Source organism: Scomber scombrus, chromosome 21, assembly GCF_963691925.1.
Source record: "Scomber scombrus chromosome 21, fScoSco1.1, whole genome shotgun sequence".
Classification (NCBI taxonomy): domain Eukaryota; kingdom Metazoa; phylum Chordata; class Actinopteri; order Scombriformes; family Scombridae; genus Scomber; species Scomber scombrus.
Genome location: NC_084990.1, coordinates 6274982 through 6820709, shown reverse-complemented (window position 1 = coordinate 6820709; position 545728 = coordinate 6274982). Strand labels below are relative to the sequence as shown.

At 38.9% G+C, this 545728-nt stretch overlaps 16 protein-coding genes across 19 annotated transcripts; 11 read left to right on the top strand and 5 right to left on the bottom strand.

Moving 5' to 3' along the window:
• Positions 1 to 32032: 32032 nt before the first annotated feature.
• Positions 32033 to 106520, top strand: pemt (phosphatidylethanolamine N-methyltransferase). The gene is made up of 7 exons (XM_062442785.1): positions 32033 to 32191; positions 35132 to 35239; positions 62665 to 62780; positions 77772 to 77917; positions 86824 to 86935; positions 100878 to 100952; positions 104981 to 106520. Exons 1-7 carry the CDS (start codon positions 32081 to 32083, stop codon positions 105033 to 105035), a joined length of 723 nt encoding a protein of 240 aa, XP_062298769.1. The 5' UTR covers positions 32033 to 32080; the 3' UTR covers positions 105036 to 106520.
• Positions 106521 to 117788: 11268 nt separating this feature from the next.
• Positions 117789 to 118882, top strand: LOC134003658 (dexamethasone-induced Ras-related protein 1-like). Its single transcript, XM_062442919.1, has 2 exons — positions 117789 to 118119; positions 118353 to 118882. Exons 1-2 carry the CDS (start codon positions 117849 to 117851, stop codon positions 118880 to 118882), a joined length of 801 nt encoding a protein of 266 aa, XP_062298903.1. The 5' UTR covers positions 117789 to 117848.
• Positions 118883 to 169145: 50263 nt separating this feature from the next.
• LOC134003777 (5'(3')-deoxyribonucleotidase, mitochondrial-like) lies at positions 169146 to 177448 on the bottom strand. The gene is made up of 5 exons (XM_062443111.1): positions 176759 to 177448; positions 175653 to 175753; positions 173739 to 173799; positions 173506 to 173620; positions 169146 to 171131 (listed from the first exon to the last, which is right to left on the bottom strand). The coding sequence occupies exons 1-5, from the start codon at positions 177047 to 177049 to the stop codon at positions 170992 to 170994; spliced, it is 708 nt and encodes a 235-aa protein (XP_062299095.1). The 5' UTR covers positions 177050 to 177448; the 3' UTR covers positions 169146 to 170991.
• A 1764-nt stretch (positions 177449 to 179212) lies between these two features.
• Positions 179213 to 190228, top strand: cops3 (COP9 signalosome subunit 3). The gene is made up of 12 exons (XM_062442881.1): positions 179213 to 179352; positions 180296 to 180425; positions 182157 to 182269; positions 182846 to 182895; positions 183785 to 183877; positions 184137 to 184316; positions 184427 to 184567; positions 186503 to 186676; positions 187643 to 187729; positions 188030 to 188143; positions 188273 to 188353; positions 189298 to 190228. Exons 1-12 carry the CDS (start codon positions 179298 to 179300, stop codon positions 189349 to 189351), a joined length of 1272 nt encoding a protein of 423 aa, XP_062298865.1. The 5' UTR covers positions 179213 to 179297; the 3' UTR covers positions 189352 to 190228.
• Positions 190229 to 190542: 314 nt separating this feature from the next.
• Positions 190543 to 214213, top strand: usp22 (ubiquitin specific peptidase 22). Its single transcript, XM_062442853.1, has 13 exons — positions 190543 to 190976; positions 196814 to 196946; positions 200663 to 200776; positions 200946 to 201047; positions 203266 to 203432; positions 203508 to 203655; positions 203847 to 203949; positions 207344 to 207502; positions 208633 to 208759; positions 208928 to 209019; positions 210480 to 210542; positions 211967 to 212116; positions 212335 to 214213. Exons 1-13 carry the CDS (start codon positions 190857 to 190859, stop codon positions 212375 to 212377), a joined length of 1521 nt encoding a protein of 506 aa, XP_062298837.1. The 5' UTR covers positions 190543 to 190856; the 3' UTR covers positions 212378 to 214213.
• Positions 214214 to 215979: 1766 nt separating this feature from the next.
• On the bottom strand, positions 215980 to 221487 carry LOC134003827 (tumor necrosis factor receptor superfamily member 13B). Its single transcript, XM_062443180.1, has 4 exons — positions 221372 to 221487; positions 217681 to 217797; positions 216884 to 217132; positions 215980 to 216304 (listed from the first exon to the last, which is right to left on the bottom strand). Exons 1-4 carry the CDS (start codon positions 221478 to 221480, stop codon positions 216042 to 216044), a joined length of 738 nt encoding a protein of 245 aa, XP_062299164.1. The 5' UTR covers positions 221481 to 221487; the 3' UTR covers positions 215980 to 216041.
• Positions 221488 to 238356: 16869 nt separating this feature from the next.
• On the bottom strand, positions 238357 to 247457 carry sstr2a (somatostatin receptor 2a). 2 transcript variants are annotated; one of them, XM_062442089.1, is made up of 4 exons: positions 247112 to 247457; positions 244035 to 244754; positions 242757 to 243082; positions 238357 to 239938 (listed from the first exon to the last, which is right to left on the bottom strand). In XM_062442089.1, the coding sequence occupies exons 2-4, from the start codon at positions 244420 to 244422 to the stop codon at positions 239507 to 239509; spliced, it is 1146 nt and encodes a 381-aa protein (XP_062298073.1). In that variant the 5' UTR covers positions 244423 to 244754; positions 247112 to 247457; the 3' UTR covers positions 238357 to 239506. The 2 variants fall into 2 exon arrangements, with proteins under 2 accessions (XP_062298073.1, XP_062298074.1); XM_062442090.1 differs by lacking the exon at positions 247112 to 247457 and having other exon boundaries at positions 244039 to 244370.
• A 24884-nt stretch (positions 247458 to 272341) lies between these two features.
• On the bottom strand, positions 272342 to 273732 carry LOC134003626 (somatostatin receptor type 5). The gene has a single exon (XM_062442880.1). It carries the CDS (start codon positions 273378 to 273380, stop codon positions 272361 to 272363), a length of 1020 nt encoding a protein of 339 aa, XP_062298864.1. The 5' UTR covers positions 273381 to 273732; the 3' UTR covers positions 272342 to 272360.
• Positions 273733 to 279556: 5824 nt separating this feature from the next.
• On the top strand, positions 279557 to 520132 carry LOC134003624 (zinc transporter ZIP11-like). 3 transcript variants are annotated; one of them, XM_062442878.1, is made up of 11 exons: positions 279557 to 279631; positions 281461 to 281578; positions 282702 to 282740; positions 303813 to 303971; positions 359719 to 359860; positions 395783 to 395950; positions 408179 to 408248; positions 412193 to 412291; positions 412402 to 412560; positions 412664 to 412756; positions 520123 to 520132. In XM_062442878.1, the coding sequence occupies exons 2-10, from the start codon at positions 281471 to 281473 to the stop codon at positions 412740 to 412742; spliced, it is 1023 nt and encodes a 340-aa protein (XP_062298862.1). In that variant the 5' UTR covers positions 279557 to 279631; positions 281461 to 281470; the 3' UTR covers positions 412743 to 412756; positions 520123 to 520132. The 3 variants fall into 3 exon arrangements, with proteins under 3 accessions (XP_062298862.1, XP_062298861.1, XP_062298863.1); XM_062442877.1 differs by lacking the exon at positions 520123 to 520132 and having other exon boundaries at positions 279558 to 279631; positions 412664 to 413706; XM_062442879.1 differs by lacking the exon at positions 520123 to 520132 and having other exon boundaries at positions 279558 to 279631; positions 359719 to 359839; positions 412664 to 413701.
• LOC134003264 (ankyrin repeat and SOCS box protein 12-like) lies at positions 416449 to 419266 on the bottom strand. Its single transcript, XM_062442404.1, has 3 exons — positions 419215 to 419266; positions 417624 to 418404; positions 416449 to 416801 (listed from the first exon to the last, which is right to left on the bottom strand). The coding sequence occupies exons 2-3, from the start codon at positions 418384 to 418386 to the stop codon at positions 416650 to 416652; spliced, it is 915 nt and encodes a 304-aa protein (XP_062298388.1). The 5' UTR covers positions 418387 to 418404; positions 419215 to 419266; the 3' UTR covers positions 416449 to 416649.
• pkd1b (polycystic kidney disease 1b) lies at positions 421011 to 448474 on the top strand. Its single transcript, XM_062443179.1, has 40 exons — positions 421011 to 421083; positions 422243 to 422423; positions 422524 to 422732; positions 422974 to 423092; positions 423703 to 423850; positions 423937 to 424202; positions 424297 to 425058; positions 425182 to 425313; positions 425517 to 425662; positions 425760 to 425896; positions 426191 to 429849; positions 430459 to 430599; positions 432206 to 432485; positions 432636 to 432738; positions 432835 to 432963; positions 433104 to 433254; positions 433435 to 433554; positions 433778 to 433922; positions 434029 to 434742; positions 435726 to 435879; positions 436068 to 436233; positions 436388 to 436583; positions 436719 to 436886; positions 438960 to 439100; positions 439346 to 439556; positions 440276 to 440399; positions 440729 to 440854; positions 441037 to 441460; positions 441797 to 441908; positions 442068 to 442282; positions 442395 to 442597; positions 442688 to 442885; positions 442976 to 443130; positions 444885 to 445085; positions 445563 to 445737; positions 445819 to 446021; positions 446633 to 446781; positions 446877 to 447063; positions 447331 to 447442; positions 447551 to 448474. The coding sequence occupies exons 1-40, from the start codon at positions 421011 to 421013 to the stop codon at positions 448472 to 448474; spliced, it is 12159 nt and encodes a 4052-aa protein (XP_062299163.1).
• LOC134003062 (pepsin A-like) lies at positions 450626 to 453726 on the top strand. Its single transcript, XM_062442178.1, has 9 exons — positions 450626 to 450681; positions 451025 to 451175; positions 451271 to 451388; positions 452149 to 452267; positions 452546 to 452742; positions 452889 to 453005; positions 453119 to 453260; positions 453398 to 453496; positions 453589 to 453726. Exons 1-9 carry the CDS (start codon positions 450626 to 450628, stop codon positions 453724 to 453726), a joined length of 1137 nt encoding a protein of 378 aa, XP_062298162.1.
• LOC134003061 (pepsin A-like) lies at positions 458772 to 461743 on the top strand. The gene is made up of 9 exons (XM_062442177.1): positions 458772 to 458827; positions 459124 to 459274; positions 459371 to 459488; positions 460169 to 460287; positions 460563 to 460759; positions 460906 to 461022; positions 461136 to 461277; positions 461415 to 461513; positions 461606 to 461743. Exons 1-9 carry the CDS (start codon positions 458772 to 458774, stop codon positions 461741 to 461743), a joined length of 1137 nt encoding a protein of 378 aa, XP_062298161.1.
• On the top strand, positions 463899 to 466845 carry LOC134003051 (pepsin A-like). Its single transcript, XM_062442157.1, has 9 exons — positions 463899 to 463954; positions 464286 to 464436; positions 464533 to 464650; positions 465296 to 465414; positions 465691 to 465887; positions 466008 to 466124; positions 466238 to 466379; positions 466517 to 466615; positions 466708 to 466845. Exons 1-9 carry the CDS (start codon positions 463899 to 463901, stop codon positions 466843 to 466845), a joined length of 1137 nt encoding a protein of 378 aa, XP_062298141.1.
• On the top strand, positions 470844 to 473345 carry LOC134003825 (PI-PLC X domain-containing protein 1-like). Its single transcript, XM_062443178.1, has 6 exons — positions 470844 to 470949; positions 471293 to 471417; positions 471518 to 471649; positions 472397 to 472564; positions 472670 to 472853; positions 473104 to 473345. Exons 1-6 carry the CDS (start codon positions 470844 to 470846, stop codon positions 473343 to 473345), a joined length of 957 nt encoding a protein of 318 aa, XP_062299162.1.
• On the top strand, positions 473583 to 517059 carry spata20 (spermatogenesis associated 20). The gene is made up of 16 exons (XM_062442402.1): positions 473583 to 473817; positions 475242 to 475370; positions 475447 to 475511; positions 475684 to 475838; positions 475927 to 476070; positions 476341 to 476542; positions 476641 to 476771; positions 477029 to 477133; positions 477731 to 477805; positions 479128 to 479340; positions 479674 to 479866; positions 481794 to 481962; positions 487375 to 487583; positions 492819 to 493018; positions 495740 to 495820; positions 515987 to 517059. Exons 1-16 carry the CDS (start codon positions 473621 to 473623, stop codon positions 516179 to 516181), a joined length of 2463 nt encoding a protein of 820 aa, XP_062298386.1. The 5' UTR covers positions 473583 to 473620; the 3' UTR covers positions 516182 to 517059.
• Positions 520133 to 545728: the final 25596 nt, after the last annotated feature.

The window sequence follows — 545728 nt, the reverse complement described above, 5'->3', positions numbered from 1 at the left end:
ATACTATATGACCCACTAAAGGTATGATAAGAGATGAATTAATCACAGTTTTTTTAATCTTTGACACCATTTCGTCTGGTTGAGATCTGCTCTCTACTTAGTGGACTCTTACAGTTTTTGTTAGTAATGCTAATGGCATGGCTCTAGGGATGTCAATATGTTTTTTTTAGTTGGTAAGTCCAACACTTTGGTCATAACTGAAAGTGTTACGAAGTGCAGATGAGATGGACCCAAATGTAGGACACAACAGGCAAAAGGAACTGAAGAATATATTTTTTACACAACTCAGGAACATGACACAGAGGTGCAGACAGGTGAGACGAAACTAAACAGAACAAAACCTAACAAATAATCCAACTGAGGACTGAAATACAAACTAAACTGACAAGGAGATGAGTTGCAGGTGGAAAAGAAGAACAGGAAAGGAGTGATTCATCTAGAAGGATGCAGGGCAGGTGTGGAGCACAGGAACACAGAAAGGAAACACAGAGCAAACGGAAAACCAAAAAAATCGAGAAAACACAATAAAACCATGCACAAACCTTCACGGAACTCACACAAACACAACTTAAATAAATGCACAAGTCACAACGAGCAAAACAAACTTCAGCATGCATTGCTATTGACAAAAACCTAAATAAATTAGTCTGTCAGGATTGCATATGAAGGCTGCATCATGTAATAACATAAATTGGATTAAAAGCCAGCTGTAGCTCTGAATAATAGAACTAGTGTCTCAGTCCACTTTAACACTTAGTTGCTGTGAGTGTCAATATAGCAAGGAACAGTATATCAAGTGGTCCTTAAAAATAATCTGCAGCCATTTTTACCCCACTCAGTCCAGTCTTAACAAACAGGGAGAAAACATCTCAGGGCATCTGGTAGACTGGTCTCTGGAGGGACAACGAGACAGAATGACAAAACCATGACAGAAATATTTCTGTAATTATTGATTAGATAGATTCCCATGAAAGCAGACATTCAAGGTCCTGAGAAAATGGGGATCCCCTGAACTTAGTTCTAGTACCATCTACAAAATTGTGGTCCCCTAATGCACTGCCTTTTTCTATGAAGCCACTATGTCATCAATAACCAACAGCATAGAATTTGTTTGTAACCAAATACCTTAAAACTACAGACTATTTTGCAAATGTAAGAATGTTAACATGGTACACAATATACATATCAGTTTGTTAGCAGACTTTTCAAAATTAAAGTCTAGAGTCAAAAGAAAAGTTTTTCTCATATCTAATTAATCTAAGTTTTGGTTGGTTACTGATATCAAATATAGGATGTATACCATATTTGATTTGAGTGTTTGTGAATTGAGCTCTTTGTCTCACATTCCATTATTATGTTTGGTATCATTTGTGCTAAATAAACTACCATTGGTATTACATTTAAGACAGGTTGCCTGCCTTAAGGTGTAATAAAGACCAATATATCCACATGGTTCCATAACTCCTGGATTGAGCTCAATATCACAGGTTGATGATATAACACTCTGAGGGCGGATTTGGCCTTGCAAAAGCAGGAAGACAGACTGCAAAGGCCTCTTTACCTGCTTTCCAAAAGCCAAATCACCACAGGCAGCCTCACAAATCTGCAGCTAAAGTTGGAACAGGAAGAATACTCAAGGGCTCCGATATGAGGCAAATTCCTTACAGTCATGCACAGGCAAGTCGGGTACATTCGTCACTCGTAACACTGCTAAAGTTAGACATATACACAGCTTTGGGACTGTGTTGGACTATGAGTCACAGACTGGAATATGTTGCTGTTTGCAGACATTCACTGCTTGCAGACATATATCTCGTCAAACTGGGTTTGACAAAGGTTCCCTGGGGCCTTTCAGTTCACCAGTAAACTCTGGATGAATTCCCAGAGGAACATATGGGAAATTGTCCCACATAAACATATACAACACAAGTTTAAAAGTATTGCAGAGCCAGAATGAGTTGCGAGAAGAGTGTGTTGTCAATGGAAAGTTGCCAGTGTTAATTCCAGAGTAGAATATCCAAGTGGGGTAAGTGAGGACAGAGAGATCTTCTTCCCCACTGTTCCTACAACTACTGTAATGCTGATTAACTGTTGAGAATGGCACGTTAATTAAAAAACACATGACACAGATTTAAGAAGTCGCAGAAGATATGTAAAGATGCTCTTAGAAGTCTCATCATTATACAAAGACTATTTAATATCTCACATACTTTTCTTGGTTCTTGTTTTCTGACACACAATATTGTTTTTTAAGCTCCAACCATAAGCACAGATGCTTTTGTTGTTTTAAACCATAGTACTAACATTTATAACACATGTTGGAATGATTATTTGGAGTTACGAAGTTTATATTATCCTTAGATAAGTCATACCAGATCTATGAAAAAGACAAAGCTACTGCTTTCTGGGTACAGTGCAACTATATGCTGGCACTGAAACATACAGAGAAGTTCATGAAAACTAAGCGTAATAACAAATAACTAATAATAGTGCAGAAAAAATACATGACAAAAACCAAACAAGAAATAATGACGGCAGATTTCTAAGTACCCGAGGCAGGGTAGGGAATGTCGAGACAGGCTGAGACTGTACAGCCTAAAACAGTGACTTCCATTTATTCTTTCATACACATTTAACGTGTCTGATTCTCTCTTTACTCTATCATCATTCTCTTTCTTTGAATCTACTCCTTGCTTCTCTCTAAACTGACTCCCCACAGTCTTTAGGCAAAGAAATGAATGTTTCTATGGCTGTACAATTTCCTTGAGATTTTCAAAACACTGCTTCAATAAAATAAGTACATTTAAACACTAGTTAATAATCGTTAAATATATCACAGTGAGTTATGATCATTTTTGTCTTTGTCTACATAGTGTACATAATTATAGCAGTACAGTGCAAATATAACAGTTATATGAAGAAAAGCCACTCATAGGGAGCTTCTCTCAGCTTTACTTAGCATGTTTCAGCTCATTGTTCATCTAGCTAGCTGCAATTTTTCTGTTTTCACTTTCACAGCTCAGCCTCCAGTGGTGTTTCAATGTTAACTCATAGATGTATAGGCCTACTGGAAGTCATGTGATTTAATTGTTGTTAACTATTTAGCTTTGCTTTGGAAGCAGGGACAGTTTGAGTTTTTTATGCTACAGCCACAGAGAATGAACTAAAATGAGTTACATTAGCTTAAACATTACAGTTAGCGGTAGCACAGTAGCTGTAGCTAACAAATAGATTATTTTTTAAAGGGACAGAGAACGGCAGTTTTAAAACTTAATAAAAGTATAAATGTGAAACTAGACACTTTAAATGTTCCAAATGTCACTTTCATTGCAGCAAAGAAGAAAGTTGACACTCCAAAATGCATTCACTGTCACCAGTGCTGTTGTCTTTTCCTTATGAATCAAGCTAAGATGTCATCAGAACAGCACTGTGCTGTGACAGAAATAAAGAAGGAATGCTTTGTCGTTAAGTTAAATGCTATTATATCAAATCAGAGTCTACAGGTGATGTCACACTAGCTACAACAACAAAAATGATACTGGATAGAGACCTGCAGTGAGACACAAAGGCAACTTGTGTAAATGTTAGAGTGTGAATGATCCTGCCAGCTCTTTAATCTCGTGTGAATAAACTGAATACAAGAGTCTGCTGGTAAAGTCCCACCTTTGGGTGCAGGTCTGAACATGTAAGGGATTTATCGAAGGAGACGTGGGAGAAAGTCTGGCAGATGCTGTGAATCATTTCAGACTGACAGTCTGATACTGATACAGTGTTAGCTGTCTTCTCCAAACCTCCTGCCTAGATCCAGCTGCAATGGTAAATATAGACAGTTGTCATAGCAACATCTGTAATGGCAATGTCTGTCAATCTGGTAATCAGACTAGTGGAGATGTATGATTATAGGGAATGAGGGTTTGCGTATATGCGTGTGTGTATCACGACTTTTGCAGTCTGATTTCTGTTTTTCTCCTTCACCTTGAACTTCGTATTCCTCCTCTTCTTCGATGCATTTGCAGGCAGTCATAAATGGTAGTTGCCAAGCAAAAAGGTGAATGCAAAGAAATTAAATCATCTGGTATTTCATTTCAATTAAGAACCATTTCAATTCTATGACAGAACAGGTCTATTCTGAGGACCTCTTTTCTGGCTTGTGTCTATCAGTCTATCAGTGGACGTGGATGCTGTGAAATCAGAACATTGACAATCACAGCAACACAATCAGAACAGCATATTCTGAAAATATGCTCTTCTGATGTGATGCCAATAAAATAACAAAACAAACATTAAGCCTTTAATATGCCAGCAGAATTTTTCATAATCCAGGATATCTATTTAGACGCTCCCGTTGAAGACTACCGTGCAGATTCAATTTCCAGTCAAATTATACTCTTGGTCCTGTTGACAGAATAGCTCACTTTTCAAGGTTTAAACTTAATCATATACATGTATGTGTATTTCTAAGGTATTGCCAATTTAATAAACTAGTCTAATGTTATAATGTAGAATAACTTAGGACTGTGGAATAGTTATAAAAAAGGGCATCCATGGGTTTGTTTGATTTTGCTAAGAAGGAAAAAGGTAAATTATAGCAAAAAACAATTATCTATATTTGCGGCATCACAGCTTTAAGCCTCTGGGTGGATGTTTCCCATGGTGGCAGTGATGCACTACTGAGTAGAAAATGTCATAGCTCTGTATAGCCTACAGACTTTGATAGTCTTTTCTCCCATTGTCAACAAGTCCATATAATGTAGGCTATCAACCGTTATCATATAGACAAACGATTTAAGCTGTCTGTCCTTTCACCTACAAAGTATAGGCGATATTTTCAATTTCCGTTTGACTTTAAGACATGAAATTATGATGCTTTCTATGAAATTGTGCAGGCCACACATGCATATGCACATATACGCACCCACTGAGCATTTGGATGTCACTGTGCTCCCCAGTAACCTGAGTCAGTGAGGGATTACCCTGTGAGAACACAGTAAACCTGTTAACCCAGAAAACAACACTGTAGTGATTCATGTAGCCAGCCTCCACTGAATATAAAGCACATCATTGCTGTAGTTTCCAGCTGTCAGCAATTGCATCATGGCAGGGACTGGTTTTGAAAGATCAGTGAGTACAGAACACTCAAACGTGAAATGGATCCTTTTCCTTCATCCATCTGTGGGTGCTGTCAGCTTGCATCTGCTGCTCTTTTGAATATAGTGAATATGAGCCCAGCTGGCTCACAGTACCTGACAGCAGACTAGGTTTACATTTGAAACATGTGGAACAAACTCATCTTCTTTAAACCATTGACCGGTGCTATACATTTTAAATACAATAATATGAAAACTCACTGTAATATTAAATAACCTGCCAAATGGTGTTGGACTGTGAAAATTAAAATTATTTTTTGGTGTCTCATGGTCACAAATACAGACAGTGTAGTGACTAGCTGGTGAATGTAGTGGAGCATTTAAGGCAACCAGAGTTGATGGATAAGGTTAAGTTTAAACTATGTCTATCCCTCCCATCCTTCTTGTGTCTGGTTTGTTCCCTGTTTGTCCTGACCATCTGGCTGTGTGTCTGGCTGATGCGCCACCTGCTGCCAATCAACCCACACACCAGCAGCTCATCCACTAATCAAGACTCAACAGTATCTACCCTGCTCCACATTCCATTCCTCTGTAGTTTGTCAGTTCACCTATCTGGTAACATTCAGACTAAGTCTGCTCACTAGTTCAGTGCTTTTTCTACTTGTTCTCTACTGGTTTTAATCGCTTGATTAATCCACATCTTCCTGTGCCTCAGGTCTTCATCAGTCAGCTCTCCAGTTCCTCGTCAGCCAGATTTTCAGCCCCATAGTTCAGCCTATTCTTGCCTGCCTGCTCCACTAAAGCCTTAACTAAGACTCCATCTCCAAATACCTTTTTCATTTCACTGTTGAGTTCTGGTCCGTGTTCTGCTTCTGGGTCCACTACTAGAAAACCTAACAATAGCAAAATGAAACTTAAACGAGAATGAATATTTTATAAGGTTGACACATACGTGACTCCAAATGAATGATAATGCTGTACCTTGGATGTGTAAATGGACAACTGTTTGCCAACACATTCACCATATCCACTTTATATGGTGATAGTATGATAATGTTGTGTTTACAGCTTTTTGTGCTGCCCCCAAGTGGCCAAAAAAATCTATCAATGCATAAAAACTTCTAAATAAACCTAAAAACAACCTTGTTTTTGGGCTTTTAGGTCTTGTCTTTCTGAGGAAAAAGAGAGAAGCAATGTCCTTATTTTATTTGTTTTTGTATGAATAAAAACTATGAATTATTCAGATAGTCTTGTGACGTTTATTTCCCTTACAGCAGTTTTTTTTTTCTCTTCCTCTTAATGTAACAATTAAAACTACAGAGACTTCATTCCAATGTCTTAACTGCACAATACCTTTGCAGGGCTAAAAGGCTCCAGGCCATGTTTGACATTCTGCACATTTTATTTAAATCCCACAAGTTTTTGTTTTTTCAAACTAGAAACACACATTGAATTCCAAGAATCCATGTGCTTCATTGACTTATAATATTTAGTTCAGCTAATTTAGATTATTATTTGTTAGATTATATTTATTTTGTTCCTATTTTTCCTCTATAGTGTCTGGCCAAACAGCATGACCTATTCCATAAAGCCAAGCATCATTGTCCTCAGTAAAGTCATTGCTATGGTCACCACTTCCATGGCAACGGGGTATATATCACTAAAGCAGCATGGTCCAACCTCATTTAAGATGAAGACTAAATGTGAGCATGAGCTACTTACAATTCATGTGATGACTAAATGCGCGCATCTGTACTGACCTCTTTCTCTTTTTACCTCACTCTTTCCATTGCACACCAGAACTCACTTACAGCAGCAGGAAGGACGGGAAGAAATGACTAGGCGGATATTGGGGGATGTCAATTTTTAAAAATGCTTACATGAAGTTATTAATAACACAGTAAAATGTACCAGAAGTTGGAAGAGCATTTCTACGAATGCTCAGTATTGATGTTAAATGATGGTTTGATCTATCACTAGGCTCTGCAATGGATACCAGGCTGTTCTGTCATAAATCTACCATGCCCTCTGACAGGTTTTTTATTTATATTTTACTGTCTGTGTGTGAGAGTCACAAATTTAATTTCGTTGTACTTGTACAACGACAATAAAGATATCTAATCTAAGGTGGCACCATTTTATAACCCTGACCTAATGTACCTGTAAACTGCCTTTTGAATCCTACCCTCATCCGTGCAAAGAGCAGGTACAAGGCTGCTTAATTAGGCCTCACATTTACATTGTATCTGCTTTGGCTAATTTACCATGGTGGATCCAACTGGCTTGATACTCACTGAGTTGGGTCCATCAAACAAACAAATCTTCCTCAGCTCTCCCATCTTAGCAAGCAACAAACTTCTTACCTATGACTAAACTTATGACCTGTATTACAACAGTCAGCATCTATTATAACCATGATCACAATTGTTTACTGATTAACAATTGCAATTATATTAACAACTAGTCTTAGTTGCCTAAAGGGGCATCTATAGATCATAATGTCAGTCAGCCTGTCCACTACACTGGTATTCATGGTCACCAGAAAATGAAGCTTTGGTCATTCTCTTGGCTCTTGGCATGACTGTAGTCTTAATTTTCTTCAACAATTATCTGAATCTTTTCTTCACCTTAATTAAGAAGTTTTAGATTGCTAAACTTAGCCAAACTCTTGCTGCAAATCAGAAAATGCTGATTTGAATAATTTGTTCAGTGGTCATAGAGAGGCTGTTTTGACCTGTCTTGTCCATAAGGTGGACTTGTTGGACACATTGAACAGCTGTAATTGTGTCAATGAAATGAAGGGTTTTTTCTTGATATTTCACATGACAGACAAAGCAAAAAAATTATTACAATATGTGTACTATGATATATTTAATCATGTATATATATATATATATATATATATATATATATATATATATATATATATATATATATATATATATACTGTACCTTATAAATCTGTTATGTTAAAATGTTTGAGTTGTATAGAGGATGGTAAATGATTACTTAATTTGATGACACAAATCATGCTTTTTGCACAGCTGCATTCATTGTTCCTTGTGCTAATATGCTGGGCCTTGGCACCTTTTGAATTGATAAATGCACAAATAAATGAAGAAACGTGAATGAGTGAAAGGACAATCTGATCGACATGACTTTTATGAGTGTCCACATGATTAAAAACAGCCAGTACAATAAGATCAAGTCAGCAGTGCAATAAAGAGAAAAGGATAAGAGTAGTGCCTGAAAGATGTATTGATTCTGGATCTTCAAATGTACAAATGGAGATGTCAAACTGAGTGAGCACGTGCTGAAAACAAAGCTATCGCAGTAACGCTGTTGTCCAGAGATACATTTACACGTGTACACAGCCACAGACCATATAACCAATGGCTATTGTTGCATCTCACCCACCAGCATTACCCACCCACACACAAAATCCATATCCAGACACACAAATGTACACAAAAAGAATACACCCACGGAGGGAATTAGTTCACTCTTTTCTCCTGATTAACATGGTTAATGAGGACAAACGACAAAGTAGCAAGTACTGCATGTGAGCTTCCCCCATGAAGATGTGCCCTAATAACTACATGCAGAGGTTATTTTGAAAGTATTTTATTGTTACCAATTGCAGCAGAATGAAGACTTATTTTATTAAAGAAAACTATTCACCATCTTGACTTTTACTCAGCTCTTTGCAACATAATGAGTTTAACTGATCTTTTCATTTGTTCTTCTGTTACTTTACATGGTTGTGACTTGGCTTCTATTAGTAGTCATACTTTACTCATCAATCGCAGCTGAGCAACAGCTGGCAGCATGACCTTTTCTTTTGATGTATCCTCTTGGCTAAACCCAGCTATAGCAGGTCAATGATACAGTGAGTGATAATTGGAAGAGAGTTGCTAGATCTGATTGATGGACATGTGATAATGTAGTCTGTTCTTGCGGACATGTCCTGATTTTGAACATAGCCTTGCTTCTCAAAGGTGTGTTACATGATCTCTAGAGACAAAACAAAACAAACAAAAGTCTCACGCTAAATCATTTACACACTGGCACATATTGGGAGAATAGGTCAATGAAAATACCTTCTAGATCGTGCCCTGCCAAGGAATAAAAGGTTACAAAGGCTGAAGGACATACATCTCCAAGGAGAGAATGATGGAAAGATACCGAGGGCTTTATCATGGGAAGAACCAGAGAGACCAGAGAGTCCACTAAGTAACATGAAGTGAAGAGAGAGAGAAACATACATACAAACTAGAGATAGACAAAACACAAATACTTCATGAAGAATTAGATTTGCCTACCTGTCTGAACCCATGTATATTTGCCCTCCATGCTCTTACCTGCAGATAATGATTTCATTGGAAAAGTATATTACATCTACCATCCAGAAACAGAAATGTAATCATATTGAACATGGAGAAATGAACAACTCCAAGGCTCTCAAAAAAATCAATCAATAAAGGCCATAAATATCCTATAGTCCCTGTACATTTTGATGAAACCTTTTTTTTTGATGCATTTCCACATATGAAGAACACGGATTTGACCTGGAGTGATGTCAGCTCTGATATTTGAACATTTTATTTCAGTTAAAGGTAATTCTCAAAGTTCTCAGAGTTCTCTAACTGCGTTTCAGTCAGAGACACTACAACATATTTACCATTTATAGTGAATGGTTATATATTGAATTATGTTTCAATGGCCATACACCTGAATATGAATGAATATTAGTTGTCAGCCCACAGCCAAGCAGTGGCTGTGGGCTGACAAACCAGTCAAGGTTTGGTATAAATGAAATATGTGTCTGTGGTGCTATAATAGTGTTGTAATTTGAAGTTTTTATGCCAACCTCTGAATAGGACTGCTTATGATATGACATATACCCTAATGAAGACTGTATAGGCTACATCACCATTATTATGTGTGAGCAACTGTAGTATAAAATCAACTCTGCCACACTATTAAATGTTCTGCTTTTGTCTCATTGCTTTTTCTTGGTGACCATGGCCTCCTTCCATACAATATACAAAACTGAACAACCGTTATGCAAGTGGTGCAGCTGAAGAGCTGGATGTACTGACACACTGATGTGTGAATTGTTGTGTAATGATAATAATGATAATCTTCCTGAGGATGAATATTAATGTTGAAGAGCAAATATGTAAAGCCTATTACATTGCTGCATATAAGTCATGAATGGGGCTCATTTTATTGCATTTTTATGTTTTGAAAACAAATCTTTTAAATATGAAAATGGATCTCTCCGGAGGAGCCTTGGGATTTTTTTATTTAAAAGAAAGTGTTTGATACAAACTAGGGCAGGATGTGTACATGCATGACCATAAAATGCTATCACATTGCATTATGGGAAGTGTGGGATCCAGTGTTTTTGTACCCTGGAAAAAATGCACTGACTGTTGGATCTCAAACATTTTTGCTCCATTTTTAATTGGAAATGTGTTTTTGTTTTAAAATAGAGAGCACACACTTTATTGTAAAGTCTTTAATATCTATTGGGGACTCTAGCACTGTAACAGTTGTTTGTTTCCAATTTTTCATTCATTTCAAGGGGAACCTCTTTATTGAAAATAGAAGAAAGTCTTTCTCCAGCTAGAAATAACATTTTCTGTATGTGTGTGTGTGTGTGCGTGTGTGTGTGTGTGTGTGTGTGTGCGAGAGAGAGAGAGAGAGAGATAGAGAGAGAGTGTGAGAGAGAGAGAGAGAGAGAGAGAGAGAGAGAGAGAGAGAGAGAGAGAGAGAGAGAGAGAGAGAGAGAGAGAGAGAGAGAGAGAGAGAGAGAGAGAGAGAGAGAGAGAGAGAGAGAGAGAGAGAGAGAGAGAGAGACGTAATAAAATGTTTGACCAAAACAAACCTGAACAATGCGGTATCTGATAATAGGATTAAACTTTGAATATTAGGCTACAATTTAGCCAGTGGATTGAAATAAGACCACTGTCAAGTGAAAATGAGCTAAAAATGAAAAAATAAATAAATCTCTGATTAAAGTCTTGAGCGGTGGTATAGTGAATTTCATAGTGGCCTTTTATCACATAATTAGTGAAACACCTACCTGAAGCTAACATGAAGCTAAGTGTTTTGACTAATAATACAGAATTGACCCATCTTTGCCAACAGGAAGTCAAGTGGCCCATCAAGGCTTAGAAGACGGGGTTTATTGTATATTTTTCTCCTGCAGATGAAAAACAGATTCATTCACTTGTTGTTTCTCTCTGTACTCAGACTTCACAGCAGGACAGATGTTGATGCCTGCTCAGTAGACTATGGTAAAAGGTAAAATAATTGATGGCTCCTTTCTAAAGCAAGGCCTCTAGATAGACATGCATAAGCACTCAAACACCCACATCATGAATGGTAAACACAAAGCACACCAGCCCATATTGCAGTAAAACCTTCTTAATTATTCTGTTGTATATCAGCTATGTTTTTTTCTCCAGAATATTTCCGAGCCTCGTGACTGCCATGGGAAAATGAGATCATGGTTGCAAAGGAAATGAGAGATGAGTTCACAGGGTCTGGTTATTGCAAATGTTGGCCTCAGCAATGAAAAATAATTAAAATTGAGAAGCTAAATAAATTCAATGGTTGACACGACATACCTAATATTGCATGCATGGGGCCAACTGAGTACCACTGTATGTATTATAGCAGTTATTTGATCTAGTTAACAGTTATCAAAACACTAAAACAAATTAATTTGGAGTAATCAGTTCCGCTGTTTCCCTGCAACAGGAAATAACCGGGTTCCTGCTAAGCGTGTGAATTTAAAGTCCCACTCCACTCAAAAACTTTCCTTTGGTTGGATGTTTAAGCTCTACTGTTTGACACTTGAAGGCTGTTTTCACATTCACAATGATTTTCATTGATTAAGGACCATAGAATGCAATAAGATATGGATGTAGTCACAGTGAAGCCACATCGGTAGGTGGACTGCCATTTTGAAGTTTTGAGTTCAGCAAATTGACCATTGCCTTTGAACTTTGATTATTTGGAGCCAGAATTGACCATATTTGGACAAGACGATGGAGATGACCCTAGCGTTATCTGCTAGCATGGTTAACATTGTGTATTTACAGTCTATGGTTAACTGCAATAATGCTAATGCTAATGCCAAATATCAATAGCGAAAAACAGACTTAAAATCACTAAAATAAAATGTACTTACCACAAAAACTGAACATCTGACTCCTTAGAGGGTCTTTTAGTACAACTAAAGATTGTTTTTAAGGTGACCAAAATGTTACTGTTAGCTTTTATGAACTGAGAACACACTGTGAAATAATGGCAGATACGCCTATACACTGTGAATCTGGGGTTGCGCCATGGTTACGTACATACTCAACATTGTGGTAGTGACTTGACAATCACAAAGTAGCCATGCCCTAAAGAATACCCTGCTTTATTGTCTATTTTACTCTCTTACACTTAAGTGGGGTCATATTTTTCATAGACGTCCATACAATCTGATTTCTTTTTGCAACCAGTGGTGTTGTCCCCTGCTGGCCATTAGCAAGAATGCAGATTTAAGGCACTTTGATATTGGCTTCACTTTTCAGACCAGGAGATAACCAATTGTGATGGAGTAGATGTAATTTTAAGGTTTTTAATAAGGTAATTGACTTTTTTTGGTATAAAAACCATGTTAAACATAAAGTATTACTAAATACTTGTATGTGTTTTAAAACCTGTCTGGAAACATATTCTAAAAACATGTATATCTCAGCAATTTCATAATATTAAGTACACTGTGTCACTGTGATTTTTTAAATAAATTGAATAGTTTTAATGAAAATAAGCTTTTCACTACAGTGAGAGCCTTGTTGAGTGCACTTTCAAAACTTTGCAATTAGCATAACAGAGCGCTACATCATTAAGCATCAAAAACAGGACGATGTGGGCGTTCTCAGCTGCACTGTGATTCACTTTGTGTTATTCAACAGGAATTCAAACAATGATGGCAAGAGGATCATCATGTGTCTCTTTAAGGTCTGATGTACAGTCATTAATATGTTCACCTTGTGATTAAGCAATCAAAACATGATGGATGATGTTGGGTTATGTAAAAGTGTGTTACCCTCCACCTCATCTACTCTTGTGTTCTTTTTCTCTTGTCTCTCTTAATCCTTGAATTTAAGACTCTACCATCAGACAATCTGTCATCAAGTTGCACCCTTTGTCCAATCAGCCTTGAGCACCTTGTGGGTGCTCTTCCTGAGCACCACTTAAGTTATGTGTCTAATCAAGGACAGCGGAGGAAACTGTGACAATAAGAAGAACAGATGGTCATGGTCAAGTGTTCTTTGTAAAGATGGTAACTGAAGTGACTGTTCATATAGGAGGCAGTGCAAATAAAATGCAGTTAAGATTTCCTTGCTATTACTTTTCAGAAAAAATGTTGCTGCAGCAAGAATATGTCGAAGAACTGGAAATTAGTTTAAAAGGTACTGGTACAGTATGTTTTCCCCTGTAACAGCCCTGTTAACATTGAACTACAGTTACCAAGAGACAGTTTGTGATTGACAAATTTACCCTTTTATTCACCTTTTTAAGGTATCGAACGGAATAAATCGATACCAAGTCAAAACTTCTCCCGTCAAACGATACCTGCAATCAACCTGCTTCTATTCACATGATGGGTATCGAATGAAGTACTCAATTGGTATCGGTAGTACTGATGATACCAGTACCAATCCGAGTAGCCTTAACTACTCGGATTGGTACTGGTATCATCATTTTTTAAACAATACCCAGCCCTAGTCAGCACACAGCATTTTTCAAGTGATGAACAATGTCTGTGTTTCACCTAAATGTATTGACTAGATCCCAGGCATTATCTGTGGATATGAAACATAGCATTAACCCCAACAAGTTTAGTGAAGATTCTACTTGTACCATACAGCATGAGGTCACATCACAGTTTCAAATATTGTACGACTTCTTTACAAAAATGTTGTTAAAACAATGTGAATTTGTTTCTTTTCTTTTAAATCACACCATCTTAGAATTAAACCACTGTTTCTCTGGGTATCACCAACCAAGACTAAAATCTTAAAGATTATAACTTCAAAGGAAAAATCCCCTCAAAATCCCTCTGTTCATCAAACACTCACTCTAAAGGTTTCAAAGGTGGCTCATAAAAAGTTTGTAGCTTGTTCTTTTACACACATAATCCACTCCCCGCACTATTCATCAGTACGTTCTATAACACACTTCATCCACATGTCTAGTACATAATACACAATACATGTTTTGAATGTCAAATAGATATATAAATAACATTTGATAGAATCTAGGTAATGGTACATTAACATAGGTAATGTATGTTGCTCATTGTGTTCCTGTCTGAACAGACTGTAGCTTATTTCTCTGTGTGGCTCAGTAATAACAAGTCCCACACTGTACAACAGCACAATGGCAGCTCCGTATGGCTCCTTTGCCCTGCAGAAATGTGGCCTTTCAGTCAACAGGGATGTCTGCCACTCGTCTGCAAAGCACAAACACACACACACACACACACACACACACACACACACACACACACACACACACACACACACACACACACACACACACACACATTTACTCAACTAATCCACTGCTGACATACAATTTGTGCTTTCTGCAGTCATATGTTTTTCAACTAATTTGACATGGAGGATCAGCGCTGGTGTTGCATTTTAAACAGTTTGCATAATGTCTTTGCATAATCGGGACATAGTGTTTGGGTTTCGCTGTGTCTCTTGGCTAGATAGAACAAGAACCAGAATAGAAGGTGTGTGGGTTTGTGTGTGTGTGTGTGTCTGTGGAGTGTAATTTAAGGCCCAGTTAGTTCTCTGACCCATGTGTGGGTATTTTGTAATTTGTACTAGAAAAAAAGAATAGCGAGGGAAGGAGGGAAGGAGTTAGCGGAAAGGAGAGAGATGTCTTAGTAAGGTGACTATGAATGAGTGAGTGAATGACAGTGTGCAAAAGTAAGCATCCAAGTAGGATAGTGGTTGACAAAATGAGTCAGTGAAAAAGTCAGCATGAGTGGGTTAAAATGAATGCATGAATAAGTCATCTAGTGGAAAATTACAGTAAAGTTAATGAGTGCTTAAAGCAGTGGGTGAGTGAGTGAAAGCCAAAGTCATACTATGAATACGTCATTGACTGAATGAGTGAATGCGGTAAAAAGTCAAATGCATGAGTAAATCATTAAATGAGTTAGTTATGTGAGTGAGTGAGTGAGTGAGTGAGTGAGTGAGTGAGTGAGTGAGTGAGTGAATGAGTGAGTGAGTGAGTCAAAATAATGTACAAATAAGTAACTGAGTGAGTTAAAAGTCAGGATAAATGCAGATATAAGAAATTGAATGAGTGAGTGAGAAAGACAGAGTGAATACATAAGTGTATAAGGTAGCTAGCGAGTGCTTAAGATACTGGGTGAGTGAAAAACACTATGAACACATACTAAGTGAATGAGTGAGTGAAAAAGTCAGAGAGTAAATGTGTAGGACACTGAGTGAATAAATCACAGATTGAATGAGTGTCATGCATGAGTAAGTCATTAAATGAGTGAGTGAGAGAGTGAAAAAGTCAGAGTGAATACAAGTTTGCAAGTGAGTGCTTAAGTCACTGAATAAGTGAATGAAGAATTCAACAAGTGGATATTCAATTTGAATGAGTGAGTGCCTGAGTCACTGAGTGAGGAACTGGAGGAATGATGTGATTATAGAGAAAGGAATATATCAATGTTTATTTGTGTTTGTGTGTTGAGTGAGGGAGAAGATTAAAACACAATAGGCCTCATTCACTAATTTGTGTGTAGAAATGTTCTAACTTTGCACACAAAATTAGTCTACATGACTACATGACACGTGCACACCGCCCAATTTAGTTCTTACCACCATGCCAATGTTAGTGACAGGTGTGTGCCCGCTATCGGTAATTAGCATACTACCACGCCACCTCTTCTCTATAAGGAAAGTTCTGTTGGAGCGTTGCAGCAGTGGAGAGAGCTGTGATTCATTGCAAAGAGGGACATAATGGTAAAAGTGTAGTAAAACTTTCCTGCGACTGAAATGCAAACAATAGTTACAGAAGTAGAAGCCAGAAAAAGTAGATTCGGAGCCAGAGTTTGGAGCCAGATTCTAAATCATGTAAAACCTGCATACCTGTTGCCCCACTACCATGCAGTACATCTGCAACAATATACAAATCAATATATAAAGTTGGTCAATATGTAGATCTGTTGAATTAATCTAAATGAATATCTACTGCTGCGCCAGATTCGCATCATGTTTCATCTCTGTCCACAACAGACTGTGATATAGCAAAAACAGAGCGCCACTCTGTGTGCAACTACTGACCTGACAGACTGTGAGGACACTGAACAGGCTGCTGGTTAACTAGCTGCAGATACACAGCCATGTTTGATGGGGGAAATTAATTGCTGTCATACTCCCATCTAGAAATGTCTATATATAAACTATTGCCATCTAAAAGTGGGAACAGGGCAGTTTTAGTATATTAATAATTTCATCACATTTATGATGATGATGTCTTAGTTATTTTATAATTAGTTAAGTTGTGATATTTCACAATTTTAAATGTTGTATATTGAGGCCCAATCATTTTGTAAATAATTGTGGTTCTAATATTGACTTTAAATATTGTTATCTTTTAACTAGTTTTTCTATCCATCACTTTTAATAGTTGTATTTTATGTGATTTTATATATTTTTAGTCTTATCTTAATCTTATTTAGCTTCTTTTACTATGTACTATTTTTTACTATTTTAAAATTATTGTTATTGTTATTTTCATATTCTGTCTTATATTCATTAATGTTTTTTATTTCATCCTCCTTGTTTTTTGTTGGTTTTAAAAAAAACCATTGTTCTATACTCCTTTTATGTGAAGCACTTGGTGTATGTAATTTATTTTGTTGTAAAGCACTTTGAGCTGCATTTATGAAAGGTACTATACAAATAAAGTTATTATTATTATTGTTGACTATATCTTTTTTTAAGACAAAGGGACATTTGAGCATATGCATGGTCTGAGGCAGTTCTTATTGTGTTTGCAAAGTAAGAATAAATTCAGGTAAGAATGTATTGATTAATCCCTGATTTGTGCTCAAAACCTTCGTAAGCACAGTTCAAACACATTTGATGCGTGCGCACATGCTGTTTGTGAACAAGTCCCGGTGTGCCCACTCTGCCACTAAAAGCCGACCTGGGCCAACTGATCAAACGCTGCTGCTCTGTGCCCACGGTGACTCATTCTCTTCCTTAGACTGGCAGCCAAAATTAAAGGCCGCTTTGCGACCAGCCTCCGTCACTGCTACAGAAGCTTCTCGTTGACAGACTCATAAAATTACTATGATCATATTAGAAAACCATGTTAATCTCCTTCACTGGGAGGACTGAAGAGAGTCTCCCACTGAGAGGTGACGCATGTTTCCTGGGGACATGTGGGAAAAAGATTAGGAGGAAGAAGGAGCCTCTTCTTCTCTCACATTCAGTCTTGATGGCTGAACATATTCGATGGTGTGTAGCTGTGACAGCGTGTCATCTCCAATGAATTAATGGGGACTGTTAAATGCCAAGACTTCCTTAAGCTGGTGTCACATTTTAACAAAGACTGCCATATTAATCACTGCACACCAATCTATTTATAGTCAATTTTCATACCAGAATCCAGCTTTATTAAATATTAAGAGCTTTGGATATCTACTCAAATTTGATGGAGATGTCCATTTCAATACCAGCCTATATGAATGACGTATGCAAGCATTTTTTTTCTTCTTCATGCCTCTGTTAATGATCCCATCACATCGGCCAGGCTGTGTGCAGAGGTGCCTGCTTTTGTCATTTCCCATCAATCTGCTGCCACTATCACGCGGCAGCCTTCAGCTGTATTGATCCATAGTGAGGAGAGTCTGTGTTTACATACAGAGTCCAGTTGCAGCTTGCCTCATTTACGCTGTAATGTTGGAGGCAGGAGGGAGTGAGAATGGAGGGAAGGAAAGAGTTTATTAAGGAAATGAGAGGAAGAGGGAAGAAGGAGGAGGACAGCTTGCAGAGAGGGAATAATGATGATTAGTAAAAGGTCCCTATGCCCCAATGGACAAGGTCATCCCACTGTATCTAGAGAGAAAAATGTTTGTACCAGTTTATACAGGGGTGAGGATTCGTGGAGATAATGGCACAGACTTTTAGGAAGTCTTTTTTTTCATTGAAGTTTTTATAAAATGTTCACGTAGATATATAAACAGAAATATAAAAACACAAGACATCAGGGACAATACCTGCAATGTTTTAGGTATTTCATATCCCCAAAAATTATTTTAAAAGCTGCATTAACCGTATCCCAATATGGTCTTACTGTATCTTTGCACATTTACAGAAAATATCCATATTCCAACATCCATGCTCCCACACAGTCTCCAACAGTGCTGTGTAGCAAGTTGCCTACTTTTTATTTTAGGTGAGTTAAATTCTTTATAGCAGAATTTTCTCCATGGTAGGGAGTTTGTGACTGTAAATTGTGTCTCATAACCCTAACTCTAACTCTAACTCTAACTCTAACTCTAACCTCTCATACATTTGGTGCCATTCTCCCTCTGTAATTTGATTCTTTAACTCTGCGTCCCAATTTGGTTTTTATGTATAGTGTTGATTCCCTTCTGCTTTCTCCAAGCGCCCGGTAGAGAGCGGAGATGTCCCTTTTTAGAAAGTCTTTAATTGAAGGAATTCATTGCATACAGAAATACTATAATTTGTGTATAAGTATAATAAATAAATACACAAAAGACAGCTTGTAAAAGGAGTTTAAACCCAGGTCAATTGCTGCCAGATGATGTTTGGATTGTCCATTTTGGAAGATTGCGATGATTATGGTTTCACTTAAATGTCAGTAAACATGTCATGCCTTATGCTTTGTCACAGTTGACGTTTTCTGTATATATAACCAGCAATTTTCTTTATTTTTCTTATCGTCAATAAATCTCATGTGCAAAAACAACCAACAATCAACTCATTATGTGTGCCTCCAAAGCCTGGTATATCTTATTCCTCTGGCACAAAGCTGTTGTTGTGCAAAAACTACTAAAACACTTTAGTGAGTCACACTGGTCTCAATGGGTGTTCCTTCTCCACAGAGACTACAATCACAGTAGAGCCTATGGAGAGTAGTAAGTAGTAAGTTTCCCTATCCTTTTGCAGAGCTTTATTAGTTTGATATGCTATATAACACAACCTATTGACTACTATACTATACTACACTGTTTATTTCTCAAAGTACTTTAGTACAGCAACGTCCATGACACAGAGGAATACAATGTATCAGGCCTTGGAAACACACAATACTTGAAAATAGGTCATATCCTTTAAACCAAGACCGCAGTGCTGTTGTTGCCTGAACATACTGTACATAAGGTTAATAATGTGTTGTCTGCTGTGAGTGGATATTGTTGCAACAAATGAAATACTTTGTTAGATATTTTACTGATTTTACTGATACAGCATCAACATTTTGAGACTTGCCAGATATGTTAATAGATGTTTTCTAATGCAAAATGTAATACAAATGAATTACATATAAATGTCCAAATAACAAATCACACATATATTTTCAGATGCTAATTTGTCATATATAAAGGTCACGTGTAAGATGGAGGGGTTGCAAAAATAGTGTGAGAAAAGAGCAGCAACCAATCATTGTGACAGTAATAAGCATAAAATCACCCAAATTAGCAAAATAGGGTTTTTTTTTCTCCCCTATCCTTGAACTAACCTACATTGTTTATCCAGTAAAACTATAATACATATCTACATGGTGAAGATTGAAGACTTCAACCTGAAAGGGTAAAAGCATTAGCTGAATGCATGGTGACAGCAGCCATGCATCAAGAATAGACAATAGATCCAAATAAAGACATTAATTCATATGTTTAACCTTTATTTCCAGTGTAAATGAACATAAACTGTGTAGGCTGATGTACACATGTGAAGAGTTAGATCTTCCTGTACTCCTGTAATTATTGCCCTTCTAATTACAGTATGTTGTTGTAATCATACATTTAATGGTGCATTAATATCCTTTTTAATGCAAATAATTGCTTTGTTGTCTTTATTGTCCTGTTGATGCAGTTGCCATGCACCTGTCGCTGTGGTTTCCGGGTGTATTCGCTCATATTTTACAGTTTTACAGGAAGATGCTTGGATTAAACCTGATTTTCCAGTTTTACGGGAAGATGCTTGGATTTAAACTGATTAACCACTTTTCAAAGTAAATGAAGGAATACCTTTATCCTCCGCTACGTTGCTGCAGCAGCAGGTAGCAACTTCAATATAATGAAGCTGTTTGTTTGCTTGCCAAACAGGATATGGAGTTTCCTGCAACCTGGACCAAAACAACAACATCCTTTTTACTACATATCATAAACTTGATTTGTTTAACCCAGTGACGTCCTTCCTCCTGGATTACAAGGAACTCCTGAACACATATACACTATCAGTACATCTTGTTGGCAAATATAATGTCGGCAAATATTACTGTAAGATCAGTGTGTCCTTTACGTAAGTTATTTGAGCCCTTCGCGTAAATAAGTAATGATTAGGAAAAAAACAGTGGACGAGGTGTACTGTACCAAAGACTTGTGATGAGTTTTAGGATTACACATCATCAGCTAATTCAGTTGACGACAGCAGTGGCTGGTCTGCCTATGACATGAACAAGAGCACCATCTCCATTGTTTCCTTTGATAAATTTGCCATGCTTATCAATTTCCTGCGTTGTGTTGATTCTTAACTATTGAGATCTATTGCACCGGGCTGACACTGTAATGAACTGCCAGGCGGGCAGCAGCTCAACAAGCCAAAGCTTATAATGACACAGGGGGAAAGAAACTATAAATAAGACTGCTTCCATGATTGTAGCAGATGGAAGGATGGATAGATGGGTCACTGAGTGGATTAGTGGATAGATGGATCATTGGGAGCAGGGACAATGGATGGATGTATGGATAGGTGGTTGGAAAATAGCTTTCTGGTGCCTAATGTAGCTCAATTGCTGAATGAATGGAAAGGCTGGCTTCATTTTTAACCACATGGTTGCTCTCTGTGCAATTTGGAAAATTGATTTTTTTTTAAGGCACAGCTGCTTTGGAGGCAACAGTAATCTCACCATCTTCTGTCAGACCTCAGCAGGCATCACACTTTTATTTTGTGTATTTGACTGAACCCTATGAAAAGAAAATAGGTGTTTATTTCAATTCACAATTGATACATAATAATAAAAGTCAGGCTATTCTGACATTGATTTGGTTGATTTTTAAAGCAGTATTCATTTATTGGTCAGGTGGTCGAACCAGAGCACACTGTAAACACATCATTGACATGTTAACATTTTACACATCTAGCAGACACTGTGTTTCTATCCACATGATGCATGTAAGTCCAATATTCACTTTCCTGTTAGCTGTGTCTCCATCAACTCCTGAGGGGAATTTGGGCTCTTTAGTTGCTAAAAGCTCCACTATGTTCACCAGCTAATTGGTAACCTTGTCTGTCTGATTAGTGCTGGACAGTTATTTCAGTCACAGCTGCCCGCCGCTGCTGGAAACCAGGTTGACAAAAGCAGTGAGAAGGGAGTGAAAAAGAAAAACCGTCAAAACTGAAACAATGCTGATCACTGTAGGTTAGTCACTGCGAGTGGCCTCTTTGACATTACATGTTTTATATATTATTAATATGGAAACTTTAAATAAAAATGGAGCTTCAAATTAAAATGTCTCGAATAAATGTATAGTTTCCAGGTAGCTAGCTTGGCAGCTGCAGTATAGGCATGAAAAGAGAGTGGCCTCGAGACACATGCCTTTATAGAGGCTTTTAAGCCGTTTAGATTCAATAGCCTGATTGCTGTACACCTTGTTCATCATGTGTACTGGAAAATTACATTAATACTCTCTTAACATTTTTCTGTCTGCTGCTATTATTGTCAGGCTGCACAGTACAGCAGCTTTGACCCAATGGGTCTCTTAAGTTTCATGAACCTACTGACCCACTGAAATGCACAGTGCAGTAAGACAGGCGAGTCAGAGCACAGGTGAGGACACTGTGCATGCAAGCACATACACACACTGAATTGAAGTGAGTGAGTCAAGAGAGTGCTCTAATATGGATCCATGACCATGAATGTTTATATATCCTGGTATCCTGTTTGTTATGTCACTTTAAAATGCAGCCTTCTTCCTTTCCTGTCCAGTTCACCCACAGGGAGTCTAGCTGACAAAATGGTAAATGGACTGTACTTATATAGCACTTTTCTAGTCTTCCGGCCACTCAAAGCGCTTTTAGACAACATGTGTGACCCATTCTTCCAATTATTGGATGACATGCTCTACTTCCTGAGCCACAGCCGTCCCAAAATATAATAATAATTAAAAAAACTCAATCAATCAGAAGAATTTTGATTAAAAACTCAATCTATGACCTATCTCCTTTGCAGCAGTTTACCACATCACATAAGACATTTCATGTTGACTTCACCTCTAGTGATTTTTATGAGAAAACTTCGAAAGGCACTTTTTAGGAATCACACAAGATCAACTGTTCCGATATAAGAGTGTCTCTGCGGAAACCTGAACAGGTGCAATAAAGAAAGACCTACTACAAAAGGAGGTAGCAGGGGTAACACTTTGAAGAAGTGTGTCCAGAAGTCATACAATAAAACCAAAGTCATTTCAGAGAAAGTAAATAGCAGAAGAAAATCCTACTGAAAATACCACTGGACACAATCAAATGTGACACACTGAACTGAACAACTAAATCAAATGTTTGTTGAAAGTTAGGACTTTTAGACTTTTAGAACTTCATTGTAGTTGGTCTAATTGTAGATATTTTAGCTTCGAATTGCTTATACAGTTAAAATTTTACAGTTAAAATTCATTGATTTGTTGTTTTTTTCTACTAGGGAGCAGCAGAACAAGCTATAAACATATATTGATATGACAGTTGATAAGTTTAAGTTGTTAGCAAACAGTTGCCTATTTTACAAATCTAGCATTAGCATTCAGTTGGAGTCATGTCTCTAACACCTGATGAACTTGGACTATTCACTTTTAGCTCTGTTTTGTTCTCCACCAACTCCAGTTGAGGGGAAATGCTATATCAGACAGTTACCATCTTTGTCTGTCTGCTGTTTTTCTGGTGAGTGTTTTTCACTGGCAACAGCTGTCTTCTGTGGCTGAAAACATAAAGCAGTGATCACCAACACGCTACTGCCCTGCATGTTTTAGGTATTTCCCCACTCTAACATACCTGATTCTAATAATTAACTTGTTATCACGCTGCTGAAGCTTGTCAAGGGCTTGATAACGAGTTCATTATTAGAATCAGGTATGTTAGAGTGGGGAGATACCTAAAACATGCAGGGGTAGTAGCTCTCCAGGAGCAGGGTTGGTGACCCCTGCCATAAAGCTTTCAACGAGCTAAAAGACCCTATAAAAACAGTACAGACAGTACAATATAATGAATCAATTGTACCCTGAGCATGACGTTTTACCAACAAATTATAGCCCCAACTGTCCTTATAATAATTTATATATTTGATAAATAGTCAAATGAAGGTGTTACATAATTTAATTAGGTAAAGGTTCAACATGTTAAATTGCTTTTGAAGAAGTTTAGAGGGTTTGAAATGTTATCAATGTTCTCTAGAAATGTTGCATAACCAGCACAGCATGAAAATATCGAATCATATTGACTGCAAAGAGCTCAGCAGCGTGTGAAAGTGCGTCTGCATGTGCATTGTATCAGTGTAGGTGTTTATAACTGATTACGCTCTCTCATGTGCGTTCATGAGAGTTTGTATATTTTTGAGTAACGTCTGGCTTATTTGTTATCTCGGTCTCAAGATGATTCAGTGCTTTTACTGGAAGCTGAGGGATTGCTGGAAAGCAAACGGAGAGCTTTCCGCTGGTTATTCTTTTCATCTCTGCCTGGGTCTTGTCATTTTTGGAAGCGCCTGACTGTAAACAGGAGAGGAAAATTGGAGGAAATGATGTCACTGGGCCGCTGTTTTGATAGACAGTGTTTACCTGCGCTCAACTGTGTTTGCGTGTGTGTATGTGGCGTTCTGGTTTTGTGTGTTTATGTGTAATGTGTAAAAAATGTGATCATTGCATTTGTTGTGGGACCCAGGGATGGGTGCTGTGGTAACCAAAACGCGACCTTGTATAAAGCAGGTAAAAGAGGAGAAATGAGGACACGGTGCATCCCGTTTCCTTCCACAGCTCATAACAGTCATGTTATGCTTCTTTATTTCAGTTAGCTAAACTCAGCTTTATATAATTCCCTAACTACGTCCTTCGTATTACTTGCATCGTTATTTTACAGTTTCTATAAAGCACGCATTCTCTCTAGTCAGCTTCTGATTTTGTGATCAACACATTTTCATTGTCATACAACTGGTTTCAAAACCCACTATTCACACCTAGTAACTCAAAAGTAGTATGCAATAGACCTTTAAATATAACCAATTTGACACATGTGTATGTAAAATGTACAGACCACTGAAATGTATCAACTAGAATATTTTGGCACAGTTACGCAACAATCCAGGGTCTGTTCTGTACTTCATTTTGAAGCTTGGATTTCATCATTTACTGCCATATTTGTCAGTTGCTAGATCCTGAAATACATTTTTGCTAACAGGCTGCTGTGCCATGCCATTTGTCCGACGGTCCATTATTCCAAAACCCCAATTGTTCAAAAAATGTCCCATTGGACCAAAAACCCATTAGTCTGACAGCCCATTATCCCAAAAATGAAAACCTACTGCTCTGAGGGTCCATTGCTCCTTAACAACCCCAATCGGATTCAGCACCATGGAGTTACTGAACTCCAACAACTCCAGAATGTGCATTTTCAGAGCAATGGGAATGTTTGTCCGGATAACGTGCCATTGGACTAATGGGCTTTCGGTCCAATGAGACATTTTTCTAATTATTGGAGTTTCGGAATAATAGGACTTCAGACCAATGGGCAGTCCCCCAAGCCACAGCCTTGGAAGTAACATTTTGACATTCTTAATATAAGTTCTTCCACTTAGCTTTACATAATAGATGTTGCCTGAAAATTCATGGTGTAGCGACTACTTGCAGGGCTGGACGGTGAACTACCTGGACAATATCTGATCCCAGTTTGAAACCTAGCTTACTTTCTTAGGTAGCTAGGTTACAATATAAAGTAAACACGTTTATTTAGGTAATATGTTTGTAGTATTGACTTTTGTCTCATCTGTATGCAAACTGCTTTTGTTGTGGAGCAATTCATACTCTAACAGAGTGAGGTTTTATCAAATTAAATGGTGCAGCACAGATAATATGGTAGCTTTGTTCACTCTGGACTCTCTGGCTTTACTGATCTGTCAGTGTTGCTGAAATATTGGTCAATGGCGTAAATATTCCTTTCTGAGTTAATCAAAGTTGGGATGATTTGAAAGATCTACGTAACCCATGGGTGGATCTACTGAATGCAGTAATTCCACTAAAATAAACTGATTTTGACTGACTTTAAACTGAATTTAACTGGACCTTAAAAGATTTACATTGCACTTCGTCAGACTCACAATGGACAGGACAGGATATACAGTAAGCAGACATTATAAAATGGAGAAATGGAAGATGAAAACAGCAAAATAGAAGAACAAGTAAAGGAAGTGGAAAGGGCAGGTAAACAGGAAAGGAAGAGGAAAGAGAAGGTAGAGAAGGACAGAAGAGAGAAGAAATAAAGTAATATGAGGTATTCTTGTCAAAACCTTGGAGATTTAAGAGTTTTATGCCACTTGACATAGTGTAGAGCTGTTAGCCTGGTACAGATGTCTGGTAACCTCACTTATTCCTACTGTAACTACATACACACATTTATTCATTTAGGTATTGATTTAATTTTCAAACTTGAATCCTTCAGCCTGGACTGACACGGACTCAAGTGACATCACTTGAAGCAATTCATCAGATTCCACACCCCTCCCTCTGGGGACACAAATCCTATATACAACCTTTTTTTCCACATATGCTGTATACCACCCAACACCTGTAAAGATGGATAGGCCAAGACTAACATTTGAAGTGGATTAAAGCCTTTATGTCTTGAGGGGAAAAAGAGAGATATTAAAGGTTTTCCAGTCAGCTCTTAACTGTTTTTTAATTAGTAAATTAGAGATTTATAAAATATGTGAATAAAATATGTTCACTCTAAACAGAAGATTAACATAAAGCTCCTGTGTGGATTCATGTGTACAACAGAGCGTGAGCACAAGAAGACACAGACTAAGATGAAATGAAATGCTTGTGTGCATTGATTTAAACCACAGCTTTACAAGCTGACAGCTTTTCTGGTCGCACAGCAACTTCATGAATGTTTCAGTGCAGAGAAAGGTGTGCATGAGAGATCACCTTTCTTCTTCTGTGCGTCTGTCTTTCATTTTGCTCGTGCGTGTTTAGCGCTCCTTGTCGTATTTCAATAATATTTCAATAGTGTGTGTGTAATTATTCTCTGTGATGGTCCTCGGCGCGCGTGTACGTCCACAGCACACAAATGGTCTTCCTGTGTAATCCACGGAAAGGTAAACACACAGGGAGCCGTGTGAATGTTTGACTTTAGGTGGAAATGGGTGTGTTTGTGTATCCTGCAAACTGAACAGAAACCTTATGTAATTGATAGGTTACAGAAAGAAAACATTTTAGTTTTGCTACCAAGATCTGTCAGTGCCTAAACATAACCATAAAAAAATATACTTTGAATGCTACAAATGGATATTGTATGAAAACACATGAGATAGAGTCTAAGGGAACATTCTGCAGATGTGTTCTTTATGTACATTTTGTTATATTTATTCAAATATTTTGATTTTGATAGAAAAATATAATACAGTCTGCAGTTTGCTTCTCTCAAACTGTATTTGTTGCTTCAAGTTAGTATAAAAATGTAATTTCTCTGAGGATTTCTATCACGTCAGAACATTTGGATCATTAACACATTGAGCGTGCCACCCATGCGTCTGTGTTTTGTGTGTGTGTTAGGTGTGTGTGTGTGCATGCGTGCGTGAGTTTGTGTGTGTGTGTGTAAGAGAGAGCGAGACACCGTGCGTGATGGCGTTTTGACGTCATCCCTAATAAAAGCAAACAGCAACGAGGGATGAGATTCAGGATGAACCCCGCCTCTCTACAAATCCTTCCCTCATTTAAAATTCTGTTCTCGTAAGAGCATGAAAATAGACCGAGCTAAGCCGGTCGTGTATTCCTCCAGGTGCTCTTTCTCTCTTTTCCATTGGACAGAGTGGAGCTCAGAATTGTACATGACTGCAAAAGGGCAGCAGGATGACCAACTGAGGTGTAGTTGCCTGATACACTGAAGATAATAATAATGATAATAAAAATGTACATTTATTACATTGCATTTATTTGTATAGCTTTCTTAACATAGTTACAAAGTGCATGTACAGAAACATGCTGACATAAAACAAGAGTGTAAAAAGACTATAACATTATAGTAGAGCAATGCAAATATGGGGAAAGAGGAACTAACAAAGGCTGCACAGCTGTATGCAAAGCTCTGAGGAAGATTATTTTACAAAAATAAATATGGTTTTAACTATTTCTGCTCTCCATGTGTGCCCACATTGTTTGCATAGTTAAAATATTTATTGGCTTACTGTACATTTCTTCTAAAGCTCTTCAGGGTTACGGTATAATTTATTTTTAAAAAGCATTTTTCAAGCCAATAGCACAAAGTTCTTTCCAACATTAAAAACAATAGCAGGCGATAAACAATGAAAGAAACACATACACAAATACATACACACACATAAATACACAGTGATAGAACTCTCAATGAAAAGAATATTAGAGAAAGCAGCTGAAACAACAGCTGATTATCAGTAAAGTGTCTTATATCAGCTGATCTGAGAAAATGCAATTCCATGCAAATTAGATTCCAGACAAGATTTAAAGCAGTGGTCATCAACCCTGCTCCTGGTGAGCTGCTGCCCTGCACGTTTTAGGTATCTCCCCACTCTAACACACCTGATTCTAATCATTTACTTGTTATAAAGCCCTTAACAAGCTTCAGCTGCTTGATAACGAGCTAATAATTAGAATGAGGTGACCACCACAGGGTTGTTGACCACTGGTGTGAGGAGTTCGATTATATATACCGGTGCTAGATCATACAGTCTTGTAAGTGATTAGAAGTACTGGAAGCCAGTGAAGTGAAGCAAAGATTAGTGTAATGTGTGATAAGCACACCAACTTCTTGTGGATTTAACATTAAATTCAGCTGATTGTAGTCAAATGATGTAGTATATTATTTTTTAGAGGGAAATGATAAATGATAAATGAAAAGTGTGTGTGTGTGTGTGTGTGTGTGCATGTGCGTGTGTGTGTGTGTGTATGTGTATGTGAGGCTTCAGCTTCAATTGTTTAATCACCAAGCTTTGTTTTTCTATGGAATGATGTCACTCTGCTATGGACAGAGTTTATGGCTTATTTTGACAGAAGAAATCAATAGTGCATGTGTAAATAAGATGCTGTCAGTATAATGTTGGCAACGTTATATGCTATGTAGACAGATTAGACAAAATCAATACTAAATTAAAGGAATTTAAGGAACACACTTGCACGCACCAAATACACTATTTTATTTGATACATGCATTTCCTGTCCTGACAGTGGAGCTGACATGAGAGAACTCACCCGAAGTGACCCTACAGTGGAGCCCTGCAGCCAGACTGTCTCAATAACAAAACCCAAATGAGCTGAAAGTTTACTGTAAAGCAACACGCCCCCTCTTTCACAAACAGTCATGTGATCCATTGTCAATAAAAGTATTGATTTTAGCTGCTATAAAGAGATATGAGCTTTCAATACTGTTTTCTCCCCTGAGCTCCCTTGTGTTATTATTATTATTATATCAGTAATTACAGTAATTATATCATCAGTTTTACACGGCTGCAAGGAATCTAGGGGTAATATTTGATGCCAGCCTCCACTTTGATAAGCAGGGCAATGTTGTTGTCATATCATATTTTTCACAGTTGAATATCATTTCTAAAATTAGGTATTTTTTTATCCTTTGCTGATCTTCAAAAAGTCATACATGCTTTTATCTACTTTCAGCTTGACTACTTCAACTACGGCACTTTATTCAGGAGTCAGCTAGACTCCCTTCACCGTTTACTGCTGCTCATTTCATTGCAGGGACAAAATAGTATGAGCACATTACCCCCCTGTGCTTGCCTCCTTACACTGGCTCCCAGTCATCCTTCGCATTGATCTTAAAATTGTATTAGTCACTTTTAAGGTGTTACACAGCCTTGCTCTGAGTTACTTTTCCAATTTGTTGACTTGGTATGTGCCCCCTCAACCCTTAACCCTCCTGTTATCTTCTCATCGATCAAGCAACTTTTGTGTTTGGTTTGACCGTTTATAAAGAATAAGGTATAAATTATCACCTAATAATGTGTCTAATGTGTGTTAAAAGTCTAATGTGTTAGACTTTTTCAGTCAGCTTCATTCCAATGTATTACCACAGGTTTTACACACATTTTTGGAAATGATGGTCAATAGGTCTCATTTAAATGAACTTATACCTCATTTATACATCACAACTTATACATCACAAGAATGTTGTTTTTTTTTCCTTTTCAGGGTTAAAAGACATATTTAAAGATGAATATAAGAGTGAAATGGGCCTTGAAGAACAACCTCTGTCAATGTAAAGAGCTCCAACACAACAATGGCTGAAAAAGCAGGTTGTACTTTATTGTCTGCAGCGTGACAACATGGTCCATTATCCTCTCCGCCAAGCATTTTTAGGACTTTGAGTGACTCAGTCAAGCTTTTTCTGAGAATGAATGGGATTATGCAAAGAAATGGGGTTATGAAACTCAATTTCCTTGCCTGTTGTGCTTTAAAAGTTCTTTTTTCCTTCCTGTTTATTTGTATATTGCTGTAGTTAGAAAAGCAATTGTGACAATGAAGGTGCCAGTTTGAATAATCGGAGATGCTGGGATAATGTGAGGTCAGCCTGTCTCTTCAACATTCACTGTTAAGTTGCCCATATGGAAAAGCACTTAAATATAAACAGAGAAAAAACAAATGTTGATCGTAGTCATATCAGAGTCAACAAGAGGGACGGCGAGGCAGTGGCCCCCCCGAAGAAAGAGAGAGGTAGAGAAACCGCACAGCCGATTGAGAGAGTCTCAATTACAGCCGTAATCTTCACCTGCTAGCTGGATGTCATGCTCGTTTTATTTTACATTATCAAGTTAATGGCTCCGACACCTTGCAGGCTGATTAACGGACAGTATGCTCGATCAGGGAGCGGCGAGGCTTTACGCGCTCTCCCCATTTCTCCCTCCACATGGGGTGTCTTCTACTTTAACGCTCGACTCCAAACAAACAGCTGGGGGTGGAGGAGGAGGAGGATGAGAGGAGAAGGACTGTAAGAGCAAACATTAAAGAGATGGGGAGATAATAGTAGCAGTGGAAAAGATTAACATATGTGATGATAGAGGGAAAAAAAGATTTGAGGAGATGAGAGAATAAAGGTTTGGTCACACTGGCATTTAATCAGTGAAATCAATTAGTCAATCAAAACTCAGAAGTGAAGCAAAGCAAATCCTCACTAATTTCTCCTGCTGAGTTCAACTTTAGTTTACTTTGACACGTGAGGATTCATGCTGTCGACCAATAGCAAGTTGTCTTCACAGTGCAGACATTTGACATTTGAGGGAGAGCCAATCACTGATTGAGCTGAATGAAATGACACCGGGGGCAGTAAATGAAAACATGAAAAAGAAAGACTGTGGTAGCATGTTTCCAGCAGGTTATATTTAGTGGCCAGCTCACCAGCTATCGTAGTAGAGCCCAATATGTTCTTATGTACCACATAATCTAATCACATTTGAGAAGAAAGTTGGATGAAAACAGCAAAATAGAGGAAATATAAGTGGAGAAGAGGTAAACGGAAGAGTAAAGGGAGAGGAGCGACAGAAGACAGGAACATAGAAGAAATTAAGTGGAAAAAAGAGAAGGGAGGACAGTGAAAGAGGAGAGAAGAGATGGAAGAAATGACAAAAGTTTAACTTTATTTATTGAAGGATGTTTTCTTATATGTGATTGAAATATATGAGTAGGTTATTATAGAGTAATGAGAGTAGCTTGCTTATCATGGCCTAATGAGAAATACAGGTTTACTTGTGATATTAAAATATGTTCCAAGCATCAGAGAAACACAATCACATATATGTAGTTAAAATCTAATCTAATGTCTTACTGTAATAAAAGAACCAGTTTGAGAGTGATAACAGTTCCCGTGATTTGATTTTTAGTGGTAATGTTATCATTTTGTTTACACTTATTTACATTATGACATATTAGGTGTGTAGTTTTAATGTCATATCATATAATGTGTTTATTTAATGCCCTGAAGGTTCATATCAGCCTTGAAAATAATGTAGTTGAAAAGGCAGTGGGAGTTTTATTCTCACCACAACCCCAACAGTGAGAAGCAGTAATATTTGTAGCCAGTAGATGTCACTCTAGCTGTGGTAGACAATTCATTTCACCTCCTTCAGATCAAATGGAAAATAAATCCTAGTCTAGATTATTTTGTCTGGAAGAGCAGCAGGTCCCAAAAATTAAAGATTCGAGTTCATTTGTGATTGAGAAGAGGTTCTATGTCTGTGTGAGATACACTTTTGGCTCTATCCAATACATATGAACTACATTTCCCAGAAAGCATTGAGCAGGGTTAGAGGTTATCTGGACATATGTAGTTCTCCAGAGCAACAGCACCCCTTTTTCACTAAAAAATAAGACCCTTGCACTCGATATTGTGCAATATTCGTTATCTTCCACACACATGAGTGCTGGTGGTCAGCCAGTGTTCACTCAGCCAGTGTGAATGAGCCACAGCGACGCTGCTTCCGAGCGGGAAGACAACAATCCTGCTGGAAATCACCGTCCTGAGCTGCTGGACTGCTGCGGAGGGCTCAACAACGTCGATTATTCGAAGGTAAAACCAAAACTGTTCGAAGCAAAGTTGTTCTACATCTCTTAACTTTCACGTGTATCGAGTACAAGCGTTCAGAAGTGACTACAAGGTCTCTGTTTGACCGACTAGACCCGGTTACTCTTCAGCGGCTGTGAGGCTGACAGCCGGAAGACAGCCGGCAGAGACGCCTTTTCCAAATAAAAGCATGCTTTCTGAAGATTGAGAGCAAGGTCATGTTTACACCAGCAACACAATACAGCGTCAACATAATGCAATATAGAACAGCTTTTGAGCAACAAATGTATTTCACAATTTTTTTCTTCTTTTTACACAAATAGTAATTGTATAACTCTTATTTTGTTGAAGGTTTTGTGACCTGCACATACAGATTTGTTGTTAGCAAACATATTAAAAGTTGGAAAAGTTGAAAAATTGCACCATGTGTGCTCACTATTTTCAAACCATTTTCAGTGTGCTCTTTTTGATTTAATATAATCCATACCTTATTATTTAAAAACATGTTTTAGGTAGTTTAACCCACTTAAATGACCTGTGTGTAGGATTTAGTGGCATTTAACTATAAGGTTTCAGATTGTAACCAACTGAATACCCCTCCACTTCCAAGCATGTGACCAGGAAACTCTCAGAAACCCTCTCTAGAGCCGTAGTTTGATTTGTCTGTTCTAGGCCAGTGTGGAAACATAATAGTGCAACATGGTCGGACCCTCTCCTTATAATGTATAGAGGACCCTCTCCTTATATAAATATAAAGTGCTCATTCTAATGTAATGAAAACACAGAGATTCTTATTAAACCTTATGCATGAATATTATATTCCATTCCCGCCAAGTCCGTTCCACTAGACGCTACTAAATTCTACACTCTACACACCTTCAATATACTGTAATTCATATGGCCCATTTTCCATGTTTGACCGTGTGTGTATGTTGAGTTTTACCCAAATTCATCTCTATGTGTGCTTTCATGTCTCTGCAGACATGTCTCTTAACGTCTTCATGTACTTCAATGTATTGAAGGAACATAAGAAAAAGGAAGAATGCAAAATTCTAAGATCTATAGTTTTTTTTTTTTTTACCTCTCACAGCCTGCAGCAGCAGTGAACATAGATCAACTAAACTTACATTGCCTTCCTCAATTACTTGCGAGATACATACTCAAGGTCAGACTATTCATTAACTCAACAACGTAGCCCCGATCCGTCCCCAGTTTCAGCCTGTAACACTGTATACTGATAAAGAAAAGCAGCCCTTTACTGAACCCCAGAAGCAGTTCAGATCGGACCAATAATTGAAACACACAATCAAACCATTTTTTTTACTGTTTCAAGCCAGCTACTTGTACCAGAGATCCAGCAAAAATGTTCGAAGGATTCAAAGGCTTTATTGTCATATGAAGAAATAAACAAGTTGCATCAGACCTGTGGCACCGAATGTCCTTGAACATACTGTATCTTGAAAGTGATGTTGAAGTTTTTGTACAAGTTGGTGACATTAAACCATCCAGTCCCATCATTCTGTGTAGTGGAGCCATACAACTTTATTGACTAGTGCTGTGAATTGAATCTCTGTCCATATCTGGTCACTGAAAGCCACTTAGACCCTTACAGTTAAGCTGTGTATAGGTTAAAGCTGCAATGATGAGTTGATTAATCAGTCAGTCGATTGACAGAAAATTGATCTGAAATGGTTTTGTTAAACTTTCGCTGGTTGCAGCATTTCTGTGTCATACATGATGGTAAACTGAATACCTTTGGATTTTGGACTATTGATTTGATGTTTGAAGATGTCAGCATGACATCATATAGATTTTTACAGGCATTTTCCACTATTTTTAGCCATATTAGAGATAAAAAGATTAATTGTTTTATTAATCGATAATGAAAATAATCATTAGTTGTTGCATTAATATAGTTTACATGTTCTTTACTTTGATATTCGCCATCAAATTGATGTTGGTCAATCCGTACCTAAGTCCAGAGCAAGATTAGGCCTGTCAACATAATTATATTATCAACTTATTGTACAAAACCTCGATCATTTTTGCTGACCTCCTTGATGATGACTGTGTTTGTTTACATGAGAATGTCACCAACATTTTTACCCACATAATGCCAGAATAAACAGCATGACGTATTATGTGTGGTCTTTCTATTTGAGGCAAATCATTTGTCCGCCTGTTTGTGCGGGTTGTTTTCAGAAGGTTTCAGCATTTTGATAATCCTGTTTCGCTCCCACTGTTAAAAATGTGCAAAGTCTAACTAAGCCTTTATTTGTTAACAGATACCCAAAGCAAACTGATTACATTTACTTAAAAAGACATACTTTGTTGCTCTTCATCTCTAGCGTCAATGGGCATAAGCTGGACAACCACACAGAGCAGCCCAGTGTGTTAGAGAGAGACAGTCTCTGTTGCTCCCTCTCACATCAGTCATTACGATTCATTTTTATGCGTTGTACCATGCTTCATTTTGAAATAACTTGATGTCACCTGTCATCAGTTTTTTCTCTTTATTCACAAAGAAAATATTGTGTGTGTTCTATAATTTGATACTGAAGATAATAACAGCAATTTGGTCTCCAGGAACACCTGCAAATAGACCAAAACCAACAAACAATACACGTCTTTATATAGGTAAAAAAATAACAAAAAACATTGATTAAAAAGTGTCTGCAAGCTACATGAAAAATAACATAATCATTTAGTAAAACTTCTTTTAAGAAACAAGGCCCACATTTTATAAAGGGAATCTTCAGATCAACCGATGAGGGTCAATACCTGAGGATATTTAACACTTCTTTATAACTAGGGTCTTTGTAAATAGCTATGGAAGACGGTATTGTAGGTCACACTTTTAAAACCATCTGTCCTCTTCTAATTCAATTATATATTTTTTCTTTTTGCAACTTTATTTTTCACAAGGTTGCCTCTTGTTTCTTTCAGATGGACTTGACCCTGATAGAAGAACTCCTGCGGCACATGAAATGTCATGACTTCAGCTTCTGCGTCGCTGCGATCGCCATCATTTTCAACCCTCTCTTTTGGAATGTGGTAGGTGATAATGTAGTCATTTGGTTTCTCACAGCTTTATTTTCATACAGCTGGACCTGTCTTGACAAGCTCTCTTGCTTTAGGCATAGATGTGAGACATTTGAAAATCCTTTGACAGCTGTTTGCTTTTATTCAGAAACAGAACTGGTTTTGTTTTGTGTGGGAACAAGCGAGTTTGCGTAATGCATAAAGATTTAAAGCTTGAACGCAAAGTTTGATTGCATTGTCAGATTTCTGTGAGCTTGTCGAGACAATAGCAAACCTCCCACTAATGTTTGTAGGTGTGAGTAATGAAAGGCATCAATCATAAAAAATAATTACACTGAATCATCAAAAAGTAATGGTATGAATCCCAGACAGTTGTACTTTTCTTTCAGCCAGGTGAGCACAGTTTAGTCATGTTTGGGAAGCCGGTGAGGGGTCATGTCCTTTTTTTCCCCACAGCATTAGTGACTTTTACCAGCAGCTGATGACTTCATGATGACTTCACTTCACTAATCTTATGCATAGCCTACATAGGGAATGAACTTTTAAAACCGCAATAGACAATGTTTCTTGTATATAAGACTTCCAGATCATGTGTTAACCAATTTCACAGTATATATCGGCTAACGCAATGAACTTAAAGTGTTCCCAGCTGTTTTTGAAACTCGTGTATCAGTCCACAGATAGGCTGTCATTGACTGTTGATCCATCTTTATCATGTCAAAGGTAAACTGTCTAGACTGTGTCCCTGAACCTTGTTTCACAGACAAGATGGCTGCATTCACTTTTAGTGTAATCACAGATGTTTTATCAGAATTTTTTCAGCATTATCATTGGGGAGTAAACGCAGACTGTATCTAATATCTATTAGAGTACACATTGATATTGCCCCTCAATATGACGCCGTAATTATTGTTGACATTGAGGTGTGTTGATTTTAGTTGTTTAGTCTTTTTCATGTAGCCATGGAAAGAAGATGTTTAATTTTCCATTAGCACAGCGCTGTGCAGTGCAAAGTCGAACATTTTAAGTAAAATCTTCCTCGGTGATGTACATTAGTGAGTGAATCGTTCCAGCAATTCAGTCTAATAATGCATGGAGTTAAATATACTACTGCAATTAAGGTACAGTATAATGGTCATATTAGAAAAAAATATCCTCTTTACCTGCTTTCATCACCCACTTTCTTTATGGGGCACTTTGCTGTCATACATGGTCAAAGTGCACCACTAATAATCATTTAGTTTCCCATAATAGATTAAGAGTACATATTCATAATGTTAAAACGGTCATGCATGGAAGAACAAATGAAGAATAAAAATCAAATGAAACCATAATTATGATGTTAAGAGGTTGAAACAATTGCTGCTGTAATTCACATGTATTCCATTAGTCACATTTGACCCAGTTATAATATGAATTATGTTTTATGACCATCTCTTTATGTCCAGATTTAAAACAATTACTGGTTTGTGGAATTACTGTTTGAAAATTGGCATAATTTGCTCCTCGTTGCTTTTGAAAATTAGTTCAGCACTACGCCAGGTGTCTGTGTGTCATTTTCCAATTGCCTTTTAACCAACCTTTTTAATGGTGATTCATTTGACCGTTGACTCAGTCCCTCATCGCCATCACACCCGCACAAACCCAGCTGGACACGTGCATCATACAGTAGCCACCTCCTTAAAGAGAGGCAGCCAATTACTTACTTTAAAGTAAATGTTGCTGAGGTGATCTTGGCCAAATGATGCCAAATGACCCTTTTTGTGCATTGTGCTGGAAGATAAGCTATAAGTGGCTGTAATGGTGGTTATTCGGGCAAACAGCATTAGGACTGATGGAACTTACTAAGAGAGAGAGATGGGTAAAATAAGGTATTTTTATCTTGTCTGTTTGAGCACTAATGTTGTATTCCTTTAAGACGGCAGTCTTGAGGATGGTGTTTCAATGGATTTCATTGGACTACTATCTTTTAACCCTCCTGTTGTCCTCTGGTCAAGGAAGGACAGGAAGAAGGAAAGAAGGAAGGAAGGAAGGAAAGAAAGGAGTACTGATGGAGGGAGGAAGGAAAGAAGGAAGGAAGGAAGGAAAGAAGTAAGGAGGGAGGTAGGGAGGTAGGAAGGAAGGAAGGAAGGAAAGAAAGGAGTAAGGAGGGAGGAAGGAAGGAAGGAAGGAAGGAAGGAAGGAAGGAAGGAAGGAAGGAAGGAAGGAAGGAAGGAAGGAAGGAAAGAAGGAAGGAAAGAAAGGAGTAAGGAGGGAGGAAGGAAGGAAGAAAGGAAAGAAAGAAAGAACAGTCAAAAGAGATGGGGTCAATTTGACCCGGGAGGACAACAGGAGGGTTAAAGGGTGAAAAAAGAAACACATATGTGATGGATGGACATCTTGATGCTAAAAATAAAGAATGCCTTGTATCCCATTCCTTTAGGATATTTCTGATCACACGTCTATCACATGTGAAGGGTCAGACTACTCATGGGATTTTGAAATATATCCCCTTCAGTGGTTACATTGTTCATTTCATGTCATTACATTTTGATGAAATGTAGCGGCAGGATGTAACTTCTTATCATTTGTAGCAGATCACGCTGTTGCCTTGTTTCATGGGCTGCATGTGCTGTTCTGGTACCTCGCTCCTGATAGTGCTGAAGGTTTAGCATGTTAGTGTTAAGGTTATCGAGCACAAAAAGTCTGAAATGTTTCAACTTGAAGGAAAAAGGTCTGCTTGCTTTAGACTGGTTTCAATATTGTCATGCCAACAACAAGCATAGAAACCAGAAACCTACATTCACTAATCACACAAAAACACAAAAAATACCAATTATTTTAGCTTCTTGTCAGTAAATATTGACATCGTCTATCTGTTGGTTGGACGAAACGTAGGATTTGAAACGCACATTTCATTTTTTGGCCACTTGGGGGCAACGTAACAAGCTTTACACACATTTACCACCCGCTAAATGTAAGTCCAACATTTAAGTTTGATTTACCATCGATCTCAACTGGTTCTTAAGTTGTGTTGTCGGAAATCAAATGTGTTCATAATGGTTCTGAATGGCTTCACTCAAAGGGGGAGTGAAAAGACACTCAAATGCTCTGTAGAGTTGAGTTGAACGACAGTGCTGGTTGATAATTCTCTGTTAGCCACACCTTTCAAATGACACATAGATATTTTAAACATTGTCAATGTCAAATTTTCGCTTCATGCAGATTTTTTGTCAATTTTAGTATATCGTGATCAGCTTTTTCAATGTTTTATTATATTTTATGACCTAAATGATTATTTAACAAGTGGAGTAAAAATTGTCAGGTAGTTAATGAATCAAAATAACTTTCAGTTGCAGCCTTCTACATTTAGCAACATTTTATAATAGTAATGACAGTACATCCTTCAGGAAACATGAGTCGTTAAGCACTACATTCTTCCTGTTTCTCATAAGCACAGTGCTTTATTTGAAAATCTATATCTGCACACATTACATGATAGATAAAGGCAGCCCGTGCAGCTATTTGACTGTAACAGGGTGTTGTATATCCACATATTTGGCTCTGCTTAATCTTCAGTCACGTTCTCCCACTACACCCCCCCTCCTTTCCTTTCATATTTTCCAATAATTGTTAGGGAGGAGGAGGCTTTTTTTTCCTTTAGTATTTGCAGGTAGCAGTGGGAAGTGTTACAAGTACCCCCTGTTAGTTGCGTACTTGGGCGCTGTGACGTAACAGAGTCTGTACTTAAGACGCTTTGCAGTATGAGATGACCCCAACACCACATTTCTATGTCATGTGAGAGTCCATGATAAAAAACTAATATCTGAAACCACACGTGCCAGTATAATGAGACTCTTCTGAATATCTTTGCCTTTGCTTGTTTGATTCGTTCCAAGATCACAGATCAGATATCAGCATTGGGCTCTTTAATCATATCTTCAATATATCTAATTGTGTCTTTTTCATGGTGTCACATGGAACAACCTCCCTGTGGAGTCATTTTTCCTGAAGCTTGACCGTTGGCATACTCATTGGGAGCAATTTGGGGTTAAGTGTCTCCTCCAGTCCACATGTGGACTGGAGGAGCCAGGAATCGAACCACCAATTTTCCAATTTGTGGACAACTCGCTCTACCTCCTGAGCCACAGCCACCTTAACTTGTGAGTTCCCCAACTCTATGGAAGTGTAATACTGAATTGCTACATTGTCCCTTTATCATTAGAATACATTTACGATGCATTTAGAGAAATAACCATTATTTTTTTGCCTTTACCGATTTGTAATTCCAGTGGTAGAACCCTTTGTGGCTTGAGAAGCATTTTCCCTGGTTGCTCACTATCTTACCTAAGCACTTTCAGCACACATCTAATATATATACTGCAAGGGATTCCTCACCTTCTTTATAACAGAGGTATAATTTACGTGTACTGAACACAGTCTTCCTACTGGGACAGAGACACAGCAAGGCCTGTTCCTTGAGTGTGTAGTTCGGTGTGTGTGTGTGTGTGTGAGAGTGAGAGAGCATAGATCAGGACGTACCAGCCCCTAACCATCACTGCTTAACCTTTTATCTGTTCACACAAGGGCTGCCCATGAACAAAACACTGATTACACACACACACTGACGCGGACATAAGGCCTGCTGATTAAAGTTATGCTTCTGAAAATTCTTCAAGCTTTGTGAATCTATTCAAGCCCGTTGGCAAAAGTATCACAAGGTGTATTGAAATAAATAGACTTTATTCATTTGTCTATTCAGTGATATTCTCTGATGCTGTAGTGATTTTCATTTGATCATTAAAGTGCAGTGACTGCTACAGCCCCAAGAAAATAGATCAGAATAAGAAAACGGGGGAGATTTGCTGGATCAGTGGGGCCAGGAGGTAAGTGTGTCACAGTAAGGCTGTGACACATTGACCTTATTGTAGATTGGGGCCAATCCTGCTGTCAGGTACCAGGAACAATCAGCCTACAGTATAGTTCTGCCCATTTTTGGTTTGGTACTTTTGGGTATGTTAGAATCTCTGCAGGTTTACCTGACCCCAGCAACACCTTCACAATGAGTGGTACAAATGTGTCTTTGTGTGTGTAGGTGGCCTACATAGTGACTCACTGAAGTCGAGTTATAGAAAGCTTCTGGAAACTACAGATGCACTTTGTCAGATGGGCAGACTGTACAAGACATTGGTATAATTAACCAACAGTATAGATTAAGAATGAATCCGGCCATAGTAACTCCGGAACTGTAATATGTCACTTTTCCAAACTGTTACCAATCACTGTTCAAAAAATAATGATTTTGATATTTTATGGTGTGACAATGCTGTGGTTAAGGTCTGGTTAGGTTTAGCCACAAAAACCACTCAGGGTTAGGGTTTTGGTTAGGTACATGGGGTTAAGGTTAGGGTTAGCTAAAGATCATGGTTTGTTTAACTATAGACTGTAAATGGACTTTTACAGTCAGCTCCAACCTCTCGTCAAACTATGGTCACTTCTGGCTCCATAAATCCAAGATGGCGTTGGTAAAAATGAAAAGCTGGGGCTTCAGGAACTGGAGTCAACAAACCAGTGGGTGATATCACAATGGCTACATCCATTATTTTTTACAGTCTAGGTGTGTCAACAGGTGTAGTTGATGTAAATTGATGATAATTATGGTGTCATGCATATATTTAAAATGATACATCCCACTCTACATTACACCTGCAGGGTCTCATTGTAGATCATGACTGCTGCCTGACAATTAGCGTAATAATTGATTATTTACTTATTACTGAATATGAATACTCACATTGCCATCCTACATTCAGGAAGCAGAATGAGCATTTTAATTAGGCAAAGCAGATTAGTCACTGTATTAGATGTGGCATCTAAACATTGGGTGAGTCATTAGAACTTTAACTTAAACCACTTAAATTTAAGTTGGAGTCTTTTTTCATTCTTTATGGCTTTTATTTTTATTTATTTTGCAAGGGCTTGGTACAGACAGGTGGATATGAGAGTATACATATATCATCAGGAAAAATAAATGTGCCAGCTGCCATACGCCAGATTGATTTATAGCAATATTTCAAGTGTCTAGAGCTTTTCTGAGCCCGACATAAGGATTGATATCAGAACAGATCCAGATGTATTTAAATGGAGCAGTATTGGATAAAATTAACCCAATCAAATGGTCACTTTCCTCACCTGTGTTTTGTCCATCTCAGCTTGTTATATATAGTGCTGCTCTGATTTTTTTACAGCTGGGCTCTACAATACAAGAATTTCACAACAAGCGAAAGCAAGCAAAAATTATGAGCATTGGACCGTGAAATTGTTTTTGGGTACACCAGTTCTGACCGCTAGATTGGCAAAGTATACAATCTGTTATCAAATCTTATATCCTTCATGAGTTTCTCATTAGCAAAGAGTAACAGGTAAGCAGCTTCTCATTTTTAACCAGCACTGACTGTCATTATCTTCAGTTAAAATGAGAAAACGTCCCCTGCGGCAGATTATATCAGCTGTCACCAATTAATTAATATTGTTTGCAAAGATTCTCATGTGCCAGACTTAGTAGGCTGTTATTTCAGTGGAGACATATTTCATCAAAGTTACACATTTGCTGCTGCTATATTTACATTTCTGCATAATTGTTTCTTATTGAATATCTTACCTCATTATCAGTCTGTAACTTGAGTGTGTAGCAGCTTTGTCGTTTAGGTTAATTATAGTTTCGGTTTGGACTTGGTATTGGCAGATGCCCACTTTTACCACCCACTGTACTATTGAATTTGGATCAGAGCCAAAAAATGTTAATGGTTATTACTTCAGTGGTGTGTAGAAATATTTCTTCACAGGGTCTGTTCCCTTTGATCACAGCAGAAGAGGTGACACCGAAATGACCCCTGAATTATCCAGCTGCTCTCCCTGTCTCATTAAAACAGGCCACGATTAAGACAAGCTAAGTGTAAACGTCATTAAATCACACCTGGAATGTTTCTGCATGCCACACAAAAGAAATGAAAAGTGGAAGTGAGGCACAGTTGCATGACGCCTTGTGTAGAAAGGAATTAATGTGAGTTTTGAAGTCGGTCTGACTGACTGAGCTGTCATATACTGACTCACTGTTTGTTGTCACAGCACATTTCAGTTGCTGAACCCATTGTTTGGCTGTTGGTGGCCAAGAAACACGTGTTTTTATGTCGCAAAATATGATGTCATGATGTATTATTTTTGTCACTATACCGATGATGATACTTGCTGATTAAAGAAACATCTCAACCACAAAGGAACCATGGTGACAGGAGAATGAATCCTGATGATTCTGCTGATGCAAGCAGACTTTTAACTCGCCCTAAGTGCTCTGACTCTCCCATCTCTTTTGCCTAATTCCTAATAAGCTTCACTTCCTGTGTGCCAAAAAGATTTCTCACTACTGGTCATGCCCTGCCACGTGTGCTGGATAGACACAGAATTGGCATTCACGTGCAGCACCTGCTTCTGCTTGAACACATTACCCTGGTTGAACATAAAATAATATCTGCTCATGGTGAATTTGTTGTCTTCAGTCATCATTCCTGTTTGTCTCATTTCACTCCTGCACCATGTTTCTATCCTGACCCCCGCTGTGTTCTTTTTTCAGTCTATCTCTGTACTCTCACCATCATATTCTTACCGTTTCCAATGGTCCCTCAGGTCTTTTCTTTCCTACGTGTCCATCATACTTTGCCTCTCTCCCCCTTGCTGTCCTTTGTAATTGGCGTGTTACTCTGCTTTTGCCTCTCAAGTCACAATCTGTAAGTCATACCATGACCATTTTGTTAGTCTTTATTGCTACTTTTTAAAAACTTTTTGCTTACATGAAATCAAAACTATATTTGTCAAAAGCTTCTCTTTACCAACCTAAATATGGTTAAGGCTAGAGTTGCACAGGAAAGCTATTCTTTTCCCTTACGTTCATCAGCAGTTGACAGCTCAAGTGGTTCTGCAGTCTGTAATGATTTAGAAGTAGTAAATTCTGTACTGACATCAGCCGTGGGTAACCTGGCAAAGTTTGCACCAACTCTGTGTCCCCTTTTCTTTCTTTGATATCTTAGTGTCTGACCGATCTCGGAACTTACTAGGAACTCCTGTTCTTCTTGTCATGTTCCTCTAGTTTCTCTCCTTTTCTTTCTCAATCCATCACAAAGTGGAGTCATAAAGCCTTGTGATCATTTCAAAACTTTCACTCACCTTTTCAACAGTTGCAAGCTATGGCTGAGCAATTAATTTATATTTTGTTGAAATAGCAATATGGGCGCCTGCAATTTTCAAATCACACGAGGCACAATATGTGTTAAAGGTGAAATGTGACTCAAAATATCCTACAGGCTTAAGAAAACATCTTTGTTTGGTACAGATCCCTGCAAAAATCACACCATAATCCTGTTAATATGTTGTCCAATGTAAATTAGAATAACAATGTAAAAATGACCAGTCCCCCTAATATTGCAAAACAGATCACAATTAGTCAAAATAATCGCAATTATATATTATCTTAAAATCGTTCAGCCCTAGTGCTAACATATCTTTGACTAAGTTTACCCTTCTTAGATCCAAAATTAGCTTTGTGTTCATTTTGAACACACACACCCCAAAGTGGCACAGCAAAATGATTAATGCGCCCTTGTGAAATGCAGCATGAGATGCTTGGTGACGTAAACTCTGCTCACTGTGCTGGTTGGTGTAGCTGGCGAGTTGATTGCAGTCCCAATCATGGTCACAATTACCCTCCGAGCAAACAAATCTATGGACACAGTTTTCTTCAGTTTGGACTCTCTGGTGCTTTGTTCCCTCAAAGGTCAGCACTGTCAACATAGTTGAGACATTGCGGACCTCTAAAATCAAGTGCTGTTTTCTCTCAGAAACCAAAGCAAGCCATGACTCACTATTCAAAATAGCTGTAATTTTAATTAAAAAGACGTATTAGCTTTTCTTGTCCCATAGTAGACACTTTTTAATATGTTTTTGCAGGAGTGTCCTACCCATTTTTCATTGAGTTTTTTTTTTTTTTTCCAAATGAGTGAAACAGCGCCCCCTCTAGTGTTAGCCAATCTGTGTGGTTAACATGATATTGCACCCTTTCTGGAGTCTATCAAAGGGAGGACAGGTTTTCACCCTTTTAAGTCAAACTAAGTATCAATCATATGTGGTCACTGTCAACAACTGGTTAGACCTGCCAATGGTCAAAGCGCACATTTGCAAATTCTGATTGCAGTAATTAAATGTAAATTAATTGATATTAGTTTTTAGTTTTCATGCCAGTGTGACCATGCCAATCTTGTTTACTTGTTCTGTGATCATAATTCTCTGCATTTTAGACTGTATTTTAGTTTGGCTCTTGTACTGCTCCATGTTTTGGGATAATATATTAAATCCTGATGTATCTAAGAGTTTTTTTTGGCTTAGTTTGTAAGACAGAAAAACACATTTTAAAGACAATATGTTTATATTCGTCAAAGTGAGGTGTCAAAAGCGGAATTTTATTGGCACCACTATTATAAAAAATCACAAATGATGACATTGATTGACAACTGATGACAATCTGCTGTTGTTTTTCCTGATGGGGAGGCTGACTAAAAAAAAACAAAAAAAGCTTCAGTTCATAAATCAGTATAAAGCAGTTACAGAGTCACAGTCTGTTCTAAGTTCTGCATGACAACCTTGTGATACATTTATCAGAGAGCACATTTACATTTTTGAATTTTCAGTCTTTATTTCAATGATTGCTTGTCACTATCAACATGGTTTATCAGCTGGTTACATAATCCTGCACTGAGAATCTCCACTTCAGTTGCAGTCGTAGAGATTTTTTGTCTTTTTTGTTTTGTAAAATGACACCCATGCTTCATTTTCAGTTCAGAGAAAGAGTGGGCTCGTAGGTTGTTAAGTAAGACAGCTGATTGGACATTGTTCTAAAGTAGACTCATTTTGTTCCGTCCAAGGTTATCATAACAAAAAGTATGCAAAACTTTGAAGAAAACTCTATCAGAAATTAACTACTATAAAATGTAGACATAAAAGTAAAAATATTATACAACTTATATTATATAACTAATATTGTGGACTTATTTTTGTGGTATGCAAACTGAAAAAAATGAAAAAGAATGTAAGCTTATATTTTTTTGTAATTTACAATGTTCATAATACATGTTCTGATATGATGCTAAAAACAGATTTAACAGGTCAACACAATGAATAACTGTTTTGTACAAAGGGAAGTACTGTAAAATGTTCATTAACACGCTTATTCTCACTCTGACTGCACCTAAAAGTTCATGATATTATCAGTTAATAAATAATTCCAGCCCGACTTTTATGAGTGGTGGCCAGCAACCCAAAAGTAAACTTTCATCTCATAAACTGCGCTTCATATTAGAGCCGGTAAACCATTTTATTAGCATGTTTTCTGGATTTTTTTCCCCCTGCTGCTTCTGTACTTTTAAAATACCCAATGGAGTTTTAGACCATTTGGCAGTAGCTCGCCAAGAAAGAAGAAGCAATGTGCAACAGAAATGCAGTTAAGAACAAAACTGAAATCCACAATTCAGGTGTTAAAAAAAAAAAAAAAAAAAAAAAAAAAGTCTCCGCAAATGTTTTGTTTGTTTTTATGAGGAAGGAAATGTACTCAACACATATATTTTTGCCTCAAGCATATGTGTTTTGGTAAGGAACTGTGAATATCACATGACTTTGTTTACTACAAAAAACCCAAATAGTGTACCTTTAACCTTTGTCAATCAATGAGTCAATCAATATTGCAACCCTTGTTTTCAACTGGGAACCTTATAATATGTATTATGTAAGACTCTTTTTTAAACCATATTATTTAAAGCCATGGATAAGTGAAATAATTAGACACCTAAATAGAATTCATTTTGCTCTTCTGTACTTATTGCACTCTGAAAATACATTAAAAGCACTCAGACGGAAGGGAAAGGTTAGTCCAACAGATATTTTTACATTAAAAAAAAAAATCATCTTTAAACATATAGACCCATGTGAATAGTTGCCTGGGCAACAGGCATGTACAGTATCCCTGTATTCACAGTAATAGGTGAGGTTGGGAAGATGAAAACTGTACATCATGTACATCTTTGCAAAGATGACCTTTCCACTGTTGTTTAGTATGTGAGGATGATGCCTCATTCAGGTCTTCATTTCATTATCTCCTTTCACTGGGCAGCAAACAGGTTGCCCCGGCAGATATCTTAAACTATTTCGAAGTCAAATCTGGTCGCACGTAGATGGGATTAGATGGAGTCTGAGGCTGCAGTAGATAGATGTCACGCTGACACTGGGGAGCTGGGAGGAAAGTGGTCAGTGTGTTCTCTCTTGTTTTATCTCTCATCTTAGCCGGCATCACGTGAACATGACATCAGGCTCATAGATAACAGGATGTGGAAACTAACTGTCACACGACAGCTGGAAGAGTGCTGCACGAGACATATACTTGTTACATTCCAAATTGTTCTCCGGTTTGAATAAATTGTTGTGGATTGAAAAGAGAAGTTTGAGACCAACTGCTTGTTTGCTTTAGACTGCATCAAGAGTTTCTTGATATGACAAAGACTGCGCATCCAGAGCTTTAATCGAGCACTCCGCTTTCAACTCCTAATAACAGCTGAGTCTAAAGCCACAAGTTTGCAATAAGAGAAATCAAATCAACCCATGAAGCTCTATGTGGTGAGTCAGCAGATTAGACGCTGGCTTTGGCTCACACAAAAGTCGGCAGACATAGCTTCAGCCATGTAAGGCTCCCATTGTGCGTTCCTTCTCTCAGGGGTCTTATCTGGTGCCCGAGAGGTCCTGTTTTGGCCTTGAACGGAACAATAATGTCTGAATGAGTCATCAGCACTTAGACCTGTCAGTAAGGGGGACTGAGGTGGAGAAAAAGTGGAGAACGACAGGTGTTTAATTTCATCTTGAGTTGCAGGAGAAATTTGGAAAGGGAAAGTGAAAAAAACCCAAAACGGGAACATAAAAGGCGACAAAAGGAGAAGTGCAACGTGATGTCAGTGCGACCTCAAGCGTATCGCACGTTATTTACGAAGTGTACATTTTGAGAAAAGAAGTAGGAATACATACAAACTGTGCTGCTGATGAAGAGGAACCTCATGCAGCTTGTTTAAAGTGAAAGGAAGACGAATAGAGATTCTGGGGCAAGGCAGCAGATATACAACACATCAAGACTCAACAAAGAGGAGGATGGGGAAAAGCTCAGTGAATAGTTGAATACATGAGAAAAATGAATATAGAGTGCAAAGAAAAGGGCAAAAACTTACAAAAAGAGCATGTAAGAGTAGGAGTGAATGGAGGTGTGATGAGTTGCTCATGGGATGTGTCAGTTTTGTCATTGCTTTGTTTTCTCCACAACATTTACTCTTGTTGGGAAAGCTGTTATTTTCTGGCAAGTGAAGCCGACGCCACACAAGTTGTTTCATTTTTGTGCCTAGAATTGAAGAACTGACACCAAGTCTTAGAATTCAGGTGTAAAATTACAGAAAATCATCCAATAATTTACTGTTATAAGAGTATGAGTCATCTCGAGTTCTCTAGAGCAGACTCAATATTCTAACCAATTTACAGAATGAAGATTTATACTGATTCTTTGGTAATGAAACCCCTCAGTTAACATGCTGTCAGATGCAGAATAAAATTCAACAATCAACATTGATTCTGATTATTTTTATAGACTGACGCACTAGTGTTGCACGCATGGGAGCATTAAGTCTTAGAACACAAACTTGATGGCGGTTATATTTAGGATGATTATTAGCAAGAGTACGTCAGTTGAGGACTTTGCATTAACATCTCGAGAGTTTGTATGCTGCAGCTGCTGCTGCTCTCTGTGTGTGTGATGTACTTCTATCCTTCTCAAGAACCAGTTGTAATTTTAGACCTCAGAATTGACATCCTTTTTTATGCTGTCAGGCTTTTGGCAAATCCTGTCAAGGGTTATTTTTAGGGTTCATACTCATCTTAACAATACTTTTTACTATAGGCCAAAACCTATCATCAATATCATCTTCCTAGTAACACCAGGGACATGATATAGGAGGACAGCAACCTTCCACCCTATTTAATTCCAATCTAATATGATGTTTCCTCATTAGTGATAAATTGGCTAATTTTACTTTCAGTCCTACATTGACACAAACAGTACAGGTACTTATGAGTGAACCTTAGCACTGTACATTACAGACACATATGCAATAATATTCATTTCTGTAAAATGTAAGAATTTTCACTCAGCTGTAGGTCTTTTTGGGGTAGGGCAGAGTATCATTTAAAACATTATGATACCAGATTATTTCAGGATAATCTCAGAGTTGCGGTCATGTCTGTTCACTAGTATTGGAATGCCATTAAGGGTGATGAGAGGTTTCATAATAATAAACTTGTTTTCAAGCAGCTGAAGCTCGTCAACTGCTTGAAAACAAGTTAAGGATTAGAATCAGGTGTGTTAGAGTGGGGAGATACCTAAAATGTGCAGGGCAGTAGCTCTCCAGGAGCAGGGTTGGTGACCACTGCCTTAAAGGTATAGAGTACCGATACCCAGCCCTATTTTGGGGTGTTGGCATATTGTGTTTTAATGCAGTGTGCTTCTTTGCTTCATGGTATGAAACATTAGCCTTGTAGTTATATCAACAATGGTTGTTGTGTCAGTGGAAGTTAGTTCAGGAAGAAAATAACATGAAAACAGAAAATGTTGTAAACCTTGACTATTGCAGCCCCTCACAAAACTTTAATGATAAAATCATCAGTTTCTGAATTTGTGGATTGTGTCACACAATGTCATTAAAGGGGCTATATAATGCTATTTGTGTTGTTTATATACTGTTATGATGTCAGATATCTTTGCTAAACATGGTCACGGTTCCAAAACCTGCAGGTCCACTTTCATATTTGGGATCGCATTTTTTGCTCAAACTGAGAAGTTTCCAATTTGAGTAAAGAAAGAGAAAAATAATTGAAATCTGACAACGTTGTTTATTTCATGGTTTGTTGACGTAGCCAATCAGAACAGAGTGGGCTCATTAAAGAGACAGGAGCTAAAAACAGCCTGTTTGAGACAGAGGCTGAACTGAGGGGCTGCAGAAAGGGTCAGAATAAGATAAATGAGGACCTCTTTTAACTATAAATCATGCAAAAATATAGACCTGGAAATGCGCATATTATGTCCTCAATGTAGATATGAGTCTGAATATATGACAGCTTTTAAGCGTTAAAAAGAAAAAAAAATCAGGTAACAGGTTTGTTCAGAACTGACTATAATTGCATAAAGTAGGACAAATGTGTGTTTTATTAGGATATATTTAAATTTGTAGCACTATCATCACCTCAATCTTTTCCAACTAATATAATTATTTAGTAGTTAGTATGATTTTTCCTTTCGGCTTGGTTTTGCCTAATTTGGCTGATAATTGCTTGCTTTTTCCCCCGAGAGTATTTGCAGTCATCTGATCCTGTTTTCTTTTTTCCCCCCTACGTTTTCATCAGTAGCTGCACAAACAAAATCTCTCCTCTGACTCTGCCCTCAGAAGCTGAGGTCAGCCTCAGTTGAACAAATAGATTCCACCCGGCGCATGCATTATCAACCTGCCCATATGTGGCGAGACAGCACAGCATATTAAACATCATCCGATCTTTTCCTTGCATATGGAGTTTCTCAGTCATCAGGTCTGCGCTGCCCTGTGACCTACATCTATGAGAACAGAGTACTCATCAGCTCATGCTGTCCACGTCTACTGCCAAAACCGACTGGTCATTTCATGCAGCTGAAGCTGTCTGTCAGACAGCAGAGGTCAGAAGACAGCAGAAATCATGATAATGAGAATTTGCTGAGCTTAAAGGAAGAAATTGGCTGGTACCACTTTACAATAAGACTACCCTTATAAAGGATTTATAAATGGTTATAAGTGAGTTATTAATTAGATTGTAAACACTTCATAAACCATTAATTAACAGCTGTAAATGAGTTATAACCTAATTTCTTATACATCAATGCGAGGTCACTATTTGGCAACATGAAGGTAGGCTATACTACTGCATTTTTATCCATCTGGGTTAAATAGGCTTTCAAGATCTTGCAATTTTGTCACTTTGTCAGCAAATTCTTCCCCCATCTATCTTGATGTGTCTTGCCATCTCATTATGAGCATTAATTTATGAGTTATAGATACAGTATGTATAACTACTAAAAGGGAGGCTTATAAAGTGTGAAACACATCGCCATCTATTGATGAATAATTAACATATATAACTCCCAATACGGAGGCTTATTTTAAAGTATAATACACTTGACCATTTATTCATTTTTGACATGAAATGCAAAGACATACAACAGAATCATGCAAATCTTTTCATTCACATGTTGAAAAAACTCAAAATAACAAAAAGTATCTAAATGTAAATAATTCATTAGGAAATGGTGATGTATTAAAGACTGTAAAATAAGGCTCCCTTTTAGTGTTCAAATTGTTTGTAACTCACATATATATAAAATGCTCATAATTGGATGCTAAGAAACATGAAGATAATCCAACCAACAAACAATGGAAACCAAGGATGCTGCCTGATTGACAAGACAAAGCAGATAAATATGGGATGGGTTAGGATTATTTGGTAAGCAACTGGTCACTGTTACCCTGTCTTGCCAATGAGCTATAACAGATTATTAATGATTTAGAAAGGGTTAACAACCTAATAAACAAGTCAATTATAAACCATTCACAAAGCATTTATAAGGGTAGGCTTATTGTAAAGTGGTACCGAGATTCTTTTTGGTGTCTGTTTTGGATGAGCTGCTTGTCCAAATAAACTGGAGTGTACCAGTCTAACAACTTCTTTTTTTTTTAAATGCCTGCAAAATCCTATGTAATACAGAATTCTGTTTTTTCCAGATTCTTAGTGCAGCACAACAGAGTGACATCTTCTTCTTAAGGATAATTTCTTGGCATTTTTCCCCTTTATAACAGTCAAAAGTGAGACATGAACCAGCAATGACTTTCAAAGCAAGTTGTAATAAACCATAGTTTTACTTAATGGTGAAAACTGTGTTTCAACCACTGTTAACCTTCCAATTTATTTGCCAAAGCAGCCAATATCTTCAAGCTGAACAGAAAAACAAATAAGAATTATTGAAATTTGTTGGAAGTATTCCTTCAGATCTTTAAAAAACAGGCAATTTCTTGGCTGCTGTGGCTCAGCGTGCTCTCGTTGTCTTGACCACAGAAATGAGAAGCCACAAATATGAAAATAAAACCATTCACGATGTGAATTCTGCTTTGAATGAACGAAGCCTCTGTGGCCTCTGATGGTCTACATGATTCTTTGTGTCTTGCTGAAATAGTTTGTAAAGGCGTTGCTAGCAAGTCCCAATCCAACTGAGAATCAACATTCAACATTTTCTCAGGAGATGAAAGATGTTGGTTGATGAGAACACTCATGTTTCTGTGTCTTCTGGATGTGCATGGAGGCAATGACCTTTTTTATCTCTTTAAATATATTAATATTTATTGCTGTTTGTTTTTGAGGCCTTCTGCTTAAGGGTGATTAATCAGTTGATGCAGCTTAACCTCAAATGACTGTGATACTGAAGATAACGAAATCTGTTTATCTGAGTCATTTATCGAATCCTTTATTGTACAGATGTATTTGGTTCAGTCAGGTAATAGATATTCATGACTTCAGTGAAGAACTAAAGATTCAATTCGTTGTTTTAATGTTTTTATTCAATGAACTCAATTACTCTGATTGCAAGGGTGATCTGACCTCAGACAGACCCACACACACACCCACATACACTACAGTTTGTGTGTGTGTGTGTGTGTGTGTGTGTGTGTGTGTGTGTGTGTGTGTGTGTGTGTGTGTGTGTGTGTGTGTGTGTGTGTGTGTGTGTGTGTGTGTGTGTGTGTGTGTGTTTGTGTGTGTGTGTGTGTGTGTGTGTGTGTGTGTGTGTGTGAGTCACACCAGTGGGCTGCTTTGGAAACCATGTGGAGACTGCTGTTGTTTTCCTCAGATTGGGTATCACTTAGAAATCCATTTCTGGTTAAAAATCATTGTTATTTCAGAACCTTTCCGTGTCAGAGCACCATTACGGTGTCACATTTTTCTTCATATTCCCCACGTAACAAGCTTTCAGCAGTTTTTAAAAGAAAAGCTCATACTGAAAGAACATGCTTTGAATAATTACATTATTGTTCAACTTAGCATTAAGTAACACAAATACAAAGGAAACAGAGAAACAAAAAGTGTCCCTGGTTGATGATTGGCTTTCTATAAGTAAATGAATACATGAATAATTTACTGTAAATTATCAAATAGCCTCAAGTAATTACGTCAACTGCAGAAAGAACAAGGCATTCATTTGAAAGAGGCTTATCTTGGAGATGCACATTTATGTCTCTGGTTTATAATTATGTAATTTTATTATATCATGTTTGATTTATTCTAGATTTTATTTCTTTTTTTCGCTACTTTTCATTTGCTGATTATGTTGTTTGTTGCCAAAACTCAACACATCCTCTGTTGTCTTGATAAAAAAGGAATATCATCAGAGATGTTTCCAATTAAAAATCTTCCAGCAGCCCAAAGCTCATAACCCCTCCTGGTCCTGGTAGGAATTTAAAAGAGAATTGGTAGTGATTTATTTTGAGTTTTTTTTGGAACTATTTTACTCTATAATGTACTAGTCTTTGTCAGTCATTATTTTGCTTCCTGTGACAAGTTTGTTTTTCTATGGTACTATATTGTAGCTGATGACCTTGCCACAGTGGTTTTCAACAGGGCTGTTAAACAGACCTGGCAATCTTCACAGTCGCAACTATTTGGCTGACCATGCTGTGAATCACTCAATATCATGTTAGTTAAGCAGGGAGCACTGGACACATTTTGATGATATTTTATGTTGGGTAAGTCTCTGTCCCTCCAGGTTGAAGAGTTTCATGCTCTACAGAATGTTGAAAAGATTGTGCCAAAGATCAGCTAATATGTTGTCCTAGAGCCTGACCGATATATCAGTCAGCCGATGTTACTGGCTTATCGCAGATATATGATGTTCTTTATGCACGTTTTTAAAAAAAAGATTTCTTTAAAGATTTTGTTGGCATAGACGCCTTTATTTAGCAGTAAACCGACAGGAAACATGGGAGAGAGAGGGGGGTGTGACATCCAGCAAAGGACCTCCGATCGAGATTCGAAGCGGGGTCGGCTGCGTATATGGCATGCACTCTAACCAATTGACCACCTGTGCGCCCAATATATGCATTTTTTTTTTTTTTAATCTTTTGAACTTATATGCCACATTTTATGTATATATGATCCTTTTTTCAAATTTAAAGTTCAAATTTAATATACGTACATCTGTTTTTTGTTCTATGTGTTTCTTTATAGTTATTTATAACTATTAAATTCTCAGTGAAATTTATTGTTTCAGTGCACTGATGTCATTTTATACAATAAAATGTATTGTTAAACTGTCAAATATCATGCCCCCATTACATATTTTTGTCACAATTGTTTGATAACCACATTTGAGGGATCACTGCAAAAAAAATCTGCATTAGCCCCAAAAATCTCAAATATTGGTCGGGCTCTTTTTGTATGTCCTGAACTTTTAAATACAGAAATATAAAAGTTCAGGACATACATAAAGGCAGATGATCAGTGTCAAGAAGCAAAGGTCACAGTGTGACTGGGATGTTGCTGCACCTGATAGTCACATAACTGTGTCCATGACAAACAAGCCACAGTTTGTGATGTTTACTTCTATGGTTGATGCAGTATACAGTGAATTTGCTGATTTGAAATAGCCAACACTGACTTCCTTTTATACATTTTTATTTTGTGTGATTCATTTTAAAGTCTGCAGTAGAAATGATACAGAGAGAGCATTTAGGTCAATTATCATGGCATCTGCAAGTATCAATTTTGCAATTTTGCAGCTTGTAAGCTTTTTAGCTTGTGACATAATCAGAGTGATTAGTTTGACCTTTTGCCTGTGCCTGGAGGTGGAATGGGTGCAGCCATAACAGAGGCCATAATCTCATTAGGCTTTAAATCAACATGAAATGGATGTTTTTTAAAAAAAAAAGTTTTTTTCTGGCGTATACGCCTTTATTTGACAGTACAGAGACAGGAAATTATGGGAGAGAGAGGGGGGTCTGGCATGCAGAAAGGTCCTCCGGCCGGGACTCAAACCAGGGTCCGCTGCGTAAATGGCATGCGCTCTTAACCACTCGACCACCTGCGCCCCCGATGAAATGGATGTTTTAAGGGAAGAAATTAAATAGTGGCTATTGGAGACCATAATGACATACTTACTGTGTTTTCCCTCTCCAGTCAAATCAAATCAACCTTCAGATTCATTCTATCCTTTGTTCACTCAAAGATAGTAAAGACATACAGACTTTGCTCTTGTTAATGTGCCATTTTGCAAGGCAAAGGTACAGTATGTGGCTGAAAAGTTGACCTGAGAGCATAGACTGTATATAAGAAATGGACTTAACATCCGTGACGTCACCCATTGGTTTGTGGACTGCTGCTCGGAGGCCAATAGTATTGGATCTGAGCAGCGGCATCTTGAAAATTTCAGGTGCATGCTGGGAAAAATAAAAACATGGATTCTACTTATATGGGCATCAGGAGGTGCATGAGGCGCCCTCCTGAACCTGTGAACCAATCAACCTGTCAATCACGACGTAGCCATGCCCTAATGCATACCCTGCTTTATTGCCAAAATTTCACAAATGAACGTCATACTGCATTGAAGAAGGCTTTAAACTAGCGATGGAGACCATAAACACATTTTGAAAACGTTTACTGAGGTTAGAAATCAAGTGAGAAGTTGGTAAATTCTCCATTGACTTGTATTTGAGACGGAAGTCCTTTTGACACCAAAACGGTCGCCCCCTGGTGGCCTTTTGATAGAATGCAGTTTTAAGTTACTTCCGCGTTGGCCTCATTTCAGAGGACTCGAACTCCCCACCTGCCTGAGAGTGGTGATAGAGGAAAGGGCATGGGGTCAAAGGGCCAACTACATGTCAAGTGAATGACTTGAAAATTGCATGGCAGTGTAGTTAGATAATGAGAAACCTTTTGTGCAAAGTTAAATCTTTTCTGAGAAAGGCTCATGAAAATCTTATGAAGTGCCCAAAATGAAAAGGGTTCATCTTCTAAGTCGTAACAATGATTTTTTGCTAGTATGCTGATTAAATGATTATACCTCTTGTGTACAAGTAAACATTTTGACATTAAAAGAAAGGTCAAGAGATCACAAAGTATCCACTGCAGATCCCCTTTAAATTAGGCCAGACATTTTTCTTATACTTTTTCATGGACCAATATTTTATTGAAAGATGTCATATTTTGAATGTGGCACTAGACAAATGGTCAGGAGTTCACAGACTCAAGAGCAATCATCCTCTGGGAACAACTAGTTTTCAAACCAAAGTTCATGGCTATTGAACCAGCACTTCTCAAGTGCTAAAAGTGATGGGTGGACAATTGGACAAGCCAGTGTTGCCTTCCGTTGAGCACTAAGAATCCACAGCCATAGTAGCGGCTCCATGGGTACTTTAGCACAGGGGTGCTGTAAGCCGAATGTGACTGGTAATTTGCTCACAGTAACAATGCTACAGTAACATGCTGATGTTCAGTAGGTAATTTTACCATGATCACTTTATTAGTTTATGTGCAAACATTCCTAATTAGTACTAAACACAAAGACAGCTGACGCTCATAGGAATGTTTTTAGTTTTGCAGGTATTTGGTAATAAACCAAACCTTAAACCCAAAGTGTTGGAGAACTTAAAATGTTGACCCAATTATGCCAGTAAATTAAAAAGTAAAAGTAAAAAGTGAAAGATTCACCGAAATGATTACACTTCATCCTGACGGAAACATGCATATCTGTATCAGACTTCATAGAAATCCATTATTAGTCAGATCACTTGACTCAAAACCACTAACGAGAACCTCATAATGGTGCTAAAGGAAAAGGATCACCAAAGTCTCTAGGATATTTTGTTTTGAAACCATTGATGCCTTTACCAAATATTGTTCCAATCTCTCAAGTATATTTTTAGCCACCTCCTGGTGGTGCTAGATGAAAGTCAGTCACCAAAAGATTCATCCTCTGGGGACCAGTAATATCTGTATCAAACTTTCATGACAATCTATTCCAAAACACAAATGTGCGACACAAATGTAAACCTCATGATGGTGCTAGAGAAAAAAGTCAGTTGATCTACAAACATTTCATTACAACTTATCCAACAGCTGTTGAAAAATTCCACAATGGACCACAGCGATCCCCAGAGCCAGAATGTTGGCAGGCTCTGAAAATCACTTACCTGCCTACAGATTTTAAATTGCTTGGCTAAGTTAAGTTTGTTTGGTTGAAAGAGCATGTGCTCCCAGTACAACTGCAGTTGACAAAATGTCCATAAAAATCCCCAATGTCTAAATATTCAATCAGTGTTGTCTGAATTGAGAAAGATTTAATCAGGGTGTCTTGAGTGTGCATGTGATCTGTCTATGTTCTTGTTCTGTTCCTCCTCGTTACTCCCGGGCAGCACACATCCACGCATTTATGCATGAATCCTTGGCTGTGTGTGTGTGTGTGTGTGTGTGTGTGTGTGTGTGTGTGTGTGTGTGTGTGTGTGTGTATGTGTGTGCATTTGTGCCTGTGTGCATGTTGTCCTTTATTAAAAAAAGCTGTACATTAATACAAAACCAACCACCACCTGTTGTTCTGGCTTGTTCAGGCTGATAGAATATCTATCCCCAGAGGCTTTGAGATGCCCTCAACTCCAAGGTACTTCAAAGTACAGTCTTCACACTATAGTATTACAAAGGTTGTACTATTGATTCTTATCATATGATGAGGTGAGGATAAGTTGGATGGTGCCTTTAGATATATTTCTGTGCTTGCTGCTTAGGTGTTTTTCCACTAAAAAACATCAGATGTCAGAAGTCCTTCCCCCTCAGATGTCTTCTTAATGTCCAGACTTCAAACCCATTCAAGTGCCTGAATATCAGATTTAAGTGGGCTGATGGGGACGCAGGAGGAGCCTGTTACCTAAGCCTTGATTGAATTTGTCTTAGAGAGCTGCTAGTTCTGCCAAGCTGGCGCCACTCTTTGTACTCTCCTCTGCCTTCTGTTATTACCATGGCTTGATTGATGATTTGATAACGACATCAGTAGTCTGTCTGCAGAACACCTGAGTATTTTTAGTGTTCTCCATCGCCCAGTGGAGGTTTATAAATGATGTGGGGGAGCTTGCAGTCCCATCGCTGCATCAGAATAGAGCGTACTGGCATAAATGGCCTGCTAATATGAATGGTGGAGGGTGCTTGGCATGTTTCCCAAAGAGTAATAAACTGTGTTCAAATTGTCTGTATATTTTTCTCATAATATAACTATTGTAGGTGAAAGTGCCTCTGAAGAATAATCTTTGACACTGTGTACAGTGTCAAAGATTTTGGGTTAGTTGCTTTTTAAATCAGGCATGGCTGCATGCACAGAATCAATCAGATGTTCCCACAAATGCTTAGCATGTGTGTATGCATATATGTGTGTGTGTGTCTGTGCTTGTGTATGCCACCTGTTGCCATCTCATCTTTGCTCTAGCATCCAAGCAGTAAATGCATCACATTCACCTTTTTAATTACCCATTAAATGAAAAACTCAGTATGTTGCACTTTGAATAATCAGCAGCTTTATTGGTGGGTTATGCTGTAGTCAGTCCAGTGTCTTGTGTCATCCTCATTAGGGTTTACTTTAATGCTACTCACATGGATCTTGGGGAAAACACAAATGCAATTACACAATACTCCAATTCAGAGTTCACCTTGACATGGACCCACACCTGAGCCAACTATTTGTTGTAAACCAAGGACTGTGCCATATTGATTGGTCATGATAAGTCTCTTGGACTAATACATTTTGTATTGCAAGCAATTTCCTCTCCCTCCCCTAAGTGAGTAGTGAGCACACACTATTTCTTTTACATCCATATAGAGTATTCTATCTTCAGTTGGAGCAGCAGTTTTATTGAGGGTACTTAAATGGTTACATGACGTTTCTCTTGTTTGACATTACTTGTATTACCTGGCTGACACATCTTTCCACTGGAATTGATTTTCCATAAACTTTAGTTTCTATTATTTTGGTTATTTGGCAATTCAGTACTTGGAATCCTGCCTGAAAGCGGGACATACTGAGGCACACATTTCAAGCTTTAAACAGTTTAAAGCAAACAATCAAATCACCCTTCCATCCTTTTTGCCATTGCCTCAGTGCAGTAGCAGCTCAGTGAACGTGAAGTTAATATACAGAAAGACATTCTAATTAATTAAATATTAATGATCTTTTCTATCTAAAACACCTTTTAAATACTGTATATTGTAGTCCAAAGAAACACACTGTAACTTACTAAACGTCCAAAACTGAAGTTTTACAAAGGTAGGAGACAGTTTGATGTTATCTGATGTCCACCAAGCCCTTCCATACTACACACCAACACACTTGCAACCACAGAAAAAAACTGAGGATTTAATTTCAGTAGGTCAACTTCTGCTGAGATGCCAATTACCTTGCAATTAACCTACTAGAATTTAGCCATGATACAAGAAACGTTGGGATTCTAATATCATTAGTGTCACAGTCTGCTCCTCAGTCCCTGTCTGCAGCCACACTCTCATCCCCAGCAACTTCTCCCTGGCTACGTTCCTTCTTCCAATTCCCCGAACATGCCATTTTTAAGCTATCCAACAGATGCACTCAGATTTTCCCTCTTTTCCCCTATTTGCACATCTGTTTCCACTCTGTAATTGTCTGTACCTGCTGCCCATTGGATAATTTCTGTGAGAGGTTTTTAACAATGCTCCGCCATGCCCCAGTCTTTTGTCTGATAATATTGCGTTTAAACTTCATGGCCTTTCTAAATGGCATCGGTGAGCTTTAACCAACTTGTACAATAAATCTGAAATATGACTATCTATATCTGGACATTTAATGGAAGCATGCATCTAGGGCTGTGATGATAACCGTGCAACCGCAATCAGATGTAGAAAAATTGGAGAATCTGTGTTGCCTCTTCTTGCTTTTGGCACCAAACCACAAGACCTTGGCATCGTCCCACGAGATCGACCACCCAGGGAGATGCTGAAAGTGGTCCCCAGCGAAGCAGAAGTGTGGCAAGCGAGCATCCAATCTAGGCTAAAGGCTAACCCTTTGTAACATCTGCAGCCCCTCAGTGACTGTTTTAGGTGACAAATAGTCACCACACACAGTAGCTTTAAGAAATGACTCAGGCACTTTTAGTGTTTACAACGCAGTGCAACATTGTTGTTTGACTTAATAAGAGAGGCGTTATGTGTTCTGTTATATTATGACCCCCATTTAAAAGGCTACACATGAACATTGAAATATATTGTGTTTTTTTATCAACACTGCATTCATACATCATTTACCCGCTAGATTAACTCCTATCATTATTCCCTGCCATTACTGTTATTGTTCTGTCTTCTCCAGCTCTCTGTGTCCCAGTGGCCTACAAAGCAAACTGTAATGCAATAAACATTCCGACGTAACCATAAGTCTGACTCACAGAAGAGCTTAAAATGTTAGGCTAGGATTTAAGTAAAAAAAGAGACATTGAGGAAGAAGCTGCTGGAAGGATGTGTAAAAAGACTTTAGCTTAATTATTCTAAAGATCCAAAGGGAGTTAAAACCATTTCCTATAAGAAATACCACACACCACACGATGCAATAACCAAACTATCTTAAACATGATCAAAAACAGTTAAACAGCCACAGACAGCCTTGTATTTCTGTAGTCAAAGGTCCTTGCTTGAAATCTGACTGAAAACTGGAATAAAAGGCACATTCCTCACTCTCATAATCTCCCTCTGACTGCACTTGAACAAGAAGCTAAACCATCTAATAGTCTAAGATTTTTCTGTGAACATTCCTTAAAAAAAGGCTGTGCATGTTCACCCTTTGCCATCTAACTCAAAAAACTCAAAGAATGTCATCTGAGCAGGTGTTATCCTGCAGTCGATAAAGCCCTCCATTTAAAAAACAAAACTGAGTTTCTTTCTCTTCTCACCGCATAAAGTTTATTTCCTCTCACTTTTATTCATTTCCCTTCCCTTTTTATATGTTTCCTCTTCTGGACGTAGAAAAGGTGTTGCTAGGCAACATTTTTTCCTTTCTTGCTATGTTTTACAGTCATCTACGCACTTCCTCAGCCCACAGCCGCAGTAATTCAGAGTGCATCAGTCAGTCTATCAACAACTCTTTTAGCAAGTAATGCCACTGAAAGATGGTTCACCATGTGGACGGACAGGTCACTTTTTATGTTACATAACTGATAGGAGTTGAATAGTTTCTATTTCCAAGTTTGAAGTCTTGGGAAATGCAACTGTGACCACTTACTTAATGATTTTTTCTGTTTATTCCTGTGGGATATTCATGGTGCAACTTGAAGGTCTGGAAAAAGTAAAAAACAAATTGCTGCTAAGAAAGCTTTTATGTACCTACTGACTTCATGGCTCCTAACTGGAAATAAGGGAGGTAAAGAAGAATGCATTATTTGGATATGAACAGATAATGGTCTGGCTTTTTTCCCCACTATAATTTAAAAGTGAAAAGTAACTATATATGTGTTGTTTTCTTTGTCCAGATTGACACAGTTGGCTACAAACCTCAAAGCAACTCAATATGATGTCCATCAAGGATAAATATCCCTAGATCTTTTTAGAAATTGTACATTGCAGGATGAAGCTTTACTGATGTACCACAGGTCCCACAGAAACCTGGAACCTTTTACGACTTGACAATATACAGGAAACTGACGAGCCGATGTTAAGAGAGTTTTTCATAAGTTATGCACTATCGTCATTAAAAACTTTTTTTTTTTTTGCTAAAATATATGTTAGGACCTGCTTTACTGTCACTTGTATGTTTTTTAGGTCAAAAAATTTAAAAAATTTTCATGGACACCTCAACTTTACTATGACTACTACTACTATATTATATGATTCATTAGTGTCCATGGTTAAAATACTGTTATTTTGTACATTGTGCTTTGTTGCCAAAATGAATGAAGGGTATAAAAGGCTGCAGAAAACTATTAGTCTGGAGACGCTTTCCAACAATTTGCACCCAAGCCACAACGTCCGTTAACCCAAATGCAGGTATTTTTATATTGTGACACAAAAAGATACACATAGTAGCTTTGCATAACATCCCTTAAAACTTTATGTCATATGAAGTAGCTCTGCACAGATTACCATAATTCCCTATGTTGCAGCACCCTGAGTTGGAGTTCAGAAAACATACAGAAACATTTTAATGACTTTGATTTGATTGTGTTTTCTAAATATACATATTCTGTCACTTGTGAATTAAAATGTTGCACCTTAAGATTTGATTTGGAAAGGAATTCAAACAAAAAAAAAAATCTCACAAAGTGTGGAAGAGAATGCATTACGCTCAAAATAAACATGTTAAACATCATTAAGCTTAAAGTCATGTGGACAGATTGTAACCAAGTGTTGTGTTCGGAAAAGAACAACCACTCGATTCAACTTTCAAACATGGTGTTCATCCTGTCACTGAGCTATTCCCTCAATGACGTCTCCAGCCAGTCTGTATTTGCATCCACTAGAATAGACTGCTAGTTTATATATCCTGAATTCAGAGCTGTCAACCCTGAAGCTACTCGGGCTCAGACAGGGAGATAATTAATCTAGGAACCATCTTGCCCCATTTCTTTTAGTCTTCCTGTTGCTAATCAGTGAAGACATGCATACAACAATTACTACAACTGAATACTAACTTCCCTCTAAAAGCTGAAACAAGGGACAATGGATATGATTACAGGTTTTAGTGGCAGGAAGAAAAAGTGCTTTGATAATGTTAAAGCTATGACTGTTGAGATTCCATGAAAAGTTGGAGATACACTGACATTTTCAAATGCTAAGATACAAACAGAAATTAATCCCTGAGTCACCTACTCTTATGCCATTGTGAGGTAAATGAGAAATCCACAACCTTTTGTGCTAAGGTTTCAAAATATTAGATAGAGCAATTTTAGTCAAAGCACCAAAACAACTATTATCATTTGGAGGTGAGGGTAAGCGGTGGAAAAATAGTACACTGGTGCTTTAGTCATTGTGAATTCTATTGTGAAATCCCATTACAAGTTTTTCAATCCATCTATAAACTGAATCTTTCCATACCTGTCACCACTGTCCGTATTTGCTAAACCTTTTGTCTGCTGTGAATGTTTCCCCGGACTGTTTCCCCTTTATGTATTAAAATGATTACCCCACTTCAACCTCTGAAACAACTTGAGAGGATGGGACCAAGTGGGGTAACGACATCATCTCATGTCCTGTGCTTTGTCATTCTTCAGGTGGCGAGATGGGAGCATCGTACACGGGGACTCTCCAGGATCTTCGGTAGCCCTTACCTTGCCTGTTACTTCCTGGGCTTTGTCATCATTCTGCTCAACATCTGTCGCAGCCACAGGTGAGGCTCAGTTTCCTCTTCATTCTGCTTAGAGGCATGAATCATTTTTTAATTATAAGCAACAACATGTGGTCTGGTTAACTATACTATCTTTTAGTGTTTTAGTGCTAGTGGTGTAGTTCTGGGAATGGAAATGTTGGTTGGTCCACCACTTTGGCCACCATGGCGGTTTAGTTTTTTTTACTGAAATATCTCAACAACTATTGGATGGATTGATATGAAAATGGTGAAGATATAAATGATCCCCATGAAGTTAATTGTAATAACTTTAGTGATTGTTAAACTTTTCATCTAGCATCATCATCAGGAAATCTGTACTTCAATACTTTAGTTTACTTCAACATACCTGTGAAACCAATGACATCCCTATTAGCCTCAGCTGTACTTTGTGTTGAGTGCTAGCTAGCAAATGTTAGCATGTTAAGCTAAAATGGTAAACATAATAAACATTGCAACTGTGTTGTTAGTAGGGCTAAGCGAAATGGACAGAATCAATTATCACAATATCTTTCACCAAATGTCTCAATAACGATATTGTGACAATATTGTAGGGGTGGCTATTTACACAATGAGATTTTTGTTTAAAATGCATCATTCATATGGATATAATGACTAAGTGGGTAAAGGCAAATACATTCAACAGAAAATCACATTAATGCAGCTTTTAAAACCTGGAAAAGACAGCACTTATGCCATATCACTACAGTATATAACAATATCCAATGTCAATACCTAGTCTCATATATCTAGTCTCATATCACAATATCAATATAATATTGATGTATTGCCCCTCCCTAGTTGTTAGCATTGATGTGAGCATGTTAGCATAATTTAGCTCAAAAATCTCCTCAAACTGAGTTCAAAATGAATTCAGAGCATTTTTTCTCTCTCATGGCATTAACAAAAATACAACCTCTGTCCTCTGCAGTCAGTGGTTATTTGCTCTACTGCACAGACATTACCTGTAGCTAGCTAGCAATACACACATTGTCAGTGTCTGTGTATTTTTATTGGACAACTCCGACCGTTACTGATATCTAAACTCACCAAAAACTCAGTTCTTCATTTTCTTCCAGTGTCCTTTTTCCTATTTTCTTCATAATGTTTATAAAGTGGGGTCATACTCAAAGTCTTGACATAAGCATACAGTTTTTAAACTTGCGCATGTGCGTTCTAGTGGTCAGGATGCACCACCCATTGTTGTTTGTGTCATTGGTATTTTCTAACCTAAAAAGGGCAAATGCCTTTTTTATTGATTAACTGCCACTAGTCAGACATTGACCTGCCTTAAGCCAAAAATATACCTTGTGTCCATGAGTACCCAAGGGGTGCAAGGTCCACTGGTGTCGTAAAGTTCGCCATCAGAGGGTGTATGCGTATGTTTTGTGCGGACATCAGCGTACCTCCATCTTGTTGATCTACTGTGCATGTGTGGAACATGACTCCCAAGCAGATTCAAGAAAGAACTACAAACAGAACTAAAACGTGTCCACAGCATCTGCAGCTATAAGTGTATGTGTCTACTCGGAAGTATATCTGTGGCTCCATATAACTTTCTTTCAGAACTACCTAGTTTCTTTTCTCCAAGGTCAGCAACTTTCATAAACCGTTGCATGAATATTATTTTAGTTTCAACCATGCAGACCTTTCCTTTCTTTCTATCTCACTCTTAGATTCTCTGTTGCCCCTTTAGTTCCACTTTCTCTTCTATCTTTCACGTCTCTGTCTTCTTTTTTTCTCGCTGACCGCTTCTCTTTTCGTCCTTCCTCCCATTCTCATCTGCCCACAGGTCTGTATGTACCAGTGCCACCCCACGCCTGCCACCACAATATATCCAGTGGGAATACACTCCTCCACACCTCCCACAATGGATCAAAATTGTGACAAAGCACCTTCAAAAATGCCGTACATATACAGTATGCTGGTGCCTGATTAGTTTTTTCCTTCAAAGGATGCCTGTTGCTGGGCAACAATGGTTGTGGAACAAACTGTAAAATTGCCAGTTTTCTCTTGAGCTGCTAAAGATAGTGTTTATTAAGACACAGTTCAACATAACTAAAAATAACTCCTGTAGTACTTAACAACTCATTCACTCAGATGTGCTAGCAGCGAAAGATGTAAATGAGGTAAATAATAGCTACAGTGATCAAGTCCTTTACTTCCTTAAATGTAAGTCACTTACATAAAATAAATAACGTGAATGATATTTGAAATAATTTCTCACACTACTGTGCAACACTGTCATGACAAAGAAATTCAAATAATTGCTTGGATGATCACTTTGCTTTGTATACTGGTGGAACATGCCTTCTACAGCCCCTGTAATTTTCATCAGAAATAAAAAAGCACTTCACTGATTTTATATGTAACTGTGAGTTACAGGGTCACAGTCATGAGTGTAAGACCATGGAATTGTAAATCACAAAGTTATAACAGAAAGCTTGGGAAAGACATGAGGTAAATAAGTCTGATAAAAACAGCCTATTGGTTGTATTTTGGGAAATGTTAGATTTTCGATGTGTGACCCTCACTAGGGAAAAATATTCACTAAAGATTATCTCCTGACTTGCCTTCAGTAAGTCAAGGTTTTCACATATTCTGTGAAATATCTTAAAATCTACTAAATGGATTGCCACAAACTTTGGCAAAGAAATTCAACGTTCCCACTTTTCAGAGGTTTCCTGAAACCATTGTTGATTCCCTGATGTTTTCTCTTGTGATACCATGACAACTGTGGTTTTTAATGAAATATCCCAACAACTATTTGATGGATTGGTATGAAATTTGGTTCAGAAACTCACGTTCCTCTCAGGCACTATTGTAACCACTTTGGCGATCCCCCATTTTTCTATCCAGTCAAAATTTCAGTTTGTCCAATACTTGTGTCCAAATATCAGCAAAACAAATAACATTCGCATCAGCCTCGGCTAAACGCTAAACTTATATGGTACATGATGAACATTAAACCTGCTCAACAGACTTTTAGTCTTACTTGTTCTTTATTGTGGCAGTGACATATTTATCAAACTCTAGCCTTTTACATTCAGTGCTGCTGTCTAGACAGACGTCCAGGAATACTCCTTACGCATTACTCAAACCTGCTTCATACATTTGTGCTGACATAAAAGTAAGCGGTGCAGTCGCTCATTGAGAATGCACTGATGTATCCTTACGACTACCACGTACCATGAAAAACTGTTAATGATCTTTCCCAAATGTACTGTACTGTAAACTGAAAAGACGACAGAGCTCACACTATACTATTGATTGACAAAACATGGAAAAAGGTACAAAGTGAAGTGTTCAAAATGTCTTTTCATATCCATTTGAGTAGTTGCGGCAAGTGGTTTTACAACTTTATGATGATGACAAAGATTCTATGGAGATATACTCTGCAAGGTAAAACTGTTACTGACCAAAATGTAGTTTTACAAAGCAAGCTAGTACTGCTGTTGCTGCTGTTTTGACAGCCTCCTTTCCAAGCAGCCTTTCCACAATGCGTTATTATTATATTCATTCATCATGTTCGTTTAAGTGTTAAAAAATGACAGCTCACACAGATTCAAATCAACTATCAGTTTCTTATTATGTATGATTGAAAACTGGGTCATCTAGGACAAGTAACCTGCAGCTTTAATGACTGCAATTATTTTGGATAGTCAGCAGTGCCATATGGTCAGATGAATAATACCACCAACACAGCAGTAGAGTGAAATGTTGTTCTGTCTCGTGCTGTGTAATAATGATCTGTTGTTGATGAAATTATCATGCAAATCGGGATGAGCCATGTCATTTCAGTTGGTGATTAGAAAGGTAACTGAATAAGGACATTGTTACAAATTGGTAAGACTGATTGCGTGTTTGCTTTGCTCAGTGACAACTTAGCAGAGTAGATGCTGAGTAGCATGAGGCATGAATGATCTCCCTACTGTTCAGTCCACTCTCTGCCTAATGGCAGCTTGATAAGCTGCCTTGAACAAAGTCTTTGCTTAAAGTGATAGAAAGAAAAATACAGATGTGGTGTGTGCATTTTGGATTGTCATACTGCTGACATCTACATCCTAATACCTTGCAGCATTGCAATGGGAAAAAATTGCAGTCGTCAATATACGGTTCAGGCTTAATCCATTTATTTTTGAAAGATCTGCGGCTTTTATAAAGATGGTATGGTTTATCATTGTAAAAAGGAGCAATTGATAAGAACTCTACTGCCCCACAGCACAAAATAACTATATACCCATGGGGGTGATGGGATTTATAGCTTTCAAAATTCACTTTCTGGACAATTACTTGTTTTTTAAGAAAAGCTCTTCAGGCATTAAAGGTTTCAAAAACAATTTTATAAAATTACACAACTGCAGACATCGTCTTGACTTCATTTTTAATGCAACATGTATAATGACCTTAAGTTTTAATAGGCCTCCAGGGATATTTTTATACATTATTATACCACAAGTAAATATTTCTAGATGTTTCTCGGAAAAACACTGAAGATGTGACTGTTTTACAGTCAGCTCAATGCATAATTATGATCAAATAAAGCAAAAGCAAGGCCTTTTTCTCTCTGAAATCTGTGTAATTGTGTGGTTTGCCTGCTAAAATTTTGGCCGTTCTCTTCATATACTGTATGCCACTGAAGAGAATCTTATTACATAAATACACATGTTCAAAAAATGGACGAAAAGAATCAAGTGGATTCTAAAATGTACTATTTATATTTTTGTATGTAAGCATAGAGTGGCTTGGCCCATTTGGTAGTGTCTTCATGTCCTATTGTGTGATTTGGTTTGTATATGCTAGTTTGAATATTACACACTGTATGACACATAATGACACATACAAAGAGAGAAAAACTGCATCTTCCAGCACCTGTGTGTGTTCCATTACAATGTGCAATGTTAGGAACCCTTTCAACACTATAAATTATTTGTATAGTACAGAAATGTTATATGCAATAAATAAACATTGTATTCTAACTGTGGGTGTTGAACTGGCATTCCTCCTCATAAAACATTTGCAAACCAATATTTTGTACATTTGAAATCTGCATTGTTTATATCCACGTTTGCTCCCTAGCAGTCCTCTTTTTCCCTGCCTTTGTGGGCACATTGCACTGTTAATTGGCACAATATGTCACCTATAAACCAGTGGAACAGTGTGAAATCATTGGAAAAAATGTATATAGACATACCTGTGTGCGTAATATAAACAAAACAGGGTTCTGCTTGATTAAAAAAAAACTGTTCCATATGGCTAATAGGGGTTAAAAACTCCACGGGGTAGCTTTAAACAGAAAAGAGTCTCATACTAAATACTAAACACACACACCTCTACCAAATCACCTACCTACAGACAATACTGACTGATTGACCAGCAGTAGATTAATTCTTTTACATCTTCATTGTCGTGCTGCTAAATGTCTGCCTAACTGACTTACTTATACACCGTCTAATTCACTGGCGTACTGATTAGCTGACTGACAGCTGCAGTGTTTTTATAGCTCCACCAAACCAATTTATAGGCTGTGTTACAAATGTATTGGAGACACAAAGCGGGTAGATTTATCTGCTAAGCACAAGGCAGTGGTGCTCTACACTGATTATGCTTAATAATAAACCTCAAATGTTCCATGTGGCTTTGACAAGTCCATTGTTTTAACAACTCGCTGTGTTTAATAGGCACTCTTTCTATTAGCAAGAAGCTTAATCAGATGGGGGGTTTGGGATTTGCTCATTTAGAAGTATAAAATGTGAACATATGACACTTCCATTCCCTTTGTGTTTATGCTCAGGAAATATTAAAAGCTAAAATAGACTATACCAAAACCCACATTTAGAAATGTTAATGTTAATAAGTGTTTGACAACAGACTATCAAATATTCCTCCTCCCTGGAATGGATTCTTGTAGTCTACGATGGAGTAGAGCGTCATTTAAAGAACTTAGTAAATAATGTTATGCGTGTTATGAATGTTTTTTTTAATGTCCGGTACAATAACTTCACATACCTTTATTAAAAACATATATTTATACCCTCACCTCCTGTCTGATACTGCAACTGTAATTATGCAAACCTCTTTTGAAGCATGATCACCGTTAAGTAATAATGGGATGTGCAAATATAGCTAAACCAATGCAAGATCTTCTTTTTTGGTCATCGGTGAAAATTTTCTCAATGGAGTTCACCACAGTTTACTCGAAAGATTCCTACAGATTTACTTCCACTGAAATGAAATGGCTTAACTGCTAAATGTTGCTATATTCTGCATCTGCCTCTACCTGCAAGGAATGATCATGATTAAAGCTGCCTGCATAGGGAATCACCACTTTTTAAAGGGGGAGCACAAACTGGTTCAGAAGTTTCTGAAGGATTGGGGTTTGATGCTCAGATCTAGTGCTGGGCAATATGTTGATATTATATCGATATCGTGATATGAGACAAGATATCGTCTTAGATTTTGGATATCGTAATATCGCAATATGTCATAAGAGTTGTCTTTTCCTGGTTTTAAATGCTGCATTAAAGTAAAATATATGATTTTCGGAACTTACCAGACTGTTGTAGCTGTTCTGTTTTGTACCTTTTACCCACTTTGTCATTGTATCCACATTACTGATGATTATTTATCAAAAAGTTCATAGTGTAAATGTTTTGTGAAAGCATCAAGAATCATCTCTACAATATTGTTGCAATATCGATATCGAGGTATTTGGTCTAAAATATCATGATATTCGATTTTGTCCATATCGCCCAGCCCTACTCAGATTGGTATGATATTTGGTTCAGAAACTCACGTTCCTCTCAGGCACTATTGTAACCAATTTGACGATCCCCCATTTTTCTATCCAGTCAAAATTTCAGTTTGTCCAACACTTGTGTCCAAATATCAGCAAAACAAATAACATTCCCATCAGCCTCAGCTAAACGCTAAACTTACATGGTACATGATGAACATTAAACCTGCTCAACAGACTTTTAGTCTTTCTTGTTCTTTGTTGTGGCAGTGACATATTTATCAAACTCTAGCCTTTTACATTCAGTGCTGCTGTCTAGACAGACGTCCAGGAATACTCCTTAGACATTACTCATACCTTCTTCATTCATTTGTGCTGACATACATTCAGTGCTGCTGTCTAGACAGACGTCCAGGAATACTCCTTAGGCATTGCTCAAACCTGTTTCATACATTTGTGCTGACATAAAAGTAAGCGGTGCAGTCGCTCATTGAGAATGCACTGATGTATCCTTACGACTACCACGTACCATGAAAAACTGTTAATGATCTTTCCCAAATGTACTGTACTGTAAACTGAAAAGACGACAGAGCTCACACTATACTATTGATTGACAAAACATGGAAAAAGGTACAAAGTGAAGTGTTCAAAATGTCTTTTCATATCCATTTGAGTAGTTGCGGCAAGTGGTTTTACAACTTTATGATGATGACAAAGATTCTATGGAGATATACTCTGCAAGGTAAAAATATTACTGCTGCTGTTTTTAAAGGCTCCTTTCCAAGCAGCCTTTCCACAATGCGTTATTATCATATTCATTCATCATTTTCGTTTAAGTGTTAAAAAATGACAGCTCACACAGATTCAAATCAACTATCAGTTTCTTATTATGTATGATTGAAAACTGGGTAATCTAGGACAAGTAACCTGCAGCTTTAATGACTGCAATTATTTTCAAATGGAGATCTCTTTGGAAGGTCTCTTTTGATCCACGTGATTGGAATATGTAACTGGGTAGAGATATACAATAGAGAGCCTATAAGGTTATTTGACAATGCACTTTACATTTACAATTATTCAGTTCTAGAAAGGATATTTTTCATTCATCTTTATGTGTCAGACTGTATTCAAAAGAAATGTACACGTGCACTGTGGTTGCAGCGACTGAAGGGTGGTTGCAGCGACTGTAGGGTGGTCACAAACTGATGCGTCAGAGCGGAATTTAGGTCAAGACATATACAGCATTTATTGTAATGGGTTGAAATGTCACAAATGAAGCTGTGTACACGTGTGTGTGTGAGTGTGGGCGCTTCCCTTGGGCACTTGCCTTGTGAACTCACCAGCCATGTTTCTTCCTTTTCTAAGCTCTGCTGTGAAAAGGCTCATTGTGAAAGGAACCTTCCCTCACTGACCTTCATATATCAAAAGCAAGTTTTCCTGTATTTCTAGACATTGCAGAGCGTGCTCCATCAGCAGAAACTCAGCTGTTACAGTACATACAGCGGTCAGTCCCTCGCACCCACTCACCCCATGCCCACACCTTTGTCCCCTAGACCTCCTTTCCCATCTTTTTTCCAATCCAAATCCCAGCAGTGCGTCTTGCCAGGCCACCTTACTTAACAGACAACCCAGCAGTCACTCTTTGTGTCCGGCAAGCCGCATCATATTACACCATAAGACTCACAGCATGTGAAACCTAGTTCTGATTCGGGACCCATTTTCGTCTACTGGAATTACTTTGCATTCAGGTGACAACCCACAGGTGTGCTAATGCACAGTGACACATACAAAGAGAGAAAAACTGCATCTTCCAGCACCTGTGTATGTTCCATTATAATGTGCAATGTAAGGAACCCTTTCAACACTATAAATGCTGCACTTTTAAACTCTTTGGTCTATTTAGAGGCTGCGGGGCATGGTTGCCTTGACATAATTTACAAAACCATGAAATGCAAAATGAGGAGCATAAAAGGGGCCAAACAGAAATGGTGAATAGCCAGTATTATACATCGTAAAGCTGCACTGTACAAAGGGAACAGTAAGCATTTTGAAGACTTATTTATCTCAAACAATGCCCAAAAAGGCTGTTACGTAAAAGAAACATCTATCAAAAAAACATCTTACCTGATCTGCAAAAACAATATCGCTCTACAAAGCTCGCTCTACTTTCTGACTCTGACTGTGCAACTTCAGTGGAGTCTATGGAGTCTAAATTAGAGGTAGAATTAGTGGGACACTATGTTTTTTGGATTGAATTGGGGTTTCACTCGCATTTTTACATAGGTAATCATGCATATTGAAGGGTTTAAGCCTGTACATCAAGTTAATCGTGGAATACTTTTACACAGTGACTTATGAAGCTTTTTTCCCTCAAACCATATTCAAACAGATTATTGCATTTTAAGCTGTTTTCCATCATGATATTCTACATACATATTAATGGAATATATTTGTCTTCCCGGAGCAATAACTGTGCATTTTTTGTCAATGTAAGAAGCATATAAATCATCAGTTTAGCTTCTGAAAGGATGTTTGGAAGCAAGGATGGGAGATTACCTCTCACTGCCATCATGTTATTTACTGCCAGAAATCCATATTTGGTCAAAGTGGAAGAAGCTGGAGTTTTGCAGATGCGTTGGTGTTATGGCAGTGTTGTAAGCAGTAGTGCTCCTGGAAAAAAATCTGAATGTCCATGGAAGGAGAAGCCTGTCTGTACTTGGTGGCGTGGTATACCTGTGTCAGCAGTGGAACTGTCTATAAACAGAACACTGTGATGGACAATAGGCTCTGTTGGCTTTTTGTTACAAGCTACTGGAAGAGTTGTAATGATAAAATGCATTGCAAAAATATTCATTTAACCAGTCTTGCCTCATGTAATTACTGGTATTTTTTTAATCGCTTTGCAGCATTGCATCTATAGGTCAAAAAGGACCAACCTTAAAGTCCAATTGAAGCAACATTTCAAGAATATGTAACATCTGATGAATTTCTGACTGAAACAGAATAGACATGCAGGACATAACATTCAGAGGAATTTGATTTGAACGTTGAAAATTGGGCGTGTTGTAATGAATCTCAGCTCTGTTCCTCTAAAAGTGGAAGAAGTGGAAGTTTTATTTTGTGTTGCAGGAATTTGATATAAGAATACAAAGAAACTTTTTTATGTTAAGTTGGTGCCCAGTATGACCAGGGATGTGATCTAAAGGGGCAAAAATAATTTAATTTCATCTAGATTTTGAACTAGAATGCAAACCAAAACATGTTGCCCCTCTCATCCAACTACTGTTATACAGTCTGTAGTCTCACAACCTGTGGTTCAGGGGACATTTTTTCAGGTTTCTCTTTCCTTTTTTTTTGTTGCAAATGTCTGCACGTAGGTGAATACGATGTGGATATCATTAAAAATAAGGGAGAAGGAACTTGATAAACATTTGATAAAGCAAATGTGATTATACTTGTCTCCCAGCAACAAGCACTACATACTCTCTTCGCGCCACATGTTTCCCTCTCACTACTGTGGCCAGCATCTTCCCTGGGCTAGGATTCGTGTGTGTATGTTTGAACTGACACTGACACATAGATTACAGCTGAGTAGTGAAAAATAAGAAGGAAAAAAAAAAAACTAAAGCTATCTTATGAGGTTGTAAGAAAACCTAAAATGCTCCAATAATTGACTTAACCCAGGCCGCCTGCCCCCCATTAATGTTTCTATATCAGACATATATGTGGAAGTTTATGCACTTTTTAACAACCTATCAAGGTTTAGCATTGGTATACAATTAAACATATGGGATAAACACTGACCACACACTGAAATCTATTCATCTATTCATTCTTCAAAGTAGTGCTTTGTATGGTCTAATTGAAGTAATTTGTATACCCGCAGTACTGCCTTTACAGTAATAATAGCAGCTCTGTGAGACTGTAATTAGGTGCAGTCATGCTTTTTGCTAAATGCCAATGCTAGCATGCTAAGATGCCCAGAATGACAATCCTAAAATGATGATATTTAGCAGGTAATGTTTACCTGGTTCAACATCTTTGCTTAGTATGTAAGGAGGGACAGAGAGTCAACACAAGTCCTGTCACATTCAAACTGGAGACATTATTGGTGCATTCCAGTTGTACTCGGAAGTTGGAATTTCCGGGTTCCCAGTAATACATTTCAACGTGAACGCCTCCTGAAGTTGGATTTCTGATTAAAAAGTCACTAAAAAGTCGGACGAACCCCACCAGCCCCAATCTCAAAATCCAAGATGGTAGCCCTGTGCATCAACAGTGTGAAAGATGTATTAATATCCTGTTTATTGGCAGTATTTATGTTTCATTAAATAAGTCGTACACACAGTACTGTCCAACTTCAAAATGTAGACATGCTGCTATGCTGTTTGTATGCGCAAAATACAGCGAAATGGGTTGTTATCAACTGGTATTGCCATCAATGGCTAACCTGGATAGAACTGGTTTTCTGACTTTTAACTGGAACAAATCAAACTTGGGTGTGACATAATTCCCAGCTCTGACTTCCAACTTCTGAGGTAAATGGAACACAGCATATGGTTCATGGTCAGGGTCTTAACACATAAGCACATAACCCCATATGCAGATATGTACAGTAGTAGATATTTATTTGGCATAATGTTTCCCTGACAAAAACTCAGAGAATCACCAAAGTGATTAGGATACATTGTTTGTGAATGTTTGTACAAAATTTCAAAACAATCTACAAATAATCCATCTAACAATGTGGACCAAAATGGTGGACCGCCCAGCAAATAGACTTACCCTGCCAGGAGCCCCGTTTCCACTGCAGGAACTTCAGGGTAATTTTACAGGGCCGTTGGTGCGTGTCTCCATAGCAGGAACTTTTACGGGGGCTAAATGAGACCTTGCCTCGTGGTAGGTACTCCGTTTGGCCCTGAAAAACTCCTGGGTGGGGCTTGAGGTTCACTTGGTGCTGATTGGGTATACTTAAAGCGGGATGTGAGGTCAACAGAAATCGCTGAAATAAGCGGCATTTTTAAAACCCAGCAGAAGAAGAACAGTAGCAGAACGCGTCCACTACCATGTACACAAACACACAAACCAGAAACGCAGCAACCACCTCAGATCCTTCCATGTTTACCTCTTCGTTGTCGTTTTCTTTGTTATGTTTTCGGCAAGACGCTTCGGTGACGTCACGGTCAGAGTCCGGTGGGTCCACTGTCCTACTCTGACATGGAGACACAACAGCTGAGAGGACCGAGTGAGAGGACGTTCCTGTAAAGGTCCCGCCTCCTTAATTTTACCAGGAACTTCCTTAGTCGAAACTGTGGCTATGGCAAAAAACAAACAAACCTCAAAGATTATCTGGTTTCAGCTTCTCAAATGTGAGGATTTGCTTGTTTTCTCTCATTTAAATAGCATATATTTGCGTTTTGGACTCTTGGTTGGACAAATAGGCACTTTTTTTGATTGTTATGTTTGTTTTTCACTTATCATTTTTTGCACCACAACCATTTAGTTCGATTTGCCGTCCTACTTCAAAGTGTCTTTGTACTTATATAGCATAAATAAAGGCACTTGACAGCCAAGGCATTAGTGCACAAAGTCTCTAAGATTGTCAGAGTTCATACTTAGGTGGGGTTGCTTAGGAACAGTCAACTGCAGAATCATGGACTTGTCATACCAATCATGACAATTAATTATCCTGAAGGCTGAGGTTTGCCTGCGCACGGGGTATTAAGGTAAGCTTTAAAAGCAGTATGTCTTGCAATTTGTTTCCAATTTTGTTCCACTTTTGGAACAAGGCCGAAGCAGTTAATTGGTGCCGCCACAATTTAAGTAGCTTTATTTTACGTTTTGTTCTGGCTGCGAAGAATGGACTCAAGCAAGTAAGTGCTCCAGACTTAAAATAAATTATAACATCTTCATACAAAATCCAGGTACCATCTTTTATACACAGGCAAACCCAAGCATCTACAAAATGAATACAACATATGACCCTCACATCATCTGCCAGTGCAGACTGCATTCAAGTATGTTGTCAGGGAAAGGTAAAAGCACTTTGATTAACAAGCAGTCTCTTCATATTATCTCTATAGTCACACACATACACACACTGTTGATGCATTAGAAGAGATTGTGGGATATAAGAGAGAGCTGGTTTTCTTAGAAAATGGAAAGCTTGATTGTGTCTGAAATGTTTGTTGCTTTTGGGGGCTACCAGGCATAGTTTGGAAGACTGAGACTTACTTCCTGTTTTTTACTTCAACCTAACCCCCAGTTACAGGTTTTGCAGTTAAAAATGTAATGAAGACATGTAATTTGGCTCTGAAGTCCACAGCAAAACAAAAGTGTACCTAATGAGTGAGTCAATGAAAGAGTGACATTTCCCTGGTGTACCTAAAGAACAAAATGAAAATGCGTCTCTACTCTAAAGTAACATCATGGTGAGGGTTTTTTTCTATGCAGTGATGTCACAATGATACCTCAGGAGTCTTCTAATCCCATAGTGATGACATTTTGAGCCAAATAATACTTCAAACTTGAATCTGCACACTGTGGCGGCTCATTATTGGTCCTTTTAAAATAAGATGTAATGTTAAATCTCTAAAAAGTCATAACTTGCAAGACTGCCAGCCTGAGGATAGAGCAAGTCTGTTAATTGGACTCAATTTCCCACTGTCTTTCATTTCTGTTCTCAGTCTGACACCATGCTCATGTTAGAGGTTTCTGTCTCGGTTGAGATGATTATTTTGCCAAAACCAATCAGTAGTGAATGAAGTTTCTGCCCAACCTGAATTCTAGGATCTGTTGGTCAGTGGTCCACTAATTTAGTCCAGACTGAAATATCTCAAGACCTATTTAATGAATTGCCATTAATCTGTGTAAGTGTGTATATCATTTTGTACATATTTAGACAGAATAGCCTTAATCAACCCGACTGACTGTGGTGATGCCACAGAATTGAGGTCTTTCAGTGAAATATCCTAACAACCCTAGATGGATTGCGATTTGGTAACGACATTCATGTTTCTCATAGAATGAATTGTAATAACTTTGATATTCCCTCAACTTTTCTCTAGCACCATGTGGTCGGATTTTGTTCAAATACCTGCAAAACTGATGACATTCCCATCACCTTCAACTGAACTTTTAGTTTAGTTCGAATTTTGTCTACTCACATCTTTGCATTGACTTTGCATTGAAACATGTTGCATCAAAAGTTCATTTGATGTTCTGTCTAAACACAGAGATAGTCTTGTTAGTTGATGCTGAAGCTTCTGTAGTTTATAGTAATAAAACCAGTGTATGAGTCAGGATTGTCTGGCTGTCGGGTCAAATGGGCCCATTAGTGTTTTTAAAGGTGGTCAATAAGTAATAAGCAATACTAGTAAAACTGTGTACCCGTTGAGTGGTACAAATAATATTGAAATGATATTAAGATTGATATGAGACATAGTGAATTATCATAAAAACATGCAGACTAAACTTAGTAGTAATATGTTTAATATGTAACAGCTTATTTCTATAAGTCAACTTAATACAACCTGAACAGCAGCATTGATGTGTTCCATTGATGCCTGCTCATATTCAATCACTGTTTGATTCGGATGTAATGTGGAACACTAAGAAAGATAACAGGATACTGCAAGTCCTTTTAGGTGGGAACATTTGAAATGTCAAAATACAATGCACAAATAAGCTAAAGGCCTGTCTTCTGTTCTGAGTGACCATTCTTCACAAAAAGGCTAATTTCATGGTTAGTTAGTTTGTGACATGGCTGTTTTTAACCAAGAGTGATTTACAACAATGTTCCAAATGTTCCAATCACCGAGTTTTTGGAGAATATGTTTGATTTCAGTGATTTAATGAATGAGTACTTCATGTACTGCGGAACAACAGCCTGACCATGACTCTTTTAAGAAGTATGTCAGCATTACAGAGAATTAGTCTGATAACAGTAGGTCAGGGCAATATTTGCTTTATTGGAAATCAAGTCCATCACCAGTTTTTCCTCTAACCTTGACCATCCATATTCTCTCTTATTTCAGTCCTTGTCACTATTCCTCTGCTGTTGTCTCATTTCCTTTTTTCCTCCAGGTCCTTATTGTGTTGCGTTTCTTACACTTATTTAGCTCATAGTCCTTGCTGTTACCACTGACATGAAGGTCTTGTCGAAATTAGGTCAATTCAATTACCGCTACTGATCCGACCATGCTCAACGCCTTTAGCGTTTATTAAATAAAGGCCATTTTGATTTCTTTTCCCTACAGCATAACCGTGGCGATGAAAGCCCAGGACAGGTGGGAATTGATGGACAGGACAGAAATCTCCTATATTGGTGTAGTTTTCCTGGTACTGGGCACTGTGCTGGTGGTCAGCAGCTTCCTGGCTCTGGGATTCACTGGAACCTTTCTAGGTAAGTGTCAAACACAGTAATACATTTGAAAGGGGCAGTCCTCTGATTTTATATGTAAAGGTCAGTTTAGTCAGTTATAAAATAATATCACCAGAGTAATTTGGGCTTGGGCTTCAAGATGATAAATTTTTAACAAAAAACCCCCTTGACAAATTAGGAGCGTGACATTTTATGTCCTTTAGTTGCATTTTGGGGATTGTAGGATCCAGTGTTTTTTTCAGTTTGAGCCAGATGATTTTTCTTTTTAGATATATTTATATTAAGGGAAAGAGAGATGGGGGAGTGACATGCAACAAAGGTGCACTGTTGGATTTGCAGTTATGTGGCATGCATCGTAACCAGTACACCACTGGAGCTGACCTCGAGTTACCTTTTTAAACTCTCTTCCATAAGTCCCCTTACTACATAAATGTGCAATATTACATCACTGTAGTACTTTTTTTATGACTATGAAAACATATTCTTCTTGATTTGATTCTTATGAGTGATGATTCTAAACAAGCACACTATTTTATGCTATGAAGACAGTCGTAAGAAGGTCCAGCTGCCAAAATCCAGATGAGAAAAGATAAAAATGTTGATGCAGTCATCTAGGTCACCTTCACTTTTTGCAATATGCTCAAAGCATTACACTTTTTAGCTTTATGAGTGGTAGTGTAGGGTGCAGAGTGTGCTTTTATGCTCATGATTACCCCTCTTAGACTCCCCTGCCTTAATGAGGTTGTTGGGGACATATGCAACCTGAGAGAGAGACCACAGGAAAAACTCATGACTCAAAAAAGCACCGCCCCATCCTCTGCATGTTTTATGAATTAAAAAGATTATGTAATCTTTACACAGTTTTTTATTGATTATCATTATTATTATTATTATTGAATTTAACATCAGTCTTTCCCGATCGATCAGCCATTATAAAGTTCCTATCATGGAAGCTGAACATGGTTATAAACTGGTTCAGCACTTTAACAAGGCAGAGTATTTCTTTGTTGTTGTTACCACAGTTGTTAATGATGGCATGATGATAAGTTTCATCATATTAGTTTTTTTTAGATCCGTATATATGCAAGACAGCCTTCACTTATTTTTCGGTTGAATAATTTCAGAAGAACTTCAGACTTCAGTATGCACCTGCGCCTAAAACCAAACCTACGCTCTTGCCTTTAATAATGACGTTTATTTGTATATTCATACATGAGGCAATTCAAGGTCCTTTACATAATGCATTTTTTTTTAAAGAAAAGAACAACAGCATACAGTAGATAGTAAATGGAATTTAAGAGGGTGGAAACCTTGTGAGGTAAATTGAAAAGTTAAAAACAGAAACACAGGATATGGAATAAATTTATTCAAATCATACTCAACCCACTGACTTCAGAAACATTTCTGTCTGACTTATATGTGGGTCCAATGTGTTCACCTATAGCACAGTCACTAAATACATTCTTACATTGATAAATCTATTATAGCTGTATGTAGTTTATATTGATACATACTGTATATATTCCTCTACGTAGATTCCATTGCATAATGATTTGAATACATATTGACTTAGCACATTTTAAAGTGTGACTGAATGGAAGAATATTTCTTTTTCTTAAAAAAAATATTTATAAGATCATTTACATTTACCCAAACAGACATAGTAGATTTGTAGTTTGATTTATTTAAAGGACAGGGACAATGCATATTGATCAAAAAACATTAACATATAAATACACAAGATTATAGCCAGTGGCTAATTTCCATCTTTAGTCCCTGGGGGCAGGTTGATGTTAAATACAACGACATGTAAAATAACCTTCTTTAAAAGGAAAAAGGAAAAGGAAATAGAGAAAGAAAGAAAAAATAAAATAAAATAAAATAAAATGAAATAAAATAAAATAAAATAAAATAAAATAAAATAAAATAAAATAAAATAAAATAAAATAAAATAAAATAAAATAAAATAAAATAATAATATGTAATCAGACAGATAAACATTTAATTAAAAAAACACAATTAAAAACAGCTGTTATTGCACATTGTCCGTTTCAGTGTGTTGATTATATTGCACATGGCCCTATTGCACAAAAGTGTATAAGTGCTAGTGTGTATTGCACAATGCCCTATTGCACTTATTTCTTACACTCAGATATTATTGCACTTGGTAAATATACACAGATGTACTTGTGTACGCACTATTGCACTGTATTCACCTACATAATTAGAAGTATGTCTGTATACAAGGTCACAAGACTGGTTTGACACCAGCAACATCCCAAAATTACACCCCAACAAATAAACCCACATATGTACAGCACATACAGAGGATTTTTAAGATAGGTTATGAGTACAGTATTGATTGTTTATGAACCATATTTTTAAGTGTTTAGTGAATGAGGCAAGGGTTGGGATATCTCGTATGTCACTCGGTATCGTGTTCCATGTATGCGACGCTCGGTATGAGAATGCTGACTGCCCCAAAACAAGTTTTCCTAAATGGGACCAGACAGTCACCTCTGGATCCTGCTCTGGTTGACCTATTTATGTTTTTCTTTATAAATTCCTTTAACGGAGGTGGATCTAGTCCGGTGAGGATTTTATAGACCAGGATACAATCAGCATATTTTATTATATTTTATTTTATTTATTATATATTTCTTCAAGATGGCACAATGATGGTATGTGTTGGGCTTTTTATCTAGACTTTTCAGAGCTTGTTTGTATGCAATTTCAACAGACTTTAGCGTGGACTTACATGCCAGTGCAAATGAGGCAAATGAGGCAGGGTTTATGACTTGGAGATGGTAGTTCACGTTTAACCAAAACAGGTTTCAATTCTCATGTGGTTGCAGTTTTGTAGAAGTTTACAAGTTTATGTATCCTCTCCTATTTTCCTACTGAGGCTATCTTAACAAAGGGATGGTAGTAGAGGCCTCAAGGGTTTGAGAATGTGTGTGTCGGCGGGGGGTTTCAGGTTTAAAAAATATATATATAAACACTGAAGTTAGCGAACATTATATGAAAAAAAATAATCAAAACTGAAAGGTCCACTTTCTACCTTTTTAATTCCAAGTTTTCAACCGTCTCTCACTGGGTCTTTCAGCAAGTGAAGGTTATTCTTTATATTTGACTTAACATTTATTTATTTGCCACTTTTTATCATGCAATTAGGTTGGTGCAACCCAACAAAAGTCAGTTCCTTGTATGTGCAATAAAAATGATCATTCCAACAAGCTCTTTGTATAAAAAACTGAATATTTTTTATATATTTTGGAAGTCAAGCGAGTGCAACCAGTTATGTCTTCAAGCAGCTAATGCTAGCTTAGAGCATCGGTGCGAGAGGTAGTAGTGGGCCAGTAAAAAGTTGAGAAAAGAATAAGTTTGTACTGGTTGGCTGCTGAATGATCCTGGGTCCTTCAGGCCTTTCACAACACTTTTACACATTAAGATATTCTTTGAATTGTACTTCAATTAGAATAATCAGGAAAATCTTACTGTAGCTTCAAACAGCACTGTAATATTTGTCTCTTTATTCTTTTCACTCAAATGGGAGTAAATAGTGTATTTTTACAGATAATATTGATCCACAGATTTGATAGCAATTAGTATATATAGTATAATGTATGTGATATTGATTCAAAATTCTACAGTCTCCATGTTCATCGTAATGAAGAAACATATCAGCTAGTGGCACAAAAACTGTTATTGATGTGTATTTAGTTGTCTTGGTTTCTTTTGAAAATAAAGAAGCGGAGAAATAAGCTATGTCAGGCTGTGGATACACAAACGATTTAGTAGAATGAGTTCATCATTGGTTTTCTTTTATTCATGGGATTTCTTATAATATCTCCGGACACAGTATAATTTAATCTTACAGGACTTACTTTGTCTGGTATCAAGTGTGACTTGGGGGAAATGATATGCACACCCATGCACATATTTAAGTGAACTTCCACACAAGGAAGAACACGTGAGCTCCACTTTATGCAGCCCTGCTCATCTCTATGCATGCCGTCAAACACGTTCTCATCCTCGCACATGGTACACGTGAATAACTTTACATCTGCCTCTGAGACAAACATGTTTGTTTTCCTTTGTCGTGACGCCGAGTACAGGCAACGGTTCACATGAACATGAGTACGACACTGCTGTCTTTGGCAAGCGCTGATGTTAAGTTTTGAAGTTAGTCATTTCAGTGAGTCATCTCCAAGATCCAGACTGTGTCCACCATCACTGGCCATCAGTGTACTCACATGGTCTCAGTCTCCACTAATCCTCCAACTGTCCCGACAGAGGGGAGGCATCAGGAGCAGCAGGAGGTGATAGGAGCTCATGGGGTAAAGCAGTGAGCTTCTGCTTACACCTGTCCCTCTGCGACTAACAGCAAGGTGAAAACCAATAAAGCAGAAACTTCCAGTTCTTCTTTGTACAGCAGAGTGTCAAAGCACAGACAGTGTTGAGACCAATTGAAGATGAGTTCTTCTGCAGTAAAGTTCTCAAATTGCAAAAAGATTATACAGAAAATGTTTGATATCCCAAGAGGCAGACATGACTTTGCACACACAGAGTAAATATTATAAGCATCCGGTAGCTCGTTAGGATGTACACTCTCAGCTTCTCTATCGTTCTATTAGGATGGCTAGACTGTAACCACATCATTCCTGTTTGCAAACTCAGAAATGTATCCAGGTCAGTTGGGATGCTACCCACATGCCATAGATTGTATTTGTGAAAAGAATCAAAATGTGTCTGACATGCTGATGACAAAAGAAAAGAAACTTTGATATAGCAGTGCAATGTAGCTTGACTGAGTTCTGAACTCGATTATAATTAAAATGATAATAATTTACACGTTTAGGTTTTTGTAAAGCGAATAATTAACCCAGGAAAAGTCTCCAGAAAAATGTCCTCTGAATGCGTAATGTTAAATATTAGATGTTTAAGAATGAATTCACAAGATATTCCAAATCCAGCTCACAAACTAAATTATATTTCTTTTTGATAGATGCTCATGTCTTAAAATGATTTTATTTTAGATGAAAGGTGTCAAATTTAAAGCTTAAAGCAGCAATAAAAAAAACCCCACTGCATTGGTAACATGTCTTTGTAGGAATTAGTTACCTTTCCTGTAGGTGGCGCAGGTTGACAACAAACTACTTTTTGTTTGTTTTGACAAAATACGATAAGGTGCACTTACTAGCTTTTTTTCAGAGCTTTCAACAATATGGCATGGCCTTCATCAGCATATAGAGTTTGAATGATTATCACGTAGATGGATCTGTTGACATGTGGACCGAATAGCTACCATGATTTTTATCTGTATTTTTATCGAATTAGACAACAAATAAATAAATATCTAAATAGCATCTCCACTTTAAATTCCCCTAAATTAGGGATATCTAGAGCAGAGAGGCTACAATGGAGACAGTGAAACAGCTGAAATATAAGTGAAATATAACGTTGACCTAGTACCCATCCACTGCCAGTATATGTGACACAATCACAGTACACTCTGTATTTTGATGTCAGAAATATGATTTTATTGGCATTTTAGATTTGTTTCCAGTAAGATATTATGATGTTTATAAAGTGACTTTCTGAGGTAAACATTACTGTTGCTGCTCATTAAACAATATTTAGTTATATTTAAAATACAAATCATGTCTAATCCTGTTCCAATAGAGTAAGAGTTTCAATAAAGAACCGGACGAATAAGGAGTATCAATAAGAGTATATGTATTGATAAAATCCCAGAAACACCCATCCCTACCATCAATGTTACATGAGAGGAAACAACTGTTAAATTAATGCTATCAGCTCAACAAAAAGGTCACTAATAGAATTAAATTAATTGTCATGCTGTGGCACGGGGTATGAAATCAATGAACATGTTCCTCAGACATCCTGTAGCTCCAATATAATTATCTAGAAATTATTGTACTTATATACTTATTTCACTATTGTGAAACTCATTTTAAATTACTCTCCTGTGTGTGTGTGTGTGTGTGTGTGTGTGTGTGTGTGTGTGTGTGTGTGTGTGTGTGTGTGTGTGTGTGTGTGTGTGTGTGTGTGTGTGTGTGTGTTCATATGGGGGTGATTTTTATGCTGCACTTTGGTTCCTTTATGCTGGAGGATATGGCCTGTGGGTGTGTGTGTTGTGATCTGATGTGTCTCCTTTGCTCTATATTAAGCCCCCTTGAGTCACTGTGACCTGATGATTCAAACGGATGGCAGTGGGGCAGAAACAAAGATCCAAACACAATCAAATTTGTACAGGTGTCAGCCATCTGGCCCGGGATCCAAACTTCAATCACAACCTGCTGAACACAGACCCACTTCTCTAACCCCCAGTCAACCATTGTGCTGTCCCTACTCCTCAGCGTTGTCCATTTTCATAAGCACAATGAAACAACGGTGACGTAGGAACGGGAAAGATATTTATTATGCCTTTGCTTTCAAATATGAATGAACCTCTCACTTTAGAGGTCAGAAATGAGGTTAACATATTGTTCAGAGGTCCAGTTAGTTCTGGTTTTCTATTCAAACGCCAAACGCATTTGTTTATATAATCTTTTCTTTTTTTCATCCCACCTCACCTGCAGCGTTTAAATGATCATCATACAAATTGTTATATAACTTGGGCATTAACAGCCTCTCTTTGACAGAAAACAGGGCCAGCATCTCATGTGTAATTCAACAGGTCAGTTTTACCTGCTGGAAGCCTCTGTGTGTGTGTGTGTGTGTGTGTGTGTGTGTGTGTGTGTGTGTGTGTGTGTGTGTGTGTGTGTGTGTGTGTGTGTGTGTGTGTGTGTGTGTGTGTGTGTGTGTGTGTGTGTGTGTGTGTGTGTGTGTGTGTGTGTGTGTGTGGACCAGGGAGTAAGGAATAAGAGAAGTATAAATGTTCATGTCCTGTTATACTTAAGTCCCAAAATGGGTCAGATTATGTGCGTTTGTGTGTTTTTGTGTGCGCACAATACCAGGGAAATGTATTACATGGCAAAGTGCTCAGGTTACAGTGAGCAGTGCCCTAGTTCAGCAGCCCTTAATGTTGTATTGGCTTAAGACCCCCACTGCACAAGGAAGCACGCACCCATGCGCCCACGCACACACACACACACACACACACACACACACACACACACACACACACACACACACACACTCACACACACACACACACACACACTTTTTGAAATCTATTTTTACCACAATCCTGGATGATCAAAGAAATCCAATTGAAATTCATTCCATTCATCATTACTATAGTTGTAAACCAAAGTTGTAATAAACAAAATCAGGTTTCATTTTACATCTTACATACAAAATTGTCAAGGAAAGTAAATTTAACTTACATGAAAGCTTTTGTGATTTTGAGGATTTTGAGCTCTGTCATAGGCTACTTTTGGGGACAATGACTTAGTACCAGTTAACTGCGGATAGCTTGTTCAATTGGAGACAAAAGTCATGTCCCCAATTGGGAAAAGGGTGATTTTTGAATCAGTGGTTAAGGTTAGGGTTGGGTAACTGGTGATGATGGTTAGGGTTAGGGCCAGTCTCCAGAAATGAATGTAAGTCTATGTAATGTCCCTGTAAAGTGACCATGGTGTGGTTTGTGTGTCTGCCAGTGCCAACTAAAACTATGCAAACCATGTTTTCTGTACCCAACCCATGTGTATGAACCATTGGCAGTGCTTAAATGTGAGAGTAAAGTGTGTCCTGTGTGTGGTGGATGTCTGTTTAACCTTTACAGCTATGTTTTTCATCAAAGATTTGACATGACATTTGTTTGTGTCTCATGCCAAAAGCCATTCTGCTATCGATGTTTTCTAAGACATTTCATGGTAATCCATCCAATAATTGGTGAGGTACTTCAGTCTGAAAGTGCTGGATCATCTAGTGTAAATAAGTGCTAATGTCAGCAAGCTAGGCTAACTAGATTCCACTTTGACAGCATGACACATCCAGAAAGTTCCATGGTTTATAAGCACAGGCGGCTGTTTTCACCAATGCTTGAAAGCAACTGAGTTTGAATCAGTAACACGCCACTGAAGTTGACAGCTTGTCTCCTAGCAACACCGGCGCTCAAATATCAGTGAGCCGCATGCCAAGGGAAACGCCCACCTGGAGGCTTGACACAATATTTTGTCCATTTTCTACAAAATAGTTTCATTCCTGTTATAAAAAATAGGAACAATAGCAGCAGGGTCATTAAAGTATGTATTTCTTAACCCAGAGTGAGAAAAAAATCAAGTTTCAGTTCAACTTTAATCAATTCTGGCTCATTCCTTGCTTCAAGTGTTGATACAGGATCAAACTTTCACCTCTGTTTTCTCATGAGGTCATCTCAATGTGGTCATGTTGTTGACATCAGTAGCAGCCAGGTGATGGTGGATCTGCCAGACAGTTTAGCATTAACATGGCCATGTGGTGCCAAAGTCATGTTCCCTTTGGCAGTACATCCAGTTTGAACTCAGTGTCCGCTGTTGTTTCTGTCAGAAGCATGTCAGAAGATGATCTCAGTGAGTCAAGCTGACCAAAACGCTTCTGATTCAAGATGTGCAATCAAAGTTTAAAACTAGGCATCGATGTCGTTGACACAGAGATGTAGAGGAACCATGGCGACAGTTTGAGGCAGCCCACAAATTCTGGCACTGAATCCCGACCCGCTTTTGATAGACGGTTGGCAGGACTCGCTTTTGGAACCATTGAATATCCAGAGATGTTCCCTGCTTCTCGCCAAGTGTACGCTAGGATAGGATCCAGCCTCTGAACACCGAACACAGAAAACAGTAACAAAAAAATGCCTGATTTCTGTATGAAATGCAGTGTTTGTGTTGAATCGAGCCAAAATCCTCACATCGCAACCTGCCACAGTAATAACCTGCTGTATGTGTATGTGTGTGTGTTTGTGTTTGATTTTTCAGGTGACTACTTTGGCATTCTGATGGATGAGAAGGTGACAGGCTTTCCATTCAACATCACTGAGAACCCCATGTACTGGGGCAGCACTGCCAACTACCTCGGCCTGGCACTCATGTAAGTGGGGAGAGAATTTGAAGTGACTGTCTCTGTAGAGATCTGAAATTAACTTCTATAAATAACAAACAAAAAGAAAACATAAAGAAAAAGGAGCGTCAGCCTTTCCGACAAAGTGCTGATGTACATTAAATGACGCTCTAAATAAAGTGTGGGGCACGCAGAAGTGGCTGAGATAATAAGCTGCGACGTCTAAATGTGAAACGTCGTATTCTCCAAGTTGCAAATCACCTCCTTCATGAAAAGGTGGGGAGGTAAAACTTTAACATGTGCCTCGTCTCTATGACAACCATGACCACATCATTCGGAGCCCGGCGTGTGTAGTTGCTAGGCGAGGGCTCCAGGGTCGGTGAGCCTGCCGCTGACAAAAAAATATTAGCCCCCCCCACTCCTTCTCACACACAGCTACGTGGACTCCATTCCTAATTTTTTCCTGCCTCCATAATCCTTTTTGTTGTGACTTATTTTGACCCATTTTCTCTCTGCTTTGAATTGAACTGACTTTTAGCCCAGTGTTTTCTGTGCTGCAAGCTATTGAGTGATCGAGCTGATGATGGACTCATTTCACTACAACCTCTTGTCTCTGTAGCTTAACTGGTTCCCTCCAGTTGCTGTCATCTCCCTCTCTCTCTCTATCCTTCTTTTATTCCCTCACTTGAGAAGCAGTAGCAACCTTTATTGAACCTGTTCTGCTGTGTCCAGTTGTCATCCTTTTGTCCCTGCGTTGTTGTTCAAAGGTTCTACAGAATAGCGAATGCAAGCTCTGAAAATAGTTCTATGGTTTAACCCTTAACAGACCGTCTCCGCTCGAACAAGATGGCTCTAATAATAGTGTTCAAATCAGTGAACTTGTACAAGAACATGGCAACAAAGACATTTATACAGTCACTGATGATTACAGACATCCCAATTATATCCCAAGTATTTTGGGTGTTTTTTAGATGAATGTGTTCTGTCAATCCTTCAAACATTTTGAATGTATTTCCTGTCTTATGAAACATTTGCAACGTTTTTTTTTTTGTTTTTTTTTTAATCTGACAAAGCAATCTAAACTCAAAATCTACTTACTTGCCTGTTGTGGTTCATGAGCATGTTCAGATTGCTCAGATATTACGGAGGACTTGTCTTAAAGATTTATTGTTGGCTTAAAAGTATTGTTTGACAACTTGGGAGATTCATTAATTCCCTTTTATGCAGAGTAAGATGATAATATTGATATCACATTAATATCTGGTTTCTAAATATGAAGTTAATGGCAGCTTAGCTGAGCATAAAGACTTCATATGGTGGGAAAAAGCTAGCCTGGCTCTGTCCAAGTAACACAATTTGCCCCATAAGATCTGTAAAGCTCACTATTTTATGTTGTATCATTTTGAAGTCGAATACTTGTCATTGATAATTTTATTCCTGCTATGCCAACAATCATCTTAGTGATTACTGTCATCTTTTCTTAATATGCACATCACACATGTTGTTAACAGAAATGTAAAAGCTACAAACCCATCAAGGACATTCTTCACCATGACTGGGAGTACTTCCTCGCATCTGAAGGATCACACAGACAAAGAACACACTCCTCTGGACTGCAACTACACATAACCATGTAGAGGAAAAAAGCTCTCCCCACAATCACACACACACACACACACACACACACACACACACACACACACACACACACACATACACACACACACACACACACACACACACACACACACATGCACATACCACCCCTTCTACTCCCTGAAGCCCCTCGCTGTGCCAGACAGTTTTTCCCACAAATTAGACCACTTACTGGCCTTTTCTCTGTGACCTGGGATGGAGATTAGCTGACACACATGAGCAGATGCACTCAGGCTGATACATGAACTCGAGCTGAATTCATGCAGCTAAATAAATGAGGTGACCGTTAAATTGTTGCATCATCATGCAGATGTTCCCTTTTGTGGTTACTAGTATTTTAGTATGGAGCATCATTCCAGACAAAGTATTACGGCAAACTTAACCTGAACACATTTGTATTCTACAAGTTTGCACTGTACTTTGTCACATATACAGCCTTATATTTGAAACCCAGGAGGATTTTCAACAAACACCACCATCCCAATGTTTTTTAAACCCAGCAACACGCTAAGACAGAAACTGTTCCACCTAAAAGACTGCACACCCAAACACAAGAAAAGCAATCTATTGTGTGCAATCCAATGCAGTGAGGAATGAACATTCTTGTATATCGGGGAAATTAAACCACCACTAAGCAAAGGCATGACTGGACAGTCTTTCAACAACAACAATGTACATATTTTAGAAAGTTAGGACAAAGAGGAGTGAAGCGTGTTAAAGTAGAAAAGCCGTCTCTCAACAGTGGACGAGGTTTACAACACAACTTATCCCCCACCTACAATGCTCTCTTCTTATCCCAGGGGACATAAAAACCATTCACATATTTGGCTTCATGTGACATCCAAAAACCCACCAGTCAATTAGAACTGAAGAAGCAGCTTGGATGAGAGACGAAACCTCTGCAGGTACCTACAACCAAGTCCAGCTTCCCTTGATTCAACCCTCCTTGGTTAATCATGACCTGGATGATTGAGAATATTCACAGACAGGGTTATATTTGCGACTTACTCATCTTCAAAGTTGCCTTAAGTGTCTATGCACCCAAAGAGGATTCATCGTCATTTAAAAAATCAACTGAATTCAGATGCAGTGAATGACTATTGTTGGAAAATGCTTGCCATGAATGATGTCCAGTCTGGGAATGAGAATTGTAAGGATCCGTGTGTGTGAATTTAAATCCTTGTCAACTTGTTCTGTTTTCTCATACTTTGAGAAAACCCCACCACCAATTCTCACTACAGTTCATTTGTCCCATTACCGTAACATAACCAAAGTGATTAACAGTGTGATGAATGCCGCTTTCAGTTACATCATGAACCATTATCATGTGTTGTGCTTGTGGGATGGAGCTGTATCTTTGAGCGAGAGAACAACGACTCTCTGACTTTTAAAAGGTCACAGTCTGCTCCGGGCGCCCCCCACCCTTCCCTCTCCTCATCTACCCTGTTTGTGTTCAGCTGGGGCTTAAACTATGGCGTGTATATGGTGGAGCACCAAAAAAACAAAGGCAGAGTTCAGTCATAAAACAGTAAAAAAAAAAAACATCTTAAGATGGATAAAGCATGTATTCATGGCTACATTTGCTATGTCATGGTTACAGCATAGTTCTTGTGGGATGATTTTACATTTTAGTTTTTTTCCGTACAACAACAAAGAAAGATGATACAGTTATGTAACACCAGTGGTTTCGCTCGTAGGGAATTTGGGAATTAATTTATTTGTATTTTTGTCTTCATTGAGCTATGCTGCACATATTTGTGCTGTGCCTGTCAGATACAAGAATATCACACCCCTCCAGTCAAGTTCTATCCCGAACATTTTTATCCTGCACATTTGATCTTCTTTTTCTGGTTGTTTTTTATTGCGTTAGATTTGTTGTTACTGTGTATGTATGTGTAAATACTTTACTTTTACTTTTCTGTGCACATTGATGTGTTCTATTTAAACTTTCGCTTGCACAAATGTGTCATTTAAAAACAAGATCTCGTGATGCATGTAGTGATGCAGTGTTATATTATCATCCACCAATAAAGAAATGGGGTAAACACCAGTTCTTTTTACCTGGGAAGAAACACCTGTACTGGCACAAAGTAGCCTCTTTAAAACCTCATTAATGGTAACCACAACTTCTAAATTGCATTGATACAACAACTGAAGTGGATTAACTGTTCATCCACAGTGGGTTCTTCTAATTCATTTGAACAGTAACACTTTATATTACAGTTTTAATTTGCAGGTATTTAATCGTTCATTTTTAGGACATTTAACAGACAGGGTCGTGTAATATGGTGCAAATTATAAGAAGTTGGTTAGGGTTAGGGTCATTATATTTACGTTCATATAGTTGGTCATTTGTAAAAAAGAAATCTTAATAAACTAACAATTCTTTAAGTGACATACAAAATACTTACTGTAGTTTTGTGTGTCATTTTAGGTTGTTTTTTGAAAGTCAGTTATTTTTTGTTTTCATTAGTAATTTGAAATAAAGTGTGTTTCCTGCTGTTTTTTCTGCACAGGAAACATTTAAAATGACATAAACGCTCCTGCCCACACACATATATCTCTGTCTTAAGTACCACTTAAGACAATGTGAGCTGTATTGTAACCGCCACTTGTCCTTCTAACCTGCTATCCATCGACCTCATTTCACTATACATGTATTCTCAGTCAGGTAAGATGATTGCACGTGTTGATCGCAGTGTAGCTGGAGCTGCCCTGATTTCTTTTTTTGTTACATATCTATATGTTGTGTTTTCATAAGAACTGCGATAGTCGTCATCTCCTCGTATATGGTACTTCAGACCATGGAGATTGTGCACTATTATCTATTATTTGAGTAAATTGCACAATATTCTAGCTATAGTCGAGCTTTGACACATGATTTTCATATTCTCTTCTGCACCATTACCTGCCATTTAAATCTACTGGCGGAAGACGTATTCAGATCCTATACTCAGCAGTGTAGGTGTCTTGGTAGGGTTTCCATCCATTTTCACACAACAACTGCTTGTTATGGGATCTTGAAATCTCAACTCTCAACTGCTGTTAACCGTGTTCTGAATCATATTGATCTACAACAGTTGTGAACCCCTGTGGTGCTGCAACCACCGGTGTAAAGTCATAAACTCTTTCTGCAGGTGATTCTTCCTTTAGCTTGTGATGGCTGTTGGTGTCACCGTAGTCCCTGTTTGATGCTTGTGAATAGCTGTAGCTCTGCCTGTGCACCAAATAGTTCCATTCTGTGTTTGGTACATCCAAAATAGAGTAGGCCTATCCAAGTAGCTGTCAAAAAAAACAATAAAACAATGTTCAATGCATGAAAAACTATAAAAAGGTTCTAAAAACATTTTTAAAGTAGTTTAAAAATGGAAGGACATATTTTTTATCTCCTGGCCTGTCTTCCAAAAGGTTCAGTTTTACAAACTCTCAGTTATCTTTTACTTGAGTAAAACATGAAGTCAAATCAATTCATGACCAAACCATACCTACTAATATAAGACATATAATAAGCTTAGAGCTGGCTGCTGATATGTGACAAAAACCCCCTTTAAACAAGACAACTGTCTCCTGAGGGAAATAATAAAAGTTACCTTAACCTCAAAATGCTCGGTATACCAGGGTTTTGTAGTACGGCCAGAAGAAATTAAAAAAAAATTGTAAGAACAATGTAGAAATAATGCAGGTTACAGAGGCTAAATGACCTCCCTATTGTTGCTGTCACCTTCTAAGACCAACTTTTTAACAGAGGCGCAGTCTGTCCCTGAAATGTTCAGGAACATTTCCTGCATGAGGTCATGTGTGAATGGGGGCTAGGATTGATATTCATCTCTGTCAATTTCCCACCTCAAGACACAGTAAAATGTAAGCATCTGATGAAAGACACGTTCACATAGAGCAAGCGAACACATCACAAGACTCCACTGATGACATATTTGAGTATCTGTTTGCGCTTTGAGTACTCTGAAAGGCAACTGAGACAGCAGCAAGGCTCTCTTGAGGGGATAAGATAGGATGATTTGATGAAAGATAAGCCCTGGAAGAAAGAAAAGATGTATGCCTTTGTGTAAGAGAAAGTTTTTCTTCCATCTCAGGGGCCGGGGTTTGATTTGCTTCTCCATTTTTCTTAAAACGAAGGCAGGTCAGGTATCATCTGAGCGCTGTTAACTCAAGATAACAGTGAATCACAGCTTGCTCGGCACTTAAAGCACATGCAACCCGTCTGATGCTTGTCGGTTAGAAGGTATGTGTGTGCTTATAAGCGAGGTCTAAGCAGAGTATGAGTTGGAATATATGTTATTAACCTACTTTCAGTGGAGGAACTCAGGATAATAGTGGGGGTAAATATGTTTTCACTGTAATGTAGTCTACAAAAGCAAGGCACGCATCCACTTAACGGGCAAAGCTAGTAAAATGTGATGATCAAATTTCCTGGCATGACACTAAAATGGGTCAGTGTTATCCGCTTCTGTTTGAGATGCCGAATGGAAAAAGAGCCTCTTGAGTTTCTGTGAGTTTACTATGACAGTAAGTTCACAATCTTATCGCTGTAGAATAACAATTCACTTTATAGAAAGCCAAAGTCCTGATATCACTTCAGGCTAGCCTCTGTTCAACTAGCCTCTATGAAACGGTGCACTTGAGGAAAAGTTTAACCGGATATTACTATCCACATTCTAAAATAAATTAGTCAATTAACTACAGCACTGGATTTAATCAAGTTGAAACCTTCACGAGCTCAACAAAGTTCAATAATGATATATTAGCACACAAGAAATACAGAAATACTCCTACTTGCACAGTAGCACATGTGCTTATGTCATGGTAATTTGTTTCTTTCACATCACTAATGATGATCTACCAACATGATTCCACCAACTTCTTCTTGGGACCTTGATGGAATTAAGAGTTTTCACTTTACGTTATCTCTTGAACTTTTGTTTTTGTGTCTGTAATCCATAAATATATGACAGCATGTTCATATCACTGAAAGGCAATTCAACCATCAACACTCACCTCCACTAACCTAGTGATGCTAGTCTAAAGTAGTAAAAACTATAGCAATACTTGTATATAGAACAACTTTATAGTTAGACCAACACATTTCGGCATCTGGCCTTCAACAGGGTCATCAATAGACACACATTACACATTACAAAAAAGTGTTTCATGAGGACCCTGATTAAGGTTGATGAGGTTTTGACCTCTTTAGACTATTTTCCCATCTCCATGCATCTTGGAAGTAGGTGAACTTGTGCCATAAACCCCTGCCGAGCCAGGGAAGGTAATGACAATGACGTAGTGCCTACGGGAAATAGTGCTCATTAAAGACCACAGAAAAATTAAATATTGAATATACTAGAATGTTTGACTCTTATAAATATGTAAGGCTATTTCCTAGACTTTATTACAAATGTGACTTTGAATGAGATTTTCTTACCTCTGAAACAGAACATTGAATTTCCAGTTAAGGTAGTGAGTCATGTATTCGTCTTGCTAATGTTATTTTCAGTTGACACAGAAGCTTCGGTAACAACACGTCAATCTCACCCACGGTTGTTTTTCCGTCGCTAGTTTTCATGTATATAAAGTAGCTAGGTGTCTACAGTATGTCGTGGAATCCTTATTAGTCCTGCCCACTAAAAATTCATAAGTTATTTGATTTTCTAGATAACCAGCTGTCAATAAGAAATAACCAGAAACACCACATTTTTTTGAATCACTGGAACAAATGGGAGGTATTGGTCATTTAAAGCTCTGAAACCAGAGTAAAAACATCTGTTCAAATTTTGCTTTTAACTGTGAAGAGTTTTATTTAAATGTAATGCATAACACTGGGGAAAATAGTCCATTGCTGACAGCTGCAAGCACTATGAAGTTGTTTCTCAATATGTAAATGTGTACACAGATTTGTGAATGCGTAAACGAATCTGTCAATGTGTACACACACTTGTAAACGTACCTGGTCTTTTGTGAATGAAATGTGTCAGACAGTCGCAGGATAAGAAAGTTCTTAAGTTCAGCTGACAATAAACTTTTCAATTGTCAGTCTTTTGCTGCTTACCTGCCGTGAACATTACCTGAGAAAAAGATGTTTTAGGAAATGTGTGTGCAGGGACCTTTATGCCCTGAATCAGCAGGCAAGCACTTCTGCTATAGGTTGAACACTATCTAACAACAAACTCTACCAATCCAAATCACTGAGCACACCACAGAAATGAGCATATGACCTACATTTTTTCTGCAGACTGTATAACCAAGGTTTCACCTCTAGTGGACATCCTCTGTACATGCAAATGTGGTCAATTTTCAACAATTCTACCGGTCACATCATCATCTATCAGTCACATCCTGTTCATATGACATGGTCTGTGACTACGTGTGAATACAAAACCCTTTAACTACTTCTGCGGCTGTTTTTTTAAACCTTTTTGTTGTACATTTTTTCAAACTTACATTAATTACTTATCAGAAAATAACATTTGGCCTGGGCCATCAGAACATACTACTAACCTGTCTTTTTTTAATCCACATCTGCTTATTGTTGTTCTTCAGTTATATAGTTTTTCATTCTACCAGCATATGAGCATCTGCAGCCTGATTCATACATCTAGTGCATATGGAAACAAACAGTGCACATTCATGTGCATAGATGCAGATAACCACACAGATTTAGATAGCAGACTGAGACTTACAGACATGTGAGCTCAACAGATGCACAGAACGGAAAAATAATATTCTAATATCAGGATTCATTTATTCAGTTGCTCATTAACTCACACCAAACTGACAGGTGTTCTCTCTGTGGATCATACAATAGTGACCTTGATTATCATATCATATAACAAGCCATGTAAAAGTGAAGTTCAAAAAGTATTTCCAGCATGAAGAGGACATCAAATGGCTAACTACTATAATAAAGAAGAAGACAAGATAAATTTAGCATTTAATTCTAGTTCAGAGGAGTGCTGTGTCACTCAGATAAATGGGGATTGTGTTCCAGTTTGGCAAAAGCATGTCAGTCAACAGTCTGTGATCAGTGTTGGTTTTGTCATTTGTAATTATGACAGTTTGTAATGTGGGTCAGTGGTAAATGGAGATTACTATGTAAGGTCTGACTCATCATGGTGTCATATTGGTGTCACAATCGTCTGGATTCACTGTACCAGTTTTATGGGTCAAAGTCGAAGTAGACAAAAGCGTTGATCTGAGTTAATCACAGTTATTACTGAACTGACACAGAAATCTACAGTCACAAGAGCGCTCCCCGAAGAATCAACAATTTTGTTTCTATCTTCTGCCATTAATATACAGCATAAAGTGAGCTCAATATACTGTATGGACACCTGGCCCAATACAATACAAAATCCCTGAAGATGTTTCAGGCATCTTGAAAATAAATCGTAAATGTCAGATTTGGTGTCAGAATCAAAGAGCAAGGACTTCTTTCAAGAGATGAATTTAACAAATTCTAACAGGAAGTGCTGACTGACCTCCGATATTCAGTCTCTGAACAAAGTTCCCAGTGTGTTCCTGTGCTGCAGTCACATTTTCTTTTCATCTTCACAAAGGTCAAAGATAGCTAAATAGTCAAAGGTAGTGCCAAACATTTCATGGCTGCACGTGTCTTGACATGCTTTGTTGGTTCTTCAAAGAAGTTAGCAGGATTTTATACTGTACTAATAATTATTACAGTTGTTAACAAAAAAGTCAAACTGGACTGGCCTCCCAACCTATTAAAGGGTCAGTTCACCCCAATTACACTGAAATTACAATGCAGTACAAACATATATTTTCCCTCCCCTCTCTAGTAGGGCTGGGTATTGTTCAAAAATGTTCGATACCCATACAAATACCGATACCTTGCCTTCGATACCGATTCCTGAACGTTTCAAGTCAGTATATGAGGCTCACTGCAGTATACTATTATATCACTCAGCAATTATTCTTTAGAAAAATCGTGATTTAGAAAAATGTCAGCTTTTTCAGGTGACAGACAAGCTCACTCCAGGCTAATAGTGTCCACTGCAGTAGAAAAAAGTACGTTCTGAGGGTGTGGATGTTGCTTGCACAGAGATACCTTGTTGCCAAGTCAGAAAGCATTGGCAGAGTGTCCTTCATGCCCCACCACCACGTTACTGGATTCACTGAGGGCAACGTAGATGGTAGACCTCTGTTATGCTTTATCTTTGCCTGAGTCTTCTCTGTAATGCTGTTGACACTGGTCTCTGTTCTTAGTTCAACTGCCATGTCCTCTTCAACAAATAGCTCCTCAAGGGTAGAGAGCTTTGGCCTCTTCTGTGAACCAAAAGTGAAGAAATAAAAAAATAATATAAAATGCTATCAAGGTAGAATCAAACAAGTTCATTTTCTTCTGAAAATGAAATGGGGAAAAAATAGGATGTCTTTATACATTCTTACCAATGTTGATACTGCAGTCTTCATCAGATGAGCTGTCATCTTGGTCACCAGCTCTCTCTTTGAGGCCCTCTTTCATTTGCTAGACCTGAGTCTATATTCAATAGATTATGAGGGTCATATATATTGATCTACAAATGAAGAGAAGTAGAAGATTACCAGTAACAATTAACAGCTGTCCTGAGGTCCCATTTATTTATCTTGCCGTTTATTGCCAAACATGCAAATAATATGTAAGGTCATGTAGCTCCCAATTTATATGGCCACTCGCTGCGCATGAATTGCTTAATTGTAACAAACATGCATGTAACACTAAAAGTTAGAAGAATTTTATTGTTTGCTTATTATTAATGCTACCTGTTGAAGTCCCAGTGCTGCTGCCTTGATCAGTAGTTTCAGAGGAGGACTCATATGGTGGACATGCTGAAGAAGACTCTGCTGCAGGAGGATACTGAGGGGATGATCACTTTGTCCAGGTCGTCTTTTTGCAGTCAGAGACGGAGCAACTTTCTGCTCTGAAGTTTATTCCATGCACCGTCAAGTGCTTCATCAGATTTGTCGTATTACCAGTTTTGGTAGAAATTACCTTGTTACAAATATTGCATCGTGCAATCGATCCTGCTCAAATGTAGCCGCTCTTTAGATCTTTTCCATATCTTTTACATGGATGGTGGTGGGATGCATACACGCGACGTGACAGCTAACAAGCCAAGTTTGTGGGAGTAAACTAGTGTTTTTTTCTGGATGACTGGACACAGCCAATCACCAGCACTTTTTGATCTTGGCACGTCAACCATGCCGCATGCCTATTGGCTCACTGACGTTGGGCGAGGTTAACCCCACAGGTATCAAAATTTGGTACCGAACTACAAGACATTTTTTGATACTCGAGGCAATTTGGTCGGTGCCTTAAGAATAATCTAATTCGATACCCAGCCCTACTCTCTAGTGGTCTCTTTCATGCAAATATTTTTTGGGGGTTTGCACGAACAATTTCTAACATGTTAAATGTATTAGTCAAAATTATTGTAACACTAATATACTGTAATGTTGCTTACCACATAATGCAAAACATTGGATTGGACCCATGATAGAGATGTATGCTATGCTCATCAAGAACAGTAAAACAGCACTGATCTACAGCGTGTGAACCAAATACAAATGTACCCTGTGAAGTCAAACCGGGACATTCACACAATATTATTATGATGATGATACATGAGCTGATTACACAAGGTTGCACATAAATGTAATCATTGTTGTATGAATGGTACTAATACTCAGGTTGAGCCAATACAGTGTGTACCTGATTACTTAAGGTTTAACATAAACAGGCACAGACTTGCAGTGAAACTAATGCGTAATATTGGAACATAGTCAGAGAGTGATCTTTCCTGTGAAAGGAGCTGTGATTAAAAATACTGTATGCAAGGAATAACATTGTGGATATCCAACATAATCGTGCCTGCAGTCCTTGTAGTTGTTTTAGCGTATTGCCCACGCACATGCAATATGTTATCCACTAGGATTTTCCTTGGTACAACACTTCATGGAGGAGAAAAGGCGTAAGATGTTGTTGGTCAGGCAAATGTTATTATAATGTGAAGTACATTGTGTAATGTGGAATGTCCTTGTGTAAACACTTACTGGAAGCCAGGAGAATAATGCTAAAGGCTGAAGACGTGGGTTTTTGAATGGGTTGGTCATGGACATGATGTCCAACAAAGACAATTTCAGATGTTTCTCATACCAGAAGTCTTGCTAATTTGTTGCAAATGGTAAGACTAGTGGAACCAGTTATACAGGGATGGTAGTTGAACAATTTAGCAGGCCATGCCAATCAGATGAAGTTGCGTATCAAGCCAGTTTGGCCAGCCATCACAGTTTAGCCTAAGCAGATACAGTGTAGATATAAGGCTGGATTAAGCAGCCAAGTATCTTCTCTTTGCTTGGGTGAGAGTAGGATTTAAAGGTAGCTTAAAGATAAGTTAATTTAGCACTAGAGAATGATGTCACCTGATACCCAACTGCAGGGCCTGGTGATAGGTCAAAACATAATTTCATATTTATACCATGCTTCCATTTACTTTGTACTGATAACAAATGTAATTGTAGACCAGCAAATGTGTTTGGAAAGTGAAGCCACCATCCTTCAGCGGTAATTGATTCACATCCCTGTGGGCTAAGCTCCAACGAAGGTTGAACACCCTGTATAAGTACACCGCATCACACCACAATCGTCTGGCCAGTGGACAGTTTTCTGAGAGAAAGCCACCCACGAGCTACCATCCAGAGACTGCCAAGAGACTCTTTGCTCCAAATGTTTTTCCCATTATTTAATACATAGATAACGGCAAGCTTGATGTGTGGGTGTAATTCAATTCAATTTATTTTTTATATGTTATGTTACTTCATGACCTGAAGGTATAAATAAATATATGGTAAATAATATGTAAATATCATGCTGCAGTTATTACATTATTCCACAATCAAATACATAGTACTCATCAAATAATGAGTCGACTCACTTTGGACAATTCTCCTCACAATAAATGGGAAGTTTCACAGGTTATGAAATGTATAAAATGGTCACAAGTATGTGAAGTCCACGGGAGATCACTGGCACAAAAATATATATATTTTTGGACAGTCATTAGGATACATCCCAAAGTCTTTACCAATCCTGCAAAGTCCGCCATGGATGTCTGTACAACATTTCATGGCAATACATCCAACATTTTGTTAAAACAACTTTTCAAATCCCATTCAATTAAAAATTCTTTATAAATTTAACTACACTTGTGAAAAGTTCAAACCGCATGTTGCTTTTTTTAACATTGTTGTCATTAAAGAAATTCAGTCGGAACAACTCCATGAAAAAGATTTTTTCATTTACATCTTCTTCAAACTGACCCTGCATTTACATTTTCCTTTTTTCTCAGTTTCCTGTTGCTTCTATTACTGCATGGTTAACTAGGTCAGTGTGAGCAGTTTTATAAGCTTCATTCAGCAAGTCTTGTTTACCTCGCTCACATTGTGCTGCTGCTCTGATTGTTGTGGCTATAATTATTTTTTCACCTTCATATCATTGTCGATAATGATAGGGTTCAAAAGGTGGTGTGACAAGAAAATGAAGTGAGAAACTACCTTTATGTTACTCACACTGCTGCTCCACGTGAGAGGACTCTCACGTCTCTCTCGTCACTGTGCCGCTTTCTCATCAGGAATATGTGGGTCACTGTGTCATGTGTGATTTATTTGTGTCTACACAGATGAACTAAAGGATAAACAATTGATTGATAAAAACACATTACAAGCAGCATTAATATAGAGGGTATTTGAAAAACATTATAAAAATCAAAAAGGCTTCAGCAACCCAGTTTAGATTGTATGCTGTATTCATGGATCAAATATGATATCACCAATGTTATTTATTGGATACTCCCGTTGCATCCCTGCCTGTATGGTACAATGATTGACCATGTACCCAACCCACCTTGGTGGATTACCCATTGGCTGATGCATATTTAGTTGCACATTATTGGTTATTTTTTTTATATTTTTGTACCTTTTTTGAATTTTTACCCTATTTATATACTGCTTTTAATGCGTTTATGATTACCCTGATGAAGGCCACAAGCTGAAACACATTGGTCTGTTAATAAAATTCTCCTATACTACACGTGTTGCTGGAGCTTTGACTTTCTTCAGACTGTTTTCCTTCTCCATGCACCTTGGAAATAAGTGCAGCTGTGCCAGAAACCTTTGCCCTGTTTCTAAAATTGGAACTTCACAAAGAAGAGATTCACATATCCAGTACATGTTGTCTTGTTTACACAATATACTGTATAAAATAACCCATGTGTCTTGCTTTATTTTTTCTCTCCCTCTCTGTCTCCAGGGGTGCCAGTCCTGTCGGTCTTGTCCTGACTGCTTTAGTAGCTGTGGCTTACAAGGTGGCGATACATTTCGAGGGGTAAGTCCTTCTCTTTCTAAGGCCCCACACGCATTTCTCAATAAAATGCACACGCTGAGGATGTAGTGAAATCTTATTATTCAAGTCGCATTTAGAGAAGTTCAGGAATGCATACAAGGTGTAGTGTGAATGCAACACTGTCTTTAGCCATCTGTCAATTTCAACTATGATTTCAGCCACGATTTTCAGCACAAGTAGGCTGTAAATCGTTCACATATAAAAACAGCAGAGGACCCAAAATCTTTCCCTGTGGAACTCCAGATTAAAAAGATTGATCAATGCCCATCTCTTTTAGATGAGAGGTATTCATAGCTAAATTCGGTTCCAAGTAGCAAACAGTTGATCAGGGACCTAAATTTGGTCAGGTCCAAATTATATTCTAATTGAGTCTGGGTAGTGTCCCATTTAAAAATCAAGTGATAAAAAAAATGACACAGCAGAACCAAAGATATCGTTATTATTATTCCACATATTCAAACACTCAAATTACCATTTGGTTGGAGATTTCAGTGTGTTGTGTTAGTCACGGCTAATATAGCCTCAAGTCACTAGCCTCAAGCAGAGGTATGGTGATCTCACTCCACACCCACAGATACTTTTCATTTTAAAGTGACATAAGTTGAAGCAATTTACACTTCACACAGCTTCCTCTGGAGTCACAAAAGGTTTATATGACCTTTTTCACATTCATATAGTGCTTACATTAACATTCCCCTTCAAGACCTCTTACCCAAGACTTCGACCTTCAATTGCTTTACTCTTTAACCGTAACGTCCACTGCCACCATCCTCTTCCTCCTGCTGCTCTTCTATGATGATTACTAAACAATACCTAAAAATCATGTCATGAGTGACCTACTTCTGAATATTTGTCCGCACAGACACACGTATGCAGAAATATACACACCCGCATACACACAGAAATACACAAACATGCTGCGACTCCATAAGCCAGTCGCAAATTAGCCAGAGCTCAGCATGGAGGCAGCTGCTAAGTGCACTTGATCATCAAGCATGATTTTTGTGTGTGTTTGTGTGTGTGTGTGTGTGTGTGTGCGCGTGTGTGTGTGTTCTTGAGAGCCGGTGCATAGGCGTTTGTTTATATGCACGTGTGTTAACTGTGCAGCTGGCCTTCGCATTACATGTGTGGGGAAGCTGTCGCATAACGGCTTATGATTAAAATGTGCACACTACTGAGAGAACACTGATGCACACACACACACACACACACACACACAGTTGTACGTGACACACCACAATTTGCAGCAGCAAGACAAATAATGTAAAATGGCAGTTTGGTAAAGTCATAACTGACCTACTGACTGACCTACATTTATTTACATACACACACAGTCACCGTACACACACAGTTAAAAGAAAAGTGATTGTTAACCAATCCAAATGCCAGTCATCAAATTATACCTGAAAAAGCCTGTCTGTCCATTTCCTGCCTTTTTTACCATATGTCTCTGCCTCTACATAACTATTATATATTTTCAGGAAGTGATTCAGCCACGTCTTTCAGAATCGCTTCAATTCACCCAACGAGTGAAAAGAAAAGTCATGTTAGACTTGAAAAGGTTAGCCCTGAACGCAGGTGTACATGTCGCCGCGGTAATTTCCGGCAGTGCCAAACCAACAATTGTGTAATTTTACCGGAACCTGTGAATTGAAGGAAAGGCAGGTGCCAGATTTTACTACACACTGTGACTGGGAAAAGATTCATATGCTATTTTTATCTTCTGACCCTGGCATAGATTGGGAATGATCTAATTTAGTTAAACTGTGCAGGGATAGCAAGGCGCCCAGTTTGATATTACTTCACATGGTGATTAGAATGGATAAAGGCACCAACGGGATAGATGCAGGATCCACGTTGTGAATAGAAATCGGTGTTCAGACAGTTCCTCTCAACTTTTTTGGCTCATAAACCCCCTGTGATACAAAGATGTGACAGTGAAAGCTGGCACCAAATAATGATTTCTTTCCCCCCACTGTTCCAATAATATTAAATCCCAAGATGAAACACAATGGCTGCAAACGGGCCTGTCTCTGGACATCTACTGGCGTCTATCCAAATTTACATATACATTTACATGAACACTAATATGCCTTTATATGAGGATATCATGGCTTTAATCATATTTGGGATGTAATATAGAGCACAGAAAAGTCTGGTTATTCCAGTATGATTCAAACAATTATCTAGATAACAATGTCCAATGCAGAAGACAGTCTCTGTCATTTCTGTATTGAGGTCACTGAGATGTAAAAACATCAGTATCTGACTTTTCCTCATGGATGTCCTGACCATATTTTATGACCCGATATTTAGACATTAAAATATGGATGGTTGATAATGCTTAATCATCCAGACAGTGCTGAACCTTGAAGGAACTAGTTGACAAAGAGTCCAAATGAGGAATCAATCGTAGCTTACTAGTTGTGTTTCACCATCCAGTTTTGTTTAACCTCCTCAGTCAGAATATAAACTTCTCTACAACAGATGATACAGCTGTTTGTGTTACACATATTGCTGCTATAGCTGCCATTCTGCACAGATCTTCCTGAGACCCTTAGACTTGTCTTCCTTCCTTTTTCTACAATGTCTATATTGGTTTGTCTGTCTGTTTTGAATGTGCTTTGTTACAAATTGTGATAACTGCATTTGCTATTTGTGTTTCTTTGTGTGGTGCTTGGTATTGTTTTTTCCAGTGATTCCTGGGTTTTCTTAAGTTATTTCTGCTTTGCATTGGTTTTATTCTTGACAGGTGATAGCTTATAGGTTCCTCATGTGTTTCCGTAGCCGTGCCCAGCCTGGTTTCCCCACCTCTCCCCTGTTAGCCTCGTCAGCCTTGCCCTGTGTATTGCCGGCCACATTTTCCTGATCACCTTGTTAACCAGTCAACATGTTCCCTCCTTATTCTGGTCACCTCAACCTACCTGTAACCTGTTTTGTGATTAGCTCTTAGTTTCAGCGCTTTAGCTCCCTGTGTATAAATACCTGTCTGTTCTCTTAGTTGTTTCTCAGTTCATCGTCAATGTTTCTGGTGTTCCAACTTGTCTATGTTCCTTGCTTCAAAGTAATCTTAATCTTAATCTTATCCTTACTTTTACCTAGGACTCTGGGTTTGGCACCACCTACTCCACTACCTGTGATAATATTAAGAGAAAGTTGCATTTGATCATACGGTCATGCCATCATGCCATTCCGTCAGACTTTGTTTTTCCAGTGCCGTCCAGAAGGTGTTGTCTGTCGACCATCTGCCTCAATCTATGTGAATGCAGCATAAATTAGAATAAACGTTGTGAACTTGCTGTCACGTTTCAGACTGACTCAACACAATTAGCAAGCTGAGAGAGCTATTGTGATTGACCAGCGCTGGCATGTCCCAGCTGCCCAGCATGTTAGCGCTTTGCTCACCAGCAACATTTCAAGTAACTACTACAAGACCAAGCCTCTAGCACCACATGTTTCATGAATATAAGCAGATTAATGTTGCTGTGTTACTCTCTGCTGTGAATTGGCCTTTAAACTGGTTTTAATTATGCTGGATGTATGAAACAGTGTGGGGTCACAAAATAAGCAACAACCAAGTATGGGATGCAGTGAAAGTATTGGAGGCTGATTGACTATCTATGTGACAATGACTTTTAAAAGAGGCTTGAGCATCTGAAATGATTTACACAATATGTGAGGCCTCCCTGATAACTCTAATTCCTGGTTTGTTTTAGTGCTTCTGTCAAATGTTTTCTCTCTTACTGTATCTCTTAGTTATTTATTGAATTCCTCAATTACACACCAGGAACAGAGCTGCAGTTTTATGGCACAGTTGTTAATATGAGGGCCAATGGTGCACAACGGAGTGAAGGAACATGTGGAGACACACAGCATCCTCCTATCATACACACACACTCAAGCTACCTCACGGTTCAACGCACACAAATGCAGGGTCCTGGCACAGAGTGGTACGTGTTCCAATCTCTGATTTATTGTCCCATTATATGTTTGTTCTGCTGTATTTACAGACCATTCACTGAACAGATCTATCAGGAGAGGAGTCAGCGCCGCAAACATGAATAACCGCCTCCCACCCAGACGCCTCCTTCTGCTGGTTTGGCAGAGGATTCCCATCCTGTCATGAGGACAGACAGACTGAACAACAGAGTGACTTCCCAAAAGCCTTGATTATTAATCCACCCCCAGTGTGGATGTGACCACAATGTTCATAATGCAGCTTCATGTTAAGCTATTGTTTTTATTCCATCTTCATCTGTGGGAGTTAAATGAATGAAGCAATTGTTTCTGTTCAGACCACATGGCATAATTTATTCTGAAAGGATGTTCAATTAAAGGAATAGTCTGATGGGGGGGGGTTCTTCATTTTTTTGCATATAGTTAGATCCAAACAGTGTTAAGTGTGAAGCTGGAGCCAGGAGCTAGCTTAGCATGTATGCTAGAAGCAGGGGAAAGAGCTAACCTGGCTCTATCTAATTCAAAAGTACACCTACCAACACCTCTTACCTCACTTTTTAACATGTTACATGTCATTTGTTAAGTCCATACACAAACAAAAAAGGAAAATTAATATTGTCAATTTTACATGTGCTGTGTGTTTCTTGGTGAACCACAGCTAGCTGCAGTGACTTCTCAGTTTCATATTCACTTGACTGAAACTTCCAAAAAAAAAAAGAGAGAAATACATAAACATGTCCTCTTTAAGAGCAGTCTTTCCAGAGACATCAATGTTTACAGTCTGGGTACTTTGGTAATTGGTTCTTGCTACCAAAAATCCCAGTTTTTATACTAGAAAGACTGACTTTGGAGGACACTCACTTGATTCATCTAAATTTGTTGAACTTGTCCCCAATTGCTTTCTGAAGGGATCTCCTTGTGGCCAGTGTAGACAGGAGGAACAATTACAGCGACCAAAAGCCCTTTCAATGAGGACGTCAGTATTGTTTTAAGATCGACTTCAAGAAATGTGAACCTATCCTGTTATGTTAATTATCTGTGATATTACTAATATTGCAATTTAAAATTCCTTGTGTTTTTGTTTACCTTTCTATCACTTTGTCAACATGAATACTACAGCATTCTCATCCAGGTATTGTTATTATTGATATAAAATGGTTCCATTTCAAGATGTTTATAGTTTTTCACTAGTTAATCAATACCACCAGTTGTCAGTTCAAGTTTTGTAAAAAAAAAAAAACATTTCTCAAGGAATTTGGATCTTTCTGGAAGTGTACTTCAAAGCACATTTAAAAAAGAAGTTGAGGGCCATGACCTCCATGACAAATGTAAATCTGTTTTTTTTATTTTACAAAACCAACACAAATCCAAGATACAGCTTTCAACACTGCCATTGGTGTTTCAAAAGAATTAAAATCTTATAGTTTGAACTGTTTTAATGTTACAATATTTCACATACACTGTTTTAAAATTTCAGAATATTTTTCCAGTAATCATTATAATGTACCTATGCAAACCATTCCACAGTGAACAATACACACTGCCTGGTGATGTACTGTTTGTCATTCTGGATATAATAAAAGAGTGAGTCAGTTTAAAGGACTGGTCTTTCTTTGTCTTATGAAATCAAGACTACTAAAGGCAGCACTTAAGGCAGCACCTGTTGAAAGCAGATGTGGGTGCAGGATGATTATTGTATGATTATTCTAGCATTAGTATGAGTCAGCAAAATTGATGAAGTCAAAGAACCAAATCCACTGCAGCCACTTATTTTCACTTACCACGCTAGCGATATGGCTCTAGCAATAGCAAAGTTGGTTGACTGGTTGACTGGTCAGTCCACCACATTGATCCCAACTGCACCACTCTATAACTTTGAGATGGATTGGCATGACATTTTGTAGATATTCATGGTCCCCAAAGGATGAATTCTAGTTTGGTGATGGCCTTACCTTTTTCTTCAACACTTGAATTGTAATATCTTTGGTGGTCTCTTACTTTTCCATATGGAGCCACCATCAAGTCAAAATCTTAATTTGTTCAGTACTTTAGTTTATGATCAAGTACCTGCAAAACTAATGACATTCCCACCAGCCACAGATGTAATGTTTGTTTACTGCTAATTAAAATGTTAGCTAAGTTATTGATATAACTGCAATAAACAAATATTCATTAGTCAGCTAATGGAAACAACCTTACCACGAGGTGCATTCAGAAGCTGTTCGGGAGCTTCCAATCAAAATATTGTCAACTCTTTCCATGGTCAAACAATGAACTCTCAGTTTCTAGCAGTAAACTATTTGTGTGAAAATGGAGAAGTTATTCTAGTGGTGTGTCAGCACCTTGTCCGGTCCAAAGTCCCACTACCAGTTCATAAACTGCAGTGTCACTCTCACACAGACATCACATCCTTTTTCTGGGCTTTATGTAAAGAAATGTGACTATAACTTAGAGAGGACAGACTTGATAAATTGAGGAAAATTACAGCCTTATCAAGCAATTTGTGCTTTGTTCCTCTCTGAATTACAGGCAGACTGCGGTGTCGCTGCCTTACACAATCAGCACAAATGCATTCTCACCAAAGTGAAAAACATCATCAAGGAAATTTTAGCAATTATGCAAATGAAAAATATTTCTCCTCTACATTACAGTGATTTTCTTGCTTGTTTTGCAATTATTTCATCAGGAGTTTCACACTTAGACAATGTCTGGAATGTAAAACTGACAACTATAAAAAGTAATGTGTAACACAATATATTATTTTAACGTTTTAAAGACATTGAATCACTTTTTTGCAAAGGTTTTAAATGTCTTTGTTCTGTCTCGTCCGTGGAAAGCAGCAGGCTTGACTTTCTCTGCACTGATCGTGAACAATGAAGCCTGAGTGAGCAAGAAGAGCAGCAATTCCAGCAAGTGGTCTCTATCACTCCTTTCTTCTTTCTCCTGCAGCGAGCAACCATTTGCATCAGAAGCGAGTGCGACACAGCCAGCCTCGGCTACCTGATTGATTTCAGACACACACAGCTCTGTGGTATCACTGAGGTCTACTACATTTATGTGAGCAGCTGAGAATCTTATGTCACCAACCTCTCCACTCAAAACCTGCATGCCCCTGTATTAACCTACATAGTAGAAATACCTTTTACCTACTTACCATTTCATCTGAGGTAAAGTTTTGTCATCAGTACAAGATGAGGTCATTATAGGCCTCTCTTTGTCAATTTTGGCATTCTGGCAAATGCCAAATACATGAGAAGATTGGTACCACTGTTGTGTTTGTTTGTTGCCAATGGAGTCGGACCCAGGAGATGAGTTGATGATGTCAACTTGTGGTTTTAGAGGGAGCGATGTATAATATTTATGGACACCCACTTTTGGGCAGGGTTTTTGCTTGTTTCTTAGCAAGCTTGCTGCGCCAATAAGACTTAGAAGTCACTGCTCCCATCCAAAAAGTTGTTTTCACACTTCCCTGTTGCAGTTGCTACAAGGAGCTTGTATTTTGTGCCCTGTTCACAAAGCCCTGCAGTAGTTTTCCAGGAATGAAAACTGAAATTCCCATGATCTTCCAAAAGACCCTGATCTGGAATTTGTCTTGGGAGTAATTGAAAGAAAGACATAACTTATTTTGAATATATATATATATATATATATATATATATATATATATATATATATATATATATATATATATATATATATATATATTCTATTTTTCTTTTTCTTTTTTTAAACACAGCTGTTTGCAGGATGCATAGCGATGAGGTATTTTATCTATTTGTGGATATGTAAGATTAATAATTGTAATATAACAATGGTGAAACAAAGTAAACATATACCAAGGTTACATGTAAGGCTACATTTACCACCAAATCTACAATGCGGAGGTACAGGTGTGTTTATTTGTGGTTCAGAACAGGACTACAATGAAACAATCAGGAAAATATTGTTTTATTTCTTCGATCCATTGCTTTGTTCTCACTAGCACTACCACCTCTCTTCACTCACTCTATTGTTTCCTCAACAACCTCCACTCTCTCTCTATCACTCTCTCTCTCTCTCTTGTGCTTTCAGCTTACGCATGCTTTCTCTTTTTCTCATCTTTTTCTAAATGAGTTGATGCCAACAAGTCTAACTTTACATTATCAAATAAAGAGAAATGTCCTCCCCTCACCCTTTTTTTCTCATAGTAACATCTCTGCACTCCCTCATTCTACAAGGCTACAGATAGACTCTTCCAGTCTTTGTGCCATATATTATTTCATCTCATCTGTGATCTGCCCTGTTGGCAGGGATTTGGTATAACTATTTAGAAATAGCCAATCTTGAGATCAATCTTGAGGCATCATGAGAACTAACAAGTTTCCTAACCAGTTAAAAACTCCTTGTAGTTGCTTTTGAATCATAAACTGTCATTTTTACATTTATTTTTTGAGTACAAATTAAACCAAAAAGATACATGATGTGATTGGATTAGAGGTACTAGAGCGGTGGTCACCACACCACACCACAACACACCTGATTCTAATTATTAACTCGTTATCAAGCAGCTGAACCTTGTTAAGGTGTGTTAGAGTGGGGAGATACCTAAAACATGCAGGGCTGTAGCTCTCCAGGAGCAGGGTTGGTGTCTACTGTGCTAGATGGTGGGTTGTCTAGTATGAACAGAGCCAGGCTAGCTGTTTCCCATTGCTGACGGTATTTATGCTAAGCTAAGCTTAGCTAATTGCCTCTTGGCAGCACCTAATCAGAGTCTCAAACAATGGGTTTAGATGGTATTTCAAATTGTTCAAAAAGCTTGAATTTTATTTACAAAGGTCTTGAATATATTTTCCTTGTCTGTCGTACATAGTAATTAGCTATAAATTAGGTTAGGAGAAAATAAATGTATTTTATTTATTTTAATATTTACCCTTTTTTAGCTCTGTTTTTGGTCTACACCAGCTGCTGAAAATAGGGAACATCTGGCCGTTTAGCTGCTAAATGCTCCACTATGTTCACCAGTTGTCACTAATGGTGTCTGTTTGCCGTTTGGTGTTGAGCAGGTGCTTTTCCTTAGAAAACAGCTGCCTGCTGTGTCCAAAAATGACGCAATGAGACCAGTGAGAGTGAAACAAAGCACTAAAATTGCAGGCGGACAACCAAACAATGAGCTGAAACTTGATACAAGAGCTGTAGGGAGAGGTGATAATACTCTGTAGGTTCATCACAATGAGTGACACCTCTGACGTTATCCAAAAAAAGAATATAATTATAGGAACTTTAAACATGACAAGATAATTTTTGCTCAGACGACCCTTCGAATAATCTGCCGAAAAGAAGACAGTTTAATTGTCAGTCCATAAATCCTTCAAAAGTTCTGCACAAGATGTATGAGAAAAATGTATTTTATAATACTTTCAGACTGAGGCACAAACTGCATTGTTATAGTTTGTTTCATACTCAAAAGTAGGTCAAATCACAGTGAAATGCCTCGCTCACCCTCTAGCACGCTTTCCCTACAATCAAAGAGAAATAATATCTGTCTCAATAATAAAGCCACTCAAGGATGCTGGGCTGCCCGCATTATCAACTACCATCTGTCCTTGTAGGAGAAGAAAGAAGAAAATGTCGTGCCACCTTGCTTTTATGTGAAGTTTGTGCTGCATAGATGCGATGAAAGCACAAGCTGCAGCATACAGGAGGAGAGAAAAAGAACACATTACATTGAGTGCTTATTAACTTTCCCTTTTTGTTTGCAGCAATAACAACAGTGCAACAATAATTAGAAGCAGCACAGTCTCACCTGCATTTAAATTTGTCTCTAAACTGTGTTTTAATCTCTTTAAGTGATTGTCAAAAAGTAAGTTAATTACCACTGAGATAACTTTTTTAGCTATTTGCATGTAGAGGAAATGTATTCATAGCATTTTACATACAAGCAAACAGCCAAATCAAATTCAAACCCCAAATTTAACCCCATCCTGCTGTCTAAGATAACTGCATTAGTGACCTAAAGCTGTTCCTGGAGCTATGATGTTTTTGGTGCACCAAAATATATCGTGGGCAATATATCCTGGTGGAGATACAACTCATAAAATCCAAAATATATTAAAAATATTTGTGGAAATGTTTTACTGCAAATGAACTATTGGATGGATTGTCACTAAATTTAGTTCAGACATTCATGATCCCCTCAGGATGTGTTCTTATCACTTTGTTGATCCTCTAATGTATCATCTAGAACCTTGAGCATGTTAAAATGGCTATTTGTCTAATAGTTGGCTAATAAAAGGTTGTCACGCTGACACACTAAACTAAGGAGGTAAACATCAACACGTTAGCATTTAGCACAAAGCACATTCTGTAGCTCGGTTAGGAATGACGGGCCGCAGGGACAGATTATTTTTAAAGGCTTTACTAGTCTCAAGATGCATGCAAAGTTATGCAAACACACACACACACACACACACACACACACACAGAGAGAGATACAAGAGGTGAAGTGAAGATTCAGACGATGTATAATCACTTACTGCTTATAGAAAATTAACTTATAAAGAAGGTTATAAACCACAATTGAGTCCAATGTGTTTAGCTGAGGCTAAAAGGCAGACACAGGAAATATTACACATTTTGGAATGTTATTAGAATATTAAAGGCTTTTTTCCCAAAGGACTCCAGGACCAATAAAACACAAACAAAACACAAGCAGAACTAAAAAAGGAATAATATTTTGTCTTTACTTTTTGGTGGTTACATGACCATCAAAAGTATTTCACATTAGAAAAAAGCAAGGTAAGCACTCACGCAACAAAAACATTTGAACAGGTTGACACAGCGGCACATCTGAAAATACTCCCCACCCTCTGTCATAACACACACACACACACACACACACACACACAGATTAGAAGTAGAATAGTAACAATGACAGACATGAATTACTTTGAAGATAATAAACTACTTTTTGTATGATGCATTTGAACTCTGGTTGGGTATTGTCACAGCCCCTTTGGATGTCCTTTGGGCCTGTGCTGGGCACTCTGGTGTGTCTCTCTCTTTCTTTGTGTCTCTCTCTCCTTAGATCCTGATTGATTGAAGCATGGGGCTCTGATTGGAGACAACTACGTACACCTGGCCAGTGTCGGGATGATAAAAACCCTGTCTCTCATTTGGTCACTCTCTCTTCCTGAGGACAGCAGCACCTTTTTGTTCTGTTGGAGTTACTCTTTTGTTCAGTTATTCTTTTATTGCATATTCAGTTTAGCGTTTTGGATTATTGTAAATAAATTAAATATTTCTTTGGTACCTCTTAAACCATGTGCTTCCTCTGTTTTGATACAGCTTTTTGAGCCAGGTCGTGTCAGTATCCATATAAAAGTATAGAACTATTAAGTCAATAAATTCAAGTTCAAGCACTTTTTTTGTCATTGCACAGCACAACGGAATGACTTTTGTGACAACCCCAGAGGTGCATTTAAAATCCAATAACAATCAATAAAGACAGTATAAATACAGCAATAGAGCTAAACATCAGAATAATCATACAAAACAGTTCATAATAAAGGCAGCGATGCCAGGCCCAGTGTTAAGTGTTTCAAGTCAGCAGCGTTGCAAATTATTGCTGATTCAGCATTATTGTTATTGCACAAATAGGGAAGAATGTATTGCACCTCAGGCTGAGGACATTTTCAAAGTTCAGAAGTTTTATGGCAGTTAGGAAAAAGCTATTTTTTAGTGTGTATTTGCGTGTATAGATTGACCTGAAGCGTCTGCCTGATAGGAGGAGCTTAAACCGTTTATGACCAGGAGAAGTGAAGTCCTTGAGGATGTTTTTGGCTCTTCTCACACAGCGACTGTTCTATACTGTACACATAACACTTTTACTTTAGTGCTGTGTGTCCAGCTGTGACTGTGACAAACCTGTCCTTCACTACATTTAAATCAGCAGTGCAGGTGCATTTGGATAAAGGGCATATTTGCAACATTTCATGCCAGATTTTTTAAGATTAAATCCCTGATCTGTATTTTTCTCACTTTGTCTTTTATGATCTACCTGCTAGAAGTCAGTATTTGCTCACTGATGGCACCATTTGTTTTTCCATTCTGTTTCCTTTTCCACCGCTGCACTGCAGTGCATCAGCCCTCCCTCACACTGTTGTTATCCATCAGCCAGCCAAACACGACTACTGTTTTTTCACACGCACGCCACCTCTTCCTTAGTACTGTCCTGCCTCTGCTCATGTAGCAGAGGCTGCTCAATATTGCATCTATTAATTTGAAACCCTGTAATAAGCATTCTGTGTTATCATTATTTCATGTACAGCTCATGCGGTTTTCTCTCTTTTTTTCTCCATCTCTCTGTTGGAGGTTATACTAGGTAACGCAGTGGTGGAGGTACATATTAGCAGAATAACACATTATTCTTGCTCTTCAGCTGCCTCCAGACACACACACACACACACACACACACACACACACACACACACACACACATACTTGAAAGAAGGAGGGTCATGACTCATAAAAATTCACACAGTTGGTAAGGTCATGGAATACAAGAAGGTCAGTATGGCTATTTTTCTGCAGCAACCAACACAGATCTTGTTCATCCAAGCAGGGAGCCGCAGGAAATGAAAGGGGGAAAAAAAGAAGGAAAGTTAACAGAGGCTTTGAGCATAGTCCTCCACACCGACTCTGTGACGCACACTCTGTAGTTTGTTAACCTGATCCTCTGCTGGATCGGACAATACGCTTACTGATTATCCCAGAGTCTAAAGGCTCAGGGGCCAGTCACACTTGCAGTTTGTTTTTTTTCTTTGGTGGGAAAAGAAGTGGAGAGAATTTAACAGGTAAAGCTCAACAAGTTAGTCACAACACAGACTGATTCAAGTAGCATGTTTTTGTTACTTTTGGACTGTTTTTCTGCTGTGTAAAAGCTCAAGAATCTTTACAAGAATGCTGAAGGTCATGAAAATAAAAAAAACAAAAATCTGTTTTTGTAATTCCAGGTTAATGATTATAATTTATGTGAAGCTGTATCCTGTAAGGTCGAGGCTTGAGAAACGTTCTTCCTTCAGCAGATGAATGTGAAAACAGCTTTCTGGTGCCAAACTCTGCCCATCCATCATTCTGTACAGTGAAACTCAAACACTCAACTGAAAAACGACGAGAAAAACATGTTTTTGAGTGAAGGTGGACAGGAGAACAGACAAACATTATACTTTCAGTATCAAACGTAAAAAGTACAGATTGCATCAAATTGCTGCTGTCAGTGTTATATTATTATGTTATTGGATCATTATTAACCCTTACAGAGTGTTCAGGGTCTAATTTGACCTATTTTTACAGGTTATTTTTAGTTTTTGACTCAAAAAATCAAAAATACAGTTTATTCACATGTAATATTATTCATTGAAAGTGTTATGTTCTCAGTGTAATGTAGCATAAGACCACTATATTATATTTTGTCATTGTAAACATTGTTCTCCATTCCATTTTTCTCCTGTTGCAGTCAAAAGTCAAATCTGAAAAGTAAAATATATCTCTTTTTGTCTGTGTTGAGTTTGCATGTTCTCCCCGTGCTTGCATGGGTTTCCTTTGGGTGCACCAGCTTCCTCCCATTGTCAAAAGCATGTATGATAGGTTAATTCTACTGTTGGTGCCTGTGCTCAAGGTACCCTAACCCCGGCCGCTGCACAGTGCCTGCTCACTGCTCCTAGTACTTAGGATGGGTTAAATGCAGAGACTGAATCTCACTGTACAACTGTATGTTTGACAAATAAAGTACCTTTTACTTTACTTTTCCCCCAGTTTTACCAAATTGCAACAAAAGTTATCTCAAGGCACTTTTCACATAAAGCAGGTTAGACTGTACTCTTTCATTTATCTTGTCTTTCTTTACAGCTATTTATCTATGTGTATCTGTTAATTAAATATAGTGGAGTGCAAACAGAAAAAAGTAGCATATAATGGAAATACTCAAGTACAAGTATGTAAAATGTGACTTAAATTCAGAACTTGGGTAAATGTTCTTAATTCTTAGAATATGTCACTTTACAGAATCAAACTGCAGTCACTTATTGGAGATTGTATTAATAAATTAAAGGGATGATACATACTTTTAGGTTAGAGGTTTTCAGACTGTGAGACGTTACCCACAGTGTCAGACTTTACAGTAGCTGATCTGTATCAGTTGCTACCTTCACACTTTGTCATCTGTTAGCTGACTGGCAACATCCAGTCACATCCATGCATGTTTACAGTGCTGCCATTGTAACCAAGCACTTCTTACTATTACTAATGCTGCTGTCTGGATAAACACTCATCCAAACACTCCCTCCACCACCCATCCTCTCGATTATATGCTATATTTTAATTACTGTTGATTTAACCCTTACATACTGTTCAGGATCAAATTTGACTCATGTTTCTACATGTGAGAGGTGTAAAAACACCACTTACATATTTTTTCCTCTAGGTGGACTTTTCATAATGTCAACAAAAATGGAAATAAAATGCTTTTTTTTTTTTTTGTGCAGCTGATACACATTTTATATATGCAAATATAAATAAATATACAAATTTGACCTGTTTAAAAAAAAAAAAGTAGAATCTAAAATATTATGGTATTCACCATATTCTTTAAAATAATCTACTGGACCATAAAATAGTGATTTTTAATGTCTTTTGAATGAACAGTCAAACATGTATTAATGACTGAAGGGGAATTTATGAATGTGAAGTGGTATAGACTAATTATGAGTCTAAGGGTTAAATAAGTTCTAATGCTCATGTAGGTTTATTCAGGGGAATTACAGCTCAGATTCTTTGAGATCAGAGTCTGACTGCTTTGAATAATCAGTACCTTGATGTTTCTCTGACTGCAGAAGAATCCTCAACTTTTTAGTTCAAAGTTTAAAGAAAGTTTGTGACAGTACTGTTTCTCTCTGTATCACTCCACTAGATTAGTGAGTGTGATGACGATCTTTCCCTTAATTTGGGGCTGGTGTTCATACCATTAAACACGTCACCAAATAGCAGAGTACAATCTTGTCTGTTCAAGTAGACTTTCATGTTACACTGTTACTTTTAATCAGACTGCATGAGAATTCTCATATTTTCATTGGCTGGTTGCCACTAACTATGTCATTCTTCACAGCTGACTGAATGAACCACATGAAGGAGCTCTGAAGTTTACAGAGCTCCTGCGCCTTCAGTCTGAGCCAGTAAATACCTGCTTACCTCAACATCACACACACTACATTGAATCTGTAAAAGTCCAGTGAATATTTTTAAAGCTTTATTCATTCTAGATGAATGATAACGTCATGTCTGTTTGCATTTGGCAGCTGTGATTTAAAAAAAATAACTCCACTTTAAGACAAAAGACTGCTTATATAGTCTAAAATGCTGCTGCCAAGCTCCTGACCAAGTCCCCCAAAAGGTGTCATGTAACCAATCCTGATGTCTTCACACTGGCTTTCCATCAAATTCAGACTTTAGTAGAAGAGCCTTGTAATCACACTGAGAGCCCTACAGGTTCAGACACCGGCACACATTAAAGTGCAGACATATAACAGCAGGAATCTGAGGTCCTTGAATCAGGGTTTGTTAGTCGTCTCTTCCTCCAGGCTCAAGACAAAAGGAGTGATTTTGAGGTTGAGGCTATGAAACTCTCTAGTTAGATTTAAGACAATGTGGACACCTTTTCTTTTTTTTTCAAAGCAGCTCGAGACCCATTTGTTTCCGCTTGCTTTTAATCTAATTACTGTTCTTTCAGTTTCTGCATTTAAAGTCAGTTGCTCTTCTTCTTATTTCCTTTTTTCCTTTTGTTTGTTTGTATTGTGATGCACTTTATGACGTCTGCTCTCGAGAAGTGCTGCAGAAATAAACTTATTATTATTATTATATGCTGGCATAAACACACACACACACACACACACATACACACACACACACACATACACACACACACACACACACACAAAAACATCTCCACAATGAAGCTTTTTCACCTAGTAAGTCATTTCATTCAGCTGTAAAACTTTGTACCCCGAGTGCCCCCTTTTGGTCATTTTGGTAACTACAGCATCACGCTATTCAAAGCCAGACACCGCTGCTGCAGCCTGCAGGCTCTTTTCTGCCTGTTGACATTAAGAAGCGGCTGCAGCAGTCAATGAGGATATGAATGAATAAATAAATCAGTGTGATTTTGTATACAGCAGTGCTTTGTACAATATATAATGGAAAGAAGTCATACAGCAGGAGAAAAAACACTAAAAACAGTTGCTGGTGATTGCAAATTAAAAATGACCCAACTTTAAAAGGCCTCTTTAATATGTCAGATTCAGGAGTATAAATCCAGCTATGCAAGTCACATTTTGTATTTCTCCATATTTGTTCAGTCTAGTGGAACTCATATCCGCTGTGCAGGGTTGATATTTGGTGGAAAAGTCAAAGGTTTACCCTGATTTTACACACAGTGTACCAAACCGGGTTAAGTGCCGGAAGAAGCGTCAATTATTAACTTGGTAATATTTCGTGGAAGTTTTCTGCTGTTACCCGCACAGCAATAACAGAAAGAACAGTTGTCTTATCCCATTAACTAAACTAATATTGTAATGTTTTGTGGGTCTGCTGATAATCGCTTCCCGAGTGTTCCAGTTGTGTCTTCATAAGAAATGACAGATTGACGCACCAGTGGGAGATTGGTCCGCTTTTCCCAGCGCTCAATGGAGTACCAAGTACCTACTCACTGAGCTGTGACGCTGACGGGAGGAGGGGTCTGCCTCGCGCTTAAATACTCCACTCCACTCCTGAATTCAGACAGAAGCACAGCAGAGCATCCAGAGAACCCTCACTGACTAAAGACTGCTCATCCGCCTTTTTACGCACTCGCACATATTGAAAGAGAAGCAGTGTGCGCACCAAGTTTTAACCATGATTAAGAAAATGACTCCCTCCGAGAGCGACTTTGACATCCCAGCAAAGAACTGCTACAGGATGGTGATTTTGGGATCCACCAAAGTTGGGAAAACAGCGATCGTGTCCCGATTCCTGAACGGGAGATTCGACGAGCAGTACACGCCGACGATCGAGGACTTTCACAGGAAACTGTACAGCATCAAGGGAGACGTATACCAGCTAGATATACTGGATACATCAGGGAACCATCCCTTCCCCGCCATGAGGAGACTATCTATACTGACAGGTATGTATCCACTTCTGAATCTGTCAGTTAATGCAGAATAGAAGGCAGAAAGCAGAGGTGACTGTGCACAAATGCTGCAGCTCACTGTGTGCATTTAGGAGATGGCTGCAGAGTGCACGAATGCCTCTTATAAGCTACTGTAGGGTTATAAATAATTCAGAGTGCATATTTGATATTTTGCATGACTCAAAAGCAAACCAAGTTAACCCGTGCATTATTTTCTTTCCCTCCAGGTGACGTGTTCATCCTCGTCTTCAGTCTAGACAACAGAGACTCCTTCCAGGAGGTGCAGCGGCTCAAGCACCAGATTTACGAGACCAAGTCGTGCCTAAAGAACAAAATCAAAGAGAACATTGACGTGCCTCTAGTCATCTGCGGGAACAAGGGTGACCGAGAGTTTTACCGGGAGGTGCAACAGGAGGAGATCGAGAAGTTGGTGGACGGAGACGAGAAGTGCGCGTACTTCGAGATCTCCGCCAAGCGCAACGAGAACGTGGATAAGATGTTTCAGACTTTGTTTACCTTGGCCAAACTACCTCACGAAATGAGCCCCGACCTTCATCGGAAAGTGTCCGTGCAGTACTGCGACATGCTGCACAGAAAGTCTATGAAAAACAAGAAGCTGAAGGACATTGGGGAGGCATACGGCATGGTCACTCCGTGCGCCCGGAGACCCAGCGTGCACAGCGATCTCATGTACATTAAAGAGAAGGCTGTAGGAGGAGGCCAGGGTAAAGACAAAGAGAGATGTGTGATCAGTTAAGCAGAGTGTGAGGTGCAAACTGAAAATTAATCTTTGAAAGAAGGAGCCTGGTGCGTCAGCTTGAGAGGCGACCTGAGTGGCCGGCCGCGCTCAGACTGACACCGGAGGTGTAGACACTCGGGGCCGCCGCCGCGCGCTCCGGCGCAGCGTTGTTTCCAAGGACACTGACTGGACACGCGAGTCCACTTTAAAAAAAAAAAAAAAAACTTTGCGCACGAGACATTTGAGAATGTTTGCTTGTTCTGTCCATCAGAGCTCATTGTGTGACGTGGCTTCATACCTTGTGAGACTCGCGCATCAGTGCGTAAAAGTGTGTTCTTTTGTTGACGTCATGCCTTTTACAGATTCCAGAGAGGAGAGAAAAAGACTCTTAAACTCAGAGGCTGCATTGTTCGGGAATAATAATGTTGTTTACATCATATATTTTATAATGGCTACGTACACTTTAATGTTCCTTTGCAATCTGAACTATTTTTTATTGTGAATGTATATTTATTGTCAATGTCAATTTTTGCAAACAAAATCTTAAAATATAATAAAAACATGAAAAAAAAAGTATTTTGCATTGTTCCTCATTTCTTCTCTGTGCTTTTCATACAGCTTGGTCAATGTAAGCCCCACCTGAAAACACTGCTGACACACTGGTGCCCAGCTCTGCACTTAACACTGCAGAGAACTAATTGGAAAATATTCAACTCTCAAATTTCATTAATGAATATTAGCATTTTCAGTATCTAAAACCCCAGAAACATGTCTCATTGATGTTAGACTGATGCAGCAGTAAATAAGAATAATCTCATCAAACTCTCAGCCTGCATAATTTACATCCTCGGTGTAGTGCAGATGTGTCTGTGGCATCTGGATCCAAACAGCAATAATGTTCAAATAAAATTTTTAAAAAAAGAAGGCACCCAACTTGAATTGTGTTCAGAGAAAACAGCGTTATTGTTATTTAAACAGGAATGGAAATCAATCCAGTGTTTTATCAGATATGAAACCATCACATCTGTATCACTAAGGGTTAAAAATCAAGATCTGCTAGCATCACAATGACTCCAGGGGCAGCAAATAACCCAAATCCTTCACCTTAATGAATTCACATGCATGAAGTATCTTCCTGCTTCATGCAGAATTACTGAAAATGTGCACTTGAGCAAAAACTACACTGTGAATGTGTGAATATTCATATGTTATATACACACATTTACCAGCTGCAATTTAAATATATTTAAAAAAACATATGGTCTGTTGCATCTCCCAGTGGATGTTTGAATTTGCTTCTTTTCAACCAAATCTGCCCTTTTCCATCCTTCTGTTCATTTGTGCATTTTAATAATAGGTTGTACAACAAAAAACACAGCAAACAGTTTGTTCTTATCCTGATTTTAATTTTACTTTATTTGCACCTGCTTTTATAAGTTCAACATTTTCCCCTGAGATAAACCAGAAACACAGTGTCCAGTACTTACGCTCTCTCTGACGTGCCAGCTCCTCACTATCAGCAATAAGCCTGTATACTCTACCCTGTCAGTTCACACACACACACACACACACACACACACACACACACACACACACACACACACACACACACACACACACACACACACACACACACACACACACACACACACACAGAGAGAGAGAACATCCTGCATCATCCTTTCTCTCTCTTTCTCTGTGTGTGTGTGTATTTGTGTTTGTGACAAGTCAGGGACACACAGTGGTGTGCTGTAACACTGCCCCCCTACTAATCAGTAACACTATGTGCTCTCCTCCTTGCTGCATTCATTATAAAAATACCTGATTACGCTGTTCATTAATATGCGTTGTTGTCTCCATTAGCTGAGGAGCAACATTTGCTTTCTTCCTGATGAAACTTGTGTGTTGATCCCTGATGCTGCTCCTCCACCGTTGAGGAGTTTTGTCTGAGTAAATGAGCAAAGCCTCAATGTCTGCTTCAAGAGATGTAGCCTCCCTAAATGAGGCTCTGCCTTTGCACAGTCTGCTCTTTCTTTTTAGGCCATTAAGGAAAGGAATAAGCTACCTGTCTCTCTGAAAATCTGCAAACATTTCCATATTTTCCCAGGAAGTAAAAAAAAAAAAAAAAAAAAAAGGATTTAAAGTAACCAGTCTGGTCAGCATTAATTTGACATTCTGCTTCGTATTTATTCATATTGAGTGTATGTGTGTGTAGTCTGTCATAAGCTACTTTTGGGGACAAGCTTGAGACCCAACACCAGTTAATTGGGGATGGCTTGACCAATTGGGGGCAAAAGATTTATCTTAAATTGGGGAAAAGCTCAATTTTGGGTCAGTGGTTAGGGTTAGGGTTACACAAGTAGTGGTGATGGTTAGTGTTAGTCTCAAGCAAATGAATGTAAGTCTGTGTAATGCCCCCAGAAGTGATGTGTTAGTGTGCGTGTGTGTGTGTTTGTGTGTGTGTGTGCGTGCGTGTGTGCGTGCGTGCGTGTGTGTGCACATGTTTTAATATCTTTGAGAGAACCAATTTGTGTTATAAACCAGCGTTGTGAGGACATTTCTGCGTTGTGAGGACATTTCACTTTGTGGGCACATTTCTGCATTGTGAGGACATTTCTGCATTGTGAGGACATTTCTGCCGGTCCTCAAACTTCAAAGGATAAATTGAGGGTGAAGTCTTGGTTTTGAAGTTTAGGTTAGAATTAGGTTTACTGTAGGTTCAGTTTAGGGTTGAGTTTAGGCATTTAGTTGTGATGGGTGAAGGGCTAAGGAATGCATTATGTCAATGATCCTTATGTCGTTATATCCTTGCGATGGCACAAGGATATAACGACAAACATGTGTGTGTGTTTGTGTGTGTGTGTGTGTGTTAGTACATATGTCAATACTCTGTGGCTCCATTTGTAGTTGGAGATGATAGGTTTGGCCCTGTGGTTTTTTTGGTTCTGTTCTACCCATGAACCCACAGATGGAAATTAGCAAGTAGCTAAATCTGGTACAAAGTATCTTTTCTCTTTTTTTGAGATTCATGGTCCCTGATATGAACAAATTGAATAAACTAAACGAATCTGAAGGACAGCAGGGAACACTCAAACTCAAAAATATTTTAACGAGATTACAGGGTACAAGGTTGGCAAACAGCAAATCACCGTTAACCACTCAGAGCTTCAATTTTTTTATATCACCATCAGCATCCCATATGGCAAAAGCATTGTTTCTACCAGAGTGAGTGCAGGGAAATTATGGCCAGTGTTGCAATGTAAATAAGTACAGAGTGTGCTGATGGACAAACAGTGCAGCAGCAGAACAATGAGCGTGTGCGTATGGGTCAGTGCAGGAATATTTCTTTGGAATGCCTCGTCAAATACCGTTATCTGAAATACTTCAATCGAATGTGTTTGGTGCAAAATGAAAGATGACCTGACAAACACAGCAAATGTACACATTCCAGGAGATCCAAAGTAAAGGCTTGTGTTCTACTCTGCTACAACACACAATCCTGGGACATACTGTGAGTTAAAAGTTGGTTAAATCCACTATTTCAATCACATTGAAGTAAGAAAACCAGACTCAACGGAACAGATTTACATTTTGGGTTTCTACAGTAGCCCAGAACAGACAAATCAAACACTGGCTCTAGAGAGAGCCTTTCACATTTTTTGCAGAGGGGGTGGGTGAGGGGAGGGGTATTCAGTTAGTTGCAATCTGCAACCTCACTGCTTGATGCTACTAAACTTTACATACTAAACTTTACACACTGGTCCTTCAAGTGCAATGTTTGAGTAAATGTACATAGTAACTTTCCAGCAGTGTTGAGGATAAGGTGGAAGGATGGGAACCATGTATTTTAAGACTAAGAAGAGTTTAAGCTTTTTAGGATTTTAGAATGGTTCTTTTGTATGTTGAACTACTTGCCTAACCCTAACCTTAACTACTCACCCAAAAATCTGTATTTGACCAATTGGGGACATGGCTTTTGTCCGCAGTGAACTGGTCTTAAGTCTGAAATATGTCCCTGAAAATATCCTATGACAGACTAACACACACACACACACACACACACACACACACACACACACACACACACACACACACACACACACACACACACACACTTATACCTTAAGAAACAAGAACATGAAGCCAAAAAATGTTGACATACAAGGCCTGAGCTAAATGTGTGTGTTGACCAGAGAATCAAAGGGCATTTCTGTGAATACAAGACACTTTGATTTCCACTGATAAACTGCAGTGATCTCCAATTCACTGTAGAAGCAAGACCTATCATGAAATATTTCAATCTACTTTTCGTCTGATCAAAAGCCTTAAATCCATCATTACAGACACCCACAGCAAGAGAATGGAGACGTAATTGCTATATTGGTGACTAATGACGCAGTGACAGTCCATTGGATCTTTTTCATGGAACACAATTTCGTAACTGACCTTAAGTGCTTTACAGCAAGGTTGCAGCCATAAGGAGGTTAGCCAGGGAAGTGAGGTGTTCTAACGCAGGCAGGAGTGTCGTCACAGTTATTCTGGGAGAGCAGGAAGCAGGGAAGAGATACCACATTACAGCCTGGTGATCTGAGGGGAGTAATATCTAGAACATTCAGCAATCTGCCATGTTCAGTGATTGCTTTACCTTACTGTAAGTATGCCCGCTTTCCAACGAACAATCTGGTTGATGTCCTGCATCTGTGGGCTGACAAACTGTTCCTTTGCTTTTTCGTCACGACACTCCCATCTGTTGTCATTTCTATTTCTTCATTTTTCCAGTGTTTTGATTTGATCCTGTTGTTATTAATCTGATTTAATGCCCTATCCTGCTGGATATGTTTGATTGTATTGTGTGTCGTCAATCACTCTGATAGCTGCATCACTTGTTGGTCCCAAACTGAGACCCTCATGAAGTAAAAGTCTATTCTGTGTTGTTCCCAGAAACCTCCAAAATTGTGCTGACATGTGGAGATAGCCAACTAGCTGTTTTATGCATGCTCAAATAGGACAAGTCTACAAAATTAATCAGTTACTCTTTATATTACCACTTTGTAACTCAATTTCCTTGATTTAATTTAAATTGTAGTATTGTTTTGAGGACTTGGCTGGTTTTCAGGGCTGAAGAACACTGATATTCATCACTGCAAGGTTGATGAAGGAAGTGTGAATCAAAACTGTAAATCTACAGTTCATACAACCAAGACAATGAGCTGAAAAAAAGGCTATAAAGGGGGAACTGTATAGTAGAATAAACTCTGTGTGGGTTTCACTCTTATCATACTCATTATCCCTGAAACTCTTCTTGCTGCTAAACTCCAGGAACAGCTGCAACTAACTGGACGTGGCATCACATTTGGCCAATTAGCCACAGAAATTAAAGACATTCATCAAGCAATTAAAAGAGCTACATCAAACAATATTGAGTTTTGTGGGTTATCCTGGAAATGGTTCCTTGCTCTGCACAAACATTTCACCGCATAAAAGAAACGGAAAATGATGATTACTTTCGAAGATGCTTGATTATATGAGAAAATCTTCATTATAGCATATCAACAAGGGTCCGATTTAACTTTTTTTTCTAGCACTGCTCTTGGATGCAGTCATTCTAGGATTGTTGTGGTATCATTATTTAAACACTAACTGTCGTGTCAATGCAAAGCCACACCACTATCTAGCACTTTCTCTGAGATGGAAACCAAGGGAACAACCCTTGTACTCATTGGCAACCTCCTCGTTAAAATTAAATCTTCTAATAACAGGCTGATCAAATGGAAAACTACAGCCTATAAAGCTAATTTGTTGTGGGGCCATAATAACATAAAATCTACCCCAGAACATTCAATGACCTCTGAGCCTTCATTGTCATGAGCCATGTTGCATAACAATTGGCCATGAGAATATGGCGATGGAGGTTTTCTAAGAAATGAAAAATGTAATTATCGTGTCATTCTGATAACTACATATTTAGTTTCAGAGGTAGGAGAGACCTTTTTGACAGTTTGACAGGACTGGCCTGTGGACGCAGATTACACAACATGGGCGAATAGATCAAACTGTCACCTCTTGCACAAAATGATTTACTGATACAGGGATGATGAGCAGCCTGGTCTCTGGCAGGATAAGTCTTAATCCGTAATGTATTTATGGTTCAGCAGAGCACCACAACAGACTCAGACATGGCTCAGACATGCTGAGATCAAACCGATAGGACTGGCCTCGATTACACAGTGACATAACAAATACCTACTCTTACAAGAAGGGTTAGATTGTTTAAAGATGTTGTTATGCTTTGTCTTCCAACTATTTTAACTTTTTGAATACTGCTACTGAGCGTGAGGCTAGTTACAACATTAGGTGCAATGAATCTTTATTTATTCTTAAGGGGCGATTATCTAAATCCCTTTTTAGACATGCACCTCAATACATAAATCGCATTGGTCTCACATCTGAACAAGCGAGTCACTTTGACGCAAAAAGACATGACAACCATCTCTCTACCTTGGACATAGTAACATTTCTTTATCACTGTCAACATAGTACAAGTAAAGCCATAAGATGCATGTAAAGGCAACGGTAGAATGAAATTACAGGATAATCATTTGCCTTATTAACTCTTACATTCTGCTTAGGTCCAATTTAACCTTTTTTTTAAACATTGGAGAGCACAATTGTAAAACACAATTGTTGAGTCTGAAATTTAATGACTTTTACAATATTTCCTTTTTTCTTTGTCATTTTTGTACAATTTACACAGATTTTTATACAATTTGTAGAGTATTCCAGGTCAAATTTGGCCTGTATTACTCAAAAGAAATTGATAGAATCATCATTCAAACATTTTGTTACATTCAAAAACATCCATTGAAATAATTATGGCTGTTATGTTCTCCTGTTTTATGTACCTTACCATAATATAGTATGATTGTGTAGCTACAGTATATATAACTTAATCTGCATAGACCAAAAAAGCAAGCTGCATAGGTTTGAATGCAAGTGAAAAAGGTGATTCATTAGATGCAGCTCATGAATTACATATTAATATTTGTCATGCACTTAATGTAATCCAGACAGCATACTTTCTAAAGATTGTTGTTATTGAAAAGTATTGTGATGAAACAAAGGGAGACATAAAACATAGAGGGTCTTACACATGCATTTACAAAACATCTCAAATTAACAAATTGTCATTCTCACTTGTCAGGCATTTATGCAGTAGGCAGCAGAACTCATTAATAAATGATGAAACTGGTGAGAAAATGTATTAGGTGATTAAGCTCAGTGCGAAAAGATGAGGTGTCTTGTACCCATGACAGTTATTCATTAAGGCTTCAAACCATTGCTGGTGCAGACTGTGAGAGAACAGCAAACATTCATCTTCTCTGATTTGAATACTTTCTAACACACTGCTCAGGTTCTCAGGTACAACAGTTGCCAAATATCACTGTAAAGGTCCTATCATGTCTGAACAAAGCTGTAATGGAACAGTGTGGGTCGGGATGACAAAATAACATTACTTTAACATATAAATAAAGCAAGTAATGTTCCATATTTCTTGTCTGAAATTGGTGTAATAGCACAAGCTTAAAAGACCGTCTGCATAAAATGACTTTCCAAAAAGAATGGATGCCAGGTCAGACTGTCTTTAAACTTCAGTAGAGTAGTTAAAGTTGAGCCCATTATTAAGTATCTTGTCTTAAAGTCATGGTTTCGTGTTTCAGACAAACTCCTAAGCTTGGATTTCTTTTTTCTTTTTTTTGTCAAATTCAGTTGAGTTATCAGTTTTTTTTTAATGATTTGGGGTTAAATGCTCAATATCAACAGTTTTATGACGTTATATGTAAAATTTCTCTGGTGCTCAATTTAAACCTTGCACCTCCCAAGGAAGTGATTTCGTCAGCGATTTTAACCTCACACCCTGGCTAAACCCTAAACACACAGGGGGAATATCCTGCCATCCTGTTGTGTCATGTACAAACACAGGATCTGAATACATGCATCCATATGATGTATGCATGTGTGGATCCAGTCACATCCTAACCATGTGCAGGCCTACACATCAATGCACGTGAGACTTCATAGTTGATACGTGTGTGCCGTGTTGTGCATTGCAAAACCTCGTTACTGATTGATTCATTGGTTTGTTGTTGTTCCAGTAGCTGCCACCCACACCCTCCTTCGGACACGACAGCACATGATCAAGCCGACTAGTTTGGATGTAACTGAGCCGCAGGAAGTAAATTACAGTAAAACAGTAACACAAGTCTGTTTTGTAGGTTTGTAGTAATATTTTTGCCCCTATTGTTGCACAAGGAATCACATATTGGGCAAAGTATTGGACAATATGCATCTCTGAGACAATAAAGCAATCTATATACAGCATATAACAATAAATGTTTGGTGGACTAGTAAACAAAAACATGAACAGAAGCACACATGGAGCCTTAACACACTCGTGAGAGTTGCTCACAAATCTAATTTTGGTTCAATCTGCAGCAGTTTGTCCATTATATACGACTGTTTGTTTATCTGTCAGAGTCCAGACTCGTGACAAGGTCTGTCTTCTGAATTCAACAGTCTGATGGCACCCATACTGCTGCTTTTATTTGACAATGCTTTACAGCATACTACTATGTAGCACCAGTTAAGGACGCCATGCTTGGTTTCTGGTTATATAACATCCTCATATGGTCTCAACAGCACTTATCAGATCTAATGAAATGTCATTCAGATACGCAGTGGAAGCACTCACTGGAGTTTCTCTACAGGACAGACATTGATGGAATTAGAGTTTCTACTCTTAAAGCCTGTAGGCAATGGACAAACAAGATGCATTCGAGTAATTGATTAAATTAAGCCTTAGAAGACTGGATATATTGAAGGTATACTGCACTCACTAATTTTTCAGGGAAGTCAAGATACTAGAACTGTTTAAACTATGAGATCAAAAACAACATGTTTTCTTGCAGATCATGATGTGTTAGTGATACATTTACTAAAAGCTACCAACTGTGAGATATGATTTGCTGTCCAATTTTCATGTCTGCATCTTTTTTGACACCTTTTGATCTAAATTCTATGACATTCTGTAATTCTCAGGGGGGGAAATAGCTCATTCTGTGCTTGAATTACTGAATTTTTTATGTCAAATGATTCATTTCTGCAAAGGAATTCACAGTAAAGTATATATTAGCAACACATTATTATTTTATTTATAGTAACTACTTACAAAATTTCAGTAATAATATTACAGTTACCCTGAAAAAATGACTTGTTACAACCTGATTTTTGCCATCACCCACTTACTGAAGTGGAACAATCTAATCTACGTAATTGGATTCAGCATTCAGTGGTTTGCTGAGACACTTAAGACAGATGCACTTCTGGCTGCTGTTTGCCAAAGTTTAAACTGTAGTGGGTAAGACAGTTGGCGAGGAAAGAGTCCATTAAAAAGCTACTGATGTCCAAGTGTTGCACACTGCTCTCTGACCCCACAAACAGAATATCATCCCAGCCTCATCTCAGCAGACAAATAAGTGAGGGACTATTTGAGGACATGTCAATCACTTCCCATGGATCAAAAACATTTTTATGAATGAATTACAACACCGCTGCTCCATACAATGTGCTCAAGGATAGACTGTTCAGCTTAGGACATTTGGTGCTGAAGAAGAAATAGACTGTTGAATAAAAGGTTTAAGAAGCTTCTCCTGGTTAGATATAATTTCCAGTTCAGATGTGAGCAGTGAAATAGTCCAGTGGTGAAGCAATACTATAAAGTGGATCCAGATCAAGTAGATGGCAAATAGCATATTGTCTATTTAATTTAACTTGATTGTTGCACTAAGGCCTATCTTTAGTTTGTTGTCTTATGCTTTCAGTTTTCTACAGTTTTATTCAGTTATACAGCATACACTATTTTTTAAGTGAAACTTAAGGCAATACTCTATTCAGTCTAGTCTAGTCTAGTTAGTCAGTTTCTGACCAAAAAGGTGTAGGCTGAAGCATTTGCTTATAAAACCTACCCTTTGTGTATATATATATACTACCGGTCAAAAGTTTTAGAACACCCCAATTTTTCCAGTTTTTTATTGAAATTCATCAGTTCAAGTCCAATGAATAGCTTGAAATGGTACAAAGGTAAGTGGTGAACTGCCAGAGGTTAAAAAAAAGGTAAGGTTACCCAAAAACTGAAAATGATACAAAAACACTTAAAAATGTAGGTCTTTCCTACAGAGAAATTGCGAAGAAAGTCAAGGTGTCAGTGAGTACAGTTTCACTCAGAAACTGGGGGAAACTCTGACAGGAAGAGGTCTGGCAGACCCAAAGCCACAACAGAGTCCGAAGAAAAGTTTCTGAGAGTCAACAGCTTGCGTGATAGGCGGCTCACAGGACAACAACTTCAAGCACAGCTTCATAGTGGTCGTAGTAAGCAAGTCTCAGTTTCAACTGTGAAGAGAAGACTTCCAGTTGCAGGTTTGACAGGTTGAGTTGCAGCTAGAAAGCCATTGCTAAGACATCAGAATAAGAAGAAGAGGTTTGCCTGGAAACACCACCAATGGACTACTGAAGACTGGAAGAAGGTGTTATGGACTGATGAATCAAAATTTTAAATATTCTGTTCATCACGCAGGAGTTTTGTATGCCGTCGAGTAGGCGAAAGGATATTTCCTCAGTGTGTGACATTAACTGTCAAATATGGAGGAGGAAGCATGATGGTCTGGGGCTGTTTTTCTGGATCTAGGGTCGGCTACCACAGCATTCTGCAGCACCATGCAGTACCATCTGGTATGCATGTAGTTGGTCAGGGGTTCATCCTACAGAAGGTTCAGGTCAGGTTCATGTTGTAGGGCTATTATGTCAGACTTACAAACATGTACATTTGTGTACAGAGATACACTGGCCCTTTTTTTTACTTCTATTTTTTCATCTTGCCTTGAGCCCTGTTGCAGATTTTACTTTGGTTGTAACTTCTACTTATTAAATAACAGTCAATGTTTGAAATATTGTCTTTGTCATCAGTTTGAGCCAAGTGTGCTTTTCATCTAGCCTGCAAACTGTTATGGATTCATAGGCTGCCAAAAAAAAACTGCTTTAATTAACTAGCCCTGGGTAACCCTTGAGTAACAACCCTGGTCCTGACACCTGCCAGGCTCTGTACCAAGCTAATAATGACTTATTCTGTTTATAGATATTGTAAGTTCTCTTTGATTCTGGCAGTTATTTCAGGCAGATGCGTCTTTTTGTTTCTCATCTATTCAAGCCTGCAAAAAGACTCCAGTCCACGCTGCTCCTGCAGGGCTGTCATAGCAGTTTGTTCTTGGATCGACAGCAAGCAGAGCAGCAGTGATGCAAAAAAAGGGCTCTTGTATTATAAGCAGCTTTTTATGAGAAGCAGATGATAAGTGTCTTGCGTGTGAGGCTAATGTGCTCCTCCAAAGGCTTTAGATTGGAAAGGACAAGACACAGGAGTGAAGATTCAATTACCGATGACATCCGAACGCTTTCATCAAGGACCCTTCTAATGTGAGTTTGGGTGTGAGGCTAATCCACTGACGCACATCACTCAAACAGGCTTCTTACAGCCAGGTCTGGTGATGGATTTGATGGATCACGGGTGGGCGTTGACTCAAGGATTTGGGAGACTTAATTGCCTTGTTTGTGGTGCATGTGCCAACTGTCCCACATGTGGCTGTGGTTAGTCACTCTTAAGCTCTGCCAATGCTGGCTGTTTTTGGAGATATTCTGGTTGATTTTAGAGCTTAATTCCAGAGTGAGACATAGTGTTCTCCGTCTCATCAGGGGCTGCTTTGATAAAATGATGTTAATGAAGTGAAAACAGCTCGTGTGAATAGAAAATAAAATAAGTATAGTGCTTGCTTGACAGAAAAATTACACTCTCACAGACATCAACGTGGCCCGCTTTTAATTCCAGCCAAAGAAGGGGAGTGTATGCAATTCTTCACCCTGCTGTGTTTTGTTAAATCAGCCCTGAAAACTGTGCTATATCACGCAAGATTCTTGCCGGATTTCTAATGGGAATTTGGGGGGAAGATGCAGAATTGTACTGATGTTTCAGGTTGGAAAACTGGCCTCATGGTTATTTTATATGGCAAGAACATCTATACTATATTATTATATTGGGTTTAGTATGCTTCAGTAGTCGTTTGTAGTGGTTTCAATAAATTAACTTCAAAGTGAAACCCCCAAAACCCATCTATATCTTCAAAAAAGTGTACAGTACATCTGGCATCTAGCATGGATACTGTCAGGGCCCGGTAGTGTTGTTATGTATTTTGTAGGTTTAGTTTTTGTCTTGTCTACTTCCTGTTTTATTTTGGTGTGTTTTCCCTTGTCTTGTCTAGCTTCCCCCCCTCCTGTTTGCCTCCCTTCCCCTAATGTGTTACACCTGTGCCTCGTTGTTCTCCAGGGTATATATGTGGTGTGCTCTTTCCTTTCTGTGCCAGATTGTCTTGTCAGTTTCGAGTCAGAGTTCCGGAGTTCATATTTTGATATATATTCTAGTGTATCGACCAGTTTTGCCTTTTGGATCCCGAGTTTGCCTGTGTTTTGGATTTCCCGGTTTTAGACTTCTGGACCAATTAAACTACTGAGAACTCTTTATCCCTGTGTCCCTGTGTCTCTGTATTTGAGTCCACCTGGTCTGTGCTTGACAGATACCAGTGCCACCCCCCTACAACAAGAGAACTGCTAACTTGCAGTTGAAGGTGCCAATGCTGGACTTAAAGACAAATGAATGATTTGAAGATGCACAACACCTGGCTTAATTTCAACAGAAGAGCTCAACGTTGCTACTCCATGACAGAAAACCGGACTTCATGTAGCAGAAGAATGGATAACTGGGGAAAACGAGTACGTAGATTGTTTCAAGAAATGTTTTGCTTGTGTACAGCTAGTAGAAGTTCATAGCAGCACAATTAATTTCATTCAAATGTACAGTATTATATTTTATTTAGTAAGGTTAATTAGTGCAATGTGTTAAAGTCTTCACATGGTATATCAAGGTTGATGATTTTGGTGTCAATCATCACTTATGTTCTCTCTCTGCTTCTCCGGAAGAACAGAACACATAATCCTGCTCTATTTTACACCAGAGATGCAAACACATAAACGCTAAGTATAAGTGACCAACACCTCCCATAAACATGGCATACGTTTAATTAGTTGGAGTAATATAGAACAGTGTAGTTAGCACCTCTCTGCTAGAGTTATCAAAAACATCACTTCAATAGTGGATTACATTTGACCTAAAATAGGAGTTTAGATCACCTGTTGCACACCTCTGACGTCACTGTGTTTAGCATCTAATAGGTTCTTACTATCTGGGTCAAAGCAGGATTTCAGCAGTTGTTTGCCTACTACAGCACATTTATGCAATTTTAAAAGTGGTATTGATAAGCTAGATACCATTTGCTAGCAGAAAATGGTGCTAATGGGCTTTTAAAAAATGTAGGTGTCAAAAGCACAATGGGAAGCTGCTGTACTTAGTTTTTAAAGGATTCATGAGCATAAAATTTTAATGGAAAGAAATGCACATATTGTAAATTTCTGGTAATACGCAGAAAAGTGTTAGCAACAAAAATCTGAAATAAGACATACATATTGTAACTTTCTGGTAATACACAGAATACCTGGATCATTAGTGTTAGCAGTGTTAGCAGCAACAATCAGAAAAAGACATACATATTGTACAAAGTAAAAAGTGCAGTGTAGAAATTTAACAGCAATGTACAATTTGCAACTTAAAGACAAAAAATAATAATTTGCAGATGCAGATGACTAATTTTAAAGTCCCCTTTTCTTGCATTCTAGTATTCAAGTTATACAAATATGATTTGGAAACCTGAAACTTACAGTGCACATACACAGAGAATAGACTTATCAATGAAGTAGCACGGATACTAAATTTGTTGTGGCCCAGATCCAACCCACACCCAGCACTTTTGGCACTTTAATCTGGCTCACATGCTGCGTGGAATGATGGCACTTGGGCGGTCCACTCCCATTTCCCAGATTTGGTCAACAAGCAATATAATGTAATGCTTTATGTCAAGCATGAAAAAACAGATGAACCTGAATACACATACGACCACAGCACCAAAAAAGGCCCACATTTGATTTATGATATTTGCTATTTTACGTGCGGACCATTTCAGGCTCACATCCATTTTGTCCGGGCCAGAAGAAGCCAGCAGGGCCACATCGTGGGCCTGAAGTGGCCCACTTTTGTATGCTATCTAGGAGATATCTTGTGCTCAGCAGCAGTGAATTAAACCATATTTGAAATGTCTTGGCTTCTTGATTTTGGCAAAGGAGTAGATGAGTAATTTTAATTTTATATATTTTTATAGCCTATGTCTTAAAACTCTGTAGGGGATCTTTAAATAGCAGTAACATTTCTTCCTAATGTTCACTAAACACAAATTTGGATAAAAAAAAACACTGGCGGTGATTCAAGCTAAATAAAATGCTTATGTACACATATTTGGAATTTCTCTGTAATTCTCTTTGTCTTTGTTATTCTTTATTGACCCAGTGTCATCTGCGGTTAATTAGTAACTCATAGTTTGATAATCCTCCCTCAGTAAATAGTTAGTGTATGGTTTAACAGGCGGGACAGGATATCCTATAACCCAGGTGCCAATGTTTACATCTATAAAGCGAAGTGCATATTGTCTGTGAAAAAAATGAAAAAATACAAGATGCTGGGAAGGTCCTGTGAGCAGCTGTAACAGTTCACTGTAGGTCAAGCCGACACCAGCTTCATTAGAGTGTTATGTTTCTCTTCCTCATCCTCCCTCCATCTGTCACACCTTTGTTTTCCCTCTGCCTTCCGCTCCTTGACTGCTGCCAGTCAGCAACACTTGTTGACTGTCATTAAGTTTAAAAAGCCACTGTCCTTGAATTAGATAACAGCATCGTATGTGATATATACTCACTGATTTACTTCTGCTGCTGCCAGAAGCAACTGAGGCCAGACACTAAAAAGCTTTGTACTGTAACTTTGTTTTATCTTCAACTATAATTTTTATAACAATGCCAGACCACTTCTCACTGTTACATCTTTTCTGGAAAGAAGTAATTCAAAGTAACACAATAGACGACTGACAGTTCCCTATATTTCACCATATTTTTGATTATGTTTGTCTTCACCTGTCAATAAATACCTTTCATTGCACTGGCACTTTGTCTCTGACAGCTAAATGCAGCTAGCTTAAAGGTGCAGAGAACCCAAAGACCGTATGGTATAAGCAAGGTGTAACATTAGCTACCTATTAGTTTGCATTGGAGCCAATTTGAGACCAGAGTTGCTGCTTATGACCAGCGCCAGTGCAGAGTTGATTTTCATCCTCTGTAAATACACCCCACTAACTTAGACCAAAGCTCATTCTAGCTTACTGAGAACCGAGTGGTGCACATCTGGGCTAACATTAGCTACTTTAGCTATATTGTGCTAACAGGGCAGGCATCCTAATCAAGAAAAATTAAACTTATAGAAATATTGCAACAATAGTCTCAGTGGGAGTTCTGGAGTTGGGGAGAACAGCAGGTGAACAAACTGGAAATCACAGCTGTCGCCCCAACACGGTAGAAGTCAAAGCTAATATCTTCAAATTTTAATAATGGAGCAATAATTTCCTAAATTACCTAAAGCACACTTAATAAATAAAATAAATAAAACTTTCCCGTACATGTGCTGGCTTGGGTTGACTCGGAACATCCGAAGAGGGGTTTGCATCTCCATTACAACAGTGCTACTCGCTTATAGGTATTTTTAACTGATGACTTACTCGTCTCAAGTCAATGACGTTTAAAAGCAGCATCCTCTTTAATACAGTTATATCACACAGGCGGAGCCCTCTACTGGACTCTATGGGAATAACCCTCCTCCAATCGCGTACACGCGATGGTCCACTGAAAATTAGCATGTACGTAGCCGACCAATAGGGCGTGCCTACCTGACCCGCCCTCTCCAGCGGGTATATAAGCAGGTGCGTCGCCATCTGCCCTCATTCCTTCTACTTTCAGTCGGCGAGTGCCCACTGACACAGCATCTCCTAGGATGGAGTCGCCGCTACAAGATCAACGCAACTGTCTCACGTAACGCACGCCCAAACCGTAACATTGGCCAGCTGATCTATTGCTCGCTTAATCGCACCGCTGTAGTGAAACGATCGGGTCAACACGAGCTATCTCCCCGTCAAACACCAGAGCAGTCAAGGTTACTAGCTCCTCCACAACCCAGGGGATGACAGCTGGCTTCTCGCTGGCGGTACTGGCAGCCCCTCGCAAGCGCCGAGTGGATCATGCTGCCTCAATGATCCATGACGCTTATCAGTCTAAAAGAGAAAGCGTCCGACCGGGACTGGTTTACAACCATCAACCTGAAGGACGCTTATTTTCATGTCGAGGTGGCGTCGAAGCACAGGAAGTTCCTGAGTTTCGCCTTCCAGGGAACAGCCTACGAATACAACAGGCTCCCATTTTGCTATTCCCTGGCCCCCCGTACGTTCAGCAAGTGTGTGGACGCGGAACTACAACCGCTGCGCAGCCACGGGATGAGGGTCTTCTTTTATTTGGACAACCTCATTGTGATGGCCAGGTCCAAACAATGGGCTATATTTCACACAGCTCAGTTGATACTTCCGAGGGGCGCTGTCGCAGGAAGCAGGCGCTGCCGATCCTGGGCCAGCCGCTTCAAGCCTGGCTCCTGAAAGGGACAGGCTGATGCGGGCCGGGCTGTCTGCGCAGGTGGTGCAAACCATCCAGGCAGCTAGGGCTGAATCCACCATTGCCTGTTACAGGGCCAAGTGGTTGGGTTTCCAGCGTTGGTGCGAGGAGAGGGGAGTGGACCCACTGACATGTCGAGTGGGGGACACTCTTTCCTTTCTACAGCTTTTGGTTGATGGAGGGCTGTCTCAAGCGACTATTAAGGTTTACGCTGCAGCCATTTCATCATGCCACGAAGGGTTGGGCGGAAGGCCAGTCTCCGCCCACCCTCTGGTAAAATGGTTCCTGCAGGGGGTAAGAAGACAGCAGCCAGTGGCGCGCACTTATGTGCTACAGTGGGAATTGCCATTGGTGCTCGAGGCCCTCACGAGGGACCCCTATGAGCCTTTGGAGCACTTCTCCTTAAGAGCGTTGTCATTCAAGACAGCATTGCTGCTTGCTCTGACGTCAGCCAAGAGAGTGAGCGAATTTTGTGCCCTGTCGGTTCAGCCAAGTTGTTTACTTATTCGCGGGGACTGCAGTGGTGCCATCCCTAAACCGATCTCCTGCTTTGTTCCTAAGAACGTAAGGAGTTCATTTCGGTCTAGGGTTATACGATTGGAGGCTTTTCACCCCCCCCCCCCCCCATGGGGATTCGAGGGAGGCGAAACTGCATCTCCTATGCCCTGTGTGTGCGTTGACATGTTATGTCGACCGCACGGCCACCGTCAGGAACACCAACCAGTTGTTGGTGGGTTATGGTGACGGGACGCCTGGCAGAGCCCTGTCTAAGAAACGATTGGCGAGGTGGCTGTGTAAGTGTATCTTCTCAGCCTACAGTCAAGCGAGCCGCGAGCCCCCCAGTGTTGAGGACATATGTATGGCGGCATCGTGGTCAACACCCTGCCCGTTCATAAGGTTCTATCTCTTGGATGTGTCGGGTTCCTTTTCAAGGTCTGTGCTCACTGTAGGGACACAGGACCTGTGAGAGGAGGGTTGTGTCAGGTGTTTTATGCTTGACCCCCACAGGGCGTCATGCACCTGCATTGGGCCATGCTCTGCTAGGACTCGGTCAATGATGTGTGCATGCGGTCTAATGATGGAGACCCCTGCGAGGTTAGACCACAACCTCACCCAGTCTAGCCAGGTGTTGCTAACTGGGATGGAGTAGGATCCGTTATCACTCCGCAGGGCGGCTAAGATCAATAAAGTGGTGACTGGGTCTTGGTACCTAACCGGTAGCTGGCTTGGTCAGTGGGCGGAGCCTCTCCCGCGGCAGGGAGTACATAGATCGGGCTTCGCCTACTGTACCCATAGAGTCCAGTAGAGGGCGAAGCCTGTGTGAGATATAACGAAGGTTACGATATTGTAACCTTAGTTATATTAGCATAGGCCCTGCCGCTCTTTCGCCTTACGCTGAAGTTTGGTGGAATGAGGGCAGATGGCGAAGTCAGGTAGGCATACCCTATTGGTCGGTTACATACATGCTAATTTTCAGTGGGCCATTGTGTGTATGCGATTGGAGGAGGGTTATACCCATAGAGTCCAGTAGAGGGCTCCGCCTGTGCTAATATAACTAGGGTTACAATATCGTAACCTTCGTTCTCTATTGCACTGTGCAACAGCTGTTGGTAGCCAGCTACTTGTCATTATAGATTTTCAGGCTGTTGTTACAATCTTGCTGAATCATTACTGAATAATGAAGAATCCCATATGATGTCACCACAACCTGCTCGGTCAGGCATGCTTTGACCCATCTTTAGAGATTATCCATTTTGGGTGGGCATGACTCTGTGCTATTCGGAACATTAAAAAAATGGTAATGAAAATTCAAATCATCGCAGCATGGTTTGACTCAGCATGGCCACAGGTGCTGATGTAAAATGGTTATTATTAGATTACATGGAGGTCCTGCTTTATTTTTTACTGTCAGGTATGTTTTATTGTGCGTGAGTTCATGTTCCATACTGAATATTTAATTTCTGTTTTTTGTGCTGTTCTCCTGTGGCTGAGGAGGTGCCGTGTACTGTTTTATGTACATGGAGTTCCCTGTTAGAATAAATGGAGATCAAGTCCAAACAGATGACGGTGTCTCGAATAACACAGCTTTTACAAGTGCACTTACGTACTTCTTAACAGCTGCCCACTTATAACAGCAAAACCAGTTAAGTGTGTGAGTGAAAAGAAACACAGCAGATGTGTGATAATGGCAAAATGGGCCAACGTCTCACATAATGTATCTGTGTCAATCGTTAAATCACAGCACTCGTCTGTTTTACAAGTGAATCTGTCTGTGCGTCCCTGCATGTCTTGCTGACACACATCAGTCTTGTCAACATACTCCCCTCCCTCACTCTCCCCTCTCTCGAGTGCAGAACAAACAATTGTCAATAGTAAGGGCCTAATCTCTCTGCATGGAGCAGGAGCATTTTGCGTCACCAGAGATGAAGAGCTCTCCTGTGTGGTGACCTTCTGAATTAGAGAAGCTTGAGAACGCTGGTTTCTGCAAAGTAAAACCACAGGAAACAAAGCCTCTGCTTAGAGGAAATCAATGTTTGATTTCAGCGTGCTGTTTTATTGCTTTTCATGCTGGAAAGACAAAGTTTAGAACATTAAAAGTCTGTTGGAACTGATTTACAAGACACCACGAGTTCATACAATAAACTACAATAAACTCCATACTCTCTTCTTTTCCAGGTTTTTGATTCAAAGTTAGAAAACTTAAACATATTAACAATAAGATTAATATACTATGTACACCGGAATATTTCAGGATTTTGTCAAGCCATTTCATGAAAAAACTACCTCTCTTAAATCATCAGAATGTGCACAGTAGAAAAGAAAATGGGACTCACTTTTCACTTCCTCCAAATAAAGATCACACATCTGGTTTTTGTCCTGATAATTTATGAATCGCACATCAGTGCTGATCTGATGAAGAATACCAGCTCCTAACTGTTTCTTCAAACTCCAATAAAAACGTGCTTTTAATAAAAACTATTTCTAGAGATATACAGCATGTGCACCTTCTCAAACACTGAGTAAATCACTCTCTCCCATGGCGAACTGTGTGATTTACTCCACATAAACTCCTTACTTCCGTCTTTAAAAAAAATGGATGGGGCTTTATAAAAGTATGAATTCAGTACTGATGGGTGACATATAAAAATACAGTTTTGAAATAAAACATTGGTCAGCTAAAGTATTTGTCCCAAAACACTGTGCACTGAAGAGTTGACTTGCTGTTTCGGAGCTCAGAGGCAATAGTGACACCCACAGGGATATCATACTGTGGGGGTGAGTGAACCAAGAGAAATTTTAAAGGTACCCTGAGTTTTTTTTGTAACACCAAAAAAGTTACAAGGTTACAAGGTCGCATTTTCTTCCTCAAAAAACCCCACTTTCATTTCGAAACGTTATATACAATTATGTTTGCTAGCTACTTGTTTACTACCTTTAAGCTTTGCTTTGCTTCTTTACATAATGCCACCTCCAACTCTCAATCAGCAACATAGCATGTAACAATTGGCACATTAGGAAATGTGTAGGATGCATGTGGGTCTTTGTGTGTGTACAATTAATACAAAACACAGAAAAAATCATAAAACATTGCTCTATAGCACTACTAGTGGTCAAAAACTCCACAGCGTGCCTTTAAGTTCTGGCAATACAGTTTTACTGTAACTGTGAGCTCAACTTTTCTTCCAAGCTGATGAGTGGTTCACAATAAAAAAGCACACAATAACTGTCCAGTAACAACCTAGCTTTTGTAGTGTTGATACATTTTTCAACTGAAGTTTTATTGTTTTTTATTTAGTTATTACAGAACAAGCAACGTTGGGTAGAAAACATAATGCAATTTAACATGTATCAGTCAAACAGAGGGTTTGGCAGTGTCTTTGTAATGGTTTTATAAGCACTCTGTCCCATTTGTCAGGAAAGTCAGATGGTTGTATTCTTAGAACATGTGTGGGTCTTTCCATGTCATAAATCTCCTCAATAGTGTCTCAGAGCAGAAAAGTCCTCTTTATGATTCACTTCTTGGAGTACCTTCCCTCATCAGGTTGTCTTAGTATAACACTGCACATGTCTTTGGTAATTCACAATCTAATATCGCTTTCAACTCCTGCTGCCCATACATCATCCTCATACTTCCTCATGTTATCATTCCCAGAAAACATGAGTGTGTTCTGCATATTTCTCCCCACACACAGCCCCCAGCATCTGTTGTATAGATATTGTCAGAATCTTCAGGCTAAAAATACATTTTCAACAGAATTCTTCCCACATCCTGCAGCTGGTGCTTGTTTGTTTTATATATAATGTATCGCAAATATTTAGTGAAGAGATTCCTCGGTGCCTTGATGCAGCACTGATATCACTTGACCAATATTCTTTTATGTAAAGAAATCTCTCATTCTAGCCCCTGTCAATTATTGTGCTTATTGCTGTAATTATTGTTTAATAAGGGTCCCTGGTTTAAATCTAGAGCCATGAGCCATCTAGCGGTGGACTTTCAACTCCATCTCCAAATTATATTTCTTGACCAATGTAATTTTGTCCCTTATATAAATAGCCTCTTTCATTGATCATTTCTTTGTTGATGGTAGTCTTGTCATCCATTTGCGATAAGATGAATGCTGTGATGTGGAAGGCTTTTTATATAGACTCATATTTCAGGAACCCGACAAAAAAAAGAAATCTATCTTTGGATCTGTAGAAATTCAGAGGCTGTTATCTCAAAAGATTGTCAAATAGTGCCAAACTATCTGCATAGTTAGGGACTAACTTTTTAAGCTCCTCCGATGCCTCACTTTGGCATTCATCTTCTCAAATACATTAGTGATTGTGGCAAATGCAGCTCTACAAGTGCTTAACAATGTTTAATGAGCTGTCAGAGTGGCTGCTGCTTGCTCAAGAGCCCGTTTTGGGTGTGTTTATGTTTGGTCTTAGATGACTTAGGTCCATGGAAGTGATCATAATCTATGGGCTTGTCATAAACATCTCAAACAAGTGGCCATGTGGTGGATGTTGTTATCAAACACATCTTAGACAGTGACGTCAGGATCTATTGTGATAATGTTTGTACGACTTAGTTGTCACGCATCATTTGTCACCAAATAATTTTCAGAGAATTTTCATGAGTAAGAAATGTGTGCAAATATAGACGAAGCTGAGTCAAGTCTGCTTGTTTGCTCAAATAAAACATGGGTTCGAGATTTACGACTGATCAACGGAGGATTGCAGTCAGAGGGCTTTTATTGTAGTTTCTCTGAACTGCTGCTGTGTGCTGAACCCTTCTGGTCCTGTCTCGCCTGGTTTGATCTAGTTTGATGGTCATCACAAAGATGACCTCAGAATTCTTAGAAATGATATACAGTACCTACATACATCATTCGAAGAACTTAGATGCTCGACGATGATTTAGTGCTCGTGGTTTGAATTACACAAATCAATGTGATTTAGATGATGAGCACATAGCGCTGAGGTCCCTGGCTGCTCTCCACTTTGTATGCAGGCACCACTGTCCATTTTTAGCTGTAATGTTGATGCATTATGGAATGACAGCACAGCAAAGAGAAAAGACAGACCCCTTTAGCGAGCACATTTTCCTTACTTTGGAAATGTGTTTTGATGTTTAAAATAACTTCCTCTTCAGCTGGAAAGTACCGCCATTACACATACTTATTTTTGTTTCAGTTTTTGTCTTCCTTTGCCAGTTTATTATCAGGTTTGTTTTGGATACGATCTCCACCCGCAATGGAGAAGACGTCATTCATTTGTTTTTAAGTGACATTTAAGAAATCGGGTTTCTAGAGAGGGCAGACAGTCTCCAGGTTACTCAAGTGCATGTTGCCATTCGGCTTCACTCAATCAGCAAGTTAAACCTGCATGTGATGACTTCCACCATGATGTCGATGTTATTAGCAAAACAGACCGACGTCACCCTTTAGACCCTTATTCCTCTTGATATACTTTACACAACACGTGTGTAGCTATCACAAAGCCACTTTCATACAGCACAGCGATGAGATGTTTTATACACTTTATACATTGTCTTATGCTGGTTAAAGCAAGTGCCTCCATATCTGCAGATGAGTCCATAAACTGCATTATATGTGTGGATTACTGTCCAAGTGATGCCATCTGTGTTCTGTGGAAACACAGAGAGAAATACCAAAGGTTTTACAGCAGGTTTACAGCAATAGTCATTAAAAAAACAATAATGAAACACATCGATTTCCTGCTTTGAGAATGTACAAGTCTTCTCTAGTATACATGCTTTATTTTAACACGTTTTTTGTCTTTCCTTTATCAGGGTTGTGTCTGATGCTGCTTCCAGAGCCCTTAAATACAATTCACCGATTCATCATGTGAGCAATAAATCACTGTTTAATACCAAATATACAAAATATCATACTCATCCCTTCTTTAAAATGACCATAAACAAAATATCATTAGACTCAACTGATAGAAAAATCATGAGGGAAATATCAATGACCATGAATAAAGAATATAATATTAATACTGCAATCATCTTTTCTCAGTATCATCCTTTTCCTTTCCTTTTTGATCAAGCTTATAGTTAGGGTCGGCCAGGCTTGTCCTGGACCAGCCCCTAGTTTATGCTGCTATAGGCTTAGACTGCCGGGGGACTCCCACTCCCATGATGCCACTGAGCTCCCTCTCTCTCTCTCTCTCTCCTCTCTCTCTCTCTCTCCTCTCTCTCTCTCTCTCTCTCTCTCCTCTCTCTCTCTCTCTCTCTCTCTCTCTCTCTCTCTCTCTCTCTCCTCTCTCTCTCTCTCTCTCTCTCTCTCTCTCTCTCTCTCTCTCTCTCTCTCTCTCTCTCTCTCTCTCTCTCTATCCATCCATCTATATCCATTAACATTCATGTACCACTTAATACATTCAATAACCTAAACTTCTTCCCCGGAGTTGTCTGTGCTTTCTCGTCTCACAGGTAATCTGGGCCTGTAGACGTCTGGATGACAGATTACAGTCCCGGACCCTCTAGCTTCAATGTCGATTTTCAATGTGCTTTTCTCTCTCTCCTCTCTATCCCAACCGGTCGAGGCAGATGTTCTCCCACTTTGAGCCTGGTCCTGCCTGAGGTTTCTTCCTGTTAAAAGGGAGTTTTTTCTTGCCACTGTCGCCAAGTGCTGCTCATGTGGGAATGTTTGGGTCTCTTTAAAATTAAACCTGACGAGTACGGTTTAGATCTGCTCTATGTGTAAAGTGCCTTGAGATAACTTTGTTGTGATTTGGCGCTATAACAAATAAAGATTGATTGATTGATTGATTGATTGATTGATTGATTGATTGAGTATACTTAAACAAAAACACTCTTTCATGTTAATCCTTCAATGACTAAAAAAGGTAAGACATACACCCATCTATTTGTGAAAATCACCAATTGTTATTAAAAATTGATTATTTTCTATTGAAGTAGATGAATAGAAATCCATTAGACCAGAGGTTTTCATAGTCGAAGCTGGGCCTCCTCAGAGGGAGTCCAAACAGTTTCAAGGGAGGCTCAGTAAAGAATATTACATTAGTTATCACATTACTATCAAAAGAACAACTAGAATAGCATAAATGAGTGTAATCTGGTTAAAGAGATAGTTCAGAGATAAAGTGGATTTGGGGAATTTTTTCCCAGAAATTAATAAATGCCTAAGAACAGATTTTTTTTATGTATTTGGTGCAGTCTGAAGTGGTCAAACAACAATATCAGGTTATATTGGCTCAACCATTGAGTGTCTGTGTAATGAAATAACATAATCATGATCTCATAGGCATCCAGGAATTGAATCAAACTAAGGAAGTTAAGCTTTGTCTAAGGGGAGGCCCACAGACTCAGACTTTGAAAACTCCTGCAGTAGACTCTATAAAAGTGGTCTAATTCCTCATTTAAGCCTTTCAGGTTTAACTTGGCCAATTTAGAAATCCTGCGTCCTCTTAAAGAGCAATTTCTCCAAATCTCCCCCTCTCTTTAACAAACATGCGTTACACATTCCTGTATATGATTAAGGTCAAAAGCAGATGGACTTTGGAGTTAGAGTTATTAAAATATCACTACCACATGAAAATGATGTAGGTTTTACATTTTTTCACACTATACTGTAGGTTCAGTTGGTAATGGGTTAATACAGAAGCAGCTAACTGTTACTGTGGTGTGAGTATCATTCCAATCACGTATAGCTGCTGCAGGGGGAGGACACGTGCAGAAAGTGATGTTTTTTTTAATCTTTTTAAGGTTTTACGTCAGCATTGGTCACCATTGTGTGTTTATGGGAGAAAAACACATGATTCTCTTTGAGGTGCAGTTTCACAAAATACGTTGCAAATCCAAATCTCGTGTCATCACCTCCTTCTGTGACAAAAGCCAATATCACGCCTAACTACTTTTCAGCTATGCTCAGGACAAAAGATTTTTTCTATTTCACAGTGAATGACTTTGTTGAACACTTCTTTTTCTTATTGTAAACAAAGATGGTTGTGTTGTATGAAAAGGCAGTCATGACAGTCATTTGACTGTAAAAATATATTATCAATGTCATAGTGAGACTTTGAAAAAGCCCCTTTGTGTCCTGATTTTGTCACACACTCATAGATATTAGCGTGTGTGCTGCAGCATGTGCAGACAGCGCAGCATGGCACAAGAGAAAATTAAAGGTGAATGATAAGAAAGTCAAAGAGAGAAAAGTGTGTGTAATGCAGCCAGCATCAACCGGCAGATTCTCCTCATCAGTGACTAAGCAGGCATGGGAATGATGCTGTACAGTATTCACTGTGTGTACATGTTTATGTGCATCACACGAGTCATTCATGACATCAACCTACAACATGAGAATGCAACAAAATGGTTTGAAACATCCTGACGTTTCACACGGGTGTTTCTGTACAGAATTTTCATATGTATAATGATAATATACTAGTTATAAGTGGACCATACTCTAACTGGGCTTGCTGTGTCTGTGTCTTTGTATATATGTATTTATATGTATGTAAGTGTATGTATATGTGTATGTATGTGTATGTTTATGTGTATGTATATGTGTGTATATATGTATGTGTATATATATATACTATATAAGTATGATTTTGTATGAATTTAATTATGTACAATTATGCATGAGAAGTATAATTTGACAAAAAATTACCTTGAGTGCTCAAGAACTGTGCTCATTTTGATGTGTGTGTGTGTGTGTGTGTGTGTGTGTGTGTGTGTGTGTGTGTGTGTGTGTGTGTGTGTGTGTGTGTGTGTGTGTGTGTGTGTGTGTGTGTGTGTGTGTGTGTGATATTGTTGATTAAAGGTCACAGTCTTTATCTGCGTAACCTGGCTCATCCAGGCACAGAATGCTCCCTCCCAATATCCTCTCTGTCTTCTATGACCTTCCCACAGTGTTCAACTGCTTAACTTCCCAAAGCAGCATAACTCACAAACACACACGCACACACACACACACTGACACACACATGAGCTGTATACCGTATGGCAATAATCAGTTATATTACGCACGCAGTATTTATTTTCACTGACACTGTGTAAACTCAAAAACAAAGAGAGGTAATGAGCCTCCTCTCACCCTCACAGTTTATTATCTTCTTCATAGGTAGAGAAGTGGAAAAACACAGATCAATTTTGACTCATACTACTGACTCTGTGACTCACATCCTGCTATACATAATTTACAGGCTACCCATGTGTGTATATAGTAATATTATTGGTTTTACTACAAAATACTGAAGGCAAAAATGGTCAATAATTCGATCATACAGTAAAACTTGCATCATGATTGGCTGGCAATTCTCAGTCAGTTTTGCAGCGGTGGCTACAAAACAAATATGACAGTTGTTAATGCGAAGCTTGGTAAAAATTTTAAAAAAGGTGAGTTTAAAGAGGACTGGCTTGCAGGGTGATAGCTCCACCCACGAGGAAACTGACTGGATATTTTCTGGGCCAACAGCAAAAGGAGAGAACACTTGAGTCAGAACAGCAGTGACACTGCTGCTAAAAGACAGCACAGTCTAAGCATCAGACTAAATCAAGGACTCTTGTTTTTCTCACACGAAGCAATCCATGTGTTTCAAACAGAGATGCCATGTGGAGGTTAGACAAGGAGAAGTGTCAAACAAAAGAGAAAGAAAGAAATGGAGAGAAGTAGGAGGCAGTTGAGCAATGAGATAAAAACACATGCTGAGAAATGTGTGTTGAGAGCAGAGGAAAGTAATAAAATACAGTACACACATATGTGACACTTTATCTGTTCCATTCTTTCATTCTCTCTTACTGTCACATAAGCTTGAAGTAAGACTATTGCTGTGTCTCAAATTGCGTACTTCTGTATTTACACTTAATATTAAGTGTGTTCACACTGAGAAGTATGGAAAAATGCAGCACTATGAGTACCTGGATGGTGCACTCAAAACACTCAAATAGTTGAGTATGGAACTATGGACACTTCTCGCACTCAACGGTAGCCATCGTAGCTACCTAACGGAAGGGGAGGGAACACTTTTCAAACAGGAAATGGTGGCCGAGGATGTTGTAACTACAGTGAACATCGCCGCATTATACATGTGTTTTTTGCACTAAGCACCACTATACTGTTTTCAACATAGACTGTATATAAAATGGACGTAACATCCGTGACGTCACCCATTGGTTTCTGGACTGCTGCTTGGAAGCGAATAGTTTCGGATCTGGGCAGCGGCATCTTGAGAATTTCCGGTGCATGCCGGGTAAAAAAAACCCACAGATTCTACTTATATGGGCATCAGGAGGAGCAAGAGGCGCCCTCCTGAACCTGTGAACCAATCAACCTGTCAATCACGATGTATCCACGCCCTAATGCATACCCTGCTTTATCGTCAAATATAAAATCAGGGAGGCCAAAAATTTCACAAATGAACATCATACTGCATTGAAGAAGGCTTTAAACTAGCGATTGAGACCATAAACACATTTTGAAAACGTTTACTGAGGTTGTAAATCAAGTGAGAAGTTGGTGAAACGGTCGCCCCCTGGTGGCCTTTTGATAGAATGCAGTTTTAAGTTACTTCCGCGTTGGCATCATTTCAGAGGACCGGAACTCCCCGCTTGCTTGTCACATATAAGCCATCAGTAGGTTTCTTGGGCTAATTTAGCAGTCTCCAATGATTTGGTACTGTGGAAGACAACGCAAATGTTACCGCTAGCTTGCAAATGATAGCTTGCTAACTAGCTAATCGTCATTTCCGGTAAGTGCACAACGGCCATGTTTGATTTGAGTGAGAAGTGTACTAACAGAAGTACGTAATTTGAGACATAGCATATGTAGACTAACGAGCAAGCTTAAACATAATGTGACAGAAGTACAAAGTCAGTTCATTGCATGTCCTACTGTGTGAGATGTCTGTGATAAATTATTGTTCGGCTATTGAATTAAGTGACATTAAATTTGAAATGAAGTACTGTGGCAATAATCTTCAAATCTTCTCAACAGAGCAACAATTTCCAAAATGACCACCAGCAGTCTAATTAGAGGGCCTGAATGAGAGTCAATTGGTGCCAGCATCTAGCAGCTGTCGGTGTAGATGATGGGAATGTTTGTGATTGTTTTGTGGTTGATCCACAATGCCTATGATAATGTTCATCCCTTTTGGGCTATTTTATAATTTCTTGTTTTCCAACACATAATCACAGGACTTTTACATACCGGTCAATGCAAGAGACAACACTTTCCAAGTAGATCTGCAGTAAGTACGAATATAAAGTCCCAAATGCATTGTGTATTTAGTTGAGACGAGTTTATCATTGCACTTTAAGGTACTTCCACATTGGCTTCAACCTCAAGCCATGGTAGAAACCACTTGATCAGACTCTACAATATGAATGTCAGGTATTCTGTGTCATTTCATGTTGTATTCTGATTGGTTTATTTGTAGACATGGGTTGTAGCAGCAGTCAAATTGTGAAAATTTGGCCTGAAATTTCTGACACTGTCAAGATTTTGCCTCAGACTATCTTTGGTTGCCAAGGTTCCACACTGGTCGTTGGTGGACATATCTCACAGTGAGATCTAGGACGCTGTTTTGGATATAAGACATTTCACTTTACCACATTTCTCTCATGACAACCCAAAATTGTTAAGTGTAAACAGGCCTTTAGTAATGCCGGTTACAATGTAAAACCCATACATGTTTGTTATTGTTAATATTAGCCTTTATGCATTACTGGTCATACCAGACTATGTAAGGCTGTAGAGGGAATACACCTGAGTGTAGTGAATTGAACAACGGTGTGTTTTACTGTTCAGGAATTCACTAATTATGTTATTTATTCTTGTAAAAGTTAGTCTCACTTTAAGACTCACTGGTAAAGCAGACTGCAGGCAGCATGCCAGTGAGACATTAATACAAAACATCTGACTAGAAAAGATGGCTTTGTTTAAATGTCAAAAATTTAAAAGAAGAGGCTGCAGAGTAGAAGGAAGCACATGGAGATAGTGACGGATGTTTGCGGTTGATCCTCAGTTCCTATTCAAATATTTCAACCCCTTCGTGATTTCTTGTTCTCAAACACATAATCATAATAAAGTGATCAACAAAATAGATTCATTACTGTCAAAGAGTCAACACATTCCTGCAAGTAGATCTACGGTAAGTACAAATATAAAACCCCTACTGCATTATGTAACTTTTTATCCATTTCAAGTTAATATTTAGAGGAGACAACTTTAGCAGCAGTTGTCTAGATAGCTCTTCTCTGCACATCAGAACACTGCAGTTCTTCCCTGTTTTATTCTTGTAAACTAATCAAACTCTGTAAAGTTTATTGGGGACAGTGCGTGCACATTAACATGGATTCTAGATTCTATTGAGTTCAGGACTAACTGATTGGCGCAGATATTCAGGTGTAGTCTTTGGGTTCATGTTTGGAGTTGTGGTCTTGAGTAAAATAAACCATCTTCTTATGTGGTTGTTCTCTTACAGACTGCAGCAGGTCTTCCTCCAGGATTGCTCTGTATTTTGCTGTCTTCGTGGTACCATCCACCTTCAAATAATGTTCCTGGCTTTGCTGCAAAGTAACAAATAAAGTGCCAAATAGGGGACGGGGTTCACTTCCCCTTCCAATATATGATTCCAATTTGTTCCGTTCATTATTCAGTGTCAAACCCACTCCAAAGTGCAGCGGATGTATATTATTCACAGGAAACCTCCCGCATCTCGTTTGTTTTAATGTCAACCAGCAACAGTGAACACAACAGCTGTAAGCACAGTGCCAAAGCTTTAGATTTGTCCAGTGTTTGCTGTAGGTCCTGAGGGCCACCACTGCTTCAGCTCCCAATGTTTTGAACCCTGCCCCGCTTATTTCAGGTCTGATATTTTAATGTAACAGAGAAGAACTTCACATGTAGTGTTAGAGGAAGGGGGAAACATATGGTGTTGCAAATAACAAGTACTGCACATAATATACAGCATAGATATATACATGTATTTGTGTATGTGTATAGACGGTAAAGTTACTTTTACAGCAAGCAGAGCAGTTTACATAATAAATACTGCAAAGAGCACAAAAGCCGCAGCTAGCAGAGGTGTTCACACATAGTTCTGTTGAACAAAAACTTGAAAGTGCTTTGATTCTTTTACTTTTCTTAAGTATTTCACATCTTTTGCGTAACCTATTCCCATCAAAATATACTGTTAATGTGACTCAGTCAGGTCTGAACATCAGGTCTTAGACTAATGCATGAATCTTACCAATAATATCACTTAATGTATCTGTAATGCTGCAGAAAAAGGTTGTCTGCACAGTACTGATGTTTCCGGCTGTGCACCAGATTCTTTCTTTTGTCTTTATTCAATACCTGCAGCATCTCACAGCAGCAGAAATAATAGGGGTGTCTTTAAATTGAGCAGCGGCAGTAACTTCATTGAGGATCTTATGGTAATTAATGTTATTGTCTGCAACATATTTGACAGATCAGCTGTTATGGACAGATTGCAGGTTTATACAGTGGAATTGCTGTTAATAAAGCAGCCCTTCCTGATGAATCATCTATCACAGCTCCATCAGAGCCATCAGGAAAGTTTTATTTAAAGTAGCTAAAGGTCCAAGATAAGTCTATCATATGCACAATATGGAATATCAGGGTTTTGATTGTGTTCTGGGACAGCAGTTGTAAATGTAAACTTGTGAGCTGCTCAGATAAACCTCCACCTCTTTCCTTCTGGTCCATTTAAAGGGTCAGTTCCCCCCTTTTTTTCTCCTATACCTCTAGTAGGCCTAGTATCTCTTCATTCCGAAGCTTTAATGTTGATTTGCCTCGATCTCAACACTGTGTTAGGAATCTGCATTCTCTCCCCTCCCCTTTTTGTTTGTCTCTGTGTGTGTGTGTAACCTCCCTGGTTCCTCCCTTGCTGGTTCTTCACACCTGGCCTCAATCACCTCACCTCCACACCTGGCCTCAATCACCTCATCTTCTCAACAAGCTGCTGCAGTATTTAAGACCGGTTCTTCATCCCATTCATCGCCAGATCATCCGTTTACCGTTTATGTGGTACACAGCTTGGCTAAATCTAGATATACTTACCTTAGTTTAACTGTTGTTTGGAAGACCTCTGTTTAACTCCTGTGTTGTCTCTGCCTCAGATCCACCTTTCCTGCCCGGTTGCTCTCCTGCCACGCCCAGCCAGCCTTTGAATCCTGTTCCTGGTCCCAGGTCCCACTCTCCCACATCCACTCCATCTACGCTCTAACCCCAAATAAACTCTGTTTGCACTTAGTTGGCATCCGTGGCTGTGTCCTGCTTATTTGGTCCTAAGAGCGAAACCTAACACACTGTGGTTTCCCAACAAACTTAATTGTTAATTATGTAGATTTTCTACCCAAAACGTGATGACTAGGAATAACCTAGTGCCCCCCCTTCATGCCTATTGCACACCCAACATGCCTCACGGAACCCCCCCATGGTCCCTCCCAATGTCTTACTGCCCATGGTCTCATCAGGCTTTTCCTGTTTTTTCAACACTGTAATTTAAATGGTCAAGCGCCCATACCCAGCTGTTATTGTTTTCACAGTGTCTCCTATCTCAGTCATGGTACACTGTAGCTCCTTCAGAGTGTTCTCACTAGCACCCCTTCTCACACAGACACTCAGTTTTTGAGGATAGCTTGCTCTCAGCAGATTTACACCTGTGCCAAAAACCTTGTTTCGTTGTCTTGCCTCCCCTCTGGGAATCTTCCATCCCTATACTTTCCACCACTCTATTAATATATAATATTCACTTAAATTGTAGCACTTACTGTATTGTTCAATTCATACTTTTTAATATGCAAATTTATTTTGTTATTCTATTAGTGTGTTTTGCTGAGATGTGTGTGTTTGTGTGTGCTCTCCTGAAGAGATTGCTTAATTCAATTAAATTACAATTACAGGCAGCATTGTGTTCAGTTCAGCTGCTTCTAACTGAATTTAGAACTCACCAGGGACTCTGTTATTTCCCTCCAGTCTCTCTCCCTCTCCCTCTCTTCTTTGCATGTTTATGAAGCAGATCCATAAAGGCCTCTGCACCAGCAAGATTGCGCACATGGTACCTGCAGAGGGGTCAGAGGGGTAAATAGATTTTGGAGGCACTTTCTTTCTCCACGTCTATGACATTAATACTCTAGTGTGTCAATCTACTGCAGGTCTTTTTTAACCTGATTGTTAATATTGAACCTACATTCCCAGTTACAGTATCAGTAAAAGGAGTGAAAAAAGGAAAATAATGGGCCTTTCACCAACTTAAACTGTGTATGATTGGTCATAACACCACATGTTGAGGGTGTTTGCAATTTTTCTGTGCAGACAAAATTATCTACTTTTTTCCCCAGATATTCCACTCTTTATTGAGAAAAAGAGAGAATAAAGAATAGAAATGGGAATGAAAGCCCTAATCATTCCAAAAAAATATTCAGATGAAATGAAATTCAAGTTAAGCAAAGACATTTCAAAGAAATATAACCCTTTTTCTGCAGATCTTTGCTCTATTCTGTTCAATTGTACTCTTTGTACACTGTGCTCAAGACTGGTACCACCCTGACTTTTGTGGCTTTATGGTTTTGACAGTCACTGTAATTATAGTCTGAAGGCTTAATTCTTTACAGATGAATACCTTAGTAAATGACAGATGAGTGTTCTTTCCTGAAAGCAGAATTCCAGTGAATGGGCTTTTTACAGGGTTGAATCTTATCTATTTCTAATGACTAAATGACTGTTAGCTAACTCAGCATCTTTTCTTCTTGCGTGATTGTTGATAAGAATAAGAATAAGACAAAACCAAACCCGATTGCTGACAATGAAATTATTGATGATTTTTTCATTGCTACATTTTCTGCTATCGAAATTATACCTGCTTTAGAAGTCAATTGTCTGTTTTTGACTGGTTTCATGACTATTTATGACAATGACAATTAAACGGAACAATGAAAGCAATATATAGATAAAGCAAGATGTATGAATTATGAAGTTTGAACCCTGATAGAGTATGAAGTGTATAAGTACAAGAAAAAGATGACAAAGCAATCTCTTTTAAAACAATTAAAATGCCTTTATTGTCATGGATATTAAAAATCCACCCAAAAATGTGTTCTCCTTATTCCTACATTTGAATGTTCAAGCTTCACTGTGCCGAATGATGTATGCTGAAAGTGTAAAGTTTCTCTCATCAGGAACTCTGAGGAACTCTTTTTGCTATTTCCCTCACACACATACCACACAGGAAGCCATGGCAACAATTCTCATATAAGATAAGATAAGGTTATATCCCTCAATATTAAAAAAACATCCTATCTCTTGAGAAATTGCCTTTGTTAGCATAGTGTTGAAGTGACTGATTGAGATTTCACACTTAGCAACAATATAGCTTCCTCATCACAGCCATCCACTTGACTCGGGCTCCTGTTGACTTTATTTTGCTTGGGAGGGTGACCTTGCGTAAGCAATGACTGATGAGGTCATGACACATGACAGTGACATCATGGTGATTCTCATACATCATCTCCTAGCTGGAGAGACAAACATTATGATTGTAATGCATCTGCTGATTTAGCATTTAACAACAAGCTCACCAGGCTCCAGTTTATGGGACCATGGCACAAGATCTGATGCAAAGGCATGGTTAGGGAAGGGGACTGTGTTGTAGGTGGAGTTGGCACTTTCGTCTACTGTTTTGGGTACTCTGTCTTCAGTGGGCTTTTTAGCACCAATGATAGAATAGCAATAAAAGAATAACAGACATAATAGAATAACAATCAAAGTAAGTAAGCAAGTAATTTAAATAAGTAAACTAAAATAGAAAAGTAATATCGAACACAATATTGAAAAGTAATATTGCGCAATATTCATATTATTGTTCTCAGTGTTCGATGTTTCAGTTATCCTTCCTGCAGAACGGGTAGAAGTTATACAGTTTGATGTCAACTGGTAGAAAAGACCTACTGTGGTGGTCTGAGTTGCACCTCAGTGGTCTCAGTCGACAGCTGAAAGTGCTGATATGACTAAGTGTGAATAAGTGTTCCAATGTGGGGGATGAGAGGCATTGTCCATAACACTGAGTAGTGTCCTTCTTACCATCCTCCTCTCTGACACATCCAAAAAAGACCTTGAGTCTTTTAGTATTGGCTCCCACAGCACACTGCAGCATAGAAGATGATGCTACCACCACCAAGTGATATAACATCTGCAGCATGGTTCTGCAGATGTTGAAAGATCTCAGTCTCCTGACAAAATACAGATGGCTCTGACCTTTCTTGTAGAGATCCTTTGTGTTTTTAGTCTAGTCCATCTTACTGTTTATGTGGACGCAGATAATTGTATTCCATTGTTCTACAATTAAACACTTTGCAGTAACAGGAACACTGGTTCTCTGATTCCAGATATATCTATAACTGTAGGAAAATGAAACCTAAATTATCTACATGGCTAGCGGTACATGAGAATATGATTTCTGTAATTTGGGTACACCGACCCCTTAACAGTTTCTGTAACAGCCAGTTATGGAAGATAACTTTACTGTAAGCCTCATCACAGACAGCCTACGATAGAGACAGTATTTTTATTAATATGAAATGCTAATTGCGGTAGATGTACGTACCAACATTAGCAATTACAGGAATGAATCAAGCCAAAGGAACTCAGGCGTGTGCGCACATGTCTCGACAGTCATTAGGTGGGAGTAAATGGATTGACATGCCCAACCTCTGCACATGAGTGTGGGTCGACATCTGAGAGATAGATGTGAGAGTGTTAGAGAGTGTGTGGTTGGTTTTAGCCCACGAACCTTGCGGATAGGTTAATGGACTCTCTCACCTGTTTCTAGACAACCTTGTTCAATCAGCCTGACCTAAGAGGACTGTGGGGGCGTAAACAGAATTAACAAATGCACTCAGTCAGTAAAGAGTAGCTATACAGCCAATGGTATGGAATAAAGGAATATTAAAACAGTAGGGTGTTACACAGTTCAGTGATAATTTACATGCTCTTTCTTTTTTTTTTGTTCTTTTCTCATCTAAAGACAGCAGATGGGTGGGAGGGTTGGCAGCATGCTGGATTGGAATTTACTGTTGCTACTTCTGGAGGTGCCATACAATTCATTTCAGCAAATCTTAATGCCTAAACAACAAAATAGGTTGTTAGTCATAGCACTTAGAACAAAGATTAAATGGGTTTTGAGTAGGTTTAAAATTAAAACTACTTGGACAAGCTTATGGAAAGATTTTGTTCATGGTGAAAAGAAATTGAATTTGACAGTTAGTAGGAGAGTTAACTTAAAAGTGGCCTCCTTGCGATTCTAATAACAATATCGCGCCACTACCCCCTTGGCTATTGACAGACAAAAATCATAACTTAAATGGCCACTAGGTGTCCTTGTCAGATAAATATAAGCATACTGTAAGTTAGAGGTGTTTGAGTATGCAACCGAAACAAATAGCTATTTTTTTCAGGTGGGGACAGTTTCTTTAACTCAGTTGCTCAATAAGGACACACTGACCCTTAAAGTCCCCCTCTGCTCAAAAAGGCTTATTGTGACTTCAGTTAGAAGTTTGAGCCTACGAGGATGATTTGTGACCACTGTAACAATGAAGTAGGAGACATCTTGTGTCTGGTAGTTTAACTTTTGAAATGAAAAATATTTTGCATAGTCATGAATTCTGTAAATTAATTTTTAAAAAGTTGTGTATTTTTCAGTGAGAAAAAAAATGATTATTTGTAATTTTAACGCAGTAATTGACCTTTTTTGTGAGGGAAAACTTACTCGCTGTGGACTTTCTTATGTATAGAGGGCATTTTTAATGTCAACTGGATGCAGTTGTTTTTTGGTCTGACTCCACTATCTGTGTAGAAATGGATATGATGATGTGCTTATCCCACTCAAGATCACCTCTCATCAGAAGAAATACAGGGAATACAAGAGACACCATACTGTTTATAGTTTATTAAAACTGCCAAAAAAACCATATTTTACCTCATTGAGCTGCAGAGAGGTATTCAGTATGCTTTGAATGCACAAAAAAGTCTACAAAACAACTCTAAACAATATTGGAAATGCTGCTGTTAAAGGTCAGGCTGAGATGTGCTGCAGCTCCAACACAACACCGCTACATTCAGCTGACATGACGGGTAAAACCATGACCAAAGGTGTAGGGGAATGGATTTCAGGCCTGAACCTTAGGAAAAAGTTCAGTACTTCATCACATTCTTGCACATTAATTTGCCATAGTACAATGCATTAGATATGCAGTGATCATGACTATGCAAGTTAGTTCTCCGTTCTGAATATATTAACTGTCCTCTGTGCTGGATTCACAAACTTTTCTAACTTTGTGTAAATGTGATCTAATTTCCCTTACTTGCTAGTTTTTAAAATGTAAGAGCCAAACCAAATGAGGTATTGCCGCAACACCTGTCAGGGCTCTGGCTGGGTCTCCAGTTTTCCTCCCTGTGACAGGGTCTGGTAAGGGTAACACAAACACTAAATTACCCCATATACAGCTTGATGTTTGGAATAAAGTTTTCAAGGGCAATTACAAGAGTTCCTGTGTTATCCAACCCAATTGATTACTCTAATTTAGTTTAAAAGAGCAATATAACTGAATGTTGTCTGCATAAAAATGATAACAGATGTCCAAGAGGCAGTGTATATAAAGAGAACTAAAGAACCTAGAACAGTACCCTGTGGGAGACCACATGACCGAGGCACTGTGTCTAACATGAACTGACCATGGGAGACCAAAAAACTCCCATCAGCAAAATAGGATGAGAACAAATGCAAGGCAGACCTGGAAATACCCACTAACTAGTTTAGCGTATTTAATAGAACACTCGTTTGATGGTATCAAAATCCGAGCTGAGGTCAAGTAACACTGATAAAGAGCACTTCCCTTCATCTCCATTCATCATAATGTCGTTAGTGTATGTGAGCTGTTTTTGTTGAATGCAGTTTATGAAAACCTGACTGAAGGGAATCATACAGGCTGTGTTTCTGAAACAGTATTAGCTGCTAGGCAACAACTTTTTCCAGGAGTTTGGACATAAGAGGCAGCTTGGATATAGGCCTATAATTCATTGGAAGGGTGGGGTCTAATTTTGTTTTTTTCAGCAAATGCTGTTAGATTCCATGTTTTAACTGGCTAGGGACAGAGCCTGTTGAAAGGGAGAGATTGATCATGGCTACAATAGTGGAGCCAATTGAATTAAAAACACTGAAAAACAAGGATGAGGGAAGAATGTCAAGGGGGCCAGATGAAAGCTTAATTTTGTGCAATTTGGTGATCTCCTCTAAGCAGGCAATGTATTCACATTAGTGTTGACATACAATAAATGATTCACATAATTCTACTTTTTCCAAGACACTTCATCACACATGTCACATATTTCACACTTATTTTATTAGATTCCTCATCCTGAATGACTGAGGCATGAGTGAAATAAACCAAAAAGCTAATGCCAGGTTGTAAACATGTTTAAAACAGCAACAGCTCAGATGACACTGGGAGTTGATCATGGTAGGTCAGATTAAATAATGCAAAACAGTCAGAAAATGTCACTAATATTTCCTAACCTTGAGTTTAGTATGTTATCTATACATGCACACAGTGTGCGTTGTTGCATTAGGAGGCATCAGGTTTCCCACTTCCTGATGACGACACACAGCGTCAATCTATTTCTAAAAACAGCTAAACACCAGGGAGATGGAGGGGATGCCACGTAAGGATTAACATACTGACTTGGAGGAATGGCTCATACACACACACACACATACATGCGCGCGCACACACACACATACACACACACACACACACTAACACACATGCATCTTTGACTGACAACTTGGCATCAATGTGTGGCATCATACTGTGAGTCTTCCTCTGTGTGGCAGCCTCAATCTGTTGAGCAAAGACGTCAATGTGTGAAGTTTCCTGGCAGCATCATCACATTCTCTCTGTTGGACACACACAAACATGCACAGTATACTGATACACACACACACACACACACACACACATACACACACGTAACACAGTCAGATAGAAGATGTGAAGGTTGAATATGATGATAACATCTAAAAAAAAAAGTATAAATCATAAAACTTACATAATACATTTTGAGCTTAATTGAAAGAAGATAGTTTTAATGTAATAAATTGACAGTGATAGCATCATAGATTAAAAATGGTTGACAATTATCAACAAAAAAAATGAAAACCATTAACATAATTTGATTGACAGGAGATCTCTGGACAGTATTATACAGAAACACAAAAATAAATTAATCAACATAAAATATATTATATTTTCCCTTTTTAATGATTCCAGAGTGGATACTGGTCCACTAGAGCAACAGACGCATCAAAGGGACGTACCAATGAGACACAATTAGAACAAGCTTCTATTTTGTTCTCACACCGACCCTCCTGAGGTTTAAAGACCACAGGACATCCCTGTGAAAATTCCACCCCCTCTGCACCAGCTTGGAAGAGATGCTTTCACATTTCCACAGCACACATGACTCACCATCCGAGAAAGAAAAAGATGCCAAAACATTATTTTTGTAATCGTCTTTGTTTTTTTAATCCCTAATTTAAGCACTTTATTCTCACTTCAGAGACGGATGATTCAGGATTTGCTCTACCTCCCTCCCTCACATACACACAGACACACACACACACACACACACACACACACACACACACACACACACACACATAAAGGCAACTTATCACACTAGAAAGGCAATTCAAGGGGTTTCTTTCTATTTACAGGCCGCACACACACATAGGCCGGACACACATATGCACACATGCGTACAAACATGCGCCAGTGTTGCTTGCGTCATCCTCTGTTTCCACAGCTCATGCACTGTTGAAGTCTGAGTCTCTTTTTGCCTCTTCGGCTTCTTACATTATTTATTTCCTTGTATTAAGTGGAAAGCATCACTGCATAGCCAGTGGGAAATGAGCACATGATGGAAATAAACCTTTCCTACTGATAGTAAAACTTCAATCCAGAAATGTTAAATATTTATACCAGCACTCAGTAAATATAACCTCTGCCTAAATATGACCACAGAGTGGTTAAGACAAACAAAATGCATCAACAGGCTTTCAAAAATATAATGATCATAAACTATTGTATTTGTAAGACTAAATGCCAGATTTACTGAGAAAATGGGGTTACCCAAAGGTGCACGATGGTTCTAATTAAAGATTAACTTAACACCACCTGAATATCCCGTTTTTGTTGACCTCCGGTGGTTTAACTCCTCACCTTGCTGGAGTGACATAAAGGTGTATGTCCAGTATACCTTGTATTCAGTGTCTGATTTGGTAAAACAGCATTCAGCTCCTGGACTAAACGTGGTACTGCCTACTACTAGATGTTACCTTAATACTGAGATAGAGGCTCACTCAAATGTCAAAAGAAAGAAAAACTATGTTGCAGCCTGTAGTGTGTTCTGTTAGTGTGCAGTTTTGCAGCTCATTAATGGTTGAGTTAAATTCTAATTTTATGAACCCAAACCTAGAGCTACGAGCTAGCAGCTTCATTGGGAAGGTTAGCGACTAGCTGATGAGCTAGCACCTAAAGAGATACTTCTAAGGAGTTGGTGAAGAACAAAACAAAGCAATATTGGACATATATTTAGGTAACTTAGGTTTGTTAGGTGGCCATAAACACGAAAAATGCCAGTGTTAGTCCAAGTATGCTGGATTGTTAGCTAAAAAATTCACCAGAACACTTTTATGAGGCCAAGAAAACAACTCTTAACACAACTTTTAATTAACCACAAGGAGGTTGCAATTTTTTTATTGCTGTTATTGCTAATATTCTCCCATTCCCCACATTTTGTTCCTGTATGTTATCTAGCTTGTACGCTATTTTCAGAAACTCATATCTTTCCTTTTGCATTTGATTTAAACACACATTAAGCAATGCTGTGGGGGTGGTGGGAAGTTGAGAGTTTTATGGGAATAGTGTCTTTTTTTGGACAGTATAGTACAGTACAGTAGAGACTGTTCTTCCCTGCATCAGTCATTTCACTAAAATAGCCTTCCCAAAAACCATCTTGACATGGAAGTGACAAGGCCTCTAGTGGCCATACTGTAGGAATTATGAATGAAGAAGTGACGTGCAGCCACAAAGTCTACAGAGGGAAGTTAGGGTGGACAGATGATTCAACAGGACATTGAATTTGTTCACAAACCACCTTCCCGCTTGCTCAGTCAATATCATTTCCTTTCATCCACAACCACAATTATTCCCCAGCATTAACCAAGTGCTTATTTTAACCATGACAAGAAAAGTCCTCTACCCCTGACAAACTACTAATTTTAACCCAAACCATGGCATTTCCCTAACCCTAACTAAGTTGTTTTTGTAGTTAAAGCTAGCCAAACTTTAATAACAACAATACAATGACAACAAATTGTGTCATCTGCTGTATCATTGGAGGGCGATAATGCATAATACATTTTGTGGTTTTCATTTGGAATATTCACTGGAACACAATGGAACAGTGGTTTGTGGAGAGCCACAAAGTCCACCATAGAGGCTGTGTGGAGAAGGCCTCTAGGTGGCTTTGGATCTTTAGGTCTGAAACGTGGGCTAATGCTGCTAAGACACAAATCAGGGTCTGATCAACCCTGGCCGGGTCGCCTAATTGAAGGTGTCTGATGTTGCGAGACCCGAAACACCTGATGATCTCACTGATGATGTGTCCCAGCACATCCTAGGATGTATCTTTAAACCGAAATAATATGCAAACTGCAACCCCTTCAATAATCTTTGTTAGATCTACTTGTTGCTGGCTCTGTACACAAGTATGTCTGCACACGTGTGTAAGCATGTGTATGTGTTTGGTGATGACATGTCCCATCATGTGTCAGAGGTTAAGATGTTAACACAGAGAGGACGTTCAGATACCAAAACCAAATAAACAATGGGATGAAACGAACATGAGTGTGTGTATGTGTGTCTATTTGTTTGACGTGAGCAGCCTAATGTGAAAATTTTCCACCTCAGTCCTGTGCCTGGAAATAACGCAGCTCTATAAAGTGATGTTACCTTTTCAGCCATCAGCATGTCGACAGCAATAGCTGTGCCTCAGTGAAGATAGATGGCAGAGTAATTTGGTGGTCTGGTCATCCGCCGTGGAAATTTACCTGATTTTTCCTTTCCACTTCCCCTGCACATACATGCAGTATAGCACATGAAGGCAAGCAAAAACAAACACACACAAGCTGTGCTGTCCTAGTCATACTGTGTGAACACATAGGAAATTAATCATAATCAATGGTACGCTACACTCAAGCTTATCAACCCCAGCTGACATGTAGACAGCATGTTTTTTTCTTTGGCAATTTCCATAGTGCGTAAAGCAGAATTACAACTTTGCTGTGTTTAACTTGTTCTGTTGAGCCATAATATTCCACCCAATATCTCACACACCAATCTATTTTCCCAGCTCCTTTCATTTGTATCTTTTCTGCAGAAATCATCAGGCATACTCAGAAGTGAATTACATTTCCAGGGACCTTCAGCAGAACAGTACTTCCTTATAATTAGTGATTATGTGAAGTAAATGTGTGTCAGTGTTCCTTTAGAAATTAGAAAAGAAAACTGGAATGAAGTGTTTAAAATGCAATTCTGTACTTGATTAATATCTTGTTCCACTCTGAGATTAATGCCAATTTATTTGGCTTCCTTTGAAAAGAGGGAAAAGACTAATACTTTGTAATCTTGAAATGCGTTAATGGTTTCTTAGCAGCAGCTTCTTACAGACACACTTAAAACTCTGCCGCCCTTGTTATTCAGCATTGTCTGACAAAGAAAAGGAGAACTGTTAATATAGTGTTATCTAAACTTTGTTTCTTTCGAGTGTGTCCCATTAAATAAAACATCCTTCTCCACCCTCTTATAATCTACACTGTTGGAACAAGCTGCGTTCACTGCATGAGGGGAATGAACTTCACATTGCCTGACCTACTTTGCTTCAACCTCTACTTTTGTCAGTGGTTTCCAACATTTCTCAGAATGCCTTGAAAACCCCAAGTGATTAAAATGTGACACCAAAGGAAGGCTAATGTTGCATGTTGCTAATGTTGCCAATGTTGTATCTAATGTGTAACTCTGTGTCCAGTAAGAATGCAAAGTGAATTTTTACCTCGTTTCCTCATTCACACAAGTTTGACCACTGGACAGTTTGTGTTTAGTTACCTCAAACAGCCAAAATACCAACTGTACATTAGCTGTTTAGCTAACTAGCAGAACCACCCAAACCCTGTCGACGTATGTAGATTAATAAAGCTCTGGAATGCCATCAAATTTTTCACTCAAGAAACATTGTCAATTAATTTTATTTGTGTGAGTTCGCATTTGTACATTGACTTTGTATGTAATCATGTGGCATCCTAAATTACCTTTTGCATTCTGTCTGAACACAGTTTAAAGGCTACATGTTAGCATATTAACTTAAAAGGTGATAATAAGTCAGTGTTGTGTTTACAGCTTGTTTCCGCCACTCGCAAAGTGGCCAAAAATGAATGTAGGTTTAAGTGGTGTGAACAGTAAACAATATTTAATTTGTTGCATAGAGTAATATTACTTGGTTGGTCTGTCATTTTTAAAAATGTCTGCGTAAAATCTGGCACAGGAGCCAACATAGTACATAGTCAACACGCTGTACGCTCAAGTGATGAATTTGAGCTCTGTTGCAAATTTTGAAGGCTGTGGGAAATATGATTTTGGTGATTGGTGTATTCCTTTTCTCATACAAAGCTTGTTAATGCTGCCTCTGCAACATTCATAAAATGATGGCAGATTTGAACTAAAATAACCTAAGAAACTAGTCTACAATGTTTGTTTCTGCAGGTTACATGAAAGCAACATGCCTGTGACCCACATTGTGGAGTCTGTATCCTGACACTCAGCTGTCTTCCTGATGACAGTTTAAACATTTAGTTCCTCAGATGTTTAACAGTCACCCTGCAAGGCGGGTTCACCCTCATGGAGCACATACACACACCTGGCAGAATCGCTTTAAGTAAGGTTGGTTTCAGATTTATTTGAATTAATCATAGGTGTAACGGAAATATAAACAATATATAAACAATTCTGATTCAGATGAACCTTCTTGCTCATATTTTGGCTCATCAGTACATTAAACTGTAAAAATGTACATTCACGTAATACAGTGGACAGGCAGGCAGATGCAAAGGCAAAACACTAGATACCATAAAATAGGCTTATCAGTGTTAGTGTTCTGTGGGTGAGTGTAGGTGTTTGTTTTTGCAGTAATTACTTGCAGTGTTTGACTTCCACCCATAACACCAGCTCAGCAAAACACAGCGCCCTGTTCCCTTAGCCAAGCAGATTGGATGGAGAGATGACTGTCCAGCAGATAGACAGACAGACAGACAGACAGACAGAATAGTTTCCATAGATAAATCATGCTGTTTGACTCTAGTATAAACACAGTGTCAAACTGAGCCTGAATGCCAGCATGCCAGCATCTGAGACAATTTGCATAAACACAAGGGGACCCATGTATGCACGTGCACACACAATCACACACACATTGAACAAATGTAGTGCATGCATATGCAGCTGTTCTTTCAGCTTTGTAAAACTGAAATCTGCAACCATTTTACTTAGACATTATGTAATTTCTGCCACTAGGGATCTCTCAATCAAAACAATAACAAAAGACAGAATTTGATGACATCGTGAAGTAGCGGTGGATCATAGGAGTTATTGTTTTCATTTTTAAACAGCCACCATTACCGTTCAGTGTTCATTGTTCAGGAGGTTTTTACAGAGAGCTGATTTATCCGCAGAGGTCTTGTCCTCTCCAAAGCAAACATGCCTGCTGACAAAAAAACAGTAAAAACCAGTAAAAACACTGAATGAAGCAATTTCATGTTGAAAATCTGTGTTTTCCAAAGCTGTTTGGTAGACATTGATGTCCAGGAGGGGCTAAATGTGAGCCGAGCTGTCGGTAAACTTTGCTCAGCCTGTTTCACTTATAACTTCCAGACATCTGATAACTTCATCCGGTAAAAGTTATACTTAAGATGACCAAGATCTACACAGTTCATCTTAAAATGTGGATTAAAACTGAATAAAAGCATTTATAACAGTTTCTGGTGGAACAACCAGAACGCAGATACTGTATTATTATGGTGATAATAATTACCATCATCACTCTTTGATAAAGGGTTTATGATGGCATTGTCAGGTGACCAAATTAAACGGACTGTTATCTTGTAGAAATTACAGCTTTCTCTAGGTTTGAAAATTGATTGCAATATTTGGGATAATATAAATACACAACTTAAAATATATAACATAGATCTGGTAGTTTATGGACATTTTAATGTGGAATAGTTACATACTATAGCTTTAAAAATACCAATACCTACAGAGCTATGATTGACGTTCATGCTCAAAGGCCAGAGGACCTTTATTGGGACCTTATTCCTGTGTTTTCTGGCACCTGACCCTAAACACAACTAACCAATAAGCAGAGTGAACATCCTCTCGTGGTTTGAATTTTGAAATTTATTGAACCAAAATAGTTTGCATGTCATCTTCACAGGAAGAAACTGACAATTTTCAGATTACGCTTCACTTAATGCAACAACCTAGTTAACTTTTTGTCCTGCCTCCGCATCCCTCCTCTAAACCAAATGGGTTCTTTCCAGTAGGTGAGAACATGTCTCACATGGACAATCTCCCACTGTATGCTACATATGTGAAAGGGCAACTCCAGAAATGTTCGGACTTGATTCTCCAGACACTGTCCAGAGGTCACATGTGAAAACGGCATATGAGAATTGGCCCTGACCCCTCTCTCTGGTGCTAGAGATGGGACACTGTTCTGATGACTTCCCACTGTCCTGTGGACGAACACGAACGCCCCCTGCTGCTGATTGGCCGGAGTGGTGTTGCGTGTCTTTCTCTGAGCCACTGTGTTGATATGGACACTTTGGGTTTTTTTCAACGCACATACAGAATGGACAGCTAGTGGACCGTGACAAGATATTTGCTGAATTTGACGAAAAGTGTATTGAATTAAAAACGCTGACTCTACCTTAAATTTTCTATTACTACTAATACCTGAGTAATGTTATGCTTTACATGACATCCTTTAAAAAAAAACACACACACACACACTTGGCAGGCTGTAAAACCAGCAGCTGATCATGACTGGGTCATATCTCTCTCCCTCTCTGCTGTAAAGTAATTACACAAAATGGAAGGAGGGCAATACAAACAGACAGAGGAGGATAACAGTGTGAAAGTCGGGGGGGAAGGAGGTCGAGGGCCTGTGACGGAAGGAACAAAAACAACTCAGCAAACAGGAAAAAAGCTCCACCTGACCTGTTCTTCCATGCTTGATTGCCCTTTCTGTACTTCCAGTTTTTTCCACTCACACATTTGTACTGTGAAATGTACTTAATGTCCTAAATTTCTATAGTTGCAAAACACACACGCATATTCACAGAAATCGCTGTCTTATGAACAAACATATTGATATACGTGGACACTTCCATGGAATATGTCACCATATTACACTGATTGGAAAATTAATTATGAGCGCTGACACTAAGCACCCCTCTGTCCTACTGAGGACAGCTTGTACATAATAATTTCAGTGTACAAACAATTTATGCTGGACAGCAGAGTATTTTCGTCAGTGTGTTCATTATAAGTGGCCACGGTCCCATAAGGCCTGTGTGTTTAACTGCACCATTGGGATTTCCTCAGGACTGTGACATGTTTGCCTAAAAAGGGAAAACCTCGGCACAGTATGAGGCTGTACTCTTAACACCAAAGCTGTATACAGATCTGTTATAAGGTCTACTCCTCATTTCTTTGCATTTATTTTGGCATTGATTAAATGGATCTTTGTATTTAGATTTAAAGGTTTCAATTCCAAATCAGCTAGGACTTGAATTTGACCAATGTATTACTTTAGTAGTAGTACTAAATAGTGTCAACCTCCTTTGATATGATGGAGCTTTCATAACTCATCCTGCTTAAAAACACACTGTAATAAAACGTTGTTCTTTTTACTGTTCATTACCCATATTCACTAATCATTCATCCAATCAACTGTATTTTATTTATATTCATTCCTAATTTAAAGCCAAAATGTGTCCTTAAGTGTAGAGAGAGTTCCAGTTTTACAAAACTTCTTATTTGTCTTATACCAGCTCCTGTCTCTTTAAGACCATCCCCTGATGATCTCACTCTGTTACATAAACAAACAGTAGCATAAGGTTTTTTATTTCTTTATGTTGTTCTTGACTTGAAACTGAAACTCACCAAATACATCGGAACCTGTTCAAGCTTGAAATATGTGAGTGGACAACATGAACGACGTAGGAAAGAACCTTAGCAACAAAGGCTACGGAACAGACGGTCGTTTGTGGGCGTGTACGAACAAGCTGATGTCATCACAAGGAGGAAGTAGAGGTAACATTGCAAACGAAGCCCCGACTTTTGACTTTCAGGGAGCATTTTTAACATATGCTTACCCCAAATTTTAGAACTTTGTCCTTGTTTAATATACATACCCCACATTGTAACAGTACAAATACAACAGCTAATCAAAAAAAGCATGGTATGTCCTCTTTAAAATTTGTATTAGTCTGGTTTTAGTGTCCCAATATGGTTTTATACCATATTGGGACACACCAACCCCCCCCCTCCTGTTGGATGTAGAACAGCCAAACAGCTCCACCACAACACCACAACGCATTGTTTTGCCTCCAGGTAAAGTGACACACACATAAAAAAGAAATATGGCTGTGGGAGGGCAAGATGAGAGCGAGGGACCAGACACGGCTCATTGTTTTACTGAGCTGGTGTTATGGGTGGAAGTGAGCTAGCGTGTGGGTGATGAGTGATTTACATACAAACACAACGAGACACGTGACCACACACACACACACACACACACACACACACACACACACACACACACACACACACACACACACACACACACACACACACACACACACACACACACACACACAGTTAATGGTGTTTTATGTGCTACTAGGCCAAAATTTGTTTTGAAGATGAGGTGATGCCAGTACAAAAGTAAACCAGTCATTTTTGTTCCATTCAAATCTGCTGTACTTCTATTACTCAGAGTGATTTCTCTGTTGTCAGTCCTATTTCAGGCATAACCAAGGTTTTTTTCTGATATTTGCTATTTTTGTATGACAAACACAATCTCTGCTCCCATTGTTACTTCTTGCTTTCTTTTGCAGTCCAATCATATTGTTACTGACCGAGAGGTTACATATCAGGGAAAAGCATATTTTTACAGTGATGACGACAGACGAAGCGGAAGCATGTTTTGTAACAGCACAGATTTGTCATCCATTAACATTACACATTACTGATTCTTTTACCCACACCTGTGCTAAAACACTAACCTTGTCCAAGCAGGATTTTGCATGTCATTCATCATGTTCTGTTGGGGTTTTTTGTGCCTTGTATCTTGTTGAAATGAAATGAAGCCGGCAACACTCCCAAAAGACTCACAGTTCAATGCGACCCCGTTGCACAAACACTCCAAACACCTCCACTACTTAAAGCAGCCCACATTATGTGAGCCAAGCATCAAAGCAGAGGAAGAATAGAATAGAATGGAATAAATATTTATTGTCCACGATGGTGGAAAATTGTCTTTGCTTCACCAACAACAACAAACCATAAAATTACATAAAATCATTTCTTAAAATACACAAATGCCTCAACCAAACAAATACTTTCAGTGTTGGATATGAGTAGAAGGATAGTCTGATACAGCTTGGTGGAATGAAAATTGCTTCAAGAGTTGTCAGTAAGCAAAACCCCAGAGATCTTATAGTGTCCAACATTTTAAGATGATAGAATATGAATAATTTAAAAGTGCAGCTGACATTATTTACTGAACAATATTCACACTGCGAGCAACAATGAACAGTTCTATATTCCATAGCTGGGTTGAGCAGTCATTGAGTTTGTACATTCAGCTGAGAAAATGTGGCCGAAGACAAAGTTGCATCCATTGCCAACCAGATTTCCAACGATTATATTTTGTTAACATTAGACATATGTAAAATGTGCTTGAATTACCCTCGTTAAAAATGCCTTCAAAACGTCGAAAAACAAAATGCTTTGAGAAGGGAAGCATCTGTTTTGGGTATGCGTTCCACTTGTGTATAAGTCTGTATACATTTTTAATACGATATTAATGCCAAAACAAATACAAAAGTAGTATGAACGGACGATGTCTGGAAATGGAGCCTTTCACACATCCTACATTGACAACACACCAATCGAGATGTGGTTTGGAAATATAATGGCCTTAACTGACAGGCAAACTGTTCGGAGCGTAGACCTCATGCCTTCTACAAATACATGCTGGGATAGGCTCCAGGCAGTCGGAACCCTGCAAGGCTTCGGTAGAATATAAATGAATGACATGCTGGCAAAGTTTTGTTCCTTCCAACAACAGCTATCTAAAATGACACTAGAGAGACAGAGCTAAACTGAGCAGCACAACAGGCCTCGAGGACAGGCTGCAATCTAAATGTTTATAAGAACAAAGAAGTGGATGGAAGACGTCAAACTACCCAAGACCAGATGCTGTGCGAGGGCTCCGGCAGATAAAAGATTATCTAACTTCTTTTTTTACATCACACCCTGTTGACTGTACTTTGAACAATGATTGCGCACAATTAGCTTCATAGCAACATCAGTTGTGGTTCACATAAGGACTTGAGTCATTAGAGTTCACTGTTGGCGGAAACACAGAAGATATATGATTTTTACACGTTCTCTTCATTAAATCTCTTGTTTCTGAATCATGGTTTATCATTGTTCTCTCTCCAAAGCAGCTGCTGCATAAATGAGCATCGGCCTCGTAAACATTCATTGACAAAAATGGCTAACACACAACTGACACATGTATTTGTGCAACGGTTGACTGGTGTCTCATGACATGGCTATCAGGGGGTGATCACAAGGAACGGATTCGGATTAGTTAGTGCACAGCTGTAACTGGCGAGAAGTCATTGAACTAGTTGTTTTGGAAGAATGGTGCGGAAGCGGAGGCGTGACTCTCAACGGGCACCATAACGCAAATGACAAAAAACAAACCCACATAAACACAAACAGTGTGTGGGTCTGTGAGCAAGGATGCATGAAATCTATTGTATCCAAATATTTATCGGATGTAAGTTTTTCTTTTTTTTGGAAATAGTTGTTGGGAACACTTTCTGGAGATCCCGGTTTCTTGTGTCAGCGTATTTTAAGTACATAAATGCGTGCAGTTAAAAAACATCAAAAACAGAATATTCATGATTGTCATATTTTGGAGGGAGGTTGACTGTGATTAGTTTTCTTCATTGTTTAGATATTTATATTTTTTTGCATTGTTCGAATTTCAATTTGTCCAAACTAAACAGAGGTAAAAAATACAGCATATTGATTAACAAACGTAATAGAGTTTTTACAGTTTTGCTATTATTCATCATAAACTAAACAAGCTTGCGAGGCTATCAAAACTAGCCTATAGTGCTTTTGACTGTCTCCGTGGGTCACGTGTCCCTGTCCTTGAAATATTTGCCCTGTTTAGACAAGTGTGAACAATGCAAGTAAAACTGAGGTGACATCAGCTAATCGCCTAAAAAAAGACGGGTCTTTGTTCTCAGTGAATAGAACTGCGGTGAGTTTTAAAACCAACAACAAAGACTTAATACCAAAATCCAAAGATTAATGGTTATACTGAGGCAGATGTTGACATTTGATATTGAGCAGTCTCTCATGCGTAGCAAAGTCTATTCTAATGTAGAAAAATGGACCAAGAGCAATTTGCAGTCTAGACAAATGTTAATACTCAGCCTATTTTTCATGTGTTCTTAGCTGATGTTTTCATTCTGTCAAAAGCTTTTTTATAAAAAAAAACTTTTGGCAGGGTGAAGCTAAATACAAGCATAAAAGAAATAGAACAAAGAAAAATGTAAAAAAGGGAACCTTTAATTGCATTTGTGGAATAAAAGACAGCACCACATGGACAGACATAAGCATGTTTGAATTATTACATTAAGCTAGGCACAATAACACACAGCACTCAGCACTAAGTATATCATCCATAACACATGTTCAGCATCTACTGTTTTCTGTCCAAAAAGCACATTAGCAGCGACAGGCAAAATCATAACTGCTCTGCCACAAATACCCAGAAATGGATTTGATTTCAGCTGCTACATACTTACAGTACATCTTAACTGACGTGAAGTAAAACTATGTAGTTATTTACTAAAATGTCTGCTTGAAGAAGTACACCTCAGACAGAGTATAGTGAACGAACACAGACATATGCAATTTCGTGACATGTTTTTATTGTTGAGGTGATTACTAGTTAATAGTTGGTTTAAATCTGACACAACGTGCTTACTGTAAATGAGCTAAAATGAGAAAATGTAAGAAAGGACAAGGCTTATATGAAATGAGACATGTTTGCCACAACTTCTTTAATCAGAAATGACCTGACAGTACATATAAGAAAACTCCATTAGCTGCAGTGAAGACTATGTCTTTTAATGAATATTCTCACATATAGCAGCACTCATATTCTCTCATTTTAGTGCAGTTATGGTAATAACATTGCACGAGATTTAACCAGAAATTGTTAAAACGTAAGGTTTTCGAAGACTGTATGAAAGAAATAAAAACCAAAGAGTATAGCTAGTTTCTAACAATATAAATCATCTTTTTCATTAGAATTTTTTAAAGATTATTCTTAGATCTAGAAATTATTCTTCTAGGTTCATTTAAAAAATAAATAAACATCATACCCAACCCCCAATAAACTATTATTTTATGTTAATGTAAACATATTCAGATCTTATTTTCAAGTGACTGTGATTCTAATTTAACACTAGTGATGGTTTTGGCAACATGCATATACGAGTGTGTGTGTGAAATTTCAAGCTTTAACTAGAATTGTGTTTTTCTCATTGTGAATATGAGATAGCTCTGATGCATAGATCATTATGAAACATAGAGGGAATAAGTTTAAAAAAGCACCAATATAACCATATCAGCTTTTTTTAAAACCTTAAGAGATATCTGTTTATATATGTATGTTTGAGTGAAACGGTGCTGTCACACTCTGAAAAAATTAAAATAAATGAACCATCTGAAAAACAGGTACCTTTGTAAGTTGCTATGTTTATGTATCGCACATATTTGCCAGTGCCTCGCAACTCATATAGTTTTTTTTGTAAATTTTCAGTGTAGTGTTGTGAGTGAATCAGAATCAGCTGACTCATTAATGAACCACAGTACTGTGAACCTCTGATGCCCTGAATAAACTGCTCGTGTGGCTCAAAAATTAAGAGATAAGCCCATATTAAGGGGCAAAAAACAACACAAAAACAAAAAATATGCAGACAGAGCTGCTAGCATCAAGTTAAATGTGCCCTTTTAAACTCTCTGTGTATCCTGCTTGCTGCTGTTTTTGACCTCGTGTTTGTTTTGTTGTCACAGTTCTTACAGTTAAACTGACGTACATGTGGTTTTAAACCCTGCTTCACCCTCAGTCTCAGAGTGCCCCCTTGTGGTCAAACAAGTGAATGTCCTCTCCCAACTTTGAGTGCTTTGTGTTAAACATCTGACCTCTACATATTTCCTGAAATTGTCCATTTTGCTGATTGTGCTCCCTCTGAATGTTTTAACCTTAATTTTTATCTGTAAAGACAGCGGCAGGCAGCGGTGTGGTGATGATGTTGGTGTCTTGGCAATGACCTCCGGCCCTCTCCAATCACCAGGAATACAGGCTGCTGCTTGCAGTTACAGGAGTTCCTCACCGCCTTTTGCTGTCCAAGATGGCCCACCAGTCATCCGACCAAGACACTAGGCGCCGCTGAGCGTTGTTGAGGGAAAGGTGCTTGTTGTGGCAGGCGGTGAACAGGATGTGTTCCCATGTTGGTTTGGGATCCACGCCTGATAAGGAGACACAAACATTACGTAACAGAAAACCACATGAACTTCACCATATGGAGCCTAGACACGGTTGCTTTAGAGAGAGACACAGTGCAACAGCTGGCTTATAATGTGCACATGACACCCACAAGACAAGGATTTTCCTCCCTGGTTCTTTCTTTCATGCATGTTTCATGCTGTTAACAATGGTGATATTTTTACAAATATATTTACATTCTGATCATGTTATGTCATTGCTGCTTTTTTGTCATTTTTTAATCTTCAATTACATAAACATTATGTTCTTTTAAATATCAAAAATACCCCAACGGAGCACCTGCACTGTTGTATTTCTCAGTATCATTTACTGTTTGCTCATGCCGTGTTAAGGTCATGTAGGAGTTATCGTAATTAAGCGTTTCCAACTTGTAAATAACGTTCATCACATCTTTTCTTCTTCTTTCATATATGTATTTATTTGGTTTTCCAGGATTATCTTTTGCCAATTCTCCTCTTTTGTTCATTCATGTTTCTTATTTCCTTGGTATCTTGTTAAATCGTGTTGTATTTGTTAGTGTAGTATTTGTTACTAGTTGTTGTTACTCTCAGGTTGAGAAGAGGTTGGTTACTGTGACTTCTAGACGTCGCCTGTCACATCTGTCTAATTTCTGTTGTCTGGTTTTTGTGCTGTTGTATGAGTGCAGATAAAAAAATATGATCAAAGCCCTTAAGAAGTTATCATGTAATATAATGAAACCAAAATGTATAGTATTTTAAATCCTCACACATCAGTTATGATGCAACCTTTGTGAGGTGTCAGAGAACTTGACCCCTCAAAACACTCCTCCCCTGAACAGTGATTGTCTAATCATGGCTTGACAACCGTAACTAGGCATGACAAGTTTGTCAAGCTTTGAGTTTCCTCACATGTTGGTATGGTGTGCATGTTGCTGTAACAAGAACCACAATCTGCATTTTAACTCTTGGGTGTGGTGTCATTTTAAGCGCTTCCTGTCCAGCTAACTACCAACTGTAGTAACCACAACACAAATTACACATCAACTGTGTAGTATTTCCCGTATTAGCGTGGAAGCCAATCCTGTATGCTATCAGGGTTGTATTGGTATCATTAGCAGCTCTTCTCTGCTCGTTATTGGATTTAGGGATGTTACAGCAGCTCACATTATGTTTGCCAAACACGCAGTTAATCCTCATCCTGTAAGCCTTTTCTAATGTTAAAAGTGAAAACTGTTTACAGGTACAAACTAGCTAAGAGACTTATCCCTCATTACAATTATAGGACTAACTGGCTTTAACCTGTAATACAAGAATAATGTTGTTTTTTTCATTTACATGTCTTCTGTATAAATCTTTAGCTGGTGAGGATGCTAATTTTTTTAACATGCAGCTTTAACCTCAGTCTTCTGGCATGATATGTATGTAGCCATCAAATGCATATTCATGTCCCTTTTTACAGTTTATAATAAACATAATAAAGTTAAAAATAATAATAATATGAAAGACATAATAAAATAAACATTAAAAAGTCAACCGGAGACACATTCAACCAATTTATGGAGCTAACGTTAAAATTATTTGGCTAGCTAAGAAAACTTGCTTTTGAAATCTCCAACAGTCATCAGGAAACATTAAAAAGTCAAACGGAGACATTGTTTTCAAGCAATTTAGAGAGCTAACATTAGCATTATAAGCTAGCTAAGAATACTTGCTTTTTAATGTTTCCTGCTGACTTAGAACTTTCAAAAGCAAAAAGGAGACAGTGTTTTCAACCAATTTATGGAGCTACCATTAGCATGGTTAGCTAGCTAAGAAAACTGACTTTAAAAATGTTTCTCGCTAACTGTTAGAGATTTCAAAAGCAAAACGGAGACATTGTTTTAAAACCAATTTATGGAGCTAACATTAGCAGTATTAGCTAGCTAAGGAAACTGACTTTTTACTATTTCCTGCTGAATGTTAGCAATTTCAAAAGCAAAACAGAGACAGTGTTTTCAAGCAATTTATGGAGGTAACATTAGCATTATTAGCCAGCTAAAAAGCTTGCTTTTGTCTACTTATGTAGACCTTGACGTCACGTCAAGGTCTCACTTTTTCATAACTTATTAAAGCTTTTGAGGGGTCAATCATTGTAAAGTGTGTCTACCATAGCAACAGTAACTAAGAATGACGGCTGCTTGGCGAATGGTCAGTTGTTGATCTGGGAGCTGCATTGTCATCAATATCAATATAAAACAATTCTTAGTATTATTACAATAAAGAATGTCCATTTATTGTCATTGTAAATTGTTGAATGGATTAAAATGTTAGTCAACAAGCATGAGATGAAAAACTGCATGAGCGTGAACACAAATAAACACATGCACACAACCCTCACCCAAGATGTCGGGCTTGTCGTCTATAAGGAGGTCTCCGGAGACCACAGTCTTGTCTCTGGTCAGGATAACCTGCTCCAGAAAGTCATGGCCCAAATGCTTTTCTACCCAGGCATACTGTAAGAAATAAAACACACACACACACGTACAGCAGAGAAGATCGAATTAGAAGAAGGAAACACATTGATCATTTCCAAAGGCAACAGAATAGATTGTTGATCATAAGAGAGCTCACCTTCTCAGACGGACAGTGTTTGTAATGTTTTATAGGGCTGGTGCAAATAAAGACATCTGTGCTGCGGGAAGAAAAAGGAGACAACAAAACCAGAATGGAAAAATTACTCAAAAAAACAAGCAAACATTTTCATATTCCAGCTGCTCATGCTTGAAAGATACATTGACTCTTTATCATTTGAATTAATAACAATAATGGGGGAAAACAAAGAGGTAGAAAACAAATATGAGATCACACTATACGGTTGATTTCCCTGATAAGAAAAACAGGTTCATACAGGTGCCGGTAGCTAAAGAAACCCATTTATTCCCACCAGGAGAGGAAATGTAAATACACAGTTTCATAACTATGACGACTATTTTTAGATGTTATTCCACTGTGTTGTGCGCCTCTGAGAATGCAAGAGGAAACGTCAATCAAAGGCTTCTTCGTATTGACTCACGTTACACTTATACTGAATGAAATACAAGAAAGGACTCGTTCCTACAGATGCCAGTTACAGGACACTTTGACCATGTTTCCGTCATAGATAAGGCAGCTTTTAGTTGGAATTGTAACGCTAACTTCACAGATTGTTTGAACATACTGCAGTAGGTGTTTATGAATATTCAGGTTGGAGTTACATCTGGAACAGCATTCAAAAATCACTGGACGCTATTGATTGGTTATCATTATATGTCATAGTACAAAAATAATTGGTCATAATTAATTCTAAGTAAAAGAGTCTAAAAAAATAAATGAATGTTACTTTGCATTATTATGCTATTATACTATCATTATATCAGTGGTATAAAATGATCGACAATTGACAATAATATTGTTTATCGCGATTATTTCTGAGACAATATATCGTTCAACAAAAGTAGTTATGGTAAAAGGCCTATTTGTCATTTTGTGAGAATATAGAGTTGTAACATTGAAAGAAAAAAATTCCAGTTTTATGATTATGAAGGTTACTCTGACCTGTGTGATTGAATGTGGTTAGCTTGTGTTAGTGTGTTTTGCATGGTTACTTTCCCCTCGTCAGTAAATAACTCTGGTGTCTTCTTGCGGGCTCTCATCTCCGCTCACCTCCCCATTCGCACAGAAATATGACTCTTCTGTTAGCACCATTCAGGACTGACTCACTGAAAAGTTTTTAGGGAAGCAGTTGTGCGCTCTAGCTGCTCTTTAACAGAGGTCAGGAAGTGAAGCGGCCACATAAAGTAAGTTTAGTTTTTGTAGAGAAATATAGAAATGGCTGGACTTGTTGGTTTGGCTAATGGGGCTATAAGTGTCTGTCAGATGGAGCCAAGTCTGAATGGAATCTTAGCTACATCTGAGCAGAGTATTAACATTCACACACTGCACAGCATAATCCGGCAACCCCTTCATATCATTTCCAGAAAGTCATAAAGCCCACTGGGCTGTTATTGTTTTCTGATGACGTGACAAGCTTGTGTTTGATGCCTGTCAGGAGAAGTCCTCACTGAGTTCCAACCGCTGCCTCAGACCACATCTGGTTATGTGACACAGAAGTGGTTTCATTGTTATTTCAGAGTCCTGAAATCTTTATGAGACAAATCTGTAACTCCAGATCATCCATGCCACTCATAAAAGCTGACAGACTTCTCTCACCTTGAAATATTATGATTTGTTCATTATTTTATGGCTCTACTGTCCACATACTTGTATTTTTTCTCAGTATATGACCACTTTATGCTGATATTCTCTTTCCTAACGATGGCCATAATAGTCAGTTGTGAGAGGTGTGTGGGTAAAATCAGATATGGTTATGTATTTATCAGACTGCTCATCTGAAGCCTCGTGTTTCGTGCCGTATTTAAACCCCTTAGAGGTAAATACTATTTTTTCAGTTCTATTTTCAGCATTATATTTCTATAACAGATGATTGAACTGCAAAAATAACCTTACCTATCCATCCTGGCCATCTCCTTGATGGCCTCTATTGCTCCTGGCAGGGGCTCCAGCTCTATGAAGAAATCCTTGGACTCCCAGATACTAATGGCTTTCTCCTGGAGTAAAAACACACAATCATACAGGCGGCTTATTATCAGCAGCGTACATTGATCAGGTGTATGACGGCATGCGTGCTCCCACGTGAGTGTGTGTACAGCATGTGCTCTACGGGAAATACGTGTCTTTTCAAGGTCAACTAGACCCTCGGTTGTCCAGAGGGTTAGAAAAAGCTGATATTAGAATGAGACTGTGCTAGGTGTATGGACATGGATCTGTGCTAAACACTTTCTGGGTCTATTTCTTCTATGTTGAGCATGAACCTTGCACCTTGTTCCTAGTGAGTGGTATGACATCAGGAGATATTAATAACAGAAATAATAACAACAAACTCAAGGAGATATTGTGGGCTAGGTCATAGGTTAGTACACATTTTCACACTGAAGAATAAATATAGATATGTTGTACCCGCTCTTGGCTCTCTGATGACATTGTACCTGAATCCTAACATGGGGAGATTTAATGTCTTGTATGAGCTGTTTCTGCTGGTTTACTGAATATGGACCAATACGGCAACGCTGTCAACAGATGCTATGAAGCACCACTTTAGTGAGGTACAAGCATTACCCCCCATCCTCAATCAAAGGTAAAACATAGTCAAGATGCACTTTCTACAATAGTGGTTCTCAACCTTTTTCACATCGAGGACCCTTAAACTGACACGAATAAGACCATGGACCCCCATCTGATAAGATTTTGTCCCCAGGTCTGTGCTTTTAGATTTTTTATTACAGGAAGTGTATGAAACCCATGATTAAAAATAGTCACTGTGTTACTTATGGGTGGAATAATAGTGTAAATAATACATTTTGTTGGGAACACTCTGGGACTTAAGGGTCCCTGGAGGGCCCCACTTTGACAACCACTGTTCTGCAGTATTTTAGTGGTTGCATAAGGCTACTTCTGTATTTCTATTGATGACTAACAGCATGTACAGTAACTACATCTGTGTGAATGCTATTAACTATTAATGTACACATATACTATGTCTTCATGTCACTTACACACAGGTCACTCCTCAGCTTCCCGTACTGCGTCGACACCCAAAACCCTCTCCTGTCCTCCAGGGTGATGTAGGGATCGTCCGGATACCTGGCCCGATACTTCTTCAAGAAACCCCCCTCGAAATCCGCCAGAACCCCATCCATATCAACCAGAACCCGCAGTCTCTTACCCGAAGGAGAGGAGGAAGAGGACGAAGGCGACGACATGTTTACGCAAATGCTCTTAACCGGATCACGGAGCAAAGTTTTCCCTCTTCCGAGTAGGCGGGTTGTACCGGACAGCAGTAACATTGTTGACTCTTTGACTTGAACGGTAACAGAACGTTAACGTTAACCGTCTCCAAACTGGACACACTGGGAAAAGTCCGCATAGGAGTCGGGGGAAAAAATATTCGTCTGTGTTATTATTGGTCTGTTGGTGAGGGTTTTTGGGGTCACTGAGAGCTCAACTTTAACACTCTGGGCGGGTCAGCTGCAGTGGAGCTAACAGTCTATAGCTGACTTTAGCTCGGACAGGTCAAATGTGACGGGCCCTTTAGCCTCAGTGTGGTGGGCTATGTTTGCATCGTCTGTCAGTGTGTACTAACTGGCCGCCAGCTATCCACCTTCTTTTTCAAGCCCAATGCCTCAGTGGCAATGGCTGCTAGAATATGTTGAACTAAAACGGCACACAGTGACTAACTCTGCAGTGCAGTTCGGCTCGCTGCAAAGATTGGTTAGTAGAGCAAGATGTCTCACTGCGCCGTTTTTTCCCTCCAGTGTGTAAAATTCATACACAGTAATAAGTTGTGGTTGACCCTTATATATTGTTCATATTCTGACATTTCCTGGTGGTACACAGTATTTGGTGACCCATCAGATTCAAGTACACCATTTCCTTATGTATTACCAGCTAAACGTACTTAAAGTACTAAAGTAAAAGTACTAATTTCACTTTAGTACTTTAAATAGGATTTTAAATGCAGGATTTTTACACAAAAGTATTTTTAGATGTAGTATTGGTACTTTTACATAACTGAGTACTTTTTCCAACACAGAAGGTCACAGAATCTGATGAGGAACCAAACACGGTGTAACACCAGTTTAATTATCCCTTTATAATTTGTACCTGAGATAAAATTTGAACCACAAATGTATTTTCATCCATAGATATGTTATCAGTCTTTAATAAATGAGAGATTGATCCTTTATTAATGATCCAGAGTGGTTTTTTTAGGTTTGTTTGTAGAGAAAATCCATTCACAATCACACTAAATTATGATCTCATGTTATGTAAAACAATAGAACGTGGCAGCTATAATTATTCCTATTAATTTATGAATGGTTAATGGTAGGTTTTATTTTAACCATTAAAAATCTTCAATTAACACTAACCCAGAACACCCTCGATGAACAAAAATGTGTTCAAGTTGCACAAATATTGAAATATTTGTATATATTTTTGTATGTACTGGGTCACTTTAAGTAAATGAATACAATTCCAGGCTTAAGGAAGGTTTGTTTATTTTTTTCCTCATCACAATTTCTGCTCATGAAAATCAGGATAAATCTGTGTGTTTCAGATATTTGCTACCAATTACAATAACTCTAAACATACGATGGTAAAAACATACCAAATATGAAAATAAATGACTACAGTCTAAATCCACCAAGGAACACGTGTGCTGTAATGCTCATTATCTTATTTTACATTATATATCCGGTAAACTCATGAACATATTACATTTCTCAATAATTATCTTCAAAATAGATGGGTAGCAAATTGCAAGGTCATTGCTGTGACTTGACTGTTGGCACTGTTACATTACAGTAAGACGGTGCTGTGTTTGATCCCTTAACAGAATAGATGGTTATGGAGAAATGGATGCCAACATTGCAATACAGCTGATTCATCAGTTGTCAAAATAACAATTTTGAGTTCTTGATTTACTTCATCTGTAAAAAAAAAAACAAAACAAAAAAACAAACCATCAATCAATAATGGTCAAAGACAACAAGGTATTTTGCAGTAGTTGTATTGTTGTTTTATGTGCATGAAAGTGACTGTGTGAAAATGGGTCACTTAAAGTTCAAAATGAGTGGAGCTCTTACATTTTATTCTATCTTTGTTAAAAACCCGGTAAACTGTACGTCAGATCCTGTATTTATTGCTTCTTAAAGGGAAAGCTGTCACTATGGTCTAAAATTGCCTTTTTAACACATACGGACAAGCAAAATAAGTCACAATTCATAAAATAAAAATACTTTTACAGAAACGGAGACAGCTACATTACAAATACTATCATTAAATCGCTCCTCTGACTCATGGAGGTGTGTGGCCCCATAGACATACATATGTATATATATGTCTATGTGTGGCCCTTTAAGAATGCGTCGGCCAGATTGTAAATCTCGTTGCAGTCTGCTCTGTTCTTAGGATCTCGCGTTAGCTTCTCATCAGTGGCGGCTGTGTGGCCCCCTGTCTTAGTACGGACGGAGTTGTTTCTGACGTTTGAATGAAAAACAGTGCAAATTACCTCCACTTTGGACCCAGGAAATAATGGCTTCAGCCTTGGAGCAGTTTGTGAACAATGTGCGGCAGCTCTCCGCTCAAGGTAGGCTTACTAAACTCATTCAAATGGCAACTACTAGCTAGTTAGCTACTGTATGCTATCCAATGCCTTGCCGATAGCTAGGCAGCCCAAACTGGTCAGAGCCCTCTTTTTTGCCTTATCATGTAAACACACCGCTAAAAAGCACTTTCTCTGGGGACGAGAGTTGTGTAAAGTGTCACCAGAAGATGCGTTAGTACACGGGGACGTGAAGGGTAACCGCGGGCTGCGTAGCTCATCAAACAAAATGTCCAAATCACACTTTTTGTTTTTGATCTAGAAAATAATTTCTGGGGACTGCCTACCGGTAGTCCCGCCCTGACCCCACCTGATTGGCTGGCGAGCGGAATTAAGGAAAATTATTGGCTCTGAGTCGTATGTCAATCTCAGTTGCATTACCTCTGTTGCAAGGCCTTGACAGGACACTTGACCGGCCGATTTCTGTTGAAATACTCCGCCACAGCACGACGCCTGTAAAGCATTTAATATAATAGCTTGTTTTCTACGTTTGTAAAGAAAAGCCTGTTGTCCGTCATTGGCAAGAAAATAGATATTTATTCATTAATTTGAGTCCTAAAGAAAATCCCCCAAGCACTCTTTAAAGAAGTATACCCCTCATTCTTCTAAGTTAAATTAATGATTATCAATGGCAGGGAGTGTACACTGTTGGAATAACATTTATAGTTTTGTATCATCTTTGTGCATCACTCATAGCATCCACTAAGCCTGTGTTGTGTGTTTGAAACTTTATGACATTGAACCCTAAGTATTACAGTCTAATTAAAGAAACAAGCAGCAGGCCTGTTTAAAAATAGCGCTTCCAAAATTGAATTTGCACCTAGTGTTTTTTAAGTGGCCGTAGACATTTCGAGACAATTGTGTCGCTTCTCTAATGATCTATAGGTCCAAAGTGGTTTAATTTTTTCTCCCTCTTCCACCCCTCCAGGCCAGATGACTCAGCTATGCGAGTTGATCAACAAAAGCGGGGAGCTGCTGGCCAAAAATCTGTCCCACCTGGACACGGTGCTGGGGGCTTTGGACATCCAGGAGCACTCCCTGGGCGTGCTGGCTGTGCTGTGAGTACCACACACCTCCACTCTGATTTCATCCAGGTCAAGAACTCTCTCGCGGTCTCTAGCAGGGGGTGAAAGTGTTACCACTGGTTTATTGGATCAATTTAATTCCCATTTCCCCCAATTTGATTAGATTTTCAGTGTTGGGATATTTCACTTACAAAACCAATTTCTTTTGGATGTGAAAGAGAAGCTTAAAAAATGAGTGTTTACATCAACAGCGGTTACATTACTGTTTATTTAACATGACTAACACACCGCAGCAGTTGACAGAATATTGCACAATTCCACAGACAGTCAGTGAGTAATGAGCGGTTAGATTAAAAATAGCACAGGTGCTTTATTTAGAGCAGAGACGGCACACGTTATGCGGCCACAAGTGTGTTATTAGTGTCAGTTAACCTGGTTAATGTTTCTTTCTTTTGGTTAATGGAGCACTAGCTGCTAATGTGGTGACTCCTTCTGCTGCTGACTGACTGAAAGCTGACTTTAAATTGTGTTCATACCAAACACAAAGTGAATTTATAGATAGATAAATAGATCTTTATTGGCGCTGTTAAAACACAGTGAAAGTAAGTTTGTGGCTCTTCAGCAACAACAGAACTAAATGAAGACATCATCATTTTAACACGCATTAAGAACAGTACTGTGCTTCCTGTTGGTGCTACAGAGGTTATTTTTCACCTCACGTAACTCGCCTGTGTTTGGCCCCAAGATTATTTGTGTTTATTCACTCCAAACAGTCAGCGAGCAACAGCAGGCATCCACTAGTCCACAGCTGGACAATAAGAGACAGCTCAGTAGAAGAAGAATAGTCTTTATTGTCATTGTACAACCAATTGAAAGCAATCCTTATGGTACCATGAGTAAAAAAATAAATTGTTGTTGCAGTTATTTACAGGATCAGGTTTTTGGAGCATTTAGAGCAGTTATTGCTTTAGAATAAAAACACGTATCTATAAACATTAAAAAGTACATTATCAACTCCTCTCTGTTGGTTTTGCTGTGATAAACTACATTAACCAGTCTCACAAAATTTCCCCCCAAACATCTGTTGATATACTGCACTTCTCAGACAGCTACTACAGATCTTAAAGTGATACAACCCCAAAATAAACTCAGATTTTAGCTGTGATTTAATTGCAATACATGATGGATGCTGAAAAAATGATAACCTGATGCCAATTTGTAAAAAGTTTGAATTCACACAAATATGAAGAGAATAGACGCAGATTCACATGTTGGCATTGAATTTTAATGGAATCTTGTTGCGCAAAAAAAAATCACTATGCATTCACCGTTACTCCACTCCATGCTGCAAGAAGTGCCCTGCCCACACACTGCAAAACATATCCTCCGTATCTTCCAGTGCAGGTGCTTGAATATTCCCAGTGTGTTTCATCCTTAGTTTCACTGTAGTCTGCTGTCAAATATCAAAAACTAGTTAACAGGTAAGAATGTGAAGAATGTTGAGAAAGTCCCGCAGCCACACTCTACCTGTTGTATGTCTAACTAATAATGTGTTATGCAGAGAAAGTAATGATTTCTTCTTATTAGTGAAGCCAGTAGTGTTCCTGCTGCATTGAATATGAAAGTTATGGCTTCACTTCTGCATCTCAAACACTTTTCAATGCTAATAAATGGCCTCACGAAACGAGCTGAATAAAAACCTTTCCAGGATCAGCTGAGCGTACGCCTCTCATTTTTTATTTTTTTTGGTCTCTTCCCTTCCAGATTTGTGAAGTTCTCCATGCCAAACATCCCTGACTTTGAGACACTCTTCTCCCAAGTTCAGCTCTTCATCAGCACCTGCAACGGGGAGCACATTAGATATGCAACAGACACTTGTAAGTGCTGATGAAAACAAAACATTCTTTCTTTCTCTCTCTCTCTCTCTTTCTCTCTCTCTCTCTCTCTCTTTCTCTCTCACAGGTATTATGAAGGCATCTGTGCGACCTGCTGCTCGGTTTCACAATTTTTTTTTTTCATCAGAAAGAGGAATAGGTTGTTTATTTTTGTTTTGCACCCCCCCTCTCACCGATCGACTCTCATCTCGCCCGTTGAGGACGTGGTGTTCTCTGCACTCAGCTTGAAGCTTGTCTGCATGCCACATGTCTGCTTTTAAAGAAAACATTCCTTTATTCGACATTGTGATATTTGTAATGTAGATTTCAAGAGTCAAGCACATTTTTTTTAACACTTAAATAAATTATTAAAATTGATTGTAATAAGTAGTGTCGCCTCTGAGCTTGAGGAAGAACAGTGACATTGTTATTTTAAGTGAATTAAACCTGCTTCCTGTAAAGCTCTGCATGTACAAAACCAGAAGGTGACACCGGCTAACCGCTAAACCATCCAGCCAATCTCTACTCTGTCTTCATTTAACCTTTTCCCTTCCTTTTCTTTTGTGCTTCCTCTCACAGTTGCTGGTCTCTGCCACCAGTTGACAAACGCCCTCGTAGAGCGGAAACAGGTAAGAGTGCTGACTCAGGTTGGAGGGAAGATAGTCAGGATAGTGGATTGTCGTGTGTGTGTGTAAACAGGGTGACAGTTTGACATAACACATAAGTAATCTGTAATTCTGAGCATCACTTGACCCCAGCCTGTATTTCCTAATAGAGAATAATTCTAGAATAACAGAATAAATGCTTGAGTAAGTGTGTTGGTGTTGGCCTTGTGTGTGTTTCCTCATGTTTTTGTGGTTTTTGTGATGTTGTCATTACTGAGTGAAGTGTCATTGTTGATGGTAGCCTGTGTGTTTTAAATGCCGTATGCACGTTCCCTCGAAAGCAGTTTCCTCTCAGCTGTAGTCAAATTTAGTGCTGCAGCTATTTTAATAATCAAATGATGGTTTAAGTCATTTTTTAAAGGAAAAATGAAAAAAAAATGTGGTAGTTGCATCCTCTCAAAATACGAGAATATGAACGTTTCATGTGTCATATATGAAAGTAAATTGAGTATGTATGGATTTTGCACCGACCAATCACAACAGAGGCATTTTAAAACATCACCCCAACCTCTAAGAATGCATTTCTTTTTTTCTTTTTTTTTTTACTGTTTTCTGCCATTTTTTAGACAAAATGAATCATGGAGAAAATATTTAAATCCACATGAATCGATAATGAAAGTAATCATTAGGCTCCAGCCGTGTTAAAATGAGAAACAGCCCCCCTAAATGAGTCATACCATCATGAAATAGCACTGACTTCCAGCCCCCCCCTCCCCTAGAGTGTTGTAGCATGTTCTCCTTTTTCCCTCCATCATATAAATATTTGAATGGATTGGAAAGTGTGGTAGCAAGCAAGCTGCAGCTGAATAACTCATATTTTCCTCTTTTCTTTTTTTTTTCTTGTCCTCTACAGCCATTGAGGGGTGTCGTTGTCCTAAAACAGGCGATAGACAAAATGCAGATGAACACAAACCAACTTACCTCAGTTCATGCAGACCTGTGTCAGGTGAGTTGTGAGTCATGTGACTGTAATATTACAGTATTGACTTGTCACTAAATATGAACAATGAAGCTGCTTCTTCTTCTCCCACATGTACGATTGTTGACTCTTCTGTTTAAAGGTTGTGTTAAATAATTCACAGACTCAGTCCCAGCACAGTCAGGTTGACTTTATTCTTTACCTCTAATGCTAAGTCCAGTAAGTCATTCTCATTCTCTGTCTGTCTGCCCCCCCCCCCCTCCCCCCTTCCTTTTCTCCTCTATAGCTGTGCTTGTTAGCAAAGTGTTTCAAGCCCGCCCTGCCCTTCTTGGAGCTGGACATGATGGACATCTGTAAGGAGAACGGAGCCTACGACGCAAAGCACTTTTTATGTTACTACTACTACGGTGGCATGATCTACACGGGCCTCAAAAACTTTGAAAGAGCACTGTATTTTTATGAACAGGTACGTCGTCATGTCACAGTGTTACCGTAACAGTTTTTTTGTTGGTATTTGAAGGCGCTGTATACCCAGATAATCTGTATGTTTCATCGTCTCTCTCTCTCTCTCATCAGGCAATAACCACTCCAGCCATGGCAGTGAGCCACATCATGTTGGAAGCCTATAAGAAATACATCCTGGTGTCGCTCATTCTCCACGGCAAAGTGCAGCAGCTGCCCAAATACACCTCACAAATAGTAGGGAGGTTCATCAAGGTGAGGATGACATGCATTGTCAGGATGAATAGTTCCTTAAGAGTCATAGAAAAACAAAGACCAGTGCAAAAATATGTTGCTGTTTAAACAGGAAACATCTCACTCTCCACTTGAGCTGAAACTCAAACTCTCCCAGCATTATGTATGGTTTAATTATGTCTTCAAAACATATCAGCATTCATTACTAAATATTGGGTTCATCTCCCCATTGACTATATTAGAAGCAGATTATTTCTCTGTGGTAACTGGCTGTCATTTTTCATACTGTTGTTGTTGTTTAGAATATAATAATAATGATACAAATAATAATAATAGTTCATTTATTTGTATAGCACCTTTTTATAAAAGAAATTGCAGCTCAAAGTGATTTACAACAAAAGAAATTACGTCTAAGTGCTTCACATTAAAAGGGGCCAAAAGAGCAAAACATTAATTTAATATATGATGGAACATAAAATTAGTAATAAAAAGAAATCTTTATCTACTATAGTTTAAATTTACTGAAAACAAGCAAACTCATTTGAGCACAGTAACATAGAGCATTAGAATAAGCTTAATGTACAAACAGAGAGAGGTTTCTACTGTGTGTGTGTGAAGGTCATGCACGTCACCGCTACGCTCTCTGTCCCAAAACACAGGGTTACTGCAAGGATGTCTTTGCATTTTAGTCACTTGTATTGAAGGTTCAGATAGACCCAGACCCCATGTTAATAATCCTGGGGAAAGTGAAAGTAGAACAGTGACACCTCTTAACATACGGATTATTCACCGTAAAAAGAAAAAGAAGCTTATCCTATTGTTTTGGAAAAAAGACAGAAATCCCACAATGAAACTTCGGCTCACAGAACTAGTCGACACACGTCACCTTAGAGAGAAAACGATTTATTATACAAGAAAAAGTGAAGCACTTTGAGGAAATCAGGCAACCTTTAGTCTCTCATCTCTTAGTCTCTGTAGGGGAGAGAGGTAGGTGGGTGTAGTGTTCTACTTGTCATTTATGTAAGGATTATATAGATGTTGCCACGGATTTTGTATCATTAACTTCTCATTATTCTACCTCTTTTTTTATTTTCCTCATTCTATTGTATTCTGAAACTTATTGCACTTCACTCATTTTACTGTATTTTCATTTATCAGACTTGTTTAAGCTCTCTTTTTATTCCGTTGTAGTTAGTATTCTAGGTGTTTTGATATGTTTGATAATATATTCCTTTATTTGTACCGCAAGTCAGAACAGAAGCAATAAGACAAAACAATAATAGGAAAAAATATAGTAAAAAAATAGTGACATTATGTACATGAGTAATATTGGTGTCGAATGTTAATATACCGGAGTTTAATATTGTTATTCCATTTTAAATTGAAAAAATATATATATCAATATATATGTATATTGCAGTTAAACTGGAGTAATTGTATATGTCTAGATTTTATGCAAATAGCCGAATAAGGTTTCAACTACCTTTTTTCATTTAATCAATCATCATCATCATCATTATTATTCTTATTGTTGTTGTTGTTGTTGTTATTACAGAGTCTAAAGTGCTGAGTGGACTAGCTTTAAGCAGCTTAGACCAGCTGTTACCAGCTTCTCCAATTTGCACTGACTTACTGGACAGAATTATTGTATTGAAATCAAAAGGGAAGCAAAGAAATGCAAATATGTGAGCTGCTGTTAACAGATGATGACAAAGCAAAGCTCCGCCATGGCCGACCGCCTCGTCTGTACAGCTTAATGGACTGTCCACACATCAGCCAATCACCATTAAGCTCTGAGGCCATGTCTAGACTGGAAGAGTAGCGCGAGGTGTTCAGGTGCTGAGTCGAGCGTTAGGTCACCCGCACGTCTGTATAAATAGACTCGTGACTGCTGAATTAATAATGTAAATGATTGTTTTCTGTATTCCTCTTCTATCTTCTATCTTCTATCTCCAGCCCCTGAGCAACGCGTACCACGAGCTAGCTCAGATTTACACCACCAACAACCCGGCCGAGCTGCGCAACGTGGTCAACAAACACAGCGAGACCTTCACACGAGACAACAACACGGGCCTGGTCAAACAATGCCTCTCCTCCCTGTACAAGAAGAACATCCAGAGGCTAACAAAGGTGGGCCGGGCATCCTAATACTAACATTTCTAAGATTTTTCAGAAAGTATCAGTGGAAAAATATGCTTTCATCATATGAGGGTCTCATCATTCCTCCTCCGACTTCAGCGCAGCTAATTTGAAGTGACAGGAAACACGCTCATAACACACATCTGTACAGCTGTTTGAATACTTGAAGCTGGCATCTGAAAACCAGCTGTTGCTCAGAAAAGGAAACAAGAGCTTGCTGTTCTCTATTAATCAATATATTGTCTGTATCATGAAATGACAGTAGACATTTGTTAGTATTTCTTGTGTTTCCAGTTCCAGTTTCTCCTGTGTGTGTGTGTGTTTGTGTAAATATTCTATGAAAGCATCCAAATCATCCCTAAAATAAACTCCATATCAATACTGTTATCCAGATGTTTTCTCAAGATTATCCTAAAGTCATCTCTTTTGTCACATCTGTCAAAGTGTCTAACCTTCTTTCTTTAATGGTTGGAGTGACACTCGGAGTTAAAACACCAACCATATAACTGTGTCTCCTTGTTTCCTGTGTGTCTCTGTATTGTGCGTCATCCAATAAGAAAAGATGAAAGTGGGAGGTGGGAGATGTGTGTAGGGGGGGTTATATAGACTTACATAAGCACCTCAGCACTCCAGCATTCAGAGTCTTTGATGTTTCTCCACTTTAATCTTAAGTGTAGCATCTAAGTTCGCTGCTCCTGTTGTTCTCTGCTTGTTTTGTATTCATTTACTGTTTTTTATGTGTTGCACCATGGCCTCAGGGACGGTATATATTGCATTCCTGCTTTTTTACATAACCTGTAAAGAGAGGAATGATGATAAATGGAACTTGTTATAAACTTGAGCTGCTGGCAACCATATCCAAAGCTTCCCACTGCAGTTTAACCAACACTGCAGTTGTCAGTAAATATTTCCGTCTGATACCTGTCCTCATATGTTTGTGTTTTGTGCCCCCCTCAGACCTTCCTGACACTGTCTTTGCAAGACATGGCGAGTCGAGTGCAGCTGTCAGGTCCCCAGGAAGCAGAGAAATACGTCTTACACATGGTGAGAAGGACTTAAGCGTTACAAAACTCTACATATCTTTATTAATACTGATAGAAAATGTTCTTTCAGCTCTACAAAGTAAAGAGATATTATGGTATTAAAGATGTGCTTTTATTTCTTTAATATATGGTGTTTAAAGACTTTATATCCAGCTTTAGTAGTTCAAAGAGTTTTTTTATTTATTAATCTTTAATCCGATTCCATGTTGAATGAACAGTTTTAAAACTATAACTTTGAAGCTTTAACTATCGATCAGTACTATAAATATTTTGTTGGATGTTCCTCATGCTTCCTGTGTAGATTGAAGATGGTGAGATCTACGCTAGCATTAACCAAAAGGACGGCATGGTCTGCTTCCACGACAACCCCGAAAAATACAACAACCCGGCAATGCTCCACAAAATTGACCAAGAGGTGAGGAGGGGGACGCTCAACTTGTGTTTTTTCACAGTTTTTTTTCTTACTTTGCATGAATTCTTCTGAGTATTTTTGGATATCGATAACATTTAACTGACTTGTGTTACTTTTTTTTTTAACTTTCAGATGTTGAAATGTATAGAGCTGGACGAGAAGCTAAAGTCTATGGATCAAGAAATCACAGTAAACCCACAATTTGTGCAGAAGGTGAGATGATATTGAACAGCATCAGATATATTGTGACGTTTTTTAACATATGCATGGGTGGATTTTGCTCTATGGAATATAAACAGCATTGTGTCTTATGTATATATTAGGGATGCACCGATTGTGAAATTTTGGGCCGATACCCATATTGCTTTTTAAAATAAGAATTTGGCAGATAACCGATATATAATGATTTTTTTTTAATAGTTGTTATGTTTCATTATTTATTCCACAGGGAAACAAAGAAATAATTGTAAAAAAACAAAAACAAAAATGAATGGTTTCAGAGTAATTCAGCCCATCATTAAACTATCTTTGAATGAGCACCATTTCATGATCTTTAATAACTTTCACAATAATTTTTTTTTTTTTTTAAACAACTGCTTAAAAAATCCCTTTATCCTGCTGTACAGTTACCTACTTAATAAGACACATTTTCCATACTTGTACTTCCATAACTACTGTTGCTACTACTGTTTGAATCTGACTGTCCAACCACAAATAACCAGATCATCGGCCACTGACATAGATGAATTGTATATTATTTACCGATAGGCTGTTGTAAGTCGACAAGGGGAATATCTGCCAATACTGATATTTTGCTGATATATCAGTGCATCCCTAGTCTATATATTGATATTGATATATGCATCTCTGCTTCGTAGAATGATGAATCATTGTAGAATTAACATTATCTTGTGTTTCAACAAGCAGGATAATTGAGTTTATTGATGCCGATTGATGCAAGTACAAGCTTCTTTGTGGGTTTTCTGGGTTCACCAAATCTATTCATTTGATTAAATTGTAAAGCAACTTCCTGGAACAAGCCACCCTCGGTTATTAGCAGGACGTAACAACAGACAGGTGTTGTTTACGGAAGCGCAGATTATGAGGAACCAGTTGAAACACATTCTTAACATGTGACGCTCTCGTGTTCTTTTCAGAGTATGGGATCGCAGGAGGATGATGTTGGTAGCAAAACATCAAGTTATTCCTGAGGGGCCTTTGGACAGGGAGACAACACTGCAGCCACCACGCCCCCCAACTCCTCCTCCTCCCCCCATCCCCCGCCCCCATCCCCCCCAACACGTTCTTCCTGGGATGAGTTGGATTTTTTTAAAAGAGGAAAAAAAAACAAAAAAAAAACAACATTCTATTGCATAAAGGACATTGGTCAAGGATAAAAAATCTAATTGTGTGGAATGATGATAAATTTGGTTCTTCTTTCTTCACAGTGTCTTAGGGATAATGAAACGATCCTTACAGAAAAAAGGAAAAAAAAAAAAAAAAAGATTACAATTTTGTCAGTGTTTTATTTATCAATGTTCAGGTTGGAGCGCCACTGCTACATTAACAGAAAAACACAATAATAAAAACTGGACTTATTTGTTCCAAACATATGTGTGAATAATCTCACTGTTTGTTTTGGTTCTGCTGCATGAGGGTATTACATATGAAGGTAGAACATCTACGGCTGACGACGAGTTCAATCTGAATATATTATACATTTGTTAAACACCACAATATCGTTTTCCCTCTCCCGCCCCCTTTCAGTTAGGATGTAGATATATCATCAATAGCAAAATCTGTACACACAGACATGCCCCTTGACCAAACTCGTCACAGTGGAGGAGTCGTTCACAATCTGGTGCACTGTTTTGTTTTTTGGTTTGTTTTTTTTTTTCCTTTTTTTTGGTTTGTTTTTTAGGTCGGATCCACTAGAGGTCGCTAGAGCACTGTACAGAAAAATCGTTTTGACAGCTTGTTATTTTACAAGAGGTTGAACTCAACAGATGAAACCAAACTGTCTTGTCATTTTTGGGAGCTTGAGCTTTGCGATTGTGGATCTGTTATAATAAATTGTTTAAGAATATAGATCTTGGTTTTTTTTAATGCCTTTAATTTGGATTGCCTTCCACGCTTGATTGTCCCTTTCTTGATTGATACAATGAAGCTGATTCTAAGCTGGAGCCAATCAGTATCCTCGTACTGGCGGATATGCTTCGCAGAAAATTTGAACCAATCACGACGCATCACCCCGATTCCTAGAGGCGGGACTTTACCGCTTCAAGAAAGTTGGCACACGTCAATCTTGCGCAGCACTCGCTCTTGATTGGCCGAGCTTTATGAATGAGGTGGGTCCTAACGACAGTCACCGTGTGTAAGCCACTGTTGAAATTCCAATGCTAACCAACTTTAGCCAGCTTGCTAACATGTAATTCAGTGTATGTGGTTGAACGGCACATACGGCACTTTTCCTGGAATTAAATGCACCATATCACATTTCTATTCATACAACAAGGCAACTGAAATAATTGTCTTGATGTTTGCTACTGCGTGTGTCTCCGTTACCGCCACCAGGACCTGTCCAGTTAGCCAGAACGCAGAAATTGGTGTATAACGAACCTGGCGAGCTAGCCGAGCCGAGCCCGTTCGTTTGGACTGGGTTTGAACAGGTTTCGTCGCCCAAGAAGGACAAGCAAAGCCGGATGCTGTGACTACCATGAGTCCCGCAGGCTGCCCCCATGTCAACAGCTTCAAAGTGGACAACTGGAAGCAGAACCTGAGGGTTATTTATCAGTGTTTTGTGTGGAGCGGCTCGGCGGAGACCAGAAAACGCAAGGTAACAAGTGACAGAGAAAGTGCGGTTAGTGCGTATTTGTGTGTGTGTGTGTGTGTGTGTGTGTGTGTGTGTGCGTGCGTGTTCTTGTTTATGTGTGTGGAGGGGACAGTTCCCCGCCCTTCCATAAACAACACAACATCCGACACGCTCAATGCCAAGCTACTGTTTGCCCCCTCAGTCTAATACTACCCACGCTTTCGAGGCTAGTGAAGGGGTCTAAACTAGGCTAAAGCTGACACGCTGGCTTACTTTAAACAACACAAAGTGAAGCAAACTAGCAGCATCGGACCTCCTCTAAACAAACGTTAGCCTACTTCAAAGCACAGGGGCCGCATAATAGAAAAGCTGATATGCATCTGTTTGCATTGGCACCGCGCCTACAGAGGCTCGTCCTCCTTCCACACCAGCAGACCGCAGGCCAGCAGTACACCATTACACACAAGCTGGTATTTTATTCACGGGTTAAAATAAAATAAGCCAAGCAGATGTGAATCACTCCCCGCACCCTTTAAAAAAAAAAAGTGTGCTAATAAAGAAAGAAAAGCATCCTTGCATGACCTAAAGCAATAGGAACAATCAGCCTCTATTACATTGGTGCAGCTTGTTATGTTCATGTGTCCTTAAGAGAGGAGGGAAACTGTGTTTTTAATGAGTCATGTTTAGTGTGCAGGTCCACATGTTGTGCTTGCATCTGCAGTGCACTCCTGACTGGTGCTCTGGGACAACCCTGTGTCATCTGCGTGGGATCAGAAGCAGTAGGGAGCTGGCTGGTGTAAATATTTGCAGGTTCTCTTCCCTCTTCCTCCCTCCCACAGCCCACTTTTGACGTCCCCCACCCTGCAACCGAAGGAGCAGATGAGGCTTGGCAGGAGCAGGAGGAAGGGCTCGCATCGCTCCCTCTGCGTATTGCCCCCCCCTCCCTGTGGCACTACAAAATTGTATTGATCTCACCTCATGTTGTCCAGTCAGATCCTTTTTTTTATTATGAATTCCACACGCTTGTATTTGTTCAGTGAGACACATGCTTTCAACATGTTTTGTGAGTTTAGTAAGGGTGTTTTACATCAGTTTCACATGTCATGCATCCATTTTCTAGTCAAATCTTTGCACCAGCATGTGCTTCAGTTTATAAGGGTGTGCAACTGGCCTCTAGGGTGAACAGGCAATCCCCATTTTAAATGAAAATGAGTGCCATGTATCCCTCAACATCTCAAGAGAAAATAATAGTGCATCTGTCCAAAAAGATGACCTTAATAATTTAACCATTTTTCAAGCTTCAGTGCCTTAAAGTTGTTTTGGTTTTTTTTGGTCTCAAGGACATTTCAGGCGATTCTCCCCTCCATCACTCTCAGGCTACATTGTTTAGTAGCCTGAGATGGACATAATCAACACTCAGTTATTGACCTTCTGATGCAGAGTGAATATTAAGCACTTTTTCATCTTGAGGATTTGAAGGCTTTGCTCTTTTTTTGTCTTCAGTGTCCATCACAGGAGTGTGTTGTGGCACGTCTGGGTGATGGGTGCTTTTTGAATTTGATCGATTCACCACCAAACACTTTAAAGTACTTTTTACTTTAATTTTGCTGCGCAGAACTCTGATTGGAAGAGAGTTTGTTTCACAGGCTGACAAGATGTTTCATTTTTACATTATAACATTAAATTGTGGCACAGGATTATCTGTTAATGCCCATTTAATAATGATGATGATCACAAAATAAGACCTATACTTGTTAAATCAGTACATCAGTCACAGTCACCTCCCAGATCTCAACTGCAGATTCAGCACTACTTTTCTTTTAAGTTGTGTTAAGGCTGTCCTGTCACAGCTGCTGCCTCCACTCAGCACAGCGACACAAAATGGAATCCTTGTGATTGAGGTCCAGTTGGTTATCAAATTGGCGCTGATGGCAAAAAAACAGAAGGTTGGTAAAACACTCCTGGCATTACCAGCTGTTGCAATGAATACATATGGCTCACAGCTCTGCAGCTAATTAGCTGTGTTCCTGTTTATGTAATTTATTCACATAAGTAACTCCAGAAATCAAAATCATATTTAATTTTTCTAACTATGGTGGAGAAGATCAAATAATTGAGGCACAAAAATTGGTGTAAAATTGTAATTCTTCGCATCATCAACCTTAAATAATGAGAGAGCCATTGAAATATACATTGTGTATAATTTGGTGTGCTTGTAAATAGACAATACAAATACAAAAGCCCAGATCTGTGCCTTTGTAGTATACATCACTGTTAGGATGTGATGTATCTTTCTGCTTCCCATTCATTTTCATGAACTTAGTGTCCTTCTGATGATTACTTGGCAGGCAGGGAAGCTTGCCAGGTTTTTCTTCAGGTACTTAAATGTAGTGTTGTTGTATTCGGACGGTAGGTATCGCATCCAACTCATCATGGAAGACATGGCAACAAATATTGCAAAAGACCCCCATAGGCTATTTTTTTTGTTTAGGGAATATACCATTTCTGGTATAATACTCCTGTTTTTGGAGGGAATAGTCCTTTAATTGACCTTTCTCGACACCTACTCTTGAATTTCATTTGGACACGGTGCCTTTCTCTTCAATTGACGAGGCAGATGTTGTTGCGTTTGGCTCACAATGTGATAACGTCCTCACTTGACACTCCTAACCAGGATCTTTTCTTTCCGGCCCATTACACGCTCCAGCTCTTCTCACATAACTTCCTGCCGGCTGGCTCATCATCACCGACACTGCAACGCCTGGAGAAATATGACATGGACGGAACTCTGGGTGTTTTCTGGGTGTTGGAAGGAGCATGAGGCCTCTCAGTTAGTAGATAGCTCACGTGCTAAAGTAGAATCAAGTTCATCTACTTTATATACAAACTCACGTTGTTTTCTTGTATCTGGACATTCATTGGTTTAATCCCAGTTTTTGCATTCATCTGTTGAACGTACACTCCAGCTCTCTCTACTTAGTCAGCTAAACTGGACTTGGCGCCACGGTCGAAGATGCGAGGATGTTGTTCGACAGACTGGCAAACACGATTCCTGCATGAATACAACGCTCTCTGGGAGCAGAAGAAATACACACAAGTGTAACACTGACAGTCAGAAGAATGAGCGAGGAGAGATTGTTGCATATTGATGCCTTTTCATTATTCATGTGCTGTCTAAGCATGGAGGAGTGTGTGTGTGACTGGAATAAGAATCGGTGTGTTTTTCGGTTGAAATTTTTATCAATATTTTTATCTGTGTCAATTTTAGAGTCAGCGTAAATTAAAAATAATCAGCGACAGAGTTAGATTGTTTATTCTAGACACATTTTTATTCAGTAGATGTGTAATAAAATGCATCGAAGACTTTCAACCAAATGATTGAGGTGACTTGTTTTCCTAAAAGGTTGAACTAGTCCTTTAAATGCACCTGTTTTAAACATCAGTTTGATACCATTGTAGATTAGATATAACCAACATCATCAATCTTTCTAAAGTCATGATTGCACTGTTTTCCCTAAAGATCGTAACAATGATATATTTATATTAGCGCCAGACCGATATATTGGTCAGGTGATATTATCTGCTGATATTGGCACACATCACAGATTTATCGTATACATCGTTGTATATGTTGATATACTTTTAAATGATTTATGCAGCAGTTAATGTATATTTGTTCCCTTTTCTTAATTCAAGTGTATTAATAATAATTGTGCATTTAATTTGTAGAAGCCTTTCAAAGTACTCGTTACTTGAATAGTTAACAGAGAGGGGAAGAACACAGAAAAAGCCACACTTCACATTAGCAGCTAAGACGCTATTCATGTCACATTGGCTAAGCAAGTAGTGTCCTACTTTCCTCACTGTGTACATCCTGAGTGGAGACTGCAGAAGTGAGCGGTGCCGCTTATATGGAATTAAAGTTAAATAACTGTCCGGCCCATAATGGCAGTGTAGCGCCCACTCTCCAATCCCATCCCCCAACCCCCTTTTATTATTATGCCATTGTTATCATTATATCAGTTGTATAAAATTATTTTCAAATGACAATAATATAGTTTATCGCGATTATTTCTGAGACAATATATCATGCAACAAAACTAGTTATCGTGACAGGCCTAGTAGTTATTTATACTCCACTACATATATTTGTTACCAATGTTTGGTAACCAGATTTGAGGGATCATTGTATAAAATGTCTCTCACTCTCACTCTCACCCTCTCTCTCTCTCTCTCTCTCCCTCTCTCTCTCTCTCTCTCAGCCTCTCATCTGCATGCTTTTGAACCGCTGCACTCCACCCTCCATCCTCATTCAAGCCTATCTTCACACAGCCATGTTTCCCAGTACATGTATAGGAAGCACAATGAATCATTAATGATCATGCATCGCAATTTAGATTTACACATTAATTACATGAATCTTAGATGGTTGCCATGGGTTACGTTAGCCATTATAGCAGCAGTAAGAATCACAGGGGAACATTGAACATATTTAAGAGACAAAATGCCACGCAGGCCTGAATACTCTGAGGATTTTAAACCTCTGTTCATTCAATCTGTGTTAAAGTCTTATAATATAGTCACACACACACACATTAAAATGTCCCTGTTAGATTGCTTTACTTACACTTAATTAGATAAAGGATTATTACTTGAATAGCATTTTTACATATCATTACATAAGTTCAAGTGCATTCCAATAATGTTTCAAAGTGCATTTCCTCATTTTTGTCTTATGCTTAAAAGTAATGATGTGTAAAACTGAAAGAAAGAATAATTAAAGCTGCATTCATTTGTTGAAAATGACACATTATCACCTTAAAGTTGTTAGGCTGCTGTTCGCTAACACGTTCTCCATATTTTCACACCCCAGCACACATTGTGCAACATTATCATTCATTTAGAGTCGTGTGTCTGCTCACGTGACAAATGTAAATCTAATATTCACTTTCTTTATTAGCTCTGTTTTGCTCTCTACTAACTTGTGAGGGAAATACGAGGCTCTTTAGCTGCTAAATGCGCCACTATGTTCACTAGCTAGTCGCTAACTTCGTCTTTCTTTCGTTTGGTTTTGAGTAGTATCTGGTGGGTTTACCAAAGCTTTTTAGCTGTTGCCAAAACAGGTATAGCTGCACCCTGGAAAACCAAAACCGTGAGCTAAAAGAGGCTAAAAGGTTCTGAAAAGCTGACAGGGACCCCTTCACATTTCATTAACAAATAAGTAGTCATTTTATCCATAAAAGTATTGATAAGTACAACTTTGACGCCTGATCATGTCTCCCAGTTTACATTTTTTTAAATTAAGATTTTTAGGCTGCTAATTAGGGTTAGGCAACATATCGTGATATTATATGGATATCGTGAAAAGAGACAAGATATCGTGATATCATGATATGGCATAATTGTTTTTTTTCCTGGTTGTAAAGGCTGCATTACAGTAAAGTAATGTCATTTTCTGTTCCAATATTTGTCTTTACCCTCTTCATTTATCAAAAATCTCATAGTGTAAATATTTTTTGAAAGCACCAGTAGTTGTCCCTACAATAGTATCGTGATATTGACATTGAGGTGTTTGTTCAAAAACACTGATATGATGTGATATTTGATTTTGTCCATTTAATCGAGCACTAATAGTTGATATAATAATAATAATAATAATAATAACAATAATAATAATAATAATAATAATAATTGAGTGATGCTTGGAAACATCAGTGTGCATTATTTGTCATTGTGTGTCTGCTTGTTTTCAGTACAAAAATGGAACAATTGCGATAATCATTTTCTCTGTCTGCATCTCTGTCCTTTCCTCTAATCCCCCCCACCCCACCCCCCCACCCCCCATCTCCACCCTTCTCCAGGCCAAGTCATGCATCTGCCACATGTGCGGGGCCCACCTCAACAGACTCCACTCCTGCCTCTACTGCGTCTTCTTCGCCTGCTTTGCCAAAAAACACATCCACGAACACGCCAAGAGCAAAAGGCATAACCTAGGTATGACGCACACACACACACACACACACACATACACGTACAGTCATTCACGGACAGTCCACAGATGCAGTTGGAGCTTGTGCTTCAAGGGTTCTGTTATGCACATAATGTAATAACAGGCATCCAAACCCGCTATTACACCCCTTCATTTAAGTGAATTGATACCTCCTCCTAACCAGAAACACACACAAACAGCAGGGTATACATCACGCACACAAACACACACACACATACACACGCACACACACACAACACCGCCCATACTGCTGCCTCTCTCAAAACAAAGGCTGCTAAAAAGGCCTAATTATACGGATGAGTGGCTAATGAAGATGTAGCCTGATGTGATTGCATAAAGCACTGACAGTTCATAAACGCCCCTGTGTGTGTGTGTGTGTGTGTGTGTGTGTGTGTGTGTTTATGGGGACAATATTTACATATAAGTTAGTCATATATTAGACATTTTCCACACTTTTTCATTGACTGACACATTTGTGGTCTTGTGGTGCGTTTAATCAAGCAAAATAATCAGGAGCGACAGAGTGAGCCGATTACGCAACATTGTGCAACATAATTGCAACACAGTCTAAAAGGCCTGGCCACAAGGGGGATTTGAACATCACCTGTGTATCGGGTCTCATGGAACCCAAGAGGGGGAATATATGCATTAGTGAACTTACTACGAATAGATACTGAGGTCTGTCTCTGCACATTTACACACACTAACAATCTATTTTATTGAGTTTGTTCCTCCAAAACCCTTCAAAACATTTAATGGTGTTTTATGAAGTGGAACACAAAAAATGTGGTTGGTCTCTGCCTTGTTTTTGACAGGATTATTATTCCAGAGGAGGTGATGTAAAACATTGCACATCAGTGATAATCTGCTGCGGATTGGTTGATTTCTATTTTCAGAAATTGCATGCAACACACCGCCGCTGTTTTTCATCTCGGCACTCACACTGAGGTCACTTTGTTGGCACATGTCCACAGCGAGAAATCGTAAAGTTGCATTTGCAATTTGCTGGCTTTAATATTTGCATCCGACAGACACAATCTGGACGGCTCCAGATTTGAACAAAGATACGGGTGTCTGCCGAGCACCAGGCACAGTTGGCTGTTTTCCCTTCTGTCCCTGCTGCTCCCACAGGGGCACACAGCTTGTAATGATCAGAACGCTGCTTAGAAATGACTGAATTATTGCAGATAAAATGGCTGAATGTTAACAGAACTCGCCCAGTACAACAACCACTGAACAGGTTGTAGCATGAGGGGGGAAAAATGTATTCACCAGTAAATGATGTCCACTGGAATCTGTAGGAGTGGTCATCAGTATCAGGATTTACATGAACACTTTTACAATCATCATTATATATGTTTGCAGAACCCATAAAGGTGAGACTGTTTCTAAATGACCTCAGACACATCTGTCACATTTGAAATATGTCAGCAACCCTTGAATCGATTACCATTTAATTCTGTACAGATATTTATGGTACCCAGAAGATGGATCCTGATGACTTTGGTGATCACCTGTCTATTCCTCTAGCGTCTCCTACAGGTTAAAGATTGAACTTATCTAGAAAAATATCTTAACATTTATTTGACAGATCAGCACAAATGTTTGTACAGACAGTCGTGGTTCCCTGATGATTTATCTTACTGATCTTGTGAACCCTTGACCTTCCTTGCCACCGCAAGGTTGACATTTGTGGTTTTAAGTAAAATGTATTGACAAATATTGGATGGATTGTCATAAAAATTTGGTAGAGGCATGCCCCCCTCAGGATGAATTATCTTGCCTTCTTATCTATCTCCATTATTGGGGCAACATTTTTAATTTGCTCAATACTTTGGTTCATCACAAAATACCTGCAAAAAAATAAAAAATCCCTATTAGCCTTAGCTGCACTTTGTGTTTCGTGCTAATAAGCAAATGCTAGCATTCTAACACTTTCTAATGAGCATTGAACCAAGATGGGGACCAAACATTACCTGCTAAACATCAGCATTGCTATCATCAGCTTAATCTGCACCGTCAAAGGCTCGCCTACATGTCTGTGCACTCTTATGTTGTGTTACATTTGTACTCTGAAGTCACAATTTCCGAAATAACTGGATATAACTTTCAACTGGAACACCCCTTGAAGTTGGATTTCTGACTTGAAAGGTCGGAAGAACCTCACCAGCTCTGACCTCAATAATCCAAGATTACTGCCATTTGCATCAACAGTGTGAAAGTTGTAGTAATATCCAGTTTATTAGCACTTTTGTCGTATTTTTGAAAGGAACCATTGTTGGAGGATAAGCTCTTTTTCCATGTTTGCATTGAGTTTTTTAGAACCCTACTGCACCATGTCAGCGATCAGACTGGGCTGCCAGGTTTGCAAATAGGTAGCGTAAATGCTGCGATACCGTCTCCACACCTAGTAGCTTTATGTTGCTTTTTTTATAAATCTCAACATAATAGAATCAGGCTGTTTTTTAAGCTGCAGGTTAAATACGGTATAGACACTGCACCAAAATACTGGGGGTTGTCTGTTAACAAAGGCCTCATTTGGCAGATGTCGAGAATCCGCCTGCTTTTATTGTCAACCGTGTGTCTTTCTTTCGCTCAACGTTATCACTCAACTCAGGAAGACCCCCCTCCGGTGTGTGTGCGCGCGTGTTTCCCCACAGAGTGTAATTGTGAGTTTAATTAGGTTAGCTGCTGAATTAAACGTTGCAAAAAATAGAGTGAGAAACAGCCTAATACAGAGGGAGAGGGAAGAGAGAGAAAAAAGAGAAAGATCTCGGCAGCAGACTGTTGAGGAGGTAATTAAGTCGTCTTTAACAAACCCTGTGGAATTAGCCTCCATTAAACCCAGCCCCTCCTCCTCCTCTCCTTCCTGCTTCTCCTCCTCTTTTCTTTTTTTTCTTTTTTTTCTTTTTTCTGCTGTTGCATCTCTTTCATCTAACCATTTTTCTGCATTTTGACTCTCAGCTATTTGGCGAATGCTGTTTGCAACCATCTCTCCTTCTTTACCCCCCCCCACCCCCCCCCCCCCAATTATTCCCCCCCTCCTCCCCTCACCTCTTGTTCCCATGGTTACCTGATGACCCTCTCTATATTCAGAATTGTGAAAGGATTTCATCTAATTGTACTCATCCTTTTTTTTTATTTCTCTTTTTCTTCTCTTAACAAAGTACTTGAGTTTACTTCCCCCCCTTCTCTTCTTTCCTGTTTCCTCCTTAGTCCTCTACTTGCTTTTTTCCCCTTCATGCCTGCAAAGGACGAAGGCATCAGCCAGGATAAGCCAACGGGCGTGTTGTCGTGGCAACGTAAAACAGGTAGCCACAGGGCACGGAGCAGGTGAGGAGAGAAGGTAGAGAGGGAGCGGAAGGATGGCTTTGGTCTACGAGTGTGTTCTTCCTGTCCTCTCTTTTACCTTTTTCGACTTCTCGCTGCTCTCAGGGCGCCTCTCCGTCGTTCCTGGATGGTGTTAACAGATAGCAGATATGTCAGCAGATAAGCTTCCGCTACCTGGCGATTGCGGCGCCATGGCAACGTGGCCCGAATACAATAAAAGACTGTCAGATGGAGCAGTTAGGAGTTAGCACAAACCCCCTTCATTACCCTGTGACAACTCTAAACTGAGCATCCCTGCATTTGAATGAAACGGCTCCCTCATGCAGTCTCTTTGTTTGCTTGTCCCTCTTATCCTTGTTTGTCTCTCCAGCTATTGACCTGCTGTACGGGGGAATTTACTGCTTCATGTGCCAAGACTACATTTACGACAAAGACATGGAACAGATTGCCAAAGAGGAACAAAGGAAAGCCTGGAAAATGCAAGGTATGACAGTGTTACCCCAACATCAACTCTGCTGTTTTGTCCAGGCTCTATCATGATGACCTTAGACGTTATTATCTAGATTATATCCAAAAGGTAAAGAAAAGCGCATGATGCCAACCTTTTTAAATGTGTGTGTATCGGTGTGTGTCTATGTCCGGGTGTGTTTCAGGCATAGGGGAGAAGTACTCGACGTGGGAGCCCACCAAGAGGGAGCTGGAGCTGCTCCGCCACAACCCCAAGAGGAGGAGAATCACCTCCAACTGTACAATTGGTTGGTCTCTCTCTCTCCCAACGTACACACTATTGCTGGAAAGTTAAAATATTAGGTTGCTTGCTGTGGTACACCTGGCTCAGGATTTCTAAATATATTGAACTTTTTAAGTATTCTAAGCTTTTGAGATACAAAGTTGTGTACGTATGTGGTATCATGACAGAGGCAGAAATGATAAGAAAAAGTTGTGTGGTAGACACGCACATCTGGAGCAAAAAAACAGGTGCTGGACCAAAAAACTAAATCTGTGAAAGGCAGAAGAAAGTCCACATACTGTAGCTCCCAGTGCAGGTATAGTTTTAATGGGATATCAATAGTGACATTCACCTGCATTGGGAGCTACAGTATGTGCACTTTGTTCTGCCTTTCACAGTAGCAGAAATAAGAAATAACCAGGAGATAATAAATGTATTTAAATCAAAATGTGAAGCATTTATTATGATACTGCTGAAATTTGAAACTGGCAGTAGAAATGATCTAACTGTCAATCAAACTTCAGCAGCAGGTCTCACCAAACTCTACAGTCTGACTGGAACCTCCGGAGAGGTCTCTTCAGTATTGTTAAGCAGTTCAGCATGTGTTGAGTCAGATTGGGTTGAGTTTTCAGGTTTGTAGCACAGAGCCATCTCAGCATTGAACATGTAGCGATACGGTAAGCCCTGAGGGGAAAACTTGTATCAGTCAGTCACCACCTGCATTCCTTAAAGTCAACTTTATCTCACAGTTCTAAGCGAGTTGGAAACACTGTTATGTGGCTTGACAGTTAGTTTGGTAACATAAAATCAGAGCAGGCAGGTGAAGGCGAGAGCTGTTTAGAATGCGAGCATATGCTTATTACCTGGAGGCAGCAGTGCAGAGCCGCTATGTATCAGACTAGAAAAAGAAAATTGCTACAAAATAGACATTTATCAATTTTTTCGCAATGCTACTAACACACACACTTCCCCTACCATCTACACATATATCTAGACAGTCTTGGCCAATGGCACCTTCACTTTCAGATAGAGAAGAAAGATTGTGCATAGCAAAAAATGCGCTATAGCTGAACTACAACCTCTATTCCCTTTATTTTTCATTTGGTAGCATAACACTAGCTGCAGAAGCAACTAGTATAGATGTTATAAATGCTCTTTTCTCCCCATCTGCACAACAGCAGGCTAATCACTGTTAGATCATTAGTCATGTAGTGGTACATGGTTCATATCACAGTGCTGTGTTTGTAGGAAGTGATGAGAACAGTCCTCGGTGTAAGCTGAGATTAATTTTCTCGAGTTTTGGGCGTGAAACAATTAATCAAGTAGTCAAATGACAGATAATTAGCTGTCAAACTATATTAATAACTTTATAAGTCATTTTTGTCATTTATTAAGCCAAAATGCCAAATAATCATTATTTAAAAGCTTCAAAAATGGAGGATTTGCTGGTTTTGATCATGAAAAGAAGCACCAGAGAGTTAATACTTCATATCAAAATAATCCCATAGTAGCAAATAAAAGAGGGCTTATTGATTGGTCTTCAGAGAAAAAAAACCAAAATATTTGAGTTAACAGTGAATATTAGAGTGAAGCGGTGCTGGGTTCTGACAGTGAGTGGGAGTGAGAAGAGCTGGCATACGTTTAACACTTTGTAGCAGCTCACAGGGAGCTGCTACAAAGTGCTCAAGCACCATTAACATCCCTGGCACCGTCTCCGGTGAGGGCAAAATATAACCCTCGCTGCTCATCTGTGAGCACACTTTCTCCTTTCTTCCTTCCTTCATCTTCCTCCTTGTCTGTCCTCTCTCCTTTTTGTTTTTTTGTTTTTTCTTCTATGTTTTCCCCTGCCTCCTCCTCCTCCTCTTCTTCCTCTCACTACTTGTGTGTGTGTGTGGGTGGTTTAGTCTGCTGTAATCTGACAAGGGTTTCCCTATGTGTAGTCCAACGTCGCCTCAGGGCCATCATAGTATTACCAAACGTGTGTGGGTGCATGCATGCTTGTGTGCGTGTGTGTGTGTCATCTCCCGTTAACAGCACTGCAGCTTGGATGCCACACTGCAGCAGCCAAGAAAACTGATCTGACTCTTGGGCTCTCTCTCCTTCCCTCCCTCCCTCCCTCCCTCCCTCCCTCCCTCCTCCACTCATTCCTTCTCTTTATCTCTTATGTTTTGCCCACTTCCTCTTAATTTCTTTTTTTCTTTCTTTCTATTCTTCACTTTTGTTTCTCTTCTCTTCACTCTTAGGCCTGCGTGGTCTGATAAACCTGGGCAACACATGTTTCATGAACTGCATCGTCCAGGCGCTGACGCACACCCCGCTGCTGCGCGACTTCTTCCTGTCCGACCGGCACAAATGCGAGATGCAGAGCAACTCCTGCCTGGTGTGCGAGATGTCTCAACTCTTCCAGGAAGTAAGGGGTCGTTCTAATAGGTTGAAGAAGAAGGATTTTAGGTGTGTTTTCTCTCACACGCTTTCCTTTTTCCAGTTCTACTCAGGCCATCGCTCGCCACACATCCCGTTCCGCCTCCTCCACCTGGTGTGGACTCACGCCCGTCACCTGGCCGGCTACGAACAGCAAGACGCTCATGAGTTCCTCATCGCAGCTCTGGACGTCCTGCACAGACACTGCAAAGGTCAGACATGCTCACAATATGACAGAACTCCAAAAAATCCATGAGAAAGAGGAAAGCACAACGACAGATTGCAGAGGCAGAGAGCAGGATAACTACAGTTTATAAGCAGTTACTCAGGATTACTTACAACTTGTTACTCAAGGCCGTGTGTGTGTCTGTGTGTGTTTTTGTGTTTGTTTACATCCTCTCAGATGACAACGGGAAGAAAGCCAACAACCCGAACCACTGTAACTGCATCATCGACCAAATCTTCACAGGGGGCCTGCAGTCTGACGTCACCTGTCAAGTCTGCCAGTAAGTGCATGCATGTGTGTATGTGTGTATGCGTGTGGCGGTTCAGCGTCGACCAAACCGCAGTTCAACAATGACGCACTTCACTTGTGTCTCGCAGTCCTGCATCAGAACTCTTTGATTCCCTGCCCTGAGGTGACCTTCCTGCTCCCCTCCCTCCTCTATCGTTCACATATTGCTCCATCAATCACACACACACACACACATACACCACTGCAGCAACAGGAAAACCCCTTCATGGTACAGCAGCCTTTTAAGGTTGAGCTCTAGTTCCACCTGTTGGTCAAAAAGAGTACTTCAGCCACAGCAACACCCAGGGAAAAATGTGTTCCTGATCATTAGATATTACAATTTGTTATACTATCAATCCAAATGGTGGCAGATGTAACACATGCACAAAACATATACAGGTAAGTGTTGTCAAATGCATAATATACATTTCATATTACATTTGATTTATTTATTTAGTTATTATTGTACAACACAATCATAGTCAAGTTTGAATGATGAACACAGGCCACAACTCCCCAACTTCTGTTCATTATTTGCGACAAAATAATCACATATGCTCATTAATATTCATTATAGGTCTATATAGATAATTGATTTAGTGCAGCTCTTTTGAGATTTGTATAGTAACTGTTTCAGGTTTTTGTAAAATAAAGGTAAAGCCATGTTTCTTTTCCCCTCTAAAACATTTCTTGTGATTTATGCATCTGTGCTGTTTATTTTTCCCCTCGAAACTGACCATCACAAAATATGTGACCTTAGTAAAGTGCAGAATGTATAATCAATCCCCTCCTATTATTTTCACTGTCCTCCTACCACTACTCTAGCACAAATGACGTGTAAACTGTGACTCCAGCCTGATATGCCTGCTTGAGAAATGTTCTGCACATGTTTAGTGAATCTAGATCTATGAATTTACAGTAACTGACACCAAGTTTTTCTTTTTTCTTTTTTTCCCACAAAAAATTATTAATCAGTACACTTTTAGGTGAACTAGGCATTACATGATGTCCAGATCTTCAGTTTCCCATGAGAAAACGGTGTCTAAAGAAAACCAGAGATCACAAAATCCAATGATCCAGTGATTTACACCAACCAAATGAAGCACTGTGCCTGTGAAATAAGTATAAAACTATCAATGAATTATCAAAAGAATTTCTAAGCATGCTGCGAAATTATTCTTTGTTGTCTTTGTAGTTGAGGACCAATGCTCACACAGCCACTAAAGAAAGCTTGATAACAAATGCAGAGATGCATGAATTCAGGTTCTTGATGCTTTTGTGTTTGTGTACATCAGAGAAAAATCCTTTCCTGCATCAGGGGTTTCCCACAAGGCTTTCATTCATTTATAATTTATTCACTATATAATATAATTGAAGTGATATGTGAGGGTAACATGGTGCCATCTCATCTTCTGATGCTGATCAAAGGGAAAAAAACATGTATAGAAGGTTTAAAGGGTTTTACTGGAAAGCCCGGAGCCACTTAGATCATATTAGTCACCTTTTTTTTTTGACAGTTTGGACTCATTTCAGGTCACATGGTCAACCTCTCCAAAGTCAAAGAAAATGAATGCTCTAAAGCAGAATGGTGCTTCATTCTGTTGTTCCTGCTCACAGTGTTCATCTCCATCATGGTGTCCTACTGTCTCCACTGGCTACTAACAAACCATTGCCTTTGCATACAGGAAGCCTGCTGTGTTCCTGATTCTACATCATTTCAACAAACATCGCTTTGCAAATTCTTCCTTGTCAGCAGTCAGAGCTACTAAAGCAGGAATTTTGTCTCCTGAGCAGGCGTGTTCTAATCCCGATCCAGACACGGTGAACTTCTGTATGTTCTTCATGGAAAAGTCTTCAAGATCGCTCCCTCATTCACCACTCCTTATATAAAAGAGACATTCAGACGTTTACTCTGTAATCAGCAATAAATTCACATTTCACATGCTTACAAATCATTTTAATTGCACGTCATCAGTGACAGGTGGAGTTGTACAACCGTAATTTTCTTGATCTATAAAATTTGGCGCAGTGCATTATGGGATTGTTGTAATAATGAGGTGTACATTCCTCAGACATGTTAATACAGAATGGAATGCGGGCAGTATATATATATATATATATATATATATATATATATATTGTATTTCAGAGTAAAAAGTGAATGAATTTGGACATAGCCATAACCTGATGTTGTTGTTTTTTAAAAAGATATTATGCAGAACTTTCACAATAAAAGTACTCAATGTATATTAATTACAGGCACAAGCAAGAATAGTTACAGTAAGAAAAGATTGAAGCATAGAAGCGTCAATAAAATTCCTTTGAGAGCCCATTGGTCCGACCTGTTCCACTACCTCAGAGACCACACAAGTCCTGGACCTTGAGCAGGTTACACCAAGAAGCCCTTGTTCTGATGACCTGAAAGGCCTACTGGACTGTAGACTCAGCAACTCTATAATACACGGTGGAGCCAAGTGTGTATTGCCTTAAAAGCAATAAAAGGAGTTTGAATTCAGTTCCAAATTTGACAGGATGCCAGCGTAACAAAGAAAGAACCCATAATCACCCCACAGCGTTTTGGCTTAAACAAGAATACAGTGCAATAGAAAAGATGTGAACAGACAAGAAAAGCTGTTGGTCGAGTTCTTGGAATGATAAGAAGGGGCGTAGTTTGGCAGTATTTCTTAACTGAACGGTTTTAATCAGTTCAGGTCACAGAGAATCAGTACAGTAGCTCAGTGGTCCTGGTTGTTGCGCTCCGTCAAGACATGCAGGTTAGGTGAATGAGAGAAAAATGTAATTACCTGTAGGTGTGAATGTGAATTGTGTCTGTCTTTGTGTGTTAGCCTTGTGACACACTGGAAACCTGCCCAGATTGAGCTGGGAAAGGTTTCAACCACCTGCAACCCTAAACAAGATAAGCAGTTTAGAGGAATGATGACCGGTCACCAAGGGAGTTCCTTACAAAGACGGTTTCCATCCAAATCTTCTGAGGGCACGAAGACTATCAGACGATTATAATTTGTTTTATTTTATTAGCTGCCAGCACTAACCTGCAGCATGCAGTAATCTTCATAGCCCAGATGAGCAACTTTAGCTGCCAACTTTGGGAGCAAGCCGTGGTGCCAAAATGTAGTTGATGCCAGAATCTTCTCTGTCTCCCTCTTTTGTCTCCCTCTCACTTATATGTCTGTCTCTATAAAGGAAAACAACAAAGTGCAGTCTCTAACTGTGCCTCCTTTTGAAGTGGGTAACAGACTGGAAGATGTTCAAATCACAGCATACACACAGCAACTCCATAAATCTATAACAGACATCAACAGTGCAGTATGTTGACCTTCTCATACATACTCCTCATCCTGTCTGTCTTTCCATCTCCCTCCTAGCGGTGTCTCAACGACCATAGACCCCTTCTGGGACATCAGCTTGGACCTTCCAGGCTCCTCCACCCCCTTCTGGCCCCTCAGCCCTGGAGGAGACGGTTCAGCACTTAACGGAGAGAGTCACGCCACTGGAGCCACAACGCTCACAGACTGTCTGCGCAGGTAACTGACTAACAAATAACAGTTTGGTTTGAAATGTTAGCTTCAAGCCTTCAGTGAGCAACATCAAAACCATCCCTATTTCAAATATCTTCAGCCTCAAGGTACAGCAGATCTCCCTGGTATGACATTTTCATTAATCATTGTAACTTTATGTAGCACTCATGTTTTTTTATCCAAAACATAAAAGAGTAGACAAGAGAAAATAATTAAAAACAATTAAAACAAATGTAAGTCAGTTATGAAACATACCACCTTTGTCACCTAAGCAAAGCATTACTTGTTGATATTCAGTTATTAATTTAAGTAAGGAATAATATATAAGACTCATGGGTGGCACCAGATATTATGTGGACGTACAGTGTCATATCATCTGCATAATAACGGTTGGTTATCGTCTAAAGAATTACGATACCAGTAACTATCCAAGTACCCTTAAAGTGATAACGATACCAATTGAGTACTCAATCAATCTCAGCCAATCAAATCAATCGATACCTGTTACACATTTTGTGCGCTTGCTTTTATCCGGTGTAACACGTGTGTCGAGCACTCATACCCACCCCTACAAATAATGAAAAATTGTATTGTGTTTATACATGACACGCCCAGACGTAGCATGTTTATAATGAATAAAAAGAGGACCCAGGATAGACCCCTGGGGAACTCCACATTAAAGAAAAGCCTTCATTGGCCGCAAGTAAGAAGTCATTGATAACCTTGACCAGAACAGTCTCAGTGCTGTGAAGAGAGGGAAAGGCAGATTTGTATTTTTCAAAGATATTATCGTTGTTAATCATTTTATTTTCTTTGCCAGGCAGTCCTAATTATTCTTGTCAAAACAAATTCTTACATGCACTGACAATCTCAAACCAGTTCCCATAATCATCACACCAAAGCTTTTCAGAGCACAGAAAGTAACACACACACACACACACACACACACGCTTCCCTGAAACTAATTCCTGTTCTCCGTGATTTCACTGGAGCAGAGACTTCAGGGAACAAGAACAGCAGCAGCATCATTAGAACTTCACACACACACACACACACACACACACACACACACACACACACACACACACACACACACACACACACAAACACACTAAATCTCAGCCTCTCCTGTTTAGGTTCACCAGACCAGAGCACCTTGGCAGCAGCGCTAAGATCAAGTGCAGTGGTTGCCATAGTTACCAGGAGTCCACCAAGCAGCTGACCATGAAGAAGCTGCCCATCGTGGCCTGCTTTCACCTGAAAGTAAGACCGTCTTTGATGGTTTCATGACTAATTTAGGGAGTTTAATAAAAAATAAAAAATGAAAGCCTGTTTTTTTATGCTTCATAACAGTTATTGGCACAGGCACACATCTCAAACTGCTATTGAGCTGCATTCTAACACCTTTTATGTATGTGTGTATGTTGTCAGAGGTTTGAGCATTCAGCCAAACTACGGAGGAAGATCACAACCTATGTCTCCTTCCCTTTGGAGCTGGACATGACCCCCTTCATGGCCTCAAGGTGAGCACAATGCAAATAAAGACAAGAAGCACTCAGCTAGAAAAAGCAAAGAAAAGAAGACCAGGAATGTTGCATCAAAACCACAAAAACATGAAGGGTGTAATGGAGACGTGTTCTGGGGACAAAACAATAAATTGGTAAGGCAAGGCAAGGCAGCTTTATTTATATAGCACATTTCATACCCAGGGGCAACTCAATGTGCTTTACATAAAAACAAACATTTAACAGTAAGAATTGGAAACAAAAAATATAAAAACATACAATTTGAAAAATAAAAATAAAACCCAATAATAGTAAAAACATTAAACATTCAAACATACAATTAAAAAACACTAATAATAAAAAAATAAATAAAAACAAAGTACAGAAAAATAGAAAGAAAGAGAGAAAAATAAAATAAAAACTAGACTAGAATAGAGCATTAAATATAAGTTTGCAGCATAAAATAATGATTTGCTTTAAAATCATTAAAAGGACATACAGTGTTTTAAAGTGCTTTGAAAGAACTCAATCATAAGCACAGGAGAAGAGAAGTGTTTTTAACCTGGATTTTAAAATATTCACAGTTGGGGCTGATTTCAGTTCTACTGGTAGTTTGTTCCAGTTGTGTAAAAGCTGCTTCACCATGTTTAGTCTGAACTCTGGGCTCCACTATCTGACCTGAGTCAGTAGATCTCAGAGCCCTACTGGGTTCATATTCTACTAACATGTCATTCATGTACTCTGGACCTAAACCATTCATACTATACTACTATTCTATAGCTGACTGGGAGCCAGTATAAAGACTTTAGAACTGGAGTAATGTGCTCTGATCTCTTTGTTCTGGTCAAAACTCGAGCTGCAGCTTTCTGAATGAGCTGCATTTGTTTAATGCTTTTTTGTGGGAGTCCAGTCAGAAGACCGTTAGACTGCTGAAGGTCAGATCTGAGTCTATCAGCACGCTAAGGTTTGGGACCCTTTACCTACTTTTTAGAGAGAGCGACTCGAGATGTTTACTGACAGCAATCCTCTTCTCTTTATTGCCAAAAACAATGACCTCAGTTTTGTCCTGATTTAATTGAAAGAAATTTTGATTCATCCAATTTGTTACTTGCTGTAAACAGTGACACAATGACTCTATTGGACTGTAGTCAGCTAGATGTATCTGCGTGCAATCTGCATAACAGTGATAGTCTACATTAGATTTCTGCAGAATATGACCCAAAGGCAGCATATATAGACTTGGTAACCATGTTTTAGTTGTATAGTCATGGGGGCATTTGTTATCACAGGTTTAACAATAAATAAAATATCTCAATGAAGGTGAGGAGAAAAAAAGCTCACATTACAATAAAGGCTCATTTTGTTTGGTTGAATTTGAGAGAGAAATTTTATTATCCTGTTCCCCACTCCCTTCATTTTCTATTTTTTTCCCACCAGCACTGCTGTTGTGACCACGTTTGTTCTGTTGTGTGTTTCAGTAAAGAGAGCAGGATGAACGGACAGTACCAGCAGACCGTGGACCCCTTCAACAATGACAACAAGTAAGGCCAGATATTACAATAGTAACCACTCCGATAAATCCTTACATTTATCGTCCTGTCACTAAGTCATAAACAGGTCTGACAGATTGAATTCTGGGACTTGTGCAGCAAGAGATTCAATTTTCATTAACAAAACCTTTCAGCCTCCTCCTCCTCTCATTGATTCCTTTCAAAGCATTAAGTGCATTCCTCTCTGCCCAATTTTCTTCTTTTCACTGCAGATACTCCGCTAACACCTCATGTTTCATGCATGAGATTTATTCTAATCAAATGCTGATTTGGAGTTTGTAAATTGCCAGCAAGTCAAATATCTAACTTGTTTGGCCGTTAGCTCAGTTTCAAGTTGCATTTGAAGATTTTGTTGCGAGCATCTCTGCATAATAATCAACCACTCCTTCATCACTACTGTGTATCAGTTAGTTGTAGGCGGTAGTTGCAACATGAATGCAGTATGGTACTACACTCGTCATTGAGAGAACTACCCTGAGTTAAGATTGAGACTTATAAATATTTAACAGGAAACTGGGGGCAGCTGGAGTCTGGAAATCTCGGCAGGTTTTGACCCTTCTGTTTTTTGTCTCTTAGAATAGTTTTGTCAAAAAATACAACTATGGGGGAATAGATCTCTATGTTGGGAATACACTTGAGAGAATCGCCTGTGTTATGTCTATTTGGAGTTTTATCCAGTTGGTTTCACTTTTAAAGAATGGATTTGTGTTTAAAATGTCTTCATATGAACAGGTAACTCCAGTATTTGGAAGATATTGATACAAACATTTGATTTGAGATTTAGGTATATTGTACATATAGAATTTAAAAGGCCTCTCAACTGGCACATGTGCCGAATACGCCGCTCAATTCAACCAAAGACCGCAGCATGTACTAATACCGATCCATGCTTTGTTCAAGATGATGCCTCCTCCTGCCACCAAATGTTTTCCCCTCCATCTAAGAGACATGCTCCTCCATCGCTGCTCTTCATCTTGTCGAATTGTGCCCCTGGCTGTAGGAAAAGGGAGTACAGCCAGTGCGTACAGTGGGAATTGGTATAATTTTCCATGGACTTTGTGAGTCTGAGTGGACTGATAACCTGGTGGACAATGTGGACAATGTTTACTGGACAAAATGGGTTAATATTGTGTTGTATCTGGGCATTATGTCATATGTCACCAGGCTTTTAGGGCTTTTTTGTCCCGCCAATTAGGGAAGCTGCTAAATTTTCTTATATAGTTTGGTTCCATTATGAAGTCATTACCAGATAGTTCTTTTTTCTATTGCTGTATAATATGTAACACAAATATGTGATGGTTCTAGTTGTCTCTCACAGGTCCCTTTACTAATGGAGGTACTATACTAAATCACTGGAGCACCCTTTCAAACACTGACCTCCTATTTTCCCCTCTCATCCGGTCCCTCTCTCTCAGGTACAGCCTGTTTGCTGTAGTCAACCACCAGGGGACACTAGAGAGCGGCCATTACACCACCTTCATCCGGCAGCACAAGGACCAGTGGTTCAAATGTGATGACGCCATCATCACAAAGGCCAGCATCAAGGACGTCCTGGACAGCGAAGGGTGAGTAGGGTCACAACCACTGAGAGACCACCTCATGCTTCAGACAATACTGTCTGAATTTGATGTTATGTTGAGAAAAACAGATTTAGTGATGTTTACATTTCTGATGCTGCTTATTCAGGAGATCACTTCAAAATAAATGCACACGGAAAAATAAAGTGACAATGACTTATTAGCGATTCTGCAATCTAACCCTGTGGTGCTTTTATCCCCCTCAGGTACCTTTTGTTTTACCACAAACAGTTCCTGGAGTACGAATAGTCTCCCCCCCCCCCCCCCCCCCCCTTTCCTCCACTTCCTCTTCCCTCCACATCAGCACATCCGCAGGAGGAGATGAGGAGATGATGCAAGGATTATGTGCATGGAAATAAAAAAAGAATGCAACAGAGTGATGGGAGAGATGCAAGAAAGCAGAACACACAAGTCTCACCTCTCATATTAATATAATTCCACACAACAAACTGTCTGCTGTGCAGGAGAGCGCTAAAAACAAATGCAAGAACCTTCAAGAAGACATTTAGAAAGGGAGATTTGTGGAAACCCTGAAGGAATAATACTTGCAAAATCTTTTCACTGGAATTCAGGATTTACAGAAGAAAGCAATGGTGATACATATAATCTGCTATAAGTACACAAGCCAAAACAGGCTGCACTTGAAGGTAATAACTGAATCGTGGACAGCGTAGCGTTGTATCCCTTCTTTGCTTTCTCTTTTTTTTTCAGACACAGACAGAAGGGCAGAAGGCTTTTCTTTTCTTCTTTTTTTTTTTTTGGAAACCTTAGTTTATCTGGGGACAGTTTACTTGATCACACATATGCTGTTCTTCACCGACGGCCTGCTTCGTGCTCACACAGCTGCAAATATATGAACCCCCACGAGGGGTTTAAAAAATAAAAAATATTCAAATTCAACTTTCTCTGGGACACCAGCACACTCGTCCAACACATCCACACACGCGCCAAAATGACCAAATATGACAAGACAAGAGTGAGGAAGAAAAAAAAAGAAATCACAAGACAAATTATGTTATGAGCATGTATAGACTAGAGAGACAGTTTATTTTATTCACTACTTGTGAGTTTGTGAGTCAAAAACTTTAAAGTACAAGTTTTCTTTAGTTTAAAGGATCGCCGATCTGTTATTTTTTTGCCTCTATCGCTGCTTCCAACAGTCACAGGGAGGGGATAAAAATTAAACAGTGAATATTATATTTTTATACATACTGTAATTAAAAGGTTTGTTTACGGTTTTTGCATTCTCCCTGAACTCTCACGTTGTCTGTCCATGTTAAATTGTGCTGTCAATCATGTTTTTGTTTGGGGTTTGTTGTATAAGAAAGCTAAATAGTACTGGTTATTTTCATGAGAATGCTGCTATGGTGGCTTAATTTTTAGTTTTTTAAATTTTCTTTGGCATGTTTCTTTTCTTTTTAATCAGTTTTCAGACAGTACAGAGGCATATTCTCCATGTTTAAGATATGTTGTCCTGTTGCTGTTTCAGGTAAACGGCCAAAAAAAAGAGAAAAGAAAAGAGGAGGCGTTATTCTCAATATAGAGTGTGTATAATGGGTCAGAGGCTCGATCCTGCAGTGTTAACCTTCGACCGCATGTTGCTCTAATTCGGTGTGTTTGTGTGTGTGTGTGTGTGTGTGTATGTGTGCACCTGAAAGGGGAATGTTAAAAAAATAGCTCTGTGTAGGCGTGTTTGTATAAAAATGTGTTAAAGCGTGTAAAAACATTTTTGAAGATATAAAAAAAAGTGCGTATGTGTTGCCGTTTGTATGCACGTGTGTCGTGCGCGTGCGTATGTTCCGTATGTTCATGTACTGAATCAGTACTTGCATTCAGCATGCCGTCTGAGCTGGGTATCACAGTTTGATAGGATTTTCCTTTTTTGTTTTGTTTGTTTTCCACATGTTGATGATGTATGTAAAAGTATATATGTACAGTTTGTATGTAAGAGACAAAAATGGTGAAACCTCAAAAGTTGGTTCGTTCTTCTGTATCGTTGGATCCGGCCACAAGGGGGGATGGAGGGTGGGTGGTGAGGGAGGGAGGGAGGTCATAATAAGAATCTGAAGAAACTCGTCTTGACCCATTCAGTCATTCCTCGCACACACATATGTAACTGCTGCAAGAACTGGACACAGTGATGGAAAGACACTTAAATAAAGAAAAATCTATATCTGTAAATGCCTTTTTGTGCTGCTTCTTTGTAATTTCATGAGATTTATTCATTTATTTTTACTCGTATCTAATAAACATTGCTAATTGAGGCAGTAAACCATAGCAACAGTACTGTGCGCTACATCACCAGGTCCCTTGGAGATGCTTGATCAGCTAGCTAGTGTCTGATATTAAGTGATATTAACACAGCTTCTTTTTCACCCTCTTTATTTTTTTTTTTACATAGGGTCCATATATTGTACATATTTGTATTAGTAGCTGCACATGTATATTACAGCAGACTTATAATTGTAAATTATGAGCTCATGCATCTGCTGCTCTACTAATTTGCATTTAAAGTGGTTGTTAAAAAGTCCCCATGTAGTCCAAACATCGGTGACTCCTAGTGGTAGCACAAAAGAAAGGCACAATTTTAACCCATAGGGATCATAGAGATATGACATTTTTTAAGTCATTTTTTGTAATGTGCTTCACCGCGAACCTATGGGATTTAAAAATTGATGTGCATCACTGTAGGAAATAGTTTCAAAGTTATCCACCATGAGCATTAATTCCATTACAGTATCACATAAGGCTTTAGCCTTTCATCCTGTCTGCTCCTGATCTATAATCCAGCATTGCATACTTTACTGCCCTTTTTATGTATGGGGCATCTATTGTTTTGCTGGAAAAGCACCAAGCTAAAGTCATAAGTAGTACCTTTGTGTGGCAGTACAAAGCCCCCCCCCCCCCCATACTTTTATTATAGAAACCTCTTCACACATAAGTAATGGCATGTATGTAGGAGGAAAGTGCACCCTGTAAAATTGTTCCACCTCTTTGTGTCCCAGAATGGAAAGATTGTAGGCTGAAAAGCAAAACATTCGTGCCAATAACAACTTTTTTTTCTTTACTTTTTTTCAAACACACTACCAGTTTGTATTCTTTATTTTGCACATGTCAAGATAGTTTAAATGACTATCTGGTTATTTCCTCTCGCACAAGCACACAGTGTACATTCATGTCAGTGTTCAGTAAGCAGGATTCTTTGTAATGTGTTCAAGTGTGACTTCTAACAGAAGACGGATGCAATGTGAAGCCAAGCATCGGTTCATCTTCAACAGTCCATTGCAGTCCACTCAGAGTTCAAGGCCTTAACATGTCAGCCCTCCACTCCCAAATGACCTTGCAAGACCTCTCCACATACATTCTCCCTAACCATTAAGTACATATTCTTAATAAGTGAACATTGCCACTCTTAAAATATGCAGTAATACTTATTTTTACTGCCCTATGGCACAAACTTGCACATTTCATCATCATCAGAGAAGAAAACATGGACCATTTCACATTTAATACGAATCAACCACACAACAGTTTCTGAAATGTTCCCTAATGGGAAACTGGTCTTTCACTTGTTTAAATAGGTTGTTTTAATAAAGAGAGGCTTTTTAATACTAATTACTGATGAAGCATTCCCACTGTTGCTGCATGTTGCGAGGTTGGTAGAGGTCGTGGGTGAGCATTCACTCCTTTTAACACCTTTTTTAATCAAGTTTCACATACACACACTCACACACTTACAAAAAATTGCCTCATGCTGAGACAGTGTCCGCTATTTCTCTTTTCAAAGCAACAAACAGTTATTTTTTTGTCTTTTCTTTCGGTATGCTGATGAATCTCTCTGATGTGTTGCTGACGTGTTTATTCTTTCCAATTTTCCTGTGTGGCACAGATAAGAAAGACAGCAACATGAGCCTCATCCCACTGCCGCCTCCTCCTGTGCTTCCAGTCCAAAGATGTGTAAGCTCTCCTCAGGGTAGCGGAGGCCTCCCTTTTGGACCTGGGGCCGCTGGGGGACAGCTTGCTGGTAGAAAGAGAAAGGTGCTCTCAGTGGCCTGTCATTGCTCTGGCTTAGTGCTGTCAGATCAGGGAAGCAGTGGACACAAACACAGGTCTCGGTGGGGCTGGAGTCCTCCAGTGGCTCACGGTAGGTGGGAAGGCTTGAATTTGGTACACAATCTGAAGAAAGACAGGAGAGGGCAGTGTGCACACATATATGAAACACATGCAAAGATCTTTTAACTGCAATTTAGAGACACTTATTAAGATACTTTTAATACCACGTAATAATTTGTTTTGTCAGTTGATGAACATAAAAGAGAAGAGATCCGCCTGGAGGAAAACTGCTGTACATGATTTTACCACTATCCTAACAAATGCCATAATCCAGCTAAACCACTAATTTATTACACAGATTGGGGCTTTGAATTGTATTGTATTTATTTAAGTGTTCATGGTCAAATTTGACTATTTACCATGAAACAATATCTCAGACTAGTGGTTAACAGGAGTAACTCTCCATTATCATTTGGCTCAAAAATATGGTCCAGAGCCTTTCTGACAGAAAGTCGCCTAATTAGTCGCTTACTCATTGTGTTCACACAGTAAAATGAAAGCAAGGTACAAGTAAAACTTTATATATGGGGTCTGTGAGAAGATATGATACATTGTTTAGTCTGGAAGGTATATTTCATGTGGAGGGATGGACATATAAGCAGAAGAAAGAGATACAGAGATACAAATTAATACCACACAAACCTTTGGAGCGTCGCTCTGGCTGGAATCCTTGCTGACCAACCTCTTGGCCTGGCTGGACCAGAAGCTCCTGCGTGTGATTAGCTGCTTTAGGTACTTGTTTGGACTTTTTGGCCTTGCCTCCCCTTATCAAAACTGCCAGGGCTAGAGACAAGCTAGACAGCAGCAACACCATGCATAGACCCAGGAGGGAGTAGAGGACGATGGTGGGGTCTTCCAGCGCCGTCGATACCACAAACCCTTTGGAATTTTCTGGGATTTTATTCGGGATGTGTGAGGTAATTTTAACCAGGAGTTTATTAGTGGTCGTGGGAATTGATGGAGCCCTCGTGACCAATGGCTTAGTCATCCGTTCATGTGGTGTAAGACCTTCAAGACAGCAAGTGCACCCAAGCATTTTATATTAGAACAACTTATATCTCTATCAAAAGCAACATCCAGGTTTCTTGTCCATCTACCACAAGACATACCCACATTTCTAACAGTATTTTTAATATTTACCAAGAATGTTACTAATCCCCAGGACACAAGGGAGTCCCAAACTACCCAAATTTACACCAAAGCATGACCAAAAAAAGCATTCTTCATGTCCATAAACCAAATACCATTCAGCTCTAGCCATATGTATGTAAGTTTGTTAGCTTTCTGCTACCCTACCTTGTAGTTTGACAAGACCTCCCTCTTTACCATTTAAACCTTTAGACATTTAAACGAACCAACAAAGCAGAACCTTTTTGTCTCAGAAGAAAACTTAGTTAACCATATAATTAAGTAATCAGGCCAGCTGGGTCAGTACTCACTTTGACAGAGCTGGAAGCATTCTGCAGGATGTCTGCCACACACCTGAGAACACCTCACACATTTCTTCAGCAGCCCATCGTAGTAGTTGCCAGGCTGTGACTTACAATGTTCTGACTCTAAAACAGGAGGACACAAAAGTAGGAAAAATGAACAGAAGAGAAGGACACTTTTCTGTATGGAATTACATTATGTTGATAAGCTAGAGGATGATTTTTGTGTTCCCAAAGCAAATCAGACAAATGACAAGGAAATAAATCCTCCAAAAAGGTTGCTCCTCTCTCATTTCACTTGACCTTGGTTCCCAACGTCATTAGTGTACCCAGTGTTTCTGTTTAATTTATCAGTCATGTTACACACAATGGAAAGCAGGTTTCATTTTGGTTGTTCTTGTTTCAGTTTTATATTTTGTGGAAGGCAGTCCCCTTAGTCCTGTTGTGATTCTTTTGGAGAGTTTTGTGATGTTGGGGCAGATAGTCTTCTTCATTGTGATACTGTTAACAGATATTCATCATTTAGCTGCATTCAGCGGTTAGTCACCATAAGCTGAGGTAGGAAGGATAAACTGTTGTTAAGTAAGTGACATTCTGCATAAGTTGGTGCACTCATGACTTAAAAAGGGTCAGACCATCAAGATAGAAAGTTTTAACCTAAATAAACGCTGAAACTCAGCTATCAACAGAGACTTAATCTGAGCTGACTAACAAAACTACTCGATTAATGGCTTAATGGTTCTGTATGTAGAAAGTAGAAAATCCCTCTCTATAACAACACCTGTGCAACACAACAAGGCTTATGTACGCATGCATGTTCGTGGCGCGAAACTATTTCAGGTGAGGCCCCGCCCCCGCCCTCTTTGATGCGCGTTCACACACCTATGATGGACCACCTTTGGGTAAGTGGCAGAAAAAAACATAACGGGGAGGTTATGCTGTGCTTTTTCTCTGGAGCTTGTTCGCTTTGCTGCTTAGTTGAGTGTGTGTGTGTGTGTGTGTGTGTGTGTGTGTTCGTTCGTAGTAGCGGGCGACAAGTCATTGCGGTGGTGTTTTGTTGTGAAATGTGGTGTGGTTTAATGGCAGCAGGTAGCCGTCTCATTAGCTGGAGAGCTAATATCTGCTGCGTGTTTATAACTGGATAGCACCGTTTTGTGCTTTGTCCTTACACCGGTTGTTTGTTGACAGTAGCGGGAGAGTTGCACGGCACTCGGGAGCGCGCAAATACGTCACATCCTTTGAATTTTCGCGCCAATAAAAAGAACTCTACAGGCTAGTATCATATACTGTATATAAAATGGACGTAACATCCGTGACGTCACCCATTGGTTTGTGGACTGCTGCTTGGAAGCGAATAGTATCGGATCTGAGCAGCGCCATCTTGAAAATTTCCGGTGCATGCCGGGTAAAAAAAAAACACGGATTCTACTCATATGGGCATCAGGAGGAGCAAGCCTTCCTGAACCTGTGAACCAATCAACCTGTCAATCACGACGTAGCCATTCCCTAATGCATACCCTGCTTTATCGTCACATATAAAATCAGGGAGGCCAAAATTTCACAAATGAACATCATACTGCATTGAAGAATGCTTTAAACTAGCGATTGAGACCATAAACACATTTTGAAAACGTTTACTGGGGTTAGAAATCAAGTGAGAAGTTGATGAATTCTCCATTGACTTGTATAGAGACAGAAGTCCTTTTGACACCAAAACGGTCGCCCCCTGGTGGCCTTTTGATAGAATGTAGTTTTAAGTTACTTCCGCGTTGGCATCATTTCAGAGGACCAGAACTCCCCGCCTGGCTAGTATACACCCCGCCTGGCTAGTATACACTCTCATTTTTTAAAATTACATTAATACCCATTCCATCATTACACAACATTTATATTAGTGTTATTTGGCTCTGTCATTATTGGCATCAATGAAAAGCAGACAGGAAACTTACCAGACCTGCAGCAGCTCACATGTCCTACTACCCCAAACCTTATTTAGGGGGTTTGTTAGTTTTTTCCTTAACTAAATAAGCTCATTTTAATTGAAGAAATGCATTCAATTTTATAATGTATTTAATTGTTTTAGCTGTTTAGTAAAATTTGTAATCGGCAAATCTCCACAGCAGCTGTTGGCTTTTATTCTGTGTGATTGAGATATCAATTTTATATTAATATAGCCTAATGTAATATATAACGTTAAAACTGAAAGCTTGTGTGCACATAGAGTATATAAGTTTTTTGGGGGGTGTTGTTTTCAAGGTGTTAAGGTGTTAAACCTTTCTTTTGAAGGGGTGTGATAGTCTAAAAAAGTTTGGGAACCCCAAAAGATGGAGGTCTACATGAAAGTCACTGCACATTATCTTTCTGAAGACTGGCGACTACTTTCTTTCAAGATGAAAATGAAAGCCTTCCCATCGTCACAATGTCATAACCATGAAAGAACTGATGACAAAGTTAAGGCAAGGAATTGGCGAGAGCTTGGAGCCTCCAGACCACCATATCCAAGCTGCTGTCCTAGGCCCATGTTTTAAGAGCTTGCCATTCCTTAATGTAGAGAACCAGGATGAAGCACACTTGACTGTGTTGGATCTGACTGAGAGTTCATGTCCAGCAAAAGCTGCTCAAAAAGAGGATTGTGACAGCAGTACAGACAAAATGAGTCTACAACAAAGAAGAAAAGCAGCAGGAGATATCCTAGCTGATGGCTACTGATGAAGAGCAGCAGACAGAAGAGAGAACGATGAAATGAAGATATATACTTAGAGGACTTAACAAAGGTTGATCCAGGGCTACTGATATGATGTGAAAAAATGACGAATTCTATCATAAGCTTGCCAAAGCAGCTAAGTGTATGAAATCAATCCCTTCCACATCCACGCAATCAGAGGGCATCATCTGGAAGGCTGGCGTCATTGTGAGTAAGACAGAGATCACTTCTACCCGACAACTCATCTTCCTTTTTCTATAATACGGGGGGAAAAACAGTGATGGTGAGTCAGGTAGTATCTTAGCCTAATATAATATGCACACCTTTATTCAGTTTGTCGCTAATTTTGTCACAGTTTTTGTTGGTGTTCATAAGTTGTGATGTTACATTGTCTTGAAATAATTTAATAATGTTCAGTCTACTTGCTGGTTGTTCAAACACATTCAGAATCATTACTACTTTTGCGGTTGGCATTGTCATTAACAGGAAGCTCACTTCATGCTAGTCATAATCATGCAATGACTAGTTGACTTGACTCCTGGTCGGGTAGTGAAATCTTTGGTTCGGGGCAGCTCTGATTTTACAGCTCATTTTTAAGGCCCTACATGCTCTGGCACCAAAATATCTGACTGGTGTGCTTGTCTGCTATGAACCAGTGAGAGCCCTCAGGTCCGCTGGAACAAACAGGCCGTCTGGTTATTTCCAGACTCTCCAAGAAAATTGGTAAAACTGCTTTTAGCTTTTATGCTCCCAGCTACTAGAACATCTTACCTGATCATGTTAGCTATGCTCTTTTAAACTAAACTGGAAAGTTTCTTTTTAGCTGAAGTGTTATGTGTGTTTTACGTGTTTTTATTTATGCCTGATATTTTATCTTGTTACATTATCAACATACTTTTTGTGGCTGTAACTTCCATGGTTGCACATGAAGCACATGTGGTGTCCACCTAGAATGAAATATGTTATATAAATGAAGTTTTGCTTGGCTGTACTCACCACAGTATCTGTTGCATCTTGGGATAATCTGTGGTTTCATGCATACGGCACGACAGGACATACAACTTTTGACCAAGGGATCCCGGTATTCACCCTCAGGGCAGCCCATCAGCCCTGATAACCCTCACACTGACACACACACACACACACACACACACACACACACACACACACACACACACACACACACACACACACACACACACACACACACACACACACACACACACACACACACACACACACACACACACACACACACACAGAGATACACAGATACATAAAAATAAGTTGGGTAGAGGAAACACCTGTAGAAGGTGAGCAGCTTTGAAGATGTGAATGATACAATGCACATGTAGCCCACATACAATATCTAAAACCAGACCCTTGAAAACATCCATATAATCATCTTTTCAGTTTAATTAAAGTTTATTCATATAGCGCCAAATCACAACAAAAGTTATCTTAAGGCACTTCTCACATAGAGCAGGTGTAGATTATATTCTTTCATTTATCCCTAGGTACACTGACTATATTAGTAGTACATACTGTAGCTGTTGATACGACAACCTGCTCTTTTATAGAAAACAGTTGGAAATATACTATTTACCAAAGTTCACAGCTGCAACTTGCATCTTTTAGTCAAAATGTGGCTTAAATACACTAAACTATACTTTACTTCACCATGGAATACTACTACTGTATATTCTACTGTCATTGTGTCTCTCTCCTACCAGTGTCTTAACTTTATCTTTGCACTAATACTGGATGCACAATTTCTATTTTATTTTATTTTTTATATTTTATTGTATTTGTTATTTTCCTCTACATTTGATATGTTAGTCTAATTCTATATACAGCATGTATTCAGATTAGCTCAGCTACTGTAACACCTGAATTTCCCGTCAGGGATCAATGAAGTCTTATCTTTCTGCACTATACAGTACACCATACTATCTTGTCCTAAAGTATACTATACTATGTATTCTATACTACACTATACTGTACGGCACTATGATGCACATTACTATAGTATGCTATACTATACTATACTGTACATTATACTACATTACATTGTATCATACCATATTGTGCTATACTACAATATACAATTTACTACACTATACGGTATTGTACCATACTGTACTACACTGCACTATACATACAATTCTAAATTGTGCTGTACTGTACAATAAAATCTAACATTATAGTATACTATACTACAGTATACGCTACTACACCTTGATGCACATTACTATGTTATACTATACTTTGCTGTATCATACTGTACTACAATGGTATACTGTACTATACTTCACTACAGTTCACTACACTGTACTACACTACTGCTTCAGATGTGTAATATGTGGTATTCATATGAAAGTTTGAGCTGCACTAATGTGTGGAAGTTGCAGAGAGATCATCATGAAGTCTGCACTTGCAACAGTTAACCACCGTTTTATATGGTGTACACTGGATGTGTTTGGGAGAGGCTGTTAAACTGTAAAAATGTTTCTCTGCTATCACCTCATAAGCAAATTCTTTCTTTTCTATTATTTCTTTTGGCATTTTCCCTTTTTTTTGAGAAAGAAAAATCTGCAAAAAAGAAGTTTCAAAATTTCAATGGATTTGTAGATAAAAGGCAGTGAGCGACACTTCCCTCTAGCTGCACTACATAAACTTCCATCTTCTAAGAAGTCTTGTCTTTGCTCTCAAACACAGTCCTCTTCACTCCAGCGAACACTGAGTCAGCGGAGTGTGAAAGACGCATACATCTCAACCTCCTCCGCCCTCCGCTGCTTTCACACACACATTAACAGACAATGGTAAGCCTGAGAGTATATTTGTCACACCCTGATAATCAGCACTGAGTGTCTTCCTCACACCCCCCCTTTCAGACTTCAAGGACAGTAAGTAATTTGTAATGATCATAAACACAAAGTCTCAAATATCTAAAACAAATATGTTTATTTCCCTACAAACAGACATCATTACTTGTATGCTTGTTTTACCATTTATGTTTTTATCCATTTAGAGAGACTTTGTAAGCTTCTTATGTTGGCTCTCACCTTCATTGTCTGTTATTGTGTTTGTTTGTGTAACTGTAGACAGAAGGAAACAGCGTTCAAAGCAAAGTGAAGATGAATCTGGTAATCACAGAACCACCACAAACCCATAGCTCTTGTTTTCATCACTTTCACACATTAGAAACTGCGACAACAAAGGCTGAAGTCGAGTGTTCGAGTCCCACCTGGACCACAACTACTAAAAATGCAACACTCGTCCTGCTGATGTTACTGCTGTTATCATGAATATAAAATGTTGAGAGGGATTTCTTACCTGGCCGGATGAAAAAGCTGTGAGAGAGTCCTTGGTGTGAAGATGAGTGCGAGACCGGCTTGTATTTCAACATGGATGCTCATTTGGGTATGAACTCACTACCTGATTTGGGACTTCCCCCTTGTGTGTGTGAGGAGGACCCCTTTCTTTACCCCTCCACCCTAACACACACACTAAGATTAGAACTACAGTGCCTATAAGAAAGAAATAAGCCCCCTCTGACGCTTCTGTGTGTTTTTGATTGTTGTTAAGATTGAATAAAAGTAGATGTATCTAGAATGTTTTGACACTGATATTTTAATTACGACTTCAATAACTACAAAACTGAAAAATCTATAAAGCTCAAGCTGCTGCAAATTCTGGACCGGACTGAGGTCCAGAATTTTTTTGTCACTTGTCACTTCAGGACATTAACATTGTTGTGAAACCATTCGTGTGTAACTTTGGTTTTATGGTTGGTGTAGTTAGCTTGTGGGAAATGCATCTTTTCCCCAAGTCCCAGTTTAGTGTCAGACTGAAGCAGTGTCTACAGTATTTTTTTTTGTTTTGTTTTATTCATGTTACCCATGTTTGTTTTTGTCACAAACTTTTTTTGCCAGCCTCAGACTTTGTGGTTGTGGTGCATTTCTGCTGATGTGACAAGTTTGTCTTGTGCCAAATAAAATGTTATGTACAGGGGACAAAAAGCTCAGTTTCTGTCTAATCATAACACAGAACCGTCTTTCACTTTGTCTCTCACCTGCTTCCTGGCGAAAAATACAGCAGAAAGTCCACTAAAAACACTCCTTACTTCTACCCTAATTCCCTTCTTATGAGGGATATTTAATGCTTAGAAATGTTCAATACAATGTTCTTGTATCCCATGATTTGTACTATTCAGAAACCGTGTTTCACCTTTGTTTAAAATGTACAGACGGGTGACAAATTAGGACAAACCAACATACAGTATCTTAGTAAAATGTTGGGTCACCATGTGCCAGAACAGCTTCAGTGTTTCTTGGCATTGATTCTACAAGTCTCTGAACTCTTCTGGAAGGATGAACACCATTCTTCCAAACATGTCAGTCGAAAATCTCCCATAGTTGTTCAATTGTGTTGAGATCTGATGTCTGCGAAGGCAATAGCATATGATTCACATCCTTTTCAGTGACCCCTCATGCCCTATGGATGGAGGCATCATCATCCTTGAAGAGACAACTCCCATCAGGATAGAAATGTTTCATCATAGGTTAAAGGTGATCACTCACAACGACTGTGTATTGATTTTGCAGTGACCCTTCCCTCTAAGGGCACAATTGGAGCAAAACCATGCCAGTAAAATGCCCCCCTCAACATAAAAGAGCCACCACTGTAGGGGTCAAGCATTCAGACCTGTACTGTTCTCTTGGTGAACACCACACATGCCCTCACACACTTGTCACGAATATGGTGACAGATGACTCATCTGATCATACCCCTTTTTCCACATTTCTGTAAACCAGTGCCTGTGGTTTTTGTACCACACTCAAATGTGTATCCGTCTTTGTAATGAGGGGTTTAAGCACTGCAATTCTATCATAATATCCCTCTCTGTGTAACCGTTAACCAACTGTTTGTTGACAGTCTGATGACGTCCTGCATTGACATTCTCAACCACCTGAGCATTAGTTGCTCTTCTGTTTTTCCTCACATATCACACTAATGCACGAACATCATGGTCATCAGATGAGTGTTGTTGACCACAATTTCGGAAACGATTTACTGACGTCTTCTCCACAGTTCTAAATTCAAATGTCACTTTAGTCACTGTTCCTGTTGAAACACCAGCCAGTTGAACAGTCTTTGTGACTGAAGCTCCTGCCATCCGAGTCCCAACAATCAAACCTCTTTCAAAGTCACTACAAAATCAGAATCAACTGGGCCTGCTTAGCGTTTTTGCCACAGAGAATGTTGCAAAATTGGTTGCCAACTGCTTAATTGTACCATGCAGTGCAGCTGTGTGGAAGCATCTGCATTGGGTATGTTTCTCCTCTCATTTATTCAGGTTTTTCCTTCATCACCAGTCTGTAGTTTTTGTCCAGAAATAGACCCTTTCACAGTACAACTTTGACATGTCATTGCAAGCAATCAACAATCAATGCATAGCATTAGACTGCAGTCCATTTACTGTACTTGTTTCAGTCCTGAGCCCAGGTATTGTGTGTGCAGACTGAGCCATCATTAATGTAATTGTGCCTCCTGTGACAAGTGTATTTTGACCACAAATAACTGTCATCCCTTGATTACACATAAGTCATCTCCACTCAAATTATCATTCAAAAGCTAAAATCTCTCGGCTGGTATTGTACTTGCTGGCGTAGTGGGACACTTGAAAGTACACAGCCATTGTTAATGTGGTGTTCCTACTAACACATTGCACAATTGAATTACTATAATAATAAATATAATGTAACGGTTTTGACAAGAGGCTGCATCTAAAATGACCCTAATGTTCTGGTTTGTAGTGGTTGATGCCTCATCTTGTTTCAGTGTCTGGTGTCAAGTATTTTACTTATCTAACCTCAAACTTTGTGAATGTAAAACTATTCAATAATGGCATATTCTGAAATGTTATTCAATATTTGAGTCACTCTTTTAAAAGTCAAACTGATAGAGCCCTAACATACCCAGATAGTGTCAATCTATCTCGCCATCAGTGACTAGTGTTGAACGGTATTAATGCATTTCTTTGTGGGGGGGGCTATTGTACAATGACGTACTCTTTTTTTTTTTTTTTTTTTTTTTTTTTTTTACAATTACAATTCATATTCAATTCACAGTTCTGTATATATCTTGGTCTCCGTTGATTCCACTAACAGTATTACTAACGGTATTTATGCATTTCCGAGTGTCTTGCAGATGTGTGGTATTTTATTTAGCAGGTGTGACTAAACCCACTTTCTCAACATCATGTTGAAACTTTCGGGCAGCCCCACAACCTGTGCTTTACTCTCCACTGAGCACAAGATGTGATTTCAGTATTTCATCTCGGTTCAGTTCTCATATCTGTCCGTGTACCTCTCAGCTTTAGACGAGTAGTAACACTCAATCCCAGTATGAACACTTGAAATGATTAAAAATGTGCACCAGAAACAACCACAGATTAGTTTTTGTTCTGTAACAGGTATGAGAAAGTCTTGTGGTCTAAGCCAATGATGCCATTCTGCTCAATGAACATATACTGTAAGGATTAATAATGTATTTGTCTAATAAATAAAGGGAGTTATTAGAGGATATCAGAAAAGAGGGACAATAATGATGGATCACAAGAAAATCTAGTGGAGGATCAATGATGAAAGGCGCCTTTAGGTTTCAAAGGTTTCACACACACTGAGATCAGTCTGAGATTTAAACTGAGGCATTGCCGTGCAGCTGTTGGAACCGGAAGTAACGTGCAAAAAGGTGTTACTTTTGTTCTGCTTTGTGACAACTAAAACAAATATCTGGAAGAAGGAGGATGGGAGTCTGCTGCCCACTGAGAACAACAGGTGCAGTCATGCTGGTAAACATCTGTGGGATAGAGAGATAAATGGCTTCAGAATTGCGATTAATGATAGCCAAGGATCTAAAATCCATTGATTTCGAGGTGTAAAAGCTTTTTCTAATAGATGAAAGCAAAGTATTAAACAATCTAAAAAGCCTCTAATAATGAATGATTTTCAGCTAATAATTTGCCAGTGCAGCTGAGCAAGCATGCAGTGAATGTGGGACTTCCACTCTTGAGTATGCAAATCCTCTCAATGCAACTTACTGTGAGTAAAAGACTGATAATAAAAGCAAGAAGTTTAAGGTGAGGATGCACGATTAGAATGATGACTTGGCTCCAGGTTGAGTCATTGTGAAACCAAAAGTTTTGGCATGAAATGTTATCTGATCTGACCTGAGCTCATGTATCTGAAATAAAACGTAAATCTTAAAGTGACTGTTGGAGAGACAAATACAAAAAGACAAGAAATACAAAGTAACTATTTTTAATATAGCAAATATATAGTTAAATAAAATGTTATAGTACAACACACGATATGTTCAAAGACAATGAAACCTTTAAAAGAATATAAAACATTACAGAGATCTAAATATGTCAAACTGTGAGTAGATTAAATGTCATCTTGTAAACCTCCAATAGTATAACAAAGGCCTTCTGTGAGTTGTGGAACAGAGAATCAGTTATCCTTCCTGAAAAAGGCAAAACCAAACCAAAAAACACAATTAGTTGATAAGAGAGTTTCACCTGTGTGTGAGGAAAATGAGAAGATGAAGAAAATAAGTATTTTTCAAAAAAGAAATGGACTGTAGATACACATAGTAGAGTTTAAAACGGGTGTAGGACTAGAAAAGTTACTTCATTCTACACCCTTTTCGAACATTGAAAGATTATTTTTGTTTAGCTACATTTATTATTTACAGTTTTTATTTTGATATTTTAACATTTTCGAAATATATACAGTAAATCAAATGATGTGAAAAAATATATGAGTGCAAGATCACGTTTAGGCCTGTGGAAAAGCAGAAATGTGACATGACAACTTTTTAGAGTATTTGCATTACTGTTTACCTCATTGAACACTCCAGATAGAGGAACTAAATCGATAAAGCTGAAAGAATCAATCAGAAAAATGTACAAAGAGGAAGGAATGTTAAAATCTGCACTGATTACTCATATCATAACACATCTGAGGATGCAAACATGCAGAAAAAGGCATTCAACGATGCATTTATGTAAATTGTTTTAAAAAAATATGAAATACACAAAACAGTAAAGATAAAGAATTCAAGATGCAAGTGAAGCCAGAGCTCAAAAACAAAATGTCAAAGTTGTCTTTGTCAGTCACACACTACAAGACTGAAAAACAGCTTCTTCCCCTGAGCTGTTAAACTAATGCACATAACCTAATCCCCTCATCCCACTCACACACACACTCTCACTAGAGTGTGCATGACCTACTGTTCCAACAAGCATTGCTACTGTTTGCACCTTTTATATTGCATATTGCACTTTATTGCTCTTATAGATTGTCAATGTTTTATTTATGTCTCAAATTGTTTTTAATTGTCTTAAATGTTCTTATGGCTCAGGGAGTGCTATCTAAATGTTGTTATATTGTAAAACTAATATATAAGCAAAAGATATTAAAGGCAAGTGATTGGTGTTAACCCATGAAATGGTAAATAAGATGTTGTGTTGTCCTGATCCTACCTTTAAGCAAACAACAACCTTCAGAAACCTTAACAACAAGAATAGACTCACAGCAGATGGGTAGTCAAATTAACAAAAGTGAAAAAGGAAGCCAGTTCACAGGAGAAAAATTAAAACAGAACAACACCAAAAATGGCCAAATGATGACCAATTTGGGAATTTAGCTACCTATGCAAAGTGTTACATGAATCAAGATGTTGATTCACTGAAATATTTGCATATTCTACAGCAGGAAGGAGAAATATTCATACCTTTTAGATGAAATGGTAAATGGGTAGAGACAATTATTTTGGTTGGTTTTATAGTTTTTTGTGTGGAAATGGAGACAAATGGAAGCATTTAACACTTGTAAAATGCAACATTTGCTTGAGTCTCAAAGTGCAAGCCAGAAAACATTTAGAATTTTTTTTTCTGGTATCATTTTATAATTTGAGCATAGCCAGAGTACTGCTGCAACATACAACAGAATCAGATTTAGACCAGTAGATGGAGACAGCCTGCAGTATTTGAAAAGACCTGCTCCATGCATCAACAACACTTTGCAGCTTAATCTCCATGTACTTGTCGTACATTGACAGAGGATTACATGCACCATTTCACCTCTGAATACTCCCTTTATACTACAGGAACTCTGCATTTGCCGCTCTTAATCCTACAATGGATGATTCAGGAAGGCAGAGCAGTCAAACACACACACACACACACACACACACACACACACACACACACACACACACACACACACACACACACACACACACACACACACACACACACACACACACACAAAAATCTATTTTCTAACTTGGGTGAGAAGACCCAAGTGTGAAAAATGAGGGTGTTGGTGCTGAAAGAAGTCCCATCTAAAGGATTTGGAAGGGATGAAATGTGTCTCACTATGAGACAGAGTATTGACATTAGTATGAGCATGTACTATGATCAAAGGCTGAGAACCCACCTGCTGCGCAATGCTCCCCTGAAATAACTGCTAGACCACTGAACATGGAACTCCCACAAGGGTGTCTGTGTTAGATCAAACAGACTGTATTGCACTTATACATTTGTTTCAGACTAAAAGCAACTCCCTCAGACACCCTAAGAATATTTTCAGTTTGCAAGTTTGCAACTACAGTATTGAAAAGCGAAAAAACCCACTCACACCCAGAGTTTCGTGCTGAAAGTGTTAATATGTGCAAGTGGAGGTTTGGAATAGACATCTAATGCACTGGGCACGGCTTTGGTGCTCTCATCTGGTTCTACTGAAATGATCCTACTGCTGTCCCAAGAACCAGTTTGTGAGGAGGCATCTATTTGTTCCTTTTCGGGCATTAATGCGTCATTCATCCTGGAGTGTAAAGATTCTGTTCCTATAACTCAATTTTAAAGGAAAAAAAAATTCAGTTCCTTTCGACACCTCTAATGCAGAGTTGATAAGTGTGTGTGGGAGTTGACTTTTTCTGCCTTTGGAATTGGTGTAAATGTCCCCTTCGACTTTTGTACTTCCAAATCAGCAGATTATAATAAAACCTTTCAGCGGTATCTCCAAATAACCTTGCTATTCCATATCTACCTGTAGTGTTCAATGTGTTCTTGCAACAATGACATCAAATCAAACTGTTATTATTGCCCCAAGTAGATAAAATTACTCTCTCTGATTAAAAACAGAAAAAATCAATACTTAATTAAAGGAACGGTAATCTTTTTTTTTTTTGTATTGGCAGTGGATCACTTGACTACCTGAGTGTCAAAGTGGTCACATGTTTTCCAACCCACAATGTCTTAATTCACTCTCACTGCTTTCATCAGCCTTGTCAGCAGAAACAAAAAACCCTCCAAAACAACATCTACACTATCTGCCCATCATGAAACAGCAAGAAGATACAGTTGGCGACTGTAGCTGGTGAACATAATGGAGCATTTGGTTACCCCAAAATTAGTGGAGACCAAGTGAAGACTCATGTAGTGGCCAGAAACATGACTGTAAATTGATGTTTATGTTCCACTGTATATGCAGGATGGGTGGTGTATTAGACTAAAAGGTAATAATAAACCAGTGTTGTTTTTACAAATCATTATGCTGCCCCCAAGTGGCCAAAAATGTTATTGCACGTTCAATGAAGATAATTAACAGCCATTCCATGAAAGATTGACACCTACCCTGATAAAATTAACTCTGTAAAATTGTAAGATTAATACTGCATGACAAATACCTAGTGTCTAGTCACAAAACCCAAGCTCTAAAGTAACACCAGCCTTGGCTGGAATTTTGGCTGAAAGAGGACATACTCTTAGGTGTGGGAAGGCCTTTCAGGACACAATTTGAAAAGAATGTGAAAGCCATGCTTAAAACAAGATTTCCAGCTGGCTTGGAAGGGTCTCCCATAAAACTTTAATCTAGCCTGGGGAAATTCAGGTTCAGAACATCTTTCAAGCTTATCCATCCTGTCCATTAGAAGTAACCCACGCTATGCAGTTCATCCGAGCTCTTCGGTATGAATTTTTTCTTACATTGATTCTCATTTGGCCTACTTATCTTAAATGTGGTCTAGTTTGAGTCCATATCATGCAATAGAACTTTTCAAAAGGTTTTTCAGGGGTAGTTTGGACCGGTCGTTGTTCTATCTTGTTACTGAAAAGGTCATACATATCGAGGTTGGATCATACACTTTGCTTTGGCACAGCATTGACCCGTTATAATAAAAGTATTGTACTGAGGGGAAAGGGCTGCGCTCACTGACATTTTTAACATTGACATTCAAACTTATCTCTCCTAAAACTCATTTTGAGTTGGCTAGAGGTGCATATGAAAATTCACTCTATACTTTGTGCATTTAATCCTCATCTTCCTCTCACTTGCCACCACCATAAAAAGACACCCTCCAAGCACAGCATTCATTATAGAATACATTAACGGCTTTCACAGTGGAACTGAATCCTCAGCGGCACGGATTGGCACGGCATGCAGCATTGTGAGTCATTTGGAGGCGACTCAGGTGGGAGAGAAAATGAGAGGTGATGTGAGGGAATGTTGTTGCAAGAAGGATCACTCATGTGCGGAGGGAATCGAACCGCCTTATCTTCTTCTGCATGTCAGAGGATGTCTAAATAAATTAGTGTCAGCTACAATTTGAAACAGAAATTACACAACTGTCTCCTGCAATTAGAGCCTAGAAGGTATTGATTTGGTGATTTGTAGATCAAAACATATCTAGGGATCAAATTTAAACAAGTCAGAAAAGCTACAACCATGCAAGTTGCTCTGTGAGAGTTTCCTTAAGGACTGTGGTGCACAGAGAATGTTAATGTCAGCATGCTTACATACTCATAGTGGTAATGTTAACATACTAATGTTTACCATCATAAACTAAAGTATTGAAAAAACAAAGAAAAAGTTGTCTTAATGACCACCCTATCAGTGGGTCACCAATGTTACCCTGCAACTAACATTTTCAGGCCATAAAAATTAATTGTAGACAGTGTGCTCTATTACCAGTGGTGGAAAGTAAATAATTAGCATGCATCTACTCAAGTACCGTACTTAAGTACAATTTTGAGGTATTTGTATTTTACTTGAGTATTTACATTTTATGCTAATTTGTACTTTATGAAAAATGTACAATCCACTACATTTCAGAGGGAAATATTGTACTTTCTACTCCACTACATTTATTTGACAGCCTTGTTTACTTCTCAGATGAAGATTTGACACAATGAATAATAGAAAAAAGCTTCTAAAAAACAGATTTTCCTCCTTTCTGGCTTTTGACATCTTACAAAAAGCAGTGTGTAGTCAGGCTCACATTTCAGATGTCTATGAGTTATTAACAGCTCCACCAAATAGTGATTTTTCCCTCTAAACTTCTTGCATGGTTTCCTTCAATAAATGTTCAAATGATCCAATATTGCACCAAAGACTCCCATTAATCATCTCACGACTCCTCAGATTTATCTAGTGACCCTTTGGAGCCGCTAGGCCTTTAGGTTAGGGACCACTGGACTAACTAGCACTACTGATGTACTTTTACTTTAGTAGGATTTTTCATGCATTATTTTTACATTGCTATAGTGGTACTTTTACTTGAGTAAATGATTTGAGTACTTCATCCACCACTGCCTCTCACTGTTTTGAGGTGGGCATGACTCAGTTGGAAAAAGGTGATGTCAAATGATATCTGCAATATTTGAATAAAAGTGTGATGACAGCTGTGGAGTTCTTTGCTTACATAGCCGAGCCAGTGCCGCTCACATCTGATTAAACTAAACCCACACACAGCTGTTTAGATAGATTAGCTGAGTTTATGAGTGTTAAACTTCTACTAAATAGGCAAAAATATTTTATCAAAACTTTCATTCTGAATGTTGCTTATTTAGTCATAAATATGTCATCGTTTCAGGTGCTTTAAATGTGAGGCAAGCATTTGCTACAGGATGAAATGCAGGTGCTGGTACGCAGTTGAAAGTATTTAAATTTTCCTTGAACATCAAAGAACCGTTTCATCCAAATTTTAATATAGATATTCAGATAGCATTTTATCTTCAATCACCAATTCGGTGTTAACTTACTCAACAGCAACAGTGAATTCAGCAATAACTTTGGGGATTTAACTGTTCTGTGTATGGAAGGTACCTTGACAGACCCTTGGGCAATGCTGGTCGTCATTGAATCCCACATTTGGCATCACTGGCAGAGATTATACGTAAATCTGTAATGCTGTGCTGCAGGGATCACAGAAAATCTGAAACATGGAGTTCTTCCAAGGAATGTATTCCTGGAGGACATACATTGAGGAATGGTCCTGTCCAAATTCCAGGGTTTCTGTTTTTGATATATAAGGTAGCCTTCATACATACTGCATTCAGCCACAACAGTGCACGCCAGCACATACCCACATACAGGCTTTATGCACACCTGCTGACACACAAAAACACAGGTTTGACCATGGGAGCAGAAACAGGCCTGCAATTTAATCGCAGAGACAAGGGCATTGGCCCGTCCATTACAATCAATGATCACATTATATTCTATGCAACAATAAAGAGTCACAAATAAACATCTGCTTCTGGCATTATATCACACAAACATAAGCTATGTAAGCTGGGGGAGTAGTACTAAAAATGATATACAGCAGGTCTCTGTTATGATTTGGTTACCAACATGTCTATACAGTACAAAGGCCTTTGGTTGTTTGGCTTATGGGGAAAACAAGTTATAATGTTGTTTTGCTGTACACTGATGTCATTGCATGAGTTCATGTTAAGGTCCAAGGCACATTGATAAAAATAACTGCACAGAAAAATACATTACCATGGCTGTACACTGTCAGGAACATACATGTAAGTCATCATCAACTCACCTATGAATTGGCTCGATCTGAAGTTTCTTTTTTCTTTGCCAACAGAATGACTCATATTAGCTGCTGGTCATAGCTTCAAAAGCTGCAAAGTTGTATCAGTTGTTGCTAAAGATGAACCCAGATTAAAATACAACCGTGCAACCTTTTCCAAAGGTGTATCTACCGAAAAAAGGTGGCACCCAGTACGTGTGTGACTTTTAACACTGGTTTTGGTTAGTGAGGTGACACAGGAGGTGGGATATACAGTATGCAAGCCTTCCCATGCAAGTATAAGCACAGGATACCACATATACATAAAGTTAATATTGAACGGTACATCCTCAGGAGTGCACGTTCTAGCCCTTCGCAAATGAACTTCTGTTTCGGAAAAAAAAGTGCAAGAAGGCAGAGAGTTTTTCCCCCCTGCTTCTGCCTCTCGTCTATACACTATACAGTGGCAGGAACCAGCCAGAAATCCAGGCAAATGCTCTTTTCACATATGGTGCTGAACTGCCAATCTCCATGTCAACCCAAATGAGCACAACCTTTTCAGAATATAGCCTCAAGTCAGAGAGATATTTCGGTTTTTCACAAAATAATAAAAGGAGTAGCAATGGGCGACCAGGCACCGTCTCATTGCCTCAGCTGTTCCTTTAGCGCTACATTGACACTACTAAACATCCGAATGGTCCATTTAGTACAAGTCCATTAAGTATGTCCAATCAGCCAACAGCAATGACAGGCATAGTGTAGGCCATTTTCTTCAGCATGGTTCAGTTCATTTCAGTCCAGCTCAGTTTGAGTGCGTTCAAAATGTGCGTCAGCTCATATTATTCGTCACCAGCTGTGCACGCAAAAGAAAAAGAAGGAGGAAAAGATGCAGAGAGAGAGTAACAGTAATTAACTGTGGATGATGAGAGAATAGGTCTTGCACTTCAGGCTTGACAGCACTAAATACCTTAACTGTGATGGGGAGGTCAAATTGAGTTTCTCACTGTGACATACACACAAACATTCGATAGAGCACAAAGTATTCACAAGTACAAAAAAATTACAGATCCATACAGGAAGGTAATGCATGTTACAGGATCATTCAAAGATTGTATACATATAACAACAAAATGTTTCTGGTTATGATTTAAATGAGCGTGGATACCACTCATATACAGCTTTTGGACTTGGATTGTGTCACATAGTATTTTTCTACACATGTACACACTGTTCTCTGGGTTATTATAACCACTGATGAAATCTGTGTGAGTGTGTGTGTTCCAACTTTGACCTGTGAGTGTAGCTGGGACTTAACCTTTTAGAAATACTACTACGAGCCCTGACAGCTCCGAGAGATTGCCATGACAAATTACAGAGCTGTGGCCCACTGCCAACTGGGAGACAGTTATCTGTGTGCTGAGTGTCTCTGTGTGTGTGTGTGTGTGTGTGTGTGTGTGTGTGTGTGTGTGTGTGTGTGTGTGTGTGGCCACATAATTATTTCCTGTAGTAACCTCTCAGGACAAGCCATGTCTGACTTGTCATCTATTTTGATTGCTCTGATTGATGGCTTATGACTTGACCAATACACTTGGATGAAGTGAACCTGACATTGCAGCATATGGTGGGTGACCCTATTACTGCTATGGAGCCTTTGCAGTTGTTTGAAAAAAAATCTCCTGGCAACCAAGTGTGGCTCCATCATAGGGGTCTATTGGAGGAGTCACTTTGGACGAATAAGCTTGATAGCTCACGTGGAAATTGATATCTGCTATTGATGCGGGCCTTTTCAGTTGACAATAATGAATGATAAGGTATCATTGTTTCCAAATTCAGGTAGTTGACTCTAGGAAGCTGTATCTTAGTAAGTGACCCCAGTTAACTCAACAAATTGTATTGTTTTGGGCAGCTATTTAAACACCAAGCTAATTTGTGAAAGCTGTTAATGAAGTCAAACGATGTGAAAGTTAATTCATAAGCATATACTATATATGCGTTGAAGCTGTTTCAGTTTAGGCAACACATCACTCTGTCGCAATAAAAATAAGTCACAGCAACAACTTAGTCTACAGCCATGCTAGCTGCTGTATGCGAGCAGGTATAAAGTTATCCATGTTCACTATCTTAGTAGTGTATTAGCAAACTTAGTAGCGTACAGCAAAGACTGATGGGGATGTTTTGCAGGTATTTGGTCATGAACCAAAGTATTGGACAATTAAACAAACTGACATGACTATAGTGCTACATGGAAAGTTCCTCCATGCTAATTTTTTTGTCAAAACATGCAGTAGATGTTGAGATACTTCACTGGGTACATGAAAAATATGTCCTACTGGTGGCGTTAGAGAGATCTTCAGAAGATCACCAAAGTTACCATGTTCAGTCTCTTAGCAACATGGATATATGTACCAAATTTCATGGCAATCCATTCAATAGTTTGCCTATTCCACCAGCGTAGCAAAATAAAAACCCAAAATAAAAGATAGGAACCTCTATGATTCCTATGAGTGATTGTTTCATCAATTAATCTGGCATATAGACATCCTGTTACCACAAAAGAGGTCACTAAATATACAGTTGGAGTTCTATGCACACTTAAATTCCACTATAGCCTCCTGCTTCTTGTAATTATTCAGTCAGTGTATAAAATACCACAGGGAGTTTAAAAATGCAAGATGAGTCCAGATCATGGCATACATAGCAACAAGCAAGACTGAGTCCTACTTTTATAGCATTTTATCAACTGCCAATTTCTTAAAGGATTTACACCACTAAAGAGCAATATAAAGAAAGGTTCTACATTTTTAGCTAATTTGGTATGTAAGTATGTATGTATGTAGGTGTGTGCATCTGCCTGCTTCTGCTCATCTGTTGTAAACTCTTCTGGTCTCCCATAGCAAATCACAAAAATCCAAAATGTGTAAAATGCTATAAAAAGTATAAATTCAACTAAGATAGACAGAACTTCATTCTGTTCATAATTCATCCTGTCAAAACCTTCTAGGCATGTACCTTGGTAATTTTTCATGGTTGTGCACATACACAATGGTGATCTGGTTAGGTGGCCTTCAGCCAGTGCAAAAGATAAGAGTCAAGTCCCACTTTTACCATCCTACACATGGTCTAAATCGTTCTGGCACTTCTCACATGGTAACAATATGTAAAACATATTAGACATAGGATTCATTCCTGATCTTGAATGAAATAATAATTAAATACAAATATAGTCATGTGAAACATGTCTTCATTGAAATTCATAAGTTATATCAATTTTTTTCCTAAAAGTAGATTTATATATCTCAACATCAGCATATAGTGATGGCCATGTTGAGTTATTTTAAAGACAATCAAGAGTTTGGCTTCTTGTCAACTGAATGATGAACAAGCATCCAAATGCTTGCAATTTGCTTGGACCCTGATTATTGCAGCTTGTGCCTATGTTTCGTAAATAAAACTGTGTTTAATGAAGTCATCACAAACTAACTGGCACATAGCCATGACCTTATCTGCTGGGACTGAACTTGCTTGTGATTTGTCAGTGAGACTAGTCCTGGAACACACACCCCAAATGATAGGCACACACAGAGGGATGGTAAAGAGACAAACAAGGCTGTCAAAAATTGTATGGATTTCCTGACAGTCCACCAGCTCAGTGATTCAGCAGCCCACAGGGGTTTGTCCCGGTATGCCTGATGGCCAGTATACCACTAGCACACAGAAGACTTGGGCAGGGTATTATTAGTCAAGTACATACTTGGCATATACACAAAGTACAGAGTCTGGTAGGGGGCCCAACAGCATTTTTTTTTTCCTGCACAGTTTAATGCAGCCATAGACATATATAGCCTTCCTTTTTCTGTATTCATACAGCCCACTACAATCTTTCCAGCTTTGTCTTTGTGTTCCCTGTAGATATAATATACACAAGCTTCTCTCTTTCTCTCCTTACTCCCCACTCTCCCTCCCTCTACATGACACATTTTGCTGCCTTCTGTGAAATTTAGGCATTTTTGCAAGCACACGCTGACTGAACCAAATGTGAAGCTGACGACGCTGACCACAATTCAACATGAAACCAGGAGGAAACCTCACATAGTCAAAAACAACACTTTACAAGTAGAAATGGGCTCTTTACAATGGCACAGTTGGCACAGGGAGTAATTATTGTTGGTACCAGGACACAGTGAAGTATAAAGTACATATGTGTTTCACAAACATGGTTTAGAAGCTGTCCTCAATGCATACCACAACAAAACAGAATTTTATAGCAGTGATTGCCTTTGAAATTCATTTTGGTTTAGACATGGAGCCGTCCACGTGTTGAACTGTCCCCCTAAACGCTGACAGAAAACCATTTCCTATATACAAAGTTTAGCTGTTCTGAAGCAAGCAAGGTCACAGCGGCTGCCAAGATGTTTTCCCATCCTTCCGCTTAATCAATAATCCAGGATGTTAAATTCAAGAGTTTACAGATCGATGCCGCTTCTCCTGCGGAGACGCCAGCCAGAGAGGGAAAAGAGCATCCTTTACTGTCGGTAAATAAGATGCCGTGTTTAGAGAGGTTTGTCATTTTGTGGCTCTGTTGATCATGTAAACCCAGACTAATCAGCTGGTATGAATAAAACATGACCATTGAACTATTCATCTTTGTGTTGTGGTTTCTGTTTTTTTTTTTTTTTTATTTCTCTAGAGAACCAATGTGCTGGCTGTTTTCCACTAAATGTTTGGCCTTCTAAGCTTCCACAAAGACGAGATATTTCTCCAGAGGATCCATTGAAGTCCACCCTCCAATCCAGCAACTGGTCCAATTGCATTAAATTTCGATTTTAGTTGAGTCAGGACGAGTTCTGACAACTCAATAGAAGCCTTACGATAGGGAGCGTGAACAGAAATCCTATTTGTTTGATTTCAATATTACTTGTCTCTTTAGTGCTTAAGATCAGTAGAGGAAAGATGCATTTTGCTCTGCCTCAGGGCTAACCAGCTCAAGTATCCTCATTAACCCAAATATCAAGGGTTCTGAGCTGGAGTCAATGTACTTTCCCTGACCTTTGAAAACCCTTATGAAATTGTTTATATTTCACTTAGACTTTGTTCATGTGTCAGTGTCCATGAGCAGCAGCTATTACATCATCGTCCGGCCTCTGCATCTTTCAGTAGGGGTCACTGGCAGTACACTGGCAGCCAATCTGGAAGCCCCAAGCACTCATAAGTCTCTCTGGCCTCCTTGGATGTGACCACCACTCTTTTGCCACTCCTTTATATGCTGGTCTGCAGCTCACCATTGAGCAGGGCAGAATTGTGCGTGTCCAAATTGGCGTTAATGATCATAGCATCGTTAACCATCCTGCTCCTGTCAGCCCTGCTGTCACTGCGCTCAATCTCGTCCAGGCCTGCCACCTTTTTCAGGCACAGAACATTCTGAAAGCTCTTCTTGAAGTTGTCCGACAGGAAGGCGTACAGAATGGGGTTGGCGCAGCTGTTGGCGTAGCCGAGCACCACCACAAAATCAAAGGTGCTCTTCACAGCAGAGGTGGGGTTGATGGAGCTGGTGACGGAAGTGACGTTGAAAATGTAGAAAGGGAGCCAGCACAGGACAAACACTGCCACCACGATGGACACCATCCGTGTTACCTTACGCTCGGAGCGTTTGCGCTTGGTTGAACCCACACGCATGCCTGATGACTTCACCTGGCAAAGGGAAGGACTGTCAGTGACTTAAAATCTCTACAGCATAAAAGCGCTATATTCACACTGTGTGACATTACAATATCTTCCAAGCCGAGGAAATAGATTACAAATTACATTCTCTACATTCTGATTTCAAAGCTAGGAGGTTATATGTAACCCTGATTATAGAAAGTATTTTCCAATTGTACCCAACCCGTAAGTGCTAGCTAGCTGTTACCTGTCATACCACGTATCAGCACAATATATAGAACATTATCCTGATCATGATATACTCCAACTGTCTTGCTATAGAAAACTCAAAATTTTAGTCGCTCAGCTATTCCTAAAATTCAAAATAGGAAGTTACCTTTAAATAAGTTTAAATACTTACCACATACCGAGTCTGTATTTTTCAAACCCTGCATCTTTTTTAGCAACTAATTAGGTGGAAAATTTTTATTGAAGTCAATATAAACCATGTCATCATCAAAAGGGGATGTTGATGGCGTGAGGCATTCTATGATGCTAGCGGGGGTTGTAAAATAAGATTAGATGTCATATAGCTTCCAGCCACCAGTGGCAGTAGTGGGCACTCCAGCAAGAGAGTTGAAGAAGAAATCCTGCTATGGCTTTGATTTTACATTTTTTATTAACTTCAGTGGAAGATAGCTGGAGTATATCAAGCTTTTCTTAATTTAAACCCACTTGACAAAGATTTATGTTCCAGTTTGAATGTCTATAGTGCCTGAAATGTTCCCTCAAATAGCCACAAGGCCTAGCTAGTACCTGTTTTATACGGACAACAATCTTAACATCCAACTATAAACTGTATTAAGTATCTGTAGAATTATATAATTTTTCATGTGTATCATAAACTGTAGCGCAAGCAAACGTAACTTAAACTTAAAAACATTCACTGTTGGGGGCTTTTTCAGGATACTGATGAAATTAACGGCCATTGTTGACCATGTCATTTTAACAAGAGCTTATAATTGTACCAGTGACATCTGAAATCCCACCATTTTATCTTAAACCACAAATAAAAATGATTGAATGGCAGAAATATATCCATGAGTTTGGTTGACAATTGGACAGTGGCGGCCGGTCAATGCGGGGCGCTGGGGCGCCGCCCCCATCAAATATCTGGCCAAAATCTACTTAAACATATTAAACATAAATGAATTAGAAAATGCTAAATAATTATGAAATAAATAGTATTTGTTAGCAAGATGGTCCTGTTAGCCTCTAAGCACCTGTCATCATTCATTTTAAATCGATTCCAAATGGTATTTTATTATTTTCTATATGTACTTCCTGTATGCGGGGCGCCGGACTAATGGAAGTCAATGCAAGCCCTCAAACTTTTGACAAGCATGTGACCTGAGGCTGCTCTCTCATTGGCCTGCGTCACGTTTCCCACGGGGCGCAGCTCAGTGCGCCCCGGACACGCCCACTTTTATTGGCAGCGAATTGTTGTTGTTTCATGTTTCTTAATCTACTGTGATTGGACAGTTCCGGCTGTCATTCACGCCCTCCCGTCAGCTGCTGTTACCCAAACTCCTGCTGACGGTAGGTTCAGGAGATGACGTTAAAGTGGAGCCGCGGAAATTAAAGAAGATTATTTTGTAATTTCTCTACAAAAACCTAATTTCACAAGACTTTCACTAGAAGAGAGAAAGAGGATAAAGCAGCAGCAGGTGATGGAGCAGCTGAGAGTTTCTCCTGCTGATGTTATGATAAACGGAGCTGGCTAGCTGGATGCAGTGTGAGTTATTCCTTTTATTGCTTTATCTGTTTGCTGTTTCAAAGTGTCAGCACCGAAACGTTGTGGACAACGACAGGGGAACGACACCTAAAACATATCTCTGAAAAAAATCAAACAGAAAGCTGCAGCCATCGAGACAATAGCATGGAGCTAAGTTGTTTTTAGCAGACTTAGCATTGCTGAGCTCTTTCTGCAGCTGTTTCACCACACCTGGCCACATGTAGACCTCTGCTATGCCAAGCTCCAGAAGAGGAACATAGATTCAGTCAGTGGGTGCATCCAGCAGCTCCAACAGGACATATAAAAGATCAGGTAGTAGCTGCATTGCTGTTATTAATATTGTAAAGTGTTAAAAAATACTTTATAAAAGACATAACTATGAAGTGTAAAAAACTAAAATGCATAAATGCAGGATAAGAAATGATGGAACTAATTTTGACTATTACAGTTGATTTGGGTACATTTCATTATTAAAATAAGTTAAATAAATTATGCCTAATCACAGCAGTGTATAGTGCTTAATGCGCCATCTATTGTCATCTTTAGGTATTGCAACAACTAACAGATTACAGTGAAATCAGGACTGAAGACACAATAACTAAAATATAGGTGGTGTCTCTTTTTAAGCATATTACCTTATTGGTAACTCTGCTTTAACTGCTGGTATCTTTAGGTGACGTGAGTGAAATGGGCATTTTATCATGTCTGGTTATAATTTTTTATTCCTCTCTCTGTGGGTCAGAGATACCATACTGGGACAAACCAGGGGACATTATAGTGTGTTGTGTTGTTTTTAGATTAGTTTTTCTTTCTTATTTATATTTTTTTGCTGCGGTATGAAGTGGTGCTACGGCTAATTTGACACTAACCCTAGGACCACCAACCATCAAACTGCGCCCCCCCAAACATTTTTGTCACCAGCCGCCACTGCAATTGGATGCTTATTCATTCTACTGTGACTATCCCTAATAAAAGGATTATCGGAATTATCTGATTAGGAATATATAAGAAGATATAAAAACAGAAAAATGTATGTTAAATTATAATGTCACATATGCAGCAGCAGAGTCTCACCTTTACTATAATGAGCAGGTAACACATGCATATGACTGCCAGCGGCAGGAAGAATCCAATGAAGAATGTATAGATTATAAAAGATGTGTAATAGACATCCTGGGGCTCCGGCCACACAATCCCACACACTGGCACCTTGTCTAGGCCACTGAAGATCATAGTTGGTAGGATGACTAACAGCGACACAACCCATACTGTGAGGTTAATTAGCTTGGCTACACGAGGCTTCCGCCATTTTGTAGACCTAATAGGGTGGACCACGGCCAGGTATCGATCGATGCTCATCACCATGAGACAGAAGATGCTGGTGAACTGATTGAGAGAGTCTGTAGAGGAGGGGAGAGAGTGGAGGAGTGCAGAAAGGAAGGTTAGGTGAGGTGAGGATATGTATCAGCAAACTATTAATTATCAGTAATTATTGTGTATTAAAAGGGGGAAGTGATTCAAATTGATAAAGACAGTTAGGCAGCAGCACTGTTTGAATTGCAACTGAAATCTTAATATTTATAATCTACACTTGAAGAAATAGTTTTATATCGTGGGTAATACACTTATTTGATTTCTTACAGAAAATTGGATGAGGAAATGGATGCCACTGTGACATTGTTTGTTCAAGATGACGTTGGAGCCAGTAGCTTAGCATAAAGACAAGTAAAAGCTAGCCTGGCTCTTTTTTACCAGCACTTCTAACACTCACTTATTAACATGTTATATCTTCTTTGATCAGCACCAAAGCTAAATACAAAAATAACAACTTGTGTGTCAAACAATGTCTTTACAGGTTGCAGTGACTTCTTGGAATTTCCATGTCTTGAGTGTGAAAGATTTTTAACGATCACTCTTTGAGTTACAGCCTTTAAAAAAGTAAAGAAGCATATCTAGGTTCTAATCAAATGGCTACCATAGCAGATACTGATTTTCTTTGTTGGGCATAGTGATTTCCTGGAGTCACTGCTGGTTGCCTGGTTGACAGCAAGACTACTACAACACGGCTACTCCTGATTATAGCGTCATATTTACCCTATTGATGTGAGGGATATTGATCTTACTCGACAAAAATGTTAAAGAATACATATATTTAATAATTGTATATCTTTTTATTTATATTATTTTTGATTTTTCCAAAATGTTGAACAAGGTTTTCCCTTAATTGCAACCATTGGTGATAGTTTTTTGAGGGTGATTTCCCTTTAAATGAGAGTGATTATTTGCCCAGTTAAACACTCAATATGTTGGTGCTTTCTAAAGCATACCATTAACCTTTTGCTTTACACCTACCTACAGTCATGATCACCCTGCACAGAGCCTCTCCGAAGGGCCAGTGCACCAGTGTCAACTGCAGCGCAATGAACGGAAGGCTCATCATGCACAGAACATCTGCCACCGCCAGGTTGAGGATGTAGATGTTGGTCACCGTCTTCATTTTGGCGTAACGTAGGATCACGTAAATGACCAGAGTGTTGCCACATAGACCCACAGCGCACACCATGAAGTAGATCAAGGTGATGACCACTGAGCTGGTCTTGTCCTGGTGAGGCTCCCTAGTCTTTGTGATGTTTAGATCCAGGTCGGACTCATTACCCTGGATGTAGCTGTCATACAGGAGGGGCTCAGGTATGGTGATGTTGGGTGGAGTTGGGGGGAAGGACCCCCAATCCAAGGCCATGACTGCTGAGAGGGCTTTAGTATATCAAAGGGTTCTAAGTGTCTACAGACAGCAAGTGGTAAAGTGTAGACGTTTGATCCTAAAGGAGTTTGGATTATGGTAGATATAAGTGGGTTTTGGGTTAGGGTTACATGCTAAAAACAGTCGTAAAAATTAGGGTAAAAGGATTTTAGAGGTAAATTCTAAAACAAGCTTGGGGTACTGGAGATTTAAGACTTGGGGATCCAGGGGTTTGGGGATCTGAGGATTGGGATGACTGGGGATTATAATGTACGAGGAACCACAAGTATCACATCCCAGCTGTAGAGAGACGGCAAAAGAACAAAACAGATCTATGGAAAAAGAGACAAAAGAGTGAAAGAACAGTAAATTGGACTGAGAAAGAGAGAATATATCCTTTGAAAAATAATAATAGTCATTTAAGATTCAAGTTGAGAGTTGCAATGTTATTCTACATAACTGCTTTCATCCCTTTTTAGTCAGAGTACCATATAAAATATTCTCTCTAGACTGAACTCCAAATCAGTCTTCTACATGTTCAGTTCTTTTACTTAATTATTTCCTTCATCTTCTGTCTTTTCCCCCTACAGCCAGTATTTGGCAGACATGCAGGAGACAGTCAAATCGAGCCAAGTCCAAATTTTAAATGATGTGCAGTTTTCTGAAAATGTCTTTTTTTTCTTTTATCATAGGTAAGACTCAAACCTAAAATACTGTAGCTTTAGGGTTTGCAACTGAACCACCAAGATACCATGCATCACTCAACATCTACAAACACACAATTTTTTTTAAACAATATTATATCATGACATTGATTTGCACACTTTTGAACTAATGTCAGGAAGGTATGGGCACAACACTCATCACGATTTCAACTTTAGAGTCCTATATTTACATGATTGTAAATATAGGACATGATTACCACACTTCATTATTTCAACATCATAATGTCAACCTCTGCTAATTTTTCTTGCTTTCTAACTCAGTCCAAACCATAAATCTCCCCAATGCTACATGAGCTCAGTTGTCCATATTAGTTGAGTGTGTGTCTGTGTGTGCATACATGCAAAAAGGTACGCCTGAGCGAGAGAACGACGAGGGCACGGCGCTGCTGAAGACAAATGTTTATTCAATTGATCTTGGGGACAAACAGCTCTGATACTGTGGCAGGATCACTCACTCTTTCCCTGCAGTGACAGCGGCCGGCTCAACAGTCCAGATCTTGCTTTCATCATTTAGCTCATTTACACGTGACTGGCACATGTGGGCCAAATTTGGAGTCCTATTTTTCCTAATTAAGGGTTTGGTGGTTACAAAGGTTATTGTATTTTTTTTATTAATGTATAGACTGTGTTTGTCTTACCCAATTATGTTATTCAGTCTATAAAATAAATGCCCATCACCAATTATCAGAGCTGAAGGGTTTGACTTCAAACTTTGTTTTTAATCGTTCCATCAGTCAAAAAACCAAAAGGTGTTCAATTAAGATTTAAAGACTAAAGCCACTCATGGGTTTGTCAACTAATTAAGGATTTCTGCACTATTATAACCAATAAATGAGGCCTATTTTGACATAGTTGCACCATTTCTTTGTTGTGGATTATGTGGGTGAGACAGCTCTCAGGATAGCAATCAGCAAACCTTCAACAGAACTCACCTCAACCTGATTTCTGAGTTACAAACAAATCTAAATTGGATTTATCTGAGATTCAACAGAGTGGTTAGTTCCACATATTGGTCTTTTGACTGTTTTAGTGGGTTTTTTAACCTTGTGAGTAAAACATTATGGTGAAAATGATGCATACTCATTATTTGAGGTAATTGCTAAAGCATGAATATAGTTATACGGACAATGCTATATGGGGGAAGTGTGAGGAAAAGCAATTTGCATTAATATACATTCACCAATCAGAGGGTTTATGGCGTTTCTTAGCAGCAAGCCCAGCTGTCTAAATGTGGTGTTAGTTGGTAGCATCTTGGAGTTTAATTATAAAGCAGAGTAATTATGTTTCTCCTGCTCTATTAAAAGTCTTACAGAGGGAAAGTTTAATAGGCTCCTTGAGGATGGATGTCGGGAACTGCAGCTCAGCGCAGGTGAAGTGATGCCAGGGAAAGCAGCTTGGCTTGACTCGGCCTCACACTATCCTGCAGGCTGCGTGTGATGGATGTCCAGCGCAACAGGGGACTGTCTTTCATCCGCATTCATTGGAAATACTCGCACAGTTTACAAAGTGAGCAGGTTGCTTCGTGTTTCCTCTCAAGGGCACTTTGACATAAAATGGCTGCTGAGGGCATCAAACCTTTGAACTCTTAATTGAATGACAGACCTCCCTTATTCCCCATTGACATCTAGTTTATCCAAAATCAGTGCTTCCCGAGAGCTGAGATAATTCTCTCACTTGTTTCTCCAGTGGAGTTGCACCTGTTCCAATTATTATAGCTGTACTGAGATCAAGGAGCACACATAAAAACCTAATTACTCCTTCACCACGAGCACGAGATTCATGACAGGTTTAGTTAAAATTTAAAAAATAACTTTTACCCCACAAAACCAGTGTAAGATATTCATACAGTGCGCAAAAGCAAGCCAAAGTCCTCACGACATGCCTGAAGAGACATTTTAAATGAACAATTTTAATAATTTACACAAAATTCCCATTCTATGTCTTCTATGTTCAGTCACACTTACTTTTAAACTGAAAACTTCCTCTTCATATCAGGTCCATCGTGGCAAGATGTCCTTGCACAGAATATGGAGTCCTGCCGTTCCGAAACGGCGCTGACCTGCTGGAAATCTGCATCCCGAGCCTCTCCATCCACCTGCTCCCTCAGTGTTACGCACGGCGCTGGCGTTAAGCCTTCCACTCGCCGCCTTCACCAGAGCTGGTGGGTGAACTGCGTCTCTCAGGTCATTTTTACCTCCAAGAAATATTCCGCGTTTTGTTAGGGAAACTTTGACAGACCGCTTCGAAAGAGCCGGCGTGCGCTCTGAGTGCGCTGCGTCCAACACAAAGTCTTTGAATCCCGTGAGACTAGACACCGCGGCAGGACGCACGACTGCACCAGAGAGAGAGAGAGAGAGAGAGAGAGAGAGAGAGAGAGAGAGAGAGAGAGAGAGAGAGAGAGAGAGAGAGAGAGAGAGAGAGAGAGAGAGAGAGAGAGAGAGAGAGAGAGAGAGAGAGAGAGAGAGAGAGAGAGAGACGATGAGCGCGTCACCCTGTGTGCGTTGGTGTTCACCGGATTGCTGATTTTGACTCATGCAAATGAATGGGCTCTTTTCCCGGAGCCCTGCATCATTAAACTGCAGGGTTACACCATTTGTGTTGCTGCAAATTGTGCAGAGCTCTACACTGAAGTGTCTCAAAATGAACCAAATTGGATTTATGTGTGATGTTTACAGAGTAAAAAAAACAAGCAGCCACACAGAGAAAGATGCCACAGTCTCTTGTCAAATCCAACAGCTTCCAATGAAACTATTTCAAGTGTTCTTCAGGCCTTGGAGCTGTAGATCAGAGTCAATGGTACACATCCTCAACTGATGGTGAGGACACTCGGAACTGATGGATGAAGCAAACCCTAACAGCCCCCTTTTCAGTATTTATAAAGGAGGAGCTCTCAAGCAAGTGCAGCTGGCGGGTATATTCCATGACCTCTGTCAGAGCTGCATGAGAAGATGCCCCACAACTTTTCTCAACATCACAACACTTAAGTGCTGCTATTATTAATACAGCTGTAGTCTTATCAAAGATTAATAGTTCTATTTGTGTCCAAAATGATAGGATGGACTGAGGATACTCAGAGGGAGATGTATACAATAACATAAGAGGGGGGAGAATGTTTGTGATAATTTGGTGATAACATTTCCTTTCATGTAAATCAGTGTCCATTCAGGAGGTTTGACGTCACTGAGAACCAGCCTTAAAAATCCATTTTTAAATGATCAACAAGAACAAAGTGGTTCAAAAAACAGCACTATGACATCATTTAATGGATGTTTTTGACATTTTGGGAACTACACTTGTTTGCCTTGCTTGCTCACAGTTAGATAAGATTATTGATGCCACTCTCATCTGTGTCTAGTCAATATAAGGTGAAGACCACTTAGCTCAGCTTTGCAAAAAGACCAGCCGAACATTATTTCTCATTTGTAATCAAAGTGTAAAAACAACAAGTTGAGCTTTATTTAAATTGAATTTTAATTTTTTAATAATTAATAATAATTTGATTGAATAATGTGTGCTCTCTGTTCAGTAATTTCTTCTCTTGAATTAGTTATTTGTGGTTTTGATGTATTCATTTGTGCTCTAGATTCATTCAGTTGTGCTCTCGATTTAGTAATTTGTGGTCTTGATTCACTGATTTGTGCTCTCAATTCAGTTGATTGTGCTCTCGATTTAGTTATTTGTAGTTTTGATTTTATTATTTGTGCTCTTAATTTAGTACTTTGTGAACTGGATTTAGTAATTTGTACTCTCAATTCATTGATTTGTGCTCTAGATGAATTAATTTATGCTCTCAAATCAGTAATTTGTGCTCTTAATTCATTAATTTGTTCTCTCGATTTAGTAATTTGTGCTCTCAATTCAGTAAATTGTGCTCTCAATTTAGTTATTTGTAGTTTTGATTTCATTATTTGTGCTCTTAGTTTAGTAATTTGTGAATTGGATTTAGTCATTTGTTCTCTTGAACACTGATTTGTGATCTACATTCAGTAATTTGTGCTTTAGATTCATTGATTTGAGTTCTTGATTTAGTTATCTGTGCTCTCAATTCAGTAATTTGTGCTCTAGATTAATTTATTTGTGCTCTCGATTCATTAATCTGTACTCTCCATTAAATTATTTGTAGTTCTGATTTCATTATTTGTGCTCTTAATTTAGTCATTTGTGCTCTCAAATAATTAATAAGTGCTTTCAATTCAGTAATTTATGCTCTCAATGTTTGCCATTTGCGCCCTCAGTTTAATTATTTGTGCTCTCTACTTGGTTATTTGTGCTCGGATTTATGCTCTCTGTTTGGTAATGTGTGCTCCCAATTTAGGTATTTGTACTCTCGATTTAATAATTTGTGCTCTCAATTGAACAGAATTCAGCCTTTTGCCATTCTGTTGTTCTGCATACACGATCGCTATGGATTGCTTTGATTTGATAAGACATGATTTGTGAATATTTTGGGTTTTGACTTTTAAGCACAACACTGTTTTACTGTATCTGTAAGATCCTTCATACTATCAGAAACTCTGCTTCGGGGTTCTGCAGAGCTTCACGGATGCAGGTGGAAGCACAATACGTGTAAAGAACATGAACTTATTGTGAGACAGGAGGATGCCTTTGATCTTGGGCAGGGGAAATGTTTTATCTGTTGCTTTCCTCAAACTTCCCACTGACTGTGTGCCCTCTACAAGAGGAGAACAGGCAAATAGTTAGAGTTAAATCATTTTTCTCTCTCTCTTTGGCTCCTCTCAGGCTCTGCAGAGGAGACACAGGTGACAATATTAACTATACAACTCTAATCAAAGGAGTTTGTGCAAAATATGCTCTGTGCTTCTGTGAAAAAACACCAGCAAGGACAACAACACTAAATAATTCCATTATTGATCTCATATGTTAATAGTTTTCTCATGCTACGACAATGCTATGAAACTGCTTTCCATCACACATCTGAAGTTAGTGTGCTGCATGCGTGATCAGCAAAACATCCCTCATTTCAATAAAATGCCAGTTTTTAAAATTGATTCCACTGCTCAGTACCACCACCCACAGAGTATACCGCTGAAAGCAAATGATCAAAGGGAATGAAAATATTCAAAGCGTGGAACTTGATTGAAGGGAGCGTTGTTTGTTGGGCAACCATCTCCATCTCAATGAAGTGGATGCGCCGATGTTTAAAATGCAACTCATCGTGCCTTTTAATTGTCTGATAGATACAGTATGTCTAGTGAATCTCAAATTGCCACTCTCTCTCAGCGTAAACACACATGCCATGCACACACAGCCTTGAACAGCGCTGGTCAACAACTGTCTACTTGGCCTTCAACTCTGACACATGTCTCTGTCAACACAGAGCCTAGTTTGGAGGGTAAAGGTCTGTTAAAAATTAAAAAAAAACCTCACAGTAACTTTCTCACACTCTCCTATCCAAAAGGGGCACAAACAACAAAAACCAAAAGGACTTCTTTTCCACTGATCTTGCTTGTTCCATCACACACATCATAAAGTAGATGGTAGAATCCAGCGTTGAATCCTGATCTATTTGAACAGATCCAGGACAGAGACTGAGGGAGGGACTGTAGTGGCTGCTGCTGAGCTGCTGACAAATTGGTTTAGCTGTTTAGACAAGGTGTTACTGGAAAGAGTGAAGCACTTAAAGAAACCTGTCAAGCCAAATATGCCACTTTTCTTTCTGCACATACATTTCATGGCCCCTGGCATACAAAGTATACAAACACGACTCAACCGTGTGACTGATTCGATGCCGCTTCAAAAAGGCAGAACCTTGGCGGTCTGTTCGCCGTAAAAATGTGCCAGGGAGAAAGTAAGCATTCATCGTGACATGATTTATCTGCTGTTTATCATCTTGACTCCTGTTGACAGTGCGGCGCTGTAGCACATAATATAACACGCACCATGTGATGCGCCCCAACGCTGATGGCAAGCGCCAAGGTGCCACACATCAAATGGCTAACATGGCACAAAAAAAAACAGATAATGACTGGTCTTCAAAGCTATAAAGCTTTCATTATTTTTCTAAAAAAATGTCCTACCTGAGTTCTTTTCAATCCACTGTGACACAAACAAAAGTCACCTGACAAGAAAAAATCCATATGCAAGGTTTTGTGAGGGGGAAAAACTAAATCTACACTCAGTGGTCGTCGATACCAGAAAAAAAAGCATTTTCTGGCCAATTTTTTGCCTCACTTAAATGTTTAAAGGATTTCAACATTTAAGTACAATCTACTGAGTGCAAGAGCCTGTCTGTGTCACACTAGGTCAAGACAGGCCAGGCACACTGTGGGTTTTTTGCCAGTCACAGTCTGTCAGGGTGTTTCAACTGCGGATTTTTTACTTGCAATGACATGTCACTTTGTAACTGCACCAGAGGACTAAAACTTGAATGAAACATGAACTGACTTACACTTAGCATCTTGATCCAGATGTGGGTCCTTTAACATTGGATATTAAGCCAGAGGGAAGATCCACCCATCGAGGAATTACAGGACTACAAACTAGAACTCGACCGATATATTAGTCAGCCAATATTATCGGCCGATATTGGACAATTACGGATCGGTATCGGTGTAGGTATATGTTGTCCTATATGTGCTTGTTTAAGGACGATGGAAGCATGAGCGTTACAACAAAGGCTGTCTAAGAAAATTGAAGATGTAGTTGAGGAGATACAGCAACCGCCGAATTCAGAGGAACCATCATTGGTGGCATGGCTCTCTTTCAGGGTATCTGCGACTCACACTTTCAGACATTCAGCAAACTATGTGAGAGCATCTGGAGGAAGATTTCAGCTTTGTCAGTGACTACATAGTAGATACAGGGCCACAGAGAATATCATCAAAGAAGACTGTCATTTTGGCAGGAGGCTTGGAAAATGGTGAGGAGATGGTCAGCCAGTTGGGGCAGAAAGATTAGTGGACCTATACAGTCACCAGGGGGAGGCTGATGGCTGATATGAGACACAGATGTCTTTTTTTTTTGCTTGTCCACTATATAAGCAAAGGGATCTTTGCATCATCCATTGACCACATGCACTCTGGACATGGCCCAAGGGAAGGATTTGTCCTAATCTGTGCTATTTCATAAAAACTTGGAGTTCAGTTCTATGATTGTCTACCTGCATGTCATGTTCTAACAGGTTATAATACTACAGGAAGCTTTTACAGGAAAGGGAAGACAACTGTTTTTACAATTTACCTTTTTGACCCACCTTGTTGATTTAGAGGAAATGTCAAACATTGGATGATCTAACAGTTTGGAGGAAGCAAGAAAATATGCCTTCTAGCTGTATGGACAAAAGAGAAAATAGAACAGAAGTCTGTGTTCTAGCCTTGATGAGCTGAGATACCTTTTGGCATCTACAAGTGATACATCAGCGACACAACTCCCACTGATTGAAGATGCTTTCAAGCAACATGTTTTTAGAGCAATATATCAGACAGCAGTGTTGCGTCAGAGCCATCTTCCAAAGACACTTCTCTGGAATCCTATTGGAAAAAGCTGAACAGTCACAGAAGATAGATATATAGAGGAAAAATTGTTGCGTAAAGCACCTGCTCCACAAGAGCTCACAAACATCCCACACATACCTATACTGCAGTGACCACAGAAAATACCTGTGCCTTTCAGTGGAATTGATGTGCAATGAGTTTTGCTCATCATGCCCCTTTCCTGAGAGCACAAACATACCACATTTTATCGCAGCCGATAATGTGGATGAATGAATGCTGCATGCAAAATATGGAAAAAGCAAGAAAAAAATAGACCAGGGAACATTTTGTGTGTGTGTAAGTGTTATATATTCATACTTTAAAGTGTATTTTGCCAGTGCAGATGATTACTATTGCATCAAGGAACATATAGTCACCACTTAAATTAAAGTTGATAAGTGGCCTGTTACAATTTCTCCCTGAATGGATATACCATTTATGACTGTTTCATTTGGCTTGGAACAAACCATACCCTAAAGTTAAAAGAACATGAATTATAGACCCTCATATTTGATATGTGTTTGTAGCACTGCATTTCCTCAGTGCGCCAAAATATTCACATTCTGTGTTTTCAGGCATGTAGAGGGACCCCCTATCCACTGTCACACCAACGTTGGGATCAATCAGTGCTTGCATTATAAAATGACACGAGTTCAAGTGTATCATCTCTCACTCGACAAAATATCAATTAAACCACTTTAGCAGTGAAATATGTTTATATAAAACCCATTTCATATGTGGGAGACCTTAGAAAAGATGAAAACATTGTTTGAGGTATCTCAAAATTTTGGGTGCCTTCCCAACAGGCTATATCCGCCATTACTGAATCCAATCCAATATATATACAAAGCAGCAGACGATATAAAATGTTAATTTAATTTGTATCCGGCACATTGAAATAACAGATGTCGTCTACTGGCTTTGGCACACATTATTCACAAGCGAAATTTGCTGTGATATCAATTACAGTTTGTAATAGAGATGAATAACTCTGTGGGAGTTTATGGAACTACAGTCCACTGTCCACTTGTAACTGAATAATGGTACAGAGTGGAGTTCCTTCCCTCACAAATCAAATATTCTTTGACTGAGAACAGACACTTGCTTGCAGAGAGCACACCAATCCATCAACAGGCATGTTTCATTTTAGACTGTCATTAAGCTAGTCGCAGAATTAACGTTGATTAATGACAGTTGATACGACCTTCCACTGTTGCTGTTTGTCAGTTTAACCAGTGAAAGCAACAGTCTGCACCGGCTAAAAAAAGAGAAGCTGTGAGCTGGATGTCTGGTAGTCTGCTACTCTTTAGTAATGAGACAGAGATAGAATGAAAGGTTAGTGAATCTGTATATTTTGCTGACAGGAAGTCAGAATCAATTGACTTGCTGAACCCAAATTATTTATTTTAGCAGATAACAATCCTTTCAGATTTGTCAGATAGGCCCTGAAACCTGCTTGGGACATCTTTAATATTTAGTGTTGGCCACATTAGTGATAGATAAGCAGGGTAAGCCAAGACTAATAATCAATCATATCAGTCTCAGGAGAGCAGTTCCTAGTACAGCAGTCATAATGCAAAAGCACAGGGTATCATTTATGGTGTCTCGCTGGCTTGTTGTCTTATGCTATAAAGTTCTCAAAGAACTTCAGTACAAAGTTTTAGTCTTTGAAGCCATTTCTACACAAACTAGCTTTGCCTTTAGGGCGAAGAAACATGTCACACAGTGCAGGATTGACTTTTGGTTGTTTTTGGACAACAACAGAGATCTATGGCTATATCAGACACAATACTGTAGTAAGTAGGATGAATTGACATGAAATTTACAGACAACAAGGGGAAACATCACATTTTCCAGCCTTGTCCTTTAACTTACATAAATAATAAAACTATTCACAGAAAATGCAAAGAATGCAGCAGCTCCTCCACTTTTAAGGTCCTTAGAATTAATTTGTAAGATCCTTCTTCTTGGCATTGCCCCAGATTACATCTGTGAGTTACTTTCTCCTTATCAGCCCACATGCAGGCTGAGGACCTAAGGCAGGAGTCTCCTGGCTGTTCCTGTGGCTATGTTTAATATTAAACAGGACAGGGATTTTCCTTTCAGAGTACCTTAACTGTGGAATGACTTGCCTGACAAACTCAGAATTTTAAAATCAGTACTTTTTCTTACTTTATGTCTTGCTTTTTTCATAAATAAATAAAAATCACTGTTAACTTGCTTTATGTTTGGTTTTGTAAATTACCTGTATGTGTATTTTCATATTTTCATTTAAATGCCACGTGTCAGGTCAACCATATTCTATGATTCTTGATGTATTGTTGCACATCTACATTTGTGTGTGTGTGTGTGTGTGTGTGTGTTTGTGTGTTTGTGTGTTTGTGTGTCCTGACACTGATGCACTGTGTCTCCCTCTTGATGAGGAAGCGTAGGCGTCACAGCGAAGACGGAGATTTAAAGGTGCGCGTCATCACCACGTCAACTCTATCTGCTCATACATATTTGAAGTCTGAAGTGCAGATTTGGTTATTTTACATCCCCCACTTTATGTGGAAAAACTTCTCAACAGTGAAGCAGTAGAAAGACACTAGACATTCAACAAATACTTTGTCTGTGTGATTTTTGGACTTGCTGTTGGACTACAGATTTTGTGATATAAAAAAAATATGTTTTCTCTTGTTTGCGAGGTCAGAGAAGTCTGAGGCAGTTGATTGCAACACCTCTTTGCAACAGGTATTGATCCATCAGCAATCGTGACAAGGATCTTCCTCATAAAAGACCCTTTACAGTGCCTATATAAGCCAACTTAACATTCAAATCATAACTTTACATTTCACTCAGACATTTGTGAGAGGTGACTTCCAATATGTGCACTCTACTTTAACAAGAAATGTTTTGTGCAATGTGCCACACACCTACACACCTAGACCATTTTAAACTCTGCAGATCTCAATTTTCTCAGTTAAGATGGCTTGCTATTGGCCAATAGTGCAAATTCATGTGTAATAATTCCTCAAAGTTCCACTCAAAATAATTGTAAAATGAATGCCACTGATTACTGTAATTCCAGTAAAAGGAATGTACTTGGCTGCAAACTTTCATGTTTCAAATGTCACTGTGACCAAGCCATAAGTCCTAAGTTTTACCTCATGGAGCACCAGAAGTGCCTTACCTGAGGAACTTTCACCCTGGCTGCTAATAAGTAAGAAATATATGTAAGGAGCATTAAAGGATGGGTTCATCATTTTTCAAGTCTTTCTTAAAACCATAGTCAGGTGCCCAAATGGTCATTGACTTGCTGGAATCATTCCGTCCTGTTCATACTAAAAGATCCCTTTATGATGCACTTACAATGTAAGACAAATCCACAGGTCTCCCTCTGTACAAAATTGTATTAAAAAGTTTAAAGCCTCCCAAATGAGTCAAATCAAGTAGATATCTTTCAACATTACAGTCTTTTTAGTGCCAAAGTCCCTCTTTTTGTTACTATACTTCCACCACAGCTCAACAGGGAAACACTGTCCGAGAAAACACAAAGAAAAAGACTGTAAATGTGGCAGATATCCACTTGATATTACTAACTCAGACCGCTGAAACATCATATAAGCTTCACATCTACTTTTAAATATATTTTTGAACAAAATGACACACTGTGGATTTTGTCTCCCATCACTTGCATTGAAAGCACATTTGACGAGGATCTTTTGACAGCCAGTATTGTGACAGCTTGGCTCACAGCCGCACTGCTGATAAGTCAGAAACCCTCGGGGAGAAAGATTTGAAACACTGTGAACCTATCCTTTAAAGCCGGTGTGACATGTTCCTTTATTACTCTCGCTGGAGTCTGGCTGCAGCATTTATGAGTCAAGAAATGCAGGAGCAAAGTGAACTGGAGTTGTCAAGATGAGATCAAATATGCATTTATTACTGTTTACATGTGTCAGAATGAGAAGGATCGACCTGATTGTGTCTGTGTATAATAGTGGCAGCGTGTTGTGAGAGAACAGTGAGATAGAGAAGATGAACTAGAATTATTCATAATGAATGTCCTATTCCTTGCAGATATCAATAAAACCGAACGAGATGATGTAAAGAGTAGATCAGGCAACAAAGTCAATGCAGTGTGGGCTTCAAACTCATATTGCTACATGTACACGGCCAGCAGGCCAGCTGCCAGCTGCCTCAATTAAACTTTAAACGCTCTCCTCTCAGCTCTCCATATGCAACTTGTGAGCTTACATAAGAAATCTCCACTCACCCAGACAGCATACTGTATGATGATATCATGACCACTGAAATATTTCTTAGGCATCAACCTTCCAGGCTCTGCAGAAGCATTTCTTATAACATGAATCATCCTTAGATGACAAGTGTGTTACACGCTACTTTGTTATTGCCGTGATCGGACTGTGAGCTGAATGTGTCAGCAGACACATGTTCTGAGGGCCTGCGTGGTCGCATGCCTGGTGATTTGATGTGAAGTACCACTTGGTTGAATAATAACATTATACCATTGCTCACATGAAGCACCCATGTGATGTGAAACTGGAATCCATAAGAAGCACGACCATAATATGTTTTATTGACGCTTAAAGAAGATTGACTGGAGGTTTGCAGGAGTGCTTAAAGCCTGTTTAGATTCATTTTGTAACGGCGACAGTCTGTGGGAAAATTATAGTCACATCCTGCCTTTGGGTGTTATTGCAAACGCCTTTTTTGTTTTATATTTCAGTATATTCTCAGCAGAGCAGTGAATCGATGTGGCATTGCAGGCCAAGGGCAAAGGGGCAAGACAAACAATTTCCTCTTCTGTTGCTGTAGGGAAAAGTCATTAATATGAACTGAAGTGTAGTAAATCAGTGGTTTAACTATGCTCTGACCTCCAAAAACAAAAATAATACCGTGTCGTGTTGCAGGTGTAAAAACATTTTCACAATAACAAAGATAATTCCTCACCAAATGGACTCAATCATGTGCATCAAGTCAAGCGTTTAATATGAATAATAAGTTAACATTTGCACAGTTGCATCTTACAATCATATACAGTTTCATTTAAGATAGTGCCGCTTCATCTGGCTTTAACATGATTGGTTTCTTCCTTGAATGAGGCAGTGCAAAAATTCATTAAATCACACAAAAATGTCATATTTTCTTACTTGTGATCTCACCACAAGTTCACCACTGCAGTAAATACATGGGTGGCCCCCCCAAAAAAAACATATATCATAAGATTTCATACTAAGACCTTTTGTATAATTACCATCCTACTCAGGAGGACCTTCACCTTGATCACAGGCTTCAGTGCTCAGCAGACATCTGCTGTCTTCAATGATAGCTGTAATTTTGCTCATATATAATTAAGTATATAATGCAACAGTGAGAACAATAAAGAAGTAGAAAATTCAGGCCGACCCTATTATACTTCATTTGGTACTTATATGCACTTTAATAGACTATAATTTAGGTGCAATTTGGTGGTTTTAAGTTGTTCCTCTTCAATGCAATACTGTGAAAAAGAGCAAAGATACGTGGGCAGGTGTGGCTGAGGCGTAGAGCGGGTTGTCTAATAATCGGCAGATTGGAAGTTCGATCCCCGGCTCCTCCAGTCTGCATGTGGAAGTGTCCAAGGGGAAGGTGCTGAATCCCAAATTGCTGTTGAAGGTTGTTGTTGTGTTTGTGAATGATTAGAAAATTCCTCCTGATGAGCACCCAATCAATGTGTGAAAGTTTGTGCGAATGTGGTATGTAGTGTAAAGTGTTTTGAGTGGTTAGAAGACAAGAAAGTCAGTCCATTTAAATACTTATTTTTGGGAAAATATCTCCCTCTTATTCAGATTTTTTTCAAAACCATTTTCATTGAATTACATTATTGTGAAGCATGCTGAGTCATAAAAAATCACTCCTAAAAACAGCATGAAAAACAAAATGAAAAACCAAACCAAGCTATACTCAACTACAATCTTTTTCTTGTGTTTAAACATCACGACCCACTTAATTAAGCCTACCTTTAGACCAACTAGCTCCTCCACACAGTGAGTCAGACATACCTTTGCAAAAAGCTGCCAGGCTTTTTAATTTAAAATAAAAAGTTAGTTCTAAAATTAACTTTAACACAAAAGACTCACGACTTTATTTGGACTTTAGCCCTTTGACTCGGAATGACTTGATATCCTCTCCAAGTGATTAAAAAAGTGTTTAAGTGAATCAGCTTTTTCTAACTGTGATATATATTTCAATCAATCCAACAGCGGAAAATCATAATGGAGGGAAAGGTGCGTTTGGCAGGCAGACAAAAGATAACATCAGAGCGTATTAGATGTAAATTATTGAGGTGTAAAGACTATGATGTGGTCAACAAAAAAATTGAAGGCAACATGCAGAAAACTGGCTCAGAATGAACAAATGATTGTAATTACAACAATAGCATAGCATTAAAATGGCATTAAATTTGTTGAAGGATGCAAAATGTCTTGGGACTTGTTTTTGACTTGGGACTTGACTCAGGAGTGAAGAGTTTAGATTTACTCGTGACTTGCAAATGAAAGACTTTTTCTCACCTGTGGAATAAGCTAATGAGTTAAGCTAGTTAGTTTTTTGTCTGTATGAATGTGTGTCCTTTGCATATGCACATGAACACCGTTTATTTGATTGATTTCCCACTCGGCAGGTTTATTGCTGAGGACCCAAAGAAAAGCAGTGTTGAGTGTGATGTTATTTGGATGAATAAAAGTATGGGGAGTCAACAAGCAGAAATACGGACAGCACCACTCCACCACTGCCATCCACATTGTGGTTGGAGGGGGATTACATCCTTTAGTGATAAGAATGACCATATAGAATGAATTGACAATGTTCAGAGGGTTAAACTCTACTGTTCCCTATCACTATTACTATTCAAAGGCACTGTTCTCTCTAGGTATTGAGAAACTGACCCATTCCAAAAAGGGACATTTGGAATGCAGGACTAGTGTAAATAAAATAGCAATTGCTACATTATGTACAACAGTCACCTAATAGAGATTAATGTCCAGCCTCTCAAGTTTAAGGACAAAATTGAGTCCCTAAGTACTGATTATAGCAGAAAACAGAAAAATAGTTGCAAATATCTTTCTACCATAAACACTTTCTATTACAGGGGTTGGACATTCATCTGCAGCTTATTTTTAGAGGAGGACTCTACAGTCTAGCTAGCAGCTCGATGAGGTGATGCTTTGAGATAAATGGTAATATCAGCAATCTAACATGGTCACAATGACAATGCTGACATCTGATGTGTTGCAGGCCCCATGTTTAGCTTCTTAATTTTGCATTTTAGAACTCTATCCGAGACTGATATGTTATCAGTTTTACAGGTATTTGGCAATAAACAAAAAGAAATTCACATTAAAGTGTAGTGAACAACAGACACTGTTAGCCAGACAGGACATTTCAAAAACAGCCACTGGAAGCCTGTAAGCAACAAACGCATGAAGGACAACAAAGCAGCCTGTAATTGATATGTTTCCCTCTTATCAAAGCTCAGAGGTGAGTCATCAAAGTTCATAAACCTCTCCAGTCTGTTTGATTCAGGTCTTATCAGTATAAATCCTTGAATCTCAAAGACTGAACAGACATACAAGATGTACCGGCTGGCTCTGACTGCACAGCTAAGAGCTTCAATCTCACAACCAGGAGAAATTTATTGTAAAGTAACTTTTCAGATGAACTACAATCAGGACACAAAGAAAAATTGAAAATACATGCTGGAAATAAACAACCAGGATTGGAAAGGTGCTTTGACCCCATGAGTCCATAGTGGAAGAACATTTCACCTACAGGCAGCCCTGACTTCAAAAGCTGAGAAATCATTGACAACGTATTGATTCAGCGGACAGAACCTGGCTGACACCGACAGAACAGGCTGAGTTCATCTAGTCAAATACGACTTCTTTGTGCGGTGTTACAGACAAAAAGAAATGAGTGCAAATCACTTTGACAAAACAATTATCTTTATCTTCGGAAAGTCCTTTCTTTATGTGACAAGCCTGTTCAGTAAACAACTCGAGCTGCACTACTGGTTGACTTTTGTCACGTAGCAAATGACAAATAACAAAATAACCAGTCTGCCCTATTTGAGAGTTATTTTCCTGTGGTGATTGTGAATATCTTTGTTGCACTCTGCTGTGTTAACGTAGGTGTAAGTCTGAGGTCAAGCAGATGACAGACAGTGACTGGCGGGAGTTTTAGTTGGCGTCAAATCCAACTCAAACATAAGAGCATCTTGTTATTCCTATAATTTTTAACAGTTTAATCAATATTTGAAATCTTTCCCATGCCCTCTGAAAGCACTTTGCAAATATTTCGATGTTAAATAGATGTTGATTTCTGGCCTGGACCAGTGTGCAAAACACATGTAGATACAAGTTTTAAATTTTGGCAGTCTGTGGCTCATGGCTGTCTCTCTCTCTTTCTCTTTATCCCTCTTTATGTGTTTGCCAGACTTTACCACAAACACCAAAGTTCTTTCATAAATAGCCTTAATCCTATTTTTCTACATACTTTCAGAAAATTGCTTTCAAAGTCACCACTTCCAGTTTTCCAAAAGCTTGTCTAATATGATTTTTTTTTCTCTCACTGTCTAACAATGTCAAAATGTTGTCCTTGTTTGGGTTGATGTTGAAAATTAATAAATCCTGCATGTTTGGAATGAGGCAATTTAGAGAAGATTGAATCAGGCTTTAAAAGTAATTTGGTGCATTTCGGTCATTAATATTAATGAAATATGACATCCCTTGTTTTCTTAAAGTCACTACGTCTAGATTTGTGATTATCCTCTTTAAAAACATTCTGGTGTAAAGGGTAGTTTCTAAAAAATAAGAAAATCCCAGTGAAATTGATGCAGGTTAGAACCAATAGAGGTGTATCAGGCTACTATACGCTACAGTTGGGAATTTTTCACAGTGTACAAATTGTTGCTTTACATCACAAATTTAAATTATTAATGAACAAAGTCATAATATGCCCCTTTAACAGTTTAATATTTTCATTTTCATATTTTAAAGCACCTAGTTACAGCTGTAACAGCCATGGATACAGCTGTTTCTGTTTCATTGCCTTAGATGGACCGTTTTGTCAACCACAATAGCAAAGTAGAGGAGAGAAACTAGCTTAACCATAAATGACAACAAAACGCAGTAGAGACTCTCACACTGAAATGAAATAAAACAAGTACACATAAATGAGGTAAGTGACATTTAAAAAGTATATTGTTTTTCTTGTTTTCCAGTTGGAGGGGTGGGCCGCTAATGGCTTAGCATAGTTAGCACGCTACATTGTTTGCATGTGATATTGAGTGTTGGCAGCATTTTTTGTCAATACTAGATGACAAACAAAATCCGGGGTCAACATATATTGTGTTGAGTTAAATAAATGAATCACTCCTAAACTAAAATATAATGCTATCTCTGAGCCTGACAAGCCCAGGCAAAGGCCTCTCTTCTTCCAGGCAGCTCTCCTGCTTCTGCCCCCCTATCTGACTCATTCTGGACAGCAGTTGTCTTCTCAGCCTTCCACTGGCTGTGCACCACTGTCTTCTTATTTCTTCTGTTTTATGGCGGGTGGCAACCAGCGTTAAGATGAATTAGGTAGTGGGTGTAACAGTGACTTAATTGTGCGACCCATGAGAATCTGGTAATGAGCTTATCGACCAACTGATTGACCAATCGACTGGGAGACTCCAGCGCTAATTGCCTGAATATTCACGGCCCCTTCTGGCAGTTGAATAACGTTTTTCAGCGTGTAGCAGCTAATTATCTGCAATACAAAGGCATGTTTCTGTTTTTCTATTTCTATATCAAGCATCAACTGAAGGGCCTATGCAGCCCTTTGGGGACACACTAGACCAAACTCAATACCTTATCACTGTGAGACTTGGCACATCATCGAATCCCCATGCAGCACCTAAAAACAGCTCATTGATAAACTGTTTGGATCTTTGTACTGCCCTTTGCATGATCCTGGGACAATTTCCAGTGGGAATTTAAATGATGTTGTTTCCCTCCTGAGAAGCATGTGAATTGAGATGGATGGTTTGGTCAGTTTTGGACACAGTGAAGTGGAAAAATATCTTTTCAGATTATACAAAAAGTAAACAAAAACATCCACAAAAAGGACAGACAAAAAGAGATTTTGTTGTTCTCTAGTGTCCGTGATCAAGACACTAAACGTCATTTATCTTGTTTTTACTCCCAAAATATCTCCTGTGTACATTACATACTCCAACACACACACATAACAAAAGGAATATCATTCAAAAGAAAATCCTCAAATTCAATGACCCTGTCGAAACACCAATTTAGTGTTTCTATGCAGCAGGAACATTGTCTGGGTCTACTTTTGATTTAAAAAAGAATAGCAGTCACTTCAACAGCTAAAAGGAGGAGTGCAGATATCAATCACTTTGTAACTCATTCTGAAAACAATCGGTTAAAGGGAACACTCAGGCACACATTCATTTAGGCTTTGTGAAAGTGAACAAATTATAGGTTGTTTTTATCGCTCAGATGCGGCTTAAATTACATATCATGAACATGTAAAAAGAATCGACTTGTTTTCACATTCGTTGGTGAAAAAATAGTCTGAAAAGGATCAGATATGTGTCAGCGCAGCTTTCATCTGAATGAACAATCAATTTTCTGGTCACGCCAGCACTTTCTCCCTCTGATATCTCCCGAATAACAGAAAAAAAGATAGTGCTAGACCTTGCATCTCTAAGGGGCTACAGGCCTCTACCTCTGCTTTTTTCTACCAAGACCTCACTCCAATCCTGGCTATTGCTCCAGATTGATCTATTATGTCTCTCTTGTTTGGGGTCATTGGCTATGCAAGTGTACGACATCAGAAGTTTATTTATTTTATATTTCAACAATTTTATTGATTGAAAGATTGTGTATAAAAAAGAACTGTTGACTTGATGAGAACATTGTGAACCCCAGCACATGTCAAAAGTTGATCAGTGTACACATAAAGATTTTTTTTCACAGGAATCAAAAAGATCTCAGATTGTTTTGTAATTGTAATCAATTGAGTGAGACATTTGTCTTATTCATTAAAAATATCATTGTTATTCAATGAGAAATCAAGTTGAGGCACAAACATGGCTATAATATGTACTATGTGTAATCAAACTGTCTCTGTATCACTAAATTCAAGTACAAATTATGTACTGTGTATTGAAGCCTTCTTTGTAGGGATTAACTGGAACCAAAATTCAGGCCTGGACTTTTATCAAAACCAGCCCACATACCAGCCGACAACTATTTTTTTCTGGGATACAATTGGGTAACACATGCTGTTAATACACATTATTATAGCTATATATATTCTCTGATTATATTCCATGGTATCTTATACTGCACTTTTGCTTTTACCCTGTTTCATTATTTTATTTCATTTTACCATCTATTTTTTACTATGCTCTCCATCAGGTGTAAGGCTTCATGTGAAACACCACTGAACTCAGCCTTAAAATATGAATGCAGAAAAATAATTGATGCATATTATATATTTTTGCCTCCCTGTTAATTAGCTATCTGCAGAAATATAACTTTACTGAATAGGTCAGACAAGTCACAGCAGATATCATATGAACTGACATACTGCAGCAATAGTAGTAACAGTATTGCACTACCACATATTTCAAGAGGAGCCACTAAATTAAAAATAACACAACAGGGAGGAGTGTATCTTTTAAATTCTTTAATTCAGTCAATCAATCTTTATTTATATATCACGAAATCCCAACAAAGTCATCTCAAGTCACTTTACATATAGGGCAGGTCTAGACTGTATTCTAATATAATTTAAAGAGACCCAACATTTTCCCATGAGCAGCACTTGGCAACAGCAGCAAGGAAAAACTCCCTTTTAATGGGAAGAAACCTCCTGAAAGTGGACACCCCCAGGCTACCTGTGAGACAAGAGAGCACAGAGAACTCCGGGGAAGAGGTTTTAAGTTAGTGAATGCATTAATAGTGCATGAATGTAAATGGATTGAGAGAGGTCGGGAGGATCATGCATCATGGGAGTCCCCCTGGCTGTCTAAGCCTATGGCAGCGTAAACTAGGAGCTGATCCAAGGCAAGCCTGGCCGGCCCTAACTATAAGCTTTATCAAAAAGGAAAGTTTTAAGCCTACTCTGAAATGTAGAGAGAGTGTCTGCACCCCATTCTACTTTTAGAGATACTACGAACCACAAACAGGCCTGCATGCTGGGAGCGGAGTGTTCTAGTAGGTACATAAGGTACTATGAGCTCTTTAAGATGTGATGGAGCCTGACCATTAAGAGCTTTGAAAGTGAGGAGAAGGATTTTGAATTCTATTCTGGATTTTACAGGAAGCCAATGCAGCGAAGCTAAAATGGGAGTAATATGAAAACTCTTTTTGTAGTTTTTGTCAGTACACATGAAGCAGCATTCTGGACCAGCTGGATAGTCTTTAATGACTTACGCTGTTACGACAGCCTGATAATAATGAATTACAATAATCTAGCCGAGAAGTAATGAATGCATGGGCTAGTTTTTTCATAAACTAGTCCATTTTGGACTTTTACATAATTTCAATTAAATATCATTCCATCATCCACTTTCCCTTATGTCTATACACTAAATAAAATCTTGCATAACGCAATAATGTTGTCACACTGAGCCTGATTGCATCCTGATACACAACACAAGATCTGTAGACAGTGAACAACCAACATTAGCTTCCCTGCTAAAGTCTCCTTCTTATCTAACTTACAAACATCAACACTTTTGTCTTGCACCTTAGCTTTTTCAAAAAAAAAGGGCAATAAATATGAAATGATACCTTTAAAAATGCAAAATTGTAAAACCAATACATATTAAATGAAAGCTTACAAATTAAATCATCACATGTCACATGAATAAAAAGGCATTAGGAGTTTTTTTTTCTTCTACATTGTGTATGTTCTTTATATGCAAACCTTAGCAGCAGCTGTCTAATCCATCAGTACGGCAGGTGTTTCTAATAATCCACACTAATGGATCACAACCACATTAGAGCATCATAAAATCGAGTGGGTATGAAAATAAAGTCAAGCATCGGATACTACAATTTTTATACTGACAATACCATCTTGTATCGACTTTACCACAAACCATGCCTTCAGCAGATTATAACCCACTTTTAATGACTGCATTTTATTAATTTAAGGCTTCTAAACTTCAAAAAAGACAAAATGTCCTTCTCAAGAGCACAGAGCTTTGGTGGAAATCGAATTAAATAAACCACTGCAATATAAATAGAACTTTGGAAACATAGCAGATTGTACAAATGTCATGTTAAACAACTTGCTCAAAACTACTTCACTAGTGACCAGATTCTTTCTTTCTTCTGAAAATTCCTACAACAGCTGGAAAGCACGAAACTTCAGGTTCCCAGTAATGCTCCTTGAAAAATGGAATTAGAGGCAAAGGGCAGGTGTAGTTAAGCAAGTAAAACAAAGCTGCTTCTGTACACGTGCTGTACAAACCTTTGAGTGGAGCCAACATCTTCTCCATTGAGCAGATGTCAAAGTAATTTCAAAAAATTGCAAAACACTGTCATGGCAAAAAGCATTAACTCAGTTCATATTTCACATTCTTGTTGTTACAGCAGAGTGACAACAATTTCCATCTGTCCCCCTGCTCAGCAGCAGCTTGTTTTTGTCATAAACATGTACATTTTGGCCAGTTGTACAATCAATATGAAATAGGAATTAGAGATTATAAAGATGAATCCCTTGTTGGGAAATTATGTGAGTGAGGGAAGGAGGAGGAGGAGACAAAAGAAAGGTGGCAATCGAAAAGGCAATATGGAGAAAGAGATGAAGAAATGCCTGACAGCAAGTGGATATGTAAATGGCTGAACTGACCTTTTATTGGTCTGCTCCTCCACTCATGTCATGGACAAATTCACATTCACACACAGAAACACACATGCACTCTCTCTTTCTCTCAGGGGTCCCATCAATATTCTTTATTGAAGAACCTCTCCGGCAGTTTTCATCTGGTCTTAATTACATGTAGGGGGTGACGGCTGAATCAGTCAGAGTAAAGAGGTCAATGAATATAACTGCTGTCGGCCAGTGCTTTTAATTACCACCAACACATGCATACAGTACACACACACAAACATACACTTGAGACCTTTTAATCAGTGTGACCTTTTGGATTGTGGAGTAACAATACCTTATACATCTTGTGTATCTTTCTGCACATTTGATTGAATGGCTGTTAATTGTATTATACACCGCATGTTTTGCTGGATCATGTAATTGTGCAGTGCAGCGGTTTATAGCTGGTAAGTTGTTTTTATAGTATTAAAAAGCTGCTAATGCTTTGTATAACACAGTATGTTCTGCTGGAAAAACAGACACTCTAAATGAACCAGGAAAACCCCACTCTTTCATTCTTAAGCATTCCTTTATTTGTCCTCCGCCAGCTGTTTACGTGACGCTTGCTCCATAACCGATCCTCGTATCTCACTATCAGTCGACTTATCAAAAGCTACGTTCCTTTTCAGCAAAACGAGCCACCATGCTTGCTAGATGTTACGTTTGACTAAGTTGCAACAGTGAAAAAAATATGTTTAGAAGAAAACCTAATGGCGCTTAAATTACGTTTTCTGTCAACATCATTAGAAAATGTGGTTAATTATCGGATCTGGCAAGTCGCAAATATGTTGATACGGAATGTGCAAGGTAAATGTTCAGTGATAACTAATGTCCCAAAATACCTGATCTTGCATTACAGTATCTGCTGGCCGTAACTACAGCATTATTAAACTTTTTAAAGACACCTTTTCAAGATCAGGGAAAGTTCATTGTCTTAAATCAATATAGAGAGAAGTGTGCAGTGATTTGAAGCAAATGTGTTCATTGAAATTAAACAAATTAAACCACAATCTTTCTCTAAACTTGAAGTGCTTTTGTTGCCCAGACCTCACCACAGATGGAACTCAGCAATTACATTTATCAAGAATATATAAACCGGAAAAACAATCTAGTATATTAGTATAATCTCTTGGAGATGGTGTTAGTTCTATGGTGGTCTGAGCTCGGTAAAGCTGTAAAGAATTCACTGAATAGTTGCCTGTGTGTTATTTATTAGTTATGCCACTTTTGTAAACTGTTCACATTCTAGGTTTTGACCCCTGACCTCTATGAAGTTAGAAGACAGAGTGACTTGTTTTGACTGCAGTCAAAGCCAGTGACTTTGAGTGAATTTTTTTGTTGTTGCACTTTATCAATTCTTTGTACCAGTGACACTAAAAACCTCACAGATTTCACTAATTAGTGGCCTGTCGTCGTTTTGTAGTTACAATGTGTATAATTAATCATGCATGCAACTATTTGTTTGACGCTAATATGGAGACTATGTGAGTCAGATGAATGCTGTGACTAAAATACAGTTTTATAAGAAATTCAAAAAGGAAACATGAGACACATTTTGAAGGCACTTCTTATTCATCCATTTTTATTTTTTTTACTGTGACATCAATACTAAAGTGACCGAGAGGGAGCCTGGGTGGAGCTGAGAGAGGGGCTCAGAGAGGATAAACAAGTAACAAAAGCCACACCTGAAATGTACAGTGAGACACCTCAATGTAAACATTCCCCACCCATCACCCAAGTCTTAAACTTTAGAAAAGTTAAAGTACTTTTTAAGCTGTGATAATTTGCTGACAAATTAGTTTAACTTAACTCAACCCGTCTGAGGCCCCATGGAGCGCTGCAGTTTTTGAGTTGGCTTCCTTTTGAAAGTTAAAAAGAAAAATATGTCTTGGCATTTGACATGTTTGTGGTGGCATTTTCAAAAGAAATCATATTGACTCACAAAGAAGCTATTTTCTGCTTTGTTCTGAGCGGGACTAAAGGCTTCGATATCTTTCTAATGAAAAAATATAATAATAATTTAAACCAAGACACACATGAGACAAACAGCCAGCATCTAGTGGCCATTTAAAGAACTTCATCCCAAGGCACTTCAGGTTAGGTGGAGCCAGAGGGAATATGACACAGAGTAGCACACATGCCCCAAACTCTCCCTTCTCTGAACTCCACCACCTCACCCACCCCACCACAATGTTCAGAGACAGATTGCATTACCAAGAACTCAATGACCCCCCTCAGGTAAACCTGAACACCTTATTACTCATTTCTATTTATAAAGTTGCAGTATCCCACTGTGAGGCATTAACTGCTTAGATTTAAAAGATATAACATGAAATAGAGCTTTCATTATCAAAATCCACAACTCTAGTCATACTAATCTGACACCAGAAACCTGTTAATTATAATTTCCTTCAGGGGTATTTTACACTTTATTTGATGTCTATTATTAAAATGACATCTTTTGGGATAAATACAAATCATTAAACCTTAACTTTAATTGATACAATCATTTTGAAATCAAGCCTTAAATGTTTATGGTATCACATCAAGACAGTTTCCAAGACTGTCTTACTGTGAGATAAAATCAGTGCTGTGCCATAATATCATGTTGTGAATGTTTCAGGCTTTAGTGTCACTGAACTCGATCTCCTCTGGCACTTCACTGTCCATCAAATTCTTCTTTGCCGTTGGCACTTGAGCTTCTTTAAAACTTTCCACGGATGTGGCAGAGTTTATTAGCTCTTTTAAAAACAAGAGGGTCTGCTAGTTGGTCTCAGCTAGCAGGCTTGACATTTATAGTCTTTCCAGTCCACAGAAGGCCCTTTGGGGAAAGAATCGGAGTAGAGGGTTGTGTAGACACCCTGTTTGTTTGTTGATCTTGCAGCCTGTGAGGAACATGGTATTTTGGAAAACCAAACGTGTACCAGCCAATTTCAGCATTTGAACAACCTGCTATTTTTCTACAAAAGAGTCTGTATACGGTGGCTTTTAGAACAGGGACCCCCTCATGAAAGCAGCTCTACAGCGCTACTAGTGGACAAAAACTCCACAAGGTACCTTTAAGTAAAAAATAAAAGTCCTGCATTAAAATAGAAGTTAAAGTAATAATATACTATTATCAAAATATATGAAAAGTATTGAAAGCCGAATGACCTGTTCAGCCCCTGTGACTGATACATTATGAAATATTACACTATTAAATTGTTAATACTGATGCATGGATGTGTAAGCAGAATTTTACTGTTGTAGCTGGTTGAGGTGGAGCAAACTGTAACTACTTTACATTTAGATTGTTCAGAGTTCCCCAAATGAGAGGTCAGCACTGCTCCAAAAGTTCCCATGATACATTAGAGAGGTTGTGATGTGATTAATGGGCTAGAACAGAGAGAAAAAAATCAGCTGTACTATTATCATTTTTTTCCTAGTCTTTGCTTCATCTTAAAATATTGGATATTTTTGAAACTGTTATTTAAATGAAGCATTGTGAGATGTTTAAAAAGGAAATGTCTCCTTGGTGGAGCTGCAAACAACTCATAGACATCTGGAGAGTGATAATGGGAGCCAAGTGGACTCTCCTTTTTTTGTATGGGAGTCACAAGTGAACAAGGCTGGGAACCACTGGTTCAATTTTTAGCAATGAAAATAGATTTCACATTTTAGCATATTTTTAATGGAATTTTAATATTTAATCTGAACCGTATCCCTGACTGCACTTGTTAAAAATGTAGTGGATGAAAAAAACAATATTTCCCTCTGAAATTCACTGGGGTAGAAGTGTGAAGTCGCATTAAAAATGAAATACTTAAGTGAAGTACCTCAAAATTTGTGCTTGAGTAAATGTACTTACAGCAGATACTTAACACAACAACCATAATTGCATGGTGGTCATTTTCAAGTCTGTTCATAAATCTAATACATAATGTGATTTCATGTATTTTATTCAGATATATAGTAGGAAGCAGAAATGACGATAAAACTCAAGAAAAATATTTATTTACAAACAATATAGCAATCACATCTGACAATAGCACTTATATATAGTATCTAATAATGTCCAGTCCCATATTTTGATTCACAATCTCAATACAGCTATGTTGAGTTAATCGGCAATGTATTATCAACAATGTTAATCTTTAGTACACATCAGATTGTTTCTCTAAGCAAAATACAGATTGTCGCACACATCATTTTCCCATTTATACACATTTGCATCACTGATAAACATTCTGACAATCCACTTTTGACAAGGTATACAAGTATCTGTGTAAAGGTAGTGTTTAGTGTTGAGCCAAGTGCTGTTAATAGGATCCACCCATCCATCTTGGGTGTGTTTACACCTGATTCCTACTTGTTTTTCAAATCTTTCTCCTTTAAATCTGATCACCCTGGACGTGTGCTAACCCCAGAGGAAAAGGCAAAGGGAAAGCCAAAAACCACATTACTGAAATAAATGAACAAAAAAAAAAGCATGTCGTTATCATTTCGATCAAGGTGACTGTTATATTTTCACAGAAATTGATCGATTACACACCACTGTGTGACTTTATGAAAGCCTTTCCAGTGACATTGAATAACATCAACATTGCTCAAGCTAAAGACAAGACTGCTTGCATAAACTGCTGAGAATTTTCAGATTAAATCTTTTCACCCAACATCAAAAAGCAAGTATTCATTCGAGAACAAATAACGATGCAGATAATGAAGACATTTTAAGACAAGAAAAGTGATGGGTTGTTTTTACTCATTTCAAAGAGTTCACTTTTTATTTCGGCTTTTGCCTGGTTTGGAAATCCTCTTAAGTAAGTCAGGATCAAGTAGAATACCACAGCTAGCCAGAGGCGCACACAGTCCCCAACATGCATGTGTACAGGTGCATGCACATGGCCACCCAGGCACAAAGACACATCTGATGCCCTCCTACCTTTTAAAAGTGCTGGGACATCATCCAGCTGTTTAGTAGGGGTTTGTGTATGTTTGTGTGTGTGTGTGCTTGGCCTGCAGCATGTGACCCATGTTAAGACTGTTTACACTCCACCTGTCCACACTTCATCCCTCTTGTGCCTCATTTAATCAGTTCAGTGAAATGCAGTGTAAGAGGAGGTGCAATAGAGCAGGTTGTTTGAAGGGTGAGTCTGAATCTGACTCAGACAGAGTGCGGATGGGTCTATTATCAAGACTTGGGATTTGTCAGAAAGAGAGTGTGCTATGTAAATCCTCTAAATCCAATTGAATTATGCTGTTGATGAGCCTTTTAGTCTCTTTTTGGCATAAGAAACTCTTCCTGACAAACTGGAAAGCACAAAGTCAACACTTCTATTTCCACAGGGAGGACAGAGTCAACTCTTCGGCTTGGTAGTAAGATTTACAGTCAGTACTTGAACAGGACACTCTGTGATCAATAGAAGTGGGTTGAAAACCCCAAATCTGAGACACCTGTTCAAACAACTGCATTTCAGACAGTGATGAACACAATATACACCTTGTAAACACATAGTATAAAGTCAGAAAGACAATTAATCGGATTTGTCCGATAGGACGAAAGAAAATCTAAGTCAGCTTATATATAGCTTTCTTTTTTCAAGGAAAATAATGTACCTTCAACAGCTTTCAAGATAAGTAGAGTAAATAATAACTATTCATGAAGCCAAAAAAGCAAAATGAGATTTAATGACATATAAAAAAATTGTCCCTCAGATGAGTATTTCAGCTTATAGAAGCTGAAAAGCACAATACAGTGCATCATTACTGGAAACAGAGTTACATGGTGTATCAGTTTTTTGTCTTCTCTCTATGCCAGAATTGTGATATCCCGCACATCTGTGTTGGTAAGGTCATACCGTTCAGTGTTGCACTGCATGCTGGGAGAAGTCTTGGTGGTGGGGCAGAGGAGGGTGCGGAAATGCCTCCTAAAGGTTTCAGAGAGGCAGGTGTAGAGGATGGGGTTAGCACAGCTCCACGAGTATGACAGCAGGACCACAACCTCAAAAGCCCGGGCAAAGGTAAGGACCAGGCCATTTTGATACAGGGAGCAAAAGTTGAAGGTGTAAAATGGCAGCCAGCATATGCCGAACACAACCACCACTGCGACCACCATCTTGGTGACCTGTTTTTCCAGCCGGTGGCTCTCAGGGTTTGGGGTTGTAGCTTGGAGCCGTTTGGACTTCAAAGTGAGCAGCAGCGCTGTGTAGGAGGCAGTCATGACGGTGAATGGCAAAGCGAAGCCCATGACGAAGGTGTAAGAGAGGACGCCGAGCCACCAGGTGCCTGAAACAAGTTCTGGTATACACAGACCTCGTTCTGCTGAGAAGTGAAGAGCCATGGGGAGAATAGTCAGGAGCGAGAACAGCCACAGGAACGCTGAAACTATCTTGGCGCAGCGTGGAGTTCTCCAATGGGCGAACCGAAGCGGGTAAGTAAGCGCCATGTAGCGATCGATGCTCATCATCGTCAGACAGAAGACGCTGGTGAACTGATTGATGCCGTCCAGCACCATGACCACTTTGCATGCAATGTCGCCAAACATCCAGTGGTTCTGGAAGTTCTGGCTGGCTATGAAGGGAAGACCAACCATAAAGAGTCCGTCTGCCAGTGCCAGGTTGAAAATGTACACTGTGGTGGCTGATGACATTTTGTCTAATTTCAAAATGGCAACAATGACCAGGGAGTTCCCAGCCAGTCCCAGGATGCAAACCACCAGGTAGAGAATGGCCATGGTGATACCAAAACCATCGATATTGTCTTCAGCGTAAAACTGCTCATCCACATAGGTCTGATTGTAGTCTATATCTGGTAAAAACGAGGAGTCCATTTTGCCTTAATGCATCAAATGATTAAAAGGAAAATGAAAAAAAACAAAACAAAATTATGCTCAGAACGCTGACAGGTCACACGTAGTAAAATCTCTGCTTCTAGTGAAATTCTTCTAAAAGCAGTATCGAGAGCCACCTCTTGACTCCCCGTGGTGGAAGTAAAAAGTACTCAGAAGTTGACGAGCAAACAACTGAACTGAAAAAAGAGAAAATCAAACACCGTTTTCAGGGTTGAGAACAGCCAGGCTTCAGCAACTCTCCCAAACCACTGTTCCCTTTAACATAAAAAACTGTCAGTTTATTCCTTTGTGGTAGAGACTTTTCTCTGATGCCCATGTGGACTTTCTCACACACACACTCACGTAAACACACTCAGTGATGCACAGCGCTGTGGAAATGAGCAGGACAGCCGATCAGACTCTTGCCTGACCGCTCTTTCTCCCTGGGAGCCCTTTTATATCACTTCCCCCCACAGAGCATGAGGAGTGTGTCTGCTGCTCTGTGTGTGTGTGTGTGAGTGTGTGTGGAACCCCTCCACCCCTCTCGTTCATCAGTCTCCAGAGACTGTGATAAACTCCAGCTTGGCTCACGCCCCCTTCTGAGTACTCCCCCAGTTCCTCTACCCTACCGCTGTTTCCAAGGTAAACCCTTGGCCCCATCTGCTACAATACTCTTGTTTTCATATCTTTTTCTTTCCAGCCTTTCTTCTCTCCCCTCTGCTTCTGTTTACTTCACCCTCTCCCACCCTCACCTCCATCTATTTTGTCTCACCACACTCCTCTCCCTCCCTTTCTGCCTCTTTTGCTCTTTCATAGTTCAGCGGTGGAGTAATACAACCCGAACAAATAAACCTGAACACACTTCACACACACTTCACATCTTGTCACTTGGGCCACCCACCTTTAAAAACCCAAACACAGGAAATCTGTGAGGAGTCCACTCTCGGTTATTTTGTTTTGTGACATTTGACATGGGATGCTGTTTTCGCTTCTGCAACTCCTTCCACACTGCTCCTCGTTTTTCCCAGGGTGTTTCATTTATCATGAAAAGGAGGACATATAAGTAGAAGAATTTCAAAAAATGTGAAAAAGGAGGAAAAGATGGAGAAAGTAGTAGAAGGGGAGCAATTGAACGTGTGTGTGTGTGTGTGTGTGTGTGTTTGTGTGTGTGTGTGTATGTGTGTGTGTGTGTGTGTGGGGGGGTGTTTGGTGAAGATTAAAGACCGTGGATGAACGATGACCTGTTGTTGCTCTGACACGCATTGTTGGAATACCCCAGGAACGTCCCCCAGAAAACCTCCAGCATGTGCCGCAATTTACCATCAACACAAGCAAAGCTCACTCAAAACTAGGCAATTCTTCCCAACTCTCTGACCTTTATCCACATCTATCTAATTTCAAAGGCACTTAACAGCTTATCTGAGCTTATTTATCAGATGCTGCAGATTTCCTTAGAGATTTCTTGAAATATACCGTCACTCTGGTTTTTAAATGGTTCTAATTAACTGAAAAAATGCCTTTGTAGTCTAAACTCCTGATTAGGTTTTGTTTAAGTACCCCTAGGAGAGTAGCACTTCATAAGATGAAGACCGCCTCTCTACCCCCCATAAAAACATCACTGGAAACACTTTGTTTCCTGGCGCTAAATTTGGACATGTTTGACAGATTCGTATTTCACAGGCAGTATTTCACTGCGGTGTTCAGAGAGACAGTCTGGCATCCACGTCCACGTGCTGCAGGGCTGTCTGTAACAAAAGGACGAGCCATGTGGAATCAAATGAATAACATCTCTCACATTGGCAAAGTGAAGGCTAAGGGCTATAGTACTTTGCTGTTTATCAGAAAGTAGCCTCTGTAGCCAGGTCTTATTTTTCTACAATGACTTTCCGTGCACTTCAGAATCTTACATGATCATTGTGGGCTCACAAGAAGAGGTTTTCACATACACTGTGACAGCTCTCTGGCATTGAAATCTGTACTCCTTTCGAGTGGCTATTTGTTATGTTGATACTTGAGAAATGAAAGTGTATTCTTCCCTTGCACAGGTCAGATGAGCATAAAAGGAAAACTCTGTGGAACTCAAAATGTAATCCAAATAAAGTCAATAGTCTACAGTCATGCTAACCACTATGTGAGGCTGCACGTCTGCACAGTAGTACTTTGAGCTGAATGTTAATGTTAGCTTGTCAGAGGTAAACAATTAACATTGAATGATATGTACTTAGAAATGTGTCGTCCCCCTCCCCCCCTATTGATTGAATGATTTTATAATGTTCTTTGTATACAGTCCTTATATTGTTCAATTGTTTAGCTTGGCACCTTAACTATACATGTTTTTACAATGGGAACACAAGCCCACTTGTCCATTTCATTGTAGCCCTTACTTTTAGATTGTCGTCTTTAAGTTGGGTTATTGAGACAACACTTTCCCGATATACTCCAAAAAGTATAGTCTTTATGGAGTGTCCCTTGGTGTCAAAAAGTATATATTATTTAGTAATGAAATGTCAACTTATTGTTAATGTCACAGATTGTGAGATGTGGGTTGTGTGTATCAGACCACAGTATCTGACACATGTACTGAATTTGCTTAAGACTAAGTGTGGTCGAAATGTTGGTTACACAGTGAAATCAATGAATGTCAGCATGCTAACATGTTAACATGCTCACTATAACAGTGCTATCATACCATGTTTAGCAGGTATGATCTTCATTGTCTTCTATGTCTTAGTTTGTCATGTTTTTACAATGGATAAATGAACATAAGCCCATGTGTCCATTGCATTGTAGCCCTTACAACACTTTCCCGATATACTCCATAAAGTATAGTATTATGGAGTGTCCCTTGGTGTCAGGAAGTGTGTATTTAGTAATGAGGTATCAACTTGTTGAGAATGTAACTCACTGTGAGGTATGGGATGTGTGTATCAGACTGTACAGTATCTGACACATGTGCTGAATTTGCTTAAGAAAGACCAAGTAGAATTGAAACTTCGGTTACACAATGAAATCAGTAAATGTCAGCACGCTAACATGTTAACATGCTCCTAATAACGTTGCAATCATACAGATGTTTAGCAGATATGATATTTATTGTCTTCAACATCTTAGTTCACCAATAAGCACTTAACATCAAATACAACTGAAGCTTGTGGTAAACCAATATATTGGACAAACTGAAATTTAACCTGATGAAATGAATAAAAATAGAATGAAAAGTCAGGAAATTTCATGGAAAACTATCCAATAATTGTTGAGATATTTCACTTAAAGCCAAAAATGTCAACCTCATGATGGCGCTACAAGGACTCACCAAAGACATTGCGATACATCCTCTGGGAACCATTAATGTCTGTACAAAATGTCCATCTTGAAGAGTAAGCAAGGTCACTGAAATTGATGAAAATGTTCCTCTGCTTCAGCTAGTGGAAAAGTCAGAGGGCAACCAACATCATTAAGATTCTCCCTCAAGGAATGATGAATATCCCTGGCAAATTTAATGGCTATCCATCCAATAGTTTAATCAAAGTGGTGGACTGATAGGCCAACATTGCCATCCATTAATCCACGATTCTAACGTGGCTACACTATCCACAAATGAATAACAGGGACCATCTGCGGTTTGCATGCAAAACTATAATTATTCCAGTAAAATGTGAATCAGGCAGTGTTATTCTAGCTTTGACAGAATTGTTTCATAAGAGGGCATTTTCAGTAAACGATGTGACATGGCATTCTGCACCAAATGCCTTCAGCATTCTTGGATGTAAGAGGAAGCCAGAAAATAAATCTGGAGAGTCCACAAGTCTAATTATTTTGTTTATTCTTTCTGGGTATCAGCTTATTTTCATCTCTTTATTGTTTCCCGGCAACACTGACTATAAATCTAGAGTTACACATAAGTGATACAAATCTGGCTTCCTGTAATTGCAACACTGAAATCAAAAATATTCACAGAAATGGTGGTAGAACATTGATCACAACTGCACCTCAACATCTGCGTTTCATCATGGGTGAAGCTGCCACAAAATAATGTAAATACACCAGTGGTGATTTATTGAGTATCTTTTATGTTGATAATAGCAGTTATTTTTAGACAGCCACTCACAACTAAAAATATTTAAACTGACTAACACTGTAATAGAGGCTTGTGGCACCGTACCACTGTTGATAAGCAATTATTCTTTGGCAGTGTGTTCCTGTTATTATCATGCAGAACTGTCCGAAATATGCAGCGTGATGTCACATTGAGATATTTCCGATGCAGGTGTTTTTGAAGTTGCATTAGCATAAAACAGCAGAGATCTCAAACATCAATGGTAAACATGAGGTTTTGATGTCAGTTCCTCAGAATCAAAGAGCGAGGGGCTTCTTTCTGGAGCTGCCATTTTGAACAGATATTCAGTAATCCAGCAAAGATAGCAATGCATTGAAGAATAAGCAGAAAGATTTTACAGATTTGCCCTTAAAAAAGATAAGGATGGATAGAGACGTTTAAGATATGCCACATTTTGAGTCACAAACTTCACTTCAAAGAATGTCACAGAATTCATCCCCTTGACTTTTGCCCCTTTATGAGAATTAAATTATTTTTTTCTATTGAACATTTCTGTAAATTCTTGTAAATACTTTTTATTGTTCTATTTAATATTTGTGGAAAATGTGGATCATATACTAATCAAAGGATGCAACTGTGGGGCCTGGATATTGTTTTTCCCTTTAATTCTATAATTCTATGATTTATTAATGCATGTTTGACAAAAACTACAGTGGATGACAATTAACTGGAAGATACATCAGATTCAACATCAGAAAACATGAATGTATTGGAATCTGTGTTTAATTTGGTGATAGCAATGAAGGCCACTTCAGAGATGACTCATCATTCCCTACTTGTTTTATGAGGAACTTCAAACGGTACATTCAAAAGAGTGTCCTATCCACCCTCCATTCACTTTTTAAGTAAAATGTGCAGTATTGTATTAAAGGTAGAAGTGTAAAAGATGCACAGCAACTCATCCCTCTGTCTTCTAATCTATTAAAAAGTGATGTTGTACACTGAATAACCACAGAAACATATTGTCATTGTCTGAAAGGTGACTGTTAATGAAAAAACATTAATTTGTGTCACCATCATCAAATTTGTCATTGCCACTGTTCTTTACAGCAAACTTTTCAATTCTGGCTGGCAAAAAGTCAGAGTTGTAACTGAAGGAAACAGGACATTTAGAAAATACACAGTTGCATCAGTGGCTGGAGATCAGTCTGAGGATCAAAGTTCAAGATGACTGGGAATTACCGCTGAGAGGTGATTGAGAACAGCAATTGTGGAACATTCTGCTGTGGAGAGAAAAAATTCCTGAGCAACGTCCTTGCAATCTGTTCCTTGTCAAACACAATAAAAAGTCTACACGTGCACACACACGTGCACCCAAAAAGCGGTGGTGGAGAAGTATCCAGATCCTTTACTTAAGTAAAAGCAGTTGCATCACAGTATAAAAATACTTTAAAGGTGAAAGTTCAGCATTGAAATAGTTACTTAAATGTACTATTAGCAACATGTACTAAAAGTTTAAAAAGTAAAAATGCAGTTCATGTATAAATAGAATTTTTCTTTTATAATTGGTCGAAGACATTTATTTTTATATATTTTGGGTAGTTTTACCTATAACAATACAACATATTAAATAGGCTCATACAGTCATGGGCCGATTTATTAGGTATGTAATCTAATTAAATCCAATACAACAGCTCTGCTTTAAATTCTACATTTATGAAGTTTATACATTTTCAGTTTTTGTTGACATTGTCAAGAAGGTGATATTAGGGTGCATTATATTGAATAGTGTTCATAATATTTTGACCATCGCATTAACATACCAGGGGGGCAAAATATTAGGAACATCAGTCAATATAATTCACCTCAGTACGCAACCACCACTTAGTATGACCTCAATAATAAACATAAAGTAAAATTATCACTTTATTGACAATGTCAACAAAAACTGAAAATGTATAAACTTTATAAATGTAGAATTTATAGCAGAGCTGTTGTATTGTATTGCGTGTGCGTGTGTGTGTGTGTTTTTAACGTTTTTTCTATGAATGACCCCCCCCCCCCCGCACCCCCCGGTCGCTATCAAAAGTATTGACCAATAGGCTGCGAGGAGGGGCGGGGTTTACCGGGTCATAGAACGTGTACCGGGAAGTAGGAAGTAAATACAGAGGAGTAAAGGTGCCACTGGATACAAGTAAGTAAACCTAAGTCTAATGCCAAAAACAGCGATAATTTAAACTAAGTGTGACATTAAACTTTACCGAATGAGTGCATGTTGTTCGGTAATACATTAAAGCAGCCTGTTAGCGAAATATAACAGTGTTATTCCTGATGTAAGGCGAGAAAGCATCTCAAGTTAGCCGGCTGCCTGTCATTTACAGGTTAGTCACGTCGGTTACCTGTTAAAATTCTATACTGTACAGTATGTGTGTGTGAGAGACTTTATACCTCAGATACACGACAACCAGTGGAAATAAACGCTGCAGTGTTAAAAAAGCCACACTAAAACAGTTTAAACGGCTTACTTTGATAATGAATGAGTGCAGGAAACAAACAGCTGTTGTCAGTTAAAGCTAGGAACACATAGTACCAGTGTATTTAACTCCACGTTAAACCCCTATTACACATTCATGAGATGACTGTCAACATGTAAGCAGTCAGTACATTATAAAAGCATCTTTCACTGCTGCTCTGTGATAAGTCTTCCCATTGCATATACAGTATATATATATTTTTCATTAATGTGCTCATGAAAAGGTCATATGGTGGTTATGTAAAAGCAGTTCCTACAGCGTACTCTGGTAGATATTTCCAAAATGTGTCAGTTGGAACTACTTTAAAGTGAAGCCATGTGACTTTTGAAGGAAGGAAGGAACAGAAACGCCTTCTTATAAATAAAAAGTTGAATTCATAAGCAGTAAAATGCACTATTTAAATCACTATTTTAAATACTTTGAGGATATCTGCTGCTACAGTCTTGCTTGAAGCTCATGTTTGGCTACTGTAAGGTAGTATTTCTTGTCTCTAGGACTCTTTTGTACTTATACTACTGTTTATTTATTGCACATTAAGAAAACAAATACATAATACTAAAATACACACAGTTTTTTTGAGATCAAGAAAAGAAAATGATAACAAAAGAGTGCAGAATGTGCAGAAGGAGCCAATAAAACCCATAGGGGCTCGTCGGGTGGCCCTCATATGACGAGATATACAAAATAAAATCTTAAGAGCAAAGAAATACAGACTAATATATTTAAAAGCTTAACAAAAACTAAGGTTTTACAAGTGTATAGAATATGATAGTGAGAGCAGTTATGATGCTGCATTATTTAATTGATCCAGAAAGAAGAGTATCATTTCTTAAATGCTTTTAAACTGCCGGAGATTCTAATATGAGCTGGTAATTAGTTCCAACCATACCAACCAATATGAACCATTATACCAAAGTGACAAAAACATTCAGATCACCTGCTGTAGTCTACTTTGCATGAATCATAAACTTATCTTGCTGTATTATCTGCTGACTCCAACAGGTGTAACCACACAGATGTAAACAGGAAAAAAGTCCAGGACCTTAAAATGCTGAGCGAACAGGATTTGACGCTCATGTGTTCCGTCATGCGCCGAGACAAACTCAGCGGGTGTGGGTCAGACTAGTAAAGCGAGGGCTTAAAGGCGCAAGTGTTGATTTAAGATGAGTCAGCCTTAAGTACATTTATCCCTGTTTTTTTCAGATGTGTTGTTTGCTCTCTGTCATTTCTGCTTATATCGAGCATCAACAATACAGCTACGTAAAGTTACATTCACATGTCAGAGTTATCATAACAGCTCCTAGATAAAGACAATATTTACCTAAGCCTTGTAGGAATATTTTAAAAGTAAGGTGGCAGCTGAAAAATGGGAATGAATCCGTGGGCGTTTCACTTGGATCTCAAAAGCTTTTTAGTAAAGACAAGAACGAGATGTCATCCCATTCTGCCTCATTTCCTAACATGATGTAAATGCACCATTGGATAACAGGTCTGGCACCATGATAGAAGGCTACAGCCCCATGACCCAGGCCCTGTTGGGGACTCTGTTCACCTGGGGTCTGACTGCTGCCGGAGCCGCCCTGGTGTTTGTCTTCTCAAGCCGACAGGTACGAACGGCAGAAACCATCTGTCATTTTTGGGTGGTGCAAACATTTTTACACACAGTAGTATTATGTGGATGTTCATTGTAGCTTCAAATGAGACATACAGTGCTGTTTGAAAGTTTGTGAACACTTTACACTTTACAATTTTCTCTATTTCTGCAAAAATATGACCTAAAACGTGATTCCATTTTTACACAAGTCCTGAAACACACCATTGATGTTAAATGTTCTGCTGATGGTGGACTCATGAAAATTGACTGTAACCACTGTAAAGAAGGCCTTTAGTTTCCTAGACATTACCCTGTGGTCCCTGTGGCCTCCTGGACCATTACCAACCTGTTCTTAGTGTGACCGTTGTTGTTAAACCACTCCTGGGAAGGGTAACACTGCTGTTGGATGTCTCCCATTTCTACACGATCTGCCTGATAGTTGACTGGTGCAGTCAAAACTCTTTTGAAATGGTTCTCTAACCCTTTCCAGCCTCTTGAGTATCAGCAACTCTTCTTCTAAGGTTGTCAGATATCTGCTATGACACACACAAATCTGTGTTGTGAAGCTCAGATTTTTATTATAGTGAACACCCAGATTTCTCTCATTTATATAAAATAGGGCCTCCTGGACTCATATCTGATTGTCATCCATTGAATGAAATACCTTAATCTGATTAACCGTCCAAATGAACTGATAATCCTAAAGGTTCACATACTTTTGCCACGCACAAATTTGTTAAATTGGATCATTTAACTCAATAAAAAAACAAAAAAATGTAAAGTTGTTGACTAATTTGTTTAACTGATGTGTCTTTTTCAAGTTTTAGGACTTAGATGGAAAAGTGATCATGTTTTAGGTCATATTTATGCAGAAATAGAGCAAATTCTAAAGGGTTCACAAACTTGCTATAAGCTGAGGTTAACTGGCAGACAGTGTGTTACAGTACTTTACATTAAACCCTTCTATTGACTGAACAATTTTGCTAGTAGATACTTCTTTTGGGTTATCTCTGAACCTGTGACTCTTGGGCCATGTTGCATTTTCATCAGTTAAGTTAACAGTAGGGAAGTTTACTGAAGGATTAGATGTTACACTGTCAGGGTTTGATATTGATTTGACTCAATTTGCCTTTCAGAAACGCATCTTGGATGGAAGTTTAGGCTTCGCGGCTGGGGTGAGTTCCTTTTGAACTGAACTGCACACATACATACTAACAGGTATTAGGATTCTGTGCTGTAATGATCTGATGAAAGTTTTCTTGTGGTGGGCTGAGTTTCTGCCGGGGACACACAAAGCCTGACACTCTTAGATGCCACATGATTTCATAAGAGTTTGAGATGAATGTTTACCTTGGATGAATTCAAGTCAAAAGAGGCATTATACTGCAATAGAAAATACATCCCCAGAACACCAGTATCTGACTTCTACAGTTCAACTTTTCGATTTCTTGCAAGGTTTGCAGTTCACAGACGATATTTATCAAACGTCTCACAGTAGGAAGTCTTTAGCAAATCTAAACTGGCCCATAAGTGTGAAGTCTCAGAGTGAATACACAGAGGAAAATTAGCATTCATCAGAAGTTTGTTTCCTGCCACTTGGCAAATGTAAGTCCAATTATTACTCTCCCTTCAGCTATGTTTTGTGTCCGCTGATTCCATAGGAAAATATTTGGCTCTGCTACTGTAGAGCAGGGCGTTTCAGCAGAAGCATCAGCCTCCACACCTCCAGTCTGCCTGTAGAGCTCTACATATAGGTTTTATTGACAATTTTAATCTGACCTGGAATCCTTCCCCTTTCATATCGATTGTACTCTTCATATTGACAGCTATGTGTAATGCTGCCTCTGAATTTCTTATTCAGTCCTTTGATTTTAAACAAGGCTCTAAACTCACAGGTGGACACACTCTCGACCTTGTTTTTCCACATGGTATAGATATGGAATTTGTTGGCTCTAAATATTTATGGTGTCAGTTTTTTTTGTTTTTTTTTAACATGTGCTTTACATCGGGGTCTTAGCCTTCTTGCCATATGAAGGCTAAGACCTGTCAGGTGTTTGACAGCAATATTGTCTTAAAGGATGAAAATTCTGACACAGTCACTGCTCCTTAGTGTTGGATATATTGGCTCTTCTGAAACTTCTAAAGATCTCCAAAAATCCATCCCCATGGATGAAACTATCTGGTCTTTTAAGTAGAAATGTCAAAAGACTGAGAGCTTATGGAAAACCATGAAACTCTAAGTACGCAGACTTCATCTTAGAGAACTCAGTGGTGCCCTTAACGATATGGTGAAGGATTAGAGATCTTCTTACTTCTCTAATCTAATCTCTTTTAGCAAGAGAAACCCTAAAGACCTGTTTGACACTGTAAAGTAAGCAACTACCCAAGCTCTCAGACGTCAATTTTTTGGGGAAAACTCCTAATGTTTAGACAGATAACTCTTAAACCTTTTACAGTATTAATGTTGTAAAAAACAAAAAATAGTATGGCAATTGCTCACATACATAGCAGGTCAGATGAAAAAAGCACAAAAACAAATGTGTGCAGCCAGACACACACATATATAAACCCTAAAATGCCATATAGAGCTGAGGGGATAATTCTCTGTGGGTTCCTCACCATGAGTGACACCTGTCATATTACACAGTCTTTTGAAGCTTTTTAAAATTATATATATCCTTTTGGAAGAGAGTCATGAATAGTCATTGTGAAAAATAATTCACATAAAGTATAGATAAGCAGAGAGCAGACCACACTGTCAAAACATTGACATCATTATAGTCAAGTCATGTTCATATTAAAGCCATGGGCCAGTGAATTTCTTCATTAGGTGTTCTTCCAAAACATCATTCAGTACTGTGCTGGATAAAACCATTATGAGCCCTTTTATAAAGCAGAGGTCTTTATAGGTAATTTTAGTAGCTTTATTTTTTTTAATTATCATTTCATCATTCAAAGTATTTTTTGTTTACCTATGTGTACTTATTTTGTGACACACTCAAGCATCATTTTTATACACCACAAAATGATCTTTATTTTTTTCACATCAAGGTGAACAATAGATTTTTTTTTTTTTTTTTAGATCTTTTTAAAAATGTGTTCCATTGAGGTCACTACAAGATGACATCATTGATTTTTTTCAACTAACAGTTTTCATTTTTCTACCTCCTAAGCTCCTTAAATAACAGCACATACTCATGTAAAATGAGGATATTTTTAGTCCTGGTGAAACTTTGTGATTTCTTGTGGTGATTCTGAGATAGTTGATAGTTACAGGCCTAGAGGTGAAAAGACTAATGCCAAATGATGAGAGATTGGCTACGCTTCCTCAAGGAAGAGATGGCAGGAAAGATGGATCTAATTTAAGCTCTTATCTCAATCAACTCCATTTTAACAGCTTTTTAATTACATCCCAGGCTATACTTATTATCTTATACATTCAAATGCAAAAAGGCATAGAAAGAGAAAAGCTGAAGGGTGTTTCTGGTTGTGCATATCCTTCTAAAATATATTTTTGAAAAGCCCAGCCACTCAGAAGGAACACAGTGAATTATTGATACAAAGGGGCAGAGCCTCTACATTTTTACAGCCTTTTGTTGGCATAATATGCTTTTACAGCAATTTATTTTAATAAGACATTTTTTTATACTGTTCCTTGCATATTATATGTAGGTTTGTGGCCCTGATAATCCTGTAGATAGTCTGTATTATCAGTAGAATGTACAAAAGGTCTTTGGATAAGTACTTCTTTTTCTTTAATTGTTATAATATCTGGTGTGAGTGCACCCAAATACAGACCAGGAGACAGGGGGTGAGCAGGTAGGGGAATGGCGGTGGTGGGGGTCCAGACAGAGTCACTCCAACAGGAGTATACTGAGATGGGTCAGAGGAAGATAATGAGGCGAGTTGGGTGGGCAGCAGACAGACTGAGTTAACCAGGTGGTGACAATCCTGAGAACAGAGTAGAATTAATGTTGGCAAACAAGACAGAAATCGAGGAAATAACTCAGACCCGCACAAAGACTCAGCGGCCGAGTTCGTTTGACTACCACCGAAGCTGACTGAACAATCTGGAGAAGAGCGGTTGGTAACCCCGGGAACATAATACTGTCTGGCTGATGAAATGATGGATGGCAGGTGTGCTGATTAGAGCAGGTGCTGTGTATCAGGAGTAATCAAGGAGAAGCCAGAGGAAGGAGGAACCATGCCTACCACCCACACAAACACATGGGGAGACAAACAGCAGACAAGAATCACAAGATAAAGGGGAAACACAAGAGGAAGCCGTGACACTAATTTAGCTCCAGTTTTGTTTATATTTCTGTAGGTTTTTGGCTAGAATCACAGTTTCAGTCAAAGTACAGGAATAGTTTTGTTACCACACTGATAAGAAATAAACATATTTGGTTTTACAATGTACCTATATGTATACTAAACAGAGAAAAGAGATGGTCTGTAGTAGTAATACATGATATATAGATGGAGAGAGACTTAGTGCTACCACTGAAAGTAGCCAACTTGTGCAATACTTTAATTGTTGAGCAGTTAGCATTCCTCCAGACTTACAAATGTGCTGCTGAGATCTGACTGTGCCAAGTAGCAAGATTGCTACTCCATTTGGCTTTTATATTGGACAAATTATACTATTCAGCCATATTAGTGTCCAAGGAAAAAATACTTGAGTTGGTTGAGTGGAGATTGGAAGAGTAGGGGAGTTTTTCTCTTTATGCCAACCTTTGGATTGGTTGACAGAAGGTCAAACAGGTACTTTAGAAGGAGTCCGTTTAAAAGACAGAGGCAGCTACAGAAGGAATGATACACAGCAGTAAGTCATAGTACTTTTCTTCTATGCTGGATAATGGACAGCAGAAGCAGAAATACCTTTCATCGTTCTTTAAACCTTGTTTTCCTGTCCTTACACTCCACAATTTCCTCCTCTTTGTGTGCAAAGCATAGAGATTTCACAGGTAGAGTACAGGCAGTACCACACTTAACAATTCGACAAGCTCTGGCCATCTTAAAGCAAGGAGGTAGATCTTCAATTCAGATAAGGAAAAACTCTGTTTAAAGTGGTTAATGGAGAGAAATCGGGAGAAAGAGCAACAGAGGAGAGATCCGTCTTCCATCTTGGAGCAAAGGAGGTAGATCTTTGATTCAGATAAGGGAAACACTACTCTAAAAAACATTTAATGGAGAAAAATTGGAAGAAAGAGAAGAAGGGATCCTACCTCCAGGAGAGGCAATACATGTTTGTAATGAGATATGTGTGTAGGTCACAAATTGACTTTCTGGTGCAAATGCAAATTTGTCGATTTTTGTCCAAATAACAAACTAGACATATGGAGTAAATGCAAAATAAACTACGGACAATTGCTTGAAAATGTAGAAGCAATTTTAGTTCAAATGTCTCTGCCCTGTAGATGCATTTTAATCTGCATTTAGCTATACATGAATCCTGGAAGCATAAATAATCCACAACTGCTCGACTAAACTGTAAAATGCATGATAACCTATACATTAAGTGCATTAACACCCTGCAGGGCGGCAGCAGGACTGATAAGAGCCTCTGATTACATAAACGCCGTTCTGACGGAAGGTGCAATTTTGCACAGCTGTCCGCCATGTTAACCTGGATTAAATTGCATGTAAATGACACAAGTGGCTATAAAATTACCATTTTCTTTATCTCAAAGAAATCATGTTTTCCACTCAGTTTGGTATTGTGCACGGTTCTACCATACCCATAACCCTCAGTCATCATGGCGAAGAAGCAAGTTTAAGAGCGAGTCACAGTTGCACCACTTTTCAGGCTTTTATGAACAAAACAGATACTTTACTCAGGTGTCCATTTGTTCAACAAATGGGAGTGTAAGTGCTCCAACTGTCAGTCACCAAACAAAGCCTCTGTAAAAGATGAAGAGAATCTCTACTTCCAGAACACTGGATGTCCAAAGCACCTCCTCTAACTTGATGACATTATTTGTCCACTAAATAAGAAAATGAACAGAGGAAACCAAAGATATGTATTATTACTGCTATGATAAATAAAAAATCTGACTTTAGGAAATATTTACAGTAACCTAATGATGTTTGACAGCGTGACATATTTTTGAATAGTGGACAAGATCATTTTATTACACTTGAAAATATTTATCTATATATTATAGTTATAAATGCTTAGATGCAAGGGCATTTAGAGAGAGAGGGATTCCTCAGTCAGATGTTATTGGAAAGAAGAATGTATGCAATTTCCTGCTCAAAAAGACTGTAATGGATAGAGCAATTGTTAGTAAGACAGACAGTATGTTGTAAAGTGAGAGGAAATCTAACAGCTACTGGTCTCTATTGTCTTATGTACCTTTGGTAATGCCCACACAGTAAAATATGTAGCTCACAGCTCATCTCAGAGATGATGCTGGAATATTTCTCCTGCTGCATTCTATATAAACACAGTGTGCATTAAAGTTGAGCCTTTGCCACTAAAAACACATTTCCCAAGGTCGAGTAGGATACAATGCTTTTAAGGTTAACATGAAAAATTGGTTGTATGAGTGTGTGTGTGTGTGTGTGAGGCAGGGACGTTGTTGTTTCATGACCTGCATGTGTCATGCATTCGACATCTCATGTGATTCAGATGCCATCCTGTTCCCATGCTTTACATCTGCTGTCCCCCCTAACTCACACACGCCTTGAATCCAACACATGCAAACGCACACACACATACGCAAACGCACATGCACACACAGACAGATCCAGATGGACACACAAATCCAGATGGATACACACAGACACGCCATACAATGTTTGTCACACAGTGTCCCTCAGTTGTGATTGTTGGTGAAGAGTCGCAACTATTTAAGCTAATTTCTTTGTTTCTATATCTTTCTTTATCTATTTTCATCCCGTCCCTCCAGTCGCACCTCTCCTGGCACATCTTCGGCAATGACGCTCTTAATTCTGGTATCTTGGACGGAAGAAAGCAGTTACAGTAAATTATGTGAGCGGGCTACATTCTGAGGCCAGTTTTCTCTTCATCCCGAACAAATGTCAGTTTTTCTATTGTAGGCTCAGTTGATATAACACAGCAGTAATTCCTCTACATGTCCTTTTATGAATTTGACTCTGGCTGACTCTGAGTAATTTCATTCATGTGAAAATAATTTTTTATTAAGTAATAGGTTTTCACTGGTGTGTAAGAGAATGTGCTGCACTGGAACAAAGTGTTGCTAGCGGATTAATCGGGGCAATGTTACCTTTTATTCAAAATGTGTTAACCAATGTAAATAAGCGGGATATGAATGGCATTTGTAAGAGAGAGGGTACTGTAGGTGTTTCCTGTCTTGGTGCACACTCAGCAAGTGATTTGTTTTATTCTTCCAGCTTGTGTATACTTGGTGAGCAATGATGGTAACATTTCCAAACATTTACTGTGCCTTCACCTCCAAGCTCCAAAGTTCCTGGTTCTTATTTGTCAAGTGTCTCATGCGAAGGCTTAATCCTAAACTTGCTAGGTAATTCTGTCTCCTCCAGGATTTAGCCTCACCTCAGCAGAGTATTACTCCACCCACAAAATGTGGAAAATTAGTAGTTGGAATTTAAGTAACTCAGTGCCATGTAAAAGCTGTGTGTTTATGCATGTCAATGGTCTAATATGACATACATTCATTCTATTCCGCTACACGAAACATGATTAAAAGAAATAGTGGTTTCCTTGTCCATGTCATGAACAATCATGTGCTGTAAATGATTGGTCCGTGCTTAAATGAGGACACGATCAGTCTCAACATAAGTTAAGTTATGCATGCACGTTATTTCATGTTGTAGCTTTATGGCTCTGGTTCATATGACAAACAGATTGCACCTATAGACTGTGTGAACAGACCGACAGCAGTGCCAAAGCATCACATACATGCATTTCAGTGCAGAACTACAGTGGTTAATAGTGCTCAAGATAGTCGAAGACAAAGGAAACATTTTTTGTGTGTAGATCCTTTTTAATAGTTGAGCTTGAAGGTTCAGTCATGACCTTTGACAAAAAAGTTCTTATTTCAAGGTCCACTTACTTGTTTTTTGCAATGGTTTAAGACATATATCCCGACTTTCATCGGTGGGTGACGTTTTCTCAGTTGTCATGAAGTAGTATTATCACTCCTAGTCAAAGTTCTAGCATATTTTCTATCAAGATAACCTACTTGATAAATATGTAACCTGATGGCACCTCTGCTGGAAACTGTTTTTTAATCTGCCCTCATCGTAGTTTACACTCTGACCACTGTTATCTCTGACATTATAATATAGATTGCAGGCTGCCAATTCAACAACATCTATTTAAAAACTTTAGATTAGATAAAACAGCAAGTGATACAAATCTTTATCTTTATCTAAAGGAACATGGAGATTGTCTCAGCTGCTTGTAGCTTCCAGTAAAAATACCACAGTTAACTTCAGTCTGCCCAATGAGGAATCTGGATGAGGCACTCTTCTACCAAGAGTGCCGATAATTCCTGCACTTTAATGTTTTTTATCTGTCACCACCTGGTTGACTGTCCACCCTTATGAATAAAAATAATTGATTCACCAAGTAAATATAAGTAATTCCCATGCTGAAACAAAGTAAATGGAGTTGTTGTGCACAAGGCCTTGCAAGCCATTAAGCAGGAGAGGGATTTGCCAATAAACAGCGTTTTATGTAATTATACGATGTGGGATTTTATCCAAGGTGTGATATTTCACAGAATTCACAAACCACAAGGCCTCCAAAATGGTTTACATTGCATTCCATGCAGAGAGAAGTCGAAAACAGGCTTGACGCCATAGCAGAGGTCTTGGCATTGGTCCATATGGTCTTTAGTTTTGTTGCTATGCTGCTGCCAGATGCATGTTGTGTGTGAATTGAATGAGCATTGGCATCCTGAGGGTTAGACAGTACCTATGAGGAATATTTAACAAGAGTGCCATGTGGTTTTTCTCTCTGATATGAAGACATGTGCACATAGAATATAAATGTTTGGATGTATAGTGAGTGTAATTAATGAAGAACCATTTTCTTTTACATAATAAAACATATGGACACCACAGATACTGTAACTCAAATTTCAAGTCAAGCGAAACAATAAGAAATCAGTATTGTTGGATTTGTGTTTAAGCTCCTCAAGAGCAATTTAAACTAAGCCAGTTGTAACTCAATTATCAAGGTTCTGCTCATCGTCTCCAGGTGCATATATAGAATTTCAAATGAATTCTTTTTTTTCCTCCCCAAGAGGTCCTTCAACCTTGCCATCACAAGTGTCTTTCTCACTGCACAGAAATGATTTGATTCACTAGTCAATGTCTGCTTGTGGTGTAAAGTGGCTACAAGGACATATAAGTGGAGAAGCTGTGATTGAATGGGGCAGTTGGGTGAAAAAGGAATGCAGGAAGGCGCAGTAGCACAAATAGGGCTGATTTAAGGGCACAAAGTCCAACACAGAGTCCTGGATGATGAGCACAGGTTTGTTGACTGCGTATCCAAGGAAATCTGCATTATAGGTGCAGCGTGCTTGGTGTAAAAGGCTTGGGTGGTGTGGAATATAAATCTCTTTCATCTAGTCATATTACTTGCTGATAGTAAACAGTACATTATTGAAACTGTTACTTCACTAAGCATCAAAGGAAACTGTGGAATTTGAACATTTGGGCTTTAAATATTCCTTTGATTACTTACATATACTGATGTATGGATGAGCAGGATATATGCATGTCTTCGCATGGTCGACTAATTTAATCATCGTCATTCATCATAGGATCCACTAGTCACACAACGAATTAAAAAAAGGCAACAAAACTGACAGATTTTATATAAACATTGTTCCTGTCATTGCAATATTGCTTTCTTCAACGCTTTAAGTCAAGTGTGAGATATTACTCTATCCATGGATGATGGAGAGCTGCAGGCTGTATCTTTCTTACAGCATACTTAACTGCCCCTGAGGCTGTACATGCTGCAACCGGAAAATTGGCTGAATGTCACTGATCAAATTAGTATTCAGAGATTGAAACGTCGTATTTAACTTTAATTTATATCCCTGCTAGCGAGAGCACAGAGCTGTGAGAATGGCAACATAGCTTTTAGGCACTGCTCTGCTAGCTGGACTTTTACTCTTCTTTCCATTTACTCAGTTATCTCAGTGTATTTTTTCATTTTCTCTTTTGCTCTTAAGGCTCTAACCTTGAGAGCAAAGGTTCGATGTGTTATGCCTTAGTGTAAAGGCTAGCTCCCGACTGACAACCTAAAGGTGAGAGAGGTGAGTTTGTCAGTGACGGTTGTTGAATTGTTAATTGGCCGAAAAAAATCAAGAGAACATGGATCAAGAACAAGAGGATATCTCCCTTCAGTAATACCCAAGATATTGGAAGAGGCATATAATCCCTAGTTGCACCTGGGAAGGTGTTTGGAAGCCAGAAGATTTGTTCTGGACAACTTCTGGTGTGAATGTGTGACGCTGTGTGAATTTAAAACCAGGCATTTCTTGGAAAGTGAACTTTTGTTCTGCAGGGCAAGAATTCAAGACTGATTCACTTTCTGTTTGGCAATTTTTAGCCATCAACTATTTGATGGGTTGCTTTTAGAGATGTTCCGAGCTGATGCTAAGGCATCTATCGGGGGAAGGTCAGGACATATTTTAATATATCAGCTAAAATAAAACTGATGAAATGTTGATTCTCTCTTTCCTGTTATCCACTGTGTTTTGTCAGTTCGCTAGTGTCGCAAAGATGCTCTCCTTTACAACAGCAGGGCTCTACAGTGCAAGCATATTCACTGCAGAGTCAAATGAAAAAGTTTTGACATCTTGAGTGGCAGAATAGACAGATTCACTCATGAAAGATTGACTGATGAATCTATTATTTGTCCTTTCTCTTTTGTATTAGCAGAGCAGTGTACAAAACACAGAGATAGCAGTTCATATGTCATTTGCCGCTAATTTTTTTTTTAATTCAGTGAGTAACTTAATCACAGACCAAATTAATCTTGGGTTCTCTGCAAGCCAGGGACCATCTTCGGCCAAAGATCATTTGTAAGGGAAGAAACTCCTCTCTGTAACACTGCTGTACAATCATGAGTGGACGGAGTGATAAGACTTCTTCAATAAAATGATCTAGCTTGACTCTCTATAGGCAGACACAGTACCCAATATTAAAGGACTCAGACTGGGACATCCCTAATTGCCTTCACTGTTAACTTTGGTACAGGCAATAATTTTGCTGAACTATACCTGAGAACACCACATCATGCAGTTTGTTGCTCACTCACAGCATGTGCCAACCACTGTATAGGGAGGAAAAGTAAAAGCAGCTGCAAATGGTGATGACTGGTGATGCCTGCAGGCAATTAATTTTACAGCTGGTTTATTTTTTACAGCTGTTTTGTTGTCGGTGGTTTATTTTTTATAGCTGTTTTGTTGTAGGTGTTTGAGTTTTTAAATTATGCCTTTTACACTTGTTCAGTGTGACTATTGCACATATTGCATTATTGATGTTGAAACCACATACCGTGCAGCCCAAGTCCTTAGGAACATCATATTTGATTATGTTTCTAGTATCAGTGAATAGTTTGTAAATGTGTCTAAGATCATGTAATGCTTTTGTTTTTTGGGGACTTTAGAGTCAGGGAATGCTTTGATGCCTGTATGATTTGATTGCTTTGGAGGGGAATTCGATTTCAAATATTACAAAGACCTGAGGGCTGAGTTGGCACTGAATGCTACATTTGTGTCTGCTTTGCTGCAGTGTTTGGTTAAAGCTACTTAGTACTACAATACTAATTGCAAAGGACATTATGTTTGTGCTTTTCTGCAATGCTTGAAGGAAAAGTACCCATTGTCTGCTGTTTTAGAAATGTCTGAATGTTGTGAAGAGTGGTTGTTCTTGCATGCATGGTGAGCACTGTTGCTCCTCCAAAAGGGAATTTGCTTCAGGATAAAATAGTATTGTATTCAGCCAGGTAATCGTCTGTTATGGTGATGTAGAGTGACAGAATATCTGTACAGATTGGCAACTCTTGCTGATAGGAATGTATTATTGTAGTTATGGAAAGACATGCTTACCATTTTTTGTCATACTAGTGGCAGCTCTTGGTTGGTCCACTGCTTTGGTCCAGAGTGAAATGTGTAAGCAACTGTTGGCTGGATCGACATGAACTTTCACAGACATTAATGTTCCTTAGAGGATGAGTCTTGCTGACTATGACAATCCCCTGACTTTTCCTCTCGAGCTACCAGCAGGTTGACATTTTTAGTTTTTGGTGAGATGTCTTGAAACTATTGGATAGATTGCCACAAAATTTGGCTCAGTTTTGTCTGCCCTCTTTAATGATGCTTTAATACCTCTAGCACCATCATTAGGTCAACATTTTAAATCATCCAGTAGATTGGTTTTAACTAAACAGCTACCACAGCTTGATGCTGAATCTAATACAAAAATACCCTGAAGTGCAATGTCGCTGTTGCTAGCTCCAATTGACTCCCATTCAAAAAGCATCAACTTCTCTCAAGAAATAACTCAGCAATAACTGATTATGATAACTTTCCTGTTAACACAATTTAGCCAAGTCCAAGAGCGTATTTCCAGATTGTGAAAGACAACACCAGGTACACCTTATTTGAAAGGTCCTGGCTACAAATGGGAAAGATGGTTCCGACCGTAACCAGCAACTCTGGGTTCAGACTGGCTCGAATGTTAACCAGTGTGATGATGTCACACCTCGATACGCTCATACAGTCTAAGGTTTTGACCAAATACCTGCAAAACTAATGACATTCCAATCAACTTTAGCTGTCCTTTGTGTGTAGTTTTAACTAACCCTCACGTCATGAGCATGTAGGCTTTGACTTGTTAAATTATGCCAGATTTCTTGACATAGTGGTACTGCAAATAATGATTCATTCATTGATTATATTCATGATTAATCGTGTAGTGAAAAAGTCACATTACATAATACAACTACGTCAATTGCTCAATTCTTCACATTTGTGAAACTTAAAGCAATGAAATTTGGTATTTTTTCTTTGATGAATAACAGTGTAGACTTGCACTCTGAATCCCATCCATACTAGTGGAAAATTGAGTATGGAAGCAGAGGGAGAAGCTTCAGCCTGAGTTCCCACAAGGCTTTGATTCAACAGGAAGGCTGATCTGCAGGATCCCATTTTAGCCTATTTGCTGTGGACGGTTCGTGCCAGTCAGTATGGTCTTGTCTTTCCATCTTCGACCAAAGAGCTTTAGATTAATTTCTCTCAGTACTGTTGTACATTGTCCCTGGTGATGAAGTAATGATGCAGAGGCATAGGAAGCAGAACACGGTTGAATGTCCCCTGAGACGAGTGAGCACAATGTAAGCCTTCACTTCAAGAATAGCTGTTTGATCAATTGAGCCACTGGATGCTCGTTTCAAGGGATATACATGTGTTTGTATATATATCTATAAGGGTGCAAGTAACCATTATTTTCATTATTGATTAATCTATAGATTATGTTGTCAATGAATTAATCAATTGATTGGTCCTTGTTTCCCAAAGCCCAAGGTGATGTTTTGAAATGTCTTGTTCTGTCTACAACCCAAAGATATTCAGTTAACTGTCACAGAAGACTAAAGAAACCAGAAAATATTCACATTTAAGAAGCAGGAACCAGAGAGCTTTGCATACGCTTCTATCAGTCTTACTACTTACCATTCAAATATTTGATCAGCTTATTTTCTTAGTGTCAATGGTGTCAGTGTTGTTGACTATCAATATGATGCCTTTGTTCGATTATACAGTGTGTGAACCTTTTAAAATGATCAATTCCGCAATGTCTTTAGAAATTACTTAACATGAATTGATTCTAACTTCTTCTAACTTCTCGAACTCTGATTGACCTCTGTGAAAATATGCAGGCTTGTGGATTTTTAAGTTTCACTCCATCATCAGGTCAAAACTATGATTTGTACAACACTTACGGTTTAAGACAGACATGATGACATTTCCATAAGCCTCAACTGTACTTGTACTTACTGTAACATTACACTTACTAAACATCAGTATGTTAACATTGTCACTGTGGACACGTTAGTTTCACAAAGCCACTATAGCTTTTGACTGTGAGCTTTTAGTGTTGTTGACATGTTCAGCCAAATATAAAAATGACCGCCACTTTAGATTTCTCCCTTGACGTCTTATAGAAATGTGAAATTCTAACCCTAACCCTAACACTTAAATTAAATGATGGTTGAAGTGCAGGATGGGAGAGATTAAGGGTGAGACGGGGACAGATGGACAGATGAGCCAAGGGATGAGATTGATTTAGATGGGAAGAATGAGATGGAGTGGGAGAAAGTGGCCGGCTTTGAACATTATTAGCTCCAAGATAGACAGAGTCATGATGGATGGAATAGAAGGGATGTCAAGAAAGAAGATGAATTGAGCAGCGAAAGAAAATGGATCTAGGTTTCCTGCCCATGTTTGTAGGTTGACAAGGGAATACAGGCCATTAGAAGATAATCTTAGCTGGAAATGCTCAGTTTAGAGGCTCAGTTCAGTCTAATCTTTTTCTGGAAAACCAGTGGGGTGTGGACAGAGAAACGGTACACATAGTGGAAAGAAAACAAGCACGGTACAGTCTGTCTTGTTTGTCTTATTTGCCCCACGTGCCAAGTACTTCACAGAGCCAGTTAATGCTCATTTTGTAATACAGGACTGTGTAGGGCAGTAATCAGGTTGTTTTATGCCTACCCTTATCATGGCAACCAAACGTCATCTATACAGGTTATTTATCCATTTGCCAAAGGCTATGATTAGATGATAGAGAAACTACCCACAGCTGGAGAAAAAATACTGCAGTTATTTCAAAAACTGGAAGAACTCAAGCATTCAAAAGGGAATGAATCATCCTTAGGAAAGACTGTAGATTATGATTTATATGTGCTTTACCCAGGAAAGAGATTGAATTAATCAGCATGATCTTCAAGCTTAGTTTAAAAATGTTGTGCATGCTGTAAATCAATCATTTCATCTAACTATAAAGCAAGGATTATCTTTCTTTCTTTGTCTGCTGTCCTTTGCATATCTAGAGAACCTTTCATCCGATATACTTCACACTTAGCGGGTGTATTGCTGAAGACACAGAATTTCAGTGTCGAGTACAAGCTTATCATACATACTCATTATAAGTGATTAATTATTGAGAATTATTACATTTTGACAGAACGTTTTTATTTTAACTGGCCCAGCTTTTCTAGCCTTTATGATACTGGTTCAGTGGCACAGGAACCTCAATTGGAAACTAGTTGCATGCGTTGCAAATCATCTTATGTGATGCTACTCAGCCAATAGAATCTATGCAGTCTGATAAGCACACAGGGGAGAGAGACAAGACAAGAAATAAGTGAGTCACAGAAAAGTAATTTCACATGGCAGTACAGCAGTACAACAGTAGTAATACCAGAGGCCTCTCAGTCTATCTGTTCCAAACATGCATGTTTTGAATGTGTACTGCGCTAGTTTGCTTAATGTAAGGGTGTGGGGCAAACATAATATTCCAAAAAAACTAAATTACAGACATCACATCAGAAAAAGCATCATGTCTAAATTTGAAATTGATTACTTACAAGGTGAAAAGTGCTGGCTAATTTGAGGGAATTGCCATCATCATCTGATAATCCTACCCATCAGATTTCTCTGTAGTAGCCATTGAAAAGCTACTAGCAGGGCTAGAGGCTTGTGATTTTCACTGTTTAACTTGACTTGTCTTTTATGACAGTTATTACAGAACGATTATAGATTAAGACAGAATAACATGAAAATCAACATAATATTTTGATCTCTTAGTAAGTAAAAATAATAATCATGATAACTGCATGTATTTCCCATTGCAGTTTTCGCATGATTCTCCCCTTAATGCCTATGCTAATACATGCAAATGCAGATCAATCCAGCTTTTTCATATTTGTAATAAGAGGAATTTCTTTTTTTTTTTTAGCTCTATACATCTACATCTATAATAAGTTGCAAAAGGCTTAGTAGTTGGCCCTGAGTGACATAACAAAGCAGTAATTGGGCGCTGGCATCTGTGTTAGACAGGTGTTTCAATAGCCTTGAGGCTTTGTCGAATTCAGAGTTAATGAGTAAGACTGTTGGAGATTGTGTAGTGTACGTAGGGTTTGGCTGTTGGAAATTCAACTTAGAAAAAGGAAGCATAAAGGATGAAAAAACAGAAGTACTTTTATAATAGATGAAGGAGAGGAGGAAGAAAGAATATTTGAGATTAAGTCACAGGCAAACTAGACTGAAACAAAGTCTTATAACTGGTTATTGAGTCAACCTTTTCTTGACTTTCCTGTCTCTTAGTATTGTTAGAACCTCCCTCCTTGCTTTACTACAGAGTGCAAAATGTACTATGTCTTTTTTTCAGGTATTGAATTATATTTGGCTGTATTCTCACTGAAAGCTTACAGCCTGAGATATTTACTCAAATCTCTGTCTCATCTTTTCTAGTGTGTAATGTTATTATGACCAGTATGAACTGGCAGCCGATATCAAATGAGGCGTGGCAGAATCACAATATAAAAAAACAGTTTTTTGCACGCACTACTACTTGTTGTAAACATATTTTGATTAAAATGTGTGCCTTTGAATTTTAATATTTTCCACTGTCAAGTCTCCTATTTTAGAATCAGCTATAATCTCCTGTGGGGTCAGAATAATGACTTGTCTCGGCTGAATGAAGTGAGATTTACTTTGACATTAAAATCCTTGCAAAGTCAGATTTCAGTATTTGAATACACAAAAGGCTTTCATACAGTATACCCATCTCTGAAATGCAGCCAGGGAGCGCTCCATTCAAGTTGGACTCAGAAAAATGTAATTTCTTTGCCCTGTAGTATCATAGATCAGCCTTGCTGATATCGGTGTTCTTTGCAGGGTTAAGTGATATCATGTTATTACAGCATTTCTGGATATTGAAGATCAAATATGCTATGTGGAGCTGCCAACATGCAACATTTCCTATTGAAGCTTTGAACCTTATATATTAAAAAGCCGCCCACATTTTTTGATGACACATAAAACTACATTCTACTTCAGTCATATTGTTATTAACCTAAACCATTCCTTGTCTCCTCAGAGCAAAATATATATCCTTTTTTCTTTCTCTGTGGAAACTGAGCAACCTTTCAGAAGTAGTTCTCAAAGCATGAGGTGCATTTTCAGGCTGTTCAATAATTTACAATGATTGTGACTGCATGAACACATCAAAACCACAATTTAGATCTCAGTTAGAATATGGTGGCCACAATAGTTACACTAACACACATTTCTTACTGAAATGTTCATACTGAAACAAATTCAGACTTTTTTTTGTGAGTGTCTTCAGTGAGGGGATTGTGAGACACTTTATCATGTTGCAATCAATGAAAAACATATTAATCATAGCAATTAATACAAAATAAATAATTATTGATCATATTTTCTTGGCCACTTCCAATAATCAGGACAACTAATGTAGGAAGTGGAATTAGTCTAGGGTATGAATATGTTGCTGGGTTTTAGGCCCAGAAAATGAATAGTTCAGCATTTTGGAAAATATGCTTATTCCCTTTCTTGCAGAGGGGTTAGATGACAAGATTGACACCACTCTCTAGATGTAAGAGTGGTATTAATCTTCTCATCTATGTCCGAGCTAGAATGAAAAATATGTGCATTACTTAGAATGTTGAGCTATTGCTTTACAAGTGAAAAGCATCGCCCTACTTTGTAGATTTTGTGCTATATGTATTGCTATCCTTTGCCCAAAAATATAGATTTAGGTTTTTTTCTCAAATTGTGGAGATGGCTTTTTGTCAAAATCTATCTATGATAATATATAATATATAAAGCAATTTGATTTATTGGCCAATCCTATAAAACACAAATGCAATTACATGTGACATTTGCATCAGTCTATTTTTTTGTGCCATGGCGGCTTGGCAGCTAGCAGCAAGTTAAATTGGTACTTCTATGTTTCCTGAATTGTTGCTAATTAACATGTAGATGGCTCCCCACCTTGACTTAATTGGCACACAAGTACATGTACATGATGTTTTCCCGATTGCAGAACTGTGCGCTCCACTGGTAGATGTTGGAAAGTGAAAATGAAGAGAGCTGGGGTGGAAGATAAAAATAATCCCTCAAGGAGTGCTCTTTTCAGTAATTATTGGATATGTTGCTAGTGCAGCCAGGTAAGAGCAATGTTGAGAAAATGAACAATGTCTTTAACACGTTACAGGTAACACAAGAGCAGGTATGTGGCAACAAGAAATACAACTTTATGGAAATTATCAGTATGATTGGAAGCAGTTGCTGTGTTTGGCCAACCATATCACTGAGATAAAACTACCTGCTATTACTGAAAAGTGAGTGAGGTGGAACAGCATAGAATGAAGGCCAGCATTGCAATTATCAATCAGGCTGCTTCTTCTACTATAATGATTCTAAAATATGCCTCTAGATCCAGTGCTCCCATTAAGTCAGTGTCCAGCACTCAGGTTTGAAGAGTATTTTAAGATTGAAATCAAACCAAGATACAGATTACAAATTCCTCCCTCTCTGATAAAAGTTCGATCCAATTAAAAAGATCTGTTGATGTATTGACTCGTTGGTTTTAAAATCTGGACATTCATTCAGTATGTGGCACAAAACTGAAACATGCTTCTCCAGGCTGCATGTAAACAAGCATATATAAGGGCATCATTAGGGGGGGGGGTTAAGGGGCTTGTTTCTTTTATACCTGTGCATATATGAATATATTTTTTCTTCTCTATTTCCAACCTGCTTCACTGCAGAAAGTTGGAGCAAACAGTCAGCAATTTTAAGGTATAGGGCTGCACAAACCTAGGGTTGCCAATAACGCCCTTCTCCAAGAAGATCATTCGCAAAACTTAGAGGGAACAGTGACTACATCTTCCAATCACATCAATCAACAGAGATTGATGGTACAATTGGCAATATTCTCTCAAAATTGTGAATCCTTTATCGGGTTTAGATTGGATTGCAGTTTAATTTTTAAAAGGTTATTTTCCATCTAAGATTAGTTATTTATTTTGTTAGGGTAAGTGTGCAATTATTCTACAGTCAGTGTTAATGTATCTTCTCCCCACCTTTGGTTTTTTACTTAGTTACTGTTTCTTCTATGGTTTCTTTATAAGAATATTGAATATCCACAGTGATACTAGTATAAATCTTCATAGCTGACTAGGCCTAAACATACTTCACCAGTTTTCAGCTTACAGTACCATTTGGAGCCAAGCAACATGAATTGCAATCAACTTTGACATTGTTATACTCATCTGATTGATATCCAGCTGTGCAAAAGTTCTAGGCACTTTAGATGTTTAAATTCTTTTTCATATTGCAGTACCATCAGGGAGGCATTTGATTAGTCCCAAATTTATTCTGCAGCATGACATCGACCCCAAACAAACAGCCAGAGTCATTAAGAACTATCCTCATCGACAAGAAGAACAAGGAGTCCAGCAACAGATGGTTAAGCCCCCACAGAGCCCTGATCTCATCATCATGGAGTGGGGCTGTTATTACATGAAAAGACAGATGCAACTGTGATGTCGAAACCCACAGAAGAACTGTGGCCACTTCTTCAAGATGCACGAACAACTGACCTGCCAAGTACCTTCTTAGAGGGAACAAACACAACAGCCTGCACTGAGCTGAAGCTGAATTGAGCCGAAGCTGATGTTAATTTTAATTTGGGTTGATCAACTTTACATTGTTGACCTGTAGTTTATATTAATTTTGTTACTGAAAAAACACCTTTCAAGTTTGTAATATCATATATAGGGTTCAATCCCCCAAAGGGTTTAGAGCCCTTCTACATTTTTGCCAGTTTATTATAACTAATATTTGTCTTCTGCTGCAGCTCAAGTTGCCATGAGCTGCAATGACGGAAAATCATAAAATGTGGCCCAATTATTTGGAAATGATGTGAATGTGCTTCCAAAGAAATACAATATGAGTCCAGTCGACCAGAATTGTGGTGCTGTAATTAAGCCCCAAAAATTCAATTTAGCAAAGGCCATGTTCTTTACACTGTAAGTCCAGTTGACTTATAATTTGACATACAACTTCAGTGCAGTGTGCATCTTGAACCATAAAAGTCTGCCATGATGCCTTTTTTTCAAATTTTCTTAATGTCCAAAACAGTAATGTTACATCTACTTTTTGGATTTAGACTTGAGCAACGCTAGATTTGGTATACAGCCTTGGAACACTGAGATACACAATACTACTATAAATTAACGAGATCAGTGAAAAAACATGGCCACCATTAACCAAAATATCATTGCAAATGGCAGGGCTTAGAGAGTATTGGCCATAACTCATTTGTCCGATCATCATAAAGTTTGGTACATCAGTCTGTGATTGGGAATAGGTCTACCAAAGCATTTTTAAGCCCGACCCACAGGGAGCACCCCTAATGCCACAAGCTTTGGCTAAAAGTGTTTACCAAAATCTGCATTGCCATATTGATTGGCGCTATTAGGCATGGTCTATCACATATTTGCTCATAGATCAAGATGCCCTCGAGCAGTCTTGATTAACCTCACTGGAGATATCTTGTACTATCTCCTGAACATACACACTGCGTTTCTTTCATTCAACACAATGGAGGACGAATGGTGGAACTTGGAGTGTGCGATTATTGAAATGCTGCAGGCTTTGTGACGGTGAAACAAGTGTGTGATTGGTCTCTCTCCTTCTTTAGATAGAATTAAACTCGCTGAAGTGACTTTGCTCACCTTTGTGAAGCTTGAAACCCATTGCTGCTTGCGGCTTTAATTTTGGCCTATTGAATTGCTTTCATCCATTGAGCAAAAAAAGGTTTGAAACCGGGAATTGCAGCTTGCAGCTATATTTTATATTCTATTATAGACTATATCACCCACTCATAGATTCTTAGCCAAGTTCAGTTTCAATTGAGGTTTTTTTTCTTTTTGATCTGTCTGCTCTACTTGTGATACCTGTGGAGAGATGAAGATACCAAACAAATACAACTTTATCCCTCACATTGTGTCTTTTGAATTCAACATTCAGCTTTAACCTTTTATAAGTCTGTTCTCTTTCGTGGTTTTTACCTCGTGCTGCAAACTGTGGATTGAGTTTGAAAGCAGATACACAGAATACTTGACATTAATACTGTGTAAATATGTGCTAAAGTACATGTGGGTTGTTTTTTAACTTCTAAATTTAAAGTGGCATGAGTCCACACTGGGGGAAAATGGCTAAACAATCTGTATAGACAGGTTTTAGATTGGAAGCATGGTGGGATTGTTTTGTAAAGTAAGGAAAGGACCATTTGTCCTTGGCAATCATGGTGAGGATTTGATCTCTGTCAGGATTTGACATCATGAATCGGACACAAATAAAACAGAAGAATTTACCATATTTCACATAGTTAAGCTCCCAGTTCCACACAATATCAGTTGCATTCAACTTTGGCATTGTGATACTCTGCCTGATTACTGCCTGGCTAGGCTTGATGCTGGTGGTACACTACTTTTGAGTGCTGGAGCTGACTGCAGCATAACAATATGCTGCCATTACTTTTGACTGCCAGGGCTGAAACTTTTGTATGCATTTACATTACTAATACTGTCAAGTAAGCAACTACTTTGACAGGTGATCAAAAACAGACTAGGCTTTGATGTTTTCAGGGGGAACTTGCTATGGATGTTGACTACACTGGACCCACAAAGGCATGGTACACATCCTAGGATGGACACATGCAGACTCGTCCAAACATCAGCCTACAGTGTTGAGTGTGGTTAACATTAATGTTCATTTGCAGTAAAAAAAACTGAACATAATGTTTTTTGATCACTTTAATCAAGTTTCAAGTTTACCACAGAGTTTATATTCCAGATATTCAGTAGCCTTTGGCCAGATCAAAATACTTTTACCAGAAGACATTGCTACTTGACAGAAAAATCCGGAAGACAGAGAATGGGATATGTTATAAATAAGTAGACATTACCAATCCTACACCTTTTAAATTGGCTCATTTACAGGACATCATTAAGTTGTTTTTAATTCACCCTTTCTTTAACTGGTTGCTAATTAATGGTGACATTTATATTAGCTCACATTTTGTAACCTTTTAGTCTTAACAGCCTTTAGTTTTTTATATGGACTTAAGTTTGATCTGTTTTTCCCCCTCCTTTTCCTTTTTCTCAACTGTCTCAGGTAATGTTGGCTGCTTCCTATTGGTCATTGCTGGCACCGGCGATCGATATGGCTGAGGATTCTGGGAAGTACGGCTCATTTGCTTTTGTGCCTGTGGCCGTGGGATTCACACTCGGGGCAGCCTTTGTGTACTTGGCAGACCTGGCCATGCCCTTGCTGGTAAGAACCTGATTTAGGAATGTCAGATATTGTTAAAATCTGTTCAGTGTCCCATTACTTCATCATGTAGGGGAAATATTAATGATTGATTTGGTGAAATTAAGGTCATGCAGAAAAATGGAATGCAATATTCTTAAGTATGTTTTAATTAGTGTACAATCACCTGAAAATAAGAATTGTTGTGTTTTCACCATGTTTCTACAGTAACTCAGAACAGACAAAGAAAACACTAGCTCAAGAGAGGTTGTTTCATGTTTTCGTGAGTTTCACAACCACCGTAGGTTCTCTTGTAAGGGGAGCGAGATGTGGGGGATTGGTACACTGGAACCTCACCGCTAGATGTCACTTAATCCTACACACTGGTCCTTTAATTTTGAATAATGCCAGTTAAATTCTAAATGCCACCCAGTGTGACTGGTTCCCAGATTGCCTTGGTTGGGCTAATGCTGGTAATTCAGAGGTGTGCTAGGGTCTAGAGAAAATGTTTAATGATTTAATTATCAGTTCAAAATTATCAGTGACTGTTAACAGAGAAACGTTGTTCAGCTGATGATCATTAACCTGTGTTGTCTTTTGGTAAGATTTCTTTTGGAAACAATCTGTGATTTTGATTTTGGGAAGTGGGTATACTCAGTACAGATGATTGGACAATGGTCGCTAATGTCTAGTGAGAATACACCAATGGAGTATTTTTGTGGGTTCTTGGTTAAGAATATATCAGTCACGGCTGATTCAGTTGGATCTTTCAGATGTAGATGACTGGGAGTTAGATCATGATCTGAACAAACATATTTCAGAGAATCAGAGTCTGTATGTAAACAGTTTTCATTTTAAATCACAGAAAATAAGGATTTGTGAGGCAGAAAAAGGGGTTGGCTGTTCCAATATACCCACATAGCCCCCAACAGAACAGAAGATGGCCAATATACATACACCCATAAAATTAAATGCCTCATTTTAGATAAATTCTATTTTCAGTATTAATAGTTCAAACTGTACAGAAAAGCTGAGTAACTTAGTTGCTTTAATCGGAATTCTAATTCAAATTAGAAATGATCTCACTTACCACCCTTCACATCTAAAAATATTAGTCAATTAATCTAACTGTGTAATCACTAAAGGTTTTTTACCCAAGTTCAAGATGTTATTAAATTGTCAGAAGCACTGTAATTTATTCAAGTCTTGCTCATAATGCTACAAATAGGGATATGCTAAAGCCCACGACCTCTCTTTTTTATAATGAATAGCAGGACTAATTTAGGAAATTGGAGTAGGACCCTAAGTAAGCGCAGGACCACAAAATAATTTGACGATAGTAAGATAGCTGAAACATGCCTGGTTTACTGGCACTGCTGTGAACAGATTTATATGGTGAAGGCATTTTCTGAACTGCAGGTCTGAGACTGTCGTCTGTAGATGTACTCAAAGCAGGGATAATATAAGTGGGTTAAACATTGACAAGTGCTCTTTGATAAATGCCTGCTGGGGTTCGAATCAGTCACGATCGATAAATAAAAAGTACTTCATGCCTGATGTGACCTGCCACCACATCTGTTTGGGTCAGTTCCATCTCTTCTTTAGAGATTTACTCTCCTCCAGAAACATTATCAATCTATCCATATCCAATGGCAGTGCAGATGTTCAGTAACCATGGGTGCAAGCAAAAGGGGTGACTGAAATGTTCACGGCCTCTCAGGCAGGGCCTGGAAGAATAATTATTTTGATATGACACTTGAGGGTTGTTATGACTGAATTTCTTATTGCAGTTTTGAAGTTTTTCTTGATATCACATCATTTGTCCCTTACTAACAATCAAAGTATGAGTAAAAGGACAGTTGACAAGAGCTGTAGAGGCCTATTCAATAATGTCAGCAATTTGCTACCAGGAAAACAGAGTGAAACACAGCCAGTGAACTCAACAAACCTAACAATGGAGACACCTATCATGTTAATCTGCAGCTGATCATCTGCTGCTATACACACCAAGATTGTGATGAGGTGCCTGGTAAAATGATACACAGTCTGTTGCATTTGTAAGGATCAGATTATCCTGGTTTACCTGGTTTGGGAAAGTAAACGTACGTCATTCTTCAACTCAACAAGTCAATGAAATTGGAAAAAATGCAACATGTCTTCTTTCCTGAGGGATCAGTAAAGGGAAGACGAGGCTGTTTTCTCTTTGCCTCTCATCACTAGGGCCCATCAAATTGAGAGGTTGAGGGCCCTGGGGGGGCTAGGCCCGTCCATCCAGGAATTTGGCCCTCCCAGGAGAAATCAGCATCAACACTGTTTTAATTCATGGGCTTACCGAGGCTTAAGCAATGGTAGGCACGTGCATTAAAACAGTAAGATGCAGCTTAAGACTGTGGGCCCAATGATGTGAAGGGGCCCATGAGGCTCAGGAAAAAAAAACCCAAAACAATGTCCTGCCTGTTTGTATGATTTTTCTTTGCTTTTTCTTAATTTTAGTATCTCTGCTCCGAAATTGAAACCGCATCGGGTAGTTTTGATGCCAGAGAGGGAAGTTTGAAAGCAGCTTATAATGATTATATAACTTGTATTTGGTTCCACAACAGTCATAAAATTAAACTGTACTTAAACCTGCATTCTTTAGAGAAGCACAGTTTCACAATGGACTCCATCTCATGACTTTGGACATGGGAGGCGGATGTGCCAGCAAAGAGGCTAAAACCCATGGGAAGTAGCATCTTAAGGTCTGGGTCTCTTAAGAGAGTGAGATTGCACAGCACTGAATGTACCCACTGGCTACCGTAACACAGTCATGAGTAATTGTGTGCGCATTACGCATTAGGCAGGTTGGACGAGGCAATAGTTGGGTTGTGGTGGTGCTTACCCGGCCAGTTATTTTCCTCTGGCTGGGACTGGTTGTACTACGCTTCTGTGATGTTTCAATCAGTTTGTCAGAAACTACAACTCTGATATCAAGCAACAAAGCTGATGGCAGATCCCATTTGTGTTCAGCTAATGCACCGAGTCTCTCAAATCCACAACTGGGAAATCACTCGATCTTGGTAGTTGCAGTTGGGAAGCATAACTGTGTATTCGGCAGGCAGTTCTCAGTATGCAGTCAGACTGGATGTTAGGTGTAAGATGTCATAAAACATAAAAGTCTGACAAATCCAATAAAAAAGAATCCAAGAAATACAGCTCACAAATCTGGCAGCTGTCAAACCAGCAGCATGATAATGTGGAAGTGGAGACAGTTTGGCTCGACAATGTAGAGCCAATGTGTTATTATCAAGAGAACTAGAAGTACATATTGCCATGACAATGAGAAAGACAAAGACAGGATAAATGCAGACCAGACTCACTGATACTCATGAATTAATTTGATTCCCTGATGGAATATTTATTCATTAAACGAGCAAAGATTGTAAAGCTGGTAACGGATTGTAAGGCTTTGTGTACTACACAATGATATCTTGCACTATTGATTTGCACAGTTCCTCATGACTGAAGCTTGGTCTATTTAGTGGGTAATATTCAGACATTTGATACATGCTTACATTTACAGTACAATGGGAGAAAATTGACAAAAAAGAATGAAAATACAGCATCTATATGCTCCTTATGGTTACATATCATGTTGAGGGTACAGATTCTGTCTGCCTCCTTTTGACGAGTAATAATTTGATGTTAATGTAGGTGATTCAGTGCTATTATTACACACCGAACAAGACTGTCCTTTGTTCAACTTTGCCTTAGTTCATCTTTTGTGTGGCTTAGATAATGGCATAATTGCTACTTATAGCAAACAGCGATTGATGAATAGAAAACAAGAAGGAGGAAATTAGTCTGGGGCAACCACTATTAAAATTTGTCTTGAAGGACTGATGAATAGGGAGTTAACAGCTCCACTTGCCTGCAACTCTTATAGAGATAACATTTTAATAAGCTGATGCCATACAACTTTTGTCTTTGCATATTGTAAAATGTTCTCCCTAGTGGCCAGTAAACATTCCAAACCAGAGAGCCAAGAGAACCAAGAGAAGCACAGTGCAACAATCATGAATTCAATTATTTAGATAGTTGAGATCACAGTTGTCACTCGTGAAAAATGTGCATTATGTCAAACATATGCGTAATAACTCACAAATGAGGAATTTCCAGATGTAGTAGAAACAAAACTCAATAATCCTTCAGTTTCTTGGTCGATTAGTAATCTGATCACGTACTAAGGTTTTAATTTGTATGTTAAAAAAAGAGTCAGAAGTCTGAACTAACAAAATTGGATGAATCGAGACGACATGTCACCCTGTCCTCCATCCCATTTTCTATCACACTACTCCTTCTTCGTATTGGAAACGGAAATCTGAAGGTTCTTGTCAAAGTCAGTACTTTTTCAATTTTTTTTTGCTGTGCTTACTATATAATTACAGGGCCCACTTTCAGGAAACTTCCTACAAAATGACCATGTATAATTTAATGATCTGCTCTCAAGGTTATTATTAGAAAATAATGGATCCGGAAATTAATGTGTTACCTGAACTTATTACAAAAGCTGTCTTGGTGACATGGGGCTGTCACATCCATTCCAGCTTAATAAAAATGCATTTTCTGAAAAGGGAAACACTTTGAAATAAATTACTTAAGTTTTGAAGTAGAGATGAGCTGCTTAGAGCCTCTTGCTACCAGTAATGGAATATTCAAGTCTGGTCTCAGTCTTGAGTCCTGTCTCAAGATGTTTTTTCTTTTTATTATCCTGGAATTGTTTGATACTCAAGGGGGTTTTGACTTGGACTGGTCTCGTTCTCGCCTGTTGAGTCTCTTGTCTCGTATATTCTTGTTGGCTTATAACTTCCTTTATCTCTTTCTGCTCCTGCGCCTGTTGTTGTTGCAAGTGTGTGCGACCCTGTCTGAGCTATACCACATATGCGGTCATCAAAATGCACAGTGATATCTTTAAATATGCCTACGGCACTACAAGCTTTACTCATTCATCAAGAGTACGTGACTGTAAAGTTTACCGGCAGGAGCAATCTGTCTGACATGATTAGCCACTAACACGTCTAAAGCACACTGGCCTCAAACTCCTTCCGGTTTAAGGTAAGAGCTGGATCCATACACTGTTTTATTTATAAGGACATGTGCCCATATAACATTGATGAACATAATAAATTCATATCGAGGATGTATGGCTAACCAAGTCAGTAGCATTTCAGTGAAAATTCCTTTCCATCCTCTAAGACTGGACTAATAGTTTCCTGATGTCTTGCTGCCCTTGATACATATTGATGTTTCCTTTTTAGATATTCTGAACAATACATTTTGTATCACGAACAACAGAAAATATAAACCCTGCAGTGTATTGTGTGGTTAAAAATATATCTCTGTTGTTCTTGCATCAAAACCATTGACTGACTCATTTCATCTGAGGATAGGTGCACACAGGGCTGTGGCCAGGATTTCACAAATACTGCGATCCATACTTCATATTCCCTGAACCCATTAAAAAAAACAAAAACAAAACAAACCCACATCAAAAAAAGGGGACTCATTTATTTATTCATTTAATTTTATTTTCCAACATTAAGGTCTAAATGCAGTTTCAAAGCTCAACACACTGCAGGGAGTATGGCTCTGGAAGAGACATACTAAATACATTTATTTAATGAAATCAGTTGAATTGTTAAATAGTTGCCTCTATTGAAAAGTCAAAGTGAAAGATATTTAGTCTAAAAATATGATGATAAACCTTCAAAACCTACTTTTTTCCACCTCGAGCACAGTTGTTTGTTCTTTTTGATACTAATACTCGACTAAATTTGGACTTGGACTTGGCCTTGTTGACTTTGTGTAGAAGCTACATGGACTTGTCACGTTGTGAAGTGGTCTTGAGTATATCCCTGAATGCGTCAAAATGGATGCCATTCATAGAGAGCTGTAACAATTAGCCGATCAAAATAAATTAAATTGGCAACTAAATGAGACAATCTTTTTTTACCCTTAGTGAAAAAGGAAAACAGTTTTGTTCCATCAAAATGTTATACAGATCAACAACGTCTGATGACTTAATTAAAGCATCTCTGAGCCCTGCTTCTGACCGGGTTTAACACAGTTCAGGACAGGAAGAGACGGGACTGATAGAGACAGAAATGTGATGCAGCCACTATGGTCGGAGGAGCAGAGAACAGCTGTTGCCTTAAGCTCCTGCAGTCACACCAGGACAGCTGAAATGACATGAATTACATATGAAGGAGCAAGCTGACACATCGCCGTCATGCACTCTCATACAGATGACACACACTCAAATAGACGCAACACACACACACACACACGCACACACACACACACACACACACACACACACACACACACACACACACACACACACACACACACACACACACACACACACACACACACAGTCTACTGAGGATAACTGAGAGTGAAGGAAGGCGACGATACATCTCAACTATACATTCATAAACAACATAGTGCACACATATCTTAAGAAAGCAGGTTTGTTGTTTGTGCTTAAAACCCTTAAAAACAAGTTTTACATTTTACATAACATCTGATATATCTGACCAAATGCAACAGTCAAAAGACAAAACCTATTAGGAGAAAATCTCTCATGTCATATAACCAATAACTTTGGCGGAAAATGTTGCGTTCATGGACATATCTTGAAGCAAGAAGCTGACTGGGTAAATACGTTTTAGGGAATATAGGTGATTGCTGTTTGATGCTGATGACCTTTCACTAATCAGACTATAGGTTACCTTTCCTGCTCGAGTTCACATTTCAGTACTGTACTTTCAGTACAGACATCAAATACATACAGCTACAATCAGTGTAACCCATTCTGTATAGTGGTGGTAGGATTTGGGGTAAACATACATTAATGTAGCTCAGTGTCACCAGATTTAGAGCTTTCCTTCAATATCAGAAGAATCCAGGTGGTTGGTGTACATGTAAAGTAACTTTTGCCCAGTTTTCACCAGCTTTGTTATGCAGTGCAGGATGAAGCTTAGACTTATGTTGCCTAGGTGTTACTTTTACCACCATAATCTTTCACTGAAGTCTGGCACTTGAAATTGACAAGATGGTAAACAGAGAAACTGATGTAAAAATGTGTGAAAAATGGCCTGGAGAGCTTTTCAGGTATTTGTCAATATTGTTCTCTTCTTCAAAGCGGCTTTATGTTCACAATTCAATATGTTCCAATTCATTTCTAACCGTTCCAACTTCCTGCTCTAATCAACTGCTCATTTCCACCCAGCAGAGTAATGCTGCTTTTAGTCAGGCTCAGTTTAGACTTGCTTTTTTTTGTTTTGGAGATGTGGTTCAAATAAAAGTCATGCTTTATTCATTCATTCAGTTTTATTAACCACTTATCATTTCCTATGTTGTGAACAGCTAAACTCATACATTCACTGTATGAGTTTAGTTGCTTATGAAGTGTAGTCTAGTAGTATAACTAGCAGTAAAAAAACAACTGAACACAGTATGAACCTGTCAGCTCTTCTGATATAAATCTGGATACATATGCAGAGGTTTTTTTTGATAAAAAGAGATGTGGACACAGCTTTTAGTTACAATCCCAATGTAGTGGAAATGTTTATGTGTTATTGTGCAAATATTTTGTGGTTCGGACTTATTTGCAACCTTCACTTATAATTACATGCTAGAGCTAAGTCCTGTTAGGGCTTATAGCAGTATTTTTCTTCTTCAGCCATTTCTTTTATTTTAAGCTTGTTCAACTGGTGAACAATGACACAGTTACTGGGCAGGTAATAAATAAAGAGATATTTGTCTATGAAGAGATTATGATGAAAATGTCTCTTGTCAGACCATGTGCTCTCACAGCTGCACTACAAATCTACTTGGCTTCAGAGCTAGCGATTAAAAGCTAACCTGCTCTTTCCCTACTTCTCCATTCAACTCAGGGGGGGCTAATTGGACAGGTGACCTTCCTGGCCTAAAAGCAGTCTGTGTCAGTAGTGATGAGCAAGCAAGGCTTTGTTGTAGCGTTCTGCACTTTCCAGACCATTGTGTTGTAAATGGGTTTCAATTCTCTGGGCTAAATGCTTTTTCTAGGAGCACATGTTGGTCAAAATTATTCCCAGCACGCAAGCAGTTTGTTGCAATTTGTGCAATGTAGTCCTTTTTAAATGAAATAATCAATAAATGAATATAAAGTAATACTTATCTGTTACTGTGTAAGCCTAAAAAAGACATAATTGGTATAACAAAATGTAATATCTCAAAAGGTTTGTAGATTGGTGCCATCAACCCCTGATCATCCTGAAATTAGTAAGATACTGTAAACGGTCTCTGATGTACTGTTGAAACCAGTCTTTGATATGCTGTTGCAATCTTGCAGTCACAGAAAGTGGTTATTGCTTACAAATGCACTCAAGTGTAATGTTTGTTTGATCAGACGGTGCTACAGTCTGTGGCCTCGGTGGTGGAGCAGAATTGCACAGTGTGGAGGGACAATATGTCAGTGCTTCAACTAAGCTCTCCCAGTGCTTCTTTTATAAGGGCAGTAAATGGGGTTTAGTAGGGAATATGTGTAATTGCTCAGTGGTGATGGTGGCTGGTTGCTTCACCTAACCAATAAAAACTGTCCCATAGAAAGCACAAAAAAATAATTGAAAAAACAGGCATCAAACTTAGCAGATAACTTATTTGATGAAGTCACAGTGCAATTTTCACTACATTCTTGATGCATCGCTTTAAGCTTCAGTATCAAGTGTATCATTACTTTGTATGATCAACAAGCTTAACATTTCACAGAAGCACTGAAGTTGCAGGACAACCTGTCAACATACACCTCTTCCCCCACTTTGGTCTGGACTATCTCAACAGCTATTCAGTCATGGTGCCAAATCCTATTTGCTTGAGTGATCTTCTGTACTTTCAGCCATCACCACCAGCAGGTCAAAATGTTCACCTATCCAGTAAATTATGTCAAAGTCTACCAGATGGTTCAGGACACACTTTAGTACTGACATTCAAGAGTCTGGTAATACTATGACCGCGTACCTGCGAAACTACTGATATTCCCATCAGCGTCAGCTGCACTTTGTGTTAGTGCTAATTAGCCAAAAGGTGAAAATGGAAAATATGATATCAGCCAAACAAAATCACATCACAGACCTATTACTAGGGCTGGGTATCAATACCTTTTAAGGTTAGGGTTAGGGTTAGGGTTAGTTGACCGAAATAAATCGATACCAAGTAATGTCGAAACATCTCCCATCAAACGATACCTGCAATCGATCCTTTTTGCACCCAGGGCTAGAAAATATGACTATTTGTATGGACTTGCTCACAGCCAATCAATACTAATGTTCTTCGATTTAATGCATGTGATTGGCCCACGGCCACAGCAGCTACAACCCATCTGTGGTGGTGAAGTTGCGGTGAATTTGAGTTAGCACGCTTAGCAGTTCAGCAGCCACCTAAACACTCTAAAGTGTTGCTACACTACACGTCTGTTACACCAGATAAAATCAAGTGCACAAAATGTGTAATGGGTATCAAATGAAGAACTCAATTGGAATCGGTATCACTTTAAGGGTACTAAGATTGGTGCTGGTCATCATTTTTTTAATGATACCCAGCCCTACCTGTTAGTGTCTATTTTAGCGTCAGACTCTCAGTCTTGTTCTCAAGCAGTTAACTTTGTACTATTGGATCATTTTCAGTAAAGAACAGTGTATCATATGAATTTAGTTCACAACTGGACTTCATGATACTTGATAATGATTTTTTTTGTTCCTTATTTGCTTATATTATCATTTATGCTTTTAGAACTGCATAAGTCATATTTGGTTAGATTTAGATTAATCCTTTTATGTTCATTTTGTATTAATTCAGGTGTAGCACTGCAATAGTCTTAAAAATATGATTTGGTCTTTGAGTTATAGAACCACTGGCTGGTTCACACATTCTCATTGACTTCATTAACCTTATCTTTTCCCTTAAACTTCGATGTATTATTATTATTATATTATTATATGCTTTTTGTCTACACCACTCTTTTATACTTTCATCCCTGCATCCATTCATTATTGGCATGTCTTCCATGTCTTTCTCAGCACATTTCCTTCTCATTTCTCCACATATTCCAACCCCTTCCCTCTGCCCTTTCTTTTCTTGGTGCCATGGTGACAGTAGTGGAAACATCAGGCTGTGATAATGGCAAGCACGAAATCAACTGGGACGTAGGGGGTCTTCCACACACACACACACAGCGGGGGGCGATCAGTGTTTGGACAGCTGCTGGTGGCACTTTTACTGGCTCCTCAACAAACATGGGAGTTGAATGAGAAGAACGATAGAGGAAGGGTAATATGGATAGAGAGGGAGAGTTGGGGGTTGACAGGGAGAAAGATGGGGCGATAAGGTAGGGAGGATGGGAGAGAGGCTGGCAGAGAGCTGGATGGAGCTAAGAGAGCCTAAGCTTTATGATGAAAACCAGGTAACCAAGACACTGCGTAACAGTTCCAGTTAGACATTTTATCACCACTCCTTTTCCCCCTTTCTTTTTCTTCTTCTTTTTCTGTCTTTATACCCTTACTCTGGTTTTTCTAAAGGCCGCTCATGTCTTAAATAAATGTCTTGAAATGTCTGAACTACAGTAAAATGAGGTTTTTGGGACCATTTAATGCAGCTTAAAGGGGACTTATTATCCTTTGCCTTATTTTCAGTCATATATATAGTGTTTCAATGCTGGATGTTCATATTAAATGTGGCGAAAGTGTCAAATAATAAGCTAAATGTATGTAAAAGTAATTCCTGTAAGCAAACAACAACAGATTCAGACTGTCAAGATAAGCCATGTTTCAAGTCTGCTGGATGCTGTGAGTTTCTTTTCATTATGCAGCATTGCCAATTAAAATACGTAGTACACCTGTTGGAGGTATGCTGGTCATCTGCAGCTCTTCATCATCATATCATCATCACTGTGGCTGTTTCTGCTAGTACTACTCCTCCCTGACTTATTTCTAACTGATCTACTCTACAAAGTTGTGTTGACTGGTTTTTAGTGCAGCTAACGAAGCGCTGCTAATTCAGTGAAGAACAGGTTTAATTTTCTCTAAATTCTCTGCTATAAAAAGTAATTTAAAAGCTTTCAATATGAAGCGATAAAGCAGGAAATGTTGGGTTTGCATCAGGAGTAACTTAACACAACTCTGAAACAGCTTCCTGAATAAGCTTCCTGAAGTTGGCCAATCAGAACAGAGCGGGCTCACTGGAAAGGGGGCCTTAAAGAGACAGAAGCTAAGACTTCCTATTAGAGACAGAGGCTGAACTGAGGGGCTGCATAAAGGGCCAGTATAAGATAATTAAGGAGTTGTTTGAACTATGAATCATGCAAAGCTACTATAATTTATTCCCAGAATAAACATATAGACCTGGTAATGAGCATACTATTAAAAAAAAACCCTGAACCTTGAAACCCTAACCCTAACCCTTATCTTTAAACTCCAGTGTGTATATAGAATATGAGCCGGAGAATTAAAAGCCATAAATCTCCACACCAATTGCTGAGTTTTGATGGGTTTTAGCGTTAGATATAAAGGGACGGAGTGCAATATTGAGTACATTTTCTTTTCATTATACTTGCTTCCAGGGATGTTGGACCTCAAACATCAACCTTGAATTTCATCGTGCTTTTTCTGTACTATAAATGTATTTTAATATTTAAATTAAAGTAGACACAAAGCACGAGTTTAAATGTTCCCCTGTAAATGAGGGTGTATCAATTCACTATGTACATAATTGTCATTCAGTTGAACATAAATATTAGAGGTGTGATTATTTTTTTATAATTTCCACTCGGCACACTATTCGTCTTAATGACTGTGCCAATCACAGTGGCGCATGATTAAAATGACTTCGCAAGGGAAGAGGAATATTTTATCTGAGTGGCAGGGAACAAATGACGCCACAAATGCACTGGTGCTTTGTTTAAGAGTTGATTTTGTGTATCCTGGAGCAGTTCCCGGAGTTATGCATCTGCTTTGTGGGATTATAAATCTCTTTAATCTGCACATTACTTTGCACTAACAATTTGTTTCTGCGTGTTTGGTCTGAAACAGGCATAAGACTAGAGGTTGGAGATTATACATATTGCAAAGCCTCTCAGACAGATTTGTGATTTTCTGTACATAAATAAAATAACCTGACTTTAATGCACCATTCTTTTCACCACCATAACAGTTAGGCTCTAGCTGTGTTAACATTTGTTGTCATTTTTGTGTGTATTTTGGTGATTAAAAGGCTATAAGAATAGTCCTTAATTAAACTTTCCTGAAATTCTGGCCATCCCATTTTCTGGCTTCCAGTTGTCCATTGAATGAAATCAGAAAAAGAACAGATAAAAAGGCACTGTTGCAGGTAGTTGCACGTAGCAAGTAGTTTTAGGAAGCCAGAGTACTGCACCTTAGAAGAATAGATAGAATAGATAGTGTGAAAGGGATGGTAGAGGGAGCAAGGAAAGTAATGTGGAGAGCCTGTTCCATTTACACGTATATGTTTCAAACTCTCACTCGTGTTCCTCGCCATAACAATATAGTCATTGGGGGCAAAGGAAGAGTTGGCACCCTGGGATGGGAGCATTGTGTCATGGTATACAATATATATCACCAGATCTGTGTCTCCTCTCCACAGTATAGAGGACCCATTTAGCCAAGCGGACAGTAGTAACAATGACCCTGAGCACAGCAAACACATGACATCTTCACTGTTTACCGTGTCTGGGGGGTGGTTGTCTTATACTGGAGTGACTGACTGCAATGTTTAGTCATGGTTACAACCTTTTGGACCCTGTAAGTGGGACATCCCTGTTGTGAAATACCATCAAACCCATTTTTTTCAAATTCAGTAGCCTTTACTCCATCAGCTGCTCTGACTAGCAAATTGCAGACACTTGACTGTAAAGACTCACTTACACCTTCAGTTTCATTGTAGAGAGGTATATAGACAAGATAAGAGAGAAATCCTTCACATGGTCTTTTTACCTGCAACAAACTTTATTATAGATACAATGTTTCAGTCCTTAGACCTTCATCTGGTAAAGCTGAGGAACAAAGAACATTCAAAACAGATATAATATCTAATATAATACCTAAAACCTCCAAAAACCTGAACTTTTCTCCGTCACATGCATGACAATATATTCTCCCATCCTACACATCATTATGTCACCTTTTAAAAAGGACTGCCACCTACCTGAATGACATCAACCTTCTTTTAAAAAAATAATGACTCATTGCTAGTTACACAGTAAGAAAACAGACTCAACCTTAAAGGTTAAATATGTTGAAACTGATAGAAATTTTTGAAAAAACAGATTCACAGATTGGATAGTTCCAAGGTCGGGTTGGATTTTTTTCGAGTGTATCTTAACACAATACTTATATGCCATACACTCAATCACATGAAAGAGTTATTGGTTTGGCTTAGTCAGTCACCTCCAAATAATGACCTCTCTCAGATGCATTCTGCAAAAATGCAAAAAATTAAGTGGGTATCTCCCTGCTTGCAGTTGGTGTAGGTTTATTGCTGGTGTTTTATCCTGGCAACAGCTCCCTTTCTGCTGCCACTCGATATAGCTAACTCAGACTGTTGATACCTCAAATTAGCTCTTCTTAAACTTTAGAGTGCATTTTTGAATGTTCTCACAGAACGGTGATTGTGGATTTGGTCCTCCAACAGTATAGTTGCTCTTCAAAGGTATTTCTTGTCAACATGGACTCTTTCAACTTACATATGCCACATTTGTATTGTATCAAGACAGATTCTTTAAAAAGATAGCCCATCCTTTTAAGGAGGAGACTCCTGTTTTATGCTGCTTTTTTACAAATGTGAATGATTTCTTGCTCAAACCGTGGCAATCAAATCAAGAATCATCCTTCTTGTCTCTTGCTCACCCTCTTATGTCAGGGAACTCGCCTTTCTTCACCCGCTCAGGCGGAGTTGTCAGTAGGACTCCTGAGTCATGAACGAGATCTCTGCTGAGTTGAGTGGATCCAGCCCTTGGCGACCACTGACTCGCCCAAGGGTTACTCTAGTGATGCTGATGATGATGATGATGTGCAATTCAGAGTTAGTCAAAGTTAGAGTCATTTGTTTTGTGCCTCGTGCCAGGTTCATATCTTATTTCAAAACAAGTGAGAGAATATGTGTGTGTGTAGTTGCCATTGTCATGATCCTGTATTATATGATTTCTTTTGTTCTTTTCATAGTATATTTTTATGACATTACGTATGTTCCCGCTGGAGCCATACATACACACAAGACATGTCATTGAACAAACATTACAGCCACCTGGGGAGCCATCTTTTTTAAAGTGAGAAAGGAACATACACAAATTCTTTGTCTGTTTGTGTCGCTCCCTCTCACACATAAATTGGAGAACAGCGATGAACAGACATGGCCTTGTTACCTTTCCTTGTTGCTTCCCTCCCACTTCTGCTGTCAAACAGCTACCCTCTATCTCAGAGGGTCCCGGTCCTATTCTTGTTCTGGCAGTGTACTCAGCGCCTTATTACACCTCCACACAAAAGAGCGCAGCTGACTTTATTACATTATTTTGCATTCATAATGAGATATAATGGAAATCCGCCCTCTGCTTGTTCACAGCGTGCTGCATAAGGAGGGAAATATGGCTGTGTAGCTCTCCCTCTATGTAGCTGTGATTGAAACACCTTCAACTTTGTAATGATTCTCTGAGCTTTGATTGCTAGTGATTGTATAAGACAAGCAATAGAAGCAAATGGATGAAGCAGATTCTTTATTGTTTGGTTGTCTTCTTTCTGAGAGGGAATTTTAATCTGTTTAAGTTTTTGAATACCTTGCAGAACATGATTAAATACTGCACCAAGCAATTTAAAAAGGAAAATACATGTTTTGAATTTGGTTTGTAAAAGTATGAAATATACTGGATTTGCAGATGATAAGATGCTGCTTTTGTTCTTAGGAACTTCTGGGACTTCTGGGATATTAAAAGACCAAGAATGAAAGTTTTTGTAAGAATAACCATAATTATATGTAAATGAAGGAGGATGACATTTTGTTAAGATGGCTTGTTGAGGCCAAGACACTGTCCCTGGTCAAATTTGAGCTGGGAAAATTTCAGTTATGCATATATCTCCCACTGCAAGGCCACCATGACACCCAAGAACATACTTTTTTTTTTTTTTTTCGTGACAACTCTGTCCTCGATTCTCTTTTTCTATCACTTCTCTTGAACAAAAGGTCACCCAAAACCAACAAATATGGGTTATTGGAAAGAATGCTTGAAAGAATAATGTTGCTTGGAAAATGACTATGAGGCTTTTCGTAAAACCAGAAATCGTATTAGAATATAGTCTATCAGACAGGGCCAAATGCCGGAGGGAATGTGCAGAACAGAAAGCTAACCATGAACACATTTGTTATTTCTGCCTGGTGTTGAAAGGGTTTTGGGAAGTAGTTTTTTGGAGAAAGTATTTTCCATTAAAGAAGCTGTTACAACCATCCAATATCGTATTAGGTACCATCCCATTAGAAGTAGAGAGGGAAGGAGATAAACATCTGTACAATAATTCGTATAGCTACATTAACTGGTTGGATGCTGAACCACCATGTATTAACACCTGAGAGCTTACAGTTGAAGGAATTAAACAAATGGAAAAAAATCACTTATACATTGAGAAACGGACAAGAGGAGTTTAAAAGAATCTGGAGTAAATGGGCATGGAAATAGATGGATTGGAACAATACTACTGTTGGCCCCCCGAACACCACTTTTTGTTTTATTATTATTATTTTCCCTGTATATTTCTTTGGTTATCCTAATAGTAAAACCACTGTATATGGATGTGGTAGGATAGATGACACAACTGCAAACACCTACAATAAAGAAACAATCAATAGTTTGCTCTTGTCTTTGTAGTTAAGTCTTCACAAATAATCACTTACTTTCTTTTTTTACAATACTATCTCCTTTTACTGTAAAGGAGGCAATTTTTGACATATTCTCTGTTGATTGATAAATGCTAATACCTAAGCTCAAATGTTCCATATAGGGTGAGTAAATAACATCTCAGTGGCAGCATCAGCTTAGAATTTAGACTTAGGGGACTGTTGGATAAAAAATGGTGCTAGACTATAGCTTCAAGTCACACTGATAAAAACAATATTTAAAACTTGAGAAGTTATTCCAAACAAGTCTGACAACCTTGTGACCTGAAGGGAGTAATCTCCGACCACTGCCTGGATTTATATCATACCTGTTCTCTGCCTTACAGACTGCAATGAGCTCTCCTGTCTCCCATCAGACTGTTATATGGCTGCCACTGGGAGTGTTACACTATGATAGATAAGGATGCTGAGAGACACTCCAGCTATCTGAAGGCTGTTGTGTCTTACTTCCCACTAAATCAAATTGGGATTTAATAAGGTGGGATATGAAATCTGATGAGCTCCGTTCAGCGCACAGACTTGTAGTATTATGAGTTTATACATATTTAACACAGGTGGCCTCAGCGAGAATGAAACTTGTAAGCCCTGCAGCATTAGTGCCACACTGAGCTACATAGCACCTTTCTCAGCACCCGTGGGGCTGCATCCTTTTGTAACTGTGTGAGAATTTTTGCAGAGTTTATATTCAGGCAGTTACAGATGTGTAGCAGGAGAGACTGTGATGTGGATACTGGAATGGGTATGACTGCATGAAAAGAAAGAACCCAAGGGAGCAGCTTGGGTTAGGTAGCACCTTTTGTACATTTGAGACTGTCCACCCAAGAAAAAACAATGGTATAATTTCAACAAATGCCCCAAAACAACATGTGTACATTCAAGTGATAACAATGCCAAGCATCTGTAAGGATTATGTCTCTTGTTCATGGGGAGCAAAGAAGAAAAATCAGATATCATTATGTTGCCACAAAGTCTGCTGTTGGATGAAGTAAGGGTGGATGGTCAGGTCAACAAAATGTGGGAGTTTGACTGTGTAGACCACTGCTCCTATCAACTGGCTTTTATTCATGACCACAATCATTACCTCAACCCTTACTTTAACCTCAGGTTTCTAGTGGTTAAGAAAAGGTTGGGTGAACCCTACCTTACTTATCTCTGTCTCCTCTCCCCACATCATTTCATTCACTCTCTATAAATGTCAAAGCCATGGTTTTAAAAAGTTAAAAAGACATGAAGCAGTACTTAAACTTGCACAGTGTTAATAACAATGATATTGTTATTAACACAATATTGTAATGTTGTGGGAATATAAATTAGCCTAGAAGATATGTAGTTTATATTCAAGCTAACTTAAAAAATCAAGCTAGATTTAAGCAGTAACAAGCTGATAAATTCTATGTTTAAAACAACAATGATGAAAAAATTGACACTTAAGCTTAACTTCTAAGTTAATTTTAAGAAATTTAGAGGTGGGTAAACGGCATGTATGTGATTAACCCCATTTACACTTATAATTTCAAGTTACCCATGTCTAGATAGATTTCATTTACATTTAACTACATATATGCATGTCCACTGGCCAGATCGTAAATCTGATTGCAATCTGTGTTGGGTTTCCCAGGCTTCACGCAAGTCAGGGCCAACCCCACTAGAGTCCGAAGCGGTATGGCTGTTTCATAGCCGCAACACGTGTTAGAAGAACAACTTGTGCACTTTAGCAGTTTCGTTAAAAGCTATTACACAAACAATAGACAAGCAAAAAGTCATGGATAAATCATTTTTGAATTTATCTGTTTTGAGTGCTTCTTGGATAGATTTACACTTGGCTTTTTTGAGATTGGATAGCTATCCAATCAGCCCAAGATCAATACATTGAAGTTTAAATGGGGTCCAAATTATTTTAACCCAAAATGTGATGAGTTAATATATCTTCAACCCTTTCCAAGTCATCTTTGTTGCCTTTAGACTTTTTGAAGGCGTGGAAAATGATCAGACCTAAAAACAAAAAACCCAAAACTTATTAAGTGTGTGTCATATCGGATGGCAGTTGTAAATGATATTTTTCAGATTGGAATATTCGTCAGATATTTTTCTTATTTTGTGGTGGGAATTGAAACACCTTATTGTTTATTCACAGAAAATTATTGCGCACACTCTTGCACAGGTGCACTCCCACGCACAAGTTTGCGAAATTCCATTAGTCAGCTTAATTCAAGTGAACAGTTTCTAATCAAGAAGAATGAAAACTCTGTGGAAAAACCTTTGAGTGCATCTGTCACTAACCTGTTACCACTAATATTCCAATTACTGTTCAAGGCTTTGACAAATGCGGCGTGCATGACACACACACACACACACACACACAGACACACACACACACAAACACACAGACACAAACACACACACACACACACACACTATTGAGACCACTTGAAAGCACTTTCACTGCTCGGTGCCAATTTTTTTTATTGCAGTTATTTATTTCCCTTGTTTTTTAGGCTGCTTTTTGGTTATTGGCCTTGCGTTTCATCTTTTGTTGTGTGTGTATGCTCATCCATTCAGTAGAGCCAGCTCTGACTCTTGCTCTTTGACGCACTTGTCCACCTGCCTTTTTGAAGTGAAGCCAGTATAATTGCATCTCTGAACTGTCATTACTATCCGTTGCCCCTTAATACGTCATCAGTGTCCTGGCTTCTAGCGTTGTGCATAGTGGAGCACAGTGACCGTTTAATGAGTACACGTCGCCTCTCTCTGATCCGTCTATTTCGTTTGTTATCTCCTCAGTGCTATGGAGATTTATGTCAGCCTTTGAATAAGTGGTGTCTTTCTTATCTGAGGCGTCTGGCCTGGCTGTACAGTTTCTCTCTCTGTGTGTGTGTGTGTGTGTGTGTGTGTGTATGTTTAATGAATGATGCTGGTGAAACACTGATACGCTATCTTGTCAGTGTTTAGGGGAAAAACACGCAACCGAGAGTGTTCTTTAGAGGCATTTTATAACATCAGAAAACACTGAAGGAGGTTTGGAGGACAATCATTTTAGCTTCATGTCCATCTGGGGAATGGATTGCTCCTGATTGTTGTTTTCATTTCCCAATAAAAAAGAATGTGTTGTTGCATGCCCGCACAGTGCTGAGGGCAGAATGTGTCTTTTGCTCCTAAGAAATCTAAAACATTTTTAGTTATTTTAAAGTAACCCAAAGGAGCCATGACTCAACATGACTCTTCTGATATGCTGCTTAGAGCTGCTGGCTGCAAAAGAGGTTTAAGACTGAAAGAGGTAAGGGACTTGTGTCACTTTAAAACTTCAGTTGTTAAGATTGACCAAGAAGATGGTCACGTTCTTTTCAGCAGTAGCCATTTAATGGAGTTACAGTCTATAGTTAGCTCTCTGTGCAGTAGTTGCATTGTAAGTTGTCCACCATTATCATGCTGTATTCAAATGAAGAGGTTTACAGAAATGCCACATAGTATACATACAATCCAATATTAGTGTTTTTAATTTTATCTCACTGATATCAGCCTCACTGTTCTATCACTGTATCAGAGCTGTATTAAGTTACTGCTAAAACAAACCCAACATTTTCTACAGTAAAAACACACAACTGGTGAAATACAAAGGGGCTTTTATTGTGAAATAGTCACATGAAACATAATGCATTTGTCACAGCCATTAGTATTTGAAATGCGCCTAGAGACAAATATATAGTAGGTTTTTTTTCACTGCATCAGTTTTAAATATTACAGGGAGAAATAGAACATGAAGGAGCAGCAACAGTGAACTGTCAGATGAATAGCTGCAGGTGACAGGCAGCATATCTCCAACTTCTCAGCAAGGTAAACAATTCCACTGTGTACTGCAGTTATGCTGAAAATGACTCTGTGTGTAGTATGAAATAAGGTGAGGGTTTTATTATTTTTGACAGACTTTCAAATGCAGTCAGTTTGTTTGACTGCTCTGTAAACAGCCAGTCAGTCGCTCTTCTTCTGACAAAGAGTATTTGCTGTATTATTAAACTGCACTTGCTGTTACCATTAGTAACCACAGATGTTGCTAAGGCCCGTAATATAACAGATTATATTGTAACTCATTTGAAAAATAATAAAAATTTCAGGTTTTGAGGAACTCAATAGTAAATAAAGTACATATTTTAAAAGTTAAAAAGCGACATTGATAACCTTTCACCAGAAAAATGCTACAAACTGAATATGAGATTTGAATATATTTTACAGACACGTCCTCCCACTTATATTAGGATGGAGCCTACAGTACATCAGCAGTTTTAGACATTCCATTTCTCATTTTCTTGAACTTTCATGAACTGTGGCTTTAAAAAAAAAGGGGAAAAAAAGTGAATTCTATAATAAACACACTGCACTACAAAACTGCGGCTCAGGAGGGAGAGCGGTTTGTCCACTAATCGGAACATCACCTATTCGATCTCTGGCTCCTCCACTCTGCATGTTGAAGTTGCACGCTTGGGCAAGAAACTGAACCCCAAATTGCTACCAAAGGCTGTGCCAGCAGTGTGTGTGTAAGCATTAGATTACATCCTGATGAGCAGGTTGGCCCCTCGCAAGGCAGCCTCTGGATTCAGTGGATTGGGTGGTCCAAAGAATAGAAATGTGCGTTATAAATGCAGTCCATTTACCATTTACCATAACTTATTATAAACAAACTGATTATTGTTTGTAATATAATATATAATGATGTTAAATATATTATTTATTATTACTTTAAAGCTACTTAAACTTAGATTTAAGGATTAAATCTGTGTTGCAGAAAATAAAATTGGCCTTTCAGGTGTAATGCCCTGCTGCTGAAGTCTGGGGGATTCAGATTTGGCAGTTCTCTCGGGACTGACGAGACCGCCTGATTAAAACAGCATCTACAGTATTGTACAGTCATGCATTGACTACCTGCCTAGTCATGGCGAGCTAATCCATTCATCATGTGTGTGCGTGTGTGTCCTGGCGTTATTCCCTGTTGCTGTGTCTCCATCGATCAGGTCGACCACCTCTCCCATTTCCCCTCTAATGTTTCTATTCTGGTCTTCCACTTTCCCCACATGCTCCTTTCCTCATTGCTTTTTCACCAACAGTCTGAACATCATGGTGCTGCATGGAGCATTTTCATATCAGTCCCACAGTCCATGCATACTGTAATTATCACAGTAACTTCAACATGTGTCAATACACAAACAGGACTGTCAGTTAGAAGACAGAAGGTAGATTTCACTAGCCTCTACTTGATATTCTACATACTTTAGTGTGACACAAAGTTCTCAATATTTTCAGCATAGTTTTATGATAATATTTCTGTTTATCTCCTGGAAAGATAATCAAACAAATTGCATTTCATCGGAATCTGAAGCAATACCAGCGGATGTAGAGGACTTCTCAGGCATCTCTTGTGCTTATTTCGGCAGCATTTGTTTATGGCCGGAGGGAGAGCGGCACAATCCCTAGTATTAAAATCCTGTTTATGATCCATACCTCTGTGGAATCTCAATCTCTCTATGTAGAGCACATTTGCATTAGCAAAGAGATTGGTTGCATCAGACCTCGTGTTCCTCTATTTTTTCGAGCAGTTGAGAGCATGTTTTTCCGATGTTGCAGCATCTCACGGTGATGACACATATTTATACAATGCAACCACCTGTAAATTCATCCTCGTATGCAATTTAACGAGCCCCTCAAGGCAACAGAAACTACTAGAAGACCCCTGCTGCCCAACCGCGCAAACATCCCAAATTGGAGTCTTATTCAGTGCATTTCAGTACCCAACAAGATGTCGTGGACACAATACATTACTGAAGCAATATTTTATTAGAGAAGTGTGTACCCAGAAATTTCCAGAGAAATTTGTAATTTCAATGCGGATGAGAAAAATTATCCTCCAAAATCATGCAAACTTAGTTAGATATTTGAAGTTGAATGCGGGAAAACTACATACGTACATAGATACCACATTTACACCTGGAATTAAAATGTGATCTGTATCTGGATAAGTTATCTGGAGAAGGTAAAATACATGTAAAAAGAACACTTTGCGATTGGATCAGCCTGACCACATTTCCAGGCGGTCAGAATCACACTGTGTTCTGTAATCAGCCAGGTGTAACTGCAATCTGTATAGCATGACCACATTCATAAGAAAAAGAAAGTCCTAGGAAGTTGAAAGGTCCGATCACAATGCAGGCACAGCTAAGAAAACACGTTTTAACACCAGGTGTAAACGCAAAGACCCATTGATCAGATGTCATTATCTAGATAATGTTTCCAGGTACGGATCACATGTTAATAGCAGGTATAAATGGAGTCATAATGAGCACCAAATGCTTTTAACACCTGCACAGTCAGTAGTGTTTTCTGACCTGAGCTCATCCATTACACATAATATACCATATTAACTGCAGAGTGTGAGAGAAATTGATTTTGAAGCTTAAATAGACATTTCAGGTTGTGGTTATGGGAAGCTTGTATAATGTGTTATGCAGCTGGCGGTGACAGTGATTAAAATGGAAGGTTTCTGTTCAATTTCCAGTGTGTACAGGGTGTACTGTTAAGATTTACAAACTATTGCTATTGTGCTGGAATATGTATTGATTTATAACCTTGCTGAACATCTAACATTTTTAAAAACCTTAAAATTGGTTTCATTTTTTTTTCTCAGTCACAAATTGGAAATGTAACTACTGTAGAAGCAACTTTTGTCTTGCTTGCTGATTGTTGATGAACAATATGCTACATGTCGTTTCTAAAGGAAGTACGGTACATTTCCCACAGGTTCCCCATTACCTTGTCTCTAGATCTGCATTTCTGTGTGTGCAGGTGTGTGTTTGTGCTCATGGCCACCTGTGATTGTGGTCCAGATTTAGACACAAGAAGAGCATGCAGAGCTTTTTATTCAGTTTGCACATAATTAGCATTTGATTTGCTATGGCAGCACCTAATTATGCAATCAGTGGCTGGTACTTCCTGTACCACAGGGTGATTGCTGGTCTTTAAAGATGCAGTTCAGTCTGAGTGTTCAGTCGGCCCAGGAGAGCTTTGATTGTTCATTGATTTTTTTTTCTTCTTCAAGACAACATTTAGGCGATACAAAATGCTCAGCCGTACAGTTAATATGTGGCTGGTCAAATATGACAGTTTCTTTTTTTATGTCAGGAAATGGGGGATGTACAGTCATCAACTAATGACAGTTACAGTGGATTTTAATGGTCACAAGATTTCCAAGATGTCCATAAAAGTTTCTTAATTCTAGACCAAGTCCTGAACTATCTAAACATCTATAGGGTGGACTTTTCCTTTAGTGCCAACAGCAGAACAACATTCTCTGTTATCATGTGAGACATTTGGATTGGCCCAAACTTTTGAATAGTCATGGTTCCTACAAAATGGATCCTAATGACTGACTTTCACCACCATGAGGTGAACATTTGTAGTGAAAAGAGAAATGTCTTGACAACCATTGGATGGATTAACATAAAACTGGGTACACACATTCATGTCCCCTTCAGGAATTGGAAAAACAACGTTGGTCAGTCCTTTACAGTTCTTCTAGCACTAAACTAATATGATAAGCATTTTAAGCACCTATGTTAGCCTTTAGGGCAAAGCACAAAGTACAGCCTTACAGAGCTCCTGTCATGGCTGTAGATGGTATCAATGTGTTTAAAGTCAAAAATATGATTTGCTTTTAAATTAAAATTGAGTTGCAAGTCTTCATTGGTTTCTGTCAAGTCTAATCTACTGTGACTTGACTGCAGCTTTGATCCTGGCCAAACCATGTGGCTTTAGTCGAATAATTCAATGTACCCCAATTAGATACAGTATTTTACGGTGCACTTTGTCTGCCCTTTGTCTGAAATAATAAGGAAATGGAAGTTTCTTTTTTACACTTTTTAAAGCACCTGCACTAGTTGATCCTTCTGTCTGGAGCAAGAAGAAATTTACATGCAAATCTGAGTCTCACAAATTGCATGAACAAGATTTATTTCTTTCGGTTCTTTGTGCAATTCACTCTCGAATGCATAATTACATAATGACAGAAGACAGGAGAATTGCACTTCAGGTGCGTGGGCCTGTTTGACAAAGAAAGCACATTTGTCCAGGTGCAGAATGCGTCTGAAACGAGGCGTACATGGCCTAGCGAATGTCGTTCTGTCACTGTCAGGGCCAAAGTGCACGTCAGCAGTGGATGATGCTAGTCAACGCATTATTAATTGCCCTTTGCCTCACATCAAGACCACCTCTGTGCGCTCACGTCATTAGACTGGAGCTCTTTTCTCCTGCTGTGCCTGAGTGTATGTATGAGATAGCGTGAAAGATAGAGAAAGAAGAGATGGTGATTGATAGGAGCTAATTGAGCCTATAAGCAATTAATTTACAAGTTTTCATTGGCACTTTTAATGGAAGCCAGTCAGAAAAACAACTTATTGTGACAAATTATTCTTAATAAAGAGTAGTTTTCAGCAACTTGCGCCTCTTATCATTGGCGGATAGTGTATTAAGATATAATAAAACACCCCTGAAGTGTCTTATAACTCTATGTAAATTACTGGATCCCATCTTCATAATTGTATTAAAACAATTAGGAAACATTGGTGCCTTCAAATTGCCATTTAATGTGATATTATATGAACTTGAAAAATAGTTAATGACATTTAAAAGCTGCACTGAATGATGAGCTGCTGTGTCATTGCTTATGCAAAGAAAGGAAGACCAGCAGGACGCTGTCACTTGTAGTTTTAGTAATTATTTCAAGCTTTATCTCATTCTAACGTTTGATATATGAGCTAAGAATGTTTCTGCTTGGATATTTCTACAGTTTCTGATGTGATTTTCTTTGTTGTCATACATTGGCTGTTAAGTGAATCCTCTGTTTGTTGGTTGTTGGGTTTTTTTGGAATTGATTGCTTGTTTGTAAAGTTGTGGGTGTTTGGGAGCGAGACATGTAATTATATAAGACTTATTGGCTCCCAGAGTCAGCTACAGATGAGAAATCAAATGGTTAATGAGGTGCTTCACCCTAAAGTGAACAAACAGTAAATAAGCATCTAATTCTATTTAAAAGAGATGAATGGGCCTTCTTGATTTGATATTTAAGGCTGTCTTTACAGTATAGCATTAACCTGCATTAAGATGTCATGGGTTATTCATTATAATCAATGTATTTGATTTTAGTCTATATTTGTTTACTTGTACTCGGCATAATGTTGGCAAGACTGTTTTCCTGCTCGCATTATCTGTCTCTAGGTTGAGGTCAATTTATTTTTAGGATGGAAACAACATAATTGCTAATCATTATAGTGGAAGACACAGGTTCTCTAACAGGGCATGACATGCTGCTTTCACCGGAGAAATGAGTCAAGGACTGTAACTCGCTGAAGTGGTCGTGACACTCGCTGCTTCTGTTCTTGTTAAAGGGAGATTTGTAAAATTAGCTCGAGAGCTGACAGGAGTTTAACCTTATCAAAGTACTGTGTTTTACAGGTGGCACGAATCGACTTTTATTCCACGGTTGCAATTAAGTGGAGCGGTTGTCTCAGGTTGGTCAAGAAAATACTTCAGATTTCTACTCCTACTCTTATTCCAAGCCTTTTAAACCATGTTTCCACTAATGTGTATTAGTTGGACAAGGCACCTCATGTGTTAAAAGTTTTTCTATATAGTGTTGCACTGTAATGTGACTGAAGTGCCTATAAAGATTTATGACAGTTGTCAAACAAACAATAGGTGGTTTAAAGCTACCATGAGTGTGGCATGTATGTGTGTAAGTGTGACACATAAGAATACATGGCTGATGAAAATATAACAGGTGTTTTCCTTGACATTATTTGCGATGACATTTAAATCCCCTATACTCATGTTGTCAAAGGAAACCGAAAGACATGTGTACATGTCAGACCCGCGTTGTATTTTTAGGTGTACTGGAACACGGAAATAAGCAGTCTTAAAGATAATTTGATGGAACTGAAGAACAACACACACACAGCAGCAGATGATGCACTTCAAAAGACCCATGACTACATAAGCCCACACATCGGCAGAGTGAAAGGCATGTAATTGTTGGTTGTAGCTGTGTCAAGATGCAGGAATGTCATATAAGAAGCAAACTTGTCACATTTGCCCTTGTGTTCACCTCATACTGTACCTCCTCATGTACCTACTACTCTTCTTTTTCTCTTTGTGGTGCGGAGGTTCAAATCACTTAAAGCTACACAACACGGATGGTGTGAGTTGGCTTTCAAAGTTGGATTCTGAACATTTTTAGCAAGTCATAGCACAGCAGCAGAATTTGCTGTATGCCTTACTTCATACATTAGTGTATACTGTCAATATTCAATCCTATCCAGACTTTGTGGTGTTCAAGAACACTAACTTCATGTAAATTTTCATGGATTTACTTCATTAGACAACCTGTTCAGGCTGCCCCAAAGAAGAAAGGGCGAGGGATACATTCATCAATAAATGCATTTTACAATCTCAGTTTAGTTTCTCATTACGTCAGTGTACTGAATGCAGATGAGGAGATGTGTAAGCTATCAAGAGTGTTCTTCTTTCAACATAAGCTACAGGATGGATAATGGCGGTGATGCCTGATGCCTGCAGTGAGTGTGTTTGTGTGTGTTTGTTGGTGTGTGTGTACGGAGGCAGTAGTGTTTTCCCAGTGGTTAGATCCTGACAGGCTTTACAGGAAGCGAAGGTCCAGCGGAGCGCCATGATTCATGCAGCCAACAGCGGTTCTCCACCTCATTTATTCACCACATGGACACGAAGCTCATGCTCCGTACTGAATATCACATGACAAAAAGGCATGCCAGCCACTGTTTGTGTGTGTGTGTGTGCGTGTGAGGGGGAGGGTGTGTTTTTCCTACTGTGCTGGCTGCTGTCCGGCTTACCTTTTGAATAATCATTCCCCTTTGAAATGTCACCTTCCAAACTCGGTGGCCCCAAGCGGATCAACGTAGAGGGGCTGCGGTGAATATGTGTATATTTGTCTCTGCATGTGCGTTTGTACGACCTGGACAGTGGGAGTGGGAGGGAGAAAGACCTATGCTGGTATAAATTGTGTTCAAGAGAAGGTGCGAGCTGAAAACACTAGAGACTGAGATGTAACAAATGAGACAGGCTTCTTACGGGCGTGCATATTTCTGTGTGTAGTTGTGTGTGTCTGTGCGGAAACAAGGTGATCCCATCTCCATAACCCTTGTAACAATCTCTATATTCTCACTCACGTCTCTGAGAGGAGCATATCACCATGGAAACGTCATTTGAAATCCATAGTCCCTGTCTGGTGTCAGCTTATTGGTGCAGAGAGCTTGCTCTTTAAAGGCAAGCTCTCAAACATCCAACAAGAGAAAAACCAGAATGATTTCCAGTGCAGTTAAAGAGTTTGCACTGTAATTACTCCAGGGGTGTCCACAACTATGGGTGGTCTATTCAGAACACTTATTCATAATAAGATTAAGCTAAATTAAAACTAAATTTTGTAGAAGTATTTGTAGTTGTGGTGGAAATTGCTGTGCTAAGAAGTTTCTTTGATCATTTCATGATTTTTATTCCATCAAACTGTGTAAATTCTGAACCTGGTGAAGCATTCTGCTAGATAGAGGAGAGATTATGTCCACCTCTCTTCCTCTATGTCAGTATCTAATCTCAAACTCACCCCCCTCTTACAAATCTTTTTTTCCCCTCAGCTTTAACAGCATTTAACTAAGCTTCATGAACACAGTGTATTATCAATAAGAACAAATATTAATCTCCTAACATGCAACATCTTATTTTAACGTGTATATTTGACCTGATGGCTAAAACCAGCACGATTTCCTAAAGCCCAAGATGAAAGGTCAAAGGTCATTTTGTGTGACCAAAAAAAAAACAACCAACCAAGTATTCTATTTACAATCATACACAATAGTGAAAAGCGGCACATCCTCACAATTGAGTAGCTGAAAGCAGTAATTTTCGCATTTTTGCTTAAAAAATGACTTTGTGTTTCAGCAGGATTTGAATTATTCCAGAACATACATAGAAACAATAGACACACACAAGATAAAACAATTGTACCTCATTTTCCAAACTTACCACTACCAACAGGACAAGAAAACGATTGGATTTGGAGCGATATAAAGCAAAGAGGGGAGTGAATGAAAAAAAAAAACCCAAAAAAAACAGAGCAAATACAGCACCATACTCCAAATTTTCCATTTCCGCCCCCTCACTTTCTGTTATACCCCTCAGCTTCCTTATACTTCACATATAATTACCACTGTGAATTTGGTCCATAATTGATCATTCCCACAAACGGGGTCTTTTCAATCCCCTGTGGTACATTATTTCAATTTCAATTTTTTGTTGTAATCGTAGGGGACACAAACCCCATTACAATAATATATGTTTTCTTGCAGGCAGTATCTTTCAGAAGTTAACCTATGATTATTGAGGAGGAGGAGAATGATGAAATAACTGAAAATGAATGAAAACTTGTAGTTTGGTGAAAAATGTAATTCATTCCTGCTGAAACACACTTCCAACACAATTTATTCACAGCACAAGAGCAAAAATAGTGTGCATAATTTAAGTGCTCATTTGAAACCTGGTCATCAAATTTGATGAATATTTAAGTTACAACATGAAGTTTCAGAAGAATACTGAACAGTGTTTGATTGATTGATATTTTTAGTTGAATTTGCTTTAGTTGAGAGCCAAAACAAATCATGATTCTTCGATATTTTTTTTCAAGGTGGTCCCCCAAGTCACTCACATTGGGCAATGAAACACACCACACTTTTACATCTGCCGACCTGAATTACAAGCATTAAGGTACCAGTTCTTGACTGAGCACACCGGGACTTCTGCCTTCTCTGTAGATTACACTTTATACACAGTAGGAAAAAAAAATCTGTGATCAATTTCCCATAAACTTGCCTGGGAAAGTGGTTTCAGACTTTTGGACCCTATCACATGCTTCTGTGTAGTTATCTGCTTTGATATAAACCTAATTTGTAAGCTTTGGCTTGTTCCAAATCTGTCTTCTTCCAATTTTCCTGAATCTATTTAGTTTTGGTTTGACTATATTTATATTCTTGAAATTAGCCACAAAGAGAAGATATTGATGTAAACACATTTTTAAATCACTGTTTGACAAGACTCCTATCCCCTTATAAATTAATCTCTGTCCCTAAAATCAACACACTATCATCAGCATATAGCAAAACACTGTAGTTCATATCATCAATCAATATGCCTATATCAGCTAACTTGATTTCTTGGGCTAACTTATTTCCATAAAAAGCAATAAATAGTAGAGAGAATGTCTCTTTGTTTCACCCCAAATGGAATAGAAAACCAGCCAGTCCTGAAATGAATTTAATTGCAAACCCACAACTGGGTTTTTGTACAACCCCAATTCCAAAAAAGTTGGGACACTGTGTTAAATGTAAATAAAAACAGAATGCAATGATTTGCAAATCTCATAAACCCATATTATATTCACAATAGAACATAAAAAACATATCAAATGTTGAAAGTGAGAAATTGTACCATTTTAAGAAAAGATTAAGGCAATTTTGAATTTGATAGCAGCAACACGTCTCAAAAAAGTTGGGACAGGGCCATGTTTACTACTGTGTAGCATCCCCTCTTTTTTTACGACTGTCTGTAAACATCTGGGTGGGAACTGAGCAGACAGCTGGAGTTTTTGGAGTGGAATGTTGTCCCATTCTTATCTGATATAAGTTTCAAGCTGCTCAACAGTCCCCGGTCTCCTTTGTCGTATTTTTTGTTTCATGATGCACCAAATGTTTTCAATTGGTGAAAGGTCTGGACTGCAGGCAGGTCAGCACCTGGTCTCTTCTTCCACAAAGCCATGCTGATGGAATAGATGCAGTATTCAGTTTAGCATTGTCTTGCTGAAATACACAAGGCCTTCCCTGAAAAAGATGTTACCTGGATGGGAGCATATGTTGCTCTAAAATCTGTGTATACCTTTCAGCATTGATGGTGCCTTTCCAGATGTGCAAGCTGCCCATGCCAAAGGCACTAATGCACCTCCAGACCATCAGAGATGTAGGCTTTTTGACTGAGCACTGATAACAAGTCGGATGGTCCCTCTCCTCTTTAGTCTGGACGACGCAGCATCCATGATTTCCAAAAACAATTTCAAATTTCAATTCATCTGACCAAAGAACAGTGTTCCACTTTGCCTCAGTCCTTTTTAAACGAGCTTTGGCCCAGAGAAGACTGTGGCGTTTCTGAAACATGTTCACATATGGCTTCTGCTTTGCATCATAGAGCTTTAACCTGTATTAGTGGATGGCACAGTGAACTATGTTCACAGACAATGATTTCTGGAAGTGTTCCTGAGCCCATGCAGTGATTCCCATTACAGAATCATGCCTGTTTTTAATCCAGTGCTGCCTGAGAGCCCGAAGATCACGGGCATACTATATAGATTTTCAGCCATGTCCCTTGCACACAGAGATTACTCCAGATTCTCAGAATCTTTTGATGATATTATGTACTTTAGATGATGAGATATTCAAAGTCTTTGCAATTTTACAATGAGGCATGTTTTTCTGAAATTGTTCCACAATTTGTAGACGTAGTTTTTCGCAGATTTGTGAACCTCTGCCCATCTTTGCTTCTGAGAGACTCTGCCTCTCTGAGATGCTGCTTTTATACCCAGTCATGTTACTGACCTGTTGCCAATTAACCTAATTAGTTGCAAAATGTTCTTCCAGCTGTTTCTTTTTAGTAACACTTACTTTTTCAGCTTTTTTGAGACATGTCGCTGCCATCAAATTCAAAATGAGCTAATATTTTTCACGAAACAGTATAATTTCTCACTTTCAACATTTGATATGTTTTCTATGTTCTATTGTGATACAAATATGGTTTTATGAGATTTGTAAATCATTACATTCTGTTATTATTTACATTTTACACAGTGTCACAACTTTTTCGGAATTGGAGTTGTACAAGATAAATGGAAAAATGTCTAAATTCACTGTAATTATTCTTCTATCCTTTGGTTCTCTTCCAAGATGACATGGTCAACATTTTATGATAACAAAACTGTGCAATAGCTGTGTAAATTATACTAAAACATATTCACATTAAACTAAAACAAGAATACAACATCTTTCTTAGTCTTTGTATTCATATAAAGTAATTCTGCATAATTTTACACCATATGTTGGAATTAGGTTGGCCTGTCAAGTCAAACATCACTCATCTCTCTTGCCTCTGGTTAACATCCAGCACTATTAAGTGCTTCATTAGTTTCAAGGTGTTGGCAGTCTCAACAGTTATTTTCCTGTCACCAATATTGCACCCAACACCTCCTGTCAATCTAGTGCACTGTTTATGCTGTTTACTTTCAGACAGCACAGAGATTAAGGCATAGTGACGTCCGGACAGGATTGTTTTTCTCGCCTCTGGCAAGCAGCTATTTAGCTTGAAATGCACCATTGAAGTATCAAAATTTAGCACCCCGTGAATTTTTTACATATTAAAATAGTCGGCAGTATCGTTGTGACTCAACAGTTCTGTAAGCCGGTTTGCACGCTTTTGCACGCCACCACAGCTTCTCTGTTGTAGATAGTGTTCCTCTCTGGGCAGGAAGGATGCCTTGCGGCCCACACAGAAAACACACGCAGACACGTACAGACGCCCGCACACATGCTCTGAGTGAATGACTTAGCAGTGCTTTGATGGTAAGGTACTGTCAGATCAAAGCTGTCCTCAAGGCCTCTTCGCTCAGGGAATACTTGCCCTACACCCTTCTCAGGGACTTATCTTTGATCAGAAAAAATGGCCAGCAGGTCGCTGAGTGGTTTAGCCGAGCCGCCAAAGCAACTCACCGAAGACTTAACGCAGAGAGGACAGACGCCTCATGTGAGCGGCTTTTATAAGGCAGCATACTCCTCCTGATAAGCACATAGACACTCACACTCGTGCACTGTGAATGTATGAATGGTGAAGCAGCCACACACACAAGAGCCTGATAATATTCATACTCATGCACTTTTCCCTAGGTGTAAATTCCTTACTGCAAATTATACCATTAGCCAGGCAGCAAAATGTTACTTTAATTTTTCAATTAATAGGGTAATTGTTAACACTTAAGATGTTAATGAGCCCAGCCACACTTGAGTTGAGCTGATTGAACTGCCGCTGAAGAAGATCTGATGCTGGGGCCATATTAAGGCACATGTTTTGCCTGTGTGGAAAGTGCATAGGAGTGCAAAAGAAAATGCTCCCTGCTGCTAAACTTGGAATATTAGTTGAAGAGAAGGGAATCTATGCGTGAAGCAGTGTTCTTGAGTGAGTTATGAAAGCCTTGTTATGAAGGACGATTTTATTGTTAAAGTTTGCATGAAGTGGACTCTCAAACTTTGTGGAATGTTAATACTTATAATACAGTGCTACATCTGCTGCATGAGTGGGTGCACTAAGAAATTTAACTAAGAAAATTGTCACACATTTTCAGTAAACCCACCTTTGAAATCAAACTGCCTGTCAAATCAAACTGCCTTTCTCTGTATGACTAATAGCCTACTGATTGACACTTGAGCTGTATGCTGCATTCCTGTCATGATAGTTTTATACATGTAAATAGCATTTAAGTAGTAAACACAGCTGAAAAACACATTTCTCTATAAGTTCCAATAAATGGGTCAATGACATGATGCAACCCAGTGTTCAATTGTTGTAACCAGTATTGTTTCATTTAAATCTAATTATGTGCAGGAAAAGAAATGTGAACTAAAATGTGGAATAAATATAATCCACTCTTGCAACTATGGTTTTTAAGAAATATTACATAATTTGTCAAAACTTATTTAGAAAAAATGATTGTTTTGAGGCTATGTCCTGCTTAATATTGTCAAAATGCAAGGTAGAAATACTTCAAATATTATTATTTTCATTTAATGGTTTAAAATGAAATTTTTAGTGCACTTAAATACACTGTAGGTGGATGACATATTCTTTTGTGGTTACACCATTTGACATTTTCAAGAGCATTCAGTCTTACTTTTGGTTAAAAAAAATGGTGCAAATGTCATTTCAAATGACATAAACCAACAAAAATACCAAATGTACATTTTAACAAACCTGATACTGCTTTTAAAACTATTTTTTAAATTGCTCATCTTGCCAACCCTTATTTGTCACTGACCCATATCCAACCAAATAAACCTGGAAACATTAACAAAGTCTGTTATTCAATGTAATTATACTCTGGAAATATATAACGTTAAATCATCAGCAAACTGTATTTTTAAACCTCACCTCAATTTTATAATTGTACAACTGTCTTGAATTGTCTGATGATGTGAGCACTTCAGAGCCAAAGACCTGGGAATGTTTCCAGCCTCCACTGTCCATTCTATTTGAAATGAACTCAGCACAATGCCTTAAACTGACCAGACACTGGGCATTTTTATTAAAGCTGTACACTGTGTTAACACTACACATCTTAACCAGCCTTTCTGCCAAGCCAGAACCTATAACCAGTCATGACACTGAATATAAGCTTGCAACCTAATATAGTTTTTATTGTGCAGAAAAATTCAGTTTTATATCACAATCTAAGTCAAAGCTGCAGTTTTAGCAACATCATGTAAAATAATACTATACTAACATTAAAACCAGCTCACTACAGCAGCTTTTGACAGCAGCCATCAGATGGTGGGTGGATATGCTCAGACTGCAAGACCAACATTTCTGACCTGCCAGAAACGCTAACTGATCATCTGAGAGCCAGAATAATCAGGTGGACTACATCCAGCGTGAGTCTTTTAAAAATCATGGAAAATACAAATTCCAGTAAAAGGACACTGAAGGAAACAGTGACTCAAACTTATATGGAGAGTAAAAGGCTGTTTGTCTCGTGTTGGGGTGGTGCTGAACGGAGAGCTCCTGTAAATTGATTATATACATGTCCAAATACTAATCCTATTATTTACGCCTATTTACTATAACGATTACTGAAAATCGGCTACAGGTCGCCCTTTGCTGGTTTCTCCACCTGTCACATCTCTGTCTCAGTGGTCTTACAGTCCAAATACTGTCCATACTAACAATGGACAAACGCAATTTGCCTTTTAAGTGCTTTAAGAAGGGCTGACAATAATCCCTGAGAGGATACAACAAGAGTTTCACATCTATTTATTGATCCTTTCATTGATCTGCGTGATGACCTGTTTAACATATATATAGATAAAATGAGGTTGAAGGACACAGAGAAAAGAATTCAGAGTAGCAGGACGGACTGTATGAGCAAAGACTGATGCAAGCATTTGTGTAATGTACGAGAAACAGAGGGGGGGTAAAGGGCAGGCATCAACATGTGCGGATGATGCTGTCGTAATCCCATTATGTCTGAAAAGCTTATGATAGTGACCTGATTCTGAAGTTACTGCTCCAGCTCTGTTTTTTCTCCGGTTCAACAAGAACTCTCTTTTCAGTTTCATTCACAGTACGAATGGTCTTATTTTTTTGCTGGCGTGCATTTGATTTACATTCTCTACTCTATCAGGCACGTCTCAAAGGACTTTACACAGCTTTTCCAATATCTAATAAATAACAACCCTACCAAACAACTTAAGGAAGCTAAGAAAGTGCTGCACAATATTTGATATTAGTCTTTTTCTTAAGGCAACTGTAAACATAAAATCTATGTTGGCTGTTATCACACCATCCGTTGTGTTTATCATTAGTGTATTTTAAGATACTCTGAGCTAAATTCAGTTTGCTCGCACATTTTTCAACTCCTTTTGTCAAAAATATTCCTTGTAATTGATGGGGAAAAAAGATGAAATATTAATGAAGAAAGGCAAATTATAATAAAGAAAGGGCGGTGTCGAGATTTGTCATTTGTCATTGTATTTGTCTCTTACCCCGGCAAAAAATAAACATCCATTGTTTTAATTAGCAATTAGAAGTATGTAACATTACAGAAATGAGCTAGCGTCTTCTGAATTGTATTTTCTAGAAACAAGTTAACTGGACAAAATGAAAAATGCATGTCCGACTATTTTCATTCGAACCGACATGACCCCCAAATACAGTACTGGGTGTTATTTTTCCTTTCATTGGCATCATTTTCTCCTGAATACTGAAAAAATAAAATTGTGTTTATTCCTAATGGAGTTTCAGATTGGCTGGTGCTCTTCTCTGGCTCATGCTTTATACACAAACAGTCCTCTCTATTGTCACCGAGCTGGATGTATCACCATGAAGGCAATGACTGTCATTTGTCAGCGGAGTTGTTTGCATAACTACCAAATTACTTTTAATGTTCCATTGTGTTAGTGTGAATAAGACAGTGGAGAACATTTAAACAATACAGAAAGGAATTGTGGGTGAATAAAACAGTTAGTTACACATAAAATAAGCATTAAGAGAAGAGGAAGACACTGTTTTTGAAGATTTAGGAACTATAATATTGTAGACTTTACTCCAGTGTGAGTCTTCTCTCAACAAGATGAGGTGTCGCTTTTCTAAGGAGGAGAGTGTGAAGAATTCTGAGTGAGCTCAAGGATGTTTTTTTTGGGTTTTTTTCTATATGTATCTTCAAATCAAAGGATGTAAAAGCAGCAGACATGCATGAGGACTGTTTAATAGGCAGGTGCAAAAATAGGAATAAGGAAAAAGTACAGAAAGTTTTTTTTTCTTCTAAATCCATTGCTACATGTCACAGTTAAAAAAGGTGTCAGGCAATACTTGAGAAGGCTATCACAAACATATATATACATTTGAAAACCTGTCTCTCTGACTGGAGTTGGTTGGAAAGTAAGTTGGCGGTACTACAAAAATGTCTATCAGGTACTGCGAATGTCAGTTTTGATTCACCGATATTCCGGTCTATCTGATGCGAAGTTTCCATAGTCATTATAAGATATGACAAAAATTGTGAAAAAGTTGCAAGCCAAAGAGAACAGGTTTATCAGACTTTTGCTAAAAGCCAAATTAATGTAAAAAAACAGCAAGTAATTAGCCTGCATGAATCTTATTAGTGTGTATATTTAGTACTGTAATGTAACTTACTGTAATGTAATTCCTTACTGGAATGATAATGCTGATCGTACTGTACCTCTGCCCAGATACTGAGATGTTGTCAACAGTCTATTTACTTCTTAGAACAGTGTTACTCTTGGTGACAGGATGTTTGATAGGACCGCAGCTTGAGTCATGCATAAACATGCCAAGTTGCTGTGTTTCATTGTCTTTCAGTGCCAGTTGTTACAGAGTGTTTATTTTGTGTTTGCAGACCACTGATGTGTGTCTTTCTGTGACAAAAGTGTTGTCTCGTAGGCTTGCCATCATAAGAGGAGGCCTCATTGAGTGTCTTGATAAAGTTTAGTCAAGTTTAGTTTGGGTTAGTCCATTTTATTTCAGTTCAAACATGTAAAAAAAAAAAAAAGGAGAATGAATGAAAAATAGAAAACAATAGTATCAAATAAAGTAGGAAAATCTTAGTTGCATAAGAACTACTGCTCTAGTGCTCTTTAGCAACACCCTGTTGCGCCAGTGAAATTAAGCGAGCATTACAATTTCCCCTCATGATTTGCCTTTAAGATCTACCAAACTGCTACTAGAACTACACAAAACATGATCATAATTTGCACAAAGCGTGACTGACTATGCTCTGTTGTATCAAGAGTTGTAAGAGGCAGAAACTGTGCAGCATGTAATCTGGAGCTTCCAATAAGCTGAACTTTTATTTCCTCCAAGGCTTTAACGCTGGGTTCTGCCAGTTATTTCCACTGTTTTACAAACCATAATGTTTCTAAAATATTAAAAAATCACACTGCTACAGTTAGAGATGTCGTCTTTTTTATGCACCGTAGTACATTTGAACAACAGATAATGATGGAATAAGTGGTGGTAATATAGATTTTCTTTTATGTGTACACTTAATGACTTTTAAATGTCAGTATCAGTTAATTATTGAGGGGCCCACCCGCAGGAGAAGGTCGATAGAATGGAGCAGAGACTGAACAAGACTGTCACTGGTTCAGCTCCCGCTCAATTGACGAGCTCTCCAGAGCTGAGTGTATCCCCTTAAGACAGGTTGGTTGCTGGTACCACTCTCTCTATATAGCGCCAAAACATCCCCCTGCTTGATTCTCTCCTGAATCAGAAGACGGGGAGATGCACTTGAAGAACTGGCTGCAGGACGTAATGCAGTCCTCTCAGAGCTGTTTTTATTTTGTTCGGGGGGGGGGGGGGGGGGGGGGCTGTGGCTGTTGATTGTCCACACAGACAAATGCATGTCTGATGTTCTGGATCAGAACACTGTATGGCCTTTCAATGCTCAGTTAAACACAGGTCCTGCTTTATTCATGCCTCTGCTGTAAACAAGCTGTGGTACACTGCACACACCCTGAGAGTACCTGGAACTTTAGTGGATTTGGTATCACCTCCTGAGCAATGATGAAGTTGAATTCGAGGAAAAACACCCCCCCCCCCCCCCCCCCCCAAAAGCAAACAGAGGTACAGTGGAAACAAAAACAAGAAGCCGTGACAATGGCGACACGTTTCGAGATGCTCCCTGCGGCGGAAAAAGCCGACTAGTAACAAGGGATTCAGCTACAGCATACTGTCGCTAATTATCTCTCTGAACTGTGTCTCTTTTGTATCGCAGCACTTTGATGAAACCTTTTCTATCAACACAAAGATAACATTAATAGTTTTATAAAAGCGTAAACCCAAGTGGGCACTCCTTCTGGTTTCTCTCTTTCTCACCTCCTTCATCTTCACTTTTCTCTAGAGCTCATTTTATCCCTAAGAGACATATTTCACTGTGTGTTTTTTTAATCTATTTGTTCATGTTTGTGTGTTAAAAATACTCCTCTGGGGCTGCACTGCAGACACATCCAAACTCTGAAACCCTGTCTTTTCTTAAGTATGATAATATGAGGTAAGACCTGATGGTGAACAGGGATTTAAGGAGGAGATTCTGTGTTTTCTCAAAGATTAGTAAAATCTTACACTTTAGTTGACCAAAGTTATGGACTTAGATGGGAGATTTCTGTAATACATTGTCTCCCATGGTGAGTTAGCTTTTTATAGATTTCCTATGCCTCGATCCCCCGGTGTAACCACTGACCAGGTGGCTATAGAGTGTTGAGTTTCCAAAAGTTGCTCAAATTCAGAGAAGAGACACAAACTTTCAGTATTGTGTGAAATAATTTAGACCCCTGAGAAAAACCACAACAAATAAGCCCAAAGTTGCAGCAAGAGAAAAACTTTCTTTACTTGTGAAAGTTTAAAGAATCTGTGAGGACAGTAAACTTTGCAATCCCCAACCTAGTTTTTACCTTTTAAGTTGCTAGCTGGGGTGCAAAATCTTTCTGTAATCGTAAGTTCACACTTCCGTGGATGGAACTGATGTTCGTAAGCTCCTTTTATATGTATTTTTGTAATGTGTGTTTTAGAAGTTCTGGTTTAGCGTTTATTGCCTTTGTCTGTTTTCTTTGCCGACTCTTGTGAATTTACAGCAGTTATTTCAGAAGCCAACGTTTTTCTAGTGCAAGAAACAAACAACAAAGAACAAATAAAAAATGTGAGACAGTCGCAGGAGACTCCTAAAGTATAGTAGGTGTGTTTACGAGTGAACGCGTGATAAATGAGGCAGATGAGTCCCTCCGTCGCACTTGGGAATATGAACAGCTACAACAGAGAACAAACTGGCTTCAGTGGGTGGAAACATAATATATACGTTTCCCTGTTTGGAACACAGTCATACAGTATGCAATGAGGATGAAAGTCTGTGTTTATCAGGCGAACACAGACCAGAGATTGACTGTTGGACCCCCAAGACTTGTTGCCATATACAAACAGACTCTCATTAAACTCATTAATGATTCCAGCCGGCATTCCACTTATTAGCCCTGACAACCTGGTTCCTGGTGTGTGTTTGGTTCGTTTAATTTGTGGGTGTTTGTTTAAAGGCTGGACTTCTTTTGATACCAATGTCATGTTTTTTTCTCAAGCTTCTCCTTCAAGTCACTCTCCAACTTTCTAATTGCGGTATGGAGAAAGGCTGGCAGATCAAAGAGATGAAACAGCGGTTTAGAGAGGTGCTACGACCTTCAGTCTTTGCTATTCCTGGTCACGTTTGTTTTCTTCTTTATATCGTTCAATATTTTCTCCTGAACTGTCTTTTCTTGGGCTTTATTGCCATTTCTATGTGTATAAAACCTGGCTGGGATGCTGTGAAAAAGGAGTTTTCTATGAAGCTGAAGGAGTTGTGGGTGTTAATTTTTGGACTTTATTCTTGTGCCTTTGTGCCTATTCTTGTTATCATATGGACATATTTGTCATGAAATGGCCAAAAGAATTTGGATGGTGACTTTACTGTGAGAGCAATGCGTCACATGAAAACAGTGCAATATAGTATAGTTAAACTGTGATGATTTTATACAAGGTAATACAGTTTTTCACTTTTTGAAATCAACCATCTTCCATTCTGAATACTTAGAGCCTCATTGAAAACACCATTGTTGAAGTGAATTGTCTCCAAAACAATTTGGCAGGTGTATTCTCCACAAGGATGCAGCCATGTATGTGGTATTGTCTTATTTGTATAATCACCATGCCTCATTTCAACATACTGGCACTGATGGCAGGTCCTAAGTAATCAACCTTCTGGCTTTCCTCCATTGACACTAGTGTACTATCAGGTCTGATGAGCCAAATAGAGACATGTCATTGTTATGTGAGCAGTATGAATATACATTCTGGGGGTAGGTAATGAAAATAATTATGATGATAATCAGTGATCATCACACTTGAATGCATTGTAATTGGAAGGTTTATTTCCAGCTGGCAAAGTTGGAAGTTTTTAGATATTTAAAACTTAACTATAACTTGTACTGTTAAGTGATATAACAGAATGTGTATTACAATTCACAGTATTGTAAAAAAAAAAAAAAAAAAAAAAGTCAGTTATTATACTCCAGCAGAAAGCTGCAAGACGCAGAAGCCATATTAGATCTGATATAAGTAAAGCATAGCGTCATCTGGCAAAAAACGTTTGCCATGCCACGAGAAAACAGTCAAACAGCAAAGAAAGTGCATTAGCCAATCAAATATGTGTAAAGCACATTTCTGGAACATAACTTTGTATCGTGATTTGAGATGGGATACATCTGACATTTTTGAAACTTTCTTAAACTGACCATCCTGCATGGAATTCAGCTTCACACAGTGATTGGTCAGGTTTGCAGAGGTGCAAAAGTAAACCCCTTTTCTTTTTACTTGAGCTGTCCTGTGTCACTTCCACCAGTTTTTGTGTGTTAACTGAGTTCAACGCTATTAATGCCTTCGAGGAGAGGCAGTCTAAGTGTGTGTGCCTGTACTCCCCATCTGAATGATTATCACATTTCGCCCATGACCTTCGGTGATCGTAGGTTCTTTGGCCCACCTTCAAGTATCGCCATTTAGAAACTGATGTAAACATTTTTGCCTTTCAGATGATGAGAGAGCGGATTATCTTACTGTTAAACCTGTTGATTTTAGTTTCGAATTATTACCACTGTGATAATTTGAGTAAAATTGTCCGATGAGCCTCCAAACATATGGCTCTGTTACTCCAACTGACCTACCTTGATCTTATTTCATATTTTACCAGCACCTGATGCCACAGGCTGCTGCCAACACAGCTCCCTGTGTGAGTTTGTGGGTCTTTTTTTTAATGCATTGCTGTTTTTTGTGTTTTGAAACATCAACCTGGCATTGAGTATAACATGTTGAAAGGTGTAAATCAGTAAAATAACAGAGGTGAAAGGCAGTTTGGTCGCATAAAAGCAGGTAAGGGATATGATTGCTCAAAAACGTTTTACTTCAGAATAGCATAACTCTTAACAGCAGAAGCAAACTGATGGAATTCCCTCTTTCTTAAAAGTGAATTTGGTGATTGGTGCAGCCACCAGTATTGATTGGGGCAGCAGTCATCAATTCGTAAATGTGTCACATTGACTTTCCACTTTAACGGGAGTTTGCTCTATGGGCTGATGTGAGGACTGAATAATTTGAACATCACAGACATTGCTGCTGCTATGATTGCTGCCACCAGTTTCTCCTCCGCAGGATTTCAATCACTTAAAAACAAGCTGCTTTTCTGACCTGAGTAGCGGCTACCCCCACACACACAAAAGTATGATTGCTGTACATTTTCTTTTTACACCTATCAAATAATGACATACTGGCCTACAGACTTCCAGTGGCCTTGGCAAGATATGGAAACAGTTGGGGTCCACAGAATAGCACTTTAAAACTTTTACCGTTGAGGTTATATCACTGCAACATTTTCAGATATTGATTTGTACTATAGCTGCTGGAGATGGTGCATCCTGACCTCACACTACCTGGTTGTTCTTTTCATTCACAACATGACAAAAAAGTAAGTTACTTTCTTAAAATACTGTATAGAAGAAAACTTAGATCACCAATCGCTCTTTCAAAGAATCCAAATGTTTGGGTGTCAACTGTTGAGAAAGAACAGGAAAATGAGTATATGATCAAAATCCTCCACAAAAAAGCTTTCAAGTATCTTTAAAGGCATAGATAAACATTTTGGGAAATTTGCTTATATGCTTTTTAGCCAAGAGTTACCTTTTGATACCACTTTCATGTCTGTGTGTTAAATAAGAAGTTATGCGAGAAGCCAGTTAGCTTAGCTTAGCACAAAGACTGGAAACAGGTGGAAACAGCTAGCCTGGCCCTATCTAAAGGAAATAGTTAGTTTGGATTCACAGCAGTTACAACTGATTCTAGTTTTCATTGGAGTATTTCTTTAATTCTTTGAATTAGTAGTCTTCCATTATGTCTCTAGATCAGTCACTTTACAGGATGTCAGTTTGACATCATGATCATCATTATCACCATACCCTCTCAGATGTCGACAGGATCCACACCTTATTACACTCGCTGATGTGCGTGTGTGCATGTTTGTGTGTGCATGTTTGTGTAAGGGTGTGTGAGAGCCTTTGTGTATTATGTGTATATGTCACTCCTTTCAAAATGAGACTTCAGCCTCCACCACTGTAACAGCTCATTAATTAAGAGCTGGGTGTCACACCAGGGCACATCACTTCATCTGACAGGATGTCAGCTCACATGCATGCACACACAGTCGTATCCCTGTCACGTTTGAGGTATTTACATGCAAGTGCATTAATTACCTGGAGACTTACCCAATCCCTAACCATAACCACTGTTTGCCTAAACCTAACCCTAACCTTAACCACTAACCCAAAAATCAGCGTTTTACCAATTGGGGATACAACTTTTGTCCCCAACTGTGCAAGCTGTCCCCAATTAACTGGTGTTAAGTCTGGTTTTTGTCACTAAAAGTGTTTCATACCGTCATCGATGACATATGTGTTAATCAACAGTAATATGTCTGCATCTTCTAAAAAGTAGCTTTGATTGTTGGTGTGCATTTGTATGTGTGGCCTGTTTATGGTCGTATAAGTTGACTGTAGACTGTAGAAACAGAAAGATGAAAGGTTGGACAGTGGACAAGTCTGCATGTGTAAATCCATATGCCTACATATAGAGAGGCAACAAGATTGTGGTTTCTCTGTGTGTGTGTGTGTGTGTGGGGGGGGGGGGGGTTGTGTGTGTGGGTGTGTGTCATACGCTACTGTATGTTGATTATGCTTTCATGTGACAGTAATTAATCATGTTGATAATGAATGCAGATCTGTCAGTGTTTCCTCTCATTCTTTTTGAGTAATGGATAATCCATATGCACAAACAACACACTGATGCATTTGTAGGATAATGTATCAATACACCATGGGTGGACATATGACAGTGCACTGCTGTACTGTAGTCAAAAAAATGTTTTGAGTAGAAATTGCAGTGCTACTGAAAACCAGGTGAAATGAGGTCTTTTAAAATGCCCTTTGGTGATAGTGAAACAAAAGTGAGCTTGGTTTTGATGTACAGTTGATAGTTAGCTAACAGGTGACAGAGAGCAGATGTTCAGAAAGTGTCACTTGCACATTTGCAGCATCTTATGCAATGTAACATGAACCATGACTTTACAGTGCTACTGCTAACTGTTTTCACAAAGTTATTCTTAAGGTAAAAGTATAGTACAGTCTATTTCACACTATTGTCAAAATGATGTGAAAGTCAGTCGACTTAGCAGTTTTTTAAGACGACAAGAAGACAATTCAAAACTTTTGAAAAGTAGTGATATTAATGCCTGGATACAGTCTAATTTCAATATGGTGTTTTGTATATAGTTCCACATTTGGCAATTTTCATCTCTGAGTTGTAACTGTAAAATGATTTACGTCCAAGTGAAAGCACAAAAGATACTCCCAAACGTATACTGACAGAAATGAAGTAATTTACTTGCAAATAGCGAAATATACTGTGGGACTGTTATTGTGTTTAGATGCCTGTGCTGATTTAAATAACCTTTGAGGAAAACACCCCCAGCACGCTGAAGACAAATCTGTTTTTTATCAAGTTTTGGATATAGTACTTAACTGGGGAATCATTGTATTACTAACGCTCACAGCCCCATACTGTCCTAATTAACCAATGCATTGGCAAGGAAAAATACCCAAACATTACATGCCCAATTTGAGGATCCCCAGCTGACCTTTTCTGTTTTCATAAAGGAAAGAACCAAAGAGGAAAATCTGTATATATGCTCTCATAGGGCTATATTATACTCCCATTGTGTATATGCCTTGGAAAGTTTTTTATTAAGTATTTTATTGCTTTTATATTGGTATTCCAGTAGGTATATATTAAAAAGTCAGTAATATGCCATCAGCTAAATCAATACATTTAAAGTTTCCTGCAAAGTTTTAAAGTTATATGCATGGATACAGACTGTACCTTTTAAGGCATCCACACCCAAAGGATAATTTATTTCACTTTAACATTCATTTTGAACTAGTAATGTTATTTCACATGTCACCACTGAAACATGTCACCATTGAAAATCTTTAAGACTTTTCCACAGTGTAAGCACCAAACTCCTGATCTTGTTAAATAGTTAATCAGGTCCTTTGGTGCTTGTAAACATCCCGCTGCTTTCACTTTTGATTTTTGCCGTCTATGCAAACCCAAAGTGACACAGTAGGAAAAAAATGACTTTGACTTTATTGTATTTGATATGTTTGTTTATATTTGCATATTGTATATGTCTTTATAATCCTCTGTCAATGTAAACAATCTTCTGTACTCCTTTGACAATATAATTTTCTGATCTGTCATGCCTATAAAGCTTATTTGAATTTGATGCTAACACACTGACAAGTAGTACATTAACTCTTACTATTGGGATTACCTTTTCTTTCTGTTGCATGTTTTAGCCACCAGTTGCCCTCTTACAAACTTGCAAAGTGCAGCAAACATTAACACATAGGGCCTGAAGGTTTGCGTGTGTAGAAACGTGTGCAAACTTGACATCACCCACAGAAAATGTGCAAGCTGATCTACTAACGCAGCGCACTGAGGTTTGCGTCTTTCAACTGTGCAAGATAGTACGCACTGTCCATTTAGTATGTTTGCCTTAATGAATATGTAATATGAGGCGTTTTAACCCCAGTGTGCAAAATACAGGGAGGAGAAAATGCAAATATGTTATTTAGCACGCACATTGTGATTTACCAAACCTGAAGGTATTATTTCTGACGCTAACTGCGTTTATAAATAATACCTTTGAAGGACAGGTATTAACCGGCTGCGCACTGAGCACAGGTGACTGCTGTCACTGTGGAGAGGAGGAGACGGAGGCACAATGACAGAATATGCACAGGATGGAGTTTTTCCACCAGTGTTGATATTTCTGGAGTGGAATATTTTTGGTTTTACTAACAGCATTGACTTCGTCACAAATACTCTCCCATATGCCGTTTTTTCTGGTAATATTTGTTTTTGTTATAATTCAATATATTTGTTAACCTCTTCCACTAGAACCTGATCACATTTCATTTTGCGCTTGCAGCTTTCTGCTCGTCCAAACTGTACATAAGGACACGCAAAACCCTCATTTAAATACTGCTGTCTCCACCCCGTTGCACCTGTTTTCATTTACTCAATTATTCTTAGTAGATCACCCGCAAAACACACGCAAACGGCACGCGCAATCTATTGCACCGTGCACGCAATTTAGTACCCACTATTTGGGATCTTAGTAAATCAGGCCCATAGTGTATATTTAATATTATCCACTGCCTTTACTGCCCTACAGAGGTAGACAGCTTAACCACAGAAACAGTGAAGATTTGAAAAACAGCATTAAAAGGTATTCATCTCCGTTTTGTATAGTCATTTCTAATATTATAAAATAGTGACAATAGTCTCATTTTTGTTGTTTTTCTGCTAGGCTCTATAAAGCTATTTCAATTTAGGACATGTTATGACAACTTTCACTTTTCCCAACATGTTTCTTAGTGTTGATAACAGCTGAACACTCGTGATGCCTTTTATGATGAGTGACCAAGACTCTATGAACCATGTTAACTGCAGTGAGTTAGAACCTGCGAAGATTAAATGCATTTGGGCGTGAACACCACTAATGTATCTACATAAGTGTATGCAAATGGATACTGTTCAGCAGAAGATCTGACCTGGTGTTTGCTGTTCTGGCCACTTTCTCAGCATTCCTCTGATCTATCAAGAGAGTCACACTGAGGCATTCGAGCATTTAGCTGCAGGAGAGTCATTTATCCTCCTTTCCTGGCCGCTGAATGCTCTGTCTTTGTCCTAATGATAAATGGCAGTTTAAGCAGCCCAAAAAGGGTTCACTTATCAATGTTAAACCTTACTGACAGGGCTGGTACATTATAGTTTTTGAAGTTTTTGAGGTTTTTATATAATTTTGTAGCTTTATATTAGTGTTCCATATGTATTCATATCCAAAAATTCAAATTTTGGTCGAAGTTGGTATGTTTTAATGTCAGTGTCCTTCAAAAAACGTTTTCCAACATGACCTGACATGGGTCTCTGCATGATGGTGTTGCCACATATAAACCTGCCTAGCCAGTAGCCAGAGACACACACTGACAGACCACTCACTGTTGCTGCTGCTCTAAGTTTAACGGAACTCTGAGCTCTCTTCCTGTTAGTAATGGCTCCATATCAGTGTCAAGTCCGGTGTGACTCATGGGTGTTATTCGCCTGTTCTCAGCTTTCTCCTTCAGAACTCCCGGCACTAAGCAGCTGGTACCCTCAACACACACAGAATCAGCACCATTACTTTGTACGTAGTATATCTGGACAATTTTTTGTACTTTAAATGTACAAATGTGTACAAATCTTGTGTGTTTGAAGGTAGGGGGAATGTAGATGGAGTTGTCCTTGAGCTTTGCTGGGGTTGATCATTTTAGGAGAAATACTAAATGTGAAGGGATACTTGGCCACAAATATGTTTTAAAGTTGAATTTGTTGCAGTTTCCTGAACCAGTCAAAGCTGAGCATGATGTGTACTTTTGCTACCGTCATATATTTGCATATTAATGTGATAACTGCTACCCAAGGTATAATGGGATGCTATGGAAAAAGGCCTGTTGTGTCATTGTATTCCTCCCTTGATTATTTCTAAATGTCAGATGTTCAGTTGGGTTAGAAAAGGCCATTGAACGGTTGCGCCTCTATGGCCAGCATCATTGGCTAAATTGTCCATCAGTGAAGAGGATGACAGAATGACTGGCAATTTGCTGAAGGAAACAAAGCACGGTTCAACATTTATTTAGATGCAAATGAATCCACTGAAAAGGCAAATGAAAAAGGGGCATGCATTACTGCTCTCTTCTCTTAATACACGTGTGATTCAGGGGGCATTTATTTTAATAGCTTTGCGAATGAAGAATTGACTTTCGGTTGTGATTACAGTGTCGAGGGCTCTTCTAATGACAGTCCTGGTGACCTATCTGTCAGCTGAAAGGTGGGAATTTTGATTCGGAATTGCTTGCTTTAGGCATTACCATTCAGATTCAGTAGTAGGTTTGAAAAGGGCAGTGACACGCTGTACCGTTTTATCTAAAATGAATAAATTACCAGAGGAGAACTTGTTTTAACATGATTGGAAAACCAACCAGAGGTGCCATTTACAAAGGTGCCATTGCCGAACTTGCAGTTAATCAATTTCATTTATTGCCACATTCAGGTTCCCAAATGTCTCACAATCCCAGTCTTCATTTGTTTTTCTAAGAAACTTTGTAAGCTTGACAAACAGGAGGTACAAATGAGGTAATAGACTCTTTGGCTATATTGGAAGTCTACAAGCGAAAACAGGTGATCACATTTCTAAACCCACAACTTGGCAAATGAGGCGATCTTCGACATTTCTCAGCTATTGTTTTCCAGTGTTCATATTTGTTAATTGGTACCACAAAGCATCTGGATGTGTTTGTTACTTGTGCTCCTTTTTTATAAATAGCATCACTGAGAAGCCAGTCATGGCCTTTTTAGTCGCCAGATTGCACGTTCTGTTTACAGATCATAACTGACAGTATGAGTCTGAGCTGAACTTGCTTCCGTTCCTTCTGTGTTGTTAAATTAAACCCACCCAGTATGGTGCCAGTCTGAACTAATCATCTTTCTAATCTACATACAGTTGAAATGCAGGTGGTGTGATTACTCCATTGTGAATATAATTTGCTTTGATAGTACGCACTCCAATTTTGATGTAAAGTGATTCAAGTAGAAAGCATAATTACTGACCTTGTCCTTGGCATGACACTGCGATACTTTAGGCCAGTTTAGACCAAAGATTCATGATGAGGCGAGTTAAAACAACTACTTGCAATGCAAGTCTTTACACCAATGTCACCAGATCAGTAATAGGTTGTTCCTATAGTAACGGCCCTCTGTACTTTTGTTCTCTCGGCTTTTCAGGCTTTTTTGTAGCTGTAGTGTCTTAATATATGAATGAGGACATAAATTGTGAGAGGGTCAAGAATTTGGAACTGTTGGAGTACATTTTAAGGCTTATTTCTTACGTAACATGGTTGTTCCTCAAGCAAATGAGGTAATCCTATCTTTCCTCCATCCAAAACTTTGTTATTTTGACCATCTTACAGTTTGTAAATGACTTGACCAGCTGACTTCAATACGTGCTGATTGGCTGTTGAAACTGTTAATGTGCCTTATTTCCTAAAACCAGCCACTGGTGACATGACAAGTTGAGTCTCAGGCGAAGCCACCAGTCGGCTTGATTCATGCTAAGACGGGCCAATTTACACCACTGCAACTTTTCAATGCAATGTTCTGAAATTATTTTGTCTTGTAGCAAATCACTGGTGTAAACTGGACATTAGATGGCTGAGAATCAGTTAATATTGGGCTGCATGTGTAAGGCTGCTACTTGTCTTCATGTTGCTTATGTTGTCCATCTAACTTTCCAATGACTATCATATGTGACGAAGAAGAGCAGAAAATCCAAGAGAATGTTTGTCATTTTTGCTTGAAAAATTACTTTTAAATAGTCAAAGTAGTTGCCGACAGTTCATTTTCTGTTGCTTGACAAATCAATTAATCAACCAATGGTCCCACTCTACATGTTATCTGTTACTCTCAAAATAACAAAGCCTGTAACATGGTTTGTCATGACAGAAACTTGCAGATCATGGTATAAAATCATATTAATATAGCCTTTTCTAAAGCTGTATCTTTCAAGCATTACATGATATACTGTAATCCTTCTTTCAACATGTGCTTTTCTGTCAGACTTGTCTAATTACAACATGGCCTTAAAAAATTAAAACCAGACTGCCTGCAAACCTGAATTTCTTAAGCTTTTACCTTATGGAGACGTTAATGTTGTCTGACAGATTTGATTTTGAGCTCAAATACCACATCGACAGATGGCAAATATCAGCCAACCCGTGTAGCTCTATCAGTTATCCATGTGGAAGGAAATCTGTCTGGCAGGAAATAATCACTTTTCCTTGAAGACCTATAATGCTCTTTTGGTTGAAATGTGTGCAGCGGTTAGGTTTTCCTCTACTTGAGGAAGTCTCTATGATCAAGTAGACTGAGCTTGGTCGATAATAAGAAGTGGAGATAGCCGGAGTGTATATATCAGAGCATATAAGTCACAGAGACAGTGGCAGTGTGGGTGTGTTCCTTGTGTGCATGAGTGTGTTGAAATGTGTAACAGACTGTGAGTGTCTCTTCTTTTTTTTTAAGTAAGGGGGGGCAAGTAACCACTGTGACTTTTTTCTCCTCTTTCTTAACTTGTACCTTCCTCAACAAACTGTGTCAAGTCCTCTGAGATATTTCAGCTGCTGCAGCTTTCACACAGAATGAATCACAGAAACACCAGATAGCTGGAGTTCTTTCATATAGAGTCCTACTATAGCACATGAAGATCTGTACTCTAGACATCAACTCCTCCGTCCTCTCGACTCAGGGAGGAGTGGGCGGATTGTTCGAGCCCAGTTGGCGAGTGATATGGCAAACCACACAAAAAGCCTATATAACAGCACTTATATGTGTGATTGAACACATTTTCTGCATGCCATTTCCACTGTTTCACCCTTAAATGCATTTTCATTTTCTGTCAGCCAAAATATTACATTGTATCTGCAGCAGGAGTGCCAATTTTTCTCAGGAGAAGCAAAATAACATTGGTTCAATTTATTCAAATAAACTTTTTTTTTTTTTGTAAAGAGGATTGCCAGTGAAAATGCACTGATTTTCAGCCAGTGAGCCTCCACTATACCTCTGCCTCCAGCTGGGACAGTATCCAGCACTGTGATCTAGTAAAAGACAGAGTTTTGTTGTTGCTTTCAGTAAGCTGAAAAGTTACAAGTAAGGTTTTTGTACTCCTTTTTTTATCATTCGTCCAACTTGTGTCACAACTGTGTTAAAACTGAAAACAAACCAAAAAAAAGTCTTGACAGCATGTCGTCAGCCAACAGATATTTGCATATATTTTATGTCACGTTTTTGCATTTAGAAGATACAGTATGGAAGTTTAAATTCATTATTGATTTTTCTGTTTTTTTCAGTGTATTCAAACCCAACACATACTATAAATGGAGTCTCTAGTGTTATTCTAAACCTCTCTTTTCTAAGTCACAAACCTTGTTGTGAATGACTTGTTTCCACTTGAATAATGCCACCTGTTTTCTGAGTCCACCTTCAAGCTGTTTAATGATTAACATAATGAACGTCCCCAAACTGCTACACGACCAACTGTCTGGCTTTGCTTGAGTTTCATTCACAAAAATATGAGAATAACAAGAAATTTGCAATGTAGAGCCTCAAGCCCTGCTGTTGGAAATCAGAGGATGAAAACATAACAAGTTTATCAGCGTGGGTGGGGGTATTAGTTTCATCCACAGCAGTGTCATACTGTGACGGAAATGAAGAGGGGATGGTCTGAAAACAAGTTAAATGCCAAAAATCATCTTAGCAGTGCAGAGACGTCCATGACCTAGATGGGTGGTATTAAGAGAAAGATGAGAGAATGTTCTCCACTATGTTTGAAGTCACACTGTCAGATAGAGAACAGCATAAAGAGCCTTTGGCAGCTGACGTAAAACTTTGACAGCAACTACTTAATTATAAAAGTTGTCATGCCAATGAAAGTAAAGAATATGGTTTAAAATCTTGTTTAAATAAGTGCTTTGTGTGTTTGTTTTGCTTTTTTAGTAAATCATTCAAACAAAGCATCGATTGGGATTAAAGTATTTTAATTAACTTAAATTGGAATCAAACTCTAATAAGTGTTTTCTCCCTGCAGATAGTCAGACTCTGTGTTAATCAATCACACAGCAAGCAAAGACCACTTATGAATGCTGTTAATGCTTCAGAGAAAACTCTAAATGTAAGAAAATTGTTGAATTTGACAAGTTCTCTTTTTATTGTTTTTTCTTTATTCAAATCGGCAATTTTTGCCCTCCGAGGTCTACTGACCCGGTTTGGTTTGACTGTTTATAAAGCATAAGGTATAAATTATCACCCAATTCTGTGTTACACCTTTTTAAGCCAACTTCATTCCAACTTATTACCATAGGTTTTACACAGATTTTTTGGAAATTATAGTTAATAGGCCTCATTTAAATGAAATTAAACCTCATTTTTTAAGTTAATGCCTGTTGTTCTCCTGGGTCAAACTTGATTGAAGGATAAAAGGAGGGATAAATCTCGTTATTTTCTTTCTAGCAGTGGTCTAGAAAGTAAACTAAGCACAATTTATCCTAGTGACAACATTCTTACTATTGTTATAGCAATAATAAAATTATTTACATACAATAATTGAAACATTTGCCTTTAGTGTTTGTTATATGTTTGTTCATCTTCAAAAATGTGCTAAAATTTAGATCAGTACTTCTTTTATTTCAGTGTTCAAGTCAGGTTGTAGAGAACATTTTATTGCATTTGTTTGGTCAAAGTTATATTAATACTGTGTGGTAATGTTTGTGGCTTTAAAAATGTTGAGTACGGAAGTCGAAATCCTCAAAATGTCAGAAAATCATTGATCAAAAATGTGACAGGTTTGTCAAAGACTTCCTGCGTGCCACGGTTTTACCATGTGGTAATAAAGTAACTGACAGTAATGAATTTTTAGCATATCTCCTGTTTTCTTTTCAATTGGAAAGTAAAATCAGCGGAAGGAAAATTACTGCCTGAAAATTGGAAAAACAACATAATAGTGCATGAGTCAACAGTGATGTAACATGTGCGTATTTGAAGGGAATTGGTAAAAAAATGCTTAACCACGTATAAGGGTACTCTTTCTTTAGTTTTAACCATGTTATATATTCCTACTCATTCCTTGTTTTGTTCTTTTTCTTCTTTGTGAAGAATTTCAAGTGAGTAACAAGCAGCTTTCCTCAGGGTAGCAATCATAAATAGGCACATTTCTTTCAGTCGTGTAAACAGTAGCGTCATTAGAAACACTGGCATGGCAGGTTTCCTCTAGCACCTGCAGGGTTTTGAAATAAGGTGATTAAATGGCTACCATCTGAATGTGCACATAAAAAGGAGAGAGAGTGAGTGAGAGAGCCAGAGAGGTGACTTTCAGTGATCAGCAGAGCCAGACTGCTACTGGAATTGTTTTAATGGTGAGCTCAGACCCACTGATGAAATTGTGTCATAGGTGGTCACCAAAGGCCAAATCATAAGTTAATAAGGTTCCCTTAAGATGGTGCATGAATTGTCTCTTCACACCAGACACACGCACACACACACACACACACACACACACAAAATACATGCTGACAATTACTAAATAAATAAGAAATGCTCAAAATGGCACGGCATGTTTTGCTCTCAATAACAGATGTGCTCATAAATGGGTATGAAAACAACAAAGATAGAAAATAATGAGTTTTTTAATATTTTAAAAGTTTTCTTTCATTCTAGCAACAGCTTGTACAACCCATGTATAATTTAAAACGATGCAAACTGACTGCAAATGAGTCAACGAGACTCATGACAGTGGTGAAAATCTCTGAGATGATGGCTACAAACGTGCAGCTGTTATTTGTGCCTGGTGTTTCCATCCTAACGGTGACACCACAACATCCCCAAATATCATGCACCACCTCACTCATTCCTTTACGCCTGAGCAAACTTCCTCCTCTTTTCTTTTTTTTCTTCTCCCCCCCCGTGCAGCGTTCAGGGCCGCATCCTTCTCATACGCCTCATTGCCTGTGGCGTAAGTAATAACTGAAGAGCAGCAATGACAGATACAGATTGGAATGAATTCATGGCTCAAAGGAAATGTTTCCACATCAATATTTTCTTGTTTGTCCTTAAACTTTTTTTTTTTTTAACAGCAAATCATATTAATTTCTTTCTTCTACGCAGTTTAATATTTCATAGCCAGTAAAGTAAAACAAATGTTTATTGTTTTTGATGTGATTTTCTGGCAGAGATGAAGGTTAATCTGTATCACTTTCAGCAAGAAGGAGCTCTTCAGGAGTCAGCAGGGCTTTTTGTGCTATGGGTGAACCATGTTCAGCAAAAAGACCAGACCATATAAACACTTACTTATGTAAATCATTTGTTTAAGATAACTTTACTCAAATGAATCAAAGACGGTTTCTCCTTTCCTTGCGAGGCAGCTGGATTTGTGAGATCACGAAATTACAAGATCACGTGAGAATCTCCCTGTCTCATGAGGGAAGAAGGTGATGGATGGTGGTATACAGATGTTTCATCCAATCACCTGCCAAGTATTGTTTGAAAGGGCTTGCCCTTTTCTCAATAAGCATGACTTTTCAGATGGTTTTATTTAACAAACCATTTGGTGCGTCAGGTTATGTTTCTCCTACTTACACAATAACTGAATCCAATCATCAGGTCTTCTTTGCTTTATTTACACTTCCTTATGTTGATTAGAATTTCTTCTTCTTTGAGAAATTTGATACAAGAGTGTCTCAAATTGTCTTACCTTTGAGAGAAGAGGTTCAACTTGAATTTGAGGCGTTCGTACGAGCATGATTTGTGACATCAACCAATTATGGTTCGATAAGTGTGATGTGGAAACTCAATTTTAAAATAAAGTAGGAGACAACTTGAGACCAGCAGTTAATATTCTCAATTTTTCAATGAGAGAGGCAATAAAAATGTCATTTTAAGAATTTTTGACTTGTTAACTGAACTTTTTTAGTGGAGAAATCACATTGACAAAAAGTATCATTTCAAACAGAGTATTTTTATATGTGATAAATCATGTCTGTGGGGATTGTTAAGGTTGGTGGTTTTTGGTAAAATGTTAATAGAATTAACCCATCATATCCCATTCTTCAAGTCACTGCAGAGTTTTTCAGTATTAAACCATGCTGATTGAATAACACATATGAAGCACAACAGTCAGATCACATCGTAACTGACCCGAAAACCTGAGTATTGTCAGTAAAAAGAAGCCATCAGACGGGGATCCAATCACCTGCCAAGTATTTTTTGAAAGTGCCTTGCTTTTTTCTCTACAGTTTCCATGAACAACTGGTTTTGTTTAACAGGTTATGTTTCTGATACTATATAAAAATAACAGTTATTGTCAATATTCACCTTTAATCATTTAATCATGTTTAGCAATTGTAACCAAGAGGTTATTTTTGCAACCACGAGAATGAACAAAGTAACCATTTTAACCCAAACTATGATGTTTTCCTAACCTTAACAGTTATATTTAGCCTAAAACCAACCAAACCTTAATGATAGCATTGTAAAACCAGAAAAACACCAGATGGGGTCCAATCTGGTGGATCTGAAAAACACATATATTGCTCTGGAGACCATGTACCAATTATTTATTTTTTCATACAACCTGTAGGACTCGTTGGTTAAGTGGTTTCCATTTAAACGCTTGTTTTTTATGGTCACATACCGTTTGCATCTATCATGAATTCAAGAAAACATGACAGAAGGTTTTTGTGTGCTGTGAAGGATATAAGGAGAAAAGCTCTCCTAGTCTTCCTGCTTTCAAGCCACCTGTGACACACTGGAGGATGAAGTAGGGAGAAGGAATGGAAAGCTTGTAGCAATGGAGAGGGAGAAATATGGATGCAATTTTATAAATTATTTTTTAGCCCTCACTTCTAGAAATGACTCATCTAATGGTTTGCTAATGAATAAGCAAGCTCTCATTTCATTAACTTGGCCATTAAAGAAAACCCCACCCAATTAAGCCTTTGTGGCGATGCATCATTGTTCAGTCTAGTGGGTATTTCTGTGGCCTCAGATACTGTCTGACTGACTGACATCAAATCATTCTGATAAAGTTTGATCTATATTGTATAATTGGGATTTACTGGCATAATGTAGTGTAGTATAACTGATCATCAACGTTTAAAACAATGTGTTTTGCACTGAAAAGCTGGTGTCTAAAGATTGCAAGCAAAGCAAATAAATTAGGTTATTTATGCATACTTATCTCACTGGCCTCCTCCAATTTTTGCTCTTTTCAGAGTCTACTTCTCAAAAATCGTTCCCCTTAATGAGTTCCCTCCATTTTCAGAGCAATTAAAATGCTCAATAATCGGCTGTGTTATCAGACACTAATGAGTTACTTTGCACCAAGTTATTGCAGCAGCCTGGTTTTGCTGTTTGTGAAGCATCTTCCATCCTAATTTGGTCACAACAACCAGAGTAACAAGTTGACAAGTTGGCAGGTAATAAAGTACCTGTTTAAAATGACTGATTGCTGTGTTTTCTGTATGTGCAACCTGTCCCTGGAGTAAACTGCTGGGATCAGTCTTCTGTATGTGTTAGAAATCACTGAGTGAAGATGGAAGGGGCTGACTGGACGGTGATTGTCAGGGTTGGGCGTTAGTTAAAACCGGTATTGACAATCAGCTGAATCCATCCCTCAGGTCTTCCTTGCCTTATTTACAGTCTCTTAAGTTGATTTGAACTTGAACCTCAATGCAGATACAGAGAATCAACTTTAAAATATTGATATATTCTGGACTTTTCAGTGAGAGAGATGCAGAAAATTGTATTTTAAGAATGTGTTACTTGTTAATAACACTTTCTTAGTGGAGAAACCACAATGAGTGTTTTTATATGTGATGAAACCTGACTGAAAGGATCTTGAAGGTTTAGGGAATGATTGTGGTTGTTGTAAAATGTTAATAGAATAAACCTTCATATCATGTCATATTCTTTAAGTCACTGCAGAGTTTTTCAGTATGAAACCATGTGGATTGAATAACACAGCACCTTATGAAGCATAACGTTCAGATCACACCGTAGACTGACCTTAAAACTAAGTTCTGTCAGTAGTGAGTGTCAAACTGTGTATTAAACAGATTTAAACATGTTCCACCTCTCTGTCTTACCACAGGGTTTAGGTGCTGACCCCCACTTGGCCTTGGCGCTGCCCCATGAATCCAAACTGATGAAAGAGAAAGCGGAGGATCCCTCGTTCCCGCTGCTGGACTCCGATGAGATGACCATCAGGATAGGTAGAGCTGGACCTCACTCAGGCAAGCCTCCCTTCATATACCCACATCACAAAACCTTCCAAGCATCCACAGCTGGAGCCATTGTAGTCCCTATGAGAAAATCGGCCATCTGAAGGCAAACATTTAAGTAGAGGAAGAAGGACTGCACTGGCTTCCAGTGTAAAACCTCACCTGGAGCTTCTCTGATGGCTTCTTTTTCTTGTCTTCAAACTGTCCTGATTTTCTCCATCTGCTTCATCTGTCCTTCTGTTATGCTTCTTAAGTGCTCTCCAACCTTTGAAATCAAGCTCAGCACTAAACACTAACCCTTCTTCATGCAATCATACACACACAGCACACACGCAGAGTCCCGTAAACATTACACATTAATGTTGTCACCCTTGTCTGCGCCGCTTTTATTCCTCAAAATTATATCATCTCTCTGTTTATTTTGTGAAGAGACAGAAAGCTTAGATGCAAAACTCATTTTACGCTGATGACACAGTAAAGATAAGAAGCTAATAAACACATTTCATCTCCAAACAAATGGAAGGATGATTATACAAATAGCAGGATGGATCAATTTCACGCTTACTGCGTAACCATCTATATGACAACAGGGTACAGCATGGTGGAACATATTACAACGAATAAATGCAGACAAACAAATTAAAGTAAACAGAAAAACACATTAGAAAAAAAGATTCATAGAGAGGCCATATAAAGGATAATAGAGTGTTCTTTTCTCCTTGAGACAAAATACTACACAGAAAAGATTCAAAAAGCGATCTCACTATAGAGCAGTGAAGAAAGACATCTTTAAAGAAATGGTTAAAAGGGAATAGCAAGAGGGAATAGCAGAATGTTAAATGTTATCAGCTAAACGTACAGCCGACAGAGGTGGGTGAGCAACATGAGAGTGAACTTTGCTTTCCTGTAGGGGAAATAAGTCTGACTCACTGATAGCCGTAGGGTTGAATTTAACTATCAGTGTGCAGGTCAGCTCACCCATTCTGCCCACCAGGTCTGTGCTGGTGAAGTCAAAGATTCTGAATGTGTTTTTCCACATTTTTTAATTTGTCCTTTTAACATCCTCTATGTTACATGGGACTCAATAATGTAACAATCCCACAGACTTATGTTATGGCCACCAGCTTAAATTATATCAGTTTTACCTCTGAGCTATTCTGTTCTGTCTGACTGTCTGGCGTGACGAACAGGTCTAAACTACATACGAGCTTCAGCTACAGTTGCTATGGAGATACCAATCAAAGGCATGAATCGGAGCAGTAGTAAATTCAAAGCACACTGGACAAAACACAGCACCATATTATGAATCCAAACTTGACCCAGTATCAGAAAATAAACTGAGTCAACTGCAAATGTGTTATCATTTCTCATGAGTTTTCTCAAAAGCATAAACTTAAGCTGGTGCCCCCCATTCTGAACTCTGCAATACAATGTGTTTTTGCCTAAATGCCCCTTGTGAGACTTCTCACCTTACCTCTATATGTACACAGGCTTGTACCTTTTGAGTATAAGAACCAAATAGTTTCTGTTGCAACTATTAATCTTTTTGAAGTGATTCACCCTGGGGACTTTCATGTCCATCCAAGCAAAAGTGCTCTACCTGTCAGTCACATCACGTCAGGTATGGAGGAAATAAATAGGACTTTTAGTTCCAGAGCCAGTGGTGCCTGAAATAGAGTATGTCCTTCCAATTCACAACTGCACAATGGAGCGCTCAAAAACCTGACCCGCACTCGCTGGTTGGTTGTTGTGGTCATTATATTTGGCACAAAACAAGGCCCATGCTGCTTTTAATGAGCTGAATCAAGTTCCATAATGTCACAATTTTCAAATCAAATGACGAAACAATTGAACTTCCTTGTTAAGTTTGTGTGACACAGACTTGACACATTATCTGACTTGTATGCCAGCCATATTCATGAGCTTTGTCAATCTGTCAGATTTCTCAAATGCTGATGTCAGCTCTGACGCTGCACTCCATTCCTGCTTACACTGAAATTTGATACAAAAAAAAATCTATGAGCTATTTTAACACTAGCTCTTGTAGGGTGAAATTAAAAAAAAAAAATCAAATCACACCAGTATTCATTTTTTAGTTCATATTCCATTGTACTTTGATTCAAAAATTCAAGTATTTCTTATTTTGACAAAGTTATTTATTTATATGGACAATATGCAGGGGAGTACTGTAGGCATTAATCTATAAATATCTGTCCTTTTAAGAGTTTCGCAGCAGATATTTAGATTTATCAGAGCAAGAAAACACAAAGGCAACTACAGATGACAAATTAAAGGGGAAACCAGTACAGGCCTGAATGCTTGATCCCTTCAGTGAGGGGATCTGGTGGCTCTATTATGTTGTGAGGGGGCATTTTCCTGGCATGAATGGTGATGGTTAGTGGTTCCACTTTTACCCTTAGAGGGAAGGGTCACTGCAAATCAATACAAAGTCACTTTTTATCCTATTATGAAACATTTCTATCCTGGTGGGAGTGGTGTCTTCCGGGATGATGATGCCTCCATCTAGTACAAGGGGTCACCGAATGGTTTGATGAGTATGAAATTGATGTGAATAATATGCTTTAAGCCTCACTGTCACCAGATCTCGATCTAATTGAACACCTATAGGAGATTTTGACATGTTAGACAGACCACCATCATCAAAACACCGGATGAGGGATTATCTTTTGGAAGAATGGTGGTCATCCCTATAGTAGAGTACAGAGACTTGGGGAATCACTGCCAAGATGCACTGAAGCTATTCTGGTGACCCAACACCTTACTAAGACACCTTATGGTCGTTTTCCCTTTAATTCATCACCCATCTGTAATACCACTAATCTAAGACCAATTCTTTGTGCATGGGACACTGTACTGTCTCCTTGAAGACTGCTGAAAATGAAGATTCAGGGGATGGTGTGAATCCAAAGAGATTTTCTCTGTCATTTGTACAACTGCTTTGCCATAGTGAGAAACTACAGCCTGATATTGCACTACCAAGTTTGACAATTGTGGAGAGTTTGGCCTTGTTTTTGACAGTCAGGTATACCAACCAGGATACAATGTTGAATGCAGGAGTCCAATATGTCATGTCAATGAGCCAGCATACAAAGTAACAGGGCATTGGCACATGCACAACTAAAAGGAATGTAGCCATTGTTAATAGTATTAATTACACCTTTTTTCATCGCTGTGTCTGTTGTGAAAAGGGCATTTTTCTGAGATAATTCATGAATTCACAAAGAGATTACTAGATAGCAACTCGAGCATTGTTATTCAAACTAGTGAGAAGATTGAGTTATTTTATGGTTGTTAATTCCAGTGTGACAATGTGTCTGAGTCATTTTGTCTGACTCACTCCTCCTCTTCATTTGTATTATTGTCACAGTGACCTCTCATTTACCCTGATATTTCATTATAATAATAATGACATTTTTCTATAGTTTGAAATCTCACCAGGGGGTTTGCCTGACCACTGATGCAATGATTGGTTGTCAGGTAGAGCTGCTGAATATTAGATCTGGAGAAAGTACTGTGAGAAGTCTTATTTTCAGGGACATACCACAGTTTGCTAAAGGTGCTTAACCGAAAAACAGGACAAAGGGAGAAAGGAACCCTTGAAAACTTGTTAATACTGGAAGAACATGAAGTCTGTACTCAGAAAAAAGAAATACTCGTAATTCTGAGCAGACAATGACATTTTTAATAAGCTACAGTACAACTCAAATAATATATCTAAGCCCTGAAATCATTTATGTCTTGACAATGCTGTCATGTCAGTATTGTCATCCATAGCCAGGAATCTTGACTTTTACTATGGGGGTACATTTCCTGCAGCTCTGAAGTCCACGCATTGAATGTATATTTCAGGCAGGCATCTAAAGATCAGTTATAAATTCATTGCGGCTCGCTTGAGGGCATCTGAAGGTAGTCAGCCTACACAATACACAGAGAGCAGATATATTTATAAATAAAATCCATCTGATTACCATGGCGCCCCTGGGGATTACTTTTGGATGTAAGTCGCTTCATGTGTAAGTGTGCTATTCAGAGATCATCATATTCAGTCAGCTGTACATAGAGAAATTTGAATGTAGGGAGTCATATTTCCTAGTGCCTGCGTAGCTCAGTCTATTATGCAGCTTATACATCAAAAACAGTGAATAATTTATCGTCTATAAGGGAGGCTGAACATACATGCACCTTGTGCATAACCAAATGGCTTCAACGATTGTGGGTTTATAGTATTGATTGTTTGATGACACCCACCTCTTTAGTTACTGTTGACTCACCTGTCTTGCACACCACATTTGAAGTTTACAATGATAACATGGCAGACTTACCACACACTATTCTCAATAATATAATAAACCATTGATTTCAGACAGTGGTAGACAAAGTTGGCTCTTTATTTCTGATTTTGTCAGCCTAAATGACAATTGTTGCTAGCAGTTTTAACAACAGTAGTTAGCTAGCTAATCAAGCTAGCATGAGCTTTAATTGGTTGAAAATCCTGTCTCAGCTGCCTTGTTTTGCAATGACTTGTATTAAAATAAGAACTCTCAAATTAATTTTTCCCAAAGATGATTTCCGTTGTTTTAGGTTCTTATCACGCTGATGTATGTTCAAGTTCTATGTTTTTTCGGATAAGTTTGTTTATAATTATTTATTTGACAATATAAATAGGGGTGTGACTTCTGTTGACAGCTGTGATACGCGGCTGTACTGTGCAGACTCTGGCTCCAAATGCCATGTCAGCTCCCGGAAACAATTCATTTCGGCTTCACTTTTTTGAGACGTGTCATCTATATTGATATACAGTTAATGACGCACACAGAAAGACAACTCAATTAGCCTACAGCATATTCCATTCTGACATACACTCATGCAACAAATGCTGATTCATGTTTGCCAAAAAAAGAAAAAACAGATCAAAAACAGTGTCTTCCCACATAGTAAGACAACGGCCACAGAGGAGAAGCTGATTATAGCTTCAGGGCTCATGCTGTCATTATTGGTTTCAACCTGAAGTCAGAATTCTCACTACTTCACCAGTTGGGAAGAGAAATAAATGGAAGGAGATAAAATGAATCATGTTGAGATCTATTTTCTGCAGAGGGATGTAATTGTTCTTAATAAGGGCTACATAATGTATGCGGATTGGTGCGGTGGCTCAAGGCTTGTGTTGGGATGTCGAGTGTGTTTTATAGTGTCAGTGGTGTTAGACTTAATCTCTGGTTGTATTAGAAAAGGTAAGGCAGGATGAGGATCAGATGAAGGTATTCAGTATTCACATACACGTACACAGTACACATTTTTATGTTCCTCGTTTTTATTTTGGCAAGGCTCTTCTTGAGATCGATGTCATTTCAATTAGGTTGCAAAGTACATGATTGACAGTTTCCTGTCCTTCACTATGTAGATGTCAACCATTACAGTTTATCAATCTCAGGCAATGCTCAGTGGATGTTCTCAAGATAATTAAGATTAACTTTAATTAGATGTCTGTCTTTGTGAGGCTTTCACACACAATTACCATGTCATTAAATACCTTTTCTACATCGTAGAAAGAAACACTTAAGTACCTGCAGGCGAGCTCAAAGAGACATAAATGAATACCCAACACACACACACAGACTCAAACACACTTTGCCCTTTCTGTCTTTCAATGCCTTCAGTGTCCATCTTTAATATTCTTGGAAGATGCTTCTTCCTTTTAAATTATTCAAGATGATTTGGTGGTTGGTCTCTCTTTTCAATTTAAAGATACTTAATACATTTTGGGGCTATTTTCTCCTGTTTTCAGCTTCATCTTTATAGAACTCATTTCCAAATGCCCTCTTGATTTAAAAGTCCTCTCTGTGAACCAGCGGTCACTGCTTTTTCAGCCATCACAGAAGATGAACAAACCAAAAGTCTCATCTGGTGCCTTAGATGTGTGGTATATGAATGTGGTTGGTATGTATTGCCATTCTTAAATCTTATTATGATCTATCAAGTAGGATGTTAGCCTCTCAAAACAACAATTAAATTGCCTTTTCTCTGCTTATACAGACATCTGTTCTGTGTATTAATTGATTTTCTGTTCTTGGAAAATAACTCTCAGAAGCCTTCTTCTCCCAAAGCTCCACACTGGCTCAGCACAATCGATGAAACAGAGATCAGAAAGCACAATTTGAATTTTCCATTTAACAAACAAATCTATCTTAGAAAAGACCTTTTTTTAAAAAGCCCACTGATTTTGAGACATTTGATGATTACATGTTTAATTCTCAACCTCTGTAAAGGGATCACATGTGTTTATTCAAGATAATTTAAAATATTCATCCGAATTATACATGAAAATGCTTATTTTCAAATCTTCAAATGGTCAATAAATGAATAAATTGATAGAAAGAAAACCAACAAACATTAAGTACAGTTTGAAGCACTGTACTGGAACAGCTGAAGTGGAACATTACATTTGTTGTGTTTTGTGATTAAAGGTTACTTCTACAGAGGTCTTCAAAACTGTCCAAAATTATGGAATCAATCTAAAACAGGCTTGTTGAAAACATAGCCAAATCCCACATGCATAAAATAATTTTCAAAAACAAGATATCCTATATGTGGTTTGACTCAAACAGCCTAAATAGATCAGACACTGACAGCCACAAGATGCCACACCAATTCACAAGCAGTGACTGTTAAAAGGGTATCATTGCATGTAATTTTCCCCCGGGCTGCACATATTATCCTCTCAGTCTCGCCTTAAGAACACACAGGTGGAACAATTATTCATAACATTTATTTAGAGGCGTGTTCAAGCCTGAATCAGATCTGGAATATGCAAGTGAATGCTAACAACCAAGATTATGGTATGGACAGTTATTTATGGACATGGACAACAAGGTGCCCTCATCTCAAGGATTCAGGGATTGTAGGATTGGGGAAGTTAAAAGAAAATAATTGCACATAAAGGGTTCAGAGCAGAACCTGGGCTTTTCTCTTACAGGCAGTAGTTTTTGTATGTTCACCTCAAGTTTTGGAACTAACATGAACATTGGGCATCATAATGTATGTATGTATAAAGACAGAAAATCACGAAAATGATAACATCATATGTCCAATTTAAGTAAAGGTGCTACCACAAAAATACATAATAATACTCCATTATAAATTAAAGTTCTGATTACAAAATGCTTTAAGTAAAAAAGTATTATCAGCAAAATCTACTTAAGGTAACAAAAGCAAAAGTACTCATCTTATCTAGCGTATAATGAAGGACATTTTCTGCAACGTAAAAAAGATTTGTCTTTATAAGCATTAAGGTATCATTCTAAAGTCTTTCCAAAAATTGACAACACACTGATTCACTCATCTCATGTGAAAAAGTAAAATTTGTTCAAAAACCATTGAAATTTGTGGATTGACCCTACCATCATGCTTATTTTGGGGGCACTGTTTAATTTACTGCAGAGGGCAAAAAACCCTTTTATAAGTGAAAGGTACATTGTGGTTTCAAAGACTTATACTTATTACCATATTTACAGTTATAATAAATTATGAAATCTTTATTATTGAGTGTCTTGATACAGCGAGTATAAAAGAACTTGAAGAAAAGCTGAGGCAAACTGCTGTCAGCGGAGGTACTATTTCAGCAGTGTACAGGCTGCCGGGCCTTGCCTCTGCTTACTGTAATGCTAAAATAAAAATGCAGAGCTATTGAATTGCATCAGATAGAAAGTTATACTGATTTAGATAATACACAGGACCTAGTTTTCATCGGGTATACTGAAGAGAATTACATTATCCAACTTCTGCTTATATGGTTGCGACCTGTTGTGATGCTCATTGGTTAAGAGATTTTAGGCTGTTGCATTTGAAAACATTCAATGTTTTTGGATATGCACATTAAGCTATGTCCTATAGTTTGTTTACTTGCTTCAAAAATGGACACTATACATTTTAAAAATCATATAGTGGATTATCAGATTGGCTTGCCTATCTGCCAAGTGAACACTAATAAACAGGTATCAATGTCAACCAAACTGTCTTACTATTGACAATTGGCACAATTGGACCTCTTGGCCAAAGTCATGATGTCATGATCGGGCTAGCCTATGTTCCACTGACTCCTTTAACTCATTGTAATCTCTCATTCAGCATGTGTTTTATCATTCTTTATGAAAAAATTAAGAACGTTCATGCGGTTTACTTTCAGCATTCTAAGACAACTCAGCATCTACTACAGCAGTTGCTATGAGAAATGTAAACCTTTATGATTATCACAAAGTTAAATGACTACGTTGCAAAAACGTATGTCATCATAACTTGTTTCGCTTCATATCATTAAAACCAACACTTCCTATGAAGTCATTTTTTCAACTTTCTAGTTGACTTGCCCATGGACTCATCTGTCCAGCTGGGGGTCATTTATGGCAGTTAAAAAGATAAATATTGAATAAACAATGATATTAGATCATTTTTCCAAGGCTAGATTTTTTAGTTTTTTGCGTAGTTAGAAATGTCTGTGTGATTGTGAATGAGGTTTTCCTACTTCTGGAACAGAACCTGGAAGTTCATGTTCCACCTCGGCTGTTTATGGAGAGAACTGTGTCCATGCTTTAAGATTTTGATAATGGAATCATGGCCCTTTTTAAGGACCTACTTAGAAAACAGTCATTGTTTGGTCACTATAAGATTGTAGTTGTATAGATTTTTGTTATGTTTTGCTTTGTTGAACTTATTCTATTCTGCTCCCTAATACCAAGACTTATGAAGACTTGATCATGGCTGGAATGTGCTATTTGTGTAAGTGAATGGAAAATATTCATTCAGACATGAACTGTTGAATCACACTATCGTGATACTGAGTATATTTGGTCACAATGGGATTTTTTATGAAGAGACAATTAACCATAATACTGTGCAATCCCGCTGTCATCTGGAGTGAGAACTTGTTCTGCCTGCCCAATTTTGGTAGATGGAAGCAATTGTTTTTGATTCTACAAGTCAGATCATGTTTAATACATCAGTGCTTTGCCTCCTGCTGTTATTCAGGTATTTGAAGGGGGCAAGAAACCCCTTGTAAGAATGTACCTACTCAAACATGCACATATTCACAGATATATGCGTATGCACATACAAAAGTATTCCAGTTCTTTCTCATAAGTAATGCATGGCATCCTAAATAATTCAGTCAGCATTAGGAAGAATCAAAGTATGCCTTATGGCGCTCTGTTTGTTTAAGTTTTCAGATTGACTTTTGGAATGTACTATTTAATGACAAATGGGATTAGATCTGCATTTTTCAGCTCACACCAAGCAGCAAATACTGTGCCAAAAACAAACCTCTATACTTTTTTTGAAATGAATGCAAGTTAGTGTGTGACCTAACTTGTATTAATTTCTCTCTTTTTTTTTCTTTCTTTTTTTTTTATTACAGGCTTTAGGGGCTTTAGAAGCTGCAGCCAACTACATGACCTATCTTTTATAATGAGGAAGAGATGATGCCATAGTTTTGATCAGAGTGAAGACTTAATGCATATTGCAAACCTGTGCATTAGATGCACTGGAAATATCTGGACACGATGAAGCGAAAAACCTTCCTGATGACCTTACACAACCTCTTAAAGGACTTACAGGGATGGTTTCCTGTCCAATTTGTCCATCCATTTACAATAATACACAAATAGTTAACTGGTTCATCTCAGTAATTCTCTCCATCAGAAAGTGCCAAGGGGTTTGTTCATAAGTTCTGAAAAGGGCAAAATAAAAATGACCATAAAGTTAGTGTAAACAGCTCATGCAGCAGAACCCGAGTGTTTGAAGCCAAATAATTGCACTCACTAACCTGCTTGGCTTTGTTTTGACTGACCTGAGGGAGTGTGGATAATGAGAAGTTTCATTTAGGGCTCAACAATTCCTTTAATGAGGTGTGCTATATGGAAATATGGGCTGCTTGCGATAGATACTTTAATGCTGACACAGTCCAGTGAACAGTGTTGTATTGTGCATGGGCAAGTTCCCTTAAGGAGATTATTTTCTTTTACACACTGATTACAGTACTTAAAATGTTGGTAAAACAAAGTTTGACGTTTGCTTGTCATACATTTGACTGAAGCTAATGACCAGAGTAGCTTTTTGAAAGTTGATCAGAAGAAATGCACCAATCCACCAAGTATCTGTACCAATACTGTCTTTTATATTAGGTTATCTGCCACAGGTGATCAATTCAGATTAACAGTACCCTGTAGGGGTGTGACGATACACTCAACTCCCGAGACGAGACAAGATATTAGGTTCACGAGATCGAGACGAGACAAGATTTTAACTATATTAACTATAAGAAAACTTCAATGAGGAAATAAATGACTGTTCTTTTATGTAAAATTCACAAAATGGATATTGAATTGAAATGTTTGTACTAATCAGCTTGTATTGAATCACTTTTTTTCTACTTTCTAAATATATAATTATCATATGCAGTATGCAGCACTGTAAAAGGTTTCCCCATATATATATTTTATAGATGGATCATTTTGGTATTTATGGAAATAACAACCATAAATACAAAAGTTAGATACAATCACAAATACTAAAAATTAAATTGTAAAGAGTAGAAACAATTCTAATATATAAATACATATAAATTAAATAAAGATTTCAAGTATCACAAATTATAACATATTGCTAATAAAAAAACAGAAATAAAAGTAAATTGCACAAATCCTGTATCACATAAACACACAAGTAGAACAACATATAAATTGTGTTATAATTTGGTAGTGTGACTCATTTTACTTTTTGCATCATTAGGCTTCCATAGCTGCGCTAGATTCCTCCGCTCCTCCTACCTCAGTCTCTCAGTGTAGAGACCTAAGGTTAACTTACCACTGCTCCTCTCCTCATCTCCTACTGCTGACTGAGATCTTCTCAGCAGCTAGAAGCTCAACAAAGGTTAAAGATCCACACTTGACATTATAAAAACGTGCGAATCAGCGATAGAAAACCGATCGTCTTTTTTTTTTTGGGTAATTAATTAATTATAGCTTCGCGAGACAAAATTCACGTCGACGAGAAATATTGTCGCGCTTTGTCTCGCGAGATCTCGTCACACCCCTAGTACCCTGTGAAGTTTTTTCTTGTTTTTAGTTACTGTTACCAACGGTAGCAGAAGTAGCGTGAAACTAATGGCAAGACTATTTATTAGGGCCCAACTGATACTGGATTTGTGGTGCAGATGCCCGTATCAATATTAGGGAATAAAAAATTCTGATATCAAAATATTGGCATATGTACATGAACACACCTTTTTTTCTTTAGTTTTCATTAGTTACCAAACACTTGTAACAAATGTAATGGAGGCATGATATTTTATAGTTTAAGAATAAATACATTTTTATGAAATGACATCATTGCACTGAAACAGTAAACTTCAATGGGAATGTAATAAGTATTAAACTTGAATTAGGAATAAGGATTAAATATACATAAAATATGGCCCATATATCTTTTAAAAAATATTGCCACATATTGGACAGCATAAACACTGATAACAATATATCTATGATAGGACAATATTGGTTGACGGATATATATCGGTCAGGCTCTACTATCTATTGTGTTAACTATGTATGAGGACAAGTGGACGGGATCAGTGTTTGGCAAGTTTCCTTAAAACACATTACTAAATTACTTACTCCATTACTTAAACACACTAGTAATGGACCATTAATGGGATGAGTATATAGGATGCAATTACTGAATTTTAAATTGTAATCTCTCATTACTAAAAAAAGTAAGTACATTACTGCAGTGTTATACAAAGTAGTTTGTTTCTGCCCAACACTGTATGAGCTAATCCTGACGACAAAGCATATCTCAATATAGTTTGAAAAAGTATGTTTTCTTTGTAACTTTTGTCACAAAGTCGTGAAATATTTGTAACAGGGTGTTGTTTTGAGTTGAGGCTTTTCCCTATTTGCTGTGGTATGAAAACACAGTAGACAGCAAATGTATCATCGGTGTTGATCACAGGTGCTCGCAGCAGGTCAGCGTTTTTTATAAAGTCTCCATCTGTACCAGTGTGCAGTGTGAGCTTTGTGTGTTACATTTGCACAAAATGAACATGATAGTACTGATTGCACCCAAATCCGGATACAGTAAAGATTTTAAAAGGGGTTGATGCAAGAAGTAAAAGAGAGTGGAAGCAGTTTAACTGAAAACCTAAGCTTGGGTATGAACATGGGTAGAAGACGTTGTATCAATGAATCCCTAACAATATTTCAGATTTCCTACCAATGGGTGGAATGTCAGACTCCTTTTCTCTACCACCTGCCTTCAGAATATACTAAAAATGACCTGGTTAACCTGTTCATTTAGACACAATTGACATAATTCCATGAAGAGGTTTGCCTGTGCTGTTGAACTGATGTATTGTGGGAACTGATATATAATAAATAGTGATAATATAACATTTGTCTTGTCAGTGCAAGAAAAATTAAGTGTGTTATCAAATCAAATGTGGTCCTGTCCTTTAGGACTTCAAATTGCGTAGAAGAACTATTACAAAGAAAATCATGAAAAACATCAGACCCACAAAAGGAACCTTGGAAGCACTTAGAGAAGATACCTACAATCACACAGTTAACAAAAAACAGTTCCTCTTTCTTTCTTAACACACTCACATTAGAGGTACATGAATAATAGGAATACTTTTTTCTGCTCAAAAGCTTCTTTTTTTCTATAACTATAACAGGAACATAATGGGCTGTCGTGGGCTTAATCTTTTCACCAGTGTCTCATGTTTACAGATATAATGGTTTTACAAGTTCTCTTGAACTAAAGGTGCAGTACTATTTTTTCCAACATGCACTACTTAGAGCAATGTGCCAGTTGAGCCATACGTTTTAATATGCAATCACAATATAACACCGCAATGCATTGCTTTTAGATGAGAGACGCCAATCAATCATCTGCTTCCGTCTGCCTCTGTTCTTTTATTTTACTCAGATTTAAAAAGAGACAGACCACTTGTCCAAAACTTGTTTCCATTCTTGTGCTCCTGTTCCTTTTGGAATGTATTCATCTTGAGAAGTTTTGGTGGCAATGGAAAATGCAGCAGTTAATTAGCTGAGGCAATCTTTGTGAAATCCCTCCATGTCTTTATACCGTACATTATAGTTCCCCATCTCAGCAGGTTTCTAGGCAGCCCCTGAATCAGCAGGTTGTCCAACATGAGAAAGCCTGAGGGTTCACTCACTGAGAGGCTGATTGATGTAATCTTTCTCTCTGTTTAAAAAAAATTCCCCTTCCTGTTTCCTCATATAGCTCCTAAAATCAAATGGTCTTCCAAGACTGTGAAACTCCCTCCATGTTCACAATATAATTAGTCTCTTTGAGATAACCTGAGGCATTTTCATAATGTTGATTGTTTGGACAGCCTCGCTGACGGAAGGTAATACATGGAAACAGAGGATGTCAATTTCCCATGAGCCAAGCTGTTTAAATACTATTTGTCACTACGAACTTTTCAGTAGAAGCATGCAGAGTCATATATATTCATAACACAGTGTGTGTATATATATATATATATATATATATATATATACATATATATATATATATATTCGGTATATCTTAACTTCATCTTTTAATTGCTTGCTAGAGCTGTAATTTATACAACACCCTGTAATTCCTACTCATTCCTGCTCACTTGATCTGCAATTACCAGAGCAGGAAAACACAATTGGATAACATTTGTTGTGTGCACTACTTAATGCTATTAATGTGTTCATTATAATTTGCAGAGAGAAAGAAAAAGACTGAGATGAGTTAATTTCAAAAAGCTTTAAAAAATCTTGGAAAGCAACCCTAAGGATGTCATCTGGATTATCTTAGTTTGTGCTGGAAGGCTACAGACTTTTAAACAGAAAGCCTGTGTTAACTACCATGTAAGCTGCCACAATTTTCTAAGGGTCACTAAACATGAAGTAAGTATTGTAAGTAAGTAAGTAATCAGACCCAAAATGTGTTGGTTTTAGAGGTGAAGCAAACATCCTCCTACCTTTGACTGAAGCAGGAAGACAGCATGTTCATGTTATATCAAAGTTAATATTATTTTCAAGATTCCAATTTGTGTTCACACCAATTTCCAAGTCATAATTACGACAGGGCAGTGCCTATACATCTAGCAAATAGGGATGCCTCACAACATCATTCATGGTGATTACATGCAAATTTAATGGATATAGTATTGTGTTGTCAGTCTGTGTATAGTATTTTTAACCCTCACCCTCGAAGGTCGCACACAAGGGAATCTTTTCATTCTTTCCCATCCACTCCATATGACGTGGACACTGAATTACTTTTTCTTTGGTAGTTCTTGAAAGGCTTTGAGACATCCACAAAAATCCCAAACCTAAGACTAAAGAGTACATTAATATGCTATTATGGAAATGACTGAACATCACAAACTGATGCCATCCACAGAACTGATTATATAGAATATTAATTATTTTTTCCTTGATGTCACCTTTATTTTAGGGGTGTAGTGATTGTAATTTTAATCCAGGTTGTTGGCTGATCTTTACAGATATGTGAGTTACATAATATACATGAAATAAATAAATCTTTTCTTTTAGGATTTCTGATTATGGTAACACATAGTAGTCATAGTATTGGAATCTGTCAATAACACAGACGCTGTGTGTATCCATGCTCACTCATTTGCATTTTCTAATTTGTGCCTTTTTTTAAACTGGGTTGAGACCGTTAGAGAAAGGGATAAGGATGAAAACAGAAATGGAGACAGTTGGACAACTAGGCAGGCAGGCAAGAGTATCCCACAGATGAACATTTGTGAGGCACCATAGGAAAATAATTCTCTTCCAATGACAACATAAAATGTTCATAAATCTAGTGTTGGTGTTTACTACAGCTTCAGTGGGCAACAAACCCAGACGATGTTATGCACACTGTTGTGCTTGATCTGTTTTTCTCCTCACTCGCTTGTTGCTCATATCTTTGAGCACAGATTTCTTTTCATTCTGTGCAGTAAGGTTAGAGTACCGGTGAACACATTCCAGCAAAAACAAAGAAAAGACGAACAGGGAGTGCATAAAATAGTTCAAAATGTTCAATTTGTATGCAGCGCATGTTCATGAATACATAATTTCTCCTTGCTCTCCTGTGGTCAGTGACAAGCAGACTAATGCCAATGTATAGTGTATATATAGTGGAATACCGGCATGGAATTGTCTTATTGTACACCTTGTGTTTCCCAGCAACAAGGTTACCTGCTGCGATATTTTATGTTAGAACATGAAAGGGAATGTGTCACATCGTGTTGGTCGACATCTGCAGATTGTGACCTACCACAGATCTGAACTTCAGCAAATATGTGACCAATTTTGCAATGTAAATATATGGATTGCTGTTGCTGGAAGAAAATGGCTTATTATTACTATAACTACTATACTATTATTATTATAAGACTTATTATTGTGTAAAAAGCAAATTACAGTAATTATACTCTTGAAGTATTCTATTTCTAGAAAACCCAGTAGGTAACTCGGTGTCTGGCTGCATTCCTCATAAAGGCATATGCTACATTATTTAACAAATATATGGTAGGATATGTGAACCACTGGACTGAGACTTTTGACTCATGTTTAATGTGTTCACTATAATCAGACATAGCAAGTTAAGAGCCAAAAACAGGAATAGAATAATCACAGAAAAAAAGGCAAGCCACTTGAGATAAAAAGAAGCATGTCTGACACTTGAGTGATGTAGATATTAAAAACATGTACAGTCTTGAAGATTTGCAAAAAAATCCATAGGAGGTATTTTGCATTTGGCAAAATCATCCAAGTATATAAACAGTAACAAAAGAGAGTGGAGAAGATGAGTGTGAAGCCCAGTGAGGGAAAGAAATGTCACTGTTGGATGCCTTTCAGAAGGGCAGAGAGAATCCAGGTACTGTATTCTGTATTCACAGTCTTTGTAAGGGGAAATTACTGCAATCACATGGCGGCTGCTTTTTGACAGGCTGTAATAAAGCTTTATTGTTAGTCAAAGTTCTTAGACCAATGAAAAGTGTAAGTTTTGGTATTGGAATTAATGATACCTGCGCTGGAATGACTTACTATTGGATCAAACTGGATCTCTGTTGCCAGAAGGGTGGCAAACAATGACTGCCCAATGAAATTTTCCGATTTCAGAAAAAATTGAAATTAAGATCTGCAACAAAAGTCAGTGCTGTTATAGTCAATTATTCAGATTTCCTTCAACTTTATCACCACATTTATCATGGTTATGAACAAAGATTTAACAAGATGTCAGACATGTTCTTATTATTTGACCTAAATGCTACATTCACCATGCTTATTAGCTCACAGTGACAATGTTAACATGCTGTTGTTTAGCAGATAGATCCAAGTGTTTTCTGCTGTAAATACCTTCTTAGTTTATGATGTTAGGTTGATAACTTGTGTTAAAAAAGCGCTTAACAAAAAGAACTGTGACGCTGCTGGAAATCGTAATCAGTTTGTTGTGGTCATAAACCAAAATATTGGACACATCGGATACAAATTATGACCTGGTTGTGGTGCCGGATGAAAAGTGAGTGGATCACCAAAGTTAGTCCTAGATTCATCCTCCAGAGACCTCCATAGACCATGAATGTCTGCACAAAATATCATGGCAATTTATCCAATAGTTATTCAAATGTTTCAGTCTGGACCACAGTAGTTACCCAACCAAAGAACCAACCATCAAATCTAATATAAACCAGAAAAAAAAACATTCAATTCACACTTCAGCTGTCCCGAGAGAAAAGGATTCATGCATGTTTTTATGGCGAATTTGAAATTGTAATTTTTCAGTTTTTGGTGCGTCTGTCAGGAGGATTATACTGAGCAATGTTCAACTGAAAGTTCTATTCAAGCTTTTCAGTTTAACAAAATAATGTTTTATGTTACTGTTGTTAAAGAGATACGAATGACTATAAAGCTTGGATTGATATTGGTGGAGACTTCACCAAAGAGACAAAAGGGAAGGTGTCATTTGGAAGTCTTGTTCAGATCAACGGTGCAAGCTGTCGTAACACATTGTCTCTGTCTTTCTGCCTCTCATAAGTTATAACAAGATGTTTGCTATTATAGGTAGGTATGGCCTCATCAATGTGTATCTGTGTCTGCACACATACACACAATATCCACATCAGGTTCAGACAGTTGCCTGGCAACAATGACCAGGGGACGCATGAAAGTTTAGCCATTCGCTGTCTGTTTCTTTTTCTGTATCCCTTTTTTTCACTCACCATCAGACTCTCTCGATCTATCTCGCCGTCACGCCGTGTCTTTTCTCCCTGTCGTCGTTCTCTGTCACTTGCTGTCACTGTCTGTCTCTCACGCACGGCCAGTCTGTCAACCAAGTTCTCTGTGTTCCAGTTCAGTTTGAAATCAGCAGGTACAGCATATATATATAATGGGTACCTATAATATATATTTGGTAGTCAGCATTGTTGTCTGATAGAATTGCAGTCTTTGACTAAAAATATGGTATATAGATACAAATGTGAAAATCTTTTGAAAAATATTCTGAATTAAGTTCCAATAAATAATGATTTGTCATCTGAGAGGGGCCGCCTGTACTGTAGTAACAAATCCACAAGAATTATTACTCAACTCTGCAGGTAAATGCAGCTTTTAGCATCTTGGTTTTGTTTTTGTTATGTTTTAAGTCTCCACGCCTAACCCTGCTTTCAACAGCAGTAGAGTGGAGTGATGAAATCCACTTTATGATACCTGCTGCACTAAAGGGGTACAGAGAAGTTGGAGTTGACAGAGAACAAAACAGAGCTAAAAGAAAAGGGAGTACTGGACTTGCATCTCTCAGGTGGCCAGAAGAATCAGTCCTCTAAGAAGGTAATGTTGCTATGTGCCTGCTGCGTGTGTAAACAGGCAATGTTTGCCAGCGCGTCCACCACGCCAACTTTTATGAAGTGATTACTTGTCAGGGCTGTGAATCTGCCAGCTTGTTTTGCAGTTCTTTTTCTCCCCTTAAAGTGTTGCGTCCCGTTCTCCCACTGTGTTCTACCCTGGTTGTGCCAAACATCGAGACAAGATGGAAATAGTAAACTGTCAAATAGCAGGTGTTCTGTCATCTTTTTATCACACGGTCCTGTTTTATTTATTCGCTGTTTTAGTAGAAGCAGACGGACAAATTGACAAATGCACAACCCCCCCCAAAAAAAACAAACAAACAAACAAACAAGCAAAAGAAACATGGAAAATCGAATTGAAATGTCTCTCGTTTATCTGTTGACGATATTGTCAGGACGAAGGGAAGAATTTCACTCTGCCCTCCCTCGTGCTGCTTTAGAGGGGTGTGCACAAATGTTGTCGTGCTGTTTTGGCTCCTTGCAGAGATAAATTGCCAAACATCCTTTTCAAGGTGATTCAGTATTGTTATTTTGGAGGCTTGCTGCCTTACAACACTATCCTTTACTTTCTCGTGTAGTTCATGTAAAGTGAATTCAGCCATTTTCTTCTAAACACATTAAATGGGTCATGAATGTATTTCTCAAAAATGTGTAACAAGCATTTCAACCATTTAGATTTGAATTGTAGAGCTAGGCTTCACAAACTGTGTTTAAAAATTTCTGTGTTCAGGATTTAGTGGGCGGGTCTGAAAAATCACTGTTGGGTTACGTAACATGGAGGTGATTAGCATAAACCCGCCCCTGCTGCTGTAGCGGTATAAATACATTCAGCGCACATTACTACTACTATAGTCTACAGTTAGCTAGTTAGCTGCCGAGCTAGCCACTGAGTTAGCAGCAGAAAGCTCTCAGGCGTAACGTCCATGTTTCTGGTAGAGGTGGTGACTTTGATTGACAGGTGACACTTGGTAAGGGGCGGGGTTTCAGCGAACTCGGCGGCCACTCCCACAGCGTTTGGGAGAAGAGAAATGGGCTGATTTTTACACAACTTTGAAGCCTAATTTCATATATTTGGCAATTTTTTTTAATCATTCAAATTTGGCAGGGTGGTTAACAACACTATTCTTACTTTACACAGACTTTAAAGTCTACTTTCATAGTGAAATAAATGCTACTGAAAAACGGCCACCGGTTAATGAATACAAAATTAGGCTGAGCAATTTCAATCACATTCAAAGCCATTCCTGTTCCTGCTCTCAGTTGGCGGTTTGAGTTGACATTGCTACCTATGCAAAGGAGAACCCATGATGAAGTGTGGTTAAAGGATATTAATGTATGCTTGACACATACTGTTGTTTAGATATCATGTGTCACTCACTAAACGTATTAAATAACATAACTCAGTCACTTTTCTTAAATTTTTTCAATTGAGAAATGAGAATTTATGAAGGCACAAACTATAAATTCCACAAACTATAAATATTCATGGCCTTGCTGTTTGTTCAGATTCGTTATAATTACCAAACCTGCAATAATTCCATGGTGGCTCAGCAACGTTGCTGCCACAGTATAATTTAGGAATTAAACCTGCATTAGACCTGCTTGGTTTAAAATCACAGCTTTTGGTTTTGGCCATTCACACTTGTTAAAGGGAGATTAACTGTTGAGCTGTATTGTAGACTAACAGCAGGCGCAAAACCATACACCAACACTGGTAGACATAATGTGTAAGACTTAATGGATGGTTGCTTAATTCTAAAAAAAATACAGTCGTTTTATCATTATAAAAATAATGACATTTTGCCAGCATGCACAGTAGCATATACTATTAATCTCAGAATATGGATATAAAACCCATATATCATGGTTTGGATGATAATAAAAAAACAGTTGAATAAAAGTAAGTCCATCAGTCTGTAAAGGCTAATTAACAATTAGCCTTCACAGACATATTCATTGTGTGCTCTCAGGTAAAAACCACCAATAATGACCTAGTTCAGTATTCACACTATTCAGTTCTAAAAATGTTAAAAGCCAAATCACAAAAGTCAGTAATGCTCCCATAACTAGATGTTTCAAAAGTTGGAAATTCATGAGTCATCTCGCTGAAGTACACCTTGTGTCTTATTATAAAGGGCATTGTATCTGCTCTCTTGCTTCTCATGTTTTTTATGCATTTGGAAATGTAAATGTCTTTATCCATCATCCATCATCACAGTACAGCAGGAGCACAGTGTGTCCTGTCAGCTCTGGCTATATTTGATTTTCACACATTTTCCTTTGGTAACCCCATCTGTTTATCTGACTTATTCCATACTAAGAATGTCATGTTCTTTTGAGTCTGCCTCTCTTGGCTGTCTCCATCCCTCTAATGCTGCAATCCATATATTTAAGTCTTTCAATGTAATAATATTGTAATGGAGAACTCTCAACTGTTTGTGTTTACATTAATCTTCATTTGTTTTTATAATATCTTATCTGTCCATTCAACTATTCGTCCAATCAAACAAAACTCGACCCCTAACTCCACCAACCGACCAACTAAACAAACAAAACTGTTAGCCTCACCCAAGCTCGTTCATGTGAACGCCGGAAGGTGACGTAGTGACCACTTGCCGGGGCAGCTGTGGCTCATGAGGTAGAGCGGTCCCAGGCTCCTCCAATCCACATTTCAAAGTGTCCTTGGGCAAGATACTGAACCCCAAATTGCTCCCAATGGGTATGCCAGCAGTGTATGAGTGTATGTGTGAATTGATAAAAGGTTGACATGTATTATAAAGTGTTTTGAATGGTCGGAAGACTAGAAAAAGGGCTATATAAATGTAATTGGTGAACTGGCAAGGTAACCTCAAGTCACTGGCTGGCTAGGCTAGCACTACTCAGGCACATAGTTCTTAAAGTTTCCTTTTTTTTTTCTCTACTGTTCTGTTTCCTTTCCCTCAGCTTTTTGTTCACCATAGCGCACCATTTTGTTATAGACAACATTATTGAAGGGCTCACTAATGGCTCTCTAAGGTTCTTTCTGAGTTAATGAGCTTGATAATGGTCGGTTGGTTAGCTTAGCTCATTTACTAATGGAAAAGACATGTACTGTACCAACAATTCCTGCATTATTGTTATGCAAAACATTGCAATAGCTGCAACATCAATGAACAGTTTTACTGAAGCAGTCTAAATGAAAGTAAATGATACAACAAAGCTAGTAAGGTATAATAGCTTCCTGTATTTTGGACTGTACGGCTATCCATCTTTTCAAATGTCAGCACTGTCAAGACCAACATTGAATTTGTCACAAAAAAACCCACTGATCTCTGTGATTCCATTGGAATGAATCAAATTTGCTGTGAAATGTCAACATTTTTTTATCCTGGTGTTTCCAGGTCTAAAGCCTAAAACCTGATTAAATTGATGGAAGACATTTGATTTTTCATAGCAGAAAGCACAGGTCTAGGATTTTATAACATTAATAGTGCACAATACCAGAGCCCTGCAGCACCTGAATAGAATGCAGCCATTGTTAATGTCATTAGTTTCCCCCTATTATGCCAAGTGAACACCTACATGTACATGATTAGCCCCATGTAGAGATAAAGACTAGCAGGCCTCTCTGTGGAGGATTACCCTCATTTTTGACTCATGATGCTTCTTTTCCTTTTATGCTATTGAATGAGATTAGTTCCAGCAGATATTGTCTTTTAATTGCTTAAATCTGACTTGGTCATGACCATATTGAGCGTGACTTTACAAAATTAGTTCAGTTAATTAATTGCAAATTTGAATTAAGAAGGTGCACTTTCTAATTGAATGTACTGTCTAGAAATTAAATGTGATTATTATTTCACGTAATATTTTCAGAATTGTACACTGACAGCTGAGCATAAACAGTACCATATACTAATGACAGATTAGTGATTTAAGACAGTAGTCCTAATTCACAAGTGCTCAGACCAGACCCATACCTCCATTTTATCAGTGTTTACTTTGGACACCAAGATGGGGGAAATGGAATACAAAAGGCAAGACAAAAGTTTGAGTCGTGGACAATACCTGACCCCAGTGTGAACAAATGGCCCTTCAGAAGCAGCATGGACCAAGCTTTGTCCAGCTGCTGTTCCCTTCAGTGGATAAATGTGAGACGGCTTTGTGTTTGGAAAACAGCTCTCGATTCGTGGATATTTAATGCCAGGGCAAAATAATTTGTTGTCACCATTTGAGCAGCTGTGTCATTGGATAGTTAATCAGTAAAGTGGGTTACTTACTGTGAGGCTCTTTTTTCCTTCTCTGACATTTTTCTTTGCACAGTCCTGAGCGATCACTGTAGGGTGACGGGAATAGTTTGTTGCACGTACAGTAATATAGTCTGTTTTTGGGTTGTTAGACTGTGACCCTTCCTGACCTCTGTGCCGTTGGCTGCCTGTGTTGTCAACCCATCACCTCCATCTTATACTGCTTCTCAATTCCCCATCTCCTTTTATTTGCTTCAGTTTTTGCCGCTTACCCCAGTCACATAAATCTTTGTTTCTACGTCACACCTATTTTCTTTCCCCTTTCTCAAATTTTATGAATGTCTTTGTTTAAATCCATTTGACCCTGCCCCTTCATGTCCATCTTTGACTGACGGTAATTGCAACCATGGCATTCAGACCATGTAAAGGATCATTAACTCCTTGACTGCTCATAACGTCAGCAATCAGAGCCTTTCACCACCTGAATAACCATAATAAATGGGTCTTGTCAAAAGAAATCTAGGATTGATTTGTCTCCTTCACATGAGTCCTTTCATATTTTTCATGCTAGTCCATGTAATGTTCAGTGTTCTGGTAACAATATTCTTTTACTGTAGTTAACGTTTTGGCAGCAACACCTTTGAGACTACAGTATAAGAACTGTGAATAAAGTGAATATTGCACTGGTCTGGCCATTGCAGGTAAGAGGACTGAGTGATAAATAACTCTTAAGCCCTAGAGCTGCTCAGTGGCCAGCAGTAGACAGCTCTGATTATACAGGGCAGCTCCCAGGTAGCTGGTAGTGGGTGGTTGGGGTTATGGGCTCAAAGTGAAGTCACGACCGCAACTCAAAGTGAGCAAGTGTGCTTTATTAGTCCAGCCAAGCTGAATAAACTCAGATAAAGCTATGAGTCAGGTATACAGCTAGAGAAATATTTCTACTTGCGTGCAGGTTCCTTTGCACTGACAGGATTCAGTGGATTTTCTTTTTTTTAAAGAAAGAAACTGAATGAAAATGAAAATCAATGTTCACCGAGTGAAGCCTGGCTTGGACATGTCCAGGCCTTAGATTTTTTAAATGTATAAATCATGAACTCTACAAGCTCTCAAATGACAAGCTTGTATTCAAGTGTTCATAGACTTTAAAGTGAGAATATTGGACTTTTAAAGGAGTGTAGTCGTTCTCTCAGAAATAAAAAGTTGAAGAAACAAGTGTGTTTTCGCTCAAGTCAATAGGCAGAGTGGTGTTGCTATAACCATAATTGGTCTCTTAATACTAAAAGCTTATGGTGGCTAATGTTAGCAAAACTCATCTAGCCTAATATCTGCTAACATTAGCAATTTAGCTGACATTACTGAGTCATTTGAAAAACATTATTGACTTGTCTCAACTCGTGCTGCTAGTTGTTGCTAGCTTTTTAGCGTTGAAAAATAATCAAATAAACAAATGTAAATAATAAAAAGAAAAGCTTTGATTAAAGCAGTGTTCTTGTAGAGTTGTCCTCGTAAATATCCTTGTAAAGTCGATACAATATTTTTAGTTAACAGTAGCTTATTTAGCCAGCAGCCACAGAGCAACATAGCAATCATTTGAAGTTGTGTTTCTGCTAAACCATCAAATGTAAATCCATTACTTGCTCTCCTTTTTCCTGTTCCAATCTCCACCAACTCCTGAGAAAACATCTGGCTCAGCTAAATTCTCCTGTATGTTCACAAGCTAGTTCCTGATTTTGTCTTGTTTGTTTTATGGTGCTTGGCAGGAAGTGTACAGTGGGTTTATCAGAGCTTTTTCGCTGAGGACAGCAGCCTACAAGTGGAAATGAGATTTGTGAGAGCAGTGAAGCTGAACCAAACCAAAGCAATGACCTGAGAAATGCTGAAATGCTGAAATGCTTTTTAGATCCCAGGGAAACAGCAGAGTTAGGGGATGATTCTGTAATTAGTTACTATAAGCGACCCCTTTGACATTACACATTGTCATTTGACCCATTTCTTATATGGAAATATTGATTAGTCCAGCTTTGATTGGATATACAGTATTTAATGTATTAACATCGAAAGATTTCCATACTATAAAGTTTAGAAAGCATACCTAACAACCAGAACAGATAAAAATAGATGGGTTGACACCTTCTCCACATATTCATATTAGAGAACTGAATCATTGTCATTTGGACTGTCACAGTAGAATGCTAAGAGACAGTAAAAATAACTTGTGTTAGTCTAATCCACATAAAATGAGAAAAAAGGTAAAAAGAGTCAAATTGCTGTAAAACAGTACAAGTTACCCACCACCTTCGTCACACTGCGTCAAACAGTCTGTTGTCAAGGAAGGTCACCTGAACCGTTCTCATTTTTTCTGATTCAGTGTGCCTGTGTTTCAGCAGTCGTTGTCAAGGTAACAGCAACCCAACTGCAGCTGATGTGAGTGGCCTCCTCATTTGTGATTGTGTATTAATAGTAATATATCACTCACTGTTACACTGTTTGTTGTTTATTACCGAAGTGACGTCGCAACGGCTGCTGAAGCAGCTGTCGCTAATGAGTACTCGTGGTGATGCAAGACAACAGGTGGGAACTGAGGCTGTGGGAGATTTGTGTAAGGCCTGGTGTGTTATGTAGGCATGTGTTAGTGTGAAAGGGCGCGTGCACACTCACACACAAATGCACACATGATGTTGTTCAAGATGACAGATGAACTCAGTATCATCATTTGAAGATTATTTTCTATCCTAAATAACAAAACCAGCAAAAATACCAAAAATAGAATAGCTGCAAACATGAGCTGTGGAAAAAGTAGTCACACTCATATTGATAGTTTTAAGTTAGCTTAGTTTGAACCCCCCTGACCTATTTAATATTGATAGGCAGTATATACACATTTTATATGATGCTATGATAGATGCTGTTTCTCAGCTTTCAAACTGGCAACATTTAGTGTTACATCCAAGCACAGGTTTGTTTTATTACATAATGAAGCACAACAATGTAGTCAATAGATGTCATATCCTAAACAACAGTAACCCAAAGAAGTAATTCACATTAACAAAACAAATCTCACTGAACATAGTTAATACAACCAAAAACAACACTATGAGAAATCGTCATCCAAGATAATGAAGTGTGCTGAGATAACATCTGTAAACTTATTTTAAACATTTTAAATATATCTACAAACACTTTGTAGTTGTGAATGATAATTTATTGTATTGATGATTGAGAGGAAATTATTATATATTACAAATTGGTTGTTGTAAGCAAGAAACAACCTGTTCACTGGATCTGTGACTCCCTAAACTCCTGAAATTGAAACAGTCTTAGCTTATATTATAGGATAAGAAAAGGTTTGAGAATAGGAATGTTACTTTGTGTTGGAATTATTCCCATCGCCGGTGTTGACAGAGGCAGAGCCGCCGAGAGGGAGGACAGAGCTGTGTAGGTGAAGCGTGACACAGAAGAAGATGAGGAGGAGGAGGGTGATTACAGACAAGCACTGGAGTGAAAATGAGAGCGATTTAAGGTCAGCAGGCCAAGACCAAGTAGAGAGATGAAGCGGTTTTACTCGGGGGTTCTAGTGGTAGAAATCACAATTAGTATGGACAGACAGAGGGAACGGTGGAGAAGAGAGGACGCAGAGTCTGATTGGCGGGCTGGAGTGTAGAGATAAAATACAGAGGTAAAGAAAGACAGAGTCAGAGAATGTGTGAGAGAGAGGGAGCGCGTAGGTGGGAGAGAAACAGAGTGGAGACTGTTTTATTTCACAATGCGATTAATTGCTAATGAAAATAATTACATATTTTCAGACGTAAGCAAACTTCAAATTAACTACCAAGTTATAAAATATTCTTTGCTGAGTTTGACTTTTAAGGATTTCATTATTTAGGAATGGAATTTGTGTGTTTCTGTTTCCCAAGGTCAGTGAGTCCAATGCGAGATTTCCATTGCAGAATACACATAATCTCAATGAAGTGTTTCCACCTACCTGTCTATCAAAGTAACTGGCTGCAAAGTGTGGTGTCTGCAGGAGACTGAAAAAATATGCTCTAATGAGATGTATGTATGTGTGTGCATTGCATACAGCAGCATGTACCTCCTCATTTCCAAAGCGATTCAAGCTAGATGAGCACTTAAAGCTGTTTTCATTGTCAAATCAAATGTACCGTAAATCCAGGCTACCGACTGGGAATCTTCATAGTAATTGATTATGTTTGAGGATTTATTTTTTCTCTATGCTCTATTTCTTTCATAAAAAAAACATGAATATTAGGCAATGCCTTGTGTAATAAAATTCAAGCTATTTACAGTACATTCACATACATACACATACATATTCATGCCAACATCAAAGATATGCACCTCCCAGTAATCCAAAACTGTCATTTGTACATGTTTTGAGTTCTTAACTGGCCGTCTATAAGCCTACATTCAGGAATCACCTGGTGTTGTCCCGAGAGTGGGAACCCCACAATATTGAGGACGGTCAACTGCTCTAAGCTAGCTGTTGGCTAACTAATTCATAGATGTATAAAGAGAAGTGGATACAATGTTGGAGGTGGGGTTCTGCTCATTTCTTTGACAGTTGCTCAGTCGCGCATGAAGCCAAAAATGCTACTTCTGGAAAACATACTAAGCACGTTCTTTGGGCCCAATGCGCCTATGAAGCATGCTCCGCCAGCCGAGACTAGCATCCAAGAACTAGTTGCTAAATCACATATTGTTTCTTTTTTCACGTATGTTGAATACAGAGGATATGATGTGTTGGTGTGGAGGCTTTGGAGTTGATAGAGCTGGTCTGAGTAACAAAAGTAACATAAAAAGTAATGTGACTAATAACATTTTCTGTTGAGTAAATAGTTAAGTAATATAAGACACAACTCAAACTCATTTTTTGTTGATAAAGGGAAAAGGTTGGTTCAAAAAACCCTCTCACAAAGCAATCAATAATGAAAAGTATTGTCCTGATAAAATTGAAAAATGAATAAATCTCTACAGAGGAGCTGCTCCGTGCTAGTTCTTAACTCACACCCTGCCAGAAGAAACATTTCAGAGGTCTAATCTGAAATAAAAATAGCAAACTACAGTAGTACCACCAACCACCCAAGTAGTAATTAAAAGCCCTATAGACCAAGTCAAGAAGGTACTAAATAGAGAAGATATTCTAACAAAAAAAGTCACTGGATCATCGGCAGGACAAATCAGACAACATTCTTCACCTAAGCCCAATAAACTATATATATATATATATGAAACTGTGTAACAGCCAAGATCTCAACCACATAACACATATAATGTGTACTGGCCTCCTCAAGTACACTGACCTTGTGCATTTAAGCAATGTTGGGCCAACACTACACCTTACACAACTCCACTTATGTTTGTACTTATGACCGTGCTGGAAAAATAACCTTCTTCTCTGCAATGATTTGAGCCGTGACCACCTTCCACCTTCCAGTAATCACTCCTCACCTCACTCAATTGTACACTACCTGTAAAAAGACAAACAGTATGTGACTGAGATACAGCTAAAGGTCCAACAGTATAAGCCAGCAATCAATGCACCGCTTTTCCTCTGTGTGATCTAAAACCATCTCCCCTCCTGAACCAAAGACCATTTTTTCTTGGACAAACATTCTTCAAAGCTAGTGTCAACTACAGACACAAATATGTCATTAAAAATGAATGGGAAAAATACCCAGCATAATGTACGTTTATTTAGAAAAAACAAGTCAATTTAAAGGAGAAAATTAAGACAAAAGCAAATATAGTAAAATAATTGAGTAGGGTTTTGAAAAAGGCTATGTTTTTAAACAGAGCTATGAAAATGTATCTGCCTAAAAAACAGTAGAACACCAAGACATCCTGCCCACTAATACCTGCATCAGTATCCATTAACTAATCAGACTTGTCACAGATATACAACACCACTTTAAGAGACTTCAGTGCCTGAAACCAGAAGGTACTCAGGATCATAAAATCCCATAGCCAAGAAAGTATCCCGATACTCTTGCAAACTACAGGGCTGTCACAATCCTGAACAATCTGGAAAAACAATTTCAAAGAGTCCTGCCAGGTAGTCTTCAAAGCTACAGAGACTTGAGGAGCTTGAGAGTTCACCAGGCCAGGTTTCAAAAGAATAAAAGAAAACTAACATATTGCAGCTGACAGAGGATGTACAGCAAGGTTACAATAAAAAAGGATAACATTTTTTTGTTTCCCATTCTCTCAAGAGCACAAGAAATAAGGCACTTGAAGTCCTGAAAAACAAGGACTGGACTCAGGCATGTATGTGTGAAGGTTACCAATATAATCCTAAGGTTTTTAAATGGGACTTTTTATTAAAACAAATATCTGCATTCCATTTTATCCCCCTTAAAATAGGTGTCAGTTTTTGCCCTATTTAATTTTTATATTCATATATAGCACATAACATTGTGCCACACATATGAATTAATGTTAATACTGATTATTATACTCAAAAGTGAAATGCAAACTGTCTCAGTGAGCGGGCGAGGGCTTCATCTGGCAATAGATGGACCTTTAAGGACATTACATTTCCATTATTGTGCAGATCATATGAATGTATTGACCAAAAAGATCAATTCAAAGTTTATTTTTGGTGCGATCTTAGGATATACAATACAGACATTTTGCCCAGACAGACTGGTGATCCATGTAGGTCCCGGTCTTCCATGACCCTGAAAAAATAATCAGCAGGTAAAGAAAATGAATAACTGGAGAAGAACTGTGAGAAGAACTATATTTAGTGAAAAGTCTAGTTCAGAAATAGAAAAAATAAGAAAAGAAAGAACAGCTGTGAATTCATATAATACAAACTCACATATTGATATTCAAATCGTGCAACTGTCATTTCACAGCTACTATAATGAAGGTCCTGGCCTTGGTCTACACCTGTCAGGTGGTCTTTCACAGTCTGCGTGTGTCTTATGTAATGTTTTATTATCATGATTGGCCTTCAGTGCAGCGCCAGTTTGCCATTTCATTTTTGCCCATTTGTCTGTTTTTTCTCCTTTTTTATATTAGACATAAACGCATAAACATAAACATAAAAGTTTCTTCTACCAAGTTTGACATAAGGTTGGTTCACGTCTATCTCATCTTGATTGCCTTGACTGCGATTTTTTAAACCCACACCACTACTATTACTATAATTAGATGTAAATTGACCCTATTTTGCATTTCCACACACACAAGCATGATTGTTCTATTTAAATGTAACTTGTACTAACGTTCATCACAAAGCAATTTAAATCTTCTACCTGATGTGCTTCAGTTTGTAACATACTTCTGGTTTTGCAGGCATATATCCGATAATTATCTGGTGCATAGTTGACACTTGAGGTTTCATGCTTATCAAAAGTTTTTCATGCATTAATGTTGCTAAGAAACTGCAGCGTTCTTACTAGGTCCTCTAAGTGACATATCTTGAGTGTGGTTGTACCATTCAAAGGGAAGTTTGTGCTCCTGCTATCGATAGTTTTAAGTGCAGTGGAATTGGAACATCTTTTTTCTCACTAAATTGTTCAATAAAGTATTATAGCCAAGGTAATGGCATGACTCTAGGAATGGCAATGATTGGTTGGTCTATTGTCCACCAATTTGGTCCAGATTGAATTATCTCAACTTTTTAATGGATTGCCATGAAATTGTATACACCATTCTCGATCTCCAGAGAAAGAGTCCCACTGACTCCGGTGATCCACTTACTGTTATGTTCACATTTGTATTTCTTAATGAAATGGCTTAACAACTGTTGGATGCATTGCTATAAAATTTGGTTCTCTCATTCATGTCCCTGTCGGGTGAATTTTGTAATAATCATCAGGTGAAAATGTCAACTTGTCCAATACTATGGTTTGTGACCAGATAACTGTGAAACTAATGGCATTGCAGTCATCCTCAGCTGCACCTTATGTTCAGTGCTGATTAGCAAATTGTAGTATGTTCAATGAGATGGTAGACATTATACCTGTTAAACATTACCATGTTAGTATTGTTGTCATTGTCAGTATATTAGCACTGAGCTCAATGCACCACAACATCATAGTGCAGCCTCACAGAGCCACTATCTGCTGTAGCTTTGGATGGGAAGTTATGTCATCAAGTTACCTTTGGCAATTTAAATATTTCATTACTGTGTATCTAGGTTAACAACTTAGTGACAGTTTGTTGTACTTTTGTTTATGAGTGTATTGCTTGGCAGATGTAGGGTCTCACCATTTTTGACTATCTTGGCTGTTCCATTAACACCATTTGACTGACTTGCCTACTTGCTTGGAAACTTTATTAAGAGTGAAATAAGCTGATGAGTCATCTGGGTGGAATGAAAACCTGCAGAATCCCTTTATATGTAGATGGCTTGTTGACCGAGTTGTTTCGAACTGGCAAGTGTTTCAGTGGAGCTCAGTTATTTTCATTGGCTGAGTCTCAAGTCAAGTATCAAGTCAAAGGATGCCAATGCATTATATGTGTCCATGTGGAGAACAGTCTTCTCTCAAGAGACAGTGGAAAAAAAGACAACAAGCACAGTCAGTTTTACATGTGTGCATTCTTCATAGCCAAATTTCTTTATGTCTTCAGCTGGCAAGTAATCTTCTGGGATGTTTATCCACTCTTTGTCCTTGGTATTCTTCCATCTGTCCATCAATTATCTATTCTGCTTATCCTGTCTGAGGTTGTAAAGCTTTATTATTTCCCGGCATGCAGTTGTAGAGACAGGGTGGGGCACTCAATGTTCTTTGGTTTTAAAATTGGACTTTGGTGGATATATTTGAAAATCCTTTTTTTTTTTTTTTTTTACTTTTTTGAACCTCTATTTCCAGTACTCATGGAGGCTTTACTGAGAGCTAAATGCTGCTCTTTCACTTTCTCCGCTCTGATTTATCCTGGTGGAAAAGCCCAGTTTCTCCACCAGGGTGATTGTAAGTTCAGTTTCAAATAATGTATTAAAGCCTACAAGACCTTTCTATGTCAAAGTCTACTTCTTTGTGAATGAATGCCAATAACTGCGAACTAAATGATAGTAACTCTTGGTCAATGCCTTTTCTCTTTGTGTAATTAGATGGAGCCCATCACATACACAACTACAGTATGCATTCCTACATATACACACAAACACATACACACAACAAAGCATTATCCTGATAAAGGGTTTTATTCATGTTTTTCTCTTTGAAAAAAGGTTGGTTTATATTACAATATTTTCCTATTTTCTAGACAACTTATATCCTTGATGTTCTGACTCATTCCTAACTGTACCTTTTACTACTACACATTATGTCAACTGTGTGCCTTAGTGCCTTTGTGTGTGTGTTAGCAACAACCTGACCAGGCTCTCTTAAAGTGGACTGACCTTTAAGGTGGATCAGCTATTCTCATTTTAATGAAAACCACAACCTTACTCCCCCAAACCCCTCCCTTGCCGACTTAAAGCCTCTCCAAGCTTTATGTCCTTGTACCGCTTATGAGCTACACATTTAATTATAAAGAAATTAAAATGGCAATGTTGACATCCTTGTGTGACACTCCATCCATGCTAATTGCCCTGATTTATTTATAAATAATACCGTGCATGGTACATGGGGTGCAAGGTCAAAATCAATCTGGCACAAAACCTAAGCAAGAATTATTGCCAGTGATAATTATATAGTAATTTGTTTTTAATGAAACTGTCAGAGAGGTGGCCAATTCTCTATTAATTTTTGAAGCTTTTGTTAGTTGTATACATAAATCAACATCACAGTGGCTCCATCCCCTCAGGAGACTTAAAAAGGCAAGTCTACCCATTTCAGCCCTCATCACCTTCTATAGAGGCACCATTGGAAGTATTCTAACGTACTGCCTGCTTCAGTAACTGTAAAGCATCCTAACAGCATCATCTTATTTACCATTTTATGCTGAGTTTGCAGAGCCTCCAACATCATCAAGGATCCCCACCACCCTTCTCATAGTCTGTTTTCTGTCCTGCTATAAAATTCAGTACGATGCTAAATAGTTTTTACCCGCAAGCAGTGCGGATCATTAATAGACTACACGCGCCCACCCGCTAACCTCCTCATCAGTACTGATCACTCCTTGACATGCATTAGCTGTCAACATTGAACTGAGACATGCACCTTTTCTCCAAATGCACTTTAATGCTTTGTACTGCTAATTGTTCAGTCTTTCTTTCTTTTTTTTCTTCTCTTAGGGATTTACATGGTTTTAAGAGAATGTTTTAGATGTAAATCTTTATCCTTTCTGTCGTTACACTGCTGTGGGCTAGTAGGTACATCCCTTGTTTATGTGCAAGGTTTACAAATATTAAGATATCGCCTAATACAATCCAATGGAAAAACACCACAAATTGAAAAATGGATGGATGTTGAGATATTTGCATTGGATGGCATTCAGTTGATAGATGTGTTTGATATTGTGTCAACACTGTACATGTTGCAGTTCATTTAATCATTAAAATGTACATTAGAATGTTCCACGTAGTTTAAGCAGTGTCTTGAAAATGTGTGTATTCTGTATGTATATAAGTTTACAATTGTACATTGTGGTTTGTAGTTCGTGGGAAACAGGGATTGTACCTGGAGGATAAAGTTGTGGTGTATGCACACAGCCAGTTGTGGTTAAATTATTTGGTTTCCAGGGTTCAGTTATAGTGAAGTTTTTTTTAGCCTATAAAAACATCTACAGGCTGAAGGTTTAACTGAACACCTCAAGCAATAGTCCAGATCATTTGACCTTTGCACACCAGATAATTTCCAATTTACAGCCACCTACATGGCAAAACAGACACTTGGAATGCACAAGGGTAATTGCTTGTCTTTGAGAATATATATGAGATGAGACAAATAGATGGGAGGGTTTGGGAGGGAAGAGAGAGAAGGAAGCAGAGGTTGATTAGGATGGACGGGTTGCAGGGAGGTAAAGGCTAAAGATTATGGAGTCTACAGTGTGCCTCTGGGATGATTAATAAATGTTTCATTATAGTCGATTAATAAAATGGATGCATTTTAAAAAGCAATCATAACTTTAATTAATTTTGCATTCAAATGATGCTTTAAAAATACCAAAGTGCGCAGAACCGGTCATGAGAATCGTGTGATATCACAGCTCAACAGCTGGCCAGTCAGAAGTTGTGTTGTGAGTGAGTTGTAGATTAACGCACGAGGATGGAAATGATAAATATAAAAGAGAAAAGAACAGTGACACTGAATATAGGCAAACATTAGAAAATAAAAAATGAACTGAAATGTAATACCCTTAATTTTTTATTTTTTTTGAAAATAATGTTTCAACACATATAATGCATTGGCATCCTTTGATATGTTTCAACTTGGAACCTACTTTCCCATCATTTTGTGTTTAAGTCCATAATGAGGACACATTTTTTGAAATAGGTCCAGTACTGAAAACACTGCTGTGAAACGGGCTGAAATGTAATGCAACTGGCCAATAGCGCCAGTGTACTTCCACTGAAAGTCCTCTTTTTTCCTTGTGATAGGTTTAAGTTACATCATTTTGTATGACAACATTATGGAAAGGACCATACAGAGTAATACAACATTCCCAATAAAACACAATTGCCCCATCAGATTACAATACTGTACTTATAACTTGTTTCCACTGCCTCCAAGTGGGCAGAGAAATCATAGCAGGTTTAAATTCAAATTGAATTAGTCAATATTGTCATAATTGCATAAATGTATCGATTTATCAAGTGATTATAATTAAACGATGATAAAAGTCTGTAATCACTTTGGTGGCACACTCCAGACTTAAAATTGCATGAAAAGTAGAAAAGCATATTAAATCCTAGCTATAGGTTTTTCAGGATATCACTTCTAAATCACTGACTTAACATTCTCTCACTGGTTCAAAATAAGCTTATATTACCATGCTAATGTGTCAAATCAATTGAAAATCTTGCATTTTGATGTTGACTGCATCCTTCTAAATGGCTGCACCTGAATTTGCTTTGCTTTGTGTAACTTTGTTGATGGCTTTTCCTGAGAAGAGCAGCTCAGTGGGTTATCCAAACCATCCCGAGTGCATCAAGTGATCATCCTCAGCATTTCAATCTTCAAATCTTCAAAATATTGAAACACTGGACCATTGATATAGCTAATTGCCATGACGTGCCATGACGTGTTCACTCCTGTCAGACTGAATCTCCGTGTGTTTGATGAAGTGTTTTGCTGCATTATTTCCTTTTTTTATGTCAAGCAAATATAATATTGTCTGTTCAACCTCCAGCAGAGGGTTTGTGCTAATTAAATTGTCTTGGGCCATTAGCTTTGTTCTCATGACATTAATAGAAATTGCAGTGCTGATAATTGGATTGATACCGGGCCAAACTCAGGACATTTTTCATTTTAGATGAGAGATGAAGCCCTGCGTCCCTCAGGCTGCCAATATAAACTTGATGACAGACGCCCTAATCAGACTTAAGTCGGCAAGCAGAGGCGTCTCCTTTAATCTGTAACAAACCTATCTACCTTTCAAGCCCCTCTTTGACTGAACTATCTTGTGGATAATTGTTTCCTGAGTGCAGTGCCTCACAGGACTTTTTTCGTAGTGTAAAAGAAACTCAAGTGATTAATGCTTGACTGACAAATTTGAGGGTTTTGTTTGTTACCCGATGATATTCAGACCAATATAACCAATGATTAGCATAAAAAAACAGGCTTAATAAACTGGATTGTTAGGCTTTATTGGATGCACCTTTTGACACGTTGGCTCTCATGCAATCCTGGATCATCTTAAAAGCTTCTTTTTGCAAACACATCCAACTGCTGAAGTTATCACATGGAATACTAACAGGGTATAAAGTAAAATATTCCCTGACCATTATTTACGTCTGCGAGAGCTGTGAATGTTGACACATTTATCATCCTTCCCCTTGAGCTACAGTGGCCATTAAGTGTTCAGAAGCGTTCAAAGGAAATGTGTTCAAAACAGACACTCTTAACATTTTTGGCAGCATCAAAAGCCGGCTGTCATAGTCTGGCTGCATTACCCAGCCTCTCAAATCTCACCTCAGGAATCCTTTGTTTCTTTTTGTTTGACTTTGTTGTACAGTTGCAATGAATGGTACAAATGAGGAAAACGGCGCACACTGTCACACAGTCTCTCCAGTGATGTTACACTCGATCATACACACAAAAAGAGACACAAGCAGTCATTAGTAAGATGCTGAGGAGTGACAGTTGAGAGCCTGAAAGACAAGTTGAACAATAACAGCGTTGAAATGGAGAGCCAGATTTCAGATGATGTAAAAGCTACCAACATTTAACCATCAGAAAGTGGATTGCAGGTGCTGTTAGAACTGCAAAAGTGTACTTCAGTTTTTCTAACTTTTATTTCCATTTCCATAAGTGCTGCTTTTACTTCCTCCGCCTAGATTTATGGGGTAGCCGTTCAGCTTCCAGACACAAGTCTGCTTCTCTAACCTATAAGCCACCAGGGACGAGGACACTCCAATAAAATGGCACCGGATATAACCATGAATTTGTGAAATAATTTTACCTTATCTCTTATTTTATTTTGCTGGAACTAGTTCAAAGCTTACAACTACAACACATAAATACAAAATGATACATAATCTGACTGCGAACTTGACTAAAAAAGCGCGGAAAAGTAGCCAAGTAGTCATTTTTGCCTCCTTTTACAATCACTAGCCTGTTTAATCTGATGTAATGTTTATATGTGTGCAAATGTTGCACAGTGTTTTCATAATTTTTTTTCTTCTTCTTCTCCCCTATGCAGATAAAATAGAGAATGGGGATGTGTACCAGAGGAGGAAAGGACCTCATTTGGGCAGCTCAGATGGACAGGAAACAGGAAATAAACAACAGGAAGGAGTTGGGCAAACAGGAAGCAGTTGGCGTCGCATCCTTCTCCTCATTCTTGCCATCACCATCCACAACATCCCAGGTGAGAACGAGCCACTGGGCTGATGACCAAAGCATTTGACCAGAAAGTTTGTGTTAAATTGAATTCTTTGTATGCACTGCTGCTCTATTGCTGCCATTCAGAGAGTATAATTCCCTTTGTTAAACCCTGAGAGTTACAACAGTGGTCAAATGAGTTCCATTTGACTTTCATGGGTGGTGATTTGACATCATGAATATCTGTGTCAAAACAAGCTGTGACTTCAGTAACATGAGCCATCTAATAAAGGCCACAAGACGAGTTATGTTTCTTTCAGGATGATCTGAGCGGTAGCGAAATTATAGCAGTCATTTGGGAACAGAACATGATAAATAAAAAAGATCAAACAGTCACAGAACATGGACAGTAGTTTGAAAGGAAAGAAGAGAAAAATTGCCGACCTCATCGAGCAAACACATCAGTCAGTGTGGTGTGACACATGGTCGGTCATCCACTTTGGTACATACTGAAATGTCTCAACAACTATAGGATGTACTGCTGTGAAATGTGGTATAGACAGCCATGGCATGACTGTGGGGATCCTATGATTTTTCCTTTAGCACCACCAACAGCTCAAAGTTTTCACTTATCCAGTAAAATACAACATCTACTGTTCTAGAAGGACACATATTAATGCCCACCTCATGATGAATTGTAACCACAATGGTAATCTTTTAACTTTTCATCTAGTGCCATCATTATTTTGCCATCATCCATTTGTTCAAATGATTGGTTTATATCTAAATACCTGCGAATCTAACTAACTAACAAATCCCATCAGTCTCAGATGTGCTTTGTGTTTAGTGCAAAAAAACATTAGCAAACAAAGCATTAGCAAATGTTAGCATTTTAACAAGCTGAATAACAAGCTTGGGCCCTGCCAATCATCAGCATGTTGGCCTGTCATTGTGAGCATTTTAGCATTTAGCTTAAAGCTCTGCTGTACCTCATTGCAGCCTCACAGAGATGCTAGCATTTTAGGAATAAACAATTTTGCTTGTAACTCAAGCTAATGGTTTCCTCAGTATTGTCACCTGTTGATAATACCTCAATTGTAGGTATTATCAACCTCAGGTAGGGAGGGGCTGAAGAATGTATTGGCTTCCAATGGAAAGCATTACAGACAACGTTTGGCGTTTGTTCTTACTTTGTCTTGTTCAGTCACCAGGCATGATGGTGTTTCTAATAGAAATAAATGTAATCAAGAAAGTTGCACAAATATTGCAACTGACCTTTAAGGACACACAACAACAAAGGTATTTGGCTAAAGTTGCTATGGCAACATGCCAACAACAGCCAACAGCGGCGGAGTCAACAGAAGAATCTCAAACTGTTTGTTTGAGCTTTCTGAGCTAACAAGCTGAACTGAGGAAAAATGTAATCTAATTCCAGAGCAGCCTTGACTAATTCAACACAAATGGAAAGATTGTTTGAGTTGAATGCAGACAGAGAAACATTTCACCTGAGGAATGAGGCCACGTTACGCATCATACATTAAATCACTTCAACATGATGACCTTGTGAATGACAAAACAATGTGTTTATTTCACTGCATGTATGTTTGAGGCAGAAAGAGGGAAATGTATAAAGCATGTGTAGATACAATGTGTAGAAACTTCCCCCATACAGAGCTTCACTAATAGGTAATAATGGAAACATTAGTTGTCTGGTTTTGAGTTCAGGCTGAAATGTTCACTGAATGTGAATACTTTTCTCCCTGTGCTTTGAGTAAGTTATTTGAATATTTGAAGTGAAAAATGTGTCAAAAGGACAGGTTTGTCCTGGAGTAGTCCTTGCATTATTGAACACTACACATGCCAACAAGTCACTATTCTGTCAAATCTAATGAGCTAATTAAAGTAATGACATGTCAATCATACATCAAAGGCGACGCCCAAGAAGGAGCAGTGTTCAATATTTGGTGACAGCTCAAAACTAAATATGTGACTCAGGAAATAAACATGGTAAAATTCATGTAACAAACAACAGGGAGGCAATTAACAGTTATTGTTGACATTTCTAGGAGCTAGCAGCAAGAGTACCAACACAATTAACACACATTTAGTTAGAAATTCACAGTTTTTAGATGTAATTTAGCTTAGAGGCTCTTGGGGACTTTTTTTTTCTTGTCATATCAGAAAGCTCATGCTGGGAACTCTTTCTACTCAGACAGTGTGTGTCAAATTGGCAACACAAATCATCTTTAGAATTGTAAATTGGACTTAAGACAGTGTGATACATCTGGCGTTTCAGTCTCAATGACTGCTGCAGCTCAATTTTCACAACAGTGTTTGAATGTGCAAACCCCTCCTGATTTGCTATGTTGTTGCCATAACACACAAAATGCCATCCCTACAGGCAGAGTCCACAACACTAAATTACAGTCTTCAAAAGACCTATAAAATACCTAATTTTGGAAAAGTTTGACTGCTTATTGCTAATCTTACTGTTGATTGTATTAGTCCATTTAGCAACATCACCCTTGTGAGCAGCAATGCAACACAATTGCTAATTACTTCACAGCTGCAACCGTACAATTTAAAAGCTTTGTTTGAAAGAAAATAAAGGAAAAAGAAATGTTTTTTTTTATCTTCTTTTCATTTCTTGCAAAATGAATAGAGTTTAATGAATTGAGTGTTTATTACTGTAGCTGTAAGTTAAATTTAGATGATGATTTAGTGATGTAAATATACAAGGTGTAATGAATTGAATAAAAACAAACTGTGCAGATGGATGCAGAATTAACAAGAATCTGAAAAAACAAAACAAAAAGTTGATCTTGTAGGAATGTAGATTTCCTGCTTGCAAAGTCAGACCCTGTAATTCACTATATTACTATTTACTATTTATAGTAATACAGCATTACTAGGACTATAAAACATTGTGTCAAGAGCAAATTAAAACTGTAGTTGTTAAAACTCAGCCATAGTTATTGTAAAATAGTATAAACCTTGTTATAAGCGTGTCTTTCTTTTTTTACATATTGGTGTGGATATGCAACAGATGGCAGTTTTATTATTGCTGCTTTGCTCCATCTTTCTAATCAGGCAACCAAAGTGAGATAAGTTTTTCCGAAGTATGAGTTTGTTTGGAAATTATTGCATCTTATACTCCACTACATTCATCTGATAGTCTGATTAACTGTGGAAATATAGAATTCATCATTAACCTATGGTCAATTAACAATTTGCCCACATCAGAGTATAGCCCCTATAATTAATGAGAAAATGCAGTTTCAGTTGTTTGAATGATTTTCCGCGTCATACTCGATTGATTTCCATTTGTTCAATCAGCAACAGCAACATAATTATCATAGTGTGGAATGATTGTTTGCTCCAGAAATGTGGATACAATACAAATGAATACACTTGTAGTGTGTAGGAAGAGGATACATGGTGGTGGCTGCGTTACCAAGGAGTACCGCACTAAATATCAGATTTCATGTGAAAGGTTAATTCATTTATAAGTAAAACCATATAGAGGTCACTGCACGCACGGTATTTCTCATGATTGTAACATATGCGTGCAAAATGAGCTTCTATACAAACACACTTATGTACATGTAATTCACTTCAGTCATACACACCCACACACAGAAGCAGGCATTTGTAGGTGGAGATACACCCACCGAGGCTGTTAATGAAACAGACCTCCCACAGTCTCAGCTTACATCCAGAAAAACAAAAATTAATTGAGAAAACAACTCATAAAGTCGTGATTTAAATGTGAATTAGAATATATTTAAGTACAGTACCAGTCATAAATTTGGACTGTCCAAACATTTGACTGGTACTGTATATCTGGTCAGATGATCCTAATAATGCATTATCTGTGGTGGACTGTGTGTGGTTCCTGCTTGGGAAGAGAGAACAAACTCAGTGAAGAATGTCTGACATTTTCATCACCTCTGCCAAGCTCAAGGGAACAGATGTCAGATGTAGAATCACAGGATGCCAAGCCTGCTGCTTAATTGACAAACCGAATAATATGTGAGTTTTTGAATATCTGTGTATTTAAGTATCCAATGTCAGATTCATAGATTAGTGGTTTATTTTAGAAACAAGGTCACTGAAGAGATGGGAAAACAGTCATATAACCTCAGTGGGCAGAGCCAGGAAAACTAAAGCTATAGTTCCAGAAATTGTGGAATGAAAGGAAGGAATCTCAGGAACTTAAAGTCCCTGTTCCCCTGAATCTGAAGAGCCATATATAGATTACATAAATGTAAAAAAAAAAAGCAAATTTCAAATGAAGAAATAAAAAACTGTTTTCAGTTTTCATGCAGAAACACCACATTCATTTCTTAATATTTGTTATTAACTGGTGTGCGACTCTGATATTTGAGATTAAATGAATGAAAGCAGAAATGCAGAGGAGGAGAGCCTCTCTCCGAAGTAAACAACCTGTTTAGTGTTTGATGGCTATTTATTTATGCTCCAGAATGTAAATACTATGAAATAATGATTCACTTTGCCGCCCTCTTTCTCATTAGCTCGCCCAAGCACCCCCACTCACTCGCTCTCATATAACGCAGCCTAATTTAAGCTTTAAATGGTAATAAACAATAAGAAACATCCCTTTTCCTATCATTGAGTACTTCCTTGCTTTCTATGTTTGACCAATCAGCAATGGTCAGTCCTACAAACCCTGACCCAAAAGTTCCTGTACCTTTTGAAAATACTACCCCTGAAGAAACTCTCCTACAGGAACTAGATTAAGTTTCTGCAGTGGAAATGCCCCATAAATGAAAAAGGCAACATGCTAATTCTGCTTGCAGAGAAATAAATAGTTGTCTATGTATGTGTGCATGTCAGAGTGTGTGTGTGTCTACCAGGTATTTCACATGTTGTGAAGGGTTCAATCTGACAGTCACATCTGGGGACTCACCTACACTGTAGGGACAAAAAATCCAATCCAATCCATAATGTCAATCATTGTATTTTTAGGGTAAAGACAGCAAGTCTCTAGGACGTGAAACGAAGTCAACATAATGTCCTCTCAGGTGATAGAAACGTGACTGTGTGTGTACGTGTTCATACTGTATAAGCACTGGTGTCTAGACTTGTCTATAAAGAACCATGCTGTATTATAAGCATATTAAGAAAATATGTTATTCATGCTCACTTTGTTCTGAGTTCTTTTTACAATAATGGTCCATCCTGTTGTATTGTGGTGTTAATGTGTAATTTTGTCGCCCCAAATTGCAGTAAGAGGAACCTGTTTGGCTTCTTTTAAGTGCTTTTTCACCAGTAATCATGTAATTGAACATTAGCTACAAACACACAGGATCCTTTCTCTTAGTGGCTTGACTTTGTGATAACCCTATTTTGTGATTCAGAGGATGTTAAAAGAGGTCTATTTCATGTAGATTTCTTGGTTCAGCTTTAATACAGATATGAAACATTAATTTGTAGTGCTGAGAGAAATATCAGCCATTTAGTGAGTGTTTTTTCCCACATTGTGATAAGCGCACTGACTTTTTGATACCTAGCTGTCCAGTGGGAATGGAAGCCCTTATCCTAGCAGTTAGCCATGCTAACCCTGTTAAACAACAAAAACAGGAGCTGTATATAGTAATAACGTGTACCGATGTTCAGAAAGGCTCCGAGTGCTCCATGACTCTGCAGAAACAGGAGCCGTGACAGGAGTTGGCAGCGGTCTATCAAACTTAGCAGGAGATCGATGGCCGTGTTCTCCCCTACCATCAGAGTTGATCCCTGTTAGCGTGACAGATGGACAAATGACAGCTACCACTAGCAGCCAGTCTGAGCAAACTCAGAGACAAACCAGAGCATCAGAATATTACTGAAAAGACTGTAAAAGATTATTAAAAAACACTAGAAACCAAGAACATTTAACTAAGCCATGTTTCATATTTTTGTCTTGATAAAGCTTGACTGAGATTTTACTGATTTTCAGCAAGCTGACTTTCCTACACTCAGGGTCTTTATCAAACATGTTAAGATTACATAACCAGAACATTTTTATGAACATTTTTGCAAAAGTACCATATATACCAAAAGTCAGGAAGTTGTAAGAGGCAATGCTGTCAGCTTTTGCAGGCTGTACTAAAGCTGTGCTTTCAACTAAAAGCTAACATGCTTGCAATGATGTGTTGTTTACCATGTTCACCATTTTATTTTAGCATGTTAGTTAGCATGCTGACATTTGGTAACAAGCACTAAATCCATTCAGAGGGCAAAGGTCATCTTGGCAGACCCACATCACCCTCTCCATGTTGAGTTTTGACTTTTGCCGTCGGGAAAGAGGTATACCTTTTCTAAGAGGGCCAAATCAAACAGACACCTCAGATCATTTGTTCCTTCTGCTGTAGGATTTCTAAATACGCTTTAGGCTGGTGTTCCTGTACTGTGCATCCATGATCAGTATAACTCACCTGATGACACCTACTATTTATATTTATGTTTCTTATATTGTACTGTTTGTTTTAGTTTTTGTGTTTTTGTTTATGGTATGAATTTGGTTGTCGACTGCTGTTGCAAATCAAATTGCCCCTCTGGGACAATAAAGACTTTCTAATCTTATCTATTCTAATCTAAACACAAAGCTAAGGGATCCCCAAAGTTATTACAGTTCATCTTGGTGGAAACACCGATGCCGCCATCCCATAGTTATCAAGACATTAAACTTAAAAGCACATCTCCTTGTGGTCACTGACATCAGTATGATATGATCATCTGTGGACCATGAATGTCTGTACATAATTTCTTGACAATGCACAATAGTACAATAGTTGTTGAGATATCTCAGTCTGGACCAATGTAGTAGACCAACCAACAGACCAGCATTGACATCCTTGCACCCGCACTCCGAGCCTGGCTAAAAACTGGTCAGATGTTCCACAGATTGAGTATAGCAAAATGTTGTTTTCTCTGTTCTTTACGTCAGACTGATGGAATGCTGTTTGCTGTTAATGCAACCTCAAGGCCTCCTCCATTTGTTTTCTTGCTAGATTTCCACAGAACTCATTATCAAGACAACAGAGCCATTGTTGTCACTCAGCAGATCCAGTTGATTCTACTTTGCTGTTCTTTTGATCGTTACAGTCAGTAAAACTCGACACTTTCTGCAAATGTTTTAGATTTAAAAGCCTATTAGGAGAGTGAAGAAGTATGCCCTTTGAGCTGTTGGAAGGCTTTCTAAAACATTTGCACACAAAGTGTTCAGTTTAACGCTGAAAGAAAGAACAGCAAAGTAGAAGCAATAAAAATGTATTAGTTAGATGAGAACAAATTTCTGTTCCAAAGAGACAGATGACTGCTATTGTACTGATTGAATGAATGCTGTGGAAATGTACATCCTGAATTAATCACGACAAGAGATGGACATGGAAACAGTTTGAGTTTGCATTAATGCAAAACAGCATCAGCAGCAAATTTAAACAGGAGCAAATCAGAAAACAGGTGGGCCCTGTCATTGATGAGTTTGTCACCTAATGCAACAAATATTTCTTTGAGCTAAATATATCCAAGACAACGGATATAATCATAGATTTTAGAACTCAAATCCATGAGAGTACAATCATTAAGGAGAAAGCAGTTGACTGTGTAGAAAGCTACAAGTATCTTGGGACAATCATAGACTCTTAATCGATGTTTGAGAAAAATTGTGAGGCAGTGTTTAAAAGGGGACATCAGCATTTGTTTTGTCTTAAAAAACTGTCCCATTATAACATTGATACAACCATGATGACCCTCTTCTATCGGGCTTTTATTGAATCCTTTTAGTCTTTTTCCTTTGTGTCATTGTTTGGTCTCTGAAAAACACCTATCCTCTAAACCTTATTGTCAAGTGGGCTAGTAGGCTTACAGGTAAGTCTCAACTAGCCACACTCTATTCTTCAGGACTGTTCTCATCCCTTACAGAGTGAATTCCATCTCTTTCACTCGGGCTGCTGGTTCGAGGCCCTTAGGTGGAGATCAAAACGATACAGAAATTATTTTGTAGCTGCAGCTATCGCACAACCAAACAAATCTAGCACAATATAATGCACTATACCCATGTGCACTTCAAGCTTTGAGTGAGTGAGTGTGTGTGTGTAGAAGTACTTCGTCATGACCTTCTCAGGAGTTTTTATACTTTGACATTATTTATGATACTATTAAATTTTTTTAATGCATTTGTTTTGATGTCTTTTGAATATGTACCATTCTATTTAATGTGTTAATGCTGAATCTCTTGAGGTATGAATAAAGAAACCATGAACTTTTTAACAGCAGATTTTCCAACAGGGCTGAAGCAGAAACACTCATTGTAGGTTATTCTTTTCTTCAATGCGAATAAGCGACCTCTAATTAAGTTTCTATAGATGCTGAGTATTGTAGGAGACTTAGTCATGGTTTTGTTAGGTAATTAGTATTTTGTGATACAGTAGATTATAATACATGTTGTTACCGTTCTGTCCTTGATACGTGGAGAATGAAGAAGCAACAGCATAAAGGGAGATGAGAGGAGACTTTGATGTATTTTGTTGTGAAGAAAAGTCACACCACAAAACAGATGGGAAAAAAATGAATGTAAAGCCTCATAGTCCTGCAGTAGTAAATAAAGGAGAGGGAGCAGAGAGAGAGGAGGTGCAGTAATGGCAGGCTCAGTGGAGAGGGAGTGTGTAGACGAGTGAGGAGACGAGATTAAAAATAAGATGGAAATGAGTGGCTACTGTGACAATGGGCTGTCAGCAGCAGTATCGTCAGACTCGCTTAAAAGAGCATAGAACATTTAGCAGGAATTGGATAGGACCAGCTGCAGAGCACACACAGAGACACACAAACACACACAGAATTGCATAGAGGCAGAAACACATACATAAAACCAAGTTTTCTCCTGGCTCTAAAAAAAGGAAAAAAACAAAAACAAAGGTGATGATATAAACATCTCTCACCTCTCACCACAGAATTAAACACTTACACAGCAAAGTTATCAAGAATCATCTCAACCACTTTCTCTGCTAGTGATGTTTGCATTTCTTCTTGTGCTTTCAACATTTCAAGACTTGTTTGGATCTCTTTGACAAATGTTGCTTTTGAGATCCTTTTTCAAGAGTGACCTTCGAACAGGCTACACACTAATCACATCACAATAAGAAAAGGTTTATTCACATTAGATGTCTTCAAAGGCTAAAATCATGAACCCAATCCAACACAGTACTGTGGAAAATCTACTCCAATCCACACATAAATACATTTTCAAAAAGAGAGACCAAATCCAAGGTGGACCCAGATGACCCAAACAAACCCTAACAGAGAGAGAACACAAACACCAGCAGCAGCATGATGTGCTATCAATTGATTCCAATTAATAATAATGCCCTTAGAACAAACTCTAAAGTCAAGGGAAATGATTCGATAACATGCTTTAAAGACACATTTATATAAATAATTGAAAGTCCTATTCCTTCTGGGAACACCAATATAAATGTATTCCTGAACAGTATCATCATCACTGTTGTTGTCTACCTGTGCTGTAATTAAAAATGCTGAGCTGCAGGCAACACTTAGGTAGGACTCATACAAATAGTCCTGAGTGAGTTATTAGCAGAGAGATGGTTTAATTCAACTATAATTCTTCATGTGACTGTGTGAGTTGTTCACTGTGTCAGTCTCCAACATGCCTGTTGATTTGTGTTACAAACAGAATATTCAATGATAATCGACAGATTTGATCTGCACACAGGCACAGAGATTTGTGTGGTTATTTTGCAGCCCTCTATGCCGGTCGCACAAACTTTAACCAGCAGATCTGGCATGTGTTACTGTGCTGAACAATGACATCATCCCTTCCATTGGAGACTGCAGATAGAAAAGATACCTGCCACCTTCAGATAACTGTGAAGAGAGTCAGCAGAGTAAATAAAAGGCTGTTGCAATCAGCCTGTAAATAGCCCTTGATTTTCATATGATGCATTTTTAAAGAAAGATAGAGGAGTTTGAATACATTTGTATTAATTTTAAAAACAGCAGTAACATATGAACTTCTCATTTCAAAGATTTGTAGCTTGTAAATTGCTAATAATTTTGAGACCTGCATATGTACGATACAATATTTAGTATTGGTTAATCAGCAACTTGTTTCATATGCCAACAAATTGTAAATACCAGCAGAATGATGCCGACAGAACAGCGATGTGTTGCTGGAGTGTAAAGTTGTACCAGTTAAGAGCAGGACGGAGCTCTCTGATATCATCTAGGATCAGCTTACATGAGCGAATACTAAAAAAAGTGGACGTGTTAGTTGTGAACAGGGCTTTTTTCAACGTAATTTCAAATGAACATAGGTAGTTAATGATGTGTTTCTTGGCCTTGGCCTTATGTGGTTACTAATGTAGGTAGTAGAGAGGTAGCCAAGCATGCTAACAAACTTAAGCTCAAGTTAGAGCAGAAACACTTTTTCCAAACTCTTTAAATCTTTTTTGTTACAGCCCCATTCACACTGCTTCAACACATGGAGAAGGTTAAAGCATTGCAAACCTGCCGTGCCTCATAACAGTTGTAAAACAATAACTCACATCCTTTGTAAATCCTTACAAAAAGATTTACAGTAGATTTACAGAGGTTGTGTAGGGCTATTTCTTGGCCCGGGCACAGCTACTTCTTAGAGTCTCTGTTGGTTGCTTGGCAACCTCACGGTAATGACAAGACTCACTGGCATGAGATTGTTACTGATCTTCTCACATAAGTCTCCACAAGAGCATGAATAATGATATTTTCCCAAAATGTTAAATTATTTCTTTAGGTATGATCTGATTTTTACGCCACTTTAAAAGGAAATAGTTTTGAGCGACTTCAGCTTCAAAGTTAGCTCTCCCAATGGTCCAATGAATGCTTATGTTATTATATGGTATGGTATCTATTATCAGACCATATTGCTCATTGTTCCCTCTCTTTTAAGGTGCAACTCTATCTGAAATATGATATGATGCCATAAGTCGGATAGCAGTAAATTCACTGTATGGAAAAGGGTGGGTTTTCATAGACTTGGCCAGTAGCTGTTGTGCGACAGTTGCATGACACAGGTTTAACTGCTTACTGTTTTGAAGCACCTTAATGCTTTGCTTTTATTAGATTGTTACCACTCCTCTAGCGAGAAATTACAGGGTTTATCCTCTGTGGCCCTCTCTCAGTAAAACATTTCAAGCTTAGCTCTACAACTTTGAAAATGTGTGTTCACATGCCAACAAGCAGTAGCATGCTATGTCAGCATACTAATTGGATGAAACCATAAAACTCAAGGTAAGCTCTCAGGTCAAAAATATTTGACTAATGGCGGAAGAGTCCCTGTTTACGCACTTTGTTTTGGAACTGGATGTGTGATTCCAGAGGCTGGTGACTAAAACACTCAACTATCTGAGGGGCACAATTTACTCATTACTCATACTGCTTTAGCATTGTAATCACCTAGCAGTTAATGGCATGACAGGATGTAACTGTTTATCAGCATTTGGAGTATGCGTAATACTGCTCCTCTGCCCTTTTGGTATAAAATGAAAAAGGGCCTGTAGATCTGACTGCACATGCACACAAGCACACTCACGCACTTACTTCTCAAACACACGAATGCACTCATAAATACAGCATGATCTTTGACCTTTTCCCTTTCAGTATGAATGGTGCGTACTTTAAGTTTGCATGACATCCATAAAAATTAGGCAAATGGGACTGAGATGCGGCACAGAGAGCACAGATCATGTGGAGAGGAAACAGAGACAGTTGTCACAAGTGTGTTGATGCCGCTACTGTATCCTGTCTTACTACTTCATGCAGTTGTAGAAGAAGCCTCACAAAATGTACAAAATCGCGAGTTGACAATTTGCTCTAATTCCCAGCCCATTACAGAAAACAAGTAAGACATATCATTTCTAATATTTACTCTTGGTGAGGGATCAGTAGTTCAGCAAATATGTCTCACTCTGCAGTCTACCGTCTACCTAAATTCTACTTAAGTTCTAATCCTACGTTCTCAGGGCAGTATGTGCTATTAGGGAGAGAAGTATCAGTAAAAACCTGACTTTTGAAGGTACACTAAAATAAAAGAATGCAGTTGATCCCCAAAGATTTTTTCTGTAAGAAGATAACGATGTTCTGTAAAATCACAGTTTGTTCCAGGCCTAGTAAGTTCTTTTTTTCTGTAGACCTTCCTGTCAGTTGTGTCCAATAATAAGATACAGTGCTTATGCAAAAAAGACTCAGTTGTCTGTGTTTTTTTTGTTTGCAGAGGGCTTGGCTGTGGGGGTTGGATTTGGCGCCATTGGAAAGACTTCATCTGCTACTTTTGAGAGTGCCAGGTAAGATGGGTGTCAAGGCAACAAATATACATACACATCTTCATTTATCCAAAATGTCAACTTTTTACACTGGTGGTTATTGATTTATCTGGCAATTTGGGCTGTTTTTGTAGTTTGTGTTATCAGAAAAAACAGGCATCCATTCTGTAAAATATCACACCTGGACACAAAAGTATCAATCCCACCAAGATCATGTGCAGGAACATAATGACTGGTTTGCCAAACTGGAAGGTTGGTTTAGTCATACAATTAAAAATTGCATTTTTTAGGTAAAAGCCTTGCAGTAGTTAAGTTAAGGTATAATGGTGGAACAGTTAGGTTTAGGTTAAGAGTAGATAGATAGATATTGGTCAGAATTCCCATCCATGCCCATAAAAGGGCTGTGTTGTGTGCTGCTGACATCTAGTGGTTAAACCTTGGTACTGCAGAGAGCGGTTGTAGTTCGGAAGGAGATTCTGTCTGGCCTATACAGGTAAGACTATGGCCTTATCCCATTTTTATAATCCACTCAGACCAGCCTGGGGAACTAGCATCTGATCATGGAAGGCTGCTCTCTTTATGAACCCATCTGGGAGAATACAAAAGAACACAACTATCGTGCTAAAATTATATTGCTACAATTAGTTTTTATAAATTGTATTTAGCATAATGATTATATGTTCTATCAGTTAAAAGCGTACCTGTTTGGTCGGGCGATTGAAAAATGCCTCCTGTGTTGAAAAGCTTATTCACCATGTCTACACAGTGATTGTGTGTCAGTTCAAAGCCTAAAACAACAATTACTTTATTACTTATTCATTTTAATTTTTGAATTGAGAAAAAAAATGTTTGCTGTCAAACTCTATGTGTCAGCGCTGGAAACACATAGAGCCTATTGGAGCTTTATATAGTCACTAGAAGTACATTCATAGCCTTTTGTAAAAGTTTCTGTGTGGTACCTGTGCTGTAACTGAGCTACTGTAGCAGTTGTACTACAAGAGGCTTTCTGGTGTGTCTGTGGGGGAGTTTCAGAATGTGGCCATAGCCCTGCTGTTTATCATGTTATAAAAACACCTTTTTTCTGTAAATCACAACAAAGCATAACTCATCTTTTCCATAGTTTCAAAAATGTAGATTGTGTATGTCAGATTTGGATATGAAATATGCCACGTTGGCCCACAAAACTTTCTTGTAAGTTGAGAAATAAGTCTTTGCCCAAGTAATCACCTCACTTCCAGTGCGATAGTACCCTATCATCCCGCACTAACAAACACTGAACTGGCTGAAAAGAGACCACTAATTTCTCTTTATAGCAAAGACAACAATACAGCGTAATCATGTCATGGTTGGAGGTCACACCTATGACAGATTCTAGGTAGTGCTTACATTCCTCCAGAAGATAGTAGAGCTTGCATGGCTCTGGACATGCCTGTTCCCTCCAGACGAGCCTGATGGATTAACATCTGGGCGTGGAAAGCAGCTTCATTCACCCACTGCTTGAGAAACCAAGGGTTCTTGTGTCCATCCTTCACCATGCAATTCTTAGAAAGAAAAAAATCAACAGAATAATAGAATTAAATAAAAGAGATGCTTGCTGATGATGTGAATTGCAGTGTTCTATTGATCTGCAGATGCTTCAGACACTCTTCCATCCGATCTTGCACCTCCACTGTGAAATAAAAACACACAAAAGTGAAATTTTGAATGTTTTTCCATAAATTCTTATATAACTAAATTGAAGGCTGTCATTTCAAAATGCTAAAACATTATGAAATTCTCTTACAGTCGTTTTCAGCTCAAAAACATGACAACATTACCCATGGTTTGTTTCGCTATTGAATGCACAATTGTCTCTAAGATCATGGTAATGACGAGAGCCCCTATCACCACAGCGTTAGGCACCGAGAGGAGACCACCCAGTGCAGAGCCCAGCTTGTCCACAGTGGCTGCAGCCTGGCTGAATACTCCGCTGTATAACACTTGGTCTCGGTAATAATTCAGCTCTTCAGTTGAGTTGAGTTCAGTGCAGGGAGCTGAGTGGAGTCATTTGTTACTTCAAAGCTTCTCTCAAAACTTCACTTATGTTTCACTTCTGTAAAATTCACATTATTTTCTCTCTACTCATCCAATCTTATCAGATTGATATGTGTTCAGACATTTTATTGACAATTTTCTGAAAAGCTGACTGTGACATGAAAAGATGGGTAAAAGTTCTCAGAAAGTACAGTAGAGGCTGATGGGAACATTTTGGTTTGCTGGTATTTCATCAAAACTAAATTAAGTTAAGTTTCTCTTCTTTCTCTAAGCAAGAAAGCATATAACCAAAATGAACTATTCCTTTAAATTTTTGTTTTTGTGCTTTGTGTCACCACATTTCTAATTCTAATTCATCAATCCATTTCCCCCCACTCATTTAGCATTCATATCTGGAGGAGGTTTATCAGGCAACTTGTCTCTCTGTGGTCATCTCTGCTCTGCTGGTGGACTGTATCAAAGCTGGTCAGATTATGACAGCTATCTGGTGCTGTGGTGACATCTAGTGGTGACATTATGGCACTGCAGAGAGCAGTGAGATGTTGAGCAGAAGATTCATGTCTGACAATTCCAGATGTGACTCTGACAATAAAAAATAAACAATCATCAAATTCCACTTCTTAACGTAAGCCTGTGAAACAGCTCTGCTATAAATTCTACATTCAGAATAATGATAATAATACTTTATGTTGATTACCACCGCCCACTACAACCTCAATAACAAACAAAGTAGAGTGATCACCATTCTTACAATGTCAACAAATCTGAAAAAACGGACATATAAGCTTTATAGAAGTAGAATTTATAGCAGAGATGTATTGGATTGCATTGGATTGCACAGGTGTACCTAATAAGGTGACCAGTGAGTGTATATCATAGCAAAAGTCATATTTCCCATGGGGGGTGCCAGAATATCCCTCATGCTAAACACAATTAGTTGTATTGTGCGTTTATTTTTTGGAAATAGTCCAGGACTCAGTCCAAAGTCATCCTGACAGACTCAACAAAGTCAACTTCATCACACTGATGCAATAATACTATAAACTTTTTCTGTTTTTTTAAAGTAATGGTCAATGATGATTTACAGCATTGCTCAGTGTTCTAATAAAATCAGAGATAGGAGCGGGGGAAGTTCAATAAAAACATTTTTTTATCACCTCACTTTTACTAGTTTTAACTTTAACCTGTTGTTCATTATCAATTTCTTCCAACAAGCTGACATTTGTAGTCAGCTAGCAGTGTAGCTCTGTGGATAGCAGTGTCATATGGTCAGTCAGTGGTTTAGTCCACCAACTATTAATTGGATTGTAATGAAATTTTGTTCATTCATATTCCCCCACAGTATGAATCCTAATAACCTGATAATGATGACTTAACTTTAATGGAGCGCCTTTGCCCATTATTGCCCCCCCCCCCCCCCCCCCTGTTTGCTTATTTGTCTATTTTATTACTATCTTATTTTTCAATTTGCTGTTCTGACACCTGCAACAAAACAAATTAGACTTTCTAAAATCAGGTCAGAGTTATCATGTCAAATTTGAATTTGATTTAAGTACCAAGTAACAACAAAACTGAGGACATTCCCATCAGCCTTAGCTGTACTTTGATTAGTGCTAGTTAGCAAATGTTGGCATGCTTACAAGCAAAACTAAGATGGTGTACAACCTTTATAGCTTTATCAGCCTGGTAGCATTGTGGCTGTGCTACCATGCTGATGTTAGCATATTGAGCTCAAAGCCTCACAGAGCAACAAGCATGGCTGCAGACTATTAGTATTGTTTTCCCCTCTATCAGATGAAAGGCTTTCTGTCTGTTTCTTTTTGTTCTTTTGACATTTATTGATATGCTGAGGCAACAAACCGGAGAAATATTTCAGGCAATGTATTGTGTTGGTTAGAATCTGACTGTTAATTATTTTTTTGTCTCATCAGAAATTTGGCCATCGGTATTGGCATCCAGAATTTCCCAGAAGGCTTGGCAGTGAGCCTGCCGCTGCGGGGAGCAGGGGTCTCAACATGGACAGCTTTCTGGTAGGAAAAGACATGTGTCTGGGTCTGAACAAAGCATCTTGGGCTGAGTACAGTTACATCTAATTCAGTTTCAGATCATGTAACTGTAAGTGTTGCTGTTCTACCTTCAGGTACGGCCAGCTTAGTGGCATGGTGGAGCCCATTGCTGGGTTGCTGGGTGCCTTCGCTGTGGTTTTGGCAGAACCTCTGCTACCATACGCGTTGGCGTTTGCTGCCGGGGCGATGGTTTACGTGGTGGTGGACGACATCATACCTGAAGCTCAAGTCAGGTGGGTAAAAGAAGAATGGATTGAAGCGATAAAGGGTGAAAACAGATGAGAAGGTAATGTGCCCTCTATTTCTAAACCTCTTTCCCATCTTTTCTCCAACAAGTGGAAACGGGAAGCTGGCATCCTGGACCTCCATCCTGGGCTTCGTAGTGATGATGTCACTCGATGTGGGGCTGGGCTGAATTTACCATGACTGCTGTAATCGTGTCAGCAGAACCCTTAATGGCCATGACGTCATCACTGTGCTTCTGACCTCAGTTTTAAAAAGGGGACCAATGGTGTTTTCATTGGGAAACACTGTCCATTGTGTTTGAATTGTTGCTACTTGAAATTCGTCAAGTTGTAAAGATGACTGTACTTGAAAAATTATCTTTCACTTTAATGGCAGGTGTCTCATTTTGGAATGAATCTACAAATATTTAATTATTATTGTTTCCAGAGCTTATGAATGTTTTTAGAGGAAACAGTGCCAGTTCTAAAAGTTCAAATGAATGTTCTTTGTTTTTTAGGTTTTTTTTAGTTTACTTTCTCCAGTTTTTGTATGTCATCATGATGGCTACACTTGAAGTCTGGTGTTTGATCAAGTCGTTTAAGGGGCCATCCAATGAATGATTGCATTTTGCTTACTGTACTGTAACTGCTGCCATATCATGCGCACAGCATTGAGGTACTATGTGGTTTAATGGCTGTTTACTGAGGGAATTGCTTTATACTATTATCTGAGAAATTTGAAGGAAAACATGTTCAATGTGAAACCCATTAAGAAATAGCTTCTTATTTTTTTTAGCAAAAGCCACTCACACATCGCCGACTGTTTTTATGGTGTACTGAAATATTTCTGTACCGGTATGACATCTATTGGTTTACTTATTGAGGCGTCTTCTTTTAAAAAAAAAAAAACACAAAAAAACAAATGATAGAGTCCCCTTTTTCTACCAAATGTAGTGCCTTCTGCTTTTTAGGACAGAGACAGTCTCCTGACATCTGCAGGTCAGTATGAAGAATCACATGTTGTGGTCAGTGTCTGTTTAAAATGCTCAATTTAACTGAATCACATGTTAGGTAATTATATAATTAAACAACCAAATGATTCTCAATTTACTTTCATGGCTCCTCTGAATATCTTTTTTTTCCTGTAGCGATTTCTGTGTTGGCGTCTGTGCTCTTTTCACTGATTTTAGTTGAGTAGGGCTTGTTTGGCCAACCGGTGTGCTCAACTCAGTCCTTAGAGCGTAATGGTTGCTGACCCTGAAAAATCACAAAATAGACCCCAGTAGAGTAGTCAGCACTTACAGGTCAGTTTATATCACTTGTTTAACGGATGCATTTCAGCCCCAGGCTTTCTTCAGCATTACATACATACACACGTGGACAAAATTGTTGGTACCCCTCTGTTAATGAAAGAAAAACCCACAATGGTCACTGAAATAACTTGAAACTGACAAAAGTAATAATAAATCAAAATTTACTGAAAATTAACCAATGAAAATCATACATTGCTTTTGAATTGTGATTCAACTGAATAATTTAAAAAACAAACTAATTAAACAGGCCTGGAGAATAATGATGGTACCCTTAACTTAATATTTTGTTGCACAACCTTTTAAGGCAATCACTGCAATCAAACGTTCTGTAACTGTCAATGAGACTTCTGCACATGTCAACAGGTATTTTGGCCCACTCCTCATGAGCAAACTGCTCCAGTCTCATGTTTGAAGGGTGCCTTCTCCAGACGGCATGTTTCAGCTCCTTCCACAGATGTGGAACCGAGGATTTAGATCCGGGCTCATAGAAGGCCACTTCAGAATAGTCCAATGTCTTGCTCTTAGCCATTCTTGGGTGTTTTTAGCTGTGTGTTTTGGGTCATTATCCTGTTGGAAGACCCATGACCTGCGACTGGGACCAAGCTTTCTGACACTAGGCAGCACATTTCCCTCCAGAATGCCTTGATAGTTTTGAGATTTCATTGTACCCTGCACAGATTCAAGACACACTGTGCCAGATGCAGCAAAGCAGCCCCAGAACCGAGCCTCCTCCATGTTTCACAGTAGGGACAGTGTTCTTTTCTTGGTATGCTTCATTTTTGCGTCTGTGAACATTGAGCTGATGTGCCTTGCCAAAAAGCTCCAGTTTTGTCTCATCTGTCCAAAGGGCATTCTCCCAGAAGCTTTGTGGCTTGTCAATATGCATTGTGGCAAATTCAGGTCTCGCTTTTTTATGATTTGCTTTCAACAGTGGTGTCCTCCTTGGTCGTCTCCCATGAAGTCCACTTTGGCTCAAACAATGATGGATGGTGCGATCTGACACTGATGTACCTTAACCTTGGAGTTCACCTTTAATTTCTTTGGAGGTTGTTCTGGGCTCTTTGGTCACCATTCGTATTATCCGTCTCTTCAATTTGTCATCAATTTTCCTCCTGCGGCCACGTCCAGGGAGGTTGGCTACAGTCCTGTGGACCTTAAACTTCTGAATAATATGTGCAACTGTAGTCACAGGAACATCAAGCTGCTTGGAGATGGTCTTATAGCCTTTACCTTTAACATGCTTGTCTATAATTTTTACTTCTAATCTCCTGAGACAACTCTGTCCTTCGCTTCCTGTGGTCCATGTTCAGTGTGGTACATACCATGTCACCAAACAGCACAGTGACTACTTGTCACCACCAATTAAGATTCATCAATATTCAGAATCTGGTATCAGTCGTGGGGTTGTTTGCTTAAGTTGCCAGGCCACTGTCAATCAAATCTGATCAAATCACACCCACACAGTGAGTGTTAAACTTGAGATCATACAAAAGACCTTTTTAATTTTAATTGCTGCCTATTTAGGCATTTAATATTATCAAAAAAAAACTGAAGATGTGAAACTGTTAGTGTTTTTAGTGCTTAAGTCCCTCTTTTTGTTACTATACTTCCACCACAGCTCAACAGGGAAACACAAGGAGGGAATTTGATTCTAAAAACACTGTAAATGTGTCAGATATCAACTTGATATGACTAACTCAGACTGCTGAAGCGGAATATAAGCTTCACTGTGTGGACACACTGTGGATTTTGTCCCTCATCACTTCCATTTAAAGCACATTTGAAGGGAATCTTTTAATAGTCAGTATGAACAGGAGGAATGATTACAGCAAGGAAAACCTCTTTCACATTGTTTAAGAACACACTTGAAAAATTGTGATTCTGTCCTTTAAGTTTTAGTTTTCAGTTCACTTGATACATTTTATCCATCAGGGTTTTCTGTAGAAGTACAGTTCAGACATTACTTTCTAATACTCACTTCCAGATGCCAAACCTTACATGCTTAAATTTATAAGAACATGCCAGAAATAAGCTTATTAAAAGCATTTTCCCTCCTTTTATGTTGACAATATCAATATTTTATATTATTGATAACAATCTGAGATAAAGACAGGTATATTTACCATTGTACTGGCAAGTTTATATTTAAAATCATTGCATTTTCATTTGTTTGTCTTTTAATCAATGTCTTTCAAACTCACCAGTAATGTTGTATCTCGGCTAACTGAATAATTACTGTGCATATAAAAATATAGTTAATGTTTGAACAGGAACAGGTTTGGAGGAATCACGACATCACATCAAGAACTTTCTTATATGATAGGACGGTGTGTATTAGAGCAAACCAACCTAAACATAGCTGAATTACTTACTGCTTTGCTTTGTACACACTGACCCAGATCATTCTGGAGCTCAAGGGTAACAGCCACATGTATTATTATTCTAATGGACTGAGGCAAGTTTTCAGAGGAGCAAACAGCTCTAAAATAAGCAGCTAACTAACTTGTGATCAACATGTGACAAAGCAATGCAAGAGGTCCTCAAATAGCTTGAAGGTATACAATAATAATAAAACATCAGCACACACGATTTATCCACACATTTAATGTTTTGACTTTAGAATCAGTCTTAACAGGATAGCACATGAACAGAAGGACATCAGTTTAAAAAAAAAAAGAAAAGACAAAGACTATGGACCCGCAAGTCTGCAAATAAAAACAAAAATGCTTTAGCTGAAATCAAACGGTCACACATGAATTCACCTCACTGCCTCCGGTTCACTGACTTACAGTAGAGTGACTGGGACTGATTTGTATTGCAAGTAGTTAATGAGAGTTGTTGGCATTTCCAGCTGGTCGATGCTGTGGATCTTGTTGATCTTTTTGAGGTAACTGCGGATGGTGAGTCGGCACTGTGAAATCAAGGCCTTTGGATTCCCTGGAGACAAAGGAGACGATGGAGAAAAGGTTATCAGCTGGGTAACACAAAGTATTTTATTTCAGCCCATTCCCTTATCTAACAAGGTCTGTCGAGCCTACACAAATATATTTTTCTGGCTGTTTGATGTCTCAATTTAAAAACTGCAGCAATGTCTACTCATACCAATGCAACTTTACATGTGTAACTGATTTTTTAAGCTTAGCTCCACCACCAAAAATAGTTGTATTCAGTGGTCACAGTCTCTCTACACTAAAAAAAAAAGCTTTTTTCCTTCTTCTCATCCTTTCATTGAATGTTTGAGCTTCACTTTGCAGAATGATGTGCAGAGTAAGACACTAGAAGCCGGTTATTACATTCATCTGCTGAAAGAGGAACATTTCTACGCGTTCACCTTGAATCAGAGTTAAAAGCATCATTTGTGATATCAGAAGTAATTCGGAGCCAATTGTGGTTCAAATATGCAGCTTACAACTTTTTTCCAATGCGTTTCAGCTTGTGGCCTTCATCTGTGTCATCATAAAACATATTACAAGCAGTATTTAAATAGGGTATTTCATTAAAAAGCAGTAAGAAATTCAAAAAGGTAAAGGCCACAAATCAAAACACTTTGGTTTAATAATCAGGTTGTTCCATACTACTAGTGTTGCTGGAGCTCTTACTTTTTGGACATTGTACCCTTCTCCATGCACCTTGGAGGTGGGTGAAGTTGTGCTAGAAACTTCTACTCTTTATCCCAAAATTGCTAAGAAATTATAACCCTGTAAAATAAAGTGACATGTACAGAATGTGGGTATGTGCAGTTTTAAACATAATGAGCACCTCTTTCCTGCAGAAGCAGCTCCACAGCCTCGTTCTGCTTCGTGGACTTCTCGATGATCAGCGTGGGGAGGTAGACGTTTGCACCGAAGTCGATCAGAAGCTGGATGTACTCCACGCCGCAGCCATGCCTGAGGCACATCTCCAGCACAGTTTTGGGCTGCTTGATAGAATTCAGCAGCTTCTCATCTGTGCAGTTGTAATCTGGGTCTGCACCGTACAGGAGGAGCAGTTTGAAACACTCCATGTGTCCGTAAACGGCGGCCAGGTACAGCGGCCCACTGGACACTCTGGCACTTGAGGTCCAGAGCAAGACTTTAGAGCGGGAGTTCACCTCTGCGCCGTGTTTAAGCAGTTCCTTTAATATCTCCACATCACCCTCCCGAGCGGCGGTGAGGACGGGGGAGCAGTTGTTGGTTGAGCTGCCGTTGGGGTTGGCGCCGGCTCTGAGGAGCGCTAAGACACAGTCCAGGTATTTCCCACGAACAGCTGCAAAGAGAGGCGTCTGGGCCTTGACATCCACACAGTCCACGAGGGCGCCATGGGTTAACAAAACCTGCAGACAGCTGAGGTGGCCTTTAGACACTGCAGCATGCAGAGGCGTGCCTGCAATGCCCCAGCCACCTCTGCAGTTGATGACCTTCTTGTAGATTTCTTGGCAGAGCATCTCATCAAGGAGTCTGTCATCGTTTTGTAAAACAGCCTGTCTGAGCTGGGATATTTCACAACTGCTTTCTTCTTCTTCAGAGGTCCTTAACCGGAGCATAGAACCTGCTGAAAAACACTAACAGAGGCAGACAAAATGAACTAGACATCAAATACATACACAAGAAATAAAATAAAACAAAAATACTTGTTAAGGGCACATTTAAGTAACCAATGTGTTGTGGCTACAGGCTTATTTTGATGTTAGTGGGTGGGCTGGGACTGAAAAGAAGCTAGAACCTTTTTGTAGAGTAATGTCTGGAACTTGTGTAAAAATAGGTGAGTAATTGACACTTCTGTCAGCTATAACTGTGGGACTGTAACCCAACACTTCCTTATAAGCGTTAATAACGTCTGAGAAGGATGCACAGAAAGGAAAAGAAAGCTAATTTCTTCCTTAAACCAAACTCCATTCAAAATATTCACAATTTAATGTTTAAAAGCTGATCTGCTAAAGTACACAGCCGATTAATCAAAGCCTATGGTCGTTTCTGAATAATTAAAGTCTTTTGGGAAATTCGGCATATAAGTAATCAATCAAACAACCCATAAAGTATGTATTATTATAGTTGTCGTCATCTTCTTTGAAATGTGTATTGATTGTATACAGAACTAAAGACAAATGCAAAAGGTTAACGTGCATGTTCCGTATTTTACAGCAGCAGAATCCATCTCTCTATATAGAGAGTAGTATACAGTCACATATCAGGACTAGTAACGGGCTGTCCAACAGGAACAATGTTGCCATTATTCAGCAAAACAACAACCGACGCATCTATTTAATAATCACTAAAATATCGCCCTGCTGTACATACGTCTCCCTGCTATAAGTGAGACTCAAAATGAGTTAATTAAAACACATGATTCCGTTTTGTTGGTTTTACATTACCTGAGCTGTGTCACCATCAGATGTTCCTTCTTTTCCTGTTTCTTCTTCCTCGTCGTGTTTGTGCTATGAGTCACTTTCAGTTTAAAGTCGCATTGACGCCATCTGCTGTTTATAATGAGCACTACCATATATGGAGGGTGAAGAGTAGTAACGGGAGAAATATATAGTGTTTAATTCGAATTGTTATAAATTATTATAAATTAAATATGCAATACAATGTTTCATAAAACTCAAAATAATACAATTACAATGTAATTACATTTCTTGGACCCTACTGAAAAACACATTATAAAATTAATAACAAATTCTGTCAAATACATGTGAGTCAACAATTAGATAATGAAGAGCTTATTTTTATGTAATTAGAAAATGTGTATGTTTTTAAATGCACTTTAAAAAAAAAAAAAGCTTGTGTTTTATTTTATTCTAATACCCAGTTATAAAAGTGAAATTATGAAATTAAATATAATGTGACATTAAATGAAAAATAATAATAAAAAAAAAAACTCTGAACATTCAGAAAATCAAAATGATAAAGTCACATATAATAATGAGTTGAGTTTTAATAAAATAATTTCAAAAACTATTGGATATTTTATACAAATGTATTCATATAATACTTTTTGTGGTTATTTCTTTATTTCATATTGAACACTTTGGGACTCCGAATAAATTAACCAATTTCTGATTTTTCTTATTCACATTTCTTATTCACACAGGACTATTTTCTATTAACAAAGGCTCTGATTCGTTGTTCTGTGTTGGCTTGAGTACATATAATGCTGCAGTACATATATTGTACATTGTAAGTACAGCAGGCTCCTTCAAAATTGCACTTAAGTGCAGTATTTGAGTAAATGTACTAAATGTACTACCACTGGAATTGATTCTGTGCATCTCTTGCTGAATCTTGTATCTCAAAAAGAAAAATACAATTGTTTCCATAGCAATGGACTGACAATTCAAAACTATGACCGCCTTATCACTGCCTTCAACTTTATCTGTTCTCTCTCTAAGCAACACAGAACACAGAGGCATCCTTTCTATTGAAACTGGGTGTATTTCTTTTGCATGAGTGCGTCACAGAGTCTTTGTTTGGTCAGTGATGAGGTCTTGGTGTTACTACTCAGACAACAGGCCACACACACAATGCAGGAGAAAGAACTATCAAGATCAATCTACATCACTAAAAAAAGTGGCAACCCAGAAGAAGATACTGATCCCTCTTGATTCCCAAAACATGTTTAAAAAAGCAACAATTTGCTCCCAGCAAGACCACCAGTACAATGCCTCTTTGGTGTCTTAGAATTGTTTCTATCTGTGCCCTTAGCTGTATCCTGCCTGAGTGAGTCTGACTGTTTCTATTCAGTGCCAGAGGTTTTACAACATGGTAATGAGCAACGCTGGCCTCCTCTGTCCACTCGGCCTCTATAGCTGTTGCTGAGAGACAAAGTAGAAGTCACCCAGGCGCTCAGAAAGACTGGAGAAGAGGCCTTTAAAACAACGACACCACCATAACTCACAGTGTGTTTGGAGTACAAGAGGGTGTTAGTGGAGGGAAGAGCGTTGGGGCTAAGATAAGGGAGAGGGATTGAAAGGAAGGCTAAATAGTCACTTTTAAAGTTGTAGAAGAACACTGAGAATGAAGAGTCTTCAGGCAGTGACAGAAAAGAAAAAAAAGATAAGATGAATCCATACATTTTATGCAGTGATGAGAGCGTGCTGACTTCTACAATGCTCCAGTGGTGATCAGGCACAGTATTTCTTCTGAAGGAGAATATGACTTGCTCTGGAAGATGACAGGCACGCTCGCTTTTCCAAAGCAGGCACTGTGGATTCTGTGTGCGGTTTTGATCAGCACAGCCGGAGGTGAGAAGCTTCATCTTGTATTTAATTAGGACTAAAAATAAAAATGTGATGTTGTCTCTTTGCAAAAACTCTGGTTTTGCTTGCCGGTGAGAGATAAGACTTCAGAGTTAGCTGCTGCAGCCCTCGAGCTCCACAATCTACAGTAGTTGCTTGCAGAAATTAAAATTTTAATCTCCAGTTTCCCTATTTAATAACGTTAAATGTTTATTGAGATTGGGTTTCACTATTAAAAACAAAAAAACAAAGACCTGTGGGCATGATTGAAATGTGATTCTTGTGGTTTTGGACTTGAATTTTTACTCTCAGTTTTCCTCCATTCACTCATGGAGTGTAGTTTTAATTAGCCTGTTTTTCATGCTTTATACAGTTGTACAGATAAGTATTTATAGTAACTGCTGTTTGGGCTTTGTTATTTTGGGTAGAGGCAATCATTATATGAGTACTACAAGAAGAAGAAGAACAGGTATTGTTTGCAGTTGGCTTTGCATAATATACTCAAAATTAATTTAATTTCCCCAACACATTCCACACAATTGCATTATGACTGTTATAAGTGAATATGATCAATTCATTTACCTCATTCTATTACCTATTCTACTTTTCTATTGATCTAACACAATATTTATATAACAAATTATTTTTATTTACTTCCTACTTTATTGAAAATAAATCATTCTAAATATTTTCTGTTAAATGTACTCGATACACTTCTTTTTTATATAGTTTTACAGCAGACTTTACTCAAAATGCACTTTGCTGTTTCGGCTTCCAGTTTTTTAGCGCGTATTCCTCAGCTCTAATTTCCTGATTAAAACAGCAGGTGTTCACAAGTCACAAAAGTGATAAATGACCTACTTAAAATATGACAGTTTGTGTAATCAATGCTAAATATGCAAAAAAGTCAGTTTGAGAAACAGCTGTTATTATTACACATTCATCTCGTATATCTTCTGATAATGAGCTGAACCTGCTGCACTCTATTATGTGTCTTATGAGCTCCACCTGTTCAATTATTGCGAACTGACTGAGATTGTAAATTAAATCTGTGAAAATGCTCAGCTCACAAGAGACTGATGTGATTCTAAATTTGGTAATAATCCAGTGCTGAGAAATGATTCCTCTTACATGCTGTCAGCTTAGTGTGATTTTTACCTTCCAGAGGATATTCCCTGTCCAAAAGGTGGCCAGATCCACCTGTCCAGCCTGCGATGCTATTGGCTCTCTGAGTTGACGTCTTCATGGTCTGAAGCGCAGGGTTTATGCAGACAGACTCTGGGAGGTGATCTTACAGCGGCTGACAGTCTGGACCTGCAAAACTTCCTTCATAACTCCTTTCCAGTGTGAGTTTATCAAACAATGCTCTTTAAAATATCTTGATATATGTATATTTTTATCAATTATTCCCATCCATCTTGTCCCTTTGTTTCTCTTTCTGTTCAGGAAAACCACTGAATGGGTATGGCTGAAGGGATCAAGAGGAGTTGGGTCTGGCCAGGTTGGAGATGTGGAGTCAGTGGGTCCTGCATTGTGGGACAGAGGCAGCGAGAGTCAGGGGGTGTGTACTCAGTTGGCACTTGGGACACTGGGACAATGGAGGAAGGCTCGATGTGTTGGACAATACCGCTTCCTCTGTGAAAAAGAAGTAACTGGTAAGACTTAAGTTTCACTAGAGAACACCAAGGACAGACATTGATATAAATCACCCTTCAATGATTTTGTAAGATGTTGAAAATAATAGCTCCCAGAGCTTCCCACATGCTGTAGTTCAGTGAATAGAAGATGACACTAAGACTATAATACTTCTGTTTTATCCTCATCTATGGCTGCTCATATCTGTAATGTCTATTCATAGTAACATGGTGTAATGTTGGTTAATCTCTCTTTGTGCAGAGTCTTTACCATCTATGGACAGCTACCTGACAGGACTGGTTCTCATGACTGGTGTCTTTGCTCAGGCACAGATATATCCCCTTCCAACTGTCCCGGACATCGGACAACTCACAGTGGAGGTCAGAAAAGTCACATTCAAAAATATTAACTGCTGATTTAAGGGGTCAAGACCCCTCAAAGGCATGCAATATTAATCTGAAAGGTTGCAAGATTACTAACAATTAAAGAAATAGAAAAAACATTGGGGGTACAAAAAAAAGCTTATTTCTTTCTAATTCGTAATAATTCTTTGCTTTTTCTTGTAAATTGCTGGGCTCCTGATGAAGGGTCACATGGATGTATTGCTTGGCTATAAAGGGAGCGCAAAATGGTTGGGAAGTAGTGGTCTTAACAATTGTTAAGTAGCAGTATATTAGTATATTAGTATAATAGTATATTTAATTTTATGTTGAATTAACTCCTGTTTGAGTCCTTGAATTTCATGGTTTGTTTTGCTGGCTTATTTTCAATTGCCAGTTTATTATGTACACCTCGATCACATTAATGCAGTCTAATACAATTTACAATACAATATTTTACTATTTTACTATTTTCGTGACTATACAGCAGCATGTTACAAACAAACATGTATATTTTTCATTGTGTATTCATATTGATATGCTCCTGTCATTTACCCATATACTTATCATATTATTATATCTATATGCAATGTTCTTATGACACCCACAGATGCAGTTGTTCCCAGGGTTATGGTTTAGTCATGCAGGTCAGCTGACATCAGTGGAGCTGGTAGTCCAGCCCAGCCCGCTGTCTTCTGTGGCCCGTGTCCAGATCCTCCGACCCTACTGCAACCCAAACCACCACCTGGTACCTCCAGGTACAGAACAACAGTTAGTATGACTGCTTTCTGAAATCTCCTGTTTGTTACATACTGTATGTAATAATCTCCTCTTTGCTCATTAGGTTGCAGCTCCCTCCTTAATCCGTTCAGCTGCTGCTCAGCAGTACCGCTATGTAATACCACAGGGGGCTGCAGCATGGGTCAGTACTGGTGCCACCTGCTGGAGGTCTGTGTGCCCACCACCAGTCCCTGCAGTCCCTACGACTCTGCAGCAGCAGGCCGTGGCTTTGTTTTACCTCCTAGATACACCGCAATACCACCCTTCTACCACCTGGTAGCAGATATGCCTCTGAGGATAAACCCTCACTCTGAATTGAAAACTATAAGTGTAAGTTATTAGATTATCTTGCATCCATGATTGACTATATGATGTTTGAAGGCCAGCTATATTCAAATAATTATTCATATTTTTTCCATAACAGTTGCTTCTTCCAGAGCGAGCCATCATGGTATATCCTGATGATATTGTGGCTATACAACATACTCGCAACTCTGGAACCTTCCTACATTGCCTTAACATTGACGCCTCCCTAAACTCCCCCTGGCGCCAGAGTTACCTGTCCCTTAGGAAGACGGAGTGGGGAGGATGGTGGGAGGGAGGCCTCACTTCTCTTCCCCAAGAAAGCCGGTGGGTTGATGGGGTGGTGTGTGATCTAAAGATGCTGTATGTGGACATTCTTCACAAAGGTACTGAGCATGAAGACATATTTGGCTTCACCAACACAGAGACAACCACACCTGATATTGGGGCCCTGACTACTGGTCCAACTCCAAGTCAAAGATCGAAATTTGGGATAACCGTCATCTACCCTCTACTGGATGAAAAGAACCAGCTTAATGTCCAAATCAACATCCAAACCCTCATCATTGTTAAGGTCCTATCTGGCGAGAAAGCCAAGATCTCATGGTCAGCCCCAGTACTCCAGAGTGGTCTACCCTTCCTTCATTCTTGCCCTGAAGAGGTGGTTCAGTCTTTGCCTGGCTGTAAGCAGCATTCCCAAGATGCATGGTTCTCCTCTGTCACTCTGGTGATGCCTTCAGTGGGGGTCCAGATGCTGAACATCAGTGTGACGGATGGAGTGAGCTCTCAGAGTGAAAGTTTGAAGGTTTGTGGCTACGAGGCAGTGACAGGGCTTAGTGTTGAGCCACATGGATGCCTGAGGATGCTTGTAGACACTCCACAGGTGAGGAAGCAAAAATCTCACACTGCACACTGCACATTGCACTTATTTGATCAAATATGTTTGACATTTCGTTTGATTATATATTCTAAAATATGGTATCTTTTTTATATTTGTACATTGTAGTCATTTACAGCCAAAGTGGAGAGTGGTTCATCAGTAAAATTCACATGGGTAATTGACAACTTGGAGTTGTTTGCCTATGAAGGGGAATCTTACAGTGTAGTGTTCAAGAAGCCTGCTGAGTATAAGCTCAGGGTAAGATACTTAATTTGTCTTCATGTTAAATTTACTCAAGTACTTTTGATCACTTCTCATTTTGATGAGTTACAGAATTTACAAATTCATTAATTAAAATACATAATCCAGGATTATTATAAATAATTTAAAAAAAGAATAAAACAAAAAAACATTTGTAAATTGTCTGTTAGGTAACTGCATCCAACCCTGTGAGCTCTCAGAGCCAGCAAATCCTCCTGACTGCTGATGAAATGACCCCATTGGCTGAGCCAGAGTTCCTGCTTGTCAGGGGAGTTGTAGCTCCAGAAACTCCATATCTCTACACCATCAGGGTCAAAGTGGACATCTCCCTCCCTGTCACCTTCAGGTAAAGTCTGTCTCTCATATATACCAAAGAAAAAATCATTTGAAATATACTTGTAAAGTTGTGTCTGATATTCGAAAGTTTTATATATGTCATTAAGGTGGGACTTTGGGGACGGCAGTAGCAATGTCATCCACACCCAATCTGCTCCATGTCAAACCATGGAAGGGCTTTTGGAGAGAGGAGAGAAGCAGGTGTATGTCCAGGACTCAGTGAACTATACCTTTTCCATCCCAGGTAAACACATACAGAAATTATTAAAAAACACACTAATCAATGTTTTTATATCAACAATGGATCAAATGACCAAGTGTATTTTGAGAGGTGTGGCTTGTAGTGACAAGCTTAATTTAGATCCTTGTTCATTTTGTTGTTGTTGTTTTTCTTAAAGACACATTTCATCATAAAAATTACTTAGTTTTGGACATTTGGTATTAGTGTCAAAAATGGAACTGGGGTAAACACTGTTGTATGTACTTTATATTCAGACCATCAAAGAAATTTAATTTGGTTTGTTTTTTCTTAACACAGATGACTACATACTTCATGTCCAAGTCTCAAATCAATACGACAACATTGACAAGTCTACGAAGATAGGTGTCCGCCCTCAGTTAAACCGCCTTCTTGTTTCCTCCTCCCCTCTGGTGCCACTCGTCAGTCAGATTCTTCACCTGGAAGCATCCACAGAGCCCTCCACCAACACTGTGTTCTACACATGGGACTTTGGTGATGGCTCTGAAGCTGTTCAAGGCATCCACAGGAGAGTCAGACACACTTTTGCATCTGCTGGTGTTTATAACCTCACACTGTGTGCTAACAACACTCTTACTGCACTGACCACCTGGCTCATGGTGGAAGTTATGGAAAAAATCTCTGGATTATCTGTGACACACAACGGACCCAGTGAACTGAGCTCTGCTACAGATTTCAGAGCTGAAGTTGCAACTGGTACGAGTCTCATCTGGGATTTTGACTTTGGTGATGGGTCCCTGCAGGGAAACCTTACAGATGGTTGCATCACCCACATATATAAGTCTCCAGGGAACTATACAGTGGGTGTAACTGCTTCAAATTATGTCAGCCAAGCTCATCAGTCTATCTTTGTAGAGGTCCATAGGCTGAAAATTAGTGGAGTTCTGCCTACAGAGTGTTTAATGAGTGGAAGGAACACACAGCTTACTGCTCTGGTCAATGGGAACATATCCATATTTGCTTTCCGTTGGTTGTTTGGAGATGGGTCACCTGTGACTGTAGTGACAGGACAGTCCACAGTCATGCATACATTTGCTAGCCAAGGAGTTTCTGATGTTAGTCTAACTGTAGTTAGTGCTGTTTCATCTGTATCATACAAAAGCAGTTTCTGTGTTCAAACTCCAATAACTGACGTCGTAGTAAAGTCATCACATGATATAGTGGCAGTAGGACAAAAGGTATGTTTCAGGGCAATAGTTTCCCCTGAACAGACAATAGGTTACCAATTCAAGTGGTTCAACAGATCCTCTAGTCACACTGTCATGACAGAAAATGTGTGTTTTGTCTTTAAAGAAGAGGGTATCGAAGAGGTATTCGTAACAGCAAGTAACAAAGTCAGCAACAAAACAGCCAAAGCTAGTATTACCATTCAAAAACCTGTGGGTAAGCTCTCTGTGGTGCATGATAGTCAAAATGACACAGTGACAGTCAATACATTAGCATCATTTTGGGTTGTCAGTTGCACTGGCAGCAATGTGTCCATGCTATGGGACTTTGGAGATGGTTCCCCTGCAGAGGAGGAGCAAAACGTGTCCCATATCTTTACCTCAACAGGTCAATTCATAGTCACGGCCACAGCATTTAATGCTGTTAGCAACGACTCTGCGACTCTCAAAGTGAATGTTTTACTTCCTGTTTCAGACCTTTCCCTACACAGCAATCATCCTTATGCTGTAGTAGGAGTAGAAACTCTTATCACAGCAGTTAGTAGTGCTATTAGCAGCACCAACTACTACTGGACAGTGGAGGGTATAACTACAGCTAAACAGGGGACATATCAGTTTAGATTTGCTTTCCCCAAACCAGGAGTGTATCAAGTGAGGGTTATAGCCCAGAACTTGGTGAGTAGCAAGGAAGCAGCTATTTTAATAGAAGTCTTTGAAAGAATAGAGGGTCTTCACATTGAGTATCAGAACCTGACAAACATGAAATATGTACCAACCAAAGAGAAACTCCTATTCATTGCTTCAATCACTAAAGGCTCCAATGTCACTTATCACTGGCTTGCCACACAGAGCAGAATTAATCCACAAATGACTGGTGATGGAGAGCTTTTTCACCTGTTAGTTGAAAACCCTGGTGAGGTTTCAGTTCAGCTAAAAGCCATGAACAAATTGGGTGAGACCACCAACACTGTTTCTATTGTGGCAGTGGAACGTGTAACAAGTTCACACATGACAACACAGTCAAACATTGTGGCAGTGGGGAAATTAGTGAACATCTCCGTATCTGTAGTTACTGGGTCTGACCTGCAGTACCTTTGGTATGTGGGCACTGATCTTTTACCCCTCCAAACACATGAGCCCTTTCTTCTCAACACTTTTACAAGTTTAGGTTATTGTGTTGTTAAAGTTTCAGTTCAGAACACCCTCAGCCAGAGTAATGACACCCAACAGTTTATAGTCCAGGCGGAAGTAGAAGAGGTGGGCTTTAGAATCAATAACAAGAAACATCCATTTTATATCAACAGAAGTGCTGCTGCTTCTTTCCATGGGTTTATCCGCAAGGGTAGTGATTTGCACTGGGACTGGAGAGTTAGAGGTCCCACAACAAACCTTTTTAACACTAACAACCAGACTTTTACCTACTCATTTTTACATGAAGGTGTCTACCAGGTGTCTTTGAATGTCTCCAATGGGATAAATTGGCAGATGGTTTCACACAGTGTTACTGCCCAAGATGCAATTGAAGGTCTCATGCTGAACATTAGTAAGTCTACACTCTGCACTGAGGAACAAGTTACTTGTATTCCATCAATCTCTAAAGGAAGCAATGTAAGCTTTGTTTTAACATTTAAAAATAAGGACTTAGTTCACAGTCAGGACAATGTTGAGGGACAATTCACCACATCTAGCCTTCAAGCAGGGACATATGTAGTTACAGTGAAAGCTTGGAATCAAGTTGGTAGTGCTGAGGTGTCAACTAGCCTTTTGGTCATTGAGCATATTCGAGATTTGAGACTTGTAAACTGTTGCTCTGCTGCTCTGGAGGCTCTGAATGAAATCCATTTCAAGGCAGAGGTTCAAAGTGGGTTTTCAGTCAACTACACTTGGATATTTCACTTGGTGGGGTCTAAGCCTACATGGCTCCTAGGACAAGAGGTTATCTTTACTCCACCAAAGAGTGGATCATTGTCTGTTACTGTGCTAGCAAGCAATGGAATCTGCTCCAAGACACTAAATGAGACTGCTACAGTTGATTGGCCTATTAAAAAGGTCAAACTAGTCTGTCATTCAGAGAGAGCATTCATAGGATATGCTGTCAGGTTTTCTGCAACAGTGAATGTATTGACCAACCTCAGATACATCTGGGACTTTGGAGACTCCACTGAAGCACTGGTCACAGACTTAAGCACAGTCAGTCATACTTATTATGCTGCAGGTAAATACACTGTTAAGGTGAAAGTTTCCAACAGTGTCAGCCATGTATCCAAACAACTATACATAGAGGTGGAGGCGCTCAAGTGTTCTAGCCCTGGAGCTTCTCTACTGGTATACTATCAATGTACTATCTTCAGGTCTAGACAGAGTTTCTTTGAAGCAAGCGTGGACATTAACTGCTCTGCTTACAAGACCATATACCTATGGGAGATATTCAGAGACCAAGATTGTACAAATGGCAATCTAGATCTCCCTGGGAATAGGGTAATTTTTAGTAATGCAACTTTACCTTTTCTCCTACTGCCAAAGTATTCTCTCAGTGTGGGACAGTATTGTATTGTATTCACGGTTTCACACCAGGGAACTCCTCTACTTGTCCAACGAAAAGTCAAAGTTGCAGTGGTCCACTCCCCACTTGTAGCTGCCATCAAAGGAGGCTCACACAGAGTGTGGCCCAGCCTCAGTGACCTTGTCCTGGATGGATCTGAGTCCCAGGACCCTGATGTAGAGCCAGGAGTGGAAGATGCCCTGCAGTATCACTGGACCTCCATGACAGCGGTACAGGCCTCTTGATAGTACAGCAACCTTAATGTAGTGAATTTCTATCATTATGAGGAAAAATTGAAGGCAGCAAGAGTGGTATTGTTACATCAAGTCTTTGTTACATAGTCACATTGCTACTTGGATATGCAGTGGTATTAACACTTATGTGTTTGTATTTTCAGAATTTCACACAGTCTCATATTGAACAGCAGCCTATTGGGAGTGACAGCAGTAGATTGACTGTGCTCAGCACTCAGCTCCACCCAGGCACAGTCTACATTTTCAACCTCACTGTACACAAGGCAGGGAGGAGACCTGCCTCTGTCACACAGACAGTGAGTATTGCCTTTAATCTCCACCATTCCCATGCAAAGGCATGTTTTATCTCTTTATAATTTATTTTCACTGTCTTTGGCAGTTCATTTGAAAGGGGGTGTATGAAGTTCTGTTGAACATCTCTTTCAAATTAATAGTTTTGGAAATGTGTCCTTGGCATACTAACCAAATTAGTCAACCATGGCAGATAGTTTGCTTCACAGGCATCTTTTCAGAGTCAAAATTTGATTAACTAGCATTACAGTCCTGCACCACCAGCACCCACTGATATCTATCTCTTATCTTTAGGTAAGTGTGTATGCAGCTCCAGTGCTTCTTGTCAATGTGGAATGTGTATCCTGCTCTGTCCTCTCCTCCCATCACCGCATCAGTTATACCACCCCTATTATCCTCTCTGGGCAATGTGGACAGTGTGATGACCAGGCACAGGTAATGATTCTGACCATAGCTGTCATCTTACACTTCCATATCACCAATTATCCCTAATCCCTAGAAATTCCATTACCCATGATCTTGTGACGATAATACAAATGTTGAATGTAAAGTTTTGTTTTTATATGAATATATTTAAATATATTTGTCCTGTGTGTATGTACAGTAAGTATGTCAATATACAGAGATCAGCACAGTGCAAATGATCAGTGCAGGAATACACAGGTGATTGACAGTTTTTATGATGGTTATATTCCATTGGATGCCCTTCTCGGGAAAACTTGGCTTTTGGGTGGTTGCAATCTGTGGGCAGAATATGTTTCTATGACGTCTTGGTACAATTGGCAGGCAGTTAAAAAGTGCAACTCAGTTTTCACCTCCAGCTGTGTGCAGTGCAATCTGTCTTCTCTGGGGAGCCAGGTCTGCCTGTAGCAGCATCTCTCCTTGGGAACACTGTGCTCAATAAGTCTGTACATGGTCAAGGATTTCCTTAGTTTTGGATTGGTCACATTGGTCATTTAATTTGCCACTGGGTATTCTCTATTTAGTGACAAACAGCATTCCAGTTTGCTCTGGTTTTTGGTTGATTCTTTTCAATGTCTCAAATAGTTTTCTTTTTGTTTTCTTATGATTTGGTTTAATCTAATGAGGTTTCTGTCTGGGGACTTTGCTTATGTTTGTGAGACCCAGAACCAGCTGAAGGGGGCTTCTCTCCAGAGTCTCTCTGTATATGAGGGGTTTGTTGTGGAGCATGTCAGGGTAACTTTCTTTTAGGTTATTATAAAATATAAATGCTTTCTTTTGATTTTGTATAATTAGAGGATATTGTCCTAATTCTGCTCTGCATGCATAATGTGGCGAAAGGATTTGCAGGATTCTCTATGCAGAGTCTCAGTTTGGTGTTTGTCCCATTCCATTTTTAAAACCTTGGTTGGCTAGTGGACACGACCTCACAACCGTAAAGGGATATAGGTTCTATTATAAAAATCTAATATTTTAAGTCAGATTTTAATTTGGATGTCCAATTTGATGTTCCTTTTGACAGTGTAAAAAGGCCTTCTTGCCTTATCTCTCAGGTCAATCACAGCTTTTTTTAAAGTTCCTGAGGTGCTGATGTTTAAGCTGAGGTAAGTATAGTTTTGGGTAAGTTCTAGAGCAATGTTATCTACAAAGAATTTATATTTGTGGTTTTGGAGGCTGGGTCTTTTTTTGGAATATCATAACTTTTGTCTTGGTTAGATTCACTGTGAAGGCCCAGGTCTGGGAGAATTGATGCAGAAGATCAAGGTGCTGTTGAAGCCTCTCTTTAGTTGTAGGTATAGGTATAGTAGGTATATTATCTGCAAAAAGTAGGTGTTTTTCTTCTAGGTTTATATCAAGGGGGTACAGACTGCAGTATTGCCCTCATCAGTTTATTTATGCATACTTTATGTTGTCTTTGTCTTAATCTGGATTGAATCTTAGTACTGCTTAATTAGGTAGATACATTAACAACACAATAGCTTGTTGTTTGCAAGCTGAGAAATGTATAAATATATACAGACAATAAAGTATTCAGTGTTATTAAGTGTCATGTATGACATGTTTGTGTGTCTTCTCACAGTACAAATGGAGTGCTGAGGACCAGACTGGCATGACCCTTGACCTTGATGAAGTTGCCACCTCTACGGGAAGACTTTCCTCTAACTTGGTAGTGCGTTCAGAGGTCCTGCAGCCAGGGCGGAGTTATACCTTCACTCTCAATGTAACTCAGCCTGGCAGAGGGTGGGGCAGTGCCAGCCTGACAACACTTACAAACAATCCACCACATGGAGGCCTGTGTGGGCTGAGTCCAGAGTCCGACATACGTCCACTGGAGACAGTGGTCACTTACAACTGCTCGGGTAACACTGTGGTATTAATTGCATCAACATCTTTGTCACAGTAAAATAGTAATAAAGAAGCAATTGTTCTGCAGGCATCAATGTACATGGTTACATACAGTGACTGTAGCTGTATTATAATCTTCACCAACATATGTTCTCTTTTGACAGGGTGGCAAGATTATGAAAGTGACGCCTCTCAGTTGTTTTATACCTTCCAGGTGGCACCATGCCAGCCCATTAGCACAATGTGCCCCATGATCACTCTGTACAGGTGAATAGTGGCTCAAATCTAAAACTGTTGGTGGGACTGTGGTCTTCAACCAAATATTAAAAACTGCATTAGGTTTAAATTTGCTTTCTTTCCTAGGGGCACTCGTTCAACATTTGGCAGCCTGGTCCCAGTGGGAAGTCCTGGGCACGAAAGAAACATGTCAGTTATCATAGTCACTGTGCTGATAGAAAACCATCTGGGGGCAAAGGTCATTGCTCTGAACAAGTAAGCAGAATTAGTGGCACATGTTTCCACCATATTTTTTTTTAAGTGAAATTAATTTGAGGCCATTAAACATCAAGCCAAATGTCTTTGTCATGATTTAGTGATTAGTGAAGACTATTTCTGACTCCTCTATTCTTCAGAACTTTGACAGTTGAAAATCTTGCAAGGGATGAAGTTGCAAGTCAGTGGCTTAGAAATAAGAGCCAGACTGAGATGTGGGCTTTAATTCAACATGGTAACCCTCAGGATATCATCCCTTATTCCATTGCCCTCACCAGCCAGCTCAATCAGGTAGTGTGTCAGTATCATATTCTCATATTCCAATGCATGAAATGACGCATTTAACAGATTATTATTATGATTAACTAGCTTTTCTCCATAAGAGAATGACTGAAGATCTTGAACATAAGCATTGTTAAAAAGGTATGCATTCAGCATATATACTTATGACTTTCACCCACCTGTCCACAGATGGAGCCTGGACAAAATGTTAGGGAAATTCGAGAAAACGTTACCAAAACTCTGGCCTCGCTCCCTATTTCCTCCTTGCAAGATGTTGATCAAATCAGCTCAGCATTAGCTCAGTCCACTGTAAGTAAACACCATTTTACCTCATCATCCACATAAATATAATCTGTAATATTATTTATAATATTATCTATAAAATCTATAACATATGAACTTCAGCAAAGATAGATATCAAACATGGACAATTTTAACCTACTGCTACTGTATTGAGCACATTCTTATGTGTGACACCAACAGACCAAGAAGACAAGGAAGCCAATTTCTGAATGTTCTTTATTTGCTCTAGGCTGTTCCCAGTGCGTTGGTGTGTGATGGCTGTCAAGAGAAGGTTCTTGAAGCAGTGGGGAAGATGATTCATGTAATGGAGGAACAGATGAGTCTTGGTGTTTTTTCATCGTTTGACACGGGAAAGAACATCCTTAATGTCATAGGTGCTTGTCAATCACAACATCCCACCCCAGCTAGTAACAGTTATATACTGACAGTGAACTAACTTTACAGAATAGGTGAATATTGTTCTGTTTGTTGTGTCTCCAGGTAGCACTCTGGCTGCTGTGTCTGAATCAGCCAGTGCATTCAATTCTAGCCCGGACTACTCAAGCACTCTGCAGTCAGCTTCAGTAATCACCTTGTCAGCACTGGACAATGCAGGAGCCCTAATGCGCTCTCTGATGCATTCACATGTTCATGGCGAGGCACCCCTTTCGCTCTCCACCCCTTATATCAGCACAATTGGTTTCCATGGAAATCCCTCTGACCTCCTCTGCACCCAGCAATCAAACAAGTCCAACTCCTTTCTGCCATCGCTACCTGACGGATCAAAGAGTTCTCGCCCATGTCCATTTCATATCCCCACCTCCCTTACTACTCACCTGACGAGTCAGAGGTCTGAGGTGGTGCAGGTTCTGTTTGGGATAGATGGAGCACTGGAGTCCAGCCCTTTGCTAACTGTAGCTGACCCTCCTATCTCTACCTCTCTGGTTGCCATGGAACTCACCACTCCTCAGGGCCAGCCCATTCCCATACAGGATCTTGACGCTGAACAGGGCATACAGGTCACTCTACCCAACAAGTACCTTGTGGGACAAGGCGATGTGGGTGGAGATCGAAGGGTAGATGAAGGCGGAAATGGGACATGTCTTACTGTATTACTCCCCACTGAAGGACATTTGAACTTCACAGTAAAAACTGTGGATGGCTTGGATGAAAATGCAGGTTTATACATCTCCTTCAACTTCAGCCTGACACCAGGTACATTCAATGTTTATACTTTCTCTGGACCAATCTTTGTCTGTTTAAAGCCCCTATATGTAAATATAACTTTCCAAATTGCATTGATGAAATGGCACCACATCTACAATTTCACATGGTGCCTTTTAAGCTACACTAAATAAATGTAATTGTTGATATATAATTATGGATCAAATGACTATGTATAATGTCTCCTTATGACCTTGTTTTGTTTTCAACAAGAGGCTTTAATAAATTCACCACTAGCCCAGCATGAGACAACAGACAGATAAAGTTAGTGACCAACTGGTAGGTTAACATGGTAGAGCATCTAGTAAAGTGTCATATATTTCTCTCAGGAGTTAGTGAAGATCAAAACAGAGCTGTAACGACAGTGAATATTGGATGTATATTCGTTAGGTGGCAACAAATTGTCTTAAAATCAGTGCTGATATTGCTCCATTTTTGCTGGATGTGTAAACAGGCAACCATACTAACACATTTGCCTCAACTTTTTAAGGTGATAATGTGGTAATAAAAAAGGTTTTGAATTTGTACATGATCTTAGCATCTTCTACATGATTTTATTCAATTTACTGCCACTGGGGACACAAAAATCAGATTTGTCTCATTTTAACTCAGATATGGGCTTTAAATATATATTTCTTAGCTTCCTCAGTTCTTTTCATAAATGTAATAGGAATACAGCTTAAAAATGATTAGTGTGCTACCATATCTTGATTAAATCTTGAACAAGGTAACAACCCACACTACACATTAAAGTATGAATGTATTTTTTATGAATGATTGACAGTGGCTGTGACAGTTCAGGGAAGCTGTGTCATGCACATCATATTTCGGGATGTCTAAAGTTATTTGTTGAGGAATGAGAGTGAGCTGCAGCGCCTACATAATGATTAATTAACCTTACTGTATATCTGTGTTTTTGCATAAATTATGAATTTTAAAAAGGCTGTTTTTCAAAGTGCATTATTCATCTCTAGGAGCTACTCCAGTGAGCTTGGGACATGTCAAGATAGAAGTGAGCTCTTTAGTACCAGGGACTAATGCATCCCAGGATTCCCTAGTGAGAGTATGGCCTCTCAGTCTCTCTGCTCTGACCACCACCACAGAGGAAACCATCTTTCTGTCGCCACTGTGAGTCACAGCCATTTTCTGTAACTCAATGCTCTGTTTGATTCCATTCCTCATTTTGATGAATTAAAAAGGCTTGACTGATTTGTCTCCTGCAACAGTTTGAATCAGACAGACAAGCCTCTCTCTGTCACCCTGACCTCATCTCTGGTGGACAGCGGTCCTGTTCGCGTTTCAATCTGTGTGTTCAGCTCACTGTGCCAGTACTACAATGTGAAGGAGAGGCGTTGGAGCAGTGAGGGTCTTCAGCCACTGGAGGGCAGCACACTCCACACAGCCCACTGTCTCACTCAGCACCTCACCATGTTTGGGGCCAGTTTGTTTGTTCATCCTGGGGCTGTTATTCTGTTGCCACCAGTATGTGAGACCATAAAGCATTACAACAACTGTTATTTAAGTACACTAAGCACACTTGACTAATATCTGATCCATTCCCAAATGCAAAGTGAGTAAATATGATAGTTTTCAACAGGCACTCCCTTTTCCCTTCATCTGTTTCTTATCTGTCCAGTCAGGAGGATCCATGCAGAACATGGTGGTGGGAATTGTTTGTGCTGTCCTGGTTCTTATGCACCTGCTGGTGGGGCTCATCGCCCACAAACTGGACCACTTGGACAGCCTGAGACTGAGCCAAGTCTCTCTGTGTGGCCGACCAGGACTGTACCACTACAGAGTTTTGGTCAAGACTGGCTGGAGGCGGGGAGCAGGTCAGCTGAGTTCAAGTGAATGGAGATGTTGAAGTACAAAGAGAAAACAGAGATTTGTCTAGTACATGAATTTATGAAACCCCTAATTCCAACGAATTATATACATAATTTTAATGCAGTGGTATCACCCATCAGGCACCACAGCACATGTTGGCATCAGTCTGTATGGTGTGAGCAAGAGCGGCTCTCGCCATCTGCAAAGAGATGGGGCTTTTCAGCGCGGCAGCCTGGACCAGTTTCACTTAGAGACAGATGACAACCTGGGAGAAGTTTGGAAAATTCGCATTTGGCATGACAACACAGGTACATGGCCACTGCAAAATTATCCATATCTTTTAAACCTTGTCTTGATACAATCTCCTCTGAAATCAACATAATGACAAAGTCATTCTCACAAGCAAAATTATTTCACCATCTGGACATATATTTTAATACCCATTTTTTAGACACTGACTTTTCCAATAATACCCACTGTGAGACCAAGTGACTTGTTAAAATTGCATTTTGTGAATACACTTCTGCACAAAATTCTAGTAAAACAACTTGTTGTGTATGTAATTACATGCACATGCAGATAATAATAATGTCTTCATTTATATAGCACCTTTAAAAAAACAAAGTTACAAAGTGCTTTAGTACAATAAAAATAGATTATACAAGTAAATAAGATCCAAAGATATAAAAAAGATAAAAAATCAACAAATATCCTCAGTCAAGAAAAAGCCATAAGATTAAAGTGAGGATACTGAGTTTGTCTGCCTGAGATTCCCAGACAGGGGGTTCCACAGCTGAGGGGCTCAAACAGTAAAGGCCCGGTCACCATTAGTAACAAGTCAAGATTTTGGAACCATTAGGAGGGCCTCGCTGGACAATGTCAGGCAGTGATCAGGCTTATAAGGAGTTAGCAGATCAAAGTCAAAGGCAAGAGCCTGACCATTTAAGACACAAGCAGTAACATCTTAAAATCAATTCTAATACTCACAGGAAAGCAGTGAAGGCATTGGTGTAATGTGTTAATTTCTCCTAGTATGTGTTAAATGCCTGGCAGCAGCATTTTGTATCAACTTCAGTCTTTGACTGTTTTACCTGCTTATATCAGAATAAAGTACATTGCAATAGTCAAGTCTGGCAACGATAAAAGCAAGGATGACTGATCAAAGAAGTCTGCAGATTAAAGAAATGACCTGATCTTGATTAGCTGTCTCAGTTACGCAGAGCAAGGCCACAATACTTTGGTAACACTTTGGTGTATCAAAAGACAACTCTGAGTCAAATATAATGCCTAGGTTATAGGCCTCTTTATGGATATTATTAGATAAGGCACCTAGACTAGAGGATAGATTGTTAACCCTGCTAGTGTTGGGGCCAGAGGGGGGTCATTATAATTATTTCTGATTTGGAGTCATTCAACTGCAGGACATATCTGGACATTTAATTTTTTAATTTCAGCAAGGCAGGACATAATACAAGAAACATCAGTGGTACCAGGCTTTAATGTGACATACAGGTTAGCAATGGAAATCGATGTCATGCCTATGCATGTGTAACTGTTGTTCAGTCTCCTTCAGTCTGCGTTGTGTTGTGTGAAGTATGGACTGACACTCTTCAACTTTTGACCGTTTATTGCCTGAATACAGCATGAAAATCCACTGGTCAGTCACGTAGGCACAGCAATGTTAAGGCACAGCTCTATAGAAAAGTTAGTAAATGTTAGCTTAGCTTAGGAGCTAAGGAAGCTAACTACAGTATAAACACTGACAAAATATAAACAACAATGCAGTTGCCACTTTCTGTAATATAGTCGGACATAAAATCATGATAGCTGTGTCACTGAATTACGTTATTTTGACAGATTTAATGTAACGCTGTGCTTAATGATACCGACCATGGGCTCAATCCTCTCATACTGGCACTGTGCCGACGTCACAGAGAGAGAGATGAACTAATCCAGAGGCACATCACTGATGATGGCGATACAGCTCTTTAGATGGCTGATTAAGACATTATGGTCCTGTATGGGCCTGTGTTGGCTACAAGCAGAAAGTAATTGGTGACTTTGACCAGAGTAGCCTCAGTACTATGTAGGTAGCAGATACCAGAATGAAAATTTCCAAAATTTTGATTATTGTTCATAAAATAAATCAATTGAATGGAGACAGTTTTTCTAAAATCTTGCTTGGAGATGGATCTAGAGATTGCTTCTTTAAAAGGAGATAAACAGTGGCATCTGTAAAATAGGAGAGGAAGGTAGACACAAATGTCTGTCTGCTGGTACCACTGAGTCCTTCTACAGGCATGTAAAAACCAAACATCCAACCCCTACCTCACTGTATGACGAAAAGTTAACATAGTTGAATTTCATACTTGTGAATGCAGGTTTGGACCCATCTTGGTACGTTCAGCATGTGGTGGTGTGGGACCCTCAGACAGACCACATGTTCTTCTTCTTGCTGGAAGACTGGCTCTCTGTGGAGAATCAGAAGAATGGAACTGTGGAGAAGGAAGTTCTGGCCTCTTGTAAGATTACATTACTTTTCACCTTTAGAAAGATTAACCTCATCAAGTAATGCTGGCTACTGTTTAAAATGAAGAAACAGTGAGTTATTTCTATCAAAGTTCCTAGAAAAAGCTACATTTAGTTTGTATTGGATATCAACTTTTATTCCCCTCTAAACAGGTGAATCAGTCCAGTACAATCAAATACTGACCCACACAACTGTCTGAAAGATCACTTGTTCGTCCTTTTCTATTCCTCCTCCCAGGTCCTGAAGAGCTTTCTCAGTTTCGACGGGTCCTCAACTCCCAGCTGATGTTTGGGATGGTGGAGCACCACCTGTGGCTGTCGCTATGGGAACGCCCTTCCCACAGTCGTTTCACCCGGAGTCAGAGGGTTACCTGCAGTGCCCTTGTGCTGCACCTCTACCTAGCACTGGGGGCACTGTGGTACGGGGCTGTGGGCTCAGTGGGGCACAGGTGAGAATGGAATAATTAGTAGTTAAAGCCATAAAGCAGTTGTTCCCAACCTTCTGTCTGATGTATCCCACAGTCAAACAAGCTTAGGTACACCTACAACACCACCGAAATATGTTTTTAGGAATGTATTATAAGCTGGTTATTCAGTCCTAATAATTAGGTAAAAGTACATTTTATTTCATTATTTTTTCATTCTCTTTAGTTGAATTTTGTCAATTTTAGGTTGCTTTGCTCAGCTAGGTTAGCCTACCACTACCATGTAAATTGGCAGAAGCTAGAGCTTTCAATGTATCCATTACTTTTAGCTAATTTTCACTGCCAATGCTGTTTCATCTGTGTAAATGTTGCTTTTAAAATGCTCTGCTTTCTTGCTAATTAGTTTTAACACACTTTCAACTGCAATGTGGTGGCAAGTCTCTTGCTGTTTATTTTTTACTCTTAGCACAAAAATGTGGCTATATTATTTTAATCAAATCACAACTTCTATTTTTTAGTTTCATTAGTTTTATTAAGTTGAGTTAATTTGTTGAACCTTCCACCTTTCCAGGGTTATGCTTTACATACCACTGGGGGGTATTGGGAATCACTGCAATAAAAGATGTAATATCACATTATCAGAAAAAATACAATTATATGTCATGCTTCCAAACATATACCAGTCTTTCAGTATCTTGCAGGGTTGACCGGATAAAACTGACTGATGTCCCTTTTCTCACAAGTGGTCCAGTGTCAGCTAAGCTACTGGTTAATATGGAAACAGTTGCTGTGGGGATGACTGTTGCAGTACTGGTGTTTCCTCTCCAGTGTTTCCTCTGTTTCCTCTTCAGAAAAACTCACAGTCAGGTAACTCAACACAGCTTAAACATTCTTTATGTTCGTTAAACATTTTACTGCTGAAAGAGACAGTGTCCTCTGACCTGAATGTACTGAAATGTTCATATGAATAAGTACATAGACTGTTTGTTCTTCTGTGTTCCTATGCGTACCTTCAGTGTGTTAGAGGTCAGTACAGCGATGTCTTGGGCTTGTGCCTAAGCTTTATTTGTCAAACAGTCTTATCTCTGTATAGAAACAAGACAAGTGAGTGCTTTTCCATTTATCTGGATGTACAGAAAGAGATGCTGGGGCAACGGATGTACTGTATGTTAACGTGCACGTGTGTGTGTAACTAGGAAAACGTGGACATGTCAGTTCCTCCTTCTCCTGTGTGTCACTCTGTGGAGATGGATGTCTACCTAGACCCTTCTTTCTTGTCTCTGCGGGATTCTTCCAGTCCAGGCCGAGATAGCCCTTCATCTGTGAGAGCACACACACACACACACACACACACACACACACACACACACACACACACACACACACACACACACACACACACACACACACACACACACACACATACACATACACATACACTTACACATACACATAGAGTTGCTATAGTTGCGCTGTACAAACTGCATGTTTTTTCCCCCTTTAGTTGCTGGAGAGCAAGGCGTTTGACTCTAGTATCCTGGACTTTTGGGCTGCCTCTGGTTTGGCGCCCCAGACAGATGGAACATGTCAAGAGGAGTGCGTGGTGGCATGGGCATCATGTGACAGTCTCCTCAACCTGCCGGCAGGCCCTTCAACCGAGATGACCCCATCCTCCGACCCCTGCAAGGCTTCATCTGCTCTGGGTCCAACACGGCTGCTCAGGAGGAAAAAGGCCCTGATGCAGCTGCGTCTGACCTCACCCTCCTCCTCTGACTCATCTGCTGCTCTTCTCCCTCCCCTTTGCACATATCCCCTTTCAAAAGAACATTCTGACTCTCATTACTCCCCTGTTGCACAGGTCCTCACTATGAACGCCAACCCAGTCCAAGTTCATAACCACAATCTGACAACATTCCTAACTATGTCTGGTGAGAAACTGTTCAAATAAACCCAGAAATCCAAATATCTGCAGAAGGGAAATGTACAACTGACAAATCTCTGTTTCTACTGTATGTTTTCATATCAAAGTGAGTGTGGTTTCTTTAAGGCAAAAATCTATCTGTTCTCTGAAGGTTGACATGTTCTGTTGATGTTGGGAATCATCGACTCAAACAGGAATAGTGCAGGCAGGTTCAGGGAAAGTGGACTGACCAAAAAAGGGAATGACAGCATGTTATTGCAGTAGATGAAATCCCTCATTGGACTATATATTATTTCTTCTTTTCATTCTCCGTTTGAACACATATTTTTGTGTTTGCCTCTAGAGGAGGAACTGCTGATGTCTATAGCAGCGGCAGCAGAAACAATAGATACAACAAACAGTAATTCAGACAGCGGCCGGGACTCCCCTAGAACCACCTCCTCATTCTCAAACACGTAAGGCTTCTCTTTATCCGTAATGAAAATGCTGCCCACACATTTTCCTCTCTTGCATGAAGCATTATTTATTGCATTGCTTTCAGTCATCTCATGTTTTAGAAATATTTCTTAACCTCATCATATTGAGAAAAACCTCTGATTTTTTTGCTTTTGTAGCCAGAGCACCTCCTGCAGCAGCTGGTCAGATCAGAGCGAGGATAGATTTTTCTGTGGTGTAAAGATCCACAAGCCAGATCCACAGTCCTGTTCTTCCCTGTATGAGACTGGGCTGTACAAGTATCCCTCTGTGCTATCTGTAGACTCTGTGGCCAGCACCTTTCTGCCAAGCCCTTCTCCTGACTCTACACGCTCCTTCTCCACCACACGCATAGGTACTAAACCATATGAGAATACCCAATAAATATCACTTTGGTATCTTTTCATTTACATCTGGTAACACGGTAGGACTAGTGTTTGATAAATCCATCACTCTTCCTACTCTAGGAGTTTCTCGAGGTAAGCCCAGCTGGCTACTCCCTCCCTGGGTCCTGTGTGTGATTTACCCCCTGGTGGCTGTGCTGCTGGGATCCTGCCTGGCTCTCATGGGAATTTACGGCAGCTTCTTCTCCAGAGCAGTTGTCCTCATGTGGCTGATATCATCTCTCTCTGCCTTCCTTACCTCTGCTCTGCTGCTGGAACCTCTGAAGGTGAGTTCAAACATGTCATCCAATTAACTCGCTTCTGTGATGTTTGGTGGATAATTCCTTTGATTTTGCATCTCCGTCTTCTTTGCTCAGGTGTGTGTGCATGCCTTGATCTGCTCAGCGCTGTGGCGGCCTGTGGATCCAGAGGTGGAGGACCAGCTGGCCCAGGAGACCACAGTGGTGAGGGCATTTGGAGAACACAGTGGGAAGGTTCGTCCTCTGTGCGGCTATGGGTTGCTGCAGGCTAAAGAGGAAGCACGCAAAGTCCGAGATCTGCGATCTCTCATAAGGGTGAGAATAAAAAACAAGCTTTTACATTTTGTTGCTGTTTTTAGGAGCATCTCTTTTTATGTTAATTAAACCTCTGTATCTTCTCTGTAGCACTGTGTGTGCCAGCTGTTATTTCTGTTGCTGGTGCTGATGGTGAACTACCAGGACAGCATGGAGCAGAGGCAGGGCAGGCTGCTGCACACTGCTATCAGAAGCCGTCTTCACACTTCACCCTTGGGTGTCCCTAACCTCACCTCACTTAGAGAGTAAGGACAATCCTCTACTTCCTGCTGTCACAACACTACACCATACCAAACACACTCAACAGCCACACCTGGAGCCTGCTAGTTCCATTGGACAATTGCGTCGACGTGTTTGGCGAAGTTTGTCTTTGTTAGGTGTGCACACTTGTTGCTGTACTAAGAATATTTCATCGACCTAACAGTGAATTTCACTGCCTGACAGAATCAGATCCTCGGAGGAAAAAATGTTACAAACAAGATCTTTCACAAGCAAGAGCAGTATAGATAGTTAACCACTAATACAGACCTATACATAACTGCATTAAAAGTTAATTGAGGTGCATGAAAAAGTGGCAAGCTATAAGTCATTCTTGATGAGCTTATTTGAAAAAGTCATTTCATATACAAATAGCAAATCCAGTATAGATTGGTATTCATTTAAAGATACTCTCCAGACATTTATTAAGACGTATAAAAAATACTTGGAACAATCATGTGTGGCTGATATGACTTTTCCACAAAAAAAGTATAATTATCATGTTAAGATCCTTAAAATGACATCTATTCCTTCTGCCTCATTAAAAATTCTTGAATCTATAAATACGCAAATATGTTTCATTTCAAAAGTTTAACCGCTGCACACAAGATGTCTTCTACTTTACTGAAAAGTCCATTCTCATTTAATGTGCACTGGAGGGTTCCACATCACACTTTTGTTGAGATTGACTTCCAAACTAATTATAATGTCAGATCATGCACAGGGGCCCACCTCTTAAATTCAGACTGAAGATGAGCACAGAGAAACTTTCCACTTTCAGCAGATGAATGTGAAAACAGCTTTCCAGTGAAACTCTGCACATACATCATTCTGCACAGTGAGGCTGAAACATCCAACTATAGGAACAATAACAAACATATTTTTTTGAGTGGAGGGGGACTTTAAAGGATGTGGCTCCTGGTTAAGATGCATACAAAATAACCACAATATCTGCAATCTGGCTGCAGTCTCTTTTTCCTCTCTCTACCCCTGTTCCCTCTCTCCCTGCACTTTCCATTACGGAATAATGGCAAAAATTCCAAAAAATGATCTTGTATATGTCTTGAATTATTATGTTTTTTCGATAACACTGTATATTATGGCCCAAAATGTACAGTTTAATTTTGTCGATGAATCAAGTACCAAGTACTTACCAATTTGTACTAGTTGTTAAATGTAGGCACAATGGAAGAAAACAAGACCACAGGGATAGAGGGCGAAACAAGTTGACAGTTGGGGTTTTTTCTGTGAATGGGTATGTATGTGGTACACTACCAGGACACAAAACTAACATTTGGAGAAAAAATGGTAACTACAATTGATATTGTGTAGAACCTATAAAGTAAGGTATTACATATTTCACAGTTACAACATACCACAAAAACTTTGCGGGTATAGTGAGGTAATGAAATAGGCTTTGGCGCAATTTCTCAAAACTCGGGGGGTCGTTAAAGAACATATAGATGTGGATAGTGTAAGTGGTTTTAAGTCAAAATAAACTGGTTGTGTTAATAGTAAATAGACAACAATGCAGCTGTGTATCCCACAGGTAATCCTTATTAATAGCATCAGTTTACTGTTGGTTTAGGTGTTTTTATGGAACGTTTAACTGGAGACCATTACTTGAAAATCAACCTGTCCTTATATTAATGAGTCATTGATCTCTTGTCACCCTGTAGAAATGCTCATCTACATCTATGTGCATGAATTTTAATCACATACATATTCTCTCTTCATCCAGCTGGTCAGATGCAGGGCAGTGGATAAACCACACCTTGGTGATACATATACACCAAAACCCTGTGCTACACCTTGTAGGGTTGCCACGACTCCAGTACACACACGCTCTCGGTCCTGTGGCAGCTGTCTTATTGGGGAACAGCAGCGCAATGACACACCAGATTCTCTCTGGCCTTCACATGGCAGACTGGAGGGTGAAACAGTGAGTGGATCTTTTATGGTGACACGACTGCATCTCCAAGACATGCTGAGTGTGTATTCAATAATACTTTCATTTCTCAGTTGTTTATTCCACTGAGAGAAAAAAAAGAATTGAGAACAATGAGGCGTGCCACCCCATTAAAACTTACCAAGAAAACAAAACAATGCAACTTCTTTTCTTCTGGGAGCAAATGAATCAATGAGAGATGACAAAATGTGATTCAGGGAACATCATCATTTTGCATTTGAACACACATTGTTTACCAGGCATCTGAAACCTCTTCTGATGTGATTGCTTGATATTTTGCTTGATGTAAACCCTCCATTTAATCAAAAACACATGGATTGTACACCAAGTTCTACAAATTACCACACAGATATCACTAATGATGATGTAAAACTATTGTAATCCCATTTAAAAGACTTTGAAATATTGATTTTGATTTGATGCTAATAGTGTGTTTTTTTCATCTCTCAGGTTTAAAACTCTCTCTATTGACTTCACACACTACCACAGAGAGTCTGCTTTATTTGTATGCATGTCCATTCAACTAGAGTGGGCTCAGACACAGAGAGTCAGTCCTTCCATCTCTATCCATCCACTCCTCATCCCTTCATCCTTCTCAGGCCTGGATCTTCAGATGGCACTGACGGTAACTAACAAGCACAAAGAACTCAAATTGAAAGCAACACGTATTCTTAAACGCTTAAATTCACTGGTATTTATACTGCAGGTTCTTCTTCTCATCTCTGCTCTCCTCATCTTATTTGGGGAGCTGTGGTCCATGGCTGCTGAGCGTACCACGTATTTCTGTCAAGGCCTACACTGGTTTCAGCTCCTTCTAGCCTTGTTGTCCCTGGCAACAAGTATCCTGCAGCTCTGCTTCCTGTCCCAGGCCACTTCCTGTATTTCCGAGGTAAATATGTACATCAACTTTTAGGTTTGAGATATACCCCCGATATCAGTGTAAATGAGAAGACACCTGCAAAAGTGTCAAACTCACAAAATTATATTGTCTTGATCAATATTCTGAAATTCATTTGACTAAATATTGCAGTATTAAAGCAAAAAAATATTTAATGTGTTAGAAATGGACTGTAACACGTGTTGCTTATACTGTCCAAATACTGTAGTTGCACTGTGCAATCTGCTGAGCTGGTTTAGTTAACAAGGGGAATTTTTGAATGAAGAATTAAAGTATTTAAAAATCATTGCTGCATACCTGAAGGTGTGGGATCAGTCGAACTGTTTAAGAAATATAAAATAAACAAGCAGTTTTTCACATTTATTGAATTAAGTATTCCTCACAAAATGGTTCTGAAGTTCTTCTTGGTCATTAATGCCCATACTGCATTCTGTACCATCTAGCTGCGCTCACAACCGGACAGCTTCATCAACTTCCACAGTCTTGCCCTTTTGGCACAAAGATCGTCTCAGTGTGCCGCTGTCCTGCTCACCCTGCTTGTTCTAAAGGTAACTGGGAGCTCTGGCTCTTCATCATATAAAATAGCATAACTCTATACTCTATTAGTCTGCTCCTAACCATGGCTGTGTGTTCCAGCTGCTGGGAACGTTAAGGTTTGTGCGGAGGTGGGTGGTGATAGGCAGAGTGCTGCAGAGAGCCTGGAGGGAGCTGTGGGCTCTGACGTTCCTACTGCTGCTGCTGCTGCTTCTCTGCACGCACCTTGGAAACATGGTACAAGACGAACAGTTCAAGCGCATAGAATATTCATAAAGAAGAAATGTATTTGATATGTCTCTTGTCTTTGTTTCAGCTCTTCTCCCGTTCAGTGGAGGGCTTCCTGTCAGTACGTCAGGCCGGTGTATCAGTGCTATCCATCTTGCGTGGCCGGATGGCTCTTCAGAGACTATGCAAGATGCACCCAGTCCTGGGCCCTCTTTATGGGCTACTACTGATGGGGGGGATTATCTGGCTCTTGGCCAGACTCTGTGGAGCCGTTCTCATCCGTACATACAGGTACACATTACCTGTATTATGGCAGTGTGGATAGGCTGTTAAAATCTTCAGATCCCAGTGTTAAAGGTTGTATGTAAGTACAAGTACAAGTAGTATGTGTATGTACGAATGTAAGTTTAAAAAAGAACTTACTGAATTGATGTGATTGCTACAAAGGCTTCAAATTTTGCATTTTTAGAGTGCCAAAGAGGAGTTCTTTAAGAGTAACAATAAGTATCAATATTACAATAAGTGGGCTTTACTACTAACTATTGCTGTTTCCTTCAGGGCAGAACAAGCTGACATGTATCGTCCAGCCATTGAACCTCAGGACTATGAGATGGTGGAGTTCTTCATCAAGAGACTCAAGCTGTGGATGGGACTCACTAAGGCTAAAGAGGTACATAATGCATTAGTTGTGGTGCATTTCATTGTCAGAACTTAGTAAATGAAAATCTTACATGGTTGATTCATGTTACTGGTCCCAAACATTTTTTATCATTTCTAGTTCAGGCACAGGGTAAAGTTTGAAGGCATGGACATCCCTCCATCAAGGTCCTCCCAGGAATCCCGTCTCAACACCCTCTCTTCAACCTTTCCTTCCTCCCACTCTCCTTCTTTGTCCTCCTCATTTTCATCCCCCTGTCCCATGTCCTCATCTCTCTCTGTGAGGTCTGAGGACTCATCAGTGTCCGAGCCTGGGTTTGACGTCCAACCTTACCTGGACCACCTGCTGCCATGCGTCAATGCCCTACTATCTCGTTTTGATCGGGTCAACCAGATAACTGAGGATCTTCACAACCTGGAAATGAAACTAGATGAGGCTCAGTTTAGGAGAAGGAAAAAGAGGATGAGTAATAATGAGAAAGCTGCAGAAAGATGCGGAGAGTCAGCAAAGCCAAAGGAACTGAAGGGAGAAGGGAGGGTTTCTGGAGAAGTTAGACACAGGAGGACAGGTCTTCTTCACCCCAAACCACGAGTCTCCCTTCCATCCTCATTTTCTTTAACTCCCTCCACACTTAACTCACCTGCTGCACCAATCTGCATATTCCCCCGTACACGTAGTTCCTACTCTGAGTCTGAATCAGTACGATTCCAGCTTCACCCTTCCAGTGACACTCATCATTCTGGAGCAACCAAGCATGCGTCTGGAAACCTAGGTCTGAGCCTGTATCCTGTAGGTTCTCCTGGGTTTGATAGGTTCCCCAGGAGAAGAGCCTGGCATTCTGGGAGCTCTCATTCAGCTGATGCAGCTCAAAGAATGTTCCAGATGCAAGGTGGAGTTACTCCATGTGGCACTGGAGCAGTGAGTTCTGCCTTCACTAACACAAGACCAAGGAGTGAAGAGGGGGTAAGAAGACGTATTAGTGATGGAGTCCCTGTGAAAAGGAGGGCTTGGATCTCTGAAGAACCTGAGACTGAGCAAGCCTAACCATGTGTATACTGGAAGTAAACTCGATTAATTTCTCATTCTGATTGACTATGGTTGGCTGTAGACTCTCACTGGATCTTTGTAGTGGACTGCAGCTAATAATGCTAAGCAGGTGGTCTGTATTTTCCCCAACATAATGTAACACAGCTTTGATGAGTTTATACAGTTTGCTAACAGGTTCTATTAAGGTTGCATTAAAGGGGTTCTGATTTTGCACACAAACAGTTTACTTGTCATGGGTTGTACTGTTAAGCCTGTGAAAATAATTGTCTCTAGTTCTGTTCTGTTCTGGAGGACTTTTATCAAGTCTGAGAAAATTACCCCTATGATGTCATCAAGGTTGTCTCATCTTGGACTTAGAGACTGTTTTAAAGCCCATCATTTTATGGAAGTGCAAGATTAAATGGAGTACCCATTTAATCAAAAGTAAAAGACAAAAAAATATACCTCCATAAAACAATACTACCTCAGGGCCTGTCAATGACACCACTAATGGACTGAATCTGATTTTCAATCTCCATTTATTAATTTTTTTTCTTCCCCTAGCTGAGCTCAGTCATTCTTCTAGTATTCCCATGAAAAAAAAATGTAATAGTGGCAATACACTTTTCAATTTTGAATTTGTTACCAATTATTTCAAATAGAAAATGAGATTCTAGCCCTACTTTTTCAGATAAGTCATTTATTAAATTCAGTTATTGCAAAGTAAATGATGTTCTTTACTATGAAATAATTAACTCCTACTCTACATACCTGTGTAAGAAAGGCTGAATGTGCAAGTTATTTTTGTTAAACCAAAGGCCTCTTAACTGTACACATATTAAGGACAGTCAGGCTTTGAAAAGTCTGGTCCTTGTGCTGGTAGTGAAGAAAGACAAGAAAATGAGAGTAATACATATAAGATTTGTAAAAGCTGAACATTATCTTTAGGAAAGCGTTAAGATTTCACTGTTGTCCACTTCTTGGCACATGTTATCATACATTATTGTATTTTAAAGTGTTTCATATCTATGAATGCAGTTTTATGCTGATTAACTTTTGTAAGAGACATTGTGGAGGTCTTGCTCTGCAGAATAAAGACAAGTGACCAGATGGTCTGAAGGTGGGTGTATGTGTCAGTTGTAGTTCATTCATTCTTTCTGAACAGTACACTGATTTTCATTATCTGTTTAATTTAAGTGATAAGATGAGGTTATCAATATTATATCAACACATTTCATTTTAATCTATCTAAAGGAAAAGTCATGATGTGAGTAAACACATGATAACGTAGCAGCAAAAAAACAGTTGTTGCATATGCAAAGGTGACAGACTAACGTTGACTATGGATTTGATGTCTGACAATTATAAAATGATTTACATTTATATTTTGTTTAAGTTTTGACTAACACTACATTGACAATGCACATAAATGTCATTGGTGTGCAGTTTAGTTTTGGATTGGTTTTAATATTTCATTACACAATATATACATGGCATACTTGCAAAACATATGCACAATACAAATAAAAAATATATTAAAAATAAAAAATAAAGAGTATGTAGAGCTGTGTTATGTATTATTAGTATTAGTAGTATTATTTGAAAAAAAAACCAACAACAACAAAGCCATGGATTCATCCTGAAATGTATTTCTTGCATCACTTTTTGACTTTGTAGACCCTGTGTGGTGGCTTTTATCTGTTAGAACAGCAAATATTAAGCCCTGCAAGCTTTTTCCAGAAATGTGTGTACTTTACTTTAATCGGATAATTGACATTGTCCTGATGTCAACGATTTACTTTTTTGATTACTTATCATAACTTGAAATTTGCAGTGAAAACTTTTGTGTGTGCATTACCTTATCATTGTGTAATAGAAAATGTCAGGCCACCTGTATAAAAGAGGAATGCCTGCGTGGCATAGTCATTCAGGCTTTGGAGTCTACAGGTGAGTCTGAGTCCACTACAAGAGTTTTTGTTGTGCTTTTGTAGTCTGTAGGGCTTCACCGTAGTCTGTTATTGGATTTTTTGTGCACTCTGTGTATTAATAATACAATATTTCTCTTTTATTGATAGTGTATTGTAATTAAGCTTAGTTGCATGAACTTGATTTGTTATTTTGCTTCACTGAACTCGATTATCTTCTACAGTTGACAGAAACGCCAAGACAATGAAGTGGGCTTTTGTTCTGTGTGCTGTGGTGGCACTGTCTGAGTGCCTGCTCCAGTAAGTCAGCCTGACAACTCTAACACCACCCTGTACTTGTTCTATTCTTGATTTCTCTACAACATAAACTTCATCGGCTCCTCTAAAATAACCGCAGACACCCATGGCACTTAAATTAGCAAGTTTCCTTGTGTACTTTGGTGAAGAGGTAATTTGAATTTAAATGAAGAAAGCTTAGTCACACTCTGAAGAATAAGTCATATTTCCTGGCATACAAGTCATGTTCTCCTACCTGTGAGCATTGTACGATTTTTAGTTGGAATGACACACGAGCAAACAGGTAAATAAAAGGCTTACAAGTGTGGCTGAAAGTATTTAAAATGTGTAATTTGGTGAATTCTAGGGTCCCCCTGGAGAAGGGTAAGAGTGCTAGGGAGGCCCTGGAGGAGCAGGGTCTATGGGAAGAGTACAGGGTCAAGTACCCATACAACCCCATATCCAAGTTTGACCAGCGCTTTGCTGTGGCTGGTGAGCCCATGACCAACGATGCTGATGTGAGTAATGAGACTTACACTGATGAATGAATAGAACTTTGACAAATGGCTAATTTTGGTCACTGATAATCTTAATATCTCCTCTTAATCTCCAGCTGTGTTACTATGGAATCATCTCCATTGGAACTCCTCCTCAGTCCTTCAAGGTCATCTTTGACAGCGGCTCATCTAACCTGTGGGTGCCCTCCATCTACTGCAACAGCCCAGCCTGCAGTATGTAAAACTATACACCCATACATGTTTCTACATATTTAACAGTCACTTTGTTTGTTTTTTTGGCAGTTTGGTGACTATTTTGAAAGTATTTTGCAGTCTTCTTCCTCTCGCTTGGGAGGTTTTTTCAAATATTAAGAATTTACAGTTACTTGATATCTTTAGAAAATGATTTTAAGATTTTCATGTTAGGGTTGGGTATGTTATGTATTTGTGTAGTCCAATACTATCTGCCTTTTGTGTATTCTGGTAATTAATACTTTAACACACAAAAGGCACAGGGCAGACCACCCAGGTCCATAGGGATCCAGGTGCATATTGAAGATGGTAAAGAAAGAGATGACACTTACATCAAAGGAGAATATTTTTGCCCTGACCTAGGACTCAGAGGCATCCAAGAATTACTTTATATGGGGCAGGTATTGTGAGCAGCAGGCATTTTAACATGTCAAAGCAGGAAAATGACATTAATAACTCTAATGATGGATGAATCCCATCTAAGAAATTCCTGACCCTGGTATGGGTTCCGTGGAATAAGCCATTGCTAATTTTAATCAGTCAAAGTATCAGCAATGAAAAAGGTCTATTATAGACTGAAGAGAGTTCAAGATCCTCTGTGCTCTGTGAGGGTCCAAGTAGGCTTCAGATATGTCTATATCACAGACTTTGTAATTCCTTATGGCCAGATACACCCCAGCTTATATCAGGTGTTCTTAAGTCTTTTCTGTAACCCTTTTTCCGTACATCTCTACCTTCCCAGACAACCATCACAAGTTTAACCCTACCACCAGCAGCACCTACAGAAGGAATGGAGGATCTCTCAAGATCCAGTATGGCACAGGCAGCATGACTGGCATCCTTGGTTACGACACAGTGATGGTGAGAAATAAATGCAAACTGAAATGAAAAATGACTATTTACTTATCATTCTTATATACTGATCATTAATCTATCCAACTATGTTTAAAACAAAAAGATACAAAAATTCTGATAAAAAAACCCAAAACATATATATATATGTTACATTGTTATGTTCATGCATGTTGCACCAAAGATGTCAACAAACTCTGACAATCAAAGGAACATGTGCAGATTTCAAATTCAAAGATCCCATTTGTGATGTTAATCTCTGTACTGTCTTGATGTTTGGCTGTCAGGTCGGTGGACTTGCTGTGAGAAACCAGATCTTCGGCCTTAGTCAGACTGAAGCTCCCTTCATGCAGCACATGCGTGCTGATGGTATCCTGGGCCTGGCCTACCCACGTCTGTCTGCCTCTGGAGCTACTCCTGTCTTTGACAACATGATGAGGGAGGGCCTGGTCACCCAGGACATATTCTCTGTGTACCTCAGCCGGTAAGGACAGCCAAAGCTTTGTAGTATCTGATTTAATTATAGGAGTAGATTTCTCAATGTATATAATCAGATTTTTAAAGAAATTTTAACTGGGGGAGCAGTTGATTTCTAGTAGGTTTATCAGAAATTCTAATTTTCCTCCATAGTCACTCCCAGCAAGGCAGTGTGGTGACCTTTGGTGGTGTTGACCCCAACCACTACTATGGTCCCATCACCTGGATTCCCCTCTCCAATGAGCTGTACTGGCAGATCACAGTGGACAGGTAAAACGAAAGAAGCAGCCTCATAGGCCCGCCAAAATCCAGAACAAACTGATACTGTAGGCGGATGCACCTGATGTCTGTCTGATGCATTCTGCACTGTATGTCCCTTCTAGTGTTACTGTCAACGGTCAGGTTGTGGCTTGCAATGGTGGTTGCCAGGCTATTGTGGACACTGGCACTTCCCTGATCGTTGGACCTCAGAGCAGCATTAGCAACATCAACAGCCATGTGGGAGCTAGTAGCCAGAATGGAGACGTAAGTGCCAAAAGAGATGTTGGTGAACTGAGATTTCTGAGTAAAGCTAAACTGGACTCAAGGCTGAATACTAAAACCAAATGTTTTGACTCTCTTTATTCCCTTTTATTTTATTTTCTCACTCCCTCTGCTCTCAGTATCGTGTCGACTGTAACAACATTGCCCAAATGCCTGATGTGACCTTCCACATCCATGGACAGGAATTCACCATCCCAGCCTCTGCCTACGTCCGTCAGGTAAGTGTTTGTTTCCCTGCAGGACTTTATTTTTGCTCACCTCACTGTAGTCCCACTCCATCTGAAATTCTTCCCCTAAATCATTCCCACAGTCTCAGTACTATGGATGTCGCACTGGATTCGGCGGTGGAGGTGACAGCTTGTGGATCCTGGGTGATGTCTTCATCAGACAATACTATTCCATCTTCAGCAGAAGCCAGAATATGGTGGGTCTGGCCCAGGCTAGATAATCAACCTGATGTCATCTCATAAAAAAACCTTTTAACATTCATGTTTAGATCTATGTGTAATAGTAGGATTTCATGAACAATTGGTTAATAGTTCCTCTGTAAGACACATTTTTTCTTTTCCTATAAATGAGCACATTTTCTACACAATAAAGAGTTAAATAAATTTGACTGGTCGTGTGAAACTGTAAATGAATGTCTCAATAATAAGCTACTATAACATCTCCTGTAAGCTGTCAACCAAATAGAACACCTTCTTTGATGTGCTTTAAAATTATTGTATAGTATGTTCAACAGATTGCTCTTTCAACAAAGCAGACTGTCCTAAATCATTTTTCCTCCGTCCAGCACACTTCACATAAATCCTTGGTGTGTCACATAATGATCAGCATATTTAAAGCTCTTAGCTAACTTTACATTGGTACTGTGATGACAATAGCAAATATGGGAAGATGGTAAATACTAAAACATAGCCTAGTGTAAACATGGCATAAGTAAAGAAGAATCATAAATTCAGTGAATTAACTGAATGAGAAAAATCTATATGCTAACATTAGCCATCATAACCAACTGGTTATACCAGACCAAGTAAGGCTGTAGCAGCAAATCCCTATACTTACCGGAGCAATGGTGTGTTTTATTGCTTATGAATTCAACTTGTTTGTTAGAGAATGTATCCCTTCTTTCAAGACTCACACAGTTTCTGAACATGGAAGCTCATTCTTAACCTTTGGGAGTAGTATATCCAACAAAATTGATCAAAGGCACACTTACTCACAGTCTTCTTCAGTGAATTGATTTGGCTTAGGTGTCCTTACATGACGTCAGTGTGGAACTGCAGCCAAGTGATAACAGGTCATTTATGGAGGGCGTGGGGATGATTTCAACCCTTGACCCTGTCCAAAGGTGGTCATTCTCCAGCTTATTCACTTGTTCAGGTTCCTTGACATTTCACTGAAGTGTTGTCATACCCATGACTTGTTTGAAGAGACTGGCAAGATGTGTCAACAGTAAAGCCATGTAAAGGGGTCTCACCGGGTTGCTATCCTCATCTTATGTTAAGTTATGATTGGATCCTCATCATCTGCTCCTTGTAACCAGGGGCAGACTGGGACAAAAAAATCGGCCCTTGCATTTTGGACCAGACCGGTCCACCACATTGGATAACGCACACCTTTTCGGTCTCTTGAATGTGTATACCAACTGTACAACTCTTTAAAACCACGTATCTCCTCTCCCTCACTGACACATTCCTCTCTCTCGTCGACTCTCTCCTCTCTCTCACTAACACTCTCCTTTTCTGGGGATGCTATCTCAACCTAATTCAACAAAACATGAATAGAGACTGTGGGGTGAGGTTTTTGGGGGGTTTTGTACATAAGGATGCGGTCAGGTTCAGAATTATTGGATTCTCTGATCAACAGACACACAGCTGCATTGGCATAACACTTGCAAATGAACAACATGATGTCATTTTAAAAAGTGTGATTTTCTTTCATTGTAGTCTTTAGCCACCTAGGCTATATAAAAACTGCCCCAAACTCATTTTTTACAGTCCTAAAAAGTAGCTTAGCCTAGGCCTACAAGTCAAACAATTAATAGCCTAATAACGAAATCAGAATGCTGCCTGCTGACTCACTTTTCATGTTGGTGAGTGGGGGCTTCACATTTACAAATATGCCTAGAATTATTGGATTCTCTTGTAAAGAGGTGCACAGCTGCATTGGTATAACATAGGCAATAGACAAAATGATATAATTTTAAAAAGTGTGATTTTCATTAATTTCTGTACATTGTCCCTAACCACCTACATAAAAACTGCTTAACACATTTTTCCAGGGCCAAAAAGTAGCGTAGCCTTGGGCTGGACTACTATTCACCCCACAAACAATAATAGTCTAATAATGAAATTACAATGCTGGCCGCTGACTTACTGTTATTGTTGGTGAATGGTGGTTTTAAAAAGTGTTCTCACATTCAAGACTATTTAGTTCAGAATGGAAGACATAAAAGTACTAACCTAGGCTTATTTCCTCATCCAGTCAGTGTACACACAGTGTCTTATAAATAGCTGCTAGTGGTAAGGACGTTTGCTAATTTCACCTGCGTTTACAATACAAACTAACTTGGCCATAGAACATTAAATTATTAAATCATAATTCAATTATTTTATGGACGTTTTATCATTTAATCAGATTTACCAAGGGGCTGAGTTGCATTAGTCTACTCATTACATAGCCTTAGTGTTCTGAAAGCAGTCCAACTTACCGCAGGTTCTACTATATGCTCCTGTTGAGTGACACCACCACCACTGTCATCAGCCATGGGAGCTGATGAAGGCCCTACCATGGCAAACATGTCGCTCATTTTTGCACATTTGGCAGCGTTTGCTTGAAGTGCAAGTTTCTTTTTGTCTCACAGTTTCTCTGCACCTCCTTTACGTTTCCTCGCCATCCTACATTGCACTGACTGCACACACCGGCGCACCGAGCCAAAGGGAGGAGGTGTTTCATGACCATAGACTGTATATATAATGGACGTAACATCCGTGACGTCACCCATTGGTTTGTGGACTGCTGCTTGGAAGCGAATAGTTTCAGATCTGGGCAGCGGCATCTTGAAAATTTCCGGTGCATGCCGGGTAAAAAAAAACCACGGATTCTACTTATATGGGCATCAGGAGGAGCAAGAGGCGCCCTCCTGAACCTGTGAACCAATCAACCTGTCAATCACGACGTAGGCACGCCCTAATGCATACCCTGCTTTATCGTCAAATATAAAATCAGGGAGGCCAAAATTTCACAAATGAACATCATACTGCATTGAAGAAGGCTTTAAACTAGCGATTGAGACCATAAACACATTTTGAAAACGTTTACTGAGGTTAAAAATCAAGTGAGAAGTTGGTGAATTATCCATTGACTTGTATAGAGACGGAAGTCCTTTTGACACCAAAACGGTCGCCCCCTGGTGGCCTTTCGATAGAATGCAGTTTTAAGTTACTTCCGCGTTCGCATCATTTCAGAGGACCAGAACTCCCTGCCAGTTCATGAGATGATTGGGCCAGCCCTGTGTCAGTGAAGAAAATAACCAATGGGCCGCAGACCAGCGTGTTTCAAGGGCCGGTGGTTAGGAAACAAACTCTTGCGCTGACTTTTTATTTGCCGAATGCATTACGCAGGCAGGACCAAAGTGAAAGGGGTCTGTGTTTAAAAATGTGATTGGGCCAGCCAAGTGTCATTCGGGCTGCTGATCTACTGGTTTTATGGGCCGGTCAGACCAATATATAAATGTTTTAAAAAGTATCGGGACAGTCAGGCTAAATAGCGCGTCGGCCCACTGGGAAAAGGCTTGGTTTGCCAGATGGCCAGTCCGTCCCTTCTTGTAACTGATGGCTTTAAGTGCTCCTTTAATCCCTACATGTCACTGTCTCTATCCCCTTCCTCACTGATTAAAGTTAACAAGTGGGCCTTTGAGTTTTGATTGTTTTCAATTTTGAATTTGTTACCAATTATTTCAAATAGAAAATGAGATTCTAGCCCTACTTTTTCCAGATAAGTCATTTTTTAAATTCAGTTATTGCAAAGTAAATGATTAAAAAAAGTAAATGATGTTCTTTACTATGAAATAATTAACTCTTACTCTACATACCTGTGTAAGAAATGCTGAATGTGCAAGTTATTTTTGTTAAACCAAAAGCCTCTTGAATGTACACATATTAAGGACAGTCAGGCTTTGAAAAGCCTGGTCCTTGTGCTGGTAGTGAAGAAAGACAAGAAAATGAGAGTAATACATATAATATTTGTAAAAGCTGAACATTATCTTTAGGAAAGCAATAAGATTTCACTGTTGTCCACTTCTTGGCACACGTTATCATACATTATTGTACTTTACAGTGTTTCATATCTATAAATGCAGTTTTATGCTGATTAACTTTTGTAAGAGACATTGTGGAGGTCTTGCTCTGCAGAATAAAGACAAGTGACCAGATGGTCTGAAGGTGGGTGTATGTGTCAGTTGTAGTTCATTCATTCTTTCTGAACAGTACACTGATTTTCATTCATCTGTTTAATTTAAGTGATAAGATGAGGTTATCAATATTATATCAACACATTTCATTTTAATCTATCTTAAGGAAAAGTCATGATGTGAGTAAACACATGATAACGTAGCAGCAAACACAGTTTTTGCTTAGAAACACATGCAAAGGTGACAGACTAAGGTTGACTATGGATTTGATGTCTGACAATTATAAAATGATTTATATTAAATATTTTGTTAAGTTTTGACTAACACTACATGGACAATGCACACAAATGTCATTGGTGTGCAGTTTTGGATTGGTTTTAATATTTCATTACACAATATATACATGGCATACTTGCAAAACATATGCACAATACAAATAAAAAATATATTAAAAATAAAAAATAAAGAGTATGTAGAGCTGTGTTATGTATTATTAGTATTAGTAGTATTATTTGAAAAAAAACCAACAACAACAAAGCCATGGATTCATCCTGAAATGTATTTCTTACATTACTTTTTGACTTTGTAGACCCTGTGTGGTGGCTTTTATCTGTTAGAACAGCAAATATTAAGCCCTGCAAACTTTTGCAGAAGTTTGTGTACTTTACTTTATTCGGATAATTGACATTGTCCTGAGGTCAACGATTTACTTTTTTGATTACTTATCATAACTTGAAATTTGCAGTGAAAACTTTTGTGTGTGCATTACCTTATCATTGTGTAATAGAAAATGTCAGGCCACCTGTATAAAAGAGGATGCCTGCATGGTATAGGCATTCAGGCTTTGGAGTCTACAGGTGAGTCTGAGTCCACTACAAGAGTTTTTGTTGTGCTTTTGTAGTCTGTAGGGCTTCACCGTAGTCTGTTATTGGATTTTTTGTGCACTCAGTGTATTAATAATACAATATTTCTCTTTTATTGATAGTGTATTGTAATTAAGCTTAGTTGCATGAGCTTGATTTGTTATTTTGCTTCACTGAACTCGATTATCTTCTACAGTTGACAGAAACGCCAAGACAATGAAGTGGGCTTTTGTTCTGTGTGCTGTGGTAGCACTGTCTGAGTGCCTGCTCCAGTAAGTCAGCCTGACAACTCTAACACCACCCTGTACTTGTTCTATTCTTGATTTCTCTACAACATAAACTTCAGGTCTTTCCTTGTATACTTTGGTGAAGAGGTAATTTGAATTTAAATGAAGAAAGCTTAGTCACACTGTGAAGAATAAGTCATATTTCCTGGCATACAAGTCATGGTCTCCTACCTGTGAGCATTGTACGGTTTTTAGTTGGAATGACACACGAGCAACAGGTAAATAAAAGGCTTACAAGTGTAGCTGAAAGTATTTAAAATGTGTCATTTGGTGAATTCTAGGGTCCCCCTGGAGAAGGGTAAGAGTGCCAGGGAGGCCCTGGAGGAGCAGGGTCTATGGGAAGAGTACAGGGTCAAGTACCCATACAACCCCATATCCAAGTTTGACCAGCGCTTTGCTGTGGCTGGTGAGCCCATGACCAACGATGCTGATGTGAGTAATGAGACTTACACTGATGAATGAATAGAAACTTTGACAAATGGCTAATTTTGGTCACTGATAATCTTAATATCTCCTCTTAATCTCCAGCTGTGTTACTATGGAATCATCTCCATTGGAACTCCTCCTCAGTCCTTCAAGGTCATCTTTGACAGCGGCTCATCTAACCTGTGGGTGCCCTCCATCTACTGCAACAGCCCAGCCTGCAGTATGTAAAACTATACACCCATACATGTTTCTACACATTTAACAGTCACATTGTTTGGTTTTTTGCCAGTTTGGTGACCATTTTGAAAGTATTTTGCAGTCTTCTGCCTCTCGCTTGGGAGGTTTTTCAAATATTAAGAATTTACAGTTACTTGATATCTTTAGAAAATTATTTTAAGATTTTCCTGTTAGGGTTGGGTATGTTATGTATTTGTGTAGTCCAATACTGAGATGACACTTACATCAAAGGAGGATATTTTTTGCCCTGACCTAGGACTCAGAGGCATCCAAGAATGACTTTATATGGGGCAGGTATTGTGAGCAGCAGGCATTTTAACATGTCAAAGCAGGAAAAACACAGGTGCAATGACATTCACAAATCTAATGATGGATGAATCCCATCTACCAAATTCCTGACCCTGGTATGGCTTCAGTGGAATAAGCCATTGCTAATTTTAATCTGTTCCACTTTTCCTGCTATATGATAAGTCAAAATATCAGCAATGAAAAAGGTCTATTGTAGACTGAAGAGAGTTCAAGATCCAGCTCTGTGAGGGTCCAAGTAGGCTTCAGCTATATCACAGACTTTGTAATTCCTTATGGCCAGATACACCACAGTTTATATCAGGTCTTCTTAAGTCTTTTCTGTAAACCTTTTTCCATACATCTCTACCTTCCCAGACAACCATGACAAGTTTAACCCCACCACCAGCAGCACCTACAAAAGGAATGGAGGATCTCTCAAGATCCAGTATGGCACAGGCAGCATGACTGGCATCCTTGGATACGACACAGTGACGGTGAGAAATAAATGCAAACTGAAATGAAAAATGACTATTTACTTATCATTCTTATATACTGATCATTAATCTATCCAACTATGTTTAAAACAAAAAGATACAAAAATTCTGATAAAAAACCCAAAACAAATATATATGTTGCATTGTTATGTTCATGCATGTTGCACCAAAGATGTCGACAAACTCTGAAAATCAAAGGAACATGTGCAGATTTCGAATTCAAAGATCCCATTTGAGATGTTAATCTCTGTACTGTCTTGATGTTTGGCTGTCAGGTCGGTGGACTTGCTGTGAGAAACCAGATCTTCGGCCTTAGTCAGACTGAAGCTCCCTTCATGCAGCACATGCGTGCTGATGGTATCCTGGGCCTGGCCTACCCACGTCTGTCTGCCTCTGGAGCTACTCCTGTCTTTGACAACATGATGAGGGAGGGCCTGGTCACCCAGGACATATTCTCTGTGTACCTGAGCCGGTAAGGACAGCCAAAGCTTTGTAGTATCTGATATAATTATAGGAGTAGATTTCTCAATGTATATAATCAGATTTTTAAAGAAATTTTAACTGGGGGAGCAGTTGATTTCTAGTAGGTTTATCAGAAATTCTAATTTTCCTCCATAGTCACTCCCAGCAAGGCAGTGTGGTGACCTTTGGTGGTGTTGACCCCAACCACTACTATGGTCCCATCACCTGGATTCCCCTCTCCAATGAGCTGTACTGGCAGATCACAGTGGACAGGTAAAACGAAAGAAGCAGCCTCATAGGCCCGCCAAAATCCAGACCAAACTGATACTGTAGGCGGATGCACCTGATGTCTGTCTGATGCATTCTGTACTGTATGTCCCTTCTAGTGTTACTGTCAATGGTCAGGTTGTGGCTTGCAATGGTGGTTGCCAGGCTATTGTGGACACTGGCACTTCCCTGATCGTTGGACCTCAGAGCAGCATTAGCAACATCAACAGCCATGTGGGAGCTAGTAGCCAGAATGGAGACGTAAGTGCCCAAAGAGATGTTGGTGAACTGAGATTTCTGAGTAAAGCTAAACTGGACTCAAAGCTGAATACTAATACCAAATGTTTTGACTCTCTTTATTCCCTTTTATGTTATTTTCTCACTCCCTCTGCTCTCAGTATCGTGTCGACTGTAACAACATTGCCCAAATGCCTGATGTGACCTTCCACATCCATGGACAGGAATTCACCATCCCAGCCTCTGCCTACGTCCGTCAGGTAAGTGTTTGTTTCCCTGCAGGACTTTATTTTTGCTCACCTCACTGTAGTCGCACTCCATCTTAAATTCTTCCCCTAAATCATTCCCACAGTCTCAGTACTATGGATGTCGCACTGGATTCGGCGGTGGAGGTGACAGCTTGTGGATCCTGGGTGATGTCTTCATCAGACAATACTATTCCATCTTCAGCAGAAGCCAGAATATGGTGGGTCTGGCCCAGGCTAGATAATCAACCTGATGTCATCTCATAAAAAAAACCTTTTAACATTCATGTTTAGATCTATGTGTAATAGTAGGATTTCATGAACAATTGGTTAATAGTTCCTCTGTAAGACACATTTTTTCTTTTCCTATAAATGAGCACATTTTCTACACAATAAAGAGTTAAATAAATTTGAATGGTCGTGTGAAACTGTAAATGAATGTCTCAATAATAAGCTACTAAAACATCTCCTGTAAGCTGTCAACCAAATAGAACACCTTCTTTGATGTGCTTTAAAATTATTGTACAGTATGTTCAACAGATTGCTCTTTCAACAAAGCAGACTGTCCTAAATCATTTTTCCTCGGTCCAGCACACTTCACATAAATCCTTGGTGTGTCACATAATGATCAGCATATTTAAAGCTCTTAGCTAACTTTACATTGGTACTGTGATGACAATAGCAAATATGGGAAGATGGTAAATACTAAAACATAGCCTAGTGTAAACATGGCATAAGTCAAGAAGAATCATAAATTCAGTGAATTAACTGAATGAGAAAAATCTATATGCTAACATTAGCCATCATAACCAACTGGTTATACCAGACCAAGTAAGGCTGTAGCAGCAAATCCCTATACTTACCGGAGCAATGGTGTGTTTTATTGCTTATGAATTCAACTTGTTTGTTAGAGAATGTATCCCTTCTTTCAAGACTCACACAGTTTCTGAACATGGAAGCTCATTCTTAACCTTTGGGAGTAGTATATCCAACAAAATTGATCAAAGGCACACTTACTCACAGTCTTCTTCAGTGAATTTATTTGGCTCAGGCGTCCTTACATGACGTCAGTGTGGAACTGCAGCCAAGTGACAACAGGTCATTTATGGAGGGCGTGTGGACGATTTTAACCCTTGACCCTGTCCAAAGGTGGTCATTCTCCTGCTTATTCACTTGTTCAGGTTCCTTGACATTTCACTGAAGTGTTGTCATACCCATGACTTGTTTGAAGAGACTGGCAAGATGTGTCAACAGTAAAGCCATGTAAAGGGGTCTCACCGGGTTGCTATCCTCATCTTATGTTAAGTTATGATTGGATCCTCATCATCTGCTCCTTGTAACCAGGGGCAGACTGGGACAAAAAAATCGGCCCTGGCATTTTAGACCAGACCGGCCCACCACATTCAATAACGCACACCTTTTCGGTCTCTTGAATGTGTATAGTTCTTGACTAAAGTTTTGACTAACACTACATTGACAATGCACACAAATGTCATTGGTGTGCAGTTTTGGATTGGTTTTAATATTTCATTACACAATATATACATGGCATACTTGCAAAACATATGCAAAATACAATTAAAAAATATATTAGAAACACAAAATAAAGAGTCTGTAGAACTGTGGTATGTAAAAAACAAAACAAAAACAAAGATCAACTATTAATAATGGTTTTAAAAAAACTTACCACAATGTCAGGGCAAACGTTTAGAATAAAATTTAAAATAAATGAAGTAAAATGAGTATGAAAAAGCATGAAATAAACGAAATATTATGCATATGATTGAAACATTACTCAAAGTTAAACAAAACAAACAAAAAACAGTTAAATTTGAAAAAAAACAACAACAACAAAGCCATGGATTAATCCTGAAATGTATTTCTTACATCACTTTTTTGACTTTGTAGACCCTGTGTGGTGGCTTTTATCTGTTAGAACAGCAAATATTAAGCCCTGCAAGCTTTTTCCAGAAATGTGTGTACTTTACTTTAATCGGATAATTGACATTGTCCTGAGGTCAACGATTTACTTTTTTGATTACTTATCATAACTTGAAATTTGCAGTGAAAACTTTTGTGTGTGCATTACCTTATCATTGTGTAATAGAAAATGTCAGGCCACCTGTATAAAAGAGGAATGCCTGCGTGGCATAGTCATTCAGGCTTTGGAGTCTACAGGTGAGTCTGAGTCCACTACAAGAGTTTTTGTTGTGCTTTTGTAGTCTGTAGGGCTTCACCGTAGTCTGTTATTGGATTTTTTGTGCACTCTGTGTATTAATAATACAATATTTCTCTTTTATTGATAGTGTATTGTAATTAAGCTTAGTTGCACGAGCTTGATTTGTTATTTTGCTTCACTGAACTCGATTATCTTCTACAGTTGACAGAAACGCCAAGACAATGAAGTGGGCTTTTGTTCTGTGTGCTGTGGTGGCACTGTCTGAGTGCCTGCTCCAGTAAGTCAGCCTGACAACTCTAACACCACCCTGTACTTGTTCTATTCTTGATTTCTCTACAACATAAACTTCATCGGCTCCTCTAAAATAACTGCAGACACCTATGGCACTTAAATTAGCAAGTTTCAGGTCTTTCCTTGTGTACTTTGGTGAAGAGGTAATTTGAATTTAAATGAAGAAAGCTTAGTCACACTGTGAAGAATAAGTCATGTTCTCCTACCTGTGAGCATTGTACGATTTTTAGTTGGAATGACACACGAGCAAACAGGTAAATAAAAGGCTTACAAGTGTAGCTGAAAGTATTTAAAATGTGTAATTTGGTGAATTCTAGGGTCCCCCTGGAGAAGGGTAAGAGTGCCAGGGAGGCCCTGGAGGAGCAGGGTCTATGGGAAGAGTACAGGGTCAAGTACCCATACAACCCCATGTCCAAGTTTGACCAGCGCTTTGCTGTGGCTGGTGAGCCCATGACCAACGATGCTGATGTGAGTAATGAGACTTACACTGATGAATGAATAGAAACTTTGACAAATGGCTAATTTTGGTCACTGATAATCTTAATATCTCCTCTTAATCTCCAGCTGGCTTACTATGGAATCATCTCCATTGGAACTCCTCCTCAGTCCTTCAAGGTCATCTTTGACAGCGGCTCATCTAACCTGTGGGTGCCCTCCATCTACTGCAACAGCCCAGCCTGCAGTATGTAAAACTATACACCCATACATGTTTCTACATATTTAACAGTCACATTGTTTGGTTTTTTGCCAGTTTGGTGACCATTTTGAAAGTATTTTGCAGTCTTCTGCCTCTCGCTTGGGAGGTTTTTCAAATATTAAGAATTTACAGTTACTTGATATCTTTAGATTTTCCTGTTAGGGTTGGGTATGTTATGTATTTGTGTAGTCCAATACTGAGATGACACTTACATCAAAGGAGGATATTTTTTGCCCTGACCTAGGACTCAGAGGCATCCAAGAATTACTTTATATGGGGCAGGTATTGTGAGCAGCAGGCATTTTAACATGTCAAAGCAGGAAAATGACATTAATAACTCTAATGATGGATGAATCCCATCTACCAAATTCCTGACCCTGGTATGGGTTCCGTCGAATAAGCCATTGCTAACCTTAATCTGTTCCACTTTTCCTGCTATATGATAAGTCAAAATATCGGCAATGAAAAAGTTCTATTATAGACTGAAGAGAGTTCAAGATCCAGCTCTGTGAGGGTCGAAGTAGGCTTCAGATATGGCTATATCACAGACTTTGTAATTACTTATGGCCAGATACACCACAGCTTAAGTCTTTTCTGTAACCCTTTTTCCGTACATCTCTACCTTCCCAGACAACCATGACAAGTTTAACCCCACCACCAGCAGCACCTACAAAAGGAATGGAGGATCTCTCAAGATCCAGTATGGCACAGGCAGCATGACTGGCATCCTTGGATACGACACAGTGACGGTGAGAAATAAATGCAAACTGAAATGAAAAATGACTATTTACTTATCATTCTTATATACTGGTCATTAATCTATCCAACTATGTTTAAAACAAAAAGATACAAAGATTCTGATAAAAAAAAAAAAAACATACATATATATGTTGCATTGTTATGTTCATGCATGTTGCACCAAAGATGTCAACAAACTCTGAAAATCAAAGGAACGTGCAGATTTCGAATTCAAAGATCCCATTTGTGATGTTAATCTCTGTACTGTCTTGATGTTTGGCTGTCAGGTCGGTGGACTTGCTGTGAGAAACCAGATCTTCGGCCTTAGTCAGACTGAAGCTCCCTTCATGCAGCACATGCATGCTGATGGTATCCTGGGCCTGGCCTACCCACGTCTGTCTGCCTCTGGAGCTACTCCTGTCTTTGACAACATGATGAGGGAGGGCCTGGTCACCCAGGACATATTCTCTGTGTACCTGAGCCGGTAAGGACAGCCAAAGCTTTGTAGTATCTGATGTATATAATCAGATTTTTAAAGAAATTTTAACTGGGGGAGCAGTTGATTTCTAGTAGGTTTATCAGAAATTCTAATTTTCCTCCATAGTCACTCCCAGCAAGGCAGTGTGGTGACCTTTGGTGGTGTTGACCCCAACCACTACTATGGTCCCATCACCTGGATTCCCCTCTCCAGTGAGCGGTACTGGCAGATCACAGTGGACAGGTAAAACGAAAGAAGCAGCCTCATAGGCCCGCCAAAATCCAGACCAAACTGATACTGTAGGCGGATGCACCTGATGTCTGTCTGATGCATTCTGCACTGTATGTCCCTTCTAGTGTTACTGTCAATGGTCAGGTTGTGGCTTGCAATGGTGGTTGCCAGGCTATTGTGGACACTGGCACTTCCCTGATCGTTGGACCTCAGAGCAGCATTCGCAACATCAACAGCCATGTGGGAGCTAGTAGTCAGAATGGAGACGTAAGTGCCAAAAGAGATGTTGGTGAACTGAGATTTCTGAGTAAAGCTAAACTGGACTCAAAGCTGAATACTAAAACCAAATGTTTTGACTCTCTTTATTCCCTTTTATTTTATTTTCTCACTCCCTCTGCTCTCAGCATCGTGTCGACTGTAACAACATTGCCCAAATGCCTGATGTGACCTTCCACATCCATGGACAGGAATTCACCATCCCAGCCTCTGCCTACGCCCGAGAGGTAAGTGTTTGTTTCCCTGCAGGACTTTATTTTTGCTCACCTCACTGTAGTCCCACTACATCTGAAATTCTTCTCCTAAATCATTCCCACAGTCTCAGTACTATGGATGTCGCACTTCATTCGGCAGTGGAGGTGACAGCTTGTGGATCCTGGGTGATGTCTTCATCAGACAATACTATTCCATCTTCAGCAGAAGCCAGAATATGGTGGGTCTGGCCCAGGCTAGATAATCAACCTGATGTCATCTCATAAAAAAACCTTTTAAATTTCATGTTTAGACCTATGTGTAATAGTAGGATTTCATGAGCAATTGGTTAATAGTTCCTCTGTAAGACACATTTGTTCATTTCCTATAAATGAGCAAATTTCCAATACAATAAAGAGTTAAATAAATTTGACTGGTCGTGTGAAACTGTAAATGAATGTCTCAATAATAAGCTACTATAACATCTCCTGTAAGCTGTCAACCAAATGGAACACCTTCTTTGGTGTGTTTTGAACTTATGGCGCTTTTCCACTACACAGTTCCAGCAAGGCTCGCCTCAACTCGTGAGCCGTCCCACACAAGAATCAAACCCGGCATTTTTAAATACCGGAAGCAGCGTTACAGCCACACGGCTCAATTTTCTTGCTTTGTGTGTGACAAAAAGCCACATACAGGAGCAAGTACACCACTGCCTCAATGTCCTCCATTGTTTATGTGTTTTGTGTTGCGTATAAAACGAAGTCACGGCAGTTTCGCGGAGACGTGCTATGACGACCCCGCCCACGTTGAGTAGGTACTTTTTTGTAATGGAAAAGGTCTGTTCTGGAACCGTACCGAGGCGAGGCGAGGCGAGCCGAGGCGAGTCGTGCTGGAACTGTGTAGTGGAAAAGCGCCATTATTGTACAGTTTGTTCAACAGATTGCTCTTTCAACAAAGCAGACTGTCCTAAATCATTTTTCCTCCGTCCAGCACACTTCACGTAAATCCTTGGTGTGTCACATAATGATCAGCATATTTAAAGCTCTTAGCTAACTTTACATTGGTACTTTGATGACAATAGCAAATATGGGAAGATGGTAAATACTAAAACATAGCCTAGTGTAAACATGGCATAAGTCAAGAAGAATCATAAATTCAGTGAATTAACTGAATGAGAAAAATCTATATGCTAACATTAGCCATCATAACCAACTGGTTATACCAGACCAAGTAAGGCTGTAGCAGCAAATCCCTATACTTACCGGAGCAAGGGTGTGTTTTATTGCTTATGAATTCAACTTGTTTGTTAGAGAATGTATCCCTTCTTTCAAGACTCACATAGTTTCTGAACATGGAAGCTCATTCTTAACCTTTGGGAGTAGTATATCCAACAAAATTGATCAAAGGCACACTTACTCACAGTCTTCTTCAGTGAATTTATTTGGCTTAGGTGTCCTTACATGACGTCAGTGTGGAACTGCAGCCAAGTGACAACAGGTCATTCATGGAGGGCGTGGGGATGATTTTAACCCTTGACTCTGTCCAAAGGTGGTCATTCTCCTGGTCAAAGATCTCTTCACTTATTCACTTGTTCAGGTTCCTTGCCATTTCACTGAAGTGTTGTCATTCCCATGACTTGTTTGAAGAGACTGGAAAGAGGTGTCAACAGTCAAGCCATGTAAGGGGGTCTCACTGGGGAGCTATCCTCATCTTATGTTAAGTTATGATTGGATCCTCATCATCTGCTCCTTGTAACCAATGCCTTCAAGTGCTCCTTTAATCACTACATGTCACTCTCTTTATCCCCCTCCTCACTGATTAAAGTTAACAAGTGGGCCTTTGAGTTTTGATTGTTTTGTTATATTTACAGTCTTGCTTTAGGGTATAATTAGCCTACATAAGATTAAAGTTAAACAATTCCCTATGAAAGAAAAATGTGTACATGCCTTGTGGCTTGTAACTGTTCCATATACATACAACCCTAATAGTCATCACTATTTAGTTTTGTCCTGTTCTTGTGTTAATCAAGTATATTTGATTCTGTCTACAGTGTCTAATTAACGATACCTCAATTTTTGGTAAATGTGAAATTACTCATCACATTTGCAGTGTGATTTTACTGTCATTTCTGATTTTATCCCACTTAAATTGCGTTTCAGGTTAATAGTCAGGGGCGCCATAAGAACATAAGGTCATATTTTTTATTAACCTGTCATCATTCATCATTAATAGACATTGTAATAATTAAAGTTCAGTCCTGCCTACAAACCAGGTGCTAGCTAACCACTTGCTAGCTGAGTTGCAAGTGAGGAGGAGTGCTGTTCTAGAGTAATGTCTCAGCAGCTTTATAAAATATAATCAGGGTTCCAAAAATATAAAACAAAGAAAAAAAGAGACAAGAAGGTGAGGCTGAGGTGACAATATTGCTCCCAGTTTTTCATAAAAAGGTGGAATTAGTCCATGAGTAGTGAAAATCTACCGGTTAGTTAAGCTTTGTCCACAGTGAAACAGGTTAATGTTACTATTGCTCCCCAAACTAATATCTAAACACAAAATTCTGTGTTTTTATTTCACATCTCTTTCAGCTGACATTAAATCAATGCAGGTCAACTTTTAGAAGCTATTCATACTAATTGAGTTGTGCCTGCTCCTGGTGCCAGGCTCAGCAGCCCTGTTTCCCCATAATAATGAACAAGCCCTATTGCATACTAAAGGAGGATGTGAGGAGTTTTTTTGTTGAATGACATTTCACATAACATAACTGAAGGGGTCTATGGAAGTATCTTTTTATTCTTCTTCTTCTTCTTCTTATTATTATTATTATTATTATGAAAAAATTAAATTGATTAAATCCTTTTCAGTGATAAGAACTGATAGTATACTCACTTCAAAATGTGCAGCTGACTTTATTATTTTGTTCGTTATATAATTTTTTATAGATGATAATGTTAATTTATTTTAATAAAGAGTTTAATTTATATTTAAGTTTATGCCATTCATTCATATTAAAATGATTTTCCATTTAAGAATTTTACCATTAAGATTACATTTAGAGTGTAAAAGACAGCCTAAAGCACATTACTTATAGATTATATCTGCTTGCATCAAACATTGAATTCCACTGTATGCAGAATGTTGCATGCATGTCTGCACAGTGTCATATTTTTACAGCTTAGCTCAGCTTTTACAGCAGTAAATATTGTACAGTTAGTATTGGACTACGAAAGAGTTGCAAGCCCGCATAGGTTGAGTAATTCAGTTGGGTTTTATGTGTGGTTACAGCAATTGCACATAGTTGGCGTGGTCTGTGGCTGGTGGTGGGGCCCAATGCAATATCTTTTCATGGGGCTCGAAATCCCTGGCAGCGCCCCTGTTAATAGTGCTATCTTTTCGAACAACAAACCTTAGCTAAACTACAGCAAGTGCACCTTGTCACTATATGTGTGATGATGTAAACAGGGGAGCTGCCAGGGATTTTGGGCCCCATAAAAAGATATCGTAATGGGCCCCACCACCAGGCACAAACCGCACCCACTATGCACAATTGCTGTAACCACACGTCTAGAACCCATCTGACTCATTCAAAATTTAAATTACTCAACCTGTCTTATATGTCTTATATTTTATACAGCCGTTGAGACATGACTCTGGTAGAGCGCTCCTCCTCACTCCCAACTCACCTCTAGCTGGTGGCAGGACTGAACCTTATCATGTAAACAGAGGGGGGTGTTTGTTAAATACAGAGGCTTTGGATGGTTATTTTTTGTGCCAAAAACAAGAAAAATAAAAAATGTTTAATGATTACAATATTAATAAAATATTGCTTTAATGTATATTAATGATGAATGATGACAGGTTGATAAAAAAACTGAACTTATGTTCTAATAATTTTTTAGGGCCCCTGTCAGTCATGGACCCTTAGAATCGTCCTAACTTTTTACCCCCTTACAGTGCACCTGGATGTGGAAAGTAATGTAGCTTGTAGTAATGTAATAGTCTTCTAATAAGCAGCAAAAGAGAATTTTGTGTCATAATTCTTTCGGTTTGCTGTACACTTCTTCATCAAGAAACCTGAGCAAAACAAAGAATCTCAAAGAAGGCCGGGAATTACATTGGCCGGGTACGTGGCGCTCCTCTAAAACTTTGACCTTTCTGTCTCTGCTTTCTTAAGGACAAACTTTTCATTCTTTGCACACACTGTATCTGTAAAAGATTGTAAAATGAGTTTGTGATGTTTGTGATATTGTAGAATTTGAGGTGGCAATGTTTGCTGGCAATGAGAGAAGAAAACCCATAAGCTATAGTGACTGGATGTCTCAACTTCCATCTGAACTTTACAACACTCCTCTCTGGAATCTGATCATACCAGGTATGGAGCTGAGATAATTACATTGCTATCGCATTGAACAATACCGGCACTTTGCCCAGTTTTTACAGTATATGGGGTCAAGAACATTAAAGTTGCTGCCATGTGAAAAACGTGTATCTCCAAAACATCATTGTACAAAAACATCCTTGTTTTAAGCTTTGTATCAATTAATCTTTACATTTGTCAATGGCTTTTATTTAGTTTAAAAGGTTCTCAACCCTTATGAAAAATTCACCATCACCAAATTTGGAGGTTGGATTTCACTGGACATTGATGATATGAGGTTTAATAATACAGTAATATTGTTATGATGTGTATTTTGTGTGTGTTTTGTTTTTTCTAGGGAGCCATGACTCAATGAGTTATGACTTGGACATCAACTCCTCTGTAATAGAACCTGATGGACTTAAAAAAATCAGCAAGATTTATTGTGCTCGTAAAATATTGCGCAAATGGGCAGTCACTCAGGTAAGAGGAGATTAAAACCTGCCAGTGCTGAATGTCTGTGTACACATAAGGAATAGAGACAGGAGTGTTTGTTTGACTGTTGCAATTCCTTGTGATACAGGAGGAGGCCATTACAAATCAACTGGATGCTGGTGTCCGCTACTTCGATCTGAGGATCGCCCGCAAGCCAGGCGACACAGATCCCACAAGGCTTTACTTTTACCATGGGCTGTGCACTAGAACGGATGTGGAGGTAAAGACCACCCCTGTTCAGTACGTGTACAGCATGTACTGAATACATCAATACGTGACTTTTTTTCATTTTTTTTTAAATGCCAAAAAATACCCCAATCTTTATTGACGATGCAGAATGAGAGTGAACATAAGCGGGCTAAAAGCACACTGGGGTTATGTCATCTGAATTTGGGGTTTTAGCAATGGGAAGTGGGGAACAAATGTATAGATCACACATTTATACATGGTGGGTTTTTAATGTGCTCATTTTGGTAATTTAAGATTCCATATATTTAAATTTGATGACTTTTATAACTTTTATAACAATGAATACAAATAATAAATATCTCAATAATTAGATGAATAAATGAAATTTAAAACACCCAAATGATTCAAATGTTTTCACAAAGTTACCTGGTGTCCTAGTAATCTAATATGCTGACTGGAGTCTGGCCGGTATCTTCTATTGCATGTCATCCCTTCTTTTTTCCCTCTCATTTCCTGTTACACAGGGCATTTCCTATCCTACAGTGTACACTCTGCTATCATAATACAGTAAATAATGCCTGAAAAAAATAAATACTTAAAAATAACATAGAAACTACATTTTTGTTGTGACATATTTCTAAAATCCTGGCTATATGGCTAAGAACATGGTATAGTTACAGAAGACCAACTACTAATATCAAAGGCAACTGTGTTTCAAAGAAAAGAGATTATTTGATGTCAACTGTATTAAGAACTATTGTTCTGCCACTGTGATCAGACTGTTCTCAAGGTCATAAACGACTGGGCAGAGAATCACCCCAAAGAGATCCTCATCCTGGCTTTCTCCCACTTCAAAGGGTTTGACAAGAAGATTGAAGGGCAACTCCATAACCATCTCATCAACTTCATCAAGACCTTGTTTGGAGCTAAACTCTTCCTTAGAGACGTAAAGTATTTATAGATATTTTTTTCATTTAGATGAACAAATTAAACATGTACAACTTGAGTTTATACCACTTCCAAAAACAAACCTTTCAATGTATCATAACAGGAGACCCCTACCCTGAAATACTGCTGGCAGAAGAGTAGAAACGTCATAGTCTCATATGACTATCCAGCAATCTACTCCCCCAAGTTATGGGGGAAAATAACTTATTTCTATGGCAATACTATGGACCCTGCAAAAGTTGAATCAATACTCCAACAGATTTTGGAAACGAAGAAGCCTTCTAACTGTAAGTTTTATCTGTTCCTATGCTTCACTGTGTTGAGGATATGTTTGTATACTAGTTTGGTTTCCAAGAGGGAAAATAATGTCTTTTCTCACCAAATGTTATGTAAGCCTACTGTACTATTATAGCCTATATCACACTGTGCAACATTCTTTAGCTTCCTGCTTGATAATAAAAGCGCAGTGCTGTTTTTAAATAATCTGTTGCATAAAATACCGGTTGAGCTTTAATTTGCTTTCCCTTCAACTTGCAGGTTTCTTTGTCTGTGGCTTGAACCTGACACTGCAGAGTGATGCCAGCATACTCAAATACATCCTTTGCCCCTGTGGCACCCTTCCAAAGGTCATACAGAGGAGTCTACCAGAACTGCTGAAGTGGGTGCAGAAGCAAGCTGGCATGAACATCGTGGCCTCAGACTTGGTGACTCGAAATGATTTTGTCTCAGTGGTCATCAAACTCAACATTTCCAAAATTAGTGGGATGTATAAAGAATAAAAGGAACCTGTCTCATTTCTTTACGTCTTACAAACAATCTCTAATAGTTTGTCCTCTGCATCTGTCATATTCTCAAACCGTGGATGTGTTTGAGAGAACTGTATTTGAAACATCACCCTGTGTTTTCTGTCCTGTTGGCGCGCCATCGTGTGTCGCCTTGTGGTACTGCAATAAAGTGTTCACCTCATGCCTAGAAGTTTTGGCTGATCAGTGTCAACAAAGTAACTGTTAGCTAGCTTGCTAAAGTAGGCAGCACACTTAGTTAGTGGATTAGGATGTTAAGACTAGCATGGCGTCGGTCGACGTCCAGAAATAGCCGTGTGGAGCCTGCGCGTCTTCTAACTGCAGCTTTCTTGGGAGCAGAAGGTCCACAGCAGAGCTCAGGGGGTAACGTAAGGTGCTTCAGACAAATTCCCCACCCACCAAGCGACAAGTCACCGCTTCTGCATCCCCTGCCGGCCTACTGTCTCAGGTAAAGACATCGCGGCTAATAAGTTGCTAACGCTAGCTACAGTGCTTACTTTGACATGTTGCAGTAACAACAACAACAACAACCATGCAGCGTCAAACGTTGTTAAGCGTTATGTCGCTCGCCGCATGATTAAGTTTGTTGCTGTGGAGACTGAACGTGCTATTGGTCGAAGAAGATTTACGCAAAACTCCAAAGCAAAATCGTAGAAGTGAACATATCTCTTAACTTAACTGTTATCAGCAGACACCCCCGGTAAATACAGACATTCAAGGAAGATCTAAATATTTCGTATTTTAATTCGGCATAGCTACATACGCCAGCAACCAGCTCTTACGTCAAGTAATCATCAGCTTTTGTAACCTTTTTGCCTTGTACCCCCTCCAGTCATCTACTGCTAACGTCAAAATCGGCCAAGTCCTTGTCGGTAAAATATAAAAAACAACTTGATATGTCTCATTCCTGTTTCGGCCGAATTTAAGGGAACGGTCTAATATTTCGGGAAATGTCTTGAATCGTGTTTTGTGGCGCATGAGCTTTTGTCTAGAAGCAACGTCAAATTAAATTAGGGATTTTTCTAATGTAATTCAACATGTCTGTTCTTTGGCTAACAGCTACAGGCAGGTGTGTTGCTGCTGCTTGCAATAACAGTGGCTGGCAGCATGATTCGTTTTAATATCATGCATGCTGGTTTGTAAAAGAACTGATTAGGCTGATTAATGTATTACAGTAAAGTAACACTTAGCTAATAAGTTTCACGCAGTTGCCCTGTTCTGTATTTACTGTAGATTTGTTTCTCGAGTATGACAGCACTACTACCTCTTTGACAACACACATTGAACTGGTTAAAGCAGGGAATGCACAGGTGTAGTAGTAACACTAATTAGTGAAAGCTTCTTGCCATTTAAATGACCCTGTAAGCCCTGCTAATAAGCAAACATACTGTACATAATAGCACAACCCTGCAACTGGAACACATAAATAAAATGCAGCCACATTATTAATTGCATCAATGTCATGGAATGTCAGAATCTGTCAAACAAAAAGTCTATTAAGTGATATATTAGTGCATGGACATTTTGGATACATGACCTCTGTCAGCATTCTAATTAGCATCAATATTTCTATCAATGACAGGTGTGTTTAATGTTAATGAAGATGAACAATACAGCCAGCAGGGGGATACCATACTCCAAATTAGCATAGAGACGATTAATGAAAAATGATAACACAAGAACAGTGCATTTTTCTTGTACATAGAAAGAAAACCCATGAGGACTTTTCATTCATGCCATAAAATACAAAGTACCAAGATAATGAATTGCACTGACACCTGCACTATATAAATGCATAAGACGTCTGGCTGTTTCTCCACTTTATTCCCAACTTACAGTGACAAATGTGCTAATAATGTTTTGTGTGTTTAGTTCACCTGTCTATATAAGCATGGCGTCGGGGGACGAAGGGTCATCATCCTCCCCTCACAAACACACCAACAGGCTAGCAGATGAGAAGTCGCCCTACCTGCTGCAGCACGCACATAACCCTGTTGACTGGTGAGTGTTTTCAAGCTACAGACAGGCACACATTTCCGAAAGTTGATTTAAGCTTAATGTCACATTTTGTTTTTAGGTATCCATGGGGACAAGAAGCTTTTGACAAAGCAAAGAATGAAGACAAACCCATCTTTTTATCAGGTAAGATAATTTTCGCACCTGGAACTGATTGTTTTCCCTATGTTGAAAAGTGAAGATATACATAAATTATACCTAGACATATTTCTAGAAGTTGGAAATTGAACTAACCTCATGATTTAATCCTCACTGTAGTTGTGGTTGTAATGTGTATTTCTGTCTCTCTGACCATCAGTGGGTTACTCAACATGTCATTGGTGTCATGTCATGGAGAGGGAGTCTTTTGAGGATGAGGAGGTCGGCAAAATCCTCAGTGACAACTTTGTCTGCATCAAAGTAGACCGAGAAGAGAGACCTGATGTGGATAAGGTCTACATGACCTTTGTGCAAGTGAGTGTATTCACATTTAGGCCAAGGTTTCCATGTTACCTTTCTTTGCCGATAATCTATCATGATTTCGTGTTTCCAACGTCTCCAGGCAACAAGTGGAGGTGGAGGATGGCCCATGAGTGTGTGGTTGACCCCTGAGCTTCGACCATTCATTGGAGGCACCTACTTTCCTCCCAGAGACCACGCAAGAAGACCTGGGCTCATAACAGTCCTCACTCGAATCATGGATCAGGTAATGAGACTTAAATAAAAGAGATAAAGAGATTAAAAAAAATTCATGAGGGGGATGGTGGTTTGAGTTAAAAAATTCAGGGTTTTTCTTCTTCTTCCTGTGTTTGGCTCATTTAAAGAATATTGAGGCTTCACAGTTACGGAAAAGAAAATGAATCCAAATATTTGTATGTGTAAATTCTAGTTGACTTGTAGGATATTCAGTGTTCTTAGGAACTGTCTTTGTCGTCACTGAGTATGGATACCGTAAAGTATGATTTATCTTCCACAGTGGCAGAATAACCGTCCCACTTTGGAGTCCAGCGGGGAGAGGATTCTGGAAGCTCTGAAGAAAGGCACGGCGGTCGCTGCAAACCCAGGGGATAGTCCTCCACTGGCCCCAGACGTCGCTAATCGCTGCTTCCAGCAGTTGGCCCACTCTTATGAGGAGGAGTACGGAGGCTTCAGAGACGCTCCCAAGTTCCCCACGCCAGGTAAGACACACCACAAACCATGGTGGTCATCTCTCTGATTTAATCTGTGCTTGACCTCACAATCTCTCCTCTCCTTCTGTCTCTCCCTCCCTCCATAGTGAATCTGATGTTCCTCATGTCATACTGGTCTGTGAATCGCTCCACCACAGAGGGGGACGAGGCTATCCAGATGGCGTTGCACACGCTCCGTATGATGGCGCTGGGAGGCATCCACGACCATGTTGCACAGGTTCATACTCGGTCACACTTATAACCCCGCTGTGTGTCTCTTTGTATGAGAATGAGCATGAACTTTTGAACTCTATTGTTGGAAATTGTGAGATTCTTTTCAGGTCAGGTCAGATCAGATATGTTTAAGTTGCAGGACAGGAGAGAACCATACATTAATTGCCTGTGCAGTGTAGCATTGGCTAGTTAAGCTAAATGGTAGTATTATTAGAAAGTATGCATCTCTTTCATTGCTCTCTTTATGTCTCTTTTTCTCAGGGGTTTCATCGTTACTCCACAGATTCCTCCTGGCACGTTCCCCACTTTGAAAAGATGTTGTATGACCAGGCTCAGTTGGCTGTAGCCTATATAACTGCCTCCCAGGTGTGTGTGTGTATGTGTGTGTGTTCCTCTTTGTGTATCTGACAGGGAAATTATCCCTTCATCATTCTGTCTCTCTCTTATCCAAGTCATTTATTGCTATATAGCCCAGTCAGCTAAAATCATCGGAGTGAGACCTTTTTTTTCTGCTTTAGAGTAAATAAACTCTCATACTGACAGTGAGGCATATATTACAATTAGATAATAAAATAATAAAAAGCTTGTTCTCAGTTTGTAGCACTTTTCACCAAAATAAACATGTTTTTAATGGTATAGATTGTTTCAAACTGATTCTAAGATGCAGATTGCACATTGCAATCTGAATGCTGTAGTTTTTTGTTTCCTTATGATTATATACTTGCCAAAGACTAAAAAACAAAAAGGTAATTAGGACACGAGCATGCAGGCAAACTCAAAATACAAACTCACACATACATGCTTGTGTTTAATGAGGGTATGGAGATGATCTCAGCATTTGCATTGGATGCTGCAATTAATATCCTGCATATAAATCACACTGCAGCATCTTAAAGGTTATGTTGAGGTTAAATTGTGACTCTAAAGCAGGTGTGTGCTCTGTATTTTCTTTTTCTCTTCCAGGTATCAGGTGAGCAGTTGTTTGCAGATGTGGCTAAAGACATACTGGTCTATGTCTCCAGAGACCTGAGTGACAAGGTGAATGATCTACAACCTCGTTAGTGCTTCTGTGTGTGTATGTGTGCCTGCTTTGGTGTTACTTATGGAGACCAGAGAGGGAGAGTTTTAAAAAGCAAGATCAAGATGAGATTCAGGCTGGGAGTGAGGTGCAGGTTATAGTTTGTGTTAATTTAGTGTCGAGGAATGCACGTTGGCAACGGCAGATTAATAAAAGTAGAGCCTGCTGTCACAGCATCTGTATCCTCTGCTGACAAAGCACGAACATTAACTGTAAATTCCCCTGGGAGATAATAAATGTGTGTGTGCCCGCATTTATGTATGTGTGTTCATACATCCTTGAGAGCAAGGGGTGGGACCTGACAAATAGCCTTTTAAACCTTTGCTCTCCTCCAAGGGTCAAGCCTTTTTTCCTTCTGATTAATGAATTAACAGCAGGGAACGGTGCACACAATTAAAAGCACACTCGCTGTAATCATTATATTCTCAAAGATTTATTATGTAATTATACGCTAATGAATTAACACCAGAAAGGCAATTTACTATGGACTGTATGTTTCTTTTGTGCTACAATGACCGGAATCTTCACTCAGTCAGGAAGTGAAAATATTATACCTGGAGTGTCAGCAGGACCTGAGAGAGGACATGACACGCTGTGTAGTCAGGCTGCTTTAAACTTATTGATAGACTAATTGATTCCTGTCAAAATGTCATTTCAAGACTTTAAATGACATTTGAATAAGCCCAGAGAGAGAGCACACAGGAGCTACACTGTGTATACAGCTCTCAGACTCATGACAGGTATTAATTGATGAATGGATCACTGTCAGATTTCTCATTTCAGGTCTTCATTTGAAATTCAGATGGTTTCTCGTGTACCGTTTGGAGGATAACAGTCCTGTAATGAAGACTTCTGAGTCTTATTGACCCGTGGTTGTTTTTATCTTTTTTGGTTTGAGCTGTAAACTGCGTCGTATAATTTAATGTATCTCATCAGCCTCTGAAAATGTTGTTAGCGCTGGCCTCCAGTGGTTCAACCTCAGTGTACTCTAGGGTGTGTGAGCCTGTGTATGGGAAATGCTGCTCTTTAATCCAGACTTTATTGAACAAAGAAACTATTACATTTGTCACGCAACTTTCCCAATCGTATGTATGTTCTCAGTTATTCATCATAATTCATGCACTATGCGACTGCTCAGACTGCCTACTGTGAAATCTGAAGGCTGCTGTATACACCTCACATATCTCACAAGTCCTATACATATCTCAAATCAGCTTGCTGTTAAGTATCAGCTCTCACTCTCCTTCCACCTCCTCCATTCTCATCTGTTCCCTTTTTACAGTCTGGGGGCTTCTACAGTGCAGAGGATGCAGACTCGGTCCCAGCGTCAGGTGGACCAGAAAAGCGCGAAGGGGCTTTCTGCGTCTGGACTAGCTCAGAAGTTCGGGAGCTTTTGTCGGACGTGGTCGAGGGAGCCACTGGATCCGCCACACAGGCAGACATCTTCATGCACCACTATGGGGTCAAGGAGCAAGGCAATGTGGATCTAGAACAGGTGGGCTCCGATGGACTGTATTGTGTGTGTATATATATATATATATGTTACATGTAGCCACTGCTTCCCTTGCTAAGATTGCAGGTACAAAATAAATGGTTGGATGGAGATACACCTATAAAAATGAAGTCAAACTATACTCAGATTACAGTATTTATACAACCAGATATCAGATGTTCACACAATGATAAAAACAATCATGTAACTTAAATCACAACTTCCAGGATACGGTTTCATTGCTTTTTTTTATGTCCCTTAAGTCATTAAAATGACAGCTGTTGCAGTCAGTATGAGTTCATGTCAGTTAACTCCCTCTGTGCTGTATGTTACCAGGACCCCCACGGGGAGTTACAGGGCCAGAACGTGCTGATCGTGCGTTATTCAGTGGAGTTAACGGCTGCTCGCTTCGGCATCAGCGTCGAGAAAGTCAACGATCTGCTCGCCTCCGCCAGAACCAAAATGGCGGAAGTGAGGAAGAGTCGACCACGCCCACATCTGGATACCAAGATGTTGGCCTCCTGGAATGGTAAAGTCTAGACAAGTTTACACCGCAGCAATATTCACACTGTTTTGTCAATGTCTTCATCATCATTGGTGCAAATTGAGTGTAGTGAGTGTATCTTAATGCGCCAGTTAATTTGGTGGCAGAATTTACAAAATGCCTCAATATCACTATTGTTTAAAATAACATTAACCCTTTACACCCCAGAGACTTGGTCAAACAAGAATACAACCCTAACCCTAACCCTTTACATCATACACTGTAAAAATCAACCAAATATACAATTTCCACAATCTGTCAAGAATAAGGATCAGTACATCAACTTAGAAATTAATGAAAAAACATATTTACAGAACATTCTTTCACATTACTAAGACTCAGAATGTCCCATCGGCATGGTTCTCATATCCCTGGATCAAATTGATGTTGTTTCACAAACACAAATATGCCTAAAAAGGCTTTACTGGCACTGTACAGCATACAACACCCTCTGTTTGGATAAGGAAGGAAAGGAAGAAACCTCACGCAACAGAGCGGTTGGGGGGAATGGGGGTGGGAGTCCGTCTTCAAGGACACACAGACATGCAAATGAAGATGTGTGTACAGAGTAGACAGAAATAACAATAGTAAAATTACAATAAGGACAAACAAAACACATTGTTAAGCAACCAGAGTGTAAATATATTTGACCATGTAAACATTTTGGTTACAAATATTTATTTCTTAGGGATAAAGACGGATTAATAAAAATACATTTAATTTGTAATTTCATTTGAAACTCACAGTTGCCTGTGTTGCCTGCTTTCACTCACTGGCTGCCTGTTGCAGTTTGACAGATGATCCACACTTTCATCTTGTGCTCCATGGCAAATAAACTCAGTTATATGATAATGCTCCCCCACCTAGCTTGTACATAAGTAGGTGTGTCTCTTAATTAAAATACAATGTTCTTGTTTTATTTTGAAAAACCTTTATCTGAATGTGTATTCATGATGACAAATTAAATGTTAATGCTTGTATTTAATTATTTCAACTGCCTCACTGCCAATGATACTTGTTGCACTTTATTATTGGAGGCCCAAAATAACCATACCACATTATATTGGTTGATTGATAGTGATCCACACTAGGTGTTAGTGTCGAGCCTCGTTAGCTTGTGCTTCTTCATCTCTATATCAGAACAAACTGGTCTTGACTCTGACAAGCCGGTGGACTAAAAAAGCGAATAAAAAAAGAAATCATTAACAATGTATACTGTACTTTGACAGTTGACAGTCAGATAGATGCATACAGACATTCACACACACATTTATAATGTGCAGTAAGCAGTAATGTGTGCAGATTATTAGAGAAACACTAATCCTTACGTTTCATCTGTGTAATGCCAATTTGGACACTCCTCAACATTGTTTGTCCAGCACATTGTCTGAGTTGTGATTAATTATGAGAACAAAAAAAGAAAGCCCACACACACACACACACACACACACACACACACACACAAATGTTGCTCGCCGGGCTGACGTCTGTAGACGGAGTGAGTTAGCGAGGTAATGAGGCTCCGCGATCCCGAGAACTTTCCAATTAGATGCGAGACTCTCCTTCTCCTCTCTAATGAAGAAACCTCTCCATTAATCACCTGTCCTTCGCCGCAACACTTTGAAGAGCGGGCGGCGCTCACCGGGCTTTGATACGCTGCATGAAAGAGGAATGGATGGAAAGAAGGAGGAAAGGAACTGATGTAGAGAGAGAGAGAGAGGAAGAAGGAAACTTCAAAGATTTGGGGTTGTGGGGGGGGGGGGGTAACTAAGCTGGGACTGTCATGTGTCTACACTTTGGTACCTCAGCGGAGAAAGGACATGATATTTTAAGCTGAGTAACAATCATTTTATACCTAATCACCTTCACCAGAACCACCACCACCATCATCATCACTTCTGTGCTTCCTCAGGTCTGATGCTGTCGGCCTTCGCTCGCGTCGGAGCCGTGCTGGGAGACAAGGCCTCGCTGGATAGGGCGGTACAGGCCGGCAAATTCCTCAAGCAGCACCTATGGGACGCTGAACAACAGACCATCCTCCGATCCTGTTACCGTGGAGATCAAATGGAAGTGGAACAGATGTAAGAGAGTTTTTATAAACAGAAGAAATGTTTAGAGAGTGTTTAGGAGAATCAACAACAATTTGCCCCCAAAACTAAAATGTATATAATAATACATTGTAGTGATATTGGGATTTTCAGTCTTGCTTTGTTGGATAAAAATAATCCCGATTTCTTCTTTATGAAAGACACAAAGTAAGTGTAGATTTAATTTGTTGATCAGAAGGCCCCCAGTTGCTAAACTCCACCATCCAAAATCATAAATTCAATATAAAATGACATAAAATCAAGTACGATAATCCTGATCACATCAATAGTCCCAGAAAAAGACTGATTGATGGATTTTCTTTTATATTCGTGTCAAACACACAAAGTGCCCAAGACCAAAAGTACAGTTGCAGTGGTCAAACTTTTCATTTTATTACAAAAAATAAATAGCAAATAAAATCTGCTACCAAAAAGATTCCCTTCCTGAAACTAAACTCAGTTTTTCATATTCATCCAGCTGAAAGAAATCAACATTAATTAGGACATTTTACTAAAACATGCACTCCTTACGTCCTCATAGACAGGACAGTAAAATGAAAAAATGAACCTCAGTCAGAATTACACCAAGCTCACAGTCAAACACAGTCTGTCCTTCTCTGAAGTGGCATTAAACCTGTTGGTCTCTATAGCTAATGGTAATGGTCCTGAATATAACTGTGCACATAGAGATCTTTGTGTTTTGTTTAAATTATACTTCACACAAGGTTCTACACTGTAGTTATTCTTTATGAGACAATACCTTTGTAAGTTTTGTTCATACCATGTATCAACAGACCATTTTTCTTTATACATGAGAAACTCTTACTCTCCTAAATATCACAAAGTGACCTGTTCTGGAAAATGAATGACAAATCATTCAAATAAAATAAGGATTTCAACTCATTTCCTCAGGGATGAGTATGAAAAATGTCCAAATTAAATCTCTTTTTAGCAAGTCTCTGATCAGACATCTTCACAATCATTATCTGAATATATTAATAATCAAATTTATCAATCTAAATTCTAGCGCAATAATCAGGGGAATTAACGTTAACAAAACTCTCCTTCAGTTTAAGAAATAGTGTTTCACATTCTGTCAGGGTGTGTTTTCACTTTGCAATGACTGTTAATATGCAAACAGGAAACAAGGCTATTGGGCCAAATGTGATCAGGGAAGGAAATAAGACAACATGTTCACATGCTCAGCAATAACCTGGTTACTGTAAAAACCTGCATTTACATGCACCAGTCACTAATTACATTTCTCCCCCTAACCTCTATAATCTGTGTATTTGAAACAAGATTGGCCATATTTTAAATGGATTACAGAAGGCTGCTGAATGGCTTGAGGAGTATTTTGTCTGCTTTTTTTTTAATTGACAGCACAGGGAGAGGATGAGCTCTGTACTGGAAGATTACACTGTTTTTCTTTGCTGTGTGCATGTGTTTGAATTTTCTATTACTACAAATAGATTTTAAATCAGCTTTGACACTTTGAAGATAATTTAGTTACTTAATTTTAGTTTTGGTTGAACTAAACATGGCAGATAAATCAGGTTTGATCACTCCAAGAAGACGACAATAACCAACTCACATAAGTGAATGTAAATTCACTGATTGGCTAGCATCATCATTCAAACGATGGATTAGACTAAAAACATTACTAAATACGTTTAGAAAATATACATACATACATGCATAAACACACACACACACACACACACACACACACACACACACACACACACACACACACACACACACACACACACACACACTCTTGTTGAATATACAATACTACTGCAGGTGTCCTCCCTCTTTTGGCCAGCACTGTGCCCTAGTTACTTTGAATGAGTGAGTGTGAAATGCCCCTGAATCAGCAGAAAAAATATGCCACGAGTCCCACAGCACACATGATGAAATGAAATGTACACACACAAACACACACAAACACACACAAACACACACAAACACACACACACACACACACACACCATTGCGCCTAAACACTCTGGCCTTGTTCCACGGCTTCTTTCTCATTCATAATTGTCCAATTCAGGATGGTGTCAGCATTGAGAGTGCTTACCAAGGCCCTTTTCTCAAGCCTGGTTTCCGTTTCCATACATGGCTGAATCACTTTGTCATGCCAAGCACATATGGGCTGTAGACTAATTTACCAGGAGGAATGGTAGGTGATCAGACTAACTGGGTTAATAGGCTGTGGAAGTGTTGAGGAGCTGATGCCATAGATTCTCTCTGGCCCCTCGCCTGATACTTGATGATTTAGAGTCTTACTACTGACTTCAGGGACCTGAGGGAGGACTGAGAATGTGAATAATGTGACAGTGGCAAGACCCTAGTGGTCCACTAATGATGTTGACTCATTATTACTTGATTTTTGTTTGTATGAAGTCTTTTCTGTGGTGTTTGGCTCTTTATATACAAGATATCAATCAACAGATTTCTCAGATTCTCTGGTATTCCAGCTTGCGCTTCTGTAGGTTGCATATTTTTTGTTTTATCCATCAATAGTGGAAAGATATTCCATTAAAGATTAAATATATAGACCTGAAAATGTGCATAATATGTCCCCTTTGAACTGTTATAATTATCAGACAGTGCCTAATACTGTCTCCTAACAGTCAGCTAAACTGATTCTTAAAACGTAGCCCAAACTGTGGTTCCAGTGATGTAGAAAGCATTCTATTTTGTTCAACTTTTCCTGCTTCATACTCAGAGGCATTTCCTCTAAACACAGCCTTTGGGGTGTATGTTGTGGTCGGTAGAGAGTTGATGTGAGTGGTTTGAAAAAAGAGATGAAGAATTGGATATGAAATACAGGAATGCAAGAGTGGCCTCTAGATTGTCACAGAAAAACAAACAGCAGTACCATTTCCTGGTTAATGAGTCAAACAGTGAAATCTTGCTTGTTTCTCTGTATTTGGTCTTTCTTTCTGTTACTCTCCTCTATTATGTTTCCATATGTCATTATTATGTGTTATTTCATATACATAATGGCACAGCGTAGCTCGTAAAAGGTACACTCTGTTGCACTAGCAAGCATATTAAATTATTCCGTAGTATAAAGGTCAATGCTGTTGTAAGAATGATGGGACTCAATGTGTTTACGTGACCCATATCGCCCCAATAGGTTTTTACCTCCTGAGGCTCATTCATAGGGCAACAAAGAAGCGAGTGGATGAGAGGACCATTATGAAGCTATTATTGTTAAACTGTCTCTGAGTGCTGTGATACGGTAGACTGACAAGGTGTTTTATCTTTGCTCTCAGGGAAATGACTCATTTAACATGCACAACTGAAGGGGTGAATGAAAACGCAGTTGAGTATCTCAGAGTTTGTGCGTGTCAGTGAGGCCCTCTTGAGGTCTTGTCATCCCCGCTGTTAGAGTCACCTCAACCGAATGACATGTCAACGTGTGCAGGAGGGGCCTTCTCGTAAACACAATGCATTGTGATGGAGTTGGGAGTGTATTAGTGTAGGTGGAAGAACACAGCAGTTGTACCAATGACAAGTCAATTTTGAAGCTCTGATAATCGGTAGGGTAAAAAGCTGTAAATCATTAAAACTATAGCGCAGATCATATAGGATTTATAGGTCAGTACATATGAATGTGCTGGCCTACTCCTCAGTCTTTAAATTGGTGACCATCATAATAGTTACAGAAAATGTTCAGTTGGATCTTATTATTGTGGTATGATCATCATTCCTATCAGTAATAATAACGTAATTCTCGCCAAGCGATGTTTACCAAAACAACATAGCCAATAAAAAAGTCTAACAGGGCAAAGGACTAGTTCGACATTTTAGGAAATGCGCTCATTCAATTTCTTATCAACAATCAGAGAATAAGATGAATATTGACTGGGTAGCCAGCTAGCTTAGCTTTGCATAAAGACCGAGAACAAAGGTGAAATGGTTAGCCTGGCTCTGTCTGAGAGCCAATAAAAAAGTCCAATAATAATATGTTGGCCCATCTTTTTTATTTTATTTGTTTATTACAAAAATTAATACTCAACATAAACAGTTTTGATTAGTATCCTTTGAGTTTGCTTACTAAGAGCGTACTCGTCCAGTTGTAACATCGTTGGGCTTGCGATTGGAAAGTTTAAAACAGAATTAAATTTTGAGGCAACGGAACCAGAGATGTCGTCATCTTTACTCCACATGTTGTTCTTCTTGTCGAAACATGGCGCCTACATTACCCACTAGGAAACTTTAGTCAACTGCTGACATATATTTGTGTGTTATGCTAGCAACGGCTAAAGTAGCCTGTAGTTGCTAGCCTCATATCTAACCTGGTCTTTTCCTGACCAGTGTATGAGTGCTTTCTGTCTCCCTCTGACTTATGACTCAACCTCTGTCTGTCTGTCTTGGAGAGATATGCTTAGATGTGACAAGTGTGACTCCTCACCTCCCCATGACCAGGACCAAAGTCCTTGTGCATTCCACGTCCTCCAAAGTCCTGTTTTTAACCTCTTGACCACCTCTTGCAGTCTCAAATCCCTACGTCCACCATCCTCTCCTGATGCAGCTCTATCTGCCCTCTTGTCACCATCCATCACCCTACACTCACCCGGACGGGGTGTCACTGTGGGAATTGAAGGGAGAATGCAGTGTGGGAACTCAGAGAGAGTAAGGGGGTGGGGGGGGTGGCTATAGTATTTGGAAATGTGGGTAGAAACAGGGAAGCAGGCCAGTGGATTTTGGCTAGAGGTGAGGATTGAGTGAGGGTTTCAAAGTGAAGTAGAGTAAGTAGAGATGAAAAAAGGATGGAGGATAGAAATTTGTGAAGAGGCAAAGGTTACATAAAAGAGGAGGGGATGGAGAGACAGATGAAAGGAGAGGTGGCAAACTGATGCTAGTAGGAGGTGGGATGGTCTAACTGTCACAGATTTGTCTAATTACTGTCCTGCTTCACTTGAAGCTTCAAAGACTGTGTGTACAGCTCTGCGCTCATGTATAAATGGCTCAGATGCCTTCTATGACAAGCTCAGAGACGAGGGCAGAGGAGCAGTTTCACACACTGAAAAAATGTCTTTTCAGAGATTACACAGCCTGCTGTTAGTATCAAAATGTAGTCAAATAATTGTCCCAAATAATTCCTTTAAACTCTTTGTACTCACTTTAAAGTCAGTGATTCCAAGCGTCTATACTGTCTCGATAGAAACCATTTCTTGATCTTCTTCGGGGCTTATAAACTAGCATTTGATGTATAAAGATGTCGGAGGCGAAAAAACAAGAAACTGATCTAGTTCACTAACAGTAACCCATCGCAACACTTGGCATTCATCTCAAAATAAATTCTTAATGAAAAAAGACCTCATTCTCGCTCTTCTCTGTCTCATCTGATTTTAATTTCCCTTCTTTTTCCTCTGTATTCTCCAGATCTCCGCCTATTTCTGGCTTCCTGGGTGATTATGCCTTCATCATTTGCGGCTTGCTGGACCTGTATGAGGCCACGCTGCAGGCAGAGTGGCTAAAGTGGGCAGAAGAGCTGCAGCTTAGGCAGGATGGGCTGTTCTGGGATGAGCAGGGTGGAGGTTATTTCTGCAGTGATCCCAATGACAACACTGTACTGCTGCGACTCAAAGAAGGTGAGGGATGGATGATAGAGAGTCCTTTATATGTCATCAGCCAACATCTTGAAACCAAAATACTTCTCCTAACACCAATGAGACGAACTACCCAGGTATTGAAAGTTTGCTTCCAATGGGGTTCCAAATTTCAATATCCAACGTTATATGTGACATGCCTGAACATCATGACATGAGGGGTATGAAGCATTACACATTCTATTCCGGCCAACTCATGAAATTACATAGTTTGACACAGTGTTTTTTTTTTTTGCTTTATAATGATTTTTTTCTATTTAAACCCTCTAATAATCCGTTATTACAATTCATCCTGAGAGGAAAATGAATGTCTGAACCAATCAATCAAATGGTTGTCTACACATTTGGCTCAGAACAACATATTGTCAACTTAATGGTGGTACTTGAGGAAAGACCAGGAATCATCCATGGATATATTAAAAGAGCTGGATAGGACGCTGCCGCTCAGCCAGTTAGCCAATTTTTCCCATTGGTCACTTATGGTATTACAACAAAAAATCCCCCTGTGGCCCAAAAAGCTTTTTCACAATAGACCACCATTGTAAAAGTGACATCTGTAAAGCTGACACGACACCTCGAACTGCAAAGAATCTTTCACAATGTAAAGTCTATTGGCAAAACAGGAAATCGTGGGTGGGGCCAGCAGGGGAAACACTACGGCTCATGTTCAGTCGCCTAAATAACACAGAAGCAAACCCAGGAGCTAGAAACGTTTTTTGCTGTATGCGCCAACTGAGCAATTATTGTAGGATTGAGTGGACACCATTTTTCGTCCGATATCCAGCTCTTATAAAACATATACAGATACAATAGATGCATCCTCTGGGAACTATGAATGTCTTTTTATGCCTTTATGCCAATTCATGAAGTAAATTTTGCGGTTGTTCGACTGGACAGGTGAAAACTTTGACCTGCTTGTGGTGCTAGCTTAAAAGTCAGGGAGTCACCAAATTCAGTAGGATTCATCATCTGGACACCATGAAGATCTGTACGAATTTTCATGCCAGCGTATCCAACAGTTGCTGATATTTCAGTCTGGAACAAAGCGCAGAAACCGACAGATCGACATTGCCATTCACTCAATGGTCAAGGGATCACCAAAGTCAGTAGGATTCATCATCTGGAAACCATAAAAATCTGCACGAATTTTCATACCAACGTATCCAACAGTTGGATTTATTTCAGTCTGGAACAAAGCGCTGGACCGACAGATCTATATCGCCATTTGCTCTAATAGGCTGAGAAAAGCAGGGAAGGATTGATTGACAGGTAAAGGATTAATAGTGCTACTGCAGCACACCTCTCTGGTTCAGATACGTTTAAAGACGGATTGCTCAGACAGTTGAATAAATGCATTGTTTGTGGCCTTCACTGGAGTTTACTGATATCAACACCATACCACAATTTAACCACGGTGATGTGAAGGGACAGAAGAAGCCGTAATTTACTTGAACAAAAGAAGTGTTAATGGATAGGGTGGTAATCATTCATCCATCCATTTTTTTTCTCCTGCCTATATCCATCACGTTATCGATCGAGCTAACCAGACGGCAGCTTCAGGTGGAGTATCACTGCCAGTTTCACTACACCGCTCCGCTTCGATAGATAGAGGAGGGATGGATGGATAGATGGATGCATAGATGAGTAGCTAGAGGATAAAATAGTGGTGCAGAGGAATATTGACCTCCCTTATCTACCTCAAGCACAGTGCAACCCTACCTCACTTCATCCTCCTCTTGCCTCTTCTCATTTCACTTACATCTTATTTTTTATCCTGAATCCTATTTTTTAATATATTGTTATTTACAAGCAGCCTGCTGTCTTTACAAAGAAGTAGTTTATACCTACCCTCAATTACATCACATTTTCCGTGGCTAAAAGAGTGTGGTTTTTTGTACAGAAGGATTGATGGAATATAAACGGGTATGACCTTGACGTGCGTCGCAGCCCCTCTCAAGCTCCTCAGTCGACTCCTCCGCTCGACGGCCGCTGGCAGTTTAGAGAAGCTGACACCTTGTAGACACGCAGACATTCATCTTTGATCTGTCAGACCAAAGTTTCCAGTCGTTGCTGTTGCGTGCTTCATTTAGTTTTTTGCTCTCCGGCTGCCTTCTGACAGCGAGCATCCATTTCAACATTTAGCTTTTTCCCTATTGTGTTTTTTACTCTTCTTCTCTTGTCATCCCCAGATAGCTTAACATCTTTACCTCATCTTTATCTCATGTTATGTGAAGTCATTAGGCCTAATGGATTACATAGTTTCTTTTATCTATTCTTAATATTAGACACAATCCATATGTTTTTTCTTGTTGGAAATTGAGGCTTTTTGCCAAGGCCGCTGCAAAAGGTAAAGGGAGAATAAATCTATTGTAATATTGTAAATTAGTTGTAGGGTGCAATTAATTTACAGTAGGCTGGTTTTCAAGTGTTAAAATTCAACCCCTTCATGAGAAAGAAAACCTTAAAATCTCAAATTCTATCTGGAAGATTGTCAGCTTTAATGTTCCAGGTGCCACACGCTCTATATTTTCTCGACATAAAAAGGAACAACACACGCAATCTCACACAGCTGTGACAGATAGCTCGGTACGAATAGTTCAGACGAGAGCAAAATAGGACAGACGGGTGAGTGGGGATACAGGGGGGAGAAAAAAAAAGCTAATAGTTATTCTTGTTTTGATCTGTTGACAGATCAGGGATGACGGTTGCATGTGAGCCACAGCGCCTGTCCCCGCGCGCCGTCACACCTGCAGTCGGCCCGCTTTTATCGGAGCTGACGCGTGAGAGGTTTCTCATCTTGAGAGGATCGACCGTGCCGTTATGGTGGCGCTGCGTAAGGGGTTGAAGCCCATTAGTGACGCCACAGCCGCTGCAGTGCGGACGCCTGTCCCGGCAGCGCGGCCTGTCACTCGCAAGACAGATTACCCCACCGCGCTGCCACTCTACGTTTTACAGCCCCCGCCATACTCCTCCGAGTGTATTTGTTTTTGAAGAGTTGGGTTCAAATGATTCACAGTATCTTGTTTTTTGCTTGTATTCTTAAAAAACTGGTTGTTTGTTGTCTGGTGTTTGTTAAAATCTTGGATTTCAGAGGAGAGCTTATGTCTCCTGTGGCCATCTGTCAGATATGTTCCCACTTGCCAAAAGTAAAAACATTGTGGATGCTTCAGTCATAGAAAGCCAAAAAAAAGTGTAAAAACTGAATGTGTAAGTGGAGTTTTAGTGTTTGTCCTGTTAGTTTCATGAGTCTGTCTAGTCACGGGTGCTTCTGTACTTGTGTCACAGTGGGGGTGTGTGCGGTTAGAGGCAGTTCTGTCATGGCTTAATGTGTGTATGTGACCTCGTTACGTAGGGATCTTTTAAGAAGAGAGATATATGGAATGTGGAAGGCAGACAGGCTCAAGCTCTATCTGTATTTACTGTGTGTGTGTGTGTGTGTGTGTGTGTATGTTGCAGCTTCGTTGCCGCGGGGCCCGTGGAGAGCTGAAACATATTGCTGGATAACATAATATAATTCAGTCATGTGCAAGCGTTCACGTGCATCTCATCTGTGATGTAAAATGCATGCTCGTCACTGCCTTCTGCAGTATGTGGGGGTGTGTCGGCTATTTTTAGTTCGCGACCTAAAATAAAAATTTGACTTGTGTCGACAACTGACTAAAAGTCTTCTTCTACACTTTCTTTTCTCTCCCACGCTCGCACACAAGAAGCCGTACACTCACAGGCATCGGGGGCATCGCTGAGACGCAGACACGCAGCGAGGTCGCAGGTTACGAGAAGAATCACCTCCAGGCTCTCATTGGACACTGATAAGAGATAATGACCAATCATGTAACAGGGCAAAGTCGTGAGGTCATCCGTTCGTCACGTCGCATCACACCACGCGTTAAGACTCTTGCATAGTTGTTTACTGGGGGTGACGTGATGTGTATTTTAACTTATTATTATTCTGTCTTTCCTGTTGTTATAAACAGGAAGTCTGATGTTTTGCACCAGAGGCAAAATGTATCATTCGTGTCTCGTTAAAGGGTAGAGACGTAATATTTCTGGTGAACACATGCATCTTCGTTTTGATTTTACATCTTCATTATGTCTGTTTATTATTGATCTATGACTACAATGCTGTTTATTGTAGATTAATATTTAGCCTCTTTGTAAAGGCGTAATAAACCTCTGACCAGCATCACATAGATATAAATTAGATTTTCTGTCTTTGTGTGAACTGAAAAAGGATTAGAAAAGGAAGGCTGCTGATATGCTGTACATGGAGTTGAGTTATATGCATTTTGTCTGTCAGGAAACAGGATATACAGGTGTGTAGCTGTTGGGATAACTGAGTTACTATCAGATTTGGTGTGGCTAAGCACACATTTGAGGTAAAGACAATTAAAGTTCAGTTAAGCTTCACCAATCAATATTTTCCATGCATCTTCCAGTTGCGTTCTTTTTTCTTTGCAATTCATCCCCTCAGCGTTTTTATTCCTTTTTTTTATATTGTCACTTCTGTCTTATCAGCTTGTCAATCAACTGTGAAGCACTTTGAACTACATTAACCTGAATGAAAGCTGCTATATAAATAAAGTTTGATTGATCTTCCAGCAACTTACATCTGAATCAGGTGCTTCTCAGGTCATTTAAGCGCCTGATTCAGCTGCACGTAAGTAAATGTCAAATGAAAGAAGTGAACAGTACAAACCAGTGGAGAATTATTATCCTCCTTTTACATTTACAGAGTCTTTACACTCTGTAGGTTTCAATTTTCTTTTTTTGGTTTAACGACTCTTTTCGAGCAGAAAAGCTCACCGAACACAAACTGTCACCAGCAGCAAACAGCAGACAGAAAACATTAACGAGTAGCTGGTGAACACAACTTTAAGAAGCACAAGAGAGACTTTGAAATATGTCAGATATAAAGTTTGTTTCTCTGCTTGTTGTGGAGTCTCTCTGCCTTCAACATCAAGTAAATAGTTTTAGACATAAAAATATATCACCACACTTGACTCAGAATATTCATTCACAATGACATGTTTCATAGACTACCCAATCATATATGAGCATGACCTATCTGACACTATGTAGTCAATAGAAACAAGTGTGGTGCTTTTATTTGCATGTATCAACACTCTGAACCCTGACAGTTTTTCTTTAGTTTGAAGCATCATTTTGAAACCTCCTGAGAATGTCATGTATCTGTGTGTGTATGTGTGTGCCTTTCAGATCAGGATGGAGCAGAGCCCAGCGCTAACTCGGTGTCAGCGTCCAATCTCCTGCGTCTGTCCCACTACACTGGAAGACAGGAGTGGCTCCAGAGGTCCCAACAGCTGCTGGCAGCTTTCTCTGACCGTCTCACCAAGGTCCCCATCGCCCTGCCTGAAATGGTTCGGGCTCTCATGGCCCAACACTACACGCTTAAACAGGTTATTCTCACACACACACACACACACACACACACACATATAATTATATTGATGGCTGTGCTGAACATTACAACTATGCTTTGCCATTCATATTGAGTAAAAAGTTGTCATGGTCAAGAGGAATAAAAATACTAAATGTTTCAAACCAGTGGTAGTTTGACTGGAGCAACTGGGAGACCAGCATGGTTAAGCGCCGGCTGTCTATTCTGAGCCCTCAAGGCCAGCCCAGCTCAGTGTGTGGGTGTCTTTACCTGGCTGTCAGCCTAAACTCATTCTCATGTCCGCCTACTATACAAGCACTGCACAAAACAATACATAGCAGCCGAACAAAAGCTGAGCAGGAACCAAAAAGTTCCCTATTATAGCTGCTCTGACTACTTCCTACACTACACACTAAGGTTATCTTTAGCTATCTTGTAGTTCATCTACAAAAACAGCAGCGGTTGCAAGCATGTTTTGATTTAATGACTAAATAATTCCCTTTGTGATACCAATGTGAAGTTTACTGTGAACTTTTCTAAGCCGTCACTCAGAGACTAACGTTTGCAGAGCAGAGCAGTGAACTCCAGCAGTAACAAATGAAAGCAGCTGACCAACACACACTGCTGCATTAAACAACTTAAACCAACTGTGAGGTGAAGAAAATAACTCAGTGCTCAGTCTATGTCACAGAGAGGCTGCTCTCCACTATCTAGAGAGCAGCACCTACCCCCACCACCCTCAGTTTGTTATTCTCATACAGGCAGGAGACTGAAAGATGCTTTCAAATTCATTTATTCATTAATTAATGTAGTTAACTTTTGGCGATGGACCATTTATCTTGCATGCAGGGTATCATTGATAAACTGTGGAGATAATGAAACAATTTTGTAGGCCAACTTTTTTTCCACACAAACTGCTGCCCTCAGGCAGCAAATACAGGACAGTTAAGACACAGAAAAGCAGGTTAAAAAACAGTTTTTATTCTAAAGCAATAACTGCTCTAAATGCTCTAAAAACTTGATCCTGTGATAACTGCAACAACCATTTTTGAGTATAATATTAAAGGGAATCATGCAATATTGATGACAGCAAGTGGAATGTCTGTGTGTGTGTGTGTGTGTGTGTGTGTGTGTGTGCGTGTGCGTGTGCGTGTGTGTGTGTGTGTGTGTGTATTATGTGTTTTAGTTAGTTTAGTACTTAGTTAGTTTTAGTACTAATTACTCATTTATTTTCTCCTTTTACAAGCACCTTTCTTTTTTACTTATGGTACCATAAGGATTGCTTTCAACCTGGTTGTACATGTACAATGACAATAAAGACTATTCTAATTGGACCATTAAGCAGAATCAATAAAGTCATTGGTATCAATAAAATCATATCAATTCCCATCCCTATTAATAATACTAAAATGAGATATTATCACATCTGATTGAAACATAACCGAACTGATTCAATTAGTACTGCAACTGCAACATGACTTGTTATTTATGATACATGTTTTTTGATGTAGGTGAAGTTTGATAGTTTTACTTGCTTAATAATATGGTTGATTTGTGCTATTTAAAATCTTGATGCAGGACCTAAATATTAACACACACAACTGAGCCGTCTACATTGTGCCTCTTTCACAGCACTCTGTCTCTGACATATTAATAAAAGTAATAAATATGATTCATAGCAGAGAGATCAAATCATACTGGAGCTGTTAGATTGTGGCGCTACACTCAACTAGCAGACACTTTCTCTCCTTTTGGATTTAGCAGCTTAATTAAATAATAGTAGTGTCTTAATTATTAAGAAACAAAAGTTCAAATCGGGGTTGGAGACTTCATTAATAAACACTTGATATATGAATAAAGCATTATGTAAGATCTTAAAATTGGTGACACTCAGTAGCGTTATCACAATGGGACTTTTTTTTTTTTTTTAAATAATGAAAGAAGGAACAGCAGCACATTAACTCCAAGCCATTAAACTTTATCAAGACGTTCACAAACATTCATCGATACTACTTTCTAATAGCTTCCTGAATCCCTTCAGTCTGCTGTTTTTACTACGGCTGCTACATCTCCATCATTAGCATCCTAGCTGGAGGCTCAAAGCACTGTGATTTAAACCTGTGCTTACAAAGGTCTCTCTTTCTTCCTTTTATCTCAGTTGTACTCAGGTAGGTCGACTGAGGACACACGGCTCTATCTCAGCTCCCTACATACATTCACTTAATCCCTGGACACACTGATTATCAAAATCTTCCCCCCTCTTGTTTTTAGAAGCATTTCATGGATTAATTGAGCTGTTCAGCCTCTGTTATATAATCGGTTTTGAAATATTAACACCCTCAGTTCGCCTTAAACCACCGAAACCAGCATAGTAGCAGAGCAGGCGTTGCCCCGAAGTTTCTTGGTCACCCTGAGAAAACTTTCAGTGTGAAGCCATGTGCTGCATGTACAGAGTAAGAGTAGAGAAATAGAGGAGTGGGAGGATTAGTTAGCCTTCCCCTCCGTCACATGTGACCTGCGGAGGATGAGTCGGGGATACGGAGCGAGGGTAACGAGCTCGGGGGTGAAGCGGTCCTGGAGAAAACACCTGCCTCCCTTGTTATCGCCAGAAATACAGAACTGACCTCCACCTCACCTTTCCCCTGTTATATCATTCTATTCATACTCTCCTCCATCATATCTCTTCTCTACTCTACCTTAATTCCTTTCCTTCACATTTTCCCTCCTCTACTTTTTTTAGATCGTGATCTGTGGCCAGAGGGATGCCCCGGATACCACGAGTCTTCTAGCAGCAGTCAACTCTCTCTTCCTACCACATAAGGTAAATATTTAAGGTTTTGTGTGCGTGTGTGTGAGAAAGAAACCATGCATCATCTTGACACTGTCGTATGTGTCAGCAGTCCCCAAAGTGACCCTGAAAAAATGAAGATCAACTTGTAGCACGTAGACATGAATTGATTCACTCACACATCAGTAGCTTTAGGGGTGGCAGCAGATTTAGCAAATAACCTTTGAAACATTCATACACAAAAAGGCGGGCGCACACACACACACACACACACACACACACACACACACACACACACACACACACACACACACAGATGCAAAGTGGAACTGAGCAAGAACAGTGCCTGAGGTGTTGGCTGGTTTAAGTGTGGTTCCTTAAAGGTCAGCGTGAGTTTCTCTCCTCACCTCTCCTCTCCTCTCCTTTCCTTTCCTCTCCTCTGCTCTTTCCTCACCTTCACTCTTCTCTTTACTTTGCTCTCCTTTCCTCTTCTCACCTCTCCTCTTTCATTTACTTTCTGCTGCTCTCCTTTCCTCTCCTCTACTTTGCTCTCCTCTTCTCTCCTCTCCCCTTTTCTTTACTTTCCACTGCTCTCCTCTCCTGTCCTCTCGTCTCCTCCCCTCTTCTTTGCTCTGCTCCACTCTCCTCTCTTCTCCTTCCAGCAGTGTCATAACTTCCCAGTTATCTCTTTTAAGGCACTAGCTCACCTTAAAGTCCCTACCTAACCTCTCGATGCCTGTTGGCTCTAAAATCCCAAATTTACAGTTGGGGAGATGCTTAGTATGCGTGTGTCTGTGTGTCTGCATGAGTCTCTCTGCCAGTCCTGACACAGACTGTTTGTCATGAATGAATCAGCTGTCAGTCTGAGTCAAACTTACATTCAGTGTGGATAACATTTATTATTCTTATAGCCACAAGTCTGACAAGTTTAAACCTTAAATGAATGCTTTAAAATACTTAAAAACCCTCAAGAGAATGCTTGTCAACAATGTGACATTTAAAAACACTGAACGATGATTCATAATTTACCTTCCATTTTATTTTGCAGATTATAAAGCTGAACCAACAAATTAACAACCACAAAGATAAACACACAATAAACACAGACACAAATATACAACTACAACACATCACATAAAACCAAACCTAAAGGTCAAATAGAGCCTGTCGAGCCACATATCAACAATCCCCATTAGCTTTAAAATATTAAATATTGTCATGTTTTTTTCCCTGTGAACATGTTCCCTAATATAATATTCTCATGGACTTTTACCAAGAACTTTCTTCACTTATTTATTTTCAACACATTTTTATTTAATAAATTGTTTAATATTTCTCCCTCTGCAACGTGACTCAGGCTACAGTCTGTTCGTATATTTTATTGAGATGGTTTATAACATGAGTTTAAGAAAAATGGGGTCTAATCCAACCCCTGAATCTCACCTGGTATATATTCTGCATTATAAGTGACTTTTAAGACAAATTACATCCATGTTATTTTAGCAAATTACATAAAGTAGCAGCACAAAAGCAAATAACATCCAATATAATTGAGATTCTGGACTTGTACGTGCACAGAGTTGTATAATGTAGTTTTACACACTAGTTGAGTTTGTAAAACTTAAAGCAAATAAAACAAACGCGCACACAGCTTGATTATTCTAATTGTGTAAGACTGCTCACTGGGTTCTATCTATTAGACCAGCCTGTGACCAGAATTAGATCAGTAAATTAAAGCAGCGATTGTGTCCCATCTCTCTCGCTCTCTTTTTCTCCTTCACACACACATGCACACACACTCAACAGGGCCCTATTGAAATATTGATGACTTGTGCAGCATCAGACGGTGGCTGCAGTAACATCAGGCCATTCCAGATCCCCGCCGAGAGACACAGACCGAGAGCAAACGAGATAGAGCCATTATCAGGATGGATCTTTTATTAAGGGGCATGTTCTGTATGTACTATCACACCCAGATAGGACCAGTCACATGCTGGGCCTTGTTACTGTCAGGTTAATCACATGGGATTCTCTGATAGGGGCTGTTGTTGTAGAAAAGTTTCAACTATAGAGATGCGTTTCCTGTGGGAAATGCGTGTGAATGTCGACACCTAAAATAAATGGCAAAGCATGGCGTAAAATGCTACAGACTAGTTCAGCATCTCTGGAACGTACAGTTAGAAGAAAAGTCATAGAAATTGAAAGTGTCATTGAAAGTGTTGAAGTAGTTAGCTATCAAAAAAACATGTGGAAGGGTAATAAGGATTTGAAGTGTGTTGTGGTCACTAACAGCCACAAGGTGGGGCTGTTGACGCCATGCTTCAATATGCTGTGCACATTCTCAAGAACTTGTGTATCAAGTTTCCTTTTATTTAAGACAACATTATAGTACAAATATGTTAAAATATAACAGTAACACCACCTGTGGGTAGTATCAACTGTACCTCACAGTATGGCTGTAAGTACAACACCCCAATTTGGTTGAAATCCAAGTTAGCGTTCAAGAGTTATGGCCTGTTAAGTTAATCAGGCCATGGCTAAAATGTTGGTAACCAATAACAGACACACGGTAAGTGATAACCAAAAACGAACTTGTGAGCTTTACCTGGGATCATCTAAATATGGTATGCACCAAGTGTGGTGAAGATTAAATGAAATTTGTGCCAACAAAAACAAAAAGTGTGTTTACGAAAAATTACAAAATATCAGATTTTTTTTTTTTAGGCACAAATGGGCGTGGCATGTATCATTTGAATCAGGATCATCCACAAAACACACTGTGCAAATATTGTTTTGATTCCCCGTATGGTTCATGTGTAATTAGCCAAAATGTAAAACACTTAATAACTGACCACTTGGTTATGCTATTGGTATGATGTTTTAATGGTATAAATCACTGGAAAATGCTACAAAAAAGAAAAGTACATAAGAATAATAAAGATTTGAATAACCACTTCTAATTATGTGTGGGTAGGTGGGGGTCTTACAGTTTTCAGCACGTCAGGTTTATTTTTCAGTCAGAATCTCTGGTTGGTGCAAAGATGAAGTAATTGAAAGCATGAAAACACTACTAAAATTACTGTAATGCTGATTTATGACTGAGTACGTGAATGGAAGTAAATTGTTCTGATGTCCATTTATTGTTTACAGCAGTAGTTGTAGAGTATTATGCTATGTTTGACAGGTTATTGTTTATAATATTGCTTTTTAAATGAGTTTAAATACAGCTCCAGATGTTAAGCTTGACTTTTATGGCCTTCTGAAACCCGCAGATACTTTGTGGATACAAATATTTAAGGGTCAGCACCTTCACATTTATATAATTCCTATCTGGTCTAATTAACATTGTGCAAATAGCTATTAATGCATCAAATTCTAATTGATAATGATTCAGCCGGAAGGAGGGTGTTGGCCTGTATATTCTAATGAGTGTAGTAATGGTAGAGCTGAGGATGAAAGAGAGTTTGGAGTTTTAAAGGCCTCATACAAGTGAAGGATGAGAAAATATGGTGATCAGAGAAACACCCTGGTCCTTACTGCAGGGACTTATAAGATGGTAAGTGAGAGGTTCAGTGTGTAGCATTTAGAAGCATCTAGTCAAAAAGACTTTGGGGAATGGTGATGGTGGGGGTCCAGGCAGAGTTGTTTCAACTGGAGTATACTGAGGTGGATCAGAGGAAGTTAGTGTTGTGAGTGGGGTGGGCAGCGTGTTGATTGGCGGATGTACCTCGGTAGCAAGGTGGTGACAATCCTGAGAGCAGAGAAGAATTAATGTTGGCAACCAAGGCATAGAACTGGAGGAAATAACTCAGAACTGCACAAAGACTCAGCAGCCGAGTGTGTGTGACTACCACTGAAGCTGACTGAACAATCTGGTCAAGAGCGCCCTGGTGATCTGGCCAAGATCTGGCTGATGAGATGATGGATGACAGGTGTGCTGATTAGAGCAGGTGCTGTGCATCAGGAGTAATCAGGGAGAAGCCAGAGGAAGAAGAAGGAACCATGTCTGCCACTCACACAAATACATGGAGACAAACAAGGGTCAACACAACAAAAATAGGGAAACACAAGAGGCATGACCAGAGCCATGACAGTATGATCTTTAAGCTCTTGAATGAGCCCTTGATGCATTCTTTGCATCCACCATAGGTTCTCCTACATGCTTGGAAGGGAAGGGGGAGGGGAGAAGTATTCAGTTGGTTGCAATCTGTACTGTCACTGCTGTATACCACTTCATCTAACTCACTGGTCCTTTAAAGCAGAGCAAGAGTCAGTGTCATTAATTACTCCCAAGTGGTGAACAGCGTATCTTTATTACCAAGAGAGGTAAAAAATACGGTGTGGAATCAAAATCCCTGATGAAGCAGAGACTGACTGCAGAGAGAAAAAGTGTTGCTGTTTGTGTGTGTATACTGTATAATATATGCACACTTGGTGTGTGTGTGCAGAAGCTAGAAAAGACTTTCCTGGACAGGACTGTCAGAGTGCCAGAGAACCAGATTTTCTTCTGATGAGCCTTCATTGAGCCTCAGAGAGGTGGAGGGTTAGATGGGAAAGGGGGAAAGGAGTAAATGAGACAGATGAGGGAGAGAGAGAGGGAAACGAAGTGTGTGTGTGTGTGTGTGTGTGTATGTGTGTCTCCAGATGTTGTGAGAACAGCCGGCCATTAGTGGCTGCAGCCGCTACCTTGGCTGGGCTGAGATGTGATGATCCAGCACAACATTAAAACACACATTGAGACACACACTCATTCTTGGAGATGAGATAGCATCCTCCCGGTGGAATAGCAGAGCTACCTGCAGCAGCTGTGAGATACACTCTCACCAACCCTCATCAGCCGGTACACACACTTACAGTATGCTCTCATACATATATAAGAGACATTTATTCTTGCATATGCATATGCAAATCACATACATCACATGTGCATGCTATGAACACATAAACACACTACTGGTGAGAGAAGAGGGAGGGAATTAAACAAATAAAGGTACTTAAACAGTTATTTGATTATTTTTTAATCAGATTAACAATTATAAATATTTGACTGATTGTTAAACTCCTGCCCACTTTGTTACTGTTGCTAGGCATGTCAAGCTTTCCTTTCTCACATGGCACATAGCAGTTTACAGTGATAACAGTGACAGATTTTCCTCTGAAATTCTGAATTTTTGAAACAATGGGTCCTTGATTTTAAGAAAGGGACAGACAAAAGCAGCTTGTCATTTCAAGCTAGAAACCACTGATTTAAGTGATTGAAAGGACAACCATCACTGACACATTTTATCAGCTGTAGCTAGCTAGAAACGCCAATGTACTCTCCATGAGTTGATTCCATGAGAACTAACTGATATATTTCACCATCCTAGCCTCCAAACTAACTTGATTTATTTCATTAAGCGGTTAGCTAGTTTGCAAGATATGCTAATAATGCATCTTAAATTAGAATGGACAAACACTGGTTTTTGAAAGGCTAAACCATTCCAAACTCTAAATACATGGCATTGTGCTAAATGACTGAGGCTAAAGCTACATATAAGATGCTAATGATGCAGCTTTTATTAGAGCGGACAAACACACAGTTTTATCTATATCAAACACTTTTACGCTTGTGTTTTTGGTTATTGAAAGGTTTTTGGAAAAAAAACATTTCAAGACAACCTTGGGTTTTGAGAAATTGTAGCAGCTATTTTCCACTATTTACTGACATTTTATTCAAAGATACATTTTGTTATCAAATAAACGTAACCGCTTCACTTAATTACTTACTCTTAGAAGCAATAAAAAAAATACCAGCAGATACCCTGAGAGCAGCAGAAAAAATTAGATAATGGATAAGAGTAATTGGAAGAAAACCAATTAGACTGGTGGGGTTCAGTATCAGAAAGATAAAGGATAAAGTGAACGGTGGAGTCAAGAGGGTGAATTATGTGAGTACTAAGGGTGGCAAGAGATGGGAGGATGCCAAATGAGATAAACAGCAGAGTGAATGAGGGCATTGTACTCCACGTTACATTAGGTAGCTATGAGCAGAGAACATGTCTAATTTAAATCCAATTACTCCTCGCCTGTTTTCCTAGTTTGAGGCTGGCACGCGCTAATTGTGTTGAATGAGGTGCTCAGAGCCCAACTCCTGCTAATCTAAACACACACACACACACACACGTTCTGAGAGCTTCACTTCGTTTAATTTATTTACTATTTTAATTCGCCACCAGACTCTGTGCCTCTCAATTCACCACAGCACACTGAGCTTCTGCTGCACTTTTTTGCTTGTTGGAATCAATTACGGCCCTAACAATCATGCTGAAACACCGCTTGTGATTGCAATCGCAGCAATAAATTGTGGTTAATTTTTTTATTACAGAGAAATATGGCTTGATTAGAGCCGGGTCGAGGTTGTTGATTGTGGAAGAGCTGAAATTGCAAGAGGATGTGAGCTGGAACACAAGCAGAGATGCAGTCTTTCTAGTAATTATTCTTGGAGGGACTTTCTCTCCCCTCCACTCCCCTCCCCATCTCCTCGCTTCCTCTCCATACACTCCTCCATCTCTGTTCTGCTGCCCTGTGTTTCTGCTCTTCCTGGCAATACACTCTTTCTGTGCCTCTGCTTTTCTGCTCTCTGTCTCCCTCATATGGAAGTGTGAAATAATGTGTGAAAGGAAGGGGAGCAGTTGAGGATGTGCACAGGGCTAGGGGGCAAGAAACACAGTGGCACACATTCAGCAGTTAGAAATGTTGCTGGGCAACAATAGATTACTCCTTCAGAAGTAAACTTGTATGAAAAAGTCCCTTGTTCACTTGTTTTTAAATCACTGCCACATGATGATGGATAATCAATGGCTCTAACATGACACATAGTATTCTAGTGACAAATGGCAGCTAGTGACAATAAAAACACAAACCTAGAATGTACCAATAAGTTTATAGAAGTGGTGAGAAACTACAGTACAGTCAGAAAGTATTAGTACAGGATAGCTTGGGTGCTGTAAATGCAGCACAACGGGCTACACAGTTAGATTGCGGACTCTTAACAGTAAGGTACTTCACATGCAGTATATACTGGGTGAACAGTGTGTGTCTCATAGCTCTTTTTATTATTAGGACCCATCTCATCTCACATATACAGCTAAATAAAACCAAGAAATGATTCTCATGGCCGAATAGTAGAATGGTCTTTAACAGGTTTCTCACAAGACTGTGGGTCATAGACTTGTAGGATCGAATTATTTCCTGTACAGGATATGTAATCAAATATTACATTTGAAGATATGTTAATTTGTTCAATCACTGTCTCCATTTTTTTTTCGTGGCTTGTCAGAACTTCTCAAAATGATATAACCTCCATGAGCACAAACCTTTTAGTTATCAGCCTAGTTTTCACCTAAATCATGATGACCTTCTAAATGTGTTTAGTCATTAGTGTGAATTTGATCATTTTTGTTTTTTTAGCAAAAGATGGATTTTTCCTGACAAGTGCGACTGCATTGTCACACTGTGCAGCTTGAGGCAGAGTTGCATCTGTTGGAATTATGTTTTCAGTCTTACCCTTTCACACTGTTTCTGTGACACACTCCTTTAACCCTTAGATGCATAAGTGGGGTCAAAAATGACCCCAGCAGTAGTTTTTTTGCAATATCTTTGTAATTTTAAATTGTTATCGTTTAATCTTCCATGTATTCCTCAAATAGGTTGTCTTTGACACAAGGCCTTTTGGATTTGTATCTAATTGTTATATTTTTTAAGTAATCGCATTTTTTGTATCAGTACCACACTCTTCCATACGCGGGGTCAAAAATGACCCCAATCATTTTCTATGGAATTTCAAGGGTTAACCCTTGAAGGAACCTTTGATTTTTATCAACTGTGACTGTCAGGTATATTTACTGTCGATCCACACATCTAATGTCAGCAGTCTCACCACCCCTAAAGATTATTTTTTCCCAGCAACATACATGTATTATTAGTACAAGTATTATCATCATTTTTATACCTCAGAATATATATGCTGTTATAAAATATGAACTTAGTTTCCACATACATGATTTTTGTGTGATATAGTGTAGTGTTATCATCATCAAATTGTAAAGCGTCCTTGGATATGTGAAAGGTGCTATATAAATCGCACCTATTTTTATTATTATTATAATTATTATTATCAAATTACTTCCTAGTAAGCTAACACTAGGTAACTAAGATAGCTAACATTACTGTATTTGTTGTGTAGAGAAGCAGACTCTCACTATGATGGTTAGGGTTATGACAGGGCCAACAGAAGAGAAAGAGGTGTAAGATGTGTGCAAAGCCACCAATAGTTGCTGGAAATGCAGTGACCCTGTGTGCAGTGCTCACAGCCAGAAACAAGTAGTTTGTAACAGCTGCTCACAGTGAAAAGAAAGAAGACGCGTGTGTGTACATACATAGACAGACAGACGGATACACAAACAATGAATGTTGAAGTTGTGATAGCATGGAAAACATGAAATCATTCATGTGTTATAATATTGCATTAAATGCATTGATTCTAATTGGGATACTTTTTGGATGTTAACCGTTTTTGACCTTTTTAAAAGCTGGGATAAAAATGTTATAAAAAAGTGATAAATGAGCTTGTCAAACATGAAATAATTATTTTTTTGACCAAAATATAATACAAATCATCATCTTTAACCAAAATGAAATACATTTCTTAAGTTTACAGCATAAAACGCATTCATTCTAATTGGGGTCATTTTTGACCCCACTCATGGAAGAGTGTAGGTATCGGTAGGTCATGCATCTAAGGGTTAAGCTATTACTCTCTCGATTTGTCAAAGATTGAGACTTGGGTCTGCCTTGACTGTGGGCATAAAAAGTACTGTGTGCAACCAGAGTAGCCACTATATATAGATAAATATAGCATTTAGAACCATTCAAAGACAGAAAGGACAGATTGAGACAGCTTTGTTGTGGACATTTTTTCCATAAAAGGTATTAAACCCTAAACTTGAAACCCACTATCTGTAACGATGTCAGTATTGAAGAATATACAGCTCCATTTTCTTACATATGCAGGGTCATGCAATGAATATGAAGACCAATTTTCTGCGATGGCTGAAACTGAGAATGTCTGATGTTGCTGCCTGGGCATGCATTACCTTACAGCTCTCTGTAAAGGGACTATGTTTTCTTTTTGAGATACAGTACCAGTCGAAAGTTTGGACACACCTACTCAATCAACAGTTTTGTTTTTACTCATTTCTACATCGTGGAACAATACTAAAGACATAACTATGAAACAGCACATATGGAATTATGTAGTAAAGAAAAAACCTTCCAAACCAAAATGTTTCATATTTTAGATTTCGCCAAAGTAGCCACTGTTTGCATTGATAACAGCCTTGCACATTATTGGCAAGAGTTTATCCAGCTTGGAAAAGTTATCAGTGAGCAGGTAGCCTTGTCAAAAGTTAATTGGTGGAATTTCTTGCCTTCTTGATGTACTTGAGATGATCAGCTGTGTTGTGCTGAGGTAGTGTTGGTGTACAGCAAATAGTTAGTAGTGGCAATCCATATTATGGCAAGAACTGCTTAACTAAATTAAGAGAATTCGCTACTATTTGACTGTTTGACCAAAAAAGAGAGTGATGAGACCTGCATCAGATGACCAGGCCTCCACAATCGTCAACCTAAACCCAACTGTGATGGTTCGGGATGAGTTGGATCACAGAGTGAAGAAAAAGCCAACCAAGAAGTGCTCAGCATGTTTGAACTTGTCTAAGACTGTTAGAAAACGTGACGACCTCAAGAAGAGGGTTGAGAGAATGTCAAACTTCATCAAAGCAACTTTTAGGCATCTAAAATATGAAATATATTTTTGTTTGTTGTATACTTTTTTGTTCACTTCATGATATGTTTGTTATTTTATAGTTTTGATGACTTCAGTATTGTTTTGTAGTTGAAAAAATGAAGGAAAAACCCTTCAATGAGAGGTTGTGTTCACATTTTTGACTGGTTCTGTATGTTTGGTGGATCTTTTTTTAATATGAATTTGGAATAACACAAATTCTTCCGGCAAACTCACACTGCTGAGTATCTGTCAGTGCCAGATATATGTGTGAGGTCTTTTAAGTGTCGAATGATGTTTTACAAGAACTATAATTCCCATTGTACCCCAAACGTCTCTGTCAGTGCTTCTTATTAATCAGTTCCCACTGTGCTTTTGCCCCTGTGGCAAAAGCTATTCCGAGTAAGTCTCACTGCTCCACTATTAGAACCAGACTGTCACAGAGGGGTTAGTTTCACTGGCTCTCTGTGGAGTGCGTTTAAGGAAATTGAGTGGATGTGATAGGGAAAGGGGAAGGGGTCTGTGGCAAGTGTTAAGGAGGACAACGACATTGCAGCGTTTGCGGAAGATGCTTGGGGCAGAAAGAGCTAAAGGTATTACAGGGATTTTCTAGGTTTTAAGACAGAAGATGGAAGGCTTCCTGGAGGAAGATAAATGTATGAACGCAAGTTTATTTATTTATTCCTAACACAGCACCGCTTCCCTGCCCTTCTACATCTTCCCCCATCGCATTCCCTAGAGAGGAGGAAAGAGCAGGACTGAGTGGAATAGAGGATATATAGGAGGGGAGAAGTAAGGGGGGACCGTGGGCCATAAGAGGAGAGAGTGTCCTTATGAAAGCATCTATGAGAACATTGAAGGGAAACCACTGGGAATCCCTAACAAGACCTCAGAGACACGAGGAAGAGTTAGCAGGGTGACATGGAGGGCAGCGAGAGTGAAGAACGAGAAAGACGGGCGGCGATAGCAAGCCTAGCCAGAGGCTGCCAGCGCTGGTAACCACACAGTGCAGAGGAGGATTAGAGCGAGGCAGTCTCACAGTCCTCCTCAGTGAACTCTGACCTCCTTCACATCAATCCGTTGTCTTGTTACCCCTCTACTCCTTTCTCCCCTCCATCACAATCCCTCTCTTCACTCATCAAAGGCTGCATGTGTGTGTGTTTGTCTATACATAGTATTGTGTGCCGGGGAATTGATTCCCCTGTTCTCTGTTAATGACCTGCTAAGCCCAATAACCAGTCAGAGAGCAGAAGACAAGTTGATTGACAGCTGTGGGATAGGTCCCAGATGGTTCATGTCGCTGGAAAGTGCTTTTCAGCTAGACTAATGCATTCCGATAGCTACTCATCCTCTTTTATTCCTGTTTTTATCACTTATATTTATTCTATCATGCTTTAAAATTCACAAACGCATTTTTCTCGATCCATTTTTCCTTGACTTGCTAATCTGAAAATGTACATATCCTTCTATTGAATGATTTCTTTTCTCTCCACCACCCAACTATCTAGTAATTCCTCCATGTCCCAGTACATCCATAAAGCTATGGGGGAGGTGCGTATGTACTCAGGATCCAACAGAGAGTGGACAGCTTTAGTGGTGTTGTTTGAGATATAATCCTCTCTCTGTGGTGGTATCTTGTCTATACGTCTGCTGCCGTCGCGCTTGACGCTCCACGCTTATCTCGGCATGGTAAATAAAACCTACAATGAACAGATAAGACGCACATGCGTTTACACACACATACACACTGGTAGTTGTTGGAGTGTTTTGTTCACTCTTCCGCTCTCGCTTTATCTTTATGGGCTGAGAATGTTTTCGTCTGATACAATCAGGGATGTAGTGTGGGTTAACATAGCTGTCCAAGGTAAACAATTGTTTTGCATGTGTAGGAGGGTTTTCCTCATGCTGCATGACTGGGAGAGTCAATTATATTCTGGTGAGTGTTGAATGAGTGATGCCAGTTTGTGAAATAGTTGTTTTAATGCTCTTTTATCTTACATCAGCAATATTTTTAAAGATTTTTACATCAGCAATATTAACTTGACAGCAGACTTTGCAGATGAGATCACATTGTATAAATAAGCAAAATATGCAAGCTGCTGCCATTAATTGCTATCAACATACTTACAACATACTAGATAAGGATAATGTATGATTAATTGTGAGCACATTCACCCAACCTGCACTTCCAGTTATGCTATAACTCACATTATTAACAGGCTAAAAGAGGTGAAAGAATTATTCAGCTACCATCAGTGATGCTGCCTATAATGACATCTGTCATTAGGAAATCTAACCAGCTGTAGCCAATTAATGTGAGTCAATGAGTTGTCCTGAATACAAAGTCCTTGCTGTTGTTTATAATAATACAGGCCTTGCATGTTTTAAACTGTTCAAAAAAGCAGCAATGACATTTTTCTCTTTGTCTTTTTAAAAAAGAACAGCAAAGTAATAAGACTAATCGACAAATCAGCTTTGTAGCTGATGAGTCTAAATGACCCACAGCTGGTGGATGGTAAGTAGTAGTCACAATCTCCTTGTTAAACTTTTAAGCACATCATGTATGATTGTTTTTAGCTTTTGACCTTAAAATCTGTGATCTGGAACCTGTGGAATTGAGTGCTGCGAAGCCGTATGTACCGTCAGTCTGTAGCAGCTAAAGCACAAAGCTGTCAAGACTACAGTATAATTACAGGTTGTGAATGTCATGATTTTATATGAAAATGATCATTATTATTATTATAATGTAAGTATTTACAGCCTTTGTAATATCTTACTAAATGTGGGCTAAATAGGTCATTTGGCATATAAAATATGTATACATTCATGTAGTAAAAAATAAACAGGTTTGTGATAATGCTTGATACAAATTTATCTCTTTTAATACAATGTAGACTACGAATACAAGCCTGAAGTGTTACCAGAAAGAATTGCTATTTAATGGAATATTGAAGAGATAGCAGATATTTTCCTCAAATCATTCAGGCATTCAAGCCTACAAACGTTTGAGGCTAGACTGCCAGTTTGTCTCTGTTTTATTATCATTTTCCCCTGCATCGCTTCCTCTCTCTTCTTCCCACCCGTCCTAGTTATTTTCTCCCTCCCACTGTAGATGAAGCGTCAATTGCTTAGTGAATCACATTGTTCTGTCATTAAAATACAGCATATGTCTGTGTACATTTATATATGTACATTAATTTAGCATGAAATGAGATGTACATGCACAGATGACCTCCTCCACGGTATGATGTAACAGCCCTTATGTTCCAGCCAGTAATACTTTCACACATGACATAAGATTCAATTTCTTTTCACCTGCCTCAGTTTACCATTTCCTTTGATGAGTTGGAAAGAAAGCAGAATTTTTGATCTTATTTCCGATTCTGACCTGCTGTATGAGTGAGCGCTAATGAAACACCTCTCTTGGAGTCCAGCAGTCTTTAATCTCACATACACAGAGTAGCTTGTGGTTATATGGGGTCATTACCGTTCATTGACCCTGCCTGTAAAAGTATGACCACTGGAAACAGGATGATCCCAACGGTCAGGAAATTGCTCCCTGTGGTATGGTAGTGTACCACCGTTTTTTCATCAAAGCTTGAAGAGTTAAGGTCTTTAATAATCCGAGAGAAACAGAACAATAGCAACCCTTAGTTTTGCGAAACATCGTTCACAAGCCAAATGCCCAATACACAACTAAATATTTCTTACTCCACCAAGAATTTACCCTTCTAGTGGAGCAAACATGTCTTCTGGCAACTTCTAGTAGCCTGTATTTCAGCCTTTTCAATGCAGATACAATGACAGTTGCACAAAAACATTCGAAAGAGTAGGATCTTGATTAAAGGAACACATCATCTGTATTCAATCCTGTTGTTTTAGTGTTGTATTGCTATTTCATGTTCACCATTATAAGTATAAATGTAACAGATGCTAAGAGTGTGACAGCTTGGTGATTATAGTCCATTATTCATGAATGGCATTTTAACACACACAGTAAAACATTCCATCAAGTAACTTCAAAACATGTAACTCACAATGGGGCATGTTTTTAGGAACTGATTGATTGCGAGAATGAATCATATATTGACTTGCAGAATGTTTATGTATCTGGAATACATAATTCAGCAAAGTTTGGCACTGGAAACTAAACTTGCATGCCAAACAGTTCAAACTCCCAGAAATGACAATTGCACAGTATCCAGAGATTGGTCAGTCTGTGTCACCTGAGTGATAGTGTCCCAAAAATCAATGTAATTGTACCGAGTACTAGAACTTCTATCTATAAAGAACGTCAATTGTTATACCACTATATTACCGGATAGGTTTTAAGATAACTGGCCCCATCCTTAATTCTTACATGTCAGATTTGATCTCCTTAACATTTTTAACTTGACGTGACTTTTTTACGACTTTACCCAATGAGAATTCCCTTTCATCTTAAACGCAACATAAGCTGATGGAGGATGTCGTAGGTGTCAGGGACTGATTGAGGAGAGAGGCTGTTAATTCTGCCTCAGACACCGAGGCGTCTTCACATCTCACAGGAGACCGTGGTGATTTAGTGTAGAGGGCTCTGTAGAGACTGTCAGCTGCTGAAAACCGATGCCCAGCGTGACAAAGGACAGAGCACACCACCGGATAAGGCTCGCCCACTCACTCTCACTTACTTCAGAAGACACTGAAGAGAGGTTGCGTTTTCCTGAGTGTGTGTGGAGCTTTTAGTTTGGTGTGAATGAAGTAACCTATATTCAGAATTTTGCTACTTAAAATATTAACCAATTTAACTTTTTAATGCCAAACAACAGCAACAATAAAGAGAGTTTTATTTTTTTCTGGTTTTGAACTGGTTTGTTTTGGGAATATGGGTTACATGAGAGTGAGGGATAAAAGATTAATCGTTTATATCAAACTCACAATTTTGAGAAATTGAATTTTTAAAATGGCAACAGCCACAGTTTAAATCTCGAAATACTTTATAAACAGCGTCACCATAAAATAAGTAATGGTGAGTTTTTTTCAACATATGCAATCTAGGTGAGCGCCTCATATCAATTTCAGACACAAAGGCTGGCTGGCAGCTTTGTATTTGTCTGGTGTGACAGACAGCTGGTGAATAGAGATGTCAGAATCACCCAGTTAAACTTTTCAGCACATCATATAATGTTTTCATGCCTACAACCATAAAAAGTCCTCCAAGGATTGAGGATGTGAAGCAGTCTGTCTATGTAGTCTAAATTTAGCTCAAGCAGCTACAGTGCAGAGCTGTCAACAATAGCAGATGTCCAAATCATTAGATCATCAGATGCAGGGGTGTGTGGTCCATTAAAAGCGCTGGGGTGCCTCCTCTCCTGCAATTCCATTAAAAAAAAACACATTTTAATGAAAAATTGTTTTCTTATTGTTGTGTTGTGTGTTTGTGAGTATAAAGTTCAGAAGTTACTCTCACATAAATCATACTCAGTTACAGAAACATGCCACTAATGAAAAAACGCTGCATACAGTCTTTGTGTGGCGAAGGGCATACTTTTCTCCGCCTGATGTTGGTGATGTAATTTGTTCAGCTTTTCCTGGCAGCCCCAAATTGTTAGACACACTGTACGCCAGAAATATCTGGATCTGGAAAAAGTGAAAGTGCCCCCTGAGGTGCCCCCACAGTGAACCAATCATGACAAAATGTGCTTTAAAGTGCCTGACAAAGGATAATATGAAAAATATCAAAGTTCTGTAGTCACTGCCTTAGTCATGGGTGCCCTTTCAGTGGATGAAAATGTCATAGTGCCCTGTAAAGAACATCCAAAAACAAGAAAACATGATGTGTCCTTTAAATGAAGAGGAGGTAATGTAGCGTCCTATGAGTTGTCGTTGTAATGGTGTGAGCTGGAGGTTCTGTATGAGTGCCCTTCTACTTAATAACTGGATCCCAGATATTCTTAGTTTACCAGCGACACAACAGCATCAAAGGACAGTCTCCTCCCAGTGCCTTTCCTATATATGTTGAAATCTACCATGTAGCCATTTGAGTCCGCTAAAACAAAACCTTTTATGCCCCACTTTTTGGATTGTTTCTGATGTATTGCCTCATTCCAATTTTAGCTTTGGTGGCAACCACAAGCTCATCCACAGCCAGGTTCTGATGAAGGTGGTAGACAGCCTTGCAGACCAATGGCAGACTTGTACAGAGGGTGCAGCCTGTCGTAATCCTCTGTGCCTGTCCTGTCATTCACTGCATCCTCCTCATGGTCACTCATATGTTCCAAGATATGATAGTGGGACTTGTCATGGACGAAATGTTTTTCACGCCACATGTCACTGACTTTAGGCAGCTTGAGGACACCAATGTAAAATACTAACTCCATGTGTTTGCACAATTTCTCAGGGGTAACTGGAGTCTACACTAACGTCTTGCCAGCAGCAGTATTTTATTAGCATTTTTTCTTGAGTACTTTATCTACTTTTTCAAAAAAGAGCTTGAATAGCTAGAATATGCAGTTTGGGGTGCACCCAAAGGACAGAGGTGGATGCACACAGGGATTCCTTTTGGGCACCAACGGTGTATGAATTTGAGTGAATGTTAGTCTCCTCCTGATGAGCAGGTTGGCACCCTGCGTTGTAGCTCCTGTCATCAGTGTATGAATGGGTAAATGTGACATGTAGAGTAAAAGCGCTTTAAGTCACAAAGACTAGAAAAGCGCTATAGAAGTACAATCCATTTACCATTTACCATTTAGGCTGTCTACCCAGGACCACTCCCATGAACACAGCTGAACTGAAGCTGATGAAGACCCATCTTAGAAACAGATTTGGGAAAGGAAGGCTCTCAGATCTTCTGCTGTTGTCCATTGAAAGGGACGTCCCAATTGACCTAACAAGATCATTAACATTTACAAACTCACGACTAAAATAATTTTCCTTTGATTTCTCCAATCTTACTTCTTGCTTTCCTGACAAGACTCCTCAGAACAGCTCATTTTCAAAATGTTAATAGTTACTTGATTTTACTGCAGATGTGTGTTGCGAAATATACATTTAAAATGAGAGCTTACAAAGTAAATCCTTTTTTAATACAGAGGTTTGACTTGCATTCTGAGTCACCCTATAAAGTGTTCATCTAAATTAGAGATGTGCCCTTTTTACGAAAACATCTATCGACTGGTAGATATCTGAGTTCTCATATCAGTCGTCTCTGTAGTTTATCTGCCCTCATGCTCAAAATTTCTCCTGCCTAAATTTTTCCCTCTGGCTCTGGCTCCGTCACCTCACCCTCCTCCCCTGGTGAAAATTCAGATGAGTGAATGGAGCCGACGGCGTAATCGGTGCCAACGCATGAGTGATGGTGCGTGCAGCTCATGTGGCTCCGCTGCCCCACCTCCCTCCATGCCAGTTTTTGTGTCCAAGTGTGAACGTGTGTGTCTGCTTGTGTCCTGAGGCGGTGGTCCAGATGCCAGGTTGTTATGATGACTGAGCAGGTCCCTTCATATATATATATATATATATATATATATATACACGTGTGTGTGTGTGAGAGAGAGAGACACCACAGATCGAGAGGCATTGAGGAAGTAAATCTCCTCATGCTCGGCTGCACGCGGCACTATTCGAAGCCACCGTCATCACTCTTCCTCAGGTATGACAGCGCCTCTCAAAAGTGTGTTTGGTGTGTTTATTACATTTCTTTGGCTCTACCTCGATAAAAGAGGCCGGGCCTATGAGTCGCCTGTGTGTGTTAGCTAGGTTAGAAAGGAAGAAGAGAGACAACATTTAAATGGTTCCAGAGGATGTGTGTGTTTGTGCGATACTGTCAGCACAGGTACACTGTGTTCTTTTAAAGTGTCTTAGCTCGGCTCGTTTGGCAGAGTGAGAGGGAGAGTGGGAGGGAGCTGTCAGTGGTGGGACATTTAACGGGTGGGAATTGTATATGTGTGTGTGTTGATGTTTGTTAGGTTCAGGGTTGCCCAGTGTATGAAGGGATTAACCCTGTGGGAGTTCGACTGAGCTCTCATGTGTAGCCAACTGTGCTGTCTGCAGCAGCTTCACACACATACACACACTCCTCCTGTTGGGTCCCCACGGGCGTGTGGATATAGTGTTGTTGTGACACAGACAGACTACAGGGTGACCTTTGAGTTGAGGGCGCGTGGCTGGATGTGGTCTAGGCTCAAGGAGGGACCGCGTGAAGCTGACAAGCAAGAAGAAGAGTCAAGACAGAGAGGAAAAGGTTCAGCTTGGTAGGGAAATCCTCCTCCTGTCTCCATAGCAACGGTCACACCGTTATGACCACATTCCATCACACTCTTTACCAGTCTTCCCCTGTATGTGTGCGTGTGTGCCAACCATCTAGGGCGCTCAGTGTGAATTCATAGTTTCCTGTGTTGCAGGTTATTTACGCTCATAGCTATGTCTATCAGGTGTACCAGCATCCCTGCAGAGAATAAGACAATATAGAATAGCATCACTTCATCATCCCCTAAAGGGTTATTTTATTTACCAGGCAGCAGATTTAGTAATAGAAACAGAACTACCTCCCGCTGCTGAGAGAGTCTATCGCCATCAGGAGACAGGCGGTGTAACCCGCTGATGGTTTCTTGGCATTAGAAGTGCAGATGGTTACTGGCACAAATGAGTGTCTGAATGGCTGACTGGAGCACTAGGGGCGCATTGAGACGGACGTTGAATGAGAACTTGAGGCTCATTGAGACAGGATGGAGGGGATTCAAACAGTTCTGCATGATGTGTCTGGGTGAGTGCTGGCTGGCAGGCCTTCAGGGGACGAATGAGGAGTGTTTGCTGTAATGACAAATGTATAATGGCAGAGGCAAGATTGAGGGTGAAGGCAGTCATATGCAGAATTAGGGGTAATTGAGATGCCCCAGTACCTTTTAAGCCAAGTACAGCCTGGTATGAATTTGCTGGGGTCAGTCATACAAGTTAGGTGGACCAGCCTGTAAATTAGGATGGTGTGATAAGTTGTGATCTATTCAAGCAGCACCTCCAGGAATGAAAAATGAAGCCAACGCAGAAGTGCCAAAAACTGATGTTCCCTGTATAGTCAGTGGCTGGCTCCAAAAGCAAATCAATCTCCATAGACTCCCATGTGCCCAACTTTACAGCACAAATTAACATGTTTACCTGCCGTCCTTGTAGGTATGTAGCTTTTGTTTGCATTAATAAAGGTTATCATGTTTAGGAACCGGAATTCAAACATTTGAATGAGTTCCTGATTCTTGGCATTTTGGATTCAGTTCTAATTTGGAACCAGTTTTCGGGTAACCCTACTGATGTCTCTCGATATTTCCTAAAGTTCCCTTTTCCCTTTCCCTAGGGGAAAATGGTCTCAGACTTTTGGACCCTGTTGTATATGGTTGGACCGCTATGTTTTCTCCGGCAGCCATTTTTCTCTGACATTGTAGGGTAAACCCGTACTCATGTCGGCACACTTCAAAGACAAGACGATTGAGGTTAGCAGCATCTCATTATCATTGAGCACTTCTGTTGTCTTCATGTCGACCGTGCAACTTCTGTCCTCCCCGGTCAAAATTAACCTGAGGACAACAGGAGGATTAAAGAAACTGGTGCTTGAACCAGCCACTCTGAGCAGGGCTTTTTAGACAGGGTGAGAAGGCTGATGTGGTGCTTGACCCTTGTGGTTATTTGACCAAAGCACATCAGACATGTTATTAAGACTTCAGGGAACTTGTGGAAAAGGGGTATAATATAGTGCAGTGAATAGTGTTGGAAGAGTATATAAAAGTTTCAGGCCACCACAGACTGACCTGCATGTCAGTCATGCCAGGCTAGGAGAAAATGACATATTTGATAGGAAGAAGTGTTAACGACGGACCTGTCGACCTGTCCAAGACCACCAGCATAGAGACACGTGCATACATTCATGACAAACAGATGTAAAGAAAGGCAATCTCTCATACACACACAGTTGTCAGTAGTTTCATACAGAATTAATACATTATTTTGTAGACTTTTTCGGTGCGTGACAGGGCAGCACTGGTTTTGGAGCTCCTCATGCTGCAGGCAGGACACGTGAACCACATGTCCATCCATCTATTCTTTTCCCTCTGTTGGTGTGGGCAAGAGACCATGGCATGCACTGACCCTTCAATTGAATGGGTTATTTTTAGGTGGGTTTTTGTTTCTGGATGAATGAAACTATCATTACTGGGATACCTTTTTCTGAAATGAAGTCTGTAAAATTCAATCCAGACGTATGCAAATCAGTCAAGGCATGCAATAACAACCGAAGAGAAAAGTAAGAAATGTAACATTCAGGAGCCACGCCAAATCACAGTGTTTCTTTATTTTCAACATATTGAACCAACCTCCTCTTTCCACCCCCACCCACGTTTTATTTTTGGCAGGTCTTGATGCTTTTAGATGGTGATGAAGAGAGTTTCCTCTGCCAGCGTGTGCCTGCACTCTCCTCCATGTCGCAGCAGGGTGGTGCAGCCACAGCCTACGTCTGCCAGGACTTCACCTGCTCTCTGCCCGTCACCGACCCCCAGGAACTACGCAGGCAACTGCTGGATGGGCAGACGGAGACGCAGTCAGAATGACGAATCCAGTATTGACTGACTGATATTTAACAGAAAGGGTCGTAATCTCTGAAGACGTCACTATTCCAGTCTGCAGCCATAGCCTAGCTCATTTCTCTTTGGCTTCTGAAGTCTGGCTTTGCCAATAGAAGAATTCCATTGCTTAAAAAGCATATGCTACTTTGGTTGGAGTAGTTGCCATGAGGTTACCCATGAGGTCCTCTACTAGTCGTGTACGACTCTAATGTTAGCCTATTATTTATTACCTCAAATATCAACTCAAGTTTTACGTTAGCAGGCCTTCAGAGGCAGTTGATCAGTTGAGCCATATTTAAAATCAGGTGTACAAATGTTCTTATCAGGAAACACCCACAGCAGCAATGGCAGCCTACTGAAAATATGTAGCACTTGTAGAAAATGTCCTAACCTGACTGTTAAACTACAGACCCTTACTAGACCATGACCTAAAAACCACTTGGATGAATATTGCAGATGAACCCATCTGTCCTGTGGTCTTCTCCTAGCCCTGCATTCCAGCTCCCACATTCATTTCACATGGATCTGAGTATGAGTAGAAGCCTGCATGCCTGTGTGTGTGTATGTGTGTGTAAAGGGCTGGTGTGCAGGTTTGTATGTACCACTGTCCATACATTTTAAAAGTTTATCTCTTCTGCATTTGACTTCATTTGTTGTGGTTTCACAGCGATCGAGCTAACGAGCTTCCGTTTACCATCTGCTCTCACCCTCGTTTGTCTGTTATCTCGAATCCACCGCAACATGAGACGAACCTTCTCCACCGTAGCAGTCGTCTCATGGGTTTTCTCTCAAGGTTTAGATAACAAAAAAATATACAACATGTATACATGCAACCCTTAATAATAAAGATACTACTCTTGTAAGCAGTGTCTGGGTGCCTTGTTTTTTGTGAAGTGGTTCTCTGTGAAACTCATAAAAAGCTTTAGAAGCGAAGTGAGATCTCTCAAATACTCTTGAAAAAGATGCTTGATTCAAGATGCTGTTTCTTTTCTTACCTTCAAGACAGAATACTAGAATAAATGACACAATATAATGGATATGTTTGTGATGTGTACTTTCTCTCTGTGTTCAAGTCAGTCCAAGATGGGAAAAATCAGAACGGAGTGAATGTGTCCCAGCAGTCTGCCTTTCACTTTCTCTTGTACTATAAATACTCATCATACAGAGAGAAACCCACTGTTGTGTATTCTTTTTCTGTCTGTTCCCCCCCGCAGGCTGGATGAAGGTAATGTAAACTGTGTAAGTGTTTGTTGTAGCGAGAAGGGGCACATGGGAGAGTGTGTGTGGGGATGAGACAGATGGCCTGCTGATGTTGAGGAGTGGGAGATGGTCTCAGAGGGTCCTGCTTTGGGCTCTGGAAGCAAAGGAGAAGAAAAGACTGGAAGAGAAACGTGATGTTTCAATCACGACAGCGGCAGCTTCGTTTCCCTGACCTCGCGCCTGTGAGGTGGAAAGAATCGCCATCTTATTCACCAACATACTGCAAGAATACCTAGGCCTTCTGCACTGGTTTACGTAAGCTTAAATCTCCTCCTCCTCTTCTCCTCTCTCTCTACTTTGGTGTGCCAATGCTCCCCTCCTCGCCTCAAGAACAAGGGAAGTCATTCTGGCAGACGGCTGCTTCTTTGGAAGAACAAAAAATTGCCTAGAGAGGGAAGGTGAAAAAAAAAAGGAAAACAGGGCGAGGGGGGAATATGAGGCACAGAGACATACAGGGATAGAGAGAGAGAGGAGAAGAGGGATCACTCTGTTCCGTTTTAGCTCTGTCATGTCCCAACCTCACTTTTTCTTAACCTGTCAGATTGGGAACAGTCATGCTTTTTTGTCACTTTGGGGCTCCTTTTCATGCATTTCCACCAAATGCCTCCACACTCTTATCTCTCCTTTCCTCCCTCAGTGTCTCATCCTATCATCTTCTACCAGGTTGGGAACCATCTATCTTCGCTTTCAGACACACTCACATCTCTTTCGCTCTCTCTCTCTATACTTCTTCTGGGCTATATGTAAGCATGTTATAACTGCGGTCCTCTCATTTTTTGTTCCAATCGATTCTCCTCACGTACAGTTATGTATGCACCATTTGTTGTCCCCCTCCCTTTATGAATACAATCACTCCTCTCATTATTTCTCTGCACTAATTGTTTTGATGAGCTGCACAAGCTGAATTTTAATTAGCGCTGAGATTAGCGAGTGACCCCAACTAACCTGTTGCCCCCTTGATTATGGAGCTGTTATCTACATGTCACAGATCTGCAAAGATATTCATTATAACTTTGTTTAGCACTGTTTATAGAATCACGCAAACAGCAAACATAGTTGCAAAGTGCTTCAACAAAGGACACAAGAGACAGCGATACAATTATACAGTAAAGGGTAAAACCAGAGAAATGAAATAGAATTAATAAAATTGTATAGTATCATCTAGGATATATTAATTTTTTATCATACCAGTGATGAGTTAAGATATGGTTAGAAATGTTTTAGCTGATGTTTAATAAAGGGCAAATTACATTCATATTACAGTTTAGGTGCAATGACAGCAAATGTAGGGTCGCCCTTGGTTCCAAATGAAGACTGAAGAAACTGTGAGAACATATACTGTATGGGCTGAGTAGGACAGAAATATGGCTTTGAACCAATACATATAAAGCCTTGTAAGTGATCGACAGAATTTTAAACTGTTGTGTGGAAGTCAATGGAGGGGTGCTAAAATTGAGTTAATGCACTCTCTTCTCATAGTTTGTATGAAAAGCTTTACAGCTGAATTTTGGACCACTTGAAGATGATAACAATCAAGATGGTGTTAAATGAATAATTTCTTAAGGACAGCTTTGACCTGCTGGTGGTGCTAGAGGTAAGTTTTTACTATCACCAAAGTCACTCAGGTTACATCTTCTAAGAACCAGGAATATCTGTTCCAAATTTCAGGGCCATCCATTTAATAGCTATTGAAATATTTAAGTCTGGCCTAAAGTGAATGTGGTGGACCGACCAACCGATAGGGCTGACCTTGCGATCCAAAGAGCCATGCCACTACCAGGGCTAACAACAAGTCTGAATAACCACTTGTACTTTATGTCAAAGTTCAGATTTTAATCAATAATCCTCTCAATTTTCTGGCAAAGGACTGAGTTTTGGTTGGCGTGAAGCCACGTTTTTCATTCATTTAGACAGTCAGGCTTGGTGGGGAAAATATAAGTCTCTTGGTGTTGTCCTTGTTAAGCTGGACAAAGTTACAACATCCAACATGAAATACTTTGTACTTTTTTCTTTACTGATGTATTGCTGATTCTGATGATTGATATAAAAATCAATCAATCAATTCAATCAATCAATTTGATCACAAAAAAATACTAATTATGTTACCAAGGGGAAGCACGTGAAAAGAGAAAAGAATAGGTCCCAGAATTGATCCTTGAGGTGCGCAGAGTGAAGCCGCGAAATTAGATGCAGTGGTGAAATAAAGCAGTGGTTTTCAAAGTGGGGGCCACCAAGGGGGCCTCAGCAAATTGCAGGGAAGATGAGGGAACGCTAACATAAGTCTTACTTTCCAATGCCCATCTTTGCCTGTCAGTCAAAACATCACTCATCACATAAATTGTCAGTGTTAACCTGGTAACTGATGGACCTGACTGGTCTTGTTTTGTGGGGGTGTGTTCAGACCAGGCTGCAGCTATGACTGTCGAGAACCGTGGAATGACCACTCTCATCAAGCCAAAAGCCCTGAATGCAGTTGGCTAGGCACTTGTGAAAAGGATCAACGAGCTTAATCAGGTACTACAGGACATTACACAAGTACTGAATTTCATTAAAGCCTGCCCTATGAAACACAAACTGTTCACTCTGCTGTGTAATGACATGGGCGCCCGTTTTGAAGGGTCGCTGCTTCACTCCAACATGTGCTGGCTGGCACAGGGGTTAATTTTGAATCATGTCTATGAGCTGCAGAGGGAGTTTGCAGAGTTCCTCTCATCTGAAAAGCACCAGCTGGCAGACCTTTTCACAAATGCAGCTTAGATTCGAAAACTTGCATAAATGTCAGAAGTTTTCTAGCACCTAAATGTAGTGAAACAAAACATGCAAGGGTGTGATATGTACACATCGCATGTGCAAGACAACGTGCATGTTTTTATCAACAAGATTATGCTATGGTCAAACAAGGTCCAGGAGGGAGTAAGAGAAATGTCACCACTGCTTCACCAGGAGCTGCTTTCATCTCGTGAGTAGGGCACCATCTCTCAACTTCTCCAGTCTGACCTGGAGCACCTCCAGGGATATTTAGCTGACCTTGAAAATACTAATCTAAACTGGATTAAGCACCCCTTTGCCCCTGGTGTAGATTCTACTCTGGATTTAAAATTTAAAGTCACTGGAGGAGCTGATTGAAATGACAAACTCGGGGGGATTTAAAAATGAAATTGTAAGGCTTTTTTTCCCTCCCTAACTACTGTCTGCATGGAAGAAGGGACTATCCCACCCTGACTGAGAGGGATCTGAAATGTCTTCTCTCCTTTTGCAACCAGCTAGTTGTGTCAATGTGTATTTTCAATTATAAAAGTACTTAAAACAAAACGGAGAGCTACGTCCAAATGTGCACAAAGATGTGTATGGTAAACATAAGCTTAGGTTCGACAGACTGTGTAGGAGCCATCAAGCCCACCTCCCACCTCACACTAGTATCCTCTCTCTCTCTCTCTCTCTCTCTCTCTCTCTCTCTCTCTCTCTCTCTCTCTCTCTCTCTCTCTCTCTCTCTCTCTCTCTCTCTCTCCTCTCTCTCTCTCTCTCTCTCTCTCTCTCTCTCTCTCTCTCTCTCTCTCTCTCTCTCTCTCTCCTTCTCTCAGGACACAAACACACAGAGGCTAAAGGTTAGTGAAGAGTTTGTGACTGGAAGGTCGCCAGTTCATCTTACTTCGTTGGGGAAAAGTGAAAAGGCAGCACTTGCCCCTTACTCATTATCACCTCTGAGGTGCACTTGAGCAAGCCCCTAAATCCAATTGCTCCAGTGAAGCTTATCAGTGGCTAACAGGTCAGCTTGTGATTGTGCTGGGCAGCTTCCAGGTGTGAATGTCTGCAACTGTTTGGATGTAGTCAGGCTGCAAAAGAGAGGCTGCTTCTCAGTAAAAAAGTTTCTCAGTGAAACTTCCCCGAATAAATAAAGGTTAAAAAAAACATTACAGAAAAATGCCTGCCAAGGAGATTGGATCTGAACCAATCAAGAGCCAAGGAACTTACTCCAACATGATTAATGAGCTGATTCATTGAGATATTATAATCTGAAGCGTTGAATGCAGCAACAAGGTTAAGCAGGACAAGACCAAGCAAAGTCAAAGTAAAGGACAGTGCTGCCTGCTGGGTGGAGGTTGTTTGACACAAAAAGCAAAGCTGCCTCCGTGCTATACTAGTTTTGCCTTAGTACAGACCTTTGAATCCACCCACTCCACTGAGTCAAGTTGACTGATTCTGGTCTGGCATCATGACATGAAACAGTGGTATCATGGTTTAAAAAGTGAACGATCCAGTGAGCGTGGTAGGGTGGACGATTAGTCAATCAGCTCCATAGGCAGGGCGAATGCCGTTGTCAAGCATGGTCAAGCTGTGCGCCAGAACCATAGACTGGTTAGACTGTTTGACACCAAAACGGTAGCCCCCTGGTGGCCTTTTGATAGAATGCAGTTTTAAGTTACTTCCGCGTTGGCATCATTTCAGAGGGCCGGAACTCCCCGCCTGGCCAGAACCAAGGAGGAGTAAGACAAGACAGTGCTGATCAAATATGAATCAAGATTCTGTTACTGCATTTCTTGCCTCAAATGTTTCAGAAACATATTTTAGTGTACTGTTTACCTGTAATTTGAGATAGTATGTGTCTGATATCAGGCAAATGCTAGTTCTAAAACCAGATTGTAATTTTCTAATTGACTGTTGAGTAGTACGGTCATTGACACATGCAACGTGAATTGTGTGGGTTTCATTATTACTTTCCATTTTGAATGTCATCAGGTTTCTGAGTGCTTATATGCGGTAATTTGCAATGTCAATGTTTTTGAGCAACTTTTTTAGCCATACTTATAGTGCTGCATTTGCAGGTCTATGGATGTGCGCATATGATGTAATCTCATACATATAGATGGGATCAGGTTTGGTTAGACTTTTGTATATGTGTGTGTGGGTGTGTTTATTTCATGATTTTGTTCTGTTTTGGAAGGGAACATCATGTAGACGTGCCACAGTGTCAGGACGGTGTATGTAACAGTCTGGATGAAAGTAAGTGTCTGAAAACTAAGGTTATCTAATGTTTTGTCTGTATGTGTGTGTGTGAGAGTGTGTGTGTGTGTGTGTGTGTGTGTGTGTGTGTGTGTGTGTGTGTGTGTGTGTGTGTGTGTGTGTGTGTGTGTGTGTGTGTGTGTGTGTGTGTGTGTGTGTGTGTGCTATTGTGCCTGTTATCAGATATGGCTGCTGTGTCTCAGTCTGTCTGTCTGATAATGAGGCCACAGGGGGCTGAGAACAGCGACACACTAACTTGGAAAGAGCGTCTTGAAGAAGCGACAGTGGGGGGTTAGCTATGTGTGTGTGTGTGTGTGTGTGTGTGTGTGTGTGTGTGTGTGTGTGTGTGTGTGTGTGTGTGTGTGTGTGTGTGTGTGTGTGTGTGTGTGTGTGTGTGTGTGTGTGTAGGGGGTTGCTTTTAATTTTTCTCTTCTGTCAGGGAGCTCCAGAGCCAGATACATGTGAAATTTTCTCTCAGCTGTCATTTATTCTTCCAGAAATATTTACATATGAAGTTTCTCTTCAGTTAAAAACTTCTCTGTAGCTTATGTGGAAACTTTTGATTTGTAAAACGTCTCTCATTTTAGATGTGTCAATATGCAAACAATTCATATATCTAAAGGTATGTAATCATCCTTGTGAGTGTCTTCTTGGTGTGTGTGTGTGCGTGTGTGCGTGCGCGTGTGTGTGACAGGTATCCCACCAGCGGTGCCTGTCCAATAAGCTCAAGAAGTTCCAAGAGGAAAATCAATACCTCTGCTCATCAACCCAAGCTGGTACCTTGGTGATACACAGACATACACACATGCTGACTTCAGTCACTTTTTGGGAAATTACATAGACTTACATTAATTTCCTGGAAACTTATCTAACCCAGAGGATGCTGGTCCATGGGGGTAGAGGATTTGAGAACCATTTGAATATAGGTTGCTATAATTCAACAGTTATGCAATAGATTATGTTGGCATTTTACACCTGCCTCTCTAAAGGACTCTGCACAGCCCTGCATTTGAACATGAGAACATTACATAACTTGAACATAAGGAAGTACAGATCAGTAGCCAATTAGTGTAAAAAAACAACCAGCTGCCACTGCCTTAACCGTAACCACTACTTGCCTAACCCTAACCCTAACCCTAACCTTAACCACTGATCCAAAAATCAGCTTTTCCACAGCTTTCGTCCCAAATTGGACAAGCCATGCCCAATTAACTGGTCTTTATTCTGAAATGTGTCTCAAAAAGTAGCCTATAACAGACATACACACAAAACACATAGAAGATACAAAAAGAAGGAGAAGAATCATAGGAATGGAAAGGTCTTGATTTAGCCATGATTATGATTGGAAAATGGTATATGATATGCAAAAAAGACATGATCCTTGTTTCTTTCTATTACCAGCAACGTCAGCAAGGATCAGAAAAACAATATTGGCTTGATCTGACATACAAGTGGAATGAAAATGAGCATTAGGCACGGCCTTTTGTTGTTTTATCCCACACAGTATTTCATAGTAGAGGGTAGTCAGTACTGCTTCACAAGGCTACGATTTAAAGCCTACCATGTATATTTTTCCCTTCTTTCACCTAGTGTCACCATATCTACAATGTGTACTTTCATACCTACAACATCAAGGTTGCTCCTGATATCCTTGATCCTGTTAGTCAGTCTTTAGCAGCCCTTAACCAACTGTGAGCTACAGCAGGGTTGGCTGGACTTCATTGTTTTGTCTGACATCTTTCTTGGCCGGTGGTCAGTGAAGAAATTTAGGGCATAATCTAGTCTGACGTAGTGGCCATCTCAAAAGCTCTAAAACATTTTTAAGAGACACCTTTAATCCACTGGTGTACAGAGTAGTCCCCAACACTTTGAGCCAATCATAAGAAAACAGGCCCTGATTTAGCCTATTATTGGAGTGGAATTGGCTTGTCACTGATTTAAATAGTGAAGTTTTGAAGGCGTTATGGTATGTCGCTTATTAGTCAGATAGGTTTTAGGCTTGAGCTTCATTATATTTCACTTTTTTTAAAAACAACAACAAAAAAACCCATTAGCTATTCCGAAAATGAAAGTTACACGCACCCCTTTTTTTGCTCCCAAATGTTTATCTGAATGCCCGCGGTGACTCTGGGAATGATCGATCAGAGGCTATTGTTGTGGGAGGTGGTGATGGAGGTGGAGAAAGATCTGTCTATCCACATTCATCATCACTTCCTCTGGAGTCAGCAGGAGGGTAGACGGATGGAAACAGACGCGGTATCGTGACAAACAGCTATAAATCCACATATTTCCACTTCGCAACATCATACATGGCACAAGAACAATGAGTATTAGCCAATATGAGTTTACATATTTTGCAAATACACGATTACGTCTGTCACCCTATTTCTCGGTTTTCCTCACCTCTCTGTCTCTCCCCCATTCTCGCTCTCTCTCTCTCTATGACATTTTAGTCCATCTACATGACGGAATTGGAGGGCAGCAGTGTTTGATCATGGCTCAGACAGCGTGTCAAAAGCAGTCATGAGCAGCGGAGTGCATCCAGCCAGACGCTGTCGAGCCAACTGACGTGGGGGTAGGTGGAGAGGTAATAGAGTTGTTGCCACAGTCTTGATGAAAAACAGTCAATAGCTGTGTGAAATTGCAACATAGACAGTGTACATACATATATCTCTTTGTTTTTGGTTACTTGTAGTTGTTATGTAGGAACTTGCATTTTATTTAAAATTGGTGAAGATGAAGCACAACAGGTGATCTAACAGTGCAGTATACAGTCAGAAAAGCATTACATTTAAAAGGACTGAGATGTTATAGGTGAAAGATGGGTTTTGATATGGTGCAGAAATGTATGTTTGAATGTGAGAGGGTTTAAATTTATCTCTCTATCACTAAGATGAGATTTAAACCAGTTAAAAACAGTACCAGAGATGCCAGTCTATCTGTGGAGTCTATCTAGAAGAACTGAGCGGTCTACTATACAAAGGCTGAACTTAAGTCAAGTAATAATAATATGGAGGGATTTTTCATATCGATTTTGGACCTGAGGTCATTAACATATAATACATAGTTGACCACGTCTGCAATGTGAACATATGTAGTTGTATGTTTTTCAGCCTTTGGCCAAAACTCAATATATCTCTGCAACTAGGCTAACTGTGATGCCCTAACATTTCATCTAGCACCATTGGCAGGTTCAAATGTCAAATGTTTTTTCTAACAATTAAAGACCCAGTTTATCTAAAGATTAAAGATTAAGTTTATTGTCATTTTCTTGTGTACTTGCATACACAAAGAAATTAAAAGCTGTTCCTCCTAGCCCGCTGATGTAGTTGTTGCAATGAAGACCTGGTAACTTAGTATATATATAGTATATATACTAACTTAGTAACTTAGTATATAAATATATATTATGAAACTGTAAAAAAATAAATATATATATATATACATATATATATATTTATTTTTTTACAGTTTCATAATGCCATTGTTAATATTAGTTTCTCTGTCTGTCCAGTCTCATTCATTGCACATTTTGATGTGTTATTCTGTCTTTCAAAGATGATAGCACAGTCAACAAATCTTATTTCTCAACATGGTTTTTGCACCTTCATTTCCTAGCACCTTTTTTAACGTAAGTAAGAATTATGAAATATATAACTATAATACACAAAATATAATAAACAATAACAGTATATGTAAGTGTGGCACCGTCTTTAATTCAGCCTACGCATGCCTCACTTTTTTTTAAAGGGTGAAGAAATCCCCTTCTTAAAATGTCTGAGGAAGTGTGTCAGGAGTGTGTGTGCGCGTATGCCTTATCTTCCCCATGAGCAGATATTGAATCAGACAGCTCGTGATAGCTGGTTAATAGCAGTTCAGTTCACATCCCCTCGCTCAGCGCTGTGTGCAGGTGACACCGGGGAGAGAAGTAATAATATGTATGTGAGAAGACAGAGGGGAAGATGAGATGGAGTGAGGAGAATGGGGCAAATGAAGGGAGAAAGAGTCAACAGGTCAGTTATTTAGAGTAACACATGCAGAGAAAAATATAAGGTGGATTGCCAGAGACAACACTATATGGATTTTTACTACTGTACTGTAGATTATTGTGGTTTTAGTGCTGTGTGGAATATATACTGTCATCCTCTGGAGGTGTGAGCTCCTGTAAGTTGTTTATTGCTCCCGTTCAGTCACTTTGTGTGAACGTTAAGTCCCCTCTGTTGTTGTGTTGCATTTTTTCAGCTGCTGCACTGCAACATAAAGCTGCCCAGTGGACATAAACTGCTCCAGTAGAGAGATTATTAAAGGCCCCATGAAAGAGAAGTTAGAGTGACTTTAGCTTCTGTATTGTGTGTGTATTTCCCAGTAAAACACAATATTTGAGCAGTGTACAGTTACAAGTTAAATCAAATCCTTCGCAGTTGATAGGACCAATCTTTCCATGTTCAAATCACTAATCAAAACTGCTTTTTTAGTATGTTGTTTTCTTTGATAATTTAAACTTAACTTGCATCATATTATTATTATTCTTTTTTTTTTTTTTTTAAGTTGGCGGGCCTTAGAGTTAAGCACGATAGGGAGTTAGAAATCAGACCTCAGCCACATTGTTTCGGAAATGGAAATGTTTTTGGCTGCTAATATCCAAACACACATCTCTTCCTATCTCTCTACATATACAGTAGCTCTGTTAGATACTATGACCCACAAACGGTGAAGTGGGGTTTTATATGGTTGGCTAGCTACTCACGCAAAGTCACATTTGATTGAATTTTTGTAAACTTCCTTGATACTACATATATTTGAGACATAACAAGAGATAAATGAACAATTAAAATGGGTACATGGGATTAAAACAAGGAACATTTATTTGTTCATTTCATGGAGCCTTTAAACTGCATGAGCAAAGATTTCTTCACATTCATTAGAACACGAAAAGCTAATGCACCAGTCTATAAATTATCATGAATCCTGATGTTTCTCAGACACCTATGGTATGGTGAACCATTTTAGCTAGGTACAGTAAAAAATTATTTATGAAATATTATGATACTCATGTTGAAGTATCCTTGCCGAAAGACTGAAAAGAAGTTATATACTGCACTAATAATTGCTAAATGTGAAGCTACAGCAAGCAGCCGTTCAGCTTAGCTCAGTTTAGCTTAGCTTATTTGAGTTTAGCATGGTGTAAAAACTGGAAATAGAGAAACATCTTCACTGGTTCTGTCTAAAAGTTAAAAAATAATAACTCACTAATCAACATATTGTGTATATATGTGCAATTGGCATCTTCTCATCTAGTTCTTGGCAAGGAAGTGAATAAAACACAAATTTGCTAAAATGTTGAGATATTAAGTACAAATGTTGGTTCAGTCACTATCAATTAAAAAAATAAAAACTTACTGATAGTCATAAAAATGCATACTAAATGACTTGGCATGATTATTGATTTTTGCTTCATTACAAAAGTTTTATCCTTTTTTTCTTGGCAGAAATGGGCTTCCATAAACTTGCTATTGGTTTTTCATGACGTGTGTTGCAGTCTTGTGTATAGCAAATTGGACTCATATTGCACTACATCTGTAAAGTATTGGGTTTCATCAAGGTAATTAGAGCTCTGTTGATTAAAGTTTTCTTCCATTGACAGCATACGTTAACAATGTTTATAATAGTAATAATAATGTATCTTGCCTCCACTTTACTGCAAGTCACTTTTAATAAGAATGAGCTAAATGTGTGTCATGAAATTTTAAAACAGACATCATCAAGAGAAATTGATCCCACATTTTCTCATTTTCCATGAAAGGGAAGTGCATCAATCTTTGTGTTTTATTATTACTGGATCACAAACTCCTAGAAGGGTTTGACTGGAATGGCAATTATAGTACTTCAGCTGAAAGTGTGACTCAGCCAGGTTTTAACTCAATTTTTTAAATGGACGGTAAAAAAACAGATGTCTCTTGCATCCACATATAGCTGCTTATGGCTTGAGAAACAAGATAATAAATATTATAAATTATTACTTTTACCTTCTATTAAAGATACTGGTGTCACTCAACTGCAGTAGATCAAGTAATCCGTTCAGCTGGATGTCCTCTACTAGTTATTCAGATGAAAGCAAGCACATGTTGACTCCTTGTAGCTACAAATGCACTTAAAAAAGATTGATTACTTCTAATTAAACTTGTTTGCAGTTCAAGGTGTCCTGTCAACAGTTTTCAGACATCTCTTTTACAATGATGGACTATGGAGACCATTTTTTTTTGGGACACCAGCATATTTTTCTCTGCAATACTGCAAGTGGCCACTGGGACAAATTTGCTAAGCTGTGCAGGCCTATCCAGCCTTTCTGATACATCATGCTCATAGCAAAGAAGGCTCGCACCCTTTGGCCCTGTGTGAAATGATATGTTAATCTGAGCATCAGGGTTATTATAGCTCACCGAAACTAAGACTAAAACTAAAACTAACAATGAAAAAATAATTTCGTTAACTGAAATAAAAATAAAAACAAAATACTGAATAGAAAACTAAATAAAATCTACAATGAACAATGCAAAATTAACTAAAACGTTCTCAATTGATTTTTACTGTCCTGTTCAGTTTGATCTCTTGAGATAACGGGCTAGTTCCAGAAGGTGGCAGCATAGCGGATGCATTTTTTCATCCTTTACAGAGTCTACAAATCAAGGCTTTCCTCCTAAAACTAGTCAATTCCTCAAAGTAAAATTAAAACTACTTCATGACTTGTTAAATTTACCAAAACTAAACTGAAATTTTAAAAAAGCTGAAAAACTAAATAAAAATAAACAAGTAATGAACACTTCTAAACTATAATAACCCAGCTGAGCATTCCGATTGGCTATTCAGGAGGAAGCATCAAATGTGGGACGAAATTACTTGTAGGTTTGATTTGTAGTGATAGATTTTTTAACTGCAAAACTTTGTCTAATCAAATTAATCAAATCTTTTTCATTTGTTCACAAAGTGTCATTCACCGCTACAGATCTCTGTATGGACTCAAAAATGACATCTTTATTTTTTTATACATTCACATGTTTGAATGTATACATACATAATACATAATGTTTTCACACATACAGATATGGTGATACACAACTACAACACATATGACCCTATTTTACATCCATACTCCTCCCATCTCTTCCCACAGATTTATCATGTGTTGCCAGGACCCGTTTGTGTGGTGGGTAGGTAACTAGAGCGATGGAAGCTGAGGGGGAACAGGGCGACTAGTTCATCATGTTAGCCTAGTTAGATGAAAGCAGAGAGAAAGGGATGCTCATTAAATCCTTCCTTCCCCTCTGCCCGACTCCACATTTCCCCCTTTTCCTCCCCAGTTCCTTCCTCTTCCCTTTTACTCAGTGTCACAGTTTTGCGTCATGCTTGGAAATCTCATATCCTCCGCTTGAAAGAAACATAAGTAAGCAGGTAACGACATGCTTCCTGCTTCTTATTTCATCATCTAAATTGGAATCATTGTCTCTATTGGTGAAAAGGTAAAAATCAGATCATTTACAGTCTGATGTGATTATTGGTTTCCCAATAAATCACATTCAGTTGCCCTTAAAGAATCAATTTGGGTCTTTGTGTTGCTGTGCTTGTTTCTGTGGTGTGTGACGGTATTCTCTTTCTTAAAAGGTCTCAAAACCTGTTTGTCTACCAGTCTTTTTCTTGCTGAAATCAATGGAAAACAATATCAAAATCTAATTCACTCAACATGTAATTTTGCATACATCCACAGATTGCACACACACGCACAAACTCAAGACCGCACGCCCGAGCCCTTGACATTTGCTCGACATTTGATGACATTTGTGGACACATGTAAACCGCAGGATTCGAGAGTTTATCAGAAATGGTAGGACAATAGTGATGGCCAAATGTCAGCGGGCTCCAGCCATCTGTTGTTATGGCTCGGGCACTGAAGTAAAGTCCACTGTGGGACAGTGAGATGGTTATCACTTCTGCTGCATCATGGCCATGAGTCATGGTGCTGCTGGTGGGGGAATACATGCTGCATGCCGAGTGTGACGGAGATTAGTTGTTAATGACTGCAGGCCAGTTGGAAAAATACAATTAAAAGGATAATGATAGTTTAGTAGAAGTTTGGGTTTTTTTCTATCAGTTACCAAAGTACCTGTAAAGCAACTACTGTAAGCACAGGTAATGAAGCTCTGGCAAAAGTTCAATAAGGGACACCATTTCTGTGGCTTCCTCCTGTCCGTTGTCCCAATCTATCCACATTCACACCACATCAGATACCTCATCAGTCCTTTGATACTGTTCTTTAAATATGTTTGCGATTCTTTCATTCTGTTTTCCAGACCTACTTTTCCAAAAACCCACCACCTCCACATCACCACCATGAGAGATGCCATCAACCACCTGCTGGCTTTTAACTATCTTCGTAAGAAAATCTAACTCTACTTTTCCCTCAGAAGTCAGCACTGGAGTGATGGTCAAAGGTGTGAATTTGTGTGTCAGAGTCTGCCAAAGTTGAACTCTACATGAAAGTACAGCGCAAGTTTACTTCTAATCCATTCGTCACAGTGAGTCCACTGAAATAAATTAATCAAAAAAGGTGCTGTTGGAAATATAACAGCTGTACCATGTTGTTACATCCCCAAAATTAATCCAAGGAATGAAGAGAGTAACATAAAATGAAGTTGTGGACAAAGACGCAAGGGGAATGGAGGTATATGAACAAACCAAGCATTTATTAACAACTTAAATAAAGGCTTACAAAATACTTCAGTATACTAACTGAAAACTACTTTTTGTACGAGAAGAAAGTGAAACTGTGAAACAACAAGTTAACACTTAAATTAAACTAAGGCCTAAACACAACACTAATAAACACACTCCCTCTAGAAGGGAGCCAAAGTTAACGACCCTGGCACGCCGCAGCTCGAGTTTAGCTGGGAATAACAAACAACACACAGCCCGAAAGCTGCCAACTGGCCCACTGACACCTTCTGTCCGTTCCTCCTGGTCTTTATCCTCTGGGCCTTGATGAGCAAGTGAGCACAGGTGTACACGCCCACACAATCACTGCAGAGGTAAGGAAGGAGGAAGGGCGATAATCTGTGGAGAGACACAGGTGAGAACAAGAAGAAACCACCCACCACAACAACCAGCTGTAACACACATGTACACACACATGGCCTGGCATCATTTTCAACTTTTGATTGCTGAAGTAATTTTAATAGTATCAAGCTTAATGTACCATAGCTTCGCATGCAAGCACCATACAAGATCCCTTATCAGCAGCAAATCACCTCGAAACCGCATTTTCTTTCAAAAGTTCCTCTTACACTGTCAGTGAAATTGCAACCAGATAGGCCCTTCTGATGGAAACGATATTAACAGATTTCGTATGACAGATGCCGAGACAGACGATTATTGTTAGCATATGGTATTGTATGATTCATTCCCACTGTGACTGAGCGAAAGACCAATATAGACACTCAAGCCCTGCCAAATTCCTTAAACAGCCTCACACCGACTCATGTGAGGAAAGATGAAAGCTTAGATATGGTGAAAAGGAGCAATGGCGTCGCAGCAAAGAGATAGGACGCCAAGAAGAGAGAAAACATCAGATAAGGGAAACTTTGTTGTTTCAGTGTTATTGCCAGTTTCTGACTGTCTGGCAGTCAATCACTCAACCACTTTAGTCCAGACTGACATGGCTCAACAGCTACTGGATGGATTTCTATGGATTTTTGTACAGACACTCATGTTCCCCAGAGGATGAAGGCTGCTGATTTTGGGGATTCCTTGATTTTAACTCTAGCACCACCAGCAGGTAGAAAATGGTATCTTTTCCATTGGAATACCTCAGCATCTACTGTATTTACTAGGACAAATAATAACTAATAATTTTTGATCCCCTGATCTTTCATCTAGTTCCATCATCAAGTCAGAACTTTAATTGCTTTTATATTGTTGTTTATGACCAAATACCTGCAAAACTAATCATAATCCCATCTGCTGTACTTTTTGTTCAGTGCAAGAGCTAGCATGCTATAGGACTCTCAACTAAGACGGTGAATATGATAAACATTATATTTGCTAAGCAAAAGCATGTTTTAGTTGTAATTGTTAGTACATACAGCCTCACAGAGCAGCTTCTGTTGCTGTAGGCCCTCCTTGAGTCAATTTTGACCCAGGAGGACAACAGGTGTTCACTCAAAAATGAGGTATAGTTTCATTTAAATGAGGCCTATTGACCATCATTTCAAAAAAAATGTATATGTAAAAACTGCGGTAATAAGTTGGAATGACGCTGACTTAAAAGGTGTAACACAGAATTGGGTGATAATTTATACTTTATGCTTTATAAATCATCAAACCAAAGGGCAATTTTGACCCTGGAGGACAAAAGTTGCACAATCGATGGGAAGATAACAGAAGGGATATATATATATGGATATTTAAATAAGCAGATAGATGTATACAGTAGATAATGTGGATTAACTGAAATAGAAAAAGGAAAAAGATTAAGGTTAGGATGCATTTTTAAAAGCCTTGAGGCCTTTAACAATGATAATATTGACTGAATATATGATCCTCACAATTGAAGTCGCTGCAGCTGATTGTTCAAGCCAACAAACACCCTTACAATCCATCATTATGGGTGCAAGTAATTTCAGTGACTTTGATGTGTCTTTGTAGTAATAGGTGGGCCGGCATCACACAGAATAGAAACAAACTGCTCCACATTCAATTTGGACCCTCAATGATTTACTTCATTATTTGCGCATACATAAACTCTTGAATTACGGCATCCTGTTTACAACTTTGTTAACAACTTCAATATTATGCAGCGGCGTGTGGCATATTGATGATTTGCCACTTCCATTGACTGGCTGTCGCGCTATGCAGCTGTAATAGCTTATGTAATGAGAAGACACATACCGTAGCTTACACAGATCAATTTACTTTAATTCATTTGGGGTATGCTGGAGGTTTGATTCTCAGCATCAAAAGGACGCCATAATTCAGACTTTATTGAAAATATCAATTTGACTGTATATTTTGGAAAGTGTGCTGCTGTGAAGCACATAGCCAGCTTTTTTTTGTGGAGAGAGACTGGGTGATATAGGAGCTTTGGCAGCTACCATTTCTCTATAAAACATAATAGGTATTTTTGCCAGCCAGAGCATTAAAAACGTTGGAGAAAGTGGTTTCTTTTAAGCTCAGACAATTAACTTGGACAACTTTGTGGTTATTGCCATCATTTGTATTGATTATAAGATTGTAATAGGATTTTGGAATGTAGCAAGATTACTAAAAGAAGTGATGAGACAAGAAACATAAACTGTCAGATTACAAGACAAACACAAATCACCATTTTAGCCAAAGAGTACAGTTCCTAGGGATCATGTGAAAGACATATTGATGCAGAGAACTGCATCAATATATCCAAATCACGAGAACTCATTATTAAACCATGCAAACAAATGGATAATTGGAGCATACAGAGGGGAAAAAATATTTGGAGAAGCATTCAGTCATTCCTTAAAGTTGTAATCATTCAGATTTCATTTTAATTCTAGTCATGTTCTGCATTTCGTCTTTATATTGCAGTAGTGGTGCCTGCCGTTCCCACACTGGACCAGATTGCCCACAAACATAAGGGATTTATATGCAATTATAATCTAATTGATATCAACATCACTGTTTCACATCCATCACAGTTAACAGATCTCCTGGTTCAGATTTGACGTTCTTTACTTGCGCAGTGTTGCGCAGTTTTCCTACAAATGTTAATTTTACTTCCAAATAAAGTCTTTCAGTTAGTAGAATGAAGTTAGTTTGCTACCTATCTGATGGTAGGACCGCTCATTTTTCTTCCCCTGTCTGATGTCATTGTAGCTTTAATGTCACATTGGTTCCTAGATCGCACCAATTGGTTTGAAGAGTAAAGATGAAGGTCAACAATACAAAAGTAACTGTAATAATAATGCACCCAAATTGAAATAAACTGGAATAACCTCTAAATTCATATGTAGATTGGGTGTTTGTACTGTTTTAACAAGTCTCTTAATTTCACTCAATGCTCATTACATAATATGTGCTATATTCAATGACGGAACCGAGGCTTAAACCTCAGCAGGCATGTCACATCTGCAAGCTACTTCACAGTTTCCCGGCCCCCTTGAAATAAGATTGATAAAGTGGAAGTGGAATTCCTTTTTGATGAGACATTTAAACTCTAAACAGCGCTGTGACCACAGAGAACATGGATAAAAGCTGCAGACCATTTTTCTTCTGGACATTTTGCAGCACAGAGCAAACACTTGCGTGGCTTCTCGCTATTGTGGCCATAACTCTCTCCAGACCGTCGGGGGAAAAAAAGAAAAAAAAAAGCAAAAGGCCAGTGAAATAGTCAAATTGTGGACACACACATACACACACTCACATACACGCACCCATTCCTTTCCCTCTCTTCCTCTTGTCACCTCAGGTTAATGAAGTGTGACCATTCTGACAGGAGAGGCCCGCTCAGACAACCCTCTGAGGAACAGGTTACACCCTCCATATTTCTAGAGAAAATACACACACGCACACATATTCAGGGATACCTCGAACCACTCTATCTATCTGATGACATCAGTCCTGTCTGTGTATGTGTGTTTGTGTGTGTATGTGTTACAGGCCTGGGTTTTCAGCGGCTTATGGAAATGTTCTCCCACCTACGATACCACATCTGTTCCCCTGGTACCACTCCTCTGCTTCCCTCTGATCTGTGTCCAGATGACATTCCTGTCTGGCGAGCTTCATCACAGTCTATGATGACTGAGGCGGACTCATTTACATAATAAAATACCAGAGCCGGAGATGCAGAAACGAAAGGAAACCTGCTTGAACTCTGGACACCCATCTGAACTCTCTGAGACACCATTTGTTTCTTATTTGGGGTGAAAAAGCCACATTACTGCTCAGTTCAGTAAAGTATGTCAAGATATTCAGTTTTATTAGGTAAATGGGGTTTAACATCCTTTGATATTCTGGTAAAAGGCAGCTTAGTGTCATTTTTAACATGTGAAATAAAAGTTTAGACACTATAATATAGTTTCATAATCATATGTAGCCCCACTCTTGTTATAAATAGATCCAGTTTCTCAGAGAGAGATTACGACTAGTCCTAGACTAAAGACAAGATTCTGTAAAAATATCTATTAAAAAAACAACTGTAGTCTTGGACTAGACTTAATCCCTGTTTGGGTAAATTGGCCAAAATATGGCAGTCTCAAAGTGTTGCCGTTATTTGATACCTTCTTTCGATTTATCCAAATAGTTGGGACAACGTTCTTTTGAGCTTTTGTGAAGCGGAGGCCTATAACAGTAAGTGCTTTGGCTGGTAATTCTGTCAGTCAGTAAGTCAGTTACCTTGTGCCAAAACCAGTGGCGGCTGGTCAATGCGGGGCGCTGGGGTGCCGCCCCATCCAATAATCTAGAGAAAGTCTACTTAAACATATTAAATATAAATTAATTAGATAATGCTAAATCATTATGAAATAAAAAGTATTTGCTTGTAAAATGCGCCTGTTAGTCTCTCATCACCTGTCAGCATTCATTATAAATCGATTCCAAATTGTATATTATTAATTTCTATATGTACTTCCTGTATGCGGGGCGCCGGCCTAATGGCAGTCAATGCAAGCCCTCAAACTTTTGACAAGCACATGACCTGAGGCTGCTCTCTCATTGGCCTGCGTCAAGTTTCCCACAGGGCGCGAATCAGTGCGCCCCGGACACGCCCCCTTTTATTGGCAGCGAATTGTTGTTGTTTCATGTTTTTTAATCTACTGTGATTGGACAGTTCTGGCTGTCATTCACGCCCTCCCGTCAGCTGCTGTCACCCAAACTCCTGCTGACGGTAGATTCAGGAGATGACGTTAAAGTGGAGCCGCGGAAATTAAAGAAGATTATTTTGTAATTTCTATACAAAAACCTGATTTCACAAGACTTTCACTGGAGGAGAGAAAGAGGATAAAGCAGCAGCAGGTGATGGAGGAGCTGAGAGTTTCTCCTGCTGCTGACAAACGGACCTGGCTAGCTGGATGCAGTGTGAGTTATTCCTTTTATTGCTTTATCTGTTTGCTGTTTCAAAGTGTCAGCACCGAAGCGTTGTGGACAACGACAGGGGAACGAGACCTAAAACATCTCTCTGAAAAAAATCAAACAGAAAGCTGCAGCCATAGAGACAATAGCATGGAGCTAAGTTGTTTTTAGCAGACTTAGCATTGCTGAGCTCTTTCTGCAGCTGTTTCACCACATCTGGCCACATGTAGACCTCTGCTATGCCAAGCTCCAGAAGAGGAACATAGATTCAGTCAGTGGCTGCATCCAGCAGCTCCAACAGGACATATAAAAGATCAGGTAGTAGCTGCATTGCTGTTACTAATATTGTAAAGTGTTAAAAAAAAAAAACTTTATAAAAGACATAACTATGAAGTGTAAAAAACTAAAATGCATAAATGCAGGATAAGAAATGATGGAAGTAATTTTGACTATTACAGTTGATTTGGGGTACATTTCATTATTAAAATAAGTTAAATAAGTTGTGCTTAATCACAGCAGTGTATAGTGCTTAATGCGCCATCTATTGTCATGTTTAGGTATTGCAACAACTAACAGATTACAGGGAAATCAGGACTGAAGATACAATAACTAAAATATAGATGGTGTCTCTTTTTAAGCATATTACCTTATTGGTAACTCTGCTTTAACTGATGGTATCTTTAGGTGATGTGAGTGAAATGGGCATTTTATCATGTCTGGTTATAATTTTTTATTCCTCTCTCTGTGGGTCTGAGATACCATACTGGGACAAACCAGGGGACATTATAGTGTGTTGTGTTGTTTTTAGATTGGTTTTTCTTTTTTCTTTTTCTTTTTTTGCTGCGGTATGAAGTGGTGCTACGGCTTATTTGACACTAACCCTAGGACCACCAACCATCAAACTGCGTCCCCCCAAACATTTTTGTCACCAGCTGCCACTGGCCAAAACAGAATATAACAGTAAGATTTACTATGAAATTTCATATGGATATTTATGTTACCTTAATCCTTAACAAGATTCTACAGCCATCAAGATGTCAGCTTTTCAGGTATTTGGTTGTAAACCGATGTATTGGAGAAATGTAAATGTTGATCTAGATATGGCATAGATTCTGTGAAAAGTTAAGGGATCATAAAAGTTTCTACCCTGAGGGGGGCATGCATGGATGTACCAGATTTCATAACAATTCATCCATCAGCTGCCAAGATTTCACTATAAACCAAAAAATTTCATCATCATGGTAGTGTTAGAAGTAAAGTCAGGAGATCACAAAAGTCAGTCAGCTTCATCTTCTGGGAACCAAACAAAAAGCCATTTGCAGTGTATGTTCATGACCTCCAGAGAATGAGTCTCTATGTTTTGGATTTTGACATGAGTGTTTCACCACCAAGAGACAAAAATTTCCACTTTAACACAAGAAATGTCTAAACCTAACAGGCCCGATGCTGTGAAGGGCATAAGCTCTTGTCTTTCTTTTTTGTGTCACCCATAGAAACACTTTTCAGATATAACTATCTCTCTGTCTTTAATTGGTCTGTTGAAGTAGTTATGATAATGCTGAAGTGGTATTACTAATAAGAAAATCAGCAAATCAGGATTACGATACGATACGATATACTTTATTGTCCCCTGAGGGAAATTTTTCTTGGACTCAAGCTGATACATAAATAAATTACCTCCAACACAAAAAACAAAACACAAACAACACACATAAAATCCACATATTACACATGCCACATAATTGCACACACCACACATTGCACGCACCTCCACAGAGTATATTGCACATATGACATATTGGGCAACCCGCAGATTGCACATCTCTCATATTGCACATATCCCAGTGGAAAGATAAGAAGATAAAAACACCATTCATCAACAGTGAACCAAGCGAGCAAGCTTGTATTTTGACCTGTCAGTAAGGTTTCCATACCAAGTAGACATCCTGTACCTGATGATGCTCTCTATTACAGCCTGTTAGAACAGGAACATCACCTTCCCGTCTACCCTGTACACCTTAAGCCTACACAGATAATATAACCTCTGCTGTATCCTTGAGCCCAGGCTGTCAACATGGGTGTTCCAACTGAATGAGTCATCCAAGTGGACACCCAGGTACTTGTAGTAGACCTGAGTGATTGGTACCCCATGTATCACCACTGGGCTGTGATCCCCGACCGACTTGGGGTCCAGGATGATCTCTTGGGTTTTACTTACATTCTGAGAGATATAGTTGGCATTACACCACTGCTTGAACTTCCCTATCTCATCAAAGTAGGCCGTTGGACTTGTATCTTTGTGCAGTAAGCTAAGAATGGCGGTGTCATCTGAGAATTTAAAAATATGATTACAGGAGTAGCTATTCCTGCAATCATTTGTGTAGAGGGTAAAAAGGACCAGGGAACTGACACAACCCTGCAGGGGCACCTGTGCTTGTTGGCCTGGTCCCTGAAAGTGTGTTGTTCACTTTGACCTGCTGTGTCAGATTAGTTAAAAAGGAGTTAAATCAATAAATAAAAGGCATGCATAAGACTTGGTGTCTTCCTAATGCTTGAGAGCAGTGTGTGACACTGTTAATGGTTATTTCAATTGAATCAGCTAGGCCTGTCATAATAACTACTTTTGTTGGACGATATATTGTCTCAGAAATAATCGCGATAAACGATATTGTTGTCATTTGAAGATCATTTTATACCACTGATATAATGATAATATAATGGTATAATAATGAAAGGGGGGCGGGGGGTGGGATTGGAGAGTGGGCGCCACACATCTGTAAAAACACAGCTCTTAGCTGCTAATGTGAAGTGTGGCAATACTGAGATCAAAAAAATGATCATGGTCATGTCTATGTATCATACGATAAGTCGATGTATAGACATGATGATGTTGATAGTTACATTATTGTACGATCATTTGATAACGTAATTATTGTGACAGACCAAAGAGTCAACCAGTAAGACCAGTATTGCTTATACCACCACTATGTAGCTGTGCACATGTAACCTATTCTGCACTCTGTGAATGCTTGTATTCATAGGCAGCCAGTTGTGGAACTCTGTACTTACTGTAGGTAATGAACAGCATTCTTCCAAAAGATATATTCCCTCATTTGGTATTTTAATGATGGTGATAGAGAGAACTGTCTATTATGGCAGTCCAAAATCTCCCATGGGTGTTCTACTAGGTTGATTTACATCATTTTCATACTCATTAAACCATGCAGTGGTTCTCACCTCATTTGTTCAGGTTTTCCTTTCTAATTTTGTCACCTGTCTATGTATTGAAAGTATACTCTGAAGTATAGAATGAGTTGCATAAGAAACTTGTCCATAGTTATTTTATCTTTTCAAACCCAAAATCAGAATGGATAAGACGGGGGGATTATATAGCATTTCAATAAGAGAAAGCTGGTGAACTATACACATATGGGAATTCAATCACTTAGAAGTGTATACATGTCTACAGACAGCACACACACACACACACACACACACACACACACACACACACACACACACACACACACACACCTCCCTAACCCATACACTTTTCCATCATTCAAATAATTCAAAACACCCACCCGAGCTTTCATGCGAATGGAAATATTGATCTCCCTTTCAGTCGCTCATTTCAGTTGGGAAAAATGGCTTGAGACAAATGCGAGGGCCCCAGCCTTTTATTTAATCTTCGCTGGCTAACATATATACACATTGAAGAGACCGCCAGCTATTTGTGACGTGCGGGATGGAAACACGAGCGGTCGGTCAAACTCGGCGAGGAAGGCCGCCGAGAGGCTTTTCAATCATGTGCAGGACGTAAACACCTTCATCTGTTTTCCTTCCTCTCGTGATGAAGAGGAATCGGCCTGTCTATGAGGCTGAGCTGAAGGCGGGAACGTATACTGTACTTGCATGGTGCCAAAATGTGTTTTCTGGTAGTTCTCACATTTCGTGTGTCTGTGTGAGTCAGTTTGAATGTACAATCTATTTTTTTGTGTATCTGTGTGTGTCTATGTATGTATTTCTTGTCTTTATTGCTATATCTGCTTACTGTGTGGACGTGACAGGCAGGTGAACTGACTGCTTGTCAGACACAATTGGCAGGTAGCAGCTGTAGATCATTTTTTAGGTCAGAGGTTTAGAACATACACACACAGTGTCAGGCCGCCCTATTAGTACTGTCCCAGTAATGAAAGAATCCACAAGGTACGCGTTTTGGACAGGAGTCTTGACGAAACTATCAAACTAGAAGATGGGAAAGTAGTCTGAGCTGTAAAAGTTTGTCCACTTGTGTGAATGACAGAAAGGAAATAAAAGTAAAACATTTTTCTTCTTTTAAAAGACAGTTTTCAAGAAATACATTATGCTACTTAGCAGGAGTGTGTGTTTTCATTTTATATGAAAAATGTGTGCCAGGTCTGGGGTTAGCCTGTTCGTCAATACATTCGCCCTGTGGGAGTGATCGATTGCCGTGATCGCTTTTTCTTTTTCCTGAGTAAATAGGCCCAGCCAGCTTTTAACCCACATAGCCAGACTGAGACCATCAGTGTGATTGGTCGAAAATTGCTCTGTTTTTTCTCACACTGCCTATCAGATAAAACATTAGCATTAGCGGCTGGTCGGCTGAGGACAAGAATGGTCTTTGCTGCATGATCTGATCCTCTAATCAAAGAGTTGATATGTGAAATATTCAGATATGATTCAGGTCGCTAATACTACATTTGTGACTTGATGTACAATAGCTTTGATTAGTTGTTTATAGTATTTATACACAGAATATGTGTGTGGCTAATTTTCTAGGAATGGCAATGTGGCTGGTCTTTCATTCCACCACTTTGGTCCAGACTGAGATATAACTTTTCCAGAGTGGATGAAGCATACTGAACTTGAAGATCACCTGATGTTCCCCCTAGTGCCACCATGACCTTAATACTTGTCTTTTGGGGCGGGGTAACAACTACTGATTGCTAAGAACTCTGGTACAGACATTAGTGGTCCCCAAATATTGATCGTACCTAGCTAGAAATGAAAAAACACTGATAATGTTACATATAATGTTCCACTAATGTTTTCAGTGGAAAGTTAGTAAGAATGCTCAAGGACAGGCATGTTCAAACTATTCCATAAAGGGCCGTGTGCCTGCAGGTTTTTGTTCCAACCAATCAAGAGCACACGATTCGATCAATCAACTGTCTGAAGACTGAGATCAGCTGATTAAATGAATCAAGCCTGGTGTGCTCCTGCTTGGTTGGAATGAAAACCTGCAGCCACATGAACCTTTATGGAATAGCTAGGACATCCCTGTTCTAGGAGAACATCTCCAAAAACATTCATGTTCACGGTTCACCAGTTAGAATGTAATGCAATAATATTCCAGAATATTCCAGGAAGGAGGTCTCCAAAATATTCCATAAAGGTTCATGTGGCTGCAGGTTTTCATTCCAACCAAGCAGAAGCACACAAGGCTCCACTCATTTAATCAACTGATCTCAGTCTTCAGACAGTGGATTGGTGGAATCGTGTGCTCCTGATGGTTGGAAACTTGCAGGCGTACACAGCCCTTTATGGAATAGTTTGGACATGCCTGTTGTAGGATAACATTCTCTAAAAACACACCAAAAATGTTGATAAGACATCATTCCCTAATATTCTTAAAACATTTTGAGCGGGAAGTTTTATTATTTTTGAAACATTTTACAAATGTTTTGTGGTCATGTTTCATTAAAACATTTTTAATGTGAATTACCATTAACAGTAATAATATTATGACACAACATTCCTGTAACTCTTCCACACAAAATGTTAGTTTAGTTTGTTTTGTTTAATTCCTGGATAACTGGACTGACCACCATGGGAATAGGGTGACTGATAATTTACTTCACTATTGCAGTTGGACTATTAATATGTGCAAAATGTTGATTATAAGAAGAAGAAATACTTTATTCAATTCCAGTGAAATGTAAGTGTCACTGCAGCATCATCCATTACAAATCAGAGAGAAGACGGAAAGTAATAACACACATACAAATAATACATCAATATTCAAAGGTCTTTCCACAGAATTACTTTTTTATTCATTTGTTTTGTGCGTGTGTGTGTGGAAACATACTAAGCCCTGTCTGCATGAAAAACTCATGAGTAGTCAACTTCTGCACCATCAGCTAAACTAAATAATAATAATAATAATAATAATAATGCATTTTATTTAAAGGCGCCTTTCAAAGCACTCAAGGACACCTTACAAGGCACATTAAAGATACATTGTTGGGGTAAAACTTTAACTTTGTACTTTTTTTAAATCTCACGTCACTTTCCGCATTTAACATTCTTCTCTGGCAACCTGGCAAAGCCTCTAAACAAATGCACTTCTTATGTTAAATTTTTGGCATCTCTATACAAATCAATGAAATGATAAAGAGGGGAGAAAAAAAAGTGTGTTTGGGAAGATGGTTGTGCATTTATTTTGGATTTATTTTGGATTGGGCTACAGCTCAATCTGTAATGAATGCAATGCAAACCTGAAGAATAAACCTTGAGACTTCTTTACCATCCTAACACTTTCTTTCACTCTCATAGAAATGAACAACTTTATTGTAAAAGTCTAATCTCACCTCTAACATATTGAGTGCTGTCTCACCCAAGTCAATGTATAACTGCTGGGTAAAGATGTTCTCTAAAAGGACCTCATTATTAACGTTAAGAAAGAGTTTTCACTTTATATTTTAACCAAATGGAGACATTTCACAATCACAATACCATGTAGTGACAAGAATTATTGATAATATTTAAAGGAACAGCCCACCTATCAATTTCATGTAGCAGCTGGCTGTTGCCTTTTCCAAATAACACACACACAGATCCAACATTTTGGGAATGTTAAAAAGGAAGTACTAGTAGATAATTTCTCCAAACACAGCTGGGGTGAGGAAGTTCTCCTGAGGGAAGAGAAGCACATAACGCAACAGGTGATCATATATATCAAGGCTTTGTTCTAGGAATTGTCAGTGACAATATTATTACTGGAAAACACGGAAAAATTTCAAGCAAATATCTCCACTGGTTTCTCATCTTATTGATTCTTTAAGGGTGGCCATCTTGAGGTAGGTCAAAAAGAGCGCTTCATTCTGCCCACCGTAGAAGAGGTGATTAGGGTTAGGGTCGAGGCCATGAGGAGCATGATGCAGGTTCAAGCCAAGACACCTCTGGAGGGACTCATCAAACACCACCTGGAGGGAAAAATTAAGCACAGCAGAGATGGGAAGACCGTGAGTCAGGCTCCTGGCCAATGAATCTACACTGTAGTTACATTTTCTCAGCTTTGGAGACAATCCCTCAATACCTGACACCAAAACTTATTATAAAGAAGTGTGAGCAGCCACTCCAGGTCTTCTGTGATGAATTCTAAAACACCCCTCCACCTCAGCGGGAGAGCTATATTCTGGCAGGAACTTATAACCCACAGAACCTTTGCTCCTCCTTCCTTTCCGGGTGCTAGCATGGAAAAGAAATCATAGGGATTGATTCTAATTAACTAGCTCTCATGAAAGGTAAGTCAGGCTATTTCTGGAGCACCACAGGCTGCTGATGAGGTGTACTTCTCTGTGACATGAGCAGAGCTGACTCACCATTAGTGATGCCTCAGCGAATACATTTTCCCACCGGTTTATGAACTTGTTTTAACACCTGTGTCACCGGTTATCCTCACAAGACAAGATGATACTCAATATCTGTAGAGTTCAATGCTCGATTTTTAGATTGTCCCCTTACTTTGAATAACACCAATGCTTAGAAGGTTGGTTCATTATTATTTCTTAATTAAAAACACACCAATAATAAAACAGGGAACTTTCCACTCCCTCTTATATTTAGTTCATGCCACAAATCCTCCTTTTATGAAGGTGTTTGGTCTCTCCGGTCAAGCTTTCGCTTTGGGGCCCATTTGCTTAGCTACACTATTGTGATGCTAACAAAACATGAAGGTGTGTGTGTGTGTGTGTGTAGATTAGAGGTGTTACTTTGCAAAGAAATGATGCACCCACACACAAGACCTTTTCATGACCCGACAAATAAACCCCAATCCACTCTTCCCAACCTTATAGTTTACCCTCTAGTAGTTTTGGAATAATTTTCCACACTTTGGCAAGAGTGGACATTCTCCACATAAACTCCTCTGTGCCTTTGGCTATAACTAGCACGGGCTCCAGAGCAAGAGGGCCCCCACATAACCCGGTGTCACCCCCGGGGACAGCAACATGTCCTGGGTTGACTCGGTAAGATCCCCGATGGGAGCGTGGAGCTCTGTGGGAGCCGAGACACTGACAGAGCTGGAGGACGCTCAAAGAGAAAAGAGATGAAAGAAAGAGGCGAAGAGGAAAGCGCTAAGGGCCCCTTCTGTTTCTTCCCTCACTTCTCAACTTTTCACTCACGTCTTGTCTCTGTTTGTTGCCGTCGCAATTGCAACTTCTGGTTATCAATTTACGTCGGTAAAAAAAAAAGAAAAAAAAAGGGGGTGGTTTAATTAGGTTCAGAGAAGAGAAGAGGGAAGGAATCAAAGAGAAAACAAAAGTAGAGTGTGGATTCCTCGTCTCAGCACCTATCTATTAGTCATCGTGGCACAGCTTTGCCGAACTACTTCTGCTTCGTCTTAAACACCTTCCCCTTCTGTTCATATACTCCTCCTGCTCCTCCTCCTCCTTCTTCTTCTATCTCCTCCCTCACTTTCCTTCCTAAATCCATATCCTCTTCTACAGCCTGTGTCTCTCTTCTCCGATACCCACTTCTCTCCATTTCCTCTCTAATTCTTTTGCTCCTAATTCAGATTTTTTTTTCCTTATGTAATTTCATCTCCTTTTTTCTACTTTGATGTTTTTCCTCCTCCACTTTGTCCTCTGGTCTTACTCTTCCTAATCTTCTTTTCCCCCTCCACATCATCCTCCTTCTAGGTTTACAGGCCACCTTGTCCAACTCTTCTTTTATTTACCTCTTCCTCTCCTCACCATACCCGTGCTTCTTTTCTCCTCCTAGTTGTATCTCCTACTTCTTCTCCCTCTTGCCCCACCACTTTTTTGTCTTTCATCTTTTTTTTTGCCTCCATGGCATAACAAGCACATCATTTATGAAGTGTTAAAATTGTTGCTCTCCGTGCTGCTCCGTTTGGTAACCAAGGTTACCAACATG

What these genes read in the sequence shown, in the direction of transcription:
- pemt (XM_062442785.1), top strand. Translation starts at nt 32,081, where the DNA reads ATGAGCCACAGCGACGCTGCTTCCGAGCGGGAAGACAACAATCCTGCT. An exon ending in TACCTCGGCCTGGCACTCAT is followed by an intron (nt 86,936 to 100,877) that starts GTAAGTGGGGAG and finishes CTCTGTCTCCAG; the next exon opens with GGGTGCCAGTCCTGTCGGTC. An exon ending in GTGGCGATACATTTCGAGGG is followed by an intron (nt 100,953 to 104,980) that starts GTAAGTCCTTCT and finishes CTGTATTTACAG; the next exon opens with ACCATTCACTGAACAGATCT.
- LOC134003658 (XM_062442919.1), top strand. Translation starts at nt 117,849, where the DNA reads ATGATTAAGAAAATGACTCCCTCCGAGAGCGACTTTGACATCCCAGCA. An exon ending in GAGACTATCTATACTGACAG is followed by an intron (nt 118,120 to 118,352) that starts GTATGTATCCAC and finishes CTTTCCCTCCAG; the next exon opens with GTGACGTGTTCATCCTCGTC.
- LOC134003777 (XM_062443111.1), bottom strand. Translation starts at nt 177,049, where the DNA reads ATGTTACTGCTGTCCGGTACAACCCGCCTACTCGGAAGAGGGAAAACT. An exon ending in AGCTGAGGAGTGACCTGTGT is followed by an intron (nt 175,754 to 176,758) that starts GTAAGTGACATG and finishes TTTTTACTCCAG; the next exon opens with GAGAAAGCCATTAGTATCTG. An exon ending in GAGATGGCCAGGATGGATAG is followed by an intron (nt 173,800 to 175,652) that starts GTAAGGTTATTT and finishes TTCTTCCCGCAG; the next exon opens with CACAGATGTCTTTATTTGCA.
- cops3 (XM_062442881.1), top strand. Translation starts at nt 179,298, where the DNA reads ATGGCTTCAGCCTTGGAGCAGTTTGTGAACAATGTGCGGCAGCTCTCC. An exon ending in CCCTCGTAGAGCGGAAACAG is followed by an intron (nt 182,896 to 183,784) that starts GTAAGAGTGCTG and finishes TGTCCTCTACAG; the next exon opens with CCATTGAGGGGTGTCGTTGT. An exon ending in CACTGTATTTTTATGAACAG is followed by an intron (nt 184,317 to 184,426) that starts GTACGTCGTCAT and finishes CTCTCTCATCAG; the next exon opens with GCAATAACCACTCCAGCCAT.
- usp22 (XM_062442853.1), top strand. Translation starts at nt 190,857, where the DNA reads ATGAGTCCCGCAGGCTGCCCCCATGTCAACAGCTTCAAAGTGGACAAC. An exon ending in CGGAGACCAGAAAACGCAAG is followed by an intron (nt 190,977 to 196,813) that starts GTAACAAGTGAC and finishes ACCCTTCTCCAG; the next exon opens with GCCAAGTCATGCATCTGCCA. An exon ending in GAGCAAAAGGCATAACCTAG is followed by an intron (nt 196,947 to 200,662) that starts GTATGACGCACA and finishes TTGTCTCTCCAG; the next exon opens with CTATTGACCTGCTGTACGGG.
- LOC134003827 (XM_062443180.1), bottom strand. Translation starts at nt 221,480, where the DNA reads ATGGGCTGCCCTGAGGGTGAATACCGGGATCCCTTGGTCAAAAGTTGT. An exon ending in AAGATGCAACAGATACTGTG is followed by an intron (nt 217,798 to 221,371) that starts GTGAGTACAGCC and finishes CTCCTGTTTTAG; the next exon opens with AGTCAGAACATTGTAAGTCA. An exon ending in GCCAGAGCGACGCTCCAAAG is followed by an intron (nt 216,305 to 216,883) that starts GTTTGTGTGGTA and finishes GTCTTTCTTCAG; the next exon opens with ATTGTGTACCAAATTCAAGC.
- sstr2a (XM_062442089.1), bottom strand. Translation starts at nt 244,422, where the DNA reads ATGGCCTTGGATTGGGGGTCCTTCCCCCCAACTCCACCCAACATCACC. An exon ending in CAGGGTGATCATGACTGTAG is followed by an intron (nt 243,083 to 244,034) that starts GTAGGTGTAAAG and finishes CCTCCTCTACAG; the next exon opens with ACTCTCTCAATCAGTTCACC. An exon ending in ACCTGCTCATTATAGTAAAG is followed by an intron (nt 239,939 to 242,756) that starts GTGAGACTCTGC and finishes TCCCTTTGCCAG; the next exon opens with GTGAAGTCATCAGGCATGCG.
- LOC134003626 (XM_062442880.1), bottom strand. Translation starts at nt 273,380, where the DNA reads ATGGACTCCTCGTTTTTACCAGATATAGACTACAATCAGACCTATGTG.
- LOC134003624 (XM_062442878.1), top strand. Translation starts at nt 281,471, where the DNA reads ATGATAGAAGGCTACAGCCCCATGACCCAGGCCCTGTTGGGGACTCTG. An exon ending in TAGAGCTGGACCTCACTCAG is followed by an intron (nt 359,861 to 395,782) that starts GCAAGCCTCCCT and finishes TCCCCTATGCAG; the next exon opens with ATAAAATAGAGAATGGGGAT. An exon ending in CACCATCCACAACATCCCAG is followed by an intron (nt 395,951 to 408,178) that starts GTGAGAACGAGC and finishes TTTTGTTTGCAG; the next exon opens with AGGGCTTGGCTGTGGGGGTT.
- LOC134003264 (XM_062442404.1), bottom strand. Translation starts at nt 418,386, where the DNA reads ATGCTCCGGTTAAGGACCTCTGAAGAAGAAGAAAGCAGTTGTGAAATA. An exon ending in GCTGCTTCTGCAGGAAAGAG is followed by an intron (nt 416,802 to 417,623) that starts GTGCTCATTATG and finishes CTTTGTCTCCAG; the next exon opens with GGAATCCAAAGGCCTTGATT.
- pkd1b (XM_062443179.1), top strand. Translation starts at nt 421,011, where the DNA reads ATGACAGGCACGCTCGCTTTTCCAAAGCAGGCACTGTGGATTCTGTGT. An exon ending in CTGAATTGAAAACTATAAGT is followed by an intron (nt 424,203 to 424,296) that starts GTAAGTTATTAG and finishes TTTCCATAACAG; the next exon opens with TTGCTTCTTCCAGAGCGAGC. An exon ending in GCACGCACCTTGGAAACATG is followed by an intron (nt 446,782 to 446,876) that starts GTACAAGACGAA and finishes TCTCCCGTTCAG; the next exon opens with TGGAGGGCTTCCTGTCAGTA.
- LOC134003062 (XM_062442178.1), top strand. Translation starts at nt 450,626, where the DNA reads ATGAAGTGGGCTTTTGTTCTGTGTGCTGTGGTGGCACTGTCTGAGTGC. An exon ending in CTGTCTGAGTGCCTGCTCCA is followed by an intron (nt 450,682 to 451,024) that starts GTAAGTCAGCCT and finishes GGTGAATTCTAG; the next exon opens with GGTCCCCCTGGAGAAGGGTA. An exon ending in CTGCAACAGCCCAGCCTGCA is followed by an intron (nt 451,389 to 452,148) that starts GTATGTAAAACT and finishes CTACCTTCCCAG; the next exon opens with ACAACCATCACAAGTTTAAC.
- LOC134003061 (XM_062442177.1), top strand. Translation starts at nt 458,772, where the DNA reads ATGAAGTGGGCTTTTGTTCTGTGTGCTGTGGTAGCACTGTCTGAGTGC. An exon ending in CCATGACCAACGATGCTGAT is followed by an intron (nt 459,275 to 459,370) that starts GTGAGTAATGAG and finishes CTTAATCTCCAG; the next exon opens with CTGTGTTACTATGGAATCAT. An exon ending in TTCTCTGTGTACCTGAGCCG is followed by an intron (nt 460,760 to 460,905) that starts GTAAGGACAGCC and finishes TTTCCTCCATAG; the next exon opens with TCACTCCCAGCAAGGCAGTG.
- LOC134003051 (XM_062442157.1), top strand. Translation starts at nt 463,899, where the DNA reads ATGAAGTGGGCTTTTGTTCTGTGTGCTGTGGTGGCACTGTCTGAGTGC. An exon ending in CCATGACCAACGATGCTGAT is followed by an intron (nt 464,437 to 464,532) that starts GTGAGTAATGAG and finishes CTTAATCTCCAG; the next exon opens with CTGGCTTACTATGGAATCAT. An exon ending in TTCTCTGTGTACCTGAGCCG is followed by an intron (nt 465,888 to 466,007) that starts GTAAGGACAGCC and finishes TTTCCTCCATAG; the next exon opens with TCACTCCCAGCAAGGCAGTG.
- LOC134003825 (XM_062443178.1), top strand. Translation starts at nt 470,844, where the DNA reads ATGTTTGCTGGCAATGAGAGAAGAAAACCCATAAGCTATAGTGACTGG. An exon ending in GCAAATGGGCAGTCACTCAG is followed by an intron (nt 471,418 to 471,517) that starts GTAAGAGGAGAT and finishes CTTGTGATACAG; the next exon opens with GAGGAGGCCATTACAAATCA. An exon ending in CTAAACTCTTCCTTAGAGAC is followed by an intron (nt 472,565 to 472,669) that starts GTAAAGTATTTA and finishes GTATCATAACAG; the next exon opens with GAGACCCCTACCCTGAAATA.
- spata20 (XM_062442402.1), top strand. Translation starts at nt 473,621, where the DNA reads ATGTTAAGACTAGCATGGCGTCGGTCGACGTCCAGAAATAGCCGTGTG. An exon ending in TCCACGACCATGTTGCACAG is followed by an intron (nt 476,772 to 477,028) that starts GTTCATACTCGG and finishes TCTTTTTCTCAG; the next exon opens with GGGTTTCATCGTTACTCCAC. An exon ending in AACACTACACGCTTAAACAG is followed by an intron (nt 493,019 to 495,739) that starts GTTATTCTCACA and finishes TACTTTTTTTAG; the next exon opens with ATCGTGATCTGTGGCCAGAG.